Below are 517,027 nucleotides of genomic sequence, written 5' to 3' on the forward strand. Positions count from 1 at the left end.
GTAATTCCTCATGTGCAAATCGATATTCTATTGACTCAATAGCCCTCTTCAATTCTGAAAGAGTATAATATACCAGAAGTAATCTCAGGACTCCAACTACTTTCATATATTTTACTGACAAGGACATTTTTTTACTGAAATGACCAAAAGTTGAAAAGCCAGCATTCAGCAGAAAACTAAGTCGACATTTATTGCAGACAGTGAAAAACCATACTACCATTTAGAGCCAATGGTATCTGTATCAGGAAAGAATTCCACAAGGGAAATATGTATGAGATTCTAGCAATGGACTTTTGGAAGATAATGGCACAAATCAAATAGCTAAATAACTTTAATTCAGTGCCCGGTTTTACATTAGTCTTCCCCATACTGGAGCATGGGAATTCTGGGAGTTGCAATCCCAACATATTAGGCTGGGAAAAGCAATGAAAGACTGGGTTTATCCATTGCACTAAGCTGTAATTTGGTTTTGTTTGGCATTGTGGGAAAAGATGCATCAGCATAATATGTGTTACTTTAGTTATAACAGTTAAGCAATCCATGGCCTAGCAAACATGTTAACCAAGTAGAGTTTTGAATTGGGGAGGATTTGGTACACATATTCCTTGACCTCCAAAGATTGCTGGGTGGCTATGTATAAGAATGGAAATGGGTGTCTGTCAGCCAGGTCATGGAATAGTCAATACAATGACTACTGGAACCCTATTGTTATAGGGTATAATAACAAAATCTTGAAAGCCTACCAGACTATCCCTCTGTCCTCTGTTATACCAAACAGAGTCAAAGCAGGGTTGTTCTGAGTTTCTTTCTCATGCTTTCTCCTTTTCCAAGACCAAGTTGTCATTTAGTGGTTCTTGCATTTCTTCCTCATAGTTATCTCCATCTTCCTCTAGCACATCAGGTTTACCTCACAAAAAATGCCAACCATGAGATCTGAAAACAGCAACCATGATTAAGGGTGGGATATCAAATGGAGTGCTGAGCTGAGTCCTTTTGACTGATGCAACAAATGGTGCTTTTCAGCAGTTGCTAAAACTGTTGCAGGTCAACAAAGATGCTTCTGTTGGGAACATAAGAATGTATAGAATTGCTAAATCATAGAATGTATGGTCTGAAAGGTCATGTCATTCCCAGCTCAATGCAGGAATCCAGTAAACCATTCATGAGAAGTAACCACCCAGTTCCCATTTCAAAACCTCCAGCAAGAAGAAATCCACATGCTAGTTAAATGGTCCCATTGCTTAATGGCTCTTATTGTCAATAAATTCTTCCTCATATTCAGCCTGAATCTCCTTGATTTACTTTTCATCCATTGGTCCTTGCCCTGCTCTCAGTTGCAGCAGAGAACACATTCTCCCACTCTTGTGGATGTTATTTGTAGATTGCCATCACATCTCTTTTTACTTCTCTTCTGAGAACAAGACATGAACAACTCCTATAACAGTTCCTCATACGGCTTAGATCAAGCAGTACTTTCCATTAGCATCAGGGAGAATTATACTCACAAATCTCACAATAGCATTAACACAGCAGAATGAATTATTGCGATCTCATTATACTACATTACCTGCAATGTAAGAAAATCAAGATGAAAAGTTCACTGTTCTACTTACCTGTAGCAAAGCATTATGGCTCAATCCTAACAAGGATCAGGTCAGTTGCAAAGTTAAAGTTAGTGAAATGTACAAATCAAGAAAATGGGTTAATTCAATACTCAAGCTTTACTTATTTATTTATTTATTTATTTATTCATTCATTCATTCATTCATTCACTCACTCATTCATACATTCATACATTCATACATTCATTCATCACATTCGTCACCGCCCATCTCATGAAATGACTCTCTTGTGACAAGTTAAATATTTAATATGGATACAGCCAAGAAATGACTGCCATCTCCTAGCAAAACCAACCATTAAATAATCACATGGAGGCATAAATGTGATTATTTAGTTTAATTAGCTTATACTTTTTATAATTTATAATTTGTCTAATTTCTACAGTCTCAACCTCAATCTATTTTCTGACAGTACAGATTTCACCAGGCTGCAGTTATATTCTTGATCTTTTTTACCACTTCACCATCAAATTTATTGTTTATTATTTTGAAACATACTTACAGCAACCGTAAATTATTGACACATAATTATCTCCAGCCAGGTACTAAAGTTTCCAGCAACAGTCCTACTATACCAGCAGCTCCATATGAAGTATATATACTCACAAGCATAACACAGACACATTTCTATGTAATCTGAGGAGAAAAGAATCTAATATCAATAGAATCAATTTAACAGCTATATTCCCATGATGGCACATAAAAAACAATAGTCAGGATAATCTTGATAAAAGTGATGACAATGTACAAAACTGTGGGTAAGCAATTGAAATCTCTGCCACAAGTTGCCAGTTGCCTAGAATCTTCTGGAGTCAGGCAGCCTCTAAACTGTAAAATTAAATTAAATTAAATTAAGTTCTTAAAAAAGCATGGAAGAAAAAAATAAAAGTGGAAAAAAAGTTTAAAAGCTTTTCAACTGATATAAAATGGGATTCTTAAGGATTGAATCTTAAAATGGAATTGAGAGCGTAGACCTCTAAAATTGGGCAACTCCCTCATGTTTTAATATATAAAGTCCAATTGTTTCTCAAATTTGCTTTTTAGAGCAGTACAATATGCAGTACTTGAAAAGCAGAGAATAGAAACAAAGGAATATCGTTTTCACATTACCAATCCTGGAGATTAATTCTAGCAAAATTATCTGAGATATGCCTTTACAATCAAATTATTATAGCCCAGAATCAAGTTTAAGTTATGCTCTATTAACATAGCACTGCCAACTATGGTTTAGCCCAAATATACACAGAGGTTTGGTGATCGGCTGTTTTTCATTTGTTTTATGTTTAAGTTACCACGTCATGAGAACATACTATGTTGGTGTCTTTGACCCAGAAGAAAAGACTGGTTTATTTTACATATCTTTCCGTTTGTTCTGACCAAAAGAGAAAATTGTGCTGCGTTTCCACAATAGAACATCTTAAAATACACCACCGAGGATGATTTTCAAGCACTCCACTGAGGGATAGGAACTCTTGGGCATGCTGACAACTAAATCATAGTTGCTGGCAATGTATCATCTGAATGCAAAATCACTGGTTTATTTCCACAGCACACTAAACTGGATAAATGGAGGAGCATAATGTGATTTGGTTGGGGGGGGGGGTGGTTGACCTAATCAACTAGCCCATAAGCATTTAAATTTAACATTAAATAAAACTGATCAGGCACAAAATTGAATTAATTCCGTCATGCAACTTTGTTGTGTGTATGTCTAGAACCATTTATTGACCCATTTCATAAACCTAGTTCTCCAAGAAAGATGAACTGGAGGGAAAGAGTGTGTGAAAAAAGCAAAGCTCTCTATTATAAATCTCACTGCCAAGGTCTGAAAGCATAGGAGATGCTCCCAAACACTGATTGACTGCAGCAGCCATATCAGCTGCTTGACTAATGCAGAAGAGTTAGTGATGTTATGAAACTTTTTGAGTATTCTGGCCAAGGGATCATGGGTTACTAAGCACTTCCTGAGCAAGCAAGTAGGGACTGTATTCCCTAAATGAGATTTGATTGGGTTAATAGTCAAGCAAATTAAGAGTGTTGTGGAAACAGTGCCATTGTGTCAGTAAAAACATAGCCAAATACATAATCCAGTGGTGTTGTTTTAACATCTAAAATAGTCTTTCTCAGTCTAGTATCCTTAGGTGCATTAGCTTAAACCTCCCATACTTCCAGTAAGGTCAGGCTAATGGGAATTGTGGTTTGAAATATTTGGAGGGCATCAGGTTGGGAAAAGCCCTTGAGAGGTTAACTAAACTTGCTGAGGAACTGTTGATTAGTATCACAAATTTTACTTTACTATACTGTAAAGATCAGAAACTGATAAATTGTATTGAGCTTAATCCAAGTCCTTTAATATGTATACCCAAGGGCTGTTATTTATTCAGTCAAGCTCAGCTTATGGTGACTTCATGGATTTCAGTTTTTTTGGCACCAGTGCAAAAGGAGTTTGTCACTGCATTCTTCCTGGATATTTTTCAATTGCCCAGCATAACCTAGGATTCCCTAGTAGACTCCTATCCAAGTACTAACCAATCTCACTCAGCTTTAAAACCCATAGTAGTTCAGCCAGGTGCTGCCACCATGAGATATATGTGTAAAGGGTATTTCTTTCTCTGCTCCCCCATCCTCCAACCCTCCCAATGAATATGGAGTTCTTCCAAAATAGTGACCAGCCATGATTTCCAATAAGATTGGAAGATCTGCCCAGTTTGGGATTCAAATGTTTTGAAATTTGGCCTGTGATTCTCTGAAACTGTATCTCCATCAGTATTTCACTAAACATTCACCATGAATAGAACCCCTCTTTTTTAAATGAGTCACGTGCTAGGCATATTTCCAGAAATGGAGTAAATATATATTCCAATGGGCTTGTTCCACAAAAGAATTTCAGAAGTAATTGCTTTCTCTTCTGCAGTGTAGTTATTTATTCAAATCATGCACAGACAGAAGTTTAAAAAAACTAGTTGTGCCGAGGAAAATTGGTCTTGATATACCTCGGTTCATCATGTCAAAAACATAGTGATTTCTTAATAGCGTTTTTCAAGATTAGTGATTGGCAGCCTAATTGTATGGAGTCGTGCCAGCAAGCAAGCAAATCAAGATGGAACAGAGAGATCACAGTACCCACAAATTGGGCTATTGGGGAGAAAGACCTTTAAATTGTCTAGAAGTTGGCTTGGGCAAGCTATGCAATCCAGAAATCAACAGAACTCTAGAAACTGTCCAAAGCAGCAATATTTCAATAATGCGCAGCACTTTATCTTCATGTGCAAGGATACTATGGTCCCTTATAATAGGTGAATTAAAATTAAAAGGTTTAGTTGCTTGCCAAATATGAAAAATCGCACATAAGAATACCAAAATCACAAAAAAAGACCAGCAATCCTGTGTGAATGTTCTTATGAGATCTCAGAGTATGAGAGCTAAACTCTCACAAGATGTAGTAAAACTTCAGACAATTCAGGGGAGGATCAAGAGGGCTGAAAAGGTTGACAAGTCCTGCTATGCACAGTTGCCAGAATTAAATATCAAGGTTTTTCCAAATCAAGTGTTTTTCATATTTATCCACAATACCCTTGCAACACTTGGTCTATCTTGCTTAGCAATGGAAAGAAAAAAGGCAATGGAACTTGCTGTTGTCTGCCACGAGACAGTGGTACCTAGTGAAACAAACAAGCATTGCACAGCATTAAAATATGTAGATAAAACAACAGATAAACTATTAAGACTAACTTCTGTTTCCCAGTAGCTGTTCTTCAGATTGAAATACATATGTTTATGTTATGCCACTCATTTTCTTATAATAGTGTGATTAGAATAAGTCTACTGATATTGGTTGAGCAGAATTCATATATTGTATGAATGAAAAATGGGTCATTTTTATCTTATGGATTGTCTTATTAGGCGGGCAGTAACTTTTATACACACACACACACACAACTCGAAAATAAACATTTCTTGCAACCACTAGAAGAGAGCAGAGGTTATTGTAAGCAGCAGAGGACTTGGAGTTCATCTGACTAATGTCAGCCTACTAGGTAGTCCAAACTAGGAATCAACTCACCGAATGGCTAGGTCTGCTTTTACTGAGAGTGGCTATAATAACAGAATCTTGCAAGGCTGATTGTGCTGTATCTTCTCCCCTTAAACCCATGTGAATTAGGGAGGTATCTGTCTGAGCTGCTTCCACTTATTTCTGCTTGTTTGGGACTTAAGATATGTTTTTCCTTTTGTCATTTTGGCAACAGATCCCACTTATCCCCATCAAGATAATCTTCCTTACTCTCTACATCAGTTCAAACCAACAGCCTGTAAACATCCACTTGTGTATGGGAGACATTACAGCTAGAGATGAGGTTCTGGCAGTCACCTGCAACAGATGTGCCATGTTTGTCTTTCTCAGATAACAAAGCAGACTTCATCTGTGTAAATTCTCAGCTTGGGGAAGTCCCAAAAGCAAAGATTGGTGAACTGGAGGCCAAAGTATCCTGTCTACACCTCATTTGTCAAGATGAAGACTTCTTAAAGAGTAATGTGGATGTCATTACTTGCCATGAGCAGAAGAGCAATGGGAAGCTTACAACTTTTCCAAAGGATGAGAATGAAGGTGGCTGGCAACACATCACCTTAAGAAGTAAAATGACTACAAAGCAGGCCATTCCCCTGGGCCATGGCAATTGATTCCAACCTCCAGTCTCTGGGGAAGTTTCTACAAACATGAGTGAACTGCAAAAGCACCCCCAGCCCTTGAAGTTGTAAAGGATCTTCTGACTCATTTGAATGCCTTCAAGTTCCCAGGTCCTGGTAGAATATATCCTAGAATAATGAAGGAACTGGCTGAAGAGCTGTCAGAACCTCTTTCAATTATTTTCAAGGAGTCCTGGAGAACTGGGAAGATGCCAGTGTACTGCAGAAAAGTAAATGCAGTCACCCTCTTCAAGAAAGGAAAAAAAACCAGAGGCTCTCAATAATATTGCTTAGTGAACTTAACATCAAAAACAGAAAGATATTAGAGCAGTTAGTAAAGTAGGCCAGTTGTATACATTTTGAAGACAGTGCCATGATTGCTAATAGTTTTCATGGCTTTGTCAAAAATAGGTCATATGAAAAAAAAACCTCACCTCCTTTGACTAATGAGCAAGGATAATTCTGTGATTATAATATAACTTGATTTCAGCAAAGCTTTTGATAAGAGTCAACTTCACATACTCCCTGCAAGCTGTTAAAGTGTAGTTTGGAATGCACTACGATAAGGTGGGTCCACAAGTGGCTGGCTAAACACATTTAGAGAGTCATCATTAATGGCTCTACATCAAACTGGAAAGCAGTAATCAGCATGGTCCTGCAGGGATTTGTCTTTGGGACAGTATTATTCAACATTTTTATTAATGATGTGGAAAAGGTAATTGATTAGCTGATTACATTTGTAGATGACACAAAATCGGGAAGTCAGGGAAACACCTTAGAAATCAGAACAAAATTACAATCTAATCCCAATAGGAGGTGGGCTGAGAAAAGCAAGATGTTATTTAAGAGGGAAAAATGTGAGGTATTCCATTTAGGCAGGGGGAAATATATGACATGCAAGATGTGAGATTCATGGCTTGAAGTACGACGTTGGAAAAGGACCTGGGTGTGGTCACTGACAACAAGCCAAACATAGCTTGTTTGATAGCAGCTGGAAAGGTTAAAAGAGTTCTGAGCTGCATCAGAAGAAGTATTGTCTCAAATACTTGTGAAGCCCTTATTCTCCTCTACTCTGCATTGGTAATACCACATCCAGAGTACTATGTACAGTTCTGGGCACTATATTTATAGTAGGATATTAATAACTTAGAACAGATTCAGAGGGGGGGTGTAAAGATGATACAGAGTTGAGGATATGTCCTATGAGAACTTGGGTTGTTCAATCTGGAGAAAATAAATTGAGAGGAGACATGTTGTCCATCTTCAGATACATAAAAGGGTGCCATAAGGAAGATGATCAGGACCTATTTTTTATTGTCATAGAAATTAGGACCAGAAATAATTGGTATAACTTGCAGCTACCTAAACTTCATTTAAATATAAGGAAAAACTTCCCAATGTACGATCTGTACAATAGTGGAACAATCAACCTTGGCACTTGTAATAAGTATTTACAAAATGTTCCACCTCCAGATATGGGAGATTCCAAGAAAGTCACAAGGGTATGTTCTTCTTTCAAAGCCTGCTAATTAAGCTGTTCAGGGTGTGATTCAGTTGTATTTCTGAATTTACTTCTGGAAATAATGAAAGTTATCAAAGTTATGGCCAAATAGACATAATGTAAAGGAAAAATGGATTCCAGAATTATCTGGAATGTTCCATTTTCAGAAGACAGAATGTTTTGTATATCTACTGGCTGGGTTTACACAGCAGTAACTGTGTGTAACTAGGATAGTGTATAATGTAAACATAAACTAGGATAGTGTATAATGCAATCCCAGCCTATGAACCAAACACATTATCCATGAAGCCTTAGCTGTTTCGGAAGAGTGGTTATTATTGCAGGTTGTTAGTTATTGTTATTGTTACAGTGGTTACAGTGTTACAGTGACTGTCACTGGAGGATGGAGAAGTACCAAGTACCAAGTCCTAAAGTTTATAGCCAGAGATAGCCATACAATCTATTTGCAACATGGAGAATTATGTTTTCCTTTTAGTTCTTCCTAGATGCTTAGTTGGGTATTGTCTAAAAAGAGTACATATATTTGGTAGGATAATGTGACTGTAGTAGTGTGATCACCATTCACTAATAAATGGCTCCTATACATGACACCTATGGAAGCACTGGCAAATAAATTTGTAACTGGAGTTTCAAGGAATGAAGTCTGAAAAGTTACCAGTCTTGTTGTATTAGTCCTTGTTTCTGCAGCTATTGATGCATCTTAGTTCTTTGTTGAGCATAGGATCAAGGCTGGGTTATACACCAGTGTGCCAAGCTTATCAGCAGCCATTTCAGTTGGATCATAAGACCACCCTTTTCCTACCAAAGAAATGTATTTTTAAAAAAGGATATGTGTGGACTCTTAAAAATCCTATATTTTTAAATAATAAAATAAATCCTATATTTAGGATTTTACTTACTTGTTGTATCAGTTTATATAGACACCCATCCCTCATGTTTCAAATATTCAGAACTGCTTCATATAAATAATGGAATTGCTACAGGATTCATACTAAGAGTCACAGTTCAAAGCTATTATTCTTCATTAGTCATCTTAATTCCTAAACTAAGTATGGGCATAATTATTTGACTTTCCAGTGTTTTAATGAAACAATGATCAACTTTGTATTCATGCCAGTTAGGACTACATCTGTCATCCACTTTAGATCTCTTGGAATAATAATTCTACACGTACCTTAGAGAGGCAGATGTTTGGAATACACTAACAAGAAAGGTTTGATTTCATTTAATGAAATGTAAACAATGTGCTTTTGATCTCAACTGGCATTTTTGGCTCTTCAGTAATTAAAAAAGGGATTTATTAAAATGAATGTACATTTAGTTTTCACAAGTCCATATAATCATCACAGATTTTAAATGAATTATTACTAAGAATAAGTATAAATCTAGGCTTGATATTGCTATACTAAAATATTGGCCAGATTCTATAACAGAGAATGTTTTCATGAGATGGCTGATTGAATTAACTTCTCTCTCTGTGAACCTCCATGTATCAGCAGCGCACAATCACCAATGACCCAATCAACTAAGGAGTGGTTATTTTAAGACCTACCAATCACCTCAAAGATAGCTGGATGATGCCATAACAAATGAAAAGAAACTGAGATGGCTCAATCAGGATCATTATCACCATGGACACCTATTTTTTCAGGGCCTCTATGTATGTCTTTGTTTCAGTACCATGGAGACAGACATATTGCTCTAGCAAGGGTTGATTAACCCCTTCCACACTGTTTGAATAATTTTGGGTGTTAGTTTAGCCTGAAATAGCCCAATTTATCCCAAACAACCCAGGGACTGATTGGATTAAGAACCCCCAGACTGTGCATTGGGTCTGTTTGAGGCAGTGCAACTTCATCAGCACCAAAGATGGTAAATCTCCAGATACAGAAGGTCCCCAAACACAAATATTTAGCTGAAGCCTGTTGTTCCCCACAGCCTCCAGGCACTGGGAGGGGACATCAACAGCATTTGCTTAGCTCTCCAGGGGTGAAGACATACAACTGGATATAATTTTAACATAATATCTAAACAGAGTTACTGTGATGAACCATTGTTCCATAAAGCCAGGTCTTGCTGATACTGATTGGGACGATTCACTGTGCTATACCATAATGTGATTTGTGTGGATACACTTTAATATGGCTATGTTCATGAAACATGCGAAGTCAGAAAAATAAGCAAACCATGGAATGATTTAGCATCTAGTGCCAGTCCAGTTGTGATGGTTTGTAAGCTATTGGTTATAGTTTATAATGCTAGATGAGCATAGCCCATTGTGTCTTAATCATTAATCAAGGGTAAGCAAAAAGGGTGTGAAAACAATCACCAGCTGACAACAGTATTCTTTGCTGCTCTATTTGGAGATGACAGAGGTTCAATATGGATTTTTCTGCATAGAAATCATGTGCTGTACAACTGTGTGAGTAATGTATATATCTTAACTTTCAACCTCAGTAGGCCTCCTAGGCAGCTTAGAAAAATACCGGTTATCACTAAAAAAAAATTAAGATAATGAAGACAGCAGTGAATGTATGAGAAAATTCTCATATTGGCCCACAATAGGTCAATAGGGATAAAACAACTTTGAGTTGTTGCTTCCTGAGGAAGAGAAATGGTTCCTGAGGAAGATTTTCAAAACTTGAATGCCAATACAGTAAAAATCCTCTGATTGCTGTCTTCCTAATTTCTGAAGGTATCTGGCCAGGATTATTTTAGCAAGTAGGCCTTTAGATTACAGGTAGTCCTCGCTTACTTACTGCCTCGTTTAGCGACTGTTCAAAGTTACATCCATGTAAAAAAAAAACAGCTTTGTGACCAATCCTCACATTTATGACAATTGCAGCATCCTACAGTCACATGATCGCCATTCAGGCACTTCACAACTGGTCCGCATTTATGACCATTGCAGTGTCCTGCGGTCACATGACTGCCATTTGTGTGCTTCCCAACCAGCTTGTGACAAGCAGAGTTAATGGAGAATGTGGCAGTAAAATTTTAAGTCACAGTCACATGATGTTTTGCTTAATGACCAAATGGGAAGTCATGTCATAAGCCGGTTGGATCACATGATTTTCTGCTTAGCAACCAAGTTGCCAGTCCCAATTGTGGTTGCTAAGCAAGGACTACCTGTATATAAATTCTATGACAATTTAAATTTCCAGATGAATCTGATGTCATATTGTTGGGATCTACTGATATAGAAAAAATTACAAATTACTGCTCTGATTAGTAGCAGAGATATGCTCACACAGGTTCCAAAGCACTTCTTATACATATGATTTTTGAAGAGTGCATACTCCTACTAATTATAGCAGCTTCAATCTGAAAAACATGTGGCTATTCAGTATGAACATAACACCTTTTATGTGCTAATCCTCTGAACTGTGGGAGTACTGCAGGTAGTCTGTATGTGGGCCAGAGGGGAGGGAAATAATATAATAATAACATAATTCTATGTAACCAGTTATGTATTATATTTAATGTTACATTATTATTTGCAACATAGCTTATTTCACAAAGTTCCTTATGTAATCTAATACTCTATAAATTTAAGTAGTGTACTATTGTTTAATATTAAAATTAACCAATAATTGTTGCATATCCAGAGGTTAAATGAGGATATACAAAAATGTATTGAGGATCTATAGTTACATACTCTAGAGACAGAATGCTTAAAATAGTTTGCTTACCTGATGATCCATAAAGCTTTCAATGACTATGTAGCAATCCACATAAAGAAAATATTGGAAATCACTATGTCTGTCTGTCAAGAATGGTTAATAACCACAGTGACTCTGCTCATACAACATTCTGAGCCAAAACAAACAAATTGAATTTCAGCTTAACCTGATGGCTTAGTTCATACATGTTATGATATAACATGGACTGTTTGGATTTGGCTTAGCTATTTGTTTACCATATTCTTGGTAACCTTTGTGATCAGTCAACTTTGGGCCATGGGAAGCAATCTGAGATGAGATATGATCTGGACATCATCACAAGTGGGATTGAGCTAAAAGTCAGAACTACATGGGGAAACAGAAGACAGGCCAAAACTGAGGACCGGAGAACAAATCAGAACTAAAACACCAACCAGGTTTTGTTGTTTTTACCTGCAACGACAAGTTGCAAACGAAATATCATAGCTAATGAGCAAATCAACATATAATAAGACCAGGAAATCCATACTTTCCCCATATTTTCCCCCATGTAAGACCAGACAAAGGTCACCTTCAGAGCAAGCAGTGGCAGTTGAATTCTATATCCAGGACTGAACCCATACTGGAAATAATTAAGATAATTCTCATGTTATCTGGGATTCTCTGTAATTGGTGCCATACCACCTTCTCCAAAACCCTTTCTGTGGTACACTGGACAGTAGCTGTCCAAAACAGCCAGATCCAGTGATGACCTCTTCAGAAGGGAATGTACCTCTTTCAAAGCAGTGGGTACAATCCTCTCCCTCAGAGAAGCATTAACCTCAAGATATCTCTTCTATCACTTCATCTCTAGAGGCCTGTATATCAAGCACCATGACAGGATCAGATTACAAAAAGAGAACAAGCTGGTCATAGCAAACACTCTTTTCAAACAACACAAGAGACGACTCTACACATGGACATCACCAGATGGTCAATACTGAAACCAGATTGATTATGTACTTTGCAGCCAAAGTTGGAGAAGCTCTATACAGTTAGCAAAAACAAGACCGGGAGCTGACTGTGGCTCAGATCATGAGCTTCTTATTGCAAAATTTAGGCTTAAATTGAAGAACGTAGGGAAAACCACTAGACCACTCAGGTATGACTAAGATCATATTCCTTGTGAGTACACAGTGAAGGTGATGAATAGATTTAGGGGATTAGATTTGGTAGACAGAGTGCCTGAAGAACTATAGACGGAGGTTTGTAACATTGTACAGGAGGCAGCAACTAAAACTATCCCAAAAGAAAAGAAATGCAAGAAAGCAAAGTGGCTGTCTGATGAGGCTTTACAAATAGCTGTGGAAAGAAGGAATGCGAAAAGCAAGGGTAAAAGGGAAAGATCTAAACAAATGAATGCAGATTTTCAGAGAATAGCCAGGAGAGATAAGAAGGCCTTCTTAAATGAACAATGCAAAGAAATCGAGGAAAACAATAGAATGGGGAAGACTAGAGATCTCTTCAAGAAAATTGGAGATATCAAGGGAATGTTTTGTGCAAAGATGGGCATGATAAAGGACAAAAACAGAAGCAGAAGAGATTAAGAAGAGGTGGCAAGAATACGTAGAAGAACTATGCAGGAAAGATCTTAATGTCCCTGATGTCCACACTGGTATGGTCACTGACCTTGAGCCAGACATCCTAGAGAGCAAAGTCAAGTGGGCCTTAGGAAGCATTACTAACAACAAAGCTAGCAGAGATGACAGTATTCCAGCTGAGCTATTTAAAATACTAAAAGGTGATGCTGTTAAATGGTGCACTCAATATGTCAACTGGATGGAATATGGAAAACTCAACAGCGGCCACGGGATTGGAAAAGGTCAGTTTATGTTCCAATTCCAAAGAAGGGCAATGCCAAAGAATGCTCAGACTACCACACAATTGCACTCATTTCATATGCTAACAAGGTTATGCTCAAAATCCTACAAGCTAGGCTTTAGCAGTATGTGAACTGAGAACTACCGGATGTACAAGCTGGGCTTCTAAGAGGCAGAGGAACTAGAGATCAAATTGCCAACGTTCGCTGGATCATGGAGAAAGCATGAGAGTTCCAGAAAAACATCTACTTCTGCTTCATTGACTATGCAAAAGCCTTCGATTGTGTGGATCACAACAAACTCTGGCAAATTCTTAAAGAGATGGGGGTACCAGACCACCTTACCTGTCTCCTGAGAAATCTGTATGCGGGCCAAGAAGCAACAGTTACAACCGGTCACAGAACAACCGATTGGTTCAAAATAGGGAAAGGAGTACGACAAGCCTCTATACTGTCACCCTGCTTATTTAACTTATATGCAGAGTACTGTACATCATGAGAAATGCCGGGCTGGAAGAATCACAAGGTGGAATTAAGATTGCAGGGAGAAATATCAACAACCTCAGATATGCAGACGATACCACCCTAATGGCAGAAAGTGAAGAAGAACTAAGGAGCCTCTTGATGAGGGTGAAAGAGGAGAGTGCAAAAGCTGGCTTGAAACTCAACATTAAAAAAACTAAGATCATGGCATCTGGACCCATCAATTCCTGGCAAATAGAAATGGAAGCAGTAACAGTCTTCATTTCTTTGGGCTCCAAGATCACTGCAGATGGAGACTGCAGCCATGAAATTAAAAGATATTTGCTCCTTGGGAGGAAAGCTATGGCAAACCTAGACAGCTTATTAAAAAGCAGAGACATCACCTTGCCGACAAAGATTCGCATAATCAAAGCTATGGTTTTTCCAGTAGCAATGTATGGCTGTGAGAGCTGGACCATAAGGAAGGCTGAGCACCGAAGAACTGATGCCTTTGAATTATGGTGCTGGAGAACACTCATAGGAGTCCATTGGACAGCCAGAAGGTCAAATTAGTCAATCCTAAAGGAAATCAACCCTGACTGCTCATTGGAAAGATTGATACTGAAGCTCAAGCTCAGATACTTTGGCCACCTAATGTGAAGAGAGGACTCTTTGGAAAAGACCCTGATCTGGGAAAAAGGAAAAGGAAAAGGAAAAGGAAAAGGAAAAGGAAAAGGAAAAGGAAAAGGAAAAGGAAAAGGAAAAGGAAAAGGAAAAGGAAAAAGGAAAAAGGAGAAGGGGACGGCAGAGGATGAGATAGTTAGATAGCATCACTGAAGCAATGAACATGAAATTGAGCAAACTCCAAGGAGGCAGTGAAGGACAGGTGTGATATGGTTCATGGGGTCATGAAGAGTCAGACACAATTTAACGACTGAACAACAAAACAGAAATAGATAACAGGCTGCCCTCCTACCATGGTTCATTCAATTAGCCCAATTTTCTGGTTTTGCCTAACATATTTGAACCTTTAGCTAATTCCATCAGCTGGGTTCACACAACATGCTAGACTAAAATGCAACTGATACTGTAGATCACTTTGTCATACGAATGCAGCAGTCAACAGGTCCATATTTTACCCAAAGCTATAATGTGAGTAGATTTTTCTGTTTCTGATTTAGCATGTTGTATGAACCCAACCCATGCACTTTTTTCATGAAAGCACAGCTAAACAAACCACAACTTAGCACAATATGTGAACTCAATTTAAATATTATTAGCTCTGTATATCAATGCCAAAACTTCATGGTCCAGTTATATTTATGTAGCATGTTTATATCCTATTGTTTCATCCAGCTTTGGAATTATGGGCAATATAGTTGCAATACATCTGGAGGGCTGAACAATTTCAAGGGGACATAATGCCTGACTAGGCAGATTTTTTTGTCTGATCCAGCACAGCTCTTATCATCTTTAATTTATTTTATTACTCCTTCTCACTATACATCAGTTTGTCAAGCAATACCATTTGGAAAGGCTGTGGCAATTTTCCACCAAGAAGCGATGGAGACATTCTTTTCAAATCTGCAGCATTCTGTGCTGGAGCACAGATTACCTTTTTTCCAGTCTGATGCCTTCCATATGTGTTCGATGTGCTAGCTAGCAAAACCAAAAGGGATTGAGGCATTTGAAAAATTCAGCAATCTGGAGGGTACTGGATTGGGGAAGGCTCATGCAGATGTTATACTGGACATTCAAAAGCCTTAAATGTTTCCTTTCCTTTGAGGGGGGAGGGAAGCGTCCTCAGCTATCCATACATTTTTACCTACTTCAGAATTTGGAGGACATCTTCATCAGAAGCTGGATAGTTGTTCACCACTTCAGCCGTTTTAGATTCGTCATTATTTTATAGTGCAGAATTATTCTATTGCCTGGAGCCATCAAAACAATTTGCCAGGTACTAAAAAGCATCTTAAGTGTAGGAACCAGAGATTCAGCAGCTGCTCAGACTCTGGCCACTGCTGTTCCTAGCCAAGAAAATGTCCTTCTTTATTGGTTGAAAGAAACCAGAAGATCCGCTAGCTCCATCGGTGTTGTTATTTTTAACAGCTGCTTTCTGCTGTGCCCCCAAATAGGGACCAATAGTTGTCTGTCTTAGCCTCATAGACCACTCTTCATTTGTATATCTCCATTACAGAGAGTTATGTATATTTTTCCATCATCTCATCCTGCAGTAAAAACTCTGTTTCACTGGGGTTCCTTGTATTTATTATACACACGGTGTACTTCACTTTTGATATAGAAGAGCAATGCACAGTGTTAGAGTCACAGAGAAGCCAGTGTGCTGTGCAAAGCATTATTTCCCATTTTAAAAGTGCCAAATCTGAAACAGCAGTTCAGGCAAACTACAAAGTCATCCATTTCAATGAGTTGTTTTGTTTGGCCATCAGGAAGGTTTTTCAAGAATGAAAGCTCCTCCTTGGAAAGGAGCCAGTTCAAATACATCAAAGCTCTTATCCGAACAGCTGATAGCAGGTAATCTGAAGCAAAAGGCAAATGCTGGGATGGCTTAAATTGTGGGATTTTGTTCAGTTCCAAATCTCTGTTTATTACAGAACTTTGGGGAAAAGCAATTATGGGGAAGCTCATAACTATTATATTGAACATCTTAGTGCTTATCTTGGTACAGGTCTGCCCCTCCCACTTTGAACAGATACCAACAATAAATTAGTAGCACATGGACTGGCTCCTTGCAAATTTCTAACTTGGATACTTAATTAACCCATTTCTTGACTTCACATATGTTGAACTGCAGACTAAGCAAGAGACTGGGTGTGCATAAAGATCTGGGCTGCAAAAGTCCACAAACCTAGATGGCAGTAAAGAAATCCAGTAAACTATAATTCTTTGCTGCCATCTCATGGTCAACAGTATTTTTGCAGCCCAGATCTAGTAGCCCTGTTCTGTGTGAGCCCTCAAAATGGCTTAATTTAATAATCAAGTTCAGTGTATTGGCCAAGAGGTCCTGGAATAGTGGTCTTTTTTTTCTCACCCTCATTCTACTGGGCAGCTTTGAAAGACAACGCTACAAAACAGGGGGCATGTTGAAGATGGATCATTTTAGAACCTTGGTGGAGACGGTGGATTCTTAAAACACACACACACATCTATAGGCCCTCATTTTAAGTTTTAACATAGGAAACAGGGAAAAAAAACAGTGCAGTTGAAATTGCCATTTTGGCATTGAATCCAGAGTGGACTGCAAACATGAGGCCTGAATTTGGTCTGTAGAACATGGGCTGCCAATTCCTGCAATAAGCCATGGTTTACAAAATACCATGACTGGGTTTGTGCAATATATTTGAACTCAGTCAACCACTCACTGTGTTGTGAAAGTTTGGGAAGTCTCACATCACCTAAATTAGAAGGCTGGGTTTAAGATCTTTAGTTTTCTACCTAGCCCCTCCAAGGAAAAATGTTACAGATGGAAAACAGCTGAAATAGCAAGGCTCTCCATTACAGAATTTACTGGAGAGTCTTGTGAACTGGAGAACAGCCCCCTCAGGAAAGGCTGGCTGTAGCAGCAGCAGCACCCAAGCCAAGTCCAGTGCTATCTGCCTGGCCAGTGGAGAAATAGCTGACAATGTATTCCTTAGGCCAGTGTTGTCCAAACTTGGCCACTTTAAGATGAGTGGACTTCAACTCCCAGAATTCCCCAGTCAGCCATGCTGGCTGGGGAATTCTGGGAGTTGAAGTCCACTCATCTTAAAGTGGCCAAGTTTGGACAACACTGCCTTAGGCCCATGGGTTCATGGAATTCCTGAAGAAAGTTTGTAGGAACTCTGACTATGGGAGAAATTTCTTTGGCCTAATCCCATGTCTTCTTGCAGAGAAGGTTTACAGAGGATGCTCACCCCTTAAGAACAAAAGAGGAAGTCCAACAATGTGCTTTCTCCATAGAACACTTTGCTTCCCAACCACCTAACCTTTCAGAAACTCCTCAAAACCTGACTGTTCTGCCAAGGGCCCAGGGTCTCATAGCATGCATGCAGCCTATTAAATAGTTATTTAATTTCACAGTTCCTGGTTTTATTGTACAATATTGTTTTAGTTTTTGTAAACGATCTCGTATATAAAATCCTGTAATAAATACCTAAATATTCTGAGAATTGATGGGCTTTGACACAGTAAGATGAATTTTACTGCAGCAGTTCCATACCTCCATCTTCCCTCCTAAATTTCTGAAAAGCAGCCTGAAGGCAACGGTGACTGTCTTCTCTTTCACCAACCTGAGGACAATGCAAACAAGGAGCAAAGATCATTGTCATGCACCAAGTTAGTCCTAGCACTTCCTCTAGCTGAGCAATGTGTTATTCGTAGTAGAAGTTAAGAAGCTGACTTGACTCCAACTGAAGGAACATAAACATGTAAGCATTTTTTAAAAACTAAGAAGAAATACAACCTAAGGGTTTATAGATGATGAATAAATTGAATTATCTGTTCAGATAATTTAATGATGACTGTGGTATAAAAACAAATCCCTGGATGGTAAATCAGAGAGCCCAGGGGTTTGTTACTGATTTCACTGGGCACACACATTGCAACGAGCAGCATATGTACACATATTGTTCCTCTTTGAAGAAGCTGCAAGTTATGCCATATAGAACATAGTTTTCTAGTATTTGGACTTATTTTATCTGGTTCTTACGTTAAAGGATAATTGGAAATCTGGAGCAGCTCACCAAATAGCAAAATAGCTGTTATTCTCAAAGTGCATTCCCTCTTTTTAATGTTTGTATCTTTATTGTATGAATCCATAAGCTTAGGAAATCTGAACAGGAAGAGCAAATCTAGAAGGGCACAATGTTTTTGAAATATCTTGAGGAAATGCTTGAAAATCATATATTTCTGGATTGCTCAAGGCCGAATGAAGATGCACTTGATTTCCTTGATCACATGTCCTTGATGTACATGATTTCCAGATGAGTCTTAATGGCCATCGACTCCTCAGTGTTTCCCTTCTGCTAGTTCCCCAATCATTTGTTCTTCCTATGCTAGTTTAGAGAAGCATAACCACTTCCAAATTTTGAGATTTGGCCATAATATCTACCCAGTTAGTGTACAGTGGCTTGCTGAAACTTTCCTATTTACTGTTTTGCCATGAATACACTCTGCAACTTGAAGCAATGGGGAGACCTCAAAACTAATCAGTGGTAGATAAATTATAAATGACCAGACATCTCATTTACTTTGTCCTCTGCTCCATTCATCTGAACTTGAAGGTCCCTTACTATTGTTGCAAAGATTGTGAAGTCCTGATGGAACAGATAGCATGTGATCTGAAAGTGGACATAATTATGATTAGCCTTTGTTCTGGTCAGACCACTTTCTGATAAACTTGTAGTTGGTTAGCACCACTGATGTCCAAAGGGTTGAGTGACCAATTAAGACAGTTTACCACATGGATCTACTTGGTTTTCAGCAGGCATGGCAATTTTCCCAGCAAAATGGCAGTATTTATTCATCTCTGGAATGTGGAGATGACAAGGGTATTGAACATGATTTTCTCCAAATGGCATCTTTCAGACCACAGATTCTGAGGGGCTCCGTGGTTTGCTAAGGAACTCCAGAATATGAAGCGGCTGAATTAATGACATGCACAAGTCACCATTCAGGCTTAGACAATGAAAGGTGGCAAAGTGCCAGTACTACTCTGGTCTCTTTGTGTTGGCAGAACATTGTCTAGCAACAGTGTTTAAGGTGGGATGGATGTGCAAGACAGTCTCTTTAGGCCACTGTGACATGTAAGATATTTCACTGATATTTTACTCATATCTGTTCTGACTTAGACTCTACAATGGCAGGAACAAGTGAAGTAAATTAGGAAATGATTTGCTGAGTTATCTGGGATTCTTTTGATCTTGTGACTCCAAGAATGTGGGCAGTGTTCTTGGCAGCATGAGCTCTTCCATCTCCAGGTTTGACCCATGTCCTGCCTGGCTTCTTCAGGGTGCTGCATTGGAGGTATTGATTAAAGAGGTAATAAATGCTTCTTTGAGCCAATTTAATGTTGACAAAACTGTTTCAGATGTACCATTGATCTGACTCCAGTATAAGGCAGTTTCCTATATACCCAGTGCATAGAGGTGGTCTATGAAAAGACATTAGATGCTTAGGCCACATCAAGCATCCATCCAGTAACACAGGAGGAATGTGCCAGAGGAATAAACTATCTGTCAGCCCCACTAGGTAGACCAGACCAGGGAATCAACTCCACAGAAAGACTAGAAGTACTTTTATTGAGATTGGCTATAATGAGAGAATCTGGCAAGTCTGACAGTGCTGTACCTCCCCCTTCCCCTTATATTATAATAAATCAGGTGAGCCACTTCTGAATATTATTTTGTTTCTCAGGGCTTTAAAAGTGTTTGTCTCCTTTGCCTAGTTAATAGTTCTTGCATATTTCCATCAAGGTAATCTTCTTTACACTATCTCCTCAAGGTCAACTAATTTCTGCCATGTCACATGAACTACTTACCTGGAAGTTAATTACCTCTAGGAATTCCCTTCTCTATCTTCTTGGTAGTTTTCTGTTCCTCTCCCACTCCATGGCCACATGGGGAAGTGAAAAGGGGCAAAATGCTGGTAGTGGTGGTAAGCTGCCTAATTTTGTCCATGATGGGTCTGACTCCACTTGCACCACTGCATTGTTTTTTAGTTCCCTCCAGAAAACATTTTTTTAAAAAGCCAGATGCAGAGAGGGTCCCAGCTGGTGGTAGGACCTCCCTAAAATGTCTGATGCCTGGTAGAACCAGCCATTCTGTCTTGTGTGTGGCCAGTACCCAAAGGGAAAGACAATTGCTGGGTTGTATGTGTTGTGTGTAAACAGCCCGTAGCTACACTTGCAGAGATATGGTGATTTTCCTAGAAATCTACCGGGGAGCAGGAATCTATTGAAATGTTAATGCTGTGACCCCTTCTTTATGCTTAGCTTGTGTTCATATAAATGAATCTTATATCACAGAAATGTCATGAGTTTCTAATGTCCTTCTTCCAAGAAAACTCAATCCTGATAAATGTTTTTCCCCCTTTTCTCTCCTTTTACCTTTTAGGCATTTTAGCAGTTTTTTAATGCTTCTAATTTCTTACTAACAAAGTGTTTCAGTCAGAGCTTATTCTAAACATATAGAAAAATGGTTTCAAATATAATGTTAGAATTTGACTACAAAGTGGAGCCTTACAAAATTTCATAGCTCTCATTTCATTTACACCCATTCCTCATTTAGCGACCATTCATAAATATGATGGTAATACAAATTTCATTTTCTGACCAATCCGTGCATTTACATCCAAATTTCATGCACCTGACAATGCATGCCAGAGAGAATAACACTGGCATAGCTGTACGAGAGAACTTTATCTGAATGAGCTGGCAGCAACCAGTGATCTTCACAATCTCTCTCTCCCTCTCCCTCAGTCACATGTTCACTTAGTGATCATTTTGCTTAACAACCTCTTCGTTGGAATGGAACTCGGTTGCGAAACAAGGAGTTAGAATTAGATTCATCATTATTATAAGTCCTAATGCAGTTTGTTTGACTTTGGCTTAGTATGTTGTATAAATCCAGCCAGTAGAGTTAGTAAATCAAAGTTTATGACTTAGTATGTTCTATGAACACAACCAATGATAGTTTATTAAATAAGCATTGATTCAAGTCAGATAGAGGCCACAGATGCTCTTCATTCATTCATTCACTGGATATCCAGGAGGGAAGCCCAGGTATAGTGACAGGGGACACTTATATTGACCTATAAACTGTAATAGCCTGCTATCAGTTCTCTTGCCTCTGAACATAGGCTTGTTTTCCTTAAAATACAAATTTATTCATTAGATTTACTAAAGTACTTTGCACCTCATTTCCTGTTTCTACACATGGATGGAGGCAGACAAAGAAGCAGAAGAGTTACAATGTGCAGTTTTAATTTCCGATGGGCATAGTCTCTGGTGGGAATTATAAATGATTTTCCCCCTTCTTTCCCCATAGCTCTTTAATTAAAACAGATTGCTATGTTAACAGTATGTATTTTTATATAACTTCAGGGGCTGTGCTAGCTATCATTATGGTTTAACTACCATAGAGGATAATAATCATAATCAGAGGGACCATGATTGACTTGCTTTCTGGAAAGCTAAAATGTGCCTCTTTTCTTAGCAATTCATTTTCATTCTGAAGCCTATAGAAATCTGTGCCATCAGAAATCAGAAAGCAACATGAGGATCTGTTGAAGATTTGCTAATACTTGTCATTCAAGAACAGGAGAGGCACAGATTTTATTGATACAGAATATTAACAGGTACAAATTTTCAGCTAAGGATTTGTATATTTATATAGAGAGATGGAATTTAAAAATAATGGCTATAATTTAAATAAAAACATGTTTCCCCAGAATAAGGGAAATATTGACATAATGATCCATAGTTTGGTTACCCACTGCCCAACTTCTGCCTTAATACCAGGCTGGCAAGTTCTGCTTTAATGTGGGACAAGTTAAGAAATGTGATGGCTGGATTCCCCTGGCTTATTTCCTCCCCAACTAAATGTCACCAACTGGCAGGAAAAATAACCACCAATCATGGTCCTTAACCTGTAATGGGGTGGGAGCAAGCTAGCATAACAGAGCAACTTAGAACTGCTATGATAGTCCCCTTTCAAGTTACCTGTTTAACAGATTGCAGGTGGAGAGATTCTTCGCACCTTTACTGTTCAGTTGAGCTCTTTCTAAATGTGATCTAGTGCTTGGCTAAAAAGTGCTTAGCCCTCATTCAAAAATAGCCCATCTCATAAGTCACAGTGTGGAGGAAACAGAAGTGGGCAACTGAGCAAGCTCTATCCTCAGCAAGTGTAGTAAATTGTTTATTGAGTAGTAGATAGTCCTCAACAAGGGCTACAAGGGAACAGCAGTGCTCGCATATGTCCGTGGACGGCAGAATCGGCAAGTACCTGTGAAGTAGGCAAAACTGTGCTTCCAAGTTATAAACACCATGAAAAATATGACTATGTGTACCCCCTTGTTGGCAGAACCAGCAGAAAACCTGGAACGCACTTACTGGCAACAGAACCAAGGACACAAATTTGGCAGAAACCAATTCTCTTTCCTAGTTTAAATTGTTCCACTAGTCCTGTTTTATCAATACAGGCCCCATGCTCTTTCAAAAGAACATAGACCATTGTACATAAGGAACCTGCAGAAGAGGTGTCAAGCACTTTGGAAACACCAGTCAGAAATGGCATGATGTCAGCTCTTCAAGGTTGACCATATCAGGAAACAGACTCCACAAGAAGACTAGAACTCTAGTTTATTGAGTTAGGCCAGAGCAGTGTTTCTTAATCTTGGCAACTTTAAGACATGTGGACTTCAACTCCCAGGATTCCTCAGCCAGCATGGCTGGCTGGGGAATCCTGGGAATTGAAGTCCACACATCTTAAAGTTGCCAGGGTTGAGAAACACTGGGCTATAATAACAGGATCTTGGAAGTCTGATTGTGTTTTCCTTCCCTCCCTCTCATTCCCCAGGGAGGGAATTAGGGAGTTAGGGAGTCTGAATCACTTCCTAATACTGTTTCCCAGGGTCAAAGCATTTTTTGCACAAGTTGTTGTTGTTGTTGTAATGGTCTCTGAATACTTCTTCCAAGATCATCTCCGTTACCTGGGCAGGTATCTCTGCAGAAGCCTGGTCTCTCCTACAACCCAAGCCAAAATGGCAATGGAGGGCAGTGTACAGGTACTGTAGGGGACGAGGGCGTGTCTGCACTGCCCTAAAGTGACCAATAGGATCTGGGCAAATCTCATTCCTGTCTGCTTTAGCAAGTACATCACCCATGAAACATACTAGGTTGTGTCCACAGCAAAAATTCCATTGGAGAAAAAAGGAACATTAAGATTTCTTTAAGTAGCTTCAGCTGCAGGCTGGGATTTGTTGACGGCAATGCCATATCGAAACACGGTAGTGCTGCAGTTAGGATGATGGGAGGAAAAGTCCTTAAAGCAAATAGCAGCTAAAAACAAAAAGAAAAGGGTTTGTTGCATTTAAAGGTTCCTATCTGGATTGTATCCTGCACATCCACTTTTTTTTTCCTTCAAAAGGAAAGGGAAGTCTCAAAAAAGTAGCTTTTATTTATGAGGCATGCTTTAAAATTTGATCCTGGAAAGTTCAGCAAGGCAAATAATTTGTTTAGATTGTATACTACCTACTACATCCCCTTATTATTTTAGTTTCTGTTTTGCTTTTTTTAGAAAGCATTTGGGGTATCAAAACCACTGGCAAAGAAAAATGGTTAACTTATCAAGAGTTGTTAGAACAGGAACATGGAGAATATAAGATGAAATCAAAAGAACCATTGGCTGCAGAGGGATTTCGTTTTCAAGGGTTTTCATATGCAAAGTTAAGAGAAAGATTTAAGGTAGATAGTAAGACATTTGGAACTGAGCAGCAGAAGACAGAATCTGAAGTCGAACTGTGTACAAATGATGAACGAGTAATTGCTAAAATGTATACACTTTTATTGAAATTTGAAATGGAATAAGAACCAATGAAAGACTGTATGATAAAACGGGCTAAGAACTTTGGACACAATATCCAGATGGAACAATGGGAAAATATGTGGTTAAAAGGATTGAAATTTACATGATGTTATAACTTAAAAGAGAATTTTTATAAAATGATGTACCATTGGTATACGACTCCAGAAAAATTGTCTAGAACATATAAAAGTACTTCAAATTTATGTTGGAAAAGTGGACAACATGAAGGGTCATTTTATCATGCCTGATGGACTTGTAAAAAAGCCAGAAATATAATGATACAAAGAATTTTAAAGATCAACATTCAACTGAAACCAGAAGTTTTCTTGTGGGGATTAATGGACAGTCAATTAGAAAACAGCCATGGAAGATAATTTTTATATATGATTACTGCTGTGAGACTATTATATGTGCAAAAATGGAAAGACTCTGAAATACCCACAATGGAGGAAGGGTTGGTGAAGATGACAGAACTAGCAGAGATGGCAAAATTAACTTGTTTGATTAGAGAAAAATCAATAACTACATTTATCAGTGACTGGAAACCCCTTATGGACTTCTTGCTGAAAAAAAGACAAAAATGAACTTGTGATTTATGGGTTTGAAGATTAGAAAGGGTAGCTTATGGCAAGAAGGAAATTATTATGTAACCTTAGAGAGAGAGGGTAAAATATAAATGCATTTTTACAGCTGTCAAAAGGATCAGAAGGTGCTTCTTTATACAGTCATCTTTTGTTTTCTTTTCTTTTCTGTCTTGTTTTTTTTTCTTTTCTATTTCTATTTCTTTTTCTATTTTTTTCTTACTTATTCACTATTCTTCCTTACTTTATTTATTTATTTATTTTATAATATTTGTGTTGTTTTTATCTTGTTAAAAATTCTTCAGTAAAAATTATTAAAAAAAAAAACACTGGCAAAGCTAATATTATAGAAAAGCTCCCTTTTCCTGTTGGTAAAAAAGATTATTAAAAGAATATCACCAAATTTCAACCCACTATGGCCTTAGTGAATTAAAAATAAATTTGAAACAGGCTCAGTCTTCTACCAGGAGGCCTAGTTTTATTAATTCTAATTAAACACTATCAGTTTCCCCAGATGTGTGGGGATTGCCACACTCCAGAATTATTAACGCGCCTGGGCAATGGCAGTCTGTTTGTCTACCTTTATAAGCAGAGCAAGCAGAGTTTCTGCATGTTAATCTTCTTTGGCAAGTTTTCAGAATTTTAGAAAAGCAATGTGTCTTTGCTTCATATTTTTCATATAACTGATCTCCCTAGCTGAAAATCTAGAAATTACTGATCTTGAAGGATTGATCTTCATTTCCTTTCTGTTCAAGTGAAATAGTATAGGCTATCTTGAAAAAGGTCCAACATTTTGCCTAATTGCATAAGGAATAATGTTTGAGTTGCACTAGCTATTTTTATTCTTTCTGTTTCATCAGAAGTCCATTTTTTTCAGCAGTCATTATGCCAACAGTTCTTGTTCTTTCATTTCAACAAGCAGCTTCCCTTAGACTGAAATTAGAGTTGACGACCAAAACCACACAAAACCTAATCTGATTTAGGAGACTGGACAGAACAAATCAGAAGAAACCACCTTCAGAAAATAATCCCTTCTTTGAGACTATTTTAATGATGAAAAAGTGGATACAAATATATATATATATATACACACACACACACACACACACACATACACAATAATAGCTCTCTTCTGGATCTGGCAGAGCCTTGTCTAATTGAGCATTCAGTGATACAGTACATGTGACCATTTCAGAAGCTCACAGATGGACTGGTGGATAATGCCCTCTTCTATGGTTGCTTCCCGCAACCAGGATTTAAGACATCCTGCCTTGATTCCAGAAATAGTAAAAAGCTATCAATACTATCAACCACTGATAGATTGATGATCCATAAATCATCTAACCATTTTTTAAACCAATGAAATTAGCTGCATTTACCACAACTGCTAGCAGCAAACTGTGCTGTGTAAAAATTATATAACTCTGTATTTAGTTTTAATGGATGTCCACACATTCTAACATGATGACAAGGGAGAAAGACATCTCTATCCATTTTATTTATGTCATGCACAATTTTATATATTTCTATCATGGCCTACCTTGCCCTCCTTGATTCCAAGCTCAACAATTCCTGGAGTGTCTCATTGTAGGTGAGCTGCTCCCAGTCCCTAATCATTTTGATGGTCCTTTTTTTTGTACATTTCCACCTCTATATTATTCTTTTTAAGGTGTGATGACCAGAACTGTACACAATGTTCCAAGGAGAATTTTGGGCAAAACAAATGTTAGGACATTTAAGCATATGGATAGAACTTGAGCTGTTCTATATATGGCTTTGGTGACGCTCTTGCAGCCCATTAGCCAGTTTTATTGGCTAATGATGATGTCCCTGCTGAGTAGTTGAGCTAACTTTCCTCCAGTTTGTTTGACTGGCCAAAATCCAACACTACAAAGTTTCAAGTTAAGCCACCTGCACATTGGGAAGAACTGCTACCAAATCCTGCCTCCTTGACATTCACCTCTTCCCACAGCTAGTGAGCTGCCTTAGGGTCTTCCCTCACTCCCATCTAACCATGATATGAATGTATTGGCAATCTCTGAACTCTGCTAATGACCCCATGACATTTCCTTCATCTCATCCTCAATCCATGAGTGAGACAGACTTGAATTATCTTTATTCCAGTTTTAAAGTTCATTCCCTCTACTCACACCACAAATATGCTCTGGTGACCTTTTATTTTATGCCACTATAGAACTGGATATCAGGGTTTGGAGAGTGATTTATTTATAAAATTTATAAATTGCCTCAAACAAAGATTCTAGGTGATGTATAAAATTGTGGAGTAGAAATGCCAATAGTGTAGAAGTGATCTTTGATACAGCAAAGTTGTTTATTTTATTTTTTAAAGACTTAAATTGCCACCCATCTTGTAAAACACAACCCTGGGCAGATCACAACACTACTGAAACCAAAAACAAGAAAACTAAGAAAACTAGGCCCCTGGGGACTTTCTGTGAGCACCATGGCAAGCTGACATCCTGCTAACAGCACGGCTACATTTACAAGGTAAATCATAGCTAGATGCTGGATCCGGACTGGCAAAATCTCTCCAGAGGAAGGAGAGATAGTTGAGATCACCCATGTGATCCCAGACAGCCTCTCCTCATGAATAGATCACAGGAATCGTTGTTTTGTGGTCAACTTATGAATTGAGTGGCTGGAAGTTGAGGAATAACATCAAGCTCATACACGTAACACAGCTTTTTAAGGAAATAAAGCTTGACTGAGCCTCATTTCTTAATCACTTTTTGGAATAATATTTTTTATTGTACTGGAAACATTAAGGCCCTTCAGATCAGCAAACTTTTACTGCATTCATCGGGTGAGTTGCCTTTTCCTTGGAGAAAGAAGTTTTAAATACAATTTTAAAAATTCTGGAAAAAATATTATTTTTGGATTAAACAGCTTAAAGAGTGCTTAGAATATGGATTTTAGAAAATTAACGATAGATTAAGGGTCCATATGCTCTTGGAATTATAGTTTTGAATTGATTAGAAGATTTCTTCCTGTGGGAAATGGCATTTGTTTGTGCTTTTTAAAGAGGAAACAAGATAACGGGACCTTGAAGTTTGAAGATTAGAGGGAACTAGAGGACAATAAATTCATTTCATCAAGAAAGAATGGAGCAGAAATCTCTGAAGGCCATTTTTGAATCCTGGTCTTTAAAATTAGGTAGATCGTGTATCAATTAAATTACAGAAGAAGAACAAGCTACAAAGGATGAGCTTGAAATTAATTTGAATGTGGATTTAAGTGTGTTAAGCAATGAGAAGGATATGGAGATAAAATGAAACTGATGGATGTTTCACTGCTTAAAGGAGATGTACAATTATTAAACCAGAAAAGTGACTCAGATAACTTTTTCTTACTGGATCCACAAGACTAGTATCCCGGGGGGAGAAGTGTTCCACAAGGCAGGGAACACTGGCAGGCTGCTACAGAAAAGGCATTCTTCCTAGGTTCCACTCAATGGCAACATTTAAGGGATGGTACCTGGAGCATTCCTACCCTATTTAGCCTAGTGCAGTGGGCAGATGCCCTCAGGGAGAGGCCGCCTCACAAGTAACCTGGCCCCATTTGCCATTCCATGATCCTTTTCCACCTCTTTCTCAGACCAAAATTCTAATAGCCAGTGGACATGATCCTGTCATATAAAGCGCTTCATTGAATTAGATGGTGTTTCAGCAGCTCCATGGTGCTCAGAAATGCCTGATGTGGAGTTTCTATTGCATCCAGTAATGGCTTTTTCACTTCAAGCTGCCAGCCAAATAACAAGTGTTCCATGTGTGCAGCTGAACAGGCAACACTCCTTTCATCAGCACCATATACGTAGGGATAATTTTTTTGTTAGGAACATGGCATAAGGGAATTGTCGGCCTCATGTGGTAAACCAGATAGGAATCACAACCAGATGAGCTAATTCTATTTTATTGTAATGCTACATTGACAGGCAAGTTTCTGTCAATGTAGCTTTACAACTGACAGTCTGAAAGTACAATTCTACCCCGCTCCCCGGTCCTCTTTACAGCCTAAGAAACTAGGGAGGGACTCTTCTGAGCCTCTTGCTCCACCTGCTATCTAGCTGTAGGCTATGCTGTCTCTTATCTGACTGCTCCCCTGGCAGTGTCTCTTGGCCCAGTCCCCCAAGATCTTTCCCACATTCCATTACATGAATTGATTCCTTCCCTGTGGCCCCCTATTCCAACTGTACAAGTATCCTTGGACAAGGGCCATCTAATGAGCTCTGTTACGTGACCTTGAAATCTTATCTGGCAGTAGCAGTACTTAAGGATCTTTCAGTTTACTATGTCTACATATGACATTAAGGTTTCTGTAACAGTTGCCCAGAACATACAGCGATGTCTAAAGTTACTAGTTTTGAAAGCAGAATACAGCACCAGACCTTAGGTGCTACTGCATGGTTTGAATATACTCCCCCATTATTATTTAATGGCTATAATCTCGAGAGGACACAACATCTCATCTCCCAGAATGGCCAAATATTGCAAAGTACAAAAAGCAGGTTTGCTTGTTCATTTTCCACTATTATTCTAAAGTTATCTTCAAAACAGAATCACCAACAGCAATGTATGTGTAGCAGGATTTCAGTAAATGAATTAAGCATTCCATCTTGAGAGATATTTTCTTCAAATATGCTTACTCAGATTGAGTTTTGGATTGGTTTCCACATGCCTGAAATATTAGCCTTCCCTTAGTCACTATCTCCTTATCTTTTTTCTAATCGTAAGTTTGATAGATATATATCTATATATTTGCAGAACTCACAGATTCTGCTTCCTGGAATTACTGTTAAATCCCTCAGTGACATCAGCTTTGAGGAATTTCTTACTTGGTTTAAATGATGTAAATCCAACTTTGTCCATTGGAAGAAAACTAGGTTGAATTACAATTGTGTAATGCTTTGTACATTTGTTTAGATAATTACAGCCTTGGTTGTTTATATATTTAACTGTTAGAGTTAGCTATCAAATTAGCTGCTTTGTGTTTAACCAGTGATATCGCCTTACAGAGAATAACAGGTGTCACTTTCCCTTGAGATTTCCCTGAGTTTTGATAAATGCTCAGTGATTCAGCCAGGAGTATTAACTGGCTAGTTCATCCGGCTTGTGTGAGCTGGTTGTTAATTTTTTCTAAGATCCAGTAAGCTATGCCTTTCCTCATCCTGCCCCAATTACTTTACATCTTGGCAATGCTGGCCTGAGAAGGGACTTCTTGCCCTGGGGAGTTGTATGTTCAGAGCAAGCAAAGTGGCAGCCCATCCCTCAAGCAGTGGAGCACAACAGAAGAATGCTAGTCTGGATGGGGACCAGGTGAAAGAACTGGTATTCATCACACAATGAGCATCTCCTTTGTGAACTGGAGAGGATCCAAGGGCTAGGCTGCTGAGCTTCCAACTCCCCTCTGCTAGCATTGCCAGACAACTGTGCAGCATTTTGTTGCCACTCCAGTTGGAAAAGCATGTCCTAGCTCTGGAGAGTGGCTGCAAGGCCTGCAAACATCCCATCCCATCCCATCCCATCCCATCCATCCATCCATCCATCCATCCATCCATCCATCCATCCATTCTTATATATCAAATTTGTCACCACCCATCTCATTAAAAAACAACTCTTCATACCACCCATGAAGGCTGTTAGAGTTAATGATGGAAGGGTTGAGACAGGGGATGGGGTGGCAGGAGACACTGGAGCCAAGCCTCATCACTTACCTGGCCATGATGAATTACTGTTGGAACAGGTTGTTTCCCAGTTTCTATTACATCTCAGGATTCATCTAATTAAAGGGAAAGTTTTTGCATACAAGTATCCAACTTGCTTCTATAATACTTAAACATTTGCATGATTGAATGTGTAACTGAAAAGCTTTGCATTTGAAGTAGTATTGAACAAACAGTAAAATTTTCAGTCTCTGTTGCCAGATATAAAATGGCTGATTTCATACATTAAGAGACAAAAATGAACACAAATGATGGTTTGAAATCCCCATCAAATTTGTGGGGAACAAAAGGTGTGATTTCTTCACATTTCTCTTTGGGAAGGAAAAATTCTCCAACAATGTCTCTAGAGCAGAGCTTCTTAGCAGTGAAGTTGTAGTGCTCTAGAAAAAGTCATATGGAGGAACTGTTCACAATATCTTCCTTTGGGATTTAACTAAAGCACTGTGGGTTGCAGAATGCTACAGATGAACAGAGACTGGGCATGTACATGAATTGTTTGACTGTCTTGTAATTAAGTAAGTACAAGACTACCAGTCATTCTCTGAAAGTTTCTTCTACTTCGAAAGAATTCTTACAGCCAATTCTCTGCAATTGAATGAGAACCAATAGGGAAAAAATGCAAGATAATTTCTTTGCTTGGCACTGCTCAACATCTGGAGGATAACAGATTGAGACAGCGTGCCTTGTTGTTATGTGTTGTAAACACTGACATTTACATGATTTGTATCAACAGAATGGATGCAAGGTGTGGGGAAATGCTGCCTTTGCTAACCAATGTCTTGTGCCAATGGTCAGGTACCTCTTCAATATGGTACCTGATATTACTGTAAATCAGGGTTTCCCAAAGTGATCAATATTGACCCCAAGGGTCAACGGGACTATTCAAGGGGTTGGTGGGACTACCCAAGGGGTTGCTGTTATTATTATTTGTAGTACTATTAGTTAAAATAGTATTTATTAAATTATTTTCATATAATAAATGTTTGGGGGTCAATTAACAATCTGAAACTTCATGAAGAGGTCGATGAGCTGAAGAGTTTGGGGACCCCTGATGTAAATAAAGGATAACATGTTAGAAAATTCTAAACTTCAAATCTGAATTCCTCGGTGACACATTTGGAAAATGTGTTATAGCATTGGTAGATAACCATATTTAAAAAGAACAGGATACTTTCCTGCTGTGATGCATAATGCTGGTGCAGGGAAAATCCACAGTGGTTCCTGAGCATACCAATATGGCAGTAATCCACGGTACAAGATGAAAATGGATATTTTGTAATCCCCTGTAGTTTGGTATAGCTCAAGAAGGCTCCCTAGTGTTGGGGAAGGTGGTATTTGTTCCTCAAAAAGCCTCTTCAAAATAATCCTTTCTGTTACAGTTACAGTTACAGTTAAAGCTAGATAGCTCTTTGTTTTCAATTATTCATTGTAGGTATTCATATATATTCAAAAGAAATATAAGTACAGTCTCCAGACTAGATTTCTGAAAACAAAGATAAAGAATATTGGGCAAACAAAAATTAGTCCCACTTTTTTTTTCTTCATTGAATTTCGACAATCAAGATGGCTATAGCAATAAAAAAAAAACATTTTTTTCCTTATTTGGGGGTTGTCTTGCACTAATCTCTGCTTCTTATAAACTGTAAAGTATGCTTATAAGTTCATGAAGAAAGGCCTACCTAACAACATCCAAGCAGGAAACCAAGATGATCTCTTAAAAACCATCCTCTCTGCAAGAAACCTGGCATATGTTCTGAAACCCAGAATCCTATCCAAACAGATAGTAAACTAACATTCTTTATATGTACATGTTGTCATTCCTTGTTCTATTTTCTTCTTTCACAATAAATTTATTTTTATATCAAGAAATGTGTTTTAAGATGGAACTTCTGATTAAAATCTTCTTTATGTGCAAGATTTCATAGTTGCACAATTACCCCTTGTGTTTCAAGGCTTTGTTAAGTTCTCTATTTCTCAGCAATGGGCAGGAAAGTCTAGAGCTAAGCTGAAGAGAGAGTTCCTTGGTAGAAGAGCTAAAAATTCTCCACGTGAACAAACTAAGGAATATCAGGAGGTTAATAATTACTGTTATTACTACAATAGAATTCTTGGAAAAAAAGAATCTGCATTAGAATAAAATCAGCTCCCCTTCCAGTCCATATGTTAGAACATATGGAGAATCTTATCTCTACTAAATTGTCTCATTTATATGTAGAACAAACTGTTAATAAAAATGATATGCAATTATTACCTTTAATACTTACACATTCATTTCATGCACTGAGGTCAGTAACTTCAAATGTCTTTCCACAGAATGAAAGCTGTTACACTGATGTCCGTTCAGTCCCAGTGTTCAAAAATGGGTCACTGCTGAACATTTGCTGATGTTCAACACAGCTGACAGATGATCTGCAAACAGCTTCTGACTGGCCTCTGTCTTTTGATACTCAAAAAGCTTTTTCACAACTGCTTTGCAGTCAGATATTTTATACTTAAAATTACAGACTGACATATAATGCAAGACTTACCTACTTTAGCCCTAAGACTTAGTTAACTGATAGAAGCACTTGAACATCACTGTTAATACTGTAGATATATTATAAATGTAGATCCAGTGTCTGAAGTCTGCCCATTCCTGTTTCATTTGATTTATTCAGGAATAGTATTTCCTCCAAAGCTTGAAAAGCCAGGAGGGTGTACATTATTTTGATTAAAGGCAGTTTTCAAAATATAGTCAAACCATATTTCAGGAGTATGGGTGAAGAGGTAGGCATTTCCCTGAAGAGGGTACAATTTTTGGTGCTCATTAACATTAAATAGAGACAGAGCTGAAACATGAAAAATTGGGCAAACTTAACAGTTTGCATCACTTTGTAAAGAAATGCTTGAAGATCCATAACTTATGCTTGTTTGACAATATACAGTATCTCACCAAGAAGTCTGAAAGATCTACAATAATAAAAATCCCTTTATTGTTCTTAGGAACCACTACTATTTTTCAGTACCTATAAGGTAAGCGATATATACAAAACCTACAATGCTTATTTTTTCAATTACAGCTCTAACAGTTAACATGTTAACCGTTAAAATTAGTAAGTACGTGTTTAATTCATTACACTGAATCAAGAGAAACAACAGGGGATAAGGGCTTATTAATGACATGTTTAAGGTAACCTAATTTGGGAACTAATTATAGCAATTAAATTAAAACCAATTAAATTAGAAATCTGGCAACAGTTCTGTTTCAAAATCTGCAATGCATGCAGAAGCAAAAGTTTAGGAACTGGGGGATTAATGCAAGTAACCTTTGTAGCCAAAGGCCCCATATACAAAATGAGTTATAAGCCTACATAGTGGAAAGATACTTCAGTGCTAATACCAAGAAAACAGCATGAATAGATGAGAAAGGTCACCAGGCATCACGCTCAAGCCACAAGAGACTTGACTTTACATTTATTTAGATAGATAAAAACTTGTACCAGATGGGAGACAGTAGGGGGTTATCTTGGTACAACCCAGAGAATAGCTAAGTTTATGGCACATTAAGCCATAATGAGATTTCCTTAGTTTTCAGTTAATATATGATCTGAACTCACTGTGGTTTGTAAACCATAGTTTAGCTTATGGCTTAGCATGATTGTGACCCCAGCCAGCTGTGCCTTATTAGCTATAATTTACACAAACTATGTCTGAGCATAGCATTAAACCCAAACTGTTTAACTTAAGTAAATTATCATCAAAGAGGAAAATGAAGACACAAATTTATGTAAAAATTGCCTATGCAAATTCATATGAAAAACTCCAATTTTGAAATCATTACTGAAATTTTAAACAGCAACCAAAGAAATCTATCCTGATGGAAAAATGGAGCGCATGTGTGGTTGCTCAGCTTATAGTCCAGGAGTAAATGCTGACTGGCAACTTCAAAGTATCTGTACTGTTCTTTCTTAATATTATTTAAATTGGATTTAAATATCACATAGCAATCTTTTTCTTTGGCCATTCATGGTGGGGCTAGTTGAGCATAGTTTCCCTCTTGCTAAGTTAGACTTTTGGTGACTTCTTAGATGTGTCCATTTAATGATCTTGGCAATAGCAGGGAAGGGGTTTATCACTGCCTCTTTCAACTGTTATTTTACTGTGAAAACAAATACACAGTGAAATCCAGCCACAGATCTTAAGGCCAATGTGTACTTTGGCTATAAATACATACTACTATGAAATGCTCTAAAGCAAACAAGATAACTAAATGAAATAGAATCCTAGACTATGCCTTATGAAGATTATAGTTCACATAGATATAGAGTACTTTCTTAGAAAATGCTCTTTTCTGGGGAGGGGAGAACTTTGTTATACATCTTTTAAAAATTAATTGGTTTTACAGGATTATATTTTTGGAAAGAGATTAACTACAGTGTATACTTCATAAAGCGAGAGCTAATTGGGTATAGTGGTTAAAGGCAGCAGGCTAGAAACCAGGAGACCATGAGTTCTAGTCCCACCTTAGGCACAAAACCAGCTGGGTGATCTCTGACTCTCTCTCACCCTTTGGAAGAAGGCAACAGCAAATTGCTTCTGGGAAAAAAAAAACCTGCAGGGATTTGTCCAGGAAGTTGTCAGGAGTCAAAACTGACTTGAAGGCACACAAAACCACTTCATAAAGTGATGCTATAAAAAAACTGTCTCTTAATATAAAGATGTCTGGACTTTGGCAGGGTTCATACCCTCCATGAACTATGGCTTGTTTTAAATGATTTGTTGAATATGCCACAGTAGTTGGATTTACATAAGCCAAAATCAAGCAAACCATATGGTATTCAACCTATAACATACTAAAGATAACTCAAATCATTTGGACTTAAGTAGTCTAACTGATGAGCTGATCCTGTACTTTTAAATCACATACAGTGGGTTCACCCAACATACTAAATCATAATATGTTTTGGGTCTGGTTTTAGCTCTCAGCAAAGATGGACATCTTTGATCTGGACAAGGGCTGCCATTTTAATTTTTTAGCTTTGGTTTTGAAGGATATGCCAATGAAAAGACTATTATCAGATGGAATAGGGTTTGGTGTTTGTTTTTTTTTAAATTGTGGGACTGTAAAATGCTTTCCCACTCAAAATACAAATGCTTTATATCTTTAAAAAATGCTGCTGAAAATGATCATTTTGTCACTGAAGCTTTGCAATGCTATTCTGGGTTTTTTCGAGCTGCAAACAACCAGAGGTCTGTCCCGTTCTCAATCAGAACTCTGCAAGCTGAGCCAGTGATGTTTGCAGGCCATGTCTTATACCTTAGCATGTTGTGCAAATCAAGCCAAGTGTAGTTAATTCAATAAACCATGGTTAAACTACAGACTACAGCCACTGAGGGAAATTCATTGTTGTCCAAATGGCCTTCTGTGCGAATAAAAGGACTCTTCCCATCTAGAATGTCCCCAAATTTCTATACTTAAGGCTCTCTCGATCCCATAGATATAGAAAAAAACTGCACCAGTAAAAAAGAATCACATCTTAATCATACCACTGAAGGATTAGTGTAAGGCGCTGCCTGAATTAAATCTTAGTTCATCTTTTCTCAACTTGGCTTCTTCCAGATTTCCTTGGCCTGCAATTCCCAAAATTTCAACTATCCATGTTGTTCACAAAACATGCTATACCATAATGATGTTTCTTTGATTTTTACTTATCATGTTGTGTCTTAGTTATACTATGTTATACTAACCAATAATGGTTTATCCAATAAATTATGATTAAGCAACCTACAGTGTATTTATTGTGTGGATATTGCCAAGTAGTTGCAGTACAGAGGTGCAACAAGTTGAGGGAAGCTCCAGAATTTCTCTGTCACTGACTTCTCCCAGAAAAGAAACACAGGTGATTTTTCCAAGCACATCAGGAGAAAAAAAAGTTGAAGGCTAAAAACTAGACATTTAATGAAGGCTAAAAACTAGACATTTCCTTTTTACCATTCCTGATCATTACAGATCTCTGCAGCTGAAGATGTTGACATTTAATTCTTGGTAATAAGCTTGACATTTTCAGAATTATGGTAACGTACTCAAAGGTCAGAATAAAGTACCACCATCACAGCAAAACAGCCACCAGGCATGACAGGTTTACGTACATCAATCTTTTGTCTCAGTGACCTCACTGTGGTTCCTAGATATAGTGAAACTGAATAATTACAAAAGGAGTAATGAAATGGGCTCAGAATGATACAGGGGACATTTTTAAAGCAAAGATTTATGTCTATCCATATGTCAGAAGACCAAACAGTGATCAACTGAATCAGCTGGAACTTTGAAATGCCCAGAAACATTTGTGACTTTAAAAGGCTCCCCATCCTCAAAGGGGCCCTCTACTACGCTGAGATTGCAACTCCCAGACTTCCCAACCAACGTGGTTCATAACATTAGGGAAGCATTCCATTATACTTTTACAGAAGATATGCATATGCATGATTATGACAAGTGAATTGGTAAGAATAAAGTATGCCTCTTTGTATGGCCTAATGTATGCAAGTATAAGCAACATATCAATTCTACCTCCTCCATCCTACTGAAATTCATAGCAATCAATAATGTCTCTTCAGTTTACTGCCTATGCACCAATGAAGGCAACAAAGATATTTTAATAATTTGGGGAGGGGGGGTTATGCTCTGCAATTTGCAAAAGTCAAATTGTTTTCAAAGAAGTGGTAACTCATTTATTCTGAATAAGAACCTAACAAGTAAAAGAAAGCCTTTATTTTTTTCAGCTTATACTTATGATTCACCTTTCCTATTCCTTTGAGTTGCAGTTATTACCATTTTAAAAAAAATAGAATAAAAATATGAATCAAATAATTGCTGGCAAAAGATACTTTTCAGGAAAATAAAAAAGGATATTTTTGTTGACATTTCTCAGAATCAAACAAGAATTATAATTGAATCTTATTTAAACACTGCTGATAAAATTGTTTAGCACCCAAAACTTTATCTTTTGCAATAGCTGAATTCAATAAATATGAACCCAGTCAAAATCTAACTTTGTGATGGTTTGAAGGGAATGAATAGTATTGACCTTCAGAAATTACAGATGTTTAGAAAACTTTTCACCTTCCATTGTAAAATATAAGATACTGCATTTGGAATTAATTTATTTCTGCTGATTCTATTAGTTAATGTTTTGCATATACCATTAACGACGGTTTCAACTGACTCTCCATTTATTATTCTTTCTTTTGCTCAGTGCTGTGCTGATTTTTTTGACCTATAAATTAAAGAGTTACATATGAATTGTGTAAGGTAACAAAGACAATAATATAGTGCATATTTTGATACATCAGACAAATCTGATTTTGTATGTTCCACTGAAAATATATGTTTCCCTCTTCCTTATCTGGTGCTTTAAAATAATACATAATAGTTTATTTTTACACTATATTTTCCTAGGGTAAAATTAAACTTTAAGAGTTTGTAATTTCCATTGAAACGCTGAAGCTATGGGGCCTCAAACTCTAAATTAGGTCTGGATGGTCTTAAATTGCATTTCTTAGATATCAGGAACTCTTAATGATGCCCAGGAAGCAGTTTTAATATTTAGTATTATCATCAGTTTTGGTCACATAAACAATAGTTCTCTTTAAGCGTAGATGACATAATTAATCATTAAAATGTAAAACCCCTTTCCTTTCCTCTTAGAGCTCAAGGAAACATTCTTTGTACTTCCTCAGTCAATTGCCCACCCCACCCCACCCCAATCAATAGCGCATTGGAGAGGTTGGACTGAGAGAGTGACTGACCCAAACTCACCCAGTGAGTTTTCACAGATGAGGTGGTTTTGTCACACCACCATGCATTAATATGTCACTTAAATTGTTACTCCAAAACGTATACAGTGTTATTGTTTTTTAGCTTAACTTGAGGGAGGAGCTCAAGTAACTATTCATCAAGGACCACTTTACAGTCATGGTAGACAGCAGGTGAATGTCTTGGAATAACTTTTTGTGAGACCCAGTGCCTTTCTATGGGGGTAGTCGGTTCAACTATTGTGCTATTATTTGATGGATCACTGGCAATTGGGCCTGGGAGTCAAGAGGTTAGATGGCCCATTGAGTGATTTACCTTGTCTTGTTGGGTTCATTCTCTGTGGCCATTGTTGCTTTTTTAATGTTGCTAATGTTTTTTTATTGTTTTAATGCATTGTTAGCTGCCCAAAGTCGTCTTTATGTCTTTACAAGGAGATAGCATTCTCATGAGCAGCTCCCCTATGTAAATAGTTCAAGATTCAACAGTCAGTCCTGAATACTCCTAGACTTCTCACATGGTTACCACTGTATAAACCTGCCTCAAGTATGATATATCTGTGGTTTCTAATAATTAAACCTGTCCCATCAAATAAGAAGCAATTCTTTCCTACATTTTTTGAACATGCATGGAAGTGTCTTAAGAATCTTGGTGTTTGGCAGAGAACAGAAGGAACTATTACACAAGGTGATTAGATGCACACCTTAGTGTGTCATCAGGTGGTAACTCAACATTTCTAAGAATTCAGAAGAAGGCATGGATTAAAAACTAAGCAAGTTGCAATTCATTGCAAAGACAGATTCTCATTTCTATAGCCCTTGAAACTTGAGTACTATAGTCTAACATATCAAGCACATTGCATTTGCAAAGGTTACCTTCTCTGAAGTAACACCAGAAAAGACAAGACTTATCTTTCCCAGGAAATTCAAAATGACATTTGATCATGATGTCAATCCCACTCCAGTATTAACATGTATGGGGAAAGATCCCTTCACTGGCGCCTCTTTCTGCCACGGCTGTCAGCTCGCTCATGCGGAACCACCCTCAATCCATCATTGCTTCCCCGGAAGTTAGAGGAAAAAAAAATCTAATTTGATTTAAAAATATTTTGATTGGTTATATAGCTAAGGACATTACCAGAAGCAAACGGTCACTCATGCCCTGGTCACCTCCTGGTTGGATTACTGCAATGTGCTCTACATGGGGCTACCCTTGAAGAGTATCTGGAAGCTACAGCTGGCACAAAATGCAGTGGCGCAGTTTTGAATGCCCCTGGGGGGGCCATATAGCACCTCTGTTATGTGAGCTGCATTGGTTGCCGGTTTGCTTCTGGGTCCAATTCAAAGTGTTATTACCTTTAAAGCCCTTCATGGAACAGGAACAGGCTTTCTGAGGAGCTGTCTCGCCCCTGTTACATCAACCCGCCCCACTCGATCCAGCAGAAGGGGTATGTTGTGGACCCCACCACCAGTCAAGGAATTTTGACTGGCGGGGTCTAGGAAGAGGGCCTTTTCTGCCATGGCCCCCGCTTCTGTAGAACAACTTACCACCTGAGGTGCAGTATGCCCTGTCAGGCCCAGCCCAAGAATGACAACAAGGCAGTCCAGTCCAGTATAGTTCCTTTATTAGCTTGCACCTAATAGACAAAATCTCGCCAGACTAAATCTATGCTGAAGCAACTAGTGGCTATACCCTGTGAGACTCTAGGAGGAGCCAGTCTCAGCTTCTTCACCTTCTCACGGTCCTGCTGTGGGCTGAGGAAACGCTTACATTGCAACCTCTCCAGGAATGCTCCCCCTCCCTCCTGATAACCTTGATCCTCCATTCCAGTATCCTCCTTGCACATGCCTTCCATTACATCCCCCACACTCATGGCCTTCAGGAAGAGTGTGAAATCTTGGCTATGGCAGATGGCCTGGGGGCCTGATAGGGGCTTGCATTGTTGGAATTGGCCCATGGGGTAATTGATTCTACCCCCCCCCCGTCATCTTGAATTTTATAGTCTTTTTATGTAGTCTTTTTATATAGTTTGATTTTTTAGCTAATTTAATGTGGATATTTATATTTTTAACTATTTTTGGGGTTTGATTTTAATTGTGAGCCTCCCAGAGTCACCCTCTGGGGGAGATGGGTGGCATATAAATTTAATAAATAAATGTCTCTTGTTTACCATTGCTCAAAATGTAATATTGCTATCCTTCATGAAATATGTCAGCCAATGATCTAAAATGACTGCAATACAATATTATAAATATCTTCAAAATGTACAAATATTCATTTTCATGCCTGTCATAAATCCCTGGCACGTTGCCAATTTGATAATGCTTTTCCCCACAAACTATTAATAGGAAAAACACCAAGGGTTGAAAGGATCAGACAGAACTGTGAAAGCCACTACGTGAACTATCTGGAATGAGAAAATTCATTTGCAGTCTAGAAGTGTCTTCCAATTTTGATGGCTGCTTTGTGTATTACGCTTCAAAGAGTCTTGACAATTAATTGCAGACATGCAATTATGCAAAGACTCAAAGAAAATTAACAAGCAATTGCCCCCTCCCTTGTTTTAAGTGACAGCCACATTGGTTGAGCTGATTTGTAGGGCTACATTGACATTATTCTGGCATCAGTATGCATATTTATGATTTTGTAGATATATGGAGCTCTATCACACTGCAGTTCTTTCCATGTGGAAATCATCTCCAATGTGTTTCATTGCTACCATATCTTTGGCTTCAATCTACATGAATCCAAGTACATTTAGCATTTGGTTGCACAGCTCAGGGTTTGCTAAAAGTGCCTTCAGCAAATCACAGTACAGAACATGCCAGCTGGTAATGCAGTAGCCCCATCTGCCTGAACAATCAGGGCTTGCTCTCCTGTCCCAAGACAACACTCGCAAAATTTACGGTTCGACCCACACATTGCTTGTAGGGCTTTGTGACTTCATGAACTGTAAAAAGAAAAACAAAAGTTTCAAGCAAAAAAAAAGCTTCAAACATTCCCCTGCCCATGAACTGGTCCCCATGTATTTGTGCATGTTTGTTTAGTAACTTGCAATGTGGCAAGTGTAACACATAGACAGGTTTTGGGAGTTACAGTAATTCTCTTCATAAAGGCATATCAGCATACCTGGTATCATGTATTTTCCTTACAAATCCAATTAAGGTTACATGGTGTGACAAATCAATAGTTTTGGTATGACGTGACAGTGCCCCTATGCTAACAGACCTGCATGAAGGGCATTCACCTTTGGCTACCCTAAAAGATCTGTCCTGTGTAATTCCATTTACATAACAGCTTAACAGGTGAAATTTAAACAATACTTTTATAACTCCAACAAGAGTAGGTACTACTAAATAATTTGCTGACTTGACCCATTTTCATTGATTGCCTGGTATTTTGTATTCAAATTGCCCCAAGGAACTGATTGTCAGTTATCATCCATTCTATAAAACTGAGGATATTTGTCAGAAAGAGAAAAAAGAGCAAGGAGGGCCTGCCTATCAACACCTAAGTAGGAAGCCCAGATTCTCTCTCTCTCTAACCAGTCTACGCTTCACTTTATTTAAGGTGTTAGTATGTAACTAGTTTAGCTAGGCTATCTCTATTTATTTTATCTGGATTATCAGTGAGTGCAATTGTTACCTTTCCTATATTGTCTTTTCCCCAATAAACTCAGCTTTCTGCTTCATTAGTTTAATAAGAGAATTTTTAATTAAAATCTTCATTTCATGAAAGGTTTATATGCACTTTGAGTACAAAGATTTCAAAGCACCTTCCTTCTATTTTTCTAAAGCTGGACTGAAGAGATAAATCCTTGATAGAAGACCTAACATCTCTCCAACCACATAAACTAGGGTATTAGGAGATTCAAACTGATGATAGCCTATCACATGTATTTCTTACTAGGAAACCTTGAAGAGGCTTGCCAGCAAGGTTTTAAATTACCCCTTTTTCCAGTTTGCAACCTATGATTGCTGGCTTTCATGCAAGCAAAACACCATTTGAAGACTTATCTCCAGGCTTGGCTAGGAGGGTGGCAGATAATCTATCCAATTGGAAAACAAGCATACATAGGCAATGGAAGGAAGAGATGAAAAAAAACCCCGCTCCTCCTGCAAAGCAGAAGCCAACACTAAGGTATGTTTCAAATTTCAATTAATATTAACTGGAAATGCATTCAAGATGCTTTGAATTCAAATGGCATTATCTAAGGTTAAGCAAGCCATGGATCTTAGTTAAATAGCTGTGTGGAATGGGAGAGGGCAAGATGGCAGTGTGAGCAGTCCCATTAAGAAACTAGCATGGGTTGGCATATTGTGTTCACACATGATAAAAAATATAGATTGAAAACTTTACATGGTTAAAAATCTTTCAAAAATTAAATAATCCATCATTGTGGGGCTTTAAAATGTTTTTAAAAGCTTGGTTAGAGGGTTCATACATTCTTGGTTGCTTCCTTTAGTAATAATGCTTGTCAAATTGCTTCATATTAATGCAAAAAACTAAAGACATCTTGTTCTTTCTGGTAAAGCATTCTAAATGGTTTTCCTAATACAGGATTCAACTGTTAGCAATTATATTTGGAGATCAGCAAGTAGCGAGCCACAGGGAATTGCTTTTGTTCAACTTAAATACGATTATTTTCTTGCCACTATAAAATATACCATAAAAAGCATTATCAAGCCACAATTATGCTACAACATTGAAGATGATCAGCAAGAAAACAAAAGCCTTTTCTTATCATTTACAGGAGTATTTCCAGGAATTCCCTAGCATTTTTGGATTTGACTTGGTCTAGGATGCTCACAGTTTCCCAGCTGAAACTGTGGTTGAGTCTCTCCATATCTTATGAGGTTAAGGAGTGTTCATCATGCCTTCTGACTGCTAGTTGGTGTTCAGTGCTAGGGAATTCCTGGAAGCTTGGCATTCAGACAAATCAGCCATCAATAGACACATAGAAATAAACCATATTTACACACCATTCAAGAGATAACAAAGTTAAGAAGGAAGCCAAAAAGATCAGAACACATCCCCTCCAGCAGCCAACACTCAGATAAGCAGGGATTAACACCAGACAAACAAGCAGAAAACCAGGAACTACCAAGGAGAAAACCATACCCCCATCAACACTGGCAGGGCAAGCTACTGTATATAAACAGGGAGCAAACCTCACACTCATTAGCACTGATGATGTTACCTAGTCAGGTAATGAAATGTCTGCATGCAAACAACCAAGCTCAGAGAGTACCAAGGACTCCAAACTTCTCAATGCTTGGTGAAAGTTCTCATCTATTTCAAGGGAATTTAGCCCTCCGCATTCTATTCAAAGGTGACTTGTGGCCCAAAGCTCAAAACGGGCTACACAGCCCTGTGGAGATTTCTCAAGGAAATCCATCTTTTTTATTGCATTATGTGAGTTCACACTGGCTTTGTGCTATCTGTTAGAAAGAATGCAACATTCCTGATTTAATTAGATTGAAAAATTGTGGGTCCACAGTATTAATAGTATTGTTAAGATGGCTTAACTGCTTATAATCTGTATTGCACAGTATGAGCAAATTTAGACTTCAAAGATCATAATGATCTTGATATGAGAATTGTATACATAAACTGCTGTAAGTACACAATGAAGCATAGCTCAGACATATACATGTATTGAAATATGTGTAACTTACCTCATTTCTGCTATTTTCTATCCATTTGGAGTAATGATAATGTAAATCAAATTCTGAATTTATTGGTATGCACCAATACATACAATAAAATATCAATTTAAAGGACCATTTGAAGGAGCAGGTATCCATTAAATCCAAGTGTCAGTTAAATACATATTTATGTCATTTGTATATTTATGTAATTGACATAAATTGTTTCACTTGCAGTAAAATCTCAATTTAATAGCAGTAGTCCATTAAATAAGGGAGGAATCCAAATGAAAAATGTGTCTGTTGCATTCAAAGTCTGCTAAACTGAGGTCTACTGTTGTACAGGTGTTTGTGGGAATGCAAATCCTAATATTGTACCCTATAATCAAAAGGGCTTACAAGTAGAAAATCTATGAGCTGTTTATTTATTTGCAGATTTATATCCCACCTTCCTTCAGGAGCTCAAGGTGATATATATACAATACTGCTTCCTCCTCCTGCTTTTACTCCCAACAACTCTGTGAAGTAGGTTGGGCTGAGAGACTGTGACAAGATTTGGCCAGGTGGCTATGAATTGTCTTCTGCAATGAGAGCATGATACAGGCTGTTGAGCTCTTTTGGCACTGAGACCTCCTGATCCGCTTGCTTCATTGAATCACATGTTTTTACTTGTCTTCCTCTTTATGTTCTCTGGTGTTCACTTCCTTTCTCTACTCCTGAGTAGCTTTACCTGACCTGTCCAGGAATTTCTCAACTTCCTTGGTGTATGGCAGTAGAGAAACTTTCCCTTCAAGCCCTTTTATCTTCTCCTCCAATAAAGACAGAAGCTTGCCCTTCCAGCAGGTATAGTTTGAGTTATCTTCAGGCAGGAGGACAAATATTGCACATATCTCAGAGTGCACCATGAAGCTTCCTTTACTGTCCATGTTTCAGAAGTAATTGGAACCTGTCCTGCAAATTCCTGTGCAAAATTCCTGTTTGCTCCCAGTTCTCTCATTCTGGTTGTGAGTTCTCAGAAGCATTTCCCTGGAAGAGTTCTGGCCTCCCCCAAAGAGAGACCTCTAGCCTGGATCATCCAGAGAAACTCACCTTCACACAGGGTATATTTATATACCATAAGACATGGTGATGGCTACTACCTTGGATAGCTTTTAGAGGGGAGTAGATTCAGTCAACAGATATACTGAGGAATATTCATTTCAAAGACTCAAGGTTTGTTTGTTTATTAAATTTGTCCCCCACCCATCTCCCCCCAATGGGGGACTCTTTAACAATTAGGTTACCTCCTAATTGAGGGCAGCATCCTCCACATATCAGTTGCAGGGGAACAACAGGGGTGGGAAAGTTATGTACTTCCATCCTCTGCTCTGAGTTCCCTAGAAGCATCTGTTGGCTATTGTAAGAAATTAAATGGTGGACTAAGAAAGGACTTGGCCAGATCCAGCTGGGCTACTCTTATATTCTAACACGGCAGTTCTCCAATTCTGCAATATCTTGGCCCCTTAAAATGATAAATGAAATTGTTCAACTCCTCCAAATATAAAAAGAATAGTTTAATTTCAGTTAGTAATGCTCAAAAGTTCAAGCTTGACTTCCATGTCTGAGACAACTTTTTAAAAATTTGGGACCTCCTCGATAAATTGCTTGTGAACCTTCTGGAGATTTCAACCTATTTGAATATTGCTTTACTCATTCATAATTTCCTTACCATAAATAAATCACAATTTGCTGGGTTCTTATAATATACTAAATCTTAAACTATCATTTACAAATCAATAATGCCAAACCAGAAATATCACTGGAGGCTATGATTAATAAGCTAAGGCTGTCTTCTTTTGATCATGTCATGCATTCAAATTTCTTAGAAAAATCAGTTATGATAAGAATGGTTGGGGGTGCTTGAAACAAGGCCAGCAAAGAACATGCTGGACAGACACCATTGTCAGAAAACGACAGACACGGGTTCGGTTGTCCAGTAGACAGAAGTTTTTATTGGGCACGTTTGCAAAGGTGGGTCCCTCCCGCAGCAATGGAGGAACCCCGAAGCAAGGTCTGACAGGTTTTTATACCCCCTATCTGTCCTCCCCCTCCTACGAGGGCTTGGCTCACAATCTCACCTTTTTTACCGCCCCGGAGCGCCGCTAATTAACCGCAAAACCGCAGACATTCCACTCAATCAGCGCAATACACATTCCAATCCCCACTTGACCCGACAGCCGCCCCCTGCCGTTTCTCTCCACTCTGGTGCGAACGTGCCTTTTGCCTGCAGTCTTTCCTCCCTCCTGCCGTCCCTCTCCACTCTGGTGCGAGTGTGCCTTCTGCCCATCCTCCCTCCTGCCGTCCCCCCAAGGCTGCCCCATGGTGCACAGCGCTCTCCCCTAGCAAACATGGTTCGTTTGAGGCCCTCACTTCTCCCTGCCTTCTCACAATCCCCCCTTTTTCTTTTCACGCCTCTGTTGGGCCTCAAACCTGGCTAACAGGATTGCTCCCTCGTCCCGGACCCGGGGCTTCACACACTGGGACAGGTAATTCCCACAAGCAGGGAGGCATTGCATCAAGCAACATACTAGGACCAGTAAGGCAATGAAGCCAATAGCTAGTACAGAAAGTTTGTTTTAACCAAGCAAAGTTAGGTAACCAACTAGTGAGCCACGACCAATTCCATCCCTCTGGATCCTCGGATATGCGAGAGGCTAAGGTCTTCAACTTGGCTAGTTTTGCTTCAATATAATTCTCATTGTTGGTTAGGTTAAAGCAACAAAGACCTTGAAAAGATTCACAGCCTTGTCCTGCCCTTAATAGGAGATAGTCTATAGCTATCCGATTTTGAATGACCGCCCTCCTGATCTCAGTGACTTCTTCAGTGAGGGCTGCAATGAGAGAGGATGTAAGGTTGACACTTTTAGCCAGGAGGCAGGCCACCTTCCTTAGGTCCAGGTAAGCCCTTCCACTTAGTGCAGGAACCCCTACTAAGGAGAGGGCCAGAGCCATGGCTTCTGTTTCGGACAAGAGTGTCACATCACTCTCACAATCAGATGGCAGCTCCCTTTTCTTTTTCTTTTGATGGGTGCGCTTGCATTGGAGGCAGGGCATATAGAGAGGTCAGGGGCGTTATGGTACAGGGCCGCCTGAAATATAGGCTGGAACATAGGTGTAAGCTTCATGTCCACATAACAAAAAGAAACCTTTAGGTAGGTATAGAGGGGTTGAGGCGTAAGGGATATTATAGACCCCTCCACAAGTGAAAGCAGGACCTTTTGAGGGCAACGGGGGGTACAGTTCTGGGTATTGTTGAAATATACACATTGAGTTGCATTGGTTATCCCCAAGAGATTTAGAGCCATTTGCCTTTGATTAGTCCAGGGTCTTGGTATGGGAGAAGACCCAAAATGATAGAACATCCCCCCCCACGGGGATCATCCCCAGTGATCAAAGCTGTCTGTGCCAATTCTACGCCTTTATGTTGGTCATCTCCTCCCCTGCCTTAGTTCAGTTCCTTTTAAGTTTTACTTTGAGTCCGTCTCCCGGTTGGGCAGTCCATGGTCGGGGGTCAGGAGCTCGCTTAACCCGATGGTAGTGGGTCCAACCCCCCTGTCAGGTCCGAACCGCTGATTCAGTTGTCAGGAGAACTTGGTATGGTCCCTCCCAAGACAGCTTCAGCTTCTCATCCTTCCATGTCTTTATCAGGACCCAATCCCCTGGCTTGTGGGGGTGTTGGTCTTCCAGCAAGGGGGGCCGCTGAGCGAGGAGTCCCTGTTTTCTTAGAGACAAGAGAGATTGTGACAGTACCAAGAGATACTTTCTTAGGAAGGCATCCTTTAGCTCGGGGATAGGCTCTCCCATTGGAGCCAGGAAAGGTCTTCCCATCATCAACTCGAACGGGGAGACCCCCACATCCTTGCGAGGGGCTGTCCGCATTTGAAGCAGGGCAACCGGAAGTGTCTTTGTCCAAGATAGCCCTGTTTCCAATCCCAGTTTGGTGAGATGTTGCTTCAACACCCCGTTGGCCCTTTCCACTTTCCCACTGGAGTCAGGATGCCAAGGGGTGTGGAGTTCCCATCGAACCCCCAGGCTCCAGTACCACGGCTTTACAGTGTCTACCAAAGCCTGCACCCCCCAGTGAGACCCTTCATGCAGTTTCTCCACCATCCCCCTCATGTCAGCACGGCTCACTACTGGGGTCCCCTCAATTGTAACCCAATGACCTGCTTCCTCCCTGCAACCTTCCCTTTCCAGCAGCTGTGAGTAAACCCCATTCCAGCCAAATTTTCCTGAAAGTGTGCACTACTCCCCAGGCGTATCGCGAGTCTGTGTAGACGGTGAGGGACACTCCCTTTCCCAACTCTAGTGCCCGTTTCAAAGCGTGCACTTCACACAGCTGAGCCGACCAGTCCGCTGGTAGTGCCCCCTTCTCTATTGTCTCTCCCTCCGCCGTCATTATCACATATCCTGACTTCCTTTGTCCCTGCTCTACTCGGCTAGACCCATCCACAAACCAGACCTCACCCTCCTCCAGCGGGACCTCCTGCAGGTCCTCCCGGGTCTTTGTTTGCAGCTGCAACAGGGTGGAGCACTCGTGCTCCGCCGGCTCCCATTCTTTCCGCTCCCCCGCAAGAAACTCCGCTGGGTTCAAATTCCTTTCTGTTCCTACCACATCAGGACTTATCCGGAGAACTGTCTCATATTTCAACATCCTTCCTTCTGTCATCCAAGCAGCCGCCTGCTGACTAAGCACACTTAAGATCTGATGGGGTGAATGGACAAACATGGGGCTCCCAAAAGTGAGTTTTTTCCCTTCTGTCACTAGCACAGCAGCGGCAGCCACTGCCTGCACACAAGTCGGCCATCCCCTCACCACCGGTTCTAGGGCTTTGCTCAGGAAGGCCACTGGTTGATATTTCCCAGCCCGTCTCTGAGTCAGCACTCCAATGGCGGTTCCCCCATGGGCTGTGACGTACAGGTGAAAGGGGAGGGCCAGGTTCGTTAGAGCCAGAGCCGGGGTCGTCACCAGGCTCCTTCGTAATTCTCCCCACTTCTCTTTGTCCCCGTCTGTCCATTCTACCCTGTCAGATGATCCTTTCAACTTCTCATACAGAAACTGAGCCCTGCTCATGTACTCATCTATCCATAGCCGGCAATATCCTACTAGACCCAGAAACCGCCGCACCTCCGTTTTAGTATGAGGGGGCTTCAACTGCATTATCCCCTGTATCCGAGAAGGATCAATCAACTTCTCGCCCTTCCGGAGTACATGTCCTAAATACTTGACCTCCCTTTCCACAAATTGGACCTTCCCTTTTGACACCTTCAATCCTTCTTCAGCCAACCAGTTCAATAAAGCCACTGAGTCTTCTCTCACCTTTACTTCCTTCTCTCCAGACACCAACAAATCATCCACATACTGCAGCACCTGAGAACCCCCCGGGGCCCGGAACCCCTGGAGTTTCTCTTCCAATGCCTGTCCAAACAAGAGGGGGCTCTCGGTGTACCCCTGGGGCAGCACCGTCCATCTCAGTTGTTGCTTCAGCCTGCGCCTCCCATCCCGGGACAGCGGGTATTGGGCTTGCCGCAAACCCGTCACCCCTGGTTTCAAGGGGATGCTAATTGGGGCGATGCGAAACCGACCCGCCCCCCCTTCTCCTACCCATACCTCAGGGTTCACTACCTCCACGTCCGCCTCCCGCAACAAACACATCCTTTCTGCCTGTTCCACATTCCACAACTCCATTCCTAGACTACCCATTAGATCCCTTTCCAGCAGGTTCACTCTCGCCTGTGGGATCAGTAACACATCTGCAGTTACCTCCTTCCCATTCCACTCCAGTCTCACTCCCTCCAGTACGTCTGCCTTGACCGGAGAGCCTCCCACCCCCATCACCGATACCGACGCGCCCCGGGATTTCACAATCCCTGGGATCGGTTGGCACAGCGATGTTCGAGAGGCTCCGGTGTCCACGAGGAACTGCTGTTCCTCGCCGGTGGGACCCACCGTGATGTTTACCAAGGGTTCCCCGTGGGTCCCAGTTGGGGAACCATGACCCCCCTAGTCGTACAGGGGGAAACTCCTCTCATGTTCTCCCGATGTTCAGCATTATTGGGATCCCAATTTGGGTCTGCCAGAGGGAATTTAGTATTCGCGGCCGGGGCATTTGGGACATTTGCATTCCTTCGCTCCCAAGCCCCGAGCGCAGCTCGCCGAATCTGGCCCCTCTCTTCTGGCGTATAGAGGTGGGCTAAAATGTAATTCAGTTCCCCCAGGAATATTCCACCGGGCCGAGAAAAAGTTCCAATTGTTCGGCGGCGGTATGGGCGTTCTCTTGCATACGAGGGAGGGTCGTTTTTAATTCCCTCAACTCACTGGGTTTGATGGGAACCGTTACGTAACTGGTGACGGTCACCCCCTGTGCGTTCGTTCCGTTCGGGACTTCCCGGACGGGGAAGGCACTGGCCGACCTTAGACTAAAGGGCAAGTTCTGAATGTCTTGGTTCAGCTGGTCCAGCTCTTTCTGCAGCCCGGGATAGGGTGGGGGCGCCGGAGGGGGAGCGGTAGGAAGAGGAGGAGGAGGAGGTGGCGGCCCCCATTGAGGTCCAGTCAGCCAGAGGTCCTCCTCATCCTCCTGTTCTTTTTGGACAAAAATTTTGGCTAACTTGGGTCGAGGCCCCTCCCAATGAACATGGAACCAGACTTCCACATAGGGTTCCTGTGTTAACATTTTATGCTCCACAATGTAGTTTTTTAGTTGGGTCACCCAGTAATTACTGGGGATTCCAAGAGTATCCCAATGGTAGGGGAATTCGGGGTCCACTCGTGGATATTTTGGCCATTCTTTAGTGCACAAAGTTATCATGGTCGGTTTTTCCAGACCCCTGGTGAATGGACACAACCAGGGTGTCTCCCATTGTTGCAACAATTGTCCTAATGGAGAATCCGTGGGGATTCCCCCTACTGCGTTTTTCCCACTGGCCCCTGGCCTTACACTCTTACTCTGCGCCTTACCCATCCTTCCTGACTACATTTCCCACCTTACAGAAGGTCCCGGACTCTTCTGTCCCCTTGCGGCGTCCAACGCCTCGTAACCACGCTAATCTCCCCGAGATTATGGGTAGGTTGTACTCACCAGACCTCCCGGAGGTCCCCTCGTCGGCCGACTTCCTCTTTACTTCTGTCTGACTGGCGATTGGAGTCCCGTCCCGGACCCGACTCCGGGGAAAACGGGAGACACCTCAACGGGGTGTTACGGCCGATTACTCACCGGTTCCCCACAGTCCGGTCCACGTCGAGGACTCCTGGCTGGCTCGCCAATTTTGTCAGAAAACGACAGACACGGGTTCGGTTGTCCAGTAGACAGAAGTTTTTATTGGGCACGTTTGCAAAGGTGGGTCCCTCCCGCAGCAATGGAAGAACCCCGAAGCAAGGTCTGACAGGTTTTTATACCCCCTATCTGTCCTCCCCCTCCTACGAGGGCTTGGCTCACAATCTCACCTTTTTTACCGCCCCGGAGCGCCGCTAATTAACCGCAAAACCGCAGACATTCCACTCAATCAGCGCAATACACATTCCAATCCCCACTTGACCCGACAGCCGCCCCCTGCCGTTTCTCTCCACTCTGGTGCGAACGTGCCTTTTGCCTGCAGTCTTTCCTCCCTCCTGCCGTTTCTCTCCACTCTGGTGCGAGTGTGCCTTCTGCCCATCCTCCCTCCTGCCGTCCCCCCCAAGGCTGCCCCATGGTGCACAGCGCTCTCCCCTAGCAAACATGGTTCGTTTGAGGCCCTCACTTCTCCCTGCCTTCTCACACCATCAACCAAGATACTGGCTTAAACCTAGAAACATTAAAATTATGAAACACTGGAAAGTATGTAGAGCTTTATAAAGACTCTGAAAGTCAGATGCAACTAAACAGATAAAGACAAGGAGAATTACTGATCCTTATACACACATGCCAAAACCAAAATACTGTAAATCACTTTTTGGTTTACTGCAATGTGTGAGTCTAACCTGCTATTCATTTGATAACAGCTATGTAACTCCAGTTTGCGCTAAAGAGAATATAAGCATATTAAATGTAGAAACTATAATATATTTGTAAACATAATTTAATATGTATATTTTAACAAACTGTAGCATAAAGGCTGTATCTGAAAACTGAACAGCTTGACTCAGATGCAATGAGAAACTAATGGCTGTATTTTACATCAACACCTAAGCCATGGTTTCTTTAACCATGTTTTACTGAATAAACCACAATGTGTAAACCATAAATCATGGTCAGAAACCACCCTGGAGTCACACAACCAGGTAAGCCACAATATGTTTTATTTAGTGTTGCTTAAAAAGTGCTGGATAACCCATCTAACCTATGAACCATGGTTTCTGACTTAACATGATGCATAAACCCAGCAGGTATGGTTTATTCAGCAATCCTAGCTAATGCTAATTTGTATCATAACTTACTGCAACAAATCTGCAGCTCCCCAATTCTCTCTGAGATCACAGTGTTGAACTTCAGAGGCAATATTACTATAATATTTTTGGCAATTTAAAGACTAAAATTCATGTGTTTAAGCCTCTAATAGGTGGTCTCCCACCAGCTCCACATTCTAAACAAGAAGTGCCCAATGTTGCCCCCTTCCCTTGCACACTACAACATGCCCTGAGATGCTTGGAGGCCAAAAAATAACAAAACATATAATAAAGTGCTGTTCCCAAGCCAAAAACTCCCTACCCTTTTAGCCTTCCTGAGGGCTGGGAAGACCTGGCTTTTCTCAAGCATTGGGCTAGGATGGGGTTGAGCTGCGAGGATGTTTGGTCTGGCACTGGGGCGAAGGGTACCTTTGTTTTTAACTAAGTTTTATGGATTGTTGTGAGCCGCCTAAAGTAATTGTATGAGATAGGTTGTTGTTGTTGTTGTTTAGTCGTTAAGTCGTGTCCGACTCTTCGTGACCCCATGAACCATATTGCGCCAGGCCTTCCTGTCCTTCACTGCCTCCCTGAGTTTGCTCAGTTTCATGCTCATTGCTTCAGTGATGCTATCTAACCATCTCATCCTCTGCCGTCCTCTTCTCCTTTTGCCTTCAATCTTTCCCAGCATCAGGGTCTTCTCCAAAGAGATCTCTCTTCGCATTAGGTGGCCAAAATATCTGAGCTTGAGCTTCATTATCGATCCTTCCAATGAGCAATCAGGGTTGATTTCCTTTAAGATTGACTGGTTTGACCTCCTAGCAGTCCAGGGAACTCTTAAGAGTCTTCTCCAGCACCACAGTTCAAAGGCATCAATTCTTCGGCGCTCGGCCTTTTTTATGGTCCAGCTCTCACAGCCATACATTACTACTGGAAAAACCATAGCTTTGACTATGCGGATCTTTGTCGGCAAGGTGACGTCTCTGCTTTTTAATATGCTATCTAGGCTTGCCATAGCTTTCCTCCCAAGGAGCAGCGTCTTTTAATTTCATGGCTGCAGTCTCCGTCTGTGGTGATCTTGGAGCCCAAATAAATGAAGTCTGTTACTGCTTCCATTTCTACCCCTTCTATTTGCCAGGGAATTGATGGGTCCAGATGCCATGATCTTAGTTTTTTAATGTTGAGTTTCAAGCCAGCTTTTGCACTCTCCTCTTTCACCCTCATCAAGAGGCTCTTTAGTTCTTCTTCACTTTCTGCCATTAGGGTGGTATCGTCCGCATATCTGAGGTTGTTGATGATTCTCCCTGCAATCTTAATTCCGGCTTGTGATTCTTCCAGCCTGGCATTTCTCATGATGTACTCTGCATATAGGTTAAATAAGCAGGGTGACAGTATACAGCCTTGTCGTACACCTTTCCCTATTTTGAACCAATCGGTTGTTCCGTGACCGGTTCTAACTGTTGCTTCTTGGCCCATACAGATTTCTCAGGAGACAGGTAAGGTGGTCTGGTATTCCCATCTCTTTAAGAATTTGCCACAGTTTGTTGTGATCCACACAATCAAAGGCTTTTGCATAGTCAATGAAGCAGAAGTAGATATTTTTCTGGAACTCTCGTGCTTTCTCCATGATCCAGCGAATGTTGGCGATTTGATCTCTAGTTCCTCTGCCTCTTCGAAACCCAGCTTGTACATCCGGTAGTTCTCGGTTCATATATTGCTGAAGCCTAGCTTGTAGGATTTTGAGCATAACCTTGCTAGCATGTGAAATGAGTGCAATTGTGCGATGGTTTGAGCATTCTTTGGCGTTGCCCTTCTTTGGAATTGGAACGTAAACTGACCTTTTCCAATCCCGTGGCCACTGTTGCGTTTTCCAAACTTGCTGGCATATTGAGTGCAGCACTTTAACACCATCATCTTTTAGTATTTTAAATAACTCAGCTGGAATACTGTCATCTCCACTAGCTTTGTTGGTAGCAATGCTTCCTAAGGCCCACTTGACTTCACTCTCTAGGATGTCTGGCTCAAGGTCAGTGACCACACCAGCGTGGACATCAGGGACATTAAGATCTTTCTTGTATAGTTCTTCTGTGTATTCTTGCCACCTCTTCTTAATCTCTTCTGCTTCTGTTAGGTCCCTGCCTTTTGTCCTTTATCATGCCCATCTTTGCACTAAACGTTCCTTTCATATCTCCAATTTTCTTGAAGAGATCTCTAGTCTTCCCCATTCTATTGTTTTCCTCAATTTCTTTGCATTGTTCATTTAAGAAGGCCTTCTTATCTCTCCTGGCTATTCTCTGGAAATCTGCATTCAGCTGCTTATATCTTTCCCTTTCACCCTTGCTTTTCGCATTCCTTCTTTCCACAGCTATTTGTAAAGCCTCATCAGACAGCCATTTTGCTTTCTTGCATTTCTTTTTCTTTGGGATGGTTTTAGTTGCTGCCTCCTGTACAATGTTACGGACCTCCGTCCATAGTTCTTCAGGCACTCTGTCTACCAAATCTAATCCTCTAAATCTATTCATCACCTTCACTGTGTACTCACAAGGAATATGATCTAAGTCATACCTGAGTGGTCTAGTGGTTTTCCCTACATTCTTCAATTTAAGCCTAAATTTTGCAGTAAGAAGCTCATGATCTGAGCCACAGTCAGCCTCCTGGTCTTGTTTTTGCTGTCTGTATAGAGCTTCTCCATCTTTGGCTGCAAAGTATATAATCAATCTGGTTTCGGTATTGACCATCTGGTGATGTCCATGTGTAAGTCGTCTCTTGTGTTGTTGGAAAAGAGTGTTTGCTATGACTAGCTTGTTCTCTTGACAGAACTCTATTAGCCTTTGCCCTGCTTCATTTTGTACTCCAAGGCCAAATTTGCCTGTTATTCCGATTACTCCTTGACTTCCTACTTTAGCATTCCAATCCCCTATGATGAAAAGGACATCTTTTTTTGGTGCTAGTTCTAGAAGGTGTTGTAGGTCTTCATAGAAGCGGTCAACTTCAGCTTCTTCAGCATCAGTGGTTGGGGCATAGACTTGGATGACTGTGATATTGAATGGTTTGCCTTGGATACGCACTGAGATCATTCTGTCGTTTTTGAGGTTGTACCCCATTACTGCCTTTCCCACTCTCTTATTCACTATGAGTGCAACTCCATTTCTTCTAAGGGCTTCTTGCCCACAGTAGTAGATATAATGGTCACCCGAATTAAATTCACCCATTCCTGTCCATTTCAGTTCGCTGATTCCCAAGATGTCGACGTTCAATCTTGTCATCTCATGTTTGACCACATCCAGCTTGCCTTGGTTCATAGATCTTACATTCCAGGTACCTATACAATATTGTTCTTTACAGCATCGGACCTTCTTTTCGCTTCCAGATACATCCACAGCTGAACGTCCTTTCGGCTTTGGCCCAGCCGCTTCACTCTTTCTGGAGCTACTTGGAATTGCCCTCCGCTCTTCCCCAGTAGCATATTGGACACCTTCCGACCTGAGGGGCTCATCTTCCGGCGTCATATCTTTTAGCCTTTTAACATTGTCCATGGGGTTTTCTTGGCAAGGATACTGGAGTGGGTTGCCATTTCCTTCTCCAGTGGACCACATTTTGTCAGAACTCTCTGTCATGACCTGTCCGTCTTGGGTGGCCCTGCACGGTATAGCTCATGGCTTCACTGAGTTACGCAAGCCCCTTCGCCACGACAAGGCAGTGATCCATGAAGGGGATGAGATAGGTATCCCGTAAATAAATAAATAAATAAATAACCTTTCATATGTCTCACTTAGCGCTGCATGCTAATCAGACTTCTGTATTAACAGAAGGCAAATATGTGGGCCTAGACACAAATCACTATGTGACAAACTAGCCAACATATTTCAGCCTGCAGAGTTGGGCCAACAAGAAAACTGCATTCAGCAAACCATGATTAAGTCAATTATGGTTTAGAATATAGCACAAACACAGGTATTGAAAAGTTAAAAGACCTGAACTGGAACTTTTTTCAGTTATATAACATTTTAATCAGTGGTCTGAACTTCTTCTTTTCTGTAATATGACTAAATTATATCTACATTTTGATAGAAATGTTCTGCTTAAGAGTGCAGTCCTGTGTTTACATCACATGCAAGCTGCATTCAGTAGTGTTAGGGAATTTAAAGATGGCCTCAGCTAGGCTCTCTCTCAATTAAACAAAATATTAAGCTCATGACAGTTACGGGAAGCCCTGAAATCTAAAGGTCAGTGTTACTTCATGACTCATGGAAGTCATGGAAACCATGACAAAATTATATATATTTTTTTTATCTTGCCTTTATTATTTTTATAAATAACTCACTGTGGGAAACATTCCTAATATTCCTTCCTCCTCCTATTTTCCTCATAACAACAATCCTGTGAGGTGAGTTGGGCTAAGAGTGAGTGATTGGTCCAAAGTCCCCCAGCTGGCTTCATACCTAAGGCAGGACTAGAACTCAGAGTCTCCTGGTTTCTAGCCTGGTGCCTTAACCATTAGATCAAACTAGCTCTTGTATTTGCATATTCTTTGGCATAAAAGTTTAGGTTCCTTTGTAATAGGGGTCCTTCACTCAGCCTGTTTACTGGTGAGGCACCACATTTGATCAAATATTTATGGTTCACAATTGCAAAATAAATACTGGTTGTTTTCCTGCTGCTGTCTGGTTAATGGGGATAGCCGCTGGGCAACAAACATTTGGAAGTATTAACTCTGTGACAGTAGGTAGTTAATTTGCCCAGTATGACCCAGCTTCAGTCAACCCAACAAATTAAGCCTTCTCTTTGGTTTCTAAAGAATAGCCATTTCTAGCAGCTTCCCAGTAAACTTTGAGGTATCTGTCTGCCACTTCTTGCTTTTATTTAATGTTAAAAGTTGTTAAATGTAAAAAAATCTGATGGTGAGATTAGGATCAGAATTAATGTAAATATGTAAGAGGAGGTCTTGCCTCCTCCCTTCACTCTGTGCTCCCCCTTTTTTCCCATGTGACAGACCAGTGAGAAGAGAAGCTAGAAAGCCTCATTTTCATGACACCATTCTAGGCTTTCAGCTCCTTGCTGAAGTCAGGCCCTCTTGCAAACTACTGTAACCCTCTCTTCTGGATTCATACAACATGAAAGGCCCTTGATAATGTCAGTTACTTGATTTGGGCACCCTGTGAATTTTTCAGTGTTTCATCACATTCAAAAAGGACAAAGCTACTGATTTTGCTTAGTACACTAGATCTTTAATCTGGCCAGCATGGTTCCTGCAGTATAATCAACCAGCAAAACTATGAAGAGTTTGAGTTGCTACCATATATCAGCAGATTTAATGTTAGTTAAATAATATTGCCATCTTGTGCCTGAAGTCTGTAATTACATAAAATCTCAATTTAGCAAACATTTTAGGGAGATGTTCATTACATCCCTGTAAAATCCAAATTTATATCATTTACATCAATTTAGGTAGACTGATAGATGTTATGTAAATATGGAAACATTGACATAGATGTAGGCTTATATGAATCAGCTGGACTACTTCAGAAACAACAGACTTTGCCCATTATTTTGGGCTAATGTCCAGATGCAAATTTTGCCAGCTGTTTCTAAAGTCCCCTAAATAGGGGTCAGTTAAATCAAAATTTTACTGTTCTTTTAAAAATTCAAATGATGTTTAAAAATGAAGGGCTTTCTGCATGATGAAATTATTTTTTATGAGGTCCACGTACAGCCCTGAATAATTGCTCTGTTTCCATGATATGCTGAATTCAATCTGCCCTTACTCCTGGGCTACTACTTAGAGCTCCAACAGCAAACAACTGCTGGGCTGTCCCAGTTAAATTAGGGAGCAGCCATTTTGACTGCTATCTCTGGTTCCTTAATGACTGGTGGCAGTTCAATTAACATTTTAGAAAAAAGAAAATTCTGGTAGATCAGGATTAGAGGCACTGCAGACTGATGAGGAACACTTAGTCTCCTTTCAGCGCATATGATATGTGAAAAGTAAAAAAAAAACAAACCCAAAACAATTTGCAATTCCACTCTAGGCAGACATCTGTATCCCTGTCTCTGAAGATGTAAAGGAAAGTTAACTAGTTAAGGCAGTAACTGCAGAAATAACCAGGCTACTGAGTTTGTAAAACATGCTGGAACTTGAAATGACCTAGCAAAGCTAGGTGTGAACAGAGCCAGTGAAATAAAACTTAAATTGATGTGATGTCTGGGGGAACCCCTGGGTCTCCTACTAAGAATTCTACTGAGTTTCACAGTGAGAAGAACACCCACCAGGTTAAACCATAATACAGTTTTCTTGCTTTAACCTATATGTGAACCTAACCAATTATGATTTACTGTATTCAACAGACCAAGATCAAATAGGCCCCTGCTTAGCACAATTATGAATCCAACAGCAGCATTATGTGCAATTCAGACCATATGGCAATTTCCATAAAACAGGGATTTAAAAAATCCTAATTTAGTATATGCCCAACGCTTAATGCCTACAGAGACTTTAAACCAGGCCAGCACAACTTGTAGAGGGGAAAACACCACATGGATCCCCTTTCAATGTATCAGCAAGGGATAGGCCACAAAGGAATAGCAATGATTAGCTGTTTGATGGCTAGTGGTGCAGCAGAATTGCTGGAGCTGGCAGTGTCTGTACAACAGGGACGCTTGGCAGCATGTCTTTCAGGGCAGAGGTGACTGCCAAAAAAGTAGGTAGTGGCAGATTCTTCTTGTGGCATTTGGCAGCAGAGGATTTGTTAAATTTTTTAAAAATGCAGGTGGGACACATCTGGCCTGTGGTTTTATATGTTGTGCAGACCTGCTTTAGATGTTAGTACTTCTCAACAGTGGTTGAGTCCAAAATTGAGTACTTCGCTTAGTGGTCACCAGGATTTTTTCAGCCAGATATAAGCCTTAGGCTTACCTGAAGCTGACCACGAGTCTACATCAGTGTATTTCAAACTTGGCAACTTTTAAGATGTGTGGACTTCAACTCCCAGAATTCCCTAGCCAGCATGGCTGGCTGGGGAATTCTGGGAGTTGAAGTCCACACATCTTCAAGTTGCCAAGTTTGAAATACACTGATCTAGAGCAAGCAACTAGTGTTGGTTGTAGCAATTCTAATTTGAAAACTGACTTGCCGTAGAAGTTTAGGAGTGGGAAAATGACAGATATATTCACACAACAGAATGAACCACAACTAACCAACTACAGTCACAGCATGGAATGCAGTTTTTTTAAAAAAAAAAACGTGTAGCCCAACAGTAACATTTTTAAGGAAAAAAGATAGGTTGAGAAACCCTGCAGCAGTGTAAGGAGCTTTAATTTTGCGTAAAGCCCCCCACTGGATTAATAATTAACGAATGCCACTTTCCTTCTATTCCTACTGCCTCAGCTACTTACTGTACTCACAAGAAAACACAGCTAATAAAGCCACAACTACACAACAGACCTCCGCCCCCAGCCAATTTCTAGGGCGCTTGGGGTACAGTGATTGGCTACCGAAAAGGACGCCGAGGCTTTCCCATTGGTGGAAACGCACGTGCCACGCAGGCGAGGCAAAGAAATAACGGAAAAGGGGTGGGCAAATGCTGGCTAGTTCTCTGGGCTAGCCGGCCTAATATTGTTGTGGTATAGCTGGGTTGGATAAAATGCAGGAAGGCAGGTAAAAATGGCGTCACTCCCCGATTTTCAGGAAGGTGGACCAGGCGAGGCTCAGCGGAAAAATCACGTCGAGGGCTGCCGGCAACGCGGAGTACCAACTCGGCGGGTCCCCATGAGCGCTTCCGCAGGTGATGTGATGGCAAAGCTGGGTGCCGGTCTTGGTTTGTAACAGAGGCCGTTTCTAACGCGAGCAGGCTTGCGCGCGAGGAAAAGTACCAAGCGTGCTGCTGTTCCTCGGAGGCCGATCACCAGACAAAGGACAAGTTTGCAGCCCAAATCAGACACGCCAAAGGCTGAGGACGCGACTGCTCAGTCCACAGGGTTGCAACTCGGAAGCAAGCACAAGCACGCACAGGATCAGGCCTCGCGGCATATTCCCCGTCAATATTGCCTCGTAACGTGGGATGTAAATTCCCCGGAGTTCAGAGTTTGGGAAAAGTTATGGTGGGGCATCTTGCAATTCCCTGGGGTCTGTCTTCCCGGCCGGGCTGATCCTACGCGTGCCGGTTGAGCTCAGTGGAGCTGGTTTCGAATTGCAACCGTGTGGACGTGCTCACCTAGCCGTAACCCTCGACAGCCTTGGTGCAGCTTACGTCCCCATGAGCCCGCTTAGAAATTGCTTTATCTAATAGGCTGTTGGAGGGCGATGCCGGGTCTTGGTTGAGCTCGACTGGAAAGGGACGAGGTGTTACCTCATGCTGGCTCGCTTGAGGTAACACCTCGTCTAACTGCTGTTAGGGTGGCAAACCCGCACGCGAAGCCCTCTGCTTTCCCCCTTCCCGCTCGTTAGCAGCGGCGGAAAAACCGCGCCTCCTGGATCAGAAACTTAGAGCTCTGCCCGGTCTCGGGCGGCCATCCCCACTTCCTCCGACGGGGCGCGACTCGAAGCTGGGGCTTCTCACGAGTGGCAGCAGCGAATCGGGCAAGAGGCGGCCATTGGGGAATTAATATTTTTTTCGGACAAACCTCAAGTTACTTCAGGGCCAGATTTCAGTTGGAGTTGCTGCCATCTCTACCCGGTGCGACAGTAGTGCTGGCTGCGAATGGTGGGAGTTGTCCCTGCACCTGCTGCATGAGAACTCTGGAGTTGAAGCTTCAGCATATTTTAGAGGGCATTTGATTTGGGACTGAGATTTATGTTAAAGATCTGGGATCACTCATCCCAGCTCTTTACAAAAGCAGTGTTGTAAACTTCGTTGTTGTATGGCCCAGTTTTTGCCCATCTCTTCAGAAGTCCTCTTTGGAGAGAAGAAGCAAATAATTTTATGGACAGTTTAAAGTTCAAAGTCAAAGTATTCTTTATTGTCATTGTACTTCTCCTACAACGAAATTAAATGCCACCCCAGTGCAGTTCCTAATTAAGTAGGTAACAGTGGCACCTTTGCAGAGGCCTAGGGGTATAGTGTATGAATAAAGTATGCTGAAGATACCAAAGACAGAAATAATTACGTTTAACTTTTTTTCCTGTCATTGTAAACATCTTTCCTAGTCAGAATCCTGTAGTTGGTTACAACAGAATTAATAAAATATCTGTTGTAAAATTTAGTACCGGTGTTGTCTTTCTAACGTACTTTGTCACAGAAGTAGTAATATAATGATATGTTTGCTTGATTTCTTTTTAGATTTGAAATTTCAGAATTCTAGCAGTGCCGAAGGACAGGAGAGTGTCATTTCAAAAGTAATTGAATGATTTATTTGTGGGTATAGAAATATTAACAGGACTGGAGCCAAATGTTTGGTGGCAAAGCTGTTTAAAAGTACACTGGTGGGTCTAAGACAGATAGAAATATCAATCATTAATACAAGTTGCTTCATATGCTTTGAATTTTGTAGTTCCATTAAAGAATTTTAAAAACGGTAGTGCAAAAATGAATATAAAATACTCCCAAATCATGCTGTGGTTACTAGCTTTTTCCTTTTGTTCTGTTAAAATTCACTAGAATGTTGATACTTAAATTTGATTTGAACAGAGTATTGCTCATACACCATCATGGTATTTGCCCATAATTATTTAAGTACAGATTACTGTTAAGATTAAATTACAATCCTGATGCATTTACATAGGAGTGAACTCTGAAATTCAGGGGACTTTCCAGTAAACCATGAACCAAATTTAATTTTTATCTGTAGCTAAAAAGCTGAATAGTTTAGTTGAAAAAAAATACTAAAACATTATTTAGGCAGAAAATAACATGCAAGTCTTTACAGAATAAAGGGAGTGTCAGTCCCTTTTCTCTCAATAAGCCAGGGTTCCTCAACCTTGGCAACTTTAAGACAGGTGGACTTCAACTCCCAGAATTCCCCAGCCAGCCAGCCGTCTTAAAGTTGCCAAGGTTGAGGAACCCTGCAATAAGCAATAATGGGTGGTTTCAGGTGTCCGGAGTGGGGGCGCAGGATGAGGTAAATGCCAAAAAATGATTCATGTCACAAAACAACTTACATACTTGCATCAGATGCATCAGATATCACAATGGAAGCATCTAAGGATAGGATTTGTGTCATGATGACACTGGATGCATGTCATCCCTTGGAAGTAATTTTGTTTTGCCAAGGTGTCCTGTGGGGGAGTAGAAAAGAGATTTTGAGAGCTGCATTCAGAGCAGTACAGCACAAGGTACAGCTTGTTCTTCTGCTAAACTGAACTAAAGCATATTCATGCAACATTCAAAGGGCCGTCTAGTTTTATAAAAATGCTTTATTGATTTTTTTTTTTTTTTTACTTTAGGTGGCTTTAGATTTTGAACAAAAAGTTCATCTTAGGAGTTTGCAAAAACATAAAAGGTAAATTGTGGGAAATTTGACACGTGGGCTGGATTATGTACACTATTTAGAAAAAAATAATGAAAGGTGCTTGGTGTATCACGAGGAGTTATTCTTGCTTAGGATTTTGTGGGCTACATTAACTTTGTTAAATGCAGAGATGGTTGTGCTTGGTTTTGTGTGGAGAGAGAATTTTGAATGATGAGATTAATGAGAATGAGGACGTATTATGCTGAACCACATTATTTTTATAATGGACTTGGTGGAGGATTCATGGAACATCCTAAATTGAAATCAGACCAGTTGCATTTTTGGAGCAATGTGATATGTGAACCCAGCCATTAAGAATGATACAGACATAACATATTCCTTTAGGATAAGCAATGTTATACAAAGTGCAGAAGAAGGGTAAGCAAATAGTAAGCAAAAGAAATTGGAGACAAGAGATGAGATTTCCTTTTGTTTTTCACCAGTACCATTCACTATAGTTTTTAATACTTAGAAAGGTCATCTTCTTCTTTTTCTAGATCCCTATGCCAATTCATAGAATCTTTTGTTTTTAAAATTCATCATCTTCTTCCACTCAACTCATTTGTTCTTCCTTTATATACTTGTTTTGCAATTTGATTTTCATTCATTCTTTCTACATGAGCAAACCATTTAAACATACTTGTTTTTAACTAATCACTTTCTTATTTAGTCCACATTTATATTTTACTCATTCATTCTTAACCTTATCTCTTCTTATTTTACCATATACACTTTTAAGAATCCATTCTCACTGACTGTAACTTACTGTGTTTTCCCACTTCCATGAGACAAAATGGGCAGAAGCATGCTTTTATGTACAGCCATCCTATTTATGTTGACAAATACTTACTTATTGCAACAGTCAATGCTCCTAACTTCCTTTAAAGCACTTGCATGCTTTTTAAAAATATTTTAAAAGCAATTAAAATTAATTAAAAATAATAGAAAAGGAAAAAAACAAAACACCAAAATATACATTGTCAAATAAAAATACGTAAGTACTTAAGTGAAAAGAATACAACAGAAATATATATATCATTACAACAATATACAGTTACAATTCTATATGTAATTTTCTAATACAAACATGCAAGTGTGTGCGTGTGTGTATATTTCTAATACATTTATATAACATCCTTTTTTTTTTTTACCTACTGTATTTTGCATAAATGAGTCCCATATTTCACTGTACTTACCCATACAAAGTCTGCGTCTATAGGCAATCCGCTCATAGGTGGCAAGTGTTTTTAGTTTTGTTGTACGCTGCTCAGAGTTGCCTGTGGTGAGACGGACAACTATATTTAATAAATAAATAAGTGTAATCAGGTCTTCAATCCATTGAGTAAATGGGACCATACATTTATCTTTCCAATGCTGTGATATAAGTCTTTTAGCTATAGTAATGGCACGGAGAATCCATTTACGTTGTGCTGTTGTCAAATTCCATGTACTAGGTATGTAATTCAAAAGAATATTATCCTCTGAATTGCATGCCTTAACATTTCTCCATTTCTGTACTTTTAGTAAACATTCAACCAAGGTGCATAAATTCATATATTTCATCTAGTTGTATGCCATTTGTTTATTAACAGCAATCACTCAATTTCCCATTACAAACACAACTATCTTGGTCTTTGATGCATTAATTTTCAGGCTCATCTTGTTTGTTACATTATATAGTATGTGTAAGATTCACTGCAAGTGTCTGGAGGTTGTGTCATGGCAACTGGACTTCTTTTCTTTTTGGTAGAGACGTTTTGCTACTTGTCCAAACAGCTTCTTCAGTCTAAAAAAAGTTGGTTAGGGGGACCCCATAAAAGTCTTCCAGGGTGGCTATGGGATCCCCCTAACCAACTTTTTTAGACTGAAGAAGCTGCTTGGACAAGTAGCAAAACATCTCTACCAAAAAGAAAAGTCCAGTTGCCGTGACTCAACCTCCAGAAAATGCCACCTGGATGACTAAGAATCTTCATAAACATATTCACTTCAAGTATTTGGGTTCTCAGCCATCAGTATAATATCATCTACATACAAAAATGCATGTATATTCAAGTCCCCAACCAGCACACTTTTAACATCACCATAAGCATTCCTCATACATTTATTTGTAAATGCTTTAATAGCAAGAGGTATCATGCTTATCTCACTTACACCCTGTTAATTTTTTACTCTTTCACCAAACATTTAGTATTTTCATGGAAGTTTTATTTCCATCATATACTGCTCTTTTCATTGAGTAACCAGCCCTAAACCCCATATTGATATTAAACATATTCAGGTCTGTTCATTTCATTAGATGTCTCTGAATCAGTGAGCTTGCAATATGCTTTTTAAAGTCCCTATCATAATTATTGAACATTTGTTACAATTAATAATAACTATTGTAATACTACTAATCTATTTTGAGTGTAAAATGGGTGGAGACTAGGTAGATTGTTCTCTGAGAAATTTGTGATAAATCAGCAATACAACTGCAATTATTTAACAATAGTAGCAACAAAATAACTAGTTCTCCTTATTGAAAGTTACTGCTAAAATTAAAGGAACTGGGGGAGAGCTAATTAGGAGAACTGTGGATTGTTCATTTTTCAGAAAAAAATTATTTTCAGAATTTTAAATTTCTGTGTACTAAGACAGGATCTCAGGATTCTTGTTTTATATTGCTACCCGATATCTGTGTTACCCTTCTTGTAATATAATTGTTCAGCTTCTTAAAAATAGTTGTTTATGAGGAAATCTGTTTTAATTTTAACTTATTTCCTCAAAGAAAAAAATCTACCTAATTCACTGTTGATTGATTCTGTGATAGAATGTCAGACTATTGCAAAATAATTCATTATCCTTTGATCCTGGATCTGATATTGTATCACATTAAACATTTGGGAAGGTCAGTACCTTGTCTGGTAGGGGTGAGGTGATGAACAATACAGAGCATTCTTTTTGTGAGAAGAAAATGTTTTTTTAAAAAAGGATGATTTGACTTTATAGGATTAATAGCTTTAATTGGAGCATCAAGGAAGAAAGTACGCAGCTCAATTGGACTACAGTTCATCAATTACCTTTGAAGGCATCTACAGTCAGTATGGTATGTGAACAATCTAACTTTGCTCTGCTTCTGTTTATTAAAGTGCACATTAACACAGCAACTAGAAAATGCTGATTTTGTAAAATACCAAGATGGCTTTGTCTTTGGGTTTAAATGCAAATAATAAGCCATAGTTTCAAAGTGAATATCGCAAAGGGATCTTGGAGCATATTTGAAAGATATTCTGGGTACCATAGTGCCTGACAAGGCAGTCATATTCTGTGTTACTTGAAAATGTGATAAAACCTCTGTTTTACAGATTCCTGTTAGTGGGCTTCAGATATAAAGGGGAAAAAATCTGAATTCCAACTGCTTTGCCAAACAGCGGAAAAGTCCGAAGAATGCATTTTTTTTGTAATTTATGTACATTTTAATATATAGCAATTACATAAATTTGGCTTTGATGGACATGTGGCTTTCCCCCAGTTGGTCTATAAACAAATTTATTGTAATTCCATTTGAGTATAATAGGGTTTCTTCCTAAGTCAGCATACCTGAGGCTTAATAATGCGTTTTGAGCCTGACCTGTGCAAAATTTAACAATGTTCTTAACAGGGCCATCGTAAGGATTGCATAGAAAATAAAATCCTTTCAATATTCTGCGTACCTGCTGAGAATTAGTGTATAAGAATATGAAGTTGAACAATTAACCAGCTTAAGAAAAAGTTCACGTTCAGCCTCTTAGTGAAATGTTTCCTATAGTTAGGAAAAAAAGCTGCAGTCTGTTCCTTTCAATATAACTGCCTTGTCATTTAAATATGGAGTGTGAGATTATGGAGTGATTCTTTCTGTAGCAATTTTGGTCATTATGAACTTAAAACTATCATAAAGTCAAATTTTGTAAATATGATTAGAATTTTTCAAAAAGTTATTATAAAGACAGTTATTCTTCCTTTCTTTATGGATGTTTTATTTTTGTTTTAATAATTGTCCTCTTTGGCTATCTATCATGGAGTTGATTTGCTTAATTATTTATCCTACTTACAGTTTATCCTACTGTGATCTGTGCCTTGCAGGCCTTTTCTGTTTCTAAAGTTCTTTTGCTTTAATACAGGAGTGGTTTAGGATAAAAATGAGTTCAATGTTGGAGCACATAAGCTACCTATCCATTTCAAAAGTCAGTCTTCATTATCTTTTTTAAGAATGTTCTGGGCCCAAATGGTTCCCATCGAAAATAAAAACAACGGGAAGTGGAAGCTAGCTACTTTATTTGGAAGTGTGTACACCTTTGCAATAGAACACCAAAGGTTATTTAAGTATTCTGTATGAAGGGAAGGTAAAGAAGTTAGCAGGTAGAGTTGATTTGTAACTGCTTATTTCTTTGTGTGAATAAACAAACCCCTTCCTAAAGCATTGATTTTGTGAGTATGCTCACAAGTTATCTTAACCTTTGCAGTGTGTACCCTTTGTCTGTAGATGATTTATTTCTGCTGTGACATGCTTGTTAGTTTTGTTAAGGTGCAGTTTGAAATGTTGAGTGTCAGAATTAAAATTTGTAGAATAATATGCATTCTAGAACTGTTCCTCTTTGACTTCTCTCAGGACAGCAGACCTCTGCAAGACATAGAAAAGGCCCTCGACATGGCTAAAAACAACCTTGAGCATTTAAATGTTTTAGAGGAGGTAGGCCAACTAATTTTATGTCAGTTACTATTATTATCTCCCAACAACCCTTATATTCCGGAAAGTTCAAAACATTCCTATTTTTTTAAACAATATTTGAAAATACTGCTTCAACATTTGATGGTAATTAAACTTCCGAAGTGATGATACTACTTATTAGGCCCCAGGGAATTAATAGCCTGTTACTTGTTATCCAACTATACTGTATCTAATAACAAGATTGGGAATCAGACATCAGTCAGACCTCCTGACCAGGCAGAAGATACCATTGAGACCTTTTTGTGTCAGATTACCAGTCTTCAAAAAGATATCAATAGTGATAATGGGAAATTTCAGTTATCCAGACGTCTTCTGAGAATCTAACTCTGCCAAGAGTCAGGTCCAGCAAAATTTTATCCTCTCTTGCTATGATAACAACAGGGTTTGTTAGAATTAGAATGCAGTTCTTAATGAAATGGTAACAGTGATGTCACTGACTCATAGTTGCCTGCATGACTGTACCCAAAGACTGTTAACTACTTGTTAATAGTTCCACTTCATCTTTGAGGAAAATACCAAGTGCCAGAGGGCTCTTTCCTGGGCGATGTATTGTTCAACATTTTTATTAGTGATGGATGAGGGAGATGAGGGGATATTTATCAAGTCTGTATATGACATAGAATTGGGAAAACTAGCTAATACTTTAGAGGAGAGAGGAAAGATTCCAAAAGATGTTGATAGGCTTGAGCAATGGGCTGAAATGAATAGGATGGAATTTAACATGAATTGGGGTAGGAAAATGGAATTTCAAGTACAGAATGGAGAGACCTGGCTTGGCAGTACTACAGTATCATGCAGGTGCTGAAAATGTAAATGACATCATTGGTTGTGCTAATAGGATAAGGAAGTCACAAGGAATGATGGTTATATTCTGTTCTGCTCTGGTTGGGTCCTGCATGGAATACCATGTCCAATTTTGGCACCATAGTTAAAAAAATAAAAGTGACAGATTGGAGTGAGTTCAGAAGAGGCTATCATGATGGTATTGGGGTCTGGAAACTAAATCTTACAAGGGATTGTTAAAGGATCTGAGTATGTTTAGCCTGCAGAAAGTATGATGGAAGAGAGAGAGAGAGAATCAATCTTCAAATGTCACGTAGAAGAGGAGGTGTAATTATTTTCTATTGCCTCAGGCATAGAACAAGAACCAGTGAGATAAAACTTAGGAATAAGTAGGTTCAGGCTAAATATCAAAATGAACTTCCTGAGTTTATGAGCCAGTAGAGCAGGCTGCCACATGAGTTCTTTGCTGCTGGAGATCTTCAAATAGACTGGACAATCATCTGGCAGAAATGATCTAGTGAAAATGGAACAGGGGTTGAGTTAGGTTACCTTTGTGTGTAAAATTTGACCACCTGAAACCAGGTGGACTCTAGGCAGCTTATATAGTTGAACCATACAACCATAATTCCTTTTCCTAGTGTCCCTTTAGAAGAAAAAGCAGGCCAAGTGGTGTTCTCATCATCTTCTGCTAGATAGAAAAATGGACAAAGATGGTTAAAAAAACAACAACATTGTGCAAGCAGGCTACAAGAAGTATGCAATGCTTGCTGTGGCTAGTTTTTTTGCAGTTTGGATGATAGGTAGAACGTAATGTTGTTTATAGCACCATCTACCTTTGTTGGCCTTGGCCAAAAACAAGGGAGTAAGGGTTTGTGTTAAATTCCTACTGTTCCTTGTGACAGAACCCTTTAAATGAAATACCCTTTTTGTTGTTTTTTTCCCCTGAGCTTGGGAAAAAATCTAGAACATGGATGTTTAGTGCTTTCCTCAGAAGATCAGAATGTTTCATGCAAACAAATATGTTGATTAAAACTATGGGCTGCTACTGACTTTCTGCATTTAATTTAAGTGCTGCTGTTAACTTTTACATTACTGAAAGTACATTGGAAGAAGTGTCTTGTGTGTGTGTTTACTTGTGCATGCTTATCTTTCTTTGAAGCAATGCACTGAGCATTTCAACTGTCAGAAGCATGAGCGGTGACTAGACTTCAGTGGTATTACATTCCTATTGACTTTCTCTTTGACTATTAAATATTCTTGTAAATGCAATGCCTTCTTGAAAATGTTTGGGACTTCTTTTTTTGTGCTTAGCTATGTTTGCATTTTACTTGGGTATTTAATTGGTTGTTAATGATGCATTGAACAAATATCAAACAAAATTCTATTATTAAAATCTATCACTAGAGTACTTGGCACAAGAGAACAGGAATATTAATTTTGGGCTGCTTTTGTTATTCTACTCAAATAGTGCATTTGTTGCTTTTAAGTTCTGTGGACAATGTGTGCAAGTGTAGATGTGTTTTTAATTATTGTTTTTCCAAAAAAATGGATAAGACACTTCAACAGTTGGTCACTGAAGCAAAGCAGGAAGAAAGCAAGATTGCAGATGTTATTACTGCCAAGTTTGCAGATTGTATGGCTTCTCTGAACTCAAGGTAATACGATCAAAATTAAAATTTTGATTTTTGTCTGAATTCTACAGTACATGTTTCTATATGTATTCACTTTATAATAAGTTATGGAAAAATACACAATGAATTTTGTTTCATTGATTGTTTACTCATTGGGTTTGGTATCAGCAAAGTCCTGATCTTTAAACATCAGAATAGCAGATATTTTCCCTGACTATTATTATGTAGTTCTGTGCAGTTCCCTATTATTCCCAATTATTTAAATGGCAGTAATTGATAGAAAAATAAATACTACAAAATACCTACCCTCTATTTTTCCTCTTCAAGTGCTTCTTCTTTTTTCTTTTCATTTCACCTGTGATTTGTTCTGGTGACAATTCTTATTCTAGTACTATGATTTGTTAGCTTGGAGTAATTGTTATGCTTTGCACCTAATAAGTTTGTTTTCTTCTTAAATTATTTTCTTTATCAAAATGTTAGTCTTTGAAGCATTCCCATGGTGTGAAGGTAGGTCAGATTGCTAGAGTTGAGAGAGATTTATAGTGTAATGAGCAGATTGTAAAGAAATGTCTACTATTTATGAATGTATGCTATTTCAGAAACAGTTTTATTTATCTTTCAGAGAAGTGAGGTGAGCTTGTGGTAAATAGGTTTATGATATAATTATTTTGCAGCTGTTAATATATAGCTTCCTTTTAAAATGGGATAATGTGTGTATTCCTGTGTTATATAGTTGCCTACTTAAATACTCAAATCATTTAGTATTTTTGTAGAATATGACCATTTTTTCTATTTTATTTGTTTCTAACCAGGAAAAGAAAGCTTGAGACAGAGTTGGTAATGAACACCAGTTACTATGTAACTGATGTACATAGCATTCAGATTGCTGTTTTACAGAAAAAGAGCAATTTGATTGATGCCATAAAGAAAGCAAAGGAGCTGAAAGGAAATCATTCATTACAATCCTGCCACAGCTTAAATCAGGTAACATTAAATTATGGTTGTATTTCTTAGCTTTCTATTTGGGGTTTTCATTAATGCAATCTATGCCTTCAGTAATCAGAAGTGCATACTGAGGGATTTGGTGAGGGTAATTTCAACAGTAAAATATACGAACTATAAAGTATAACAAAGTAATACAATTAAAATCAAAACCAGAACTAGTTTTATTGATATTTTATTGTTTTAGAATTGTAACCTGATTGAAAGGTAACGTACAAATGATTCTAAATTTAGTTAGTTAAAATTGGCCATAAAAATAAATCTGCACATTTTTTCTATTAGTATTCTAATCAACTAACTCCAACAACTAAAAATGTGAATTTCTCTGTTTTTAAGTTTATAAAACTATTTTAGCATATGCAACACTTTGATCTTGAGAAAAGCAGTATAAAGGCAGTGCTCTATTTATAGTGATTATAATGCATTATTTCTAATAAGGATAAGTTTGCCCTTAACTCTTAAAATCTTATGGGACATAACTTTGTACCTGTAATTTGTTGTGCAAAGCTGTATTTTGCCCTGTGGTATTTTCAGAACACGCAGCCTTAATATGTGCTATTTTCTTAATATAATTTCTCAAGCATGTTTATTTGTTTGTTTCCGTTTGTATGGCCATCCATCTAGACATGATTCTGGGTGGCTAACGACAATTGAAAAATATAATATCACCCCAAAATCACAATAAATACAAATCAGCGGCAGAGGTAAAAAGTCACCACAACCATTAGCACAATCATCCCACAGGCTATACCATATGTCCCAACCCCATGCCCAGTTACATATATTCATATATACGAATAATAAACAGTGTAAAACAAATATAAAGCAAAAATATCAATTGTGGCACTCCATTCCAAATTATGTACTTTCCACATACCTGATTGCTATATTGTATTGAAAATTGAATAAGGACTCTTATTATTCAAGGCTCTCTGCAACTTAAATGTGTCAGTTGAAGAAGAAGTCTTAAAGCTAGGTAATCTGAAAAAAAGAACACTTCCAAGGTATGTTTCTGGGGGACTAGGGGTTTTAGAACATTCATTTCTGTGTATAAGCAGTGTTAAAATTAATTAAATTGTAGTTGCCAACATGACTAGATTCCACTAATTTATTGAAAATAAGCTCAAATGATTTCAGTCTTCTGTAAACAAAAATTGCATACTAAGAATGGTAAAGATTCTGCATCTAAAATAAAGCTTATGATATCAACAAAGGCAGCATACTGAAATCAGAAAAGTTTCAAAGACTTGATTCACACAGTGGTCTTAGCTATTATTTAACAGCAAATGATTTAATAAGCCACAAACGACTGGGTTTCCATAATATGTTAACTATAATTCATGATTCACTAACTAATTGATTGATTATGTGCCAACAAGTTGTTTTCAACTCCTAGCGACCACATAGGTAGATTTTCTCCATGATGATCTATCCCTAACCTGTTCTTTCAAGTCTCCCAACAGTGTACTCATCGCCACTGTAACTGAGTTCATCCACCTTGCTGCTGGTCATCCTCTTCTTCTCTTTCCTTCCACCTTTCTCAGCATTAGAGCCTTTTCCAGAAAGCTGGGTCTTCATATAATGTGTCTGAAGTAGGATAATTTGAGCCTGGTTATTGTGCCTCAAGTGAGAACTCTGGGTTGATTTGTTCGATGATCCATCGGTTTTTTCCCTTGGCTGTCCACAGTATTCTCAGGAGTCTTCTCCAACACCAAAGTTCAAAGGTGTCAATGCTCTTCCTATCCTGCTTCTTTAAAGTCTAACTTTTGCTTTTATAGAGTGCCATAGCTTGCATGATTCTGTTCTTTGTAGGTATAGACACATTATGGCATTTGAATATGTTTTCCAAGGCCTCATGACTGCTCTATCGAGTGCTGGTCTGCGGTCTATTTCTTGATTGCTTGTTCCTCTACTGTTGATGGTTGATTCTAAAAGGCAGAAGCTATCTACCACTTCAATATCGTCATTATTAATTCTAAGGCTGGTTGTTCTATCTGTTGTCATTAGTTTGGTGGTCTTTATATTTAATTTTAGTCCAATGTTTTCACTGTTCTTTTTGACTTTTAGTACTAGGACTTGCAGATCCTTTTCATTTTTGGCTATTAGGTTTAAGGTCAGTATAGTGCAAGTTACTGATGTTTATTCTTCCAATTTTAAAACCATACTCATCTTCTAATCCATCTCCCCTTGATATATATTCAGCATATAGGTTGAATAAGGAAGGGAAGTGTATGCCGCTTTGTTGCATTTCTTTGCCAACCTGGAGCCCATCTGTTTTGCTATGTTCTGTCCATACTGTGGCTTCAGGACCTGTATGTAAGTTTCTCATGAGGACAATGAGATGTTCTGGGATTCCCATATTTCTGAGCACTTTCCACAGCTTGATGTGATCAACACAATCAAAGGCCTTTCTATAATTGATGAAGCATATACAGTACTGACTTCTTTTTGGTGTTTAGTTTTTTCAGTTATCCAGCATGCGTCAGCAATATCTTGTGTTCCTCGGCCTTTTCTAAGCCAGCTTGAACATCTGGCATCTCTTTTTCCATGTAGGGCTCTAATCTGCATTGGATGATCCTAAGCATTATTTTGCTTTTTTTTTGTTTGTTTTTTTGTTTAGTCGTTAAGTCGTGTCCGACTCTTCGTGACCCCATGAACCATATCGCGCCAGGCCTTCCTGTCCTTCACTGCCTCCCTGAGTTTGCTCAGTTTCATGCTCATTGCTTCAGTGATGCTATCTAACCATCTCATCCTCTGCCATCCTCTTCTCCTTTTGCCTTCAATCTTTCCCAGCATCAGGGTCTTCTCCAAAGAGATCTCTCTTTGCATTAGGTGACCAAAGTATCTGAGCTTGAGCTTCATTATCGATCCTTCCAATGAGCAATCAGGGTTGAATTATTTTGCTAGCACATGAAATTAAGGCTATTGTACGATAGTTTTCACTTTCTGTTTCTCTTTTTTTTTTTTGTATTGGAATGTAGATTGACTTCTTTCAATCTGTTGGCCACTGTGTCTTTCTCCAGATTTGCTGGCATAACTTGGTTAGAACCTTGACTGATTCTTTTTCTGTTTCTTGTCATATTTCAGTTGGTATTCATTCAGATAATACACAAGCTAAAACAAATCATATGATTTAGTGCAATTTGTAAATGCACCCATAGAATTAAGAAGATGATAATTAAGTTTTTTGGTATATTCATGATGAGGTTCTAGGATTCTGCATGGAAAATTCAGTGGAGGTTCTTTCACAGGTCCTATGTAGAGCAGACAAATTTATGGGACAAAAAGGTAAACTGAATCTGTTGCATGTACTGCTTTGTATGCTGTATATTGATTAAATAATTATGGTGTCTTCCAAAGTTAATACACTTTTTTGAGAAGGTTCAGCAGGATCAGTTACTTGGAACAGCAGTTAATTATTTAGTTGTAGATTTGTGCTTGTTTTAAACATTCAGCCAAGTGTCTTTACATATTTTGGAATTAATTTCTCAACAACCACTATTAATTCCCAGGTAAGCTTCTTAGATTGCATTAGAATTCAATAATATAAAAAGTTTGATATTTCATTAAAAGATGAAAGCAAATTCTAGCATTGCACACATTTTCTCCCTGCCTCCACAGACATCCACAGTAGACATATGAGTACACTTGGGGACCTGCAGGTGAGAGGTGAAATGGGCTCTCATCATCCCACTAATGAAAGCTATTATGTTGGCGGAAGGAGTTAGTTGTGCATTGATAAGAGCCATCAATGAGACAATCTCAATTATATGCTTAAAACAGTGTCCAGAAAATATATTCGTAATGTGGATTGTATATTCCTAATACAGGTTTTACATGGACTGTGATGAGATAAATCATATGTTTGAAAACATAGGCAAATTTTCCTATGATGGCTCAAATGTGTAAGTATTTTGTTGTGTATAAACCACACAGTGGTTTAGTATTCACCTATGTTAGTGTCTTTAATTTATATAATATCTTCCTTAAATAATACAGGATACCTTCTATTCAGGCACTTATGGGTATAAAGAACAAACAGTACTAAGAAAAGGAAATAAACTGGAGATAGCACCCATGCAACCATGGCTGATCTTAAAAATGAAAATTAAAGAGTTAAAATAGTCTTTGGTTTGAAGAACACAGGAAGATTCCAGGGCTGCTGATTTGGGTATAAAATTGGGGGGGGGGGAATCTTGAAAGAAGGGAATGGAAAACCACCCTCATATTGTTGACAAGAGAGCACTGAAGCTCAGCTTGAAGGAGACTTTATCTTTAATACTGATTATTCCAATCAGTAACAAGATTTCTGGTTGCTTTTGGAGCAACAATTACAAGTTGCATTTGTACTTCTGATCATGCTGTCTATGAACTTTATTTAGAAAGGTTTGCATTATTAAGTACTGTGCAGAAGCACAAATGAGGTTTTCTGTTAAGATCACTAAGTGTATCTATCCTCCTGATTTTCAGTGGTATTTAGCATAATTCCTATTATGAGATCTTTGATGATATTTACATGACTGTAAATCTGTGGCTCCTCAAACTTTTGATTGTACTGTACTCAGTGAAAATATTTTCCAATTTGTCATTTTTAATTGAATATGAGATGAAAATTATTAAATATATGAGTCAGTTATATTTTAAATTAAATCAAATCAAATAATCATTATTGACCCATTTAGAGAGTGAGGCCACTTCTAAGCATTCAGTGATCAGGTGCAATCTTCAACCCCCCCCCCCCAAAGTTCTATGCCTCTATTCCACAAAGTGGGCTTGGTATGGATGTAAATTGGCTAGCACCAAGTCAGGATTTATTTTAATAATGAGCAATTCAAAGTATCCTGGTTACATAGAACAAAGAGCCTAAATCATGGTTTACAAATTGTAATGACTAGGATGCAAATTTAAATACAAAGAAATTACATTATGGTTTAGTGTAATGTATAAATAGAGCCTTATGGTCACTATATACAGTTTTATGCTCGTTCTTGTCCTTGGGGGCAGCTGTGATAAATTCAGAAACTTTTTAATCATAGTTAAGTATTGCATGTGAAATTGATACAAACTATGGTTAGACTTATGGATTATTAAAATAAGTTCAGACCAGTGAAAACTGATTATAAGGTGTCGAGATACAGTATAGTTAAGCTACAACAAATTAAGATTTTTTTTTTCTGATCCTGTGGTTATGTCAGAGAAGTAGGGAAATTTAGGAGCAAAAGGCACATTTATGTAACACTGGAACGTAAGCTAGCACATAGCTGAAACTCAAGATTAAAGATTTAACCGTGGAGATAATCTATAGAAAATAGTCCATAAGTAGCAGTACACAAAATTAAATTGTGATTTTTTTTAGATTGTGTTGTATAAGAATTATAAAATTAATTTGTTTAATGTTGCTGCTAGATGTGTATTCATGTGTACTTGGAATGCATCTTTCTTTGGACCATTATCTTTAAAAGGATGGAAATTTGGCTGAGAAATGAACACAATATTGAAAAGTTTTAAAGAATCCAGTTGAATATAGGTGTATCCTAGCCATTCATTATCTATACTAATGAATTTTTTTCTGAAGTGATTGCGTTCATCTACAGATGCCTTTCTGGATAGAAATATTCAATATAGATGCATAAATTTTATTGTGAGGTATATAGGTGCTGTACCTCGCTTTTTTGGTTTGTTTTGTTCCATCTGTTTTCTTTTTCTTTTCTTTTTTGATGTATTTTCAATTTTTCCCCACATTTTGTTTCGTTTGATAAAAGTGCAGTTGAAAATAAAAAAGATGCTGTTGAAAATCAGTGATTTTGCTGTAAGATTTTGGTGAAGTAATCTGAAGGTGATCTGGGGCTGAAAAAAATTGATGCAAGGGTTGTACGTGGCCTTCAGGTTTAATGGAAATTTCATTATTTCTATTGTTTGATCTCTTGTGCTAAAATAATGTTTAATCAATCAGTATTTTTTGGATAATTGATCACCTTAGGAACAGTTTTGAAGACAACTCTCTAAAAGTGAACAATGAACTTGATACTTCAAGTCAAGTAAATGTAAAACTTGATAAAGAAATTGATGTAATTACTCCTTTGCAAGAATCTGATACATGTTTCGAAGGGACCCAACTGCAAGAATTGGGTCCATTATCCATTCAAAAATGCATTGCTGTGTTACCTCAGGCTGCGTCTACCCCAGATGTTGTTATTGAAGAAATAATTGAAGATGATCAAGAAAGTGAGTAGGAGCTTTAAACAGTTGTAAGATTTGTTACATTAAAGCTGTAATACCCTTTCTCTTTTAAAATGTTCACAGTTTCTAAAAAGTATACAGATGTGTCATACATATGCAGTGCTTTGCAGCAGCAGAACGTGCCAGATGTTGAACTATAGTTCTGAGCATCCCATCACTATTGAGCATGATGGCTGGAGTTACTAGGAGCTGTGGTTCAGCAACCAAGAACAACAAATGGTTCACTTCTTTTAACTAAAGAATCACAAATAGCCCACTCTAAGATTGAGAATGCCTTTTCCTAGCAAATAGCAACTCATGAAGAGTTACGTGTTGTGTGCCTTTTTGTGATATGCAAGATTTAGATAATGGTGTGGAAGTTTCTATAAGTTGTTGTTGTTGTTTAGTCGTTAAGTCATGTCTGACTCTTCGTGACCCCATGAACCATATTGCGCCAGGCCTTCCTGTCCTTCACTGCCTCCCTGAGTTTGCTCAGTTTCATGCTCATTCTATAAGTAGTAGCATTTAAATTGGACAAGAATAAATTTACCTGATGGTTGTATTTCACAAGTAAGTGTTTGGAGAGTGAGATAATCAAAGTTCAGCAAAACAAATAAAAAACATGACCATAACCATCTTATAAAATGTGTGTGTGTGTGTGTGTGTGTTAGCCAAGAATCAGCCTTGGAAGTTCATTAAACTCTGGATAGTGATACAGAAGGTAGTGACCAGTGGCATTCATTGAAGTGGCATCTCCCACCATCTTGCTTGGTTTAACACACACACAGTTGCCAGTGACTCTTCTGATTTCTCAGAATAGACTTCTCAGGGCAAAATGGAAAGCTGTGAGCTTGACTTCTGAACTTGGCTTTAGAAGGCTAGTCATTGAGTCTCTTATGTTGTATAATCAGTTCTTCAGTGAATTTGTTCCATGGGAATAATATTCACATATGGAGTTGATTTAAATATTTTTCTTTTCCAAGTACATCCTGCAGAATATCCTGAATTTACATATCATAAAAGTCTTTTAAAAAAACGGCAGGTCCCATTTGGGCCAAAAGCAGGTACGTAACTCTGATCTAGCAGAATAAAATGTCACAATATAATTGGTTTAATGTTTTGATTTTTGGAATGTAGTAAGAAATGTCAGCACCCCTTCTTTTTATAACAGTAACTTTGAGAATTTAGCTCAAGTGTATGAGAGGAAGTTCATGGAATAGACACACATTTTCTTTAAGTAGTAGTATTTAAATTGGACAATTGGTTTGTAATGCAGAATGTGTTACATTCAGAATAATCAAGTATAGTAACATTTCGAATGATGTAACATGACTGTTTATTATTGAGAGATGTAAATAGACCGGTACTAATGCTAAAACAGTTGACTAGTATTGCTGAGTCAGATGCTGCTGTTTCCAAGTAGACATTGTGCTATTTCATTCAGCACATTTTTCTGTATGGAAATCTTAATTTAGGAAATCCAGTTTGCTAATTTCTTAACAAGTCCTTCATTTCTGCACTAATAACTTGAGTTTTCATGAATGTATGTATAAAAACGTGCATATTATTTTGCTTCATTCATTCATTTTATCTTCTATCTTACACAGAAGTTCCTGAATTTGTTGTTGTCAGTTGTGTAATAAATCCTTGTCATTTCTACGTTCGGAAAGTTTCCCAAAAGAAAACTGCAGTCTACTTGGAAAAGGTTCTGAAGCAGTATTGTAGTAATAAAAGTTTGTCTCCTAATGACGTTTTGGAACTAGGTAACAGCACTTCTCAAATTTCAAAATAATGGTGTAATTTCAGAAATTTTTAACTTCCTTGGAAATAGATTTATGTGTGTTTTGCTAAACATCTTCTATTTCTAAAGTTTTATTTGTTCACAAGTACAGTGGTACCTCTAGTTACGAACGCCCCTCCTTAGGAATTTTTCGAGATACGACCAGCTCCAGCCCCAAAAATTTACCTCTACTTGCGAACTCCGCCTCGAGTTACAAACCGGATCCGCGGCCATTTTCCCTGCTGCCACGCGGTCGCGGCTTCCTGTGGGCGAGATCGCGGTAGCAAGGAGACGTTTGATGAGGCTTGTGGTGTGTTTTGTGGCGTTTGGAAGGTTTTTGGTGTGCTTGTCAGCATTGCTCCAAAGAAAATGCAGAGCAGGCTGGCAACTGACTTTAGACAGGTTTTTCCCCAGAACTGAGCCTGCGGCTAAGAGGCAAAGAAGAGAGGAAACCCCTGAAGGAGATCTCCCCGATGTCCCTTTGGAGGGGGACTCTCCCTCCAAACAATAACTGCCTCCCCACCCCATTCTCCCTCTTCATACTGTGCTGTACTGTACTTTTTTTCATGTTTTTGAGGTTTAAAAATAAAATGCATATGTTTCAGAACTGTTTAGCCATATTTACATTGAACCTTATGGGGGAAATTTACCTCGGGGTGCAACCAAATTCGGAGGGCGGATTAGCCGTATTTACACTGAATCTTATGGGGAAACTTGCCTCGTGGTGTGACCAAATTCGGAGGGCGGAACGGATTAACCGTATTTACATTGAACCTTATGGGAAACTTTACCTTGACTTGAGACCAACTCGAGTTGCAACCAGAGTCACGGAACGGATTAAGTTCGTAACTAGAGGTACCACTGTACTGCATTCAGATTCTGGTTGGGGTTGCTTTGCTTATTTTGAAATTGGAAAACTAAACTACTTAAGTTTGTTAGTTGAATTTCTGTTGTACAGTTGCATTCTTTTTAGTAAAATCATATGTGAACAGCATGCTTTATTAGTGGAATTTTGGAGCACAGCGTGATTGTTATGGCCACTTTGACCAACTAGCTGTTGGTAGTTTGAATTCCAGCTTTCACTTCAAGAAAAATCTCTGCTTTTACTTTCAGACAAATTTTAAGTGCTGAAGATTGAGTTGAAGAATGAGACTATTCAGCAGTCCTATAAATATCCTTTCATAAGAATACTCAAAAGTAGTAATGAATTTAAGGTATTTAATGTTTAATGTATTTCAGGCACAAGGATTTTGGTTAAAAGTAAAGAACATGGAATGTGGTGCCGTGCAGAAATCATTGAACTAATTCCACTCCTGAATACAAATGACGGGAAACCCTGGGGCCCAACAAAATACAGAATTTGTGATATTGCAATTATGAAAGTATTCCTTATAGACTTCGGGCATCCAGAAGCTTTAATTGTTTCAGGGTATGAATAATTTTAAATATCTTTTGTTCAAATCTACCATGTTTAGATTTTCCCATTTTTTGTAGCTATAAGCTAGTTTTGAATTTACCATTTCTGCCCAAAGTGATTTAGCAGATGGTGGTTGAACAAATGCTTCAGGGTGAATTTGATTTTCTGAATCTGTTTCTGGCTGGAGCATGATATGGAGATGTCATTGGTTATCCTGATGCACAATGTGTTGATAGAATGTAATGGGACATAAGCAGATGACACCCATGTCTTCTTTCCCCTTCTATAAGTGTGTTATGTTCTCTTATTGGCTCCCACTTCAACCAGATTGTGGAGCCCTTGGGAAAAATCAGGTTAAAACTGAATCCAGATAAGTCAAAGGATAGGGAATTTTTTTCTAGTAGAGTGGGGGTTTTATCTGCATTAGAAGAGGTCACACTCCCAAAGCAGTACCTGTGCAGATTGAAGATTGAAGAACCTATACAGATCTTTTGCACTGTGCTGTCCTTTCAGATGGCTACTATTCATGTGCTGGTTATTTTCCAGTTAGATTACTGATATTTTATTCTATGTTATTTATTTAGCTTGTATTCCACTGCAGCCAAAAGACTCTCAGTGGCTTACACGATAGAAACATTTAAACAATAGGTTTCAAAAGTTAAGAAAGAACAAACCTCAGTCATTATAAAAATAACGCAAGCTCAATAAACTAAACTAAAATAAAAATCACCCCAAACTGGCTAGAATACAACTTGATCTTCAGCATTTTCCTAAATGCAGTCAGGAATTGTGTTAGAATATTGCAACCAAGAAGCAATACCTTCTCGCTTTAGTGCCCTTAATTTCCCAGAAGTGGAACACTAGGAACATTTGTACTCTAGATGATTTGATAGGCTGATACATGTTGGAGCAACTAGTCCTTCAGGTGTCAAGCCATAAAGGGCTTCAAAGATCTTATAGATTTTATAAATTATGTCTAGAAAGTAATCAGTTGTTACAGTGGAACGCCCTTGAAGAAAACGTGGACTTCTGCAGTTGGTCCAGAATATGGCATCCAGGCTTCTGCTGGATTCTTCCCATTGGAAGCAGATCATGTGTTCCGACAAACGTATGCCGGTTACCCATAGTTCACTGGGCTGCATTCAGTTTGCCTATGTTTACATATAAATCATTCCTAAAGGAATGGCATTCCTCTGTGATGTGAATTGGGAACTCCAGTTGTCCTCTGGATATTGTGGGTTTGCCTGAAATTGACTAGGAGTAGGGAGGGCACCAACTTCATTGAAACCTCTTCCCTTAGAAGTTTAGGCTGCTTTCTCCCTGGCTTGTTTTACATGAATAAATGTTATTTATAAAAGATATAATGTTCATAATGAGTATAATATTTTAGAATGTATTTGGGATTCTTGGATTTCACTGTTGTTGTTTTGCTTTTATATTGTAAACCATAGTGAGCTGGTTCAGCCTAGAGTAAGCAGAATAGAAATCTGTTAAATAAATAGTGCTTATACAGGTAGTCCTTGACCATGACCGTTCAGTCAGTAACCATTTCAAGTTACTTTATTGTTATTTATTTATTTTATTATTTCAAGTTACTTTATTTATTATGGAGCTGAACGAACTGGTCCTTGGAGTTCCGGCTGTCCCAGCACCTCCACGGTCACACAATCGCGATCTGGGTGCTTGGCAACCCATTCACACTTAGGACCAGTTACCAAGTGCCCTGTGATCGCCATTGGCAACCTTCCCTGCTGGCTTCCCCAGAAAGTCAATGGGAAAGCCACAGGGTAGGTTGCTGGAATAAATCTCCCCTCCCCACTCACCCTCTCCCAGCCCCTCTGCATTTGTGCTGCATCAGCTACTTGCACACCTTCCCCGACATGCGCATCTTGTGCACCCCCCACACCCTTGTGTACCCCCTAAACCTCCCCTGCACACACACACAACCTGCACTGTGCCTTGTACACCCTTCCTGACCCACACTGCACTTCTCGCGCACCTCTCCAGCCCTCCCTCTCAGCCTCCCCCACCTCTCCTATACTCTGCGTACACCCTCACTCCCTCCCCTGCCTGGCAGCAGCCACTTACCTGCCTGCTGAATTTGGTTGTGGGAAGCTGGCAGGAAGTTGTCTCACCTAACCCCCAAGAGATTCAATTAACAACAGCAACTGGGACTGCAGAGATTGCTTTACAACCACATCGCTTAGTGATGAAAATTCCAGTTCCAATTGCTGTCATAAGTCAAGGACTATCTGTATCTCTTTCATACATACACGTGTATATATACAGTATATCTATCTATATAGGGAAAAAGTATGGTGTTTCAAACTACACAATTAAATAATATGTGGGTTTTTTCTTCTGCCATCAGAGTACCTAATGAAGTTACTGTGAATCCAGAACATGTTACTCTTGAATACATAGTGATTGAAGATCTATGTTTGGTTGTAAGAAAATTGAATTTATATTTAGAGGCTCAGCTCAGAGGTATAAGCAAGCTAGCCCTACAGTGTTCACTAAAGGACATTGTTCCTAAGCATTCAGTAAGTGACAATTATATTGGCTGTTTTTTTCCATTTTTTACTTAAATGCCTTTTTTTATAACTTGTGTTCATCTCATTGTTTTTCTTCCCTTTCTCCATAATAAATTTGTGTTCTTCATAGACATCGAGGGATTTTTGATACTTTATAGATGAGGATGGGGACATAGATGTCTTGAAGCAAGGGGAACCAATATACTTAATATTCTAGAGCTTTCTGGAAGGATTCCCTTTAATCCAAATATTTATGAGTACTGTATGCAATATTTTCTTAAGGTTTGGTTTAAGGTAAACCATATTTCATAGGCATTATGCTTCTAGAAACTATGAAATGAGAGTGTACTTTTGAAACTGTATTCCAAGAAAAGAGAAAAGAAAAAGAAATGAGCAACTATTAACCACCGTTTGTGTTATACTTAGAAATAGTGGTTTGAGTTTTGTGATTAATATAAATCATAATGGAGCATGATGTCTAAATTGAGCGTTTGGGAATTTTATCTCTAGTTCACTGGTAGTTGTGAGCTTATTTTGGTGACTTATCTAAGCACTCTAACACAAATAAAATCCAGTAATACCCTTCTATCATTGGAAACTTTTTCCATTGCTGGAACACGAAGGAGTGGTTGGCACTTCATTTGTAGCCTCTGGGCACTTTAAATCCTACTCTGGAGGGTACTTCAACTTCCAGAATAGATTTGGAGGGCATAAAGAGGCTGGGGATGGAGGAAAAAGGATTTTGCTGCCAAGGTATTAGGCAAAACATCTTAAAATAACTTCATGTATCTTTAGAATAGCTTCTTGTTGTCTACCGTTGCTTAAGGGGTGTGTCACTTTGGTTCTAAATTAGTTTGAAAGCATTGTAAGTTTACATAAAACTGTACATATTTTTTGGCATCACATTTTTGTGGTTGGCCAGTTAAACTTAATATAGCCTCATCCTTCACTGATTTTATCTTGAATATCAAGTATTTAGTGCTCTGAACTGAGAATGCTTAGGATAAAAGCATTCTGCAAAAGAGGTACTCAGTTAAAAACAAAAAATCACAAAGCTACAAGTTTGCCTCCGAGAACCTCCTCCGTCTCATTACATAAGATGACCATAATTACCGTTGCTGGAAGATCCTACTGGCTGAGCTGTGAGCAAGCTGGCAATTCATCTAGGGCAAATCTGGCCAACTCAGTATTTGAAAGATCTCAGTTCTTCAAACACAAAGATTGGAAGGATTTCCTGATGAAGATTGAAGACTCAAAGCCATGTCTTCCATTCTTAAGGGAAACGATAAGAGAACTAAAAAAGAATCCTTTAATTGTCAAAGAAATCCCTTTCAGTCTTCTTAAATGAGGTACTGATATACAGTGGTACCTCGGGATACGAACTTAATCCGTTCCGTGACTCTGGATGTATCCCGAATTTGGTCGCAACCCGAGGCAATTTCCCCATAAGGTTCAATGTAAAGTACAATCCGTTCTGAAACATATGCATTTTATTTTTATACCACAAAAACATGAAAAACTGCAACTGGCACAGCATGAAGAGGGAGAATGCTCTGCATTTTCTTTGGAGCCATGCTAACACGCATACCAAAAACCTTTCTAAAACACCGCAAAACACACCACAAGCCTCACCGAACGTCTCCTTGCTACCGCGACCTCGCCCACAGGAAGCCGCGACTGCGTGGCAGCAGGGAAAATGGCCGCGGATCCGGTTCGTAAGTTGAGGCGAGTTCGTAACCCGAGGTAAATTTTTCCTGCCGAAGCTGGTTGTAACCCGAAATGTTCGTTAGTAGAGGCGTTCATATCCCGAGGTACCACTGTATCTGATTCTGTCCCAAACTCCCCCCCTCCAAATCTTTCAATTACCAGACATTTTTCAGATAGGCAGAAGAGGCCCTCAATTCTGCCACCTCCAGTTACCCAGATTAAAAGATTTATTTCGAGCCTTGGAAATTTCAGTTTGAGATTTCTGGGGGTGGTGTTGTTTTAATTAATTTAATTTAATTAATTTAATTACCAAAAAAAAACCCCAGAAAATTTCTGGTTATTGTGTATCATTAAAAAGGGCTATTTAGAGTTCTTTTTAGTTTGGTGTAGTGAAGGCTTCTAAGACTGCACCGTACTCAAGATTATTTATTTTGGTGTTTCTCATGTGTTATTTTTTGTCAGCCTTTTCTAGGGATAAGTTTGATTTTTTTTCCCCCTTATCCCAAAGCTAACTTTATAGGCAATAATTTAAAATTTATTTCTGCTTAACTTTAGATAAGAAATAAAGGGAGAAGATTGAGAAAAATCTTGAACTGTTTGGCTTTTCTGTCCATAACAGGAAAAAGATTGGAATAGAAGAGCAAGGACAGAATTTTTGAGAATGGTAAATAACAAAGCTGTACTGATGAAAGTTTTTAGGGAAGAGAATGGTGTGCTTATTGTAGATCTCATGAAGCCTCCAGCAAACAAAATAAGTAGTGACATGCCTGTATCCCTCAGAGATGCTCTAGTTTTCTTGGATTTAGCAAGGTATGCATAACAAAAAGCTTTTCAAAATCATAACTTAAAGAATTCTGATATTAAACGTGTTTCAGATAGAGATCTACCATAGATGAATATGATTTAAGATAGAATATATTTGCTTCTTCTGAGTTTATAACTTGAATAGATACTACTACTTAACTGGTAAATTTCTATCCTCCAATATATTTCTTTTCCTTACTTCAAATTTTCAAATGCAAAATTAATTAGAATAAGTCAGCATAGATTTATAACAAATACAACTTGTAATTTCTTTTGGGGGGATAGTAATATATTGTGGGATTGTTATGGATATAGTTGATCTTTATCTCAGCAAAACTTTTGACAATATCCCATGACATTTTGATTAGAAAGGTAGTTAGATGAGAAGTGGATGGCACCTATACTAGGTGGCTCCATAGCTGTTTTGAAACTGTTCTCAGAAATAGTCATGAAAGCTTCCTCATAAAATTGAAGTAGGATGCCATGCATTTGGTCCTGAGAGTCATTCAGTATTTTAAATAATGATTTGGATGAAAAGGTAAAACACACGCTAGGCAAGTTTCCCATGATGCAAAACTAGGTGGGATAGCTAATATTTTAGCTAGTACAAAAACAATTCAAAACTATCTTTATAGTTTAGAAACAAGTTTAAAAGAGCATAATGAACTGTAATAGAAAGATGTCAGTGGATCCTCATTAGTGTGATATGGTTATCGAACTGGACAGAAGTATACTTTTCAAATCACTGGAAGTTACAGTTGTACTACATTCTGCATTAGTTGGGTGGATCTGTAGGACCTGTTGTTTTGGACACCATATTTTAAGAGTGTTGACAAACTAGAAAGAGCAGTGAAGATGACTAGGGGACTGGAAATAAACCTTTGAGGAGACAACTGGGAGGATGAATATTAAACGGAGGGGATATGGTAGCATTATATAAGTACCTGAGGAAATGTCATACAGAAGGAAAAGGCTGTTCTGTGTTGTTCCAGAGTGTAGGAACAGAATAACAAATTCCAGAGGATAGATTCCAGCTGAATGTTAGGAAAAACTTCCTGAGAGTAACATCAGTTCAATTGGCAAAGGAAGTAATGTGTTCCTCTCACTTGATATATTCTGGCAAAAAATAGACAACCATCTGTTAATTATGCTTCATTGGATACCTGCATTGGGCAGGGACTTGGACTTCATTTTTTAGTTGGCTCATTCACATCTTAAAATTCTTTAATTCTCAGTAGATAATTATTAATGTTGCAAAAATTAGACTGAAGTTGCCAGTCATAAACTTGCTTGACATGGAGAACAAAACAGTTAACCACCACTCTGCTAATGGTAAATGTGTTTATTTTTGGGGGGAGGAATGGAGTGTGCTGTGCATTGTACCTTAATCTGTTTCCTTGTGTCCCTGCCTCCAATTTATAATTGGGATCAGGCTTGATACTTCTCAGCTCAACATGGTGTTTGCCTTGAGAAGGGGGTAGACAGTGTTTTCATCTATATCTAAGAAGCGTACAAGGTCTGTGTCTTCTAATACTGATGTTAGGAGAATGTAAGAAAATGTATTGCTATTTCCTGTAGTTCTATTGAATGGAGTGAGGTCAAGCACTGTTGCCAATGTTATTAGCAGAATATCCCTAACAGCATCTTTTGAGTTTTCCCATAGAAATCAATGATAGATATTAACTTACACTGGAAAAGTTAAAGGGGTGTACTTATAGACTACATTGAAGTGTGACTTAACCTACATTCTGGATCAAATTCTGGAATAAGATTTTAGCCAGAAGTCATGTGGGAGTACTTTGTTTTTTCCTCTGTCCTTTTAGGATGGAATTGACGTAAGGTAACAGATTAAATAGTGTTCCGTAGTGCCCCTGGTTTGAATATATTAAGATGTATGTGACTGTGTTAAAATAAATGTAGGGAGAGTGTGAATGGATATACTGAGTAATTTGTTCTGAGAGCTAATTGTGTTTCATGTTCAGGACTACTAACAGTAACTTAAAAATTAGTTACGGACTGCTTTGTCTTGCAAGTTAACAGTTTATTCTGGTCTCTTTATTAGCTTTTGTACTGACATTTCTGATCAGTTTGAAAATAATGTACCACTGCAGTACTGTCCACCTGTGATGCCACAGAAAAATACAGAATTTGCCATTGTTGTTAGTTACATTAATAGCCCTGGTGACTTCTACATTCAGCTGGTAAGTATCACTCAGCATTTTAATGTTTTTGTTCATGTTAGTACTTTTTGCAGTACTTTGTTTTGGATCATAGAAAGGGAAATTGAGTTCTTCTGGAAATTGCTTCTGGAAATTGAGTTCTTTATAAAATTAAATAAGGATTATTTTTCATGCTATTTGTTGCATATGTACTCAATAAAAAAAGATTTTTTAAAATCTCTTACAAGGTTCCTAGAAACATCTTTCAAACACATTTCTTAGTGGCTGCTGTGCCTTCTGCCTTCCCTCATGTTGCAAAATGAAATGCTGTTCTCTTAATACCTTCTTAATTTCAGAATTACTTTTCTGCTCCATAATGCCCAGAAGATAAAGATACCATGTGGCTATTTGTATAGTTTCACTCTGTATGCTTCTCTGAGTGCCACCATTTTGCTTTTTGTGAGAAACTGACACTTCGTTGTGCTTTGAAGGGTAAATCAATCCCACAGGATGTAACAAAATCATATTTTATTAAAAAAGAAAATATAAAGGATTAAAATCTTTTTAAACCTTAAAAATAAAAAGTGCAAAAATTCAGTGTTGAAAGAAATACATTTCAGAGCTGCCCAAACCACAGCCACTTACAAATGAATGAAAACAAGCCAGAACCCAAAGATAGTCATTCAAAATCTCTTCACATGAACGGGACCCATAGCTAGTCATGGGGATATGGATGGTGTGTGTCTGGCATGCAGTTTATATTTACAAAAGTGACTTGGTTGGATTTCACATCTCTGTCCTAATGTCTATTAATTGCTGTTACCTGCTCCCAAATAATAGATGGTTTATATTTTATAATTGGCTATTTTAAATTCTAGGGCTGCACAGCATGGGTCAGCACAAGGGTTGCACTGGCTTTTAAGCAGGATGTTTTGGTTCCATTCCCAAAATAAGCAAGGCTGCAAGTTGAAGTGGGCAAGGTTCAAGAATAAAAGTGTTATTGGTAAACTCTGACAATTAATGTGAAAAATGAAGATAAAGCAAAGAAAAACTTTATTTTTATTCTTAAATGAATGGGATCAGGGCTGGAGGTCTGCTCTGGATCAGCACTGGGTCCTAGTGAAAACTCCAGGGTGCTGCAGGGAAGATCCTTTTTGTGTTCCTTCCTAATATAGTTGGCATCTTATGCTCATTAAGCATGATGAGCTGTTTCAGGGTGGGGCATTGTTTAGGTTTTTCTTCATTTTTGAGATTTGTTAATGTCTAAAAAGGGCATTTCCAGATTATGAGATTCCTTCTCCCTCTTATGTATATAGCCCTCTGTTCCATTTCCATGCCATAGTTCATTCGTTCTTTCTTATCATTCAAATTTCTATGGCTTAGAAAATTTGCTATTGTTTGGTGGTTTAAATGTAATTATGAACTTCTTTGGCTTGAAGGGTAGTTAAGAGGGAAAAGCACAAAATGTGTTTTGTTCACATTTGACCTTCAGAGTTATAGACACCCAATGAAAACACACTACAATGAAACTAGCCATTGAAAGCAAAAATAAAACATAATGTAGAAAAAGATTAGTTGGAAGGGGAAGTAGCATCCATTAGGCCAAAATATGGAGTAGCGAGTGGCTTTTGTTTGGGGTTCAGTTTGAAAGTTGATGTTTGGTTGCCAAGTGTAATTGCCTCAGTTGCATCTTGGTTAACCCTTATATTTCTCTGACTTGAATCTCCTTTCTTGGTATTAGTTACCACCAAATTCAGCTGAAAATGAGGAGTATGGTTATGCAAATTAATATATTAGTGCTAAATGTTAGCATGAAGGAATTAATTTTTTTTTCATTATGGTAGTTAGAACAGGGTCCCGAATTTGCAGCTTTTCTAAGCAAAGTTGAGGAAGTGTATAAAAATGAAGTAGGATTCAGCTTGGAAATCCTTTGTCCAACCCAAGGTCAACCATGTGTAGCCAAATTTGAAGATGATGGAGTTTGGTACAGAGCACAGGTAATTGGTAAGTATCTGGAATACATAATTATTGTGTTTATTTTTTAATGGATCTCTCCTCTCCTGTTCAAAAACTTTTTCCAGTGAAACGTAGTATATTTTGTCTATCCAATATTGTGATTTCTTTATTGTAGTCCAATAATATATTTGTTTTAACACAGTGTCATAGATGCATAAATAGCCACGTTCTTGTCTGGGCAACATGTACAGTGGAACCTCGGGTTACGAACGCTTCTGTTAACGAACTTTTCGGGTTACGACTAGCTCCGGACGCAAAATTTTGCTTCGGTTTGCGAACTCCGCCTCGGGGTACGAACAGGATACGCGGCCATTTTCCCTCCCGTGACATGGTCCGAGGCCATTTTTCCGCCCCTGACACATGGTCTGCGGCCATATTCCGCCCCTGACACGTGGTCCGCGGCCATTTTTCCGCCCGACACGTCCGCAGCCATTTTTCCGCCCGACACGTGGTCTGCGGCCATTTTTCCGCCCCTGACACGTGGTCCATGGCCATTTTCCACCCCTGACACGTGGTTATAGGGAGGGGGACTCTCCCTCCAAGCAATAGCCACCTCCCTGTCCTCACACCAGAACGGATTAACGCTAATTACATTGAACCTTATGGGGAAATTTGCTTCGGGTTACGACCAATTCGGGTCGTGACCAGAGTCATGGAACGAATTAAGTTCGTAAACTGAGGTTCCACTGTAACTGACGTAATAATTAAGGGGTTCAATGTTGAAAGAGTAGACCAGTGCAAGCCCCTCTCAGCTTTGGAGATAATTGGATTTATTTGGACCGCTGTCTTTTTTTTTTTTTTTTTTTTTAGCCCAACCTATTTTATAGGTTTGTTGTTGAGAAGCGTGACTCCCATGTGGAAGCTCTCAGCAAAGTAAAACAGGATATAAATTGAATAATACATAGGTAATAGCTATATATGGTGGATAGCATAAAATACTTGTAGGTTAATAACTTTTTTAGAGTTAGCTTAATAGCTGTACAATGAAGTTTGTTCACAAGCAGCAGTGGTGAATCTTGCTATGCTTTTTCTCAGATTTATGTTCGCTCCCAACTTGAGTGATTTGAGCCCTGATATTCTGGTTTATGTTAACAATGCTTTGTCGTTGCCCTCAAAATAAACAAACTGCAGCTTATATTCTGTCCTCGTCAAAATGTAGTTTCAAGTTTTGGTTTTCAGGACAAACACTGAAGCACAGTATGCTAATATGGATCTCTGTAATGACAGTTATATTTTTAAAAATATTAAATTCATGCAAGATCTTATAATTTTGGACAATGTTCATTCAAAAACAGGCTAACAAATGCTGCTCTTTGATAATAAAAAAGAATATGTAACAGACTTTCTGATTCCTTGGATTTTCTAATATTGACTAAAATCAAGAAGAGAATTATAGCACAGATCATGAGACATTTTCTTTTATTTAACTTTGAAGAAGTGAGATGACGTACACCTGAAAAGAATATGACATGCCAACATACTTTTTGCAACTGTTTTTCATTCAAATAAACATAATTTTTTTAATAACTTCAAGATCTCAATGTTTTCTAATTTCATGTTTTTTCCAAAGGATTACCAGGTCATCAGGAAGTTGAAGTTAAATATGTTGACTTTGGTAATACTGCTAAAATAAATATAAAAGAAATGCGTAAAATAAAAGATGAGTTTTTAGCTCTCCCAGCAAAGGTAAGCTAAACCATCTATTTTATAGAACCCAGATAAACTGCCAAAAGACCTTCTTGTACAATTTTTACAGTTCCTTTCATAATACTAGCATTCATTTTTATTATATCAATGTTTGTTTATTTTAAAATAAGTTTGAATTTAAATAAATAAATCAGAAATGTGATACTCAAGATATAATAACCATATGATTTCCTCAGAAGACTTTTCCTTGAGCATTCTGATAGATTGTACCTAGAACCCATTGTATAAACAGACCGAGCTGCTGTTGTATAAAATTTGGATATCATAATCCAGTAACATGTCTGGGAACACCTAATGGTACAAGGAAGAAGTTTAAGTCATGTGAATCTAACTTTTGTTGTATTGGAAACTATTAGGATGCCTATATATGTTGCTCTGATGAAAATGGCATCGCAGTTAAACAGTCTACATTTTGCAACCTAGGCTATTAGGTGCAAATTGGCACATATTAAACCATGTAAAGGAGCTAGTGAATGGACTACCCAATCAAAGGACAGATTTGAAGAACTGATTCAGGACAAATGTATGCTCTGCTTTGTTACTGGTAAGTATTCATCTATCTCCCCTGGCAACAGTAACTCATGTCCTGGTCACCACTTAGTTGACTGCTGCAACAAACTTTAGGTAGGGCTGATTTTGAAGACAACCTGGACATTTCACCTTGGTGCAAAACTCAGTGTCTACTGTAGATTGCCATTGTAAAATACTACCAATTTTGAAGTCACTGTCTTGGTTATTAGTAGAATTCCAGACCCCATTCAAAGTGCCGGTTATTATCTTTAAAGCTATATATACCACAGCATCAAGGTAAATGAGACACTGCCCGCTCAGAGTTGAATCTACACTTAAGATATCTAGAGAAGGCCCGAGGAGGGTTCCCTCTCCTCATGAGGTGATAGACCTTGTCTATGATGGTTCCCACCCTATGGAATACTCTCAAATATATGGTTGCCCCAACCCTTCTTGAATTCTGCAAGCAGGTTAATGTTACAGGTTGTCCTCATTTAACAACCACAACTGGGACTAGCAACTTGGTTGTTAAGCAAAGCAACCTGCAACTGTGCTTATGATCTTACTTCAACTTTCCTTGGCTTTACAGACCTGCAAAGGTTGTAAATGCGGGGATTGGTCGTAAAGTTACTTTTTATCATAGTTGTAAATGCAAACAGTCGCTAAACGAGGACTGCCTGTATTCCAATATCCTTTCACTCTTCTGTTGATTTGAGGCATTATAATTGGAATAATGATTATATAATCTTTTAACTGTCTTCATATGTTCTTAAATATTTCTGCTTTTGTTCTGTTATTCACAGGGACAAGTTAAAAATACTTTCAAATAAATAAATACTTTGATGAATAATATCAAATAATTATTAACTGATCAAAGAATAGTTATTTACTCTGATTCTTGTTCAGAGGAGAGTGTCCTAAGATGGATAATTCTTCCTAATAGTCTTACGAAGATCATACTTGTAGGAGGTTTATAAGTTCTACCATAATAATTTCCTTTTTCTTGCTAAGTAAAGCTACTTGCTGGTTCACAGCATTTGATTAATTGAAGCTGTTAGATGAACATATATGTCTAACCAGCAGTGCAGGAAGAATGTATTCATAACCCAGTTCACTTAATATCTCAATTCATTTGGTAGGAACCACTTTGGGTTCAGCCTTAAAAGATGCTAGGTGATTTTAGGGCATTAACTGTATTTTCACTTAAGCCACAATTGGGTAGCTTCACACAATGTTAAGCAACAAATCACTGCTAACAAAACGCATAGAGCAGTATGTAAACCCAGTCATGTTCTTAATTTAGAATACAGAATAGTTGTATTATTAGATTTTTAAAAACTTTATAAGGACTTGATCTTTAGAAATATTTGGTGCATTTCAAAACATTACTTTTAAGGTCAGATTTTGTTACCAACACATCCCTTTTCCAACATTCAGCAGATCTGAATTTAATCTCCTCCCTTTGTAGATAAATCAGAAGACAATGTACTATCTGTTGAGCTCTATGAAAGTGTATGTGTATCCCCAATGCTGTCATGCAGTGTGAACAGCCTTTTGGTTCAAGATGGCTTAGCATCTTACATAACAAGGTAAGTATGCTTACAGTATTGCTAGGTTGTCACAGCCACTGCACTGAGTGTGTATGTCAGCATACTTCTCACTCCAGTTAGCAACTTGGAGCAAGCTTATAATTTCCAAAGTGTGCATTTTGATTATTTCAAATAGTAATGTCTCTGCACATATTTCAGCTTTTCTTTTTCTGGCATTGGTAGTAGGTAAGCGCCAATGTGAATGAAATCAATTTTCTTTTTATAGTAATACCAAAATGATTACAAGATCATATAATGAAATATGGGATCCTTCTCTGGAGGATATATTCAAAACAGAGAGATCTTTATTAAAACTTGAGAATGAAGACTTGCCATGGATGGAAGATTTGGTTTTGGAGTGTAATAAAGAATTCCAAGTGCAAATTAATCATGTTGTATCTCCTAGCAAGATATTTGTGCATTTTACGTCATCAGAAAAAATTCTGAAGAGGTAAGGGAGCAATGCGATGCCACGGAATGTATTTTTGATGAAAATATAAAGATTAAATCACTCTGCCATGTTTTTGTTTTTGTTTTGATAGAACTGATTAGCTTGTCATGATTGACAGGGATTTTAAATGAAATGACGCCAAGGAATGCGTACCCTGACCACATTCAGAAACAAAATGCAGCATAAATACTGGTTCTTTAGGAATGTAGATTTTACAACATAGGCCTGTTTTCCTTGATTATAACAGTGTTAGTCTTACATGAATAACATCCTAATCATTCGATGCCCTTTCTAGCTGAGGGTGCCACATTATTTCCTAAAATGTATTTCAATACTAAGAACTAACAACCTGACACTTCTGCACAGATCTGCAAAATTAGCTTTTAGAATTGTTTTGAACATCTAGATTTGATGGTGTGATTCGCTTTTTAAAACTTTAGGTTACAGGAAAAGATGGTTGCTACTTATTTTGAACCAGAAAATAAAACAGCTAAGTGGGAAATTGATATGAATTGTGCTGCTTACATGTGTGATCAGAATCAGTGGCAAAGAGGCCAGATCCTCAAGATTGTTTCTGAAAAAGTTGTAGAGGTAAATAATTTTAAAAAGTTATTTCTGATGCAAAAAGGTTCCTTGTAACTGGAAGAAACTCACCTATAAGTGTGCCTTTGACTATAGATTTACATACTGGTCTAATTTTAATTTGTTAACTATTTGTTGAGACAACAAAGCAGCTGAAAAATGATAAGGCTAATGATCATTGTTAACTATTGTTTGCTGAATAAACCAAAATTGGCTGATATCACACAAGTCAATAAACCTTGCTTCGCAATCTCCAGTAGCTGCAACATGCTAAGTCAGAGTCAAACAAACCAAATTGTGGTTTAATGTGAATGAGACATTAGTTTATAGAACAGCTGGAACTTAGAAAATACTATAAATAGAATGTAGCAGATACCCCTTTCTCCTTTCTTGTTGATGACCTTTACTCAGTTGTAAAACTGTTCGACATAGAAAGCTCTGAATGAAGAATTCTGTATGCCAGAAATCTGGTTTCTTTGTGAATCTTGAAAAAGAATAAAATCCAAGGGTATAATAAATTTGGGTGATTTACATAGTTTAAACTGTGTATGAAAATTCATGCCACAAGAATTGTTTGATTGATTTATTTATATGGCCACCCATCTCACATACATGACTCTAGGCAGCACATTGTCTTTAAGTTGTCACAGAACTCTTCATTTTGGCTGTAAAACATCTGAAAGTTGAAATTAAAATAGATACCTAAATAATCAGATTCTGTATGTTTTCCTGTCTTGGGTCTTGGCTGGTCTTTTTGTAAAAATGTGAAAAGTCAGCTTTAAAAATTAGAAATTAAAAGAAACCAAAGTAATAAGAAATATTCTCTAATGTAGATAAAGTCTGACTTATTAATGTGCTGTTTATTTTAAGCTAGTAGCCATATGTTATTGCAGTGTTGCAGAGAATCATGGTGGGGTTCTACTCACATCTAGATAATCAAAAAACGAACTAGTTAGTTCTCAAAGACATTCAGAATTAGTGAACAACTGAGAAGTCACATTACCTAAATTTTTGTTAAATGTTTCTTTCGCAGTTATTCCTTATTGATTTAGGCATAGTCAAAACTATGGATATTACATATTTAAGAGAACTTGAACAGAATCTGAAGACTATCAGACCGCTTGCAGTAGAGTGTTCATTAACAGATATAAGGTAATAATATATCCATGATTACTTACTGTAGTAAACTACTACAAGCCTATGTATATTATGGCAAAACAAAACATAAAATAAAAATCTGCCTGCAGAGGTGAATTCTGTATGATAAGATCCCATTTTCTGAAGTATACTACAGGTAGTCCTTGGTTAACAATGGCAATTGGGACCAGAATTTCCATTGCTAAGTGGTGTGATTGTAAAGTGCGACGTCATGTGACCACCACATCGCTTGGCAATGGCAATCCTGGCAGTCCCCGTTGCTGTAACCTCATCTCACCGGTTGTTAGGCAAGGACCCACCCAATCCAAGCCATTCCCGGCTTGGTCCCTCCCAGCCCTGAGCCTCAGTAAGGTAAGGGACTGCCTGCTCTTGAATTCCCCCCAACCTGGTTATCTCCCCCCCATCTCTGCTCTTTTGGCTGTCCTGCATAGTGGTACTCCTTGGTGGCAGCGGCACTGGGGCTGAGGTAGAGGCCCAGGGCCTTCAGCAGTCTCAGCCAGCTGCTGCCCCAGGCCTGTACTTTAGCCACTACTGCCTGCTGCTGAGGAGTGCCGCCTCAAGTCCTGTGCCACGGCCAGCCGCCACAGTGCAAAGCCCCAGCTGCCACTGCCACCCTGCACTCTACTGGCCATGCTGTCCATAGCTGTCAGGCCTAGCCCAAGGAACTCCAGGAGACCATGCAGAATCAATCCAGCAAGGTTTATTAGCTACAACCCATTAACAAGAATCTTCCCAGAATGAAAACCAGTTCCCAGGCTCAGTCAGTTCACACCGATGGAATTTCTTAGGGAGGTGCCAGTCTCCTCCGCTTATCTCTTCCTCGCTCCTCTGGAGATGAGAGCACATTCTTTACTCCCCTCCCACCATTCCAGTCCATCACATCACCCCTCCCTCCACCTTCATCCTCCCCCTCGGAGTTCTCAGCAGAACTTGGCAAAGGCGGGAGAGATGACATGTCAGGAGAGGATGGTCTCACAGCACCTGCTGCCTCCTCCATACATTCTTCCGCTGGTTCCTGAAAAACATCTACAACATTAGTAGAATTAGCCCCCCTCCCTCCTACCATCTGCCAACCTGAAGTAGAAGGCTGTGGGCTGTCAGCTCGAGTCTGCTCCTCCCCCACATTCCCCACCTTCCTCCAGCGTGCTGCCCCCTCCTCCTCCTTGCTGATTAACTGCTAATGTTCCAGGCAGCGCTCGAGGCTTGGCTTGCTAGGGAAACGCCTATGGAAGTCAATGACCAGCTCCGGGCATGAACATTCTTTGCATTTTCCCAAGAACGGTCTGCTTCAGGGTAACCCTTCCAGTGAACCAAATATTGAATTCCTTTTCCTCTCCTGCGAGAGTCCAAAATTGTCTCCACCTCATATTCCTCTTCCCCTTCAACCACAACTGGAGGGGGTGGGGAAGAGTGCATTTTCAGTGGACTTGGTGGAGCTTCTTTCACTAACAATGAGCGGTAAAAAACCGGATGAACCTTCATAGATGAGGGCAGCTGCAATTGAAATGCTAAGTTATTCACCTTCTGCAAGACTTTGTATGGTCCAACGAACCAGTCATTCAATTTTCTGGATGGTCTGTTGGAAACTAAAAACTTAGTAGATAACCATACTTTGTCCCCCACTGAAATCAATGGATCTACCTGCCTGCGGGTATCAACATTCCTCTTGTACGCCTCTTTCGCCCTTGCTAAGTGATCTCGCAACAGTTGCTGAGCTGCTTGCTGTTCTATGGAATTTCTTAGGGAGGTGCCAGTCTCCTCTGCTTACCTCTTCCTCGCTCCTCTAGAGATGAGAGCACATTCTTTACTCCCCTCCCACCATTCCAGTCCATCACAATAACTGACCACCTCCTTCTTCCTCCCACTTCCTCACCTCTACTTCAGCCCCAGCGCTCCCACTACCACCACCACCGAGGAGTGCCACTGTGCAGGGCGGCCAAAAGGGCGGGGGAGGGAAGATGGGGAGGGAGTTGAAGCACCCCTGCAGTCGTAAGTGTAGGTGGGCTGCCTGGCACCTGAATTTTGATCATGTGACAAAATCTGCACACAACATAACTTCAGGGACTGAGCATAAGTGCCATTTGTTCAAAGCTGCCATAACTTTGAACAGTGTCTGAATGAATGGTTGTTAATCAAGGACTAGCTGCATAACAATATTCTCCTTCGGTCCACAACTTCTCATTCTAGACCAGCCGGTGGGACTGAACAGTGGACGGCAACTGCTTGTGATGTTCTCACATCTTACTTAACTGGAGCTGTTGTCAACTTAATAATACAGGTTTGTACTGGCAAACCTCCAATTATTTAGTGTAGATTTTCTTTCAGGGACCATTATTCAACTAAAAGTATAAGATATTATCATGTGATACTACATATTGGATGCTATGCAGATTTTAGCTGGATTGGGATTTGTTATGTTACTTTTTATCCCATACCTGTTTCTGATCAGGACAAAGAGAAAATGACAAATCATCCATGCATTCATTTTAAATGAAGATAATTCTGTGTACACTTTGATAGTACTTTGACTTGATAGGAGCAAAGCATAAGTCAGAGGTTCCTTTGGCTGTATAGATCTCCTCTCCCCTGTCCTCCCAGAAATGTGATAGGCTCTCAATCAACTCGAAAGAACAGTTGATTTATTGGCAGACCTTTTTTTTTACATTAAATTCATAATTTATAAAACAAAATCCACTGTTTCTGAAACAGTCCAGAAATAATGCAGTTTACATAATTTATATCAGCTTATGTCATTTGTGTAATTGTGTCATTTGTATAATGACTTAACTATGCAGGTAATGTAAATTGCTCAGAGGAGATCAGTTATGTAAATATAAAGAGTTATCTCAATTTTATCAATTCAGATTTAATAGACAACTCTTCCCCCCAGGTTTTCTGTAAATCAAGATTTTACTGTATTTGGCATTTATTCAGCAAGAGCAACATTTAGGCTAGTTTTGTTTCCAAGCAATGATACTCTTTAGGTAATGCCCATGATATTTTGGTGATCTGTCAGGATTCCCTGCTGAGAACACAAACTGTTTGAGATTAGAAGATAATATTGTAAACTTCAAAGTGCTGTAACTCTATTTAAGACGGTTTAAATGAGGGTTTATTTGAGCCAAGTTCTGCACTTTGCTTTTAAACAGTATGCCAAGTACTGTGCTCCAAAATGTGAGCAAACCCGGGAAAAATTGATTTATCTAAGTTAATTCAGTATTATTAATATGATTATTTCCCACATATTTGTTTCCCCATCCACCATACCAAAAAATTCAGTTTGTCAGCAGCATTTGGAGAAGCTGTGTAGGCATCCACATTTCTAGGAGCAGAAGGTGGCCTTAGCTTCTCAGGTTGCACATTTCTGGTTTGAATCTTACTTGTTGATGAATGGAAACATCTTAAAATGAAAATATTTTCTTTTCATTTACATTCTCAATTTCTTATATTTACTATCCTAGGACTTATAAGATCATTATTCCGTTAAAACGTTTTTTAAAAAAGCTTGCATTTTTTTTTTAGTACTGTGTTTTTTTTAGCTCTGTGTTACAGGCCGAGTTGCCACAAACTCCAGAATAGCTACCTAGATTTTGTCAGTCTGTTGATGAAGTATGTCTGGAAATTGGGTATCTGCACATTTTCTTTTTCAATGAATAATTGATGTTTACCCCTAAACATTCTTAATTTGCCCCAGGATACTAACTTGTCACCTTTACCTGTGAAGATATTTTGCAAAGATGGAGGGCACTGTACTGACATTTCAGAATTCATGATTAAAGAAGGCTTAGCACTTAGAAAAAGAAGGTATGTATTTTTAAAAAATGAAGTGAATGGTGGTTATTAGTTTTCAGTGTATTTAAAGTAGAAGTTATTTTCTTGTATTTCATAAAAATTAATGCTTTAATTTTATCTGTAATTCACACAATTATAAACCAACAGAAAAGTGTATAGTCTAACTTAAGAAGGTACAATGTTTAAGGGAAATAAATGTATTTGATTTTTTAAAATTTGCTGACATATGTTCTGTTGAATCCTAATTAGAGCACCTAAAATTGGTTCAAATCCAGCTTCCTCTGATAAACTACAAAAGAATGTGGACATAAACCAGCTGCTATCAGAAAAAAAAAGAGCACCAAGTCTTTCTAAGATAGAAAAGCATGTTGATCCTTCAGATATTGACAGTAAACAGCAAGAACTGGGAATTTCTGTGGCTGAGCCTCTAATGGTTGAGGCCTATAAACCACCAGCTCTCCCTAGCTCGGATTGCTTCAGTGCTACAGTTAGCTGTGTTTCAGATAATGGAACAATTTATGTGATTCCCAAGTCACAAGGTAAAACAAAAAATGCATTTCTGCAATTACGATAGGTGCTATATAATTGAGTAAGCCATTTCAGAGAAATATATATAGATGTAATAGGTGCTGTTATGGTCCATCAAGTCAAACCTGACTCTTCATGACAACAGAGACAAGTCTCTGCAGTTTTCTTTACAACGTTTTCGAAGTAGCTTCCCAGAACCTTTTTAGGATGGAAAGAGACAGTGACTAACCCAAGGTCTCCCAGCTGGCTTCTGTGCCAAAGGCAGGATTAGAACTCGTGGATTTTCAGCTTTTAATCCAGTACTTTAAGCACTAGGTCAGACTGTCTCTCTGTAATTAGAGTAGAGGCATTGATTTACAGTAACCCTGATCAATCATTCAACTGTACATGGCTGGATTTTTAAAAAATGTTTGGAGAGATTCTCATACCAAACATGTAAAGAATATTTACAAGTGTCTGGCTTCAAAGACTTATTGTGAGAAGTATTGACTTGCACACCTACATAGCCTCTATTTTTCATTTATTTGAGTGTAGAAAAAGGCTGTTTATTTTTGTTCTGCTGTTCATGCTTGCTGAGTTCCTGTTGAATTCAGTGGTCCCTGAATTCACTGATACTTCAGAAAGTGTTCTCAATAATAATAACATCAATAACAATAATAAATTAAATTTATATGCCACCCAACTTGCAGCGACTCTGGGTGGTTTACAAATTGTTAAAAACAAGGAAACAAACAAGAATAAAAATGGCAGAAATGACGAAACTGGATGGAAACAAAGAAAAAACAACCCCCACAATCTAAAGCGGGTTTCAGTCACCCTTGCCAAAGGCCTGGGCAAAAATACAATGTTTGTTACCTGAAATTCTGAACATATGTATGTTGCTTTATCTCTACCTCGCATATAATCAGAAGTATGCAAATATATTTGTCATGGTAGCGATAAATTAGGTGTAAAAATAGATATTGTGACTAGCAGTATCTGGATATTTCTGGATTGCTGCTGTTCTTTCTGTAGCACATAAGCCTGTGCTGGATTCTTTGCTGCCCATGCAGCACAGAGTCTTCTAGAAAACTAGACTATTTTGTTCATATATGCATATGTTATGTTTTAGCAGTAAAATATTTGCAGTTATGTACTGAGTTGTTAAAAGTACAGGTAACCCAGGTTAAGAACGCCCAGGTTACAGATGACTCACAGTTAGGAACGGAGCCTATTGTAGCAAAATTCAGGTTAAATACACAATGGTTCGAGTTAATTACACAATACTACTTATAAAGTATTATACAATAATACTGTTCCGGCTTACATATAAATTCGACTTAAAGACAGACTTGGGGATGGAACTCGTTCTTAAACTGGCAACTGCCTATACTGGAAAAAAGGAACGTTGCCAGTGATAATCAGATTGAGAGACCAAAATTGGAGAATATGCAGCAACGGCAAAATTGATAGTATACATCCATAATAGGAGTTGAGTCAAATTGAAGCAGGAATGGCTGGCTCCCTTACATACAAGACTTTACACACAGCAAGGCAAATTCATGCATTTCGAATATGATTTCTAGAAAAAAAGTTATGAGACCAATTAAAAATAACAGATGAAAGCATTTAAAAAGAAACTAGCAACAATCCTTAATGTTCAGTGTAAAGCAGACATATTTAAATTGCAGTTAGCAGCTGGGGACATGAAGGGAAGGGGACGATGTGTCACTAGAAAGTTTTTCCACAATGCTTTTTATTCATAGTTGGGGGGTTGTATCCTTTTTTTTCTTTTTCCTTTTGTATTGCATTATCTTAACGATAAGAAATATTTTTAAAAAAGAAATTGTTAAAAGTGACAGTAACTTTAAGACCACTTGCTTGGATTTTTTTCTTAGAGCAAAATCTAAACAAGTTAATGAGTAATATACAAGATAACGTCAAATGTTTAGGCCTTCTGGAACCCTACAGCTGGAAAAGTGGAGAAGCTTGTGTTGTAAGAGCAGCTGATACAATGTGGTACCGAGGTGAAATTAAAGATGTTGGCGCTGGCGTTATCAGGGTAAGATTGACGGTTTTAAGAAACACTCTGGTTTTTTACCTATGACTGCCACTGGTGTTTTTTTTCTTTTGTTCTGTTAAAATGAAGGTGATGTTATAAAGGTATGTTCCTTTGAGGACTGCACAGGGAGTACGATGCTTGAAAATATGGGATTTCTGCTATCTTATCTGAGGGATATTCAACAATAGGTTAACTTTACAAGGTGAACACATTTTTAAGAAGCATTATTTTTTTAGTGCCTCTTGCCTTACATTCAAATTGCTGAAAGGGTGAAGCATGATGCAGAAAAATGCCAAACTATCAATTGTTGCCCAGTTTAAAAACTAGTTCAACTGAACAAATCTTGGCTTGGCATCAAATGTGAACCAGTTGTTGTGTGACTTCTACTTTCCCAAACCATACGACAAGAAATGGGTTGGGCAGCTCTTTTGCATGTTTACTGGCATGCTTTTCAAAAAGAACAACATCATGAAAATGTAAATACTGATGTACTTTTTCTTGCACATTGTTTCTTTCATAGGTACATTACGTGGACTATGGATATATTGAGAAAATTCCTCAGTGCCATCTGTACCCCACTATTTTGTATGCTGATATACCTCCATTTTCCATACCATGTCAGCTCTATAAAACTGTACCAGTGAGTTAGATATTATGTTCTGAACACAGTGCCCGGCAATTGAAAAATGTGTACCTTTCAATCTAGGACAAGTAATAAAAAAGAAAATTATATTTTTAGTAAATTGTAGAAAGGTCTTTCACAAAGCAGTATATGAAAATGTACAAATCATTTACCCAAACGACGCAATGTAATTGCATCAATATTGTACTTCATGCCTCTGATCTGCAAGATTGGGCAGATCATCTTTCTTACCTTTTCAGTTTGAAACAACTGTTAGACATTTTAGAGTGATAAAATGTTTCAGGAATTCTAAGACTTTCCAGGGCTCAGTTTCCGTAGAAGTAAATTACTGGAAAGTGGTAGGCTTTACCTGCATACTAGCTGATGAAAGCTAGATGAAAGTGTTCAGTGCTAGCAGTCCAGCATTTTCCTGGCCCCCAGCTTATTTCTAGGGCAGTGCGGAGTACTAGTTGTTGTTTCCTTCTTTTTCCTTCTAGTTCCAGAACAAATTGCTTCTTGCTGCATATGCAGATACTGTTGCTGTCTCCCATTGTCTGTCTAGTAAAGTGAAGAATATTAAATCTCCTGGCCTGTCACATATACAGTGAAAGTAGCACTCTTGTGCATGTTTCCCTCTGTGTATATGGAGTGTTTTAATATTATCTGTGGGTGGTTGTTTTTTAATTCTATTAAGTGACCAGAGTACTTCTATAAGACTGCAAAGAGCTACCTCCAGTCTTGATTCCCTTGAATGCCTTGTGTGGAACCAGAGATTTTCTAATGAAGTAAAGTATAGCTGAAAGGCAGTGCTTTGTTTATAGCAGTCCCTACAACATACAGTACACAAAAATAAGGAAAGGACATGATTTTATTGTGAGGAAAGGGGAGATATGATTGAGAGAAGGAAACCGAAACCAAGAGTTCAGTGGAGAGAGATGGGTTTTGATCTGGGAGGAGAAGAAGCACAGAGATTAGGGCTCAAGTAGAGTGATCTATAACAGGAGAAGCAGGGAAGAAGTATGGATGCCTTGGCTCTTTGATGAATTATGCTTGTGTGAAAAAACAATTGATATGCTGAGGTGGTGGAATGAAAAATAATGATGTGAATGCGGAGATGTTACTGAAGAAAAGAATTAAAACTTTGTATTTTGAGGGCCAGATTCTACTTCTATCTCTTGGTAAGCTATTACTATGTAGCCTCAAAAGTTTTTCATTTCTGTATTTCACTTAGGTACTTCGTAACTAACCATAACCTGTAGGAGCCATTTTGTGATAGCATCCATGGCAGTGCTTTGAAACTCCAACTGGCTCCAAAAGTTGTTTTCCTATATTTGCCTTCTTGAGCCATCCTAGCACCAACTGAAACACATGATCAGAATTATTAGCAACTCTCCACTGCCTTTTTCAAGTCTTAAAGACTGTTACCTCAGTCTACTTATGCTAATCGATAGAAGCCTTAAGAGATAACAATTGGAATAGAAGATATTCTGTGGGACCATTTTGGCCAACCCAGTAGCTCATAACATGCTTGACAGTTCTTCTTTAGAAGAAAAAGTAAGATCACAACAGTCAGGGCTCAGATTCATAAGTACAGGGCTGACCTTTGGCTTAAAACATCTTGGTATGTAATGAAAAAAGTGCAGTTGTGCTTCTGGTTTTGAGTGGGCTAGAACTTGATCATTTTCTGCCTCTTGACAATTCTTTCTCCAGATTAGCTAGTCTTGTGAATGGAAGTTTTGGATCAATGGTTTTTCATAGCTGATAATTGATTGGTGTATTGTTCCTCTCTGATAATTTAGGTCGGCAACATTTGGCAGCAGGATGCAGTTGAACTGCTTCAAGAACTACTTACAAAAAGACCTGTTAAAATACATATAATGGTATGTCTAAACACTATATCCTTTATTCATTCTTTCATTCATATGCCACCCATTACCAAAGGCTCTGGGGGGCTTAAAGTAAAAACAAAAATAACCCCCTGGAGATTTGGATGGCCTGGACCTTGCTATTATTCTGAAAGGCCCTGGAAACCTGGCTGTTTCCTGAGCTGCTGGGACAGGACATGCTTTGTTTTCATATTGTGAGAGACTTTTGTAAGGGGGCCTCAACTATGCTTTTAATTGGTTATTGTTTTTCTATTATATTTTGGATTAATTTGTATTACTGTTAGGCCTCAGAGTTACTGGGTAAGATGGGGGGAATATAAATTTCCTCATATAAATAAAAGTTCAAGGTGTCAATCACATCATGCCTTTTTCTACACTTGACAATTTTAATTTATATCCTGAAACCCAATATGGAAAGAGCAGACCAGATCTCCTAGAGAGGGAGTTCCGAAGCAGCAGTCAAAAATGCCCACTTTTAAGGTTTCGTAAGATGGCATTTTCATATAGACAAGACTTGGAGGGAGTTGTGTTACACACGCTGCTCCCAGGTTCGGCTTATGGTCACTCTCTCACACACTCACAGCCTGTTGAGGTACACGGATCTTGTCAGCCCCCCTTGCTTTCTTCCTGGGTTTTCCAGATAGGTGCAGCTGGAGAAGACAGACACACAGCCCTGGTCAACAGCTGGGAAATAATTAGGGATACACACAAATCACTTCCAACTGAACACTGAGGCACAAGAGGTTCTTTGTAATACATGGAGACCCAGTGAATTTAAAGTAACAGCAAAACTTTACTGGTTGCAAGGTACATTTGCTCTTTCTCATACACACACACATGCGCTCACCCACACTTACCCCCGTCCTTCCCAACTAGGCTGCCAGGCACTAGCTAGAGGGCCGGAAGCCGGAAGCCGCCAAGTCTGGATCCAAAGGTGACTCAGATGACTCAGCCAACTCCGAGTGGACAGGCTTTGGGACCCCTTTTATCCCCCAAAGTCCTTGCTGGGTTGATTTGCAAGTTGATGGGATTGGGGTGAGGGTTTCCATGTGCTCAGGCCCAACTTCCTTTTTCTGGTTCAGGTCCTTTATTTTCCTTAACGACTTGCTTCCTTCTTATCTACCTCCCTGAAGGGATCTCATAGATAAGTTTCCTGGCTTTTGTCCTCTCTGCTTACGTGCCTGCTTCATCTTTAGGTTATGGCAGCTTCAGCCTAGTCTCACAGTTGACCTTATTCAACTGGATTGGATGGGCAGATGCAGTCTCTTGAGTAAAAAGAAAAGAGTGAGAAGAGAACGCATCTGCCCATCCAATTTTCTTGATGAGTTCAACAAATGACCTAGCACAGAACGACATGGGGCCTTAAGGATGACAACCAGCACCTTGAATTGCACCCAGAAGCTGACTGGTAGCTAATGCAGCTTCTGGAGCAGTAGGGTCACCCAGTACATCAGGATAAACCCATCACTGCCTGGACCACTGCATTCTGTACCAGCTTTCAAATCTTTTCAAGGGCAGCCGTATGTAGAGCATATTACAGTAATACAAGCCAGAGGTGAGTAAGGTATGAATGACCTTGAGTAGTGTCTCCCAATCCAGGAATGGTTGCAGTTGGTGCACAAGATGTATCTGTACAAAATCCATTCTGGCCATACCACTATCTGCTCATTAGGCTACACTACACTAAACTACAAGTCCAGTAGGACTCCCAGATTGCACACCACCTGCGAGTGGAGCACAATCCCATCTAGAAACAAAGAAAGCACAACCCTGGAATCATTTGGTCCACAGTCAAAGCACTCCATCTTGGAGGGATTCAGTCTGAGTCTGTTCCTCCTGATTCAGCCCCTTCAGAGACTGGGTTAACACTTCTACCTTATTACCTGTTTGGCCCAGGGCCAAGATGCATAACTGGTATCATTGGCATACTGTTGATACTGACTCAGGCCGAGAGTAAAAAGCCCTGAGGCACTCTACACAGTAGAGGTGTCAGGGGAGATCTCACTTCCCCCACCAGCACTGATGGAACTGAAAAACACTGCTCCTCACTCTGATCCTGTAGAGTTAGTCCAGAAGGATATCATGGTTGTTGGTATTGAAAGCTGTTCAAAGATGACCAGGAAGGTTGTACTCCCCTGATCCTAGCCTCTCCAAAGGTCATCTACAAGTACAACCAGTGCAGTTTTTTGGACGTACCCTGGCCTGAAATAAGACTACCAAGAGTTTAAATAGTCTGTTTCCTCTAGGGTTCCCAAAGTTGCACTGCCACATCATGTAAATATGGAATGTGCTTGTTTAACAAAGTAATTTGTTTTGGGGTTGATGATACATTTTGTCATGTGTGAACATTATAGCAGGTATCTCAAATTACTACAAGCTTTTGGTCTTAAGAAGGGTTGCACATGCTTGTTTTTAGAGCTTACATAGTAGCAGATGGGTTGATAGTAACAAATTTGTTATCTTCCAACAGGAGCAGTCAGATACCCCTTGTGGGAATGTGTCTGTCAAAGTCTGTTTTGCGGGGATGTCACTATCTTATTTCATGGCATTCCATAAACATTGTATTACCGAAGAAGATGGTGATTCTGTATCAAAATGGGTAATCTTTTTTTCTTTCAAGCATTAACTCAAATATTTCATACTGAAGGAAGTTATTTGTCCAGATATAGTGCTATCAAGCATAGAGCTGATTGTGTTGTTGTGATCTTTAGGTCTTTGGGCAGAAGTTGGGTCAGTATTGAAAATCTTCCTTTAGAAGGGAAAAACTTTATCAGTAGTAAATCCAACATTTATCTGTGACATATAAAAAACACTGTGTTTGGTAAGAGTGTGAACACATCTACTTCCTCTTATATTAGCTTTGACACCAGAAACTAAGTTCTAAACCAGTCCTACACAACTTGGTAGTAGGTAAGGGCCAAAATTAAATAGGCTAAACTTCGGGTCGCAGATAGGTTTTTAGCGCCTCACTTTCCAAGTAAAGTTATAATAATGGGACAATAATGTTTTTTATTTGCAAAATAGTTTAATCATTAATTGTACTATAATTATTATAGTATAATTAATGATTAAACTATTTTGCAAATAAAATAAACCATATTATAAAAAAGGGAAATTTCAATTATAACACTTATTACTTAAGAAAAAAAATATTACTTTGGTAAGTTTGGATATATTTTAAAGATTTTCTTACCTTTTACACTTCGTTAATGGGACGTATTACACTTCTTGTCAGCAGTCAGTTTATCATACTCCAGAATCATGTTTGAAATCGATGTTTTCAAAATATCTTCCAGTGTTCATCGGCTAGAGTTGATTGTTGCTTGTTTTTATTCAAGTTCATAATGGAGAAAGTTTGTTCACATATGTAGGTACTCCCAAATATGCTGAAAACCTGTAAGGCACCATCTAGCAGATTTTTAAACTTTCCCTTGTCCAAACTCTTGTAGAAGTCTTGAAGGCTGGTTTCTCTGTGTTTATTTCGATAAACTGTTGAGCACTGAAGTTCAGTAATCTCTAGCTGTAAATGTGCAGGGAGTTCCTGTGGATCCACAGAGAAAGGATCTTCAATTAACTTAAATTTAATGTCTTCTTTGAACAGTGTCAGTCTTCTGTCAAGCTCCTGGATCAAAAGTTCAGTGTCATTTGAAATATTTTTCTACTAACTCGGCATGCTTACACAATGGAATATGTTTCATACACATAGTAAAGTGGCACATTTCTCCTTTTGTCAGCTGGCTTTTGAATAACCTCTGTTTCATTTTGAAAGCCTTTACTGTTGCAAGAATGTGAAAAATAAGTTGACTTTTCCTTGAAGCTGTAAATTTAGTTCATTTAGATGACCTGTAATGTCACATAAAAGACACAAGTCATTATTCCAAACTTCACTATGCAGCTCTGGGAACTTTTTCGAGTCATTCTCTAAGAACTGAATGATTTCTTCCTTGAGAGCAACAAAACATTGCAATAGTCTTCCATGGCTTGACCAATGAACTTCTGTATGATAAAGTACATCGTTGCAGGTGGCACCAGCCTCTTCAAGAAATGCTTGAAATGACCTATGCTTCAGTCCCCTTGAAGGAATATAGTTTACAGTCGAAACTACCACTGACATTACATGGTCAAAATTTAAAACTTTGCTGCATAACACTTGCCGATGTACAATGCAATGATACTTGGTTATTTTTTTGCCAGCAAACTCTTCAACAAGAGTTACCGCACCAAGATGGAGCGCCATCAGTGCAAATGGCCACTATATTTTCAAATGTTATGCCAACTTTTCAGTTACACACTTGTTCCCTTGATTTGTGATTTCTTTTCCAGTAGTTTGACCTCGCATGGAGTACAAACCAGCCAGTTCCGCGATTACTTCAAAGCTGTCATCAACACCTTGAACGAAAATTAGAAGTTGAGCAGTGTCCTTCAAATCAATGCTCTCGTCCATCACTAAAGAATAATAGCTGAATTTGTTTGCCTTCTGTTTTAACTAATCGTTAAAGTTATTGGCTATATCAGCTTCTCTTCGCTGCATGGTGATACGGGACAAGCTTAAATTCTCAAAAACATTTTTTTTATTGGGACATAATCCAGAAACTGCAATTAACAAACACTTCTTTATGAAGTCACCTTCAGTAAAAGATTTCCCAGCAGCAGCAATTTAGAAATCTGAAAACTAACCTTAGTAGCCGCCTCATTTTATGAGTGTACTTTCTTGAAAAACTCTTGTTCCCCACTGAGAATTTTCAACAATTTGGATGCTTTAATTTGTTTTTCATTGGTGTCCAATTTGGCTAAGTCAGGATGTTTTGATTCGAAATGGCGACACAGATTGTATTCCTTAGGAACGACCATTACATCTCGGCAAACAAGGCACAATATTTTGTCTCTAGTGTACATAAACAAGTATCTATTTGCCCACTCCGGATTAAACACTCTATGTTCTGATTCAATCTTCAGCTTCTTTTGATCATCCATTTCACAAAGGTATTAGTCTTGTAAAATTTACAATTATCAAAATGGCCGTTCTCCCAGAGCTGCTTCGGTGAATAATTTTGCTGCCCTTGTCGCCGTCGTAGCGTGTCAGCACTCACAGGTTGAGTGCTGATTGGTTATTTCCTGGAAATCATCCCTGCGACAGCTCATCGTGGAAACTTTATTTAAAAAAAAAAAACATACTGCATTTTCGGACCTCGCATTCCCGAGTGATGTGGGCCACATGAAATCCTTTGGCGGGCCACATGTTGTGCAGGCCTAGATGTATTCCTAGATGTAACCTGGAGGTCAAACTGTAGAACGGGCATAGACATTTCTTTCCTCTGGTTTAGGAATATTCCTTTCTTGACAAGGAATTTGGAGACAAAGACATATGCTATTATTTGCTATTGTCATTTTTGTTCTGGGACCAAGCTGCAAATTTAGGGACAATCCATAAGACAGACATTAATATTTTCAAGAATTTTATGATACTGTTACATTGGATCAGTGATTATTTACCATCAAATTCAATGTCATTCCACCTTTATGATTTTGTTACGTACTGTGGGTCTTTTTACCCACTTCGTCTGACAAGTGGGTGAACTCCTTCACAAGGGAGCTGTTGAACTTATGCCATGCAACCAATGTGATTTTGCTCTTAGCAGCACGTAGCCTTAACATCTCGGGTTGTGCATTTCTGGTTTAAATCTTATATTTTGATGAATATCTTAAAATGAACATATTTTCATTTAAATCCTTATTTTTTTTCCAAATTATTCTCTTAGTTGTTAATCTAGTATTTACAAGATTGCCATCCAGGTAGAAAAAGCAAGAAGCACAATGTTAAAAAAAGAGCTTGAATTCTTGAGTATGGCTGCTCTGTGTTAGAAGCCAAGTTGCCACAAACCCCATAATGTCTAGGTTTTTTTCATGATGATGCAGTGTATCTGGCAATTGAGCGTATGAAAAAGGGCTACTTTGCACATTTTCTTTTTCAATTAACAATGCATCTTTCCACCCTAACAATTTCTAGCTTGTCCTAGGATAGTAGCTTTTCACTTCCTCTTACCTACCTTAATACCAGAATAGTTGTCAAGCTCCATCAGGATATAATTGCATCAGCCTGATAACCCCATAGTGTCTGAGGTAAATGTGGCTTGCAGATCTACGTACTACACAGGGCCAGACATTGGTTTCAGCATTATCTTTGTATTTGAATGTTGAGATTAGATAGTCTCTTTGGAACCACAAACCTTGTGCCTAATGAACGGTGACTAATTCCTTCTCTGTAAATTTGTTTGAGTCCTCTAGGAAGCCTTCAGCTTTGCGTTCTTATAGGGTAAATGGGCCTTTTCTTTTGAAAATTCAGCAGTCTGTGGCTGACTGCTATTCTGTTTCTTTTGTTATTAGAAGGGTCTTTCACTAACTCCTTTGAGTATTTATTTGACTGCCTCTTCAGACTTCATCCCTATCTTGCTGATAGTTTTGGTTGCTTATATCATTTGGTATGCAGTTGGGGGGCTGGACTGTCCTGGCTTGTTCCTCAATACAGCCTTTCTGTAGTATTAACTCAACTTGCCTTTAAACTTTTTGAACTCTTAGCCACTATGTCACTCCAGCTGCTGCAGCTGAAGCTAATCCTTTGACAATATTACTGCAAGACCTGCTAGTAACTGTGCAGATTCAAAGTTTGATCTTCCTTGGTTCCTTCTTATGGTTGTGGCATAAAGGCAAAGTCATGGTACAATCTGATCTTTTCTCTTACCTGATGCCACCAATTTTGTAGAATCTTCAATATTGTTCAAATGTTAAAAGGTATTTTACAATCCACATAAGTGGCCGCAAAACTCTTTCATGTAAAGTCTCTTTATTTGTAATTTTGACCATCTCTCCTATTTCATAATACAGGTAGTCGTCACTTACCAACTGCCTTGTGCAGCGACCAAAGTTATGATGATGCTAAAAAAATAACTGCAACCAATCCTTGCATTTACATCCCTGTCATATGATCACCATTCATGTGCATTGCAACCATCACACATTTTTGCTTGCAACAAGCAGAGTTAATGCAGTACTGCAAAATTGTAAGCCCAGTCGCAGTTCACTTAGTGACCACATTGCTTCCCTTAACGACCGAAAGGGAAGTAAGGTCATAAGCACAGTCACAGTCACATGATTTTCCACCTACCAACTATGTTGCTGGTCCCAATTGTGGTTGCTGAGTGAGGGCTACCTGTATCATAGAGTTGGAAGGGGTTACAGGTAGTCTCATTTAGAGATCACAGTTGAGACTGGCGACTTGATAATTAAGTGAAGCAGTCACTAAGTGAAACCACAACTGTGCTTACAATCTTACTTCAGCTTTCCTTTGCTTTGCAGACCTGTGAAGGATTAGTCATAAAGTTACTTTTTCATCACCATCATAACTGCGAACGGTCGCTAAACAAGGACTACCTGTATTTAGGTCACTAGTTTCTTTTTGGTCTGATCATATCCACTGAACAGGCAAACTATTTTTATTATGAGGAAGGGTTTTTTTCTGACTTTCAGCCACAATCTGCTTTCCTGTAACTGAAATCTATTATGCTATACCTGGCACTTTGGAATGATTGAGAAATTTCTTCAATCTCTCTTCACAAGCCATAGTTTCTAGTCACTTGGTCACCCCCAATGCCTTCTCTGAATGCATGCCAGTTTCTCTGCAACCATCTTGAGGCATGGTGTCTAAAACTCAACACAGCAGTCAAGGGAGGACCTAATCAATATAGAATAAAGTGGAACAAATATTTCCTGTTATTTGAAAGGTTATGATGATGCAGTCTAAAACCGTATATTTTGCAGCTCTGTCACACTACTAGTTCATAATCAATTGGTAATCAACTACTCTTCCAAGACCCTTTATAATTTTACTATTGTCAAGCTTGATATCGTCTTCCCTATTCACTTCTGACTTTTGTTTTGACTACCTTTGCCAGATGATGTTTCCTCTTTTGATATTGTTTCGTTATTGCCTTCCATACTTATGAAACTCTAGACATCTGAAGTAGAGCAGATGCAATTTTGACCAAGTTGTCCTATACTTTTTGTCATAACTCCAGGTGCTCTACCTCTTCAAAGCAAACTAGCTATTGTTTCATATATGTCATATCCAGAGCACCCAAATAATAATGGGTTGCTTGCCTGTATCTGTATTACTGGTTTTTTAGAGCAGTGTTTCTCAATCTACCCCAAGTCCCACCACATACACACCACGCTGCCCTGCCAGTCATGCACCCTCCCACTGGCAACAGACACCCCAAGCCCTGCTGCACTTGTGCCGTGCTTCCCCGGCCACCCACACACCCCTTCACTCCCTCTCCCACCTGGCAGCACTCACCTGCCTGCCTGCCTGCCTGCCTGCCTGCCTGCCTGCCTGCCTGCCTGCTTGCAACCCACCTGGGACTTGCAACTTCCTGCTGGCTTCCCCACTGACTTTGGTTGTTGGAAGCTGGCAAGAAGTTGCAAGGAGGTGCTTGCTTAATTTCCCACAATCCTCGTTTAACTGCAACGGGAACTGGAAGGATTGACCACATCACTTAGCAACAGAAATTCCAGTCCCAAGGACTACCTGTAAGGTAACTGAAAAGGAAATAACCTCAAAATTTATCGAAGGTGCACCTTTCTACTGTTTGCAATAAATATATTGCAATAAATATAGGGTAGAGACTTTTCTGTTTTTGGTATAGTAAACCACTCTTCATCCTTCAACATGGAACATCTATAATGTTTAGATCTTAGTTGGTAAAAAAATATGTTTGCTTTCTCTTATTGATAGATGTCTAAACATCAATTCAGATTTAAATATCTATAAGGAATTCAATTTCATTGTAACCCTTCTGCCCAACCACAATAAGTTACTTGAGTTCCAGAGTTTTAAAACCATGTCTTAATGGTTTAATCTGTGAAGTTTTGTACAGGTAGTTCTCACTTACTGACTGCCTCATTCTTTGACTGTTTGAACTTACAATGGTGTAAAAAAATAACTTTGCAACCAATCCTCACATTTACGACTATCACAGTGTCCTGTGGTCATGTGATTGCTATTCACGTGCTTTGCAACCAGCTTGCGACAAGCAGAGTTAATAGAGAAGGTGGAAGTAAAATGGTGGGTTTTTTTGCTTAGCAACTACGTCACTTCACTTAACAACCAAAAGGGAAGTAAAAAATGGTCGTAAGCCCATTGTGACCATGTGATTTTTCCGCTTAGCAACCATGGCACATAGTGACTGAGTTGCCGATCCCAGTAGTGGTCACTAAGCAAGGATTACCTGTACTTCATCTGTACAACTGAACTACAGACAAGTTTTGAAATAATGTGTGTGCTTGGGATGAATGGAGGAAACCAACTTAATTGATTCACTGTGTGACAACAGCTGGTGCAAGCCTAAACTTTTTCTGTACAAAGGAATTCAGATTGAAGCTGGAGGCAGAGGAGAAGCTTATTGCAACATCTGGAGTTCAAATGGAGGTGCACTCAATATACTAAAGTGAGCCTGCGAAAGTATTACTGTATTAAGATTTGAATTTATATGTTCTAGGATATGCCAGATTGCAGTTATGAAGACTTGGAGGAAAATTGTGAAATCAGTCATGAGGTAAGGTTTAATACTAAATCAGTATTATGGTAGTCATTACTTTATCTTCTTAAATCAACTGTGTTAGAGTCCTTTTGTTACCCTGCTTAGCCAATAGCATGTTATCCATTACAGTTTGTTTCATAGCTTCATGCTTTGTAAAATGGAAGAACCATAGAGATTGCCCTGAGTTTATTCCTTGGAGTAGTGGGTTCAGGGATTTGTACATACATGTGTTCACACGTACACATGGCAATAGTCTACCAATTAACTACATTCCAAAAGTCCCATTTCCCAGTATTTAAAACAGCAGAGACGTTTGCTGCTCCCCAGATAAGAAGTCAATTTGAATAGGCAATCTGTACAGAACAGTGTCCTGGACAGGTTGTTCCCAGTACCCTCAGAAGTGCTTCTTGGCATTCTCTAGGGCTGTTCTTGCAAATTGTGCTTGCAAATTGAGTCCTGACAGCTTGCTTATTTTAGGAATTACTGATGTCTGAAGTAGACACTCCCCTGCTGCCTCCGTATACCTCACCATCGTTGCCTGTTCTTGGAGAACTCTTTCCAGTGAAAGTAACACACATTGTGTCACCGAATGAGGTATCATGATTAAAAATGTTGAACAAGCACCATCATTAACAAGTCTGTTTTATTTACCTCTGTTCACAGAAATAGATTTAAGTATTTTGTTTGTATTAGAGTGTGCTTTTAATTGACCTAGGTAAAGCAACTTACCTTGCATCCAGAAATAATTTTGTATTTTAAATATAGAGTTGTGTGTATCATAGACAATAAAACACATAAGGACAACTGTCCTTCTGACATTTTGCTTGGGAAGTTGGTGGACTATGTACTGATGAATCTCTATTTGTATATATAATAAAGAAGTACTGTGTACTGGAGAAAAAAACAAAACATATAGACAAAAAATAGTCTGCAGGTGGATATTATATTTTTGGATAGGCATGAACTACCAGAAAGCTGGTCACACCCAAAACAACTTACACGCACACCTTGCTTGAATGGTCTAGTCTAATAACAATCTCTTGAAGGGAAAATGATTCAAAGCATGCTAAGAGTTTTTCCACATCTACTTAATCCACTTAAATGATGAAATTTGAAAGTTTAGTTTATTTATGGAAAATGACTAATAACATACATTATCATAAAAACTATAACAAAAAAATAAATTTAAAATTCAATATATGACATCCTTTATATACAACAATACACAATACAATAATTGTACAACTCCATGCCAAATAGCAGTGGCAATTGCACAGAATTTTACAGCACCTAAATTTCATCATCAGCTAGGAGAGCAGGAGAGGATTTTTCCTCTAAGTTTCTATGGTAATTGGACAAAAGATGTATCTGATGGAATAATAAATTATACACACACACACACACACGTACGTACACACACACGTGTGTGTATGTGTGTGTATATATTTTACATTTATATAAATATATAAATTAATATATAATAAACCGCCCAGAGTCACTTTGTTTGAGATGGGTGGCTATATAAATGTGATATATAAATAACAGGGAGAGTCTTTCCTACTCTTTTGGTGCATGGCTTCTAATTTAGAGAAGATACTCTCAGTGCATGGAACTTCTTTATCAGGTTCCATTCAGGGCTAGATGAGGATCAGCTTTCAAAGTTGTCTAGGATTAAAGATACCGTATTTTTCCGACTATAAGACGATACTTTTTTCTAAAATCCTTATGCTAAAAATTGAAGGGCGTCTTATGCAAGGAAGTAAGCCGAGGAGAGAACCACGCGGTTGCAAAACTGCTCATACTTTGTCTATGCAAACAGGTTTCCTCCAATCACGAGCCTCCAATCACGAGTGAAACTGCCCATACTGTCTCTGCAAACAGGCTTCCTCCAATCACGAGCCTTATGTAACTGACGTCAGCTGATGCTGAACAAATCAATTGGAGGAAGTCTGTTTGCAGAGACAGGCAATTTCACTCGTGATTGAATGTAATCAGTTATGCAAAAGAGCATGGAAATAGAGCTGCAGAGAGACGGTTTGGACCTCCCCCCACCGAGTGTATCAGGTAAATGTTACCTAATTACTAAATAAAAATGTGTTCTGCACTATCTTTAAAATATTGATTTCTTAATTTTGGGTTGGAAAAGTGGGGGTCGTCTTGTACATGGGGGCGTCTTATTGATGGAAAAATATGATAAGTTAAAGGACTTGAATATTTCACCTGAATATTCTAGCTGCTGTCTTTCTCCACCCCAGAAAAACCTCCTTTAGTCTGGAGGAAGGATGCTAGAGCACAAATAAGGAATGTGAAGCTGTTCAGCTCCAGAGTGAAAAAGGTGCTCCTGAGGGAATGTAGGTGTGCTCAGTCCAGCAGCACCTTAAAGAAATGTAAGGTCCCACCACCTCATTAGCTCAAACATACATTAGCTCAAACATATATGGCTGCCCTACAAGTGCACCGATGTCCCCTCTGAAGTACCTTTTCCAATTCAGGTCCTAATAGTTGCACATCACAAGGAGAAATATAAAGATGAGTGAGAGAAGCTTATCCTTTGCAGAGGATCCCGAGAGACACTTTTTTTTTTTATCCCACCTTTATTATTTTTATAAATAACTCAAGGTGGTGAACATACCTAATACTCCTTCCTCCTCCTATTTTCCCCACAACAACAACCCTGTGAGGTGAGTTGGGCTGAGAGTGAGTGATTGGTCCAAAGTCCCCCAGCTGGCTTCATACCTAAGGCAGGACTAGAACTCACAGTCTCCTGGTTTCTAGCCTGGTGTCTTCACCACTAGGCCAAACTGGCTCAATTTCTCATGCTCAAATTCACTAGCGTGACATTTCACCCCCCTTATTTTTAAAAAGTCAATGTTTCACCCAACTCAGAGTGGCATATCTAAATATGTATATGTATACATGGCAGCCAGTGCCATGTTATTAACTTTCTCCTAACTCAGTGGCAGTTGAAGGGCAGCATAATATGATCATAGCCTTATAAGAATTCAGGATGCAGTTAGGAAAATGTTAACAGAAACCCGCACATTCCTCTGTGGTCTGGAAAATGGGCGGCCAGAGAAGGGGTATTACAAAGAAACGGAAGAAATCTCCACTCGAATGAGATAAAACAAACTGAGTTCTAAAATAAAAGTAATTGAGTAATTGAAATTGTAGTAACCTGATCTCTTCTCTGCTAATAACTTAAGGAAGGATGACAATTTTGTTCTTGATGAAGTTGGTTGCTAGGAGTTTGATCCATAGATACATAACCCAAATCATGAGTGTGATTGACTGTAGCTTTCAAAATAGAGCCTTCCTGAGAAGCTATGGTATAGGCCATTGCCATCAGATATTCTTGTTTCACCAGGATTTGATTTTTTTAAAAAAATTCTGCATTGCTAGGTTTTATTAATTGCATTTCAGCTATTTGTGAAACTACTTCCCCTTCTTTTGGTTAAAAACAGGAAGGCTATCTGTGGAGACAATATTAGATCCAATGTTCTTTGTTTTTATATAAACAAACACATTTTTAATCTTGCAATCTTTGAATACAGATATTTTCCCCTACCCCAGGTGTACATTTCCATTGTTCAGTCAGACAGTGCCAGCCAACAGAGAGATGTGGAGGACAGAGCAACCAGCTGGGACTCTGAAACTCTAGATGAAGCCTTGGCTCAGTGTAATCAGAACATAGAGACTATTCCATTTCTAACTGATTTTCGAAAAGGTATAGTCCTTAGAAGCTAAGTAAATAAGTATTTAATAGTCTGCATTTATCTGTTTTCAGTTGTATTCAAGATTGGTTAACTCCTGTTTGCTCAGAAGCCTGAGAATCATGTTTAGTTTGTATGATCTCTTTTCCAAAGAAGCTCTTTCACATGTATGAATATAAAAGAGCCGTGCTGGATTGGGCCATAGGCCCACCTTGTCCAGCATTCAGAAGCACACAGTGGCCAAATGGAGAGATTTGGGAAGCTCACAACCTCCTCCACTGTCAATTCCCAGCAAACCAGTACTTAAGGCATGCTGCCTGTGATTCAGGAGGTAGTAAACAACCATCTAGTACAAATAGCCATTGATACCGTGATTTTTCATGGAACTCTCGAGTTTCCTTTCAAAACCAGCCAAATTGGCTGATATTACCACAAAGAGTAAATTGCAGCCATGTCTAAGAGAGCCTTTTGACAGGTTGCCAGTTGTGCCCATTCCTGGACTGGTAGACTGTGCTGTCTGCCTGTCTGTCTGTCATCTTCCCCACCATTTCGACTTTCATTGTTTGCTGTTCTAAAGTCAAGCATGACTGTATTGGATTTGCTTGACAAGCATCCACACATTGAAGGTTTCACAATTATGATCACTGTTCCCAGCAGTTCAGTATGTTTTAGGTCCTGGGCAAGCATTGTGTCTCCCTTGTTGGCTGGTTCCCCACCTTTTAGTTCCTGCCTGAATTTGAATGGATGACCCTAAGTTCTCACTTTGCAAGAAGTTTGTAAGAAACAGAAAACCTATGTAATTTCCTATTAAAATTCTTTAAGAACACTTAGATGAATCTTTTTTTTTTTATCTTATATTTAGAATTTGCTATTTTTTTTGCCAGAGATTATGCTCCTTTTTGTTCTTTTCATTCTTATTTGAACAAAGCTTCCATTTTTTTAAAAAGAAGCTTTCTTCCTTTAATAGCATCTTGACCATACTTGTTAAACATTCTGGTGTCCTTTTAGATTTCTTAGTATTTTTCCTGATCCAAGGCATATATTCTAATCGAGATTCTGTTATTGGTTTTGAAAAGTCTTTAAGCACTCTGGAAAGAATCCATCATGATAGTCCTGGTTCAGCATCCTATTCTAGAACACACAACCACTTTAAAGGCAGGCACCAGCGTGCACCACAACTACCAATCCCCCTAGATTAGATGGTGTATGATGTCTACATCCTTCACATAAATCAGCCAGATTGGCAACCTGTCACACACCCATCTGTATGCAATTGAATCTCATGCTATTAGAATCCCCCAGAGGTATATCCATAATGTGTGAGGGTACTTATTTGCCGTCCAAGATCTAGGTACCTTCTAAAAGATTCTTTTCATCCAGTTTCATTCTTTGTGATGGCCAAAGTGTCACAGTTGGAGTAGGATACATCTATCTCATTTTCAAAAGGCTGTCACCAGTCTCTTTCTCTCCATGTCACTTTTGTTAAATTGTCTTGGCCTTAAGGGAACAAATTTGCTTCTAAAAGCCAGCAGATTACACTAATCGCTCATCCATGACTTTTCCAGCAGCAAGACAGTCGTATAGCACTCAGTACAATATAGTGGATAGGACCCACACCCTTTCCCTCCCATATCTGTACCTAGGAAATGCAACATCCCCTCTCCTTTTGAGTTTTATTTCTTACTACAAATATTTTTTTTCAGTTAGAGCACTAAAAACAAGAAAGCTATCATCCTTCTTTGTCTTCAGATTTTGCTGTGTTTTCTCTTCCTCTTCGCTTTTCAAACTGCAAGTAAGGAATTGTTTGCTGAGCTAACCTACAAAGAAGAAAGCACAGCAAGATCAGAATTAGGAGATCAGAGACAATTAGTGCCTTCAGGCTAAGCTGCCAGGGAGATCCCTGTTGTGAGTCTTCTAGGCAGTTCAGATTACTTTGGAGCCCACTCAGCTTGGCACAAGCCTTCAATATTAGCCCTTTCTCTGAGGCTCTCTCCATATTAGCATTGACAACAAGACCGAGGCCAGTATGTAGCACTCATGCTTGGCCCTTTCTGGCTTGCTGTCAAAATGCTCCAGCTCTGCCTCTACTTTCCCAATCAAAATTGAAAGCACTCCTTTGCTCACCAGATGGCAGCAAGCGGCATTAAGTACTGCAGTTATATTTCTAGATAGCTGACGGGCTTGTGAACTAAGCAAGTTTCTTTTTGTACTCCTTGGCAGTAGATGAACTTTTTCTCCAGAATTGCAACTTCAAATTTTTCCTTACATTTTTTTTGCTCTAAAATAATAGTAATTGCTGAATAAACAAACCTGGACAAATGATCTCACTTGAATAGTTTGGAACTATCAATCTACCATTCATTTCTACTTTCTTCTTTCAGTCCTCTCATGCTGTCATCAGGATAGCCAGTGCCAAAGACATCCCATCTAAATAGCAAAAGAGTTGGATCCTAACCTGAGTAGAATGTTTATTCCGTGACATCTAATCAAACTGGCCTTATTTTGGAACTGGGAGAAGCATTCTAGGGGCTAACATACCAAAATTCATAGCAGGATTCCTATATTCTGAGCAAGTAGGAGGAGTTATGCCACCTTGGATAACAAGCAACTGTCCATTAAGCATCATTAAGCATCAGCATTGCTGATCGTTTTAAAAGGAAAATTCAATCCTTTCTTGCTTTGCAAGCACAGTAGGAAAAAACAGATTTACAAAAGTCAGTTATCTGTAACTGAATATGCTTTTGGAGCAGGCCTGTTCCATCTGATGATGAATGCTTAACTAATTTAGGATTCCTAAAAAATAATGTTTAAAGCTGATCTCTAGTGTAAACTGTTAAATATTTCATATAAATTGAATGGCATGCTTTCCTTGTAGACATGCCTTGCCTCGCAGAATATAGAGATGGTTTGTGGTATCGAGCAAAACTCATTTCAGTTAATGAGTTCAGTCCTCTTTCAGTTCTGGTGGAATTTGTTGACTATGGATCGACTGAAACATTGCCCACAAGCAGGTAAACCTAGAGATTGCTCTTTTTTCAAATTGCTTTAATCAAGATTGATAATTCAAAAACTAGAAATATTGCTCTACAGTAAGTGTTACTGTTTTAGATTTAACTACCTAAGGTTCATAGATTGTCAGCTTGTATGTTTGACTTGCTAATCATGTCTCAGGTTACGTCAGATTCCTCCTAAGTTCATGCAATATCCTGCTCAAGCATTCAGAGTTTTGCTGGCTGGATTTAAACCTGCTTTACATGATTCAGCATCAGAGAGAATTCCGTATTGTCCTGAATGGAGCATAGAAGCATTATGGGCCATGATGGACTCCTTCCAAAGCAAAAATATCAGTGCTTCTTCAGTGGTAAGCCTTTCTTTATCTTTGATTTATCCTACCTGTTCTGTTCACCTGGGAACTGTATATTCCTTCTGTATATAAATCTCTCCATTGATGCTACTTTGAAGAAATAAAATCGAGGTGGAGATTAAAAGCCAGAACCACAGTTTAACTCCTTGATAAGTAGGATTTGTACTCAAAGCTGAAAATGTTTCCTTTTCAGCTTTGTGAAAGGTGGCACAAAAATTTTAAATTTATAGTATAGTGGGCAAAATCCATTGTTTCTGGTTGGGTGCTGTTTCCTTATGTCTGCACCGTGTGGTGAAGCACAAAAGGTAGGGCTTGAACTGCCGTTGCCACCTTCCAGACTTGCAAATTGCTACCTAGATATTTATCACCGTGTCAATAGGAAAAATTCTCCCCAAATTCTTCAAGCAGACAAGCCCAAAAGTATATCACTGCTTTATAATGTTTTGCTGAATCTTGTCTGGTAAGCAGACAGGATTCAGATAGTGAAAAGGTGGGATTTCTTGTCTGTATTGTACTTGTTGTTTGGAAACCTTGATGTTGTTTCCGAAACTTTACTTTTGTTTTGAAACATTTTGCTTCCAAGACACATTCACCAGAGCATACTGTATTTTTATATGAAGACAGACGCCTATTTCATATGAAGCTTGTGGAAATGGGATTTGCAGAGCTGAATCAGTGATAGGTAAGCATGCAGTACTAGTTATTATTTATGTCTTTACCAGCATTAAAAAAAGCCGCCTGATCTTGCTGAAAACTTGCAAAATTTAGAAAATAAAAACTTTATTGAATGGATCCAACTGATTTTGATGAAAGTGATTTTTTTAAAAAAAATATTGGAATTACTCTAGGAAATGCTTTTAAACAATGTGTAAGCCCTAATATTTCTAGGAATAAATAAAATAGCAATTTTAATTTTTTAAGAAGTCAGTCATAAAATCAGCCACATATGCAGGTGGACTTAAACTGAAGGTGCAAAGAATTTTATCTACAATTCAAGGGTGGGATAAGTGGAGACCACTTGGTTACTACCCTGAGAACCTTTTTTCCATGTTGCATATATGTCTTTATATGCTATTAGCAGTTCTGAGTTAAAGTTTCTTGGCATGCTGGCTTACAATGGATCAAAGTGAAGTTTGATAAATTAGTGAGAATATAATTTATACTGCCTATCAAATTAAGCAACAAAAATGAGTAGGATGCAAAATCTGAATCTACCAATAAAAAGAGAGATCCTGTTTGTCTGAAGCATTTTTAATTTTGGAGTATTTGGACTCATTCATGAAATAGTCAAATATTTTCCTCAGCTGATTTGAAAAGATGGAATAAGCAATGGTAAAACAAAATATGAGAGGAAAATATCAAAACTTTCGGTAGAATTCTGTGAATAAGGCAAATATCTTACTTGTATTCCTTTTTGAGCAGTATTTAATGAGGTTTTTCAAATTAAGCCTATCTAGAAACCTTAGCTTGTTTTCAGTGAGTGGTTGCTATTTTAAATATTCAGTCATGAGATCAAGTACACTGCATATGTTGACAAGTTGTACCATCATAATTGTAGACATCTAGAATTGGGTTCTGTTATCAAACTTTGTTCTGAGAAGTCTTAGATCAAATGAAAACTTGCTTTCCAGGGAAGGCTGTTGGAAAAAAGAGCCCATCAGAAGTGGTGCTGGTGGAGAAAGAATAATGGAAAATTAAAAATAAAGGAACAGAAAAAGAACATTGAATTAAAGAGAACAAAGCAGGAAAGGAAATTTAGTCAAAGGACAGATGCTAATTTTATATGTGTGAACAATAAACATTTGGAAGCAGTTCAACCAAATGGTCTCTTTTTTACAATTATTACTGCAGTAAGATAGGGACTCAGTAGCAATTCCAAATAGATGCTGTTCACTGGAAAGTTTGTATCTTTAGTTTTACATTCCCAGGTGTTGAGACAATGGGAATAATACTGTTTGTTGTTTGTTTGTTTCAGATGTGGATGACCTTGGTTTAAAAAAAAATGATCAGTGGTTTTGTATTAGATTTGCATTAGATTTATATTTTTTCCTACATTCTAAGAATTCTGCACAGAAGTGTCAATTTTTTGTTACATTGTTCAAGTACTGAATGTTGTTGAAATAAAAATACTTGGTTTTGCATCAAAATATCTTTATAGCAGTTTGTTTTATTTGATAAGTAGGGTTAGGGAAAATTTTTTAATTTGAACTGCTTTGAGCATGGAACTTCCTGCCTCAAGTGCAGAAACTGCTGCTTCAAATGCTGGCTGGGGAATTCTGGGAGTTGAAGTCTACACATCTTAAAGTTGCCAAGTTTGAAAAACACTGATCTAAATGCTCCAACCAGAGAATGATTTTTGAGATGTCAGTAAAACAGCATTCCAGAAATCATCTTCCCTGATCTAACTACTATGAGATCTTTTAATCACTATTACTAGCAATTTTGCCGTGCTATATTTTTAGGCAGTCTTTTGTTACTGTTCCAGTAGTTCCCAATTAATGCAGATCATCTCCACTATATCATCTTTTAGAAATTGTTAGACTACCAAATACAGGTCAGCAGTATACCATCTGCAAATAATTTGGCACCCATGTCCCTATAGAGGGCAATCTCCCAAAATTTTGGCCAGTTTTAAAAATACATTTTTCCAACTGTACCAGGTAGTTCAATTTTTCTAGGCTTAAACTAGATTATTTTCCCTAGCCATCATTCCAATTAGAACACTTGCTTCTTTATTTTAAAAGCTGTATTGGAATGATGTAATGTAATAACACTTTACAATTTGGAATTTAGATTTCTGTACACTTGGTTGCTGGTTGGCTTGAAACTAATCTCAGAGAAGGGTCATAAAGCTTCCTTATCAATTTAAAGTGAAATATCAAATGGAATGCCACAGATTTGGTTCTAAGACTTGTACTCCAAAATTTGTATTAATGGATGAATAGGTGGAATGAATGTATATCAGATTTTCAGGTTACACAAAACTGGTTGAGTACCTAATACAAGAGAACCAGTTTGAAAATAAAAGTTAAATTTACTAGACAAATGAAAGACCTAATTAAGAAAAAAAAATCAAAGCACTGGTACACAGTTGGTTACACAAAGAGAGTTGTAATTTATAATTCATACTTTTTTAGGTTTCATATTTCCCCAGTAATAGGAAGTCATAGTTCTATAATATTCTGCATTTGTCAGACTTCTCCTAAGGTACACTGTCCAATTTTGGGCACCATATGTTAAGAGTAAAAGAAATGAAAAAATGCAGAGAAGGGCAACCGATCATCATGATTAGAGAACTGGTAATTAATCCCTGTGACGAGGACACAAGGGTGTTTAGTCTCAGAAAAAGGGAGATTATGATAGCATCTCTTCACATGCTTAAAAGTGCTATGGAAAGATTAAGATTTACTCTGTGCTGAAGTCCAGGGGAGGTTTGATGAACTGAAGACGGCTCAGCAAAAATGGAGCCAACAGCTGTGGCAAAGATCAAGGAATTGGTGAGTAGACCGGTTACTTGGAACCTCTCTGGATAAGGAGTGGACAGGAGATCACCCACCCGTGCTCTGGATGGCAACTCCTCATGAATTTTCTGCAGATTTGAGCGTCGGAAGATGATGGGGTCGGCCATCTTGGTTGTAACTGTGGTGGAGACTTGAAGGACACTAAGTTCTAATCACTTGGAGATTGCCTAAGCTATTAGAGACCTTTGAAATGACAGGTTTGAAAAGTCTGTCTGAAATTCATCAGGTGAATTTATTTTAACTCTGAACAGAAGAAAAATTAATTACAAACTTAAGAACTTAAAGAATTTGAAATAAACAGCAAAAAGCTAAGAAAATTGTAAACAGATTAAGGGTCCAGATAAATTTGGATTATTGACTTTTGCTATAAGATTTTGCAATTAACTATAAAAAATAAACAGCCTCTTGTGGGAAACAGATTGATTTTGGTTGTCCTGACAATTTCAAGTCATAGCAAAAGGTAAGTGATGACTTTAGAAACAACACTAGAGGGGACTAAAGATTTTAAGGAGAACAAAAAATACAAAGCCTGATTGTAGTTAATACTGGGACTTAATGATACAAAATGTTGTACCATTGGAAATATTAAAGGAGATCAAAGAATGGAGCCAGAAGTTATTAACTACAATATCAGTAATAATAATAGTAATGATGTCTGTTTCTGTGGATAGACTATGTCTAAAAGATGTTAATGAAGGAATGACAGACGTGGAACAAATTTTATCTGATAAGATAAATTACAGAATGTGGAATTACAAATGACAGGCCAAGAGAAAGATTGGGGAAAGGACACTTTACTAGATGTACAAAAGAAACTGGCTGAAGCTTTAAAAATTAAAAGGGAAATACAAATGGTAAACCAAGAGAATGACCTGGAAAATGTTTTCTTATTGGATCTACAAAAGAAATTTGTAAAGCCTTGAAGAAATCTGTTTGATGGGATAAAGAAGAATTGAAGAGAAATCAAGTCCTACAACAATATTGAATTAAAGATTAAGACTGCTAGAAGGAAAAGGAAGGAATATAAAGTTTGTTTACTTGATCAAGGTTAAAATAAGACCTTTTTTTTTTTTTTTGCAATGTTCTGGCGATCATTTATGGACTTTTTGCTGACACCAGGATTGAAAAGTTGATGTTTTATGGATTTGATTATAAATAAGGGATGGGATATGGGATGATGAAATATCTGTTTACCCCTATAGGGGGTGATGAATTATTAAATTTGTTTATACTTGTGGTGAAATTTGGAAGTCACTTCTTTATATACTTTTCTTTTTCTTCTTTCTCTTTTCTTGCATTTTTTCTTTCCGTTCTCTTTTTCTAAATTTAGTTTGTATTAGTTGTTACTGTTGTAATTAAAATTCTTAACAAAAATTTTGTTTGAAAAAAAAAAAACAGACTTATTCTATGGTATTCCAGAATGAAAGTTGTAGCATAATGGTCTTTAATTATGTGAGAAAGATTGAATATTGGGGAATAATTCCTAAAGGTGAGAGCAGGAAGTTACTTCTGAATCCTTGAAACTGTCACATAGAGGCTGGGCAGTTTTTAAGTTGGATTCCCATGCTAAGCAGAAAGGGATTTCAGAATATAAATGGACCCTTTCACCTCCATGATTCTAATTCTTTCATTAAGTAAAAGTTTAAGTTAGTTAAATTTAAATTTGGTCACAGCCTACAAACAAGAGTAAGAAATATGCAGATCCTTCCATCATAAACTTAACACAGCTCTCCCCCTACAATGTGTACAAAAATGTACTGTCGCTTGGTTATAAAATTACATTTAATCATTGAAGCTGCAAGTTTCCTATGACATTTTGTTCCTGATGAAGCTATGTACAGCAGTGCTAATACATAAGCATTAGACATCTTAAATTCTTAAAAATAATTTATTAACAAATTTACTGTATGTGTACAAGTGTAGAGCTTTTAAGCTTTTATGCAAACAAGACAATATCTAGAAAATGCAACAAAGAAATGTGGATAAATTAAGATAGCAAAACATGAACATTCAGGGGTGAGTGTCCATAATGACATCGCCATTCTTATTTTTAACTCTTAGTCTCCCGGAGGCATATTGAGTCTCTTGTCGTCCATCAGCATAAACGGTTTTGATTGTGCCATCAGGGTACTCACGTCTTTTAAAATGAGCAGTGTGCACTTCTTGCTGACCATTGCTGAACTCTATAATCTTACTTCCATCTCTGAATTAAAACACACAAGAGACTTTTAAAGAATACCAATACCTTGTCTTACTAAATTCTGCAGAAAAGAAAAATTAGGAACTGGGGAAAAGAATATGAGTCGCAGCCTAGTTACTCTTTCAGTTCAATTGCCATACAGGGTAATTTGCTATAAAATGCACATATCTTAAATATTATTTTACCTTTCTTGTACTGATAATCTTCCTGCTATATATTTTGCTTCTTCCTGTTTCTCCCTTCGCCACATTATTTTTCTATTATGATTAGTCTAATGATTAGAATCGACCTAATATTTTTCAGCTGTTTAGATCTCAACTGCTATCAGTCCAAGAAAGCATAGTTAATAATAAGAGAGTTGTCAAAAATATTTGGGAGCATGCTAAATTTAGAGTAATTCTGGAGCACCCTAAACTTAGAATAAGTAATCATTCTGGTCCATAGCTTTTCCTCACCATCTTTTACTCCTTAATATGGGCAGATGGAGGGGGACTCAAACAGATGGTTATCTGAAAGACTATAAGTAGAATTTGATAGACTTTATCCTCCCTCCCTCCCCCCCAACACCTGGTGACTTACACTGGATTTCCCCCAAAGCCAGTCTTAATGAGATATTTTTCCCCATATGCTTGCAACTGAATTAGGTCAAACTTTCTCTAAAATTATTTGATCAGGATAAAAAACTTACTGCTGCATGTGGACAATGGTGCCATCAGGAAAAATATTTACTTCTCGCCCATCTGTGAATACATTCTTAATGGTTTGATCAGGGAATATAATTTCTTTTTTTCCATCTGGAAAATGCTTTTCTGCAATAACCATATTCATATATCAAATTTCTCATACACTGAATGCACAAAAGAAACAGAACTCTTAATACCTGCATGCAACCATCTCTCAGCTTACCTATTTGTCCATTAGAGAAATGCAGAATCTCTAAACCTGTTGGATAGGTGGTATGTGTAGTTTTTGCATCTGCATAATAGTATATCTGTTGAGAAAAGTTTTAAAATGAATGTTAATGCCAATGCATAATTTTGACTATGTAAGACTCCCATATGATGGATACATACCACTCTCTGATCTTCCAGGACTTGTTTTACATCCCCATTAAAAAAGGTTACAGTTGTAGTCTTTCCATCACAGCTTACTTCTTTCCTTGTGCCATTAGGGAAGATAATAAGGTGGCACCCATTTTTTAAAACTTTTTCAATCTGAAAGAAAGCAAGAAAATGTTTTCATTCCTAATAATTCTAATCTGGAAAAGTTTAAATGAAGTGCTATATAGCTTTACTTATATGAAGTCATACAATATTCAAGCTAATGAATAATCCAACATTTAAAAACAAAGGACTAGAAAAAGAAACATCTCTCTCTGCCACAGAAATTAATCTGATTAGCATCAGGTTTCTTCCCTAATTCCAATATGCCATGGATAAGACTTGCAACATAAAGCAGTACTATTTTGACTCCTCCAGTCTGGGTTCTGGCTATGGCATGGGTCAAAAACAGTAATGGTTGCTCTTGTGGATGACCTACAATGGTACTTGGATGGGGACAGGGGTTGTACCTTTATCCTGCTAGATCTCTTGGCAGCCCTCAAATAAATTCTGGTGCACTTTTGGACCATTTATGAGGATTAGGAATCAAGGGTGCTGTTTTACAGTGGTTCTGCTCCTTCCTGAGTGGGCAATTCCAGTTGATGTTAATGGAGGAAACGTTGAGACTTCAGTGTCAAATGTCCCTAGGCTCTCTCATCTCCCCTATTCTCTTCAATGACATGAAGTTGCTGAAAGAGCTGGTCCATAGATCTGGGGTGAGATATCAGTATGCTGATGATAACCAGCTATATATCTCCAAACTGGAAATATAATTCAAGTGAAAATCTTGAATCAAGTCCTGAATGACTGGGATGTGGAAGACTGAAAGAGTTGATAAAGTACAAGAAACTCAGACTGAATCCTAGCAAGATGGAGTTCATGTTTGTGTAGAATTCCTCTGGATGAGATGGCCTCCCCCTGAAGGAGCAGGTATGCAATTTGGGGGTGCTTCTATACTCACAGCAGCTGTGAGAATAAAAGATGGAAGTTGTGGCAAGGACAGCCTTTGGCCAGCTAAAGCTGGTTCGCTGTGACCCTTCCTGGACCAGGAGACACTAATTACACTCACGCCTGTGTCACTTCCTGATTAGACTACTGCAATTCATCAGATGGCTCTCAGTGACTCAGAAGCTATAGTTGGCACAGCGTAACTTGGTTTAGTGGAATGGCACCTACAGTGGTGCTTAAAAGTTGTGAACCATTTTGAATTTTCAGTATTTCTGCATAAATATGACCTAAAATGTGATCTGTTCTCCACACAAATCCTAAAACTAGATAAAGAGAACCCAGTTAAATGAGTCAAAAACATTGCACTTGTTCACTTTGATTGTAAGCCCCCTAGAGCCCATGAAGTAGGCAGCATTCAAATACAGTGGTACCTCAGGTCACGAACACTTCTGTTCATGACCAATTCGGGTCATGAATAGCACCGTTCACAAAATTTTGCTTCCATCCGTGAACTCGGCATCGGGTGACGAAAAGGATCCGTGGCCATTTTCCCTGCCGTGACACGTGATCGTGGCTTCCTGTAGGGAGGGGGACTCTCCCTCCAAGCAATAACCGCCTCCCCACCCGCCTTCCTGTCCTCCACGCCAGAAGTCGCCTCAAGCAAGGTTAGCGTTCTCTCTCTTTGTACTGCACTGTACTGTATTTTGTTTCATATTTTTGTGGTTTTAAAAAAAAAAACATGGTTCAGAAGGGATTAACCGTAATTACATTGAACCTTATGGGAAAATTTGATTCGGGACGCAACCAAAATCGGTTGGTGACCAAATTCGGAGGGGTCAGAACGGATTAACCGTAATTACATTGAACCTTACGGGAAAATTTGATTCGGGTCGCAACCAATTCAGGTCGTGACCAGAGTCGCGGAACAAATTCAAGTTCATGACCCGAGGTACCACTGTACTTGCAATAAATAAATGCAGCAATTCATAAGTATTTTCCAAATAGAATGAAACCTAGCTTATATATATGGCCTCTGTCATGGATATGTGATTTGCCTGTCTAAATGAATAGGTCATTCTGAGAAATATATGCATGAATGCATACAAATACAGCAAAAAGAGAAGTGAAAACATTTCAGAATCTTAAGAACACCAGTGAGCTAAATTGCACATGTTCCATCATTTAATCCTGCATTTTCTCTTTGTAAAATTATAGCAGGGTCAAGTATGAGTTGGTTCCATGTATGTGGCATTGCATGGAAACAGCTCCAAGACTGGAAAAATGGGCAATCTGCTTTATTCTCTGTAAGGCAGCCGAAATTTAAATTCCATATGAAAATTTACAGCACTGAGTAGAACATGTAAATAAACTGTTGTACATGTTGAGCCAACATAAAAATCTATATTGTGAAGAGTTGTGTCTATTCTTGGTTTTAATTCCAAAAACTTTGGAACATAGCACACTTTTAGACTAGGTCTAAAAGACTTAGATCAGACTTAGTATTATACTTTGTAGATCCAGATATGGAAAAAGGAAATGTTCCCACGATACTTCATTGCTCCCCAGTACTGCATTCTAGTTTTAGGGAATGGGGGAGAATCTTACTTTTCCATCAGGATGACTGGCTTCTCTCTCAACTTCTTCTTCACTGTCTGAAGAACCAAAAGTTACTGCTACTGACGATTCAACAGTTCCATCACCAGGAAAATTCTAAAATGGCGAAAGCAATCTTTATTAACTTCCTAAAGAGGCAAACTATATTCCTATGGATTTTGCACAGATACAGCTCACGCTACTGAGGGTGTTCTTTAGACTCCCTTCGGCAGTTCTGCATTTCAAGCAGCCGTAGACTCTCAAGAAAATTGTGTTTTCACAGAGAAATTAGTCATTTTCCAAAGAATACAGGGTTCCACAGAATGTATCATGAAAGTCAAAGATAAGAATAAAATGTCTTTAGCTGAATTTCTTGCATCTGAGCTGCTCAGAAGGTAAATTCTGCCTATTCATATTCTGTTAAGTAGTGAAATATTCCATTAGCACAAGAGGACCAAAGATAATATATAGCCTCATCATCTCCTGTCCTTTAAATAAGAATAAAAAACTAAGTTTCTCTAAAACACATCTTTATACATTAAGATATCACCAATATTTCTCTTAATACTTTTTCACAAATTTCATCATAATTAAAAAGACCCATATAACAGACATAAAGATATGTTTTATTTAAACCATTAAATTATAACCTTCATAGTTATAATAGTCATTCTATGGTCAGTTTTAGATATCAAAAAATACCAGCATGTCCTCTTTCAAATGAAAAGTCCTACTTACTGCCATAAATGTCTTAGAGGAATCTTCAGATGTTATTATCATTTTGTCCAAATCAGCCTCGTGTGCTCTTGCTAGTTCACACTTTGGTGATAAACTTCCTATTTTAAATACAGATTCATTAAGAAATATGAACTTTGCAAAAATTTTTCAATGACATTAATGCACTTACAATAGTAAAGCACTGATAGTTGATGTAACCAATCATATTTAAAACCAAATAGTATTTTTTTTAAAAAAAGATTGTTTTAGCCCAGGAAAGAAAGGAGCTTGTAACCTTACACATACATGAACATAAATCCACTCTAACACATCCAAAAATCTGGAAGGAGTTTTAATAAACTGCCACTTCTGGTTACTAGATGCATTTTTTTTATTAAATAGTTTACCTTCTGATGGCAAATCACTTTTGACATTTATTTTACTGCTCTTTTCTACTTGATTCATTGAGGACCCACTGTGAGATTTTGGCAATGCAGCTGGCAAATGCTAGAAAGAAAGAAAAAGTGAGAATTTCTTGTTAAAATGCCTGTTACTTCTATTGCAAAAGTTAAGATTTAAAAAAAAAAAAACCAAATTACGTATCACTTTTCAAAATTCACAAACCTATTTAAAAAATAATATAGCTAAAGTCAACAAAATATTGTAAATCTATTAATAGTCATGTTTATATACTTCACAAGGGCAATCAAGGAATAGAACTGTAGAAATTATTTTATAGAATTGTAATTTTTGCACTTCTTCAATTTGCCCTTCCTGTGTACTTCTCCAAGGTCAAGGTGATCCCAAAATTGCTAATATTTCTACCTGCTTGCACAGAACGCTCCTACTCAAAGGCAGTTTATATATAAACTGGTATAACCAAAACAAAACATCATATATGCCTGGATAAAAATAACCACCCAATACTTGACAATGTATTGTAGCACAAATCACCAGGGGCTCGACAAAGAGCCTAACTCTGGGCCTGGAAGCAAAGCCATATTTTTAAAGACTTGTGGAGCCCCTGTACGGTGACAGCCTGTAAATCTCCAGGGGAATGCTGTTCTAGCCGATGGGTCCCATAGGTGACATTGTTTAATTAATTAAGGGAATCCAGAGCACCTCCACTCTGCCTGATGTTACTTGACTGGCAGAAATCAGTGGGGACAGGCAGTCTCTCAGATATCTTAACACTATCAAAACACTTTACTTAGGGTTGCTTGAATAGTGAAACATATCCAAATGTATTATAGTTTTCAAAACAAAGAAAGCAAAACAAATGCTTTCAAAAATCAGCTGTCTGGAAAAAATGTGTGTTGAAATGTAAAATACTTCTCACCCATTTAGGGAGATGTTTATATTTAATTTCAGCTGTTTCTATGAAGGAAAGCTGCATATGTATCAAGTCACCTCTCTCTTCAAAACCAGAGTCAGGAACATGCTGAAGCCATGATTTTTAGAAATTGGAAAATACAGTGCCAATTAGCTTTTACAGACTGCTTTTACTACAATTTGACAAACGGCAGTTGAACTCCAAATAAATCATTCAGGTCTGGAAAACAGTGGATGCCATGGGAGCAGAGGTCCAGTACAAAATCTTTGTGCCTCTAGTTTTCTGAAAACATTCTTTTTCAAAAAGACAAGAAGAAACTCACTGTAGATTCATCCCTGTTTGAATAACCAGAATTACTATTTTTCTTTTTCTTTGTGGGGGCTTCTTTTCTCTTCCAAGCCTCCAAACGGAATCTTTCCATAATTTTGATTTCTTCCCGCAGTTGTGTATTCTCCTTCGTTAAGGCTTCAATCTGGTCTCTCAGACGAGTGTGAGTTGCTGACCATTTTGCTTCTCTCCTTTTTACATCTTCCTGCAATGTTGCTATTTGTTGTTTCAAAGCCTTAAGAAATTAACAAATAGACAAGCATCTTTCCATAGCAGAAAATCAAGGTGATATTAGAATTACAGCACTTCACTTTAGAGATGAACAGTGCACTTTTCCCCGAAAGACAACAGTATACACACTTTTCATTAACCTGTGTTCCTCACTTTTAACACATAATTGGATTTTCTCCTCTACATCATGGGAATGAAGAGGTAAAACTGCAGAAAGGAAATATAAGGAAGCGCTCACAACAAGGCCTACTGGACTAGAAGAGCACACCAAGTGGGGATTAGCTACGAAGCATAATTGGACAGTAGACACAATCACTTCTGTAAGCAATAACTCAGGCAGTCTTTAAACAGCCTGAGGAAAACTGTAAATGGCATAATCCCTCATAAAGCTGATCCTCACATGTCATAACTATGCCACAAACCCCACTAACCATTTTGAGAGGCCATATCCTCATGATGCAGCCTTTGTCTCATCCCCAGTCTGCCATGGAAGGCAGCCTAAATTTGACCTTCACTGTTCTGGTGTTAAAGCACTGTCTTCCATCTTCTCCCAATACAAGTGTTGGTGTATAAACTATTTATAATGCTTTAGTCATGATCTCAGTGATGGGTGGCATCTGCCAAGTTCCTGTTGGCCAGCTCAGGCTGCTGCCAGCAGAGCTCCTCGCTTCCAGTCACCAAGCACTACCTGCCATGGCCATTTCAGTTTGCACTGCAGAAGAGACTCGACTCTGGTTTCTGCAGAAGGATCTGTCTGCATAATGCCTTCACAAAGTGTTATTTATACACTCTCCTTATATTCGCTGGTATACCAGTTTTCTGGTATTAAATGTGTTCAAGGGTCTTTTAGAAGACCAATAGACCTGTCCTGGAAAAAAAGGGCTAACAATAAATCTACCAGAGATGTGTCAGTGATTCTCACCCTAATGAGTACATTATGGGTTTTTAGCTGCATCTGCCAACAAGGGATTCACTGTGGTCAAGCTTTCTACTGTTTCATTATTTTGTTATGTTTCACTAATAATTAAAAAAAATACATAACTGATTATACAGTAAACAACTACATACATTATAGGAATTAAAATAAGCTGAACGTATTTAAAAAAAAAATTAAATAAGACATTTCAAAAATTGATAACTTGTACCTGGAATCCATTCTTTAATAAGTTTCCATCTACATAAAATTATTCTTTTTGCTGAACCCCAACTGATTTTATTACTGGGGGTGGGACAACACACCATTTTACAGATGCCATGGAATACTTCCAGGCACTGACAACCATGGTCACTCATTGCCAGCACCGCTGCTCCCTTCCAGCATTCATCATTTGGTGGGAGCTGGATGAAATTGACTACCATTTTCCCCTTCCAGCCCAAGTGAAAGGAAAACGGGTAAACTGATGTCCAAACAGCCCGGCTGGCAACAGGCCCAGGATGAAATGGGACCTAACTGGATATGCCAGGCAAGCTCCTTCCCATTTTACCCCACAGACATCCTCCGCCCACTGATCTGTCGGCTGGTCTATTTTTTCATGCAGGCCTGCCTGTCTTCCAGAAAACTGGTCAACTAAAGTGTCAGGTTATTGGTGTGGAATAGCCCTATACCAGCAACTATTCCCCTAGGCAACTTGAAAGGTGCTTCCCTTTTAGGCACGCACACATACCAACTAAGCCTCCTGGACCACGATTTGATACAACTGGTGGTGTTTTTTCCTGCCAGTTAGTGCCACTGGGCAGGAGAGGAAATAAAGCTAAGAGAAGTCGCCAATTACTGTCCTTAATTTGTTCTGCAGTAAAACTGTCAGGGCAGGACTACTCGCAGACCTCATTAGTGAGGTAGATTACAGCCCAGCTGTCAGGGCAGGACAAGTTATGTCACCTGCTTTTCTGTTGATTCAAGGAATGGAGAAATGCACAGTAGCATGGCTATGAGGAAGAGCCCACAGTCACACATGATTGTGATAATAATTACCGGATGCAGGGATTCTAGTGCTGTAATAAAAAAAAGGATGCTCTCTGTTTCCAAATATCAAGAAGAAACAGTTCATGATTATATAAAGATGGTTTCACAGCCAAGCTTACTGAATGAGAGAATGTACATTTTCTCCTAAAAACTTCACAGTTGGAACAGAATATATGGGAGTCTGCTTGAACTTAGTACAAATCACATGGCCTGTTCTTTTCATTAGCAAGCTAGTTGTTTCACAGGAAAAAGGCCAGAACAATGAAATGAGGGAAATCACTTAAAATCTCTATACAGCGTTATGTTCACTGCACTGTGGTAAAAAATTAATCTCTTTGGTATTATGGTCATATATTGCTCCTCTTCTGAAAAACATGTCAACTCCCAAAAATGTAACTGGTGCTTTAATTTCTATTCTCATGCTGAAGCCCAGGTCTATAGAACTTAGAGGAGGTCTCTAAAGTATACCAGTTGCTACATAACGCTTACTACCATAGCACATGGGTTACTGAAATTATCCAGCTGCCACCACTATCAGAATTGGACCCACAATTGGTAACCACAAGGGGCACAGCAATGTATAACATATAGGACCCATTTGATTTTACATTTGAATTTAAGATGATTTCATATGGAACATTGCTGAATGTTTTATAGAATGAACTGATTACAAGAACAACAATCTATATTTACTTTTGATACCTTTAGATAATGGAGTTTTTTTCCATTATTCAGTTGTCTCAGTTAGGTTAGTTATTTATCTTGCGTTCATACCTGAATTTCATCGCGCTCTTTTTTATCTGGAATAGCTCTAGCTGCCTGTGCATACTTCTCAAAAACTTTACGTTCTTTCTGCAATTTTCTTGCTTCTTCTTTTTTAAGTTCTTCTATTCGAGCAAGCTCTTGCGCTTTATGGTGTTCAAAGCCCGATTTTTCTTTCCTGAAAGTTTACGGAATAAAAATTACAAAATATATTTATCACACAAAAATCAGATATCACCATGTAACTTGGAAACATTGATTTTTGGAGACAATTATGTAATACTGACAACACCTCAAGAGAGAACTCCAATATAAGGAATATATCAAATTTGACACAACTATCTGTATACTTGATCAAATATTAAACTTGAAAATGAAGAGGATTAAGTTTCAAAACTAAAAAATAATATTTTGCAAATAATTTGTTAATGTGAGACTTGATATTATTGTCATTTTTAATAAGTGTCACATGTTAAGTGCTTTCTTTATACTGAATTGCACAGAATTGTTGAATGTTATTGAAATAGCATGTATAACTCTACTCTCAGTGTTATATTGTTATAGGTCTGCCTTTTATTCTTTAAAAAATGAGTTGAAGAATACAGAATAAAGAGGAAGACTTGGGAGAAAAAAGAAGGCAGAAGACCAAGAAACACAAAGAAGTTGGAATTTCTTTTACATTAACAGATCTCAGTGACTTATTTATAACTGAATTGCAAAAAGTAAAAAAGAAATTTTAAACACTTAGAAGAGAATATAATTAAGATGATCCAACAAGATCTGGAAACAAAATTGGATTGTCTGGCTCAAACTTTTTATCAGGGATTCAAAATATTTATCAGGAACCGAACAACAAAGATAAAAGATAGATCTATATAAAACATGTTTTAATCAAAAGGCCTCTTTCCCCTTCTCTATTTTTATTGGCATTAGCAAGGATGATTGGGCATTATCAAATTACAAGTTAAGAATGTAAATTAAAATTATATGCTGATGATATTGTACTTACAGTTATTCATCCTAGCAATTCTCTAGAACTGATAATGGAACATTTACAACAATACAGAATGGTATCAGGATACTGAATCAGCAGGAATAAGCAGAGATTACATGAAATTTAACTGAAGAGAAACAACCATACCCAAGAGTTTAACATAGTGTTAAACTAATTAAATACTTATGAATTTTTACTAGAAATAATAAGATTTATAATTATTATTATACTTATTATTTGCTGTTCTGGAAAAGTAAAATGGCAAACATTTGTGGATAGAATTTAAAGAAATTTTTTTTATTGAACTATGATTAACAAACATTACCAAGTAACTAAATAACAGAAATCCACAATGCACTGAGAAAAAAAATATAGGAAATATAAAGAATCTACTAAAAATATGAAAAGTTAGGTATTAAATATAATTAGCATATATCTAAAATATTACCAATAGTAGGTCTGTGGCTATTGAGATAAACTATAAAAGCCATCCAATTGGATAGAAATGTGGTTCCTGCCTGTTTCATTATTTTAACTTTGTGATTTTTTCTACTGTAGCAGTTGAAGAGCTTTTATTAATCTATACCTAAATTGTTCTGATATCTAGAATAGATATCTAGATATCTTTTCCATTTATACTGGAAGATTCAACAGATGCAAACCCACCCAAGCCAAAGATGGGAAGTCCCTAGATCTGGAAGGCCCCAAAATCGACAGCCATTCAGTCTGTATTTGGAAAAAAAAATAACTAAACAAAAAGTAGAATGTATTCCTGAATTGTGATTATTATATCTTTTCAAGAGATGTAACTTTAAATAAACAAAAAGGAACTTATATCTGTAATTATTCAAAAGTAGAAATTCTTAGATAATTGATCATTGGACACTGTGCTAAGGTATGGTCAACCGCTCTTTTTGAAAAAGGCCCTTATAAAATTTTAATATTAAATTCATTGATTAATCATATTATTTTTGAATCTGGAAAAAGTTATATATTTTATGTTAATAATAACAGCTCTAATTTTGACAAGATATGGAAACAATGACTGAATTTTGATATATACTGCTCCAGGTTGTCAAAGGAAAAAAAAGCCTTTTCAGTTAATGTATCTAGAGTGAGTAAGGAGCCCAAACTCTCTTGTTCAAAAGGAGCATGGCTTGTTGATCATTAATGATCCCCTTCCTCTCTCTGCATAGGGATGGAATAAAGGAAGAAAAGAGATTACCTAAGATTTTCCAGTGTAGTTTCATGCTCTTCTCTAAGTTTTGATAGGGATGCATTTTCAGTCCTGAACCTTTCAATTTCCATTTCCAATTCAACAAGTTTCTCTTTCAAGAGCTGTGAACGCACAGTTTCTCCTAATAGGGAACAAGTCATACAATATTTGAATATATATCAGATCTCATATACTCATCTCACTGTAAAATTGGATAAATACCTAGGTCTCTGCTGAGGATTTCATGAGGTTAGTTTTAAATATCATTCATTATTTAAAAACAACACTCCAGTCATAGCTATTACAGACACAGAACCATAGAACTGGAAGGGATCTAAGAGGTCATCAACTCCAAGCCCCTACACACTGCAGGACTCACTACGCCATTCCCCACTAGATGACTATCCAGCCTCTGTTTGAAAACCTCCAGTGAAGGGGAAGAAACTATTCTTTGCAATAACTTATTCCACTGATTGACAGTTGTTACTGTCAAGTTCTTCCTATTGTCTAATCTATACCTACCCCTCTGAAGTTTCATCTCAGTAGTTCTATCCTTACCCTCTGGAGCGAGTGAGAATAAGTCCAACCCTCTACAATGTGACGGTAGCCAGATAGCTGAAGACAGCTATTATGTCCCTTCTCAACTTCTCTTCTGCAAGCTAAACATACCTATGTCTTTCAACCATTCCTCGTGGGACTTGGTTTCCAGTCCTTTCACCATTTTGGTGGCCACTCTCTGGACTTGCTCAAGTTTATCAATGTATTTTTAAAGACATCCATGAGAGTCCATTCTCAACTAATACAGAGATTAACAGTTATCAAACCAATGAGCTGATGCAGAGCTGCCACTTTCTGCAGAAGTGTGCCCTCTGCTATTTATTTTGAAAACTGCTTCTCTCAGTCTGAGAACTGACTTTCACAACACCACTAATAGAAAATATTATGAAAACATAAAATGGTTCCAATAAATCATGTCATTTGGAAATTAACAATTTGTTCAAAACAAATATTGGACAATAATCACGATACTTTTTGATCTGTGGAATTTTTCTGCACTGTTTGAAAGCTTGGTCCAAAGCCATAAAGAACAGAAACAAGTATTTTAATTAAAACCATTTATGACAGCCTGCAAAATATGCATTGAATAGATCCCTAAATTCTCTGTGTCTTACATAAACCTTCTGCACATGATTTGAAAACCATGCTGCTTTACATACTCATTCTGTAATTTCTGGCTCTTGGTTATGGTTTACAGTGCAGTGGAACTTCTTGCCATATAAAATATATAGGAATATATTTTATGTGTATATAGGAAATTCTGTACAAAATGATATACGGCTAATTCTTATATATAGTAGTTGATTTTTCTCTCTCCCTTACCGCTTGATTCTTCCTGAGTCATGTTAGATTTGATCTCATGTCTTGATTGTGCATCTACCTTCTGTTTAGGTTTTAGGGAAGGAAAGAGCTTCAGCATCAAATCTGACGTGGGAGGCTCAGTTTCCTCATTATCAGTTATATTTTGTTTCAGCAGCGCATCCCCTTTCTTCACCATGGCAATCTTCCTCTTTATCACTTTATCAGGAAAAGGTGTCTTAGAACAATCAGGAGACAGTGATACTTTAGAAACCATATCCCTTTGTGTACCCAGATTGTTATTCTCCTCAAAGTCAGACCATGAGATTTCATCATCAAACTCAAATTTATTTCTGTCACTGCAACATACACTTGGAGATGCAGCATCTCTATATAGCTCACTAGATTGACCACCATCTTTTTCCATTGAATCAGGACTGTTAGCATTTTTTGTGCCTTCCATTTGTTCTTTGCACTCTAAATATTCAGGACTGTCACTGAGATTTTTTAAAGTGGTCTTATCAGCTCCCACACTTGCAGGCTTTATGGTAATCTCCAATTCTTCTTCAGTTTCAGAAGTCATCTCACTGCTTCCATCAGATTTATCTTCATCTAATTCAGTGTTTTTACAATCTTGAAATTCAGCAGAGGGAGAAGTTTGAAACATTTCATAGTCAGCTGAACTTTTACGAACCATGAATGGTTCTGGTGCCTGGGAATTATCCTTGTGTCTTTCGTGGTTAGATGCTTGGAAAACCCAGTTTTTTCCATTTATGTTATTCGCAGCTGTGACATTTAACACATTCATCTGCTGCTCCTGCAACCTTGATTTAATAGGAGTAGAAGACAGTCTATGCCCTGAGGAAATCTGCTGGCCTTGATCCAAGATCTTTATTATAAGTGAGGAGTTACTGGCAAAAGATATTTCATCAGCAGCCTGCTCTAAAAACAAAAATTCATCCAATTCATTTTTTTCCTTTTCTTTTTCAGCTTCCCAATTTCCCAACTTCTTCTGGAAAGAAAGTTCAAAAGAAAGCTCTTGGTGTTTTTCACGTGGATTTATAAGAAATTCAGTTACTTCTGACAGTGCTTCTTTTGCTGCTGGTAATCTGACATCAGTTTCATGCACCTTTGCAAGTGGTATTACATTTTCTTTATTCTTTTCTTTTTCTCCATTTATTTCTGATCTTAGAGAATTTCTCAGTACTTCTGGTTTAGTTTCATTACAGTTTTGCCTTGAGGATAAAGAAATACCTTTTCCAGTGCAATTTCTGAGTACTGTTGTCTTTCGAGCAGAAAAAGACAAGGTCTTTTTTGTTTTAGTATTCTGATTTCCAAGTTTAGGCACAACGTTGTCAGAAACTTTATTTGAAGGGGCAGTTTTCCGATGAAGCTGCATTTTGTCTGCTTTAACTGAATTCTTAATTTCTAAAGGATCAGGCTGAAGAATTGTCTTACTTTCTTTTTGTTTAGCTACTTTATATTTGGCATTGGTATATCTATTTAAGCCTTCACCTCGTTTTAGAAAGGGTTGTTTTGAAACTGGTTTCTGGAATCCTGCTGCTCCAGCGACCTAAAAAAAAGCAATTTGTATATATATAAGAACTTCTGTTATTTATATCTGTTAATTTATTATCAAAATAATCTGTTGGAATTCCAGATTTGCTAAAATCTGTACATCTACATGAAAAAATTATTCTCACATTATGAAACTGGCACATTTTGTATACAGTAACTATTAACCTTGTGATTTCCTTTTTCATTCAACCTCTGTTCTTCCAATCGTATCTGCTCTTCTAGAAATTCCTCAAATGTTTGCTTTCTCTCTTGCATGCTAGTAGGAATAGGCCTGTTTCAAGAGAATCAAAACACTGTTATTTTGTTTATACTTTTTATTCTTCTTGTATTTAATTAATTAAAAATTGTTAGACCCTGCAGCACAATAATATCCTAATAAATCCAACACTATTGCTTGTTTTAGTACATTTTCACCTTTTGCCATTTATAGGATGTCATATCTACTATAGTTAGACCTTTTATGTTTACCTTTCCATCAGAAATAGATGTTAACATACCAGCTTTGGTTGGTATACTAACTCTGCCCTTTGTTGTACAAAGGCAGCCTAGCTACAGTTGTTTGTGTACTGGTCACTTCATATCTAGATTGCTGTCATGTGCTCTACAAGGAGCTACCTTTGTGCTTGGTTTAGAGGCTGCAGCTGCGCAGAATGTCATGGTCAGATTTACTGAGTGGGGAACTTGGCCATATATTACCTGTTGAAGCAATGAATTACTTGTCCAGGTTCAGAGTGTTGATTATGATGTACAAGGCCCTTAACAATCTAAAGAAACTGGGACCAGAATATCTACCAAATCACCATCACCGCAATCATTAAGGGTCTTGCTACATGTATTAACTGACCATTTGCTAGTGGGTGGGCCTTCTCTATGATAGTGCCCATGCTTTGGAATGTTTCCCCCCTTGAAATTTGGACATCTAATTTCTTTTGGATGCCTGCTGAAGTCACCCCTCAACCCAGGGATTCCTAATACAAGTGTTGGAAGATTTCCCCTGCCTTTATTTTAACTAATGTTTTAATAGCTTTGTATTAAATATTTTATTGCTGATTGTAAATTGCTTTGAAATGCTGAGGCATAAGAAATGGTATATATATTAAATAATAACAAATGATAATATGTTTAGAACTTCCTTGATCTCTTTTTAAAACTTGGTGTTACACTGACCACTTTCCACAACAGGCATCTATCCTATTATCTGTATAAATGAAAAAATACAAGTGAAGACTATTCTTGCCCTGTTATTTACTGCCCTCATAATTTGAAATACTTTCTCAATGGGCATAAGGATTCTGGAGTCAGGCTAGGAAATATTCAAAATAGTGGCACTGAGCTTCTTAGTAATAGTATTCAATTTCTCCCCACCATTTTGTGAACTACATTTAAATGAGATTATCCTTCTGAAATTCTGCTTTTTTAAAGTTTTATATTTGTGCAGACTTAGACCACTGGAATTTTTTTTTCTATGCAGGCAATAATCCTGCTGTGCCATTCTTTCAGCTTCAACTAAAATAAATACAATCAACTTAGTAAGCTTAATTGCTTTTAGATTTTTTTCTCAGCATTTGTAATACTGCAGTTTTACTTCTTTACCTTTCCTCTGCATTAACAGCTTCTGAATACTTCCCTGCAGTCAGATTTTTAGAGGCCTCCATATTCCTTTGTTCTTCACAATCGCTGTCACCTTCTATACTTCCTTGTAGACTTTGTTCTGGAGACTGTCGATTTCTTCCTACAAAAGAAAAAGTCATGCATAGCTTCTCCCCACTGTTCTTTTATACACAGAAGTAATTCTTCTGCAATCTTTGTCAAGAAAGCAGTGAGGTTGCCCTTCTAGCCAAGATCTCCTTGATTTTCCTCTCTTCCAGCTTTTTTTTTTTTAATTAATTTTATTTTGCTTAGAAAACAAATCAAACCATAGATACAACGAGAGGGACATATGACTTGGCAATAGATAATAAAACAATAACAAAGTGAAAGATAGCAGTTAAAATTTAAAAATAACACAGCAGAATTAACAAACTTATTAAAAAGATCTAAGAACTATTCAAGACTCCAAGAACCATCTTTGTATAGACTGGGGTAAACCAAAATAATTTGTCCTATTATGTTTTGCAAAAAGGATACTCTTTCCCAAATTAAGTCAAAGGTAACTTTTCTAGTATATCCCAACATCTCCCATCTTTTATACATCAATTTTCCATAACAATAATCTTCCATAATTTTTCATACCATAGATCTAATGATGGGGGTTCTGTATTTTTCCAGTATTGTGCTATAGTCAGCCTTGCAGCAACCATAATGTATTGAACAGTTATGTTTTCAGTTCTATGAGTTGTCTCACTAAATAATGACAGTAAACGTATCTTGGGACTGTAACTAAATTTTCCAATATCCATCCTGTTAAATGCTTTAATCACTTCTGTCCAGAATCTTTGTACAACCTCACAGGATCACCATACATGGATATACAGTCAGGTCCAGAAATATTGGGACATCGACACAATTCTAACATCTTTGGCTCTATATACCACCACAATGGATTTGGAATGAAACAAACACAACATGCCTTAACTGCAGACTGTCAGCTTTAATTTGAGGGTATGTACATCCAACTCAGGTGAACGGTGTAGGAATTACAACAGTTTGCAGGTGGTATGCTTAGGATTCATTAATTAGCAGCCAATTAAGGTTCATATATGCCAGTTTCTGCTTTAAAATACCTTCTGAAATTACTTGATTATTTATTAAATAATCCCTTAGCTTGAACAAGTTTTGCTGTCTCCACACATTACTGGATAGCCCTGCTAGGTTTTTTGGGAAAGAGCCATGACTCATAATTGGCATTAATGGGGAAGGAGGTGGAACTATTTCCCCCCCCCCCCAATATTTTTAAATCCCCAGAGAACAGTCGAGAAACCTGCTAATAGCCACCTTTGAAGTAAATACAGAGCAGTGTACAACCTCAAAGATTTTTTAAAAATTTCACTCTACTCTTCAAAGGTATTCAAATTTGGTTTGCATAAGAACAAAGGAAATTGTCTCCTCCTACAGTCCAACTGTCTAACATCTAGACCATGAAAAGAAAAACACACATGCACACACAATTCAGTCTTATGGTGAAAAGTCTGGATTTTTTAATTGGACCATTTCTTTCATCCATATTCTGAAAGACAGAAATGTTACTTGTTACTCCTTTGAGAATGCAACATTACTTTATAGAAATTCTTTTAAGGGAACCAATTTGTCACATATGTTAAATAGGAGATCCACTGGCTTCCTAAGATCCAGCATATGACTAATGCAATTTAGTACCCATAAAAAACAGAATTTTACCCAATTATTTAGTGTAAATTTTTTTTAAAAAGCGAACCCTGCACCTGCAGGAAAAAAGCTAGGAAGAAAAAAAATTCAGTGTAAATAAAAGCACTCACCAAAAGTTCATTTCAAATTACTAGTTGGTCTTAGACAAGCCACTAGTTCTCTTAGCTTATCACATTTGCAATACAGAACCACTGGAAACATTTCTGCAAATGTTCCTTTAAATGTGAAGTGGATTTCAATGTTAAAACACATTATTGAAAAGAGTTATTGGCAAATCCAGACATAAAGAATCCAAAAGAGTTCAGGGCATGTATTGCCTACATGCATACAAGGGTATACGTAGAATCTGTTTCTGGCATGTTTGTATAGATGTGGAAGGGACAACAGAAGGAAGAATCTTCTATATAAGATCTCATGTATGCAAGTAATAAGAAAATCATATCAAATAAAATTATTACTGAGGTAGAGGGAGAAAATGAGTTTGGATTGAAAAACTTAATAAAAATAATTAACATTTTAACTAGCCTTAATTGCTAGTTTTAAAAAAATCCTCCCCAGGAATTGGAATACATTTCTTAAGAAAGATGATGCAAATTCTTATTGTGAATCTGAACACCTCCGAGGCCCCAAGCTCACCACATCCCCCCACCTAGCTCCAAGCAGTACAGAGAAGGTATTTCCTTATGCTGAAATTTGGAAAGACTCTGAAATAAGGAAAAGCTTCTCACTGTTTTTTAACCCTCAATGCTAAACCTAGAAAAATGTCCATGCTCAGGGGAAACACTGGGATCTCTCAGTAAGAGAGAAAAACATGCTCTCCAATGGTAAGCAAATTTCTGTACAACTACATTTATATTATACCAATAACCCTAATTCAGGTTGGCCTGTGTTAGAAACACATCTATTTTTTAGTTAGGATAGAGATTTGCTTTACCTGAAATAGTCTTTTGGTCTTCAAGTTTCAATTCATTCTTCCCTTTCAAAGAACTGTCTGAAGACTGCTTCTTACAAAAAGGGTCTGCAGAATTATTTTGCTTCAATATTTGGTTATTGCTGAAACTTTGTAAATAATCTCTTTGCTCCACAGGAGAAGAAACATGGGATGCACTGTTCCAATCAGTATTGCTTCTACTGTGGCACAGTGGAAAGTAAGGGGCAGGGGACAAACAAACTGATCCAGCATAGTTCTGGGTTCCATCATGTTCAGTTGCAGGAGAACCTTTCATTTAAACACAAAATGACACACACTAAATTAACTTGTGGAAAACTAGAACATTCACCTTTTCCATTCCCTTCTGCATCTACTATTTACAATCATGAAAAGCCTGAAACTCTTACTTTGTAATTTTACAGATATGTATTTTGAACTATCTATATAACTATAATACATATATTATAGAGGAGACAGAAGAATAAAACTGAAAATCTTGGGCTGAGAATTTTTCACATTTTCGTTCACAGGTCTCTTACCATTATTTAAATATTTTCAAAAATACAAAGGTATCATTATCCAGTAGTCAAAATTAACACTGGACCATGAGAATCATATTTATTTCAGAACTCTGCTCAGCCATTTATTCTCATTTACAAAAACCTTGATAAGTCTCCTGTTTTTGCAGCTTGCTAAGTGTGTTAAATGGGTCTCAAATTTTCCATGCCTTTTTAAAAAGGTCTATTGTGGTTTTGCAAGAAGGATATGTTTTAATAACATGAATTCATGCATAAAGTGCAATCTGAAAGTTCAAATTTCTAGAATTTGTGTTTAAAAACAGGAGGCTATGGGTCTTAGCAGCAGCATCCATAAAATGTCTCTCTAATCAAGGTTTTGGAGGAGAGCCATAGGATGCTTAAATTATGGCACATATTTACACACTGCTAAGGATGTCTGAAAAAAAATGGAGAAGACTCAACATCCATCTTCCAAAAAAGCAAGATTATTTCTCAATTCAGATGATTGCTGATCAACTAGCCAACAAGAAAAATGGATTATACCAGCTATCTCAAAATACAAAAAAGCATGTGTAAAATGAATGTCTGAATCTCTATTAAACATTTTAAAGCTATATCACTACTTACTCACCAGTATGTTCTTGCTGCTCAGCAACCATGGAAAGTAGGTGTTGTTGCTCTTCCATTAATCTGTGAATTTGCTCCATTTGTTGCCTTCTCAGAAGTTCCTTCTTGTGGTGTTGCAGTTCTTTGAGCTTTTTGAGTATAATCAGGCAAAGTTATTCTTAGACCTTACATATTAGACTAATTAGCTAATACAGTACGTGAAACAGTTTTAAGAAAAATAAGAATATACTTTAATAACAATTCTTTTACTGAAGGCTAAGCCCAAGTAACATCTGACTTGTGCAATTTCTAGATTAGAGTTTAGCATTAAAACAGGCAAGAAAGTCTGGATTTGTTACTGGCTGGTACCAGATTGAAATTCAAACGAATCAGCAATATTTCTCCCCAAATTTAGCAAGAGTAGAGAAATTATAACAGCATATGAAGAAGTAAGTTCATGGAGGTTACCCTGGCAAAAGGATAGAGCTATTTACCTGTTAACTCCTCAGAAGTGGAAGGAGTTTTCACAAAGAATATTTTTAATCTGTCTAAAAAAAATTAGTCATCTAGTGTTTTTTACCTGTTCCAGCTTTTGTAAGAGTAATTCAGTACAGCATCCTTCACCCAGATCATCTGATTGATCAGAACCAGGTTCCGTTTCCATGGCTGTCCACCAGGCTGGAATATCTTTAACCATTAGCATTTGTTCCTTGTTAGATGCTGAAGCTGAAAAAAGTGTTTTGGAGGAGTCCACCTTTTCCTCATAAGAACTTTTAGGCTCCAGTGTTTGCTCTTTGTGCATTTCTTCACTTAAAGAAATGCTACTTGAGCTGTACAGCAAGTTAACATCATGACCTGATGAGATACTTTCATTATTGATTGCTCTGGTGGTTTTCAAACCAGGGAAAGCAGGATTTAGTATGACTCCAGCACGGGCAGCATTAGACATCCAATGTGAAATCAAGTTTTCTTCCCAATTCAAATCTGTTGAGGTGGCCATTGGAAAATTAAAACAATAGGGCAACCTTAAGTAATCTGAATTGCTGGAAAGCTTGAGAGATCTGATGTCCCACTTTCAGCTCCTGAATGATTTTAAAAAGAAAATAAAAACACACTATTATTTATATACAGATAGTCCTCAACTTACAACAGCAATTGGGACTGGAATTTCCATTGCTAAGTGATGCAGTTTTAAAGTGCTACTGTATTACATAGCAACAGCAACCCTTGCAGTCCCAGTTGCTGTTATTTACTGAATCCCACAGTCTATTTACTGTTATTAATACAACAAATCTATTTACATTTGTTTTTTTTTTATTTGGATACCAGGTTTATTTATTTACAGTTATCTGTATGCTACCCACTCTTTCAGTTCTAGGTGGCTTACAATCAAAAAACATATTTATTTATGAAAAACTATAAAACATAACAAAAATATATAAAAACAATATGAAAACATGACCAATCTCACCCTGATAATTAAACAACTAACCAATACTGCTGTCCCACTGGTGTGAAGCAGACTTACTGTTTTGGCATTTTTTTTTTTTTTTTTTATCCATTCAATTATGTCCAATTCTTAGAGACTGCCTGAACAAGTAATTTCACAATTATTCTGACAGAATTCAACAGAACCTTGCTCCACATTCCAATTTAGGCAGCTTTTATAAAAATATTTTCTGTGTTGCTTCTGACAGTATTTTTATTTATAAGTCGCCCATAGTTTGTAGTGCTTTTCCCCCTTTTTATTATGTTATAAATCTTGTTTATTGTTATGTATCATTTCAATACAGTGATGTTTATAATCTTTAATTTTATATAAAATTATAAAATAGATCATAAAAAAAAATAAATATAGATCATAACTAAATAATGGAATGTTTATAATCTTTAATTTTATATAAACATTCCATTATTTAGTTATGATCTATTCTTAACCTGTTCTTTCAAGTCTCCCACTGGTGCACTCATTGCCACTATAACTGAGTCCTTGTTAACTATTATCATTAATAATAATTATTGTATTGTTACTACACACACACACGTTAATGAAAGGAAAAATAGATAAATGGAGCAAATTTAACAAGAACTAAATACCAAAAAAGTGGGGGAAAGGAAAATGTAAAAAAGGACTATTGGATTTCTGACTCCACCCTTTTTATACATCTGCTAATTTCCTTTTTTTTTTTTTTAACATAGATAGGATACAAGTGTCAGCCCTTACACATAAGCTTGATATGCACCCAGGTAAGCCATAAACCTTCCACGCTGGTGTCTCCATGGGCAATGGAGTCCCAACTCCAAGAATACTCCAGCTGAGATTATGTTATGTTCCCGAAACATTGGGACGGCACCACTACACCCGCCCCAAACTGCCGTGTTTGACCCAATCTAAACAGGGATCGCGCCAAGATGCCAATATATTCATTAGGTAGCCTAGGGGCCTCCTTTGCCTTCTTCGTAAAAACTCTAATCAGCGGGCGTGAGAATGGGAGGAGAAGGGAGGCAGGCGGTACAGTAAACACGTCACGGTGGGGCTTCTGGCCCAAAGCGGGCCTAAAGGTGGGCTCGGGATCTAAATAACAGTAAGCGAATTCCTCGTCGCAACCGTTTCCCCCAAACACTGAACACAAATGTATCTTGGTGAAAGAGAGCACAAGAAACACGACTACAAGCCTCCACACCCAGCCTCTCAGTCTCCTCACTCACCTCGCTCGACTCCCAACACCCCCCGCTAGGGAAGCGCCGACAGTCAGACCCTTTACAAACCTACCGCCATCCTCAGAGCAACCAGCGCCACAGGATGAAAAGGGAGCGCAGAGCGTTCTGGGAGTCGTAGTTCATCGTCGGCAAGTCCCTGCCAGTTGCCGCGAAACTGACTACAACTCCCAGGAAGTTTCGGAAAAATGTTACTTTGCGTCATGTCTCTTGGCCTAACTTAGTGGCAGTTAAAGGGAGGGGTGAAGTCCCTCCCTCTAAAAGAAAGTGTAGCTCTAGGTATACAGTATTGTAACCGTCATCACCACCACAACAATAAGCGTCACTGCATAATGTCAAAGTAAAAAAAAAAGCCTTTTGAAAAAGCACAGAAAGATAGTGCGCTAGTCTGTCAGGGTGAAAATAAAGAAGTTCTGTGTTACCTTCAAAACTAAGAATAATTTTGCTCTGAATAGTGGGAATTGTGAACAATAATTACAAAATAATACAAAATAAAGAAAGTACAGTGATGGTTAATTTATCACCTATGGTTTTCCAAACAATACTTGCTTATTTGATTTGTACACTGCCTTTCTGCCCTAGCAAATATTTCACATATAGTGTGCTAAACCATGAATTTACAAACTAAACTCACTGAGTTTGCATAGCATGATACACCACAAATGTGGGCCATATCTTGGTTAGTATATGGTGAGATACTGTAGATGGGGCCAGGCTGGGTTTCACACTTCGCTGCGCTGCAGCTCGGGCTTCTTGCAGCCCCACAGCCACCGTCTACCAAGAAGCCCCCTTGGGCTGCGCTGCTGGGCCAGGCTGGGGCTGGGCTTCCTACTGCGAAGGGCTGCACACTGTGCTGTGGCTAAGGGGCTTCTTGCAGCCCCAGAATTCCAAGAAGCCCCTGAGCTTGGTTCTGGGGCTGCTTGCCACCCCATAAGGCAGAGTGCAGGGCAGCCAAAAGGGCGGAGATGGGAGGACGTAGGCAGGTGGGGGAGTTGGAGGCAGTCCCTTACCTTACCGAGGCTTGGGGCTGGGAGTGACAAAGCCCAGAATGGCTTAGACTGGGGTGGGTCTGTTACCTGAAATTTTAGGCTTCATTATTAGCTTTTTAATAAAGGTGATATTAACATTTTAGCATGGCATCCATGCCTCCTTTTGAAATTCAGGCCAAAACCACTTTTTTTTAACGTGCAAAAACTAGCTTTTTCAGCAACTAAACAATAGAGAACGTATTCTGAAAAGCCCTTGAATACACTTGCAAGTTTTGAAGATACAAACCCAGCTGGGATAGAGAGTGATGTAACCTATAAATTTGCCAATTGTGGAATGTTATCTGTAATCAATGTTTTCTGTTGTTCAGTTATCATGCGTAATTAATGTCTTGTTTGATTACTTGCTTTCTGACATATCACATATACCGAATGTATGTATCATTTGTTTCTGTACCCTATAAAAAGACTTAACCACCCCCCTTTAATAAATGCTTTTTGCTTTGCCTGAATTGCTGGGTGGTTTGTATTTTTGGGTAGGCTAAGAAGCTACCTTTGCAAAGGTAAAATTATTTTTTCTCCCAAATTCACAGAATAGGTCTTCAGCTCCATGCCACTCAGGGTGCCTGAGTTTTAAAGGCAACAGATTCTCGGCTAATCACAGGTAGAATTTGGTTAACAACGGCAACAGGGAGTGCCAGGATTGCCATTGCTAAGCGATGTGGTCATTTGATGTTGCACTTTATGACTGCATCACTTAGTGACATAAATTCCAGTCCCAATTGTGGTCATAAGTCAAGGACTACCTGTATATGCTTTTCAAATCTCCATTTCAAAACTCCAGAGAATCAATAGACAGCAGCAGAGTTTTGTCTCTTTGCTGCCATCACTTGGTCATCTGGATATTTGCAACTCAGGTCTGGCAGCTCTAATCTTTGAAATCTTTGCTCAAAATGATACCTTAACATTAGTAGCAATCAGCTATTTTTAATATTGTCAGAATGTTCAGCTATTGTTCTTAATATTGTCCCTGGGATATTTTTCACAAACTGAACAGAAACCAAGGTTTCATTTCATACTATGGCTGTTTTGGCATAATACACAGATCCACAAATGTAGCCAACTGCATTTCAGCTTATACTGTTGTATTAAGCAAACTCAGATCATGTTTATAGATCTGTGTGTCTTACAAACCCAGGACATGTGACAATCAGTTTATCAGCGTAATGTATCACTTCTATGAAGTACATAGTATTATTAATGGCCAATATCCATGATAGACCAATGCTTTTATTAAAAAGCAAAATATTTGAGTAAAAAAAAGAAGGCACGGAGAAGAAACAAGGAAGTCTAAAAATTAAGCCAGATGATTCAGCCAGAAGTCTGAATTTCAGAGATGGAAACTGTAGATTGAATGTGTTAGTTCTTAGAAGGTGTTACTGATATGAAGTTACATCTAGCATTCAGGGACAGAATAATGGAAGACATCCCCAACTCTGAAACAGAAATGCAGACAATCCTCAGATAGCCTCCTTTTGCCATCTGAAAAACGCAATGACTGCGTCATCCACATCATGCTCTCTTAACCATGGTTTATTGGGCCCAATTTCATGCATTACCTGAACTAATTGACTTCATGGTGGGATCAGGCAACAGTAGGCTAAAACAGAGTCGGCCAGTTTGTGTTTCAGTGTGTTGTGCACACCTAGCCACAGGCTCCTGATTTGACAGAGGGTTGAGCTAAATACAACCTAATCTCTCCACCTTTTGGAAATTCTCAGGGACTATTGCTAACTTACATCCTTTCCTTCTACTAAACCTTGTCCCAACACTTTAGCTTCTGTCTCAGGACCATACTTAATGCAGCTAATGAAGAGCGAAATCATCAGAGAATGACAAACGTGTTAGTTTTGCCACAAGTTTCTTCCTGTTTTTTTCCTTTGGCTTTGCAGGATGGGAAAAAATGTCATATCCATAGAGCACATGAGAGGGCGCTCGCATCGTTTTCTTGCAGTCTGTTGCTGATTCCCAAGCTGGAACAGATTTATCGGTGGCTTTGCTTCCGGAAAGGCGATGGTACCAGTGCCCTCCCCTTTGAAACCTAGCGCAACTTGGTTTCGACTTCCCTTTAGTTCAGTGTTTCTCAACCTTGGCCACTTTAAGACGGGTGGACTTCAACTCCCAGAATTCCCCAGCCAGCAAGGCCAAGGTTGAGAAACACTGCTTTAGTTAAAGAACCAGGAAGTCTCTGCAGCAGAACTGGAATAAGGCAGCCAGCAGGCAAGTAGCGTTTTATTTATTTAAATCGCATTCTCGTTTGGATTTTCAAACAAATCCGGACAGGAGGAACAGTATTTTAACAGGATCTCCTCACAATTTGCTGTACCTGAAGCGATGCTTTGTCTGTGGATTGTGCTACGGTAGGACCTGTACCTTCAACAGTGGAATGACAAGCAGCAATTTCACCAGGCAAAATGTAGCCTCTGCAAGGCAGGGAAGTTCATGCAGAATTTATGCGTGATCTATAGGAGTTAAAGGCACACGAGCACTAGATAAGAGTGGGAACAACACCACGCAAGGCGAAAGGATCTTGTCCCCTTTCAGATCATGGTGGTTTTTCTTCTAGTTAGTTGCTAGAACCTCTCCTCAATAAACTATATGACTATGACCATTTTAAATAAAAAGAACGCAAAGTTCATTCATATTCTGATTAACATACACATCTGTATTATTACTAATTAGTACACATGCCTGTTACGTACACTGAAGAATATAAATATACAGATAATATCACTGCAACAAAGCTTAATAAATGTATTTAGGAACCACGAAGCTTACGTTTAATTCCTCTGGAATCCAACATAATGTTTAATCTACATTATGTATTTCCATGTTTGCAGAAATAATCCACTTCAGCCTTGGGCAATAATTATCTCAAATCAGAATGGTTGTTTTTGCATAACACTAATTTTTGTATGACTTTAGATAAACATAAATAATGGTTTGGGGTATGATAAGCTTTGAACTGCCCCACCTTATATGCTGACACACCAAAAAAACCCTCTACAAAATGACAATTAAGTCTGGCCCAGGGCTTCATTGTGTGAAAAACACTGTTAAGCATATTTTGGTGAAACATCCTCTTCCACTCCCTCCCCCCCCCCATGTACTCTGATCGTTATTGGCATGAGTATGCCGACATGATAGCATCTTGCATGCTAAAAAAAGCATTGAGTTGGACAAAATTAAGGCCATATAACAATTTCATAGCATTGCTTAAAGTGTTCCCTAAAGTGTATTCTGGGATGTGTTCGCCCACAGTTTTTTTTTCCTTTCAAATAGCAATCCTAAAGATACATATTTGCCTTAAAGTAAATTGTTCCATTCAGTGTGACTTCTGAGTAGATAAGATTTACTTTCAGAAATAGCATAGAATTTTCTGCATGATTACTCACAAGTAAGTGGCACTAGAATTAGTAGGGATTGGCCTCCTAGGAATTGTGCAGATGAAGCTTAGGACATTTGAAAATCTGAGAAAGGACTCAATTCTGAATGTCCTAAGGCATATAATGTTTGCTCTTGTTAATCAGATTTTAAATGGGCCTTGAAATCCATTTTATTTTACTATTAAAATGCGCTGGATTGGTTTATATTGTTGATACCTAATTCAGATTAGTTAAATTATTAGACTTTCTCTTCTGGACTGTAGAATGCTTTAAACTGCTTTATTTTATAATCTGAATGCATAGATAGTTTCAGTAATTTTTATTTCAAATTTGCATAAAAGCTGCTTTGTTGGACTTTGGACCTGAAATTGACATAGACATATTAGAAATAATTATTTATTAAGTAGCAATATTGGGAAGATATTTTCTAGAAATATAACAATCTAATATTTGTTCATTTTCCTCACAAGGTTGTTCTCTCTATAAGCTTTTCTGTTGGATTCATATATGACATGAAGCTGAAAACAAACAAACCACATTATAACTCAATGTCTTGTGTGAATTTGCCAGTTGTGCTTAATTCAGTAAACCATAGTTAAGAAAACCCTAATTTATTCCATGGTGTATGACAAACCTCTATTTTAATGTACTTTTGCATTTTCTTTTATTCTTTTACTTGTTGCTATGGTTACACTTATTCTTTAACTCTCTGGAAGGGGAATCAATTTATTTATTAATATTTTTATTCCTCCTGCCTGCCAGTAAGATACCAAGTCAGTATGTAACAAAGGAATTTGAAAAGTAAAACTATAAACACATAAAAGCTAGCAATCAAACCATGATAACAGTCTAGGCTAAAAAACTAATAAGCCATCAGTGAATAGAGAATGTGCTTTGAATGCAGAAACTTGCAGTTTCAATCCCTTGCATCTTCATGTAGCTGTGGAAAAAAAAACTTGACTAAAACTAGCAATGCCATCCTGGATAGGCTTAAACATTGAACTATGTAATCAATATTGTGGCACATTTGTGATTTAACACATGTGTATCAGCTGCTTTTATTCACTACTCATAAACTACACCAGACCCATCCTGTAGGGGATGGAGATTAAAGATATCCAGGACTAGAAGGCTTAGAAACTCCCAACAGCCCTGAGATAAGATCCAGGTACTTTGGGAGGGCCACATCTGGACAGCTAGGTGGTCAGTGCACAAGCAGCAGCCTGTAAAAAGTAAAGAGGATGGCCTTGAGGAGAAAGGGGAGAACTGTTACCAAAGTGATGAGAAATAGAAGTAGTCTAGTCTTCCAGGGAATTTATTTCTTGGTATGGTCTGCTTTGTAGGGCTGACCAGCCCTAGCTTGTCAGAATGGTCCAATTCTACACTTACATCCAGCTATCTCTAAGGCAATGCTCCCCATCATTGTGAGAGTCTTACATACAATCATATCTACCCTTCCTCTTCTGCCTTGGTGTGATAGTTGTTGTAGGACCTGAAAACTGGCTGAGCAGATTGCAGGTCTACATCCCTGTCACTCTCCAGCTAGGTCTCAATAATGCATAAATCTGTGGAATTATCTATCACCATATTATGTTAGGATGTGGTCTTATTGTACCCAGACCTGGCATTTACCAGCAGTGGCTAGAGATCAAGGTGCCCACCAGTTCAGCTCCCTGGGCCCAGAAAAAGAGACCTGCCCTAACATGCTTCAGCCTTCTCCCCTCACTATATCTCCTGCCTGTCACAGTCCCATTGTGAACCCCAGTACTTCATACCAACACTCACCTCACCAGTATTGGCCACTATGGACAAGACACTTCTGCCAGGCTAGTCTATGACATTCACAGCCACTCTACTGCCAACTAATGTAACAACTATTCTAACCAAATTACCTTTTAAATACTGAACCTTCAGATCAATTCAAGGGAGCCCTACCCAACTGAGTGATAATAATGCTAGATTCCACTCCCCTGTTCTCTCACTGTAGGTGGGGAGTCTTCATCATCATTTTGCAGCTGTAACCTGGAGAATACATTATAACAGTATCTCTAAAATCTGGCTTTGAGTCTCCTGAGTTGGTCAGTCTCTTATCTCACTTCAGTGTGGCTCCTGGAACATCTCATAATAAGTAAGTCCTGTGGCTGAATAGTCCATTTTAGTTGATAAATTTTCTCTAATGTTCAGAAGGGTAGCCAAATTTTGCTCAGTTGCTATTTGTATTCATTGTTTAATATTGTAGCTACTATTGCAAACATTTTATGTATCTGGTTGAACTTGAATTCAGATTTTTATTTTATTTATATTTATGTTTTAAGCATTCTTGGTCTTTGAGTGTAAATAATGATAATCACAAAGCCAGCCATGTTGCAAACATGTATTGAGAACATATTGAAGCTTTCCCCTACTGGGCACACTCAGGGTAGAACTACAAGCCCAAGTCATCATGGCCCAAAACAATTAAAAAAAAAAAAAATCCCTGCTGGAACCATTCTGATTTGAATTTTGCTTTGCAGGATGACAATTGCAATTTTTGCCAGCTGTGCATTCTTTCTGAGAATAAAAAAGTTAACAATTCTGGAAAAGAACAAACTGAAGAGATGCATTAAGGAAAATGGTGGGCAGATTGCATTTGGGTTAAATCAAGAGGTATGTTTAACCTTATTTCTATGAGTCTTTGGCAGGGAAAGCAGCAAACTCAAGAAAGGAGTTTCAGTGTAGAATGAAACCCAGTTGGATAAATGGAAAAATATTTCTATCAGTGAATGGTAAATATGACCAATTTAGTTTGGGTTCTCTGCCTTCTGTATGTAATAGAATAGATTTTATGTCATAGACTCCAACGTGCTCCTTCCAGGGTGTCAAGGCTGCAACATCTAGAATTATAGGCAGGATGGGAAAACAGAACTAAGCCTATTCTGATATAATAGCAAACCATGATTTACTGTTACAGAAATGAAGAAATTTGAATTTTTGTAGGAGTTACATAGGAAATGTAAAGCTTCTTTGTATACTATATATTATGAGAAAAGTATCTTTGAACAAGTTATTGACATTATGACACAGATTAATTGTTTTGATACACAAACAGTATATTTTTAAATAGAGACCTCTACTAGAAAAGCTGCAATTCAAAACATATGTTTTTGATATGGGGTTTATTTCTTAGACTAGGAAGAAGAAAGTAATGGTGACTCACTTGGGTACTTTTGGCAAGAAAACTTCAGACATGGCTCAAAGGGAGATTTTACTCCTTTCTGAGAAAAACAGATAAAGAGATGCACTAAATTCTATAAATGGAATAGATTGACAGTGAGAAAGAAAGCAGTTAAAAATGATTAAAATTATGTCCAATTATTTAAAAAACACCTGAAACCTCTGGTTTTGGGCAAGCATGCAATACATGGGTCAGTAAGGGTAATGCTCCATGTCATGAATTGGGTCCTAATGTAATTTTAGTGCACTCATGTTGTCACTGATGATGCTGATGCGCTCAGCCCCAGTCATCTGAAAACCATCCAGAAATATGAACTGCCTGTGGTAAATGTTGATTTCATATGGGATTCAATCAAAGAAAGAAGACTTTTACAGTTGGAAAACTATGAGCTATCCCAAACAGTGCCCTGTGAAACAGGTAAGGAAACTTCTTTTGAATGAGTGACATTTTATTCAAAAGTATTTCCAGCTATACAAGTAATCCAAAAGTATTTTGAACTATATGACAGGTAGGTGAACTTCTCCCCATTTTATGAGAATATGAAGTTAGAATTTCAGTGGAATCTTCCCAGTCTAAGACATTTTTCCACAAGAACCAAAACAGGATATGCCGCCCTCTCACTGTCACAGCAGCATCATAAGCACCCTACTCTCTGCATGAGAAGCCCAGTAATAACTTCAGATCAGGGGAAACTTTGGTGTCCTTTCATGGTATGCCAAATTTGTGGCTGAGATGCTGCCTTACTCTGCCAGATGTTAAGATTGGCCCTGGCAATCCCGTCTTCTAAAGACTTTAGAGCATCTTCGGGTTACATTTCTTCTGTACTCATTCAGGCTAATAGATATAAAGTAAATATTGCATGACGAACAGGTATGGAGACGACCTTAATGAATGAAGATGACAGTCCTAAGGAAAAAGGTGTTTCTGAGGAGAATAACAACCATGAATGGGATAACAGCAGAAACACAGAAAAATTAAGGTAACTCCTTTACTTTCTCTATTATTATTTTTGCTTGAAAATGAAACCAAGTTCTCCAGGGAGATCTTTGGGGGATAGGAGAATCCTAGCTCAGTGCATTGTATGCAGAATATTCTAGGGTCAGTCCGTCGCGTGCTCAGTGGAGGGAGCAAATAATGGGAAAACACTGCCCAAGTTCCTAGAAAGCCTCCGTCAGGCACAGTAGTCAGAAGTTGGCTGGAGAGACAAAGAGGCTGACAGTTCTCTGCCTACATGACATCTCTGTAAGCAGGTTCTGCATTTCCTCCCTTTACAGAGGACAGGCAGTATGTTTATGGTCAAAGGCTGCACTTTAAAACAAAATATTAACCTTTTTTGGCAGCAAAGGGACACAGAAGGTGTAAGATTGATGTCATGATGTCAGTGGAAGGGATCAGGACCAGAATTTTTTATTATGTTTATGATTTGTTATCATTAACTTGGTACTGAGAAATTTTAAAGTAAATGGGTATGCTGAAGATTTAAAGTACTTATTTTATTTGTTTTTGTTTTTAAAGAAGAAATCCGACAGAAGAACATACTGAATTTTGGAGCTATAAACATGCATTAAGTTGATTTGTTTTTAAAGTGAGGGGAATTAATTGGAACCACAAAGAGCAGGGAAGAAAGGTTTAATTATTTATCTCTCTAGCTGCAGTCCCAATGAAATGTCCCCCATAGCTTTGAAGTTCAGAAATTAGTTTTAATTGACACCAGTGGATGTTTTTTTCCTATGCTTTATAATTCTTTGGGGAGATTTTCATTGAAATTGTGGCTGGTCTTAATAAAATTCCCACACATTAAGGTCCTGAACTTGCCTTCTGCACTCTTCCTGCATATTCTGTTTAAAAAATTGTGCATGACATGGTTCCTAATTATGGCATTTAGTCTCATGCTTGTTTAGTCTCCAAAATGGTAATAAGAATAGTAGTCATGACTTTCATAAGCCTCCTTCAATCTAGTACACTCAAGATATATTAGACTTCATGCTAGCTGGGGATTTTGGGTATTGAATTAAAAAAGTGGTGAGTGCTGATTGGGTCCTGTAATTGTCCTCTCAACTGTTGTGAATATTCAGGATAAGCTGATGAAAGCAAAAAAGCAAGCCCCATATTGTTGTTGTTGTTAAACTTGTATGCTGCCTGATTCCCAACAATTCTGGGTGACTCACAACAATCTAACCAATAGCGGAGTATTAAATTGTTAGAAGTGACCATTATGTCCCCCCTCCCCGTTCTTGCCTTGCATCACAATTGTTTTTGTAACAGGTTTTTAGAAGTGCAGGTCATTAGCTACAAAGCTGTCTTGAAACTCAGTATGAGAAACTCCAGGGGTTTAATTGCTATGAGACTGGAGAGAGCCATAGACCCTGGAAGTGGGAATTGGTGTGAGCTCTGGTCTGTGTAACCTGCCCTGTTTCCAGCTTTGCAGAGCTCCCATGTTCCCAGTCACAAATGGGAAGCTTACTACAGCTGAGCCTGAAGAAAATCAGCTTAGGTGCCTAACCCTGAGAACAGCATCATATTTTGGAGGAGCACTAGAGCCCCCTGTGGAAGTACACTCTGTCACTGACTTTGGAAAAGTTAAGCGTCATTGTCTCCATTAGCCTGCTGATTTTCATCGGATGGTATTAACCATATTCAGCAACAAATAACCTGACTTTTTTTTTTGTTCCAGATGGTTTTCAGATAACAATGAAAATATTCCATATTTTCCTAAAGAGTTTGAGGTTGCAAAATATGATGTTCTTGAAAAGGTAACTTTTCTTTGCAAATGTATTTTCTCAGGTTATACAAGTAATTGTTTATGTGAATATGCACACAAAGGTAAACGTATATGCATCATTTTCAATTTATAAATGTATTTCAGATATATTAAACCACTGATTTTGTTTGCCATTAAATTATGTCCCTAGAAATTAGTTACATAATCACCAAAAACAACCAGGTGATGGTATAATAATTGCTCTGTGGATAATTCCAAGAAGCATGATAAACAATCTGCATCTGGGAAACTAGTTAACAAAAAAATGTATGCCTAGTATTCTTTCACATGCAGAAGCTCAGATTGGATATTCACTTATTTTATTTGGATATGATTTAGCATTATACGATCTGCATAAGGCTCCAGCACTCATTTTGTCATCCTCTAATAAATTTCAAGAGAAAACAGGAAACATCTACTTTCTAGTTTAAATTATCTACAAATTGCTATTCTATACAAACAAGGAACTTAGAAGCCAGGATCAGAAATAGAGTTTGTTCTTTCTGGATACAAAAATAAATCACTGAAACCTTTCTTAAATAGTCAGATTTTTAACATTGCATTTAAACAGTAAGATTTTTAACAAAGCAGTCGGAAAAGATGGCCTCCTGTGTAAAGAATTCAAAAGCAAGAGACATTCCAAAAGTTGCCACCAAATATTTTTAATGCAACAGGAGGAGAAAAATAAATATTTGAGGAATAATCACATTGACTGAATTTAACGAATACATTTAATACATCATTAAACTAATTTATTATTTGATTTTTGTCCTGATCCTCTCTGTCTTGGGGTACCATCTCTGTTGAGTTTGATGGGCTGGAAATAGTAGATGGAATGGAGTTAATCACCAGTTTAAAGATATGGCTTTCTTGGTAGATGTAATGTAATTATGGAATTCTCATCCTGCAGCAAGACTGCCCACGTGCCTCCTCTTTAGCATTTCCCTTGGGAGAGTGTCTACAGTCTTCAAATGCACAGAAGCTCTTTTTGAATGCCCAGTTCCCTGCTCCAACCTTAGCCTCAATTCTAATAACCATGTCGCTGCTTGTGTTTGATTGTTTTATATTTGTATTATATTGACTTCATTTATTTGGAATATGTGTATGTTTCCATTCATGTAGTGCATTCCTAACTGCTGTGTAATAAAACACTATAATTCAACAGCACTGACATGAGCTCTCCAATGCCAAGGGTAATAAAAATGTTGATGAAGTTGGTCCATGCTTTATTTTAGAGTTGTGTTGAAGAGCATTCAAGAGAAGAGGCCCTTTGATTAATCAAGTAGAACATATGGATTAAAATTATCAAATAAATGTAATTGGGTTTTTTAGTAGTAATTTTATTAAAAATTACAATTGCAAAGATAAAAACTAATACAAACTAAAAAAATATAAAAATAAAAAATAGAAGGTGCAGAAAAGGAAAAAGAGAAAGAAAAACAGAGAAGAAAGAAAAAATAATATAGTAAAGAAAAAAAAAAAAGACATGGATTCCCCCTTCAACACAACCAGTATAAACAATTTAATAACCTATCATCTTTTCTTAAAATACCACAAATGATTTCTTCTTCCCATATCCCATCTCTTATCTATAAACAAATCCTTAAAGCTTCATAATTTCAATCCTAATGTCAGCAAAAGTCCATTAAGGGTTACCAGAGATAACATATCTATTTTAACCTTGATCAAAGTTGGTTTACTTTATATTCCTTCCTTTTACTTTTAACATTCTTGATCTATAGTCCCTTCAAATAATGACCTAGAACTTGATTTCTTTTCATTTTTCTTTGTCCCACAAAATTCTTCAATGCTTTAACAAGCCTCTTTTGTAAATCCAATATAGGAAAATTATCCATGTCATTCTCTTGGTTTGTTATCTGTATATTCCTTTTAACTATTAAGACATCAGCCAGTTTCTTTTGTATGTCCAGTGTAGCATCTTTTTCCATATAATTCTTATAGCCTGTCATTTTTAAATTCACTTTCAGATCAGTCTCAATCTTTTCAGGTAAAACGTGTTCCTCTTTCATAACATCTTTTAAACACAGTCTGTCTATAGAGGCAGACACTCTTAAAATTAACTTCTGGGTCCATTGTTCAAAAATATCCTTCAATATGTCCAATGTTAAAATATTTTGCTTCATTCTGTATTAGTAAGTCAAATTTAAGTGTTCTTTTCCTTTAATTGTAATCTTTCCTTCTGCTTCCCTCTAGTGTCCAACCTTCAAAGTCACATGCTATCATGTTTTTTTTTTAAGAATTCAAAACAAAAGCATTTTCGCATGGGAAGGATTCTTATAATTAATTCCAAAATCTTATTTCAAATCCATCTCAACCCTTAGTCTGTTTGTAACTTTCCAAAACTAAAATCCAAAAAAAGTTCTAATCACCCTTTTGCTGTTTATTATATACACACACACACACACACTTATATATTTAAAGTCCTTAAACTTTATTTAAAACTTCCTTCGCTAAAGTTTGAAGGACACTCACCCAGTGTTTTCAGGCTTGTCGATCCAAAGTTCCTAATAGGTAAAAAGCAGTTAACAAGCAATTTCCAAAAGTGATTAGAAAAAGAAGTGTGTGAACCCAGTGTCCTTAAAGGCACCAAACCACGGTTTGAGCAAATTGGCTATTCCCTCATCTCCCAGAGCTCTAAACCCACCAAAGACTGCTGTCTTGCAGTCACCTCACAAGGAGCAACTGTCTGGAGCACTTGTGGGCAATCTCAAGTCCTCTCCTTGTCCAGAGAAGAATTATGAAGAGCCAGTCTACTTGCCCGCTCTTCATTCCGCCGCAGTCATTGGCTCCATTTTTCGCAGAGCCATTTTCAGTTTGCCATTTCTTCACCAGAAGTTGAATAAATTTATTTGTAATGCTGTAATTGAATACATTTAATTGTAATGCCTGTTTTTTTTCCCCAGATTACAGCACATGGTGAATATGTTGTTGTTGAAATACAGTGCTTTCAGCAGCAGTGCTGTTACCCATTCTGTGTAAGTGCACATTACAGCATGCTGGAAGGACTCCCGGTAAGTTTGGATGGCTGTGATAAATACGTATTAGCTTCTTTGTCATCTTGAATGCTTTTTTATGTTAATAGTTTTAGATCAAATCCCATATTGCCCTATTACGTTCTGGACTTTAAAAGAGTAATGGTTTTAGTTATTAACATAATCAAGTATATACTTTAAAAATAAAAATAACTAATTCATATTACTGGTTCTCTTAGTACTATATAAATTGGCAAATAATATAGTTTTGTATTCCCCCAGATGACTCCTGTCATTACCAGCCAGCATGGTGATGGCTGTAAAGGGAGTAAAAATGGCAGCAATGTATGCTTAGTGTCCTGTACCAATTCTGCTTTCCAGCCCTCTGGGCTGGTCCCCAATGCCTGATTATTGGATCATACATTGGATCTGTTTTTTGTCTATTTTAACAGGGATGTTTCTGTTTGCTCTTTGATTGCTTTGGAGCAGCTGAGGAGCAGCTCAGCTTTTCCTTATCCTGATTTAGTTACAGTGACACAATAGCTTGTGTTTTTATTGATTGATAAATTTGTTATCAAGCTGGTATTGACTGTTAGCAACCCCATAAATAGATCTTCTTAAAGAAGATCTGTCCTCAGTTTGGCTCTTCAGGTCTTCCAGTGGTGTACTCATCACCACTGCAAATGAGTCCATCCACCTTGGTATTAGTCATCCTCTTCTTTTTTTTTTTTCCTTCCACCTTTGCCAGCATTAGAGACTTTTCAAGAGATCTGGTCTTCACATAATGTGTCCAAAGTATGGTAATTTGCGCCTGGTCATTTGTGCTTCAAGTGGGAATTCTGGATTGATTTATGATTCATTTGTTTTCTTAGCTATCCATGATATTTTCAGGAATCTTCTCCAAAACCAGCGTTCAACAGCATCAATACATTTTCTATTCTCCTTGTTCAAAGTTGAACTTTCACTTCTATAAAGTGTCACAGGGAAAACCATTTTCTCTACAATTTTGATCTTTGTAGATATAGGTACAGCATCTGAATATCTTTTCCAAGGCCTTAATTGCTACTTAGCAATTGCCAAATGCTACTCTGCAGCATATTTCTTGATTGCTAGTTCCTTTATTGTTGATATTTAATCCTAAAAGGCAAAAGCTATTCACCACTTCAAAATGTTCATTGTCAGTTCTAAGGCTCTTTGCTGAACCTGTGGTAATTTGTTTGGTCTTCTTTAATCTTAGTCCCATTTTTTTCACTGTGTTGCTTGATTTTCATTATTAGACCTTGCAGATCATCAGTGTCATCAGCATAGCACAGATTATTGATGTTTCTTCTCCAATTTTAAAACCACGCTGATCTTCTTCCAATCCAGCTTCCCATAATATATATTCAGATATAGCTTGAATAAATAAGAAGTTAGTATACAGTTTTGTCTCACTTCTTGACTGATCTGGACCCATTCTATTTCACCATCTTCTGTCTGGACTGTGGCTTCTTTTCCTGTATATGACTTCCCATTTTCCTGAAGATATTTCATAGCTTGACATGGTCAACACAGCCAAAGGACTTTCAATAATCAATGAAACACATGATCTCTCTCTCTCTCTCTCTCTCTCTCTCTCTCTCTCTGTCTTTTTCTCTCTTGTATTCTTTTGCTTTCTCAATTATCCAACATGCATCAGCAATAATGTCTCTGTTCCTCAACCTTTTCTAAAACTAGCTTGAACATCCCCTTTTCCATGTAAGTCTCTAATCTGCATTGAATGATCCTAAGCTGTAATGGAAGGCAAGTGCGAGGAGGATACTGGAATGGAGGATCAAGTTTATCAGGAAGGAGGGGGAGCATTCCTGGAGAGGTTACAGTGCAAGCACTTCCTCAGCCCACAGCAGGACCGTGAGAAGGTGAAGAAGCTGAGACTGGCCCTTCCCTAGAATCTCACGGGGTATAGCCACTAGTTGCTTTAGCATAGGTTTAGTCTGGCGAGATTCTGTCTATTAGGTGCAAGCTAATAAAGGAACTATACTGGACTGGACTGCCTCATTGTCATTCTTGGGCTGGGCCTGACATAAGTGTTATTATTATAAGCTTGTGTTACTGTTTATAATTATTATTATGCTTTTCAGATTAGTCAGAATTATCTGACTTCAGCTTCCTCCATCCACAAAATATTCAACTTTTGAACTAGTTCAACTTCCTCCATCCGCAAAATGTTTCTGCGGAAGTAGGGGATATAATTAAAGCAGTAACTGCAGCACTCATTGTTATAGCAAGCCAATATTTATCAGCATCCTCCTGAATGCCATCAAGGAGAAGGCCAGTCTATCTGTACTGGTAGACTGTTCCAGAGGATTGGAACTGCCACTGAAAAACTACCTCTTCGCTTCAGCTCCCTCCAATTCCTGGTAGTGGGGCAATAAGAGCAGTTTCTTCCTGGATCACCTAATAGATCAGGCTGATTCAGGTTGGAGTAGTTGTTCTGCAGGTGCCCATGTACTAAGAAGCCATTAGTATTAGCTGCTTCTCCCCTCACCACTTCCCAACTAGTGGGGTGGTGATACTTGCAGGGTATCAGTATGATGTGTAAATAACTAGATTTGTCAAGACTTACTATTCTCAAGTCCAGAACTGTGACAGAAGTTTAGAACAAGCACATTCCTTTCAAAATGACAGCCTTTTGCATCATAGCATAAGATAAGTAGTGGGTATTCTATGAACTTTTTCCCTTATTTTTAAATTAATGATTTTTAATGGCATACTTTTTTCTTAGAAACAAAAACGACTGATGCCAACTAAGACTTCTGAAGAAGCTAGAAAAATCTATGCCCTTTGTATTCAAGATCTAAAGAAGATGGGTTTTGAATTAAGAAAAGACTTTCCATACCAAGCAGAATATTTGGCATCAGAAAAATTGCAAGAGGTTGGCATAATTTTTAACTCTTTTATTTAATGTCTTTACTAAATGATGAAGACTTCAAAGATTTCCAAGGCTCAGATTTCTACAGTACTGGTCTTTCATGTAAAGCAAAATCTAAATACTAGTTTTTCTCATAGCAATTGCTTCTTTTTTTAGTTGCCAGAATTAGCTTAGGTCACCTTAACCACTAAATGTCTTCCTAGTTGAGTGCAGACAAGAAATGTAAGAGAAACAAGCCAAGGAGATAATACCATTTAGTAATTTGTTTAATTCAAAGAGGATATCCAACAGGGTTGCTGTTTGGAATTGAATCTAGAGCATTTCACAGCCCTCCTGTATGCAATGGTATCTTGTCATTCCAGAAGCAGTTCTGTAGTCCTTTATGCAGACTCCTAGGCATGGAGAGGTCTTCAGTACAGAAATAAGCAGCATATACCCACTGGCACAATATGCTTATGGATTGCACCTTACTAATAGCTGCAATTAAAAATAGATATATATTTTTAAAAAACTAGATGGCTTTTATTCAGCTCTGTTTCAGGAATTTTAAACACATTTTAAAAATGCATTTGAGGGTAAAAGTAGAGATAGATTCTGTTCATAATTTTTAATATTTTGAATGTATTGTGCAATCCTGAATGCAGTTAATCTGTGTAGTTAATTACTGAACTGGCTTTATTTTAAACTGTTCTTTATTGCGGACTGTCTTTTAGCATCTTGGTTGTAATTCTTTATTTACAGGTGCTTATAGCAGACACCGTTAATTCCAGCGTTTTATCTAAAGAAGTTGGTAGGCTTGTGGAACTTATCTGGACTGAAGCCGTCGGACACCTGAATGATCTGTTAGATAAACCCATAACAAGGATCAGCTTCAATGATGTATGACAACTTTGCTTGAAAGTATTAGTTCTTTTAGAGCATGTGAACAGAAATTAAATGTTAGGCAAACGTATTTTTTTATCCCTAGGTTGTGACAGTGTTCTGCACAGTTGGGATTAAGATGTCATGAAACATGTATATCACATAATTGCATAAATTCTGATGTCACTATAACCTTGTTGAAGCACACATTGTATGGGAATTACTAAGCTATGTGACTGTGGAATGTGTGCAGATACTGCACCCAAACAATCCTGTCTTATTTTACTTTAACCTAATTATTTATTTTGTTGCGCTTATACCCACCTTTGATTGGGAGCTCAAGGCAAGGTACATGGGGATTCCTTCTCCCTCTTTTTATTCCCACAGCTCAGAGAGAGTGACTGCCTGAAAGTTATTCATTGAGCTTTATGGTCAAATGGGGACTTGGACCCAGGTCTTTCCAGTCCAATAATCGCTCCACTCCTCTTGGTGGAGATTGATCATTAAAGGTTCTATCAGCTTTCCACAGCCTATCTGCTCTCAGCTTCTAGAATTCGAAGCAATGATTGTGCTGCTACCAAATTCTAGAGGCTGAAGTCCATGGATCTGGCTGGTGCCTAAGCTGGGCTACATTGTTTGCCCCACCATTATATAATGTAGCTACATGGACTTACTTCACCCACTATATTGCAGCAAACATATTTGAAAAGCACATTCATTAGTTTGAAAGTTGGAGATTACATCCCACTATATTCTGTTGGCTAATGCAATAAGAATTGTATTTTAGCATCTTAAAGATCAGATTAGGATGTGACTATCCATTAATAGTAACCAAAATATTATTTTTCTCTCATAGCATACTATTAGATGTACAGTAGTTTGCACACCTGGTGAGAGGTTTTGTGGAGGGAAGCTCTCTGCCATGCACTGAAATTCAGAAGATGGCAGGAGATTTCATCAGTTTGTTCTTCCTATACCTTTTAATGTTTCTTTCTCTTTAAAGAAAGCCTTTTAATATATTTCCTTAAAAGGTGAGCAGAGCTGAAGGCATCCTTCGTCAGGCAAAGGAGGCCCTGGATGAAACAAAGTCTCCAACAGAGCTGTCCACAATCATATCAGAGTTCTACAAAATCATACCCCACAAAAACATTTTGGATTATGATGTTAGCAAAAAGTTGTTATCTAATAAGCGGGATCTCTGTCAGGTAACAGATTTTGTTCAACTTTTCAGTGCCTCCTATATATAAGCAGAATCATTAACATAATAGATTTCATAGCAGTTAAATAAACTGCAAATATGGCCTCATGCTTGAAGGATACTCCAAAATTGCTATGTTTTAGTCAAAATCATAGGAAAAAAAATCACTTGAGATATTGAGGTCATGAGCTGAATTACAACTCTCAAAGTTATTTGATTAGTTGATTTTTATATTGCTCTCTCTGTGAGGCATGGCCAGTGGCTAGGAATTGTGGGAGTTGCAGTACAATTAATTTATCTGGAATATATATCAGGTTGGGGAAGGTCAGTTTGGCCCTTAAGGAGACATTCCTTTGTGCCTTACTGTTGTTGAAATTGCAGGTGGTGAGTAGCTGGTGAGTATAGGCTTTCAACTTAGAATACTTGGTTGAACCTCAGCAGGTGCCACTACTTAGCTAATCTCTTTTTAAAGTTGATTTTAATCTGTGATTGAAAGGAATAGAAACAAAAGCCAAAAACAAAATTATATAAAATTACAAAGAATAGGATGCAAAAACAGGACTAAAGCAAGAAACACACAAAAAGATCTATGTATGATGGAATTCAAGCCATAAATAAGTTAAAATTTGATTGCATGGGGTCATATTAATCAGATTTTTCAAGATATCAATTAAAAAATTAATATGTGCCAAATATAAACATGTCCACAGTTCAGGGTTTTCAGTCAGATCCCGTAGGACTTTTTACGTTGCAATGAAATAATCATAGCTGCTGTCCACATCAGGGATGTCCTGGGGAGGTTAAAAAATGTCAAAATGGTGGCTTTTACAATGTGATTGAAGCCCACCCCTTTTTATACAACACTCAAAAAGGGGGCAAGCTTTTATTGTATAGTTGTAGCTATCTTGACTTCTTTGACACATGCACGCACACACACACATGTCCCTGGTTCATGTTTATATATTACATAAGTCAGTATCTTTTCCATATATTACACTTCCAACATATACAAGTTGAAACCCAGCCCTTATTACACATTCCGTGGGACATCCAATAGAGACAAGAAGATTCTTTAGGTGAATTAATCATACCTTTTAAATGTGGGCTATTAATTTAACATTCTTTAAGACTCTAGTCCCTTGATTTGTTAGAATAAACCTATTTATTTCATTACTTCAGATTATATCATAGAATTATAAAACCATAATTGAAAGGGTCCTTTACAGGTACTGTTCTGAAGACTTCAAGCAGCTGAGCTGCATTACTTCACACTTTTCAGTCTTCTTAGGGGCAAAAAGTGGAATAAATATTTTAATTAATTGATAAGTAACCTTTGCTTTGTCATAGAAATGTAACAACTCTGGATTCCATCTTACTTTTACAGCTGATTAGAGATATGCTGAATATTTATGAAATAAACATGTCAGTTCCTAACTCATCATCCCTTTCTAAGTATCGGGCTTTGAGATGCAGGATTGATGCTTTAAATGTGGAAAGTGAAGAGTTTCACAATGTCAAACAGTTGCTGGACCAAAACACCAGGTGACTTTTCATTCTGATGTGATTTCACGATTTGTACTGCCCAGGTTCCATTTTTTTTTCTTTATGATACTTTAATACTGTCAAGTAATACTGAAATATTTTTCTGAGCCCATAAGCAAAATTTGAAATCTTCAGAATATGTAATAGTTATTCTCAAACCATAGCTGCCATAGAGGGCATGGCTAGAAGAACAATAGTTCTGCCACTAGTGCTGTGGGATGGCCTTGCTGTCCCCAGAGGCCACATTTCCAACATTCTTGGGAATAAAGATTGTGCTTGAGGTTGGCTATGCCAAGAGAGTATAAAGGCACATTAAGGGTTTCTCAGATAATCTGAAAATGTGTTAAGTCAAAAGAATCTAATTAAGTAAGGCTGAATCTCAGGTCTGGTGGGCACCAAGAAATATGCCAGTTACCTAAAAAGTCCTTACTGTACAGTAACTGCTCCTACTCTGCAGAGTCCCATATTGAATTATCATGTTCTATTGGTCTTTAGTCATCCCTCCTGGTAATAATCCTTTTCCTTTTATTCCTTTAATAACTCTACCCCATGTAAATGCACTGTCTTACTGTATAATTTTTATGACTGAGAAGCCATGAAGTAGCTTTCTCTTACCTGGACTCTGCTTGTAGCATAAGCCTAAATCTTGCACCACCACGTATTATCTACATGTTCTTCCTTATACCAGAAGATGATGATGATGATGATGATGATGATGATGATGATGATGATGATGATAGCCTGAACCATAAATAAATCCAAACAAAAACAACCACACGCACTTGGTGACTGTGAAATAGGGAAGCTGGTCAAGCAACTGGTGGAGTGAAAACAGTTTTTCCCCTAGCTGTATCCAAAAAATCTTGCTCAGTCCTGTCAGAAAGCTGCATGCAACCTAAGGTTTTAGGGTTTGGCTCCCAGAAATGTCCAAAAGTTGTTACTAAATAGAAATTGTTATTGTGAGAGAAGAAGGAAGATGACAATCCAATTAATTTAAATTTACTGTTTATCCTGGCCCCAGTCACTATTTTTTGGAACGTGGCCCTTGGCCAGACACTCAAGGGCCATGTATAGTCCTTGCTGTAGAAAAGGTTATGATCCTGTCATGGCTATTTATTTGTGGGAATCTATTTTCTTTAAGCTCTGCAAGAGGCAAAATCTTCAATGGCGTTTGGGATTCTGTAATTGGAATTACAGGCCTGGCCTATACATTTTTACATGAAAATTAATGCAATATTTGTTTTCATTTTGATTTTTTTTGCAGTGAAAATCCAATACAGGTTTTGCAGATATATAAAGTCAGCAGAATAACCGAAAGAATGGTCTTTGAGGGAAATCTTGGCAACATTCAGTCTTTATTCCATGCATCATCTGCTTGCAACTTTGTGGGAATCCTCTCACGGTAACAGCTTGAATTATATTCTGTCTCTTTGTGGGTTTGCTTTGTTTTGTTTTACTTTAAATGCAACATAGTATAAGGCAATAGGGCAAAATGACAGCATTGTGAAAAGTTCACAGCCCTCAGCCTTCTATGCCTGACAGGCTCAGACATACCTAGTACGTATCTTCTCTCAGGCAGCCCCTTCTGCATATAAACAGAACTCTTTGAACCTTTGATCTTATGGGCCATGATGGAAAGGAGGAGAACATTCCCAACCAGCTTCTGGTTAAATTGGGATTTCCTGGAAAGAGGAATGTCTAGGTAACAATTGAAACAGAGGGAGCATCTGTTTCCAGGGTTGCCTGGTCTCTATTGGAATAAGAACCAATGTTTTAGCTAAGAATCTCGTTTATAATTTTTAAATTCCTTTTCTCTTGATGACAGTGGTCTCTAATTTCCCTGTATGATTTAAAGAAAAAATTTTATTTTCAGGGAATTTATACTAATTTCAGATCCCTTTCTAGTCTCTTTACAGACAATTTTTTTTTAATTTGGACAGATCAGTGAGCTCTTATGCACTGCTGAAATCCTTGTATCTATTTTTATATGTTCTATTGGATCCTTTTCCTGTTCCATTTATTTGCAGTTGCTCCATCCCCAAATCAGAAGGACACTGTAATTTATGTTTTTTAATAGTGATTATCTACATTCTATATTTAAGGCTAAAAGAAGCTTTAAAATGTTATCTGTCTTGTTAATACAATTTAATTTTGTCTAAAGCTTGCCCGATTGGTTTATCTCCCGTGGGGTGGAATAGCTGATAGCTCTAGTCATGTCCCTTGACTCTATACAGCTAAGAGGTAGCTACAGATTTTTGTTTTCACTTTTACCTAATTGCCAGAAAGGTAGCAGGATGGGGGAGTCCTGTCTCTCTGGAATTAGAGGAGTTGATGCCAGGTGGAGCACTCTCTGGAAAATGGCTGGTGACAATGAGAATTACAAAGCTGTTTTTCCAAGGGTCAAGTATGATCAGGGCGTGAAGTACTTTTAGGAGAGGAGGCTTGAGACCTCCACCTAAAACAATGGATCTCCTACAATCCCCCTATTCTGGCTCAAGCTACATTCCTTTATAAAATTTACTTAAACATGTGATGACTTGATCCATTGACTCCAATGGAGATTTAAAAAAAAAAACAACTCCCTACACAAGGGAGGAGAATTTAGCAAGAAATGTTTAAACCTTCTCTTCTGAATATGTTAACTTTCTCTCAAATAAATGCATTTTCTCTCAAATAAAAAATGGAAAGGCAGTTGCATGTTATGCATTTAACATATGTAGTTTTGTCCTCAGAGATTATTTTCAGTCGTGATGCAGGTAAGTGGGAAGGAGAATGAGAAAATTGCTAGAGCCCATATGCGCTGTTGACTCCTTTTCCCCTTAGTTACTCTGTCACAAAACAGCAACTGTTCACAATAAATTTGCTGATATTGAGAAACTGAGTCCTGCATCTCAATATGTTTTACCATGCTAATCTTTTATTTTTTTAGAGGACTCCTTCTGCCAAAGATGGTGGTCGAAGACTATGGCTTAGAAAGAACAGATATTGGGTACTTGGGCAGTGGCATTTATTTCAGCAATTCTATAAGGTAACATTTGAGGTCTTTTTTTCATAAGAGCAGTACTATATATGTCATTTTTGTAATATTTGGACTAAAATGCAATGAGTTTGCGTATTTTTTTACATTTCCTACTTTAGGGGGACAGGGTGGTGTAATGAACAGAGAATTGGCATTAGACTAGAGCAGACTTGACAAATCTGATGCCTTCAAGATGTGTTGGAACCACAGTTCTCAGCATTCCAAACAAGATGGCAAACAAGATAAATTCTAGGAGTTGTAATCCCAATGTATCTAGAAACAGAGACAGAGAATGGGTTCAGATCAGCCTTTAGAGAACTTTGACCAATTGCCAGTTCTCAAAGCCAGTGTGATTCTAGGTAGAAGCCCATACCTTCCTGCTGAGGTCATCCTTACACTTTGCCTCAGCTTCACATTTGACTTAAGGCTAGTGGGGAGCAGGTAATCAATGGACATAAAATGTCCATTGGAGAGAATAATTCCTTTAAAGATGATTTAAGATGTGTGTGAAACAATGGTGTGTATTTGTAGATAGATCTAACAAATATTAATCAGGAAAACTTTTCTCTTTCCCCCAGTCCCTATACATTCCCCAAAACTACATGAGGTCCTGGTAATTAAAACATTGCATATCCCTGCTTTACAAATGGTTACATAAAACATGACAGTCCAAACAGAACCAGCAAGGCTCAGACTGATGTGGTTAAGACAGGAAGGCCAGTTGACAAGCTAATTTGCCTTTTACTGTAACTAAAATAGTTTAATCTAAAATATGGCTATGAAAAAAGTATTTGGAATAAACAGATATTTCTCTCTTTTTAACAGAACAAGCATTAAGTACTCCCAGCCATGTGAAACAGATGGAACTCGACTGTTGGTAATTTGTGATGTAGCACTTGGAACTTGTTGGGAGACTGAGTCTCACAACTGCTATTCAACTGAAGCACCACTAGGTTATGACAGTGTGCATGGAGTCAGTAGGACAACAAATGAATCATCTGTTTTTGAGGTATTTGGTCCAGTTGGTTGTAAATAATCTAGATTGGAAGAAGGAGAAAGGGCAAACTGTTTAATCAAGCTAATGGTAGAAATGTTAAAAATGAGTGTAGAGCCAGTAACAGTTAGAGGTGTTAGCTTAGCTTAACTATCACTTTGTGAGTTTTCAGTAGTTTTAGACATGCCTCAGCCTATCTGCAATGTTGTTGTTGTTCAGTCATTAAGTCATGTCCGACTCTTCGTGACCCCATGAACCATATCACGCCAGGCCTTCCTGTCCTTCACTGCCTCCCTGAGTTTGCTCAGTTTCATGCTCATTGCTTCAGTGATGCTATCTAACCATCTCATCCTCTGCCGTCCTCTTCTCCTTTTGCCTTCAATCTTTCCCAGCATCAGGGTCTTTTCCAAAGAGTCCTCTCTTCACATTAGGTGACCAAAGTATCTGAGCTTGAGCTTCATTATCGATCCTTCCAATGAGCAATCAGGGTTGATTTCCTTTAAGATTGACTGGTTTGACCTCCTAGCATTCCAGGGGACTCTTAAGAGTCTTCTCCAGCACCACAGTTCAAAGGCATCAATTCTTCGGCGTTCAGCCTTCTTTATGGTCCAGCTCTCACAGCCATTCATTACTACTGGAAAAACCATAGCTCTGAGTATGCGGATCTTTGTCGGCAAGGTGACGTCTCTACTTTTTAATATGCTATCTAGATTTGCCATAGCTTTCCTCCCAAGGAGCAAGCATCTTTTAATTTCATGGCTGCAGTCTCCGTCTGCGGTGATCTTGGAGCCCAAATAAATGAAGTCTGTTACTGCTTCCATTTCTACCCCTTCTATTTGCTAGGAATTGATGGGTCCAGATGCCATGATCTTAGTTTTTTTAATGTTGAGTTTCAAGCCAGCTTTCGCACTCTCCTCTTTCACCCTCATCAAGAGGCTCTTTAGTTCTTCTTCACTTTCTACCATTAGGGTGGTATCATCTGCATATCTGAGGTTGTTGATGTTTCTCCCTGCAATCTTAATTCCGGCTTGTGATTCGTCCAGCCTGGCATTTCTCATGATGTACTCTGCATATAGGTTAAATAAGCAGGGTGACAGTATACAGCCTTGTCGTACTCCTTTCCCTATTTTGAACCAATCGGTTGTTCCATGACCGGTTCTAACTGTTGTTTCTTGGCCCGCATACAGATTTCTCAGGAGACAGGTAAGATGGTCTGGTACCCCCATCTCTTTAAGAATTTGCCACAGTTTGTTGTGATCCACACAATCGAAGGCTTTTACATAGTCAATGAAGCAGAAGTAGATATTTTTCTGGAACTCTCGTGCTTTCTCCATGATCCAGCGAATGTTGGCAATTTGATCTCTAGTTCCTCTGCCTCTTCGAAATCCAGCTTGTACATCCAGTAGTTCTCGGTTCATGTATCTGCAATATATAACTGATTATTTCAGCCTAACTTGCAGGTTGACTCTTATATTAACACTGGATCCAGACTGAATCTGTCTCTGCCTCCAAGGCCCCATTCCCTCTCTTTTATATATATATATATAATTTTTATTGAAAGTTTTAACAGCAATAAGAAGAACTAATACAAACTAAAACAGAACAAAAAATAAAGAAAGAGAAAGGAGAACAAAAAGAAAAAGCTAAAAGTGCAGAAAGAAAAAAGGTAGAAGAAACATAGAAAAAAGAAAAAGATACAAAGAAAGATATAAACAAATGGCTTCCAATCTTCTTTACAGCAGTTATAAATTATACAATTATAAATTAACCTCTGTCTCTAACACGTGCTATTTCTAACCAGACCCCTATGAGAGAATAAGCCTTGGGGAAGGGATGGGCCTTGTTGAAGGTCCTGTGTGGCCAGTGGACTTTCAATTAACTGCTTGTTTGGAAGCAGTTCACCAAAGTCCTATTCATAAGAAAAGCAACGGTTTGCTAAGTTGGTGTAATATTTCAATATTCTGAACTTTTCCCTAACTAACTTGACTTTTTTGCAGTTGTGAATAAGCCTTTAGGATCAGCTCATGTATCTATCTTTTTGCTCTAGTGAGGTTCTTAAAATATATGTTCTGTTTCCTTTCCTCCAATAAGGATGACGAATTTGTAGTGTACAGAACCAGTCAGATGAAGATCAAATATGTGGTTCAATTTTCTTGTGTTAATGACAAAGTAAAAGAATTCCAGCCAATAATTCAGACTGAATTAGAAGACCAGATGCTTTCTCTTGAGCATCATGACCAGCCTAAAGGTGAGACATAATATTTGAAATTACAAACAGCAACAATGAGTCTGTTTCCTTGGTATTTTCTGAAACTGATTTTTTTATTTATGAGACTTTTGATAAAAATACATCTACACTAGCTTGGTACTCTAGAAATATGCCAGATATGACCTTTGAATGATAAATATCCATTTTAACTCTTGTCCCCCTCACAAATAAAATCATGAGTATATTCTCTGAGCCCATCTCTAAAACCTGTAGAAGAAACCTTATTTCTTCTACATTTTTTAAAATAGGGAAAGTAGTTACGTAGAATTAATTGGAATATAGGAAGCCTCTAAATTTGCTTTTCTCTGAATATGTTTTTTTTTTCCTATTTACAGAGGGAGTTTTCCCACTAGAGCAGCAGTGAGCTGTCTGTAGGCTATTTGTGGCTTCCAATCTCCATGTTGCTACCCTCAGAGCACCCCAAGATTCACACCCCACAGTCCAGAAAGCACCCACATTTAGCATCACACACACATTTAAACAATGAAGTCCTTGGGAGAAAGGAGGGCAAAGGGAATTGGGAGGTGGGGTACTAGGGGAGGAGAAAGTACAGTTGTAGGAGGCTGCTGTCAAGGTAAGAAAAACTAAGAGATGAAATGTCCAGGAACGGCAGGGAGCAGGGTGTGTAAAGGGACCACTAATCTTAGACTCTGATTACAGTTTGGGCTTACCTTTGACTTCTCTCATTTAGATTATTCAATACCAAGCCGTGATCTATTGAATGATATTTCTGCTGGTCTCATGGACAGAGCTGGAAATCCAATTCCTCTTAAAGATATTCGAATCAAAGGAAGAATAATAGACTTTGTAGCAGAGGTAAAATTCTTTTTGTTTTTTGTTTTTCCTAGGAATGCTGACTATTTTGTTGAATAAGTGTAAGCATATCCCTTTTTTAATAATATTTTTTATTAAAGTTTTAAAATACAGAGATAAAAAACTAAAACTAAGAGAAATATAAAAAGAAAAAAAGAAAGAATAAAAAGTGCAAAGGGAAAAGAAGAAAAAAAGGGGGAGGAGGAAAAAGAAAAATATATAAAGAAAAAAGAATATATAAAGAAACATATGCTGATGTGTGTGTATATATGTGTGTGTGTATGTGTGTATGTTTTTTTCTTTTTCCTCCTCCCTTTTTTTTCCTTTTCCCTTTTCCCTTTTCATTCTTTCTTTTTGCTTTTTATATTTTTCTTAGTTTGTATTAGTTTTTTATCTTTGCATTTTTAAACTTTAATAAAAATATTATTAAAAAACAACTGTAAACACATCCCTGATTAATGGTATTTTTAATTTATCAAAAATGTATTTTTAATTCTTCAAAAATTGTATTTTTAATTCTTCAAGCATCCTTTACTACCATGTTTTTAATTTAGTGTAAAATCAGAACTGTTATCTTTTGAGCCAAGAGCAGGAATGGAGAAGAAAATTCAGGGAATTAGCCTTCGTATAATATCCAGCCATATTCTGAGATATACATTTCTACCACAACTAGTTGACTTACTATTTTTCTGTATTCTCTTTCTTTGGACTGTGTTCAGTCATGTTGAAAATGTTAATCTTAGGATGGAAGCACCACCCATAAAAATCTTTCTGGTGAAAACAACTGTGTTTGTCCAAACTAATGCATAAAATATATTGCATTATATTTCAGGTTGTGGTGTTTCAGACCTATGAAAATGAAACAAGGGATCCCATTGAGGCCAAATATGTCTTTCCTTTGGATGACACAGCTGCTGTATGTGGATTTGAAGCGTTCATTAAAGGAAAGCATATAATAGGAGAGGTAAGCTGATGCAGTGGCAGAAAGAAGGATGATTCTAGGCCAATATTTCCCAACTTGGATTTGTTGGATACAACCCCCTTTGCTCCCAGCCTGTTGGGGAAGGCTTTTCTAGGCTGTCAAGAGAACTGTGATAACATCCTCCAAGCCAGCAATCTGTTTTTTCCATGGTGAAAGCATGCAATTGACCGGTTTTGTTGATGCTTGATTCTCTTCAGCAGTCTTTCATATATAGTCTCCTATATTGGTCTCCCTATTGCTAGAGATGCAGCAGATAAATTGCCATAGAGAGTATTGGCTTGGGTGGTCCTTTGACCATCCTCGTGGTCCAGGTAATGGTCCAACTCCACCAGGCCCTGATATTAGTTGAAAGAGCAATGAGAGGAAAAGATCTCCTAGGATGTATTGATTTTTGATAGCTTGAACTGTACTCCTGCAAAGAACAGCCCAGTATTTTAAGAGGAAATACAGCAGTGGTGAAACAAGATAATTTTGGACCCTAGATATAGTAATGGCAGAGCTTCCAGCTTTATAATAAGTGATATTTCTTATATGAGAATAAGTACCACTGTATTTTAAAAGAGAATAATAATTTTTTAAAATAAAAGTAATTCAGTGGGCATCTGAGCAAGTGGGCAAGAGCATCTGCGTCCTGACTATAAAGTGTTTAAAAGAATAAGAAAGATGCTGCTACATGAGTTGTGGGACTCGACTTTATTCTGAGTTGTGGGGCTCTAGACTTTATTCTGAGGTTGTCTCCTTCTTCTACCTAGGAGTTAAGCAGCACATCATTTCTGATAGAATTACCTAAATTAGATTTAAAAGAGTTTATTGTGTCTTTGTTTCCAATAAATTAGAATGAAATCATCCTCTAAACAGCAACTTATTATGACATGCAAGTAACCACTTAATAAGCTGATCTACGTTATCCCACTAACTTCCCTTATCTTGCTTCCCCAGACTTATTGCTGAGTGTGGCATGGTGATGTATGTTACTTTATTTTTACTTTCTTTCCAACCAGGATAAGTATTGTATATTATATTCAGTGTTATTTATTTATTTTTATATATTTATACGCCTATAGTTGCTTTGTGTGAGATGGGCAGCTATCTTTTATTTATATATGTGATATATAAATAAAATTTAAAAATATAAATAGATATTATATTCAATGTTAATAGGTTAAAGAAAAGGAAAAGGCACATCAAGAATACAGAGAGGCCATCAGTCGAGGTGATGGAGCTTATCTGATGGATCAGGATGCACCTGTAGGTGATATATAGTGATTTATTGTACAATTTATGACAACAACACACATTGGACTCTACTCATTTTCTGAAACTACACTAGTCTTCAAACTGAAAATAGTAATATGCATACATACATTTTCTAGATATATGTCTAATCCCCTGGTGCCCCTGAACCAAATTCTGCTTATTGAGACAAAGAGATTGGAGGAAGAGGCATCATAGGACAACTGTATACATTCTGCCTCCACCCAGTAAACAGTTATCTAGACAGCTTTTATCTCTTCTGTATCCTAGTTGGGTAAGAAAAACTCTTCCTCCTGCCTTTTTGCTTATGCCAAAGGATAAGCAGAATGAGATCCAATGCAGCACTGGCTTTTGGAATGGGTAGAAACTTTGTCCTGTTTCCAGCTTAGCAGATCAGGAGAAACCTTCCTCAGGCTCTCTACAGTTTCCTTGAATAAGAAACTCTGCATACTACTGGGAAGTCTACTTGCTCAACGTCCATTCCTAGAAGAATAAGCTTGCATGCTCAGAATAAGCTTTGCGATATCCGAATTTAAGAAGCATTTGGCACTGCCACAGGCACTTTATTTCGAAACCCAGTTTTTTACACATCACATAGGAAAACATCTTCACAGAGGTCAATTCCTTTATGCTTTGTTCTCTGTGGTTCTTAACTAGCCCAAAATGCACTACAATGTATCTGGTCATTGTCTGCCATGTGGTTAATGTGCCTTTGCCATATGTTGATTGTCTGTTCTCTAAGAATGTATTGATGATGTAAACATTGAGTATGTGTAGAGTTCTCTGTGTAAGGACATCTATTCAATGACATTGAATATGTTGGAAGCAAATGTGGATTGCCATCAGAATTACAACATACATGTTCAATTATATGGACATCTTCATACATTTCATATTTATAGCACTAGAGCCAACATTCAAATGGTAGATGAGGACTATAATAGAGTAGGTTTCTCAAGAAGGGCTAGAAGCCACAGCCCTGATTCTCTACATGAGTTTGAACATCTACATAGGCCTCAAATAAGATATATCATAAGTCATTCCTGGTAATCTTTTTTTTTAGGTTAAAACTGTATATACTGTTGTTTGTAAAACCATAATTTTATAAACAATTTAAATATTACTTCATAGGACATTTTTACTGTTTCTGTTGGAAACTTGCCGCCTTCAACAAAGGTGCTCATCAAGATCTCCTACATCACAGAGCTCAGTTATGAGAAAGGAAACCTTTGCTTTCACTTGCCAGCTGCTGTGGCTCCTTGGCAACAAGACAAAGCACTAAATGAAAACACGCAGGTCAGTGTGCTTTTACTAAGAAATTGCTTATTAATAATATTACCAACAGCTTCAGGTTTAATGAGACACCACAGGAACTCCTGTATTCTTCTTTGAAGACAGCTGAAGGAAACATGGCTGACTGCTATAAAGTATCAAGAGTATATGGTCAGAGCTATACTGGGCTTAGCAAAATAGTTTGCATTTATAACTGCAAATTATCTTTATAACAGTTCGCTTTGTTATGGACTTAATGTGCTTAACAGGTAGAATGTGGTTTTGAAGAGTCCTAAATTAATGTTCACTTTATTAAGCATTGGTTGAATAAAACCCTTCTGGTAATTCTCTTGTACTGAAAAATCCAAAGCGATCAATAAAAGAAGGAATAAGTTTTACTAATGTTGCCTTGCCAAGATGAGTGTTATCTTCCAGAGTATTACGTCTCATCACTTAATGTTTTATCTTTGCTTTTGACTAGGACTCGGTAAGGAAAATTTGCATTAGACAAACAGAAACAAAAAGGTAAGTTGGTAAACTGCCACACTTTTCCTATTTACAGATTAAAACTCAGGTAAAATAATCTCTGCTGGATCCAACTATTTCAGTATCTTGTTCCATACCAGCAGCTGTCTAAATAATTTTGGGAAAACCTTCTAGTTATACATAAAGATAGTATGTTCTAGTTTATTGGCACTTAGTAATATTGCCTGTAAGGATCACGAATAGCTGTCAGTAATATAGATGCTCCCCTGCATGATTCCTGCACAATTGTAAGTCTTATGAACAGAGTTGTAAACCTCTTGGACTGGTGCTGTGATGATTATTATATAACAACATACCCAAAATAACCTAATAATATTTGGGGCAAACAAAATACAGTGTACGCTGCCTTGTACAAATTCTAGCTGCACCTTGGTCTCAAACTCCTAGTGTTCCCAGAAAATTCTCCAGTTTAAGAGACATTGTGGAGACAAGGAAGTTAATCATGTCTTCATTAGTTCAAGCAAGAAGCATTCACAGTTATGAAAAATGTCCTCTGTGTAAGAAAGTGATTTATTCCTTATATGATTTATAGGCCTGAGAAGGCTTTGATGGACAGACAGACAGACAGATATTTTTTTCTTGAGGAAAAAAATCCAAATGACACCCTACTGCTGAAAGTATAATAATAAATATCAAATAGTTGACTTTCAATGCTACCCAAAATCTGTTTCTCTGAATGGAATATCTTAAATCTGCTTAATTATTTACCTGAGCATGTGAACTGTAACTTCCCTAAAGTCCTTTACCATCCATGCAACTTCCTTGGTGTGCTATGGAAGTGGTTTGCTATTGTAATGTTTCTACTTTCTAGTCTAATAGCCCATAGCTTCCCTCAAAAGCTTAAAGAACACATGATGTGGCTTGCTCACCTTTATATCTGGGTCCAGTAATGGATTCTTTAAAAAAAACAAAACCCTGATATCTGCCTACTTATCTAAGTTTGTATTATATCTCAGCCGAGTCCTAACCTGTATGTGGCTTCTCTTTATCTTATGACAGAGAGTTCAGTTTAGAAATGTCCATTGAAATGCCCTTCAAAATTAATAACATTAGTAGTTGGACACATCAGCTTAAAATAAAGGTAAGCAAAGCGCTTAATGCAACATTAAAATATCAATAGCTTGAAAAACGATGAAGGTTTCTAAATCAGGCTTTGCACAATTTCATCAAAATAAACTCTTGCGTGGGACCCCTGCACAGTATTTTAGAGCAGGCAATCTTGCCAGAATAATTTATTTTATTTCCAAGGTTAGACTGTGACTGTTGTTGCTAAATTATTATCACCTTTTCAGAAGAGAAAGGTATCAACAGGCTTGTGGGGCACTCTAGAGTAGAGGTTTTCAAACTTCTTCAGGCTGTAGAACCTGTTATTCAGAAACTTCCCAGAACTTTTGATCAAGATGCAGAGCTCTAGTGATAGAAAATTGGCTGTGTTAGAGTGAACTTATTTTTTTTCTTGCCCTTAGTTTCTCATGGAACCCCATCAAATTCATCAACAAAACACAATTTGAAAAACCCTGCTCTAGAGTTTGTAGAATTTTTAAAAAATTGAAATGAAAATCTAAAGGGAAATAATCCCCTTTTGGTCAGCAGGTGGGTGGAGAAGTACGAAGAGAGAATGGAGGACAAGATTTCAGGGTAGTAAAATCCTATTTTGCAAGATTTTATTCCCCCACCCTTTTAGTAGTGCTTGTAGCTGAACAGATATGTCTGAAAAAGATCAGGCTGAAATAATTCAAGTTTTCTTACAGCATTTTTTTTTCCTTGCATATTCCCGTCATTTAGAAAACAGACTGCAAAGCAGTGGTTTGTACTACTGAAGGCAGTTTCTTGGACACTAGTGGCTTTGCAATGGAAATCCTGATTGGTGATGTATATTTGCCCAGAATGTGGGTAGAAAAACATCCAGATGAAGATAGTGAGGTGATTTTTTTATTTTTTTAATTTAAATACTGTGATACATAATATCTACTTTTAGGACCAAACTAGACATGATATTAAGTAATCAAAATGGCCAAACCTCCTTTTAATTTCCAAGCTGGAGTGAACCAGGATTTAAAGCCAGGGATTGAGATCTGCTCATCATCAGCAGTTAACCAGGTCTCTTGGACTGCAATCAAATCATGGTTAGACAGAAAATCAGAACACTCATGTAGTTTGTTTTTCCATCCAGCAAGATTCCACAATAATATGTGAATTGCTGAATGTTTAACAACACCTGTAAGGGGTGGGGTAGAAACACTAGGTGAGGGAGGGTCATGGTGAGACATATTCAGTCATTTCTCAACAGATGAAGGATCAGGGGAGTCAGATGTGTTCATGTCTGATTTTTATGGAATATGGTGAGGGGAATCCGCAGAATGTGGAGACAACCCATCATGTGGAGGAGATCTAGTATCCACTAGGCGTTGGTCAGCATCTGTCTGTGGTCTTGGGAAGACTGCCTCCTCAGTTATTTGCATAGACTGGTGCTCTCCAGGGAAGACCCCATTCATCTCATAAAGGCTAGAGCAGTTGTTATTTGGGTATCGATTTTCCTCCAGATCTATATCCACCAGCTGATAGTAATTAGGGTCAGTAGTTGGAGACACAAAATCAATGAGGGGTTCTGCAATAGCAATGGAGTCCAGTAAGGTTTTCTTAAGATTTTCTAGTTTAAAAATAGTGTTATCTTGTTCCTTCCTGGGCAGGGAGCCAAAGGCACAGGTAAGGTCTGCTTCAGCTGGATTGGTCATACTGTCTGGTTGAGGAGAAAATTGACTCCCACTGCCTTGCTTTTTCAAGGTCTTGTGAGGGGGGGAAGGCTTGTTAGCTTCTGTTGCAGTTGGTGTTGGAATAGCGTCTGGAAACAGCAAAACCACATAAAGGATTAACTATTATCTCGCGGAACACTCTGGAAGGAAAAATTTGAAAAGTTGCTAAATATGGTCTCATCTTGAATATCATGGATGGAATGATAGGCTGTTTGAACAATAGCAAAATCCGTTTTCCATTTTGCACTATAGGAAGCCATTCAATAGCATCTAAGTCAATCGATCTATGGCGACAGTGCAAGAGTTGTCCTAATGAGGTTTTGATTGTACTCCTAGTGTCCCAATGTCCTGATATTAAGTATGTCTTTGCATTTTAAAAATGTGTCTGTGTGTGTGTGTTTGAAAGGAGTGTGTGTGAGAGAATGATAATTAGTGGGGTCAAAGAGGAATAAGTCCTTTCTTTGCCTGCTGTGTCCCTGAAGAAAATCTGTCCTTTAAAGCTAGTGTCAGTACTGGGATATAGTACTGGTTTTTACTGATTAAAAAGATCTATAAGTTCAGCTTGGATACAATGCCATCTCCAAGAAATTCTAGGAACCTGCAAGAATTCCTAGGTAACTAGTATACCACAGAAAGTGGAAAAGCATCCACTAATACCATTAAGGTGCCAGCCCTCCTTGTACTGTCTATTTAGGCTACTTAGTGCTTCCTTAATTCAGAAAAATGTTCAGAATGTTGGAATTGATGACATTCAAACACAGAATCCTGACAGGTCACTTGTCTGTCTCTGAACCACAGCAAATACCAGGTTTTGTGACCTGTGGTGTGTCTTCTGTCTTGGCTGACATCTGCCTCTCATTTAAGATGACCTGCTCTTGGTTGATTTTTTCCCATTTCCTTTCTTTTAGGCCTGCATGCTTGTATTTCAACCAGAGTTTGAAGACCCATTTGATCTTTTAAGCCTCCATGGTGAAGCTGTTATCTGCCTAGATTGCTCCAATTCCATGGCAGGTTCAGCAATCCAGCAAGCCAAGGAGATTGCATTACACGCTCTAAACTCATGTCATTTGACAAGAAAAATAAGTGTTATCAAATTTGGGACAAGTAAGGCTTTTTTGTGGAACCATGTCATCTTTATTATGTTTCTCTTTAGTATATTCTTTAGAGGTCTGTCCAGTTTCCATGCATAAGATTTTTTGAGTCTTCATTTGATCTTCCTGCAGTTACTGAGGACTAAGCTTCATGTTATCAATGGAACTTACTTCTGAGTTCACATGTATAGGATTGTGCTCTGAATTTTGCAGCTGTAATTATTATAACTGATTTCTAATAAAGATATATCTTTTATGTATTAATAAAATTTTATTTTTGCCCCTCTATAGATTTTGTAGAGTTTTTTCCCAATCTTGATGGTTCTCCAATGGATCCCACAGCTTTGAAAGAGTTTATCACAGTAAGTGTACTATTAGAGACAGGATACCTTTGAATACCAGTTGTCTAAAACAGTATCCTTAGCCTGAAAACTTCTTGATAGAATTATCGTTCCATAAAATTACAATCCTAAAATTCCAAGACAGTATGGGATTTTTGATTTGACCATTGGGAGAGGATGGCCTTAATTTAGCTTTTATTTTTAATTTTTAGTCAGCTACAGCTACAATGGGAGACTCACACTTATGGAAGGCATTGCACTATCTGAGTTTGCTGTACCCTGCTGAAAGCAAGCGCAACGTTATTCTTATATCTGATGGACATATTCAGAATGAAGGCTTGACCCTGCAGACTGTGAAGAAAAATGCAACGCACACTAGAATATTCACATGTGCAGTGGGGTAAGTGCGCATTCAGTGAAAACTTACATCCAGATAGAATTGCAAAACATAGTTTTGGCAAACTATAGAGCAATGTATCTCAACCTCAGCAACTTTAACTTCCAGAATTCCCCAGCCAGCCCCAATTCCCAGAATTCTGGGAATTGAAGTTCACACATCTTAAAGTTGCTGAGGTTGAGAAACACTGCTATAGGGCAACAATAGGGATCTAACAGGTAGGCAAAAACACCCTTTTACCATAAAACAAATTGGTGAGTTTAGACCTGTGAGGTAGTCCAGACAAGAAGCACAACCAGGAGTACTAGCTCTATCTTTATTGTAAGGTTACATTAACAGAATCTTGCAAGACTGAAAGTATTTCTCCCCTCCTCTCCTTTTACTCTCCAGAAAACAAGGGAGGATCCCTTCTGAAACATTTCCCACATCACCTCTCCTTCTGAGGGGCCGAGAAGCCTTTTACATGCCAGTTGTTAGTCTGTGGCTTGCCCTCCTGTCTCCCAAGGTCATTCCCACATACCATTACAGGTTACTCCTTGTCACCTCTTCTGGCCTTCCCCTCCCCACTCCTTGGATGCTCAACTTACACTAGTAAATTAGATGTGTGGACTAATGTAACTATGCAGAGCATATGTTGTACATAACATTAATTTTTCCTTGATCAGGTTGACTCTCTATTGCAGATTTTTATAAATTGTAAATCTTTACAAATCATCTTAGTCCTACAGCAAATCGTCACATGCTGAGGTCTTTAGCGCAATATGGAGCTGGAGCTTTTGAATATTTTGATGTGAAATCAAAATATAACTGGGAGAGAAAGGCAAGTATATTTTAGTATTATTTTTTATAGGCACAGAAATCAGCTGGAGAAGAGGTTTTATTACTTAATATATTTATTAGTTACTTTCCAGGGTGCTTCCATACCACAGTGTTCCCCTTCCCTAGCCCCTCACAAACCAATCTGAAGGCAACCTACTATCCTTTTTGGAAGGTAACCTACTATCCTTTTATTGTCTGCTGTTCTTGAAAGGCAGAGAACAGGCAAACATCATAAGCCAAGTGTTCTTCTTCTTCCAGCCAGTCAGCAATGCCCCATCTAGAATATTATAGCTCTGGGAAGCAACAAAGAATATACTGTATCATCCCTCTCCGTGCAAAAAGGGAATAAAATAAATTGCAACCCTAATTCTACATTTCTACATTGTTATGTGTATTTGTATGGTTGTTTGAAAAGAAAATTACTATTTCTTATTAAAAAAAGCAACTGCAAGCATTAAGACATTATTCCTCCATTGCAGTTTAGCCCAGCCTCTCTCACGTAGTTGTTGTGGGTATAAGGTGAGAGGAGACCCCATGTGCACTATCTGAAGCTACCAGAAAAAAGGGTGCAGATGAATAAAAACCTCTTGCTAGCAATGATGGAGAAAGGATGGCATTTTTTGCTACTAGGGTTTTTTCCCAATACAGGTAGTAGTCACCTAATGACCACAGTTGGGACTGGAAAATCCATCACTAAGTGACATGGTCACTAAGTGAGACCTCAGTGACTGTGACTTTTCTGTTGAGTCTGTTTGTCAGAAGCTGGCTGTGAAGCGCACAAATGGCAATCATGTGACTGTGGAACACCGCAACAGTGGTAAATGACCACAGTTGCGAAGCAACCAAATCTCTATCATGTGACCACAGGGACATTGTAACGGTTGTAAGTGCAAGGACCAGTCATAAAGTTACTTTTTCAACACTGTTGTCATTTTGAACGGTCACTAAACAGGCAGTCGTTAAGCAAGGATTACCTGTAGCTGTAATCGTGTTGTATTTGCTGCAGTGGGACGAGAGGAGGAGTTACCCTCTAAACAATGCTTGCAGACAGGCATCAGGAGCAAGATGCTGTGTGTGGTGGGGGGGCGGGTAGGAAAAGAAAAAAAATGTTAATATGTTAAGAAAGCAAGGAAGCAAGATAGGAACAAAACAAATAGAGCTGTTACTTTGATGGGGGGCTTCCCCCTTTAAAGATCTTTCAACACAAATGGTAAATCTACTCAAGCTCAGGAACTCACAGGTTAGCTGAGGCAAGGAAGCCCCATTTCCAGCTTGTGGTGCTTTGCCACTGAATACCAAGAGATCACTGTTTTTCAGTTTTTGTTGCATCACAGATGAATTGGGTAGATAGCTGCTAAGCATAGATGAGATGGTCTGAGAACACAGAACTATAGAGTTGGATTCAAACTGGTACAGGATCCTTGTATGAAATGCCCTATTGTTAGTGGCTTACTATGTGTGTGTGTGTATAAATATAAATATAAATTAAGTTCTTACAAATGTGTTAATCATATTTGATATTAGCAGTACGAAAGAGCAGTATGCCTGAGCATTAGTAGTAACTGATCTGTTAGATTTGGAAAAAATAATTTTAGTCCTTTGCATTTATTACAATTCAGTTTCCCAAGTTCAAGACTTTTGTCTAATCCACTTAAAAAAAGATGGATGTGGTTAAACCACTTGATGAAATACCCTATAAAATAGCATTTCTTCACACTTGTTCTATTCTGTTGTGTTTTTATTACTCTATGTAAAATAATTTAACAAAAGGAACAAATACTAATTTTTTGTTTCCATGTCTGTGCAGATGGAAAGCCAGGCAACTAGAATGTTTTCTCCACGGTGCAGTTCTATTTCCATTGAATGGCAGAATTATGATATAGAAAAACCTGAACTTACATATGCTCCTGCTCAGATACAGTCTCTATTTAACCACGAGCGTCTTCTAGTCTATGGATTTATCCTCAATTGCACACAGGTAATAAGCTGTCCAAAGAAGCTTCTTCTCTCCTCAGTTTCAAAACTCATATACTGCCAGCATCTCTTTCATATGAATGAATAATTCATATGATAAATTTAAATCCATATGGACTTTTCAAGAAAAAGAACCAATCAGATAGTAAGTATATCCTGCTGACTCTCTCTCTCTTGGATCTTTGATAGTAACTATATGGGAATTTAAAGGGTTGATCAATACTCAAGTAGACATGCCCTTTGGGATGCTGTACGTGGTTTCTCCAGAGATAGCCAGGGTGGGGAGGTCTTCCAGAATAACTCATAACTCATAGAATGGAAATAGAAAGCCATTCTGCATTTAATTTTTGTGTTTCCTTCCATCTGTGTGATAGTTTGTCTCTGCTTGCCCCACCAGAAATGGCATGTTGGCATCCTGCAGACCTCATCTGTTATTGTCACCTTGTGAGGTCTAGGAGTCATGCCATCTCTGTTGCCACACTTGCCCTATGGAATGATGTCCCCCTAGAGATTCAGATGACCCCAAACTGTTGGCTTTTCAAACAGCATTAAAAACCTGGATGTTCCTATAGGCATTTGGGCTGGGAGGTTAAGCAAGCCCCACTGGTTTGGTTTGGTTTAGTTTAGTTTAGTTTAGTTTAGTTTAGTTTAGTTTAGTTTAGTTTAGTTTAGTTTAGTTTAGTTATGGTTCCGTGATAGTAGTAGAAATATTTTTTTCATCCCCAGGCATGTCATATATTATGGTATTTGTATGTTGTTTTATACATTCGTTATTGCTTTCTTTTGGTTTTAATTTTTGTACGCTGCCTAGAATCACCTTGATGAGATGGGAGGTTTTTCTAAGAAAGGGTTTTCTAAGAAAAGCAATAGAAACAGAGATAGGAAAACAGGAAAGTTACAAAGGTTATACATATAACACTTTCTGGACCTCCACTCCCATAGAATGATGAGTTGGAAGGGGCCATAAGGATCATCTAGTCCAATCTTCTGCAATATGGAAGAAAACCAATTTAAACCATCCTCAAGAGGTAGCTGTCCACTATTGTACAGATCTTACCATCAGGAAGTTTTACTTTATATTTAAAAAACATCTAGGTAGCTGCAACTTATACCTGTTATTTCTGGTCCTAGTTTCTGTGGCAACAGAAAATTGTTCCTGATCATCTCCTCTATGGCACCCTTTTATACACCCCTCATTCTTCTTTTCTTTAGACCCAACATCCTAAGTTCCTTCAGCCTGTCCTCATAGGACATATCCTCAAATTTATATATTGCATTTGTAGCCTTCCTCTGAACCTGTTCTAACCTGTCAATATCTTTCTTAAAATATGCCAGTACTCCAGCTGTGGTCTCAACAATGCAGAGCGGAGGAGAATAAGGAATTCACACTTCTTAAAATTTTGTGAACAAATTAGGTTGATTGCATAGTAAACCATATAATTGCAGTTAAAACATTTCTCAGAAATCTTTTGGATCTCTGCAATTTCCAACTTTGCCCAAAAACAAAGATGAGGCTGGCATAGTTCCTATTCCAAATCAAGAAGCCCATCTTTATCTAAAGATATGCCATTGAGGATATGGACAAGGCCAATAGATTTCCACTGTTAAGTGGAGTGGATGTTAAGCATCGAGGGGACATACTTGGGTTTGATTCATATTTTGAACCATCTATTTATGGCATCCTCAGTAATCCATGGTTAAGTAAACCAGGACTTACTATATTTCATACTGGATTTTGTGCTTTATACTCCCTGAACCAATGGATAAAAGTTATCATGGCACAATGGGGATAAACTGGAATAAGAATAAGCTATGCCTCTCAGCTGGCAACCTGATGTATGTAACAGTGATGAGGCTGAAGCCATTGAAGAAGTGGTTAGGTGACATAAATCTGAGTGTATGACATTTGAAGAAAATTGCAATGGCATAACATACTATGAACAGGTGATTTCCAGGTATTCAGTAAGAAAGAATTATTATAATATTTGTTGGGTTCTTAGTGCTGTCTCAGCTTGGTTGAAGCAATGGAAAACTGGGAAATATCTTTCCTAGTGGAATGCTCAACGTGAATAAACTCTTCCACTTGCCACCATAACCATGTAATTCATACTCATGCCAGTCCATGGTTTGAGCTTCAGAATGTATCAGGTTTAACATAGCTTTGAACTTCCACATTTCAGCTGCTTTCATTTTTTGTTCTCTAGTTTACTCTACAAGGATATAGACAGCAGTATATATAATGTGGTTTTTAAAACCAGACATTAGATCAAGTCATAGTTAATACAAAGCATGGTGTGAAATTCCATACTAACCATGTTTCATATTCTAGCTTGCCTGACAATGTCAAACCTTGGTAAATTAAGCAGCCATTCTATTGCACTAGAATTACGTTTTTTAAAAAAAAATTGTTGGTGTATTGTCTTAATTAAGTCAACAACAAATGTCCCATTCTACTGGCAGATTCGTCTGTATTAGCATCCCCATGTCTGTAATCTTGAAGAGATATCTAAAAATAATTTTAATAAATGTTGCATGGAGCTCATACTGCAAATAGAAGCAATTGACTTTACATGAAAGCTGAAGTAGTAGATAAGCATGCTATTGCACCATTCTTAACTTTTTTAACAATTAAATTCAGAAGAATATTCTGTTTTTTTCTCTTTCAGGCCATTTTAAATGCACTAGTAGATAGGCAGGAATTGCGTGCGCTGGTATCTACAACTGAACTGCAGAAGACCACGGGAACTGTGAGTTAGGCATTGATTGCTCAAACTATAAACCTGCTTCATGTTCTTGACATAATCAATATTTGAAAGTGGACCACTTAGGAGCCTACCTTCTTTTTATGGATACTTGTCTAGTTAAGAATGCAGTCATAAAACCACATTCAAAAGGGTAAACCCCACTGGACATAGTGGGACATCCTTGCAAGGCAGCATGCATAAGGTACTTTATGCATCACAATGAACACCAACTCATTGTGAATGTTGCTCTACCTATTGAAGAATTCTCCATCTCCTGTCTTACAGCACAAGCAGGAAAAAGCAGATGTGGGATGAACTTAGAGCCAAAGATGATAGTAAAAGATTGGGTTAAGAGGAATAAGTCAGCTGAAGCTGTAAATTATAAACAGAGTTTGGTCATCTGGAAATATAAACAAAGAAGATTGGCTGAGATCAGATATGGCTCCAGCACTGGGCTGCTCTCAGTTGAATGATTTTTGTTCCAACAGCTAGATTATTTCCATCCAACAGCATTATTTAGAAGTAGGGACTTTTTCCTCGGTAATCCTTTTATTCTTAAGGAAATTCTAGTTCCAAGCCAGATATTGAGTCTGGCTGCTATGACCCCAGGTGCTTACAGGAGCCTTTGTGTGGAGAGGGTGAATCTACTTTCCAACTCTGCAAGCCTACTGAAGAGCTCTTCAGTAGACTTGGGAAGTTTAAAGAGTAAGAAAGATGACCTTGATGGAGATATGCTGGTCATCTTCCTTACTGTCTACAGGAAGGAAGGTACACTAAACCTGTGCTCCCCTGAGAGTGCGTCTAGCCATGATCTAGCCATCTTTCGGCGAAGGACAATTTCAGGCTGTCTCACAGATGGATTGAGGATGAGATGAAGGCAATGTCATGGTTAGATGCAACTGGAGAAATAGCTACATAGGATCTATGAAGACCATTATGCCTGTCATTCTCCCCCTGTCTTTGACCCTAACTGGGGATAAAAGCTTTGGAAACTGTATGTGGCCAAGAAATGAGGAAGGCAGTGACAGAACCAATTGTGTCACAGCTGTTGCCAGTCCAGAGGCAGACTATGTTTTGAATACAGAGACATTTCTCGGCACAAATGAAGCCTTGGTCTGCCCTTCCTTAAAGCAGCTGCATCTTTTGTTAGTAGAATCATGTTTATTTTAAGGAGTTGCAAACAGGGGTTACATTTGTGTCTCTGAGCATTCTGAAGTGCTTTTTGTCTTAGAATCCAAAGCCCTGCCTAATTTTAGGAAACTGTGACCTGGCATTGCAAAGCTTCTCCTCCATTTCCCATCCTAACCCATTAAATTGTTGAATGGTTGTAGTTATTTAATAAAATCTATCTTCCTGAAATGTTGGGTCCTTAGGCCAACCAGTGTATAATGTCAAAAGACAGATTTTTAATATTAGAAGTAGAGATGTCCATTCATGATCAGCTGAGGTGAGTTTCTTTTTTTCTCTGATGATATAGGGAGAATAATTCTTTTCCAATACACTGTTTACACTCAGAGGGAAGCTGCTCAATACACTTTTGATCAGGCCAAACTATTGAATAATTGTTTTAATATTACTGATCAGGATGTCTTCTCTTGTCCCTGGTACAGATGCTCCACAAACTTGCAGCAAGAGCCTTTATCAGAGATTATGAACAAGGAATGCTTGATGAGAATGAAACAGAACATGAGGTATGTAGCCAAGAAAATAAAAAACGTGTAACCCTGTATTTATTAACCATTTTAGTTATGACTGCTGTCTACAAAATTGCATGATACAGATTGCATCCAGTTTCTGTTTATCTAACCTTCTCAGAGACATTTGGTTGCTCATTGAAAAAAACTGGATGCTGGACTAGACAAGCTTTGGGTTTTTCTTATGTTCTTAGGGTAGTTTCAGATTAAATAATTGCTATAGGATTATGATTCTCTTATTGAATTAAGTTAAATGATTGTTGTTCTCCTGCAAGCTTGGGGTTTTTCATGTTTTTATTTTTATTTATGTTTGTTTCCTGAATTGTCATATGATTTTAATTGTTATTATGTTTGTAAGCTGCCCAGAGTCACATATTGTGAGATGGGTGGCTATATAAATTTGCTAAATTAATAAATAGAATCAGTTTGGAACAAGATGCACAGTGCTACCTGAGGCTCCTTCCCCACACAGTGGCTGTGATGATCTGAGACTGGCTCGGTATCCCTGTGTCCTAACATGCTATGAGATTTATGGACATATTTTCTAGCTGAACTGTTTTAATGTCTGGTTTAGCTGCTCCTCCAGAGAAAATACTGGGAAGACAGTTACAGAGTTTTCTCTGGAGCTGTACAGTGGGAGAGTTGGTTCCATTTTCTGGCTCTTCAGAACACTTCCTCTTCCTGTCTGCAGAGGGGTGCTATTGTGCCAGCATCTCTTGTTCTTCCCAGTCACTCTGAGGGGTAACTCCTCTATACAGTGGCCAGTTTCTTCACTCTGGAAACAAGTATGGCAAGAGGAAAGAAGAGATGCAGATTGCTGACTGTAATGTTGGTTTTTGAGTACTATTTAACTTTCCTTACTCAAGGCATATACTCAACAGCAAGTTGAAGACATTCACAAGGTGGCAGAAGGGTAATTGTGTGGATTGGGGGGAAATGCACTTGATATTCCCTTTCTGTCACCACAGAACATTGCTGATAGGATGGCCAGCTGCTCCAAGAACTGTAAATTTTAGATACAATAAAGTGAGTGCTCTAGATGGCAAATGAAGTCTAGATTTATTTGGATTATATCATGTCTTTTGTAGAGGAACTTAAGGCAGTGTACATATTTCTACTTTCTCCTATTTTTATCAACAGCAATTTGTAGGTAGGGCTGAAAGAAACTGATGGCCCAAGGCCACCCAGTGAGTTTCCATGGCTGAGGGTGGATTAGGACATGCATGTCCCCATTCCTAGTCCAATACTTTAACTACTACACAACATTGGCTCTCAGTTTACTCTCTAGTCTGAAACATCCATGAAATAACTGCTTTGTGCATTTAATGGTAGCTCTTAATTGTAGGATTCACATGTTGTGCTAAACCAAAACCTTATGTAATAATCCAGCCTTAACTTATACTTCCACTTCCTTCCTAATGTTATAACTGATAATGACAGTTTTCTTTTTGTGGGTCCTAACATTTTATGGTATCTTAATAACATATTAAGAATGTGATCCTATGTTTTATTTTATAATATTATGTTTTAATGAACAAAATACATGGTATATATAAAATAGTAATGACATTATGAGGTAATTTAAAAAAAATGCTTGAAAATGTATATTATAAACTATACATAAAATGTTGAAGATCTGCCAGTTCAGGGAATAAAGCATTGTGTAGAAGTTATTGCCATGGTAGAAGTCCAGGTGAGATACTCCACTGGGCCAGATGTATATCACTGGTAACAATTATAAATACAGCAGTAACAGGGTGCCCTTTAGATTTTTTGGAGAATAATTCCTGGAACTCCTATAAATGTTGGCCATTGGCTATGGTGTCTGAGCTTATGAGATCTGTAGTCCAAAACATCTGGTAGATATCAGGTTGCTTATCCCTGCAGGGAAGTAGACTCTTTAACATTTGCCTGGGCCTTAACTATTTAGATGAAGAAACAACAACTGAAGTCCTTCATCATTGAGCTCAGCCTGAAAAACTCCATTGTGACCCAATTTACAAGCTTCGTGGCAATTGAAAAAAGGGTATGTATGTTCATCTTCAAACCATCCTTCCTCATTTTTTTCCACGCTAGTGCTGAATTATGGAAGTTAAAGTCCAACAGATTGGGAAGACAACGGTATGGATAACCTAAATTATCTTAATTTCAACAAAAAATAGACCATAGGTAAAAATGGTCAGTACACTAGAATATTAATGGGTAGATTCATTAAAATACAAGTGACTAGTGGTTAAACCTTGGTTTGTTGGACTTGATGCTTCACCAGGAATCAGTAAAACTCTGGCATAGTGGTGCATGGATGGCAATCCTGTTAACCAGTACTGCCAGAAGACAATAAAAATTTTCAGGAAGTGGCAGGATGCTATATATCAGGAACACCTAATGAACAAAATGAAACTTCAGTAGTTAAGGTATGAACAGGGGAGTGACGCAAACTAGAAAGAATAAAGGCTAAGAGAGAATAGTATGTCTCTGTGGTGAATGCCAAGCACAAGAAAAGTAAGAGTTCCTCTTTTGTGAGTTTGGAAAATATGACAGCAGAGAAAAATGTAATCAATTGGAAAGACAATATAATAATAATAAAAAAAATTAAAGCCCTGAGCTCAGTGGTGATGAATCAACTCCCACTAGGCCAAAGTCACTGCTAGGAGATATTCAGCTTTTAATGACAATGTGATGATACATTGTTCTGAATGATCTGATCAACAAGTGAGATATTGTATTCTGCTTTTTTAATGAGAAAGCACTTTTCCTCTGAACTTTAGGAATGTTTTGTTCCTAACTGTTTGCTTGCAAAGTAATAAAGTAGCCATTTTTCTAAATAGACTGCAGATTTGCTTCTACCACACACAGTCTTGAATTACTTCAGAAGTCATTATTTTCTTTCAGGTTGCTTATATACCGCTTCTCATTCAGAGAAGAAGCTCATAATGGTTATTGCTTTAGAAATACTATCCTTTAGCAGACAAAGTATGTAAACAATTAGTAGAAAAAAATAAGCCCTTTATATCCAATACTTAACAAAACAATAATTCAGTTAATAAACAATATAAAACTTATAGCTTTTATAAACAGTTGAAGAGTAATAAAATAAAATCATATTATTTCCATTTATATCTTGCATGCATATATACTTTTACCAATAGAACAACCTTCCAGAATTTCTCAGCCAACAAGTCATTTTAAGTCTTGAAGTTCAGACATGTGAATGGAGTTCAGGTTAGGAAAAGTGTTATAATCTCAAACTGGCATCCAGAGATGGTGGACTGTGGCTTTCAACCAGCAAAGTTAAGGATTCTCAGAGTTGTAATTCTGACAGAACTGAAGTTTGGGTGGTGGGACGGAGGGAGCTGGTTCTAAGAGGACTGTTTTCCCCTCTCAGATTAATATGTATGATTAATTGATATTATTCTTGGCTTTGAATATTTAACAATATTATTACTTCTCTTGTATTGTGGTACTTCTCGATTAGGAGGCAGATGAAGACCGAAGTGCTGATACTTTAAATGTCTTGGAACCTGTAGCCAAAGAAGATGTAGATATTTTACCCTACATGGAATATTCAACAGAACTGGACGATACCAGCATGGTATGTATATTGACTCTCTCCCTCCCCCATTTAACATAATGTGACTGAGTGCTTCTTCCTTTGGAAAGATGAGGCAGCTTCCATGTATATTGGGACTCAAACCTTCAGAATTTCTATGAGGAATTGTGGCACTACAGTTTCAATACTTGTGGAGGACAGCAATTTAGAGAAGGAAAGCCAAGTTTCTTTCACATTGTTTTCCTCTGACGATATGGAGAGTGCATGAGAGGTTTGGGTTTATTGGTGTTGAAACCAGACACATTCAGAGCAAGAGCAGAATGGTAACAATATGTGGCAGAGGATCAAGTAAGAAGCTGATTTGCCTGCACTACACATACTTTTGTGATGCGCCACTGCCTGATTACAGGGGATGCTGGGTACACAGATGAGAGATTAACGTATCCAGCAATTGATGTAGAATAATCTACCTGTGTTATAAAACTCCAAGAGGCCCTAGTGTTGGGGGAAATTGTATTGTTATGCTTGCATAGGGACAGATTCCTAGTAATCTGTCAGACTGTCAGACAAACTCAGAAGGATGGTATGATATCATAGTGTTCTAAATTTCCCAGCATGCTTTTCATCTCTTTCACTAGTTCTAGAGAAATAAAGGATCATAAATTTGGAAGGAGCTATTTAAGCTGAATTCTACCCCTCATTAGTGCAGGAATTCAAATTAGAGCATCCCTGACAAATCTTTGTATAGTCTCTCTTTTGAATGTATCTGGAGAAGGAAAGTTCTCCAGGTATCATCTTCCTCAATAAGTGACATAATTATGACAAATTAATGCAGAACACCATGAAATTCCAAAAGGTTCACATACTTTTTCTTGCAACTGTAAATCACATAATAGCCTCTTACTCTAAAACTACATCTTAACATACATATTTTGTATAATCTATTGATTTAAGTAATAATCAAATCCATAGATCACAATTTCATTTCTGTCTCCTGCAAAAAGTCCAAAAGGGCTTCCAATTGGCATTAAATGTAGTCAATGTTTTTTCTCTAAGCAAAGCTGTCAATTTTGCCATCCCAGCTAACTCCATCATCTTCACCATCCATTCTTCCATTGTAGGTAATGTCGAGTCTTTCCACCTTTGAGCATATAAAAGTCTAGCTGCAGTTATCATATATAAAGACAAAGGTCCGTAAGCTTTTTCCAATTGTTTATCCGTCAGTCCCAAAAGGAAAGTCTCTGGTTTTGACTGTATATCAACCTTCAAAATCTTCTGAATTAATATATTTATTAATTTAGGTCCAAAATTTTTTAGCTTTATTACAGGTCCACCAAAGATAATAAAAAGTCCCTTCTTGTTGTTCACATTTCTAACATATGTTTGAAACCCCTTTTTACATTTTTGATAATCTTTCCAGTGACAAATACCATCTGTACATCATTTTATAGAAATTCTCCTTCAAGTTATAACACAGTGTAAATGTTAACCCTTTCATCCACATATTTCCCATTGATCCATTTGTATATTATATCCAAAATTTTAGCCCATTTTATGGTACAATCTTTAACTTGTTTGTCTTGTTTCAATTCTCAACAAAAGCTTATATATTTTAGCAATGATGTTCATCATTAGTACATAATTCAGTTTCAAAAACAGCTTTGTTTCATTCAATATCATGTCTTTTTATCAACTTTAAATCTTTCTCCAAGTTGTACATATGTAAACCAGTGACATGAATGTTCTTGAGATGTCAAATCCTAACTTTTCCACTGTTCTGAACAATAATTTAGAAAATCAGAATATTTGTGAATCTGATCTAAATCTAAGCAAATGTTTATTCAACAGCTGGAGGATGACTTTCTACTTGAGGGTGATTTTCTTGAGTCTGCATCCTATGAGGTTAGTATCTAGTAAGTCTAAAAACTGTCAGTGAATTTTGGATCTTCTACCATGGAAATTAACCCTATGGTAATTAATAATTGTCCATTTCTGCTAATATAAATAACAAATTGGCAACATGCTTGATTCTAAAAACTATTACTATCTTTTGTGAAACACCCAATTGCGATCACCCATTATTTTTAGGCAAAGTCTTTCTAAAATTTGGATTTGTAGAGGAAGAGGTTATATATTTCCTGCAAAGTTGGGTTTGAGGCAGCATTTGGGATTGTAAAACAGAAATTCAGGGGACTTTTTGACAAGCTGTGCAGCTTCATTCAGGGAAACACTTAAATATTCAAGAGTTGGCAAAGGGCTTTTCTATGATGATGAAGAAAAAACAGAACATCTAAAGTATTGGGTTTTTTTTTAACTCCACAGGTATTGGGCGCATGTGCCACAAATGCCATGGACATTCATTCTCAAAATGATACTTTTGACTCTGACACTCAAGTGCAAGTCAGTACTCAGATAAGCCCAAAAACCTACAGTGGGTCTTTCTTTTCTTACTCCCCTCAACCATCAGACCTTAATCAGCTTACATTACAGTCAAAGTGCCAGTCTCATCAGAAACTCAGTTCTGACTTACTGGAAATGCCTAGAGTCTCCTTGCGCAGGTCATCCAGGAAAGAAATTTTGAACATACCTGGAGAAGGAAAGTTTATCATCTTCCTCAATAAATGGTTCCAATGTCAGATTGCTCCTAGCATTAGGAAGATTTTTCTTACACCCAGCCAGAAAAGGAAATTTTTCAGTCTTGTTGAAATACATTCTATATAAATTCACTTAGAACAGGATTTTTGTCAATATCATTTAAGCAAAATTCAACTATTTTATGTTGGAGGATATTGAGAAGTGTTTCCCCAAAAGAATAACTGCAGAAGCAATAAAGTATTGCAAGAACTTTTTAAAAAGTATATAAGATTTTATTGTGTGAGTGATATGTTAATTTGTCATTCCACAAGGATTTAGTATTGGCAAAAGAAAAAAAAACACTGAAAGTTTATATTTATGGCTGAAAGCCAACAACTTTTTTCTATTCACATAAAAGAACCCTCCTTCATGACCTCAGTTTTGTTTCCCGGATGGATCGGTTGCTGCCTGATTACCAGAAATATTAGGAATTATATAAATGTAGGGATTCTCAGACTAGATCATGACCTCATCCTTGTGAGCAGCAGTGCGGACAATTACGGGCATGGCTTGGTACACCCATGTGACCCCTCTGCTTTACGAGCTGCACTGGTTGCCAGGTTGCTTCTGAATGCAATTCAAAGTGCTGATTATAACGTATAACGCCGTATACAGCATTGGGCCTGGCTGTTTTACGGATTGCCTGTCTTCAGTGATCTCTGCCCAGTAGTTCAGACCAAAAGGCAGGCACTTCAGGTCTCTTCAATTAAATATTGTCATCTTTTGAGGCTCTGGAAGTGTGCCTTTTCTGTCATGGCACCTGCCCCCTAGAATGAGGTTTTCCCTGAAATCAGGGTAGCTCCCACCCTGATAGCATTCCAGGGGGACTTAAGGACCTGGGTCTCCATCCAGGCTTTGAGCTAGGGTGGATGGAGCCCCCCAGAATACCACAAGGGTAGAAGCCACCCCAATTTCAGGGAGATCCTCATTCCAGAGGGCAGGTGCTGCTATAGAGAAGGCACACCTCTGGGGTCATGATAGATGGCATTGTTTAATTGAAGGAACTCGGAATAGGCCAACGCTGCCTGATCAGAGACAGGCAGTCCCTCAAGTAACCAGGCCCTATGTCTTTATTCCACAAATACAGCAACACTCCTGATTTTGATTCTGGAGAATATAAATAATTGAGATACTATTATCTCTGACAGAGTAATTCAAACATAAAATTACTTGGAAAAAATTGTTGGTGTAAATAAAAAGAACACTAAATGTTTAATGATATCTAATTTATGTACATTTCCAAATACATCATGTAAAGAAATTTCTCACATTTCTGCAAAGTAGAAATTGAAGTGTCTTTTAGGCGTTATGACAGACATTTCAGAAAAGTTTTCAAGAAGCCATGCAACTCAAGTCTTTTAACCAACTTTTCCACTGTTCTTTTTTTAATAAGAATTTTATTAAGTTATAAAAAGCATAAAAGTAAAAACAAGCAAGAACTAATAATTGAGGACAAAGTAGAGAACAAGAGAGTTAGAGATAAAGAATGCAAAAGTGATAGAAAGTAAAGAAAAGGGAAGAAAAAAAATTACAAAAAGAGTAACTTCTGACTTTTTATACAGCAGGTATAGATACAGTTGCAAGAAAAAGTATGTGAACCTTTTGGAATTTCATGGTGTTCTGCATTAATTTGTCATAAAATATGATCTGACCGTCATCTAAGTCAAGAGTATTGACAAATATAATGTGCCTAAAATAATAACACAAAAACAATTCTGATCCTTCATGTCTTTATTGAACACACTCATTCAACATTCAAAATGCTAGTGGAAAAAGTAAGTGAACCCTTGGAATCAATAACTGGTTGACACCCCCCCCCCCTTGGCAGCAATAACCTCAACTTCCTGTAGCTGTGGATCAAATCTGCACATCGTTCAGGAGGGATTTTAGCCCATTCTTCCTGCCAGAACTGCTTTAGCTCTGTCATATTCTTTGGACGTCTCATGTATATGGCTCTCTTCAAGTCATTCCATAGCATCTCTATTGGGTTGAGGTCTGGGCTCTGACTTGGCCATTTCAAAAGGCAGATTTTGTTTTTCTGAAGCCATTCTGTTGTGGACTTGCTCTGGTCTTTTGGGTCATTGTCCTGTTGTATCACCCAACTTCTACAGAGTTTCAGCTGACGTACAGACCTTCTCACATTATCCTGAAGAATATTTTGATACACTTGGGAATTCATCTTCCCCTCAATGACTGCAAGCTGGCCAGGCCCTGATGCAGCAAAGCAGGCCCAAATCATGATGTTTCCTCCATCATACTTTACGGTTGGGATGATGTTTTCATGATGATATGCAGTGCCCTTTTTACGCCAGATGTAGTTCTGCGTATTCTTTCCAAATAGTTCGATCTTTGTTTCATCAGTCCACAAAACATTTTGCCAATACTGCTGTGGAGTGTCAAGGTGCTCTTTTGCAAACTTCAGGCATGCAGCAATGTTCTTTGTGGTAAGCAGTGGCTTCCTTCATGGTGTCCTGCCATAGACACCCTGCTTGTTCAATGTTTTACATACTGTAGACTCATGAACACAGATGTTAGCCAGTTCCAATGATGCCTTCAAATCTTTGGCTGTCACTTGGGGTTGTTTCTTTACCTCATTGAAGAGTCTTCGTTGTGCTCTTGGGGTCATTTTGACTGGGCGCCCACTTCTTGGTAGAGTAGCCACAGTCCCAAAGTGTCTCCATTTGTAAATCGTTTGCCTAACTGTAGACTGGTGAATTTCTAAGGTCTTTGAAATCACTTTGTAACCCTTTCCAGCTTTATGTAAATCAACAATTCTCGATCGTAGATCCTCTGAAAGCTCTTTTTGGTGAGCCATGGCTCACATAAGCCTCTTCTTCTTCTGCGGAGCAAACTCAAAAGGTTTGAGTGGTTTTTATCAGTCAACGTAGCTCTAGTCCACACCTCCAAACTCATTTTCTTAACAAGACTCCAGGTATGCTAACACCTGATTCCAATTAGCTTTTTTGAGGTCAACTCAAGGGTTCACATACTTTTTCCACTAGTACTGTGAGGTTCTTATGGTTGTTCTCAATAAAGACACGAAGGATCAGAATTGTTTTTGTATTATTATTTTAGGCACATTATATTTGTCAATACTCTTGACTTAGATGATGGTCAGATCACATTTTATGACAAATTAATGCAGAACACTATGAAATTCCAAAAGGTTCACATACTTTTTCTTGCAACCGTAAATCACATAATAGCCTCTTACTCTAAAACTACATCTTAACATACATATTTTGTATAATCTATTGATTTAAGTAATAATCAAATCCATAGATCACAATTTCATTTCTGTCTCCTGCAAAAAGTCCAAAAGGGCTTCCAATTGGCATTAAATGTAGTCAATGTTTTTCTCTAAGCAAAGCTGTCAATTTTGCCATCCGAGCTAACTCCATCATCTTCACCATCCATTCTTCCACTGTAGGTAATGTCGAGTCTTTCCACCTTTGAGCATATAAAAGTCTAGCTGCAGTTATCATATATAAAGACAAAGGTCCGTAAGCTTTTTCCAATTGTTTATCTGTCAGTCCCAAAAGGAAAGTCTCTGGTTTTGACTGTATATCAACCTTCAAAATCTTCTGAATTAATATATGAATTTAGGTCCAAAATTTTTTAGCTTTATTACAGGTCCACCAAAGATAATAAAAAGTCCCTTCTTGTTGTTCACATTTCTAACATATGTTTGAAACCCCTTTTTACATTTTTGATAATCTTTCCAGTGACAAATACCATCTGTACATCATTTTATAGAAATTCTCCTTCAAGTTATAACACAGTGTAAATGTTAACCCTTTCATCCACATATTTCCCATTGATCCATTTGTATATTATATCCAAAGTTTTAGCCCATTTTATGATACAGTCTTTAACTTGTTTGTCTTCTGTTTCAATTCTCAACAAAAGCTTATATATTTTAGCAATAAGATGTTCATCATTAGTACATAATTCAGTTTCAAAAACAGCTTTGTTTCATTCAATATCATGTCTTTTTATCAACTTTAAACCTTTCTCCAAGTTGTACATATGTAAACCAGTGACATGAATGTTCTTGAGATGTCAAATCCTAACTTTTCCACTGTTCTGAACAATAATTTAGAAAATCAGAATATTTGTGAATCGGTTCTAAATCTAAGCAAATGTTTATTCAACAGCAGGAGGATGATCTTCTACTTGATGGTGATTTTCTTGAGTCTGCATCCTATGAGGTTAGTATCTAGTAAGTCTAAAAACTGTCAGTGAATTTTGGATCTTCTACCATGGAAATTAACCCTATGGTAATTAATAATTGTCCATTTCTGCTAATATAAATAACAAATTGGCAACATGCTTGATTCTAAAAACTATTACTATCTTTTGTGAAACACCCAATTGCGATCACCCATTATTTTTAGGCAAAGTCTTTCTAAAATTTGGATTTGTAGAGGAAGAGGTTATATATTTCCTGCAAAGTTGGGTTTGAGGCAGCATTTGGGATTGTAAAACAGAAATTCAGGGGACTTTTTGACAAGCTGTGCAGCTTCATTCAGGGAAACACTTAAATATTCAAGAGTTGGCAAAGGGCTTTTCTATGATGATGAAGAAAAAACAGAACATCTAAAGTATTTTTTTTAAAACTCCACAGGTATTGGGGGTGTGTGCCACAAATGCCATGGACATTCATTCTCAAAATGATACTTTTGACTCTGACACTCAAGTGCAAGTCAGTACTCAGATAAGCCCAAAAACCTACAGTGGGTCTTTCTTTTCTTACTCCCCTCAACCATCAGACCTTAATCAGCTTACATTACAGTCAAAGTGCCAGTCTCATCAGAAACTCAGTTCTGACTTACTGGAAATGCCTAGAGTCTCCTTGCGCAGGTCATCCAGGAAAGAAATTTTGAACATACCTGGAGAAGGAAAGTTTATCATCTTCCTCAATAAATGGTTCCAATGTCAGATTGCTCCTAGCATTAGGAAGATTTTTCTTACACCCAGCCAGAAAAGGAAATTTTTCAGTCTTGTTGAAATACATTCTATATAAATTCACTTAGAACAGGATTTTTGTCAATATCATTTAAGCAAAATTCAACTATTTTATGTTGGAGGATATTGAGAAGTGTTTCCCCAAAAGAATAACTGCAGAAGCAATAAAGTATTGCAAGAACTTTTTAAAAAGTATATAAGATTTTATTGTGTGAGTGATATGTTAATTTGTCATTCCACAAGGATTTAGTATTGGCAAAAGAAAAAAAAACACTGAAAGTTTATATTTATGGCTGAAAGCCAACAACTTTTTTCTATTCACATAAAAGAACCCTCCTTCATGACCTCAGTTTTGTTTCCCGGATGGATCGGTTGCTGCCTGATTACCAGAAATATTAGGAATTATATAAATGTAGGGATTCTCAGACTAGATCATGACCTCATCCTTGTGAGCAGCAGTGCGGACAATTACGGGCATGGCTTGGTACACCCATGTGACCCCTCTGCTTTACGAGCTGCACTGGTTGCCAGGTTGCTTCTGAATGCAATTCAAAGTGCTGATTATAACGTATAACGCCGTATACAGCATTGGGCCTGGCTGTTTTACGGATTGCCTGTCTTCAGTGATCTCTGCCCAGTAGTTCAGACCAAAAGGCAGGCACTTCAGGTCTCTTCAATTAAATATTGTCATCTTTTGAGGCTCTGGAAGTGTGCCTTTTCTGTCATGGCACCTGCCCCCTAGAATGAGGTTTTCCCTGAAATCAGGGTAGCTCCCACCCTGATAGCATTCCAGGGGGACTTAAGGACCTGGGTCTCCATCCAGGCTTTGAGCTAGGGTGGATGGAGCCCCCCAGAATACCACAAGGGTAGAAGCCACCCCAATTTCAGGGAGATCCTCATTCCAGAGGGCAGGTGCTGCTATAGAGAAGGCACACCTCTGGGGTCATGATAGATGGCATTGTTTAATTGAAGGAACTCGGAATAGGCCAACGCTGCCTGATCAGAGACAGGCAGTCCCTCAAGTAACCAGGCCCTATGTCTTTATTCCACAAATACAGCAACACTCCTGATTTTGATTCTGGAGAATATAAATAATTGAGATACTATTATCTCTGACAGAGTAATTCAAACATAAAATTACTTGGAAAAAATTGTTGGTGTAAATAAAAAGAACACTAAATGTTTAATGATATCTAATTTATGTACATTTCCAAATACATCATGTAAAGAAATTTCTCACATTTCTGCAAAGTAGAAATTGAAGTGTCTTTTAGGCGTTATGACAGACATTTCAGAAAAGTTTTCAAGAAGCCATGCAACTCAAGTCTTTTAACCAACTTTTCCACTGTTCTTTTTAATAAGAATTTTATTAAGTTATAAAAAGCATAAAAGTAAAAACAAGCAAGAACTAATAATTGAGGACAAAGTAGAGAACAAGAGAGTTAGAGATAAAGAATGCAAAAGTGATAGAAAGTAAAGAAAAGGGAAGAAAAAAAATTACAAAAAGAGTAACTTCTGACTTTTTATACAGCAGGTATAGATACAGTTGCAAGAAAAAGTATGTGAACCTTTTGGAATTTCATGGTGTTCTGCATTAATTTGTCATAAAATATGATCTGACCGTCATCTAAGTCAAGAGTATTGACAAATATAATGTGCCTAAAATAATAACACAAAAACAATTCTGATCCTTCATGTCTTTATTGAACACACTCATTCAACATTCAAAATGCTAGTGGAAAAAGTAAGTGAACCCTTGGAATCAATAACTGGTTGACCCCCCCCCCCCTTGGCAGCAATAACCTCAACTTCCTGTAGCTGTGGATCAAATCTGCACATCGTTCAGGAGGGATTTTAGCCCATTCTTCCTGCCAGAACTGCTTTAGCTCTGTCATATTCTTTGGACGTCTCATGTATATGGCTCTCTTCAAGTCATTCCATAGCATCTCTATTGGGTTGAGGTCTGGGCTCTGACTTGGCCATTTCAAAAGGCAGATTTTGTTTTTCTGAAGCCATTCTGTTGTGGACTTGCTCTGGTCTTTTGGGTCATTGTCCTGTTGTATCACCCAACTTCTACAGAGTTTCAGCTGACGTACAGACCTTCTCACATTATCCTGAAGAATATTTTGATACACTTGGGAATTCATCTTCCCCTCAATGACTGCAAGCTGGCCAGGCCCTGATGCAGCAAAGCAGGCCCAAATCATGATGTTTCCTCCATCATACTTTACGGTTGGGATGATGTTTTCATGATGATATGCAGTGCCCTTTTTACGCCAGATGTAGTTCTGCGTATTCTTTCCAAATAGTTCGATCTTTGTTTCATCAGTCCACAAAACATTTTGCCAATACTGCTGTGGAGTGTCAAGGTGCTCTTTTGCAAACTTCAGGCATGCAGCAATGTTCTTTGTGGTAAGCAGTGGCTTCCTTCATGGTGTCCTGCCATAGACACCCTGCTTGTTCAATGTTTTACATACTGTAGACTCATGAACACAGATGTTAGCCAGTTCCAATGATGCCTTCAAATCTTTGGCTGTCACTTGGGGTTGTTTCTTTACCTCATTGAAGAGTCTTCGTTGTGCTCTTGGGGTCATTTTGACTGGGCGCCCACTTCTTGGTAGAGTAGCCACAGTCCCAAAGTGTCTCCATTTGTAAATCGTTTGCCTAACTGTAGACTGGTGAATTTCTAAGGTCTTTGAAATCACTTTGTAACCCTTTCCAGCTTTATGTAAATCAACAATTCTCGATCGTAGATCCTCTGAAAGCTCTTTTTGGTGAGCCATGGCTCACATAAGCCTCTTCTTCTTCTGCAGAGCAAACTCAAAAGGTTTGAGTGGTTTTTATCAGTCAACGTAGCTCTAGTCCACACCTCCAAACTCATTTTCTTAACAAGACTCCAGGTATGCTAACACCTGATTCCAATTAGCTTTTTTGAGGTCAACTCAAGGGTTCACATACTTTTTCCACTAGTACTGTGAGGTTCTTATGGTTGTTCTCAATAAAGACACGAAGGATCAGAATTGTTTTTGTATTATTATTTTAGGCACATTATATTTGTCAATACTCTTGACTTAGATGATGGTCAGATCACATTTTATGACAAATTAATGCAGAACACTATGAAATTCCAAAAGGTTCACATACTTTTTCTTGCAACCGTAAATCACATAATAGCCTCTTACTCTAAAACTACATCTTAACATACATATTTTGTATAATCTATTGATTTAAGTAATAATCAAATCCATAGATCACAATTTCATTTCTGTCTCCTGCAAAAAGTCCAAAAGGGCTTCCAATTGGCATTAAATGTAGTCAATGTTTTTTCTCTAAGCAAAGCTGTCAATTTTGCCATCCGAGCTAACTCCATCATCTTCACCATCCATTCTTCCACTGTAGGTAATGTCGAGTCTTTCCACCTTTGAGCATATAAAAGTCTAGCTGCAGTTATCATATATAAAGACAAAGGTCCGTAAGCTTTTTCCAATTGTTTATCTGTCAGTCCCAAAAGGAAAGTCTCTGGTTTTGACTGTATATCAACCTTCAAAATCTTCTGAATTAATATATGAATTTAGGTCCAAAATTTTTTAGCTTTATTACAGGTCCACCAAAGATAATAAAAAGTCCCTTCTTGTTGTTCACATTTCTAACATATGTTTGAAACCCCTTTTTACATTTTTGATAATCTTTCCAGTGACAAATACCATCTGTACATCATTTTATAGAAATTCTCCTTCAAGTTATAACACAGTGTAAATGTTAACCCTTTCATCCACATATTTCCCATTGATCCATTTGTATATTATATCCAAAGTTTTAGCCCATTTTATGATACAGTCTTTAACTTGTTTGTCTTCTGTTTCAATTCTCAACAAAAGCTTATATATTTTAGCAATAAGATGTTCATCATTAGTACATAATTCAGTTTCAAAAACAGCTTTGTTTCATTCAATATCATGTCTTTTTATCAACTTTAAACCTTTCTCCAAGTTGTACATATGTAAACCAGTGACATGAATGTTCTTGAGATGTCAAATCCTAACTTTTCCACTGTTCTGAACAATAATTTAGAAAATCAGAATATTTGTGAATCGGTTCTAAATCTAAGCAAATGTTTATTCAACAGCAGGAGGATGATCTTCTACTTGAGTGTGATTTTCCTGAGTTTGCATCACATGAGGTTAGTTAGTAAGTCTAAAAACTGTCAGTGAATTTTGGATCTTCTACCATGGAAATTGACCCTATGGTAATTAATAATTGTCCATTTCTGCTAATATAAATAACAAATTGGCAACATGCTTGATTCTAAAAACTATTACTATCTTTTGTGAAACACCCAATTGCGATCACCCATTATTTTTAGGCAAATCTTTTAAGACAACAGTCCTTCTAAAATTTGGATTTGTTAGAGGAGGAGGTTATATATTTCCTGCAAAGTTGGGTTTGAGACAGCATTTGGGGTTGTAAGACAGAAATTCAGGGGACTTTTTGACAAGCTGTGCAGCTTCATTCAGGGAAACACTTAAATATTCAAGAGTTGGCAAAGGGCTTTTCTATGATGATGAAGAAAAAACAGAACATCTAAAGTATTTTTTTTAAAACTCCACAGGTATTGGGGGTGTGTGCCACAAATGCCATGGACGTACATTCTCAAAATGATACTTTTGACTCTGACACTCAAGTGCAGGTCAGTACTCAGATAAGCCCAAAAACCTACAGTGGGTCTTTCTTTTCTTACCCCCCTCAACCATCAGACCTTAATCAGCTTACATTACAGTCAAAGTGCCAGTCTCATCAGAAACTCAGTTCTGACTTACTGGAAATGCCTAGAGTCTCCTTGCGCAGGTCATCCAGGAAAGAAATTGCTTTCGAAAAACCTGAGGGAGCCCTTGTTAATAAAACTGTTTTCCTCACAAAAAAGAAAATCATTCCTCAGCACCAGCCTGCCTTTCACTCGGAAGTGGAAATTTCAAATATTTTTGTACCTGAAAAAAAAGTGAAACGATCTGCTTTTCATAAAAGAAAGATAACTGCTTCTGAAATGAGATTAAAGACAACTCATCATGGAGCTAAATCTTCAGAAGAGTATTCACACAAGGTAAATTCTAATATATATTTAATACAGTTATTTAGAATATGGATGCCCTTACAGGCTTTGTTTATATGAGGGTTGAATGAAAAGTTATAAATATAACTTTATTTTAAATGGGGTTATTTTAATAAATGAAACAGGAAAATAATCCTTGAAAGAACTCTGTTGTTATCTGAATTTACTTCTCCATGTAACCATCACCATTCGCTGTACACTTTTGCCAGGTTTGGACTGTATGGTGGATAGGATAAGACAGCGAGATCCAACTTCACAATTGCCTTTTGGGTGGCTTGTGTGGTGTGGGGCCTAGTGTTGTTATGATGCAGCAAAATTTCCTCCTTGTGCTTCCAAACTCTGCTTAATTAGTTTCAGTGTTGCAGTGTAGCACTCTGAATTGATAGTGATGCCAGGTTCAAGGAAATCCTTGTGAATAACACCTCCTGCGTCCCCAAAAACTGCAATCATGAGTTTTCCTGTTAAAACCTAGGTTTTGACAGCTGGGGTTGCAGGTAAAATTCTGTGATGTTCCATGGACTGACATTTCATTTATTGGTCATAATGTAAAGCCTTTTCACATTATGACCAATGTGAAAAGGCTTCACATTGTTTTTCTGGATGTCATGATGCTGTGAAGAAATTTCTCATTTTCATCACATGACAACAATTGCTGGCAAATTTCAAATTTCTTGAAGTTCTCATCTCTGTCAGTGTGTGAGAAACCCATCTTGCACAAAACTTCCAATATTGAAAAATATCAATAATGTGAAATGCCAAGCTTGATGGCAGTCCCTTTAATGATCCACCAACTGGCCTTAACCTCAACCTTTCTCTTGTGAAAGGTCATTCAATGATTCTTGGTCACACATAGCAGCTCTTTCTGACTCATCATATTTACATTTTTTGGCCCAGCAATGCATAATGCTCACGTCAACGCAACAAAAGTTTGTTACATAATTTTAATTCTCTTCAAAGTCTGTGCCACATACTTTTGACTTCCTACCTTCTTGTGAATTTGCAGGATACATATCCCAGATCATTTAGGACACCCTTAAGTTCTGTTGACTGGCCTCAGCTCTTCATGCTCCAAAATCAGGTACTATTGTCTGTATTTAAGAATGAAAAAAATTAGAGTTCAGTTCTAAATAGGTATGTATATGATTACATTTGGTTCAATCTCTGAGTTTAACCTACTTTGCAGGTTTGTTGTAATGGTAGAATGGTGGGAAGGTGCATGCCATTCTTGTTCTTTGGTAAAGTAAAATATGCAATGTTTTTAACGTTTAATTTTTTGGTGAAGTCCATAGACTTCATACTCTCTCTGTGTGTATATGTGTATGTGTGTAAATCCATTTCTTTTCTGTAGGAACTTTGAATTATAGGGCTATTTCCCATTTTTCTTGCCTAGTGACAAGGGGCTTGCTACTATCATTGTTACAATTTTAAAAATGATTTTAAATGATATGTTATTAAAACAGAAATCACAAAAAGGAATGAATTTGGGAACATCTCCTGCATTATCATGTTTTAAATGGTATTCAGTGGGGAAAGACTGTCTTTGTCTTGTTTTGTGGACCCTTCATTTGGATAAAGTTTCCTTGTTTAGTTTTAAGATTGTATTATAAAAATGAAAAGACAAAAATGCTAAATTTGATTTGCTTTATAAAACATATGTACATTTATTTCAAATTTTGAGGATGGTATTTTATTTTATAGGATGGATTTTGGCAACTTACATCAGCGCTTGGTATTCTTTTAAATCTTGATGTGCATCATTTAATCCATGTCTCACTTGCAAAAAAAGGAATTCAGTCACTTGGTAAGGGCATTTTCCAGTCATTTATACTATATGCTTGTACTTTCCAATCTATCCAGGAAAAATAGACTGCAGTCCTATTCAGATTCTCTGAGAAGACAGGATTACCTGATAGATTTGGTATCAATCAATACTTTTTCCTAGTACGAAAAATTAGCTATGGCCCACTGTTTTTAATGGACACTAACTTGCTCTGGATAGAAACCATCATACTTAAATGAAATAATTTTCACACAAATGGAAAGTTATCTGGCTATAAATGCCAAGTAACAGTAATGTTAGGAAATGAACTTGGTTGTAAAAAACCCCTCTATTTTTATGATAAATCCTTAATTTAAAAAAAGTCTCAATTCCAGGCTAGATTAATGATTGTCAGTGATATTCTGTTATATCTCTGCAGAGGTATAGGGTAATAACTGCATGTCAGTACACTAAGAATTGTAAAAGTTATCAGAACACGAAAAAAAGGTATTGCCATTCTTTTGATTTATATAGACTCTTGCAGGTCCAGCATTAAATTGTACTTACATCTCATGTCTTCTAAAATGATGATCAACAGACAATTCTTTTTTTATAATTTGAACTTCTGGCTTATAGAGATATTTTTACCTCATCTGAAATAATCTCAATAAGAAGCAGGACATGCTTGATTTTGTCTGGCCATAGGGTTAGCGCTTCAGTGGCACACCACTAGGAAACAGCTGGGTGTAGGCCACTGGAAAGCTGAAAGCACGTTCTAGGAGACCATGACAGACCACTTCCTTATTGTTGCATGGATGTCCATGTAATTATCCAGAATCAAGCCTGACTTAAGGGCATGTTTTCCTTTTTTCATCTACACAGAGTGAGGGATGTATATAATCAAAACCTTTGGATATTCAAGATTCAGATAATTGTGCCATCGGGCTATTTTATACCATGTTCTCAAGCGATCAAGAATTAGTTGTTTAAAATGAAACATACAGAACTCCGTTTTCATTTCTATTCTTCTAGGTCCAAAAGGAAAAGAGAAGTTGTTGCAGTTGATTGCCACCCTTTTGGTGCTCCAGGCTATATATTTCAAACAACTGGAAGGCCTTATCTTCAAATCTCTAATGAAATTGAAAGACTCTCCCCCATCATGGTATACTTGGGAACAAAACCAAATAATATTCAGGCTGTCTTAAAAAGATATGACTTTTAATCAGTCTTACCATTAATCTGTAGTTCCTGTAAGAAAAATAGTTATACATTCAAAAGCAATATAAATATGACACCCAGACTAAATTCATACTCCCCTTAAAATTAAAAACTGGGACATTTTAAGAAATCCCTCCCTTGGCCCCAAGTTCTCTGCCCCACTTTATTATTAATATTTAATTAATTTAAAAAATAGAAAGCTGGCAGGGTACATATCAAAGGCCCAATCCGCAGTGGCATTTTTTTGTCTGAGAAAATCTCACAACTCCATTGATGCCCAGTGGGCATTTTAAGAAAATCAACCATTGGTTGCTGCAGCCTAGAGCTTTGCTTGGAAGTATGTTTACCTACCAAGAAAAAGACAATGATCAGCTGGGGTAATAGATGCTATTCATGTGGGCCCAAAGAGGTAGCATGAAACAACTGTATCAGTTACCTTTCTGGTAAAAGCATGCTATGTGACTGATTATGCCCACTATGGCAGCTATTCTGTGAACAGATACTCCTGCCCACCCACCACCCCCAACAGCCAAATAACAGTTCTTAAAATCCAAGTGTGCCTATTAGCCCGCAAAGCTTAGCTACCCCTGAAGTGGGTGAGAAAGTGATTTTTCAGATAAACTTGTCCTAAGTCATTCAGGCCTTTGAAGGTTGAAAGCATTTAAATTGGACTCAGAATATTCTGGGAGTATCCACTATTGGACATTTCCACACTTTGATTGAAATGCGAGTCCTATTTGGAGACATACCAAGTGTCAGAATAATTTTTAATACAGTCCATGTATCATGCTTTTCATTCTTACAAATTGGAGTAACTGTAAGTATAGTCTGTTTTGCTGTTGCTATTTCGAAATGAATGTGCTTGTCTATTTTTCTTTCTTTCACCACTATTTACAGGGCACTTAACCCAGTAAGGAAAGCAACTGAATGGGCAAATAGAACTAGCCGGGAATTTCCAGGTATTTGCCAGTGTCTTGAGCTTGGAAAAGACTGGGATGATGCCACTAAGAAGCTCCTGGGTATTTAAGTAATGGAGACAACATACTTCACCCTTCTCCTAGTACTTGAACACTAGTAGTCTGACTAGCAGTAAAAGTGCACTATCATTGATTTCCTTATTTAAAATAATAATTAGGTTGGTTATTCAACTGAGTACTTTTATTCTCTTTATGTATTTCATTATGTAGCTTTGATACTCCAGGTTGTAATCAAGAATATATGTGTATATATAATATACTATCCAACAATACTATTTTTCTTCACCCCCTCACCCTCTAAATACAATTATTTTCTTCAGTTTTCAGAAATAGTGCTTGCTTTGTTAAAACAAAATTTGAAAAGTTTGGTTTCTATTAATAAAAATCAAGTCTGTTAGCGTCTCTAGTGATTAACTCTATTGAAAAAGAAATGAGTGAAGACTTGCCCATTCCTATGTTCAATTGCATTCAGAGGAAAACTGATGCATAGAAAGGCAACAAAGTATAAATGAGAAAAATATATTTTCAGTCAGAGAAAAGAAACTGCAATTAGTATGAAGTTCAATAAAGGAAACTTAAACTAAATTTTGGCAGCCTAAATTTTAGAAAAGTGTTTATTTGGTAAATTTATCTAGCCACCCATCTCACACATGCATCTCACACACTGAGCAACATACGAAGTTAAAAAACACAAAAACAGTACAGCAAAATAACCAAAAACATAATCATTAAAAAAAAATACGGTTTTTTAAAAATGTTTTTAATCTGCAACAGAGCATATCAGTTTCCCTAGCAATAGAGCCACTTGGCTGGCTCCATACCCATGTTACAGGATCCCCAGCCCAAATGGCAAAGCCCTGTCTTCAGGGCCTTCCAGAAGGCCAACAAAGTCGGGCCAATCTGACCTGATGGGAATGATACTCCGAAGGGCGGGCGCTGTGGCAGAAAATGATCTCCTCCTGAGTCCGGATGACACTCCTTTGTGGACGGGATCTGCAGCGTGCCCTTCCTGATGGGACGGGTAGATTGACTGGGGAGAGACAAGCCCTCAAATAACCCGGGCCCATGCCGTGTGAACTGGAAACAAGAGAAAGTAATAGCCATGTGTTATTTTAGAGCAGGGTTAGCCAATCTTCCTGGCCAGAAAACTTCCAGCTCGCCGGCTTCCTGCAGCTGATTCCTGCTTTTTGAGAAAGCGCTTCTCCTCCTCGCTCAGATGCAATCAAACGCTGGACTCCGGCGTGGGAAACTCGCTTAAGCTCCGGCGGGAAAAAGTGCACCCCAAAGCCCACAGATACCGAAAATTCAAGGGATGCCGTTCTTGCGCGTTATAGCAGATCTCAAAAAGCCCAAGCACGCTCGGTGCTCGGATAGGAGATCGTAGAGTATAAGCCAGACCGGGAATTAAAAAAACAACAACAGCTGTCTCCAATCGCTTCCGTACCGCCGCCAAAACAACGCACGTGCACGCCGAGCAGAACTCCAAAGAGTGTTCCCTTGAGCTCTCCCGCCCCACCTCCTTTCCCGTCGCGTTCTCTGATTGGCTGGTTCCCGTCCTATGTACGATCGGACTTTCCGACCACTGCCCTGATTGGCGATCGTTCTGCTTACATCACGGGGATCGCGGGAAGATGATTTGTGGCGAAGGCCAGCGCCGCTCTCTCAGCAACCTATGAAGGTCTTCGGCTGCCTTCACCCGCGGGGAGGGTGAGCGAGCGAGCGAATGTCGCAGCCGCTTTTCTCGGTTGTCGTTGAAGATTCGCCCCCAACATGGCGGCGGCCGTGAGCGGGGCTGAGGAGGAGGAGGAGGCGATGGCGGCGAAATCGCCGGCGGAAGGCCAGGCGGGAGCAGGCGGAATGGAGCCGGGGACGGCGACCATGGCAGCCGTAGCGTGTGGAGGCGGCGGCGGCGGCGAGAGTGAGGAGGAGGAGGAGAACAACGTCTACGAGGTGGAGAAGATCTTGGACATGAAAACGGAAGATGTGAGTGCGGCGGGGGGCGGGCTTCGCAAAGGCAGAGCGGAGCTGGCCTCGCAAGATGCTTTTCCTCGCCCTTCCCGGGGAGGCGAAGCGCCTTCTGCCCTCGGGCAGAGCGCGGCAAGACGGCGAAGGGAGGGAAAGTAGGGGAATTGCGATGAGGGGAGAAAAGGCTTTCCTTTCTTTTCCCGCCCCGCTTCTCTCTCTCTCTGTCCCTAGCACAGTAGCGAAGGAAGTGCAGGGCGTCTTGCAGGTGAGATGGGAACTTGGCCTTCTGGCCCTAAATTCGGAAGGCGGCTTCCTCCCAAGGCAAGGGAGAAAAGTTTGCATGAGAAGCCAAAGGAAGGGGGTGACAAAAGGAGCTCCAGCTCAGTTAGTCTGCCTGTAGAGAAAATTGTCACGAAGAGTCGGACACGACTTAATGACTCAACAACAACAACAAGAGAAAATTGACTAGCCTTGGCCTCGTTTCAAGTCGAAACGAGTTGCGCTCACCGTGGTCGGAGCGCCTTGAACTGCAATGGACGAGCGGCCCGTCTAGCTCCCTCAGCATTAGCCGCTCTTGTCTGGTGCTTCGAACTGAAGGTTTATCAGACCTTCCGGGAGATCCCAGGGAGTTGGGCTGAGACCTCTGGCATGCGGAGCACACGCTCTGCAACCGAGCTGTATTTTTGGGAAGGGTCGGGAATTTGCCAGAGTTATCGGTACCTTTGCCAAATTGTAATGCAGGCAGTCCTCACTTACAAACTGCTTCGTTCAGCAACCGAAATTACAATAGTGCTGAAAAAGTGCTGGTCCTCGAACTTACAGACGTTGCAACGTCCCCCAGTCAACTTGAAACCTTATGAAAAAGAGCTCCCAGTTTCTCTCATCTTTATTTCCTTACATTTGAAAACCAAAGGGATAACCAGGAAACTGCTGTTTATGAACCTTCACACATTTCCCTCATTTCTGTTATGTTGGAGGGCTTTAGGCAGACATCCTGTCTCCTTGAGTGTCGAGGCCGTGGAGATGTGGGAGGAAGTGATCCCGGTCTGCATTTTGGGAAGCAGTGGAGTTCGGAAGATCAGAGGGGGGTGCCCCTGAACTCTGACTAGCAACCAATAGGTCATCAGGGAGATAAGTTTTCCCTAATAATAAGGAGGATCCAAAACTTATGCCAATTTCAGCCAATCATTTGTTAATTGCTGTATCTCTTTGTAAGAAACATGTATAAAATCTTCTTTGGGTGTGACCGGGGTTCTTCTCTGTCTTAAGGGGAGACCCCAGCTGACTATTGGCAAGCTTTCAATAAAACTTTAAAATCTCAGCTGGTACTTTCGTGTCTAATCTTCTGCTGGACTGAATCCTAATTGGGGAGAATCGGAAACTCTCAAAATTTGCTAACAAACTGATTGCAATTGAGGCACTTTGTAACCCACGTGCATTTATGACAGTTACACCATCCTGTGGTCACGTGATCACCATTTGCAACCTTCCCTGCTGGCTTCCACAAGCAAAGTCAATGAGGAAGATGGCAGGATATTGCAAGCTATGGTCACATGATGTTTTGCTTAACAACACACGATCATTTGCTTAACAGCCACAGTGCAACTAATGTAAATCCAGTGTGGTCACGTGATGTTTTGCTTTATGATTGCATCACTTAGCGATGGAGTTGCTGGTCCCAATTATGGTCAGTAAGTGAGGACTACCTGTATTGCATTTTTTGAGGAATTTGTGGAAACTAAATGAATGTACAACTTCCTGCTGCCCGGCTACTGTAATAACATCAACAAAATACTGTTTTCTGATATGAAAGTAATTAGTTGATAACAGAACATCTTGCTTACATAATTCTTGTTACCAGTGTTAAATAATTTCAGCATTATAGTTGTGATGACGTGCAGCATGTTTAAAATTTGAAACAGTTGCTCCAACCTTTCTGGAAGTTGTTATGACTGTCCTGGGCATGTTCCAAACTTTGAAACAGCTCTGTTTTCTCATTCAAATCAGGAACTCCCAAACAGCATCATAACATTTTTGTAATAATGCTCTATAATAACAAAACAAATATTTTAAATTTGAACCACTCTGAATTCAAAACTTTTACCATATGTCTATGTACTAGTCTATAGTATGGAATGGTTTTTCATTGTTAATTAACTATTTTGTTTGCTAGACTCTCATTAACCTTTTCCTTCTCCATTGTCAGGTTTAATTAATTAATAAACTAAAAGATTTGTGTGGCCGCCTGTGATGGAATGGTTTGATGAAGGCCGCACTCAGGGAGATAAGCATTTCCTTAGCCCCCAACAGGAGCGTGGGAAGGTTAAGAAGATGAGACTGGCACCACCCTAAGGAATTCACGGTGTTTTGGCTTGCTGGCTTGGGAAGTTTAGATTCAGTCTGGAGAGTTCTGTCTTTGAGGTGGAAGCTAATAAACGCAACAGAACTGTATCAGTACTGTCTCGTGGAGTTCTTTGGGCTGAACTTGACATCAATTTCTCCAAACTCAATCTAAACTTCCCAAGCCAGCAAGCCAAAACACTGTAAATTCCTTAGAGTGGGGCCAGTCTCATCTTCTTAACCTTCCCACGCTCCTGTTGGGGGTTAAGAAAATGCTTATCTCCCCGAGCGCGGCCTTCATCAAACCATTCCATCACACTGCCCATCTTAAAACACAAATCTGGGCAACTTACAACAACAATAAAACCCAGAGCTATAAAAACCATAAAACCAAAACAAAACCCAGTACCTTAATCGTCCCCTTGGGATGCTCCACAACCAAATCCAGGCATCCTCACTCAAGTAAAAAGCCAGGTCTTGATGGCCTTCCGAAAGGCTAAAAGGATGGGGCCGGCCAGATTATTGGGGGGAGGGTGTTCCATAAGGTAAGGGGAGCCACAGAAAAGACACGCTTCCAAGATTCCACTAAACAGCAAGATTTCAGGGAAGGGACTGAATGATTCCGTGTGTTCACTGGGTCTTTCTACTAATTTATTATTCTTTGTTCTGCTCAATGGGAAATCATGGTTATTTTACACATACATAACTATTTTTGTTTTGTCAGGGAGAAGTAAAATATAAAGTACGGTGGAAAGGCTACGCACCAGATGATGATACCTGGGAACCTGAGGAACATTTGAAAGATTGTAAAGAAGTTCTTCTTGAGTTTCGAAAGAAAATGCTGGATATTAAATCTAAGCCTGTTAAAAAAGAGGTACAGGTATGTTTGGTTTCAGACCATTTACTCAATTTGTTTCAAGCCATTTTTCATAATCATGAATCCTACTCTCTATAGAGTGTCATTACCCCCCACACCCCTGAAGCTCTGCTTCTCTCCCTATTGCTTTTTTCTGAAATGTATCTCATACCTGCTGAATTACAGGTAGTCCTCAGTTACCAACCACTCATTTGGAACCATTCAAAGTTACAACACTGCTGAATGAATGGTACTTAAAATCAGTCCTTGAAGTTCTGGCCTTCCCAGCACCCTGCGGTCCCGTGATCTGGGCACTTGGCAACCGGCTTGCACTTATGATGGTTGCAGCATCCCGCGGTCACGTGATCATCGTTTGTGACTTTCCCTGCTGGCTTCCCACAAGTAAAGTCAATGTGGAATCTAGCAGGGAAGGTAAAAAGTTGTCCTGGTAAGTCACTCCCTTTCCTGCCTGCTTTTTCTCCCAAGGAGTCCCTAGGTGGCAGGGCAAGTGCAGTCAAATTTGGCCATCTTGATCTATTTTGCCCTTTGTTTAACCTGCAGATTTTCATCTGTGTACTAAAGCAATGTCCATTCATTATGAAGACATTGGATACGGTTTTGCCCATAATTATTAATTCATTTAAGAACAGGTAACACACTAAAAGGCAAATTAATCGAAATCTATCAGCTTACTTGTAACCATTAGGGAGTAGATATTCTCACCATGTTACACCAATTTTATACCACCTGCTTTGTTTGTTTGTCTGTTCGTTTTCTGACCTAATTTGAAATGCTGATACTGACTTTAAAATGTCTTAATTATTTTGAATCAAGCTTCTTAAGGGGCAGCCTATATTCTTATGTACCCGCCTACTCACACACAGAAAGGGCTACTGAGACATTGTGATGCTAGGTAAAATAAGAGGCAGAGTTTTCTTGCTGGTGCCCCCTACTTGCAGAATTTTATCCTTGCTGTTTTCTTTTAGAAAGGTACAACATGTTCAAGGCTGCTTCTAATTAAGAAAATAACTTTGTGGATTTATTGCTAATGTGCTTCAATTATGGGATTGAAATTATTTAATTTCTCTTTTTTCTTGTACTTTTGATTTTTAATATTAATAATTTTAAATGCACTATATATACTGCTGTGCAAAAACAGTATATTATAAATATATAATACAGCTTGTTCTATCAGAACTAAACTATAAATTTAAACATCGTTTAATGTTGTTTTCAAAATTTAATGTTTCAGTCCAAAAACTCTGCATATCAACAGGTGGATAGAGTGAAATTCTCACTTGTGTTAATTGAATGGCAATTCTTTGGCCATGTGACAACTCTGATGAAATGGAGAAAGTCTTCAAAAATATATGATTGGTCAAAGAAAAAGGGTTTTAAAAATCGTACAGGAAATAGCCAGATAGTTTGATCTCAGATCCTGGATTATATCTTCCTCCGTATAAGGGATCAAATTTGAAAGCATTTTTGAATATACTGAAGTTACTGTAAGATTATATTATTCTATTATGCTAATCTACTCTAGATTATATATTAAGTGTTTAAGTGTCCCCTCTTTTTCTCCCTTTTATAGAAACTGCCTTTAAATGATGATCTTTTTGAAGCAGATTCTGAAGCAGATAGTGATTGGCAAAGTGATACAAAAGGGGACCGATCGCCAAAGAAGAAAAAGAAAAAATCTAAAGACAAAGAAGATAAAAACCAAGATGAAATACAAAAGAAAAAAACTAAACTAGCCAAAGTTAAAGAAAAACCAGGGCTAGAACGTGAAAATTCTTCTGACAGTTTGGCTTCAGATTCAAAACCAAAGAAAAGGACTTCTGAGTCAAAGGAAGACATTAAAGATTCCAAAAAACAAAGGCGAGAGGATATAAAAGATAACAGTAAAAAAAAAGAAGTCAAAGATGGAAAGAAAAAAATGAAAGAGGAGAGTAAAGAAAATAAACATATGCAAAAAGGGAAACACAGTGTTAATAATTTAGATGCTGAATCTAGTATGCAAGATGATTCTTTTTCTCAAGCTGCAGATTTTGAAAGTGAAGATTTAGACTCTGATAGCAGTGAGGAAAAATATAGGACATCTTCTGGCAAATACCGGTTAGAAGAGGAGGTCTTCGTTTCAGTTCAACAGCCCGATAGTACTTCAAGCACAGATGATAGTTCTGAAATGAGGGTTAAGAAGAAGAAAAAGAAACACAAAAAGGTTGAGGAGCTAGAAGAAAATAGAAGAGGAGACAAAATTTTGGAGAAGAAATGCACACAGAAAAAGCAGAAGGCTCCAGAGAAAACAAAAGCTGCTCCTGAGCTTGAAAATAAGAGGCCGTCTATATCTGCTCTGACACAGAAGGCTTTGAAATTGTCTGTTGATGAACGAGGATGCAAGCCCGGCGATACAGTAGGGGAAGTAAGCAATAACACAAAACTGAAAAGCAAAGAGGGAAAGTCAATCCAATCTTATGCTGGGAATGTGCTTCAAAAGTCAGCCATTCCTGAAAGCAAAGAAAAGAATATAAATTGGAGAACTGACGAGGAGAAAATAAAAGAGAAGCCTTCTCAGCATTCTCTAGGGGAGAGTCTTTTTGAAAAATTTACAATGGATGTTGAATGCAGTAAAGGAGAGAGCATAGTTGGTAAGAAGAATCTCTCCAAAAGTGAGCTGAATGTTGAAGAAATCCCAAAGGAAAGAAGCATTTTATCTAAGGTAATCAATATTGGATGACACAGAATTAAAATTTGTTTACCGTACCTTGTTTCCTTTATTCCAATTTTTTTTCTTTACTTAATCATGTGTACATGCACACTTTTTTCTTTTTTAGGGATTTCTTTTTATCTTTTTTTATCACTCTTAGTGTTTAAGAGTCAAAATAAATCATTTTGAAGCAATTTGAATTGAGATAGCACTTAAATTTCCTATCTTGAATATTTGTTTTGTGTATTCTGCCATATTACACTATTTCCACTCCCCAGATTATGTAAGTAATCTCAAAGCAATTTGATTAATGCAAGATAATCAGACTGTTATGTAAACCTTCATTGAAATGATTGTGTTATTTCTACTTAGGTGAAGTGCTATTCAAGGGCTAAATCTGCACTGACCTACTATTTTACCCTTTAGGAGTAAAAGGGTTCAGTTATCAGCTTGTGGGATTTATTTACCTGTGAGGAAGTTAACATTTTTTATGACAACCATTGATTATTTGTTATAAAACTGAAAGGACCTTAGACAGGATCCAGTGAAGTGTGTGTGTGGGTGAGAGAAGGTTTGGGAACTTTTATTTTCTGAGAGAATATTTTGCCATTCCACTCTAAAGACAGAAGGCTGCTTTTAAAATAAAGGAATGTACTTAAATGCTGAGAAAATCCTGTTGGATATGCTTAATGCCTCTAATACATCAAAGTAAGTTTTTTCAGTCCTGGACTTCTCATTAATTTTTACGTGATTTAAGTTGCCCTTATGTCCATAAATTTATAGCTTTGCCCTGAAATAAGTTAACTGTTACTTAACTGTCAGTTAACTACTCAGTTTATATATTTTGCTCTTCTGGAAATTAATGGCAATCCTTATATTTTTTTAATTAACTGAAGAGAAGAATGAGTTCATATATTTCAAGTTGTGTTAGTTTTGTTGCCATCTGTTTCCAGAACTCTTGTTTATGTTTATTTTTCACTTTTAGGAAAAGGAAACCAAAAAAAGCGAAACAAAAGAGAAACTCCTGAAGAAATTAGACTCTGAAAAGGAAGAAAAAAACAGAAAAGAGCAAAGGGGATTCAAAAGTAAGGCTGAAATAATAAATCATAAAATAATTTTTTAGAATATCAATGTAATCTTGCTTCAGTCTATACAGTACAATATGTACTTTTCATTGTTGAAAATCTGATAGTTTTGCAATCATGCTTACCACTAGCCATGTTTGGCACAAATTTTTTTATTCTCGTTGGTTGAATCCAAATGTAGGTGAGTGCAGAGGAGCGAGTGAGAGCCCTTTCCTGTATATTATTTCACAAATGCTTTACAGTGGGTCAGAAGACCATGTTGAATGAAATAGGTTGTATGACGTTTACTGATAGAAAAGGGGAAGGAATTGTTACATGACTCCCACTTTAAAGGCTGCCCTAACTAATAAATAGCCTTTATGCTCACATGACATCAGTAAGTTTGTACATCTGTACCTTAAGGCTTGTGTAGAGATGAACATCTGCTGTTGGGATGAGGCTGTTGGGATGAGTTATACTTACAGTGGGGCAAAAAAGTATTTAGTCAGCCACCAATTGTGCAAGTTCTCCCACTTAAAAAGATGAGAGAGGCCTGTAATTTTCATCATAGGTATACCTCAACTATGAGAGACAAAATGGGGGGAAAAAATCCAGAAAATCATATTGTCTGATTTTTAAAGAATTTATTTGCAAATCATGGTGGAAAATAAGTATTTGGTCAATATCAAAAGTTCATCTCAATACTTTGTTATATATCCTTTGTTGGCAATGACAGAGGTCAAACGTTTTCTGTAAGTCTTCACAAGGTTTTCACACACTGTTGCTGGTATTCTGGCCCATTCCTCCATGCAGATCTCCTCTAGAGCAGTGATGTTTTGGGGCTGTCGCTGGGCAACACGGACTTTCAACTCCCTCCAAAGGTTTTCCATGGGGTTGAGATCTGGAGACTGGCTAGGCCACTCCAGGACCTTGAAATGCTTCTTACGAAGCCACTCTTTCGTTGCCCGGGCGGTGTGTTTGGGATCATTGTCATGCTGAAAGACCCAGCCACGTTTCATCTTCAATGCCCTTGCTGATGGAAGGAGGTGTTCACTCAAAATCTCACGATACATGGCCCCATTCATTCTTTCCTTTACACGGATCAGTCGTCCTGGTCCCTTTGCAGAAAAACAGCCCCAAAGCATGATGTTTCCACCCCCATGCTTCACAGTAGGTATGGTGTTCTTTGGATGCAACTCAGCATTCTCTCTCCTCCAAACACGACGAGTTGAGTTTAGACCAAAACGTTCTACTTTGGTTTCATCTGACCATATGACATTCTCCCAATCCTCTTCTGGATCATCCAAATGCTCTCTAGCAAACTTCAGACGGGCCCGGACATGTACTGGCTTAAGCAGGGGGACACGTCTGGCACTGCAGGATTTGAGTCCCTGGCAGCGTAGTGTGTTACTGATGGTAGCCTTTGTTACTTTGGTCCCAGCTCTCTGCAGGTCATTCACTAGGTCCGGTTTTGCTCACCGTTCTTGTGATCATTTTGACCCCACGGGGTGAGATCTTGCGTGGAGCCCCAGATCAAGGGAGATTATCAGTGGTCTTGTATGTCTTCCATTTTCTAATTATTGCTCCCACAGTTGATTTCTTCACACCAAGCTGCTTGCCTATTGCAGATTCAGTCTTCCCAGCCTGGTGCAGGTCTACAATTTTGTTTCTGGTGTCCTTCAACAGCTCTTTGGTCTTGGCCATAGTGGAATTTGGAGTGTGACTGTCTGAGGTTGTGGACAGGTGTCTTTTATACTGATAACAAGGTCAAACAGGTGCCATTACTACAGGTAACAAGTGGAGGACAGAGGAGCCTCTTAAAGAAGTAGTTACAGGTCTGTGAGAGCCAGACATCTTGCTTGTTTGTAGGTGACCAAATACTTATTTTCCACCATGATTTGCAAATAAATTCTTTAAAAATCAGACAATGTGATTTTCTGGATTTTTTTCCCCATGTTGTCTCTCATAGTTGAGGTATACCTATGATGAAAATTACAGGCCTTTCTCATCTTTTTAAGTGGGAGAACTTGCACAATTGGTGGCTGACTAAATACTTTTTTGCCCCACTGTAATTGCTGATAATGTATAAGGGCTATCATGGCCATAAAGGAATGTGGATAAATCTGCTTTCACCTCTCCTGTTACATGAATTTAAATCTTGTTTTATCCAGTATGTTAAATACATTCTTATCTAATATTCTAATCTGCTTAAATTTCATAAAGTTGTTGCATGGTATTTCCTTATTGTCTTCATTTGGTAATATTAATTTCTTATTATGGAGGGGTCTTTGGTAAACTATATGGAAAGTGAATTAATTTGGGTATATACAGTATTAGCTTTGAAATTAGGTATTACAGTACAGGTTGTATTTCATCTTTCTTTCCCTCACTCTGAAAATGCAAAAAGAAAAACTTATCCAGGAGACTGTTTTTAAAGGTGGTTCTTCATTTTGATTAGTACCTTGCCTTTTTTCAATTAAGTAGAATAGTGCAGAATATAGTTTGAAGCCTTTAGTTTAGCTTATGACTCAGTGGAAATGTCTTGGTTTGGGGCATAAATTGATTAAATATAATTAAAGCAGATTACTGTAATTAAAGTAGATAATTTGGAAAGATATCAAAAATCAAAGGCCAATAATGTAGTGCATTTAAACCAAGATAACCAAGATAACCTTTTCCACCCTTTCTATAAAAGAAGGTTATAATCTTTGGAACAATGTAAGTTAGAAAAAGATGAGGTGAAAACATGATAGAATCTTCACAAGATCCAGTGAATGCTTCTGAATAACAAAATGCTGTTGAACAGTATTTTGGACAGTCATCACTGACTATATATGCTGATAGCTGCCACACTTTTTGCATGATTTTTGTATTGCTATTAGATTTGCTTCCCAAATGTCATAAATCAGAGATTTATGCTGCAAATTCTTATTCTTTCTTATGCAATTGATCATCAGAATGCCATATACTGGTCTTTGTGTTTGATGTTGTTTTCAGTGGAGACATGCTTCACCTTGTAGAAGTCTGTCCTCAGAGATAGAAGAAAAATGATTGGATCCTTGTTGGAAGAAGCAAAAGGATAACAATTATTTTAGTATATTTCTGTTGATATCAAAAATATTGACATGATATGCCATGAGTAGTTTTGTTTCAAAAACAATAGGATCCAGCTAATGAAACTCTGGTGAAAGAAATAATAAAAGTTGTAACACTTACAAACTGGAGAAACAAAAGCAGCTTTGTTGAAAAAAGTTGAAAACATAAGACTGAAGCAGCTTGAAGGAACTGAGAAATGAAGAGACCTTGGGGCATAGTTAAAAAAGAAAGAATAAAATGACACATTTTTTTAAGCAGTTGTGTGAATAAAAGCTATGAAAGAATGAAACAGTATAGAAGAGTGAATATAAAAAATGGGAGGAATATGAAACTTAGCTAATTTCTCCCAGCTGTTGTTATGTTATAAATGATAAGAATGTGAAAAGTTAATATATTTGTTATACTGCAATATAAAGTTTGAATTACTTTTTTTTGTGTGAAATCTAAACAAATTTGTATTAAAGTGATTTTGTACAAGGAAATAAGGTGAACTTGGGGAAAGAATTGTGCTGGAAACTTAAAGAGAAATATAGAAAGGAACACTAAAAATAATACTTGCAAATATTTTGATCTGTCTTTTTAGATTCCAGTTCACAGTATGTTGGAAAATTGATTAGGATGTTAGTCTTGATGAAAACATCTTTGCAAGTAGTGGTATGAGATTTTAAAGTTTTATAATTAAACCTATCCAGGAACTGATTTGAAGAACTAAATAATCTGGAAATGGTTTTAAATATGTTAAAGCACGGGCTCATACCCTGGCATCAAAGCATCACTACAGTACCTTAAATATTAGACTGTATGAAAAACGTCTTGATTCCCTTCCTGACTGAAATACAGGAGGGTGCCTTTCAGATCTCCAAAGGTGTTCCATAGCCAGGAGGCATAGCACAAAAATAAGTGTTTTCTATCTGTCCCTCTCCTCCTTCTGTTCTCACTGGGTGATGGAGAATTCTCAGCATGCCCCTCTGAGCTGATCACACTAGATGGCTTAGTTCTCCCTGTAGTAGCAGACTTAGGAACAATGTGGGATGGTTATCCTGTGAATCAACAATACATATGACAATTTATTTGAAGCTAACAGTGAGAGCAAAATGATCCCACTTGCTTAAAAAGTGAACTCATAAAAATACTATAACAAATAGTTGTAAAGTGATGTTTTGCTAGTTTTTCCCAGTTCTAAGGAATTCTTGAAGGCCTTTCAAAAGCTTAAAATTCCCTTGACTCTGCAAAGTTTTTGTATATGCATATTGTAAAGAAAGGTGATTCCCACTTTTATATATCGTTTGTATTATGCTAAACTTAAAGTAATAATTATATCCCTCTGTTATATGGCCCATAAAATATAATTTCCTTGTTCTAGGTTTGAAAGAGATCAAGAGTGCATTTGATGTGTTTAGCATCTGTTCAGAAGAAAAAAATGAATATTTGGACAGTCGAAAAAAGGAGGAGTCAGTGCATGATTCTAGATCCACAGATGAATTTAGATTAAAAGATAAGCAGGTATATAGCAGGACCACCAGAGATGAGACCGATACTTGGGCATATATTGCAGCAGAGAGTGACCATGATGTAAATGAGGACAGTTCTGGTAAGTTGAAAATGTGTCTTGGGGACAAAAGATCATTTCAGATGGTTGTCCACTGAGATCAATGAATAGGTAAGGGGTCCAGCACAATGGTCTCAAGGTGACCTTTGAAGAATCCTTACCTATTTAATTTCAGAAGCTCAGTATCTTGTTCTTTCTTTTAGTATTCTAGCTTTCTTTATCCACTATATTATTTGTCACTTGTAAGTCAGATGTCCCCCAGAACCAGACAAAAATCCTCTGTGGACCTTTCTGTATATTTTGGATATACACCCATTTTTGAGGGGGTTAGACTAAGGTTGAGAAGGGATTTGTGTTATTGGTTGAACAGATACAACTCTACATGCTTTCAGCAAAAAATATAGAAAGATTTCCAGTTTTTTAGTCATGATGGTTAAGAAATTAAAGCTCAGCAAACTATTATTGTCATTTTTATGGGGATGAAAATTCAGGTGCGCTTAGTGCAGGTTAGAAAACAAATGGCAGCTTGGCAGTCCCTAAACTTAACAATTATAATTGTACAGCTTGGGGAGTTGGAGTTCCTTTTTAGTTCCATCTGCCTGAGAAAGATTCAGCATATAAACTAGTACAGTGTTACTAGGAGTTGCCACTTCACGCACTACCATAGATGGCCAAGGAAGATAATCTACATTATAGGAAAAATTAATTCCACAGCTGCTTTTCTGAAGCTTTGAGATAAGATTAGGAGAATGTGTTCTAAGATACGTTTCAAATAGCATCAATGATCAGACATGACACATTTAATTTGTCTTCAGACAATCTTGGCCTCTGAGTGATGTGCTGAGTCAGTGGTTCAAAAGCTAATTGTTTAATGTGATTGCTCTGCACTCATATATTTAGTAGTTTCCCTCTTGAATCACATTGCATAGTTTTGCACCAAAGCTCTCTGGGGGCTGCAACTAAGGCTTTGGAAAGGACTTAGGCAGCTCTCAGGCCTAAAAGTTGCACACTTTGCTGTAAGGCACGGAAGCAGTATAAAATGGACAAGTTTTTCTCCTTTTATGCAAGTGGCCACTTCTTTAAAAGGTAGAAAATTTAGTTTAGTTTAGATGAAAACTTCCATGGTTTCAACACTGGCAGATTATAAATTTTCTGTAAAAAAGGAAATTGAATCAAATAGAGTTTATTAGGGATTCAAGTTCTGGAGGAGGAAATGGTGGACAACAGAGGCGGAATTAAGAGCCAGTGAGTGGACCAGTTCTTTGAAACCTCTTTGGGCAAGAAGAGGACTTGAGATCACCCACAAGTGCCCCAGAGAGCTGCTCCTCATAAGGAGTCCACCAAGTCCCTGGGTGGTTTAGAGCACTGGGAGACTAGGGAATAACCATCTTGCTCAAACTGCGGTCAGCACGTTTGAAAGGACACTAAGTTCGCATACTTCCTTTTCTAATCACTTTCAGAAATTGCTTGTTAACTGCTTTTCAGCTATTAGAAGTCTTTGGATCAGCAAGTTGGATAGCACTGGATGAGTTTCTTTCAATTCCTAGCAACAGAAAATTTTAATTACAAGTTTAAGAACATAAAAGCATTTTTTGGGGATAAACAGCAAAAGGGTGATTAAAACTTTGATTTTAGAAAGTTACAAACAGACTAGGGGTCCAGATAAATTTGAAGTAAGATTTTGGAATTAATTATAAAGAATTCTTCTTGTGGGAAAATGCTTTTGTTTTGAATTAAAAAAAAAATAGTAAGATCGGATTTTCAAAATTGGACACTAGAGGGAACTAAAGATTACAATTAAAGGAGAAGAAGACAAAAACTCAACTTGCAACTACAGAATGAAGGAAAATATTTTAACATTGGTCATTTTGAAGAATATTTTTGAAAAATTGACTCAGAAGTTAATATTAATTGTGTTAACAGAGACATCTGCCTCTATGGAGACACTGTCTAAAAGATGTTATGGAAGGGGAACAAGTTTTACCTGACAAGATCAAGATTGAATGCATAGTAGATTTGCAAAGGACATGCTACAAGAATGACATGGAAAAGGATGTTACACTGGACATACAAAAGAAACTGGCTGATGTTTTAAAAATTAAAAGGGATATACAAACAATAAACTAAGAGGGAGTGACCTGGATAATTTTCCTATATTGGATTTACAAAAGAGAATTTAAGTTTCGAAGAATCTTGTGAGAAGGATAAAGAAAAAAATGAAAAAAAAGCAAGTTCAACAATATTATTTGAATGGACTAAAGATTAAGATTGTTAGAAATAAAAGGAAGGAATATAAAGTTGGTTTATTTGATTGAGGTTAAAATAGATACCTTGTTATTCTGGTAACCCTTAATGGACTTTTGCTGACATCAGGACTGAAATGATGACGCTTTATGGATTTGTTTATAGGAAAGAGATGGGCCATTGGAAGAAATATGTACATTAGGAATACAATATACATTTATTACTTATGTTTGACTCCAGCATGCTTGAGTCATATTTATTCCACAAAAGATTCAAATGCTGTGAATTTTCTAATTGACTTTACAGAGATAATAAGCAGGATGTGAATTCAAATCATTTCATGTATAAAACATTTCATTCTGAGTTCAAAACAGTTGTTTTGAGTGTGAGACAGCTGCTTACGGTCTGTTTGAATCATTTGGGACATATTTCAAACTTGAAAAGTTTTCAGAATGATTGAAATAGCTGCTCTGCGCTAAAAATTCAAATGCAAAGTGGGAAGAAACGATACATGTCTGTAGATATCATTGATTTGATGATGAGAAGATTAACTTTTTTTTCCTTTTCTTCTAAAATTCCTAACATGGTAGATACAAAGCAACAGACTGTGAGTTTGGGCATGGACATGCAGTTAGAATGGCTATCACTAGAGGACTTTCAGAAACATCTTGATGGAGAAGATGAAGAGCACTTGTCAAGTGATGTGATATCATCTGGTGAGTAACATGAAGAGACTGAACAACTTGATATCTCCATTTTTTAAATATGCTGATTCCTGTTGAATGTCTTCTTTTCTAGCTCAGCTGCGAGATGCTGTTAAAAATGGGAACTATACTATGGCAAAGATGGCACTTAATTCAAATGAAGAATATAATCTCGAACAGGAGGTATGTTTTAATAGAGTGCCTTATTTATTTTTTTATAATCATACGGTAAGAATTTAATCTTCTGAAATAGAAATATATTTGAAGATACTGGATCATGATTATGTGTTGCATAATGTTAAGATTATAATCTCTACAGCACAAATCTCTTTGTGTTCACATTGAATAGAGTGGGCTTTACTTTAGCATGACTAACTTCCTAGTTTATAAATTTAACAAATGTGTATATCAGTTGTATTAATACAAATTTTTGCTCATCTAAAAAGTGTTCCAGTTTAATCAGCCAATGTATTTTTATTTAAAAATACATTTTAGTACATCAAAACACCCGATATATCAAAAAATGGTAAATATCACAGAAAAGATTTTCCCCTTCACTCTTAGCAGAGCACAAAATACCTCTTCTGAAATTCAGGATCAGAAGTTGTAATGATTTTTTAACTTGTGTAATGCTTGTGAGTATCCTGTAAGCAACCATTTGATTCCTTTAGCAGCACAATACTGTAATTAGATGGAAGGTTATTTTTGATTCAGCACAGTTCATTTGCTGCTACCTTGTGGTAACCAAGTGGTACATCTGTTCCTCAATAATCAAAGTTACTTCTTAGGAAGATATTTTTATTGATAACCAACCATTATAAATTATGGTTGCAGGATTCTAGTGGAATGACTCTGGTGATGCTGGCTGCTGCAGGAGGTCATGATGACATCCTTCGACTTCTTATCCGGAAAGGAGCTAAAGTTAATTGCAGACAAAAAAATGGAACAACTGCATTGATTCATGCAGCTGAAAAGGTGGGTCTGTTTCCTGCCAGCCTTTTTGTATTTCTTCTTTCCTCTAAAATTATGCTAGTTGAACCCAGTTTTTGGGGAAGATTTTGTTAATGGAAATATGATTAGCTGTTTAGATTATTGGACCAACTCTACTGTTGATTTCTTCTTCTCTTTATTTTTCTACTGCTTTTCCATGGTAAACCAAGCTCATTTTTTTTTTTTGTCTGCGCTCAGTCATTGCTGACCCTGCAGTGACTGCTTGGACGAGTCCTTGCAGTTTTCAAGGCAATTGTTTTTCGGAAGTGGTTTGCCAGAGCCTCCTTCCTAGAGCAGAGCCCAGCTGGCGCGCGCAGGAGGCGGGGTTTCCGTTGCTTCACGCCCTTTTCGGGCGTGCACGGCTTTTTGCGCTTACCGGCAACTGCTCCCAACTCCTTTTTGCAAGGCGCCACCAGCATTTTTCCTCCCACCAGAGTGAGAGTCCCCATTTATCTACTCACGTGAGTTTTCGACCTGTTGGGTTGACAGGAACTGGGAAGGAAACAGGAGCTCACCCTGTTTAATGCAAAGGGTGGACTCGAACCGCTGAAGCGTTGACCATTTCTGGCCGGCAACTTTCAGCGTCATTAAGCCGCTGCGCCACCGCGTCCCCCTAAACCAAGCTCATAGGTGTTCTCAAGAACATCACATTGTTTCAAGGCATAAAAAATGTAAAGAGCCATACAAATATGAAGCACATCTCTTATATATATATAGAGAGAGAGAGACAGAGAGAGAGATTAAAACAGGCTACCAATAATTCATACTAAGGCCTAATTATAGCTATAGGCAGAAATTCTTGAAGAGAGGGTGGCACAAATCTGCAGTGAAGGAAGAAATTTTTATGTGTAGCATATACTGTTGTAGTATTATATGTGTTGTTGCTTAGTGGCACATTCCATGATAGTCTTAAGAATGTGTTGTATACTATGGGCAATATTTTCCTTTTCTTAAATATGACCGCTTCATGTGATTTGTCAAGAAAGTACAGTTGTGTGAAAAAGAAAGTACACCCTCTTTGAGTTCTGTGGTTTTACGTATCAGGACATAATAAAAATCATCTGGTCCTTAGCAGTTCTCAAAAGTAGGTAAATACAACCTCAGATGAACAACAAGACATCACGTATTAGACCATGTCATCATTTATTTTACAAAAATAAACCCAAAATGGAGAAGCCATGTGTGAAAAACTAAGTACACCCTTACTGCTTCCATAGGTATGAAGAGGCTAAGTAGCAGCCAGGTGCTGCTAGTCAAATGCCCTTGATCAATTGATCATCAGCAAGTGTGACTACCTCTATAAAAGTTGAAGTTTTAGGAGTTTGCTGGTCTCAAGCATTGAGGTGTGTGTTAACACAATGCCAAAGAGTAAAAACATCAGTAATGATCTTAGAGAAGCAATTGTTGCTGCCCATCAATCTGGAAAGGGTTATAAGGCCATTTCCAAACAATTTAAAGTCCATCATTCTACAGGGAGGAAGATTATTCACAAGTGGAAAACATTCAAGACAGTTGCCAATCTTCTTAGGAGTGGATGTCCCAGCAGATTCACCCCAAGGTCAGACCGTGCAATGCTCAGAGAAATTGCAAAAAATCCAAGAATTACATCTCAGACTCTACAGGCCTCAGCATGTTAAATGGTAAAGTTCATGAAAGTACACTTAGAAAAAGACTGAACAAGTATGGTTTGTTTGGAAGGGTTGCCAGGAGAAAGCCTCTTCTTTCTAAAAAGAACATGGCAGCACAGCTTAGGTTTGCAAAGTTGCACCTGAACAAATCACAAGACTTCTGGAACACTGTCCTTTGGACAGATGAGACCAAAGTGGAGATGTTTGCCCAGAATACACAGTGCCACATTTGGCGAAAACTAAACACAGCATATCAGCACAAACATCTCATATCAACCATCAAGCATGGTGGTGGAGGGGTGATGATTTGGGTTTGTTTTGCAGCCACAGGACCTGGGCACCTTGCAGTCATTGAGTCGACCATAAACTCCTCTGTATACCAAAGTATTCTAGAGTCAGATGTGAGGCCATCTGTCCAGCAGCTAAAGCTTGGCCAACATTGGGTCATGCAACAGGACAATGATCCCAAGCATACCAGCAAATCTACAACAGAATGACTGAAAAAGAAAAGAAGGGGTTGCAATGGCCCAGTCAAAGTCCAGACCTCAACCCAATTGAAATGCTGTGGCAGGACCTCAAGAGAGCTGTGCATAAACAAATGCCCGCAAACCTCAGTGAACTGAAGCAATGTTGTAAAGAAGAGTGGGCCAGAATTCCTCTACAACGATGTGAGAGACTGATAAAGTCATACAGAAAACGATTGCTTCAAGTTACTGCTGCTAAAGTGGTTCTACAAGCTATTGAAACATAGGGTGTACTTAGTTTTTCACACATGGCTTCTCCATTTTGGCTTTCTTTTTGTAAAATAAATGATGACATGGTGTAATGTGTCATGTATTGTTGTTCATCTGAGGTTGTATTTACCTACTTTTGAGAACTGCTAAGGACCAGATGATTTTTATTATGTCCTGATATGTAAAACCATAGAACTCAAAGAGAGTGTACTTTCTTTTTCACATGACTGTAGTACCATACTACCTTACACTAAATCATGCCATTAATTCATATCACTCAGTATTGTTCATACTCACTAGCAGCAGCTCCGTATCAATTTTCAGACTAGCTTCTTTATTAGTCCAAGTTGGCTCGAGTAAGAGGCTTGAGATTAAATCTGGGAGCGTCTACATGCAATGTCAGAGGCTCATTAAGCTACAGTCTTCTCTTCATCTTGAAAATATTAATGAGCATTGTATAGAAAACAGCTATAAGAATAGGGAGATATAGATGTGCTTGGTCATTTGGAGCCAACATTTAGCATAGTTGATCAATAATTTTTCATCAGCTAACAGAATACAATTTTGTTTTATTTGAACTACATGCAGCACAAATCCTTGCTTATTCCTGGCATTGCAGATTTTAATATTTGCACATGTATTTTTTTTTAAGAAAGGTCTGATAGCAGCTATTCAGTTGTAGTAGTTCTGGTGATAAGCATCCTAGATAGAATTGCTGCAAAGAAAGGGAGGCTCCTCTTGTTCAAAAGGAAAGGAATTCCTGGCCACTTTGAGTTCCCTTTTGAAAGGAAATGCAAATATATATCTAACAATGGTTTCCTTCAACTATGTAATGTCACTTAATCTCACTTGCAACCCTAAACTATGTTCTTTAAGTAACATACATGAGTTTCAGCTCCCTAAATATTTGAATAGCTTTTATTTAAGTAAATACACAGCCTTTTCAAAGGCCAGATTAAATGTGTTGCTATCAAATACGCTATATGGTAGAGTTAAAAAAATTCCCATCTCTCAAAGATTTTGTCCCTGTAATGGTACTTATGGATCATATTTTACTATATTGTGAATTTTATAAGAGTCTTCAGCAGGAAGTTATCTGGCCTATTTTAAAATCTAAACCAGGAAGAGATACTTCTGAGTATATAAAAATTTTACTTGCAGATGAAAATCCTGAGATTACAGTGGCAACAGCCAGATTTTTAACTATGGCTATAAAAACAAAGTTTTTAGTAACAAATCAATGAGTTGGGGTTTTAAGTGTATCATGTAATATTTATTAAATATTTTATTTGTTAAACTGTTTTATCTAATGCCAAGTCTGGATTATATTTGTAACTTGCTTTTGGGCCTTTTGGCTGTAAATAAAACTGAGTTCAGTATAATAAATGAAACAATATTCTGCAGCAAACTTGCTCTACCTACACTTTTATTTCTCTTTCTTCCCCATGCACAAAGAAATAAAAAGGAAAATTGGAAGCCTTGTATTATACTATTGATACATAAATCACTGATCATAGTATAAGTCTGCTTCAACCTTTTTATGGATCTCTGATTCATTATTTTCAGTTTACCTATGTTCTGCTTAGGTTCAAAATATTCAAATGTAATTCATTTTGTTTTTGTAGAACAATCTAACTACTGTAGCCCTGCTTTTGGAAGCTGGTGCACATGTGAATGTGCAGCAAAAGAATGGTGAAACAGCACTAATGAAGGTATTTGCTGTTAACATGAAATATGAGTAAACTTGAAGAACAATGGTAAACCTGGTGATATTTTCTTCTAGACAGATTATTACTATTTTCTGTAAAAATTCTTCTAGATTAATTATAAATCAAATAAGATTCACACTTAAATGCTAATTCATAAGTACTAGAAATGTTCATATTTGGTACTAAAACAAATATGATGATATTGAGCTATAATAAATATTATGAAAACATTGGATGTTGCAGATAACTCAACATTTATTGCTAGATTATGAACTTGTGTGTTGCACTGCAATAAGTTAATGTTTGTGCCACTAAGCTCAGATGGGAGAGAATTGATCCTGTATGATCTCACCATATGGCCAGATGAATATGGGAGAAGGCAGTCCCTCAGATAACCTGGTTTGGGTATGTGTAGGGTCTTAAAGGAGACAACCAGCGTATTACAGCACAGCCAGAAGCCAAGTGGCAACCAGCACAGCTCCCAGAGCAGTGGGCTTACCCAAGTACATCACGATGTACCCATTTCTGCCCAGGCCACTGCATTTTGTACTACTGTAGCTGCTGAATGCTTTCCAAGGCCAGCCTACGTAGAACCCATTTGCAGTAATCTAAGCAATCCAGTGCTACCATCATCTATCCCAAAATATGCATGTCAATTAAATATTTAACTGACTTTTCATAATATCTCTTGGTAAACTCTCATATGCAGGCTTGTAAGAGAGGAAATTATGATATTGTCCGTCTTATGATTGAAAATGGAGCTGACTGCAACCTTTCATCAAAGCATCAGAGCAATGCTTTTCATTTTGCCAAGCAGTGTAATAATTTATCAGTCTCCGAACTTCTCAGGAGTCACTTGGCTATGTAAGTCCTTGCTTTGGAGGTGGTTCAGTTCTTTAGTGAATCAGGAAATGTTGATGTCAGTTTTTTATTAGAAGAATTATATTTCTTAAACTTCTTTTAATAATGCTTGATTAGATGACCCCTTGCATGCTTATTTTACTGACTGTTAATGTTTAGGAGGATGTTGCCTTTATTAATAACTTTACTTTGTGAGGGATTGTTAGGCTCTGACATGAATTCTTAGGATTCTTCAAGTCTGAAGGATTTTTACTGTCGCTTTATGCAAGCCAAATCTTGGATTGCATTCCAAATCTGGAAAATCCTAAAGTTATTCTTTATTTATATTTGTTTTCAGTATTTTTTTTCCTGTGAATGAATATTATTTGCATGTCTTCTTGAAACTATTTTTAGTTTTAATTTTTTATAATCACTGTTAGGAAGTTTTATCCTGGCTTAACTCTTTTATATGAAGTACTTTTTTTCTGATAAAGCCTGTTGTTTAATTGTTAAAATCTTGATTTAATTATTATATTTACAGTCTGCCATATTTTGGTGAGTCTTGGCAGTTTACAAAATTAAAACACAATTACACCAATTAAACCATCCAGAGAACAATAAAAAATACCACACTGGCAATATTTTAAAAAAATAAATAAAAATCCATCCATACATTCCCTGTGGAGTTCAGCTTTGATAGATTTAAATCTAGAGTCCCCATGGGCAGAGTAAGTAGCACTCTGCTTAATCATGACATGATTCAGACATATCCAGTTGCTGGAAGACAAGGAGGATGAATGGACTTTTACATGAAAAAAACAAAGAGGAAGATAAAGAACATGGGGAAAAAGAACTTTCTGTATCTGCAGTATAGAAAACATGCTACTATGCAGAATGGATTCTTTAAAACAATGAATTAGTGGAGCTGTTTGAGTGAGGGACTTTTATTGAAGTTATTCTTAGATTCATTGTCTTCTCTACGTATTTGCTTTTCATGTTTATATCTAATTTTATTTTTATAACAGGTAAAATGAAAGAAAAGGACTTAGCTTATAAAAAGTCTAAAGTTCATCCTCTTGAGCAGATCTCTATTGTAACGTAGGAGCAACTTTAGTACAAGGACTTTGAGGGCAGGGCCTTTAGGCATTTGGGAAATAGAGGTAATGCAGCTTTAAATACTGAATTCAGAAGTGGTTTGGATTTACAATAGTGGCCCTCAGGAGCAGTCTGAGAGGTGGGAAGGAGGGTTGCTGCAGAAATTGGCTTTTGGCCATTTAATTCCATTTAATTATATTTTAGGGTGCTCTGTGAACAGAAGGTCATCAATTAGCAAAATATTACTGGATATCATTCATTGAGAATAAACTATGACACCTTTCTAGTAGAAAAATTACAAGTTTTATTATAATAGATGTTAATTTTGCTTGTTTTTAGGCTCACCCGAGTGGCAGAAGAAACAATCAGGGAATACTTTGAAGCCCGTCTTAGTTTGATGGAACCAATATTTGATATTGCATGTCATCTGCTCTGTGAGGGACCAGATTATTCCTCAGAATTCACCTATAAGGCCCCACAGAATGTGCCTGAAGGTTGTATCTGGAGACACATTTAATCAAACAGTCAAATGAAAATCCAGATATTTAAGGGTGTGATGTCTACCTTACAGGCATCAACCATTTGGAATATTTAAATAAAAAAAAAAATTGAAACTAAAATAATCTACTAATGGTAGTAGATTATGGTAGTAGTAATGGTAGTAGGTTATTTGACAGCATTTTTTAAAAAGGAATATTCACATTGACAGACTGTGTTTCTTGGATGCTCTTTTTTTTCTTTGAGAGAAACACTGTACTATATTTAATAGTGGTGTTAAGCTTATCTGAATTTTCCAAGTGTATAGAAATTGGGTTATGAGAGAAAAAGCAGATAAGAAAAATTCTTGGAATCAAAATCCTAAAAATTGGATTTACCAAAATTAAAATGGGTGATTTTATTTAACAAAACTTTATATTAAAACTTTATATTAATGAGTTGTTTAATAATCTGCATACAGAATGCAAAAAGAAATTAGCATTTAACATTCTCAAATTAATTCATCTCTTGTTAAGCATTTGCTTTCCAGATTATCTTTCTGAATCTCACTGGAGCATTTGTTTTGAAAGAAAAGAAGGGATCTGATTTGCACAATTAGATGGTTTAAGAATATTAAAATGCAATCTGTAGAGCTACTTTTTAATATTCAAGGTATATTTCAAACTGCCATCTGTTTGTGTATTAGGAACTTGTTTATAATTCGGTAATCATTGTTTCATAGAGAGATGGCAGTTCTTTATTTTTGCTATGCTCTCTAAATGTTTGAGTGTTGATTGTTTTTCCATAGGATCTGGGATTCTTTTATTCATTTTCCATGCAAACTTTTTGGGGAATGATGTTGTTGCTCGACTTTGTGGACCATGCAGTGTGCAAGCTGTGGTTTTGAATGACAAATTCCAGCTGCCTGTGTTCTTGGTAAATTTTTCATCTGTTTGGTTACTTATATAATCTTCAGAGATGTATGGATTTTTTATTTCTAAGAGAACAATTGATCCTTTTGAAAGAGGATCAAGCTTCATTTTAAACTGAAGCTTGTGTTATGGGGAATACCTTCAAGTTTCTGAAAACTTGAAAATCTGTGATTGAGCTTGTACTTTGCATACAAATGTTCTCCAATTCAGTCTCCTGTTTCTTGTGCAAGATTTGCCTGTCTACTACTTGCATATATAGATCTATAAACATTTTAAATATAATTTATTACACATATACAGTTGCAAGAAAAAGTATGTGAACCTTTTGGAATTTCATGGTGTTCTGCATTAATTTGTCATAAAATGTGATATGACCGTCATCTAAGTCAAGAGTTTTGACAGGTATAATGTGCCTAAAATAATAACACAAAAACAATTCTGATCCTTCGTGTCTTTATTGAGAACAACCATAAAAACCTCATAGTGCTAGTGGAAAAAGTATGTGAACCCTTGAGTTGACCTCAAAAAAGCTAATTGGAGTCAGGTGTTAGCATACCTGGAGTCTTGTTAAGAAAATGAGTTTGGAGGTGTGGACTAGAACTACGTTGACTGATAAAAACCACTCAAACCTTTTGAGTTTGCTCCGCAGAAGAAGATGCTTATGTGAGCCATGGTTCACCAAAAAGAGCTTTCAGAGGATCTATGATCGAGAATTGTTGATTTACATACAGCTGGAAAGGGTTACAAAGTGATTTCAAAGACCTTAGAAATTCACCAGTCTACAGTTAGGCAAACGATCTACAAATGGAGACACTTTGGGACTGTGGCTACTCTACCAAGAAGTCGGTGCCCAGTCAAAATGACCCCAAGAGCACAACGAAGACTCTTCAATGAGGTAAAGAAACAACCCTGAGTGACAGCCAAAGATTTGAAGGCATCATTGGAACTGACTAACATCTGTGTTCATGAGTCTACAGTATGTAAAACATTGAACAAGCAGGGTATCTATGGCAGGACACCATGAAGGAAGCCACTGCTTACTACAAAGAACATTGCTGCATGCCTGAAGTTTGTGAAACAGCACATTGACACTCCACAGCAGTACTGGCAAAATGTTTTGTGGACTGATGAAACAAAGATTGAACTATTTGGATAGAACATGCAGCACTACATCTGGCGTAAAAAGGGCACTGCATATCATCATGAAAACATCATCCCAACCGTAAAGTATGGTGGAGGAAACATCATGATTTGGGCCTGCTTTGCTGCATCAGGGCCTGGCCAGCTTGCAGTCATTGAGGGGAAAATGAATTCCCAAGTGTATCAAAATATTCTTCAGGATAATGTGAGAAGGTCTGTACGTCAGCTGAAACTCTGTAGAAGTTGAGTGATACAACAGGACAATGACCCAAAAGACCAGAGCAAGTCCACAACAGAATGGCTTCAGAAAAACAAAATCCGCCTTTTGAAATGGCCAAGTCAGAGCCCAAACCTCAACCCAATAGAGATGCTATGGAATGACTTGAAGAGAGCCATATACATGAGACGTCCAAAGAATATGACAGAGCTAAAGCAGTTCTGGCAGGAAGAATGGGCTAAAATCCCTCCTGAACGATGTGCAGGTCTGAGCCACAGCTACAGGAAGTGCCTGGTTGAGGTTACTGCTGCCAAGGGTGGGGGTGGGGGGGGTGGGGTCAACCAGTTATTGATTCCAAGGGTTCACTTACTTTTTCCACTAGCATTTTGAATGTTGAATGAATGTGTTCAATAAAGACATGAAGGATCAGAATTGTTTTTGTGTTATTATTTTAGGCACACTATATTTGTCAATAGTCTTGACTTAGATGATGGTCAGATCACATTTTATGACAAATTAATGCAGAACACCATGAAATTCCAAAAGGTTCACATAGTTTTTCTTGCAACTGTATCTTCCATTATGGGCTCCCACTAATTGCCCATCCATATTTCTTAAGCAATATAGTGGCATCATATGTTCTCAACTTATTCATTGTGCTTAATGTTTGAAGAATCTCAGACAGGCCAAATGTGCTTTAGCTCTAAGTATACTCCATATTCTTCATATGAAAGAAGGCAACAGTTTAAATTAAATCTTTAGTCTATAGCTTTGAACTTTGTCATACCAAAGAGAATGTGCCAAGGTACAATAATGCTGCTATTTATATAGTACTTCTTGCTTTGCTTAGGGCCTGTTAGGAAATGTTTAGAACATTTTCAGAATGAGATATGGAAGATCATCAAAGTTAAGCAATTGTACATTTTATCTTGGTCAAAAAATGTAGTCAGTAGCTCCCTCTCTCCCCACCCAGTATGCCCCAAACAAGCATACTTGTGCATATATGCACATCACATAGATTCAGACTTTCTACATGCAGCAATTATTGTTGTGCTTGTCTCAGCATTCCTTGCTATTTTGTTGCACATAACAAGCCATGGTCTGATTAAGTTGGTTAAATAAGCCCTACATTTCATCTTAAGGGTATAAGTTGTAGCTCTTTGCTTTTTAACATCATGCTTTATCATTGCTCCCCCTCTCCTTTCCATTTAGTTTAATAGTCAGCTAGTAATGGTTTTCAGCATACATGAAAGTTTGCACATTCCTTAGTTGGCTAGAACAGACCTATCACTCTTGTATTTTAGCTGAATAGCATGTCTGTTTTTCTATGAGAAAGAGATTGAATTTAGTATGCAGTACCAAGTAAATGCTTCCTTATTGTTAAAAAGAAACTCTCTAGAATATGAATGCATGTGCGCACACACAGCACAGCACAAACTTTTGGGCTTCCTTTAATAGATCTTGTAGAGAAACTAGTGTGGTAGTAGATGGTGGTTTTATTTAGCTATGTAAAGTTAAATGTATTGGGAAATGCTTGCATGTGGGATAGGCAGGATACACTTTAGAGCAGGGATGGGCAACCTGCAGGCCTTAGGCAAACTTCACATTGTCTTTGGCCTAATTTCAAAACTTCTGTGCAAGAAAGTTCAGCTGTCTGTCCCTTCCCTGCAGCCTGGCAAACAGAGAGGAGGAAGAAAGTATCTGAAAGGAGGAGGTGGTCAGAGCGCAAATGGATCTCCCCACCAACATTCACTTTTGGCTCTGGCTCCACTCACTGTTTGCTTGAGTCCCACCTACGATATGGCCCGCAACGGGGAAAAAAGATTGCCCACTCCTGCTTTAGAGGGTTTGCAAGTGATCTGATGTTGGAAGATAAGCAAGAGCTCTTTTTAGAGAATGTTCTGCCTTTAGGCAGTATTTGGAGGAGCTGCTGCTAGCTTCCTGTTCTTCAGCTCCATGTATAGAGTAGAGAGGTACCCGTTGCCTTCATCTCATCCTTTCCCCTCCCTCCCAGCCCCACAGAGCCTGCTATCCTGCCCAGACAGAGCAGCTTATCCAGCGGATCTTACAGGTGAGTGGCTAGGCTAATACCTGTTACGGCATTCGTGCCAGTCTTATCCAGCCACATGCCCTCCCTGCCTTGGGGCTTATTTTGTCTGGGAGTTACACATACATCTCCTCACTGGCCCTCTACTAGTCTCTGCCCGTACAAACTCAGACCAGCTTTTGGACACCATCAATGTTAAGGTGGTTCCAGTGATCTAAAGAGGCTTGCTGGACTGTATTAATAGTTCATGTAGTCCAGTGTTTTAAAAACAACCTGTTTGAAAGTTACTGTATTTTTCTTTTCTTGCTGTGCTTTCTTTTCTTTTTTTTAACATTTATGTCTGCCTCCTAAAAGTTGCACGTGCTTTTCATTGTGCCAGAGCTTTCATGGTTGGCATTAGGTCAGCAATAGGCTTCATTGGTGAACAAGGGTTAATATAATATAATAAAACTTTTTTTTCTGCTTTTACACTTTGTCCGGCTTACGAGAGACATTATGTTACATCTGTGAGATGGATTCAGGTTTTTTTTCCTCTTTATTTTAGGACAGTCACTTTATTTATTCCTTCAGTCCTATTCAAGGCCTTAACAAGCTCTTCATACGTTTGGCAGAAGTCCCTACTGCAAAGGTAAGAACTGCAAATGCAGGGCGTTACTGGAATGAATATATAGAGGTTCCCAGAAGGCGTTTTTCAGTCTATTAAAATGTTATGAAATGCCTACTGCATTCCATATTCTGACCTTTACAAAGCAGTAATAAAGATATAAAAACTCTGCATCTGTTTGATGAAAGATTGCTTTTCTAAAAGTTGTTTTTTCGCATTTGAAAAGACATACCTGTAAAATATACTGACTGTATGAGACACTCTACTTTCTGAGAAGCCATTACACTGTGTGAACTTGTTTAGAACCTGCTATGCTGTCTGCATGTTTTTCATACATTGAAATGGAAGAATTTTCAATGACTCTCTGTTCCTTACAGGTCAAGCTGCTGATAGCTGCCTATAGAGTGCAATTGCAGTGACTTCATGAGTGATGCAATTATTTTATTGGAATTCTTTGCTCATTTGAGTCTGATCAAGAAGTTTGGAATTCCTGGTGCATTCAGTGTTCTGTTCAATCTCACTTTATTTTGTTTGGATGCTCTTTATATGTGAATCTTCCGAAAGTAGCAGGTATGCTGCTTCAAAAAATTGTGTGAGGTTTTTTATTTTGTAGATATAGCTGTATTTGTGTCAATGACTGTAATTCAGTTTTTTATATTGTAAGGCTCATCCCAGCATTTCCACAGTGTGGAATGATACAAACACAGTTTTAAGAGCAAATATCTTGGTTGTGTATAAATGCTCACATTTTGTCCTGACTTTGATGTTTATATTTAAGCTTTTTTTTTAAGCAACCAGATCTAATTTCTATTGCTGTTACAACAAATAGGCATTTTTACTTAATAAAGAACTTCTGTGACTAAATTATCTGAGCAGAAGTTTAATATAAGAGAAATTTAGGAAGGGTCAGTTATAAAGTATGAACAAAATTCATATCTAGAGATATAACTGTAGTGGTAGTGTTTTGATTCATGAAGTTTAATAGGTTCAGGCAAAAATAATTTTACAGATACATTTGGGCTATTTTTTTAAGGCGGACATATTTATAGATTTATGCTGAACTCCATCCATGTAATGCTCCCCAAATGATTGAATTGTTGCCCTGATCAAATGACAGTAATCTATACTAGTTCTGAGAGAAAAATGTAAGACGTGCATAAATCCTAATTTGTATGTAAAATTAAACTTTGTTAGTCAAACTTCAGCTTATGTCTTCTGCTATTTAGTTTAGTGTCAGGTCATCAAAAAACTAGTAGGAAGCTTAATGGTCAATTAAATACTGCTATATTTAATCTCAAACTGCTGAATGACAGCGTAAATCTTAATAGCTGGTTAAGGCCAGCATTGGATATGTCAACTTCCCTTAACAAGACAAGACAGAAAGAAGAGATTCCATAAATATTCCTTCTACTTAATATATACCCTCTTGTGGCAGTATTTCCAAACAAATGTCACTGGATTATCTGTGGGTTAGTGCTTTGGTTATATTTATGTTATGCAATGCTGACATTTCAGCTCCTTTCTTAGGAGCTGATGACTGGAAGTATAACAGAAAATGCTGATGTCCCTCTAAAGACCATAAATTTATAATACAATATAAAATGCACATATTCTGTAATAGCTGTACTTCATTATAGTGCATTTGAAACTTTTATGACTTATTTCCTGTAGAAATCTAAGAGAACTGCTTTTTAAAAGCTGAAGTTTCTTAAGCTTTCCCATAGAAATAATTTGTTTATGCTGACTCCGCTCAGCCGTTGCTGCCTTTGAAGGGAAGTCCTAGAAGGAAACCTTTGACCCCTTGAAGCAGATGGGACTGCCGCAATATTCCCCTTTACAAAAATGGATGGTATAAAGATTCTTTTTCTTCAAACTTCTGATCTCTGCCACAGATCAGGCACATAGGACAGTATTTGTGGGTATCACCAAGTACAGGTGAAACTCGAAAAATTAGAATATTGTGCAAATGTTCATTTATGTCAGTATGGCAACTCAAAAGGTGAAACCAATATATGAGATAGACGCATTACATGCAAAGCGAGATATGTCAAGCCTTACTTTGGTATAATTGTGATGATTATGGCGTACAGCTTATGAAAACCCCAAATTCACAATCTCAGAAAATTAGAATAGTGTGAAAAGGTTCAATATTCTAGGCTCAAAGTGTCCCACTCTATTCAGCTAATGAATCCATAACACCTGCAAAGGGTTCCTGAGCCTTTAAATGGTCTCCCAGGCTGGTTCAGTAGGAATCACCAGCATGGGAAAGACTGCTGACCTGACAGTTGTGCAGAAAACCATCATTGACACCCTCCATAAGGAGGGAAAGCCCCAAAAGGTAATTGCAAAAGAAGTTGGATGTTCCCAAAGTGCTGCTCGTCAATAGCACATCAATAGAAGGTTATGTGGAAGGGAAAAGTGTGGTAGAAAAAGGTGCACAAGCAGCAGGGATGACCGCAGCCTGGGGAGGATTGTCAGGAAAAGGCCATTCAAAAGTGTTGGGGACTTTCACAAGGAGTGGACTGGAAGTTAGTGCATCAAGAGCCACCACACACAGACGGATCCTGGACATGGGCTTCAAATGTCGTATTCCTCTTGTCAAGCCGCTCCTGAACAACAAACAACATCAGAAGCGTCTTACCTGGGCTACAGAAAAAAAGAACTAGTCTGTTGCCCAGTGGTCCAAAGTCCTCTTTTCTGATGAGAGCAACTTTTGCATCTCATTTGGGAACCAAGGACCCAGAGTCTGGAGGAAGAATGGAGAGGCACACAATGCACGATGCTTGAAGTCCAGTGTGAAGTTTCCACAGTCTGTGTTGATTTGGGGAGCCATGTCATCTGCTGGTGTTGGTCCACTGTTCAGGGTCAACGCAGCCGTCTACCAGGAGATTTTGGAGCACTTCATGCTTCCTTCCGCAGACAAGCTTTATAGGGATGCTGACTTCATTTTCCAGCAGGACTTGGCACCTGCCCACACTGCCAAAAGTACCAAAACCTGGTTCAATGACCATGGGATTACTGTGCTTGACTGGCCAGCAAACTCGCCTGACCTGAACCCCATAGAGAATCTATGGGGCATTGCCAAGAGAAAGATGAGGGACATGAGACCGAACAATGCAGCGGAGCTGAAGGCCGCTATTGAACCATCCTGGTCTTCCATAACTCCTCAGCAGTGCCACAGGCTGATAGCATCCATGCCACGCCGCATTGCGGCAGTCATTGTTGCAAAAGGGGCCCAAACCAAGTACTGAGTACATATGCATGCTTATACTTTGCAGAGGTCCGATATTGTTCTATTTCCAATCCTTGTGTTGTTGATGTCATGTAATATTCTAATTTTCTGAGATTGTGAATTTGGGGTTTTCATAAGCTGTACGCCATAATCATCACAATTATACCAAAGTAAGGCTTGACATATCTCGCTTTGCATGTAATGCGTCTATCTCATATATTGGTTTCACCTTTTGAGTTGCCTTCCTGACATAAATGAACATTTGTACGATATTCTAATTTTTCAAGTTTCACCTGTATATACAGAATGTTTTTCTAACTCTGGAAATGCAAGGAAATGTAATTTATAGCCACTAAGGGTGAATGGCGAGCATCCTTACTCAAAGCCATATTCTGTGCTTTAGTTACTGTGCTACAATAGGGGACTCTATCATATTTTTTTCAGTGCTGGACAATCAAAAGCCTGCCAATAACTTAGGAGAGCTTCTCCATGTAAATCTACCAGTCGAGACATTTCCACTTGCTTCTTGAACACTTCATTTTTAAAATCAAACAAGTGAAGAGTGGTAAATTTTATTAAATTTAAGAGTATTTGTAGCCTGCCCCAATTTATAAGGAGAAAAGACAAAAAAAATCACAAAACCAAAATAGAGCAAAAAATCCCAACCGATACAAGCAAACATTGCTATGAGCCATTCGGTTAACTAGGACAAAGCAAATGGGAATAGTAGAGATTTTACTTGCTTGCAAAATGCAAGAAGGGTTGGGGTTGCGTCTATCTCTGGGGAAAGTCTCTGAGGGAGGAAACTACCAGAGTGAAGGCTTGTCAAGGGGCACATGCATCTGCTGGAAGTGTGGTGTGGTATGGAGAAGGGATTCTCAGCAGGCCTTTGCTAGATGGTCAGGCTACATGGGCAAATTCAATTCTAGCAAGGCATTGGCTGACTTATCCCAATACTGCATTGTATAGGGCTGTAGAACAATGACCAGCACTTTAAATAGGCCCAAAAGCCTATTGATGCTTTTGACACAGTGACTTCAAAACTGGTGCTAATCTATACTTGCCGTGTTCCCACTAGCAGTCTAGCCATCTGTTATCAGCCTCAGCTTCCACATTGCCCACAAAGGTAGCCCTGTGTACACTTCATGTGTGTAATTCAGCTACATGGTAATCAGGGCCCAAGTTAATATCAAGGTATCCCCATCTAGGTAGAGTCTTAACTGGGGCACTAACTAAAATTAGGTAAAGCTTCTACCCCCAGCCATGATGTCCACTTGCTGCTTAAGCACCAGGCAACATCCCAGGGGAACTCCATATCACAAAGCACTTTTGGTGGGAATACCAGGGCCACTGTTATTGGATTGCTATATTGTTTACTGAAAAATAGCAACTCCTTCTCCATAGTGTTTGAGCTTGTTTGACCTTATCCAAACTCTCACAGCCCCAAAGACAATAGTTTTCCCAATGAACCACTGATGTTTAAAAACATAGGTGAGAGCATCAAGTTCTATAGTGTCCCAAATTGGAGAATCCATGGACATAAGCTCTCCTCCCTATGTCCACTAGTGAGTTATGGTAAGAGTAGAACCAGTATAAATCAGTGTCCTACTTTTTGCTGGTGGTCCAGAATAAATCTATGCTTGATGGTACTGAATGCTACTATGAGTGTCACTCCCCCACCCTCCACTCCACAGGTTCTGATAAAGATCATCCACAAGAGTGACTAGTGCTGTTTCAGTCCCACAACTGGGCCTAACTGGAAACAGTTGAAGTAATCAGTTTTCTAGAGGATCCTCTATAATTGGGTCCCTAAAAAGGGAAAATTGGAGACTGGTTGAAAGTTATCGAACAGCTGGATCGAAGGATGACTTCAAGAGAAGGCACACTACTGATTCTTTCAAAGTAAACATTTCCTCTTCCCTCTGAAGTTTTAATCTCTGAATTCATCATATCATACTCCACCTAGTCACCCAAAGGAACCTGGAAAAGAGTAGATCAAGCCCACAGATATGACTGAAGTACAAAGAACACTATCCACTTATTTGGATTCTGCAAATGAATTGTACGTTGTTATTGTTGTATTGACTGCAGTTTTTATTGTACATCACTTAAAGTAGCCTTGAGATCGTTTATAAATGACTGTAAAAAATAAATGCACAATCAGCAGCATTTAGAAAACAGCAGCCTCTCCTCAGTTCTGCCCCTCTCTGTTCAGCCCTTCCCTCTTCACAGTTAACTCCCTCATATTAGCCAATATTAGATGTAAGAATGAAGGTCTCATAATAACCTATCAACCAGAACTCTTATGGGGGAAATTTTAAATATAACAGAACAAGTGGGTAAAGATAACTTCAAAAATGATACTTTCCACATCTGTACGAAAGGACAAAAACGTCATGAAATCCACGTCCATGTGGAGGTGCAGGGTTAGCTTGGCTATATGGTAGCATAAATCTCACATGGTTATTTTTAAGAACTTTATTGATTTCTATTACATAGAAGTGTCTGGAAGAATTTGTCCTTCCAAGATGGAGCGGTTAGGTGAGACCCAATCAGGGATCACCCTGAGGGAAAAGAGACAAATTAACCCAAATCAGACTGGTATTTCCTGAGTGTGAAGAAGGTCCTCTCATTGGCATCATAAAACATGGGAGACCCCAGAGCTATTCTGTTGCTGATTCCTGGAGAAATGGAAAAGAAGCCCAACATTGGAAATGCAGAAAGGAGGCAGCAGCGGGATGACCAAGGCCAACAGATCCTCTGATTTGGCTTTATATAATGCTGTGTATGTAATTGGGGTCAAATATTAATTAGGCATGACATCTTATAGTACTATAGAGAGAAGATGGGGTTTCACAAAGTACCCTTCCTTCTACTATATAATCTATATATTCTGAAGACTTTAGATTTCCAGCTGGGAGCCCAGTGATCCCTGTTTCTGTATACCCAAATAAACTTTGTTGTGTATCTCCAAATAATTTGGTTCTTTTTAAGGGTAGGAACTTTTCCCACAAAACCAGCAATACTCCAAGACAATAACTTTTCTGAAATCCCTGCAGCAGAATCCCCAGATACCTACAGCTTATCTATAGGGAAAAAAATCTACAGATAGTCCTCAGCTTACCACCACAATTGGGACTGAAATTTCCTTTGCTAAATGATGTGGTTGTTAGGCGAAACATCATATGACTGTACCGCTTAGCAATGGCAGTTCTAGTAGTCCCAGTTGCAGTCATTAGGCCAGGACAGTGCCGCCGTCAGGCTGGGGCCTCACACTTCTCCTGCCCTGCCATGCTCACCTTTGCATCAACTTCTCCAACCTGCCTATCTTTCCCCCATCTCTGCCCTTTTGGCTGCCCTGCAATCTGCCATCTACTCCTGCCAACCCTGCTGCCTGCAGCTGACCTCACATCTTCCTCCTGCTGCTGGCCTGGGATCCAGGCCCTTGGCAAGGGTGCAGCCATGGGATGCGCACAGCAAGCATGGCAGGATGGCAGAGCCTCTTCTGCCAAAGGGAGCTTGCCAGACCCAGCCAGGGAGGAGGCAGTAGACGGCAAGGCATGGTGCTCTCTGTTGCCGGGCAAGGTAGGAGAGCTGGTGGCAGCTCCCCTGGCGAAGGTGGAGGCTGTGTGGGAGGGACTGTCTGGGCAGCAGAACCGGAAGGAGCCATTTCTTTCTGTGGAAAAAAGTAAGTACACCCTTGGGATTTCTTATAACTACCTATCAGTCTCTAACATGAACTAGGAGGAATTTTTCCCCACTCCTCCATGCCAAATTTTTCAGCTATGTAATGTTTGAGGGTTTTCTTGCACGCACAGCCCGTCTCAAATCGCCCCACAGCATCTTGATGGAATTTAGATCTTGGCTTTGACTTGGCCATTCTAGAATCCTCCATTTCTTTTTCTTTTTTTTCCCAGTCATTCCGTGGTGGATATACTGGAATGTTTAGGGTTATTGTCACGTTGCATGTCCACTTCTGGTTGAGTTTCAATCTTCTGACAGATGGTCTCACGTTATCCTCAAGCACCCTCTAGTACAATGAAGAATTCATAGCAGATTCTGGGATGGTGAGCTGCCCAGGCCCTGATATAGAAAAAGCAGCCCCAAAGCATAATGTTTCTACCATCGTGCTTTACAGTTGGTATCAGGTTCTTCTGGTGAAATGCTCTCTTTGGTTTTTGCCAAACATGTCTTCTGGTACTGTGGCCAACTCTATCTTTGCCTCTTCTGTCCAGAGCACACTGGAGAGGATGTGTTCTGATTTACACACCATTCAGAAGAGAGAATAAAAAACACTAATAAGGAAACAAGAAGACCAGAACACATCCTCTCCAGCAGTCAACACCCAGATAAACAGGGATTAACACCAGACAAACCAACCAACACTGGCAACGCAAGCTACTGTATATAAACAGGGAGCAAACTTGACACTCACTAGCATTGATTAGGTTATCTAGTGGGATAATGAAAATGTCTGCAAGCAAACAACCAAGCTCAGAGAGCACCAAAGACTCCACAGTTCAACCCTGAGCTACATATATTCTCTTCCATTAGAAGTATCCTCATACTAGCAAAAACCTATTCCTTTAATGCTGACACCTTGCTGAATGCTGTGATATTGGTAGCTAGGGATTCACATGCAATAACTGTGGCTAAGAATGGGAAAAGCAATTACATTCTTCCAAGGCTACTCCTATAATGGGATTTGTAAAATGGGAGCTTTAACATAGGAATCCCTATCCCAATGCTAATACATAGAATGAGGAAAAATGGAAATGAAGGAGCAGGCATAAACCACATTTAGGAATCATTTAATGACTAAAAGCTTACATAGTTTTCACAAGTACTTATTTCAAGCATTGTTCTTCTTATGCAGATATCGTTTTCTTTCACAGGAGCATTATACTTAATCAAGAAGCTTGGTGCTCTTCAGTTTCAGGACAGATTCTTCAGGCAAAAGCTGAATGAAGTTCTGAAGTTTTGCTCCAACCTTTAGAAACAAATAGTCCAAATAAAATAGAAGTATGAATAACCTCTAATATGATTACATCTTAAGTACATTTTGTTCTGATAAAAGTGGTAGAGTTTGATTTGGTATTTGAAGTAGTTTGAGAAAAGTTTTTTTGCGTGCAGTGCCTAAACCTCCCACATGGAAACTGTAATTGGAACCTCTAATGTACGGCCAGTTTCTCTCATGTACATGAAATACCAAAATGTGGTATTATCACTGAACTTGGAGGCTTGGTTCTTCAATTTTTCCCAGAGAGCTTTCTGTGCATCTCTTTTTTTCCTTTTTCAGTAGGGTTTTATACTCCCTTTTTTGCTCCTGAAGAGAGACCAGGAATTGTGGACAGCCTTTACTCTTATGTAATTTAAAACATTAAAATTAGGGAGTGCTTAGCTTTTAACATTCCTCATCAAACCAGTGTTGGGATCTTCTTTTACTTATTCCCCGTTTAGTTTTACTCGCTAGTACATCTTTGAATATAGCAATTAGGCTATTGTACAAATTGTAGATGGTGGTTGTGTGATGTCAAGTGATGGTTGTTCTCTCACTATCTTGGGTTTTTATGTTTTCTATTTTTCTGGTTTATTTATGTTTGAGTGTTTACAGTTTTTTACTGTTTTTATGTATTGTACACCGCCCAGAGTCACATTTTGTAAGATGGGCAGCTATATAAATTTGCTAAATAAATAAATAATAGATCCTTTGTGGGGAGGTTTCATTAACTAAGGAAATACATAAACATTATTTATGTATTTATGTATCTATGAACATTACACCAGATTTATATACAAGCTGTATTGTTCTGTCCATCTCCTTTGTCCATTTTACATGAATATAATTTGATGGGAGTTCTTGGTAGTAACATTTTTTGTATTTGGGTATCTTCCTTTTAAAACTAGATGCAGGGTTAGAGGAAAATGATTACTGCTCAGGGATATCCCCACATTAAAATTAGAAATCGTATTTCCCACCCCATGGGAATCAATTACTCTTGCTCCATGGGGGCCCCAATAAGTGAAATCTCCAGAAGTATTGCTCTGGAGATTTCACTTATTCCCCCTCCCCCCTTGGAGCAAGTGTAATTGATACATTAATATATTTAAGCATGAAGGTAAGCTTTACCTGAAAAGGAAATTCTGTGGCCAACCATTGTACAGCATCTTCTCTCCTTTTGTACACTCCACCCTGCTTCTAAGAACCAAAATGTCAAGTTACAAGATGAGCAAGGAAAATAGTAAAAGAGGCAGAGGAAGAATGTTGTATAAATAAGTCACAGCAAATGGAAGAGAGAAAAAAATTCTGCAGGGGCTAAAAGCAGTAGAACAATAAAAGAGTTGTCCTTCTAGCATCTGGGATTTCATCAGATCAGGTTTTCTTCCATAGTGTTTATTCCTTCCTTAACCCAGTTTTGCCAGAATTCCCACCATCCCTATTCACATGGCTATTTTCAATTTAAATACATAAGGATTTGGAGAATAGCAAATTTCTCATTAAATGCCAAATACATTCTCCCTTTAAACATGGTTACATGGAAAACCACCCTATTGAAAAAATACATGGCTGGTATTTTTATATCACAGAAACTGCATTCCAAACTCAATAGATACTGTTACTTTGAAATTTTAAAATGGTGTCCTTGTTTTATTCCTGGCATCTTTAAATTACTTACTGTTCTCAGAGGATTCTTCCTTTTTGTCAAGACGACTGCAACAGCATAGTTGTTTGCTTAACTCTGCATAGTGCAACTGTCCTGAAAAACATCCAACATGTAGTTATTACATTTCAATCATGATAACCTTCAGGATTCTGATGGGACTGAGTCTTGCAGATGTTTGATTTTTTGGGGGGTTGGGGGGAGGCAGCAATTCCATTCCTTTTTATCTGGCTTAGTCCTGGTGGTGCTGTTGAAGGATTATTGTCTACACCAATAGGCCTGAACACCAACATTAGTATTACATTAAGTATTTCACCTTCTCTCTCATGTTGTTCAACATTTACATGAAATTGCTGAGAAACTGACCTGGAACTTTCCAGAGAATGCCATCAGTACACTAATATTCCTAAATCTACTGTCCATGCTATCTAACACCATGAAAGTGACTGAATGTTCCCAGGCTGAAAATTGACTGGGATGAGGGAAAACAAGCTGAAATAAAATCCAGGCCAAATGGAGGTGATGTTATTAAACAGGAAACTCGACTGAGTTGAAGTTTAGCCTACATTGGAGGAGGTTTTATTCCTCTGGAGAAAAATACTGACACCCCAAGTATGTTCCTACATTCTCAGTATTCAATAAATTTAAAAAATTATAATTCAAAAAAATTCAAAAAATCTTGCCCAAAGCACTTCTTTCCAGGTATATCTGCAGGTATGGTTAAAAAAGGTAAGATAGCAGCCACAATTGTGCAATTGAAGCTATTCCTTATGTGTGTCACATGTGCAATGCACGTAAAAAACAGGCAGAACTTCAATTGCACCATTAGTGGCCATTTTGACTTTTTTGACCATGCCTTTTGACCTTTGCTCTCTTCAAATAAATTTGCTAATGGACCCCAATATATTATGGGTCTGTTTTATCATTCAATTGTTCACCCTTGCCCCCTGAGGGGTAGATAGCAGCTTCTTACAGCACAATTCAACAAAGAACTTATAAGAAAAACGACTGTTTCTAGGCATGAAATGAGCCTTGAGACACTTTTATATACGGTTATTCAAGAGATGTAGGGAGATGGCAAAGGAGATACCTGAAATATTAGAAAGAATTCATCCTTCCCAGCCGATTTTGCCTCTTCAGCCACACTTCAGAATCTTAACAGCTTCCTAGAAATAGATATTTAATTATACCTGGTTAAATAAAGAAGTATTCTCAACATTTCCTTTCATACTAAGCATGCTTCACTGCAACTTCAGTAATTTCTCAAAGTTCATCTGAGCACCATCTGCTGCAAATGAAATTAATCCTCCTGGGGGGTAGGGTGTACAGAGTTATATAAGACTGGAAAGCCATTTCATATCCCAAGTAAAACTGTAATTTTTGTTTTCTATATATTCAGGACTTCATAGTGCAAATCAGCTTGTCACTTTCTTATAATGTGGGAATGCTCTGCATACTCTCCAACTCATTAATTCCCCCCACCATTACCTCTACCCTGAAAAGCTGACAAGGCTCTTCTCAAGCATATCTGGAAAAACTGATATAACTCACGTGTTCTGCTCAAACAGTAGGATTCAAAAAATAGGATTGTATAAAAATATTCAAAGATAGGATTATATAAAACTAGAAGACAGATAAAAAGTGTATTTTGTATTATAAAAGCTTTCTTTTTCTTATAAAAAATGGCTATGAAAAGGATATAGTTAAAGCCTTCCATTTTATTTTGGCTTGGCATGCTGATCTTGGAAGCTGAGTGGGAGTGACCAGGGCTGTAGGGTGTGCAGTACTGGAATGTCTAAAACAACACTTATGTAATACTGCCAAGAAAACCACATGGTTAGTTGTCAAGAACTGAGCTCAACTCAAGGGCTTCTTTATTTTTTTATGGTCAACTGAAAAAGGAAAATTATGTGTCTATTGCAAAATCCAACAGGGTTAAAAGCGGTGTGTACTCTGTTCAAAGTCACATAGGCTACAGAATTTAATAAATTAATTCTCCATTTCGAGCAGATTTGGCTGCAAAGTGAAGTTTGAAAATGCATGGGAAGGGATAGTGCTCATTGTGTCAAAAGGCAGGACACTGCCCAGATACAACGCTAGCAAAAGCAGAATTCAGTAAAATAACTGAACATATAACTTGTTTAAACATAATCATATATATACCACTGAATCCGGCTTTTTCTAACCACAGAATCAATTTTTAAGTAATACATACAGCCCCAATTCAAGTAATACAGACTTCCTTCAAATATCTCTAGTCATTCATTTAACCATACAATCACAATCTCTGGATTTTAATTTCCAGTCCAGAGTACAATTAGAAATTTCACTTGACAAATAACATTCACATTTAAAGCAATGTTATTACATAAAAAAAGTTTAAATAAACAGATTTTGTACTTTAATTAGAAAACCAAATTTGTTGTTTTTATGAAACTGTTAAAATTATTATTTTAAATTAAGTATAGTAAATGTTTAACATTTTTAATTTAACAATGTTAATTGGCAAAATTATGCATAAAGGTCAATGAATCATTAAACAATTTTTAAAGGTTTACCCTGAAACACTGGGCATAGTCTACAATGTCAATATTTTAAAATATCAATCTAAATACAAATATAGTAATAAAAGCTGTTTAAAGAAAAAGCTTGGCTTTTAAAGCAGCAGGCTCACTAGATGGAAATCAAATCAGTAATCTATCTCAGCTTTCAATGATGTTTTATCTGTGTCAGTATCAAGGAGGGTTGTTTGGCTCCAGGGAATATTAGCCCATGATAAAATAGTAAGGATTCAAGAGTTACCATTAGCATGATAACTATTCATTTCAGTCTGTTCATTCAGAGAAATACATAAGCTACTGCATTAAAAACTAACCCCTCCCCCCATTGTACTCCAAAACATCTTAACATTATAGCCATGGGTTGTGTGCATGTGTGCATGGTATGTACATATGTATTTGTGTATCTCCCAAATATAACAGAAGAATAAATTATCCATTATGATCTGGTGCTGGGACCAAACTCCACCAGTACCATTGAAGCCATCTGAAAAATACTGTAACAAATCAAGAATGTAAGGGAAGTTAATTCTGATAAAGTTGGACGTGCACATTTTTGGCCTACTTATCTAAGTACTGGATCTGTTCAGTTGAGGTGGGTATCCAGCAAATCAAAATAGGACAAACACATGCCTGCTTCATTACTGATGTTCTAGTAATCAGAAACTGCTCTATTTTGTTTTCAGCTTAAAAATAATGCGGTTCTAAGGAACTGGAGGTAAGGTAAGGTTGAGCTATTTAGTTATGCTTGCAATGGGGGTTATACAATCCTACCTAATAAGCTACATGGGGAACTCAATCGAAAGAGGAAAACAGAGGTAATGACCAATTTAGGGTTAAGACATTTTCTTCAATGCAATCTGTATGTTGCTTAATTGCTAATCCAGATACAATATTATATTAAGATAACTGCATTTTTAATAACCTCAAAAGTCTCTGCTATTTTATGCATTTGATATTTAAATTGCATTTACAATTTACCATTTGTTTTTACTAAAATGTCATAAATACCACTGATGATCTAACACTGCATTATGGTTAGAACTAGCTGAGAAATGCTTAGCACACATCTTTCCTGAACCATAAATGTGATCCACTGTGACCAACTATCACAATTTCAACTCCTTACGTGTGATACTGGTGATAATACTGACCGTATGAAGTTTCATAATGCAATAAATGGAAAGCACATTCTGTCTTATCATGTTCAACTTTCTAAAAAAAAAATTGCAATATCACTCCATTTGGCAGTTATCTCCAATATTCTAAATATATAGCCTCTTCCTTCCTCACATCAGGATTCCTATTCGGAAAGCTATCTGGCATCCTTTCACATCTTATATCAATCCATTAAAATTATTACCTTTTATGTGTAGCATTTCAAGCAACTGTATCCCCATTATGTCCTTCCCGTCCACACTTTTCAAGTTTATTTAAGGAGGATGGCGTATTTGACTAAGTCAAAAGACTTGCTGAAAGAGAGATATAATCTGTTGATGGTATTCCCTTTTTGTCCAAATCATTTGTTTTATGAAGAAAGGGAACAAAGTTGATTGGGCACAATTAATTGTTATATTTCCACGATCTTTTAATACACGTAGGCGACAATTTCTTTAATTTTATTGCAGCAGATATTTTCACTTTATGTCAAGAGCACTCTGCAAAACATTCAAATTCTTTTCTTTTCTAAAAAATAGGGAGCAAGTATGCATAATATTACCTTTTTACTAAAGATATGTCCATTCCAGTTCTACATATATACCCATCACAGTACTCCCCTTTCAGGATTAGCAACAAGATGTAGAGGTGCAAAAAAGTGCAAGAAACAACACACAAAAAAATTAAAAGGATGAGAGATGGAAAAGGAAATGAAACATAGCTAAAACTAGCTTACACAAATATTATTCATTTCGGGCAAACCTTATCTACTTCTACATATCCATACAATACTTCTCACACAACTTTGTTCTCACTTTTTTTCAAGATCTCAACTCTATTCCATCACAAATTTTCCAGTTTTTCTCCTCCTCTAGACCCATTCATGATGCCTTCAAATATCTGTTTTCCAATTCAATTCTATTCAGTTCTCTTTATATGCCCAAACCATTTAGCATATTTCTTATATAATGGTTCATTTTTGTATTCAATCAACATTTATCTTGCATCTATACATTCTTGATCCTTTTGGTTTTATGTTACACACTTAAATATACCATTCTGACATACATGATTCTCACTTCCATACAACAGAATAAGCAGAAGCATGCTCCTCTTATACACAGTTCTATGTCAAACCATTTCTTGAAGCATTCAATTTATTCTCAAGCATGCTACACGTTGTTCTTACTGCATCCAGAAACCAACCTTCAAGTCTACATTCATACAAATCATTCTGTAATTCAAGCGTATTCACTTCTATCACACATTTTCCCTTCATCAGCAAGTATACAACAATCTTTATATTCATACATCTTAATGACCTGAGAAATAGCAAAAATCTGTCTCCACACTTCCTGCCTGAGCTCCCCAACTTCTACAAAGTTCATCTCTCATACCCTTTTAATTAGAATTCTGCCAAACACTTTCCAAGCCACACTTAAAAAACCCAATCCCCTTGAAATGTTTGCATTCAACTCTTTTCATCAGTTTTTCTTAGGTGTAGCATTTATAGCATTAATTTCAATTCCACTAGTTAACATATCATATCCCGAAGCAAATGTCTAAAATATTCTTCACAGCAGATCCTCACTTCAATTTTATCCCAAATCATTTCATCTTTAGTATTTTTATTTTTTATTCTATTCATTACTTATTTAGCCCTTTTCATCTGCTCCAAAATGGTTTTTTATTTCCATCAAAATTGCTCTGTATTTTCTCTGCCAGTTTTAACGATAATTCTTCCTTATTCTTTTGACCACTTTCTTTGCAATTACTTTTTTCTCTATAGACACTACAGTATCTTTCTCTCATCCTTGTTTTTTCCATGCCCTAGCACGCCAGTGTTCCACATCCACCATCTTCTTTGCTTCATTGTTCCATGATGCATCCTTTTTCCTATTCCCCATTAGTTTAATTCAGTGTATTTCTGTGGCACTCTGTGATATATTTCTTCCTTTTACTACGTTTGAAGCAGCTTCTACATCATCTTTTTTATGTCTACTTTCTCTTCACTTTATTGGAAGATTAATCTATTTTCTAATACCTTTTCAAACAGGATTTGTATTTTCTCTTAGCGTAACTGTTTCACTTTCAACACTAGTTTCTGTCACTTCTTTCCTTTGTTCACATACAGAACTGTTATCCCTCCATAATTCTCTTGTTTCAGTCTTTTATGATAAATGATCAAATCAATAATGTCTTCAGATTTCTATTCATTCATTTACAAAGTGTATGTATAAAACATGTATGCTTAAACCATACATTTGAAATCAGTATTTCTCTAATTACATACACACCAGTCCCACACACTGTCATTCATTCTTGGGTCTTCAAATGGCCCAATCACATCCTCTGTATTTCCTGTCTTGTCCCTACCCATCCATTAGTATCCCCTAGCAGAAAACTCCTCTCTTGGATTGTATTCATCCCAGAATGTTTCAATGTTTTCCCAACATTAATTCCTGGTTCTTCTGTTAATATTACTCTTGGATGTAACATGCAACTATCATCAACCCATGGATTCCTACTTGTATATATGTTCACTACAATGTAAATCACATACATTCTCACTTTCTAACTTTCAGGTTAGCCTTTTCATTCATATTTAAACCTACACTTCACTCCCTACCTGTATTTATTACACCTCTTTTCTTTTAGTTGCAAAGACACAAAACACATTGATTTTTCTTTCATTCATTTCTATATTTGTGATTATGGAACATCCCAAAGCACTTATAATAAGTGTAACAACCTCCAAAATCAAAAAGGTAAAAACTGAGTTTTTAAAGGTATTTGAAATATCTGTGTTGGTACCTTGTCATTTCACAGTGCAGGTACCACTCTAGAGAAAGCCCAGTTGTGTATTGCTGCCATACAGCAATAGGCAAGCTACAGAAGGGAGAAGGAAAGTAATATGCCCTCTAGAAAGCAGCAACCTGGCTCCAGGTGTGAACAGTGAATCATGAGGAACAGTTAGGGCCAACTTATAGATTACAATTAACTATATATCTAGATGGGAGATGCTTTAATTTGGATTCCTTCACCAAGCCAGGGATGGTGAAAATGGCCCCTTCCAATTTAAGATTCTGTGAAATGGGGAATCCTGCTCAGCCAAGCCTAACGTGCATTTAATGCACACCATGTAAAATGATCATTGAAAAAGCTAAAAATGCTATCTGATAAATGTGTTATCTAGTTTTATACTTACACATTGAATTTAAATTGTCTTGATATTCTTTCTGAGATGGCTTGGATGAAAACAGAACTATCCTATATATGTAATGCCAAAGTTCAGGGATAAGTTATAGCACAACCTTCCGTATGCTGGACAATTGGCTAAACTCTATGTATGTAAAAGAGATATTGTATTTACACTGCTTATTTTTTTATTTTGTATTTGTTTATTTCACAACATTTATCTATTTATTTTCTCTAAAAAATTGAATTTCTTGTACAATAAAGCCCTAATTTTGGTCAGAGTATTGTGTTCATATATTTATAATTTATTTTTAGAATAAATAATGCAAAATATACTGCACAATCATACATTCCTTTACTGTATAATATACTTGGAATATGCCTATTTAATGTAGTGCTTTTATCTGTGGTCCTCTAATCCTCTTCTACCTCAGGAGCCTTAAAGTTTTTAAGCCAGTTGGCGCATCAGATATTTTGATAAATTACCAAGGGTACTCGAAGAAAATGGCTGTTGTGGGGCCTGCCTATCTTAGAGTACTTATCATAGCAGCTATGGCCTAGTCACCAATTTGCCACTGATGAGTTTTCCTTGCCATTGTCTTTAGGCATTTTCTAGCAATTCAGTTTAATTTCATCTTTGTTTTACAAACAAAGCAGTCAATTGCAGCCATTCACATGAAATAGGCATTCGTGGAAAAAAAGATGAGTCTGGAAAATGGGTACATACCACTTTCTTATAATTTTCTTCAAAAATAAAATAAACTTTAACTATTAAAAATAAGAGTGGGGAAGTGAGCCTGCTAGGCAATAAGGGAGGTGTCTGCATACCCAGTGGTGCTAAGTTTCACCTTAAGAAACAATGCTCAAATATTCTGACAAAGAAGTATGCTGTTATGTAAGACACTTAAAAGCTCTGGATCCCTATGTGAAGTCATTATTCCCTAAACAGACTGCCTTATTTTAAAATTTCAGAAAAGGTTTTTCTGTACCAATATGTCAATTTCAAATCTCATCTGATTATTGTAAAATGTGCATAAAAATTACCTAATACAACAGCAGAGCAGAAAAGCACATTCCACTGTTGTGGACTCTATAACAAAAGAAAGAAGTACTTTATAAACTGGAAATATATACAGTTTTTCACATGGAAAAGAACATTTTGTATTCTCCCACTTTAATTAATTGAGGAAAAAGTAGTATAAGGCTCAAAGAAATATGACCTTAAAAGCTAAGTTTACTGCATTGTACTGTTTAAAACTAAATTATTAATAATGAGCAAAAGTACTCATTCAAATACTTTCAATTTACATAATGTGAAATCAACTTATAACACAGATGTTCAAGTGCCACAGACACAAGAAGCTTCTGGAATGTCTAACCAAAAGCAAGTAAAGTCATATATGGCCCATTAGTCAATGTTACATCTTGATATCTCCCTTCTTGTCCAATATATTGCACTGGCCTTGTTTTGTAACAGGATAGACTACAGACAATTTCAACTCATGGGAATAGAACGCATGCTTTCTGAAATGAATTCACCAGAACACATTATTGTTTGCTTAAGTCACAATTATTTAAAAGATTGGGCCAGTATTTTGAAACTGGAAGCTGGCTTTTATTTTGGACAATTATCTGAATTAAATGAGTCAAAGTAAACACATGAATTTCATCTCAATGTAATTTGTATTCAATAACCAAAGAAGAACATAGTTGAATTCCAAATACTCAAAATATCAGTAAAAATGTATGAGGAGCTAGTCAAAACAGCAATTCAGAAATAACATGGGCCAAATTTTACACCATGAAAAAAATAATTGTGCACTAGCTGGTAAAATTATATATTTTATGCTCTTATGCTAACATCCTTTTTGCCATAAAATGGCAGCCAGCAAAGTATAAGGCAAGGGAAAACATCTGACAAAATGCTGTATCTAGTGAACTACAAATTACCTGAGAGACCTGGATTAGCAGTGCCATTATAACAATGAGTCTCAGGAAGCCTATGCTTGCAGATAATAGATTCTGTGTCAATTTAGTCACTGTTGGACTAAATAAAGAAATATCTTTTTATAATCAAGAACATTTTCTATTTTAGTTGTTTAATTTTTTTGTGGTTTTCCTTCAATTAGGTGCCATTTATGTAGATTGGGGCAGTCTAAATAAATGTTAACGTAAATACTTTTTTTAAGTTAGAAAATGAGGCTTTGAGTTTTCAGTGTATAAATAATTGAAAAATAGCATTCTTTTCAGCTTCTTGCCCATCTACATTTCATAAAGATGTATAAAAAAATCAAAGAACCATTTTACGAAGTGTTCTGCTTATAACATTTGTGAATGCAACAGCAGAGCTTTAAAGTACCTACTTAAAACCTGATAAACCAAGTATATCCAGTAGCAAAAATGTCTGAATATGACATAAGATACTTTACAGTTATATTCTGTTAACATAGGAAAAACAAGAAAATTTGTGAGTCCAACTTACATGTTCAGGAGGTAATAGGAAGACAGTTTAAGACCCTTTCTGGATGCTTCCAAAAATGCCTAATGGGAACAAGATTCTGCCCCTAAACATTTCACCTCCTACCACCCTACCCACCATTTTGCCCATCACTCCTTATGATACTCAAAATGAGCTTCTTTGGGACATGAAAAGGAAGAAGTCAGTTTGGTCTAGTAGTTAAGGCACGAGGCTAGAAACCAGGAGACTGAGAGTTCTAGTCCTGCCTTAGGCATGAAAGCCGGCTGGGTGACTTTGGGCCATTCACTCTCTCTCAGCCCAATTCACAGGCTTGTTGTTGTGTGGAAAATAGGAGGAGGAAAGAGTATTAGGTATATGCCGCCTTGAGTTATTTATAAAAATAAGAGAGGTGGGACAAAAAATCTAAGTCAGGAAACCCTTGTTAGTCAAACAGCATTCTGTTAATTCTTGTCTTAATTCAATGGGAAAATAAGGCACTTTCTGGTGTATCACGTAATGTTTATAGCTATTAGATTTTTAAAATGAAATAAATGTTATTTATTTATGGTTTGTATTATGTACCATAGGCATTTTTCACTTTCAAATCTGACAAAAAAAATTAAATGTATTTTTTTTCCTGAACATTGATAAACTACCATGTTGAGAGTAAACTGCCTATTTTGGAAGAAGAAACTTTTTAAAAAGGCATTTTTCCCCCAAATGTGCCACTGGAAACAACCACCTATTAGTAAAACAATTGGTTGGAAAAATAATTTAAACAAGCACAGCATTTTTGCATTTCATGAATGTTTGGAAAACCTCAGTGTGTTTTGACATAAAATCACACCTTCAATATAAGTTATACTTTACCTACAATTCTTGATGTTAATTCTATTTTATTTATGAAGTTTTGATAGTTCTAGAGTTACAGAGCTGCAAAGAAGAAATGAACCAAATGACACTGGATGAAGGGAGCTTAATACTCATACTCTTCTAAAAATACTTATATATAATATAGCTGCAGTGAAGCTTTCCAATTGAGATGAAAATAAATTTAGAGATAAACCCTATGGTTATACTGAAATAGTCAAATTGTAACAGCATAAAGAAATAATTTCTCGTTCTTACAAAAATACATAGTGAATCCAAGGATCCTCAGTGACTTAGACAGCATAATTCTAGGAAAACAAAATATCTTACACACACACACAAAAAGCAAGCCTTAAATCTTCCAGGGTATAGTATCAACATTTAAACACACAATTTTCCAATCAGGGTAGCATGAATTCAAATTATATTGGAACTCTTTTCATGTCCATGGAATCTTACCTTTAATTGCAGCAGACACTGGGATAAGCCTAATTCCACTTCCAAAACAGAGACAGCAGGTTTAAAAGTCTTTCTGGAGCTTTAACTTCTTAAGCCACGTCATACATGTGCAAGAATGTCAGGGAAAGGAGAGGCTGTTTGCCATTGCAGAAAGTTATGGATTAGTTTTGTTCATACTGTACTCCTATACTCTATAGTCCTCTGTTAAAAGAATATCTAACAAGAATAAATTTATGGTTTAATTCATACGTATTTGAACATAAAATAATTGTATAAAAGGATATTATATATTGAACTTTTCACTTAATGTGCAAAGAAAGGAAGGTCATAAGAACATCTGAAGATTTGAGACACCACTTTGAATACAAAGGATATATTAGAGTATCTGACAGAGAAACTTAATTATTGCCCCAAGCTGTACCCATTCTGAAGCATCCTCTGCTAAACATTAAACACCCTTCGCACTGGACATATTTGGCTAAAATAGCAAATGCACTAGACTTCCTTGAACTCTATTACCCACTCACAGTGAGATGAGTTTTTTCAAGTAAGTAGCTGCAGAACTATGCATGCTTAAATATGTATAATACTTAATCTTAATAGAAGAGAATATATGTAGCTCAGGGTTGAACTGTGGAGTCCTTGGGGTTCTCTGGGCTTGGTTGTTTTCTTGCAAATATTTCATTACCCGGCTAGGTAACTCACAAAGAGCAACCCCACTCCATTCTAGCACTGAAGATGTTACTTAGCTGGGTAACGAAATGTTTGCAAGAAAACAACCACTTAAATACTTATTATTGGCTTATTAGATATTACTTGGTAGCAAAATGAGTTGACAGTATGAATGCATTTAATAACTTCCTGGCCATTATATTTGATTCCCTATTTTTTAAATATATCAAACTTGCTAAAACTATTTTAGTCAGCTAATGATCTAAGTTGCAATTTTCAGACCGACAAGAAGTCTATATATAGTGGTAACAAAACTCTTTAGAATTATCTATAATTCTGTAGTACCATGATCTACAATATGATATGAGCCTCACCTAAATCCTATTAATACATTTGGTTAAACATACAACATACAAAACAGGGTACTGTGTCATGTCATTCCTAAGCCAACATTAATGGCCTTTGTTGGAAAAAATATGTAAAGCTTTAGCTATAGTATTAGATAATACCTCCTTTAGCAGCAACAACTTCAACTAAATGTTGAAGCTGAACAAATGTATCAATTTGGGGGTATTTGGGCACATTCCTTTTTAAAGATCTCCTCCAACTCACTGGTATTTCTGGGTTGTCCTAGATAAGTATTCAGTTCATGTCATGCCACAGTATTTCAGTTGGGTTAAGATCAGGACTTTGGCTTGGCCTATTTAAAAATGTGAAACTTCTGCTATGATAGCCATTCTATCATAGATTTGCGTGTTTCTATATTGCAAGACCTGTATTTGCTCAATGTGGGTCTGACATTCTCCAATAGAATCTGCTGTACAATCCAAAATCCATTTTTTATCATTGCAAGATGTCTGGGTCCTGAGGTTGAAAAGCAGCCTAAACCATGATATTCTCACCACCATGCTCTATGGTTCGGATAATGTTCTTTTGTTTGAATGCAACGTTTCATTATCTCTAACACAGCATTTCTCATTCATGGCAAAAATTTTCACTTTACTCTCATCTGTTCAAGGAATACATTCCAATAGCCTGCTGAATTATGCAGATAGTTTTTGACAAATGTGAGATGCATGACAATGTGCTTTCTGAAAAGCAATGTTTTCCTTAGCATCCTCCCAAACACATCACTCTTACTGAATTATTTCCTCATGTTGGATTTCTGAGCATGAGTGGCCAGTAGATATTTGCTATTACCCAGTGGTATTTGGTGGAAGACTATTCCTGGGAAGAAAAACAATCATTCTCCATTTTCTCCAACTACACATTATCAGACTACTGATGGATTGATGGAGGCCAAAGTCTTTGGCAATGGTTCTGTTAGTACTTATGAACCCCATATTCATCAAAAACCCTTTCTCTGAGGTCAGCAGGGATATCTTTTGATCATAACATGATTTAGTTTTACAAATCTTGTATGTTGAACAGCTGACTTCAATGATTACCACCAATGTGGTTATTTTTTAGGGGGACATCCGCTCAATATCACATCTGACTCAAGTTACTCCCTTGAAAGTAGTATCTTACAATTTCATAAATTTTCTAATAAAGAAATTAATGCTGGCTCAAAGCATTTAATAAAGGCTCCCTTAATACACTTTTTCAGGTGTCTAATCAGAATCTCTTTACCTATTAACAGGAATCAGATGAAGCTCAGATCAGATGAACATCACAGTACTTCAGTATTACAGATCATTCTAAATTTCTCTTACCACTATAACTTAAAACTTAAATCTTGCTGCATCATCAGATGCTGACATCTTACAACTTTTTTACATACTGCTGTAATTTTGTAGTATTTTAAAATTTAAAACAAAAATGACCAAATAAAACTAAATAAATTGAAATAATAAGACTTCGTGTAACTTCAGATCTACTTCAATTCCTCAAAATATTTGTCGGTCATGTTCTTTATATTCAACGTGGTATAAATGCAACAGCACAGCCCCTATGAATTCACAGAAGTAATAGATCCAATGTAACTTCTGAGAATTTCAAATTTTTCAGAAAGCTATCTTATGCAGAATCAGAAAACTGGGCCACCTAACCTAATTACATGATCTGCTTTGCAGCAGCTCTCCCAAATTCCCACAGGAAGTCATTCCAGCTTCTAGCTGGTGATGTGAAAATTAACCTCACATCTTCTATATTCAGAGAAGCGAAGTTTAATGGTAGATATATGGAAAACATATATCTACCATTAAACTTTGCTTCTCTGAATCACCCAACATAATTTTGCTGAAGCCACAGGATTTGTCACCTACCTGAATTTCAACGTATCACAAAAGCAACTAAAATTGATCAGGAAGTTTTTAACATCTGTAGGTTACATATTTTCTGTATCAACAAGGTTTCAAAATTAGAGATAGTGCATTAAAATCTGTTCAATAAGATTATCACGGTGCTGACCACCTCTAGAAACCAAGTTCATTATCAAGGGCTGCTGCAGAGCTAAATGGAAAAATGCAGATCAATTATATACAGGTAGTCCTCACCAACCACTCGTTCAATGACCAAAGTTACGATGGCACTGAAAAAGGAGACTCACAACCAGCCCTTGAAGTTGTAGCCATTGCAGGGTGCCCAGTCACGATTGTGATTCAGGCACTTGGCAACCAGCATAAATGCACAACAGTCACAGTGTCTCATGGTCACATGACCACCATTTGTGACCTTCACAGCTGGCTGCCGACAAGCAAAGTCAACAGGGAAGCCAGCAGGAAGTTGCAAGTCACAGTCATGTGACATCGCGCTTAATGACCCATGGTGATTTACTCTATGACTGCAGCCAGAATTGACACTGTAAGTCAGGAGCAGTCACATGACTTCTCATTTTACGACTATGTCGCTTAGTGAGAATTGCTGGTTCCAATTGTGGTCAGCAAGTGAGGATTACCTCTATACCACAGTAATCACTGCTGCTTCCAACTTTTCGTAACCATAGTTTATAGAGCATCTTACAGTAAATAAAATTCTCTAGTTACATTTTGCAGATAGGAAGTTTATTCAAAGATAAAGCCATGACTTCCATATTTTAAGTGATCACAGAGCATCCAACAGTCATCTACAACTTTACAGAATAGCTAGGAAATATTTAGTGTGAGAATCTTCTTTTTTACAGTACTGAAAGTAATTGCCAGAGGTAGTGGAATCTAACTGTGAAGATATTCTAGACAACATCATTATCCAATCAGTAAAATTACAAATATTCTAATTCCAAAGCCTAAATTTAATTATTCAATGTATCTGATAATATTCCACATACAAAATCTTATTGACTTGGTTTGCAAACAGGAGGCCATCATTTCCTGTCGTATGGGTGAGCAGTATATTAATTCAAATACTCTGTGAGAAAAAAAAGTTTCCATTACCAACTTTAACCAGAGTTCCTTGTTACAACTTTAACTATAGCTAGTTTAAAATTAGACGCTATTCATCTCCTGTGTGGAAAGAGAAGTGGAAAACTATTTTTGCTTGTAACATCTGAGTCTGCCATTGTTTTTACCAACTGTTCCCCCCCTGAAAAAAATCAGATATGGAAGTTAACTCTTCATTGTCACCTAACAGTAAAACAAGATGCTAGACTTTGTTTTGATGGGAAAATGGATATTCAATCAAATCCAACCTTTTAGTCAGTTTTTTTCACAGTAAAGGATTTCCTATACATTTCCATTTGTCAAATGACACCTCACTTCCAATGAATTTCCTCACATCAGAAATAAGTTGTTCTTACTGATATATAACTTACTGATATATAACTTAACTGATTTTATTCAGTTCATAGTTCTTTTTCCTAAGGCTAGTATGAACATAACCGAGCACCAAAACACTTTGACTTCTTGTATACATTTTAAGGTTTTTTTGAACAAACAACTAAAATTAGCACACAAAATCTGTCATTCTATAGTTTGTTTCCTTCTTGTAGAGGCTGAGGCTGTATCTTCCAACTGAGCTTCTATGGAATAGGGTTGAACTCATAAAATTATTTTTCCCTAGCAGTTTTTACCATATATTGTCCCATCCTGAAGAGAAGTAGTACAGCAAGATTTAAGTAGATGTATTTTAAATTCCTGTTCAAACACATGAGAAAACAGTACTAGTAATGATAATGATAATGCCATCATGATCAGGTTTATAAGCCAATATTGAAAAAGTTCATTTTTAAACCACTATGAAACTTATATTCAAGAGTTTTATTAAAAATAATATCCAGTTATTAAGGTTATCAGAAATATTGTATCTTGGTTCAGAGAAATCAAGCACCAAACTAGCCCAATGTTATCCATGTATATATGATCTTTCTCATGAATGCTGGATTTCTACCTTAGATGTTTGATAAAAATCATTTCAATTTGGGCAACCTTTTCCCCACAGAAATTATCTACAGCTTATTTTATGAGAGTATGATAGCATCTATAATTTAAACTTCAGATAGAAGAAAAATATTTTTCTTAACAGCTTTTTAAAACATCAGTTCACAAGGCAGTCTAAGAAACTGATCTAAAGTGAGTATGTGGATAATGTCAAATTATCCAAAGCAGTTACAGAAATTACTGCTGAGCCACGGGTTATACAAATCTTTAGTTTCAAATGTTTCCAACTTTATTGCATTATCCTGTGCCTATGTATGTTTGAGATTCTGTCTGTCTGTAATGAGTATATTTTTGAACATGTTTTCCCCAAAATACTTATTATTGAATCCAACTTTATTTTTATTTTACATTTTATCAATTTTTCTAATTGGGGGTACGCATGCTTTGTACCAACATATGCATTTTTCTGTGTGTGTGTGTGTGTGTGCCTGTATATGCATATGCTCATTTTTCTCTATTGTACATAATTTGTACTCATATTTTGTTGCCAGAAATACACTGAAAAACGTAAACACTGAAGATTATGGGTTTTCACTTTCTTGCTGGTCCATGTATGTAAACCAAACTGTTTTTTTATTCTGGCCCCAACTAAATAGCCCAATCATTAAGTCAACCACTATATGAGAATCAGAATCATATTCTGAATGTGTATGTGCAACCTAATCCTGATGCCATTGGAACCAATTTAATTGCTGATTGGGATTATGAGAATTTTAGTCTAACACATCTGGATGACGCCAAGCCAAGAAAGATCAGTTGATTATATAACAGAACTAGATAATTAGCGTTGAATTTATAAACCCTTATAAAATATAAATTTACTTCAGGAGAAAGCCATCTAAAAAAATAAACATAACAAATAACACTGACAATATACATGACTACTCAGAAGTAAATCATATTACATTCAATGGAACTTATTCCAAGAGCAAAAGTGATTATGTGCTACCACAACCAGAGAATAAGGCAGTGATGGTAGCAGAGAGGAGGAGCTTTCAGTCAAGCTAAACCATGACAATCATGATGTGTCCATTACACCAGAGTACAGGCTTTGGTTTATTCCTAGAATTTAAAAAAAATATTATTTTGCTCTATCCATTTCTTCTATGTACTGGCCAAAGAAATGGGGAGAACAAACCTGGAATTGGCTAATGAAGTCAGATTATTTGTTTCATTTTCTCTGTTTAACAAATCATTCCTAAAAGAAATCCTGGCTTAGTGTTATATGAAAACACAAAGCTCATGATCCAATTAAAATCTAAAATGTATATGCATAGCTGAGGCTTAAACAGAAGTTACTTTCTGTTGACAGTGTTTATTTTTAAAATGTTTTTGCTAATCATATCCAAGATTTTCAGTATTAAAATCAGTACCTGAGATAAGTAGGTAACATGTGTTTTAGAAATCTAGCTTTTAAAAAATGGAGAAAGAAAATGGTCCATAGAGAATTAACACATTCAGAACAGAAGAGATCATATTATGTAAGTGTATTTAAAAAACCTTTTTCATTTTGTAAATACTTTGCATATCACAAAATTAATGTGAAATCTGGTTACAACCTGCAATTCAAATACATTGTATATTCCTATATATGTTCTATTAAAGATGATAGATGAATAGAAACAACTATTGTAAAAATCAGTGCTTCTCACAACTATTAATTCTGCAAATCCTTAAAGCAACTAAATCTTTTCCTGGGATTGGGTAATTACCATGCATTCCTGGGAAATTTGTATTTCATTAAAGGAGTTGTAGACAGCAAAAGCAAATCAAACTAGCAGAAATCATCCATTAAATTAATTTAATAGCAGTTTCATTTATCTCTTCAGTAATCTAAGCTCTTGTACATAATCCATTCTCTTACATCACTAGGATTTTTACTAGCATAAGCTCTAATTCTGCAACAGTGCCACATTATCCCTACTTACAGCACATTATCCCTATTAACAGTGTAAGTGTTCAAATGTTCAAGGAAGAAAAAATACAAAAATGCTGCGTAAATATGTGGGAAGCTGTATGTGAATTAGAGGAGTTCAAAACAGTTAACATAAAAATGTTTTAGCTCAAAACCAATTTTAAGTACTTTGACCCAAAACTAATTACCATATATACTTTTGGACTTCTAACCTGAAACCAGGACAAAACAGAACATTTCAATATATTTCTCAGACGTTCTGCCCTAGCTCACAACAATGCAGTGTCCTGCGGTCACACGACTGCCATTTGTAACCTTCACTGCCAGCTTCTGACAAGCAAAGTCAATAAGGAAGCCAGCAGGAGGTTGCAAATGGTGACGTGATGTCATGCTTAACAATGTCGCAGGATTCACTTAACAATGGCACCTGGAAATGCCGAAACTGCCATCATGAAGCAGCTTGGTCATATGATGTCACACTTTACGACTGTGTCACTTAGCGATGGAAATTCCAGTCTCAATTTCCGTCATTAACCAAGGACTTACCTGTATGTTTCTATGCTAATTTACACTGTAGTTCTGCGAAAATGGTTGAACATATGAAACGTCTGTTCACTTACATTCTGTGACTTTAATATAATTGAGTACATGATCTCTTTGTTATTCTAAGAGGGACACAATGGTAGTAGTGAGAATCAAACCTATATACATATATTTAAAAAATAACTGACAGTATCCTTCTTAAAATGTAAATCTAGTTAGAGTTAATATCTATAATTTCTTTTAAATAAATTACACAGGTAGTTTCTGCAGAGTGGACAGAACAGAAAAAAGATTCTGTATCAATGTAAAGATATTTGCCTGTTTCATAAATAAAAATATGAATGCACAGATCTCCATTACGAAGCCAGGGTGATATCAAAATGACAAGTGATGACATAATCACACAAGTAATGCAATTATATATTTACATTGCAATGTCTAGTGCGAGTACATAAGCTGTAGTATTTGTGTGATGACATCATAACACCTGTCATCATTTGCTCCACACACACTCCCATACATCCCAGGCTACCACTTTAGCTTTATATAAATATGGATTCAGAGAAAGCTCCCATCTTGTTGCATAAAAATAAATAATCCTATCAATTTGCACAGATTTTACCATAAACTTTATAAAACTTTGCTCCACTCATGTAACATGCTATGCTTATGCAATAACAACTCTTTTCCATGTATCTCCATTTAACTTGATTTTTCCCATATAAAATATCAAAATAAACCAAATTAAAAGTAAATACCAAGTACCAATATTTTAACGGCAGGATCATTACACTAGTATATATTTAAACCTCCTTGTTCCCTACACATTTAACATGCATTGCATAGCTGAAGTTCTAGTATGATTTTCTGTTTACATTTTTATATCCAGTTTATATAGATTGTTTAAAAGGGGAAGTTTTCATCAAGAAAGGATAGAAAGGATTCGTGTATTTAGATGAAGTGCAGAACTGGAAATATTTTGCCTGCTGACAGTATTAAATACTGGCAGTTGATATTGTTTCCAGCAATTTGTTACAAAGCATTTTCTTTAGTGTTGAAAGAAATCTTAGCAAGTACACTTTGAAAGAAGAAAATGTGTTGGGGGAAAAAAACATGCTGAATATATTTTATAAATCCTCTATAGAGGAAGCAAAATTGCAAATAGCAGTAATGGTCCATGAAATTTGTTTCTTTCAAAATTATTTCCATTCAGAATCTAGTTAAGACCACAGGTGAATATTCACTACTTGTAGTTTTTCAAGGCTCAAAATGTTTATTTGAAACTTGACACAGGATTACATTACGATGACAATCCCATTGCAAAGAGGTTTATACATGTTGTTGAAAAGTAACATATTTGATAAAAAAAAACATCTGTATTTGCTTACTAATAGTTTCATATGTTCTAAAGCTGCACTAGCCTCAATTTTTTTCTATGTATTGTAAGCTGCATTTTTATTTTCATACAATTACAATAGATAAAGCAGGGGTTTTTTTTCCCCCCAAAAGATAGGCATTATCAAAGAAAAATCATTATGGATCCTTACAATTAAATTTAAAGATAGTATTCATAGCAGTGTTTCAAAACTATTTAAACCGTTTATTTTATTGTAAGCATGTAACTCACAAGTTTCACAGCATGGTCACATTATATTTTGTTGCAGTCACAAACAACTGATGTACAAAATGAAGTGCATTATTTCTACACTATGCTAAGCCTATGACTGAATACAAAAAAATGTCTACCATTTACAAAAAAGTTTAAAGTCTATATTAACAGTAAAACCATTCAAAAGTAACAGCTGAAATTATAGAGTCATAACACCAGATAGTCATTCATTCAATTTCACAAGAGTACAAAATGAAAGTTTCAATATCTGCGCCGCTTGTTAGGTCCTTCAAAGCTGCCCCCTGGATTTCCTCTACCAAAGCCACTGGGTCCGCTATTGACGACACCTACACCACCCATAGCTGGTTGAGGAGTTTCAGAGCCTGGCCTACTAACCATAGGTGAACCCATTTGTGGTGGGCCTCCTTGAGGAAATCTCTCAGAATGCTATATTAAGTCCATTTAGAACAAACCCCCAATTTGAATTACAATAAAGACAAAGGGGGAAATATGATGTTTTCAGGAAGTTCAGCAGATAGTCCAGCAGAATCAGGATGATACATAGAAGGAAGAAAGGAGCAATTAATTTTAGTCATTACTTTGAAAAGCTGAAAGTAAGCTAAAAAGTAAGCTAAACAATATTGTGACAACCAGGTCATTAAGTTGAAGGAATAGGTAGTACAGGATCCAGGCAAAGTGTAACCACTTTTTAGCCATTCTAAGATGTCTAATGAATAGCGCTGAAGAATCAGTATTTTATATTCTGAATCTTCTGTACAAAATCTAAGTATGTATAAAGAAACATTAAGTATATTAATTATGTATAAAGTATACTAAGTTATGCATAAAGAAATGAAATTAAAATTACATTTTAGAAGGTATTTGAAGCTTAAATAACATTTTAAGAGAGACGAAATGCAAGAGGAACCTAGGCTCAAAATGTTTAAATGTTCCACAAAAACAAAAGAACTCTCATGTAATTCATGTGAACATTCACATCCAAATCTGTAATTAATTTCTTTAAAATATTAGTTGTGATTTAGTAGATTAAGGGTGTCCTAAAATAATTCATTATTATTAAAATATATATCTCCATATATTTTACCTAAATTAGTAAATATTTATAGCATACTTAGGAAGTTCATGAATTCAAAATTTTAATAAAATTATAATATTCTTGTTTTAAACTGGAGAAAAAATGAGAAAACCTAATTACACTGTTGAGTATTCTCCAAGATGATGAATTAATAAGAACGTTACGTACCACACTAAGATAATATTTTAATTTAGATCCCTGAGATGACTCGATAAGCTTATCTTACCAAGTCCAACTCTATCATCCAACTAAAATTTGGACTAAAAATATGAATGGAAGGGTCTTTGACTTGTAAATAGGAGTTATATTTTCTGAAATTTGTATTTGTCTTGCATTGCAGTGTTTCTAAAAATCCAAAACCGTGAACAGATTTTCAAGAGAATGGCAAACTGAAAAAATTCTAATTCATGAAATGAATGTAACTCAAAATCCAAGTCACTGACATGACAGACTATCTATACTATTGTTAAAACTAAAAGGTTATTTATAAATAATTATAAATATCTCATTTTCTAGGTCAAAGGATTATATCAAATGGTGTATAGATAAGTGGTCTAAAAGACTGCATCTTTTTCCTGTAGCCCATTACACTCCCTGCAATCTGCTCCAATGAATTGCAGTATTACCTGAGTAGATGAGATGATGCTGAATTAAAAAAAAAGAAAATCCCGCTGTACAAAGGGAAGTTCTCTGACATAACATTGGGTATTGTTATTCTCCAATTTATTACAAACAATAAAGATATGTTTAAGGAGACTTATTTAAGCAAATTTAAATGTTTAGCTAGATTTCTACTTTTCTCTTCAGTAATATAAAAACTCTATTATTTATGTAGAGTTTCATGTAATGGTATCCATATATACTATGCTGAAAAGTCATTTTGAGAAACAAATTTAGATCTTCTGAAAATGGGGCTAGATTCTGTAATTTGAAAAATGGTTTCCGGTTCTTATACTGAAAAAGATGTAGCGTACCTCCTAATACCATAAGGCATTATCCTCTCTCTTTATTAACTGCTATCATAATATTGTACAATTGTTTTCCTGCTTTAAAAAAGTAGAGAAATGTGATTACTGAATCACTATGTGGTTCAGTAGTATGGGCAGGGCATGCTGGACCTAGAAACTAGGTATATGAGATCACTTTATGAAGTCATTTCCTCAGCAAATGACATACAGAAATTAAATTGATTTATCCTTTAAAAAAAACATCGTAACATTCTAGTGGATATTAAATACATACACACATACACATATTCCCATATTACATATGCAATACATACTGGGGAAAACTGCAGATATAACTAGACTTTTGTTTGTTGTTTTACTACAATAGATTTACTACCAAAAACAAATTATTCTTTTGCTTGGCTCTTCAGCACTGGGAATTAATATTATAAAATGCATCAAACAAAAGTCTGTCTGAATACATTTCACTTTCCTAACTCCACTTCTTTGGAACTCAAAACATAGGAAGAAATGCTGTATTAATAAAGCCAAGAAGTTAAATATATTAAATGGAGTATAAGTATTAACTAATATCCTTGCCTTGTCCTAAGCAGCTGAATTAGACCTAGCTTTCAGAAGAAACTCTTTACTAAAAATAGTCAGGTCTTACAAGAAGCTTCATAGCTATAAACTCACTCCTATAAAAATATGTTAATCAATTAAATTTGCTTTGAAAAAAAGTTGATTCAAAGATAGCTTCACACTATGTATCATTTCAGTACACCAAAAAATTAAACATGCTTATTGTTAATCCATATTAATAGTACAAAATAAAAACTAAATCTTAGATATGCCTCTTCCATAGAAGCTTAGAGAGGTAATAATTTTGGGGAAAAAATTGCACTGAATTGCATGTGTTCATGCTCCTCTAAGTATGTTTATTTGCTATAGTCCAAAGAACTGACTTATTATGAAAGGAAAACATTTTTGTCTATTACTACTATATATATAGTTAAAAGGTATAAATGAAGTACACAATATGTTATGTAATATCAGTAACAGGCTCAATATCAATGACATATTTTGCAACTAATTTATTTTTAAATTATTTTTAATAACAATCACAGTTAACTATTATTAAATCCTTTCAGTGTGAAGTTATCCTTGCTAAATAGATTGCTATGTTGTAGAAAAAAATGAATTTTTATGATACATTACCACAGTTCCATTATCTGGCATCATTGGGGTTCCAATGTTTGTAGCTCCTTCTGGCCCCAAGGAAGGACCTGGACCCATTGCAGGGCCAGGCATTGTCCCTCTGTTGTTCATATTCATACTCATCATTGGAGGTGGAGGAGGAGGACCTTGGTTTCCAGCAGGTGCTGGGCTAAAGGCATCTATGTAAAACAGTCTACACTTAGAGCTGTCCTAACTGCATTTTAAAGAATTACAAAATTATAATAGTCAAAACATTTGAAAAAAAAAAGCTGTTATTCTTTGAGACTGTACATTTACTTTAATTTTTTGGCATTAAGCAATTTTTACTGAAAGATACCATTCCAAACAAAGTATAACATTCTCAATTTTAACTGTTTCCCATAAAGGAATTCCCACTAATTCATAGGGGTAACTGTATTAAATTTCAAAATGACACCAATTCTTTTGTGTGCAATAATGTTTTTTTCCGGAACATCATTTGCTTACCATATTGTACAAGACTAATAAAGCTACAATTTTATAACTCTATTACAGTGAATATAGAAAATCTGGGTTTTATCAAGTGGAAAAGGCAAGAAACTACAGATCATATTTGGAGCAGAAGATTATTTTGTATAGCTTTAAAAAACAATAGAATGCTTGACTCTTAATAGAGTAACATTTTTTTAAAAAATTCTAAAAGATAAAGATAAAGTCTCCCTTGAGTCTACTTAAGCTTATTCCTATAAGGACTATATTTACATTATTTTCTTGGTAACAATACTGAAGTAATTTGCCATTGTCTTTTCTGGGATATTTTTTCAATTTCCCTATTTAGACTACATTCCTGAGATTTCCTGGTCTCCCATCCAAATATTTGGCATTACTAAATGCACTGATTTAAGAGGCTTCATTGTAAGATTTTATCACATGCATACTGGCAAACAGAAAATATCTAGGGACGTTATAATCAGAAAGTAGGAGTAGGTACTCAGCTTTTTGAATTATGGTATGAATGAATACAATTAAAAACCACCTACAATTTGTGAACAATTATACTTACATAAAGAAACAAGTAGTTAAGTGGCATTTACTTATGTAGACAGATATACATTGACTTTAGTGCCAAATTGTAATTCTCATGAAATAAACAAGTGACAGCACAAATACAGAAGCACTGTTATGTAATTTTCTTGCTTTTAATATCTAGCTAGACAATGATGGTGGCAAGTTGTGTACTGCCCAATCTCTACAATAAGGAAGCTTTCCCTATATCCCACCTTCCTGTGCTCCTCTGCTTCACACAGGAGTCTTTACAGCAACAGAGATCAGCGGTAAGAGCCAAGACTGCACAACTCCCTTTCTATTACTCATGGTTTGAATACTACTAAAATATAATTAAAGTTTTACGGTAATCTTTTCAACAGGAGCTAAATCTACTGTAGAGCTAAATGACAGCACACGGGATTGGGCAAAAGGGGGCAGAATTAACTAATTAAAAAGACAAGTCCCTTTGAAAGTATTAACAGGGTTTAAATGACAGAAAAGCACTTTTCTGAAGTTTGGACTAATTCAAAACAGATAAAATCTGAAACTGAGCCTTGCTTTTAGATAATATATTTGCCACAGAGGCTTATACTGAAAGCAACAGTTCCCCAGAAAATGAAAACCCAAACTGCACATGGCTTTATCAAGACCACATTCCCCTCCTTCCGCCCCTTCTCTCCATACAGGTTATCCATAAAGGCATCCAAAGCAGTTTTAGCCTCAAAATCTAAAATCAAAATGAAATAGATCTGGATAATGAGATTTATCCCAACCTGATTATCTGGACATCATACCAAGCTACCCAAATAAAATAAAGACTAATATCTAGTTACACATAAAGACTATTATACCAGATGGCCAAAAATGCCACATGAGAAATATCAAAATAACCAGTATTAGACACACAAAATAGCCATTGTTAAAGAAAGGTGGAGGATTCAAGTATGATATGAATGTGCTACTCACTCACAACTGTTAAACTACCTAGAGATCAATACCTCAGCTTTGGCATACAATTATTCACTAACATATTTTTGAAGAGGAAGTAGTAACTTTACATGATACATGGCTATTATTACACAGATATACATGATTATAATGCAATACAATAAAATTCTGATAGACAAAGAGCTGATTATTTACAAGTTTAAATGCTTAATTATACTTTGTTCTCATCATTCCCAGAAATACAAATTCAAGTCTCCAAGTAAAAGCAATATATTCAAGAGCCTGTTGTGAATTCCCAATAAGTAAATCTAATAAAATCAAACCTTTTCTTGTAGTACAATGTATTTTACTTTTTCTCAGATATAACTTTAAAAAGGAATGTTTACAAGGAACAGGAATTCATGCTTCCCACCTCATATTGATTGTCTATTATCTTCCAATTTGTAAAATCAAAAATACTTATGTTTGAAAGAAAAAAATGAGTCCAATATTTAATTAATTAAAATTTTGTCCGAGAATATCTGCCAATGAACTCATGAGTAACATGTACAGTCTCAAAGAAATTTTCAAGAACAAGAGCCTTTTACTTCAGATCCCTACCTCCCATGTTTAATGCTCCACGAGGACCCACATCACCCATTCTCATTTCCTGTTCTCTCTGAAAGTAAACATAATTTGCATCGTCAACCTATCACTTATTATTTCAACATTCTCATCCTGTGGCCAACCATTTTATGAAATAAGACTTATAATTTCATGAAATCAAGAAATACCATTTCTTGCATTAATAGAAACTCATACTTTTGTTCTTTTTCAAAATTCTGGTCTTTAATACAGAAAACACAAAACAATCCTGAGATAACCACCCAGAGATCAGCCTCAAGTATACTAACTGGTCCTAGGAAGAATCAAAATATATGGCAGTATTTAAAGTTGCTTATAGTGTTCCATATTTAATAGTTTTATGAGGCTTAAATATGAAAAATATTAAATATTTTGTAGCATTATAACATTCATCAGACTGAAAGCAGTTATGTGCACTGGTCTTAGAATTTCAAAAATTTAATTATTGATTACATAATATAAAATGCATATAATCTTCAGTTATGGTACTGAGTACAATGTGTTTTAACAACAGCAGCAAATGCCTGGCAATATATACCCATTAGCCTGTAGCCTATGCCATGTGATAGCCTCGAGACAGTAAAAATTCAGCAAAACTGGAAGGTTAGGCTTTTTTCTCTTTAAATAATTTATGTGTACACAAGTAGAGTAATTATAAGCAAATGAATTACTGGATTTGTTTATAAGATTATCAAATGGGCATTAAACAATTTGATATTTCCAATTGGGGTCATTTAGTATACCCACAAGAGTGTAATTAGATAAAAACAGAGCTATTAAAGTATCCCTTAAAATAAAATAAAAAATATTAACAAGTGTTGATCTAAATCTAGATATGTAGCATATTTATCAAATTTCATAATTTTAATTTTTATCAAAGAGAACAACACTGCCATCCTATGTTTAGTAAAAAAGTTAACTGGATAACTACTATTGGTGATGGAACACATATGTGGGGGTTTCAGATAATTCCACTGACTGATTACCTGAAGAAATTAGAACAGAATTAATTCAAAAACTACAAACTGATAAACTAGTATGTATTTACTTATTTGGCATTATTTTCTTCCCAGAGTACACTTAAAACAATGTTACAATAAAAACAGAGAGGCAAAATATTCTAAAATTCTGAATTTTTCCAGTACAAAATAAATATATCTGTAATTTACACATTCAATGCCAAAATATTAAATTACTATGGAATTAAGATAAGCAATAATAATACCATTATTTACAAGGAAATTAAAGAGTATTCATGAGACCCATGACAAATGTTGCACTAAAACACACTGCATAAATCCCACTATAAGAACAAGAATAGGGTTATAGAATATCAAGAGATGGACTATTTCCATGCTATTAATTTTTTTAAAATGTTGCTTTAAATAACCTATGTTTATTATACACATCAAAGAGACTACAACATGAATAGAATATTTATTACTTGTGCTTCCACTGAAATAATTAATAGAAGACTGACTCACATAACCAAGAGTCCCATATGCTCTTTCTGGACTCTGCTCATAAAAATATCATAATCAGAGATTAGCAAAAGCAAGTATTTATAATAACAAGTAAGCATTTGTCATGCTGTCAAATGTACCAATATTATAGAATTATTTTCTAAGTCCTTTTAATTAATATTTAGCAAAATATAGTATTTTATGTTACAAAGGAAAACCACACTAATTTCTCAGGCCAATAGAACTAAATATGAGCATTAGAGTACACATGTGGACTAGAAATATCTGGATAAAGAAATGATGCAAAAGGTCTTAAGTGACTGACAGAAAAGGTGCCATTAATTTTATTTTGTCTATACTTTTCTATTTTGTCAACAAAAAATAAAGAATATTGTTAGATCAAATAGCATCTCCCTGACAAAATTACCCAGCCAAATGTGGAAATACCACAGTCACTAATGAAGCACAAAGAGATGCTTAAGCTCATGTAAAGATTTTCAATATAGAAACCTATTTAAATATCATCCTTTCCCAAGGTTACAGAGCTAATTTTACCAGGAGGTGGGGGTATACAGGATATAAAGCTGGTTAAAATCCATATTTTGAGCTAAACAATTAAAATATAAGCATTCAGTTTAGACATAATATAAAATCAGAATTTGCAGCCGATAGCATGAAATTTTGCAGTTCTTAAAATAATGTTAAAAATTACATCAATCCCAAGTAAAAGTATCGTTTACTATTTAGCATGTACAGCAAGCATTTAAATGCTCAGTGCTTCATAGGCCCTATCTCAGTAATTCTACATCAATACTGTATTGCAAACCTTTATTATCCTCAAATTACAGTTCAGAAGCCATGGCTTGCTGGCAGCTACTGAGTGAGTTTATATCCAAGGTAAGATCTGATTGTATTTTATTCTACTCATGCTGTTAGCAATTACAGCACTGAGATTCAAAATTTCAAAGACTGTCATGTATAGTAAGAAATTTCTCAGGCTTCACTGAATTCTCTGGCTTATTAATCTGAGATCTTGAAACAAGGAGAAATATTCAAAGGGGAACTGCACACTAAAGAAGTGAGGCAGAAAGAAGTTGTCATCCAAAGTACTGAAATCATATCTTCTTGTTTTATTGCATAATAAATATGTTAAGACAGTATGAACCTCTTTTATATAGTTCCAGTGCTTTATGCCCTTAGTTAACACTATAATAATTTTTGCCATCTGAGGTTACAAAAGTTTTAATCTTAGTATATAGCTGATGTGGTATCTCATTTCAAATTCCTTTTAAAATATTTACAAATGAAGATTTTGAAATGACAAAAAACAGTTGTGAAATATGACATACAGTATATTTGCTGTCTCCCAAAACGTATGAAGTATGCATGCATACTTCTACTTAACGATATATGCAAGGTTTATTTCACAGACAGTTTAAGAATTTATTAGCAAATTCCTTACGTTACCTTTGCTTACCTGCAAAAAATAAATCTTCAGAAAGCAGCAGCATCCACCATACATTCAATCACTGGATTTGCCCTTATTTTGAAAAATACTAAGATTTTAAGCAATTAAATAAACCATGTTTGTCTTTTTCTTGTATCTCTGTAGCAGAATCCTTAAAATAAATATATAACTTAAGCTCAAGAGTATGCATGAAGTGCCTTCTTTTAATATACTAAACAAAATAATGAGTTACAGAGAAACAATTATGACCCTGCACCTTGAATTTGCTATTTGGATGCCACTTCTGTTTAAAAGTTTATTTACAGTATATTCAAAAAATACACACTGATATTCAAGTAGTCTTCGTTCAGTGACTACCTCATACAGCTACCTTTTGCAGTTACGACAGTGATGAAAAAGTAACTCTGCAACCAAACCTTGCATTTACGACCTTTACAGGTCTGTAAAGCAAAGGAAAGCTGAAGTAAGATTGTAAGCAACATTAGTTTCACTTAGTGACCCAGCTTTGTTTAACAACCAAGCTGCTAGTAACAATTTTGGTTGCTAAACAAGGACTACCTGTATATGCTTGCATATATCCACAGAGAGTTGATATCCTGAACACTGAATAATATGGAAGCATACGACGTTACAACATTGTAAAGCATAAGGAAACATGGACATCAGAAGCCTGAAGTAAGATCACTTGGAATACAGTGGTACCTCGGGTTACAAACTTAATCCGTTCTGTGACTCTGGTTGCAACTCAAATTGGTCGCATCCTGAGACAAATTTTCCCATAAGGTTCAATGTAAATACGGTTAATCCATTCCGCCTTCCGAATTTGGTCACACCCCGAGGCAAATTTCCCCATAAGGCTCAATGTAAATACGGTTAATCCGCCCTCCGAATTTGGTCGCACCCAGAGGCAAATTTCCCCCATAAGGTTCAATGTAAATACGGTTAATCCATTCTGAAACATATGCATTTTATTTTTAAACCACAAAAACATGAAAAAAAGTACAGTACAGCACAGTATGAAGAGGGAGAATGGGGTGGGGAGGCAGTTATCCAAAAGGACATCGGGGAGATCTCCTTCAGGGGTTTCCTCTCTTCTTTGCCTCTTAGCTGCAGGCTCAGTTCTGGGGAAAAACCTGTCTAAAGTCAGTTGTTTTTTCCTGCGCTGCATAACCCTCCGGAAATGAGAGAACACGTTATCGTTCATCATCGTTATTCTTGCCAAGCCTGCTCTGCATTTTCTTTGGAGCCATGCTGACAGGCACACCAAAAACCTTCCAAAACGCCACAAAACACACCACAAGCCTCACCGAACGTCTCCTTGCTACCGTGATCTCGCCCACAGGAAGCCGCAACCGCGTGGCAGCAGGGAAAATGGCTGCAGATCCGGTTCGTAACCGGAGGCGGAGTTTGCAACCCGAGGTAAATTTTTGCGGCCGGAGCTGGTCATAACCCGAAAAATTCGTTAACAGAGGTGTTCGTAACGCGAGGTACCACTGTACAATATAAGCACTGTGGGGGTTTTAATATATATATAAATACAATAATGTATCCATCACATATGGAAATGCATATAATAAATTCACAATATATAAAGAGATTCTCAATCACCTACAGCTAAAAAAATACAGCATAGTTAGAATTCCTCAATTCTAACTAATAACACCAAAATATATTACTGTGTATTACATTTAATGGTAGAATGCCTACAATTTTATAAGGCAAAAAAAAAAAATTTCATGAAAGAAAAATAATGGAAGCATTCAAGTAGTTAAATTTTCTTCTCAAATTTATCTGAAATGAAATAAACATTAATTTTGCTATCAGTTTACATCCCAAAATTCTACAATATTAAAAAAAAACTGAAGGCATCATTAGTTATAAATTCCTAATACTTGTACTTGATCTAATACTTGTACTTAATGGATATTTACATACGTCACTGCTGCCACATGCTAAAATGTGACCTGAGAAATCAGCAAAGAAAGAATGTCATTGTAAATAGTAACTCAACAGCAAATCTCATTTCTCTGTATAGTAGGAAAAAATGACTATACCGAATAATCGACACATTAAACAGTGATGGGCACCAGTACATCATATTTGACCAATTTTTGATAATTTTGACCAATTAGCCTGAATTTTGGCATGGTATACAACACAAATGGCATCATTATGTTATCTTTAAAAAAAATAAGCAAAACCAGAGAACTCAAATTGCATATTGAAAATTCAACACTGTCTTTTTCAAGGAAGCTATGAAACTGGAACCTGTTGCATGCAAACCATGTACTGTTCCTCCTCTTATACGGAAAAAAGAACTGGAACCTATACATTTTGCCCAACATTACACAACAGAAAACCAGATTCAGGCAATAATAAAATCCCATAGGCAAGATGCAGTATGCCTGTTTTGTATTAACTGATAATTAAAGCAATCAGAAACCTTTTCTGATTTCAGAAAAAATGTGGTTATGTGTTAGCGCATATGGCAATTTAAACATTAGTCCAAACTCAATTTTTGACTCAGTAATTAAGTGACATAGATAAACACTGGTAAGATGACATTTACACTTGTCTAAACTAGGATTTACTTTCAAATATGAAATTTGCTTGGCTAGAAAATAGCAAACATAATATACACTATGTCATTTCTTGGACTCTTCATAAAAATTAGTTAAAAGTACTAAACCTCAAGCATTATGTATTTAAATTGTGAGCTCAGAAATAAATTCAACATTTCTTTAAAACTAAGGAATCCACTGCCTATTGAAAAAAACAAACCTAAAACTTTAGTTGTTATTATTGTGAAGGACAGCCACGTACTGCTGGATTTAAAATTATGTGTTCCGTCCACTGGCAAATGAACTAAGGAACTGTAGTTTCTTGCAGATGATCTTTGAAGCTGAATATAACAGCTGTTAGACAAGAACTGTCAAAAGAATAGGTGTCCCCCCACCTCCTGGAGAAATATTTTGCTATCAGAGTAATTTCACTGCTAGTTTTTACTAAGCCATCAAATGCTTTTCAAATGTATTATATGCTGATGCTAATGAAATACTACTTAATACTTTTTATGCTGGGTCATTACATTTACAATCTTCAAAGTTAAAATATACTGTAGAAATTTGAAAACTAATCAAGTGGATGAATTAATACAGTAGCTAATGAGATTCACCAGCAGGCTGGAGTTGTTGGATTTTATTGTTTCCAATATGATGGGAAGGGGTTTTTAATTAGAACATATATTATTTTCAGAGTTAGCAGAAGTACCTAACAATCCACTATCTATTGTTCTTACAAGGTATCTTATAAAGGTTCCAACTAATAAAGTGCACTTACCATTTATGTCCTCCTTGTAAAACCAAATGTATGTAAGATTGCATTATAAAATGGAAAGTTGTCAAAGCTTCAGGAACAAAACACTGAATGTTACTTAGAACAACTTCAAATTATTTTAATAATTGTGCCATGCTACCACTGTACTAGACTGGTACATAATATGCATTAAGAAATATACACTTCAGATTCAAAATATACAGTATTGCTTTTTCATCCATTTTATATTGTGCAACCATTAAAATATATTGTCAAGCCAAATAAGCTTTCAATCAGTAAAGTTTAGATTACAGACCACATAAATGAAAAAGTTATGAGAGATAATACTAGTATAACTATAAACATATATAACTGCCAAGTGTCTATTTGGACGGCAGCAGAATATAAATGCAATGAATAAACTACATAAATATAGACAGGACAGTGATATTCCCCATCAACATTCATCTCAACTCTTCCACATGGGCTATTATCTCTTCTGCCATTACAGTCCTCACTGAGGAGAGAATCTACCCTAAGAATAAGGTTTCCTTTTAAATTTAAAACAAGCACTGAGTATAGAAGGAATAATTCAAGTTACTGAAGTGCATCATATGGTCTTAATATGATTGTGTTTCTACTACAATACAATCATCCTACTCAGACTCTTTCTTTGTTTTTAATTAGAATAAAGGGACAAACGACCTAAATTATTTGGATCTGATTTTATTTCCATTTAAGGCTCCATCTGAGCCTTAGACATACAATGCATGATGTAACATACAATATCTTCACTCAATTATGAAGAAACATAATGATGATTTTCTATACTTGAGATATGACTTATTCAGGCCCTGACAATGCAGGCTTTTCATCCAATATTCATGGGAAAATAATAGATGAAATATCTTTCTGGACAGTAAGACAGCTTCCAGTTGTGAAGTGCTACTTACATCCTCCTGAAAGTAGCAGAAGAGGCACAGCACTAGGACCCATTTTGATGCCCCTCAGGAAGAGAGCTTCACTGCTCCATTTTCATGGCACCATTTTGGAAGATGCTGTCCTCACCTCTGCCTCTTATAATTACAGGCACCTCTTCTACCAGCCTAGAACTCCCCCTCCATGCAATCCTGCAGAGGATTTGCCTTCTACTGCCTCTCTCCTTTGCTACCCAGGATCACAACCCTCCACACCAAAATCCTTGGCAAGTTCATTCAGTTGGAAATAAACTTCTTTCCACCCCAACCCCCTGTCCAACTGCAAGCTCAGAGACAAGCTGATTCTTATGTAATGTGCTTCCTTACAGACGGAATCCTATAGGCACTTTCCTTTGTCCTAACTTGAACTTAAAGGACTGGTTTCCTTCAAGTTAGAAGCTCATTGACAGTCCAGTGGCAAGTTAGCCCTTTTCTCTGTGTGTTTTCTCAGAAATTTGTTTCCTCACACCCCAAAATCTTCTCATGAGTAAGCAAGCAGCTTCTGTATTCCAGATGGAACTCTGGAATGAACAAACTGCCATGAAAACGGCCCTAGAGAGGCAGCACCGTGTCCAAGAGAGACTTTCAATCACCCTTTTCTTTAAAGCAGGCATATATTATACATATAAATCCACCAGTCCAATACTCCTTTCTGAATCCTCCAATTCTCCAGTTCTGGGGAACTAATTGGGGCTCCTAGAAGTTTCCCAGCCTGGCTTAGTCCAGGGTACATGGTAGAAGCTTGTGGCCATCCTTGGAAGAGGAGGAAGATGAGTCTAAATGATAAGTTTGAGAATTCCTGACATAAACTGTGAGCAAATGTCAGCTAAGTAATTATACATGCTTGATTAAAAAGCCAGGAAATTAAAGACTTAAGAAATTGAAAGGAAAAAATGTAATATATCTTAAGACAACAAACAGATTGGCACATCCATTTAATACCACCTTTCATTCCAGTAGTCTTAAAATAATTATTTCAGCATTTAGCTTCAGACATTATGACTGCTAATTTTTGACCTTATGACTGTACTTTTCCTAAAAAAAACCCTAACACGCCTTTCTAGTTTAACATTTTGTGCTGTTCACATGTTCTTCAAATCCCCTAAATTCAGAAATTTTGGACTGAGACAAGGGTCATCCAGGTACAAGTCCCACTTTATAATAAAGGCCCCTGGATGACCCTGAACAATCTCAATCTCAATCTCTCTCTCTCTCTCACACACACACACACACACACACACACACACACACAGAGCAAAGGATTGTTGTTCTGGGGATAAAAGGAGAGGAGGGGAGATGCTACACAGGCCACCTTGACTCCTTATCTAAATAACTCAATTTACACAACATAAATACTTCATTTGAAATCCTCATCTTTTGATAAAAGAAATATTTACATATTTTTCTACAAGATACAATAAATATTTTCACCCATAAAAACAAAGCCAAACGTTAGAAGCAAGCAAGTTATAATTTTTTTTTAAATTGTTACATCTATACAAGGCTTCAAAATATAACAATCAAAAACTCCGTAAAATACTGCAATTACATTCAAATTCAGAGAAGATAAAAAGAAAAATACAAAAAGTATTATAAAATATAAACTGTTCTCATAATACCAAGTCCTTTAACATCAATGTGACCCTTCAAAACCTATTACATAGAGCCCACCCTCTCCCAAACATGTTGTCACTCCACTTTTAACTTAAGCACATATTTTACAGGGACTGGGCAGTTACTGTATAAGCCCAGGAAAAGATACAATTTCCTTAAGGAGGCACTGACAAGTGTGGTGTACATCCTCACACTTTCTCCAAAACACTCAACAACTCTAGTATTACGGACAACTGTTTTGTGATTGGGCTTTCATTTTATTCATTTAAATTAATCTCCAAGGCTACAAAGGGTGTGAAAGTGATACGGTGGCTCAGAGAAGTTACAGGGAATTTTTTTTACCATACTCTTAGGCAACTCAGTACACTTATTTTCATCTTTATTTCCAAAAGTGCAGAAAAGTGAGGCACTAAAATAAGATTTACCAGCAAATCTTGGTGGTGCTCTGAAAGCTGTAAAATTTGCACAGGTCTGTATATGGCCTGCAGGTTACCAGCTAATGCTGTCACAGAACATACAGCTCTATTGTCAATGGTAAGTAAACCTTTGGTCTACATCTACCACATCTTACATATCTTACAGTGAACTAAAACAGGTCTAAGGAATAAATCTGTTGTCGTAAATTATGAGACCTTATCAGAACAATTCATTATTTTCTAATGTATTACATTTCACAGAAACAAAGTTGTAAATCATCACTAAGTATTTTGCACATAACACAGCTAAAGACAACCATATATTTACAACGTCTTGTTATGGTTTGCACTACATTTTTTTTAAAAAAAATATCTTTAAGAAGCAGGAATATTTAATCCCAACTTTCTGGTCCTGAAAGAGGATTTAATAATTTAGCGTTGCTAAATAGAATAAAAACCCATCTATCCATAAAGTGCTTCACAGTCTGGACTACTTTCAACAGTAATAAAAATAGATATGGGAGCCAGTTACAATTAGTTTCATAATGGTATCAATTCAATAATCAGGTCCTCTTATGCCATTTGAAGCAGAGATGGATTAATATGAAGCTTTCTAGATTTTGCTAAGCTAAAATTCCCACAAGGCTGAACCATGACAAACCAATAGTGAAGAATGATGGGAGGTGCAGTTCAACCACTCAAAGTACACATCACCTCTCCTAGTTTCAATTAAGTGGGACCTGTTCAATTATCCAGTGAGCTCGGTCTCTGGAAACTGGGTTACTTATATGCTTTTTGACTTGCCTCAATTACCTCAGCAAGACGGTGCTACAATTAAACACGATGGACAATTCCTCAGAAAGCTGTCAGTTGTAAATTAAAGCATTCAGGAAACTAGGAAAACTACAGACCTGAAGGCATACAGACCTGGCAAGTCTTCAAAGAAATTATCAGTATATTTGTGAGCACTTTGATATCCATGCTACAATTCACAGAAGCTAGCATGGGTTTCTTGCAATTAGTGCCAGGCTAACCTTATATTTCTCTCTGACAGAACTACTAGCTTAGTAGACCAGAGGAATACCTTATACACAGTTTACCCAGACTATGGCAAAGCATTTGATAGCATCTCTCACAATATTCTCAACAAAGCTGTGAAATATGGGCTAGGCAATACTATTGTTAGATGAACTCACAACTGGCTTTATTACCACCAGTAATTATTAATGGCTCCACTCAGCTAAAAGTATTTGTGTGGACAATGTCTTGGGCTCTGTACTTTCAACATTTTTATTAATGACTTGGATGACAGAGTTGAGAGATCACTTATGAAGTCTGCAGATGACACAAAATTCAAGAGGGGGGATGAAAGAGAGAAGACTCAGAAAGATCTAGACAGGCTTGAGCAGTAAACTGAAAGGAATAGTTGCTTTTGTCAACCACAAATTAAAGTTTTCAAATATCTGAATGGTTGTAACAAAGGAGGAGGAGTGGACTTATATTCTCTATTGCCCCAGAACTGGAACCAATGGGTTAAAACTACAAAGGAGGTGGTTCAAACTAGCCCAGACATCAGGAAGAACTTCCTAACTATACAGGCTGTTCACCTGCAGAACAGCCTGCAATACAATGTAGTATTTCTCTTTCACCAGAGGTCTTCAGAGACTAGATGGTTATCTGTCAGAGATGCCCTAGTGGATCCTGCACTGAGCAGGTTGGGCCAGATGATTCCTATTATCCCTTCCAATTCTATGATTCCACGAACCACTGGCTGGCTATACCATGAACAACTACTAGGGAGCAATGGAGAAAAGAGATATAAATAGAGATTATTAATCAATTTATAAACCATTTCAGTCAAGGGAATGCTTGCTGCTGTTGTTCTGTCCATATTTGTGAGCTTCCTGAATACAAGTTATTGTCAACCCTGAGAAGAAGGGCAGGCAAGACAGGAATCCTGGAATGTCCTTTATTGCAGTAGGGTAGAATAACAGAATCTTGAAAGCTTATGCAAGTTCCTCTCTGTCCCATTTTATACTAAGCAAAATCAAGGTGAGAATATTTTGAGTTTCTTTCTCACGGTTCCTGCATCTCAAGTCTTTTGTGCAAGTCCCCCTTTAACAGCTCTCTCATACCTTCTTCAAGGTCAGGTGGACTTCTAACAGTGATTGTGTCATATCAAAGTAGGAGCTTGTATATGCACCCTAACAGATGGTACTGGTTTTGTATAAGCATTTCAAATTCTATCATTTTTCTAAATGTCCCTCCCTCATTCTTAAGATCAGATTTTATCTTTCCAGAAATTTGTAAATACATCGACCATGGTATATTGCAGCCTTCACTGAATAATTCTTGCTATGCCTTTAATCTATTCATTGAGTCTGAATGGACCATGTCTGCACATGTGATTACATTTTTCTTACTGTAATTGTCTTCAACATGGAAGGCATTTGAAGGAAAGGCTAACGGTGAAATTGTTGGTCATATTAGTTTCATTGCAGAATTCCATGCCTTTATTAAACTTTGTCTGATAACATGTCCTTTTACATTTTTATCCTCATCAATCTCATCTCTTTTTGCACCAAACAGCTAGAATGTAAGAGATGGCAGAAAGTGGGTCACTATAGACTACTGATATTTATTCCAGTGACAAACCCTTTTTTGGTTCACAGCTAAAAGATATAACTCATAACACCTCCATTAGCAGATTTCAGAGTCACCAAAATTACATCTTATCACATTTGCTATGTAATTAATTTCTAACTGTATTAAATTCATAAAGCAAATTTTGAAAACCTGCTTTTAACTCTAAACAAAGAGAGTAAACAATTAGTAGCTTTTATTATTCACAAAGACAGCCAATTTGGCGTAGTGGTTAAGGCATCAGGCTAGAAACTGGGAGACTCTGAGTTCTAGTCCTGCACTGGATGTGAAGCCAGCTGGGTGACCTTGAGCCAGTCATTCTCTTGGAGTCATAGGAAGGAGGCCGTGGCAAACCACTTCTGAAAAACCCTGCCAAGAAAACTGCAGGGACTAGTCCAGGCAGTCACCAGGAATCCACACTGACTTGAAGGCACAATAAACAAACAAACAAACAAACAAGCAAACAAACAAACAAACTCACAAATCTGACCCTACCGATTTGGTTAAGAATGGCCTGGGCAAAAACCTAAGCCAGGAACATCAAGACAGTGAATTCATCCTTTCTCAGGGAAAAATATTTAGTAAATAGTGTCTGTAATAGAGAATACAAGATAACATTAGTCCAAAGACATTAGTCAATTGTACGTGTAATCCGCTAGAGGGATTGTAACTTACCTAAATTCATATGTTCACATGTGGTGGCCATGTCAGCTGATGACTAAATTTTGAAACCTAAACAAAGTCAGCCATCAAGAATCAAGATATTTTTTAGCTTGCCTTACTGAGCATGTTTAATGTTTCTAAATAGGATCTATGTCATAAAAAACTAATCTTTTTGTTGTCAGCTACCAGGCTCCCAAGGGCAAACACTGATATAAAAGGGTACACGATATATAAGGCAAGTTATGCAACAGACATAAAATAATTTCAGTATTAATGTTCATGCCTTTATTCTTTATGTCAGGAAGAATCCAATGTTACTAATCGCTCTACCTTTCCATCACTGTGTAAAAGGACCTATTTGAATGCCTCTGCCAAATTGATAAAGTTAAACGACAGACACAAATAACTTTACTGTGAATGTGTACACCTTCATCCTTTATGAAGGATGAATCCAAATGTTACACTTGGTGGACATGGGCACAAAGCGTTGATTTTAAACTATCATAATGGAGAAACCAGATCATTTTTCAATTCACTTACTGAACACCACTCAGGATACAGAGTGATATGATCTCAAACACAAAATAACCTGCAACAGACCTGAATTCCCAATACTAAACAGAAACCATAACTTATAAAAAGCATCACATTTCTTACTGATGATTTGGAAAGTTTGTCTTAAATTTTAGATTAAAATAGACAGAAAACCAGTTTCTCCAAAGAGGCATTTTCCTGTGCTTTGTCTGAATCATGAGAAACTTTATTACCTGATTAATGAATGAAAAAATGAGTTTTCTCTATCCATTTATATTACTTTAAATTAAATAAAATCATACTCTTAATACTTCTGCAATTCTGTCTAACAAAAGTATTACCCAAACCCAGCATTGCAATGTCCTTTTGTATGATGAAGTACAAGTTGCAGCAATCCAGTTTTTATCCTCCCAGATGCAGAAAGTTTCCAGAACAGAGTATTAACTACGCTCAAGGGCCATGAAGAGAAGACATTTTTAAACTAAAAAGGTTGAGAGGCTACAAAAGAACATTTATTATTTTTTCAAATGTTAAAACAACTCTTATGATAAACAAAAATTATCTACTACTATTAACTAATATACTCAATGGATTAAAAAGTATAAATCCAATGAAGAGGTATATATGATTAACTTCAAGCACGCACAAGTATACATATACACACACACAATTTTTTTTAAAAAAATTCTGCTTTCCTTTAATATCTCCTCAAGCTATTTCTTATTTGATATATATCTTGCTGTTTCTAGCAGTACCTCAGAAGTACAAAGATCTAGATAGCAAGGTAACCCCATATCTGAATCATTCTGTTACTGAAGATGAGTAACTTGGGCAAGTAAAACTGAGTTACTCTAATGGCAAGCACTGTCTTTTTGTAAGTGAATTCTTAGGTTTTCAAATGACTACTGGAAAAGTTCAAGAATATTCTTAATTCTGCTGACTAAAATTGTTCTCCATCAATTAGTATCTATTGAGTCAGGTCAAAGAAGTGAAGAGCTACTGTGAATCGTCTTAGTTTTTGAAGAGAGCGATTCCATCCATTTTCTATTTTCAAGCACTTAAATTATGATGAATTAGTATGGCAAAAAAAATTATTACCGAAATTCTAAAATCTTGATAAAATCAACTGAGTAAACAGCCCCAGTTTTCTGCTGATCTATATAACTACAGTACCAATGACTGAAAATTTTGGCAAATTTTGCAATGCTTTTTCTTGAAATATATTTAGGATTAAGACCAAAAGCAGTATTACAAACAAGCCTATCAAGTTCCCCTAAATCATTATAAAGTATTTCAGCTTTAAAGTGTAAACAATTTTTACTAGTTTGTCTCCTACTGATTTTAGCTGTTAGATTTTATATTTTCAAAAACATGGCTATGATAATTAGTATTAGATAATTAGTTCATTATTCCAATGAACAAGAATTGTCACTGAAAACCATGAGATCTACTATAATGCCTATTAAAAATAATGAGAGTTGACACTGAGCTTTTTGAAATATATGCAACAATATTTTAAAAAATGCTTGAACCCTAACAGTCCCCAATGGCTCAGAAAGAGACCACATTATTGCAACACACAAAGGGACAAGAAATATAAAGAAATAGCAAAACAGTTTCTAAGAAAACTAAATAGAAGCTGGCACTAAGCAATAATTTCTTACTGAACTCATGCCATTACAAACCTCATCACAACTATAGGTTAAAAGAAGCTAACTGTTTAATATTATTAGAGCAAGATACATTATAATAATATACTTTATAGATTGATAAAGTGACCATATCAAAGAAGATACGTAATAACCACTCCCCTTGACCTAACAGAAAGAAATCCTTAAAAGATGCATTACAACAAAGTTCAATCTCACAAAGTATCTGGTGATAAGCACTGATAAATCTAACAAACATCAGCAGTCACTCACATTGTCTCCCCATTCTCCTCCAATAAAATGCTCTACCTACACCACCATACATCTGCCTACCCATTATTGCTGAAATGGGTGCCCTCTTTCTTTTCTCATCAAACATATAGCCAGTAATTTCACAACTACATTGTACATATATTAACTGGTTAATATAACAGGTTAAAAGCAGTATAACTTCCTTTTGCAACTAACTAAAACCATAAATACTTTTCAACTTGATTGGGGCATTCACTAGACATTTACTTCATTTACTTCACCCAGGCTGGCCTACTCCTGTTACATTATTAGACTGTGACTCCCACCACTGTCCTAGCTTAAATTAACCAGTATCTTTATCACATAATTTTTTTTTTTTTTAAATCTGTGCTCAGTCATTACCGACTCTGCAGTGACTGCTTGGATGAGTCCTTGCAGTTTTCAAGGCAAGTGTTTCGGAAGTGGTTTGCCAGAGCCTCCTTCCTAGAGCAGAGCCCAGCTGGCGCGCGCAGGAGGCGGAGTTTCCGTTGCTTCGCGCTTACCAGCATCTGCTCCTGACTCCTTTTTGCAAGGCGCCGCCAGCATTTTTCCTCCCACTGGAGTGAGAGTACCCATTTATCTACTCACGTGAGTTTTCGAACTGTTGGGTTGACAGGAACTGGGGAGGAAACAGGAGATCACCCTGCTAAGGCGAAGGCTGGACTCAAACCGCTGAAGCGTCGACCATTTCTGGTCAGCAACTTTCAGCGTCATTAAGCCGCTGTGCCACCCCGTCCCTATCCCATAGTATTTCTTCCTATATTTGTAGATGCTTTTTTGAGTTGGTTAAATATTGTAGAATCAGATAAACACACTTCTTTTCCAAACATGAAGAGCACCTTAAATTGCTCCTGCCCTTGCTCTAGTGGGCAGGATCTGAATTTTAACCACCCACAAGGAGCAGCCACCATCCAGTTCCAATCCTGTCCAGAGCCTCTGTGCAGGTATTCATCTGAGATCCACTGCTAGTTTTTTCCTTGTTTACTTTTGTAAGGAGAGGCCTTTATGATGGCTAGGGAAAGAGTGGAGAGCCCAGCTTCTTCAACAGACAAGTCAAAGGATCTTTCTAACATTTGGATTCAACTATTCAGTCTCCAGTCCTGATTTAAGAACTCTGATTCCACTACTTACCTTTCTTTCCCAAAGGTTTTCAATAGGATTTTAATATCTGAAAGAACAACTTCAAAGCACAAAAACTGTGTGCAGTCTTTTATTACCATTGTTCTTTCCCCCAGAAGGTGATTCACTTTCTCAGGGCTCTCTAATATATATTCCCATCACTATTTTGGTGTCAAGGTCTGTTGTCAACAAAGACAGGAAGACACCCCAAAGAATCCAAGTGACAGAAGACTTCTCAGGAAGACTCTTCAGACTTCTTTATAGGTATCAGGGCTTACTCTGCCATTGTGGTTTTACCAGAACATCCATTTTGTGGTCCAAACAGATGCTTAAGCTTATCTCTCTTGCACGCCAGGAATTATACTGGGAGTCAATGAACTGGCAAAGCCTTCTACCTTCATAGCAGATTCCACTTTAGAAAGTGTTCGGTTCTTGGCTTGAACTATGCTATTTAATGATTCAGCTAGGTGACAACTATGGAATTCCAAATCAGTCATTCTTATTCATTTAAGGTGTGTGTAGGATAGGAAGAAATTAGATCACAATTTAATGGAAATATGAGATAAAAACAAATTGCTGCCTCTACCTTCTGTAAAAGTTGATAACAAATACAACTTTCCTTCTAACACATTTTGGCCCTTTCTTTCCAAACCGGAACCCCTCATGCCAGAACCGTTAAATCATTTAAGGTTCTAATGTAAACCACAACACCTTCAATCTCAATCCAGAAGTCCTTAACACTCTCCTCACAAAAAGAAAACCACAGACAAGGACTGTATTTCCCTCCTGAATGGGATAGATGGGGCACCTTCACTCCTTTTTAGCACAGAATCACAACAGAAGTCTGGATCTTCCATATGGTAAATCATAGCTATTCTGTCAAGTTCTCACAATGTCTTCATTTTTTCCATCAGGTCTTGTCTTGACAAGAAACTTTACCCCAAGTTATTGGCAATATATCACCTTTTGCAGATTGAGGTGGTAGTCATTACTATCAACTTAAGAATATTTCAGCTCTTGAGAGTCTTTATTTTAAGATGAATGTGGACTGAAGAACTATGTTGGATCTGAAAAGAAGCAAACTAATATGTAAGATATCACAAGCTCAAAAGAAGTTTCTCCAACCTATCCTGGAATGCCTTCAGTCAGGACCTGTCTTATCAAATGTATATGTACTAGAAATTTATTTTAATATACTGATTCATCTATTTCACCACAGGTTTTTCTATACAACTTTCCTTTTGCTATGTCATGTTCATCCCAGATTTTCAAGAAGGTGATATGGCCTTGGTAGGCCATCTGTGTAGCTAGAAAATTCATGTTTATTCATATCTGGATAGACTGTTACTTCATTCCTCTTCAATGTCACAAGATTGAAAAAAGATGTGCGAATAAATTTAAGAATTTGCAGAACCTAGCATTCATGGAAAATCAGAAGAGGAGCTATTAATCTCCCTCTCATCTTCCTCAGCATCTGGGATCAATTCTACACAAAGAACATACAGTATTTTTCCAGAAGCAAGTTCTCTATACAAGAACTGGTCGGATTATTCCTTGAATCCTTGAGAGTAAATCATATGAGTCTCGCAAGGGTTCAAGGGCCCATGATAGCCTGCAGAGATTCAATCTCATGAGCAAGAGCTTATTTTCAACTCCAATTCTGCCACTTTCAGTTCAAAACCAAATATCCTTTTCAACAAGAAATATTATAGAAATGACCTCACTGCACTTATGTTGTTGGAGAGGTAGTGAAATTAATGCTTTATTTAAATATATTGTTACATTTCAGCAAGAAGCAACTACATCTATTAATTCAAATTTGAGATTTATATTTTCAGAGGTTTATATTCTTTTGAAGTTTATCTCTATCACATGGGAGCTGATTTCTGGACAAGAAAATGAACGGTCAAAAGACTTACTATTCAGCATTGAAAAGACAAACTATTCAGTGGTCTCCAAATCAGTTATAGATAACTGTAATGAATCATGCCTTCGATTGTTTGTGTGTGTCTGTGTGTGTGCACACGTGCGTGTATCTTTAAATACACTTCTTTAAATATATATCTTTTACGTTTTTGCTTCTTTTTTTGTTTTTTCCCTTTCTTTTATAATTTTTGTATTCTTTTTCTTAGTTTTTTGTATTTAATATCTATCTATCCATCCATGAAACAGTTAACTGGCAGACTGCAAGTCACATTTGATCCAGCAACAGATCAATGAAAGGACAGCTGAGGTGGTGCTTGATGGGAAGTGGCTGGTAAAAAATAAAAGGACTTATGCAGGTTGCTTCTGGAAGATACCCCCTCCCCATTCACGCACCTTAATCTAATTTGGCCGATACCTAAATTAAAGAGAGTATTATACATCAATAAAAGTTTATTTGCAGTTACAGTTACAATAGTTTTATATTAAAATGTAGTAACATCTATTGATGTCACTGCAATGTTATTGGTAATACCACACATCTGTTACTGTCTATTCTTGAGTTCTCATCATGGGGAGTGGGGAATCTTCTTGTTTATTGAACCCACTACATTTCTGTAGAACTGTTAACTATATTTTTTATTTTGGAATGCATAGATGATTATCATATCTTTCAAGAACATTAACAGAAGAAAAACAAAAAGAATATGCTTTTCAAGATCTCTTTTCACAAGCTCAGAGACTACTGGTTGCAACAAAATATCTGTCTTCAAATATGAGTTCTCAGTCATATAACATATACATGGTCATGACCTTTGATACGATAACAGCTAAAACAAACATACAGCAAGTAATACACAAAGTGTCACTGAATATGTATACAAACCACTGTAAACAAACTGCATTGTTTATAATGTAATGATTTTACATTAGTAGGAACTAGTACATGCAATATGAGTTAAATTAAAAAGGGGATCCAGATGAACAATGGAATGTTTATTAAAGACATGACACAGGTTATCATAACTTTGCCGAATATTAAAGCCAAGCATTTAAGTACAAAAGGGCTTGTGGAAACAGGTTCACTGCTCTAGTAGAACATTGTTTTATTTGAGGAATCAAGACACATTAACATTTGCTGACCATATGCGGAAGGAGTTTTTATATTGGTAATATTTTCCCTGCCTGTGAGATACATACTCCAGTTACTAATGCATGAAGTTAAAGAAAATAACTTAAGACAGAAAGATTTTTCACCATGTTGCCAAACTATGGGATAGCATGAGCAAGTAAAGAAGTAAGGAAAAGGAGCTGTATATTAGAAGTTGCAGATGACATGGTAAAAGTTCTCAAGGCCCTAAACAAATGGCTGCAATTTGACAAATGACCATACAAAATAGACAAGCTTTAGACTGAGAAATTACATGAAACTAAAGATGTGTCATGGAACCGGTTTAATTAGTTGGGTAGTTGGAAGAATTATTTTATTTCTATAATCATTTATGTAATTTATTTATTTAGCAAATTTATATATCCGTCCATCTCACAAAAAGTGACTCTGGGTGGCTTACAAGCAAAACAGCAATTAAAACCTTATCACAATATAAAAATGTCAGACATAAATAACAAAAATAAAAGCATAAAGGAATACAAACATAAAAGAACCCCAAGATAGCAGGAGAACAACCATCATTTAGCCTCATTCAACTACTTTGCAGGCTCATTATGGGATCCCTAGGATTGATAGAAGAACCACAAGGCTTCTTAGAACTTACAAGGCTTTCTGGAAGGCTAACAGAGATGGGGCTAACCTCACCTCTAGGGGAAAGATGTTCCAGAGAGTTGGGGCTACAGCGGAAAAGACATCTCCTGAGTCCCACCAGGCAGAACTCCTTAGCAGACAGGACCTGGAGCACACCTCTTTTGCTGGACCTGATGGGATGGGGAGATGTAACCAGGAAAAGGCAGTCCCTCAAATAACCTGGTACCATGCTATGTAGGTCAAAACCAGCACCTTGAATTGCACCCAGAAGCAAAGTGGAAACCAATGCAGCTCGCAGAACAGCAGTGTAATGTGTGCCATCCTAGAGGCACACATAACTGTCCGCACAGCCACATTCTGCACCAAATGAAGCTTCCAGATGCTCTTCAAGGGCAACCCCACATGGAGTGCATTGCAGTAACAGCTCAATAACTGTTAATGGAATTGCTGCAAATCAATATTACCAATGTGAACATTATTAGCGTGAAAGAATGTGATATACCTTTTGTCAGAAAGCCAAAGGGTACCAAGGGAAGAAATGTTACAAGAACTAGAAAGCTTGGAGAGTCAGATAGAGGAGAATGACCAAAATCTGACACTAGAGAAGAATGCATACAAGCTGAAGTCAACTCTGAAGCCAGACAAGGACCAGAGGACAGCCACCAAAGATAAAGTTAACAGTTAACTGCTAGAAAGTAGGTCACATGTGACCAGCGACGTATGAGATCAGTGAAAGGACAGCTGAGGTGATGCATGAGGGAATGCTGGCAGAATGTGGCTGGCAAAAGATAAAGGGACAAGTTGTACAGATCTGTCAGAAGACTACCAATTCATGCATGTATTTATTATTTTTGGAGCACTCCCATCGTCTCCAAACCCCAATCATTACCTGTGCAGTTTCATACCATAGTGAGTGTGTCTCTGTAATATTTAAGCAACTGTAATTAATAAAGCTTTTGTAGGTTAAAGAGAGACTCTGTGTGCTGCATTCCCTTGAGCATTTCATTACTGCGTAAGATCCAAAATTTAAATCTCTAACATTGTTTTCTGTCAATATTCCCCTCAGAGCATAAACAATTGATGTGCTCATTACCTAGATGGCCAGGACACTATAGTACTAATAGGCTTCCCCTAACACACCAAAAAAATCATAACCATTTGCACAGCTACTGGATCTAGTATTTATAGATCTCAGCTATTTTCAATGTAAATCCTGGAAGTTGAGCAAAGTCGTATAGCTAACTATAATCAGAGCTCTAGTAAAACTATTATTTCATCTCATGAGGGATTCACAATGTATGGTTATGAGCTGATTTGGAAACTTTGTGTTGCTGGTGTAAGAGGAAAAGGTTTTCCTTTATCAAATTTCTGTTCCTCAATGTTTCTCCAGGCTTCTCACAGCCTCTACCCTAGTACTCTTAAAAGACAAGTTTCTGCTATTTCCACTATTCTGGAATTTGGTGGGGCACACCACCTCCCATCCATATACCTAAAAGTTTCTGTAAGGGACTTCTCTGCTAAAACACCCACAATACAAAGATTACCTTTATAGGATCTACACCTGGTTCTGAAACTTTATTACCGCCTTCATATCTGGTTTCCATTAAACATTTATCACTACCTTCCTGGTGGTTGTTACTTCAGACAGAAGGCTGACAGAAATTAGGGTACTCTTTCAGAAAAAAACTATATCATTGTGAAGGACTCCATCATTCTCATAAAGATCATACTTCCATCCCAAAAGTGAACTCTTCATCCCACAGGAATTAATAGCTATGTCCTTACTCTCAAAAATTACTTTTAAGAAAGAATGGCACAAATTAGATATAAACAGATCAATCAAGGTTTTCTTGTCCAGAACTCAGGATTTCAGATTAATGGACTTTTTGTTGTAACTCTTCAGAAAGCTTTGATCATAAAGCTTCATCAACTTCCATTTTCATATGGATCAGGGTCTGCATCTCTCTGACTTATTAGTCCATTCTAATTGTGATTCCAGCAGGCATCATAATACATTCTACAAGGAGTGACTCCATTTTTGCAACGTTCTCCAATTCTACTTCTCTGGAGAATATAGATAAATCAGCCACTTGGCATGTTTTCTTTGTTATACATTTGAAAACTATGTCTTATAGCTCAGCCTTCTTTTGGCAGGCAGATTCTTGAACAGGTGGTTCCTTCCTTGTCAATTATAGATTTCTTTTTCCTACTCTGAACAACTGCTCTGCTATGTGCCACCACAGAACATCCTTCTTTACCACTGGAAAATGGAATACTGGATTTTCATGAAGGTTCTTTTTCTGTGGTGGAGAAAGGGCATTCAACCTTCCCTAAATAATAGAGGAAACTGGGGAAAGCTAAGTTTGGCTTTCGTTGCTTTTCTATTAATTTTTTCATTACAACTGCTTATCAGTCAAAACTGGATGGCAGCTGCTGTCTCCCTGGTGAAATTTAGAATATTGATGTATCAAGCAGATCAAAGGGAGGAACAACCTACCATCTACCATTGCAAAAGGAACAACCCTGCCTTTATCATAGAAAAGGAGCTTCACTGTAAGACCAGCATTCTTATCTTCAGATTAAATACCAAACACCAAATTGTTTCACACGAGTAGGAAAACCCAGGTGTGTTTGTGCTGGGAAATGTCTTTAATCGTAACTACACTAAAATTTGAATTTATCAAACACCAATACGATAGACTTTGCACAGGAACCAAATTTCTGCAGTGATTTAGGTCATTTACACAATATTATGCAAATGACACTATCTGCATCCATTTATATCATTTGTGTAACATCATTTTTGTAATTTCATCATATAAATGACAATAAACAGAAACAATAATGTCAAATGATAGTGCAAATGATGCAAACTGCCACAACAACATATTCTCTAATTTAACAATCAGGAATAAGAGAACTCCCCTCCCCAAATTAGTCCACTGAATCAAGGTTTCAATCTACCTTAAAAATATGGACACTGTTTCTCTTTTGGAAAGTTATGAGAAAGATGAGCTATAATGATTACAGAGATCTTGTAAAATTATAATAGAAAGAAAACAGATAGAAAGTTTTTTTTTAAGCTGAATTAATATCACATCCATCAGTATAAAAAATTCTACTTACACTATCCATGAAATTTGGCTTGAAACCTCCTTCTTGCTGTCTTCTCAATTCCTCCTGTTCTCTCTGGCGCAGCATCTCTTCTTCACGTCTCCTATGTTCTTCTTCATGCCTAGAAGTTACATATAAAATACAACTTCCTAAATTTCTTGCTACACATTTTCATGCAAAAACACTTTCTCTCACAATACCACACACAATGTTCAGCCTTAGATGTTCTTTTTCAATTCTCTGCTTCTTTCACTGTAGTCTGACATGTCCTACATCAGTGTTATCTTAGCTAATCTTTAGTAAATACCTTAAAGAACCTATGTACAGTGATTCAACTTCCTTGGTGCATATCACAATTCAGTGCAATAAAAAACTTAATCTGAAGATCCTAAAATACTGCAACTAGACTTGTCACTATTTATCTATCATTATATGATAAATAGCCCATCTCACAGATTTGTGACTCCAAACCAGGGTTCCATGGAATCGTAGGACCTCCACGAGAAGTCACTAGGGGTCCCTTGGGAGATCCTGATTTAAAAAATTATTTCAAATTCAGGCAATATGCTCTCACAGCGATGAGCAAAGACCAAAAAAAAAAAAAATCTAGTTATAACTCTTTCTCAGCTCTCTGGTAGTACGCTGTAGGACTATGTTTATTTGGTTGAATCTACTCTTAATTTTTGATGTGAGATAGGGAAGACTGCTGATAACAGGTGAACACTATATTGCAGGAAGGGAGGAATATATTGAATGAAGGGGAAGGAGAAGTGCATTTTTCAAGAAATGAACTCATCCAACTTGGTCTGTGATGTCAGTCTCTCTCTCGTGCATCTTTTCCATGCGGTTTTCCTGTAGTTATTTTATCCCATTATTTTAAATACATTTTGTGCGTGTTTATTCAGTCCTATCTCAGGGTCCATTGTGGCAATTTTTTAAGAGGGGGTGTGAGAGAAAAGAGGAGAATTCTAGAACAGACAATACTGATAAGTTTAATGATGATAATGATAATTAAGAATTTATATCTTCTCGGGCATTTCACTGCACTGGTATATCCATGGACTCTAAAGCAAGTCCATCTTTACAATGAAAGCTATTTAGCAAGTTTTACATGGACTGGTGATCCAAGTTATCCTATTCCGTTGTGCCTCATCTGTGGCAAACAATTTATATATGCAGCAATGGCTCCAGAAAAATTAAAAAGACACTTAACTACAAATCACAGCCATATGATAAGTAAAAGTTCTGATTATTTTAAATGGCTAATTGAATCACAGAACAGAGTAAAGCTTTTGTTAATAAAATGACAGTCAGTAAAAAAGCCTAAGAAGCAAGTTATTTAGCAACAGAACTTATTAAACAGCAAAGGAAAAAATCATGCTTTGGGTGAGAAAGTAATCATGCCAGCGTGTAAAATAATAGTGGAAAAAATGCTAGGACCAGATGCAGTACAAGAAATTGAAAAGGTTCCACTGTTATAGTACAATAAGTCAGCATACTAATGACATGCCATATGATGCTGAAGAGGTTTTGTGTGATAAACTGAAGAACGGCAGCTTTTCTATCCAAGTTGATGAGTCAACAGATTTCACCAATAAATGTCATGTTATAGCATTTGTAAGATTTGTAAATGATGGTGAAATTCAAGAAAACTTTTTCTGCTGCAAAGAACTACATGAAACATGCAAAGGCAAAAATGTATTTAATATTTTGTCTTTATATCTGGAAATAAAAAGTCTGTCTTGGAGGAACTGTGTTGGCATCTGTACTGATGGTGCTCCATCAATGGTTGGCTTCATGAGAGGTTTCATTTCTCTCGTAAGAAAATAAAATTCTGATGTTTCAGAGAGAGATTTTGGCGTCAAAAACTCTTGGAAATGAAATGAAAAAAAGTTCTGGATGATGCTACAGAAATGGTTAACTTTATTAAACAAAGACCAGTTCATTCAAGAATGTTTAAAAAACTGTAAAAACCTGGACAAAGTGCATATGGGTCCGTTACACACAGAAACATTATGGCTCAGCAGAGGAAGGGTTCTCAACAGGGTGTTTCAGCTGAAAGCAGAATTACAACAGTATTTTCAGGAAAACAGAATTCCATTTTGCTGAGTGCTTTGAAGATAGAGAATTTCTGCAGAAACTAGCATACTTAGTGGACATCTTTCATCATAGGAACCAGCTGAACAAGTCTCTGCAAGGCACTGGAGAAAATGTTTTGACTTCAAATGACAGGATTCTTGGATTTAAAAGAAAACTGAATGTTTGGAAAAATCATGTTGCAAAAGGAAAGATATCAAAAAGTCTCAAATCTAATTGGAAACCACCTGGAAATACTGCAAAACAAAATTTATCAGTACTTTCCCTCCCTTTCAACATAAATGTATGACTGGGTGAGGGATCCTTTCTCTGCATCTTCTGCTCAGCCTAAGAACTTCATTTTGAAGGAAGAGGAAGAACTTTGTGAGCTGCAGTTTGATTGAGATGAGATCCACTGATCTATCCATGGACAAGTTCTGGATATCTGTGAAAGAAGAGTATCCTGCCATTCATAGGAAGGCACTGAAGATTTTGCTGCAGTTTTCAACTTCTTACGTGTGTGAGCTTTTTCTTATTTAACAAGCATCAAAAGCAAAGACAGAAATTGTCTTATTTCAGTTGAAGATGAAATCCATGTGTGCTTATCTCATGTTTGGCCCAGAATTGAGTATTTGTGCAGCAAAAAACAAGCACAGGTTTCACATTAAAGAGGTAAGTTTCATTTTTTATTTTTAGTTTAGGAACACTGTTAATACACACATACAGGCCTGTACATGAAACAAATACAATAAATTTGTAACTTCTGGCCTATATTTGAGCCTGAATGTGCAGGGGTTCCCTGAGGCCTGAAAAATATTTCATGGGTTCCTCCAGGATCAAAAGGTTGAAAAAGGCTGCTCTATACTAAAATAAGGATTAAAAGGTTTCTTTTTTTATATAGTAATTTTATTAAAAATTACAATTATAATAAAAACTAATACAAACTAAAAAAAGTAAAATAGAAAAAATAGAAGGTAGAGAAAAGAAAAAAATAGAAATAAATATAGAAAAGAAAAAATAAGAATACAGTGAAGAAAAAGAAAAGAAATATATAAAGAAATGACTTTCCCCTTCATCACAACACATATAAACAATTTCAGTAACTTATCAACTTCTCTTAAAATACAACAAATGATCTCTTCTTCCCATATCCCGTCTCTTATCTATAAGTAAATCCTTAAAGCTTTGTCATTTCAGTCCTAATGTCAGCAAAAGTCCATTAAGGGTTACCAGAGATAACAACGTATCTAGTTTAACTTTGCTCAAATAAACCAACTTTATATTACTTCCTTTTACTTCTAACAATCTTGATCTTTAGTCCCTTCAAAAAACATCCTAGAACTTGATTTCTTTTCATTTTTTTCTTTGTCCCTTCTCACAAAGTTCTTCAAAGCTTTGACAAGCCTCTTTTGTAAATCCAACATAGGAAAATTATCCATGTCACTCTCTTGGTTTTTATTTGTATATGCCTTTTCAATATTAAGGCATCAACTGGTTTCTTTTGTATGTCCAATTTTACAGCTTTTTCCATGTCATTCTTCTAGCCTGTCATTTTTAAATCCACTTTCAAATCAGTCTCAATCTTGTCAAGTAAAACTTGTTCCCCTTCCATAGCATATTCTAAACACGGTCTATCTATAGAGGCAGACACTCTTAAAATTAACTTCTGCGTCCATTGTTCAAAAATATCCTTCAATATGTCGAATATTAAAAGTTGAGTTTGAGTGTTCTTCTCCTTTAATTGTAATCTTTAGTTTCTTCTAGCTCCCTCTAGTGTCTAATTTTTAAAGTCTTACCTTATTTTTTTAAAAGAATTCACAACAAAAGCATTCTCAGGTGGGAAGGATTCTTTATAATTAATTCCAAAATCTTATTTCAAATTTATCTGGACCCATAGTCCATTTGTGACTTTTTAAAATCAAAGTTTTAATCACCCATTTACCGTTTACTGCCCCCCCAAAAATATCTTTTTAAGTCCTTAAACTTGTAGTTAAAATTGCTTTCAGTAAGGATTAAAGGAAACTCACCTGGTGCTGTAAAACTTGTCAATCCAAAGGTTCCTAATAGCTGAAAAGCAGTTAACAACTTCCGAAAGTGATTAGAAAAGGAAGTATGCAAACCCCGTGTCCTTTCAAAGGCGCTGACTGTGGTTTGAGCAAGATAGCTATTTTCTCATCTCCCAAAGCTCTAAATTCATTGGAGACTACTGTCTTGTGGTCTCCTCATGAGGAGCAACCATGTGGAGCACTTGTGATTTTCACGGAGCCAACTTCAGTCCACCATTTCTTCACCGGAGGTTCGATAAAAAAAGGTTTCATTAGCACTGTATTATGTACAAAATGCTCCATCAATGGCCAGCTGTCAATACATCTTCCTCGTATCCATATTTCTCATACAATTTAGGAAACTGAAAACTGAAGTATTATCCCCTGAAGTTCTTGTATGTGTAATTTAGAGGCAGTATCAAACTGTGAAGTTTAAAAAGCTACATGTTGAACACTAAAATCCAGTATTTCAAAATTTATGGAATACCTTAATTGTATCTGCTTCCTTTTCTGTAGCTCCTGGTTTCGAAGTTCTTCTAAACGTCTCAATTCTTCCTGACGCCTCATAAGATCTGGAAAAAGTTAAAACAGCTACTAGCAATTATCGTTTTATGTATAGTTGTATATATATGCTTGCCAAAATAAGTGTAAGCATCAGAAAACAGGCATAAATAACCTTTTCAAAACAGGTATCAGTAAGAACCACTGGAAGAACTGGGAACAATGGATTTTTAATCGTAGAACACTTATAAACCTTAAACTGAAGCCTTTTTCTCAGTTTTTGGACATATTTTCTAGGCCCTGGAATGCTACACCAAGGTGCAGAAACTACTGAAGGCTAAACCAAACTCTGCCTTTAAGAGAACCACAATGTATCTGAATTTTTTCAGCTTGAAAACAAAAAGCTGAAAAGACAGATATGTTAAAGACTGAAAATTATCATCTCTAGGACAATAAATTGCTGATATAAAATGATAGGACAAAAATCTTCTTTTATAGCTAGATGAGCTCATGGAAGCATGCAGTTCTGTTGAAAAACAGTACAGCAGATGGAGAAACCTAAGCCATTTTTAAGCACTGAACTGATATAGTCCCATTTGAAACAATGCAAAGTACTGCAATTTGTTTCTGTGCCTTTGAGTCAATCTTGATTCCTGGTGCCTGAAGTTTTCTTTGTAACACTTTCAGAAATGCCACTGCCTTCTTCCTTGGGCTACAAATGGCTGGCCCAAAGTCAACCAGCCAGCTTCCATGTCTATAGCAGGATTAATATTTAGTCTCCTCACTTCTGGTCCTGTGCCTTTAACCACTATTCCAAATAGTTAACTAAATGACCAAATGTTAAGCATTAAATTGACTTGGTTGAAACACTGCAAAGCATGTTACAATTGAAGTTTAACAAAAAGGACAATTTTTTAAGGAAAAGGTATATATATATTATTTTAAATCAGAGAACTATTCTATGTAAATGGAAATAAATTTACATTCCTGATACTAAAGAGTAGATTTAAGAGATATGTTCCTATCAATTTTTGAAATGTTTTTATATTTCATGGTCCCATGCCTTCATGGCATGGGGTTGGGGTTATCTGAGGGACCGCATCTCCCCAATTATATCAGCCCACCCCATGAGATCTAGCAGAGAAGGCATGCTAAAGGTACCATCAGCTAGGAACATACATTTGGTGGGTCCCAGGCATCGGGCCTTCTCTGCTGTGGTGTCCGCCTTGTGGAACACTCCCCCCCCCGGATATTAGATTAGCTCCATCCCTTTTGACCTTCTGGATACCTGATTATATCACAAGCCCAGAGAATCAGAGATATGCTTAGATGGCTCCATTGCTGAGTTAGCTATCCTTATTCTCTCTTGCCTAGGATTTGTATATTTGTTTTTTTATCATATTTATCTTTTAACACTGATTTTTATATTTTTATACTGTTTATGTATGTGTTGTTTTTATTGGATTTTTGTAAGCTGCCCAGAGTCACTTTTCTGTGAAATGGGCAGCTACACAAATTTATTTGTTTGTTAAACCAATTTATATAACTGCCCATCTCACCAGACACTTTGGGCAGCTATACAAATTTGATTTATAAATAAATATTATACAAAAATGGAGCTATCCATTTCTATATGATCTAATGTTAAAGGACTGAGCTAGATCTGTATCAATATCGTATGAATCCTTATTTATTTCTTAATTACCAGTTCACTTTAATATTATGTATTGTTTTATTGCCAGTTGCAATATTATTGTGTTTAGTATTTTCTGGTTGTTATAGCATACACATATATCCAGTTTTAAATTCATCATATTTAGCTACATGATATTACTATTTCAGGATTCTCCACGCAGTTATGTTGAAATGTATCACTGTGCCAATTGGAAGTATTCATTTAGAAAAAAACAGAAAAATGATTTTATTTTTAAAAAGTTACTACTTTTATGCTTTTGAAAGTTAGCATTTATTGTGCTACAAGCCAGCATAAATGTTCTAATGATGATTGATATATTGTTATGCTACAGGATTATTTTTTATTTTAATGATCATTCTTAAAGTTCATGACTTCCCAAGATCTAGCTAAGCACTGGAAGGCAAATTATAAGTCCAGTCTCTTCTCCAATTTTAAACATTATTCTGCCTAAATATTGGTGATTTTGATGCTGAATTTTGATAGTGCAGTTGCAAGGGAAGAGAAGCCTAAGGACATCCATGCAGCCCACCACTGCTTTTTATGTAAGAGATGTCAGATGCTAATACAGGTAGTCCTTGCTTGGCAACCACAATTGGGACTGGCAATTGTGTCACTAACCAATATGGTTGCCAAGCGAAACATCATGTGACTGTGACAGACTCACATCACTTCCTATTGGGTCATTAAGCGAGACATCATGTGACCGCAACTTGCAATTTTACTGCCAGCTTCTCCATTGACTCTGCTTGTCGGAAGCTGGTTGTAAACTGTGACGACCATGGGACCCTCTTTCACAGCCTCGCCTGCCAATTGCAAAAGGCCCAAATTTTGATCATGTGACCATGGGGATGCTGCAACAGTGATAAAGTTCTTTTCAATGCCATAACTTCAAACAGTCACTAAACAGGGCAGTTAAGTGAGGTCTACCTATAATGGACTTTTGCAACTCTCTAGCTAACACAGGTAGTTTTCCAGTTATGGCCATTCATTCAATGAACATTTGAAGTCACGATGGTGCTAAACAAAGGGACCTATGATTGGTCATTGAAGTTCCAGCCATGCAACACCTCCGTGAACAAAATTCAGGTGCCTGGCAACCGGCTTGCATTTATGACCAGTTGTAGCATCCCCCGGTCACATGATCGCCATTTGGCGACCTTCCCTGCCAGGGTCCTCCAAGCAAAGTCAATGGGAAGCCAGCAAGGAAGGAAACGTCTCCCTCCCCCAGCCTTTCTTTGCTCGTGTACATGGCACCCTCCTTCCCCCTTCACATGCATGCAGCCCTTGCCCTCTTTCCATGGCCTCCCTGCAATCACACACACCCTGCGCCCTCTTTCCACAATCTCACTGCAATTCCACATATGCACCCACCCCATGCCCTCTTTCCATGGACTCCCTGTGATCACACACATGCACATGTGTACCCCACATCCTCACAACCTCCATGCAATTGCACACACAGATGGAGAGACAAGCAACATGATTTTCTGAATTTCCTAGAAATATAGTCTTTTCTGCTTCTCCACAATTTTTAAAAAAATCACTGTGCCCCTTTACAAAGGTACAGCAGTTACTGTTAATTTTTCTATTTTAAAAACATTCTCTCAACTTTTCTAGACACTTCTGATCTCTTGCTTAAATACATTTTTAAACTATTTAGAACTTTTCACCTGGCCATGAAATCACCTTAATTTTTCATTGCAACAGTAAGTATAACATTTTTTTGGCAGGTGGGTATTTATACAACTTCAGTTAGTTACACCAAACATACTTTTACTTACATTCTTACAAAATTTACATTTTGATCATTAACAGAACTCAATTTTATTTTCTGCACAGCAACTACTTCATATATCATACATTTCAAATGTTATTCTCTGACTTTAAGAATTATAACAATTAGAATGCCTAATATCAATTAGAATGTCAAAAGTTGCATGACTGAACTTTGTAGTTGCATGATCAACTACTAAGCAGTTTGATTATTGTCAACTAACAGGGAATTATGGCTTTTCCCTATTTGTTCAGGAAGTCAACTTTGCTTGCATCATACAAAAATCTATGATCAGTATATTAGAGTACTGAACTTAATACAGTTCAAGTGGCAGACTGTCTCTATCTTACTGGGCCAAATAACCCAATGAAGTAGTCTTTGGAGAAAGCTCACTTCTAAAACTCATTCTTCCTCCATCAAGAAAAATGGTAACTATTTCAGGAAAACAGCAATCACTTCTCCACTTCTGCAGAGTCTTTGGGAGAAAGAGCTTATCTGATTTAGGTCACCATCAAAGGCCAGATATTTATACTTCAAACATACAGACCATGAATTACAGGTCCCTCACTACTGATGCATATTAAATTTTTTGAAAAACTGAAATACAGATTTCCTGCATCAACCCAAATAAACAGACTATTTCCAATATTTGTTCAACCCACACCATCAAAACAATAATCTATGAAGAATACCTTGTCTCATCAACATTAACTGATGTTCATGTCGAGCTGCCTCCATTTCTGCCTCTAGCTTCTCTTTAGCTTCTCTAATATTTCTATCGACTTGTTCCCGCTGCTGTTTTTCCATTTCATCAAGAGCTTTCCATCGTGAAGCATATTCAAATTCAAATGTTCCAGGCTGAGCAAAACGCGGGGGCTGTTCTCTTTCCCTAGAAGAAGATACATTCACATTAATGCTTTCATTTCATAAATGTAACAAATTTATTGACAAATTTCCAATCAGTTTTTTCAAGGCTTCCTTGTGGATTCTAAATAAAGATGTTACTGATTTTATTGTCTGTGTCTAATTTAGAGCCAAAAAAACTGGAGACAAAAATTGTGTCTGCTTAAGTACAAAGAAAAGAAACCTAACTGGGGTGACGTTTAAAACTTAAAGGGAAAGGTGAGAAGCGTGCCAAATCTTTACTCTGCTAGCATCTTACATGTTTTTTTCTTCTGAAGCTCTTCAAATGAGAAAGCATGGAAACATAAAGGAAGAGCAACAGTTCCAACTACCTGCTATCCCAAAGAATTGATCCCCAATGGGCTCAGTTGATATCACTGGTATGAAATACTAACATGGGTAGGGTAGGTGGCAGTAGATTCACTTTGCCACATGCTTCATTTTTGAGCAGCAGAATGCTTTTCATCTTGCTAAGTATTGATGCTGCTTCTATCTTTCCTTTCCCTATGAAATAGGAAGGTATCTCAGAAAATTTACTACAACACAGAAAACAGATCTAAACTCTCACTACTAGTTCTCATCACTTTTATAACACAAATGTAATTTTTTAGTTATGACAAGCCTTTCTCAGTTTGTTATATAATATACAACTAACCCATTTTAAATAATTTTAAACTCTGATTTTATCATGGTACTAGGTTTGCTCTTTCATTTCCAATATTCGGTTTCAGCAGTGGGCACTTACTTATGATACTGTTGCGTTTTTTGCATTAATTTCTCAGGCAATCCATCTTCATCATCAAACTGCTCCATAGGTTCAACAAGAACAGGTCTAGGTGTTCTTAAAACAAGTAACACATGCACAATGTTAACCAATTATTCAGGAACATGTAAATTAAAACTTGAACGCAATACAAGTTTGACATTGCCAATCCACTTTTCAAACAACGCAAGTGAGCAAAGATCTGCATATGGGAGATAAACACTGGATTAAGTTACTGCCAACATGACGATTTTAAAAAAATACATACTTTTTTTTTACTTTGACTTGAGGTTCCATTCTTGTCAACCAAAGATGGACCCAACATGAAAAGATTAACTTCACCTCTTTTAATCAGAAAGAAACTTATGACTTTTGAATCTAGTGGAAGAAACCATAGCTCTTCAGTTCCGTATAATGACTTCAGCTGAGAAATGTATTAACTTTACTCATAGAAAAGCTTCACAGATAAACACATACAAGCAAAAGTCAGCTACTATGTAGTAAGAAAGGAAAATAAAACAACCACACAGAATATGGGAAAATGGCTTGATGCTCTGATTTCCTAATCACTCTTTCTACAGTCCCTTATTATTGAGAAGGATACCTTTGCAGAGGCAAATTCACTAATGTGCTTAGCTGACTGTGCCCAGATCACTGCCCTATGAATGTCAACATGTGGAATCCCTACTGCCGTAGCTTTAGAAGTCCTCTAGCAAAGGAGCTGTGATGTCAGCCAGGAGTTGTTTGTCGCTAGACAAAAATGCCACAGCAATATGTTCCCTGACCCACTTGCTTATGGAGGATTGAGTTACAGGAGACAAATAAGCTATCACCCTTCTGCTCCTCTAGAGTACATTTAGGGCAAATTCCTAAATGTCTGTGCACATCCAAATTGTACCAAATATACCCCATAGGATTTAGACAAAAATTGTGCTAGTCCTATCTCCTGCCCCCTGTGAAATTTGGAAATGCCCTTTAGTATAAGGCAGGAGTAAAGACGAAGAACCACCATGCCTTTTCTCACAGAGAGGGCTCCTAGTTCCCCAGCATTTCTGTTTGAGGTCACCAACATTAGGTCATCTTCCAAGTGAAGAAGAACACAAGAACTTGCCTTGGGTTCAAAGGGAGTGGTGGTTAAGTACCAGGTCACATGAAGGCACACTCTGCAATTGGGAGAGACAGGAGACTAGTGCCCTGAGAAGAACACCAATATAAGATCACATGACTGTACGGCAATAGCCGTAACTATGGACACGGGTCATAAATCCGTTCATTCAGTGCCATTGTAATTCGAACAGTAGTTATAACAGTAATCATAAGTTGAGGACTACCTTTGTCTGGACCCTTAATTCGTTTATAACTTTCTTGGTTCAAAGTATTATTTATTTAGCTTTTTGCTTATTTATTTCAAATTCTTTAAGTTCTTAAACTTATAATTTTTTTTTTCCAGAAATGAAGATTGATTCACCAGGTAGCTTTTCAAATTTGTTCCAAAGATCTCTAATAACTTGAAGATGGTTAGATAAGCAATTTCCAAAAGTGATTAAAAGTGAGGTTAGTGAACTTAGTGTCCTTTAAAAGGCTCTGCTGCAGTTTTCAACTTAATTAATCCCTTCGTCTCCCGGCATTCAAACCAGCGGCAGACCATTGTCCTGTGATCTCCTTGCGAGGATCAGCCATCCAGAGCACATGTGGGCAATCTCTCTTCGTCCAGAGAGGTTCCAAAGAACTGGTCTGGTCACTGTTTCTTCAGTCTTTGCTGCAGTCATCTCCAGTCTCCACAGAGATGTGCTTATCTTGCCGTACCTCCATCAGAAGTCCAAAATATAAGAGTTTTCTGCAATGGAACTCCAGTTTGTCTATAGTAAGGATTCCAAGAGAGTGACCTCTCTGTGCATGGTACTGGTTTTCAGACCATTATCCAGATACATGTGAAGAAACCTAAGAGGTTGAGAACTACACTGCCACTATTTGTCTTTTTCACCTACACCAGCTCTCTAAAGCATGCCAAGTCATTTGGTAGACCTTGATGGTTTAAGCATCTGGATGCCAAGATTATCTCTCCTGCAGAATCTGACAGCCCAGATGCTCAGTATGTCTGGACTTATCAACAGATGCCACAGAGCATGACCCAGTTCTTCTGTGATTGACTTTATTAGCTCGGCCACTCCATTGCAATTTTCAATAGTCACTTCATGTATTCCCCAAACTGACCTGGTTATTGCTGTTCAGCTTCATCATAATATGGTTTGTCTGAATTAGAACATGCCAATCCTTTACATGTCACGGAGAAAATCTGTGATCACTACGAGTTGACACCAACTTGATAACACATAATCAATTAAACCCTTTACCAGATGTGTTAATGTTTTCAATGCCAAGCATGCCGTCCTCAACTGTAGTCAATTAAGAGGGAGTATTAATTCATACTGATACCACAACCCATGAACCAAGCAGTTCTGCAATTTGTACCTCTTCCCATCAGATTGACATCTGTAGTTATCTGATCCCTGATTGGCCTTCTGAGTGATATTCCCCTTGCTGGTTGGCTGTAAGGGTCACCCTGCTAGGACTCTCAGGCTTAAGTATTATGCGGTTTTGAAATTTTCAGAGGAACCACTGAAGTGTTCTGGGGTAAAAGACTCACAGAACTAAGTACCAGGATGCTACCATTATAGCTTGTAACCTTGCCAGTATCTATAGAGGTTGTCTCATGGGTATCAGAATCCCCTTACCATATTCTGAACCTAGATAATTTGCTCCTATGCCAGAAAAGATTCCTCTCTTTTATGTCTATGTTGATTTCTAGGTGGAGGATCTGCCTTGAGGATACTAGTGGTACATATTTTAAACACATAAAATCACAATAAATAATCACAATATGGGAAAAAAAGTAAACTTACGTTGTAAGCAAGAATGCGCCATCACCACATCTTTCTAGAGCTTTACGAGCTGGAGGTTTCGCAGCAAATTCCACAAAACCTTTGCCTGTAGCTCTACCACGATCATCTACGACAACAACCGCTCTTTCCACAGGCCCAAACTGAGAGAAAGCTTGTTCCAAAAGCTCATTGGAAACAACTGGTGACAGATTCTTAACTGTTAAAGCAGCTCCATGGGTAGCAAATCGAATTCGGAGTGGCCTGCTCTTTAAAATTGTTCCATCAAGTTCCGCCTTTGCTATTTCAGCCAGGGTCCTGGACTCCTTTCCAGAAAAATTACAAAATACATATGCAATTATACTGCACGTACATATTATGTACAGTTATGTTAACAATTTAATTTAACTTACATATAATTATTTATTTTAGTATCATTCAGAAAGAGTTTCAATATTTCCCTCTATTACCACCTCTAGTGACAAAGTCAGATGATCATTTCTCCAGGTTAGATCCTGCAGTGGCAGGTGGGAATCTTGCCAACAGTTGCACAGAAAATCTCTGGATTCTCTATTTCTTGCAGCACTTTGACTACAAAGGCCAGAACAAGAAATACAAAACCAAACTTTCCTGCTTCAGAGCAAATAAGGGACAAGTCTCATTATATTCATTTAGGGAATTTTAAACAAGCAATTATGCTTAAACCAGCATACTTCTCTTCCTCATTGACAAGCCTCAAACCTGCTGAATTTGGTTGGGATATAATCCCAAGAGTTAGATCCCTGCTTATTAACTTTAAATTTTATAGTTCCACTATAATAAACAAAACATAGAACATTTTAAAATATCCAAAGGTCTTCATACATAAGCAATAAATACCGGTGATTACACATGGTCATTCTGTCCTATGATAGTGACCTTTCCATGATGTATCCTTGCCACTAAGTAACATTTTGTCATGGAATAGATGACTTAAGGATTTCTGGTAGCTACAAGATAGCATACATAAAATTCGTCAGTGCAACCAAGAAATATTTTTAATAATGGCTGAAGTAGCTACTGTCTTATCAGAATAAAAACCACAACTCCAAAAAACTTACTTTACAAATACAATCATACAGGTAGTCCTCGCATAACAACCACAATTGAGACTGGAATTTAGGTCACTAATCAATGCGGTTGTTAAATGAATGTGATGGTTTTGCTTAGCAGCCATAATCCTGGCAGTCCCAGTTGCCGTTAAGTGAATGACCCAGTCATTAGGCGAGGCAACTTCCTGCCAGCTTCCCACAGTCAAATCAGTGGGAAAGTCGGCAAGAAGTTGCAAGATCCAGGCATTGCTGAGTTGGAGAGGGAGCGAGGGGGTGTATGGGAGGGTCGGGGAGGGTGTGTGGAGGTGCAGTGGGGGTCGGGTGCACAAAGGCCTCATAACCACTTGGATTTTCAGCCCCAGAGTTGAGAGACTTGGATTTCAGCACAAAGCTTTTTCAGCCAGCCTGGGAGTCCTCTTGGCAGGTGGGAGTGGCTTGCAATTGCCAAGCACCCTGCAATCATAGTATTGCCATTTTCAATCTTCCCTGCCGGCTTCCCCAGAAAGTCAGTGAGGAAGCTGGTAGGGAAGAAAGGGAGCACTGTGAAGAAGTGGGGGGAAAGGCTTTCGGCTCTTTTCCCCTTCTTCACAGCACAAAGGCCTCTTTGGAGCTCCTGAGAGGGGGCGGGGCTGGCTTTGCGCTGGGAAAAAAAGGGGGGAAAAGCTGATTTTGGCTCTATTCCCCTTCTTTGCAGTGCGAAGCCAGACCCATAGGGCCCAGCAGCTAGGCCAGGCATGCCCCATCAGCAGCAGAAGCAAGAAGATGGCAGTGAAGGTCAGCTGGAGCAATGGCGCACAGGACAGCAGAGAGCCAAAAGAGCAGCGATGGGGGGGAGATAAGCGGGTGGAGGGAGCTGAACCGTCCCTGCAGTTGTAAGTGCGGACAGGCTGCCAAGCACCCAGATTTTGATCACGTGACTGTGGGGACGCTGCAACAGTTGTAATTTCGGGCACAGATTGTAAGTCTATTTTTTTTTAGCACTGTCATAATTTTGAATGGTCACTGAACAAATAGTTGTTAAGCAAGGACTACCTGTAATTTATTTACATGAACATTGCACCTGCGATACTGAACATTTTGGAATCTACCCTCCAAGACAGCAGAATCAGAATAAATAAGAGAACGCAAATAATTTGCAGGTGCAAGCCTCTGTATTTCCTTGAGCAGCCTGGGAATCTTTGTTATATGCCTTGTATTATAACTCTATGTCTCTAAACCATTGTCTAATTAATTCTTTGACAGACTAATTAGGTACACTTTATCACATGTGTCGACCACCTAGATTTAAATTTATCCATTGTTGTTAGGGAAATCAATCTAGTCAGGACCAAGTAACCCCTGACTATAACAATATAGCACATAGTGGTCAAGGGGATTCCTGGGGCTGAAGAACAGGTTCAAGTCCATATTGAGCCACAGAGCTCATAGAACAGATGCATGATTTTTGTAAGCATAATATGTATAAAGAACCCATGTATGACTCCCTAAGTGCTGAAAAAATAAATAAGTGGACTACTAAGAACACTACAACACCAAGCTGAACTGATCATCTTGGACAGAATCTATCTCTGTAGTTGCTAAGAGTCAACACTTACTTGATGGCACTTAACGAATCAAAGTAAAATATTGTCTATTTATTTTTCTTTCTCACAAAAGTCGAAGCCAAACCCGGGGGGGGGGCAATGTCATCACCTAAACCTCATTAGTGTCCTAATGAGGTGTGTGTATATATATAAATAAAAACATGTTTCTATTTAAATGAATATGTCCTTTAACGTGTGTGTGTGTGTGTGTGTGTGTGAATGAATATGTTTAAATGAACATGTTTCTATTTCAGCTCTCTATCAAGATTTAAATAAAGGGCATGAAGGGAAATAATTCTTAGAATCAGCACATATCCCTTCTCCTCAGTAGAAATATTACTAAGTAGAGAATGTATATCTTTCCTCAGTGGTTTAATTAAGACATCATACCAAATCATAGCTCAGAACAAGCTATGATTTGACAGGACTGTCAGAATAACAGAATGCAGTGTTCTGCAACAGGATGGCCAAAGTTGTAAGCCACAGCATTTGTGTTTTCCTATGAAATATGTGTTTTGCTATGAAATATGTCTTGGACAACTGAAATTAAACCAGTACTAGTCATACAGGTATGCTATGATAACACAAAATTAAAATACAAAACAATTTGCTCTGAAAAAGAATTAGCGTGCCCTTCAAGACTAACTAATCAAGTTATCAGCAAGATTCTCCTTGAAATCTCTCTATCTGAATTAGCATAGAAGCTCATAAGATTACAAATCAAAGTATACAAAACTGTAATAACTGAGTTTTTTAGCAAAATTAAAAAAAAAACATCAACCTGTCCAAAGCCCAATTGCCCTGAAAGTCTATTTAAATAAGCCAGCCCCATTCTGAATTTAGATGGGTATAGGAAAACTTTCAGTATGCATCAACTGTACCCCACTGCTCCAGCTGCATTATCAGAAAATCTTTATTCATTACATAACCTGGAATGCAGCCTGTTTCTTGGTTTTACTGCTAAACAGAGACAGCCTCTTCCACTATTCAGACCCAGCTATTTCAGTACCTTCAAAGACAAGGTCTTGATCTAGAGACATCTAGAGATTATAGATATTTAGTTAATAAAGATACTTAAGATATGGTCAAACATTTTCACAACTCTGAGAGGCTGTGTTAAGGAGAAGCTAAAGGAATATTTCCAAAATAAACAAACTTCAACAGGAAGTCTTAAGAAATAGCACCTGATTAGAAAAGAATATCTTCTTAGAAGAGTATTAATCCCCAAAAAGAAATGTTTAAGTAGAGAAGTCTTCAAGCATTGAGAACGAGCTATACTGATTATGCTATGCTTTACTTTAAATAAATGAAACAATTGTAAAAAACATGTGCTTTCAACATAGGCTATCTCCCCCATAAATATTTTAAAATTTATCATTAGAAGCTTAAAGATGTTTGGAAAGTGCTATGAAATTCATTGTGCCACTGCTTTATGCCATCTTTCTCAAGGATAGCAATATACAAATAGAAAGAGTGATACCCAGGAAATGGTAAATTCTTCCCAAAAGGGGGAAAAAAATAGATCTTCGAATATCAACTTTTTTTTTGCACAGTATTTCTGCTACTGGTTTGACTGACACCTCCCTCCCCAAAGGTGGAGGGGAAAATCTTAAGAAGCTCCTGGAGATATTCCTGGAAATATGGCGAAGGCAGAAGCAATTTGTTTTTTATTTTGTAAGAAAATATATAAAGATGCCCTTCTCCGCAATACTACGTTGAGACAAGTAGAACTCAACTGTTAGGCAACAACGGCGATCAACACGTGGACAAGACTTGGAAGGAAGGAGCAAACAGCTGTAACGCGGAAGACCCCTTTTTCCTTTTAGGAATGGTTGCTGCAGTACTATATTTCATTAATCTTTTAACTTCACTTTACTGTTGGGAAGGGGCCTTTAAAGGGAATTCCGTTTAAACTGTGCAAAGCTTTTAAACGTTTTAATAACGGCGCACGTGTTGTAAACACTCGTGCGCGTCAAGCTCCGCAAAAGAGATGAGCAGGGGGAAGAAAGGACAAAGCAACCGGGAAGGCCCGGCGCGCGCCTGGCGTCTAGAGCGGGAGGGGGCGCGCGCTTGCAGCGAGGAGGGGAAGCGGTTCCTCGCTCGCGCCGCTAGCGGCAGAATCCCCCCCGAAGGAGGGGGCGGGCAGGGATGTTTCATGAGGGACAGGCAGCCATTCTAAGGGGGGATCCATTTTGCGCCCCCACACAAAGCGCAAGGACGCAAGGGATGCTGGCGCAGCTTCTCACCAGGCGGATGAAGCCGAAGCCGCGGTCGCGGTTAATAAAGACTTCGCTGGGCTCCCCGTAGCGCTCGAAAAGGCGTTTGAAGTCCTCCTCGGTAATGTCGGTGGGAAGGTTCCCGACGAAGAGGCGACATCTTTGCGTGTAGCTCTTCTCGCCGGGCTTGAGGAAGCTCTTAATGTCGACGGTGAAGCCTCCGCTGCTTTCCTCCTCCTCCTCCTTCACCATCACCATGGCGGCGGCCAGAGCTTCATTCTCGGGCGGCTGCTCCAAACCCCTCAGCGCCTTCATGGGGCCGCCGCCCACCATGCTCATCGGAGGAGCCGACGCCGGAGAGCTGCTCTCAATCCTCACTTGCTTGAGGTTCCTGTTGGCGGACATAGCTTGAGTTTTCTAACCGTATGATCGCGGCTGAGGAGGAAAAGAAAGCGCACGCAGAGCTCTCCACTCGGCCGCTGTTCTTCCGACTACTGTACCAGCAAAGGAGGGGGAGGGGAGGAAAAAAAAATGAAGTCCAAAATGGCGGCAAGATCACTACCCACTGGTGACTGGTAACGTCGCCCCGCCTTTCGCTTTCTTAGTGCGCATGGGCACGAGATTTGAAAGCTACCGGGTATCATGTTCGAGTTAGAATGGGGTGCGCCTGCGCATTACGCTTCCGATAGAGAGGCAAAAAGACTCCGCCTCTGATGTTGGGGCGATCTGAACCGCGGATTGTTGAATAGATCACCACTGGGTGGGTCTACAAAACACACTAAGTCAAACGATGGTTCACAAAACACAATAGTTTGGTTTATACAAGCATAATAGACCAGAAACAAACAAAATATATTATTGGACCCCAGAAAATACAAGATCTTTACTATTGCACAAGGTGCATCTGTGATCCTGGCCATGTAAGAGCAGCAGGTTTTTCATATTTTATTCAGTTTAGTTGTACGTTTACTTCCAACGACATTTTTTTTTAATTCCAGGAGACTAAAGAACTTGCTCAGCTGTCATTCATTTACAGCTGTTGAATCAAAAATAGCAAAGACTTGTGGCTCTTCAAAAATTAACAACTGTACAATGGTCTAAGTCTTATTTTAACAGCAGAAGAATCAGATGTGGTGGATTGTAGTCCACAGGTTGTAATAAATGTATTAGATTTGAAGGTGGCCCCATGCTGTTTGGTCTGACAAAAAGGGACATTGCTGTCCCATTTCAGGCAATGCAGAACGTTCTCAGTTTTGCAGGGAGTATTGCAATAATTATATATCATGTCACCATCTAGCCAGCTTTAAAATGCTATTCTTTTATCCTAATATTTAATCTTGAATATTTGATCATGAACAAAAATATAATGCTTCTCTTGCAATAAGAATTTAGAATGCCTACAGTTGGAACTAAATAATACAGTTCTATGCATATTTATCTACCAAGCAAAGTAGGTTTCGTTGAGTTCACATGTGGAGATAGGTAATGTGGACATCAGCACTAAACACTGTGGCTAAGAATGATTACGAAGTAAACTATGTGTCGCTAAAGAACCTTTTGTTGCCAAGGAGTGTGAGTAAGATTAAATTAGCTATATAGGAGGGTTATCCATAAGACCTACTGAATGTGCCAGAGTACAGTAGTGATCCTGCAGAGGTAATTCACCACAGCCTTCCACATTCACTATCATTCAGCTGGTTTGCAAATTTGGATCAATAGCTGCAAACCATTCAGGAAAACAGTAATAGAAATTTCAACGTTGAGTCTACAGTTCAGAAGAATGGTAATATTGAACTGAGTCTACATAAACTGTGCTAAGGAGAACTGTAATCTCGCACAAGCGACCCAAAGAGAAAGTGCTGAAGGGCATTGTTTTGATACACAATTTTACTCTCTCTCATAATGTGTGGGCATGCATGTGATAGTGCACTCTATCTTATTTACAAAGGATTAACTTGCTTTGTAAAGAGCACAGCGTTTCTTTCCCCCACCTTATCCCTTTGTTGAATGCCTGATTGCCTTCTAAGAGAGCACAGCACCCCCACCCCATTTCCTTAAAAGCAATTAGCCAGATGCCTGAAGCCATAAATTAGATCGGTACCAGGCAAAGAAGTTGCAACGAGAGAGGCCCTAAATTCCAAAGAAGTTAGGTATTTAAACTTAGATTCACCTCTTTAGGCCCACCTTTACTTTTCCCTGGGTCATCCCAAAATTCCCTTGTATGGATATGAGGGGATGTACTATCTGAAATATCTGAATATGCCTATAAAATCTTTGTTGCTTGCTTTGCAAGGTGTGGTTCTTGGCAACACTCCTTGAGCCATCCAGATGGTTTCATTGACCAATAAAACCTCTGTTAAAAGCCTCATCTCAAGTCTTCTTATTTGGCTTTACTGAAACTTGGGAAATAAAAGGTGCCATACAGTGCAAGTAGAAAATATTTATTTTTTGAATTTATAATCAATAAATCCACCATAATCAATCAGCTCTCAGCAACTTACAAGGAATATAACAAAACATCCATATAAAATACTAACATAAATGACAATTAAAGAAAATAAAAAAAAATTAAAATGATTAAAATGGTACAATAAATAAAATCAAGAAATCCTGAAAGTGCTCTCAGGAATAATTTGGTTTCTGATAACTTCCTAAAGTCCTGAATCAAAGACCCGAGTCTGATCTCTGGTTGAAGATCATTCCAGAGCAACAGTGCTTCCAGAGAAAAACAGAACTGCTTAGTCTTTGTTCACCTCACCTCCTAGAAGTGTAGGACCACTAATAGCTGTTCTAATGAAATCTAGTATGTTTGGCTGATTTTTTGGGGGGAGAAGACAGCTCTTTAGATACTCAGGTGCCAACCATTAAGGGCTTTATAGGTCAACACCAGCATCTTAAATTGTTCTCAGAAACTTATTGATGCCAGTGCAAGGCCTGCAAAATTATTATTATATGCTCCCAGTATCAGGAGTTGGTAAGGACAAGGCTGCTGCATGACAGTATCTAAAAATTAGATTTAACTGGGCAGAAAATCTGCTTGACCTACCCTTTTAGTACTTAGGAAATTTCTGGTGAGCAGCATTTTTGACCAGCAGGTTTGTGCTAAGAGTGGTAGCTATTATGGGATAGGGTACATAAAATGGTTAGTGGTAAATAAATACTTAATTTTTTATTATTTTGTTTAAAGGGTGCTTTAAAAATGGAGGGAGTGCAACTATCATCATCCTATTCTGTCTGTTCTGATCATTGATAGCTTGCTTGCTTATTTATTTATTTGCAGGGTTTATAGGCCACTTCTCCATAATAAACACAAAGCATACAAAAAACCCAACTCCATAAAAAACATAGATTAACAACCAGGAGGTAAAACATAATCAGCTGAACTATAGTTAAAAACTAAATTCCACTGCCACAGGCATAAGCATATTTTGCCCCCAATGTGCGATTGGGCTATCCATAAGTGTAGGAAAAATCATGGTTTGGCTAGGACAAGTAAAACAAGGTAAAATATCCCTCTCCCTAATTATCTTCTGTGAGATTTGAGAACAATAAACCTTTTCAGCTCAGCCAAAATATTTAAAATGCTAAGGAATATTAATAACCCTATGTCAGAAAACGACAGATACGGGTTCGGTTGTCCAGTAGACAGAAGTTTTTATTGGGCACGTTTGCAAAGGTGGGTCCCTCCCGCAGCAATGGAGGAACCCCGAAACAAGGTCTGACAGGTTTTTTATACCCCCTATCTGTCCTCCCCCTCCTAAGAGGGCTTGGCTCACAATCTCACCTTTTTTACCGCCCCGGAGCGCCGCTAATTAACCGCAAAACCGCAGACATTCCACTTTCCTAATCCAGTCAGCGCAATACACATTGTAATACCCACTTGACCCAACAGCCGCCCCCTGCCGCCCCTCTTCACTCTGGTGCGAACGTGCCTTTTGTCTGCAGTCTTTCCTCCCTCCTGCCGTCCCCCCCAAGGCTGCCCCATGGTGCACAGCGCTCTCCCCTAGCAAACATGGTTCGTTTGAGGCCCTCACTTCTCCCTGCCTTCTCACACCTAGAAGAAAGATGCTAAGGATGAGCTTAGACTCTGGGAAGCAAGGCCAATATGAGATAAACCCATGAAAAGTAACCCACTAAAAGTAACCACGTTCATAGATCACTGTGTTAGCTCAATGCATTGTGGTCTTTGTAGTTCCATCCCACTACCTCATAGAATCCACCCTAATCTGACCTCAACGAAACTATAAGATCCTGCTATACAATCAAATCCAGTCAATTATCTTATTGTATTCAATGAGATACAGTATGCTAATTTAAATAATTCTATATAGAGGGATTGTACGCCTGCCCTCTACAGGTTTTTTTCTGCTGCCTCCAGTACTGTAATTAAATGATCTGTACTTTAAAGAAATTGTTATGCTGGCTTCTGGTTTAAACAAACTCTTGGAGAAATTGTAACAAATTTCTCAAATACAAGCTTCAACCCTGCAAAAGAAAACTTCAGCTTTGCTCCAATTTTGAATAAACTATCACAGAGAAAAAAAAAATGCTGAGTTCTAATAGCCTCTTCCTAAGAGGTTTTTAAAACCTCAGATGTAAAATTGCTGTTCTCCTAGCAAAAATATGGAACTTGTTGCTCAGTGCCAGTGGCCTGAAAGATAGCAAATGTAAACCAGTTTTTTAAAAAGGGATCCAATGAAGATACAAAAATGATAGACTGGTCAGCTTAGTTGTTCCAGGCAAATGGGTAGAAACAGAGGAAAAAGCTTTGCTGAAGAAAAAAATGGCATCACTTCTGTAAAAGTAACTCCCGCCTGTGGAAGGTGGCATTGGAAGAATATCCAAGCACCTAGACCCATTGTACCTCCTCGTCCTTTTAGTGACCTTGTCCTTCTGGATGTGAGCCATCATTTTAAGGATGGATTTGGCTGTCTCAGAAGAAATTTGTCATTGGGGGACTAGCTGCAGTAGAGAGCAGCGACATCAAGGAAGTAGTAGGATGAAAGAAGATGGAAAATGAAACAGTGAAAGAGAGAAGAAAGAAATACAAGAGCAAAGGAAGAATAGAAGAACCTGATCCTTGAGTTTCCAAAGGCACCAAGAAGAACAAGAAGCTCAGCAGCAGTGCTGAGGTGATGCAGAGTCTGGAAATAAAAGCGCAAAGCAGCAGAAAAGAAAGTACAGTAAGAGGGCAAGGTTGGTAACAGTGGGCAGAGCAGTAATAGTAGATGTCGGAAATAAGGCAAAGCAATGTAATAATGGGCAGAGATCACAACATAGCAGGTGGCATGTGTGGCAGAAGCAAGGACAAGATTGTGTAGCATTCTTAGAATAGGCAAGGAGAACAGGAAGATGCCAGCCAAACCATGCTGAGGAAAGCCCCAAATACTGGTACCTTGGAAAGCTGGTCCAAGGCCCAGAACACTGGCCATGAAATGTTGAAGTCCATGATAATGGCAAATACCTTGGAGAGGCTCAGGCAGGGACCAATAGGAGGCCCAGGGTGTTGACAGTATCAAACTATAGGTATAGGATAATGAAGTACAATAGTCTGGTATCAAGAGAGGGCTTTAAATAAGAATATAGAAGGACAAGTAAAGCAAAAATAAGGAAAAATTAAACAATAGATAATTGAAGATAAAACAGATTCCTGACATAGGTGTTAACATTAAATCTCAGAATAGATTTTTAAAATTCACAATTTATTAAGATAAATGCTGATGACAATAAAGACAAATATTGCCCAACAGAGATACTTTGCCAACAATATCAAATTGGGAAACCAAATGTGGGGAATACACAGCAATGGCAAAATTAATAGTGCATCCAGAACAGAAGTTTATTATATTTAACAAGAATGGTTTCCATATATATTACATGTCATACAATAAAGCAAACTCAGATACATAGAGGCCAGTTTTTAAGAGGAAATATTTGATGTAAAGGTAGTAACCAAAAGCAATTTTAATATTTATAAATATTTTGATGTAATCGCCAGTTGGGTACAATGTGGGAAATTTAGAATTTAATATTGTTTTTACTTTTTTTTAGGTTTTTTCTTTTCTTTTTATAAAACCATGTGCATTTATTTTAGGAATAATGATAAATAGTGGTGACATCAATATTAATATTAATGTTTAGAGTTTTGTAGTGATTTTCAATTATTTCTTAAGATGATATAATGAATCTAGTTTTATATTTTCAATTAATTATTTAATTAATGCAATGATTGTAAAAGCCCAAACCATTTTCATCCAAGAATAACTGGAATTGTATAGTAACTGGAATACAGGTCTAGATTTACTGGTCTGCAGAAAATTAGCAAGAACATTTGTTTCCCAAGCATTTAGCAATATCAGAACCAAAATTATTCACACTAATTGTACTGGTGAAGGAAGAAAGCTTGAGGAAATCAGGTATGGAAGGATTCTGAGCTTCATTCGACTCTGATAATCAAAACAAATTACTGGACTCAGAATTATTTAATTCTAAATTTCATTTGTACCAGGGCATGTGTGATTATCATCCTCTGCATTCTACTAAAACAACAGCAAAGTAGATTGTACAGCGATAAGAAACCTAAGCAACACCTTGCAGCAAAAAATGGATTACTATTACCATATTGACGAAAGTTTCTATTCTCATAATTTTTTTTTGTTGCCAGGCCAACTTTTATTTAAGGATTTATTCCAATAAGGACACTTTATAATATTTGTAATTTATATTGTACCATGTGGGCTTTCTATTGTTGTCTGTTTAACTACTATGAGAGTAGAATACTAGATGAAATCATCTTCAGCCGTATCCAACATGGTTCTCCTTATGTTCCTCTAAAAAATTCAGAATTGAATGGGTATTTATGGCAACTCTGTTGAAGATTAGAAGACTAGCCCAGGAACATATAGTTGAACCCAACTAGCTACAGCTTGTTTTATCCACTCTATCAGGAGAAGAGTAGCAATTTCACTCTCAGATATAAGTAATTCTCTCCATATTGCTAGTTATACTGTATTGTTGGATGTTTTTTCATTATAGCCAGATGCAGAATCATCTTGCATGCCTAAGTTACTGAGTTCCTGCAAGCAAATGGAAATTGTATTTTATAGTCAATGAAGATTTTTTAAAGTAGACCCACACAGACTATGTTAAAAGTAGTTCTTCACTACAGTTGGTTAGTATGCCAACTTTCTTCTATATAGAAATAATCTGTTACACTTCTACATGCATGAGAATCTCACTACATTTAATGCAGCAAAAGAAATTGAAAATCAAATTTAGTTTTCTTTCCATACTATTCCAAAACATTTTGTTCACTAAAGCATTTGTATACCAACAATTGTCTTTTTTTCCCCCTTTTCATATTATTTTGGGAATTAGCTGACTTAAATTTTCTTGCCTGATTGATCTTTGTATTTCCCACACTTATAAAAAGATATGTTATTGGGAATTGGTTTATTCTAAACTCAGGTAGAGTTTAACGACTTAAACTTAACGACTGAACAAGAACAACAAAACTCAGGTAGATTTAAAAAAAAAAAAAGTAAAACAGGAGAGCTGCTTCTGCCCTCTAGTGGACTTGTTAAATATGCAGCATATTTTCTCCGCTCCAACTTTAGGGTTTACAGTTTAAGGGACTGAAGGTTCATATCACTAACTACTATCAATTGTGTCGAAAATTTCAATTGGATTTCCACACTTTGAGAGGATTAACACATTTTGCCATGTGCTCCTTGTTATTTTCTATCAATGGTAGTATCTAAAATCTACTTCAAATTAAATGAGTTTGTGCTAAATTGCTTTGTTTTTGGACTGCAACTGGACACTTAATTGAACATTTCACTTTGTGAATTGTAATTTGATACTCTTCTGAAAGAGCAGATATACAGGAAAACAATAATATGATGACAATTTAATGTAAATGATCATTTGTAAGAAGCAAATGAACAAAGTATACAATAAATTCTTGTTATTCACAATAGTTACATTCTGTGAAATCGTTGCTAATATTGAGTATGTGAATACTGAACTCACTGCAGGGTTAGGTTCCTGCCAGCCTCTGGTCACAACATTTTCATCAACTGATCTATATATAACCTGTTAAAAGATACCTTATTTAATGCATATACAGTATATTTCTTACAAAGTCCTGAAAAAAATTAAAGATTAAGCATTTAAAGTTTTATTTAAAAATGTTACTTTTGATGGCCATTTTAATCAGTGACATCACTGAGAGAAGGCAGATATGCGCAGAGCAGCAACTCAAAATTTTCACCACTCTACGCATGTCTGTGAATAACTGGGAATGTGTCATGTGTATTGACTTTGGGGTTACAAATAAATGTTAATGAGTAGACAAATTCACAAATATGGATCCCGCAAATAACGAGGATTGTCTGTATGGCTATTCTAACATATACACCTTAGAGCAGTGTTGTCCAAACTTGGCCACTTTAAGATGAGTGGAATTCAACTCCCAGAATTCCCCAGCCAGCCATGCTGGCTGGGGAATTCTGGGAGTTGAAGTCCACTCATCTTAAAATGGCCAGGTTTGGACAACACTCCCTTAGAGGATAATAAAAATAAATAGGTAGTTTCTGTTCATAGATATCTAGTACTCTAAAAGACACAAGATAGGTACTGGAATGGAGAGAAGAAACCCATGATGAAGTAGTGTTTCAGTTGCCACAGAGACAAAAATATATTTGTCCTTGTACAATTCAAATCAGGCTTGCACATCTCTGTCTAGGCTGCCATCTTTTCTGTCCTATTTCTATTTTCCCTTGCTTCTCAAACTAGCTAAATGTACTCATAACGACTAAATGAGCATATCTATGTAGTTTCCCTGGCAACCATACAGAAGTGATTTGCCACTGCCTTCTAGCATGTTTTTAAAACTTCCCTGTCTAGCCTGCAACTCTTAGATTCTGGGTGATCACTATCCAAGAACTAACTCTGCTTTGTTTCCAAGGTCGACTGGCAATAGACACATGCCTCACCTGTGGATGAGATACTTCCACAGAAGCCCTTCTGGTGACAGCTACCATTATTAAAATATTCTAGAATTTAGAAAGGCATGCTTCGCTCCCAGAATGCAGGAAAATAACCAAATAAGTAGACATTCACCTGGTAGATTGTGATATAGTCTATCACAAAAAAACAGCTGAACAAATTGTCAAATCCACATGCATTTTGCATAATAGTTTCAGAAAGAGCAGACCTTGCCCCATCAAAAATGTTAAATGTGTTTCTGGACACCACTGTGAATCCCTAGAGTGATTAAATAATGGTAATTTTTGATATGTTAAAAAATAGGAACAGATTGGGTTTTGGGGGGCTAGAAAAAATAAGGCAAAATTTGGACCAACTTTGGATCATATATTCACAACAACATTGGTTTTCATGTATTTCTTAAAATAAACATTGCAGGTTGAATGACCATTTCTTTCCACCTTAGAGCCCTCTGAGGAATTTCTTGCCCTTTGGGGAGAAGCAGCACAATTTGGGGGCAAAAATTTGAGGGCAACAATTCTGTTAACTCTAGCCATCTCAAGCGTCGTTCAAAAATAGGCTTATTTGCTCTATGATTTTGTCAATGCATTTTTATCAATTATACATTCCATGATTTCACAGGGTTATTCTCAGTATATTTTATTAAGTATTTATACTCCATTCTTTAGCTGGAAAAACTCCTGAAGCAGCATATAGAAGCTCAACTCTTTCAGGTTAAAATTTAAAAAGATATGACACAAACTGAAAAAACAGGGAAGAGAAAGAAAAGCAAGAAAAATCAGACAGTAAGAATATAATTGAGGTGCATTGCCAGGATCAGCGTTCTGGTTACTGCAACAGCCCTTTTTATTCATCTATTCCCTCTGGCAACTCATGTGACGTATCCAATCCAATCCTCTCCTAATTTCTTTTCCCCGTTTAATTGACCGCCTCATGTACCCGGCAACAGCTCTCATTTGTGCACCAAGAAAAATCTGTCCCAGAGTAGGATAGGATATCTCAATAAGTAGACAACAGTAGTATAAAGCTGCTTATATCAAGATCTCTGTTTGGCACATCTGCATCCTCTCAAGAGTAAAATCTGAAGGCCAGCTAAATTCAGATCATGGGTGAGAAAAGGGATTCCCATCTACCTGTTATTCACAATGAACAAATCATGCAATATTAGAGCCACTATTGATCACCATCATGAACAGACTAGAAAGCCAGACATGGGGTTGCCAACCAATCACCTCAACAGGACTCATAGTATACTAGAAGGCAGTGTCCCTCTTGACTCCATCTTCATGCCTAGATCTGTTAAGTACATTCTTATATGCATTTTATACAAATTTGTACATTGGTAGTTATCAGTTAATAATAATAATAATAACAATAATAAACTTGTATGCCACCCAACTCTCAATTACTCTCGGTAGCTCACAAAGAAATTACAATAAAATAAATGAAACATAAAAGATAAAGATAAAAGATGAAGTGAGGGGTCTCATACCTCCTCACCAAAGGCCTGGGTGAAGAGCCAGGTCTTCACAGCTCTTCTAAACAACAGCAGAGCCATCTGGATCTTGGGGGGAGCCTCGTTCCAGAGACAGGTACTATACAGAAGGCATGCTTCTAGGGTCTCGAGATATGACATTGTTTAGTCATAGGAACCCAGAGTGCATCAACCCTGCAGGATCATATCAGCCAGGCAGATGTTATGGGAGACTGATGGTCTCTCAAGTAAGCAGGCCCTGTACCATTTAGGACTTGCCATGTAGGTACCTTGAATTGCACCCTGAAGCAAATCAACCAGTGCAACTCACAAAGCAGGGATGTTACATGGGCATATTGAGGCATGCTCATTACTGCTCATGCTGCCGCATTCTGGGCCAGTTGAAGCTTCTGGGTGGTATTCAAGGGCAGCCATGTTTAAAGCACATTGCAATAGTCAAACTGCAAGATGACTAGGGCATGAGTAGCTGTCTGAAGGGCCCTCCAAATCTAGGAAAGGGCACAACTGGTGCACCAGATGGAATTGTGCAAAGGCCTCCCTGGCCACAGATGACACCTGCTCTTCAAGCAGGAGCTGCAAGTCCAGAAAGACCATGAGATTGTTATCAACCTTGAAGGGGAAGTGCTACCCCATCCAAGGTCAGAGATGAAATATCTCCAGACCTGGGCAACCCAAATACCCATAGCCACTTGGTTTTGGTAGGACTGAGTTGGAGACAGTTCCTTCCCTTCCAAACCCACATAGCCTGCATGCACTGGGACAGAACCTTGATAGCCTCACTTGGATGGCCCAGGATCAAAAGGTATAATTGGGTATCATCAGTATGCTGATGACACTGAACCCCAAAGCAGTGGATGACCTCACCCAGCAGTTTCATGTAGATGTTGAAAAGGAGGAGAGAGAGAGTAGAACTCTGTGGCACCCCACACAGGAGGGGCCTAGTGAGTGATCTCTCCCCACCAACCAACACTGACTGGAACCGACCCCGGAGAAAGGAAGAAAACCACCATAAAACAGTGCCCCCAATCCCCAACCCACAGAGCCAACTAAGAGAGATACCATGGTTGACAGTATCAAAAATTACTGAGATCAAGGAGCATAAGGATGTCATCCCAGCTCTGCCACAGGTCATCAACAGGCACGACCAAGGCTGTCTCAGTACTAAATCCCAGCCTGAAACCCACTGAAACCAGGTTTTCTCCAGGGCTTTCATCAGTTGCAGACAGATCACCTTCTCCCTTGCAAAAAGGGAAAGGAAATAATATGTACACATAAGTGACACTCATAATTAATTCAGATAGGACACAGGACAACCCACTGAAATTTTAATTAGATTTTATTTACATTCCAAGATAGAAAGAAAAAATATCATCACAAAATTAACTGAATGTTAACAAAATACTGCCTGGATTTTGGACTGGATTTGTGACCTTCCCAGGGGGCTTCCGACAAGCAAAGTCAATGGGGGGAGCTGGATTTGCTTAACAACTGTGTGCTTTGCTTAATGACTGTGGCAAAAAAGGTCATAAAATTGGGTGTAACTCAGTCCAATATTTGGACTGGAACTTCTGTTGCTAAGTGATGCAGTCGTTAAGAGAGTTACGCCCAATTTTATGACCTTTTTTGCTACAGTCGTTAAGCAAAGCACACAGTTGTTAAACAAATCCAGCTTCCCCCATTGACTTTGCTTGTCGGAAGCCCCCTGGGAAGGTCACAAATGGCAGTCAGGTGACCCTGGGATGCTGCAATCATCATAAATACATGCCAGTTGCCAAGTGTCTGAATTTTGATCACATGACTGTGGGGACCCTGCAATGGTTGTATGAGCGAGGACTGGTCATAAGTCATTTTTTTCAGCACCATCATAACTTTGAACAGTCATTAAATGAATGGTCATAAGTCAAGGACTACCTGTATTTTCTTTCTTGTAGATAATCTCTGCATGTTTATTATCTTCAATAATTAATGTGATGTGCAAACAGAAAAAATTAATATTTTTAATTTAATAGATTAAAATATGCCCTATTCAAGGATACACCAATATGACAAACATCCTGTAACCACTGGAGATTTCAGATGCCAAAGTTATACTCAGTAATGGGTATGCGATAAGAAACATTATTAATACGTAAGCTTTATTAATATAGCTTGAAATATACCGTATTTTTCTGTCAATAAGACGCCCCCATGTACAAGACGACCCCCACTTTTCCAACCCAAAATTAAGAAATCAATATTTTAAAGATAGTGCAGAACACATTTTTATTTAGTAATTAGTTAACATTTACCTGACACACTCGGTGGGAGGAGGTCCAAACTGTCTCTCTGCAGCTCTGTTTCCATGCTCTTTTGCATAATTATTACATTCAAGCACGAGTGAAACTGCCGATAGCTTGTCTCTGCAAACAGCCTTCCTCTAATTGGTTTGTTCAGCATCAGCTGATGTCAGTTACATAAGGCTCGTGATTGGAAGAAGTCTGTTTGGGAGACAAGCTATTTCACTCGTGATTGGAGGCTTGCAATAGGAGGAAGCCTCTTTGCAGAAACAAAGTATGGGCAGTTTTGCAACCGCACGGTTCTCTCCTCGGCTGACTTCCTTGAATAAGATGCCCTTCAATTTTTAGGGTAAGGATTTTACCCTAAACAGAATGATCAAAGAAAAAAGTATCGTCTTATAGTCGGAAAAATACAGTAACTCATGTGTGTGTGATGGCTCTGAACAGGTGATACTTACATCCAGTGCTCAGAGTTCCAGCCATCACCCATTTTATCATACATTCTTTTACTTATTCATCTTGTTTCAAATTTATTTTTTAATAATATTTTTATTAACGTTTATTTATATACACACACACACACACACACATTATATAAACTAATACAGAACTAAAAGACCTACAAACAAAAAGAAAAAAAGAGAGAAAAGAGAAATAAATATAAAATATGACTTCCTCCTCCCTCCAAACAAGTATATGCATTAATAGTCACTTAACACCTTCTCTAATATTCCTTTTTAAAAAGCCCTCTTCATTCCCTTTCTTATCCCTAAGCAATATTCTGTTTCAAAGTTCAATAAAAGTTTATACATATTAGCAATAACATGTCTATCATTTGTACATAAGTCTATTTCAAATTCAGTCTTACCATATTCAAAACCAAAAGTCCTTTTATGTATATACTACTAAAACTCTCGTGTCTGTAACCTTCAACTGGGCGAAACGTGCATCATAGAGCAACAATTTTTGAACCAAGGTACCTCACATGGGCTAACTTACAGAACGCACCCAAAATCTGGGACCCATTACTCCCATTGGATTTAAATTTAGGGAATTTGTGGCCGCTTCAGCACTGCTGCGCTGCTGGGCCACTACGGTCAGCCCAGGTCGCATGATCATCATGGGTGTATCCCCAACCTCTTTCCCACCTCCCTCTGTCCCCTGTGCCCAATCGGCTGCTTTAGAAACAAGGCAGAAATTTGAAATCTCTTAATGGCGGTAGGCATTGAGGGAAGGATGAGGGAGTGACCTGGATGCCTGCTGGTGAGGTAGGGCTGGCTGGGGGCATTGGTGGTCAATGGGTGAGCCATTTTCCCCCCCAAGGGAGAGGGCCCTTGGGGACAGGCTGGAATGGGGAGTGGGGGTGGTTTCCCCCATTGTCTGTAGCTCCCTTTGTTCTGCAGCTCAGCCAAGGAGGGGGAGGAGGAGGAGGCTTCACTGGGGCTTTCCTGAGGGTCATGAGCGGAGGGCAAATGGCGCAAGCTTGTATTATATGTGGAAGGGAGGGAGGGAGGGAGGGAGGGAGGGAGGGAGGGAGGGAGGAAGGAAGGAAGGAAGGAAGGAAGGAAGGAAGGAAGGAAGGAAGGAAGGAAGGAAGGAAGGAAGGAAGGAAGGAAGGAAGGAAGGAAGGAAGATTTCTGATGCTCCCTGCCAGCTTCCCACAAGCAAAGTCAATGGGGAAGCCAGCAGCAAGTTGTAAGTCGCTCACACTCCCATTGCTTTTTTGCCTTTGATCATTCTGTTTCTCTGTTTAGGTAAGGAAATATCTCTGAAACGTTGACCCAGTGGGTCATGGGTTGTCTAGTCTATTTTAAATCTTTCTAGTAACTGTACATAGGAAAACCACTGACGTGTATATCCTGATATCAAATCCTCTCTTGATTTTATTTTGAAGTTTCCCTGGATGAATTCCAATAAACCACCATAAGTTAACCATTTATGCTTAGTTATCATTTCTCTTCTATAATATGCTTCTTGTGGTGACAGCCATAATGGTATTTTTTGACACAAACTAGATTTATATCTATTTCATATTCTCAGTATGGCATGTCTAATAAAATTATTTTAAAATCTACATTAACCTTGGCTTTATCATACCATAAATTTCCATGCCACTCAAATCTCAAATCATGCTCTTCTAATTCCAATAACCTTCTGTTTCTCAGCATCACCCAACCTTTCATCCAAACTAAACAACAAGCTGCAAAGTACAATTTCAAATCAGGTAAACCTAAACATCCTCTTTCTTTAGCATCTTGTAACACCTTGTACTTAACTCGTGGTTTTTTACCTTGCCGCACAAATTTAGATACATCTTTCTGCCATTGTTTAAATGATACATCATTTGTCAAAACAGGTATTGTCTGAAACAAAAATAACATTCTAGGTAAAACGTTCATCTTAATCACAGAAATTCTCCCCAACAATGACAATTGTAATTTTCCCCATTTTAACATCTTTTTTAATATAATTCCAAGTCTTAATATAATTATTTTGAAACAATATACAATTCATATTTGTCAGAGTAACACCCAAGTATTTCACCTTTTTTTCAATCTTGAAACCCATTTTGTTCATCAATTCTGTTTGATCTTGTATCTTCATATTTTTTGTTAACATCTTTGTCTTCTGGTTATTAATCTTAAAGACAGCTAATGCACCAAATTCTTTGAATTTTCTCCCTTTAAGGGATCTTCCAATGCCAACACCAAATCATCTGCAAGTTCTGGCCATCTCAGTGTCCCCACCATCACATGGTTGCCATTTGTGACCTTCTTTGCTTTGACAAGCAAAGTCAATGGGGAAGCCAGCAGGAAGTCGCTAATGGCTTAACAACCCACAGTGATTCACTTAATGATGGCAACCCGGACTGCCAGAATTGCCATCACTAAGCAACATGGTCATATAATTCTAGTCCCAATTGCCATTGTAAACCAAGGACTACCTGTACAGCCTTCTCTCACTTCTTTGCTGACCTGGAGGCAGTCTGTGCTGTCATGTTATGTCTGGACTTTGGCTTCCTGATCTGTATAAACGTTTCACATAAGAGCAATGAGATGCTCTGGAGTTCCTATTTTTCTAAGAACATTCTACAGTTTGACATGACTGACACAATCAGAGGCCTTTCTATAATCAATGAAGCACATATTGACTTCTTTTTGGTATTCTTTGGCTTTCTCGTTTATTCAGCATGCATCAGTAATAATATTTCATATTCCTTGGCCTTTTTAAACTGACCTATTCCAGTCAGTTAGCTACTGTGTTGTTTTCCAGATTTCTGGATTTGCATAGTTTTGTTAGAAACTTTAATATTCTTCTGTTGCTTTCCATATTTCTGTATGTATTCCATCAATTCCTGTAATGTACTTGGTAATGACCAGAGTGTCAATCTGACTTCATCTGCTAATACTAGAGATTCTTGTAGGTAAGGAATGTTTTCTAAGTATCTTGGATATTGACATTTCTACTGTGCAGAATTTCAGTACACTCCTTCCATTTTGTTTGATCTTCTTGCACTCAGGTACAGTCTGTCCACTGGCATCATTTAACATACCAGTTTGAGGTTGGAACCTCCTTCTGAGTTCAGAGACCTTTTGAAAGATTTTCCTTGTCTGTTTCAATGTCTTTAAGGATGTTGTTATAGTACTGCTTCTTGTCTCTTCTAACAGCTCTCTGAAATTCTTTGTTAAGTTTCTTCCTGAGATATTTGTCTTTCTTGGCTTTGGCTTCTCTTCTTAGCAATTTCTACCATTTCTTGTGACATCCAGTTTGCTTTCTTCTGTATCTTGGCCTTTGGTAGGTTCTTTCCACATTCAGCCTTAACAGCTACCTCTGGTTTCTATCAAGGAGATTAAGAACTTCAAGGCAATTCCTGATGTTCTCCTTGAAAATGGTTACTATATGTTCAATATTGTATCATGGAAGCTGATTGGCTTTCTTCTTGTGCTTTAGGTTGACTTGGAACTTGTACACGAGAGGTTTGTGATCTATTCCACAGTCAGCTCTTGGCTACATTTTTGCTGTGTGACTGTGTGATTAAGCTCTTCCACTGTGATGAAATGGACTTATGAAGGCCATGTTCAGGGAGATAAGCGTGTTCTTAGCCCCCAACAGGAGCATGGGAAATTCAAGAAGATGAGGCTGGCACCTCCCTAAGGAATTCACGGTGTTGTGTCTGGCTGGCTTGGGAACTTGGGTTCAGTCTGGTGAAGTATGTCTTGAGGTGGAAACTAATAAACACAACAGAACCGTATTTGCATTGTCTCGTGGAGTTCTTTGGGCTGAACCTGACATCCACTCCCTTGTACCAATAATATAAACAATTTGATTTCTGTATATTCCTTCTGGTGATGTCTATGTATATAGCCATCATTTTTGTTGTTTGAAGACTGCGTTAGCAATGAAGAAATCATTAGATTAGCAAAAATTGATAAGTTCTCCTGCTTCATTTGTTTCCTATCCATACAGTCCAACATGTTTTCCTCCATACCTATTTTGGCATTCCAGTCTTTAAACACAAGCAGCACATTTTGCCTTCTAAATTGAACTTGACCATAAAACTCACCAACCTCCTTCTGCCTCAATGGTTGGAGCATAAACTTGGATAATCATATCCTAAGGTTGTCCATGAAATTGTATTGATTGGATTTGGTCATTAACTGCATCGTACCCAAGTACTTTCTTTGCTATATCTTCCTGACTATCAAAGCAATGCTGTTCCATCTTTTTCATATCCTGAGTAGAAAACAGTGTGATTTTCTGACTGAAGGTTTCAATTCCAGTCCATTTCAATTTGCTGATGCCTAAGATGTCAGCGTGAAGTTGATTCTTTTCATCCTTCGCTGTGTTGAGTTTGTACATCTTCATGTTTATTATGTTCCATATTCCCACTGTAATTCTGTCTTTGGAGCTTCACATTTTCTTTTCTTGCATGGCAGCAGCAGCAACTAGACATCCCAAAGGATTTCATCTAGCCATGTCATAAACACCATTAGTATTCTGAAAATCCTCAGCTCTTCCACAGTACCGTTTTTAGTGCCACGTGACCTGAGGGGCTCATCATCTATATCATCAGTCACATTATACTATCTTTCCAAGTGGTTTTACTAATACAGGAGTGGTTTACCATTGCCTTCTCCTGTACAGCATGAAATTATATCTTTGCTATTGTCACTAAAGTGATGATTTGCCTCCAGCATCTTCCTGTATCACTGCTACCTAATGCATGTGTATGCTTGCTTTAGCTGGGAAGTTTTTTTGACTGTTACACCTTGGGAGACCCTGCTTTGAATATAAAGTACTTTGTGAAGTTCTTGGGGTTCTCTGAGCTTGGTTGTTTTCTTGAAGATGTTTCATTACCTGGCTAGGTAACTTCTTCAGTGCACAATTCAACCCTGACCAAATATATATTTTCTTCTATTGATAAAGTACATTCCAAGCATTCTTAACTCATCCCTCACAGGAACATGCCACTCTCCATCACAATAACACAGCATAGCAGGACATCAGGGGAAATTATATAATAGCTTAATGTTACATATGAACCCAGCCATTGAGACCTTTGACTGAAATGCTGTAACTGTCCAAGCACCTGGTGTCTTACCTGGTTGCTGTGCTGTAGCTCATGGAAAACTGCAGCTGATGGAAAATTGTTATTTAAATCTCAAGGTGACCATTTTCAAATAATTATATTTTTTGAGGCTCTGAAGCCCTAATAAAGGCTTAGACTTTACCTCCCTATCATTGCTACCAACTGAGAACAAGCTCAGAATAAATTTTATATATAGCTTGCACTCAATACATTATTTTAACTCTTTGCAGCTAGCTCAGAAGCTAATTCTTTCTATTTATCCCCTTTATTTGGTACAAGCGTTTAACATTGCGTCTGCAGATTGTCATCTGGCGGTCTTGTTTTGGGTGACGCAAACCCTCTTGGGTTCACCTTCAAGACCAGGCGAAGGAATTTTCACAGCACCTGCCAGAAAAAACCACTTGAATTGAATTCACCAGCCTTGGTATAGGTCCAGTGGAGATGCCTGGGGCACAGTCTTGCCCTGTTACCTAAGAATGGTTTGAACCTGTTGGACCTGAGGAAGTGGACAGGTTCCTTATGACTGCGAGCTTGGCCACCTGCTCCCTAAATCCATGCCCCTCCTGGCTAGCTGCCCAGGAGGGGACATGTGGTTGGGTTCTCTCAGTGGTTAATTCATCCTTGAGAGAGGGGGTTGTCCCTTCGCCTCTTAAGGAGGCATTGGTTTGTCCCCTCCTCAAGAAACCATCACTGGATCTCAACCTGCTGGACAATTTCCCCCAGTGTCCAATCTCCCTTTTTTTAGGGAAGGTTGTAGAGAAGGTAACCATCAGCAACCTTCAGCGGTCCCTGGATGAAGTGGATTATCTGGACCCCTTTTAGTCAGGTTTCAGGCCTGGACATGGGATGGAAATGGCATCAGTCGCACTTTTGAATGATTTCTGGCAGGAGCCAGATAGGGGTAGTACATCCATCTTGGCTGTACTTGACCTCTCAGCAGCTTTTGATATAATCGGCCATTGTATCATTTTGAATTGGCTCTGGGGATTGGGAGTGGGCAACACAGTACTGTGCTGGTTCTCTTTCTTCCTAAGGGGCCGATACTAGTTGGTGTTGATCAGGAGTGAGAGATCCCGCCCTCGGCTCCTACTATGTAGGGTGCTGCAGGGTTTGGTGCTCCCTCCACTCCTGTTTTAAATCTACACAAAACCCCTGGGGGAGTTCATCCATTGCCAGGGGGTGAGGTATCATTAGTATGCTGATGATACTCAATTATATCTCTCGGCCCTTGGCGAATTAAGAGATGCTATAGATGTCCTGTCTCGGGACCTGGAGGCTGCAGGGATCTGGATAGGGAACAACAGACTTCAACTGAACCCCGGCAAGACTGAGTGGCTTTGGGTTTTATGGCCTACTGATTCCGGGACTTTACCATCTTTGGTTCTGGATGGAGTGGCACTGCCCTAAATGGATCTGGTGTGCAATCGGAGGTCCTTCTGGACTCATGACTCCTGCTCGAGGAGCAGGTGGCAGTTGTGGCCAGGAGGACCTTTGTGCAACTTTGTGTTGTACACCAGTTACCCCCATTCCTGGATCATGAGGTTCTGCTCACAGTCACTCATGCCCTGGTCATCTCCTGAATGAACTATTGTAACGTGCTATACATGGGGCTGCCCTTGAAGAGTGACCTGCATTGATTGCCAGTTTGCTTCCAGGCCCAATTCAAGGTGCTGATTTTGACCATGAAAGCATGGGGCCAGGTTATCTGAGGGACTGCCTCTTCCCTATTACATCTATCCATCCCATCAGGTCTGGCAGCAGAGGCATGTTGCAGGTCCCATCTGCGAAAAAGTTCCATCTGATGGGACCTAGGAGGCCTTTTCTGGTGTGGTGCCCACCCTCTGGAGCATCATCCTGCCTGAAGTAAGATTAGCCTCAACCCTTATGGCCTTCTGGAAAGCCCTCAAAATGTGCTTTTTTTTCAGCAAGCCTGGGGATTCCCTGGTAATAGGGAGCCTGCAAGCTGGTTGTGTTTTATGTAACATCTTGCTCCTCATGGTCTAGTTTTATCTATTCTTATTTTTTTAAATGAGTTTGTAAAATGTTTTAATTCCTGGTTTTATTGTACTCCACCCAGTCACTTGTGAGATGGGTAGCCATATAAATTTGACAAATAAATAAATAAACTAACATTCGTCTTTGCTATTTTCTTTTCCTAATCTATTAATATAGTCACGGTCCATGTAGCAATCAAAACCCGGTACTTCCATAGCATCTCTATCCACTGTTCACTTGCCAAATGCTATTTCTCTTCACTTTGTATTTCCTATCTTTCCATCCTTTCATTTTATGTAAAATGGTTTGTTGCTTCTACTTGTTTCTGCATAAAAGAAAAACTTAATTTTACTCTTTCTAAATTTCAAACATTACCTGAACTACATTTTCCCCATTAGTTATGAATATGAATACCTGTTTTTCCCCATTCTTCTGGATTTCAGTGAAAAATTTAGGAAACTAATCTCTATTTAGAAATTAAAATTTACTATTCCCAAGTTTAACAAAACATTGCATAAATATACTTGTTGCAGCATCTGAATCTAACAGATGTACACATTCAGGTTTGCATATACATGTCAATGAAGACACTTAGCAACAGATTGCACAGCAAATTAAGATAATTGAAGAAAGCAGATCAGTTAAGAGGTAAGAGGAAGTGAAAACCAAACTTTAAATTAATCTAACCTGGGGAAATTAAACACTATCTCAGGTACCATAAGACAGTGTTTCTTAAACTTTTTTCTCTCAGGACTGCTTCCCACTTTTAAAAATTATGGAAGACCTGAAAAGAGGTTTTGTTTGTATGGGTTATATTTATTGATATTTACCATATTAAAAATTTAAATTGACGCAGTCACTGCCACTACCGCTTCTCATGATTGTTTGATGAGATTTTAATATTTTATTATTTTTCAACATAGGCTGGTAAATAATTTTGATTTCAAGGATCCCTGAGATGGTCTTGGGGGACCCCCTGGGGTCCTAGGACCACACCTTAAGAAACGCTGTTGTAAGGTGTTCCAGAATTACTTCAAGTTGAATATTACTTCAGGTTGAATAAGTTAGAATTTAACAATATTCTTATTTAAAAATATGTTTCACTCAGACTAATTTCATTTCAAAACAGTTGTTAATATACAACTTCTTTAAATAACTTTTCCTCTTCACATTTTGCATACTTAGTGAGTATGTAAGTTACCTGGCCTATTTTTTTTGAGATAAACAAGCCAAGTATATTCATTTTGCTTGTTAAATAAGATGTTAAATTCCCATGACAGCTTTAGTTATTTTTATATGAATGTACACTTCTCAAACAACACAAATCAAAACTAGACATACTTTTCCAAATGTAGGATCTAATACATTGTGGTGAGGTAATAATATATTGTGTTAAACAAATATTTTTCCTTGGCTCTTGGAGCAATACGAATCATAGTTTAATATGTCTGCAAGCCTATGGATGCTTACTGGGATGTAATTCCACTGAAAATCATATAAACATTCTGAGCAGGCTGAAAGCTTCTTAATCTAGTATTGATCCAGTCACTCCTTATATATTTAGATTTTGCTTTTTTATTGAAACTCAAAATTATGACTTGATTTGCTCACGTTTGATCATTTGGTACACAACAGGAATTTGTATGAATGGTTGAAACTGATATTTGGTATTCTTTAAGGTTGCAGTCTAATGGGCAAGAGGTAGTGTCTTTGAGTTTCATTCTATCTAACTCCCCACAAAAAGAGAAGGAAACGATAAAGTAGAAGTGATTGTGATTTCAAAGGATTTTCCTCCTGCCCTCAAAAAAGATAAAATTTCGACTAGACCTGAGATTGGTATAAATGCATCTCTTCCCATTATTTGCTCAAAAAATGCAACCCAGAAGGAAGAGAGAGATATAAACGTATTTTCCTCTGCTGGTCTGCTCGTAACAGGGTATAGGATGTCAGAACTTGGCCTGGACATATACATTCTTTAAAAATTATTAACAAGCAACTCCCTCTCCCTATAGTACCCTAGCTAATGTTTTTGTCTATACTTAATTCATAGGTTTATCAATTCTACTTCTCACTTCAAAGATAGCATGGTGACATACAATTAAACTACAGTAACTGATGCAACTTCCACATTAATACCATTTGTGTTTGCATGACGACATCATGATGCATGTGATGTCATTTTGATGTTATTGACATTTGTTATGGGTGCTACTGAGAAAAAGGAATGAAAATCACTCTATAGTCCCAAGTTGCCATGGATTATGCAGCATTAAAAATTCTTAGAAAATGAAAAAGAAAGAAACCTAAACCATGCAAGCCTTTTATTGCATGTCATCTAATGCCCTGCTGAAGACAAGGAGGAAAATGACAAAACAGTTGCTAATTTCAGCCCAGCACTTTTTGTTTGGGTTACTGAGGAGAAGCTGCAAAGTCATAATGTTGGCACTTTTCTTACAGGACCAGATGCTCAGGAGCCAGGAGGGGAGTGAGGTAAGAATTCCCTCTGGCAAAATGGAGCCACCACAGCATCTTTAAAAAACAAAGACAACTAGCTTTTCACCTCAAAGGCACTTCTGGAATTTCTATTTCTCTTATCACCTCCATATTCCAAACTGGGACTTAAAAAAGAAAAAAAAAAGCTCTTTCAAATATTGGACAAATCAATTCACCTCTCTAACTTGATGGAAACATAGAAATCTAGAGCTATTCTTAAACAGACACAGAAGACTTGTGTGGAAGTGCCCTAAGTAATACATCACCAAACTTCCAACACAATTATTCTAGGTGGTGGAAGATATTATACAGCATCCTGCAAGGATTATTACCCTCTCAAAACTAATTGCCAGAATGCTTTGGGGAAATTTATGACAGTGAACCTGCTCAAAAGTTTGTGAACCCTTTTGAATTTTCAGTATTTCTGTATAAATTTGACCTAAAATGTGATCTGTTCTCCATATAAGTCCTAAAACTAGAAAAAGAGAATCCAATTAAAGAAATGACTCAAAAACATTATACTTGTTCATTGATTTATTGAGGAAAATGATCCAAAGCTATATATTTGTGTGTGGCAAAAATATGTGAACCTTTGCTTTCAGTAACTGGTGTACCCCCCTTGGGCAGCAATAACTGCAACTAAACATTTCTAATAACTGTTGATCAGTCCTGCACGTCGGCTTAGAGGAATTTGAGACCATTCCTCCTTACAGAACAGCTTCAACTCAGGAATGTTGGTGGGCTCCCTTGTATGAACTGCCCACTTCAAGTCCTCCCACAACATTTCTATAGGATTAAAATTTCAGGACTTTGACTTGGCCATTCCAGAACACTAACTTTCTTCTTTGGTCATATGACCTGTGTGTTTGAGTCGTTGTCTTGCTGCATGACCCACTTCCTTTTGAGCTTCATTTGTTGGACAGATACCGTAACATATTCCTGTAGAATTTGCTGGTACAATTCAGAATTTATAGTTCCATCAATGATGGCAAGTTGTCCTAGTCCAGAAGCAGCAAAGCAGGCCCAAACCATGATACTGCCACCACCACGTTTCACAGATGAGATAAGGTTCTTATGCTGGAATGCAGTGTTTGCCTTTCACCAAACATAACATTTTTCATGCTTTCTTCTTGCAACCCGCACCATTGTTGTTCAGTGTTCTCCTGATGGTAGTCTCATGAACACTGACGTTTGCCAATGCAAGAGAGGCCCTTAGTTCTTTAGATGTTACCCTGGGGTTCTTTGAGACTTCCTGGAGTATTACACAAGGAATGTTCTTAGTGTGATCTTGGTTGGTCAACCGCTCCTGGGCAGGGTAACAGTGGTGTTGAATTGCCTCCATTTGTACACAATCTGCCTGACAGTGGACTGCAGGTAGAGTCCAAACTCTTTGGAAATAGTTTTGTAACCTTTTCCAGCCTGGTGAGCATCAACAACTGTTTTTCAGAGGTCCTCAGAAATCTCCTCTGTTCATCCATGACACATTTCCACATACCTGTGTTGTGAAGATCAGAGATATTGAAATTGAATATCCAGAATGCTGTTCTTTAGATATGGCAGGACCTCCCACGCTCATGCCTGATTATCATCCCACTGATTTAAACACCTGGCTCTAATTTCCCCTTCAAATGAAGTGATAATGCTAGAGGTTCACAAACTTTTGCCACACACAAATATGTAACTTTGGATCATTTTCTTCAATAAATATAAGTATAATGTTTTAGGACTTGTACGGAGAACAGATCATGTTTTAGATCATATTTATGTAGAAATACTGAAAATTCAAAAGGGTTCACAAACTTTTAAGCACCACTGTAGAACTGATGCATCTATATAGCAAAGTATATCTAATTATTGGGCTAATGCTAGTCAGTGACCATAACAATAAAGATGATGATTCACGGAGTGGGATCTAGATTTGGCATACCTGGAATAAACTTAAAGTACAGTACTATATTAAAATCATTCTTATCTAAGTTATAAATGAGTATTTTCAATTGATTTTCATGGATCTACTTTTGTCATATTTATATAGCAGCCCATTTCACAATCAAGTGACTCTGGACAGTGTATATCTAGGTCTAAGCCAGGTCCTGCTGTCCTGCCTCATCATGGCAAAGAGGTATTCTTGGGAGGGATGACTGAAGAAATCTAGGAGTGTATGCCAAGAGTATATAATCCAAGCAGGGTCATCCAACCTGCCCAGCTAAAGCAAGCAGTCACCTATATTGGGCAGTAGTGATATAGAAAGATACCAGAAGCAGATGATCACTTTAGTGACAATGGTAAAGGCATCCATTCATATTTCATAGGAGAATACAATGGTAAAACACCCCTGTATTTTTACCAAGAAAACCACAGCAATTTAGTGTCTACCTAAGATTTGGTGCATTAGTGTTTTAAATTTATGCTTAATTTTTACGATGCAGTAATATACTTTTACATTGTTAATCAAAATATATTAGCAATTTATAACATCCCCCTATTTAACATATCCTGGATAGTAAGAGAAACACATGCATAGGAATGAATGGCCTGGTCACTTAACATTTTAATCTAGCAATTGCTGATTAAACTACAATTTGCTGAATTTGCTTAATACACAGATACAAACCATAGTTTACAATCTGTAACAGCAAGGTTTACACAACATGGCAAATCAAAATAACTCACATTATGACTTAGTATGTAATGTAAACCAGACCAATATCTGTTTTTAAGGAACAGATTAATTAAAAACAAAAATATTGTGACCCTTTAAATAAAGGCTAACCTCCATATATGTACTTTGGGATTTACTTTCCAGAGATGCCACGTTAGTTGCAGAGAAAATGAAAAGACTCTGTTCACACAATGCACAATTTATCCTGGCTAATTTAAACATTTTATTTAAAAAACACTCGTTGATTTGCAGAAAATACAGTGAATCATAAACTAACAACACATGGAGTTCATACAACATGTTAGGCCAAAATGACTAGTTTGTTCTTCAGTGTCATACAAGCACAAATGATCTTGAGACAATTTAAAGAGTAAAACATTTATTATTGTATAATCTTTCATGGATTAGTTTATGTTTTCATGCAGAATGTATATTTTCAAAATTACATTGTTGTCACTGGAATGTACTGGCCAAGTCTGTTAATTCCAAGGTTTGCTTACCCATAATTACTAAATAAACTGTAACTGGTTGAACTCACACAAGACCTTAGATCCTTCACTATGGTTTAAACCACAAACAAGCACACTACATATTGACTTAGCATGGAAAGTGTTTCTTTCCATTTTCATTTTAAATACACTACTCCTTTGACATGTTCTTTCATTACTGAAAGAACTATTTTTTTAAAAAAATATCAGCTTTGGGGGGAGGGGTAACAATAGAAATTATTGCACCTCTGAAAATTCCCACAGTAATTCTGGATAATTGGCATCTCACCAAATAAAAGGTTAAATTAAATGTCCATGCAATGAAATCAGATTAATTCTGGAACAAACTGTTTCTGAAACAAACATATTTTGAACAAATTACCTCAGAGTAGTCCTATGCAGAGAAAACAACTGAAGTGTCCAGTGATGGACTAAGTTAACAGAACACAGTAAACTAAAATATAGCTTTGAGTGAACCAGGCCAGTATGGTTAGTGTCTCATCTGTTGTGTGAATATCAGCAATTAACTTAAGTAAACTATAGTTAACTATGGGTAAGCATGACAAACACTGTCTTGAAATTTAAAAACCAAACAATAATACTGTATAATAGTCCAAAAAGGTTCTAGTTTCTGTGACTGATTAAACCAAACACATTTTCTTACTATGTTAAATGTCAAAATTCATCTCAAAATAACTTATAAACACTTTTTAGTAATCTATTTTGAGTTGGACTTTGATATTTGGAATAGTGAAGAAATAAGTTTCTAATTGATCATTTCATTGTTAGCTAGTGAAAATTCAAGTTTTCACCTGGGTGACCAATTTAAATTCTAGACTTTCTTTTGCCCTGTAAAAAGTAAATTTTCCTAATTTGCTAAATCGACAGTGACCTATTCATAGTTTCCCACTTGTATTTGGCTAGACCTGATGGCTCTAGTTCGTGTTTGACAGCATGGTGGAGCCGCCGTTCTGCGTGAAGAATGGTCGCGTTTGCGGCGCATGAAGATTAGCGACCATTCACGGTGTCGAGGGCAAAAGAGCGACTTTAAAACTCTTCAAACTGCTCCCTCTATTGCCGCACAAGTAACCGAGAGAGCTGGCAAAGCGAGAAGCTTGCATAGGCGACGCGGAAGTGGGTCTAGCAGCTTTAGCCCAGCTTCTTTCCTCACGCCTTTCTCCAGGGAATAAATACTTTGTGTACGGAATTGCTGCAAGGTGGAGCGAGAAAGGAAAGGCGGTGGTGCTTTTTCCCGCCTCTTTCCTCCCGTTTTATCAGGGGAGGAATAAGTAAATGGGAGAGGACGTGGGTTTGACCAACCGCACCAAAGACCGCGGACGCCCCTATTGTCGAAGAGCGGGCGTCAATCCCAGGGCTAAGGAAGGGGGAACCAACCACGCAAGGGAAGTGCGCATCCTCCATTTTGGCTGAGGGAGGGTGGAGAGATTGGCTTTCTCTCCTTTGCCGCCCTGGCAATGGTCAGTCCTATTCAGCACTCGTAGGGCACTGCCAAAGGCGCCCTCTGTGCTTTTTCCTGATCCTGAGGCGAAAGGCAGTGAAAACAAGCGCCTCACAGAGCCCCATATTGGCTTGAAGGGGTCCCAAGTTCCCTGCAGCAGCTTCCGACAAAATGGAGGACGACACCACCATTACCAACCATTACCACCATCACCACCAGGAGCCGTGCTGGGCTGCTACTGAGACGCCTTTTCTTGCCTCGGAATAGTTGGGAGCGCGAAAAGAGTCCTCCTGAAGACAGGGACCCTTGTCCTCGGGGAAGCACTTACAGGCTGCCCCTTGTGTTTGGGACTTGGTTTCTATTATTCTGCCCCCTCTTAGAAAGGGTTCCAGATCCACAGCCCACGGGGGGGAGGGCGTCTAAAGCCCGTTGGCTTTATTGCCATATCCGTCCTTGCCGCTCACCTCAGCGCGGTGTTCAGCCCTGCTTTTACCCCTTGTCCCTGTGGCAAGAGAATTAATTGCCCCGTGGCAAACAAATTAATGGGTTAAACACCCTCCTCGCTGGTAAATGACATGGGGGCTTAAGGGAAGCCATCGCCCTTTCCTGGGGAGGGGGAAGAGAGGCAGCATAAACTTCTGCATGAAACTACTCAGCAGCGACGCTAACCACCGGGACCGCAAACCTTCCCCATCCAGTTGAAAAAAGCAGAGGTGCTGCAGCTGTTAGTGGTGGGCAATGCAATTCGGGTTTTCTTTAACCTGGTGGAACCAAAGGAGGAGGGTTGGGAGGCGTGTGCATACAGCCAATTGACAGAACCTTGGCTCAACCAGCGACGGGGAGTGCCGATAGACGGGTAGTTTCTCCAATGGTTTTGCCTGATACCAAAGCCCTCCCTCTGGGAAAGCCAATGGGCGGGAACACGAGGCGGCCTTTCCCCGGGCTCGGATGGTTAGGTTTTGTCCCTCCTCCTCCCCTTCGCCAGCAGCAGCGTTTAGCCCGGGACTGGACCGAGATAGAGTTGAGGAAGCGTTGGCGGAGCAGCGGAGGGTGCGTTTTACCCGCAGGCGGGCGGGGGGAAGCGACTTTTGCGGAGCTCGGTGAGGGGATCAGAGGAACGGACTGAGGTAGAAACAGCGGAGCCGGGTTAGACGAACTGGCTTGAAGCCCAGCTGCCCTTTCAGGGTGGGGACAGGAGCAGACCAGCCGTGTCTCAGAACAACTCGGGCTAAATACCCCGCTGCGTGTCGTTCTGGTGGCCGCTGCTGTCCGTTCCCATTCCCGCCAGTAGATTAGGAAGGCAAGAAAGGATCAGCGGCGGGTAAGAATCGGAGGACGGCAGCCCCGTTACGACGCGAGACAGGCGCTTGGGCAGACATGCGGAGAGGGCTGCCGTGGGGTATCTGGGTGCGTGCGTGTGCAGTGGGGGGGCGCGATGTCTCTCCGCCCGGCTTTATTTCCAACTGCCTCCTGGGGGGAGTGTTCCCGTCCCCTCGCGCTTCCTTCCCGCTCCTTCCTCCCTCGCGGGAGTCTGTAATTGCGCTCCGCGTTGCGCTCCGCGGATCCTCCTCTTTCTCCCCTCCCGTATTGTTTGGCTGGATCTCTTTAATGGCGGCCGACTGGAGGCGGCAGTGCTGCTAGCCGACTGCAGGGGGCCAAGCGCAACTCCCGGGGCAATTGGCAGAAAGCTGCGTCGGGGTAGATTTCGGCGCCGGAGACGCGGGCGGGAAGGGGATGGGATCGAGTTGGATTCACTCCCGAGAGTTTTGTAACGTGGAGGGGAGGTTGGGGGTTTGGGTTGGGGGAGTTCTTCGGCTCCACAACCCTCATGCTTCCAGCAGAAACTCCTCCTGTTTGTTGCCCGTGGGGAGTCGCGTCCGAGGAGGGAAGACCCGATCCTCCTGTGAAGGGGGTATCCGTGAGGCGCTTGGAGGCCGTCACTGGGCTAAGAGGCTAGTATCCCTTTGGGAAGGGCGTCTAGAGGGGTGCTGGGTACCAACTCGAAGGCAGTGGTGGCAACTCTGTTTTGCCCATGAGGAAGGGCGTCTCCTGGAGGGGAAGATGGGAAGGCGTGCCCGCTACCCCTGTGGATGCCCCCCTTTACGAGCACCTCCCCTTTTCCCTAGGCTCCAGGCCAGTTTGGTGCAGCCTTGGCAGAGCCCAGCAAGGAGAAGGAGCTCCCATTGTGAGTGCTATTTATATATGTTTTCCTGCCTTGGGAGGCGGAGGTAGAGCACCCATTTTTGGCACGAGGACTGGGGGTGGGGATTAAGAGGAGGTGCCTCTCAGGGTAAGTGGGGGGAGAGATGGTTGGGTGCAGCAGCTGCTGCCCTGGAGCAAAGCCCCGGTAATGGCCGTGAGGCGACTCCACCCCCGCGGGGTGGGCTCTGTTGCTGCAGACATCGCTCCTGCAATACCAACACCCGCAAGCGGACGACGGGCTCCTGCCGCTGCTCGCCTTACCCGGCTCGGGAGCGAGGGGGCGGGTATCTTTCGAGTGCCATCTAGAGTTTTGGAGCGTACATTAAAGTGACATATTTTACTCTGATTTAAATTATTTCCGTCCGAACTCTGAATCCCCACAACCTTACCTGACCTATTTGACAAGCAGGCAGGAGAGAGAAGACTTCAGATAACCTACTTTTTAGCAAAGCATGCTGTAGTAACCGACTTCTCTCTGTTTGGATCACACAATTCTTTCTCTTTTCCAAATGGATTTGCTTGAGACTGGAGGTGGGAAAATGAAACCATTGGTTGTTGTTATTTTTTTCAAGTTGTTTTTCTAGTGGTTCATAGTTAAAGGCGGCTGTCTGGCCCCATTTCCCTTGGAACCTTTGAAGTTGTTTGAGAACCCTGTGGGTTGTTGCATGTTGTGTCTCATCAGATTTTCCAAGATGTATGCTTTCTTTGAGCAAAATCATGTAAGTCTCTTTTTGCCTTCTACACCCTACATTTACTGGTCCCTTTCCCTCACCTTACTAAGAAGATTTGGAACCACTAAATGGCAAAGTCACTTGGTGAAGTGAATCCTAATGGAAACAACCCCAGGCCCATCACCAGGAGACTAAAAACAATAGTAGTCCCATGGAGGATCTGTTTAATGTCCCCTGAAGAAACCACTGGTGATACTTCACTACCCAGAACCATAACTCAGTGGAATGAGAAGTGGGTGGGGGAGTTTAAATACTAGTCATTTGTAAATGGTTTACAAATAAGACAATAGGAACCTGATTCTTAAAAATTGACAATCATTTTATAATAGATGTGCCAAATTTTTTCATGGGCATGCAGGTTGGGTAGTAAATCCATCGTAATGCAAAAATGGCCTCTAAACCTGGATAGAATATTGTTGCTTAAAGTTTTATATGTAATGCTAATGTAAAATGATACCAGTACTGATGTGCACACTACTGTTACAGTGTAGTTACATATTAGGCCAAGGCCCTGCTTGACTTTTTTCTTAATCTTAATCTTTTCTTAATCTTAATTTCTTACTCTTAATCTGAGTACTTTTAGCAGTATCATAGATAACAAAGGATGAGTTACTTTTACTGGCACTGTCATTTCTTTTGCTGATCCCCATGATCCAGAGTGGAACATTTTTTTAAAAAAAGCTCCTGCAATCATGGGATTAAAAAACTCAGCTATGTCAGAGGAATAGATGTATTCAAAATAAAAATGGAAAGAAACACTTTTCATGCTTAATGGTTTATTTTTTTGTTTCTGTGACATATGAAGCCAGTTTTTCTGTTATTAAACACTGTTGAGTGAGTCCAACCAATTCACTTATTCAGTAACAGTGGGCAAGCAAACCTTGATTAACAGCCTTAACTTGTTCATTCCATTGAGAATACTGCTGTTTTTAAAAAATAAGTTCTACTACATAAAGAACTATCAAAGTTGAGAAAGTAAATGGAAATTTTCATATTGGAGAAATATAGGAAATAAAGTTTGGTCAGCTTTAAATAAACTTTGCATATTTACTTAAACTAGAGTATTTGGAAGTCTTATTGAGGTCTATTCATATGATAGTTACAAGTGGGCAAGGGAGATGAGCTTGTATACAAGTCTGCCTACAACATACTCATCCTCTAGGACCCCTGTGTGATATCGGAAGGAAAGTTTGAAAATGTCCTTATTTTTGCTTGAATATGAGTAGAAGCTAACATGTGATTCATACCTTTGGTTTAGTTACTCTCAAATGATTTCATTAGATATGGGAACTTCATAAATAGAAATAGCTTGCAAAGATAAGTTGGTCATACAAAATGTTTAATTGACTAATTGAAAGCACAACCAAACTGGTTGGTCTCACACATCACACCAAACTGTCACTTGATTTGTTGGTTTTTGTTTAGAAGGTTGTCTGAAACCAGCTGTTTTATTCAATAAGCCATTATTAAACAATCCAAAATTTAGTTCGTTGTACGTAGCTTTGTATTTAAAAGTAGGTTTAGGTTTGTTTCTGATAACATTTGGCATTTTCACATAGAGTATTAAAGAACCAAATGGGTATATTCATGTAGAAATCATACATGGGTCTGCTGGAGTTTCTGCATATCGAAGAATGGATTTTGCATTTACAGTAGTCATATTCTATTAAACTTCTTCAAAAGTTGATTGGATGCCAGGTAACATGTAAAAATTTAATAGAAATAGTCTCTTCTGACCTATCTGTACAAGTAAAAATAAAGCACATCTCCACATTTTACTGATTTTTTTAAGGTAGGTTATTTGCTTCAGAATGAAACTTTCATTCTAACTTGAGATTTTATGCTGTATGCTAATTATTTACTTCTTGGTTCTGCCTGTCAGAAGGAATGGTTAAACAAACCTGTATCACTCTGTGCAATATATGTGAATTGGCTAGTCTACCTTGTTCTTTTTCTAAGAGACAAGGATTATAAATAATGATTTCTTCTTCACTTGTGACTCTGGCTTAATAGGAAAGGAATGAAACTGATTGCCTGGTTCTCATATAAAGAGAAACAAACGTCAGATATACATGAACAAAAATCAAGGTTCACCAATAAAACTTTCTGTATCACCCAAATCTATATACACTGTATTTCTTCCATTTGTGTTGCTTCTCGTCCTCCTGCTTACAGTCCACACTCGTGCACGTAGATTCTCACAACTCAGAGTAACAGTTAATTTATCTGATAATATGAGCTCTGGTTTAAAAACAAGCAATTTTTTAGTCTTTAAGGCACCACAAGTTGCCTATAATTCTTCCAATTAGAAAAAGATTTCTGCCTATAACTTGAGAGCTTCAGTCAGTTATAATAGAATATCCTTGTTGAAAGTTGGCAAGATAGCATGATTTCATTCTTATAGGTTCTAGGGATGTGCAACACATTCAGTGCATAGAGCAACTGTTCTCAGATGGTCTTCCTCAAACTGAAATGTGCTTTTCAGAAGTTTTGGTCCATATACAGAATTAAACAAGCTTATTTGCTTCCAGATAGGGCCTTAAATATGGTTCCAGGTAGAGGTGTTTCAGGGAGATGGGGGTTAGAGTGAGAAAAGTAAATTATGTACAAAGCATTGCACCCTTGGAACAGCTTGTTCTGGATAGTCCATATCCAGACTGAAACATATATGTTACTGGTAAAAGTGTTCTGCATGAGGGAAAGAGATGATTGAGGGAGGAGTGAACTGGTTGGCTATGCTATGCCTGAGTACAAAGATATTGACCAGAGAGGTAAGGAGGAAAGGAAAGCATTGGGAAGATGAACAGGTAGGCTGGAGCATAAGTCATGTGGAGAGGAGGATGAGGCACTCCAGTCTTGTCCTGCTTGCTTGATGACACCTCCCCAGATTTTTTTCAGTCAAAACTGAGAATAATCAAAATGGGTTTTGATTGTGTAGAATTTCAAAATGGGTTTTACGTTTGAAACAAAATACATTTGGCAAATGCGTTTTGCATTTCATGCACACCCTAAGAAATTCCAAACTTGAGCAGTTTTCTTGGTGAAGTCTCGTGTGTGTGCACTAATGATAATGGAGGAAACTTGGTATGGTTGTTGTAATGTCAGGGAGGTACTGCATGCCATAGAGGGCCTCCCGCCCTGCCCCCCATCACCACACAGGCATTGATAGCATATGAGGTAAGGAAGAACATGAAGTACTGGAAAGCCATATTGAATGCTGCCCAGATCATTGCAGTAAGAAGAGGCATAGAGATGGGAAGGAAGGAGGGAGGGGGCAATGTACATCAGTCCTCCATAAAATCACTCTGGGATTCTTCCAGATTTTGTTTTAACCAAAAGCAGAATAACAAAGCATTGTGTATTTTGTTTTGGCTAATCTAGAACACTTCAGAAACTGGTTTGTTTCACGTTCAGAAAAAAACATTTCAAATCTGTTAGATAAGTAAGCCTGAGAGATAGTGACTGGCCAAAGATCACCCAGAAAGTTACATGGATGAGTGGGGGCTTAAAAATGAGTTTATTGTTACAATAATATGTCTGCTATTTCAAATTTAGCTTAAAATTGCTGTCTCTAGAGCAGTGTAAAAGTGTTCATGTTATAAGCACCCACCATTTTTGGTTATGGTCTTATGTACTTATTGTATATTTACATTGTTGGCCAGAGATACCTGTAGTGAAACATAAATTTTCAGCAAACTTTAGTTAGGATGTACGCTCATGTTTAAAGTCAACAGACAGCATGGTAATTATATGTAACAAAAATTCATTTGACCTACTGCTCTTTGTACAGACATTCAGTTAAGTCAGTGAATTGGTCACTCCATTTGAAGACTTAAAATGTGTGGAATTGAAATTTTTATGTCTCCTTTTAAGATGTAGTAAAAGTTACTTGTGTTTCTATTCCAATGTCTCACTCAAGTCAGTTGAATGTGCTTGTGAATTCATGTTATACTTTTTATAATTCACTTATTTATGAAATTTATACACCACCTCAATCCAATTATTATATCCAATGCATATAATAAAATACAATAATGATACAATAATATAAAATATTAACATAATACAATTATACTTGAGTTGGTATATTTTAAGAAAAATAGTTTCTCAGCTAGTCTTGAGCTTGAGACTTGTAGCATCTGCATTTAGCTTACTTATTTTAACTAAAGCCATGCTAGAAGTCTGGCTCCACTAGGAGGAGCCAATCACAAAATTGCAATTTAGGAAGGTTACATTTGGTGGATCTGAAGGCAAAGCCCACAAAAAATGTTCTGTCCATTGATATATAGCTGTTACATATACATATGTTTTCTACAACAAGCAATACTGTTCACACCTATGGGTGGTAGCACCCATAGGCGTAATAGCCATATCACCCATGTGTCACAGACACAAAGCAGAAACTAAAAGTACATGCAATTAGATCATATAAATGGTGAGTTAAGATGCACTGAGTATATAGCATGTAGGAAGAATTAAAAGATAACATACTTTCCTAATTTTACAGAGGAGGGACTATAAAACTAATTCAAAGGATAAATATTTATTATACAACAGATAATTGATATATCCAAAGCAGATGAGTTGAGAAAATGAGCCTCATTTATAACCATCTAAATCCCTTTCAGTCAAGATTCAGGCCCAGACACAGGACAGAAACAGTATCAGTTATTGTTAGGGATGACTTTTATCAGAATCTGGATGTAGTACATCACATCTGGTCCTATTTGACCTCTCTGGCATTCAGTGGCATAAACTATGATTTCTTTTGGATCATCTGCAAAAGTTTGGGCTGGAGGTACTGTTGTATGGTGGTTCTGTTCTACCTGGGTGGATTATTCTAGTTAGTGGTTATGGGGGAAGATGATTGACCCCATGGTTCCAGTGTGGGCTTCCACAGGGCTGAATCTTCTACCCCATGTTACTCCATATCTACATGAAACTGCTGGGAGGAGACTTCATCGTCTGCTGAAGATACTCAATTATATACTGCTACGCAGAGGTGGGATAGAGATGCTGAAGAGGTCCTGAATCAGTGGCTAGAGGCTGTCGGAGACTCAATGGGAAGAAACTCAGAATAAACCCAAGCAAGGCAGAGTTGCTGTTTGTCCACAGACATCCTGGCTTCTCAGAAACATTTGTTTCAGCTGTGGCTGTAGATGGGTCACATTCAACCTGGAGGCACAGGTTCATGAGTTGAGGATTGTCTTTGACTTCCAGATCTGTTAGAATATTATGTGGAGACCGTGTCCAAAAAGGTCTTTGTCCAGCTTTTTATGATGCATTAGTTACCTGGACCAGGAAGCACTGGTGATAGGAACTCATGACCTTATCACCATGTGGTTGGACTGCTACAACTCACTCTACCTTTGAAGTTGACTTGGAAGCTACAACTGGAATGGAATGCAGCAGTCAGACTGCTGGCAGGCAGAGCCTGCCTTTGCAGAATAACACCTGTGTTATGGTTGCTGCACTGATTGCCTGCAGGCTTCCAGGCCTATTTCAAAGTACTGGTTTAAAGCACTGTGCAATGCATCATTTGCTTACCTTGGGGACTGCCTTTTCCAAATTGAGTCAGCCCATCTAGTTAAAACATCAAGAGAGGACCTCAGGGTCACACCCATGTGAGGTGGGCATGAGACAGAAGATATGCCTTCTTGGTTGTAGCCACCATTGTACCTGTTGCTGCAGAAATACATTTGGGCCCTTCTGGCTTTTAGGAAGCTTCTAAAAACCAACCTTTTAAACTGAGTGTTAGTGTGGGTCGAGGCCTAATGGAAAAGGGGGATGGTGATCTTTTATCTCTTCTTGATTGTTTTCATTGATATGACTGTTTAAATGTTAGCATTGCTGTAAAGATTCTTGTATACCACCCAGAGTCATGAGATTGAGGAGATACAAAAATAATGTTAAATAGGAAATGAAGAAACGCTATTGTGTGCATAAATACGTTATCAGGCACTAATATAAATTGTCTTACATGTAAAATATGGGAAGGAGGTATGTGAGACACACACACACACACACACACACACTCATACACATATATTTAAGAAGATTCAGAGATAGCACAATCACACAATAGCTGATTAACTTGATTATGTGCCACAGTAGAATTTTTAACTATAGTGGCTCATGCTGTTTAAGTAAACCAGTTTGGCAAAATATGTTTCTGCATTGGTAGCAGTTGCCTTTTGGCAACTAAATAAATAAATGCATGAGCCAGGGATCTTTTGATACTGCTGCTGTCACTCCTTTCTGATGAGTGGGAGGTAGTCCAATTGGAACTTGAAATTCCATGTTTCTAGATCTACCATGCATGAATCTTCAGATATGTATAGAATATCTGAAGTAACCTAGAACATGGTGTTGCTGTTTTCCCCTTTTAATTTGCATAGGATGTCCTGTTTGTTCACCCCTCAAGTATTTTTGCTTTGTCCATCTTGGTGGATTAGATTTCCTAAAATAAAAGGAGTGGGGAGAGATAGGAAACTCTGTGATCTGCAGGACAGGCGGGGGAACTTTTTAGGCTCGAATAATAAGGGTTTGAGCATGAAACAGCATGAAACCTGGTTTTGAGTGCAGAATGGGCATATGTTAAGGAGGGGACAAATGGCAACGTGTGTGATTATGTCATGCAGGTGTCATTTGGTTTTGCAATTTGGGCAGATGACATTGACTCAGTGGATCGTGATTAACATTTTGTCTTTGCCTACTTCAAGATCTTTAGATTTCAGTAATTAGGTATCTTACTGAACATGCTCTATATATGCTGATATTGGGCTTTAATTCCATTAAATGCAGGTTGTCATAACTTTTTCTCAGTATGCTTCTACTAGCTAAGCTATTAGAACATGCACATTAGTACTATAGAACTCTTGTTTCTTCCTTAGTTTAGCTGCTGCCTAACTTTCAGGACAGCCTACTATAATGTGTTTGATAAGAAACCAAGGGAAGGGTTATTATGATAATTAAATAAACAAATATTTATTGATTTATTGAATTTATATGGCAATATCAACTGGTTGCACAAATATCTAAGAAATACAGTGAATGAATTGAATCATTATTTGTTCATATTTAGAGCAAATGAACATTGAAATATTTGGTAGGTTACTATTTTGTTGCAGTTCATGTCCATGCTGAAACGTTCATGAGTAAACACCATCCATTATGATTAATATAGATTAGAACTTTGTGTTAAACTTTGACAGATTGGGTTTTAATACTCAAGCGCTGGAAAAACTGTAGTGAACATAATTAACGCTCATTTGACATAATGGCTAATGTGTTGAACTAGAAAAATCCAGGTTCAAGTCTGTACTCAGCCACAAAAGCTCATTGTGTAATTGCACTGGTCATTCCTCACAGGGTTATTGTGAGGATAACATTGGAGAATGGAATATGCTGCCTTGAACTTTTAGGGGGAAAAAGGTTGCTTATCTTAAAACATATATTACTGGTACTGCCTATGCAAGGCCATTTTGAGAAAAACATTTTTACTTAATAGATGAAAAAACGTTTGTGCTCCTTCATGCTGTCTGTAAATAATCCATCTAGAAGAATATGCTAAAACCTCACATGTCCTTCCTTCCCCTACCCTTGTCTTCCCAAGTAGGACTCCAGCTTTTATCTCATTTTGCTATTACTGCAGTTTCTGGGGGATGAAGTTTCATTTGCTTGTACCTGGTACTTGTTTTATGGTTTCCACTTCTATAAATCAGGTAGTAGGCATACTGTCTCCTTGAATAGTTTTATTTTAGAAAAATTGAACTTGAAACATGTCCACAATCCATTATTTGTTTTGATAATAAACTTTAATATTCTGCATTGATTGGTACAGATGATGTTCCACTGTTGTATGAAATGCTTTCAGACTGTGTGGATGTTGTAAAAGAATGTTTTAAATCTGATCATGAATCACTGAAGATGCTTGTTGCAATATATGAAAATAAATACCTATGCTATTTAGAATTTCTAACTATGCCACTGCTGTAACATAAAATTAGTACATATAATAATAATTTATTAAAATTGTATGCCGCCCAACTCTCAGTGACAGACAGACTCTCTTTCTCTCTCTCTCTCTCTCCATAGAACATACATGCTAAAGAATAACTTCTTTAGCTTACTTAATCTGATACAGAATTATATTGGGAGGGTGGAAGTAATTGATGCCAAAACATCTAAAATATTTTCTTTGCTGCTTTTTCAATATAACCATAGCTTCCTCTGAAGAGAGATAAATGTGAGTTTTGCAGTTTGGTTTAGTTGCGAAAGGATATGAGCAAGTGGGTAGGCTAGTGAATATTATTGACAGCAGCAGAAACACTTTTTACTGTCCCATGTAGTTCATTTATGCTTGAAATCAGATTATTTCTTGAATTGAAGATGTATAGAACTGCGGTACATTGAACATCTTTAGTCTATAGATGGATAGTTTTGTGTTTTTTAATAGAGAAATATTTTGAATAGTGGAACTTTAGTACAGATAGTCCTCGACTTATGACCATTTGTTTCGCAACTGTTCGAAATTACAGCGGTGCTGAAAAAGGTGATTTGTTAGCAGTTCTCGCATCCCCACAGTCACGTGATCAAAATTTGTGTGCTTGGCAGCTGGCATGTATTTACGATGGCTGCAACATCCAGGGATCACGTGATCGCCATTTGCAACCTTCCCTGTCAGCTTTTGACAAGCAAAATCAATAGGGAGCCATGTGATTCACTTAACGACCATGTGATTTGCTCAGCAACTGCCACAAAAATGTTGTAAAATCAGGGCAGTCATGTGATGCCTCACTTAACAACTGCACTGCTTAATGGCCAATTTCCCGGTCCCAATTATGTTCATGAGTCGAGGACTACAACTTAAGTTATATGTGGTAGAGAAATATAAATAAGTAAAAAAAATAAGGCCATAATGTACGCCGCAAATTATTTTACTATAATTTCTTCAAAAAGTTTTTTTTAGTAGTTCAGAATATTTATTGCATAAAATTAACCCTCAGGGCTAATTTTAGTTACTGATCCATTTTTCTTAATATTTGTGGCCTAGGGAAATGTCTCTCTTGTTCTGATACCAGATCTTTAAACATATGCAGATGTTGACCAACATAAAGTTTTAAAAGCCATTTGTTAAGATCTCAGTTCCTCCAAGAGTAAAAAAAAATGACCACATTTGAAATTTTGGCTGATAATTTATTAATGAGGGAAATAAAACATAATCATGATTGTCTGCCTTCTACTTTTATAGGACTCTTTAAAGGAAGATAGTAGTGCTTTGGGAAATACTGCTTGGGAAATACTGCTATACAATTTTTTATCAAAGTGTTTTGACATCTGCTGAGATTCTGCTGTGGGTGAACTTGACTGTACTGTTCATCTTACAGCCAACTTGCTTTTGAGTTGTTTTAAGTGTTCGAAAATGGTTTTGGCTGAGAAGTGAATTACTGTATTGTCACCTTCCATGACAGACTTGCATTCTCAATATTCATTAAATCTATTTCAGGATGCTTATATTCATTAAAACATTCCCAGCGTGTCTAGAGAAGTGAGCAAAGTTCCCAGGATCGAAAAGGCATTGGAGAACCTTCTGAACTTGACAAATTGCTGGATGTTCTTGAATGAGTAAGTATTTGGATTTGAAATACATAAGTTTTTTTTTAAAAGAATGTTAGCTGCTTCAAGTGGTCAATTGAATGGGAAATAAATAAAATTAATTACATAATAAGAAAGATTGAACATAAAAAAGCTTACTGAAAATAATAGCACATTTTAAGTAGTTCGAAGATCTTACTTGCTTATGCTAACCACAGATAGAATAAAACACAGTTTCCCAACTGGGGAGGAACAGTATTTTATTCAGAACTATAAACACAATCTTCAGTTTCCTTCAATCTTGTGCAAATAGGATAGGGGAAACATGTCAAACTTGTTAAAGTTATAAATGTTAAACAATGATTTTGGACTGCATATGAACTGGAATATAGCAATTTTTCTTTCAAATTTCTTTTACATTATATTTCAAACACCATAGCTAAGTTTGCACATGCAATTAGGACTGTCATGTCGGGGCTGCAAAAAAACATATTAACTACTAGGTGGTAGGAATGAGATAGAGTTTTCTCTATCCCTTTGCCGCCATCTAGTAGTCATCCAAATTCAGGTTGTCTAGACACGGTATACGTATGTGAAAGAAAGCCAGAATTTCCAAAATGTTAGCCTACTATGACCTACTAAGTTGCTAGTTTGTTAGATTATAGATAAATTAATGGAACCCAGTTTGTTGTAGCAATTAAGTGCACTGGACTAGAAACTGGGAGACTATGAGTTCTAGTCCTTAGCATGAAGTCAGCTGAGTGACTTTGGGCCAGTCACTCTCTCTCAGCCATAGGAAGAAGGAAATAGCAAACTACTTTTGAAAACGTTGCCAAGAAAACTGCATGTATTTGTCCATGTAGTTGCCAGAAGTCAAGACTGACGCAAAGGCATAGGTAGGTGGATGGATGGATAGGCATACAACCATCCTTTCTCAACTCAAGGACTGCATTTGGCCTTCAATTGGCAAAAGTAGGCTGGACCCAAGTAAACCCCAAATTTGATTCTGTTTCAGTTTAATACATCTAGATACAGTGGGGCAAAAAAGTATTTAGTCAGCCACCAATTGTGCAAGTTCTCCCACTTAAAAAGATGAGAGAGGCCTGTAATTTTCATCATAGGTATACCTCAACTATGAGAGACAAAATGGGGGAAAAAATCTAGAAAATCACATTGTCTGATTTTTAAAGAATTTATTTGGAAATCATGGTGGAAAATAAGTATTTGGTCAATATCAAAAGTTCATCTCAGTACTTTGTTATATATCCTTTGTTGGCAATGACAGAGGTCAAACATTTTTTGTAAGTCTTCACAAGGTTTTCACACACTGTTGCTGGTATTTTGGCCCATTCCTCCATGCAGATCTCCTCTAGAGCAATGATGTTTTGGGGCTGTCGCTGGGCAACACGGACTTTCAACTCCCTCCAAAGGTTTTCCATGGGGTTGAGATCTGGAGACTGGCTAGGCCACTCCAGGACCTTGAAATGCTTCTTACGAAGCCACTCCTTCATTGCCCGGGCAGTGTGTTTGGGATCATTGTCATGCTGAAAGACCCAGCCACGTTTCATCTTCAGTGCCCTTGCTGATGGAAGGAGGTGTTCACTCAAAATCTCACGATACATGGCCCCATTCATTCTTTCCTTTACACGGATCAGTCGTCCTGGTCCCTTTACAGAAAAACAGCCCCAAAGCATGATGTTTCCACCCCCATGCTTCACAGTAGGTATGGTATTCTTTGGATGCAACTTAGCATTCTCTCTCCTCCAAACACAACAAGTTGAGTTTAGACCAAAACGTTCTACTTTGGTTTCATCTGACCATATGACATTCTCCCAATCCTCTTCTGGATCATCCAAATGCTCTCTAGCAAACTTAGACGGGCTCGGACATGTACTGGCTTAAGCAGGGGGACACATCTGGCACGGCAGGATTTGAGTCCCTGGCAGTGTAGTGTGTTACTGATGGTAGCCTTTGTTACTTTGGTCCCAGCTCTCTGCAAGTCATTCACTAGGTCCCCCCATGTGGTTCTGGGATTTTTGCTCACTGTTCTTGTGATCATTTTGACCCCACAGGGTGAGATCTTGCGTGGAGCCCCAGATCAAGGGAGATTATCAGTGGTCTTATATGTCTTCCATTTTCTAATTATTACTCCCACAGTTGATTTCTTCACACCAAGCTGCTTGCCTATTGCAGATTCAGTCTTCCCAGCCTGGTGCAGGTCTACAATTTTGTTTCTGGTGTCCTTCAACAGCTCTTTGGTCTTGGCCATAGCGGAGTTTGGAGTGTGACTGTTTGAGGTTGTGGACAGGTGTCTTTTATACTGATAACAAGGTCAAACAGGTGCCATTACTACAGGTAACGAGTGGAGGACAGAGGAGCCTCTTAAAGAAGTAGTTACAGGTCTGTGAGAGCCAGACATCTTGCTTGTTTGTAGGTGACCAAATACTTATTTTCCACCATGATTTGCAAATAAATTCTTTAAAAATCAGACAATGTGATTTTCTGGATTTTTTTTCTCATGTTGTCTCTCATAGTTGAGGTATACCTATGATGAAAATTACAGGCCTTCCTCATCTTTTTAAGTGGGAGAACCTGCACAATTGGTGGCTGACTAAATACTTTTTTGCCCCACTGTACATATAGTACAATTAAAATGATTACTCCCTGTATTTTTAATTATTTTATTTCATTAACAAAATACAATTTGGTGGTAATTTTTGAAGAGGCTTCATAGGCCACACCAAAATTTGGGGGGGCACATGTGGCCCTGGGGCTTCAGATTTAATTAAGAGAAACAGAAGCTACTTACCTGGTTTATTTGTAAGGTATGAACCAGAAATTCACTTTCAGTTTGTCATGGTTTATTCTCTGTTCTTAGATAAAAATTTGTGCTTTGTTTCAGAAGAACAGTTCAGTTCCTGGGTAACCTTGAACAACAGAAGTTGCTTTTATAGTTTAGTCCCACTTGCAAGAGGAGATGATAGAGCACTGTGTTTAGTCATTCATAGTAAGCTAGAATATTTAGAAATCCTGGCTCAGTATGACACACAAATGCTCATTCTATAAGCTGTTGAAATTATTTTGGCATCTTGACATATAAAGAAATAGCAAATTACTGAAGCATAAAAGAGGAATTTTGGATTTAGTAGATAATTGTGTGTTAAATTAATGAAATAAAATCTTGCTTTATTTTATTTAGAATATACCTAAATAAATCAGTAAAAGAAAGATGGTAACTTTGAAAAAAATATTTAAAAAACAATAAGATAACGTTGTAGTGAAACTGCTTTCTCTTTTTGTAACAGTTTTTCTGGAAGGCCACAAGGTAGCTGAAAATTGACGCTGTCTGAACCTACGTCTGGTTTATAAGGGCTTACCACAATGGCAACTGGTCTAGCCAATGTAGGAAGCTCTTTTGGAGGTCCATCTAATTCTCTGGTTTCTAGATCTAAGTTCCAGAGTACCTCCATAGAAGATGATGATGATGTTGTATTTGTTGAACCTGTACAGCCTCCACAAATCTCTACACCATTAATAACAGACCACAGAAATGTTTTTAATTCATCCAGTAATGAAGAGCAACATGGAAATGACCCTAAAATATCAGCTCCGTCAAAAGACCTGAGCTCTCAAAAGGGAAGTATAACTGAGACTATTATTATTGATGATGAAGAAGACATTGAAACAAATCAGGGACAAGAGAGAAATGATTCCAATTTCAATGAAAGAAGATTTCCAGAGGGTAAAAACAGAACCAGTGAGATGGAATTCTCAACACCCAGTTTTTCAAGATGTAAGGTAAATGCAGGAATAGGTAATAGTGGTATAACCACAGAACCAGACTCTGAAATTCAAATAGCTAATGTTACTACATTAGAAAGAGGTATGAGCTCTGTGAGTGTTGGCCGTTTAGAAAATACTGAAGGGCGTGACATGAACTTAATGATTACACATGTAACATCACTACAGAATACCAACTTGGGAGATGTATCTAACGGACTGCAGTCAAGTAATTTTGGTGTTAATATACAAACATACACCCCATCTTTAACTTCACAGACCAAGACTGGTGTAGGACCTTTCAATCCTGGTAGAATGAACGTAGCTGGTGATGTCTTTCAGAATGGGGAATCTGCAACTCATCATAACCCTGGTAGGTTGTATCTTTATATATTTTTATCCTAAGACTTGCAAAATCTGCTAAAGCCAATTATATTCTAAGTTCTTTTGAACTAATGTTGGTGCAGTTTTATAAATTAGAGTTTATGTTGCTTGAAAGGTTAATTTAAATCAAGGTTTTATAATAAAAGATCGTTCTAAACAGTTAAAATTTATTGAGTACAATTATCTGGAACCTTGGGGCCTTTAAAAGAATTCCTAGCTTTTGGGGCAGATAAGCAAGATACTTTAGTATCTTTAGTATTGTGGAATCCTTCACAATATGGCTACCATTAGGATGAAGCTAGCTAGACAATGTCTGTATTGCAGAGGGCGAAATTATGAGATTAAAAGAAAAGTAACCTAGCATGGAATCTAAGAAAAAATGGAGGTGTGTCTCAGTTGCAAAACAGAAAACCATTTAAACCTTTTTCTAAAAATAAGCTTGAGAGAGAGAATTTAAAAGGACCAGAACACTACATGCTGAATCCTGCATTTACCTTCCCAAAGCATAAAAATAATGAAATGTGATTCTTATAGAAATATACTCAAGAGGAACAGTACCACATGCACATGGATCAGTAAAACACTTCCCTTGCTTTTTCACTCCCTCACATCCCAAGATATGCTCAGTGCTCCCACTTACCATTTTTGTGTTTTTACTGGCAAGATTCATTAGAAAGCACTCCCCTGCAGTTATCTGACATTCTTAGGAATGAAAGATGGTGCTGGAGTCTGGCAACTTGTCTACCTTTTTTTTTAACTGAGTAATTTTAAGTACAATCAATAACTATTATGCAGTCTATCTGCTATAGAATTCTATCTGCTGTAAGATTAGGATGAGCATTTTCAGCACTCTTCCCATTTGGATGGGCATGAAATAATATTTGAAAAAAACCCGCAAGGTACAAGTTTATTAGTAAACGTAAAATGAAGCCATACTTGTCTAAATGTTTAGTTATATATAGAACAGTAGCGGTCCCAGAAATTCGCTGAGCTACATTAGTTAGCAGTTGTATACAGTAGGATTGAAAATTGAACATACTGCAGAGCAGTGGGAAATGGGAACGTGCTCACTCAAATTGATCACCATTGAGTTACTATGCAGGGTAGCACGATGTATTGTGGAGCTGTACTTCTAGAGAGTGGTCAGGAGGTATACAAATTTAATAAATAATTTATTTGTATTATATTTGTATTATATTATTATTATTATTATTTAAATTTACATGCTGCCCAGCTCCCAGTGGCTCTGGGTGGTTTACAGTTGTTAAAACATTTAAAACAAAGAACAATACAAAAAGCCCAAAAATAGCACAAGACAAAATTATAACAATGGCAAAGAAAACAAACCTGGAGGGGAACAGAAAGGTAGAAAGAGACATCAGTTGTTCCCTCCAAAGGCCTGGACAGAGTCAGATCTTTAAGGCCCTTTGAAATACCAGTATTGCCAGATCAAATTTTGGGGGGGGAGGACCTCATTCCAGAGGTTTTACTTCCATTCAAATTAAATATCTAACTCTTTTTAAAATAAGTTTATTTATAAATTTAATGCAATTTTTATGCAACTTACCTGACATCTATAGCTTCATTTTGAGATGACAAGTATACAGTTGAAAATATTTGCATTAAATTTCATTGTAAATCAGATACGTAATAGCTAAAATAGTTTTAAATTTGATGGTTTAAAAAGATTTATAAAGAAACAAATGGTGCTTGAAAGAACAATGTTAGCTTAACAGAGGTGACTAAAAAGTTATTTTTTTATACCCATGTACAATGCACATCACTGACTCAATATTATGTTAGTAATCTTGTTCACTAACTGAATTTTGAGTATTGAATAGAACTGCTCATAACTGTTGTACTTTGATGTTCAGTTTCTACATACCATTGTGAGAATAATATTGTACCTATGTATGTTTTGATAGTCAAATGTGCACTAAATGAAATGCCTGCCATATATTCTTTTTTGAAATATACTGAAACGTAGCCATCACATTGATAAGGATTTCCCTGCTCTGTACCATGGGCTATCATTACTGTTATCTGCTAGCTTTCTGTCTTACATGGGGTTAATGCCAGGCCTGCTTTCATACAGCAAGATTAGAATCCACATCTGTACATTACATATCCATATCCATGTCCCAGCATGCAACTACAGATAATAAAATCACAGATAAGATGATGTTTGCCCCCAAAAGTAACAAAAGAATACAAGGAAAAAACAGAACATTGGATCTTTATAAGAATTACAAATACAAAATCAAAATAAGAAAGCAGTGGAGCACTTCTTTGTCCTCCTCAAAACCATGGAAAATACCAATGTCATGTTTTGATGACACTGCACCTATAGCGTTTGTAGCTACATTCGCAAAGTAAGTGTTGACAGTGCTTTGCTTAGTCTTGCTTTGCAGACCCCAATAGGTATACTTACAGGGTTGCAGTGAAGGTTCCAGTAACAGTGGTTCCTCGGGTCACGAATGCTTCTGTTCAGGACCAATTCGGGTCACGAACAGCTCTGGTCGCAAAATTTTGCCTCCATTCGCGAACGCCGGATCGGGTCACGAACAGGATCCGCGGCCATTTTCCTTCCCGTGACACGGTCCGCGGCCATTTTCCCGCCCGTGACACGTGGTCCGCGGCCATTTTTCCGCCCCTGACACATGGTCCGCGGCCATTTTTACACCCCGACACGTCCGTGGCCATTTTCCGCCCCGACACGTGGTCGTAGGGACGGGGACTTTCCCTCCAAGCAGTAGCCGCCTCCCTGTCCTCCACACCAGAACGGATTAACGGTAACTACATTGAACCTTATGGGAAAATTTGCTTCGGGTCGCGACCAATTTGGGTCGCGACCAGAGTCGCAGAACGAATTAAGTTCGTGAACTGAGGTTCCACTGTACTTTTTGAACTTGATGCTGCTCTCCATCGGGTTGAAGGTCAGATGCTTTGTTCTATTCTACTTAGTAGGATCTCAGCTTTGAGAAAGCATTTGCCACTTTCCTCTGCTGTGCACTTGCTCATTTTCAGTGTGGTGGAAGTAACATGCAGAAAGAGAATTATCATATAACATCAAAATAGTGCAGATGCCAGGAATTATCTGGGGATAGAAATTGGATGTGAAGTTTGTGTGCCAAAAATTATAGATACGTGATATCATTTACCTTGGCTAATGAATTCAGGTCTATAGCTATCAACTTCAGATACATGAAACCACAGAAACAAGAATGAGGTCCACACCTGTGTTATATTTTCTGTGCATCTACAATGTTTCATGGGCATGACTAGCTTTTAAATAACATTCCTAAGGACAGGTATATAATATCTACATTACCTTTTGCATTATTGTTTGATACTATGATAATTTTACAAGCTGATTTAGCAATATGATTTGTGAAAACATAGTGTAATGGGGTATCTGCAGAGAAGACAGGTTGGCAAACCCACAGTCATCATAGTCTGTTGGAACTCAGTTGATCATGATGTTGCTTATGATACACTTGAAATCCACAATGTCTAAATCTAAATTTATATAAGTAGCATTATAACTACATTATAAGTTCTTTGAAAATACTCCAGTTTAAATAAATATAGTACTGAGTTGAACTTAAAAGGATGGAAATTCAACTACATTTTTGCCATGAGTAGAATTTGACTCCATTATCAATTGTTACACAAGAAAGTTTAATGTTGAACTGTGATACAGAAGCTAAATTTTCTGAGACATAACCAATGGCAGAAAATGCTGTCCAAGCAATTATTTTTAATAGGAAGATAAAAATAACCTTGAAAGCAAGAGATTGGAATTATGGATATGGTTAATATTAGCCAGTATGTATCAAATAGACAGTGTGTTCTAGCTCAGAACAAAACACTGCTTGAAACATTTTGCCAAAATGTTTCAAGTTGGTTGCACTCTGTTGGAACAAAACTCAAAACAGTTCAAGTGCTGTGTCAGAACAAAGCTTGAAACATTTTGCATGTCCTGGCCATCAGAAATAATGGGAACTTGAGATCAGCTTCTGTTCAATAATTTCCCACCTCAGATAGGTGAGGTAGTAGTCTATATAAGTGTTGCCTACTATTCAGATTGTAGAAAATTTAGTCAAGGCCATGATTATAAAATGTTTGGAACATTACAATAAATCCCATAGGAAAAAATAAGAAAACAAGTGCATTCTCATCAACTATCCAAAACGTTGTCTCCCCACCCCACCCTCTTCAACCAAAAGAAGAAAGAGAGTTCTTTTAAATTTCTTTAAATTTTTTATATCCATATTCTTTGGTTATATGGGGCAAAGAGAACAGGCCAAAGAGAACAGCTAAACAGTTTTATCTAGCTTGCTATAGGCATTGGGTTTTTTTGTTGTCACAGCTTACCTGTCAGAGAGAAGCCCAACAAAAGCAATTGTCTTGATCCGTCTTGATATTTTTGCTTGCACATACAGATAGATGATAGTTGCAAAAGGAAAAGGGGAATTATTGATGTTTTTTAACTGTATGACTAATATTAACATGATACATAGAGTGTATGTGTACATCAATGCTAAAAACCCCCAACAAAATTGAGATTTTTTATGTATACTATCTCAATGGCAATGACAACATTGCCCCATTGTGTTACCTGCCTGCAAAATATTTAGCTCAACTCAACATTGATGGAACCCAATTATCAACTCACATAAATTCTTAACTTGCTTACAGCAAAGTTATTTTTTAAAAGACAAAAACAATAGTAACTTACCAGGCAAGCTGTTAGGCATGCTGCTGAGATATGACTGGTCCCTGCTGACATCCTGACTAAGCTGGAAAAAAGTTAAGAAAATCAACTAATTGAGAAGCCACCAAGCAACAATTTAATCACACTGCTTCAAATACTCAAAATAATGCTTCTAGAAACAGCTAAGTTTTAGAATAAAACTCTCAAAATATGTTGTTATATTCAGAACACCCAAAACAGCCATTTTTCACACATGTAGAACAAGTTAAAATGCACAAAATTAGAATAGATGAAAATTATCTAAGAATAATTCTGCCAATTTTTAAAGCAGCAAAGAGTGAAACAGACCTGATACATATACATTAAGCTGTAATGTGACTTCATTGATTTTTGGTTTAGAATGTTTAGTGAACCAGCCATTATGGTTTCTTTAACATGGTTTATGCTTTAATAAATTGTGTAAATACATTTTTGGTTTGTTCAAACCATGGTAAAGTAAACCATGCATTATGGTTGTGTATGTTAAAAATCATACTTATAAAACTTTGAAATTCATATTTATCCAAATGTTTCATTGAAGCTATGTTTAACTTAAAAAATAATGAGAATGAAATTACATTGCATACTTGAACTGCAGTTGCAGAGATATAAGAAAAATGTACCTCAAGTCAAAAAATACTCCCCAAAGCAGGTAGCTAACATTGAATCTTAGAAAGTATGCTCAGGTTAAAATTAAGGTAATGATAATTAATTTATATACTAGTTTAATCCTTGGCTACTACTCAAGGTAGGTGTCCATTAGTTCTGTATATTATAGACACAGAATGTAAACAGTGAGATGCTTTTCAGATGCTTGACAACTACTACACATTTTTGTAGGGTTTAGTAAGACACTAGTTTATATCAAACTAGGGAAATGTAGACATACTTAAAGCTTCTTAGGAAACTGCCTACATTTTAGTAGTTGAAATTAAAATGTAACCCCTTCTACTGTTCCTTAAACTTTGGAGGACGTTTGTTTTAAATGAATAAATCAATTCCATGTTATCCTTATTTTCTCGGCCATTGTAGAAAGTAGTCTCACATTGCTTAACTTGCTTTTGAGTATCATGTTAAATTCAAGACACTTTGGACACTTAAAATTCATATTTTAAACGTTTTTAAAATGTTGATCTAGACAGTAATATGCTCAAACCTACCCAGTTTATAATCTTCTGTGGCCATTTCCACAACCATAAATAATATTTTTTAAAAATTAGGCTGTATAGAAATCATTGCAGCCCAGTCCCTCGTATGTTAACAGTTGAACAATTTTTGTAGTTTTTTCCTGCACTAACTGTCCAATACTATGCTTTACTGTCAGATTAATGCCAGCCTACTATCATTGTAAGCTATTTAAAGCTGTTTATTTAACTTCTTCATTTTGTGTTTTTAAGATTCCTGGATATCTCAGTCAGCTTCATTTCCAAGGAATCAGAAGCAACCAGGTGTAGATTCCCTGTCACCTGTGGCATCTCTTCCCAAACAAGTCTTCCAACCACCTGCACAACAGCAGCCTTCAAAGCAGGTTAAAGTTACATGTGCTAACTGCAAAAAACCTTTGCAGAAGGGCCAGACTGCATATCAGCGGAAAGGATCTGTTCATCTTTTTTGTTCTACTACTTGCCTTTCATCATTTTCGCATAAACCAGCTCCAAAGAAACTCTGTGTTATGTGCAAAAAGTAAGGGTTTTTCTTACTTCTTGATCCTGTTTGTTAAAATTATATTCCTGTTCATTGTTCTAATAACTTTGTGAAATTAATTTTATTATTTAAGAGACAAGGTACTTTTCTTTAAGTTGTTCTTTCATCAGTTCTTTGTTTATATACAGTAATGTAGTCCTGGGCAAAGATTGAGAATGATTAAGAAGAACAGGCTTAGTTAAGTTTGTTATTAGCCAGTAGATTTTACTGTGATTGCTATTGTCTCTTCTCACATCTGGTGGAAACTTAATCAATAGTGACTGTAGACAAGCATGGCTCTAATTTGTAGGTGCATAAGCTAGAAATGTCCCGTTTTAAATAAAAAGACGAGAGTGAAAAATACAAATGATACAGATTCACCTGCTTCTGCAAGTGATGTTGAATAAGTAATGGTGGAAGGTGAAAGAAGAAAAACGAGCAATGTTGGAAATTATGATATTGGATAGGGTTAAATTATGTGATTTCCTAATATACATTTAAATCAAGTAACTTAAGAAATATTTTCATTTCAATATTATCAGTTTTTCTTGTCATATTTCAGAATGCTTCCAAACAATTGTGCTGTATCAATTAAAGTGGAGAACTTTGTCACCATTATTTGTAATTAAATCTGAGCTTTTTTGAAGTGATTGAAGGATATGTTATCCTGTCATATGAACAGTAATGTGGAAACGTGCAGGTACAACACCCCCAGACAACAAGCAGAGTCACTTGTTTCCTTTGAATGCAGGTTCTCTTAATAACACTAGAGGGAGAGAGCAGCAGGAAGATATGTGTAATTACTCATGAGTCTAGACTTGATCCGTAACAATTGGTTTATATTGTCTTCTCTAAGAAAGAAAATACTTGTATCTGTAGATACATAGCTTAAATAAATTTCACACCTTAACTTCAGGAAGCATCTGGACTAGGAATAAAAATATACAGAAAATAGGCATTGGAAATAGTGTTGCTGTTATTCAGACTTCAGGTTGCCAAATACGGATGCAAGAGCTAAGATTGACTGTTGCAGGCAACTGGCCAAATATAAAGGTATTGATGTGCATCAGGAAAAATCCTTGATGGTTACTTTGTTTTGTTTGTTTTGTTTATTAGATTGTTCATTGGGTGAGCTGAAGAACTTTCAGTTCTTTGCTGAGCTATGGCTGTTTATGGCAGCAGATATAACATTTGATTCCATTATTTACCTTGGAAATGTTAAAAATCCTTGCATTAAAAAAAACTCTCAACCTTTTTAAAATAAATAGGTAGATAGCCTGGACTAATCAATATATTTATCTAAGACAAAAGTTGGAGCAAGGAGCTAGCTTTATATTCATGTCTTTCCCCATGGCACAATACTTGAAACATTTTGAATTTTATTTCATTGAAAAACAGCAAAAGTGAACAATTCCAGTGGCATACTCTGAGTTGGGAACACAGATCAAAACAAAATAAAGTGGAGCCATGTCCTATAGATAATGAATGTAAGAATTCAACTGCAGGGTGAAAATGACATTTTAAAACAATGCCCAAAATTGGATGCTCAGATTGATATCATTACAATATTTTGAAACTTATCTAAGCCAACATAGCTCCATCAGCCTCATAAGGCAACCTCATTGGTCCATCAGATGACAGCAGTTTACCAAGGGCTACATAAGCATTTCGTAAAATAAATTCCTTGTGTGTTTTTAATGAATCCAGGTTTCATTGGTCAAATCTACTGACAGTATTAACATGTAATGCATAGTACCCAAATGTGTCCATTTATCTGCAGAATTCAAACTACTCATTGGATTGCTTTTCCTTCTATCTGATGCCTCCTAAATCTGTTCCAGATAGAATGTGGTTTTCTGTAGCAGATTAAGTAGGAAGGTGGGAAGGTGCACAGAAGAGGACATAAAGAAGTGACATTTTGTAATTGAAATCTGTTCACATAATGATTGATATAACACCTTTTCTCTGACAAATGTTTACAGTGAACTAGTAGATAATTATATTGCAAGTTATATTGTATATTAAGTTAATTATACTTAAAACTCTACTTTGTAGTAATAATTATATCCATAATACGTTGCTATTTCTCAAAAAATGACTAAATGGTTATCAAAAGTTAGAAATACAAAGGAATAGCTGTTCAGTCTTTGTCCTTTATCTGCTTAATAAATGTAAGTAAAAAAAAAAAGATCGTTTGATTTTTTGTGTTTGTCAGCAATAAATAGAAGAGGCATACAAGACTAATTTTGTTTGTACTTTGCTTCTACTGGCATTTCTTTGGTATGTCTATCTCTGAATACAGGTGGTCCTTGACTTACGCCCACAATTGGGACCAGAGCTTTCATGGCTAAGTAATCCGGTCATTAAGTGAGTCATGCCTGATTTTTACAACCTTTTTTGCCATGGTCGTTAAGCAAATCACCGCAGTCGTTAAGTGAGTCATGCGGTCATTAAGCAAACCCAGCTTCCCCCATTGATTTTGCTTGTCAGAAGCCAGCTGGGAAGGTCGCAAATGGCAATCACATGACCCCAGGGCACTGCACCATTGTAAATACATGTTGGTGCCAAGCACCAGAATTTTTATCATGTGACCGGGAGTGTGACGGTCGTAAGTGTGAGGACTGGTTGTAGGTTACTTTTCCAGTGCTGTTGTAACTTTGAACGTTAGTTAAACGAATGGTTGTAAGTTGAGGACTACCTGTAATTTATCTCCTTCCATCAATTGTTTTCTGGTTACTTTTTAAGGCTAGTAAACATAACATTAATTATTTGTAAAACATTGTGAAATGAAAAACTGGCTGAAAGAACATGTTCCTTTCCCAGCCTCTCTACCTCCAAAAGCAATATTCCTATCTTTCTTGGTGTTAATCTTAATTAAGAATTGTGTCTGTATCACTTCAAGTGTTGGTAACAAAACATACTGTGATTATTTTATCTGTCATTGACAAGTCAGTCCTTCTTGTATAAAACACGATTAATAGCATAATGTGAGGGGAGAAATGGGTTGGGAAGAAGAAGGCTGTTGGAGTTTGTGTCTTGTTGCTACATCAGTACAAAAGATAAACCTGTTAAAGGCTTCACAAGACCAGAAGGATTGAAATTATTTAGTCTTTGTTTAACCAGTTAGATTTGTTTTCATCTGTATCACTCTTTTAAAGTGTAATTGCTTTTTCTTTAAAAATAGAAACAGGGACTCTTGTTAGGAAGTTATGCTGTCTTCCATTGAGAACCAGTATTACATTCATAGAGACCTGATAGGACATGTCTTCTTTAAAGATCTGTAATTTCTGTGAATAAAAAGTATATAATGGTTGCTAAAGTACTGAGACAGAATGATTTTGTTTTTCAGAGACATAACAACAATGAAAGGAACCATTGTTGCTCAGGTTGATTCAAGTGAATCTTTCCAGGAGTTTTGCAGTACATCATGTTTGTCTTTCTATGAAGACAAACAGAATCCCTCAAAAGGAATCTTAAATAAGTCAAGATGCACTATCTGTGGTAAACTCACTGAGGTTTGTTTGCTATTTTTCACTGATACCCTAAAATCCTTTTTATTTCAATTGCTTAGGAAACTTCCAGTATCATTATATAATTGATCAGAGCAGTCCAATGGATTATGTAGGTAAGATTCCTTGCAAATTGTGGATTAAATTTTATTTGATACATTCCATTTCATCTTTTGACAGATGGTAATCTTTAGTGAGTAGAAGACATAAAAATTTAGAGTTGAATGAGTAAAGCACCACACAGCCCTTTGGAAAATCCCCTGTGGGCATCTACTAAGACCTTCCCCTTCAGATTTTTAAAACATAATGTTTAAATATTTCTTAATTGAAACATTTGAGCATGCAGTACCAATATGTAGCGCATGTGTGCACGCACACACACTCACTATTTTCCTATATCTTTACAATAATGTTTAGATGATTTTTCAGAGGGAGGGCAGATCAGTTGTATACCAAAGCTGTGCTAATTGCCTGCTGTCCAAGGAAAATAAGCTGCTATGGGGAAGGACTAGTAGGACAAACAAGGGTTGAGAAAGAGGAAGTGAGCTTTACATTTGAACATTGAAATTTAAGGGCATTCTTACATTTTTATTTTTTAAAAAAACATTTCTGTTAAAATCTGTAAATGTCATTAATTTTATATAATTAAAGTAAGACTAACTTATAAAATGGAAAATCGGCTTACATTTTTTAAACATAAATATAGTATTAAATTTCTGTAGTATTTTAATATAATGATAAAGCAACATATTCTTTGACATCGTTATAATCTTATAAGAGGCTAGAACTCTATGTTACTCCCTTTTTAGAATAAGGTATTTTTCTGAGTTATATAATGTACCATTTTCTAGTGTAACATTTATTCTTTTAAGTGCCAGTACACACTTCTGTTTCTGAAATGGCAGTTTCCAGGTTGCTTAAACAATTAGCCTAAAGTTATGCTTGAGACTCATAATTAGAGTAAATCTAGCTCTTTATATAAAACTGTATTTTTGCTTTTAGATACGCCATGAAGTTAGCTTTAAAAACATGACTCATAAGCTGTGTAGTGATCACTGCTTCAATCGATACCGAATGGCAAATGGTTTAATCATGAATTGTTGCGAGCATTGTGGAGAATACCTTCCAAGTAAAGGTGCAGCAAACAATATCCTTATGGTTGATGGAGAGCCGAAAAGATTCTGTTGCCAAAGCTGTGTTAGTGAATACAAACAGGTAACTTCTACATTTATTTTTATGTAATACCATTGTAAAATCTTCAATTAGGTTGTATCATTACAGTAAATAGTGCTTTTTGTTGTTGTTAATTTAGAAGTATATTGTTTGCTAAAGTGTGAAGATAAAATTAAGAATATCTTGTCAGTCTACTGATTGGAGTAGTTCTTCCATAAGTTCTGTTCATTTGGAATTGTAAAATAGTGTTTTGCTTTTTACAATAAAACTATATTGTATAGCATTCTGTTATTCACAGTAAACAGTTTCATTTTTTATCATGACCTAGAAATTATGTGCTTCGTTTTAGAAATTCCCAGCTGTTTTGAAATGAATACAACAAATATCACCCTACAAATTTTGCCTATCTGCCTGCATAAGTATCTCACTAAGGATCTTTAAAGAGAAACTGTAGTTGACTTTTTCCAGACGGAATTGTTACTTTGAATGTGTCCCCCTTTCTGTGGCTAGTTCATCTGTAACTATGAAGCTAAGTTGTCACAACTAAGTTTCTACAGCAGGCTCTCTTTAGACAACATAACCAATAATTTCCAACAATATAGCTGCAATTACACTATTAGTGTTCCTTTTCTCAAGTTCAGGGTGATATGTTTCTGTTTTTACATCATCCCTGGTGTGTGTGGGGGGGATTAGTCTGAGTAGCCTGAAGTGATTCCATCCAGTTTTCCTGCTTCCCTACATCCCAATTCTTTCCAGAGTGCTCCTGATCCTCAGGAGATTCTCAATTTCCTGGAGGTCAGGAAACCTTCTGTAACAGAAACCTCCTTATGCACTGGGTGTAATCTTTGAACTTTAGGCTAGTATGATGTTTTATCAAGATGCTTTTTAGAAGATCCTAATTTAAATGAAGGATTTTCTACTTCTTTCTTTGAATGAGAACTTTTAGCTAATCTTTTAAGCTAAAGATACAGTATAGTAAATGAAAAATACCCTATGATTTCTGTTTTAATTTATCCTGTTCAAAATGTTGAGATGCTACTTATATTTTTGATAATATGCAAACAGCACTTTTAGAAACATAACACAGGCCTTGTTGTTTTATTACACAGCAAAACAAAAGGGGCAAAATAGGTTATCCAAGATACTAAAAATGATAGGCATACACAGAAGCCACGGAGAAACTTGGAGAAGCCTTGAATAAGATTTCATGAAGGAACCCAAAAGATACAAGAATAACATGCATTGCAGAAATTCCAAGTGAACATGAAATGTGGTTAAATGATAACTCTGTATCTCAGTTTATTGTGACTTGTACATTTTTCACTTGTATAGATACTTCATGCTATTTTACCATATTTTCCCATATGTTTTCAGAAGAGTGAGGTCATATGATATGTGTAGAGACCATTTTAAATTGGCATTTGAATCCTTGAGGTTTTTCTTAATTTGTGATCTATATTTAGAAGTTATATGGGATAGAATAACATTTAAAACAGTTTAAATATGTAAGTGATGGTGAGAGGAATTATTTCAGTATCTGTAAAATGGAGACATGATAAATCCTCCTTACAGACAATGGTTGTCATTAAGTACTGCTGTAGCAACTTTCTTCTGGTGCTTTTTGACTTGGGTGCACAGCAGTATATTTGACCATTACTTGCAATGCAGTAGGGGCTTGTATGTCTTCTTGTAGCCAAATGTAGTAGGTTTACTTTTCTTTATGGTTGCTTATTCTCAGTAAGCAATTCTAATGAGGAGTAGACCTACTATATTTCACTACGAACAACTGTTGGATCTTGCCATAGGGGAAGGCCATGAATTCCCATTGCAGTTAATCTCTAGGCAAGTTGCTGTTTTTATATGCTTCTGACCATGCCCAGTGGAAGAGGTGAGCATTGTACTATGTAAATAATGTTTTGTGGAGAAACCTTATACTACTCTTTTATTTCTCCATACATTAAAATCTGTTAGCCTTAAATCCTTAGTTTGGAATCATTTAATAAATCAGTGGCTCTTTGGGCCCATGTAAGCTGAATTTAAATTTTCTTTATGATGCTCATGTAGGACAAAATATTAGTAGCCCTTAGAGTTAGCATTTTGCGTAAGAGTTTTAATATGAGTTGAAATTTTATATAAAAATGTTAATTGCATAGGCTTTTGATTTAAAACTCAACATATCTTTAGTTACAGTTAAAAACGCTGTTAGAAAATGTTTAAATATTGAGAGGTTTTCAGTCTAATAGAATAATAGAGTGCCATTACAGGGCTATATGATTGTTTCAAAATTTTGGGCTTTGCCCTGGAAGTTAGATGAAGTTTCTCCTAAATGCGGTAAGCTATAAAAATTGCTGACTTTGCTTTTTGCTTTTATAAAAGTTGTATTAAATAGTTGCACAAATATTTGGTATTTATGTAGTAAGAAAAACTAGAACTGATACTCTCGATATTTGTTCCTACTTAATATTTGTTAATAAATACATTTTACAAATTACTTTTTTTGAAGTAGTTGCTTGAGTTCCAACTCACTTTGGTCGTGTTCAGTTTCATTCTTGTTAGCTTTAAGAATAGCTTTCAAAACCACTGTTCTAGATTGCTTGTTCTTTTTGGACTATCAGGTTTTCTTGCATTATGATTGCCATGTGAGAAAAGTGCTCAGAGGCTTCCAAACTAAAGCATACTTCATTCTGCATTTGACATGGTTATACAGGAATGCATGAGAGGTAAGGGTAGCACTGCTTTTTAGCCAGTTGGTTTTTACACACTACATATCATTGACAGTTTTCTTAATGACACTGCAGTTTTGCAGACCAAATAAGGTATTTCTCTATTTTTCAGTGAAGCCATACTGAACTGCCAGAGGGAGTTGAGTTTTAATTTTATTCTCCTGACAAATGGTTCCTACATTTAGTGTGGTCTCAGGGACCATCTTCATAGGCACCAATCCACAAAGAGGAATGTAAGGTGAGGCATACTATTAGGCCATCCAGCTTAGAAGTATGCATTCTGACAGTTGGCTGATCCCAGGTTTTTTTTGGGTCCTTTCTTCACCTTGTTGCAGATACTGTTCACTGGATAGATGAGGGTGTGAACCCTAGTTTAAGAATTTGGAAAGGAAAATTAGTAATTACAGGTAGTCCTCACTTAATGACAGCAATTGGGACTGGAATTTCCATCGCTAAGCAACACAGTTGTAAAGTGCGACGTCATGTGATATTAAGCGAAATACCGTGGGTTGTTAAAGATGTCACATGGTCGCCATTTGCGACCTGCTAGCTTCCCCATTGACTTTGCCTGTAGAAAGCTGACAAAGAAGGTTGCAAATGATGATCATGTGACCACAGGACACTGCAATGTCATAATTGTGAGCCAGGCACCGAGTGCCTGGATCATAATCATGTGACTGTGGGGATGCTGCAACAGCCAAAAGTACAAGGAGTGGTGATAAGTACTACTCATTCAGCACTGTCATAAGTTTGAAGGGTTGTTGAATGAGTGGTTATTAAGCCAGGGCCACCTGTACATGAGTTACGACTTTTACGTTACTAGATTATCTGCTTCATGTAGTATCACAATGAGTGCCATACTTGGTATTGGGAAGTTAAATCTTGGATGGTGGTTTATTTTTAAAATGAACATATAAAGTTACCATAGTAACAAATAAATGTAAATGAAATTGCAAAGGTTAATTTTAAAATTAACTTATCTAATTGAAAGATAATTTAGTTCTTTTAAAAAATTGAAATAACTCAGAGAAGTTTAGTTTATAATACCAGGGACTCAATTGGCCATTCATTTTTGTCTGTACTGATGATAGTGAAGCCAAAAATTGCACCAAAAGATACCTGTTAACGTTAGGGCTAGTTTATTTAAGGCAAGACTGTTGTATATTTGACTAGAGAGAAAAAATTTAGTGCATGTTAGGTTTCTCCCTCCTGTTTAGTCAGTGAAGCTAGACTTACTAGGTATCCTTCCTATGGAGTAGTTTTAAAAGTCCAGGATAGAATCTAGGAATCTTTGGGAAAAGCAATCTCGATCCTTTTTTTTCCCTCAAGTCAGTGGCCAACATATTTATTTTGAAAAAGGAAGTTGAGTTTTACTTTCCTAGGTATTAACATTGGATAATGTATGGAATGAATTCCCTTAGGATTTGTGCTCAGTCCCTTCTCTTTTTGCTTTTTATGACCTTTCTCCTAGCCAGGTTTTGTTTAAATTAGTTAGTGGTTGACTTTAACTGTTTAATTAGTTGAATTATTTTTTAACATACCTTTATTTACTGTATTACTTTTTCAGTTAGCACCTTTTGAGTTCTTCTACCCCAAGAGTACAGCAGAACTCCTGATAAAAATTTGCCTGACTCTAAATCTCTCCAATCTAAAATGGATAAAACTTTGGGATGGAGGGAAAAAAAGAAATATGGAAATGATATTTAAGGGTTTTTATAGTCATATTTACTTTATTCATTAGATAAATTTCGTAGCTCCTTCAAAAACTCTGGAACTTGGTAGTGCTTCATAAATCATATCCTCTATGTTTTAGTGTGGCAAGTCTTTAACAACTATAGGCAATATAGTGAGTGTGTATGCCTGGTTTTACATTTTCATAATTCAAGAAACATACCTAATCATACTTTGAATGCATAAGTTATACATGTGGAAAAAAGGCATTGTAGATCATAGAACCTAGAGCTTTTAATCAGATGTTGGAAAGCTGATGGTTACTGGTCCTACTTGGAATGAAATACATATTATCATTTACATGCTAAAGTAAATGCGTGCATGATCCTTGTAAAACAAATATTAATACCAATAAAAATTTGGGGAAACATTGAAGTGAAAAAAGTATTTATATTTTTCTCAATGTTCTGGAAGAGACATATTGTGGAAAAATAGAAATAAAAATAGATTTTTTTTAAACAGATCGAAGTTCACTGTTACTTTAGGAACAAAAAAATAAATTATGGTAAACAATATTTTGCATAATTTGGTTTGCTCCTAAAATAATCATGTTGGTATATTAAATTGATTCATAACTATACTGTAAATGTATATGGGTAATGTATACTTTATGATTTTTGTCATAAGATACCAATTTGTAAGAGTTAAATTATGATTTATTAGAATATACTAAATATCCAGCAGATGGCAGCTGATCTTGGCCAATGTTTAAAAACTAAGTGGGTTGGACCTGGTTTGTACTTGGATAGGTCTTTATCTTTTAGCTAAGATAGAGCATATATTAAATTCAAAACTCTTTAACTTTCAATTAAGAAGTATACAACACTCCTTTGTATCTTTTGTGCTGTTTATTCTTTTGAGGATCCGAAAGGCAAATTTGTGGGCCCAGGAGGATTTCTTTCCAATACTGAAGGTTTTTTTCCTCCATTGCACTCCTGTCTGATCAGGAAAGGACAGGAACAGATAACTTCTACAAAGGTGAACAAGAGAGTTGACAAAAACTCAGAAAATGTCCTTCTCTAAAGAGGAGCAGTAAATCCTCTTCTGTAAATGGCATTGTTCCCTTAAGGAAGAATTTCATCTTGCTCTTTTAAAGACTGATTGTCCCAATATAACTATTGTAGTAATTATGAGTACAACAGTATTCCTTTTCTGTTGTAATTCTTAGATACCATTTGAGGAGAGTAAAAGTTTGCTGCTCTTGTTCTTAAACATTTTATTCATAATTCTAAAAGAATGTGTTTCATATTTTCCCCATATTTCAGAAATTAATTTCAGGCAATCAGGAAAAGAAAGCTTTTGTAACAGTTTTTCTAGTTCCCTGGGGCCTTCACATTTCTATGCTTGAAGCAGCCTATGAACCATAAATGGGAAATGGCTACCACATAGGCTGCTGTATGTAGGTAACTCATACTTATATCTTACTTACCTACTACTATTTTTTGGCTGCTTCTGCTAGCTTACCTGCTTGCTTTCTCTCGTTGATAATTTAGGATCTTATTTCCTTTGCTGCTGTTTTGATGTTTGCACATATCTGTCTTGCTTTCTGAGGGGCAAGGAGGGGGTGATGGGAAGGGTCAATCAAGAAAATTGTTTTTGTCTTTTGATTTTGAGCAAAGGAATTTGTAGCATAGAAAAATCTGTTGAAAAAAGAATATTCAAATATATTTGATATGCTCTAATGAATGTGTAATAAACTCATTTTTTTATAAACATACCATAATAATTCATATTTAGTTTATGAAAATGTAATTGTGTTTCATAAGGGGAATATAGTGAATAAATCGCAAGTTATACATTAGCAACAAAAATTGAGCAAGTAGATAAATTTGTGTACTAAAATGTTTAATATAGATGGGCAATCTTGGTCGAAAGGTAGTAGAAGGTGACTTGTTGCAAGGAATGCATATTTGCTGAAAGAAGCAAAAATGGCTATGTGTAAGTATATTTTTGCCATTTTGTTATATGTAAGTGAGAATTGGGTATATCAAGGGAAACATAAAAGTAAGTAGAATGCAGTGGAATGAAGTATTTTAAGAACTGGGTATGGTGAAACAAGAAAAAGGAGCAAGAATGATTGAGTACTGAATGATTGTAGATTGAATACAAAATTACAAAAGAAACATGATGAGTTGGTTTGGTCACATAGAATGAATGAGAATGAAATCATAAAACAAATATATGAAGGAAGAGTAAATAAGTCAATTGGGAGATGAAGAGGAAGGCAAAGGAAATTGATTGGATGAAGTTGATGAGATACTTGAAAATGAGAAATTTAAAGAATGTGAATTGGTATATGGGTATGGTGAAAGGTATGGAGAGAGATATTGAAACGTGTTGGTTTAAACTATAGTTAGATTACCTTTTCTGATCTCATGCCTCTAATTTCTTTTGCTTAATATTTCTTAACTCTTTCTGCATAATGTTGCTTGCTCTGAAAAGAAATAGCTTGATGGGTATGTATGTATATATGTACTTCAGGTTGCAAGTATTGATAACCCTTTACTTACATAATACTACCCTTTTTAAAGCACCCATTTTTTGTTTCTCTGATTTTTCTACTATTGCTAATCTTGCTTTCTATGCATAAGACAGAATATTGGATCTGAGTAAATGTGATGTTCCAATAAAGCACCTTACTTCCATGAGGGAAAAATGTATTTTGCTGCATGTCTGTTAACATTTAGTGTATTTATTTGAATTTAAAGTCGGTTAAAAGTATCACAGGCCTGCATTTTGCAAGTTAACAGACTTAGTCTGAAATTTGCTATGTGTAAAATATATAACTATATACCTAGTTATCCTGTTCTTCATCCATGATGCTTATAGCAGAATATTTCCTTCCCCTTGCAATCTTTTATCCCCATAACAATCCTGCAAGAGAGGTTAGGATGAAAACTTGATTTTTATAAAAATTGGTAATTTGACAATCAACTATTTAACAGTCTATATTATTTAAATGTAATGTTCTTTGGTTGAAAAATACTTTTTATTTTGATTTATTTTTCTTTATGGTTATATAATATATAACACAGGAGCTGACATTCCTAATCAAAGGAACTTATCTGCTTTGGAGCAGATAAATTAGGATTTTTTACTCCAGTCTTATTTCTGCTTTTATTTAGACATAGAAGATAGTTAACAGTACCGAAATGGATCAGTAGTGAGCAGTACAGGCCAATACTGAGGTTTTGCATGCATAAAGTACATTCTGGAAAATAGAAAAAATGCCAGGCAATTATATAAAAAGCAAACAAATTCAGCCAAGTTTCTGTAGAATGGGGGGGGGGACTCCAGCTATTCTGTATCTTTAACGTGTCAGCATGTGAGTAACTTCTTGTGTGTTCATCTTTAGCCCAATCAGGGAGATAAGGAATTATTTTATTTTATTTATATCCCACATTTGCCATTGCCCATCTCACTGGAATTGACTCTGGCCAATTTACAGTAAAAGAATAAATATTAATTAAAATACATTATAACAATATTTCTACAGATAATAAATATCTCCCAAGATATTGATGATGAACTAAAAATTATTAGGCTCGGGGAGCGTCTTCAAGGCGCCAGCCAGCCACCTCCAGGTTGGTTATATCTCTCCTCACCCCACACAAGTCGGCAGAGCCAGGTCTTCAGTTCTTTCCAGAAAGCTGGGAGGGTGGGGGCCCACCTCACCTCTGTGGGGAGAATATTCCATAGGGTGGGGGCAATGGCAGAGAAGGCTATCCTCCTGGGCCTTGCCAGTCAACATTTATTTGCCAATGGGGTCCGCAACATGCCCTCTCTGCCTGACTGGGTGGGACGGGTCGATGTGATGGGGGTGAGACGGTTCCTTAGGTAACCTGGACCCATGCCATGTAGGACTTTAAAGGTGATAACCAACACCTTGAATTGGACCCAGAAGCAAACTGGCACCCAATGCAGCTCCTGCAGGAAAGGTGTTATATGTGCCATCCTTGGAGCACCCAAAATTGCCTGCAGGGCTGCATTTTGAACCAGCTGTATCTTCCAGATACTCTTCAAGGGTAGTCCATGTAGAGTGCATTGCAATAGTCTATTAGGTTATAAAAACTAGTCGTTGCAGTTTTATAAATTGTGAATACTGATTTTATATTGCAATATATGCAGTTGTTAGTCCTCTTGCTAAACCTTTGTAATCAAAAATTATTTATTTCCCTTGTTTAGTGTTCACAAGTTCCTTTTAAATTCCTATTCTATGCATATAAATTTATTTTTTATTCATATATCTTTAGATGAGTACACAAAGAGTTTACCAGGATGATTTGCAAAAGCAAATACTATCAAGACTCTCAGAAGCTACAATAATTAAAATTTATTCTCCACTTCTGAAAACTGTACTGGTTCACACAATGCATGAAGCTGTAATTTCTGCAGTGTGTTGAGTAGGTCAAAGAGTGTGCACCCAATATGCACTGGACAAATGGAAATATGAATATTTTTCTCTACTTATCCCTTTGCTTTCCTTCATCTTGGTTGTCTTTTATATACTTTTCCAGCACTCATTTGTGATGTTTTTCGATAGACTATTTATTGTATAGAAGTAATGCCTTATGGGTTCTTGGGACTTCAATCTGATAATAGTAGTGTGGTCCCCAAGAGACCTGCTGAGCAGCAGATTATGGTATAGATAAATGAGTAAGGCAAGAGGCAAAGCAGATCAGTTTGGTCTACATAAAAAGCTAAGACCCTTCGCACATCCAGCAAATGGGGGGGAGGGGTTCAGCTCTAAAAGTGGAAAATGTAGAGTACTGTAAAGGTACAAGTCAGAATTTTCCTTTGGGAGGAAAACTATATTGTCACAGAATATATTGTCTGATTAAATTACTGTGGGTCCATTCTGAGTGCATGCAGTTCAGAAGCTTGATGACTAATGGGATTGCCACTAGGAGCATCACCTTGAGGTAAGTAATCTGAAATCTGATAGTCAACGGTTTTGTTTTTTCAAAAATTACACATTTTAGAGAAAGTATAAACAGAAATAAAAGATAAGGAAAAAGTATGAAAGAGTAAAATACAAATAAGTATAAAATCAAATGTCATAGAGATTACAGCTTCCCAATAGGTCATTAACTACTTCTGAACATATAACATTGCTTTAAAAAAACAAAAATCACTATTAAGCTTTAACAAAGAATACCCAGTCAACTCAGAATAAATCATTAACTGAAATTATAAACTATAATAAATTGAATCAATACTGAGAATCTATTCTAATTGGAACATCCTTTGAACATAAAATACAGACCCTATATATAGGAAAACCCAAATATTATGTTAAGTTATAGTCCAAGAATGGTTTTCAGAACTGGATTCTACATCATTCTTCTGTTGAATTCTTCTGTTGAAATTTATTTGTTTTTGAGATTTATACATTCCCATCTCTATTACTCTACTACTGATTCAAGTTCTGCATCCATTTAATCATACAATCTTTTCTTCAGATTCTGAATCATATTTCATCAATTCTTAATTAAGACCCAGCAGATGTTTGGAACTGCATGTTACAAGATTTTTGAATTTGCTCTCTCAATATTCCACCTTGTTTCTGCTATTATTTTAATGCTACACTACTTATTTGAAGATAATAAACCCAGTCAATTAAATCTTGCAATCTGAATAAGTTATTAACTAAAGGTTTGAAGATATTCCCTTAAGAACAAAAAGCCCAACTGATAAGCGGCACTGCAGTGTTGGTCTTACTGGTGAGAATGAATTCACATAACTTATTTCACGATATGATGAAAAAAGCCCTAACTATTTAAGCAATAGGAATGTGTATAGCTAAGTATGTGAAGTAAACTTTCAGAGGAAAGGGTAAATTTTGAGTTGTCAACTTATAAAAATAATAGAGTAATTTCAAAAGGAAAGATGACAGACATGTATCACTGCGCAGCAACAAAGACAGAAAATGCTCCCTTTTCATATAAAGTTCATCTAAACAATTGTACTTTATTCAGTACTTAAGCCATTTCTGTGATGTGTGAGATGAAATGCTGTCATATACATAAACTGTAGGTCAGGTTGCTCAGTTAGTTGGGATACAAGAAGGTTCCAAGGTTCTTGGAATTCACTTGCATTATTCTATAGGTATAATTGTCAAAACCTCCAGGTCCATAGTAACAGACATCCAGATTTGACAGAAGATATTTTATGCAGCACCAGGCCAGTTACAGGAATCCTTTAAAGACTTCTCCATATCATTGCCATATCATTGCCAGTAAGATGGCTTATACTCTGAGCTCAGGTTGAGCTCTCTACATGGTTTTGAGCTCTGAACCAAGGGAAATCTTTGCCTATTTATTTGCTTGTTTATTTATATTTTTGGTTGCCAAGGCCTCTCACAAGCATTTGGTTCATACCTATCCAATGCACTTACTTTTCATATTTTGCAGTAGTGTGTGGTGTCACTTGCTGAAAAGTCCACCCTCTTCAAATGGAAGTTCTACTTAATACTGTCTTCTTTGAAAAGGCTGCACTTCTCAATTGTGTTTAGCAATGGAGGAAATAGTTTCTGTAGTGGCTATTAACTTGCTGTCTTTATCTGTTGTCTTAACAGATGCAGAGTTAAAGCCAAATAAAAAGATGCAAGTTTTTTTTTTAAATCTTAAAGTAACTGGACCATCTTCTCCCAAAGGAAAAGTTATATCGAATAAGGTGGTCTACAGGATACTTTTAGGAATGTCATTTGGTTGTATTCAAATTGCATCTCTCATGTACTGGCACTATATGAAATACGTTTTCACTGGGCTGTTTCAACAACCAATGAATTTGGTGCTGGATATTGAAATAGGAATTGGTTTTCATCTTGTTGCAATTTATATAAACATTTGTGTTAGGAGACATTGAAGCTTGTCTCTGCCATAAATCCTGTGCTGATTTCAGAAGAAATCCCCAGAGTATAGGCATCCAAGTAAATAGCTTGAAAGACACTGTCAGCTGTTTCTGTTTACATAAGTTTTTTTATATGTGAAATAGCTGTTGAGATACTCATAAGCCTAACTGTTCTTTGAAGGAGACATTATCGATTGGTTCCCACACAGTTGGAACTAGGGAAGAAGAGACAGAAGAAACCCCTTAGATACACTCTTCCAATTCTGAATGATAATCCTCAAGCCCCAAATCAGCTGGCATTGGAGTGACTGGAAGCAAAGTAGGCAATAACACAGTTGGCGAACCATTAAATATAGCTTCAACTAGTCCCCCCCCCTTGCTCCTGTAACTTTTGTCAGGCAAATAACGCTGGCATCCGTACATCAGAGCCAGTGATAGGTTTCTTAAGGTGAACAAGATTCTAGGGAAGCCCTATACAAATGTGAAGAGTCTCATGTTTAGGAAAAGGTTGAACAAAGGATATAAGAAATGGTAACACTGGAACAAAAAAAAAAAGTTTTTGTCCGTGTCCCACAAACAAAAGGTGGCTAATCTTAAAGTATCTTTTATCCTGAATTTGAATATGTTTTCAGGATTTGCTATCAGGCAACATTTTTGAGCAACGCACAGGTTACTTTGATAATAGCCTATATTTACAAGTTAATTAAAAGCACAAAAGGGTTATCTAAAAAAAAAAAGCCGTGTTTAATTTGGGTGCTGAATTTCAGTTCAGGAACATCTCTCCTAAGGGTCTAGCGGTAGTCAGCCAATACATGGACTCCACTTGCCTTGGTACCACTTTCCCATGTTTGAAATGTCCTGGTGAAATTGTTCAATGTGTTTGTCACTGAATGCGCTAAGGTCTGGGAAAAGGTCCAAGTGAGTCTAAGAAAATGAACTTTCAATGATGTGTTACATCCCATAGCTTGGTACAACTTTAGGACATCACTGTTCCATGATAGTTTCCTGCTTTATGATTTCCCAAAAAGTTTTTACAGATATTTTTGAATTATTGCCAGGCAGCTTTTTCAACTTCACTTAACTCTTCATCATATTTAAAATCTCTTATAAATTCTCTTATATGTGGACCTACAAAAATGCTTTCTTAATCTTAGCATCACTAATCCTGGGAAATTTGATTCTCAAGTACATGAATCCAGTTCCTGTTTTATCCATCGCTATAACAAAGTTTTTCATAAGTCCAAGTTTGACATGCAAAAGAGGAAGGAAAATCTTTTCAGGGTCAACAAGTGGACTGTTTATCACATTCTTTTTTCCTGGAACAAGCGAGGTACGTTTTGGCCATTCTTTGTGAATGTAATGGTTTTTTCCTGTTCCTACTGTCCCAACTCACACAAAAAACAACAGTACATTGTGTATCCAAGCTGCAAGCCAAGCAGAAGTGCAGTGACCATCATACCTCCACATTTATTCCATTTATATTTTTTATACTGGATCTTTTCCAAAAGTAGTTTCATGTTCTCATAAAACTGTTTCATGTTAGCAGCATGGGCTAACAGTACAGATGGTAATTTATTTCCATTATGAAAAAAGACAACTTCAAATTAACTTTTGAGAAGACAGTGAACAAGCGCCACTCGAACACATTGTGTTCATGGCCAAGAACCTCCATAACTGAACGATCACCTTTACAAAACCATATTCTTGGGAGAAGAATTAATTAAATTCATCATTATTGCTCTTATTAGGCAGAAATAACAATAACAGTCTGATGGTCTTTTGGCTCTCTCAAAACCATGGCTTATGGCATGAACACTTTAACCATCCTGTTAGAAGTCTAACACGTCATCCAGCAAAAGTGAGGGGCCCAATTTTTATCTTGGTCACCCACTTTATAACCAAAATAAAGTTCATAGCTTTTTTTTTTTCTGAGTGATGGAGGTTTCATTTCTGAGATTTAAATGTTAATTCACCATACATAGTAGAAAGTATCAAATGATACTTTTGATATATATTTACTGTTTACTGTGAGCTTTGGCACTAGCTGACAAGGAACTGCTCTCCAAGTAGAGAGACTAGGCTCATGTCAAGACATGTCCAAACATGACTCAACCTACACAGTATGTTGTTCTCTGCAAGCTGTAATGTCTTCTACCTTTGTCTTGAGATTATTTATGTTAGAGTACAATAATAACTAGATTTTGGTCAATGATTGTTACAAATATACTACTATAGTTAAAATATACATCTCATTGAACAGAATAATGAAGAAGGTCACAAGAACACCAACCCTGATAGAAAAAAACTGATTTCTTTTTTTAATTCAGCATGAAAATGTAACACCCATTACAATCCATGTGACAAAATTGTTGACCAGTGCAATCACTTTGTTGTTAATGTTGAGAAGAATCTCAAAGTTCTCAAAGATCTGAGCTAGTACATATGTGATCTTGCTGACTGGATCAACACTGGTGATGTTAAGATAGACATGTCAGTATCAAAGTAACCATTTGTAGTTTCTGCTGAACAGTCTGGAGGTTTCAGTACTGAAGCAGGTTTTAGGGGCTGATTAAAATTTAGAAGTCTTTTTCTAATTTGGAAAGTCAACTCCAGAAATGAACTCTGTCAACCACACAAAAGTCTAGAATATACTGACACTAGAGAAAAGGTGGCTACAGAACCATCCAAAGGTCTATTTATCAGCAGTACCTTTTCCTGCAAAAATGCCCATTGTCTACAAGAGTCAGATCTTATATCCCTTGCTCAATGAAAAAAGCAAAATACAATACATGAGAATGAACGAAGGTTGATTTACTTCATTGTGTGTACATATACAATGTGGTGCTTTGAAGGCCATTGACCTTGCAGAGAACAGCTAGGTTTAAAGCCAAGTGCCTCAAATGTTCACACCAGCAACTTTTGTGGTCTTGTAGAATAAGACAAAGATATTGGTGAAAGATAACAATGGCAATTATTCTTTGTAAAGTATCCTGAGTTGTACTCAGAAAAAAACATCAAATCAAATCTTTATTATGGTCATAGACCAGCATAAAGAGAAAACAAAAAGTGCTCACTTCAGCAGCACGTGTACTAAAACTGGAACAACGCAGAAGAGATTAGCATGGCCCCTGAGCAAGGATGACAGGCAGAAAAAACCATGTAAAATGTTCCTAATCATGTGGCTGCTGTAAAACTTGAAAAGAAGAAAGTAATAGCATTTAGGAAGTACAAAGTGAACCCTAAAGATCTCAGTTCTTAAGTCCCTGATTGGTTTTTCAGCACAGATGCAGAACTCGATACACAAGCTATGATGATGAATAAATATGAAGATTTTGCTGTTCAGTCATTGCAACCCTCTGGTGATCAAATTCCATCATTCTTCCATTATCCACATTTGCAGAAAAGGGAGGGCTTTCATTTTGCTTTGCAGATCTTAAAGCCTAAAATAAATTTCACTCCTGTATTGAAGAAGCCAAAAAGATCAATTCAGGGGCACTTTGGAAGTTCAAGCCCTCATTCCCTGGTGGCTGTATTCGCATAGCATGCAAAGCCAGTCTTTCTCAACCTGTTTCATCCTAGATGTTTTGAACAACATCATCTGTCAGCATGAGAGTCAATACTTCTGGAAGCCAAAGTTGAGGAAGGCTGTGCTAAGCTATGTTCTGCTTTCTCAATTAAACTACAGCCAATTGGGTTTACACAGCATGAAAGACCACAAACAAGCAAATTGTATTTTGCATACTTAGCACATTATATGAACCCAGCCTTTCTGTAATGTTTTCGTTAAACCCAGGTGCTTAAACAAATCTAGTTTCCCCCCTCTGTAGTTTCTTGACGTATTGACAGGTGGAATTGCAGTACACAGTCTTAAATGCAGAAATTTCAACCATACAAAAGGATTGGAAGAATACCAGGAAAATACAGGTTTATCAGTTGTCAATTTATAAATACTGTTCCTTACCATTGCTAGGTTTCACTTCGTTAAAAATCATCAGATTTCTCTCTTGGCTTTTAAGGTATTCTTTATAAATCAACAGTCCATTTTGGTGTATCAGGGCTGCCAGTGAATGTCTTTTTTGTTAAACTCTTGTCACAGTCATGCAGCTACATTATAGATGCCCTTAGCCAAATTGTTTATTAACCACCAACTGTATTCAGGCAACAAGCTAATCTTAAAGCAAAATTTATTGATTTCTGTGAACAGATTAAATAAAATAGTATCTTGGCAACTGAAGTTGAAAAACATACAGAATAGTGTTTAAAGAAGGATAAAGCAAAGCAAGCCTGGGCTTTCAGTGAGACCTTAATGTGTTTTCTTAATTAGATTGCTATTAATCAATCCCACCTTTTATTCAGGAGCTCAAGGTAGTATACCCTCCTATTTCTCCTCACAACAATAACTCTGAGAGGTAAGTTGGTCTGAGAATGAGTGGCTGGCCCAAAGTCACTCAGAGACCTTCCATGGCTGAGGATGGACTAAAACCTGGATCTCCTCATTCGTAGGCCAACAGTTTAACCATTATCTTACCTGGTTGTCTTGGGTAATTGTTTCCTCTTATTAATGACTGATTGCTCGAAGGAAGCATTTTTTGTCTGTTATCCATGAGGGGGCAGTTTTCAGATATATTTGGTCCTTCCCAAGTAATCCTACCAGTTATATCCACTTAATAGAATTCATTTCTTTTGTTTGCTATATAAGCAATGTAATCTTAAATAGTCCTAATATTGGAATATATTTCAGTATGTCAATATTGGAGACTTTTCTGTAAAGCTCCTTTCTCCTGTGTAGAACCTTCCAACCAGCTGAGATTGATGGAAATACAATTTGACATACCTGATGGGGACATAGCAGGGAAGGCATCCTCAAGAAACTTAATAATGTGTTGTTTTTTATTATTTGATCATTTTCAGCTTAATTATGAAAATGATCTTAAGATTGCAGCAAACTCAATCTGCAGTGCCCAGCTTTTCCACCTTGTTGGTGTAACGGTACCAATTCCAGCTGAAACCGATCCTGTAGATCTCTCTCTGCATGAGAGTGTGTGTGTCTGTATTTGTGTGTGTGTGCGCGCATGCATATATATGTATGTATGTACGTATGTGTGTCCACTATGCAGGCCAGGATAAAAAATAATTTCATATTGATGTAATTAATTACTGTTAATTAAAATAAACTGCATATAAAATGTGTCCAAATTTATAAAATTAATTGATTCCATGTGCATATGGCAATCAATTTCTTTTGTATTCAGATCCTCTGTGCAGAGAAACTCACTGTGCACTGCATATAGACACGTAAACATTTCCTGCCTTCGTTCAAGGAGAAATAGCAAAAAGAAAAAAAAATCACTGGAGGTTAAAAAAAAAGGGGGTGGGGTGGGGAAAGTCAACTAGACAGAAAAAAAGTTAAATTCCTCAGGCATTCAGCACCTCGCAAGTAACTGCTAAACTTCAAGCAGTATCTGTACTTCAAAAGCATCCATGCTTTGTAGCAGCTCCATCTGCAGCCATCTGTATTTCCATGCATTTATTCATTTTCAGCAGCAAATGTAAGTAACTCCCCCAGTCCCCAATTCACAAGTAAAATACAGGTAGTCCCCAGTTTAAGAATGAGTTCAGGTCCCAAGGTCTGTCCTTAAGTCGAACTTGTATGTAAGCCGGAACAGTTTTACTGTATAATACTGTATAAGTAGTATTGTGTAATTAACTCAAACCATTGTGTATTTAACTCAAAACACTGTGTATTTAACTCAAAACACTGTGTATTTAACTCGAATTTTGCTACAATAGGCTCTGTTCTTAACTATGGATCATCCTTAAACGGGGTGTTCTTAATCCAGGGACTACCTGTACTTTAGAGGGGGGAGGAACTTACCCTTCTAATCAAGTAAATTTAATACCATCCAACCATCCTTTTTTGTTCTGAATGGTTTTTGTTTCCTCATAAAGTTGTTTAAGCAGCATCCAGAGCTCTTTGTGGAAGATGCTTAAGGGTTTTTGCTGAGCCATGTGTAAAACTTACTGAATAAACTAAAATAAGAGACTTAGTGATGTGTTCTTCAAGTAACAAAGATGAAGCTGAAAAGAGTACCATTTGGTTGCAACCACAATTGTGGTGTTGGAGTTTCTCTAGCTGAGAAAAGCAAACCTGGGTCTCTTCTTTCTTTGAGGTAAGAAAATGAAGTCAGAATATTCAGAGTTAAATTCTAGATACTGTCTAGAATTCAGTTCCAAAATGATGTTACATAAGTTAATCATTTTTATGGAAGTACATTTCATGCTTTATAAAAATACAACTTTGACTTTATTGCTGACACTATCATTCCTCATGCATCTGTATTTATTATTTCACATATTAGAACTTTTTTCTTTTTCAACATCTGAACAGATTGTTCATTTCAAGGCTGCCCTCTGCACCCCACTGTTAAGAAGAGTTACAGAGTAGTTCACAGTTATTCATAAAAGGGTTATGTCAGAATACCCATACAAACTAAGTGTCTTAAATTTAAACCTACATTGTATTTAAATAGGAGCCATGCATATGTGCCAATCCATCATGCCAAATACTTGGGCATCGAAGCGCAGCAGGCATGGATGCGGGTGGGTATGTGGTCCCTCACCCCCCGTGTATTGACTCTATTAAGTATGCATGCGTAACGCTCTGATGTATGACGATTGGAAACTTTAGCAAATATATGGACTTTGGAGAGGATATATAAATTCCTGCATGCTTGTTGTATTGAATCAGATATAACTAATGTAATTGTTGCTTTTTGTTTTGTTTTGTTTTGTTTTATTTGCTTTTTAGAAATATGGCAAATTAACAGCTTGTACTGGTTGCAGAGCTCAGTGCAGGTTTTTTGACATGACACAGTGCATAGGAGCTAATGGATATATGGAGCCATACTGCTCAACCACATGCATGAACACACACAAATCAAAATATGCAAAATCACAAAGTAAGTGAAAAGGGTAGTGTGTTTTTATCAATAGTGATAAAATACCTTTCCAAAATAGAGACATTCTGTTTCACATGTTGCTTCTGTGTGGTTTTCCTCTTGGGGGAAAAACACTCTTGATGTTCTAATTAAATTTAGGTTATTAAAAGTCTTTATGACTCTTATGAATTAAAGCAAAAATTTAGTATAACTAAAACTAGATGAGGCATGGTTTATGAGACAAGACGTTATGCCTTCAGAGTTTTAATATTTGAGCTCATGTTTTTAGTTAGCTACAGCTTTTTCAGGATGTTTTTAACCATCCACTCTTGGTTTGAATTTATTCTAGTATTGTGATATTTAATGTTGCTGTACATTGGCCAAAAATATTGATGGTGCAATTATTTAAGGTTGTGCTTTGCTAGAAACAGTACAATCTCATACAGTCTCATGGTCTATGTAATTAATTTGTACATTTTTATACAAGTTTTAAATACCCATTGATCATACAATGTTCCTTAACCCTAAAAGGGTGCGATAGGTATGTATGTATGTAGATTGGGTAACCATATAAATAGCACTAGCTTGTAGAAAATTGCCTGTTTTTTTTTAAACTCTACAAAGTTGAGTGAAACAAAATACATACAGAACACATAAAAATGTACTTCAAATTAATAAAATGTAACATAATAAAAATGTATAGCATTTTATTGGTAAATCTAGGTATTTACATATAACATTCCCATTGATTTTGGTCATCAAAAATTTGTTAATTAATCTAGGAAAGTATGCTTAACTAGCAACTTCCTTGTTTGATTTTTTACTACTGAAAAGGCTGCTTGTATAGGAAAAATGATTGTTCATACCTCAGCCATTGCTGTACTTTTAGAAATGCTAGCTTGTCATTTATAACCTGGAAATTTGCATTTATTTTCTTTGTATACTACATTTTTCTTTTAGGTTTGGGAATTGTTTGCCAATTTTGTAAGCGAAACTCTTTACCTCAGTATCAAGCCACAATGCCTGATGGAATACTGTACAACTTTTGCAGTTCCAGTTGTGTAGCTATATTTCAGGTTAGCTGTTGTGTTAAATCTCTTCCTCCCTAGCTATGTATTATTCTATGCATATGTCCTGTTAGGTATTCTTAGGACACTAATATTATTGTGAAACTACTTTTTAGTTAAAGGCTACTCTTCACAAATACAAATCTTTGTGTTTATCACTTATCAATAGCTTGGGTCTTATCAGCGTATATGTAGGAGAGTGATTTCCAAAATTCAAAGTCTTTCATTAGCACTTTCTTCTTGAGGCTGTTTGAATTCCACTTCCATTCTGCTTATGGTGAGAGGAATTTGGCAGAAGTTTGACATTTTTATTCTCTTCCTTTGCCCTTTTTTAAAAAAAAAAAACTGGCTGGATAATTTAGCATAGAGGTAATCCTATGAGTACTTGAATACTGTATATCCAGCTATTTTATAATTACTACAGGATTTTCTGGTTCAGACATTATTATATATATGGGAGTGGGCAAGAAGTAAGAATTAATTCCTTCCTTATGCCAGTGAAAAGGGTTCATTCTGCTGCTAAAATAGTAAAATGTCTAGATTACTAACAAATGCTATTCCTTTCAGGGATGACATTATACTAAACAGAACACTTGATTGGTTTTAAGTACATTGATTGTCAAATGGCCAATATTTTAAGCTGATCATATCTAGTACTTTATGTGCTAGTGTTCTGGAGGCCTTTATGTGTTAGATTTATATCCCTCCTTACATTCAGGAGCTCAAGGCGGTGTCCATAGTGTTCTCTCCTCCTATCTTTTCTCCACACTGACCATGTAAGGTAGGTTGGGCTGAAAGAGAGTGAGTTGCCTAAAGTCACCCAGTGAACATCCATGGCTGGGGGCAGTTTAGAACCTGGGTCTCCCTGCTCCTAATTCAACATTTTAACCACTTTGCCATGCTGGGTGCCATTATTATGCATTAATCCTAGCCAATTGTAAAATGAAGTATGGGAGGGGGAAACAGAGTATGAAAAGAGAGGGGGGAAGCAGAGTATGAATTCAATAATAGATTACATATGTTTGGGTGACAGATAAAACTACCACTTCTTAAAGGTTTATACCAATTTTTTCTTAAAAGTACAAAATATGCATTTATCTACAACTTCCAGGAGCTTAAATTCAAGCATTCTTTTATTTGAATATATAAATCATGATACTTTTGTCTAAATTTGATATAATCAAACTAATTTTGATGTACTTTTGCCAACTTAGCTTTGTATAAATGAAATAGAAATCCTATATACCATTGTGGGCTGACATTTTGATTGGTGACAGGTGCAAGCTAGTCAAAATTAAGTTCTGTTGAGCATTAGAGAGATTCAGGCATCTTTTGTGGGAGAATCAGCAGGTCCTAAAACTGTTTAATTTGGGCTAGATTTTATTGGCTTTAACAGTTAACAAGCATGAAGGTGCTTCTTGATTTCATCTCTAGAGTTGATTTTGATTTATTGCAATCAGTTTTAGTTTGAACTTATATCCATGGAAAAATTTTTAAGTATTTAAGTTGAAAGTTCCATTAAGTGAAATTTCAGATCAGGTACATTTTTGCTCTTCTGGGTTCTTTTGGACTAAGTTATATTTGCAAACCTGTATCTGCATACCAATACACACTAATGGATTTGTCTTGAAATGGTTAGAATAGTTTGACTTGCACTTCCTTTATACCTGTACAGGTAGTCCTTGCTTAATGGCCACAATAGGGACTGGAAAATTGGTTGTTAAGCGGGGAGGTTAAGTGAGTCACCACATGACTGCACCCAATTTTACTACCATTTTTACAACGGTCATTAAGCAAATCTTGGTTGTTAAGCAAATCATGTGGTCATTAAGCGAATCACATGGCCGTTAAGGGAATCCAGCTTTCCCAATGGACTTTTCTGCTGGAATTCACTTAACAGCCATGTGATTTGCTTAATGACCATATGATTCGCTTAACCATCATAAAAAGGTCACAAATCGCAATCACATCACCATAGGGGCGTGATGGTTTGTGACAGTTGTAAGTGCGAGTACAGGTCATAAAGCACATTTCTGAGGCTGTCGTAAGTTTGAACTGTTGTTAAACAAATGCTTGTTAAGCAAGGACTACCTATAATCTATAATTCCTGTCTATTTAATGCTACTTTACCTAAACCATATGTACCTTCTTTGTAAAAACGGAGGAAAATAATCTGTAAAGCAGTAGTGCTCTTAATTTTTAATCATCTATCAGGTTATTCATTAAATGTCCTTTCAGGCTATTTCTTACTTATTTTTATGTGTATATTTCTAGCCTAAATTTCACTCTATTTCTAGTAGATTTATTTCTTAAGTTCTCAGTGGTATACTGGCGTTGGTGTGAATCTAGCTTCTTTCACTTTGCATTGTTGGCTTTTTGAGTAACATAGAAAGAAACTGGCTTATTGTAGTTACAGGATCATTAACCAAACCACTGCATATAAAGTACTCTTTTTATGGGATAATATTGTTTTAAATGCAAATACAGAGGAATAGGTCTCATTTGATGTAAGTGGCTGATGATATTTAATTTTACCCAGTGGAAAGGAGGGCAATCCTTTCAGTGAAAGATTCTTTCAGTCATCCAGACTGAAAATGTACAGGTAAAGTAAGATGGGTTGGCACAATGTTTGGTATCGTTAATATGTTAATGATACCCAGGTATATATCTCATGCTCAGGCTAAACAGGTGATGAGGTGGAAATGCTTATCTAGTGCCTGAAAGGTCTGGATGGGGAGGAATAGACACTGACTGAATCCCTCTAAGACAGAAGTCTTGGGATTGTGGGCCTAATGTTTCCAGGGAAATTTCATCCTCAACTCTGAACAGAGTTGTACTCCACCAATCAGAGGTATTCTGCAATTTGGGAGTTCACCTAGACTCACAACTTCTACCTGAAAAGCAGGTGACAGCTATGGCCGGTCCTTCCTGTCCTAGTCACTTCCTGCTTGGACTACCGTAACACCTTTTATATGGGACTGCCCTTGAAGAACATTAGGAAGCTACAGCTGGTACAGAAGCCAGTAGCCTGGACAGTGATGATTGAGCTCTGATATATTTGGATGACCCCTGCTCTTGGAGCTGCATTGATTGCTACCAGGCTTCTGGGTAGAATTCAAGGTGCTGGTTGCCATTTTTATGGCCTTATATAGTTCCAGATCTGGTTATCTGATATAATATCTTCTCTGTATTCATTTGTCCACCTAACCAAATCATATGGGGTCAGCTCCCTCCAGTTCCTGTCACTATGGAATTGTCACCTAACAGGACCTCAGAAGGGATGTTTTCAGTAGTTATCCACACTCTTTGGAACTCCCTCCATGCAAAGATTCAGTCAGCTTTCTCCCTCTTGAGCTCTTGAAAAATTTTTAAGAGCTACCTCTTTGTCTTGTACAGGGAAAGTTGTGTTGTAACTAGAGGTGGGATTTCCAGGTGTTTATATTTCTTTTGTTTTTATCTTTTTATCTCTTTTTATATGTATTTTGGAGATTACGGATCATCATTTTATCTGTTGACATTATTAGGTGCACTTAATATAGGCAGAATGAATGAATGAATGAATGAATGAATGAATGAATGAATGAATGAATGAATGAATGAATGATAAATAAAAAAATAAGGTGAATTACAAATGTGTACTTAGTGCTTTTCAAAGGCTTTGGAAAATCTTTATTAGAAGTTTCTATTCCCTGTGCAAGATCTACAAATATTCTGCAGTTTGATGGTTCCAAAGATACCTCTACTACTACTTATTCTGCCACTAATCACTTTACACAGTCCAAATTAATGTGAAATTGAATTATTAAAATTATATGTGAAACACAAACACAAAATATATTTTTGCTGATGATTTTGATTATGTATTGAATTATTGATTGATTACATGCCATCAAGTTGGTGTCAACTTTTAGTGACTATATAGATAGATTTTCTCCAGGATGATCTGTCATCAACCTGGACCTTCTGCTTTTCCAGTGGTACTCCCAACATTGCTTTAGTCCATCCACCATGCTACTGCTTGTCCTCTTTTTTTTTCCTTTTCTTCTACCTTTCCCAAGATTTTAAAAAAAACTGACTATATAAAAATTAATGGATTGCAGTCAGAGTCTGAGTCATACAAAGTTAGCTTTTGCAAATAAGCAGTGAGGATTTGGTGGGTGCCTCTCTTTGTTTATTAAGTTTACTTCTGATTTCTTATCTTTCAAGTGCTTGGAATAGCCTTTTCTTATATATTGAGTGTACTATATATCTGAAATAATAATAATAATAATAATAATTATTATTATTATTATTATTATTATTATACATAGATATAGTTCTGTGTATCTGGACATGAATGATAAAGCCCAAACCATAATATCAGTATGTGAACAAATTATAGTACTTCTTTTATATTATTTTATTTAAAACTGGCATGAGAGTAGTGATCAATCACAATGTAAACTAAAAAATAAAACAGATTTGGTAGTAGTTGGCAAATGGATGGATCGATGGATGGATATATATATATATATATATATATATATATATATATATGAAATGATGATATGGAAATGATATCAAAGAAGTATGAGGAATGAATACAGTTTGAAAAGAGAATGAGGTGATATAGGTTATATATTGTATTGTATTCTGTATCCTATTTCACCATAGCCTAACTCCCATCTCATCTCCCTTCATATATAATCCAGCATTCTCTTGGCATCAGTTGTTCTTCTAGTTCCCCCTATGTTGGTTAATTATGCTCTCTCAAACAAATATTTTTACTCTCTCCAGCTTCTTATATCTGCATTGCTGTTCCCTTGGACTTAAATCTATATTTGTTCATATTTGTCCTTACCTCTATTGTTCTTATGACTCACACTGTTTAAAATTTGGATTTGTCGCTCATTTGTGGTAGGGACCTGTTGTCTTCCTTACATGGCCCTAAGTTGCTATATGCACTGACACATTAATAATAAAGTAATTCAGTGAATTATCCTATTTAGAGTAATGAAATTAAATGTGCAAATAAAACCATGAATATTAATTTTGCCACTAATTCTTAAGTAATAATAAATTACTACATTATTGTCCTGGAATGAATTGTGTATCTTAAACATTTTTTTTCAGACTCTTAGTGTACCATCTTCAACCAATGGCCAGTTTGTGGCTCCAAGCGATATTCAGTTGAAATGCAATTATTGTAAAAATACTTTCTACTCAAAGCCTGAAGTACTGGAATGGGAAGTAAGTAAATGATGCTCTGATCTGTTGTTAATTTAATTGCATGCAAATTATTCACCTTGCTTAATCATTAATAACATACTTTTCATCCTTTAATATTCCATACTTTAGCCATGGTTGTTTTAATTAATGCTTTTTAAGCCTGCTTGGCTGATCATTTCCTATTTTTTTCTTTCTTTTAGCTGCCATTTGAACCCCTAGATTGATTAGAGCTTCATGTCACAGAAACAAACCAGAATTATTATTTTTTATTTATTCACTGGGGCTTATATGCCTCTCCAATCCAGCAGGACTAATCCAGCCACGAAAAGTCATCCATCCCCATTTGCAATGATAATGCTATAATAAAGTGATGAATAACCATAACTTTATTTTGGTACTTGTTGTAATTATTCACACCAATGTATTCTCTATGTGTGCAGAATAGATTCGGAACCTTCCAGGGTTTAAGAATTTTGACCACAAAACTGTTCCTTTGCTTACAGTGCTTTCCCTAGGCATGGCTCCCATTCACCTTTCAGTTACTTTTTCATGCCGAAGCAGTAGCACATTTATTTATTTATTTGTATTTATTTTACATCCAACTGCAAAGACTTTGGACGTGCAACACATCGAAATTATAAAACCATCAACAGAAATAAACGAATAAAACAACAACAGTAATATAAAATCAAACTCCCTGAAGACAGATGTCAGTAAAACTTAGAATTGAAGGTCAAGTTAAATAAAACCTTCTAAAAGCTATGGTCTTCCAAAAACCATAGAAGAGGATGCTTTATGAAATCTGGGGATAAAAAGTTCTAAAGTATGGAGCCACAGTGAAGGCCTATCATCTTATTGATGTTCTCCTTCTTCAGGTAGAGGGGAGAATTCTAACAGGTCTTTCCAAGCTGTTTTCATCAGATGGGAAGATCCATTTTTGACAAGGCAGTGCTTGGTGTAACCCAAATGCTACTCTGTACAGGTCTTAAAAAAAAAAAAGTACCATAAATCATGTACAGTACCATCAACACTTTCAGAAGAAACACAGCCTGGTTGAGAATAACTGCTGGGATTGAGGTTCTTGGATATTTATTGATGAACAGCAACTCAATTTTGGAGAGATTTATTTTGAGCTTATTTTGAGTTTAATAGATACTAGACACTGGTTCAAGCTTTCCATAGCAGCTCTGGCTTGGTCCAAGATAGTAATGTACACCTTAGAATCATCTGCTTCTGATGTTAATCTATAAAGCAGATGTTGTTGCTAATGTTCAGAAATACCAAAGCTGCAATAGTAAGCATCCCTCATCAGACAGGCATAGCCATTACCTATTTTTCAAGGAGAGGACCATGTTGTACTTGACATTCTGCAAGTGCTGCCAGGCAAATCATATTGCTTCCTAAGGATCCTTTGTGAGAAAGAACTAAAAGTATTTAATTTCCCACATGAAATGCACATCAGTGCCCAAAGTCTTAAATGTAATTTACAAGTTTGATTATGACCTGATGGTGGTGACTATAGATGTACTAGGCCATTTGTCTGTGGACTCAGGTACTCTTGCCCAGTTGCTATTTAGCCCCATGTAGTATTTTGAGAATTCGTACTGGATGACAATTGCCTCTCCTGTTCCAGTATCCCCTTTTAATTCAGTCACATTAGAGGTGTTTAGTCTACATGTCAGTGAAGGCAGCATCTCACTCAGTGAATAAATAATGTAAGAATCCTTTCTTTGAGGATCTTTTCCTTTGGGAAAAGATGTTTTTCTTCACCCATTTGCCAGATAATAGTAGGTTGTTAGCACAGGCCTTTCGCTCTAAAGCCAGTAGTATCACCCAGAAAAAATTCAATATAATTAGGCACACTGCAGGGCCTGCAGCTAAAGCATTGGCCATCTCACTTAATGCTTTGTGCCCTGCTTTGGTCTGCTCTGTAGTCTGATAGAAGAACTGAAGCCTAGATCATTTGGTGGGATGGCTTGTTCAGCATGATAGGGTGAAGAAAATCAGTTTTAAAGTCTGCTGCTTGGCACCTTGTCCTTGGTACTACTCATCTTTTAGATTTCTCTGGTCTCCATTGCTAACTGCCTCCCCCTCCCCCTCTCACAATTTAAGGAGATTTTATACCAAACTCTTCAGAATAAGACTGACACCAAATGGCACCTTTGATCAGCATCTTCCCATGGGCCACTGGCCTGCTTTGGTGTTACTGCAGACAACTCATTTGTGTAACAACTTGGAATTGCCACTGGAAGTTCTACAAACTTTTTGCACCAAATATCTGGTCGAACGATCATCTCACTAGTCCTGTGTCACAATGCATATGCATGTGTACTGTCAAACCAGTTCTTTGCCAAGAAACACTTTGATTTCAACTCCAAATACTTTGCCATCCAAAAGTGGGATATAGTTTCACCCTGTACGGAACACAAGGGATGCCAATTTCTTTCCACTTCCTGATTTTTTTTTTCTTACGGTTATTCTGGCTTATTCTGCCATTATTTTATGATGACTCATGGCATATGTGGGCCTGGCATTTTATGATTGGCTTGAACAATTTTCAGTTTTGAATTCCCTTACCTTTTGCTACATCTCTCCAAGTGTTTACCAGCTATGTGCTAATTTGAGAAATCTCACTTGACTCCTTTGCAGATGAACATTCAGTCAGGATGACAGAGCAAATAGCACCCAGTGCTTGGTGTGCTCCATCTTCATTTTTTTTCTTAAGCCAAAGGATTGGAGTTTGTCTTCTCACTATGGGTCTACTTTGTTGCTATCTTGGACTATTGTCCTTATGAGAGTCCATTGCTATCTTGGACTATTGTCCTTATGAGAGTCCGTCAGTTTTCCCTTATTAGAGTATTGAATGGATTTAATATATCCTTTTCCATTTTGACTATTCCACTGGTGATGTGGAGGTTTTCTTTGGTTCTGGCAATGTTGTGGCTTTGTTATACAAGTCAATAATTACTGTTTAATTCAAGTGGCTTCATGGAAAATGGCCTTTTCGGTTGGTATTTCTTCAGGACATATAGGAGAATCTAGTGCTCTGTGAGCTGATTCTTTGCACCCCGATTCTTTTTCTTCTATTTTTTTTTATTGAATCTGAACTTTAACTGTTATTTAATGAGAATGTTATATTGCCTACCTTGTTCTGTGCCCATCCTTATGCCTGTAGCACTTGCTACATATTCTTAGTGTCCTACTCTGAAGAGATCACAATCAGTTTTTGTGCTTTGCTGGTCTGCAGAAAAGACAGATGCTTTCTTTACAGCGGGTGTCAAAACTGATTACTGCTGCAGCAAGGTCTACTACAGATTGGTAGAGCAAGCTTGTTTGAGAATCAAAGAGCATTTGACCAGGGCAATGGGTATATCAGCAGCATGTGTCTATAGAAGGCACGTAGAAGATTTAGGTGCAGCCAAAAATATTCATTTGGTATCACCAACTGGATCTTGAAGCACAGCAGGAGTAGCTTCCTTTAATGGAATGATTTTGTCATCCATTGCTGCCTGAAAATTCCGATCTATTGCTATTCTTCCCTTCTGTGAATTACAGACACCATCATGAAGAAATACTGGTTGCTCACTGGTAACTCTATATCTTTGCTTCCCATACTCCATCTTTCCTCCACTGTCATGCAGCTTTTGTTTTGATTTGTTTTGTGGTTGGTTGCCAGACTCAGGAATCTGAAGAATAAACACGAGCTACAACCAGGCATATATATTGTAAGCAGAGAAGCAGGTTCCCACCAAAATTCTTAAGCTCTGGAAGGTTCTGAACTTATTCAACATAGGTACAGAATCTATTTGTGTGAATTCACAGATGAGCTCTCAAATTGTAACAATTATAGGTAAATAACTAATTCTTTTATTTGGATAAAATGAAATGTTTTTGTAGAGAGTAAGGAAGATGACTGTGATGGAGATAGATGAGCTACATTACCAAAGCAATGATGGGAAAAACATAATGTATTTATTGGTGTATAACATGCACTTTTTTCCTTAAAATTTGGGGCTGAAATCCTAGCTGCATGTTATACGCCGATACTCAAGCAGCAGGGCTGGGAGAGTGGAGCCTTCATTTGAGCCAGGGCTGTAACCGGGGCAGCTCCAGAGGTGAGAGGCGGGCGAGCAAGCAAAAACCAGTGTTCCCCAGCGCTCGCGCAAGCAAAAACCAGTGCTCTCCAGTGCTCATGTGAGTGAAAACCGACGCTCCCCATCTTGTGCAAGCAAAAACATGCCAGTTTTTGCTTGCGTGAGATGGGGAGCACGGTTTTCCCTCGCACAAGTGCTGGGGAGCACCAGTTTTCTGTTGCGTGAGCACTGTGGAGCGCCGGTTTTCACTCGCTCGCCCGCTGCTCACCTCCTGCTCTGTGGAGCTCAGGCGCTCATGCGAGCGATGGGGAGCGCCAGTTTTCTTCGTTCAAAGAGGTGCTTTTTCTTTCATATTACGTATTTACTTTATAAGTGGTATAAATATTAATAAAAAGTTCAGAGCTCCCTTTATTTTGCTTCCAAGTCATTTATTTTAAATTTAAGTTTTTTTACTCAAACTTCCTTCTTAAAATTGAGGTGCGTGTTGTACGCCTGTGCGTGTTATAGGCCAATAAATACGGTATCTTAAATCCAAAACAAGCAGAAAGTATGCGGAAGCAGCTCAGACAGACACCTCCCTAGTTCACAAAGGTATAAGAAAGAGAGGGGATACAGCACAATCAGACTTGCAAAGTTCTGTTATTATAACAACTCTCAGTAAAAGTAATTTTAGCCTTCCTGTGGAGTTGATTCCTGGTTTGGTCTACCTGGTGGGGTTGACATCAGTCTTGCAAATCTTATTGTGGTAACGATCTTGCCTATCTCTGTCAAAGTCATCTTTCTTATTCTCTACAATTTTGCTCTTTCTTTTTGTGAAATCTGTGATACATTTGAAGCTGTGTTACTTACCAAATTGTCTTCTATGATATTTCTGTTTCTTGAACTAGAACAAAGTGTACCAGTTTTGCAGTAGAATTTGTTCTGATGACTATAAGAAGCTACATTGTATAGTAACGTACTGTGAATACTGCCAAGAGGAGAAGACTTTGCATGAAACGGTGAAATTTTCTGGTATCAAGAGACCATTCTGTAGTGAAGGTACGTGGAGTATATAGTTGCCAGTATTACAAATGTAATAAGGAAACAAAAAAAATGAGTTGTGCAAATTTATTCATTCAATTCATATATTGCTGAATCATGCAGCTCATGTCAGTATACAACAATAAAACACAAAACCCAATATACAATAAAACCAAAAATTAATAATGACACAACGGATTATTTAAAATAGAAACTGTCTCAGGTCCCCATAATCAGAGGTATCCAGCGATACTGAGTAGCAAATAAGTGTCTGGGGTCCAGTTCATGTGTAAGGGATGGAGTACCTTTTACTCTATTTAACTCAGTGTTTGTCAACTGTTTAGACATATGTACCCATAATGAAGAGACTGCCTAATCTGTATTTAGTTCTTACTAAATTTTGAATGCAGTCACCATTATAGGCAAGCAGACAGCATACTGGAGCATGTCCTGCACCCACATGCACAGGGCCATAGTGGGACAGGAAGTTCTAAAGTAGCTTCTTGTCTCATTATGGGTTACAGTGCCATTGTTTATCATTATAAACAATTATAACCACCCAGAGTCACTGGGAATCAGGTGGCATATACATTTAATAAATTACTGTTTTATTATTATAGTGAAAGCAATCAGTGTAGAGGCCCATGAATATAAGTCTAATTCCTGAGTCTCAACTGAAATAAAATTTTAAGAAGCTTCCTGTAAATGAGTTTTAGAGCAATTTAATTCAAGAATATCCAAATGTGGTGAAACATGTAGGTCAAATGCTTCTTGCTTTTTGTTCAATATACTTACATGAAACAGTATTTTCAAACTTACATAAAATAAAAAGCAAGTACAGAAACTGACTCGATGCTGCAGCAGACATGAATATCTAACTTTCCAGCTTTACTCCTAATATTTAATAGGTAATATGTTATTATTAAAATGTTCTAATCACATTTTTCATATAAAATCCTCCTTTCTTTGAACTAGAATGTATGTGTTCTCGTCAATGTATTTGAAGTCCCCAAATGATGCGTGGCCAGTGAAGTCCAGGAAACAATGACCTAGGCTGCTAGAGACTATCCAAAAGCAACTTCAGGAAATACCTGTTAAGGCAACTGTGTCCTTTTAAAACATTGAGCTCTTGTAATTGGGAAATGAAATAGATTGAGTGGATTGAATGACAAATTTTCAATTGAATAAGCAATTCCTCAAAATGTCTGCATTCATATCCCACTGTGTTAGCTAGGAGTAGTTCAGAACAATCTGTTTTAATTGATTTTTGACTTAGAATTATCTCATAGGCTGGAATTGGGTAAATTTCTAAACTGGTGGTTTCTGAAGTTTTAGGTTTCCTAAAGAAACTCAATGACGTAACACTCCAAGAGACCTGATTTATTAGAAATATAGGATTTGGCTACTTCTATATTGTAAAAAAGACTGTTTCCAGAAAAGGAAAAAAGAAGATTCTGCTAGTGCCCATATTTGAATATTTTGGCCAGTTGGCTATTTGTAAGCATATTGCTTTTTCAGATTTATTATAATGGACCTTATAAAACAAGTATGTTAAATAAATTATGTATTTAGATAAACTATTAAATGAGTTTAAAAAGGAATGTTTTCAATATCAGTCATGCACAATTTTTTTTATTTAACAGATTTCAGAAAGTTAATGTTTTTGTAATGATTCATTACACTGTGATTAGCAAACATCATCATTTCCTCTGCTTTTAATTGATCCTCCAGATTAGAAACTTTCTCTTGGATCTTGTTAATATTAGCATTATTAGTCTATGGGCTTAATATCTGGAGAAAAGAAATAGATTCTTGGATTGGCTTCAAAGACTGATTGTCAAAGAATATATATTTAATAATTTAGTTCTCACTTCTTTCTGTCCTGCTTTTGATAGTGGGAATGAGGGTTATACAGCTAAAGTTGGAGCTGCAGCTAGTAATTTAACTGTAAACATTCTTCATAGAAATGTAACACAACTTTGTAATTGCAGGGAATTTACTTATATTTCAGAACATGGGGGTAGCAGGAATGTAAGCAGGAAACTCTGTATAAGTTTCTAATTTTTCAGTTTATTAATAGTTTTCATATTGGAAACATGCGTGAGAGCCTTACATTCTTAGTAACTGTCAGGCTGCATCTTTGTGGTAAACATCAGTTCAACAATGATGCTGTATTATTGATTCCAACAGATCAAGCTCAACTGAAAATCTAAATATCAAGGGTGCTTTTTTTTTTTTTTAACTTTTCTTGAGGCAGCAGTATTGGAGGGAAGGACTTTTTGACATCCTCAGTGTAACAGCTGCTTTAAGCAAATATTCTTATTTGATCACAACTCTGTAGAAGATTTTTATTACGGCAGAACAAGTGCCAAGGAACTCTAAATCTAGGGTAACAGTCCAGTTTGATAAATTGCTTGTCTGTTAAAAAACAGTTATGAATAGTGTATCAGCAATATAAAAAGGCTAACTATCAAGTACTTCCTCATAGGTGGTAGTATGAAATAAGACAGGTTGTGTAGAAACAATAGTGTTTTGCTTAATACTTATATAAATAATGGTACAAAATTATTCTGATCCATAGTCACTGGTATACTGGGCAATATGTCTGGTTTGGGAAATCAAAATTTCCCAATAAAAAAATGGGCCCTTCTCTTGGCTGTTTGATTCAAATAAAGAAAACCAGGCAAATTATGATTTCCAGGCAGAAAGTCTAAAATCCTTTTTTTCTTATCTCCTGTCAGACCAAAGGTTGGGCATCTCCATCAGCATAGCAAAATGTTACGGCATCACTTGCCTCTCATATTAGGTACCCAACTTTTTGCAAGGTTTGTGTTCCTTTCGACTCTTGTTTTAGATCCTAGGTTATTAATCTGTGTTTTCATTCCATATTCTGTATGTTGATTTTTTGACTATAACAATAAACTAAGCTAACAATATGGTTTGTTTAAAAGCGATAGGGATGAGCCCTATATCTGTCACCAGTAATGGGTAAATTTTTGCCAGTTGCTTAAACAAAAAGTGTATCTCTTTGAGGTTGAAAGAATATTGAGGTGAACAAGTAGGATTCAGAAGGGGTAGCTGAAAACACTTTCAGTAATATTAGCTATGTTGATTTGAAGACTGCTTTTGATTCCATCTCAAGCTGCCATCTATCTTTCCTCTGTTCACAAAAGTTTGCTCTAGGTTTTCTGGTTGTTTCTGAAGAAGTCAGGAAAGCAGCTTAAATTGATCCCTGCCTCTAAAGTGTTTGCTGAGATTGTAGACTTGCTCCCAAGTTATTTAATTTATTTCTGAATGAACTGAGGGCGGCATATTTATGTTCTGACTTCTGTTCTCCTAAACTGGCTGATTCCAGAATTCTGCTATTGCTTTTTGGAAATGTGGGTGCTTTATTGTGTGTATCTAAAGTTGTCCTGAAACAAATACTTTATGCACTTATAGGTTATTGTAGGGATAATTTGTTCATTTTCATTTTCACCAAAACTAAAAATGTATTATTTTTTAAATGTCTCTCTCTCCAAAGAACTGGATATTAATGATATCAAAAAAGTCAAATAATTTAATTTTCACTTATTCCTCCTTTTCTTGGGATGCACATAGCATAAAACCTAGTCATTCAGTCCGCATTAGGTAACACAAAGATCTTTTTTTATTTAAAAGAGAACAGTTAGGGTCTGTTGCGGTACTAAAAGTCTCTTTAATTAATTTATGGTATCTCTACCTGGATTCTCTGTTCCAAATTTGTAGCACAGATTGTGCTTTTGAGGTTTTTGTGTTCCTTGTTTTCGAGTAGCCAGTTGCATAGCACCAGCGGTTTAATATTTAGAGTCCGGTTTTGTCTTTCTGTTGAATGTAGTGATTTGGTTTAAGCATTTACGCTTGATTATAAGACCCATGCAAGAGTATTTGTTCCTCTGTAAGAAATACATTTTTGGTAAAAAATGGTTTCTAATACCTTAGAATTACTAAACATTTTTTGAAAACCATCAGACAAAACAATTATTTTCATACTAAGAGAATTTACAGTATAGGCAGCATTGTGCAAAACCCATTATTGCAGAAACATCATTTTGCAGGACACCAAAATATTCAATTTCTCCTCTGAACTATGGCCTTCCAACAGTTTTTTGGAAGTTAATCTTCTAAGTTTGAAGTGAATGAAATGGGACCAGAGCATGTCTAAAATACCACAGATTGCTTTCAGTTGGGAAGCTTAACTTAAGGGAAATCAAAGGGACTCCCCCCCCCCCCCCGGCCTTGGAACAGTTGTATTGGTATGGTCCGAAGGAGAAATAGAAGTTTGCATTCTTGAAACATCAGATTTTGCACATAATTTGCAGCACTCACATGGTTGCTGCCCATTACTTCTGTTTTTTGTTGGATTTGGGGCTGTATTTTAATTTAAAATAAGTCAGTGATTGTTCTGTTAAAAAAATCCTAGAAATTTGTTGGTTGGTTTTCAAATAATCTGCAAAAATATTTATTTATTTTTATTTGCAATTTATTTTTTGCTTGACAGTTACTATGAGAGAAGTATAATCTTGAAAAGAGTGATACAAATTTGAATAAATATTCTTTCTGTTTTTTTATTTTTCCATATCCTTAATGCTTAATTCATATTTTCATCTGTACATGTTATTTTAACCGTAAGTCCCTTTGAATGTTCTTTCTGAACTGATAGATAGCATATATGTCTAATAAATAAATAAATAACTGTTTTTTATTTTATAATCCCTGACATAGTCATTAATAATGATCACTTGGAAAATGGTGGAAATTATTGCAGTTGAGTATCTTGCCTCACGCTGTATAACAGAGACCTTTTCTTATTTAGGAAGCACAGCAGCAATAATAACAGGCATTTGTTGGGGAAATAATTGGTTGTCCCTTTAAAATTTCATTTTAGGATTTGAAAATGTATTCAAATTCTTTAGACCACAGCTGGAGGAAATCTTGTTTCTGTCCATTGCATTGTAATGCAGGAATATAAGGTGATAAAATAGTATTATTTCATATTATATGAGCTATATATTACTTAGAAAATCCTGATTTAAATCTGTAACTGGTCACCTATAAAATGAAACAATAATCTTGAACACCTTTCCAATTCCAGTTGTGTGGGGGTGTTTTCCCTCTTTTCCTATATCACCAAGCAAAAAAGTAAAAAAAGTCTGACATGCACCTCAAATTGGAAACATTAGAATTTGTACATGAAAAATACTATTTTGTTTCTTGTAGTAACAGTGCTAGGATTTGTTAACACTGGTGTTCATTTAGAGCTGAATAGCTTTTTATTTTTGGGTCCAAAATAAATATATGACTGGAAGTCTCCACAACACTTTACTTTTTACCTGGATATGAGTGAATATATAATTAAAAGCAATTTGTAACCTCTGAATTACATGAATAAACCCTTTATAATGAACCAAAATTATTATTGACCTGGAGAACAGCTAAATTTCTTTCTCAAAAATGTTATCACCACTTTGCAAGAGAACCTTGTAGAGCTGTGTAACAAAAATGTAAAAACTGTACAGTGTAAAGTGTAAAAATTCATACTGAGAAACAGGTCTGCAGTAGCACATGGTTTCAGCAAATCGTCTATGCTGCTTCCTTTTTTCCAGGTTGCAAGCTGCTATATAAACAAGATTTTGCAAGACGGTTAGGATTACGCTGTGTTACTTGCAATTATTGTTCTCAACTCTGTAAAAAGGGAGCATCTAAGGAACTTGATGGAGTAGTAAGAGATTTCTGTAGTGAAGAGTGTTGCAGAAAATTTCAAGACTGGTACTATAAGGTATTGCAATATTCAACAACCCCCTTTTATAATGATTGCTAAGTAATATCTAAATTATTAGTGATCTACTTCCACATCATTATTTGTATATATATATTTTTCTATATTTTATATTTTTCTATCCATCATAATTAAACTGCTCCTAAGATTAAATGAAATACATTGGTTAAATAAGCAATTAAGATATTCAAATCTCAGTCATTTTTGTATAAATTCATATTCACTGATTTCTGTTTAAAGCTGCCTTTCAAGAAATAGGCCAGTAAGGCCAGGCTGCTCTGAGTTGAATGTAGCAAATAGACAAATAGGCCAGGTTCCTCTGAGCTGAATGTGGAACCAGAGACATATACTACAAACGTTTAACTACAACATGAACCTGGTTTTCTAGACGTAGATTTAGAATATGTCTGCCGTGATAACTTTTCTGAATGTGTTTTGCATAATTTCATGGGGATTTTGTCTTTGTCAGATTCTTATTTTGTGTGTGTGAGTGTGCTTGACATAATTCATTTCCTATAATTATCAGTTTCTCAGTTTTTGCTATTGAGTGTAAGCAATGTATAAATTTGTTTTGTTTTGATAAGAGAGATAGCTAAGCTAATCCATCATCGTTTGTCCTAGAAGTCCACAAAAGAAAGTGATCTAGCTTCTATATTAGATTTTTTCAAGGAAGTTCCCTTCTTGTTTTGTTTTTTTTAATTGTCTTTGCTCAAAGCAAATGCAAATTCTTTCCTGTCATCATTTTAGGAATTTCTTTACCTTTTTTCCCTTTTACTTACGATTCTTTTATTAATAGCAGTTCTGTTTCAAAAACCACTTATATTCTTGTTTTCCTAGCCCCCATTTTCTTCTTATACTTCTCATAGCACCAACAGGAAAATGTCTGATACGTGCCTTTTGACCAAGCCACCATGGGAATTCCTACTGAAACCCTTCCCAGTATGTCTATTGCTATGGAAGTAGACCTAGCTCAGCAGAAACCTGCAATGGGGCAACCTTTCTGTAGCCACTTCAGTCTCCTCTCATGGCTACTTCTGCCAAACCATTATACACATTTCCTTGTCTAATTCTTCTCCTCATGTAAATGTTTATTCTTAAAGTGGCCATTTTCCTGTGATTAATTGATTGATTGAAGGCAAATATTAATTATATTGATTAGCTGTTGGGAAAAAGGACAGTGACTCCCTTTAAAAATGGTAGATAGTCCTCCACATTGTTCTCTAACTTCTCCCTTTCTTCACTTTCTACTATTAAATGAACTCAAATGTTAAGAAGCATCCCAATATAAAGATAGATTTAAAGAGCCAAATTTTGCTCTTTTGCATTTCTCTGACGAGATTAACAATGAAATAATTTCTATGCTCCATTCTTTTTAATCCAGTGATTTGTCCTGGTGCTTGCCATGCCATCTGCTCCATGCCAGATGTTGCTTTTTTAAAAAGGGACTATAATGGTCTCCTAGCTTGTATTGCACCTCTGTCTTTTTCTGATCATTACTGTATATTTACTATGCTTATCCACTTCCAATTCAAGTGGAGATCAGTATTTGAGTTGGTAGAGGGAAGAAAACAATACAGAGACTCTCTCTCTCTCTCTCCTCTTGGAGCAAAAGAAACTGGAGAACAATTTAGCATAGAGAGAGATAAGACATACATACATATATACTCATCATGCTATTCCCTTTCAGAATAAGTAACATTATATGAGAGGAATAAATAATGGTAAGCAAAAAATTTAAATATATGAGAAATACAGATGCAGCCATAAGTATTGTTACCCCTCTACTTTTTCTCAAAGAATCCCAATTTGCTGTGAAATAAGTTGAAACTGACACAAGTAAATGACATCCACCATTCTTTATTCCATAGTCCATACAGCAGACACTTTGCTTTTGGTGTATGACTTAACATATTCTTGTAAATAATAAAACAAATGAAAATGGCATGGACATAATTACAAGTTAAGAAAGATTATTGGATTTTAGTGGTTTCTCAAGCAGATTATTTAATTAGTATCACAAGTGTCTTCAGTCACTCAGTTTATTTGAATGGAGAAAAGTACTTGGGCATTTTGGCAGTACAGTGAACGTGGACAAAAAAAAGAAAAGCAGAAAGTTGTCTGAGAAGGAAAAGGAGAAGGTAATAGTCAAGAATGGTAACTGTAAAGGCTATAAAATCATCTCCAAAAAGCTTCATGTACCTGTGACTGTGGTTGCTAATATTATCAAGAAGTTTAATATCTATGGAACCTTAGCCAATCTCCCTGGGTGTGGCTGCAAGAGGAAAATTGACCCCAGATTGAACAGAAGGATAGTTTGAATGGTGGAGAAAGAACCAAAGAAAACTTCCAAACAGATCTTGGCTGACCTCCAAGAACAAGGTACAACAATATCAAGTCGCACCATCCATCACTGTCTGACTGAAAGTGGCCTCCATGGTAGAAGACCCAGGAAGACCCCACTTCTAAAAGATGGATACAAAAAAACCCAGACTGGAGTTAGCTAAAATGCATGTTGATAAGTCACAGTCCTGGGAGAATGTCCTTTGGACAGATGAAACAAAATTAGAGCTTTTTGGTAAGTCACAATAGCTCTATGTTCATAGAAGAAAAAGAAAATACTATTGTTCCTATTGTGAAACATGGAGGATTGTCCATAATATTGCTTTGCTGCCTCTGCCACTGGGTTCCTTGAATCTGAGCAGGACACAATGAAATCAGAAGATTTATCAAGGCATTCTGGAGCAAAACGTAATACCCGGTGTTAGAAAAATCTGTCTCAGTTGCAGGTCATAGATCCTCCAGCAGCATAATGACCCAAAACACAGAGTACTGTACATTTAAGAGAACCCAAGAATGGTTGAAAAGCAAACGTTGGACTGTTCTGAAGTGGCTTGCTACGAGTCCTGATTTGAATCCAATAGAACATCTATGGAAAGAGCTGAAATTCACAGTTGGGAAAAGGAATCCATCAAACCTAAGATAACTGGTGCAGTTTGCTCAAGTTGGGGTTGCAATTTGCTCAAGGTAACTGGTTGCAATTTGCTCAAGGGACAAATTGCCAGTTGAGGAGCATAGATATCTTAGTCAGAACTACCAAAAGCACTTGATTGCAGTTTCTGCCTCGGAAGGGTGTGCTATGAAATATTAAGTTAGGAGTACCAATAATTATGTCCATGCCATTTTTATTTGTTTTATTATTTACAAGAATGTGTTAAGTCATTCATTAAAAGCAAACTGGGATTTTTTTGGGGAAAAAAGTGGAGGGATACCAATACTTTTGGCTGCACCTGTATACTGAATGGTGTTTACAGCAGCACCATTACTATACTTTTCCATTTCCACACCCATGCACCAATTCATACACAGTATTTATTCTTTAAACTTCTCATCTCTCTTTTGTTTGGATCTCAGCAACTCATATAACTACAATTTTCTTGGTCTTCCCATTCCTCTTACTCTATTCACTCTTCCGTCATATATTCTATGATTCAATCATCCTAATTTCTACAGAAATCACTCTTTTATTTGCCTTTTTTTCTCATCTATCATCTCTTTCACTCCGTCATTCCATCAAGTGGAAGTAGCATCATGATATGGCAATCCCTAAAGGCCCTCCGGAAGAATCATGTTTTCACCATCTTCTGGAAGGTCAAAAGGGTGGGGGTAATACACACTTTGGAGGGTAAGCTGCTTCAGAGGAGGGAGGCTGCCACAGAGAATGCTCCCTCATATTGTATCTCCTGGTAGGTAGGTATCCTCAGCAGACACTTCATACTTTGTGCAAGTAGGACAAGAAGAAACTACTAGGGAAGGCAGTCTCTAAGATACCCAGACCAAGAGCCATATTGTCAGCCTTCCCAGACAGACCAGACAGAAAACACGACCAGATGAGTTAATTCTATTTTAGAATTATATTAATGTTAACTACATTAACAGAATCTTCCAAGTCTGAAAGTTCAAATCTCGCATTGTCTCTTTTTACCACCTGATAAGTTAGGGAGGTTCCTTTCTGAGTTTCTTTCTTTGCTCATTATGCAGCTGTGGGTCTCCCCATCTGATTGTTCCCTAGTCAGCATCTCTTCCTCTCCCCACCCCCCACCCCCATCTCCCAAGGTCATTCCCACATACCATTACACATATAGAGCTTTATAGCTAGTGACCAACACCTTGAATTGCACTTGGAAACCACCACTGTTTCTGGACCAGCTAGATGGTTTCTCAGAGTATCTCAGTGTAGAGTGAGGTACAGTAATTGAGTTAAGAGATGAGAAGGACATGAGTGACTGTCTTCAGGGTGTCCTATTCCAAGTATTGCAAAAACCTTCCTGGTCACACTCTCCACTTGCTCTTTGAGCAGGAGACATGAATCCAGGAGGACCACACACATTGCAAATCTGCTCTTACTGGGGAAGCACAACCCCATTATATCAAAAATGATATAATCTTGGAATCAGTTGGCCTCTGAATCAATAACCATTCCATCTTGTTTGGGTTAGGTGTGGGCTTGTTCTTCCTTATCCAAACCCTGATAACTTCCACCACATCTCCTAACAGGGCCAGGGTGGTGATGTATAACTGGATATTATCACCATATTGATGATACCCCAAGCTGGTAGAAGACTTTTCCCAGTGGTTTCATTAGAATTTTAACAGGATATGAGAGACAACTAAACCCTGAAGTACTTCATAATAAAGTGCTGAGAGGTCTGACTTCTCCCTCCGCATAACCATCTCCTGGACCTGCTCACTTAGGAAGGAGCGGAACCACTGCATCACTGTGCCTCCAAATCACAACCCTTGCAAGTGGTCTAAAAGAATACTCTTACCTAAAGCCACCAACAGATATAGGAGGACAAAGATGGTCTCATCATCTCCATCAAACCTTCCCAAAGTTCAACTATAAAAGCACCCAATGCAGTTTCCTTCCTATGCCCAGGTCTGAACCCAGACTGCCAGGGGTCCAAACAATCTGTATCCTCCAGAGCTCTCTGCATCCGCAGCCCCACCAATTGCTCTAAAAAGGGAAGATTAGAGATAGAAGGGTAGTTGTCTAGTTGGATTCAGGCCTGGCCTCTTGAGGAGTGGGTGAACCAATACTCTTTGACTCATTACTTCTCACCCATGCAGTTCCTTAAGAAATTTATCCATCTGATATCTCTTAGCCCAATAACATCACATAGATTTTATTCCTACAAGCATTACTCATGCTTTCCTTGTCAACCAATGAAAACAAAGTACCCTTTCTTGTACATTTTAATATTGTTCAGAAGAGTATCAGAGGTCAATTTCTCTTTTGAATTTGTTATGTTCTTATTTTGTTGCTTATGTTTGTCTATACTACAGAATTAGAGAGGATTTTCATAGGTAAGGATATACTACCAGAAGCCTCAGTCACATGATTTTCTGTCCTCTGAGCAAGTACAAGGCATTACTCAACCTTGGAAAACTCCATAACCCAATATTGCATTAAAGCACATATGTAGCAGTAATTCTTTTCCCAAATCATTTTAGCTAACAGCATTATTGTTTTTAAGGCTGCAAGATGTGACTGCTGTAAAATTCAAGGAACTCTTAAAGAGAAAGTACAGTGGAGAGGGGAAATGAAGCACTTTTGTGATCAGCATTGCCTTCTGCGTTTCTACTGTCAACAAAACGAACCGAATATGGCAACACAAAAAGGACCAGAAAACTTACATTATGGTATGTTCCTCAACTCAGTACGTTAAACTTTTTTTAACATTTCAAAAAATGGCAGGCCATAGAAGCTTCTCATTTCTAAAATCAGATAAGAGGGCATATTTTACTTCAGCGTAGGAGACAGGATTATTAGAGGACTAGGTTATCACACATCAAATGAAATTGACCAGCATAGTTAACACCCTAGCTACCCAACGTAACAGTGTTTCCCCCAAAAGGAAGGTGAGCATACCACTTTTCCTGCATTTAGAAAGCTAATTGTTTTGAAAACAACTTATTGGTTAATCTTTTCCTGGGTAATCTATAAAACTGAACAATTAAATAGCATTACTAGGATAAAATATTGTTATGTTTATCATTTACAGATTAATGTAAATAAACAAATTATGTTAAGGTTGTTGTCTTCTGTTTATAGATCAAGGTTGCCAAACTCCCCGAACAAAAAACACAGTAAGTAAATCATAATGTATCCAAAATTAATAGCTGGGGCAACAACATTCCTCATAACCTGTGGAGAATTGTGTACTGTTTTTTGTCTTAACCCATACAGGGGTATAGTAAACTTCCCACAAATTCCTCATTATCTGCTAGGATGCAGACCCTTTACATTTAAAAAAAAAATGAAAAGACATGACAGGTTGTATTTGTTCATGGGTAATTTCAATATTGTAAACTAATATAAGTTACATTGAAAAGACCATACATTTATGCCTTGATCTTATATGGCTTCAACTGTTAAGTAATTGTTAAGGTAACATACAAATATAACTTTGCAAATAGTAACAAAATACACATTTATGTTAATGAATGAATTGTGTAATAGATCACTTTTGTAATAGTTTTAAGTAGCTAATTTGTTTAGAACCACAAACTATCATTCTCCATGAAAAGAATGAAATGTACTATATTTTATCATTTAATTTTTTAAAAATTTACTTTTTTTTTTAATTTACAGGGATCAGCCCTACCTCCTTCCCCTACACCAAACAAAGAAATGAAGAACAAAGCAGTTCTCTGCAAACCACTAACAATGACAAAAGCTACATTCTGTAAACCCCACATGCAAACAAAATCTTGTCAGACAGGTATTTATTTAATAGAAGCAACTGTTCTTATATGGCATTTTGTCATGGTATACAATTATGGTTGGGCCATTTTATGGCATATATGCAGTGGTGGCAAGTAACACTACAAATTGTCTTTCATTGTAGATGATGACTGGAAAAAAGAATATGTCCCTGTGCCTGTTCCAGTACCTGTATATGTACCTGCTCCTATGCATATGTATAGTCAAAATGTTCCAGTTCCTACAACGGTTCCTGTTCCAGTAAGCTAGGTTTCAGTCTATGTTTGAATTATATTCTTCTCTCCCTTGAAGATAGGTTCTACCAGAATTCACCATACCAGCATTGCATGCTTCCTTGCTTGATAAAGTACTACAGAATGCTGGAATCAGTGCTATCTCAGTATGATTCATCTTAACTTCCAAAACAGACTACTTCCAAAACAGAGCAGACAAATGGGGAAAGGGTTAGGCCACAGAAGGGAAATCTGGTGAAAAGGTAGATAATAAGACAGCAGGCAAGAGCAAGAGAGCTTCATGAAGATTCACCCCAGGATTCCAGGGGTGAAATGATGACCAGGGATTGGCTAAAGGTTGGTAAGAAAATTTGGTATCTGCACTCTAGGTCATCTTAACTGGTGATGTTTATTATCAAGTAATTGTAAACTCGATGCAGCAGCTTCTTCTAAATAAGCTGCTGATAAAAGACTTGTAAAAGATGGAGAGACCCAGTTAAGGTCTCACTCTAAGCATCTTTCAGCTTTATATGTTCTAAAGAGGAAAAACTTAAATCTAAAGAGGGAAAAAATGAGAGCCAATTTGGTCTAGCAATTAAGGCACCAGGCTAGAAAGCAGGAGACAGTGAGTTCTAGTCCTGCCTTAGGCACGAAAGCCAGCTGGGTGACTTTGGGCCAGTCACTCTCTCTTAGCCCAACTCACCTCACAGGGTTGTTGTTGAGGGGAAAATAGACAGAGGAAGGGGTATTAAAGGTATGGTTGCTGCCTTGAGTTATTTATAAAAATAATAATTAAAAATCTAAAAAAAAAGAAAAAATCTTATGCTATAACATGGAGCTTTTATCTCTTGTAAATGTCTTACTGTTAATATGCCAAATTAGAATATGGGTTTTTAAAAAAGAGACAAATGTACACCAGAAGTGAGATTTTCATGTTAAAACAAATTATTTTCTCAAAAATATATTCAGTATTTTAATATTTAGCTACATTTAACATGTCTTCAGTTATACCATCTACTTTTGCATTCTTAAACAATTTTCAAAATTCTTACACCCTTTATGGCTTCCTTTTCAATAATTTTCTCTCTAAAATTTACATTTATAGCAATTGTTTCAATTCCATTCTTCATCAAATTACTATCGTTCCTATACATTACTACTTCCACCATTCCCTTACTTCAGTTTCATCCCAGACAGTCATTGCTTTTATTTTAATTCCATACAGTCTGCTAAAGACTCCTTTTTTCAGCCTCTTCACTCACTTCAAAGCAACTTTTTATTTCTATCAAAATTACTCTGCATCTTCTCCGCCTCTTAATTTTGATCATCTCTTGCCCTTTGACTGCATTCTTTGCAACTAATTCTCTCTCTATGCACTTTATACATTTAAAATTTTTGCACTGTATGTACCTTTTCTCATCTACTACTTCTTTCACTTTGTCATTCCACTAAGTATTCTTTTCATACTTACCATAACAGAACCCAGTCACTCCTGTGGCGTTCTACAACATAGTTCTTTTCACTCTGTTCCAAGCAGCTTTCACAGACTCTTTCCTTTGTGTAATTTCTATTCTTTCTGTTAGGAAATTATCTTCTAAGACTTTTCAAAGAGAACTCATACTTTCTCTTCCTGCAACTATTCTACTTTCATTCTAGTTTCTCTCACATTCCTTTGTTCACTTCCCATTACACTTGTATCCTTCACTAATTCTCTCAGTCTTTTGGTTTTTCAGTCATGCTTTTAGATTTATAGTCAATCCTTTCCCATATCACCTGTCCTTAACAATAGGTTTAAAACAGACCTTTTTCTAAGCAGATACTCACCAGTCATCATTTTAATTCATTCTTGGATCTCTAAATGGCCTCTTTACTTTTTCTGTACTTTCTCATCTCATTCCTTTCTGTGCATTCATGTCACCTAGCAAAACAATATTTTCCCCTGGATTGCATTCATTTAGAAATATTGTACAGTTTCCCCCAAAAATTCATATCTGGTTCTTCTTTTACCATCATGCATTGGACCATAATATGTCACTATCACCAACCTATGGGTGCCAATTTTCACTTATCCCCACAACAAGCTAGATGACATCAGTTTATATTTTCTGATAAACATGTTGGCCCTTTAATTTATAATTAACCCTATATCTTCACTTCTCTGCACTTCTCATCAACCACTCCACCAGATCAGACCATCTGTACTCGTATGCATTATAGCTATCCCTTTTCTGTTAGTTTCATAGACTCACAACTTATCTATTTATCTTTCATTCATTTCATTTGTTAATTTATTATCTTTATTTCTCTTCTACTTCTCATTCTAAATCATAAACAAATCAGCCTATAGATACTGACCTGAAATGTTAATCATGGCTTTTGTTAATTGAGACTTTCACAGTATTTTCACTATGTTTTTTAGAAATACAGGGAAGGTATAGTCTAAGCTATCAGCCTAAGCACCCATGCCAGAGGTAGCATACCCTACTTATTTAGATAGTACTGGTTAGTGCTGAAATTCTGGCCAGTGTGCTGCAAGCACAAGCAATGTTTGAACCCGTGCATATTTATGCTATTGTAAGTAGACTAGGATCTCTAATTCAGAGGTCTAATTTTCAAATCAAAATACCATGGCCCACATCCCACCAACTCAGAGGTACATGCAATAACACTGATATTGTTAAACATTATTAAATGCTACAAGGGCTTTATCCAGTTCTGCTTTGTACTCTATTTGACAGTGGCACGTAGCAAACTTATAATTTTATGATTCCTGCACTAGGTTCCAGTTCCAATTTTTCTGCCTACCACACTGGATAGCAGTGAGAAGATACTTGAAGCAATAGAAGAACTAAAAAACAAAAATCCTCCCAGGCCTGAAGAGGCTTCAAACTCATTGAATGTAACAGAAGTTTCTGAAAAAAAAGAGCATGTAGAACCTGCAGAGCTCAAAAGTATGTCTTTAATTTTTTTTAATTTTTTTTTTTGCAAACATTGCCAATATTGGTGGTCTGTACGTCGAGTCATTAGTTTTTCCGTCATAATAGGGGCTTTGTCCATTTTTGAGTATTTACTTACATAGAGCAGTATAATGGTTTGTATTAGTCACTAGTACAGTATACAGCAATTTCTGTAATTGCAATGCCAGGAAAAGGAAATACATGAAAAAAAAGTAGAATAAAAATTGAATGACTCAGGAAATGAAAATACGAGTCATGTATGAAAAAGAAAAAAAAACGATTGTATGTTTGATTTAGAGAAAACATTTGATAAAGTGAAGAGGCTAAAATTATGGAATGTTTAACATGAATATGGAGTTGTAGATCAGTTGCTAAATGCAGTAAGTGTGGTACAGGATAGAAGTAAAACATGTGTGTGAATAAATTGAATGCTTACTAAATTACTCAACAGTGAGCAGGGCATAAGACAAGGATGTGTGATATCCCCTTGGTGATTTAATGTATTTATGGATACATAAATACATAAGAAACAAGGAATACTTTTATTAACATTAGAGATGTGTTGGTTGGGAATATGAATTTGTGTATACTTTTTTACACAGATGATGCCAGGCTGTTGGCTGAGATTGATTTGTAGGGGTTGTTAGATAAATTGTATGAGGAGTATGGATCTGAAAATGAATATCTCAAAGACCAAGGTAGTTGTGTTTGTTGAGAAAATGGAATGAATAATTTCAAGTTATACATAGTGATGAAAAACTGGAGCCTGTAGATGATTTTTTCCCCTTAGTAGAATGCTTATTAAAGATAGGAAGATGGATGGGAGAAAGGTGGTGAGTAGTATGTGGCTTCTTCTAAGGAGTCTATGTTTCTCAGAAGAAGCCAAAATGGCTATGCACAGAAGTGTGCTTCTGCCCCCTTGTTATACAGAAATTAGGGTCGAATATGTCAGGAAAACATACAAATAAGTTGAACACAGTAGAAATGGGTATTTAAGAAGTGTTGGTAATTCAATAGATGGAGTCATGAATGAATGGGTGTTAAATGAATGTGGATTGTATACTGTACAACAATGAGTGAAGAATATGAAATAGGTAAGTTGAGGTGGTTTGGTCATATAGTGAGAATGAATGAGGAATGAATGTCAAAATAAATGCATGACTGAAGAATGAATATGTTGAGAAGAAAAGCAAGATCTAGAAAATAATGGCTGCATGGTTTGAATTAGTACATGGAAATAGTGAAAGCGAAGATGGTTTGCGAGGATAAAAAGGGTTGGAAAGATATAGTGAAAGGGGCTGGTATAAACTAGACTTAGCTAGATTTTCTTTCTTTGTCTTTCTTATGTCTATAATTTCTTTGGCTTGCCATTTCTTACTCCTTTTCTGCACTTATAATATTGCTTAGCCTGAAAGGGAATAGTATAAAGGGTATTATATTTTCATGTATGCTATCCCAGCATGGTATTAGTTCTAGTATACTTCTTCCCATTGGAGCTCAGAGTGGTGTCTGCTAATCAGGCAAAATGGTCTTGTCCTGTAGAAGATGTGCATAAATAAAATCCATATACATCCATCCCAAAGCATGATAAACCTAAAATGTACTTCTGTGACCCTGAAATAATCCTCATCCGTTCTTGAGATTCAAATCAGTGAAAACTGATTGAATTTTTATCCTGAACAATAAAGATTTTTTCGAAATTCTAGCAGCTTCTGTTTTTTTTCTCCTTGATTACTCTTGTTCTGGGAGAGGTGTACCGGCAGTTTCTCCTGCACAGTGTTACTACATTTTATATCTAATTGTGATCAATAAAATAAATATGATTACTATAATGTCCATCAAATGACAAATGGGACACAGGCAAGGAAGGCATATTTCCCTGTCAACCTCCCCAAAATGGAGACTTGGGCAGGTCCTTTTGTTGATTGTTAGGTCAGCAGCAGATACGACTGGATACTGACAGTAAAGAATGCAGCATCTAGGACAGCGTTTCTCAACCTTGACAACACAACACTACATGCTGGCTGGGGAATTCTGGGAGTTGAAGTCCACACATCTTCAAGTTGCCAAGGTTGAGAAACACTGATCAGGAGAAAACCATCCCTGGGTGTCAAAGTGGTGCCATTGGAATAAACAGCAGTTAGGACAGTATTGATAATTTTGTTCCTTTCCACTATTTTTTTATTCTGGAAGAAATGACTGACTACTGCTTATAGTAAACTCCTCCGTCCTGAGGGATGAACTAAATGGGGAGCTGTTCTTGTTGTAGTATGCAGCTGGATACATTCCCACTTATAGCATAGCTGAATCTAGATACTAGATTTGAGTGTTTTCCTTCCTGGAATTGTAATTTCTTGTATTTGGGTATATACTTCTGGATGTGAGGATACAGGCTTGAATTTCTATACCAGTAGTATCTTTCATTTACAAAACCTTGGTATTTCATGTGGGTATTGTAGGAGGTCTATAGTACAATTACCGAAATGCACACACATAAAAAAAGAGAGAGAAATGGGCATAGGTATTCAGTATAATGGACAAAATCTTAACTACAGTGGTACCTCTACTTACGAACGCCCCTACTTACGAAATTTTCGAGATACGACCAGCTCCGGCCCCAAAAATTTACCTCTACTTACGAACTTGCCTCTACTTACGAACCGGATCTGTGGCCATTTTCCCTGCTGCCATGCGGTCGCGGCTTCCTGTGGGCGAGATCGCGGTAGCAAGGAGACATTCGGTGAGGCTTGTGGTGTGTTTTGTGGCATTTGGAAGGTTTTTGTGGCATTTGGAAGGTTTTTGAGGTTTAAAAATAAAATGCATATGTTTCAGAACTGTTTAGCCGTATTTACACTGAACCTTATGGGGGAAATTTACCTCAGGGTGCGACCAAATTCGGAGGGTGGATTAGCCGTATTTACATTGAACCTTATGGGGAAATTTGCCTCGTGGTGCAACCAAATTCGGAGGGTGGAACGGATTAACCGTATTTACATTGAACCTTATGGGAAAAATTTACCTCGACTTGAGACCAACTCGAGTTGCAACCAGAGTCACGGAACGGATTAAGTTCGTAACTAGAGGTACCACTGTATAAGTTCTAAAACTCATTTTTATTTGGTTTTGGTATCTCATGGACACTTATCTGGGAAGAGGATCATGTGTATCATGGTGCCTGCGAGCATTGTACTGTTAATTCCTGGCTTCTGTAGCGGGCCCGAAGAGCTTTCAGTTCTGCAGTGGTCCAAATACATAACCTCATCTAATTTTCACCAGCCTTGCTGCTTTTTTCATTCTTTTGAAGTTTTTCTTGAATGAATAGCCCTTCTTTCCCCTTAAATATTACATATCACTTTAATGTATAAAGGCCAATTTATATCAGATATTTTTGTATTTTTGCCTGCTTTTGCTGCTCTATGGCTCTGAATCATCTTTACTGAATATTGCATTGATTATAAGAATGGTAGCATGTTTGTCTTTCTTTGATTATAGATGTAATAACTGATACAGAACTGCTTAATTCTGTGGCAGAAACACAGATGAGCTTGCCTGATGTTCCATATGAGCCAGGTCTTGATATCGAGGTCGATTTTCCTAGAGGTTTGTACATGAACTGTTTAAAAGAATAGCATGATTGTTAACTTGGTTTGAGTTATAAAAGATTGCTTATCTACCCCATGCAAGAATTGGAGATGATGATGATGATGATGATGATGACATTTTTAACTCAAGATTTTATGGGATTGCAATATTCCAGAGATAGAATCAAACAAATGATAAGCTAATACTTTTGGAGGGAAAACTAGATGGTTGTAGAAGCTCTATTCAATCAGCAAAAACAAGACCTGGTGCTGACTGAGTCTCAGATCACACATTTCTTCTTGCAAAATTAAAACTTAAACTTGAGAAAACAATTAAAACCATCAGACCAACAAGATATGTCAACAACACCCTGTCTGATTATGCAGTGAGCTTGAGGAGAAGATTGAATGGATTATATTTGATCAATAGTGCCTGAAGAACTCTGAACTGAAATTTGTGATATCGTGAAGCAAACAAAAATTTGCTGCAATTCAAAATCTAAAAGAAAGAAAATGGCGCCCTGCTGATACATTGAAAATAGCTGAATAAAATATGGAAAGGAAAAAGCAGCAGAGATAGAGGAAATGTTGCCCAACTAAATGCTAAATTCAGTTAAAGAAAAGCAAGAAAAGGCATGCAAAGAAATAGAGGATAACAATCAAATAGGGAAAACAGTTTTATTTAAGCAAAATGCAGAAATTAAAAGAATCTTTTGTGCAAAAATGACCATGAGAAACCCAAAGAAGGCAATGAGAAAGGCAATGATAAATATAGACAAAATATTATGGTGCTGAGTCATCACACTGATACAGGACAACAGTACATATACAGTGGGGCAAAAAAGTATTTAGTCGGCCACCAATTGTGCAAGTTCTCCCACTTAAAAAGATGAGAGAGGCCTGTAATTTTCATCATAGGTATACCTCAACTATGAGAGACAACATGAGAAAAAAAATCCAGAAAATCACATTGTCTGATTTTTAAAGAATTTATTTGCAAATCATGGTGGAAAATAAGTATTTGGTCACCTACAAACAAGCAAGATGTCTGGCTCTCACAGACCTGTAACTACTTCTTTAAGAGGCTCCTCTGTCCTCCACTCGTTACCTGTAGTAATAGCACCTGTTTGACCTTGTTATCAGTATAAAAGACACCTGTCCACAACCTCAAACAGTCACACTCCAAATTCCACTATGGCCAAGACCAAAGAGCTGTCGAAGGATACCAGAAACAAAATTGTAGACCTGAACCAGGCTGGGAAGACTGAATCTGCAATAGGCAAGCAGCTTGGTGTGAAGAAATCAACTGTGGGAGCAATAATTAGAAAATGGAAGACATACAAGACCACTGATAATCTCCCTTGATCTGGGGCTCCATGCAAGATCTCACCCTGTGGGGTCAAAATGATCACAAGAACGGTGAGCAAAAATCCCAGAACCACACAGGGGACCTAGTGAATGACCTGCAGAGAGCTGGGACCAAAGTAACAAAGGCTACCATCAGTAACACACTATGCTGCCAGGGACTCAAATCCTGCCGTGCCAGACGTGTCCCCCTGCTTAAGCCAGTACATGTCCGGGCCCGTCTGAAGTTTGCTAGAGAGCATTTGGATGATCCAGAAGAGGATTGGGAGAATGTCATATGGTCAGATGAAACCAAAGTAAAACGTTTTGGTCTAAACTCAACTTGTTGTGTTTGGAGGAGAGAGAATGCTGAGTTGCATCCAAAGAACACCATACCTACTGTGAAGCATGGGGGTGGAAACATCATGCTTTGGGGCTGTTTTTCTGCAAAGGGACCAGGACGACTGATCCGTGTAAAGGAAAGAATGAATGGGGCCATGTATCGTGAGATTTTGAGTGAACACCTCCTTCCATCAGCAAGGGCATTGAAGATGAAACGTGGCTGGGTCTTTCAGCATGACAGTGATCCCAAACACACCGCCCAGGCAACGAAGGAGTGGCTTTGTAAGAAGCATTTCAAGGTCCTGGAGTGGCCTAGCCAGTCTCCAGATCTCAACCCCATGGAAAACCTTTGGAGGGAGTTGAAAGTCCGTGTTGCCCAGCGACAGCCCCAAAACATCACTGCTCTAGAGGAGATCTGCATGGAGGAATGGGCCAAAATACCAGCAACAGTGTGTGAAAACCTTGTGAAGACTTACAAAAAACGTTTGACCTCTGTCATTGCCAACAAAGGATATATAACAAAGTACTGAGATGAACTTTTGATATTGACCAAATACTTATTTTCCACCATGATTTGCAAATAAATTCTTTAAAAATCAGACAATGTGATTTTCTGGATTTTTTTCCTCATGTTGTCTCTCATAGTTGAGATATACCTATGATGAAAATTACAGGCCCCTCTCATCTTTTTAAGTGGGAGAACTTGCACAATTGGTGGCTGACTAAATACTTTTTTGCCCCACTGTAGTTCCCAGCTGTAACATAAGGCTGTGAAAGCTAAATTGTCAAAAGCCTAAATGAAGGAAAATGGATGCTTTTCAATTACAATGATGCAGGAAATGGTTGAAAATTATTTTCTTTCATTCGTTCATTCATTCCTTTATTTTATAGGCCACCCAGCTCCCAGTGATTTTGGGCAATTTACAAATTGTTTAAAACATTAAAAACAAGGAAACAACAAAAGACAGTAAAGATGGCACAAATGACAAACCTGGATGGGAACAAAGAAAAACCCACACAATCTAAAGGGGACTTCACTTACCTTCACCAAAGGCCTGGCAAAGAGCTGGGTCTTCAAGGCCCTTCAAAACAACAGTAGTAGGGGACCATACAAATGTCAGAGGGAACCTCATTCCAGAGGGCAGATGCTGCTGCAGAGAAATCACACTTCCAGGGTTCTGATAGATGACACTGTTTAATTGAAGGAACCCAGAGCACACCATCCCCACCAGGAAAATGCCTTGAGTCACAAGAAAAACAAATCAATCAATACTTACATGAAGTTAAGCTAGACTGCCCAAACTAGTAATGAAGCTAACATTTTAATATTTGAGCACATAATACAAAGACAAGTCAATGGAGAAGACCCTACTTGAAAAAATTGAAGGCAATGCTGGCTGGGGAATTCTGGGAGTTGAAGTCCACCCATCTTAAAGTTGCTGAGGTTGAGGAACCCTGATGTAGGCTATAGAGTAGAATTACAGTTTATTAAAGTATTTTTCTAATTCCAGTTATAACTCAAATAAATATATATATGGAAAGACCCAATAATTTAAGTAATTCGTGTATGTATGATATGATTTATATAGAAGAAGTTAATTAAAATAACTAGAATATTCACTTGCTCTATTTTCTAAAATTGCTGACAGTACCTTTGAATACTGAGTAACATATATTGTAAAATAAATCTTTCATCACTTATAAACATATGTACAAAATGTTGGACTACATGTTGATTATTTCTTTGGTGGATACACTTCTATGTATGTGCAGCAACGGAAGAACTTGACACAGAGAATGAATTTTTGCTGCCACCTGTCTTTGGAGAAGAATACGAGGAACAGCCAAGACCTCGAAGTAAAAAGAAGGTATAACCTATATTGTTAATAATGTTATAGAGACAAATAGTTTCTTCTTTGGTTGTGTCTACTTGTGATGGGAGTCTGATGACTATACCTTGAGGGGCAATGAGGCAGCTGATTTGTGTTTCATGCTATGTCTCTTACCAAGGACTTTGGATATCCATTTCATAATTTATGGTGTGAAATAGACATTGCATTTTGTATATATTCATGAACACAACTAGTTTGTCTCAAGTTTCACTCACCATATCTGCTTCATAGCTGGTGCCACAGCGTACTTGGATATCCCCTCTCTATAATAAAGAATAGAATTATTGGTTGATCATAAGCACTGTTAATAAGCAAAGTCTATTTTGATGGCAGGGAGCAAAGAGAAAAGCAGTGTCAGAAGACCATTCTCAAGATGATGGCTCTGAGAACTCAGAGTGCAGTTTTCCTTTCAAGTATGCATATGGTGTAAATGCATGGAAACACTGGGTAAAAACTAGGAACCTAGAGGAAGATCTGCCAGTATTAGATGAGCTGAAATCAAGTAAGTATCTCACTTAGCTTTAAATCTTCAGTTTAAGACATACAGACAGTATGCTCTAGCAGATAAGTCTGTGGAGCTTAAACCTGGATTCAGATTTTGTTTTTGTAATGGGCTTACTAGGATTGTGATGGGCAAGTTATGTCTTCATCTTCAGATCAGTCAAAGGAGGTCATAGTATGTTATCTCAGAGAAATATTTTTAGTACAAAGCCACTAAGCATTATGTGTACCATAGAAATTAATATTTTAAGTGAAAAGCCCTTGCTATATATCTTAGGATTGAGAGAGGTTTTTGTGGTGATATTTGCAGTATTTGAATATGTTTCCTTTATTTTGTACTCATCTGCTGGGTGCTTTATTTTATCAATAAGAGACAGCATTACATGATACCCTACATTTCCCACTACAGCAAAGTCAGTAAAATTGAAAGAAGATATAATATCTCATACTTCTACTGAGCTAAATTTTGGGCTGGCACACTTTGTAAATGAAGTCCGAAGACCAAACGGAGAAAACTATGCACCTGACAGTATCTATTATTTGTGTCTTGGGATTCAGGAAGTGAGTAATTTAAATATTAGATAATCTGCATGTGGTTGCTACATTTTTTCAAATGAATGTGATTGACAGAACAGAATTATCAGTTGAAATATTAGCTGCATTTACACTTCCTGCAAAGCCATGGTTTAATGTCATGTAGATCAATTGGAATGAACAACAGAAGCAGGTCCCAGGCTTATATACTTTCTCTCCTCCCATTCTTCCGCGGGCTGGAGAACTTATGTTTAGCCTTTCTTACACTCCCTGAATTTCAGCTTGTTGTTGCATGCCATCTAGGGATCATGGTTTATAACAAGCTCTGGCCAGTTTCAGAACAAGGCTCCTTCAGTCATGTGTTTTGGGGCTGACTTGTTGCAGGATCCTTAGAATAGAATGAGAAGTTGTGTAAAAATCAATCTCTACTTCCTTGAATGAATCCCAATTTTCTTACATGGATCAAGCCAATTAATAGTTAAACTGAGATTGATTTCTTATCAAATTACTTTTTTCTATATGCATGCAAAAGAATAGGCTATATCAAGAACAGTTTGACAATCTTCTTTTGATTGAGTATACTAACTTTTATGTTCCTCCTTTTCTATAGTACCTGAATGGAAGCAATCGAGAAGATAATATCTTTTTGGATACTAATTATCATACATTTGTGCAGGAAATAAATAAAATACTCAGAAGCTGGCAGCCCAGCATACTTCCAGATGGTAATTTATCTTGTTTTGATAATTTCTGCCTTTGTGGCTTTATGTTCCTTAAGCAATTCAGACCAGAATAATTCATGACTAATTGTTACAAGCTCTGTAAAGAATATTGGGATTATAGTCACAGTTTAATCTTTAGTTAATTTGGTGAGCTAAGAAACTTGGTCTTAAATGTATCACATGTTTTTCAGTTTAATGTAGCCTCTTTTTTATTTTCTTAGTTTTATTTTTTTATGTTGATAATTGCAGTCAACCTGCTCTGCTTGGGTTTGTTTACAGCCTGATTCTTTATATCCCTTTTTTTTTTTCACCTGTCAGGTTCAATATTTTCTCGAGTTGAGGAGGACTATCTCTGGAAGATTAAACAGCTGGGATCCCATTCTCCAACTGCTCTTTTAAATACACTATTTTACTTCAACACCAAGTATTTTGGTCTGAAAACAGTGGAGCAGCACTTAAGACTTTCCTTTGGCACTGTTTATAGACATTGGAAGAAGAATCCTCTAACGATGGAAAGCAAAGCTTGTCTCAGATATCAGGTTTCCTCCCTGTGTGGAACAGATAATGAAGGTATCGCAACGTTCCAAAATGAGTGCTTCGTCCCAGTGGGAAAGTTACTGGGCTACACCGCTTGCAAAGCCAGTAGACACTGTAGAAAGATGCTGGTGCCCCTGTTATACTTGGATGTGATCTTTCCTATTATACATTGGTCTCTAGCTTAAGCAGAGGGGTATATAATGTGTAGCTTCGGGAAAGAGAGCAAAATAATACAAGATAGTGATTCAGTATTGTTCACACACACACAATTGTTGGGGGCACTTCTCCACAGTTTTCAGACCTACCCAGAGATTAAATTCAGGGCCTACTATATGCAGAATGTAAGATTTAATTCTGAGCTTCTGTCCTTTCCTGTAGCTGTACCAGTGGTCATGGCAATTTCAAGTTATTGATCTCATTAGATAACTTTATTTTTCTTTTATTGTTTACCCTTTAAATGTCACTTACCTTACCACTAATTGTCCTCATATTAACTAGGCTCACACATTATAGAAAATCATAGGATTTCCTTGGTTTTGGTGTAGTATATTGTGTGGTTATGGCTCAGTGTTATAGACTATGATTAGTTCAACAAGCCATGTTTAACTCAATCTATTGGTGGAATTAAAAACAAGTAAACTAAATAACTAATTACTTTTGTGGGGCTGAGGTGACAGAACTGTGTTACTGCATGCTGCCAGCTAGGGACTGAGACCGATGACTTAGAATAGTATCTTTGGTTTAAATACCAAATTTAAATGAAGCATAGAAAAGCAGATTTTCAGTTTATTCTGTCAGATAAAATGCTTGTGGGGATAGAGTCTTCGCTGAGGACGGGAAAGGAAAACAACTGTAACTGGGATTTAGCTTCTTCATTTTTTCCTTGATAACACCACACTGTTAAAAAAATGACTTTGTGAAGTTGCTGAAAAAAGGCTTTTAGTGAAAAAATATTCCTGAATCTCCCTTTCACTGAAGACAGTGATTACAGCATCACAGCATTATAGCCATTGGTCTTGTATGTATGTAATTCAGTCCATTTTGTGATATGATGTGTCTATTTTTAAAAAAATTAATAACAAAAATCAATTTATTGTATTATTTCCCTGTTTTAAAAGAAGATAAAATTACTACTGGAAAAAGGAAGCATGAAGACGATGAGCCAGTATTTGAACAAATGGAAAACACCGCCGATCCTTCTAGATGTCCTGTGAAAATGTTTGAATGCTATTTATCTAGGAGGTATTTTTTAAAAAGATTATAATTGTGTCTGAGTCTGTATATGGACATTTTTTCATTGGGTTTTAGAATTTCCAGCAGTGGGCACTCAAAAACATTCCAAAACAAGGAAACCAGAGAACTACTTACGAATTCTAACATCACTCATATTCAGTGATGGCCTCTGCTAAACTGACTTTTCTCCCAACGCTCTTCTATATTAAACAATCCTGTTTGCAAACATACTTTGCAGTGTCCTAGATGTTCACCCAGTCATCTGTTCCATGCTCAGCAGCTGTTTCATGCTTAGCAGGGCCAAAACCCAGAATACTTTGCTGTTCTTCCAGGTTTTGGAGGAAACAAAATCCAGAATAAGTAAGAAGGCTGGAGTACTTCACCTCTTCTCCCTATAGCAGCTGTCAGTGCAGTTCTTCCTATCGTCCCAGCCTACTGTTCTCCCTATCTTCCCAGCCTCTTCCCTTTTCACTCTGCCCTGATAGTCCCAGCACCTCCTCCTTCCAGGGTCCCAGTGTGGCATATCCCCTTGGTCCACTTGTCCTCCCTCCCCACAGCCACTGCCATCAGTGTTCCAACATAGCATATCCCACTGGTGTGACCATCCCAAGAGCCACTGTTACTGATGTCCCACCATCTCTCCAACCTCCTCTTCAGCCACTGAGGTCCTTGGTTTTCTTCTGCTCCTAACTGAACCATTTTTGCCAGACCAAACATACCTGTTTTGTTTTATACACACATCAGTCCCCATAGCACAGTCCAAAATACCTACAACAAGCATATTTCAGTTCAGGCATGGATCACCCAAAACCTGCTATTACAAGGACAGAAATTTTTGTACATCCCACATCTATACTGTGTTACTTCTAAAAAGCCAAACAGGGAGCACTGGATACACGTTAGGAAGTTTGTAATAAGTGGAACATTGTAAGTGAAATGTAAATTGTGTTTGCAAATTAGAATTCCTTGTTTTTCTAAAGAGGGTTATGATGTCAGTAATTAATCACTTCATGGCAGGAAAACAAAATATGTACAGGTAATCCTCGCTTAACAGCCATTTGTTCAGCGACTGTTTGAAGTTATGATGGTGCAAAATGAACGGTATTTATGATTGGTCCTTGAAGTTACATTCGTTGCAGTGCCCCCACAGTCATGTGATCAAAATTCGGGCACTTGGCAGTCTGCTCACATTTACAACCACAGGGTGCACTTCAGCTCCCCCCACCCACATATCTTCCCCCCCATCTCTACACTTTTGGCTGCCTTGCACTCCACTGCCTCGCCAGTTGCCCTTCACCACCCCTGCTGCCTCCGCCGCCCTGCATTCCACCCTGAACCCCTGCCACCCTGCACCCCACTGCCCCATGCCACCCCAGCTGACCTTCATCATCATCTTCCTCCCGCTGCTGACAAGGTGCGCCTGGCCTGGGTCTTCGTGAGGCAGCTGCTGGCCACACATGGCCTTCCCAAAGCTTCGCATGGCCTAGCAGCTGCCTCACAAAAGGCCAGGCTGAGCACACCTCGTCAGCAGCAGGAGGAAGAAGATGATGAATGTCAGCTCAGGGTGGTGGAGGGCAGTGGGGGTTCAGGGCAGAGTGCAGGGTAACAGAATACAGGGTGGCCAAAAGGGCAGAGATGGGGAGAGATAAGCGGGTGGGGGGAGTTGAAGCAGAGGCAAGTGCAGCAGAACAGGAGAAGGATGAAGTCCTCACCTAACGATGGCACAATCCTGGCCTAATGACCACAACCGGGACCACCAAAACTGCCATTGCTAAGCAGTGCGGTCACGTGATGATTTCACCTAACAACTGCATCATTTAGCGATGGAAATTCCAGTCCCAATTAGGGGCGTTAAGCGACAGCTACCTGTATAACGTCACTATTTTAGAAATCCAGATTGTATGAAGTGAATGTTTCACTGATACTCAAAAGCCAATAGCTGCTGTCTGGTAAATAAATGTTCCTTCTGTTCTGACCTATCTCTATATTATGCTTTAAACTGAGGTTGTTCACTGACCACAAATCTAAACTAATATGTGCACCTTGTTAATTTTGCCCTTGTTTTCCCTTTCAGCCCATCAAATCTCACTCAGAGAACGGATGTGTTCTATTTGCAGCCAGATTGCCCAGTATCTTCCGAGAGTCCCATTTGGTACACCTCCACTTCAGTGGACCGCAATACTTTGGAAAATATGCTTGTACGGGTTCTTTTAGTAAAAGATATTTATGATAAAGACAATTACGAACTGGATGAAGACATAGATTAAACACTTCCCAAATTCAAGAAAACACAACAGCATTAGCTAGTCAAGCTGCTAGATTTTTATTATGGAAAAAAATAAAACATTTCAAGTTTACTCTTTGTTTAATATGTTTTGTAGCAGTGTACCCTCTGCTGGGTATTACCATGTATATAATCTGTGAGAGAAAATGGCCATTATTCTGCATAGTGGTTTTAGGATACTTAACAAACACATTCATTTTTAATTATTATTTATTTGGTTAGATATGTTTGTAACTTTTTACATTTCAAAATTTGAATGAGAATGTGCCATGTGTAATATTCGGGGGGGAGGGTATCATAGTAAGCAACATCCATATTGCACAACATCACTGTTGCAGAGCTTCCTTGAGAGAGTTGGGGCTTTTACTGGGTTCTGAAACCAGGTAGTTGTGTATGCATAGCACTACTAAAGTTTAGGACTTGCTGTGTATTTCCGAATTTTTTAAATAAATTGTAAACTAATAGGTTTTTTACTCTTAGTTACTGATGCCTTATGAGGTGATGTAGAGAGGTTCCATCTTATGTACCAAAAATAGAAAAAAAGAGAATGCTGTCAATATTGATGTACTGTAATGTGAATCAATGCTGGTGAAAATTACTTTTTTTGGGTTGCTCTTATTAAAAAAAAAAAATCTTAGTATCCTTCCTTATTTGTGACTCTCTGAATTTGAACTTACAAATAGAGTGTATTTTAGATAAGAGCACAAGCGGGGAAAAAATGTATCCATCTAGATTTTGGCCTTGGGTAGGATGCAAACTGCAAAAATTTTGTTTGAATCTTTACTTAACTAAAATACATATATCTTGTTTTGTTAATATTCTTTATGCTTTTCTTCAGTATATACACAGGAAGGCATACCCAAGAATAAATAAAACAAATACAACAACAAATAAGTAGCATAGAACAGCCAGTTAAAACTTGGCAGCAATATAACATAATAATTTCAATTGGAAGAAATAAAAGCAGCTTTGGCATTGGAAAGATAGCAAAAGGTAGGTGTTGAGAAAGCCCCTTGCGGGAGAAAATTCTATAAACTAGGCATCCACTGATGATAATTGCTCTGCTATCTTCATTAACATAGGTTACAGTATAAAATACATGCAATTCTATAAATGAAGTCCTTACTTTGTTGCATGTACTTATAAATTCATTTCTCTTCACTCTCTACAATCAGTGTTCCCCATCATGTGGAATATTTCTTGTGCAGGTGTGAGCTATATGAATGGCTGCTGCAGAATTCCAACAAGTTCAGCACAAATTCAGCAGCTGCCTTTTGCCTTTTGTAAGTATCCACACAGAAATGCCTTGCACAAAGAGAAAGGGGTTCAGGGATGTGCAGCAGTTTTTGGCTCTCATTCCTTCTCTGTGGCTTCATGGAGTCCAATTCTGAAAGGTTTTTCAGGCAACAAGAGATGCTGCAATGGGAAGAGTTGGGGCCCCAGCACATTACTAGTAATGTGTGGCCCCATGGAGCCTCATGCCTTTTCGTAACATTGAACCAGGGGCATCTACAGGGGTGAGAGTCAATACAGTCAAGATGGTGGTGGCAATCTCACAAAGTCCTGCTCCTTCTTATGTGAGGAGTGGGGTGCCATCCTGACTTTTTTGGGTAGTCCCCCTGCCCCGATGCTTCTGGTATAATCTTATACTTGCACATAAGAATTATGCAGTTGTGTTTGCTTGTTGCTTGCCCCCCTTTTTAGGTTATATATTGGATCTTTATTACCAGATGTTTTCTTCAGTGCAGTACAGAAATACTCAGCATGCAAACAATTTCACATTAAAAATGATTGTTGAAAGGGTGTCTTGCTGATCTCCATCATTTAGTAAATGACCAACAGTGGACCAGTATGAGGCAGAGCTACGTAGTCTCAAACGTGCTAAATTCCTTGGAGTGAACATGGCAGGTAGGAATTGGCACTCCGTCATAAATGTTCATAAAAGGAATCATGATTTCTATAACTTGAAAATACTTAGTATCTCACCAGGAGTGCTTTGACATATGTCCCTGCAGTAGAACCAGAACATTGAGGTAGAATGTGTACACCGTGTATAATGACTGTACATCCAGGATTATGGAAGATTCCCATGATAGTAGTGATGTTGGGAGCTGGGGTGGGGACACCACAATTGAGCATTTTATTATCTACGTAATTGCTTTTGCCACAAAGTTGTAGTACTTTAAAAGTAGCTAATTGATTTGTGGTCCAAGTTTTCATGTAACACATCGCCTGCTTATTTTTGTGTTTTTTTCAGTTTAAGAATGTGCTAACAAAAATCAAGTGATAGCCATTTTTCATTTCAAGGATGCTACTATATCCCAGTCACAGTTAGGGACAAAGCAACTTTATTCAAGCCAGAGTAACCAAACTGTAGAGGTGATTCTTTTGAAACTATTGTGGAAATCAAAAGTCTAGCACCTGTGTGGGGATTTTAAAGACACATCAGGGCACTGAAAACAAGAAACAAAATGATAACTGAAGAACAGAATAATGTTAAGTCAAGAAAACACATAACCCCATGTTTTTACTCTGCATGGAGACTTAAATGTTAGCTATATTGATAATAGCATGCTAAAATAATCTTCAGGATTATACATTAAAAAATATGCTTTTTAAGATCCATACTAGAAATTGTGCTGTTTATCTTTTTTCCCTGCAGTTCTTTTATTACCATTATGTCATTCTTATGGTAGGCATTAAAAGTTATGTTTCTTTAGTATCAATTCAATGTGCTCATAGAAAAATAGCTAAAATGTATTATTTTCTACTGCAGTATTTTATTGCATCAAATTAATTAGTAAAAGAAGAAAAACTATATGCTGAAACAGTTAACATAATAATAAAATATTGAAATTCACCCTGCCACCCACATAGCTGGAGGGTAGGGAAGGCCCGGCAATTTGACTATATTACTTGAAAAGGCTCTCCTGGCCTCTATCAGAAAACAGTAGTTCAAATTATAAAAAAAAAACACACGTGTCAGAAATCCATTCTTGCAACTGAAGTATAGAATTGTCCTTCCAGCATTGAGTGTTTTTAGTGCTTTCCATACCTAAAGAGTCTATGGTTCTTGATGTTGGATTGATTCCAAATGCTGGGTATATAGTCAAGCAGAATATGTGTCTTTAATCAGCAAGGATCAATCTAGACACGTGTTTCTCAACCTTGGTGACTTTAAGTTGTGTGGACTTCAACTCCCAGAATTCTCCAGCCAGCATGGCTGGCTGGGGAATTCTGGGAGTTGAAGTCCACACATCTTAAAGTTGCCAAGGTTGAGAAACACTGATCTAGACTCTGATCTCAAACGTTTTCTTTAGATAGCAATAATGATCTTCAAGTCTTTGAAGGGTATTTATTATATTCAGGCCAAAGTTCAAACTATTTTGATATGATACTAAACAAAAAGAAACAGTTCAAACAAGAACAGTTGACCTTAACTTGGAGCTCAGGGACTTTTTTTTTTTCCTTTGCTTTTAGATTACTCTTCTAAGAGGTTCAGAAGCGTGTTAAATTCCTCTTCTTTCATGGAGGGACTTTAGTCAATCTGTGTTCAATTCTCCTTCAGTTGTGGTTCTGGGTATATAGTTTTGAGAAGTAAATTAAACATGTTTGCAGTTTTCACTGTATTGCGCAACATGTATGGTTACAAATAATTACCAAGCATGTGTAAGGTTCCATTTTAACCCATGCCACATATGACTCTTTAACCTAGATTACAGGTTTCACATGTTACCATCTTGGATCAGGATAAACCAGATGCTCTCCTTTAAAGTTATCATACTGTATTTATGAGAATAAAAGATGGCAGCTGTTTTGAGTTTACATGGCACAATAACCCTATAACCTTGCTTAAAGAGTTCCATTTGTGTGTGGTTGTAAAACAAGAATTGTAATTTTATCATGTAACCACAGACAAAATGTATTTCTTCCAATGAAATATAACATTGTATATAGCTATATCAATAGATCCTTAATAGACCCTCAACAACAACTGTATTTAAGTTATGAATTACTTTTTTGAAAAAAAAAATCTAAGCTCAGTTTACAAGATGTGAATCCCACTAAAGTGCAACATTTAAGTTGTGCTTTATCAGCAACAAAAGTAATGCTTCTGATCTCGTAGCCATGATCTTCCCCCTCACCCTTACTTGGCTTTAACCATGGCATAGGATGTGGCATCTGTATCAGCAGAAATCTGATTGAGAAAGAAAGTTTGTTAACTCATAAATGCAGACTAGTTACAAACTTAGAAAAATCTAGTTTTTTATAGCCATGGTTAGTCCTGATGCAGAATAACTATCGGTTCACATAGCACGATAATGTAGGTTTCTTGGTTTTGGCTTAGCACAATGTATACACTCTGCAGTATTGCTCCATGGTTAAGATAGATGCGATAAATGGGCACAGAATACAGAAGCCTCATGAAAGGCAGTGGTGTCTTAGGTTATCAGAAATGCAATGTGTGTGCATCAAGTTGAGTATTGCCTGGCACATCTCTTTGATGAGAAAGTTGTTCTTTGCAGTAAAAGTGATCAGAATTTGCTGCTGATGTGTAATTAACTTTCTGTATATAATTGTATTTGTTTATTTAATGCTATGCTGTCTTTTTCCACTCAGTTTCTTAAAATTTTGTTTGTTTCTCTATTCCAGTTTTACTGTCTAATTTTTTAAAAATAAAATTTAATTTGTTCCTCCTCAAAAGAAGACTCGGCAGCTTAATGATGGTAATACAACCAAGTGTGTAATACTTACTTTCAAAAAGTTCACCAGAACCCATAGAACATTAGTCATCAACATTGGCTGTCCTTACTGGTTGTTTTGGGAGTTTTAGATTAAATGTATTAAGAAGGTTCACAAAAATTTGTAGATGTTTAGAATTATATGATATACTGTACCAATACTATGGGTGCATTTGCATGACATACAAGTCAAGGTGCCATTGTTTACCCACATCTGTAGTTCCTTAATTGTTGTTCTTCATCATGGTCTCTGTGATGCAGACAGATGGTTTATGTGCATGAGTAAAGCCAGGTTCAGAGCCTACAACTTACAAAATAGTTTGGTGGAAACTCCATTTTAAGCATCTCATGACAAGTCTCTTAATCTTTCCTCACCTCTTCTTAAAACTCAGAATTGTTCATCAGGATGCCTTCCCTTCCCTTTGCTCTTAAAGCCTTAAGGTTCCCATTTCACAAGTGAGAAAAGAGTGGGAACAAATCCCCTCTCCCTTTGCATGGCATATACTGCCTTCTTTGCCTTGCTGGAAGTGACACAGTAAACTCTTGGAAGCATCAAACAGGCTTGTCATAAATGTTTTTGTTTGTAAGCCATCTTTGGGAACTAGCTTTAAAGACAGCAGACTCTAAAACCATTCTAGCCCCATTTTCTTCTGTAAGCTCAAACATTTCCTGGGTCTTCCCAAAATTGTCTCAGGGCTCTCTTTTCTCTCAACAGATCAATCAAATTCTTCACCCACAGATGATTCTCAGGTCTCTAATCTACCGTTATTGGCACTGAGTTAGACTTCAAAAATTAAAACCTATCAAAAAGTCTACCCTATTTCAGCCAGGGCAGTGGATAAAGATGCCACTTCTGGCTCCAGCAGCCTTGACAACAATGGCCTTCTCCATCTTGGCTGCTGCCAGTCCTACTATAGATGGATTCTCCATTTCATCCTGGCTCTTCTTCGGGCATAAGAATCAGTATCACAAGGGGAGATGCCAGACAAAACCCCTTTGATCTCAATACTGCTCTCTTATCCACTGGAATAGTCAGAACCAAGACCATCTTCATCTGTCTTGTTTGAGACTGTAGATGGTCAGTTGAAACATCATGCTTCCTAAGGGGATGTCTTAGCTTTTGGTCAGTTTTGTATTGTTCTGTTGTTCTAGGGTAAATCATCACCTTGGCAATAAAGCTTTTACAGTTCCAATCCATGGACCTGTACTCCTTGGAATAACACAGGACTGAGGTATACTATTGCACATACTGGCCTTCCACTCCATATTCTTGAATTTCATTGTACCTTGGATTGATGACATGACTGATGGCTTTTGTAAACCTCAATCTCACTTCATCTCCAAGATTTCAATCTGAGTTCCCGCCTGGTGTGACTTCTTCCTCAAATATTAGTATCTTATTCAAATTCACAGCAGACGGATTATTCATCAGTAAGGTTGATGCCCTGGATATGGTTCAAAGGTAGTAAGCAAATAAGCATACTTCAGCATTAAACCTACTTCATCACTCCCACTCCTACTCCCACAATTATATTACTCATCCTTACACATGGCCATCAGTCTTGTCAATGGAAATGGTACTGTTCCATACTCAAGGGCTCTTGCTGGATATCAGCACCTTTGTGCCAAGCACAACAGAACTGTATGGGCCAGCCTCAGGGCTCTAAGTGACATCTTTGACCTCTGTTTCCCTATGCTGGGCATTTGGGGATTGCTTTCCTCACTTGCCAGGTATGTGGGTTTCTGTAATTAAAATCTTTGGGCTCTACTGATCATTTTGCAAAATTAACCATATTAAGTTCTGGACTAACCCTGAGGCTTCTCAGGTATCTGCAGTTAGGTCAGGAGCTTCACTCTTTCTACAAAAGGGGGCAATTGAGGGAGTTTTTCTAGAGGAAATGTGCCTTTTCAAGGTATTTTATCTTGCCAAAGAAAGATGGCAGGCTTAGTCCTATATTGGACCTTTGCCTTCTCAACTTCCTTCCTTCCTTCCTTCCTTCCTTCCTTCCTTCCTTCCTTCCTTCCTTCCTTCCTTCCTTCCTTCCTTCCTTCCTTTCTAACTTATTTCCGTTCTTGTCTTGCAGAAGAGGATGTGATTCACATCTGTGGATTTACAAAATGCATACTTTCACATATCTACAGTACCTTATCTTTCCTTTGCTCTTTCTGTTGTATTTGATGGATCCATTTACCATTTTACCTGTTACCATTTCACTCTCTGTGGCCCTGAGAGTTTATTCTAAATGTTTGGAACCTGTTATGTTCTTCTCACTCCAAGGTACAGTATCAGTATGTTTCCTTATTGAGATTACTGTCTCTCTTTCCCAACAAAGCTCAATCCCTGGTCCTACAGCATCTTGACCTTAGGTCAATTGTGAAAAACCTTTTGCCTGCTATCCATTTCATGGCGGAAATGATGGATACCATCACAGGAGACTTTGCATACAAGATCTCCCTCTAATGGTCTCCGGAACCTTGCAGATAATTTATGCCAGTCCTATTCCTTTATAAGAGCCCTGTCTCAGATTAAAGTCAGATTATTTATTAATTATATTTTTCATTTTTCTCTTCTGATGGGATAGGATGCATATATGTTTGATTCGGAAACCTAAGTCTTTATGTCATCCTCACAACATTCCTTGATGTATATTTGTCTGACTAGCTTCATTTGACTGGGAGATAGGGGAAGGTGGATATAATGATTTGTGCATATCCAGTGTGTTTCTTTTTTTATATATATATACACATTTGCAGGCATAACTGGCCTCCCATGCTAAGCCATGATTTTATTATGGTTTGCTGGCTAAACCACAACTGGGTTAGCAGCTTACAAAGCATCATGACTAGATAAACACATCTGCTAAGCCATCATTATACATACCACATATTACTTGGCATGTTGTATGACCCATTCCTGAAATTTTTTAAATTTTTTTGGCTACCTAGAACTGATTGTGGAGTTCTTTAAAACTGACCAGTGCTACCAGAATCTATCTATCTTAACAATCTAAAATATCTATGAAGGTGCAAAATGGAAAAGAATTACTTTTCCCAAATATTAGTCCTTCTGACTTTGTGCACTGATGCAAGCAGTTTCATATGAACCTAACAGAAATCACTGACTGAAAGAGTTGTCATTCTGACCAGACAGCTATATTTAGATGAATTATTAGTTTCAAACTCTTGCAACACTTACTTCTGATTGGCCTATCTTCTAGCGATGGCTTTTACTTTCTCTGTACATATAGTTTTTTTATGTGATTCTTTATCCAAATACTGAATTTTTAAAACTTTATTTTAGGGGGCATTCAGACATTGCAGAAATCTGTTATTACATCTTCCTGGTCATGTAAACCAAGACAAGACTTTTAAAACCAGACACGGCAAAGCTGAACTGAATTTTGTTTTTATAATTACTTTGTCTTTGAGAAGGCCAAAGGAATGGCAAGGACGGTGGTGCAGTTCTTTTGCATCTCTCAGTGGATTTTGATGCTATTGATCCTTATATCCTGCTGGATTGATTATCTGGACTGAAATAGGGGTCAATGCTTCCATTGGTAACTCCAGTGTCAGCTTCAAAGGCTTCTGCTTATGGTTATTAGACTATGAGAATTTCAGGGTGCTCTATCACTCTTCTTGTTTGACATCTCTATAAAATGTTGGGGTGAGATCGTTGGGGAGTTATTATTGTTGGCACCAGTGTGCTGATGACACCCAGTTCTATTTCTCTCTCTAATTTCAGAATCAGGTGAGGTGAAGCAGATATTGGACCAGTGTCTGGATGAGCACAGTAAAATAAAGTTGAATCCTGGCAAGATTTGGGCATTATCAATTAGTGGCTCATGATTCTAAGTACTCCCCCTGGAAGAGTGGATTAGTTCCTATTACTGAATGATCCTCAACATTTTAGTTATTGTGGTTAAGGACCTCAAGTGTTGAAGACCCTAATATTCAAGAGGTGCTCTCTTCCAATATTTTTATACTCAAACATTCAGATCTATAGGGGAAAGGTATCCTCCTTGAGGGTCTGGAAGAAGCCATTATGTGGGGATATCAAAGACTTTCACTGTTTTGGGACCCCAGCTTTGGAATGCCCTCCCATTAAGGCTGGGTAGGTTAAGATATGACTTTTTATTCTCATATTTAGGACCCATGTCCTGGGCATGAGTTTTATTTTCTTAAATCCCTCTCTATTCTGGCTGAGTTAGCATGTTTATTACTATGTTTTCAACAAGCTATTATTTATTTCCAGTGGGTTTACTATTTTATTTATTTTATGAATTGAAACTCACCACAAGTGGTAATGGGCAGCTGAAAATATTTTAAATAACTAAATAAAACTGAAGAGGAATCTGTCCCCTACTCCCCCATCTACCATTTTTGAAGCCACATCTCTCTCACACACATTGCTCAGTGGGATGGCAGTTTTCTGCCTTTTCCAGAAGAGGTAGGGGGTGGTTGAAAGAAGAAGATTGGCAGGCATCTCTAATGTCTGACAGTGGAGAAGCACTGATTACAGAGCTTTGTGCAGCTTCACAAAGGAGAATTCTCCCTCCCTCCCTCTCCTTTCTTTACCCTTGCAACAAAAAAATCTGAAAAACTCTTAAGCCTTAGGATGTCTTCTTAGAGACCCTAGGATAGTAGCTTAAATATTTTTTTTCAGGACTTGTCAATTGAGACTACAGATATTAAATTATTATAGCAAATGAGGAAGTTGTCACCATGTGGCACAATCCATATTTCTGATTTTGTAGAAAGCCTTAGTGTGTTTAATAATGTTTACTTTCTAGTTTTTCACAAACCATTACGTGCTTTGGGTATTGTGCTGGTAAACAGTAGGTGGCAGTATTATGATTCGATTCATTAAGATTTTGCTTTTAAAAGTTGGAAAACTCCCTTCTCTTTGAGGAAAGAAGGGTAAAATGTACCATATTTTTCCGTTAATAAGACGCCCCCATGTATAAGACGACCCCTACTTTTCCAACCCAAAATTAAGAAATCAATATTTTAAAGATAAAGCAGAACACATTTTTATTTAGTAATTAGGTAACATTTACATGACACACTCAGTGGGAGGAGGTCCAAACTGTTTCTCTGCAGCTCTATTTCCGTGCTCTTTTGCATAACTGATAAAATTCAGTTTGAATTTTGCAGAGTAAGACATTCGCTTATTTATTTTTTTATTTTCTGACATATTTATGGGCTCAGAATGCTCTGACATTGCCAGTCCCTGTTGCATCTGCGCACTGCCTACACACTCTCCACCTCCGACGGGATGTGTTCCAATTGGTTTGTTCAGCATCAGCTGACGTCAGTTACATAAGGCTCGTGATTGGAGGAAGCCTGTTTGCAGAGACAAAGTATGGGCAGTTTTGTGCGGTTCTCTCCTCGGCTTACTTCCTTGTATAAGACGACCTTCAATTTTTAGTGTAACGATTTTAGAAAAAAGTATCATCTTATACACAAAAAAATACGGTATATAACGGTGGAATAGAAAAATTTAAAAACTGTATGTGGTACTCTGTGATGGAATAAGTGATGGTGGCCATTATTCCACCTAGAGATTTTGTACTCCACTGAATTTGTACTCTACAAGCAGTCTGATGATGGTTCATTTTCCAGAGATACATAGGTTCTATTCACATGACATGCTAAGATACAGAGTTCAGTTAACAAGGATACTACCACATTATTCCCATCCCTACTCTATATGGTTTCTAAACTTTCATTGTGGCATCTGGACTGGAAACCTATGCCACATGAATAAATGTTCTAATTTCCTGCCATTTTGTCTTGTTTTTAATCCAGATTTTAAAATGTGTCATTCAAGTGAGACTGCATTCATCTATTTGCTACATTCCTGAGAAAGGCATCATGAAAACTATCATCTTTACCTGGAAGCAATACTTCTGTCATATATTGAACTTTTTAAGTTTAAGAGTCCATTGGAGATGGGCGGCTAATAAATTTAAATAAATAAATAAGTATCTTTATGGTCTGCCTGCTTCTCCCTTGCAATTCTGCAAAGCTAAACTCTCCAAATTCAAAACAAAACAAATAGACAAAAGAACTTATTGCCATTCTTGAAGTCAAGCTCAACAAAATTTCTTTTTTTGGCAGGGCAACATAGGTCATCTCATTCAGACCTTGTTTAATGCAGAATCCAAATTAACAACAGTCTCCAAAGATTCTAGGAAACCAGATCTGGCTTACAAAAATCCAGATGACCACTGGATGGCAGCAAAGTGTTAGAGATACCTCGATTTTTGCAGCCCAGATCTGGTAACCATAATCTCTCCAGCCTTTCTTTAAATACATTACTGTAACAAAAGGGAGTTAACCAACTCCATCCATAATTAGCTACCCTAATATTCAACTGCCTTTCTGTAACTTAAGGCTATAGTTCCACATCCTGCATTCTAGAGCAGTGTTTCTCAACCTTGGGAACTTTAAGATGTGTGGACTTCAACTCCTAGAATTCCCCAGCCAGCTGGGGAATTCTAGGAGTTGAAGTCCACATGTCTTAAAATTCCCAAGGTTGAGAAACACTGTTCTAGAACAATAAAGAAAAGATATTCGCTGTACGCCGCCCAGAGTTACTTTTATGTGAGATGGGTGGCTATAAAAATATGATAAATAAATGATAAATATTGATCTTCATGTTGCATCCATCCATCTATCCATCCACCCATTCATTTACAGTATTTACCACCCAACCTAATCCCAAAATCCAAATCAGTACTATAAGTATTAATCAGTACTATCACATTGCCCTTCATTCATCTTTTTTCAGGGATAAATATATTCCAGTTTTCTTAATCTCTCCCTCATAATTCTTGATTTAAGTCTCTGATCACCCACATTGCTTTATTTGGGGGGGGTGTGCTTTTCTAATGAGTTTCCACAGTCAGGCTATTAATCATCATATTAATTTTGATTTTAATCTAGATTTTAAACTTGATTTAAAAAAAAATCTTTTAAAAAAGAGCTGAAGGACAGAACTATTAAGGATGAATGATTGTTCAACCCTATGTAATGAAGATCACTTGACAAATACTGAGAATAGCATTTTGATCTTTTTGAGTTACATCAAACTGATTTTGCAACATGAGACAACCCTTCCTGATCTTACCTTAAGTTTTACGGGTTAAATATTACAAAAAGCTTTCCTGCAAAGTTAAAAATTGGTGGAGATTTCTAAAACAAAGATATGTAGTATTGTAACTTGCTGATTCATAATTAAGGTGAAGATTTTCTGGGATTAGAGCCAGATTATCTACATGTTCAAGTCAAGCAATTTGAAGGTATTCTCTTAAATTACTCAATCAAGATGGTGACCTAAAGACCAAGAAGACATTTTCATGTATCCAAGTGCCTAAAGTGTCTATGTTACAGAAGTATTGATCATAAACTTTTGTTTAACAAAGACAGATAACCTTGCAAAGTCTCTCTTGCTTGTACACCGTTTTCTCAGATCAAGAGACATGTTAAGCAAGACTGTAAGGCAAGATGGTGCTTCTTATCACAACAGGCCATGTTCCTAATACGTCCCTAAAAATCTCCTTTCCTATTTATGATTAAAGCCCATCAATAGAGACTTTTTAAAGAGGGGGACAGTGGGGGAAATTCAATTGGGCCGTCATCCAAAGTATCACACACTTAACCATTTTATTTTTATTTATTTTTATTCAGTCATTGCAAGAGTTCTAGGTAGCATTTTTATAAGTTAAAATGCAATGCAAAGAGTTCTCTCAATATTTCCCATATATTCCTGATTACTTGGTCACTAACTTCAAGGAACAAAAAAGAAAAGAGGAGAAAAAAATTACACTGACACAGGGTGCAGTGAGAAAAAAGTGGACTTTTTATTAACAAGTCCCTCATTATCAGTCCTGCTCTTTACCACCAAAGTTTGGTAGCAAATTGCATTGCTGAGTTTTGATGGTGAACTGCTTAGACTCTATAATGTTTACTGTTGGAATAAGAGAAAAGGAAGTGACAAACACACACATTTTTAGGGGTACCTGGATCTCCCTGTCCCTAATTCAGCACCTTAACAACTACACCACACTGGCTTCTATAAGTGTGTGTATGTGTGTGTATGTGCGTGTAGTGACTGCCTCATTTAGCAACTGTTTGAATTACAACAGTGATGAAAAAAATCTTTGCGACCAGTTCTTGCATTTATGACCTTTGCACGTCTGTAAAGCAAAGGAAAGCTGAAGTAAGATCATAAGCACAGTCGCAGTTTCACTTAGTGACCACTTCGCTTAAAAACTGAGTTGCCGGACCCAACTGTGATTGCTAAATGAGGACTATCTGTATACTCACAAACACACACACACACACACACACACACAGACTAATGGCAACAGTGTACTGCCCTGCCTTCTAATACAGTATTTTCATTCCTTCTTCTGGACCTCTTGGAAATACCTGACTGGCGACAATTAGAGATAAAACAACTTTTTTTTTTAAGTTATTAAATATTAAGTCATTTTTTTTCTATTTCTCTTTTGGGCGCTATACTTTTTTCCCTTCACATACTGTACATTACAAAACTGTTTAAAGCTATTAGCTCCCAGAAGATTACCATACTTGTGCTACACTGAGGCGAACAGAAATACATGTAATACATACAGGTAGTCCTCAAGTTACAGCCACAATTGGGACTGGAATTTCCATCACTAAGCGATGTGGTCGTAAAGCTCTGTGGTGGCACCTCACCCCTGTAACATTCTTTCCTGAAACTTTTTAGACATTCATGCCTATTTGGAATATTAGTTGTTGTATTTTTCTATGTATGCTGCCAGTCTTCAATGTTTAATTAATATTATGTCCTTTACATTATTATTACATTGTGTTTTTATAGAGATCTCTTCATTACTGTATTATAGAATGTAGACACTCTTTCAGGTAAAATGCAAAATGCTTTTCATAATCAGTGTATATAGTCTATACTTTATTCGTAATATTTAACATTGTGTAGATATTGAGTTTCAAACCAGGTTTGCAGACAACTATATCGCTAATATCTATATTTTGTTTTTGATTAGCTTAAAATTGTGTATGTTCTTAACTGGGTAACCTCTTACTCAAAGATTGTATTCTGTGAACTGATTCCTGAATATTTATTAAAACAAGCTTGAGAGGTTAATTTCAGAAGTTGTGCAGGTGGCAATTATGAAGTAAGGCTTTTTACTTGTATTCACCCAAGGCAATCATTTTAAAACAATCTTCAACTACCCTAAGTCTGGACATGCTAAATACCATAGTTACTTTCATACCAGAGCTGTGATCAGGCAGTCATTAAAACCTGTGGAACATTTGCAATTAACTTCAACAGGTTTCTATTGCATAGAATAACTATCCAAATACTAACATTAGGTGTGGGTGTGTAATGTTGTTAACCCCGAGGATCTTATGTGAATAATATGCACATTTATACATGCAGTGGTGCTTAAAAGTTTGTGATCCCTTTTTAATTTTCAATATTTCTGCATAAATGACCTAAAATGTGATCTGTTCTCCACACAAGTTCTAAAACTAGATAAAGACAATCCAATGAAACAATTAATTAGTCAAAAACTTTATACATGTTCATTTATTCATTGAGGAAAATGATCCAAAGCTACATATTTGTGTGGTAAAAGTATGTGAACCTCTAGGATTATCAATTCATTTGAAGGGGAAATTAGAGCCAGGTGTTTCAATCAATGGGATGATAATCAGGTGTGAGCGTGGGAGGTCCTGCCTTATTTAAAGAACAGATTTCTGGGTGCTCACTATCAAAGTCTGATCTTTACAACATGGGTATGTGGAAGTGTGTCATGACTTGAGCAAAGGAGATTTCTGAGGACCTCCGAAAAACAGCTGTTGATGCTCATCAGGCTGGAAAAGGTTACAAAACTATTTCCAGAGAGTTTGGGCTCCATCAGTCCACTGTCAGGCAGATTGTGTACAAATGGAGGCAGGTCAACCCCATCGTTACCCCTTCCCCAGGAGTGGTTGACCAACCAAGATCACACTAAGAGCAAGGCGTGCAATACCCCAGGAGGTCTCAAAGGAACTAAAGGCCTCTCTTGCACTGGCAAATGTCTGTGTTCATAAGACTACCATCAGGAGAACACTGAACAACAACGGTGTGCATCACAGGATTGCAAGGAGAAAGCCACTCCTCTCCAAAAAGAACATTACTCTCTGTCTACAGTTTGCAAAAGACCATGTGGATAAGCCAGAAGGCTATTGGAAGAATGTTTGGTGGGAGGATGAGATCAAAATAGAACTTTGTGGCCTGAATGTAAAGTGTTATGTTTGGCAAAAGGCAAACACTGCATTCCAGCATAGGAACCTTATCCCATCTGTGAAACATGGTGGTAGCAGTATCATGGTTTGGGCCTGCTTTGCTGCTTCTGGACTAGGACAACTTGCCATCATTGATAGAACTATGAATTCTGAATTGTACCAGCAAATTCTACAAGAAAATGTCAGGGTACCTGTTCGTGAACTGAAGCTTAAGAGAAAGCGGTTCATGCAGCAAGTCAAGAGCCCAAAACACACAAGTTGTACAACCAAAGAAAGGTTAAAGCAGAAGAAAGTTAATGATTCAGAACGGCCAAGTCAAAGTCCTGAAATTCTAATCCTATAGAAATGTTGTGGAAGGACCTGAAGCGGATAGTTCATGCGAGGAAGCCCACCAACCTGCCTGGGTTGAAGCTGTTCTGTAAGGAGGAATGGTCTCAAATTCCTCCAAACTGATGTGCAGGACTGATTAACAGTTATTAGAAATGTTTAGTTCCAGTTATTGCTGCCCAAGAGGAGCACGCCAGTTACTGAAAGCAAAGATTCACATACTTTTGCCACACACAAATATGTAGCTTTGGATCATTTTCCTGAATAAATAAATGAAGAAGTATAATGTTTTTGACCCATTTGTTTAAGTGGGTTCTCTTTATCTAGTTTTAGGACTTGTGTCAAGAACAGATCACATTTTAGGTCATATTGAAAAAAATATGAAATATTGTAAATTCAAAAGGGTTCACAAAATTTTAAGCATGACTGTATAGCGAACGGTCAGATATTATTCACACTCATTCCTCTTCTCCTTTGCCTCCATCCACCTAAAGATCTTGAGAAGGGTGGCTGGAAAGGAAGGGAAAGCAATAAGTCTTCCCTTGCCTAGCAGCATTGTAGGGAGAAGATGGGAAAACTGACCTCTTTTGTCATATTCACTGTGAGAAAAGCAGACGCAACTACGTGTTCCCCACTTCCCAGTTATGTGACTGGCTGATCAACCGGTCAACAGACAAAGGAAGGATATTGCAATCTGCATAAATAGCAGTAAGAAATGAAGCCATTTATTTAAATCGGCTACACTGGTAGTCCTCAATTAACAACCACTCGTTCAGCAACCATTCAAAGTTATGACGGTGCTGAACAAGTGGTACTTATGACCAGTCCTTGAAATTCTGGCTGTCTCAGCACTCCCCACAGTCACATGATCACAATTTGGGCACTTGGCAACCAGCACACACTTACGATGGTTGCAGCATCTGGTGGTCACGTGATTGCCATTTGCGACCTTCCCTGCCAGCTTCCCACAAGCAAAGTCAATGGGGAAGCCAGGAGAAAAGGTTGCAAGTTGCTCCTGTAAGTCACTCCCACTCCCTCCATTTTCCTGCATGCCCTCCTGCCCTCCAGAGCACCCACACCCTGCCCAGCCATGCTCACATTGCAGCAGCCACTTACCTGTTCGCCAGTCTGCTTGTGAGCTGCCCAGGATTTGTGACTTCCTGCTGGCTTCCCTGTTGACTTTGCTTGTGGGAAGTTGGCAGGAAGTTGCTAAGAGGTCCTCGCTAAATGACCTGTGATCCTCGCTTAACAATGGCAACAGAAACTGCCGAGATTGCTGTCGCAAAGTGATGCAGTCATGTGACATCGCACTTTATGACAGCATCATTTAGTGACAGAAATTCTGGTCCCAATTGCTGTCATAACTCAAAGACTACCTGTAATATTAAGCTCAAGGTTTATTTCCTTCTGAATGTTACTAGTTTTTCTGGGTTTTTGACAACTGTATTGGATTACTTGAGTATCTTGTCTCATATCTTCATTAACCTGTGTAACATATTATTTCTATCTCTGTACTGAAACTGTTCCAGGTGTAGTATTCTAGCCCAGTGCACTATGAAAATGGCAAATGGCATTTTCATTATAGTTTTGATATACAAAGTGTATGAATACTTATAGTCCTGCAGCCAGGCTATTACACTAAGATACCTTTGTCTCTTTGTGAAAATAAGCATTTCTACAAGCTATTAAAAATGTTTACCAAACCAGTGAAAATTTCCAGCACTGTTTCACAGTTTGACACATTTTTTCATCAATTCTTTTGTATTAAGCATAGTATTATAGTTTACTTCATATTATTTAACTCTTCAAGTAACAAACTTCCAGGTATTTATTTATTTATTTATTTATTTAATTTATTTATATTTCAAATTTGTCACCATCCATCTCACTGTGGGGTGACTCTGGGCGGTTTACAATAAAAATAGAATAAGTATTGATTGAAATAGATAAATATTAATTAATTAAAATATGTTAAAAACACACTTCCTCTATAATACTTCCAAGAGGCAGATGTTGGAAGAATCTCTGCTGGACCGGGTGGGATGGGTCGATGTAATGGGGGTGAGATGGTCCTTTAGGTAACCTGGACCCATGCCATGTAGGGCTTGGTATAGGAAGTATAATTTAGTTATGAGTAAATAATATAGTAAAAATATCATTATTATAAGTGAATTAACTGCAGTAGTGGTTACAAAACAGCAATTCATACTCTTGACAGTTAAACAAACAACGATATGTATAACAAGCATAACTACAAAATATGCCAAAAGTTCTGAATTAAGTATATTCTCACACAGACAGAATTACTTCTTTTACATAATCTTTATTTACAGTTTTGTATTTTCCTCAAACTTCCCATAATAGCACTACGGTTATGGCATACAATTTCAATCCCAGTGTAGAACCAGAAGCAGATTTTCAGGAGAAAATCTATGTCACGACCCTATTTCTAGATTAAGTGAAGCTCTTTTCAGCAAGTTATTACAAATCCCAGCTCAATATAGTTTTTTTCCTTATAATCTAGTTATTTAGGCAAACCTACAGAGGGTAGGTTCAGTTGCTTTTCCAAGTATAATATTGTAGTGTAAACTTAAAACAGTTCATTACCACCAAATAGCACCAAATATTTATCTTTTACAGTGTGCATGTTATATTCCAGTATCAAAGTGCATATGTCTATGTAAAGCTCTTAATGCTAGATGTGGTTTATATATAGTTATTTATGGAAAAGTATATAAAAATACGTGAACTGGACATCCATGATATATTCAATGAAATATGAATGTAATGCAATTTATTGTATTACATTAAATAACTTCTAATATGTCAAATTTATTTATTTGATTTTTTTATGCCATCCAACTCCATACGACTCCAGTAAAAAAAAAAAAAAAGCAAAAACAAGTAAATAAGAATGCACTAAAAAATTAAACCAGATAAAATTACAAAACAGTTACAAGACAACACACAAATCTGAAATGGGGGAGAGGGTATGTTTTCACCTTACCCCAAGACCTGCAAGAATAGTCAGGTTTCAAGACCTTCCAGAATGCTATCAGAATGGAACCTTAAATAACTTCTAATAAAATAAAAATAGAAAATATGGTTTCTAATACTATATATCAAACTCTCTAGCAAAAGTTTGAAAATGAATTAGGCTTTTTTAAAAGGATGGTGGCTGAAAATCAGATCTACTGAGTGCAGACAGAGAAGAAAAATACAGAGACAATTAGCTGTGTTCACTAAGCATTAAATTATGTGACTGATCTTTAGATTGTGCATCCCACCAGCTTCATTACTATAGACCCAAATGTGGAGATGATTTATGTGGTTAGTTTTAAGTATGGCATGTTTTAATTAGCCAACTTCATATGAAACCAGCCTGAATTATAAAGCATAGCTTAAAGTTAGTTGAGGGGTAAAGAAGTTGACCAATTGCTGTTACCTTTCCTAAGTCCTAGGAGTAAAACAAATGATAAATGTTTGAGGGTCATGTGATTTCCTCTACCAACAGGGGGAGTAAAACCAGGCCAATATAACAAACCCAAGCCTTTTGTATAAATGTAATATTGGAAGATCCCAACACATATCACAGATGGGCATGTACTGAATAATATCCCTAAATGAATTCAGTTAAGAAGATGGATATCAACCAATTAATTTAAAAGCATTTAGAACATTATCTAGTCATTAAAAACAAATTAGCTTTTTAGAAGTATCATTAACTTGGAATAATTTCGGTAGTAAAATTTGACTTTGCTTTTCTTCCAACAATATAAATATGGCATTTAAAATAAGGTTCCATACAGTTTTCATGATGACTGTAAATAATTCCATAATTAATGCAAAATAAAATATTAATGATATAAATGTCTAATGATTAGGGAGTGAATTTACTTTTTTTGGCTTCTTTGTGCAAAGCTTTAACATTAAATAAGATAATTCAAGCACATTTAAAAACATACATATGCCTGATACCACAAGCATGAAAATAGTAAACACAGTTTTTTCAGTGGGTCGGGAAATAAAACAGTCAACTGCATTTGGGCAAGGAAACTCAGTACATTTCACTAACCAAGGCATTTTATATCCTCTATACATGTAATAAAATATATACATGAAGACTGTCTCAAAGATAATTCGGAAAAAAATGCTGCTAGTGTATGTCCACCACAGGGATCCCTCAATATGAAACTTTTGCCTTTTCAGATCTTCAATGTCAACTTTCTCTCCATGTCTGTATTCCCGTTTTTTCTCATGCTTTCTGTACGCAACGTGCATTGCCACCAAAAGGGCGGGAGTGGAGACAAAGATAAGTTGGAGAGCCCAAAGTCTAATGTGAGAAATTGGGAAATACTCATCATAGCAGACATTTTTGCATCCAGGTTGTAGGGTATTGCAAGTGAAATCATTCTGCTCATCTCCCCAGACATTTTCTGCAGCAACTACAAGAATCATGACACGAAAAATAAACAGGACAGTGAGCCAGATTTTCCCAATGCTGGTGGAGTGTCTGTTTACACCTCCTAAGATGGCTTGCAGGGCTCCCCAGTCCATAACTGTGTGTGTCCTTTAGCCTATTAAGACAAAAACAATATGCCAAATTATAACTGGTTTCATTCCATAATAAAAGTTTCATGAATTGCAAGTTTCTATGTCACTATTATTAAACATATCTAGTCTGACAGGAAAGACACAGTTCTGATTTTTTTTCTTTTCTTCTCAAAACATTCTAGAAAAGGGAAGATAGAACAATAGAAATAGTACAACTTTATTGGGTCAAATGATTTATGCAGGGTTTTACAATACTTTTTTTTACATGATGTGATTCCTCCTGATGGTCACTGTAACTGTTAACAATAACTGTTATTCTCTAGTGTCTGCTGTTAAGACATAAGTGTACCACAGAGGCAAATAGATGTAATAGCCATTTGTTGTTGTGAAGAAACCCTACAAAATGTAGTTCCAGAAATGGAGATCTCTTAGCAGCACCTTCAACAGCAATGAAAGAATACAATTTTGTTAAAGATGCCAAGATCCTTCTTCAATCCCTTTTTCTTTGAGTCTATGCCTCTAAGATTGTATTACTGAGAACACCACAGTTTTTTTTATTGATTGATAAGTTTCTGGGGGAGCATTTATGGCTAAAGAGTACAGAAAATATTATTTAAATATACAACTGGTACACAACTGATAGAGGTTTGTTGCGTAGAAGTTTAAATTCCATTTAAGATGCCTACCACTAGATTTGTTTCTAGTCTACCTATATACTTGAAATATATAAATTATTGAATAATTTCTATCACTCTCTTGGTAACTAAAATTCAAATCAATTCTTGTCATTTTTCCTTGGTTGTTTCGATGTACGCAACAATACCATATCACCAATCACCAAATGAATGCTTCAATCGTATCACTGTGTTGTGTTTATCTACAAAGATAAACGTATTGTGTCTGTACTGTATATTGTTTTAAACAAATAAGTTGGTTTCATATAGTCCAAATAGGAAGGACAAGGAAACTTGTAACTTGAACTGAATTCCAGCATGTTACAATATGAGCCTGTACATACTATCCTTGAGTACTGAAGCTGACCCTAACAAAAAGTGTATTATGTCATAGATTTATATTACTTTTATTTTGACAAAGATCATTAAGATCCAGATGAAATTTATTCTTTAGAATTCAGCTAAAATCTTTAATTTATTTTTAATCATTCCTCCCAGTAGGATTTGTTTAGGATTTAAAGTAACAGTTGTAAGTCTCCATATAAATAAATTCTCAGTATAGATTATAAGGGAAAAAATCACAAAGGAATATATAGTTTCAGCTCAAATATTTGGTTACCCATTCAAGCACTTCATAACCTAATAGCTTAGTATTCAATTTCCATACAATATTCAACAAAAAGAACAGAGGAAAGTTTTCAATGTTTGCTCTTTTATCATATATTGCAGTAAATTTTTGCCAGTTCAGAAAATGGTCTCATTGGAGGCAGCACCAAGCCAGCTTTATCTTGACTCCAAACCAAAACTGTGTGAGCCTGATAAATACTTGGATGGAGGACCACCAAGAAGACCATTCCAGGGCTGTAGGCTAAGTATGGAAGTCAGAAAAAAAAAGACAAATCCCTTCCACATATTTGCTGTGAGAAATGCCTATGTCCATATACAGGTGTCAAGCTTCACTCAAGGGCATCATTACCTTTACTATAAATCAGTGTTATCCAAACTTGGCCACTTTAAGATGAGTGGACTTCAACTCCCAGAATTCCCCAGCCAGCCATGCTGGCTGGGGAATTCTGGGAGCTGAAGTCAATTCATCTTAGTGGCCAAGTTTGGACAACACTGCTATAAATATAAAAGCCATAGAGAGCTTCTTCTGTGGTGGCACTCCATTTACAGAATTCCCTCCACAGAGAAGCTCAACTGGCACTGATATTAGCATTACATCTGTGCCAGGTAAAGACCTTGCTATTTTCCCAGGCTTTTTAATTGGCTTTTAATTGTATTTTAATGTCTGTTGTTTTAGATTTTGAATGACCACCCTGCTGCTGCCTAGGTTATATTCGGTTTTCATTTTGCATTTTATTTGACTTTACTGTATATGTTTTACTGAAACTGTATTTTTTTAGTGTGTTTTATTGTAAACTGCCCAGAAAGCTTTGGCTATTGGGTGGTTTAAAAATGTTAATAAAGAAAGAAAATTAGATCTAGCAAATTGCAGGTTCTGTGAAAAGACACACATGCTAACTGGTATATCAGGCCTAGAATCTTAACTATGAAGATTAAGGTAGCACACATAATTAATGTCATTGAAATCATTAATATTTGTAGGATGATGATAATAAATATGACATTGTACAATTAATTCCTCAGAACTGCCTCTTGCAATTATTTTTCCTGATGTAACAAATATATTTGCCAGGGAACTTTAAAAAAATGATGAAGATGGATATGAATAATATAAAAGGTATCTTTTTACTATAGATGCACTAATTATCACAGATACACTAATGGAGAAACATGTCTCTCTTTGTACCCATAAAGGTATGAAAAAGATACTCAAGTTGTTATTTGCATGTCCAAATTAATTCATGTAAAATATTATATTTTAATTGATTTATTTACAGAGCCTATAGGTTGCTCCAATCAAGCAACCTGGAAAGGGGTACAATTTCCAATGGCTAATTAGAAGTAAAACAGATGCAAAACAAGTTAAAAACAACGTTATACATTATAATCACATAAAACTGGGAGAGGTATTCAGAATAATAATAAAAAATTCTATCATGAAGGAATAGTCATAATTTGTTAATTAATTATTAATAAATGAATGAATTTATACCCTGATTTTGTGTTGATACAGCCACTTAAAATGGCTTACAACAATCAAATTAATTAATTATGTAAAATGGATTTTCGTAAAACAAGTATATGGGGCAAGCTACTATTTGAATGTTATGGAAGAAGAATCTAAGGCTGAAGCAGATTGTCTCAATCCTGGAATTAACAAGCCTGACGGAAGTATTAATTTCTATTCAGAGTAAAGGTATTTGTCTATACAGAGTAGTAGAGAATACAGGATATTTCCTTTCTTTTAAAGTGCCTGTTACAGCAACTTCAGAGTCATGCTGCTTCTATGTGGTCCACATGACTATTCAGGAAGTCTGATCAAACCCACATCTTGAATTTCAAGCATGCTGTTCATGTGCAGAAACATGTAAATATTCTTTTAAAATGATCTTCCTTTAGACATATGTGCTTCTGCCTTGCCCTGCATCCAGTTTCTATTTATCTCAAGTAATATTGTTTCTATGGTAGAATTTGAAAAAAAAAAGTAACTGGAAAACATGTAACATCAAACATTAACACATCAGTAATACAGCATACAATATGTTAATTCAAAAATTAACCACAATTGTGACGCTGAACAAAAATCTGATGTTTTGATTTCAGAGGGGGAGAAAAATATTGCAGAGAGACAGAGGGAGGGAGAGGAGGGGGAGAGATTCTTTTCATCACTCCTTTTTGGGGCTTTCTTGAAGCACGTTGATGCCTTATTCACCAATTACTTGCTGAATCTCTCATTGCCCAAAGGACTAATGAAAGAAGACATCGCCTCCAACGTCATCCCTTCCCAATCTGCAATCGGTTCTCAAGGATGAGGGCAGCACGTGGCTGTAAACTCCCTGTATCCTCCTATCCCTAATTACTGGACACCTAGCGAAGCATCTCGAGCACGAATCTAGTTTGCTGAACCGGAACGTGTCTAAAACACCGAGCAAAGATGATTTCCCTCGAAATGCTTGCCCTCTCCTTGTATGTTCTCCCCCCACCACCACCTTTCTCCCTCACTCCCTCACATACAGATTTCACCAACGTAAACTATGTACCACCCCACTGCTTCCCCGCAGAAATCCGGATTCCTTCCAGAAATGGAGAAGAAATCCGCGCTCATCTTCTGCCCGACCTGTTTGCTCTGGTTAGCCGCAACAGGTTGGGTGCGCGCGCCTCTACTCTCTGGCGCTCCCGTGCTTTCCAGACTCTTTATGGACTAGACCTTCCCATTTTCCTTCATACTCCAAGCAGCCCTCTCGTTTTACCACCACCTTCGCCTCTTCCTCCTCCTCCTCCTCTTCTTTTACAAAGGTCTCCCCTCCTCCGACCGCGCACTCCTCCCTTCGCGTAGGCATGGCTTCAGGCGGCAGCAGAAGCCCCCTCACCCTCAGAGCAACGTACAGCCGGGAACCCAAAAGGCGTCGCGGGGCGTCTTCAGCCCGGCTCTCTTGGTCCTCTTGTGCGACCGCCAGACGGGGCGACCGACCGCTCCCGGCCGCGCTGCTGGCTCTCTCGCGGCCGCCGCGGTGACTTCGAGGGATCTTCCTCCCGGCTGGTCTGCAGCGGCTCTTTAGCTACGCCTCCGCCAGACGCTGTTGCAAGAACAAGAGGCGGGAAGACACGGGGGGGGGGGGGGAGAGAAGTTCACGTAGCAAATTCTCCCAGTCCGAATTGTCGTCCAGAATTGTACAGCTCAGATGTGCATCTGCCCATCTCCTTGGGGTCAGGAGTATGACATGATCAGGACTCTCTTGAAGGCCAAGCCACTCCAAGATACTTTATCTCCCAATTCAAGAGGTGGAAGACCAAACTCACTCAACCAGAAAGCATCAGTGTCTTTCTGCCCTTTGCTACTGTAAAAATGAAATAATAAACACTCTTGAGTTGAACGCAGCCCTTTTGGCGCTCTGGATACATCCAGGTTGTTTCCTTGACACCAGAACAGAAATGGTTTGTCACTGCCTCTCCGCTGGCTGTTTTCCCACCTTCCCAAGTTAGCCTACAGACCTGCTATTTCCTAGAGAGCTCCTATCCAAGTACAGTACCGAACAGGACTTATCCTGCTTAGCTTTCCAGCCCAAAGTCAGCCAGGTGCTGCAAAAGAGATATTATTAATTGTTTGTTCTTGTTTGGGATTTGAATTAGCAGTCTGGGGCAGTTACCTCACTCTGTCCAACTGTAGGGTCAGGCTGCTTGAAGAAATGGTCTGAAAACCCATTAAGGATGGAAAGACCAAATAGGTATACAGTTTATTTTGACTGTTAGTGCTAGGAGTGGTCCACTTGGAAGCATCCTGGATTCTGTCCCTTTTGTTCAAGGTAAGTTTTCCAGTCAAAGGGCTGTTCATGTTATCTGAGCAAAATATTGTCAATTATTATCAAGTCTTTCCTATCCTCATTGATGTTCTCCAGTGAGAAAGAAAAATGGAGAAAGTATAAAGACGCTGGCAAAAAACAAACAAACAAATCCAGGAGACACACTTGCCTGGATAGAAATAATTCCTACAATGGTCCATAGAGGCTAACCCCACATATACATACAATTGCTTGTCTAACATTGGACATGGCCCCAGCATTTGCACAATGTCAGCTATAATCTCCCACCAATGTGTTGCAAGCAGCAATAAATTCAGCTGCTCAGAAAACTGTGGAACAGATACATTTGTGCTTTGCATCTCTGTTTCAGAAGCAGCATGCGTTCATGCCTGTTGTTTCAGCTGGTTGCCTGTAAATTACATTACCTATTCCATACCACAGAGTCCCAGCCAACAGTTTGCACACCCCAACAGATGAGATGAGCAGGAAAATTGGGCTGGATTTACACTGAGTTGGGGATGAGAGGGGACTCCGGTGAGTGTGTGTGATAAGTTTCACTGATGGAAAAATACAGCTCATTTTCTCCCTTTTCCCCAGTGTAACAAAATATGAAAATTTAATTTAAACAAGTAGAACTAAAATATATTTAATTAGTTTCAGAACAACTGAGGGAAAATGGAGATTCAGTGCTTGATGATGAAAAGAGGTTCAGAACCTTTCCTCCTTTTCAGCATGTGTCAATGTAATAACATAAATGTGCAGGAATATTAGACATTTTATGATGCATACAATCAACCTTGGAAGGCCTTCAGAGATTATTGTATACAGTCATTTGTGCCAGAATGATTTGGTTTTTACTGCTTTTGTATTATTATTATTATTATATTATTTCTATTACATTGTCATTTGTTACATTTTGTACCTGCCTAAAGTTCTTCAGGATTGATGCAGTTAATAAATGTTCTAAATAAACCAACACATATGGAAATTATGGAGTTTTATACAAATTCTGTGTACAAATTGTAAGTTGTATACACCTCCCTTATTTGAGCTCTCTCTTTAATCTGAGACAGATCTGCTATCTTATATGATGTCTTCCATGACTCCACCATTCCAGAAAGGGGACTATTGTAGTATACATCCTGTGGTTTTACTCATTACTTGATGGCCAGCAGGCAATGTACAAGTGTCCTTATCCAATGGAATTCTAATGGTGGTATGTTTGATAGTGGAGTCAAGATAATCACTTATATTGGAGAAAACTGTATGGTATGGGAAAAGTAATGTTGGTTGCCTTAGAAAGCCATTTTGGTTGCTGTGGGGTGTGAAATACTGCACTCTTTTACTGTGTAGGGACACAGCATTTTGAGAATAACCAAGTAATGTAGCAGAACAATCTTATAGAAAGAAACTATCAATCCAAAAAGAGTGGTCAAATTATTCCCATAATTCATACTTTTCTTACTTTTTCTAGTATATCCATCTGCTGGTTTCACAAATTTAGATATAAACAGCGATATTTTCACTTGTTAAACTACAGAAATATCATTTTGTAAATGTATTACAGTAACAAATTCATAAAATCAATGTGGGCATTCCAAAGTGGGTTTATCACCTTAGATTAATTTCATAACTTTTGAGGATTTGCACAGATGAGGTACAACATGAACTTGCTATTACTAAGCTGTTATTCACTTATATCCTCTCTTTCATCAAGGTAGCATCCTTCCCCTCCTCCAGCAACCATATGTGGTAGGTTGGGCTGACAGAATGTCTGGCCAAAAGTGACCAATGAACTTCCATGGCTGAGGGTGGACCTGAAAGTGGGTTACCGCAGTCCTAATCCAACACTTTAACAATGCCGTACTAGTTTTCTAACCTGTGTTATTAACTGCAGAACAAGGAATGAAAAAAACTTATCCAACAAATCATGTAAATTATACTGCAAGCAAAGCATCTGAGGCTTAGGTAATTGCATACCAAATTCAGCAAACATTTTCCAGATCCCAATTTCTCCTGTACTTGATGAATTCTTCATTTCTTTTGCATAATTCTTTGCACGGGATTACGATTCTGATTCATCAGAGTCCTTAAGTACGTATGGCTTAATACTATGCATTCTCTCAGATAACATGTCCTTTGTTGAAGGATGTCACTGAGTCCATTTTCTCTGTAGTTCACACGCTTGCATTGCTTCATTACGCAAATATGCCATAACATAGTATTTTACCTGTTACTGATAGTTAAGTTTTAATATGTAGCTGGGGTTCTATCTGTCCAACTCTGGATTCTGCTAGCTTCAGCCTATGTTTTTGTGCTTGATAACTTCTTTTTGGTGTTGCTAAACTGTATGGTTGCAATAAAAAAATTAACTAAAGTATATAAAAATAAGGCAAAAATACTTTTCTAGGCTTAAACCAGTCAGTACATGCCTCTTCCAGTCAAGAAAAAATTACATTTTAATAACTGCAACAAGCGTTTAGTTCACTTTCTTTTATTCCTAGCCTTGATTACTCATGATCATTGTATTGTTTATCTAGTAAAGAAATTACTTAATTGTTTTTTTAAACCTATTCTGCTATGCCAAGTGAAAATAAATTCCATGATCAGGGTACCTTAATGTGTCAGTCATTTTAGAAAGAATGGTTGAGTTATGCATTGCACAAAACTATTATGATTTGTTTAGTTTTGTTTTAGCATGAGATTTATGAACCTAATTGGTTATGGTTTGTAAATCATAGTTTATGCTTGAAGCCAACCATTCTCAGCCTCAGTAAATCATGGTTAAAACAACCATCATTTATCTTAATGTGTGAATCCAACCTCTGGTGACAATATACACCAGCCTTGAAAGGGATAATATAAACTCCTGGTGAGCTCCTAACAGAGTAGCACTTACATAGAAGTGCTGTTGATTAATTGATGGCTGTGTGGAAGCTATAAAAGTGGCTAAAACTTCCTTAACTGTTATTATTATACAAATTCCAGAAGCTTTTCTGCATCACACATAACTCCTAGCAGTGAACTCTCTATCAGCTTAGAATCTCCAGAGATGGGATGTGCTTCTGATTCACTGCCTATCATGAACCACTGCCTATATCATGATAACCAAAATGTGTGCTCCAGAATGATAAAAACATTCCAAACCTATTATGTATCAGATGATTAATGTGATGGTGGTTTCCCCAGACTTCATATATGGTGTTCATCCAGTAAGAGATTACTGATTGATACAGTGTTCTTCCATATTCAATTTTTAAAAATCCAACCTGCTTATATAAAAGTAATGGTGAATTTTCTAAGCAGTAAAAAATGAAGTCAAAAAACCTTTCACTACCCAAATTGCAACCCTCCTATCTATGGAGAGAATCACGTTTACCTCCCTACCATGTAGCTGTTAAAATAAAGAGCTTTTTGGGAAAAATAGCAACCATAAAACAGCACTACAAACATGATTGACATGGATGTGCTTTGTTGAATGTTTAAAAGAATGCAAATCAAAAAATTGAGTCTATTACTTAAAACACTGTTTTGAGGCCAGCCTTTGTCAGTCCCTTGACAGTAAATTGAAAATATAAGGTAGAAATTATTTTCACTGTAACTAATTAATTGGACTGCTTACTAGAAGTGGGTTGATCTGGCCAGTTGCATAACTTTCTTAACTTAGTCACTGTAGGAAATAGGTTTTCTTCCTTGTTTCATCTTATTCTAAGCTAGGAACATTTGGCGAAGATAACCAATTATTTCCAAATTGGTATTTGAATTGTTTTGTTTTGCTTTAAGCTTGTTTCCAATAACCTTCAGGAAAATAAGAACATTTAATCTATATAGTGAATAAAGTTCTGATGGTTTTAGCAAGTCAACATCTATAAAGGAAAGGAATTCATGAGTCTAGAATAACAGATAGACAATAGACTGACTTGGACAGAACTGTAAGTAGGGCTGAAAGCAATTATGAAGGAAGTGGAGAACTAGAAATCTAAGGACCATGGCTTTAGAATGAAGGGGATAATGTAGTTGCCAACTTGCTGTATCTAAATTCTTGATCAGTCATCCCTCAATCTGGTCACTGTTTTGGATTTTATTTCCCATCATCTGCCAGGCCAAGAGAACGGTGAAGGGCAGAGTTGAACAATCTCACCAATTTCTTGATTGAGAGCTTCTAGTGCTTTAGAAACACAGACAAATTAAATCAGCATAATCTCCAAGCAAGTTCTTTCAATATACTAGTGTATAGGAATTGTAACAAACACACTTGAATGGGATATTGGGATGGATAAGGAAAGGAATAAGAACTGTGCTGTTGTTTTTGCCAGGGCTTCAGATGACTTATTTATTTATTTATTTATTATTATTTATTTATTGCCAGAATTTTACAAATAACCATTTTTAACAATTTGTTTTCAATATATGCTGGAGGGTAAGTGCATGTGTGTTGGTGGGGAGGAGGGATGTTAATTAAGCATTTTTAAGGGGCCAAAATAGAATCTCTAATTCATTGACATGCTAAAAAAATCTACAAATTTAAGAAATAATCATGTTAATTTTGTTCTGTTATTTTAGCTTAAATTCATGAAGTTAACTGAATAGAAATTGAGTGGTTTAGAATAATGCTTTTATATAGCCATCTGCAAATCTTACATGCATGTCCACTTATGGTTTTGGGAACTTTCTACAAAAGGCAATATCTTAGAACTTTTTTCTGGTGCAATATATATTTTTTTTAATCTGCGCTCAGTTGTTACCGACTCTGCAGTGACTGCTTGGATGAGTCCTTTGGAAACAGGAGCTCACCCTGCTAACGCAAAGGCTGGACTCGAACCGCTGAAGCGTTGACCATTTCTGGCCGGCAACTTTCAGCGTCATTAAGCCGCTCTGGTGCAATAAGTTCTTCATAATTTTTCTTTATTTTCTACCATTTAAATTTGCAATCACCTGCTGCACTTGATTCAGAATGAAGGATGTTATACAAACAAAAGTGTTCTCTTTCTGTTTTTTAAAATCTCTAGCAAATCTGAAATGCTGACAGATGAATTAGTAACTGGTGAGTCACAAATTAAGTGGATAGTATAAGAGGTAGAAAACAAGTCAAGCCTATTGAAGTTTGAACTGGGGTCCAGAGATGTCATCCTTTCAGCATTTTATGGCCTTAGTTGATCCTTTAATGTGGCATTTCTTCTTTAGTTGAAAAAAACCTAAATAAACCAAATCTCTGGTTTATTTATTTAAAGCATTAAGATCAAGTCATGCATATTAGATAGAAAGGTTTAGCCTTAAAAGGTTAATAAACATTATCTGGCAACATGTAAGCTTGAATAGCAAAATACAGGTAACATACAACTGTCTGCTATAAGAAATGCTAAGGGACCCTACTTGTTGCTAATTGCTTCTAAATTGGTTTAACACCTCTTGTTTAAGAGAATGTATGTAGGTAGAGGATGACAATTACTGTGGGCTGTCTTTAGGGCTGGTTTATAAATATAGGGTATGCATGTTTAAAATTCATAACTATATTTATATTTCAACTTAGCAATTGTCTACAATGTGTTAGTAATGGGGATATTTGGTATCTTTGTTTATTAGATTAGATTTATACCTTATTTGTTACTATATTTATTAAAAGTTTGTTCCACATTTCCTCCAAGGTGTTCAAGGCAGCACACAGCATTTCTTTCCCCCTGATTTAACTTCATAATAGTGCTGTGAGTCAAGACCATTCAAGGTTGCCTTATTGTGGTCCAGAGAAAGAATAGAAGATGAAGATATATAATGAATGGAAAAATAATTTTGGAGCAAACCCATTTGTCAGAGTTTTCATTAATTTGTTGATCAGTTGCTTCTAACTCTTCATAACCGAATGGGCATCGTTTCATCAGGATTGCCAATAACAGCTTCTCTGGGCTCTTATAAACTCAGGAGGTAACTAGATATTCTCACTGATGCTTGTGTCATCAGTTAGAGTATCTAGCTACCTTGTCTTCTGTCAAGCTGTTTTTTGATTGACTTTTATTTTTCCAAGCAACAGGGTAAATTGGTTACCGGTGTGGTCCAAAAATAAGAATTATATTCAATATGTTTCAACCAAAACCAAGTCTTGATCTTCTGAGGTGGAGTTTGACTTAATCACTGCTGATGGAATACACTTAGGAATACCAAAAAATTCACATACACATACACACTTCAGAGGAACATTTGGGAGTATCAAACATTTTTCACTCAAACATGATGACAGAACCAGTTCAAGTTTAGACAGAGGAATACCTGGCCTATAATTATATGAATCTGACCTAGTTCCTTAAAAAAATATTTTACTGCTCTGTATCATAGAAACTTTACCTAATTTTGTTATGTATGCAAGATAAAATAAAGGAACCCTCCTTGATACTTTAGTATTTGAGACTTTTGGTATAATTAGAACTAAATCACAACTTAAAAGATTAATAGTATACATTCATGTCACAAATTTAATTAAATATACAGTGGAGGGGAATCCATTCCAGCAATTTGAATTGAGAACAAAATCATACCATCTCTTATACAAGGCTAGGAACCTTTGGCAAAAATATAAAATCCAAAGGTAGCCAAGGAAATGTATTTTTTCCATTAAAGTTCTTAGCTATGTATAGAAGGAGATTTTGTTTCCTGTTACTCCAGAAGGAAAAGACTCTCCACCCATATACTGGCTAAGTTCATGTATCATATTAACTGTTTTTAGTGTTGTTGTTTTTTAACCTGTAATGTTAACCCAGCCACCATGGTTAAACCATAGTTTATAGTTTACAGCATTGATGGACAACCTGAAGACCATAGTGGCTTCTAGAAAACTTAATAAGTTGTTGCCAAATTGTAAATGTTTATGTGACAGAAGGGGAAAATCATTAAACACATAAATTGATGTTAGCTTTATTTCATTTAACAGTTAAGTATACACAAATTTAAAGGATCCTTAGTTTTTTGTCTTGGCTCCACGCAATACTTTTTGGAGAATGACCTTTGGCACGCTACTCAAAATTTAGAATTAGCTCTTACCTCTGAAGATTCCAGAACCCAGGATTAGATTGTTGTGCGGACACAGCAAATGATAACATTCAATCAGGGCTGTTTGCAGAAGGGGGTAAAAAAATCAAGATGGTGGGCACAACCATGCAGTCAAAGCCCTGACCCCTTTTATGTGCATGTAATTGTGTAGTCATGCCCACCATATTGACTTTTTTGACCATATGGATGCATTCAGCAAACCATGGTTAAATGAATTTCAGCTTAGCATGAAGAATAAATATTGCAGAAATGAGTACATGTCATGAAAAAGCGGAACATTGCAAAATATTTGAAAAATAAGGGATTCTATTTATTGAATATATACTTAAGCCATTGCTTCAGGTAAACAATGAGGCATGTAAATATCTATGTGGCTGATGTAACTGAAGAAAAAATAAGTGTTTAATAAAAGTGAGATTGTTTATACTACAGAGAACTCTATAAAATATTCAGCTAGGGTGATCAGTCATTGCAATATTTGTTAATAAATGATAATAAAATATATCAGGAAATATAAATATAAACAATAGAAAATTGTTAGTTGTTTGATATATAATTAGTAAACTTATACTGCAAGCTGGAAAAAAAATGCTTAGAATTCTCTGTACCTTTCTGTGCAATACAATTTGCTCTTCTGCCTCACGAAGTCCAATGAGGCAGATCAATCTCGTTTCAGGTGCATAACGACTGTGATTCCCCAGAATAACGGCTTTTGCAAAGGAAAGGCTGGACAGAATTTTGGGCCACGAGGATAAGAGATATTTCATTAGTAGACATATAAATCAGTATAGAAATGTAGATACATTTGACATCAGAGATGTCATTAGTGAGGGAACATGCCAGTTCTCCAGGATACATTCTGTTCTTATTGTTCCTGATACCTTCTTTTGCTTTCCACCCATTGCCCTCAGATCAATGGTCGTGTCATTCTAATTTGTGAACTGTGTGATCTGATGTGAACTACGTTCCAGGAAAACTTGCACTACAATAAACTTATTAATCTTTAAGGTGTCACAAGATTGTTTCTAGTGTTAATACCTGATTTAAAAGCTAAGCACACATGTTGAAAGCACAGTAACTAAATGTCTTCATTGCTATGATGCAACAAATTGTCAGAATTTGCACCACGTCTTACTGATGTAATTGTTAGCCCAAATCTTCCTGATTGCCGATATACAAAACTGGCATGAACAGTTGCAGCTGATGTGAAATTCTTTTATGAACTGGGAAGAAACTCCCTTCTGACTCCACCTGACATATGTGGAAAAATTATGACTGACACAGTAAGTCTATGATTCATATCTATTTTTTATAGAAGAAGGTTTCTAAGGATGATGCAAGAACAGGGAGGAAAGATTATACTCTTCAAACAGTGTATGCAGGCCACAACACAGCCGTAATATGCACCATCCAGATGAAATGCATTGTTGTCATCAGAACTAATGAAATCCAAGATCAACTCCACAGATCCTTTTTAGAGTTGCAAAAAATGGTGGCATGCAATGCTTAGATTATAGTGGACTTTAATGGGACCCTAAAAATATAGCTGCCATAAGCCAAGGAATGTGATTTAACATTCCTTGCAATTTTTCTTCCTTTACAGCCCCCTTTCCTGTTTCTCTTATGGAATTAGACTTCCAGTGATATTAGAAAAAAGGAGACTTGGACCAGGGATTTCTTTAGACCTCTTACTGGCCTTTGAGGCATCAATCATGGTATCCTTCTGGACTGTCTGCAAGGGTAGGCTTTGGGAGCTCTGTGCTGCAGAGGTTCTGCTCCTTCCTCAGCAGATGGTTCCAGTCAATGGTGGTAGAGAAGAGATTGGCTTGGTGGTCATTCTGTTGTAAAGAGCCACAGGATCTATCCTTTCTCCTCTATACTGTTTAATATCTACATGAAGCCACTGCAGGAGATCATTTGATGCTTCAGGGTTTGATATCATCAGTATGTTGGTGATATCCAGCTTTACAGTGTGACCCTGGGCTGTGCTGGAAATGCTGTCAAATTCTTGTCCCAGTGCCTGGAGGCTGTGAACATCTTGTAGAGCAGAACATGGTAAGGCTGAACCAAGCAAGACAGAACTACTGTTTGTCCTTTGAGGTTCTCTGTCTGCTTTAGTATTGTCTCTTCTTGTTTTAATTGGTACAACTGATTCTTCTCTCTTATTTGTGATAGGGAGGCGTCACCTCTGAAGGATGAGTTCCATGACTTGAGGAGGATTGTTCCGCTGTACTCATGGCTACTATTTGAACAACAGGTGAAGGCTGTGGTTAAGGGGGCTTTGCCCAGCTTCAGCTGATGTACCAGATGGGAAGAGCTTGCTACAGGAGCTCATGCCCTTATCACTATGTGTTTGGACTACTCTACCACACTCAAGGTGGGGCTGTCTTTGAAAACTGTTTGGAAGCTATCAATGCTCCGACAAGCAGGGGCCTGTATGCTCACTAATACTCAGAGTTGGAGCACATTAATCCTGTGCTATGGGCCCTGCAATGGCTGCCAATAAGTTTCAGATACAATTTAAAGTGCTGTTTTTAATCTATAAAGTTCTCTGTGGCCCCAAAAGTTGGTCTGATCTATTTTTATTTATGTATTTTATTTGTATCTCACATCTGTGACTCTGGGTGGCTCACACGGTTCAAAAATAACAGAAACCACAAATACATAGAAATAAATAGCCAAAACAATAACAACAACAACAACAATTAAAAACAAATTAAAACAGTTCAAACAATATGACGTTTCTGGGAGAAGCAGCTTGTTGTTCCCCGCCTCCTAAAGGTTAGGGGTACTAAGGTAGGAGGCATTGCTTCTTGGTGGTAGCATCAGCCTTTTAGAGCAGCCTTCAGATTAGATGTGCTCCCTCTCAACTTCCTTCCACAAACAGCTTAAAACAGAGCTATTTTGCATTTGGGGACATGGTTTATTGTTATTTTATTGTTGTTTTTCTACTATATTTTAGTTCTATTTTTTAAAAAAATTTTACTACGGATATTTTAATTGTATAGATGTGTGTCTGTGAACCACTGAGAGTCCTTCATTGGACTGTAGTAGGATATAAATGTAAGTAATGATAATAAAAAAATGGCAGCAAAGAGTTTTTGTTTTTTTTTAATATGCAACCTTTGCTGCCAATTTATCATCTGGATTTTTGCAGGCCAAATATAATTGTCCAATGTATGTGTTTTATTATCCTGACAATGGAAGAGAGAAAAAGATTTTCAAGGAAGTAGGTCTGAATGGAAAGCAGAAAACTATCAGTCTTTCATTCAGGAGAAAGCAGAGTAGAGACAAGAGCAGGAGGAACAGGGAATCTCTTGTTGCTATATCTACTTATAGTGGTCAATAGAGTAAAGGGTGAAAATAGTAATAGAAGATAGTGAATGCTTTTGGAGCCCCAGGAATGTGAATGAAGCACCTTTGAACCATTAAAACCAGCCCTTCTTTTCCCACTTGTGCTGCTTTAGGAATTGCTCCTGGCCATCTCTGCATGTATGTGCAAATGCCACTTCCTTTGCACACAACCCTTTCAAAGGATTGCCCAGCCCTAATTATCTTTAATTCAACTGTTGCTGTTTTTTTGGCTACCTTTCCTTCTCTTCACCCTCATAGTCTCAATTTTCCACTGAGCAGACTTCCAGAAGCATATTTGTGATGGCCAACCTGCAACTGGAACTCTCTAATTTGGAGAAAAATGCTGTAGAGCCTGGATGAGGAGACAGAAAGGCTGTGAAGGGAGCTCCAAATATTTTGGCACTAAAAATTGTCATCAAAGGTGACCAAGAACAAGGTCTTTAAACATCAAAGAAAAAAAATGCTTAATAACATCAATAGTTATTTAAGTCACACCTGTGTTACCCAAGAAATCTGCATCTTGTATAATAAAATAAATATCAGGGGAATGACAGCTGGCAGTTTCAGCAACAAAGGGAACTTCTAAAAGACCAGAAGCAAGGGGAGATTGAACTCTTCCTCGGTCTCTTGCATAGAGCAACTGCTTTTATCCAGGATAGGCACTAAGAAAAGAAGAAGTCTGGTCCAGAAGAAACAAACTGGGGTGAGATGTTACAAGAGGAAAATACAGCAGACAGAAAAGACACTCTTTCCAACTTGAAGTCACTTTTCTACTTTACGGGTATATTTGAAAAACTCCTTTGTCTAAACTCAATTACCTATGGTTAAAGAAATTAAAAGTAGGATTAAAGATAAACAGTGGCTTCATGGATATATCCCATGTGGTTTCTTTGGCATACAAAAGTGGTTTGCCATTGTTGCCTTCTGGGATATTTTTTCCAACTTCCTAATATTGTGTATAATCCTGAGGATGTATGGTATCTTCCATCCTAAGCAGGTCTATATTTAGCTGTTTGAGACCAAGTATGGTCAGCTATGTACTGCATGATCTAGGTAATCAAATTGCCATACTGCAGATATGGCTTGCAGTTCCATACTGTAGCAATGGATGGGAGCAGAAAGATTTCTATGAATTGAAATTTTTGATAAGCTCTAGTAGCAGCCCAGAAGGCTGATGACAAATTCCACGTGCATAAAGAAAAGGAACTTGCAGGATGACATAGTTCAGTAGTAGTCAGCTGTTAACAGAATAAAAATTTGCTGAGTTAATATGGTTCAGAAAGTGGAGGTTCTGATTAAGCTCATATAAACTTCCTTAACTGATAAAAAGAAAAGGAAAAGAAAAAGAAACAGATTTTTAAAAATCTGATCCAATTCCTCAATTTGGTGCTATCCAGACTGTAACAGGAAGTTCAGCATGGTGCTTTAGAAATCTATGTTGCCTTTATATCTGCTTTCAAGTTAATACTATTGTCAACATCATTTGCCAGATAATTAAGTAAGTAGATCTGCTAGTGCTTTATAATTATATTATAATCACATGCACATTATCCATATAAACAATTCTTGTAAATATTCAAATTGCAAACATACATGAAGATTATCTAGGAACAGACTGAATCTATATTATGTATGCCAGCCATTCCTACCTTGATATTCTTCTGATATGGAAGGATACACCTCTGATAATTCTAGATAGGAATTCTAGGAGTTGAACTTCCAACATTCTGGAGGGCAGAATGCTGGAAAGGACAAATCAGCAGCAAACTGCAGGTTCTGTCAATGTATTATTCCTTCAATGGAGTAGAATAATTCGGGTACCTTTGTATCAGCTTTCCCCTCTTGTAGGTGGAGTTGAACAGAAGAGGGAAAAAAAGGTTGACAGCTCATCTGTGAGACCTGACTTGCAGGACCAGCTGCTAGATATTTATACATAATTTTGATGGGTGGGGAAGCAATTTGCCCTGTCTTGAACAGAAACAATAATCTCCAGTAAACTCAGATTTGTGAAATACATTAGAGTAAGTTTTCTTCAATCATGAACAAAATTGTTGGGTAATTCAAGCACAGTCAAGATCATGTTCAAAAGACAGCATTCAGTGATACCCATTTAATGCTGAGGGACACAACGTATGTCTGTTAGCTGTGTTCCAAGGAAAAAACAAGTACATCCTCTTATGGTCATGCATAGAAAATTGGTAACAAATAGCATAGCTACATAATGAACCTGTGACTCTCAAGGAAGTGGACAGGATCCTTGGGCTGATGACTCTTCCTACCTCTAAATGGGATCCCTGTCCCTCCTCTGTGGTGAAGGTCATCTGGGAGGTGACAAGTAGTTGGGTTTCTACAGTAGCGTCTGGTTCTTTAAGAGATGAGGTAATTCCCTAGGACTTGAAGGAGGCAGTCTCAAGGATCCTTCACTCGGCCAATAGTTTTGAATAATTTTCATCCAGTCTCCAATCTTCCCTTTTGGGGAAGGTAGTTAAGAAGGTGGTCGCACTGCAACTTCAGAGGGTCCTGGAGGATACTGATTATCTAGACCTTTTTCAATATGGTTTCAGATTGGGGCATAGTACTGAGACAGCATGGGTTGTATTGTTGATGACCTCTGGCAGAGCTGGGATTGGGGCAGTGCAAGCACCCTGGTTCTACTTGATCTCTTGGCAGCTTTCAGTATCATCAACCATGATATCCTTCTGAATGTCTGCAGTAAATGAGAGTGGGGGCATGCTGTTCAGATAGTTCTCCTTTCTCTGTGAACAAGTTCAGACAATATTTTTAAGAGAGAGAGATCAAAATAGAGACTTTTCCTGTGGAGGGTTGCCTCAGAGCTCAGTGCTCAAGCCCCTATGTTTAACAGTCCACTGAGTGAGGTCATTCATTGTTTCAGAGTCCAATATCATCAGTACAGGTAGTCTTTTGGTTGCAAAAGCAACTGGGACCAGAATTTCCATCGCTAAGGGATGTGGTTATAAAGTGCGACATCATGTGACTGCATTGCTTAGCAACGGCAATACCGGGAGTCCTGGTTGCCATTGTAACCCCAAGAAACATGGGTTGTTAAGTGGGAAGCAGCGGGAATCCCAGGTAAGGAGCGTGGGGGTGCTGTGGAGGGGTGGGTGAAGCTGGACGAGGGCTTGGGAGGCCTGACACAGGCCATGGGTGAGTCGAGGGAGGTCAGGGAGGGCTTGGGAGGGAAGGTTGCAAATGACTATCATGTGACCATAGCTCCTTGCAATGTCATAATTGCAAGCCAGATACCTGAGTGCCTGGATCACGCTCACATGACCACAGGGGTTCTGCGATGGTCAAAACTTTGGGGACTTTTTTCAGTGCTGCTGTAACTTTGAATGGTTGCTGAATGAATGGATGTAAGTCGAGGACCACCTTTATACTGATGAAACTCACCTATACATCTCAACCCTGGGCTAGCCAAGTGTTGCTGTCATGATCTTCTACCAGTGTCTGGAAGCTGTATGGGTCTAGATGGGGAGCAACAGACTTAGACTCAATCATTACAAGATTCAGTGGCTTTGGTTGTTTGGATCTCCTGAGTCTGGAGTGGTTCCATCTTTGGACCAGAATGGGATTGTACTTCCCTTCTCAGGACTAGAGCACAACTTGGAGATCCTCTTGGACTCTCAGTTCCTACTCAAGCAATGGGTGGCAGCTGTGGCCAAGAGTGCCTTTACACAAATTCATCTAGTGTGCCAGTTGTGCCCATACCTAGATTGAGAGACCCTTAAGATAGTCACTCATGTTTTGGTCACCTTGTGATTAGACTCTTGCAGTGTACTGTACATTGGGCTGCCTTTAAAGACCACCCAGAAACTGTAGATTGTCCAGAACACAGCAGCACAGGCAGCTATGGGCAGACCACAGCATTTGTGAGTTGCAGTGGTTACCAGTAGGCTTCTGGGTGCAGTTCAAGTGCTGGTTATCACCTATATAGCCATTCATGGTACAGGGCCTGGTTAAATGAGGGGTGCCTATTTGCTGTAGTTTTTCCTACAGTCTGACAAAGTTGGCATGCTCTGGGTCCCAGCAATTAAACAATGTCACCTGGTGGGACCAGGAAGTGAGTCTTCTCTGTCATGGTCCCTGCCACCCTTCCCCCCCAGATTTGTAAGGTCTAGTTAAATGAGCCAGGTTTTAATGTCCCCAGGCCCTGGATTAGAATAGATGATGAACCCCGAATGTGGTTGTGATTATATGTTGGACTGACCTTGGGAGACAGGAGGAAGAGCCACAGCCTAGACAACAGTCTGATAAACAAAATTGGAGTTTGAAGGAGGAGGGGTGGCAAAAGGGATTCTCCCTGGTTTCCAGAGAATAAAACTGAGGGACGGGAGGGGTACTTTCAGACTTGCAAGGTTTTGTTAATTGTAACCTTACAATAAAGGTAGAGCTAGTACTCCTGGATGTGCTTTTTATCTGGACTACCTCACAAGGGTGACAATGATGTTCCAGTTTTTAAAATGATTTTTTTCTGGACTTTGATCATTTTTTTGGTGTTTTTTGCATTTTGTTTTTTATGGTTGTATTTTGTAAGCTGCTCAGAACCATAACAGATTGGAGTGGCCTATACATTTAATAAACAAACAAACAAACAAACAAATAAATAAATAGGGATGGGATGGGATGTAGAATGATCACAAATACAACTGCTTGCTTTATGTAGAGGAATACAGAGGTAACCTTACAAGAGCAGTTATGTAAACCTCATCTTAGCCTGGAAAGATAGGAGGGGTTAAGAAAAAAACTCAGGATTACCCCACCTTGATTCTCTTTGGTTTAAGAGAGGGGAGAGAGAAACTCTGTCAGGCTTTCAAGATTCTATAACCTGCAACAATAATATAGAATTCCAGTAGTGCTTGTGGAGTCTGTTTCCTGATGTGGCCTGCCTCAAAAGGCTGACACTTTAAGAACTATCAGTTGATGGTTTTGCAGAAAATATGGATGACTGAAACCAGTACAATCTTGATTTTGACCAGGATGGATCCCACCAGTGGCATATCAAGGGTGGGGCAGTGGGAATGATCCGCCCTGGATGCAAGCAATAAGTGGGTGCTTTGCCTGAACAGGCTCCAAGTGTCAAATAACTATAACTATATCACTGGATCCCAACTATTGAACCCATTCATTTCCAGTGCCTTTTGCTGACCTATAGATCTTGACTTTCAAATGCAATAATTGCACAATGGCATACCTTGCAATCATCTGAATATTTAGTCATGAGGAATATTCATGCTTTGAGAAGCCCTATTTTCCTTCCTGCTATAATAAGACACAATGGGCAATGTTGATATCCAGCGTTAGAGGAAGCTACATTTAAACTGCACTGAGAAGTCTCAGAGTTATTTTATCTGTAAGATGTTGTATAGTTTTGTTTCAGCTTGGTTGTTATACTGCATGTTTGAACAAGGCTGTCTTTGAATTAACTTTCAACTCATGTCACGTACTAGAGGATGTTAAAGAGGATTTTTTTTCATGCTTATCTCAAATGCTACTCTCTAATTTTGGAGACCTGCAGAAAAGGAATGAAGAATATCTAATGAAGGAATATCTGTTGCTGCATGACTCAGTGTAACTCTGTGTACTTATAAATACTGCTGACTTCCATGGGACTTGTTCTTAAGTAAACGTGAAATTGATTTTTACCTTATTACCACCATTTAATTTCAAATAATACAGTAATTAAAGGCAGGAAAATGTTCCAAATTTGCTCCTTCAGCTGCTTACTCTGTATTTATTTCATACCGGAGAGGGAAATTTATTTATAAATTTACATTTATTTAAAAAAATAAGTTTGCATACTAATTTGTATAGGAATTTCTATAAACTGTAGACTAAAACAGTTCATTACATAGGTATCTGTTACAAGGAGAGGAAAAAAATGACAAAATCTGCATTACAGTGTTGGACACAAGTATGTTAATCATGGAGTTTGTGTTGTGATGTCATGATGCATCTTTCATCACTTGATCCCCTTGCCCTGCCAGGAGATGCCTCTGGTCCACATGTTAGCAAAATTTGAGAGTTTCTGACTCTCTCCAATTAGGATTCAGTCCGGCAGAAGATCAAACACGAAAGTACCAGCTGAGATTTTAAAGTTTTATTGAAAGTAAGCCAATTGAGTCAGCTGGGGTCTCCCCTTAAGGCAGAGGAGATCCCTCCCATGCCCAAAGAAGACAATTTTATACATGTTTCTTACAAAGAGATACAGCAATTAACAAATGATTGGTTGAAATTGGCATAAGTTTTGGATCCTCCTTATTACTGGGGGAAATTTATCTTCCTGATGACCTATTGGATGCTAGTCAGAGTTCAGGACACCCCCCCTTTGTCTTTATGGCCTCGACCCTTATGAAGACAGGATGTCTGAATGAGAGAAATGTGTGAAGATTCATGAATGTCTGTGTCTGTGTTATCCCTTTGGTTTTCAAATGTAAAGAAGTAAAGATAATGCCTGAGAGAAATGCGTATCCCTTTGGTTTTCAAATGTAAAGAAGTAAAGATGATGTCTGAAAGAAATGTGTGAAGATCCATGAATGTCCGTGTCTGTGTTATCCCTTTGGTTTTCAAATGTAAAGAAGTAAATATGATGGAAACTAAGACCCCTTTTTCATAAGGTTTCAGACATATCTCATTATTATGTACATTGACTGGCAATTGCTCTTCAAATTTTAAGACTTTCTATAGCCTACTGGGAGCTGCTAGAGATCATTGGACTCTGGGTCTTCTGCTTACAAAGCTATAGCCCTTTTGCAGAAAAGAATGATTTAGAGGCCAGTCCTTTAGTGTCAGATTAAAATAGGAAGCTGTCTTATTGAAGCTGGGCATCCATATAACACAAAGAAAAAGAAAAATGAATAGCTTGGAACTGTCTGATAGATATGCAGAGAGGAAGCAGTAACTTGGATCCTAAAAAGTCTTCAGTGTCTTGTTGGATCAGCTCAGGTATCTAGACATCTTACTTTCAGCTGTGTTCAGCAAATGGATCCCCATAAGCCAAATCAGCAAGACGCTGGTCATAACTGCATGATATAAACCCCACCCTTTTGTACATGCATACAACATTTATGGACTTATAAAATGGATGGGGCTTCAATCATGCCCCATCTTGCCTTTTTCGGCCCCTCCCTCCTTGCAGATGCCACAGTCCAGTGCCAGAAGCAATGCACGGAAACAGCGTTTATTTGCCATGGCATGGCTCATTGCAGCTGTTTGTCTAAGGTAGTTATTGTGGCTAACAGCCGTGGAAAGAATTAGCTCTCCCTATATATTTGTCTAGTGATCTTTAAAACCATCTCAACCAGTGGCCCTGGCAAGGATTTATGGCAAGAAAATGCCCAGGTTAATTATGCACTGTGTGAAGAACTTGTTTCATTTGTCCTAAATCTACAATTGTATTTATTTGCTAACGTTATAAGAAATGAAGACAAAAAGTCTGTCTTTCTATAGGGATTGTTTCAATATCCTTCAGTACTTTATTCATTTCAATCATTCACTCTGGAATGTTTTTTCAGGCTGATCTTTTATGGAGAATGGTCAGATTGCTTTATAATTTTTCCTGCCTCTTTATATATGCCTATTTATAATTAAGTAATATCCAGTGTAAAACATATAAGCTAAACTAAATGCAACCTTCTAAGTCTGATAACATCACCATATTTCAGTATTTGAACATGGTTTGCTTTTTAATTCAATTAATAAAAGCAAAGCAGAACTTTAAAATATTAAAAGCATGCAGACTTCTGGAATTATTTCCAGCCTTTTTTCCCAGTAAAGCCGATATGTTTGTGTGTCTGGGTGCACTGGGAAGTACACAGCAGATAGCATACACCCTGTTCCAGGAGAGAGAGAAACAAGAGGGGCCTAGAATGCAGCTGTGGCCAATATCCTGAGTTGTTGCAAACTAACTACTCCATAGGGAGGGACTGGGGAATTTTTACAATGACTTTGTGGTTCTGCCATACCCAGCCTGATCCAACCCGTTTTTTGAGTATGATCATTCCTTTGCTGGATTCTTCTCTCGCATCCAGTTTGGTCCTGTTCTGCTAAGGTTTCGAAGAGTTCTTGTGCCGATGGACAGAGGGAGTTCCTGCCCAACATTCCATTGAGTTGGAAAGACTAATACATTAGGACAGTGTTTCTCAACCTCTACAACTTTAAGATGTGTGGACTTCAACTCCCACAATTCGCATGGCTGGCTGGGGAATTCTTGGAGATGAAGTCCACAAATCTTAAAGTTGCTGAGGTTGAGAAACACTGCATTAGGAGAACATGGCTTCTGGAATTCTTTCCAATTCCTTTAGCAGCAATGGCCAGAGGATATGTCTATATTTTCTTCTATGTTATGAAGTGAAATGGTGGATCTCTCTGTGTTTCTGCTTTTCCTTTGGGGTGCATCTGTGTGTGTTGATGTTATGTGGGCACAGGGAAGCACAAGTAAGCTGTATACACTCCACTCTGAGGAGAAGGGAGGGGAGCTCAGAAGGAAGCAATCAGCAGCATTTTGAGCCATTGTCCAGCTGCTTCTTCCACAAGGATGCACTGGGAAAAAATGGTGGGGTGGGGAGATGTTTTTTTCCATAGCCTCCAACTGGATCTACCCATTTTTGAACTCAATTTTTCTTTTAGTCGTAGCCACCCAAAATCCAAATTTGGTCCAGATCTTCAGTTTTCAGACAGACAGACAGAGAAATAGAGTTCTGAACCCTGTCACGTAATTTCTTACCAAAGTTCCATTGGATTGGAAAAAATACGAAGAGAACACCCTGCAAAGTACTATGCTGAGGTATTAATTTATTTATGCTTCTCCACCACAATGAAAATGTGAACAGATCATTAAGTCAGTTATGCTTCACATTCTTTTGGTTGCTCCAACAAAAGCTGAAGCATGTTTCAAAATCCAAAATCTCTGCTCCTTTTATCAGTAGTTGTGGTATGAGATTGCTTTGGGATACAAAATCAAAATCTGTGTCACTTAAACTGGTGTTTAAATAACTGTTCTTTTTTTTTCTTAACAAACCCCTCTCTCAAGGGAAACAGAAACAAAAACTGGCCTAAACCATCCAAACTTGGAATGTGTCTTTTGCTGCCTTGCTTCTATTTTTTGGATGTGCTACTACTCCCACTTTACTTCATCCTGCAGTCAGGAATGCAGGGACAATATTCATTCCCAGAGATTACAGATGAGAAGTGCCACCTTTGTTTCAGCCTGAGTTCCAGGTATGTTACCACCACCAGTGCTCACTGTTGTGTGCTTCCCCGTTTTTAAAGAAGACAAACGATCACTTTGAAGTGGACCTAGAAGTACATTGATGGACGGTGCAGTGACTGAAGATGAATGTTATGAGGTTAAGTCTAGTACCCCAGGTAGCAGATGAGCTTCTGCAGTTTGGACTAGTTGAAGTTTCCAAGTTGTCTTCAAAGGCAGCCTCACATATAGCTCATTGCCATGAGGTGACAAAGGCACCAGTCACTGAAATCAGAGTTTCCTAACCCAGATAAGTCTACAATGGATGCACCAGCTGGTGCTGGACAAAAGCCCTCCTGGCCACAGTTTCCACTTACTGCCCCAGTAGGAGCCGTGATTCGAAAAAGGCCACCCAGATCACACACTTGGTCATTAAATAGAAATGCGACCTCATCAATAGCCACAATGGGAAGTAGGATAGAACCAGAACTATGGCTGGCAACAGTAACTTCATCTTGCTGGAACTAAATCTGAAATTATTTTAGACCATGCAAACTATCAGGCATGAAGAAGAGAGGGTTTTGACAGCATCCCCAGATCAGGATCCCTGACTCAGTCTCCCCCAGCAGTTTCGTGTAGATATTAAATAGCATAGGGATGAAACATCACTGATGGGTCTAAGAAGACCATGATGGGGCAGACTAAACAAACAAGCCAACAAATAAAGTCCCATTAACGTGTTCTGAATTTATCATTGCAAAACTCTCCCTCTGCTTCAGTAATAGATGGGCACAGGCAGTTTTCCAGAGATGAAATCTAAGGGTAATCAGGAAATAGGTTAGATGTATTGGTAGCTCTCTGGGTTGTTTGCAGAAGATGAGCAAGAATTTTTAATCCAAATTCTTTAACAATAGTTGCAAGTAAGAGTAAGTGCCCTGCTTTCAATACACACTAAAAATTAGGCTATGAAATAAAAGTTTTATGAAAAAGCCAGAAATGTGAGTAAAGCATATCAAATTCACTTTTTGCTACTGAGAACAAATTCCTAGTTAAGTACGTGCTCAGAGAAGAGACACCCTTTTTCTTATTCCAAATCTGACACCCAGAAAGTGTGGAATTACTTTTAAACAAACATCCATAGGATTGTGCTTCAAGTGTCTGATATTCCCTCCCAGCTGTTATTACCAACTTGGTGTTGCTAGTAAATGGGTATTAGAGTTCAGGGAGCATAGTTTAATAATAATAATATTAAAAATAATAATAAAAATAATGGAGATGTCTTATAGCTGATGAAACACTATATTGGTATCTTCTTTGAAAATTATAATTAATGCAATATAGTACAAGAAGATTTTATTACTGGCATTAGATAGAGTGAGTATTCATAGAATTATTTACTGCTCATGGCTTAAAATGTTTAATTTCCAACCACATTAGAATGAAGACGTTAGCATTTTGCTCTTTTAAGGAAATAATAATAAAAAAGAGACATTAATTAGTCATACATGTTAACATCAAGCAATATGGAATGTCAGCCCTTAGAAAAATATGTTAATTTACTATAGATGCAAACTCACAATTTTAAAACAGCTATTACGGCGGTAAAGTGGTTTATAATACTAACAGTATTTAATCGATAAGGCAGCTAATTCCATCTCTTTAGTCTGAGGATCAATTTCAGTATGAAGGCACTAACTAGGATTCTCTTTAACAAATCAAAATAGATTTGGTAAAGTTATACATAAAGTAAATCACATCATCTTAAATCTTCAATATTCTTTACATTCTTATGCCACTATTGACCTTAAAAAAACATGTCTAACTCCAACATGTAGTAATACTCCTGTTTACCCCCTTACTTTATTGCTTAGTTAAATCTAACCACTTTCACAGCAGCTTTATGAATGTGGTTATTCAGTTACTCTACTTTAAATGCATGCTAGATCTGTGGTCACTTTAGCTGTTCGTAAATCCTGTTACTGTATTCTGGCAGCTATCTGATATAAGCTCATTCATTTCATTTTGTTTGCTTTCTTCTTTGTTCTCCTGGTTGGGATGATTTTTGGGTATTGCTCTTGCTCTTCTAGACCTTCTAACACAGAACTTCAGCAACAAATAAGAGAATTCTGCTACATTTAGTAGAATGCAAATGCCAGACACTGCAATCATGAAAATGGTAAAGACTGTCTTTTCAGTGGGTCGGGAAACAAAACAATCCACTATGTTGGGACATGGCCAAATGCTACATTTCAGTAGGCGAGGCATGTGATACCCCTGGTACATATAGTAAAATACATACATGAAAGAAGCTTCAAATATCAGCCTGAATAAGATGCTGGCAGTGTATGTCCACCATAAGGGACCCTCAATGTGGAATCTCTGTCTCTTTATTTCTTCTATGTCCTTGTATTCACAGTTTCTATCTCCCTTTTGGAACCTTTTTTTCTTTTCATGCCTTCTATATGCAACATGCATGGCCACCAAGAGTGCAGGAGTAGAGACAAAAATGAGCTGGAGGGCCCAGAGTCTGATGTGAGAAACTGGGAAAAAATAATCATAGCAGACATTTTTGCATCCTGGTTGCAAAGTGTTGCAGACAAAGTCATCTTGCTCATCACCCCAAACTTCTTCTGCAGCAACTACAAGGATCATAATACGGAAGATGAAAAGAACAGTCAGCCAAATCTTCCCAATGCTGGTAGAGTGTTTGTTTACTCCTCCTAAAACAGCCTGCAGTGTTCCCCAGTCCATTGTATTGTCTGAGTTTTGGGGCCTGTGAAGACAAGAAGATGTTTAAAAAATTATATAATAATTTTGTAAGGCAAGCACATTAATAATAAGCTATTTCCTTTCAGTAATCTAAAATATATTGAAAATGACTTCCTTTTTACTAAATATCAACTCTCAATATAATAAATAATTTTAAGTCAGTTTTCTAATGGGATTCTTCTGGATGAACATGCATAGTTCATTCAAATAAATGGCATAAGCAATAAAAACATTGTTTTATTTTAACAACAGTCCACATCTTAAATAGATATTTTGGATGTCATTATTTCAACAGGGGCAGCAAAAATATTATATGAAGCTAAAATATATCTAAATGCAATTATCCTTTTCTAACTTAATAACGATCCCTACCTCTTTCTGCTTAATGACCTGTGTGGTCCTGGGGTTACAACGGCAACTGGGGCTGCCGGGGTTGCTGTTGCTAAATGAAGTGGTCACATGATATTGCGCTTTACAACCGCATCATTTAGTGACAGCAATCCCAGTCCCAACTGCTATCATAACCCATGGACTACCTGTATTCCAAAGGGTTGGGACAGCCACCAAGAAGGCACATCTCTGAGGTCCCACCAGGTGGCAACATTTAAAGAAGGGGACCTGGGGCATGCCCACCCTATCTAACCTAGTAGGATGGGCAGATACCTTCAGGGATAGGTGGTCCCATAATCTGGCCCTATGCAATGCAGGGCTTTAAAGGTGATAACCAGCATCTTGAATTGTACCTGGAAAGCAAGTGGGAGCCAGTGCAGCTCCGACAGCAGTGGTATTACTTGGGTGAACTGGGCACCCAAAACTGCAGTGCTGCTGCATTCTGAATCAGTTGCAGCTTCTGGATGGTCTTCAAGGGTAGCCCCATGTAGAGTGCTTTGCAGTAATCCAAACAGGAGGTGTTTAAGGCATGAGTGACTGTGAGCACTCAACTCATATCTCTGGTTGTATTTAATGAATTTATAAACTATGAAACAACCATTTTTGTTTCATATTTTATAAAGTTACATGTTGTTTACAACTGAAATACTACAGCACCGTATTCAGGATGCATTTAGTCCTGATCCTTGTAATATGTCATTCATAGAACTTTTTATAATCCTGACTCAGTTTATGAATGTTGAGCAGGAAACAAGCCTAGCCACTTGCAAGCAAATCTGTGTGTCACACCCATTGATCACAAAAGCACTGAACTATTCTCTGCTGACTGAAGATAATGTAGCATTGTTGTTTTTAGAGTTAGAGATATCTAATATTTTGATTTGGCTAGCTAACTACTGTTATTTAAAGGATGAATGAAACTGAAAATTTTGAAAAGAATCCAGGGCTGTTTCTGGAGCCATCAGGAATGAGGGCTTTTTTCCCCCCTTAAAAAGAATACATCTGTGGTAAATGTACAAAATATACCAGGATTAATTTTTAGCACAACTTTAGAAATACATTATCTCACATGTTTGTAACAATGGAGTTTTTTTTAAAAAACTGTAAAAGTTCAGTTTAGAGTTTTTCTTAAAGCCATTTTATATTTCACATGTTGTTACATGTACACTAAGGGCTGATGAATCGTTTTTTCAGTACAGGTAGTCCTTGCTTAGCGACCACTCATTCAGCGACTGTTTGAAGTTACAATGGCACTGAACAAGGAGACTTACGTCCGGTGCTCAAATTTATGCCCGTCGCACCATCCCCATGGTCACGTGAACACTATTTGTGACCTTCACTGCTGGCTTCCAACAAGCAAAGTCAATGGAGAAGCTGTCAGGAAGTTGCAAGTCGTGATCATGTGACGTTGCGCTTAACGACCACACATGATATGCTTAACGACCGCAACCAGAACTATTGTTGTAAGTTAATGCAGTCACGTTATTTTTTTGCTTTATGACAGCATCGCTTAGCAACAGAGTTCCCAGTCCCAATTACCGTTGTTAACGGAGAACTACCTGTAAACACATAGAATGTGAAGAGGAGAAAGGTACTAGGAAGCTACAAAATACTCAGTGTATGTCTATTGCATGTGCCAAATTTCCGAATCCCTTGGGATATTTTCCCTTTCAGATTTCACCAAAGCAGCATTGGTCAAATTTTTATATGGAAGAATTCTCTCATTGCTTTGTTAAACTTACAACATTTCAGTACAACATAACTTGGAAGACAAGAGTGAGCCAAAGATCCATTTCCAGAACCCGAATTACAGCACTCAACGGCTCCACACATTTAGTATCTGAAACAGAACCCCAATGATACTATCACCATTAGTGCTCCATTGGGGTTACACAGTTTCCAGTGACCCTGATTAAATTTGCATTCTAATATACTGGCTGAAAAGGGAGGCAGTAGCTTTAAAGGTCGTATACCTAAGCCACTATATATCCTTGAAAAGTGTTTCAAAATTATAACAATTTTATATCAGTAGTGATAAAGAAGTCAATCAAAGTGCTTCCAGAGAGGAAGCTGCTAGAGCTTCCAGTCAAGAGACATTGCACGTGTATTCCATTTTTGTCCTTAATGGTTTATTTCTGTAACTGAAAGAAAAGGAAAAATGAAACACAAATGGGAATGAAACTAAATGAAGCAGTGAGAGAGTTGCAAGTGAAAGTTTGTGCAATTCTATAAACAAGATAGAATAATTACTAATCAAGAAATATTCTCATAAATAAGAGTTCTTCAATACACGTGCTGTATCCATATAATTTGATCCGTGGCACTTGCAAAAATTATACAATATTTGGGGCAACCAAACTAGCATTTGTAAAACAGATGGAGGGTCTTCCTCATAATTTAATGTCTTCATCCAGAAATAAGTCAGTTGTTTCCTAGTCTATGAACTGCAGAACATAGAATATGATATGCAAGGTGTACCAAAAATCAGGCCCCATAGTCAGAGCCCATGGAAAATGTGTTATATAAATTGCATTAAATGTTCATCTTGGTTGCCATTTTCTTCTAAGCACTTCCTTACTCACTTGATGCAGGACCTTTGAACATTCCTAACTACAGTAACATTTTCTCTGAAAAAAAATTTAATTAATAAAAAATACTGTAATTGGCCTATGGGGCTTGATTTTTGGTACACCCTGTATATTAGAAAACATAATTATATGCATCAGATTAATATCAATGACAGATTGCTACTAAAAATAACAATCCAGGGATCATCAAATGACTTTTGGTGGATTTTTATATTAAGATTGAACTGGAATGGAGGGAACTCCCAAAGAATCAATGGTTTCATTTAAGAGTGACACTGGTTGTTACTTATAAATGTTATATGATCTATAAAGCCCTACATGGCATAGGGCCTGGCTATTGAGGAATGGTTCTGCCTGGCTGGTTCGATTTGACATGGTTGGACTACTCTGATTCCTTTGATTAAGCAGTGCTATCAAGACCGTAGAAGCATGTCTTCTGTGTCTCAGTGCCTGCTTTCAGGAATGAGGTTCCCTATGAGATCCAGGTGGCTCCCAACCTGATGGTGTTCCAGAGGGCCTTAAAGACTGGACTCTTCTCCCAGGCTTTGGGCTAGAGTGGTTGGAGCCCCTTGTTGGGTGTGTGATACATGTTCTGTTGTTATAGACTGGATTCACCAGAGCTTATATCTGGATGCCCTTGGCTTATGAATCTCGCTATGGGTTGTGAATCCTCCAACCCAGCAGACACACTCATGAATACAACAGATTCAGAGGGTAGTAGGTAAAACCTCTCTCCTATAAATATATTTTAGGAGTGCAGTTTTAGATGCTGAGGAGGAAGAAGAAAATACACTTGGTAGACTTTTTTTCTTGTAGTTTACTAAAAGAATTTTGCACAGTTTACATAATAAGCATACAACTTGTAAGAAATAGGCAATAGCAAGAAAAATGATGACCATGAGAATATACCCAGAAGCAGTTACAAGAGTCAATTCTATTCTGTATCAACAAGCCTTCAGCTTGGCTGAGAAAGAATGGATGAAGTAACAATAGATGAAGCAAGGACACAATGGACATCCATTTCAGAGGGCAACACCTGTGATAGGAAGTAGATGGTAGTCTCTGTGCCAGACGGATGGTTACATAGCACTTTTAAGTCCTCCTTGCTTTCAAGGCCCCTTGGTGCGGACTGGTTCCATCCAAGCCTTGGTTCTTCAGCTAACCCAGATTGGACCTCCCTAATTCAGTCCAGCCTGGCTGACTCCTTTAGGCAATGATCCCACTTTTGAGTCACTATGATTGGCAGAGACGGATGCCACTTCTTGGCATTCTAAGTGTCCATGCCCTCTTGACCTCAACCCATTTAGCCCTCTTATTAACATGAGGCAGGGTCTTTATTTCTTATCATGCCTTACTTCTAGGATATAGTACTGTATTCCCAGTTCTGTTTCACAAAACTATAGTACTACTAAAAATAGCAATCAGAAGTGGTGTATATCATGATTCAACATTCTGCACACAAAGGTAATCGACCCAAGTCCCATTCATTGGAACACAAGTCACTGGTAAGGACTTCCACGGAATATCTTGTCCTGTCTCCAAGGAACAAGTTAGAATTGCCTGTCTGTATTTTAAAAATATTTGGTATTGTGGACTGCCTTGAGACTTTATTGACAGAAATGAATGAATGAATGAATGAATGAATGAATGAATGAATGAGAGGAAGAAAGAAAGAGAGGAAGAAAGGAAGAAAGGAAATAGCTGGAACAAAAACTGCAAAAACAATAGTCAATAACATGGTTATGTTCCCATGCATACATATAGCTTTATCATACGGCAGAAACAAATAACAAATAGCTGAGTTGAACTCAGATGACTTTTAAGCATCTTATTATATGATAGCCATGACAAAAGAATATGTAAAGTCTTTAAGCAAACAAGAATACTGATTCTTGGTATAACAAAAATTTAACAAAAAAGTGGTTTTTATGAGTTAGTCTTAGACTCATAAACTGACATGTTTTTGATAAAGAGTTTTTTTTTAATTTAAGATTCATTACCATCTTAATAAATAGATATATTGTTCCCTGGATTTTACTACAAGATAAAATATTAACTCTCATCTCTTTCTTGTTATATATTGGTCTATCAAATGTATAACAGAAATCAGCACAACTACATTGTAAGAGACCAATCAGTGCTACTTATTATATTTATTACAGCCAAACAGACCTCCGTGGGAAAGCCAACAATGTCCAGCTGAGGTGAAGAATTATAATCTCTATGCTCAGTGAGCATTAAATAAAGGCCATATGAGTCTAACAAGAGAATATCCATTCAGTGTCAGCTTGTGATAGATTTCGGTTTAACTATTAGAAGTACTTTAAAACAATTTTCTCTGCCTCTCCCTGTCTCCAAATAGTCTTTGGGAAACATTAGATTCTTGGAGTAATTATTAACTAGGGGTGAGCATACTTTGCTGATTAAATTACAACAAAGTGTAAAATATATACACTTAATCAGTATCTTTGTTAAAGTTTACTATAGGGTTGAGAAGAAATCTTGACACACTAGAGATGTTACTCACACAACAGGCCTCCTTATAAAGTCCTAGATGATACCTGCTGTCCTGAAAAATCTTGGTTTTCCTTAATGAACAAGCTCAGCTCTAATGAAAATCTAAATAGGATGACCATACTTCCAGAAATTTGCTATTTGGACAGTGTCCTAAAGCCCTCTTTATAAGTTATTACAACAGTATATAATTCACTGTTTGATGGAGTGATCTCAGGTCATCATAATGGTTGAAGAGCCAAACCTCATATAACAGGACTAATCATATAGGTGTGATCTACCTATCTGATTATACACTAAGTCAACTGCTGTTTCAACACAGAAGAAGCTGCTTACCAAAACTTTTCCAAGATGTTCTAAGTCTGAATAGCATAAATTACTCCAGTTCTGGAAAGCAATGTGCCACAAGATATATGATGGCTCATGCAAGTCATGCAAGTCATTTCTATGACTATATAATTTAATAAAACAAAATCACATTTTATTTTCATATTCACTGTTTCATTTAATTTACATTATTGTTCTTAAATGTCTGCCACTGTAGAGTATATAATAACTGGTAGTAAAACTTTCTATTGAACTATGTACAGAATAATTGGCTTAAGGGACACATTGAGCTTGGCTCCTGGCTTTAAATCAAGTGTCTTAGTATCTTCTATTTGCAGAAACTGTAGAGAAACTGTATGAATTAATGCTGGACCTTGGACTACTTCATACAACATTGAACTGTAAAGTTAGTTAACTTCTGACTGTCAAATTGCAACTTTATTTTGGTTGCCTGGATGAGGAAAGCCACGCTACTTGCCACTTGCTAGTTATGGAAGTCCAAACAACTTGACTTAAAGACCCAGCTCATGACTGTGGTAGATTTGCTGGTGAAAGAACTGAAGCATATCAAACCCACTCCCACAAATCCAACATTTTTAATGAAATAATTTTAGAATTTTCACCTATTTTTCTGTCCCTCACCCCATATGCTGACTGATAATCGTTTTCTTTTTTCTCTTTAATGGATGTATAGAAAAGAAGAAATAAGAGAAAACGCAGTAAAAAAGTCAATACTTTTCTGTCTGTTGAAGTATATTATTTACTCTGTTACAGGAAGAATGAAAAAATGAAATAAAAGCGGCACAAAAATATTTTGCAGCCCATTCAATGAACATTACATTAAAAAACAAGCACTTGATCCACCAACAATTTTATTTATTCATAACATTTCTGCCCCACTTTTATGAATAAAATAAACACAAACTAAGCTTAGAATTGGGCAGGGGAACAGCAGACCCTTCTCCAGTTCTGGAATGCCTGTTTGGACTGGGGGGAAACTCTGCAGATGGAAGATTATTCCTGTGAGGGTAGCTGGAAGGAGGCTCCCAGATGAGACATATTGTGAATGGGTGCTTGGAGGGGGGGGGGGGTTCTTTCCGCAATCTTATGGGTCTGCTAAGGTGATCCAGGATGAGGCCTCTTAGCTACACTAGCCTAGAGCAAATCTCTTCTGTTGTTCACAATAAGGAAAACTTGACAAATCCCATGTATACTCCTCTGTATAAGCAGGTGGTTTCAGAAGCATCCCGACTGGAAAATGAGGCAAATCTGACACTTCTGTGACTCAGCTCTTGGGTGGACTAGAAGGACTTTGAAAAAAGTGGAGAATGTTCCCAGTCCCTCAATCCCCACCTCATCTAATTTTTTTCTTTCCGACTCATGGTGTCTAAATTGGACAGAATTCATCTCACTGTACTGGTAGTAGTTGATTACACTGTACTTATTTTATTGCTGTTGATTTAAAAAAAACCAAACCATCAAACAGGACATGCACTCTGGTCAGCTATCTTACATAGTTGATCAATGTCCCACTTGTATAACAAAACTCACATTGGTAATTGGTTGACGTGTTCTTAGCTGACTTCGACCTATCTCATACAGCTAGACAGGGCCACCACCAGGAAACTCTCAAAGCTGTCAGTATGACAGGGAAGTTGAAAAAAATCCCAGAAGGAAGTCACAACAAACTAGTTCCACACTGCCACAAAGAGAACTAAATAGTCATGTCCCTGAAATTGACAAGAGTGGAGCTTGACACCAAGCAATCTTTATTTTTGTCTTTTGAAACAGAAAGCACATCCTCAACTATGATCCCAAACTGTTATAATTACTGGAGCAGATTGAGATCAGTATTAATGGGAAAATTAGTACAGGGGGAAACATCTGAATGGGTAGAGTAACAAATTCATTGGTTGCTGAATACAAAAAAAAGTGAATTGCATAGATTTTTTTTACTGTATTATATAATAATACTAGGGATGATGAAAAGTGTAGTTCAACAGTATCTGGAGATCTAAGAGTCAGCAGCCTTAGTGAATAGTTTCTCAGCTGTTTTAAGGCAATAAAAAGTTACCACAGCAAACTTTGTAGGAGGAGAGCTGTGTCAATGCATGGTAGTCAGAAATCAGGAGGAGTCTAGTAGCTACCAGAAAAGGTGCTACCATATAGGCTCCTTCTGATTCATAGCAAACCTGTTTTTCCAAATTAATTGGGAGAAAATTTGTATAGGAGAATTAGCAAGCAGCATTCCTCTGCTTGTCCAAAGAGGCTGCAGGCTATCTCTTGCCATTCAAACAGGACTGCAGCATTAGCTGAACCTGGGGAACAAAACAGGCAGAGGAAAGCATTTTGGGGAGAGATATGGTGGACAAAAGGAACGATCATCTTTTCCTTCCCACAAGTGCTCCTGCAAAAGTTCTCTTATTAGCATTTTCTTGTGATATTCTCCTAAAGTATAATTATGCTGTCAGAGATCAATGACAATGGAAAGACTAACATTTATAATTCATCTATTTTACCCAAGAAAAACTCCCATAGATGAATGAAGTGTTCAACACTTCTTTGGTCAGTAACTAACCCAGGACCAGATTAATATATCACTTCAGTTAAACCACAGTTTCCAAGAAGCCATTAACACTTTTTTTCTTAATCAGTAATAAACCAGAGCATAGGTTATGCCAGACAGTGATAACAGCTATTAAGGAAGAGTCTATGACTTTATATTGTAAATGCAAAAGTGTTTAATCTACAGGTGAGACTTTTATTTAAAAAGAATTGGCTGATATGTGTTATAAAATTTATTTTATATGCAATTGCCCATCTTTAATTGTTTTAATTGGCAGATCATAAAATATCCAGAAAAAAACCCCACACATTTGCCAGACCATGCAAACAATAATAAGGAGATTGTCATAACTTCCCAATGTATCACTTTTGATACTTTATACTGCAATTACACTTCACTAGTGATATTAAATCTTTACCACTAAGGAGCATTAAATAGTTCCACATATTTTTTCAAGATTCACATTCAAAGAGGGAACATGGTTCAAAAACAAAATATTTGATCACACCATCCTTTTTCAATCACATCAATTATATTGTCACATGGATAGATTTTTTCCTAGCCTTTATCTCATATAGTTTCACAGGAAATCTAGTATATGACATAAATTCCCTACATTTCATTATTGTGGATAGAAAGCTATCTTGCTGACTCAATGAAGCAGCTTGTGTATAGGAAGGGACTTTCATGGGCAGACACTGTTCCAGTTTCATCTGCAAACAGACCTTGAAAAGCTAAGCAGGGTCAGTCTTGATTAATACTTGAATGGGAGACTGCCAGAAAATTCCAAGGCTGTAAGATAAACTGGGAAGACAACCCAGAAGAAGAAGTCAATGGTAAACAACTTCTGTACTGTGGCCACTTACCTACAAAGTCACCAAGACTCAAGAGAAACAACTTTTTAGGGCATTACAATTTTAAAAAATTGTAGTCCATTTTTTTGTGGGGGGGGGAAGGGTAGGGGGAAATAAATTATTTATGTGTGTAGTTTCATCCTTTCAAAATGCTCAGGGACATTTTGCCTGGGATCTTTTAATTCTTTGGATCAATTACAAGCAAACCTGTGAGATAGTAACTGTGGAGGCAAATGAATTCATACTCTCCAAGACCCAAAGCTATATGTTTCACCGAACTACACATTGTTATATTTCTCCAAAACACCCTAGCAATGTGGGATCAACCACATCTACATGAAGTAGCTATAATGCTAAATACCATACAATACAAATGGGTGGAATCATATATAATTATTGGGGAGGGGACTATAGCAGAAAAGTAACATAAACTACTCATGGTTAGAACTTGTTCGCTTGCTTTTCCAGCTGATGAAAAAGTAAGCAAGTTGTTTTTAAATTTAGTAATTTAAGGTGCTATTAAATTTGTAAGTGCATTCTTGGAAAGGTCAACAGAAGTGCCATTTTGAGGATTTGCCAAATAGTAATTATTTGAGTCTTACAAAGAACATCTGAAGGAGGAATTAACTTTATGAGCTAGGGTAGGTGATTTGTGCAATTTATTATCTTTGTATGTGGCAGGAGAGAACAAAGAAAACATTTTGAAGTCTCAGTTAAGATCAAAACAAAAAAGAAAAATCTGATTTCTCTTCAAAGAAATTAGCCTCCCCGGATTGCCATTATGGGTAATGAGAAAGATCAGAAGAAAACAAAAGGAAATACAAGAGACCAATTGAAGAAATAGATTCCACATTGTGGCATCTTCTTTAACAACACATTTACTCAACCTGTCGTGCAAGTCAATAACAAATCAGCCTTCTTTTAGTAAAAAGAGCAGACACCTTGCCTTCTTCAAACCTACTTTTTGGTAGTAGACAAAAGAAAATAGCCAAGTAGGGAAGTTCTGCTAGAACTGAATTGGCTACTATTACAGAATTGGAAAATCTGTAAAGGAAATCTGAAGGATGAAACAACATTTAGTGGTGCCTAAGAGCATTCATGGATAGGTCCTCTTTTCATAAACTCCTTTTAATATTGCTGTCACAGGACTCTATTTTTGTTTGTTTGTAAACAATGACTCCCCGAGAACAGTCCAGTTGGACAAGAAAATGGTCTATCCCATTCTTTCAAATAGTACATAGATGGGGACTCCAAGACTGTTTTATTGTCACCAGAATCAGTCATACAAAACCCCAGGGCATGAAGGATACATCTCCTGTTGTTTTTCGTCAGCATCTGGGGTTTACCCCTCAAGAAATGAAGAAGAACCCTGCTGGACCAGACCAATCCAGCATCCTGTCATCTGGATACTTGGGGGAAACCCCCACGGAGGGCAGTCATGAAGACAATGGCATCTCTCCAGTCAGCAGTGACGACTCATTGCCATGAACTCATTTAATCCTCTTTCTTTCCCTGCTCCTCTTTCCCCTACGCCAAATAAATCTGGCTTCGCGATTCTCCGGTCAGTAAAGGGGAAGGACGACACCGTCCTCCGACTGCTCTGCGATCAACAGTGTGCAGAAGAACGACTTTAATCATTTGTAGAGGGCGCTTCCCGACCCAGCTTGGGAGGGGAGGGAGCGGAGGGGAAAGGCAGTTGGACTTGGGTCCCAGGGCAAGTCCCTCCGCAGCCGCGCGAAGCCACCCAGCCCCCTGGAATCGGGTGCCTTGGGCCACCCAGTCGCCAGGCCCTCTCTCCTTTATCCTCGCTCGAAGGCCGTCGAGCCCCCACAGAATGCCCGACCCGGACTGGAGGGAAAGGAAGCCAAGGCGCGAGGAAGCTCACCTGTGGCGACCGAGGGAAGTCGAAGCGCCTGAGCGCCCCCGGAGCCGAGCTCACCAGGCAGGGGCGGGGCGGGGATCCAGGCTACCGGCGGGGAGAGGCTCCCCCGCAAGCCACCGCGGGCGCCCCCTCTGCGCTTCGGCGCGCGGGGATCGTCAGCCGCAGCCCTTCCGCCCGTCCGCCCAGGCAGCCAGCCGCGGATGATCCCCGCCGCCTTCAAGGTCTTCTCTGTTGGAGCGCGGCGGCTTTTAACCGCGCCCCTTACCTGAGTCCTGCCCGCCTTCTCTTGACGCGCCGCAGGTGGCGGCGGAGAAGCCCAGTCTGAAGAAAGCGGCGGGAGAAGGAGGACCGTGAAGAAGAAGGACGGCAGAGCCGAGGGGAAGGGGCGTGGGAGAAGAAGGCGCTCGGGGAGCAGCCTTCGTTAACCTGGCGCCCGCCGGACGCACTCTGCTTCCCACAGCCCTCTCACCAGGCAGGCCAGGAGAAGGAAGAGAAGGAAATCTCCCCCTTGCCGCCTTTCCACTAAGCCTGGAGAGATGTCCCATCTGACCGTCTTCCAGGTCCCTTAAAGGACCCTCCCCTCCCCTCCACCCCGCTCCCTCCCGGAATTCAGCGCCAGGTGTACGGGCACTGAGCTGCCTCAGTGCCCCTCGCCTTGCCTTCCAGACTGGGAAGGCTGCGAGCAGCTGAGCAGCCCACCCCGCATTTGGGCAACTGCTGTCCAGGAACCCGGGCGCTGAAGAAGAATATGGAAGAAGGGCTGCTGAGGGCAGAGCGAAAGCCCTCAGACTCCAGCGCAAAAGAATAAAGGAGGAAAGAATGGGGAGTGGAGGCTCGAAGCCCAGAATGTATACCGGGATAACAGGCGCGAACGCACAGTCCTCACACTCAGTTTTATTGCGGACTGAGGACGGAACCGGGTTGAGGGAGAAACAAAATTAAATAAGAATTAGGAGTTAGAAATTCATGCCTATCTACTACACAAAATACTGTGGGGACATTCCTCATGATTTCCCTTCACGAGGAAGACTGGTTTATCATTCTCCAAGTTCATATTTCGTCATTCTGATGAGGCAAGAGTAGAGCTTTCACTCCATCCACAAAATGCATAGCAACAGTGATGCTTTGTGATTATTTCCTTGCCAGGATATGCTATTCAGTTCCAGATAACGGGGTCCTCATGTACATCAGTATAGGAATGCCAAGATAAAGTACATGGGTTTGTCCTGTAGTAGATAATGTAGGGAAAATGTTTAAATTCGAAACATGTCAAGATCAGACATTAAGATTAGATATTGCCTTTTCTTTATATGCCAAAGAAAACACTACAGGTAAGCTGAAACATAGTTAATGTGACTTCAACTCTAACTTTCCAGAGGGTTGAAGCATCATAAATATGTTCAATGTGTATTAGTTCAAAATATACTCAGCCCATCGGTCACTGCAAATATGGAATACATTGCACAGCACCAAAAGAAAATTCTTATCATATAAACAAAGTCCAGACTTTGATTGGATGCTGAATACCAATACCAATACCAATACTTTAATGGCCAAGTATAAAACATACACAAGGAATTTATCTTCGGTGATAACAGCAAAATCAACGGTGCGTTTGGATAAGAGCAAAAAAAAAAAAGATCACATGGTATTCAGCAAAGCAATGGCACGAGGGAAAAAACTATTCTGATGTCTGGATGTTTTAACATAAGGAGCTCTATGGCGCCGTCCTGAAGGAAGAAGTTGGAACAGATTGTACCCAGGATGAGAAGAGTCTGCAGATATCCTCTCTGCCCTCCTTTTGACCCTCACAGTATATAGTTCCTCTACAGAAGGCAGATGGATTGCAATGATCCTTTCTGCAGACTTAACTATTCGTTGGAGTCTGAGTCTGTCCTGTTTGGTTGCAGAACCAAACCAGACAGTTATAGAGGAGCAGATAACAGACTCAATGATTCCCCTGTAAAACTGCACCAAGAGCTCCTGGGATAATTTAAACTTCCTAAGTTGCCGCAGGAAAAACATCCTTTGCTGTGCCTTTTTAATAATGGCTGTAATGTTATACGTCCATTTCAGGTCTTGGGAAAGTATAGAGCCCAGGAACCTGAAGGACTCTACCACTGATACTAGACTGTTAAGTATAGTAAGGGGAGGAATAGGAGAAGGATTCTTCCTAAAGTCCACAATCATCTCCACGGTCTTAAGTGTATTCAGTTTTAGGTTATTACTACCACACCACAAGACCAGCTGTTGAACCTCCCATCTATAGGCTGACTCATTTCCATTTTGAATTAAACCAATGACAGTTGTATCATCTGCATATTTCAAAATTTTAACAGAAGAGTCCTTTGAAATGCAGTCATTGGTATAAAGGGAAAAAAGCAGTGGAGAAAGCACACATCCCTGAGGGGCACCAGTACTGATTAACCGAGTACTGGAAATAATTTTGCCTAACCTCACATGTTGTTTTCTGCCTGTTAGAAAACTAATAATCCACCTACAAGTATGCTCAGGCACAGTAAGCTGGATCAGTTTGTTGTACAGAATTTCTGGTACAATAGTGTTAAATGCTGAACTGAAGTCCACAAAAAGAACTCGTGCATAAGACCCCGAAAGTTCAAGATGTTGCAGAATATAGTGAAGGGCCATATTAACAGCATCATCCACTGACCTGTTCCCCCGATAGGCAAACTGCAGTGGATCTAACAGGGGATCCGTGATGGCTTTCAAGTGAGCCAACATGAGCCTCTCAAAGGTCTTCATGACCACAGATGTCAATGCAACCGGTCTGTAGTCATTCAGCTCACTAATGGGGGATTTCTTAGGAACTGGGATGATTGTAGAACTCTTAAAACAAGAAGGAACATAGCCTGTCTTCAGTGATTTGTTAAAAATATGCGTGAAAACGGGGGCCAGTTGTTCTGCACAGACTTTCAGACACGAGGTAGTCACACCGTCTGGACCTGGAGCTTTTCCAATCTTTGCTTTTGAAGCAAACCTCGCACTTCTTTTTCCAGGATCACCAAAGGTAAGGGACCCGGGGGATTGGGGAGAGGTAAAGAAAAATCGAGTACTGATGATGTATCCGAGATACAATTGGCAGCCGCAGATATATGATAAGAAAATTCTTATCATATAAACAAAGTCCAGACTTTGATTGGATGCTGAAAGATATTTCAGTAAAGAGAAGATTCAGCCTCAGACCTAATTTTTTAAATTAGTAGTGCAGGCAGCCTCAGCTGACCTTGGTTAGACTCAAGAAAACTAAGCTGCTTTGTATGTGAATGAGACACCACCAGGAAATGGAAAGCTGCAGGCTAGGCTGTCTCTCAGCCCAACCCACCTCACAAGGTTGTTGTTGTGGGGAAAATAGGAGGAGGAAGGATTATTAGGTATGTTCGCCGCCTTGAGTTACTTACAAAAATAATAAAGGCGGGATAAAAAATCTAAAAAAAAAAAAAATCAAAGGAACTTCCTGGGAAAAGGCAGTGCAAAACCATTGCTGTATTTTTGCAAAAACAAGCATTAAACGGACGTGTCTGTGTAGTCATCAGGAACTGAGTATGACATGAGGGAATCTTTACTACAAGCAGCATTTTCCCCAGAAAACAGCCCAAACCTTGCTTATCACCTGCTGACAGCTTCATGGTCAATGCTAACATTTTTTATATTACAGTATTAGCTGCTTTTGTTAAGACTAGATCCAGGGAAAAAGTTAATATCCAATTATTAATTTTTATCAATTTTCAGAACTCATAGCCAGATTTGCTTGATTTTAGAAAACATATTGAAATTGTTGTCTTTTCAACTTTTGGGTTGACTTTCAAAGTAATTAGTATATAGTTTTCTCTCTTTCGATATTTCCATCACCCCTAAAAGTGCATGGTTTGATTTAAAAGTCCAGATTGTCATTTGGTAAAGTGATGGACAGTGTCAGCCAACTCTGGATAAGATATATATTTTATGCCACTTTAAAAAATCCAGTGGGATTATTCTTTTTCCCAGGTGCTTCCAGATGAGCCTTTGAAAGTAATTAAGAACACTCAGACATATTACCTGATGCTCCTGCTGCCAACAGCGAATAGAAATTACCTATCTGATAATGTGCATGTATGTGATCTCTTTTAAATGTGTGCCTACACAATCTTTAACCAGCTATGCCCACACATGCTGATACTTTTCTCTCCTTTAATTCTGGCAGGAGTATTAGAACACACTATTTGCCTTCCAGATATTTTAGACAACTCCCAGCAGCCCCACTGTTAATGCAAGGATTGTGAGAAATATAATGCAAAACATCTGGAGTGTACCCAGTTGCTTACCTCTGAGCTATAGCAAGCATTTAGTGCACATACTTTGTGAAGAAGAAAAAAATTTTGAACCCAGAAATAAGCTCAGTCATTTCCTTTTCTGCATGATTAACTTAGACAATAAGTAATGTCACAGGGGTGTCCTATAAGATATTGGCAATCTAGCTCCCATAATATATTCCTTAACTTTTAGTTTAAAATACATGTACTTTAATTTAAAATGATTTGTAATTGGAGGCTGTCCCAGAGGTATCCTTGAAGAGGGGTTTCATTTGAAGCAATATGTGATTTGCATACATCTGCAGATAAGGGGTAATGAAGTTATATGGGAAAAAAAATCAATATTTACATAGGGGTTCTTCTTAGAAAGAAATGATGATCAGAAGGAATTCTTGGTCCAATGTTGGTGAAAGACAAAGAACAAATAAGACTGATTTAACAAATAAGATTACCCCATGATGATAAGAATGATGAAATGTCAATTGTAGAGTCCTTGGGGTTCTCTGAGCTTGGCTGTTTTCTTGCAAACATTTCATTACCCGGCTAGGTAACATCTTCAGTGCTAGAATGGAATGGGGTTTGCTGTCTGTTTATATCCAGTGGCATGCCCTGCCAGGGTTGGTGGGGGTAGGGGGTTTGCTTTGTTTTATTTTATCCCCCCCCCCGCCCAGTTCATTGATTAGGGTATTGTTTACTGCTTGATTGTATGTCTGGTGATAATGGTGTTAATCTCTGCTTATCTGGGTGGTGATTCCTGGTGAGGATAAAAATGTCAATTATTTATCTGCACTTACAAGATCCTCTGGTTGCCATCCAGTGGCCCTGTTTAAAGTTACCTGTTCCATATTGGCAAACTTCCTTCAGTCTGCTGAGACCATTGTGCCAAGCCTTACAGACAAAATTGCTCACATTCACTCAGAGGGAGATATTGGGTGGGCAGAGTCCTGTGAGATATTTGGTTATTTATTTATGGAGACTTTAAGCCACTTCAGTTTGACCAACACTAAGCATTAACTATGGGTTTGAGTGACTGTATTCAGTGACTCGTGATCCGGGAATAGCTGCAACTCCCACACCAGCTGGGCAAAGACCTCCCTGGCTATGGCCTCCACAGAGGTGACATTTTCAGAAGTCATCTGAGAGTCATTTGAACTTGTGAATTCTGGGGTAATGATCATTATGCAGTGTGCTCTGCCACAGGTTGGCTGGATCTGAGTCTTTCTGACTGGTTCAAGCTGACCTTTTTGGGAGAGGGAGCAACGCCAAGGGCCTTGAAAGGGATGGTGCACCCTTTCCTCAAGAGGCCATGCATTGACAACTAGAGCCCTGTCTCCAACCTTCTCTTTTTTGGGAAAAATTGCAGAGAAAGTGCTCAGGAAAGAGCTACAGAGGGCATGGATGGAGTGGATTATTTAAATCCCTTCAAGTCTGAGTTCAGGCCTGGGCATGGGAAAGATGGCATGTGTCAGCCCTATAAGATAGACCAGACCGAGAAACCAATGCCATGTAGGTCTAAAACTACTTTTACTGGAACATCTATAGTAACAGAATCTTGCAAGTCTCAATGTGCTTCACCTCTCCCTCATTTTATCTTCATGTGACTTAGGAGCTTCTGAGACATTTTCTCTAGTTTCTTGGAAAGGACTCAAGCACCGCTTGTCTGATGGTTGCCTTGGTCACAGCTCTTGCCTTGATACCACTGATAATACAAGTAGTCCTCGCTTACCTGTAAAGTTGGGCAACGTTATTTTGGCCACAACCTTAATCAAGAGCAAACAACTTATTCTCTTGAAATCCCTCTCCAATCTCTCTTCTCTGTGAGTGGGGGGGAGAAAAAAAGCAAGTGATTTCTGTAGGCAATCTCTCCTTTGCCTGATCATCCCCCCCTCCTCCCTGTGGCAGAGTGGAGAGATTGGAGAGGAAGAGATTTCAAGAGAGTAAGCTACATCAAGAGCAATGTGATCACCCTGGCAGTGGGAAAGGGCCAGGCAAAGGAGAGATTGCCTACAGAAATTGCTTGCTTTTTTTCTCCCTATCTCCCCCTCGCAGACTAGAGATATTGGAGACAAAGGGATTTCAAGAGAGTAAGCTGTTTGTGCCCTGGGCTGCAGTGTGATTGCATTGCTTTTGATGTGTACAAGACAGTAAGCAGGCAGTCAAGCTTTTCAAAGGGTAGGGGAATGGTTAGGAGGCAGACAAAAGCAGAAGGTGTGAAACTGATTATAGTAGTCTTGTCTCTTTCCAGCAGGAAAGCACAGTTGTAGTCATGTGATTTCACACTTAGTGACTGCTTCACTTAGCAGCAGAGTTGCTGGTCCCAATTAGGGTCATTAAGCGAGGACTACCTCTAGTCCTCATTTAAAAAAAAAATGTGTATGAAACTACTGGGAAAGGTCAATAATAGATTCAGGTTATAATCAGTCTGGGCAGGAGATGCAATGGAAGTCATGACCCAATGTTTGGGGGCTGTGAGGAATAGAATGGGATAGAATAGGCTTGGGATGTATCTCAGTAAGATGGCACTGTTCATCTAGAAGCCCTCTGGGGTAGCCCCATCTTCAGCTGTACTCAGGGAAACATTCCTCCTGAAGGAGAAGTTGTGCAATCTGGGATTCTCCTAGACTTTTGGAATGCTAGTACAGCAGACTGAGGCTGTGGCCAAAATAACGTTGCCCAGTTTTAGTTGGTTGACACACAGTCTTATCATCCCATGGCTGGACTACATTAACTTGCTCTATATGGGTCTGCTCTTAAGACAACTTGGAAACAAGAGCTGGTATAAAATGCAGCTGCTTGCCTATTAATGGTGGTAGCTGCTACAACAGAATAACATTTATGTTGCTGTAGCTGCATTGGTTGACAGTTAGGTTCCAGGTCCAATTCAAGGCGATAATTATATAAAGCTCTTTATGACATAGGTCACTGAGATGTCCAGGGCTATCTGCTCCAAATAGAATTTGCCTACCCAATAGTGCTGGCCAGAGAGGCACACTATGGCTTCTCCCCTTTCAAGATATTAAGGGAGTGGGAACTCCAGATCTGGCCTTCTCATATCTCACTCTGCTCCCTCTCCATTAACATTCAGAAAGGCTGTTAAGATGAGTATTTTCCACAGAGAATTTGGAGTAGAAGACTCCATATAATTGGGACATTCTGACTCAGTGATGTCTGACTTTGATGTAACTGGTGGTGTTTATAAGATTTTATACTTGCTTTATTGCTGGTTTTAATTATTAGTTTTTAAATGTTTTTTAAATGTAAGCCACCAAGAGTGATGAGATAGCATACAGGTGAATATATCAAAGAAACTATATCATCAAAACTACAGAAAGTTTATCTAAACAGCTTCTCTTATCTTAGAGAAGGCCTCCCTTAAAGGATCATCTGAGATGTCAAAAAGAGAATAAAGGCATACCCACATACAGGAAGTGGCCTTTTTGTTTGTTTGTTGGCTTTTGTTCAACATAGAAAAAATCTTGATTCTCTGAGGATAGTTGTACTTCTGGCCAAAATGTTGAATGTAGATCCATAGCAGGGTCAGCACTGGAGCTGCCCAAATTTGTTTGGTATCTCTACTTGCAATTCCTGTGTAACCCATGTATACTTCCAAAGAACATTCATAGAGGGCTGTAAAGAGTCACTTTGTGTGAGATGGGCGGCTATATAAATATGATAAATAAGTAAATAAATAAATATTCTATGAGACAACTGAGGATAGCTTCAAGACTCTTTCCCCTTTTATGGTCACTACTTAGCCAAACTATTAGGTTTTGTGATCACCTCCAAGCATTTAATTTTCTTTTCATCTGAGTCATCTTTGAAACAGCTTATGTAGGTTCATGATTCTTCATCTTAAAAGATAAAATTAAAGATCACTTACTTGTTCATTAACTAAAATTCATCTACTGCTCTTATCAGGAAAGTGTGACAAGTTATTTGTGGAAGTGTTGACAGCAGTTTGAAGTTACTTTTTCATTGTGGAAAATAAGGTACCTTAGGTATTCAATTTGTAAAACAAGTTTTAACAATTACATTCTATAAAAATCTTTCAAAATATTTAACAAAATGAGATATTTCAGGTAATCCAGACTGTGTTTTGTGTGTGTGTATGTGTGTGTGTGTGAATTATTTTAATTCTAAAAGATTCTAATAGCATTTATAGTAACTGAAATATTCTACAAGAACAAAATATTCTTTAACATATAAAGCAATTTTTTTAAAAAATGTGAAAGAAATGTTTTCTCTACAATTTAAACATTTAATATTCATTTTGTCATCAAATTCAAGTGCTACGGAAGCTGAGGATGAAACCCTTTTACCTCAGGTGACTGGAAAAATTACACCTCTGAACTTTAAAAAAAGCTCACGGAAAAGTAGGAAATTCAGGGAAAGAAAAATAGTAATTAAAATTGTTTCAGCTTTAAATCAGCAACTTCTATTTACAAAGCAAAGGATATAATCATCATGCTATTACATAATTAATGATAAAGCTGGCCACAAAATGTATCAGCAACCATAGTAAGCACTGACTGAGTTGAAGGGGCATTTTTGCCTCTGGAAAGTAGCTAATGAACTGCTGGGGATAGCCTGCAAGAAACTGAAGCACAGTACAGTGGTACCTCGGGATACGAACTTAATCCATTCCATGACTCTGGGCGTATCCCGAGTTGGTCGTAACCCGAAGGAAATTTCCCCATAGGGTTCAATGTAAATCCAGTTAATCCGTTCCGTCCTCCGAATTTGGTCGCACCCCGAAGCAAATTTTCCCATAAGGTTCAATGTAATTACCATTAATCCATTCTGGCGTCCGCGGACCATGTGTCAGGGGAGGGAAAACGTCCGGGCGCAGCGCGAAAACAGCCGGGCGCGGCGTGGTGCGGCGCGAAAATGGCCAGGCGCAGCGCGGCGTGGTGCGAAAACGGCTGGGCATGGTGCGGTGCGGCGTGAAAACGGCCAGGCGCCATGCAGCGCGGCGGAAAAATGGCCGCGGACCACGTGTCAGGGGCGGAAAAATGGCCGCAGACCACGTGTCAAGGGCGGAAAAATGGCTGTGCCCCGAGGCGGAGTTCGCACATCAAGGTAAATTTTTGCGGACGGAGCTGGCCATAACCCGAAAAGTTCATTAGTAGAGGCGTTCGTATCCCGAGGTACCACTGTATTCAGAATGGGCAGGCACACTTAAAGCAACAGAACATAGAAAAGTGCACTTTGAAGGTACATTAAAAAAAATGCACCCTGAGGTTGCTTGGATGGCGAGTGGAGGATTAATAGATGTGACATCCCTTTCTGCCCCCTAAAAAGGGTTGTGGACCGATTCTGATGTTGGAGCAATTGGGCAGTATATGGGTAAGCCTGAAGACTGAATAATTGTGCTTGACAGAGAAAATGGAGCAAACAATTCTAAGTTACGCATAAATGGCAAAAAAACTGGGGCACATAGATGAATTTGTATACTTTGATAGAATGCATACTCAATATGGGAATATATAGATACCCATATTTAGAGATATTTTGAGATATGCAAGTGCTGGCAGAAAGATTGTGGGTAGTCTGTGGAAAGCAATGAAAGAAGTAAAAATGGATGTCCCTGCCCTCTGATATGAAGGAGAGAGCTGGCAAAGTCAGAAGATACAGGCAAATAAAGTCAGTGCAGCAGGAATCGGTTACTGAAGAAACATATAGGTTAAAATCGGAAGAACTGGAATCAAGAATGAGTGGATGCCGAATAAATGTGAATTCAGTACAAAAGTGAGTGACCAGTGGAAGATTGGTTTTATATATGGTAACTGCAGTAAGGCTATTATATGCACAAAGATGGAACAATATAGAAATACCTAAAATGGAAGAATGGATTGTGAAGATGACAGAACATGCAGAAATGGCTAAATTGACTTGTTTGATTAGGGAAAAAACAATTGTATGGACTTTTTGCTGAAAATGGATAAAAATGAACTGGCGATCTCTGGATTTACTGATTCAAAAGGGCTGTGTGTGGGAAAAAGGGAACTATGTTATACAATTTGGGGTGGCAGAAACAGTATTAACTATGATTGCAACTGCTGCAAAGATCAGAAGTCACTTCTTTAAATATTTCTTTTTTCTATTTTTCTTTCTCTTTTCTTGACTTATATTGTTCACTTTTTCTTTTATCTCTCTATCTTTTTTATTTTTCTTTTTACATCTTTTTCTCTTTTCCATATTCTTTTTTTAAATATTTCTTTTCTTAAATAAAAGTGGGTGACCAGTATAAGGACAGTACATAAATCGAGTTTGGCCACATAGAAAGAAGGAAGGATAAAAGCCTTTGCTTATTGTTTCTTGCTCCTATTCTGCACTTTGTATAATATTGCTTATCATGTATACTGATAGGGAATAGTGTGGGGAGTGCAGGGGTGTCAAAATTATGTGATCAAAGCCATCCCTGTTTTTTATGTGCATTGCATGACTTTTTTTTTTTTACTATATCCTGTGAATACCGCCTTAAGGGGTATGTAAGTACTTTTCTTCTGTCTTAAAAGGTTAATGGCTTATTTTCATAAGCCCCTCACTACATTTAATGATGATAAATAGTTGGGCATTTTTAACTTGAGAGGTAAAGCTGGAAACTTTAGATGACTCAGAGCATGGAAGATCTTAGTTGATTTATCTCTTTTATTTATTTATTTAAAATAAAGATATACCGTATTTTTCCGACTATAAGACGATACTTTTTTCTAAAATCCTTTCGCTAAAAATTGAAGGGTGTTTTATTCAAGGAAGTCAGCCGAAGAGAGAACCGTGCGGTTGCAAAACTGCCCATACTTTGTCTCTGCAGACAGGCTTCCTCCTATTGCTAGCCTCCAATCATGAGTGAAATAGCTTGTCTCCCAAACAGACTTCCTCCAATCACGAGCCTTATGTAACTGACATCAGCTGATGCTGAACAAACCAATTGAGGAAGTCTGTTTGCAGAGACAAGCTATCGGCAGTTTCACTCGTGATTGAATGTAATCAGTTATGCAAAAGAGCATGGAAATAGAGCTGCAGAGAGATGGTTTGGACCTCCTCCCACCGAGTGTATCAGATAAATGTTAACTAATTACTAAATAAAAATGTGTTCTGCACTATCTTTAAAATATTGATTTCTTAATTTTGGGTTGGAAAAGTGGGGGTCGTCTTGTACTTGGGGGCGTCTTATTGACGGAAAAATACGGTAATTTCAAAAGACATAATATCAATAAGTGGACAAATAAGTGGACAAAGAATTACTAAATTTATGCAATTAATGCTCCGTATAACATTAATAAAAGATTGACTGTACCAGACAAAGTACATTGAGTTATTTTTATGGTATGAAAAATAATATAAATCTTTGAGCTTAGTGGCAAAATTCTCCACTGTATTATTATTTGTAGATGATGATGATGATGAAGAAGAAGAGGAGGAGGAGGAGGAGGAATTAAGTAGAGAAAAAAACCTTACTAAAACAGTATAGATAATACTTGGTTTCCAAGTTCCCTCTTCTTTGTACTTCAAATGATTTACAATGTTTATAAACATAAACTTTAGAAACCATATTTTAAGTGTTTGTATTTGCCTCATTGCATGATATTTAGCATGTCTGGAAGCCATTCTTGCTTAAATGTAGTTAAACTATTATGTATATATACTGTTAATTTTGCTATTGTTGCATATTCTTCAAGTTAAGTTCCCAGTCAGGTATCATTGGTGCTCTTTTTTCCAATGCTGGGCAAAGTGTGTATCTTAGTAAGTTATGGTATTTTTTACTGATGTGTTCTGGGATTATACCTAGTAAAAAGAATGGTGGTTTCATTTCATATTTGATTTCTAAGATTCTCTGAATGGTGCTATGTATGTCTTTCCAATGCTTTGTGTTTTTTTAACAGGTCCACCACATGTGGTAGAATGTAACTTCTGTCTCATGGCATATCTAACATTTGTTATTGTATGATTTGTCTAACTTGGCAATTATTGACAAAGTTGTATCAGTTTTCTCTTAATTTCAGATTACTCCCATGTGGCCTCTCTCTGTGTGCCAATCTTGGGGTGCTCCTTGGTTTTTCAAAGAGCTCTGAGAGATGAAACTCCAGAAGTGATGTCTAGAGCACCATTGGAGAAAGACAAAAAGCAAATCTGATCAAACAAGAGTAAGGCCCATATTCTGGCCTACATCATGGCGTTAAGTGTGGCGATATGTCGCTATTTCTCTACTCTTATTGTATCTGCCAATAGACGCCAGCTGCCCTATTTAGGGTGGCCTGCTCCCTATTGGGGTGGCTTGGGCCACAGGATTATCTCCAAGGCTGAGGTGAGGAATATTCATGCTATCTGGCAGACAAAGTCACTTGTTGCTCGGAGTTGGACTCTGGGCAAATCCTAATGAGTTGTCCAGGGAAATAGTCTTGTGATGTTGTCTGGACTGAGTTTGATTCTGTTACACCCAAGGAAGTGGACAAGGTCTTTTTGTCTGTTAGTCCAGCCACCTGTTTGTTAGATCCTGGCCCCTCCTGGGTTATTAAAGCAGTTCGGGAGGTAACCACAGGACGGGTTCATGCAGTGGTTTTGGCCTCTTTGAGAGAGGGGGTGGTCCCACCAGCTCTGAAGAACACTCTCCTCAAGAGGTCATCACTGGAACCTTCCCTGTTGGAGAATTATCGGCCAGTTTCCAATATTCCCTTTCTGGCAAAGGTTGTGGAAAAGGTGGTTGGACGATAGCTACAGAGGATCTTGGAGGAAACAGATTATCTGAAGCCAATTCAGTCTGGCTTCAGACCACAGTACAGTACAGACAGATCATTGGCTGTGCTTGCTGATGACCTTTGGTGGAGCTGGGATGGGGGTGGTGCATCCATCCTAGTGCTCCTTGATCTTTCAGAGGCTTCCAATACTGTTGACCACAATATCCTTCTGGACCAGCTGTGAGGGTTAGTAGGAAGCACTGTGCTCCAGTGGTTCACCTCCTTCCTCAGTGGTCAGTTCCAGTTGGTGTAGACAGTGGGAGAGAGATCGTGTCCACAGCCCCTCATGTGTGATGTGCCTCAGGGCTTGATGCTCTCCCCTCTCCTATTCAACATTTATATATGAAACCACTGGGTGAGGTCATCTGCCAGTTTGGGGTGCAGTATTATCAGTATGCTGATGATACCCAACTTTACATCTCTACCCCTAGTGGCACAGATGTATTGATCCAGTGTCTAGAGGCTATTTGGGTCTGGATGGGGCAGAACAGACTTTGGCTCAGTTCTAACAAGACTGAGTGGCTCGTCTTGGATGGGGCTGCGCTTCCCCAGTCAAGACTGGTGTGCCACTTGGAGGTCCTTCTGAACTCACAGCTACTGCTCAAAGAGCAGGTGGCAGCTGTGGCCAGGAGGGCCTTTGCACAGGTTCATCTTGTGTGCTGGTTGCACTCTTTCTTCCATCAGGATGCCCTCCAGACAGTCACTCATGTCCGGGTCACCTCACAATTGGATTATTGCAATGTACTCTACATGGGGTTGTCCTTGAAAACCATCTGGAAGCTACTGCTGGTTGAAACTGCAGCAGCAAAGCAGTAATGGGCACCTGTCTATGTGTCACCACCACTACACGAGTTTGGTTGCCAGTTGGCTTCCAGGTGCAATTCAAGGTGCTGGTTATTACCTATAAAGGCCTGTATGGCATAGGGCCTGGATATCTGAGGGACCGCTTTGTTGGTCAAAAGGCTGGCTAAGTTTGTTCACCCAGTGTGAGAGAGCCAATGTCTACATAGAGTCAAGGGAAGGGAAAGGGAATCTCTTTATTTCTCTACAGAGCCAAAGAGAGGTGCATAGGGGGCTATGCCCAGCAAAAAGCATGCACCCACCCAGTTCAGTGGGCCACATTTTGTAGTGTTCTCTACAACATTAGATACAATCTCATTGGCAAGCATAATCATATCATACCTACTAGGTGGGCTCTCTTGCAGTTGCCATGCGGAAATACCTAACTTCCTTATTCTCCATCTTAGGGGGTGCACTATGACTCCCAACCCTGGATGTGTTTTTTACTGTGCTAATAATGAACTTTGGTGCTCTTTGTGACCTACATACGGGTCCTTGGACTACATAGGCAAGCAAAACCACTAGATGGGCCAGGTGGGAAACTATCTTCTGCTTAACTCTTGTGCTAGACAAAAAGAGCTTAACCACAGTGTCCTTTGTTTCCTGGTGAAGGAAACAAAGACAGATACCTATGCCAGATAACAGCCCTTGGCTAACAGCTTCTTAAAGTGCTATGCCTACGAATTAAGTAAAAGCCAGAACATCTGCAGATAGGCTACTTCCAATAGAGATATTCAACATCAGGCCCTCAGCTTATCTCCAACTATTTCTGCCTGCCCTGTATGCTCCAGCAGGGTGGGTGTGCTCCAGGTCCCCTCCATTAAACACTGGCATCTTGTGGGACCTAGCAAGTGCCTTCCCTGTTGTGGCCCCCACCCTCTGGAACAGCATCCCCCAGATATAAGGATGGTGCCCTCTCTCCTAGGGAAAGCTTTGAAAACCTGGCTTTGGTCCCAGACCTGGAGTTAATGTCTATTGTTTGTTCAGTGGCCCCTGTTTTGGGGTTGTTTTATTATTTTTTTCTATCTATTAGATTATTTTAGTCTGGGTTATCTGTTTGATTCAATGATTTTAGCTGTTTTTATGTTTTTCCCTAGTTTTGTACGCCGCCCAGCGTCCAGTGGAGTTGGGCAGCCAATACATTTAAATAAGTAAATAAATAAATAAATAAATAAAGCAAGCAAGCTTGGGGTAAATTTTATGGATTTGTTCCATAATTCTTCTGATTTATCTTAATTTAATTATTCCACTTTGTCTTAATTAATGCCTGAATTTAATTTTGTCTCTGGCTTGCTTTGTGCTGTATTCATCGATTATAATTTCTGTAGAACATTTCCTTGTACATACTTTGTTATGCATTGTTGTCTAACCAATAATCTGTCCTCCCCTTGCTCTTAGACTCCTTTCTGTTTTTTTCCCTTATATTATCCTATTTTGCCTCCATTTCACCTCATACAATATTTTCTTTAAGTATTTTTTCTTTTTGCTTGAACAATTCTTGTACCCAAGGTTTACATTGTTAATCTACACAGATAGATTAGAATAATTACCAAACAGTAAAACAACTTCTACAGAGTTAAAAATCTAGCTTTCTTTGAAGTCTGTTTATGACTGCATGCTTTATGGTAGCACTATCTGACCAGAATGTCATCAATAAATTCTTTCGTGCTTCATGCAAATTCCATGCATGCTCCCACTAACTCATCAAAGTGATCTATCAATCCAGCTGCTAACTACAAACTATCCATGCATTTATACTATTTCTTTATTTTAATTTTCTGTCATTCTTGCCCATGATTTTTCATCTGGTAATGGTTTTGCTTTCAGATCCAACATTTTTTCTGTCACTATCTAAACAAAAAAGATTCTCTATAGTTATGAATGTTACTTATTGATCAATAACATCATTCAGATAGAGTAAGAAAATCACCCATAGAGCTGAGATTAGCTACTATATAGTTGGTATATTTTGCAAGTATATATATTTTTCTCTTTCTTTCAATTAGTGCCACTGTCTGACAAAGAAATGGCTCTTGAACCCATGGTGAATAATTACATGAAAAATGTTAATGCAGCATACAACTACGGTAAAAACAATTTTACAGTAAATTTTACAGCAAAGCAAGTCATTAGAACAGGGATTGAAATAAAACTGTTGACATAGTAATGCCCTAATCCATATCAGCAATGACTGCACAGCTCTGGCCAGCATATATCCAAAGAAATATTGTAGAAATGGCAAAGATACAGAAAATTGCAAACAAAATTATTGGGGGTTAAGATAGTTCCCCTATAAAGAAAGATTACAGCAATATGATAAGATTACAGCATGATGATAGAAGTATATAAAATTACGCATGTCTTGCAGTATTAGAATTTGGAGTCATCCTTTAAAGCTAAGTGTGGGATATTCAGGAAGTAATTACTTAATACTACAATGTGTAATTAAGCTCTTCATTTGCTGATCAGCAATTTAGGGATTTTTAATTTCAGATATACCACCATTCTATTGGTGTTTTTTTACTCACATAAAAAGTTGGGGCCTTGGTTGGGTTCAGTAGACTTGCAGAGGTGTTGAGCTCTGACAGATTAATTAGATCTGCAGTCACCTGCTTTACCATATTCCCCAAAGATCTCAGTTTCGGTGCTTTTTCAGAACTCCACACTTAAGCTGCTGAATTGACAGATACACCAACCCGTTCTCTCCTGCTTTACCATGCAGCAAAGGAGAAGATGGGTCTACTAATCAATCTGCAACATGAAGAGGTCCAGAGTTTTGAAAGAGTTCTCAACCCGCATGCTCCCAAGATTAATAAAGCAGGAAATTGTAGGTCAAACCATCTGTCAAAATTTGCTACCTCCTCAAGCCTACTGAACAGCTACAGTTGGCAAGTAGACACATCTCTTCTGTTTGCCAAAGTAAAACAGCCTCCTGTCATAATTCATCTCTTCCCCAAACCCACTGAGTTTGTGGTCTTTGCTAACAGATCTGTGGTCTCCTGCTTTGCTGTGTCTAAACTCACCACCTCCCTAAGCCCAAAGGGCATATGCAAGATCTTGTTGCTTTTGACAAAATGACAAAAGTGTTGTGCTGTTGCATTGCAAACTGTGCTCCTATCATCGCTGCATGTCATGTCATACTGTAATGCACAAAAGGGACAGGGCTTGCATTGCGATACTGCTTTCATTATTCTGCCCATCCCCTTGGCCTTCTTATGGAGGCTAAGCCCATCTTAGCATCACTGTCATGATGGTGGGTAGTTTCTCTTTGGCTTGTGGCATTAGGAAAGTTGGGGGGCAGAGGGAGGGGGGAAGCAGCAAAGCCAGAAAGTTTAACCTTTGCTGAACATGCCCTGCCCATGTGAAATCGTGGCATTTGCAACGCCCATTTGTAATCATGGCAAATCAACGCCATTCTGCAGCAAGCCAAAATGTAAGTAATAGAGGCAGGATAGAGCTCGCCAATGAAGCTAGCAAATGTTATGCTGAAATGCTTTTTGGCTGCCCGAGGACAGAAGGCAGCCCTTTAACTCGGCCGTGTGGAAAGGCCCACAGAGAGAGAGCTGAAGTTGCCAGAAGCCAAGAATCCAAGAACCGACAAAACATAGCACAATTGCCCTCTGCAGCCAAGGCAAATAATATATGGCTAGATGTCTGTTACTATATAAGGGTAAGAGAAGGACACAGAGTGTCTGCAGGTTATGGTCAAAAAAGTCAAGATGGTGGCTATAACAATACAATTGAAGCTCTGTTTGACCATACCTCCTGGCACTCCTGAAAAGACGTAAGGTTTAAATCCTGTGGCTATTATAAAAGCTTGATGGTTTTTCCTTGATTTGTAGTAGCTGATTTTTGATTTAGAGTTTCTTGTCCATACAATAAAAGCAACTGTATATCTATCTGAGCTTGATGTTGACTCTTTTATGGTTCTGTGATTGTCGACTCTTTCAGAGAGATATTTCCTGTTGTACCCTTGGTGAAGTTCCAACACACAAATTGATAGAACAGAGAAGCCTTTGGAATAAAGTTCTTATATAGAGCATCTGCTGTTTTGCCACAAATATTTATTTGCCTTTACTAATAAATAAGTAGTCTAATTTCTGTATTTCCTGTCCTCTATATGAACTATTTAAAATGTCCTGTTCAGGAGTGTCCAGTGCTGACTAAAGAGGAGTAGCAATTTTATTTGTTGATGTAACCAATCATTACCTTCTTTTAAAGCCATACATTAGGAAATGCTTCCTATTTCTTCAAGTGTAAATTACTCATACTGTACCTAAATCATCATTATGTTTATTCATCTGTACTTCATAAGTTTCATAGCAAAGTTTTACAGCATCATTTCTGGTTTGTCATTTCAGTGCTAATGTTTAATATTACATTTTGTTAACTGTATTTAAAAAGATTTGAAATGTCCTTCTGTCATTATAGATAGGTCATCTGTTTTACTTTAACTTAACCTGTGGCAGAAATTATTATAATTTCAGTGCAACAAAGATATGCAGTATTTTCAAGGAAATTGTCTTGAGTCTTCATTCTTGGGAAAAAAAATCTTTCCATATATAAATGAAGATTACAATTGATTACTATATATAATGGAAGATATAATAGTGACTTAATTTATGAATAGAAATACATTATTATATTTTAACTAAATTTTATCAATTTTACACCATATACTACATATAGAAGAAAATATCCATGGTGCTCTGTGTTCCCTTTCTTTTGGCAGAAAACATTTATCTTTGGAAGCATAGTTTCCTCATATTGTGTTTTACAGTATGTTTAAATTATTAATTTACATAAAACTGACCTCAGGAATAATTTAAATAAGAAGCCATGAAAGTGATTGAATTTAAGTCATTTTAAATAAAAATTGACACCTTTTGAACCTAAATAATATATATGTGAAAAAAATGTATGAAATGATTCAGAGACAGAATTGTTAATCTAATAAAAATGCAGTGTATCCCTGTAACCCTGAACCTTCTTACCAAGTTTAATTCCTTACCAAGTTTATTTCCTTACATTCTAAGGAGCTAAAGTAGAATCCTTTTTAACACAAGAAATAATATAGAATTTGCTGTGAAGAATGTAAGTATTTAATTTTAAAAGGGGATTAGACAAATTCCTTTTAGGCAAATTCCAAATTAGACTCCTTCTTCACAAAAGACACTGGAAAACAGGGATGTCTGGGGGGAGGGGGTGTCAAAAAAGTCAACATGGCAGCCACAACCGTACGATCAAAGTCTCACCCCTTTAATGTATGTGAAAAAAGGGGTGGGGCTTTGCTTGCACAATTGTGGCCATCATCCTGACTTTTTTGAGTCCCTTCCCTGTAGCTACTCAGCCTTTTCTGAGTTCTTGGGCCATTTTTCTCCCTCTTACCTGTGGAACTGCTACAAATCTTGTTCTTACTCCAGACTGATTGATAATTTCCCCCTCCATTTCTCAAAGGCTCAGTTTCAATTCCTGTCATTATACTGTATTATGCTAGAGGTTCTGAAGAGAGGGGCCTTATAAATCTAATCAATCCATCAGTCAATGGCAGAGGTAGTGATATCTAAGTATCAGTTCCTTTCAAATTCTAAATGACTAAATATCCCATTCTGGGCAGAGGGTGAAGGGCTTTATATTAATGATCTATCTCCTGGAACTATCAGATCCAGCAGGATGCTCTGATATATATATAATTTTACATGTATTATTGTGCTATAAACATTTTAATTGGATGGAGACCCTAGTTTGGAAAGCATACACACACTGAGAAGTTTTATTTTCTTGGCAATTTATGCCTCCTTAGTTTCATGGATAAGTAAATGCTTCTTTTTGAGATTTGTCTCAAAGTATACCTATATACCCAGAATCAGTGTATTTAGGGATCACAGGACCTTTGGACCACTAAATAAAGTACAATAGAGTGCAACCTTAGTTGGACAGACTGATCTGAACAAACCTTTATATAGCAAATAAAGGGAAGAACAGTAGGTAAATCATTAGAGGAATTTAGGGTGCAGTATTGGCATAATTAAATTTAATCAAACTCTTATCTCATGCTGGCTGGGGAATTCTGGAAGATGAAGTCTACACATCTTAAAGTTGCCAAGTTTGAAAAACACTGGACTAATGGGTGCATTGTAATTTTGATGCATGCTGTGTACAAAATATTGGCACGGTGTGGTGACTTCCCTATATTCACGTGAAAGGTTTTAATGGAAAGCCTAAAAAGTCACAAAGCACTACAGAGTTGATACGCTTGCAGATACTCTCTACTATTTTTTGCTTACCTTTGTCTTTTTTCTAGGCAGGTGAGCATATTTATTTATTTGTTAGATTTGCATCCAGCCTTTCCCCCAAGTGTTAATGATGTCTTCTGTGCAAATCTCCATTTATCTCCACAGCTATTGTCTATTTATTATTATTTATTGAAAAGATTTATATGGCCACCCATCTTAAACAACCCTGGGCAGCTCACAACAACAGTAAAACCAATAACAGTAAAACAACCATAAAACAATAAAACAGTAAAACGCTCAAACAAGAACAGCTACAACCCTGTTAGATAGGATTGGTTGAGAGAGAGTGACTGGTCCAAAGTGACTTTGGGAGTTTCCATGGCTGGGAGTGGACTTGAACCTGCCCCTAGTCCAATATCTTAACCACTAACCACACTAGCTCTTTCCTTCCCAAAACAAACATAGGGCTGCAGTTACCCATCCTATCTATTTTCTAGGAAAGTTTGTGTGTCCCATTTGGATCCAGATGCATCCTTGGAAATAAAAATGATGTTGTGTTGTAGCATCCCAACTTCTTATTTTTAAAATGAAAAGTTTCTTTTACATATATAATTTTTGTTGGAGCAATGAACCTTGCAGGAGCTAAGGAAGAAATCTATGGGCACTTGAAACTCAAATGTATCATACTAGGAATTCAGAAAGCCAATAATTAAATGGCAATTATTTAAAGTAAAAAGGTATAATAATATAATAAAAATAATGGCACTGGAAAACATGAACTATATTTTTTAAAAGTACTAAATAACATTATTATTGTATGAGTCATATGGAACTGGAAAGAAGATCAGTGCTAGAAAGTAAATAAAATTAAATTATTTATGCATTGAATTATCTGGAATTTTTAAATATTTTACAGACAAAATGAATTCAAATTAAATCAAAGTGACTTTTTAGCTGTATTTCTGCACATAAATATTTGAAAGTAAGCTCTTTTGAATACAAAACAATTGGATTTTCTTTGGGAATTACATTGTGGGCTGTGACTTATGGCTGGCCAATCTGCAGGCCTCAACGGCTTGCCATAATATCCATAATCTTCCCTGGATCCTTCTTTTCCTCTAACTCCTCAACCCAATATGGACAGTCCCACAGGCATTCAAAAAAGTTCATGATGGTATCCACGACTGTACTATCTATGCTCCACCCATTTTTTTACATACAATGCACATACAAAATGGGTGTGGCTTCAATCACATGATTGCAGATGCCCCAAGGCACAAAAGCAAATATTTAGGATAAAAGTAATATTTGAGTAAATAGTATACACAGTAGTAAATGGTTTAGTTAGGTGAAAATGATGCACTGTCATGCTTACAGAATAGGCACAATTTAGATAAAATTAAATACATAATAGTTCACAGAAATGTTCATCTTAATTTAATTGTATGTAGCTGATTAAATCTATTCAATAGTTCTATCAAATCATTATGAAAAGATCAATGTATGAAAGTCATGTACAGATTGCTACATTTTATTGATGCTGACATTTATTACATGTACGTGCAGTGAAAAATGGCAGGTGTCATCATTTTCATGATTTTCCATGATGTATGCACTCTAGGCAGACTCAAGAAAATAAGCATTTCTATTCCTTATATGAGACAATATACCTGCAGAGTATGTGTACAAAGACAAAGGGCATCTCTTTCATGTTTTTTTTATAGAGAATATGGGAGATCCATACTCGAGAAATTGTAAAACTATATCACACAGAATTATAAATTTCAATTCTAGGAAAGGAACTCTCTGCTGGTACATTTAGCCTATTTGATTTTGCTTAGCTCCGTCTATTAGTGCAGGGCGTGCTAATTTTTTACAAAAAAATATTTTTTTACAATACGGTTGCAAACAGTGTTAATTTAGGATTAATTTGTATTTTTCTATCATGGATTTTTTTCTCTCATTGGAATGGGAGATGATGGGCAGGGTGATACTGAGCAGATTAAAATGTATTTGGCAACTTGTGGATTTACTAGGAACATTAACACTTTGGAATTCTTAATAGCTTCATTTTCAAATGTCCATAGTTCTAAGATGTAGTTATTATTTCAGGTAAATTAAAGTCTCAGTCTATACATTGTCTGTCTGTCTGTCTGTCTATATCATCTATCTATCTCAAGTAGATACCACCAATTTCTCACTTTAGGAAAGTTTCTGGAAAAAATCGCATTATATTTCTGTATAGTTCTGTATAGGAAGTGTCAGCCATTCAAGGTAGCCCAGACAAGAAACTGAAACTATGAGTACTAACACTACTGTTATTGTAAGTCTGGAAGCACTTCTCCCTTCCCTTGCCTTTACTTTCCAGACAGCCCATTACAGAAAGAAAGAACACTGAGTTTATTTGTCACAAGCCCATCACAAGGTCAAACTATCTGAAAATATCTCTTTATTAGCTTTTGCTTAATTCATGTATAAAACAACCAGCTGTATATCCAACCTTTGCACCAAAACTGGATGTTTGGTAAGAACATGTGAACTTTCTACCCTATTTTTCCAGTTCCTTCAGGTTCTTTTATTCTGAAGCTCACTCTGATGAGGAAGATGAGCTTAGCTGAAGGGAAATGTGCTCAAAGAAATTTAGAGGGGGTTGGTGAGACTGGGAAAAACTCACCTTTTCTAAAAGATGGCTCCCAACATGCTTTTTATATATTGATAACGCAGAAATATGAATAAATGACTTGGGGCTTTTAAAGGAAGCATTTGGAATTGATAGTGTGACTTGAGTGTGACTTGTATATTACAACTGGAAATGTGATGGTGAAAGGAGATGAATTAATTTTGTTTGCATTTGCATATGAACTTAATTTTACATCTGGGGATCAAAAGACAACCCCAAATTTAGTGGGCATTTGAAATTTGTATTCTCTGCATTTCACAGGGCAATTCAGCCATTATCTATCAATCATCTATCTCTGTCCAGATTCGTTGGTTTGCCATGATAGATTATCAAGCCACTGAGGGAAATAGCTAATAGCAACCCATTACGAAGCTGTATAATCCATACACCTAAAATTGCCATCTTTCTTTAGAAAGGAGCTTCAGATACTTAAAAGCTGTCTGTGGGACATAGCCTTGTCTGTCATTGCTTCTTTATGGTGAGGAAAATATATATGGATTTCCACAACAAGATGGAAAGTTGGAAATGCCAAACAATTGTTTATTTTTCCAAAGAAATCGCCTGCAAAAAATATTCTATAGAGTGCCACCTTGTGATTAAAAATATAAGACAATTCAGATTTCTACAATGTTGTCCTTGTTATTTATTAAGTGTGTAAGAATAGATTTAGGTTGTACATTTGCCAAATCACAATCTAATCTTGTTCTTTCTAGCATAAACTATCAGTTATCCTTATTTGAGCTTCATAATTAGTTATCTTTTATTTCTCTCTATACCTAAAAGTATTGCGCACTGCAAAAATCTCTTTTCACTGGTAAAGTATTTTTCTCTATGCTCACCCCTCCCCAATGCAAATACAACTTCCAGGTGCATTACTATGCTGTACTTTTAAAATAATCTTTTCCCCCTTATATCAGCTTGAGCACTCCAGTCTGTTTTGGCTGGTGTGCCTTACTTGTTACAGGCTAAGGCCTTCTGGGAATGCTCCTCAATTGAATCAATGATTATCATAGTCTCCATTGTCTCCTAGAGTTTTCTTTATTAGGAATGCTGTAGTAGTGCAATGGGCATAACACTTATCTTGTAAATATAAGGTTGTTAGTTTCAAACTCAGCCAAACATTTAAAAATTACTATTTTTCTTTCTCTGAGATAGCTACTCTTCCCTGTGCTTTTGACATTTTAATAAGTCCAGCAGTATACCATTTCATCATTTTTCCAGTCAGTTGAGGTAGAAGGGTTTTATGTCTAGAAAGTCCAACCTATAGGAAGATGTCAGCTGCATAGGGTAGACCAGACTAAGAAACCAATACCATATAGGTCAGGACTGCTTTTATTGTAACAGCTATAGTAACAAAATCTTGCAAGTCTGAATGTGCTTCCCCACTCCCTCGGTTTACCTTTGCCTGAGATGTTTACTCAAATTAGTTTCTTGGAACTGGCTCAAGCTCTGTTTATCTGACTGTTGCCTTATAGCAGTTCCTCCTGTCTTTCAAGGCCATTCCCTATGTCCTCTACATAAGGAAAGTGATTGGCTATTATTTTCCTAGAAGAGCAAGATATTTTAGTCCCCGCACCCCCAGAAAGCATGAAGTAGCACAGTGGCAGGAGAATTGTCCAGTGAGAGGATATGGTGGCCTACTGTCTAACTGAATACCTTGCAAGCTGTTGCAAAAGTGTCTCAGTCTGGACAGGATTTCCTTAAGCCATCTTAGAGTCAAGGGAGCATGAGCATAGGGCAGGAGCAGCTTAAGAGTACAGTGAATATGTGACCTTAATATTAATGGCTATTTCTAGATTATTTTAATTGAAGATAATATTGTTTAATTTGAGGAGGTAATTATCCAATCAAATCTGACATAAACTTTAAAAATTTTGTAGAGATAAGTTCCTGGAAACTCATTGTCATGTTTAGCATAATTAAATCTTTACCACTGGGTTCTCATTTGCCAATTGGTAGTATAACAGGTGCCTTTAGTAATACAAACTGCTAGAAATTCCCGTTAGGTCACAACTTACTTACAGCTGACCTGTAGACTAATCTCTTCTGTCTTTAGTAAGCTAAGTCTATGATAACATGTTAGCTAAATCCTGCACAAGAACAATTTCATTCCCCTTGAAGTTAAATTTGCTGAAACTTTTTTCTTTTAAATTTCCCAGTGTCTGCTGACTATGGGGAAAGAAAGATAGAAAGGAATCTAAACATATCTGGACTTCTAGAGGCAGAGTAACTTGATAGAGTGGTGTTGGCATTTAGTTTTATTTGGTTCATGCTTAACCTTCGGTTGAATTTCTTCAGGTGAGCTTTTCTGATCACCATAGATAGGCTTACCCATTGTTCCTTTGTTCACATTTCCCTTTTGAAACCTTTTCTTTTCTTCAAGCCTAACACTTATCCATGTTTTTCTTTGAAGATCTGAGTTCTTGATACACTCTAAATACTAGTTTAATAGATATTTGGTGCCAATTTGTGTTTTGGGGAATTGTAATTGTCTTGGTTGAGAGAAGGAAAAGAAGGTGGTGGCAGGAGATATCAGTGAAGGCAATGATTGCTACATCACCCAAGGCTGTCCTGGCTGGGCTGTCCTGCCCAGACTAGGTGGCAGAGACAAAGAGACCTACAGAGGAAGTTACATTGCAAAGGGCATCACATTTTTGTTAGCATGCTAACTGCTAGTGATATACCCGTTCTCATCATCATCATCACCACGAACTGCAAGCATTCAACAGAGTCACTATGTGAGAAGGGCAGCTATACAAATGTGATTAAATAAATAAACAAATGTATTCAGTTTTTAAATAAATGTATCCAATATTTTGATTGAAGACTTAGTTTCAGTGATACTGCATGGCTGTTGAGGAGGAATATTATTTTTGTGTTGTGAGCAAGATTTTGGTACGAATGCTGAAGATAAGTTATAATATATAACTTAGAATAATTTATTTAAAATAAAAAGATAATTTTTGAAAAATTATCCGAACTGGCCTCTAACTTAATTTGAGCAGACATACTTGGAATAGAGTCTTATTTAAGTTTGTGCTATTTTATTCTAATATTGATGGATTTGAGTAATATTCTTCCCTGATGTTTTATTTGATAAAGGGAGGATCCGGAATGGATCTTTATAAATTCTCTTGTATGTTCCAACTCTTTATTACGGTCTTTGACTATGTTCCAGTTCATAAATGTAGCAGAAAATTAATGCATGAATTCAGTGCAGTTAGGCAGTATGATGTGAAGTCAGCTGTAAGGAAAGCTTCTCATGGGCCGGTACAGACATGACTTTATCATATGTGAACGTTTCTCTTTAAATGATTTCAACAGTCTCTTCTTGTAAAGATAAAGATCTTATAATGCCAAACCCTGAAGCATATTTAACATCACTTATTTTATATAAATGCACAGGCAGATAGAACAAGTCAAAAACAACTTTCACTCTAGCACAAATTTTGAAAAACATTGGCTGGAATGTAATATATTCTGCATTTTTTCCATTCAGTTTTTAGGGTTCTTTGTTGCGGCTATCCCTTCAGATACCTTTTGAAAAGCTTTCCTGTTCGTCTGCTTACTTGAAAAGCTCCCATTTTGAGAATGCAGACAATGGCGACTGCAGGGGAGGTCAACATCTGCAAGATGGCAGATGTGGTATTGTGTACCAAGTGCCACCCTTTTGCATAAAAGCTCCACCCGACATGCATAAAAGCAACAGGACTCGGATGAAAGTATTTAACCTGCCATCTAGCAAATTTTAAACTCCCTTCTCTGAATGCAAACGTGTTGCCATTACTTGTTATAAACTGAGGTTCCTCTTGATTAAGGCTGATAAACGGTGAAATTTAAATAAAAACCTCTAAACGGTTTTCTCTTATTAAATGGCCCAGAAAGAAGAAATAGTGTCCTTGGAGGACTATCTAGTTCTAATGTTCAAAAGGCGTTGTAGCAATTATTTTAGCTTTCCATTTTTAGGAGATTTTTTTTTCTGTTAGAAAAAAATATTATTAATTATTATTAAATCAATTCATATGTAAATATATAAAATGAATATGCAATGAGAAAAACATGTGTTGCTACAAATGGAAGATGAAGCTGGATCATCTTGTAAATGAAACAGATTTATTGCACAATAAAGACTTCATATGGAAACATCCATTTCTTTGATCTGTGTGTTTCCGGACTCTTGAAGGTTCACTTATATGGTATTTATTTATATAGTGTGTAGATTTCAGGTGGCTTACATACAAGTGAAAAAAGTAAAATTAAGAATCCACAACATTCAGTCCAGGTGCTACACTAAAATAACAGATTCTTCATGGGTTTAAGAAATGCCAGGTATGTAGGGAACCCTACAAATAAGCATATTCCATTCATATGTGATTCTTTAATAGAAGTCATATTATTCTTTTGAATTACTGTTCCATTTTCTACAACTGCAAGGCAGGTTTTACAAAACATGGTACTATCTGTATCATTTTGTTCAATAAAGCAAACACGTTGATTAAATCTGTGTAATACCCACACACTTTTTATAATACTTTTAATAAAGGATTTTGACCCAGCCTTTCAAACATGTTCTGTTAGTTACCTCAGACTGTCCTTGGCAGAGAACAATCAGATGTTTCTTTTTCTCCTGAACTTGTAATGCGTTCTTGCTTTCATGGAGAAGCCAATCTTGCTGTTCATCACCCACACATTCCAGATAACAAAATAATTTTTGCAGGCTTTAAGCACTGATTTT

At 37.6% G+C, this 517,027-nt stretch overlaps 8 protein-coding genes and 1 non-coding gene across 38 annotated transcripts; 5 read left to right on the forward strand and 4 right to left on the reverse strand.

Moving 5' to 3' along the window:
* Positions 1 to 60,150: 60,150 nt before the first annotated feature.
* Positions 60,151 to 126,501, forward strand: RNF17 (ring finger protein 17). Of its 6 annotated transcripts, none has more exons than XM_088140649.1 (37): positions 60,151 to 60,335; positions 61,830 to 61,885; positions 62,933 to 62,988; positions 65,986 to 66,082; positions 67,625 to 67,705; positions 70,082 to 70,182; positions 70,971 to 71,142; positions 72,088 to 72,164; positions 74,991 to 75,065; positions 77,141 to 77,385; positions 78,363 to 78,443; positions 78,987 to 79,142; positions 80,399 to 80,588; positions 82,948 to 83,119; positions 85,437 to 85,627; positions 87,684 to 87,822; positions 89,625 to 89,784; positions 91,367 to 91,482; positions 91,927 to 92,047; positions 93,482 to 93,602; positions 93,829 to 94,053; positions 94,494 to 94,644; positions 95,669 to 95,787; positions 97,981 to 98,071; positions 99,488 to 99,597; positions 99,835 to 100,124; positions 101,991 to 102,154; positions 102,675 to 102,794; positions 104,576 to 104,656; positions 107,133 to 107,261; positions 114,214 to 114,270; positions 114,733 to 114,849; positions 117,826 to 117,979; positions 120,841 to 120,976; positions 121,137 to 121,326; positions 121,950 to 122,011; positions 122,961 to 126,500. In XM_088140649.1, the coding sequence occupies exons 1-36, from the start codon at positions 60,215 to 60,217 to the stop codon at positions 121,968 to 121,970; spliced, it is 4,683 nt and encodes a 1,560-aa protein (XP_087996775.1). In that variant the 5' UTR covers positions 60,151 to 60,214; the 3' UTR covers positions 121,971 to 122,011; positions 122,961 to 126,500. The 6 variants fall into 6 exon arrangements, with proteins under 6 accessions (XP_087996775.1, XP_087996776.1, XP_087996773.1 ...); XM_088140650.1 differs by having other exon boundaries at positions 123,305 to 126,500; XM_088140647.1 differs by having other exon boundaries at positions 121,913 to 122,011; positions 122,961 to 126,499.
* Positions 126,502 to 126,573: 72 nt separating this feature from the next.
* On the reverse strand, positions 126,574 to 149,449 carry CPAP (centrosome assembly and centriole elongation protein). 3 transcript variants are annotated; one of them, XM_007439842.4, is made up of 17 exons: positions 149,321 to 149,449; positions 147,128 to 147,629; positions 146,573 to 146,696; positions 145,427 to 145,711; positions 142,762 to 142,900; positions 141,334 to 141,439; positions 139,615 to 141,163; positions 138,244 to 138,376; positions 136,037 to 136,202; positions 133,064 to 133,303; positions 131,816 to 131,915; positions 131,430 to 131,527; positions 130,704 to 130,808; positions 128,124 to 128,264; positions 127,957 to 128,041; positions 127,739 to 127,859; positions 126,574 to 127,053 (listed from the first exon to the last, which is right to left on the reverse strand). In XM_007439842.4, the coding sequence occupies exons 2-17, from the start codon at positions 147,545 to 147,547 to the stop codon at positions 126,861 to 126,863; spliced, it is 4,005 nt and encodes a 1,334-aa protein (XP_007439904.1). In that variant the 5' UTR covers positions 147,548 to 147,629; positions 149,321 to 149,449; the 3' UTR covers positions 126,574 to 126,860. The 3 variants fall into 3 exon arrangements, with proteins under 3 accessions (XP_007439904.1, XP_087996778.1, XP_007439903.1); XM_088140652.1 differs by lacking the exon at positions 149,321 to 149,449 and adding an exon at positions 148,772 to 149,149; XM_007439841.4 differs by having other exon boundaries at positions 126,575 to 127,053; positions 149,257 to 149,349.
* Positions 149,450 to 152,372: 2,923 nt separating this feature from the next.
* On the forward strand, positions 152,373 to 212,908 carry PARP4 (poly(ADP-ribose) polymerase family member 4). 8 transcript variants are annotated; one of them, XM_088140657.1, is made up of 40 exons: positions 152,374 to 152,531; positions 155,685 to 155,825; positions 156,211 to 156,343; positions 157,154 to 157,328; positions 157,782 to 157,890; positions 159,586 to 159,664; positions 162,597 to 162,704; positions 165,430 to 165,579; positions 166,318 to 166,455; positions 167,469 to 167,642; positions 169,020 to 169,177; positions 170,442 to 170,579; positions 172,107 to 172,205; positions 173,022 to 173,205; positions 175,282 to 175,438; positions 176,151 to 176,275; positions 177,105 to 177,236; positions 178,416 to 178,502; positions 179,640 to 179,804; positions 180,262 to 180,305; positions 181,326 to 181,407; positions 182,112 to 182,249; positions 183,988 to 184,183; positions 184,462 to 184,532; positions 184,724 to 184,911; positions 185,629 to 185,728; positions 187,535 to 187,705; positions 190,368 to 190,448; positions 192,056 to 192,136; positions 194,070 to 194,165; positions 195,615 to 195,731; positions 197,538 to 197,591; positions 202,481 to 202,534; positions 207,418 to 207,471; positions 207,901 to 207,978; positions 208,213 to 208,389; positions 209,402 to 209,476; positions 210,097 to 210,199; positions 211,190 to 211,319; positions 212,273 to 212,908. In XM_088140657.1, exons 3-40 carry the CDS (start codon positions 156,212 to 156,214, stop codon positions 212,400 to 212,402), a joined length of 4,530 nt encoding a protein of 1,509 aa, XP_087996783.1. In that variant the 5' UTR covers positions 152,374 to 152,531; positions 155,685 to 155,825; position 156,211; the 3' UTR covers positions 212,403 to 212,908. The 8 variants fall into 8 exon arrangements, with proteins under 8 accessions (XP_087996784.1, XP_087996786.1, XP_087996785.1 ...); XM_088140653.1 differs by having other exon boundaries at positions 207,901 to 208,389; XM_088140654.1 differs by lacking the exon at positions 202,481 to 202,534 and having other exon boundaries at positions 207,901 to 208,389.
* Positions 212,909 to 214,034: 1,126 nt separating this feature from the next.
* Positions 214,035 to 242,078, forward strand: MPHOSPH8 (M-phase phosphoprotein 8). Of its 2 annotated transcripts, XM_088140661.1 has the most exons (15): positions 214,035 to 214,335; positions 217,382 to 217,537; positions 219,105 to 220,232; positions 221,206 to 221,305; positions 225,744 to 225,971; positions 228,764 to 228,889; positions 228,972 to 229,060; positions 229,712 to 229,852; positions 233,855 to 233,941; positions 234,648 to 234,802; positions 236,213 to 236,367; positions 237,159 to 237,286; positions 240,654 to 240,710; positions 241,231 to 241,314; positions 241,668 to 242,078. In XM_088140661.1, exons 1-15 carry the CDS (start codon positions 214,123 to 214,125, stop codon positions 241,707 to 241,709), a joined length of 2,889 nt encoding a protein of 962 aa, XP_087996787.1. In that variant the 5' UTR covers positions 214,035 to 214,122; the 3' UTR covers positions 241,710 to 242,078. The 2 variants fall into 2 exon arrangements, with proteins under 2 accessions (XP_087996787.1, XP_087996788.1); XM_088140662.1 differs by lacking the exon at positions 240,654 to 240,710.
* A 7,238-nt stretch (positions 242,079 to 249,316) lies between these two features.
* PSPC1 (paraspeckle component 1) lies at positions 249,317 to 317,913 on the reverse strand. 3 transcript variants are annotated; one of them, XR_003084645.2, is made up of 12 exons: positions 317,368 to 317,913; positions 312,472 to 312,773; positions 309,551 to 309,646; positions 308,595 to 308,791; positions 304,419 to 304,503; positions 299,823 to 299,931; positions 276,836 to 276,893; positions 274,262 to 274,440; positions 252,275 to 252,350; positions 251,200 to 251,275; positions 250,653 to 250,721; positions 249,317 to 249,512 (listed from the first exon to the last, which is right to left on the reverse strand). XR_003084645.2 is itself a non-coding variant. In XM_007427532.3 (9 exons), the coding sequence occupies exons 1-9, from the start codon at positions 317,740 to 317,742 to the stop codon at positions 271,262 to 271,264; spliced, it is 1,587 nt and encodes a 528-aa protein (XP_007427594.2). In that variant the 5' UTR covers positions 317,743 to 317,912; the 3' UTR covers positions 270,627 to 271,261. The 3 variants fall into 3 exon arrangements, 1 of the variants encoding a protein (XP_007427594.2); XR_003084644.2 differs by having other exon boundaries at positions 251,200 to 251,280; XM_007427532.3 differs by lacking the exons at positions 249,317 to 249,512; positions 250,653 to 250,721; positions 251,200 to 251,275; positions 252,275 to 252,350 and adding an exon at positions 270,627 to 271,447 and having other exon boundaries at positions 317,368 to 317,912.
* A 27,807-nt stretch (positions 317,914 to 345,720) lies between these two features.
* ZMYM2 (zinc finger MYM-type containing 2) lies at positions 345,721 to 435,668 on the forward strand. 12 transcript variants are annotated; one of them, XM_025166259.2, is made up of 24 exons: positions 345,721 to 345,854; positions 357,246 to 357,364; positions 360,640 to 361,487; positions 367,652 to 367,937; positions 371,287 to 371,452; positions 372,449 to 372,661; positions 390,734 to 390,884; positions 391,824 to 391,939; positions 397,043 to 397,159; positions 402,120 to 402,270; positions 407,877 to 408,049; positions 413,584 to 413,749; positions 414,162 to 414,196; positions 414,702 to 414,831; positions 414,958 to 415,073; positions 417,825 to 417,996; positions 421,495 to 421,602; positions 425,043 to 425,137; positions 425,495 to 425,663; positions 426,072 to 426,223; positions 426,807 to 426,921; positions 427,237 to 427,488; positions 428,574 to 428,697; positions 430,763 to 435,668. In XM_025166259.2, exons 3-24 carry the CDS (start codon positions 360,716 to 360,718, stop codon positions 430,953 to 430,955), a joined length of 3,972 nt encoding a protein of 1,323 aa, XP_025022027.1. In that variant the 5' UTR covers positions 345,721 to 345,854; positions 357,246 to 357,364; positions 360,640 to 360,715; the 3' UTR covers positions 430,956 to 435,668. The 12 variants fall into 12 exon arrangements, with proteins under 12 accessions (XP_025022027.1, XP_007427601.1, XP_007427597.1 ...); XM_007427539.3 differs by lacking the exons at positions 390,734 to 390,884; positions 391,824 to 391,939 and having other exon boundaries at positions 360,640 to 361,132; positions 361,394 to 361,487; XM_025166253.2 differs by lacking the exons at positions 390,734 to 390,884; positions 391,824 to 391,939 and adding an exon at positions 346,931 to 346,989 and having other exon boundaries at positions 345,727 to 345,854.
* On the forward strand, positions 386,992 to 387,097 carry LOC112540557 (U6 spliceosomal RNA). The gene has a single exon (XR_003084649.1). It is a non-coding gene; the product is annotated as a U6 spliceosomal RNA (small nuclear RNA).
* Positions 435,669 to 448,653: 12,985 nt separating the features above from the next.
* LOC103051171 (gap junction beta-2 protein-like) lies at positions 448,654 to 455,235 on the reverse strand. Of its 2 annotated transcripts, none has more exons than XM_007427542.2 (2): positions 455,088 to 455,235; positions 448,654 to 450,923 (listed from the first exon to the last, which is right to left on the reverse strand). In XM_007427542.2, exon 2 carries the CDS (start codon positions 450,901 to 450,903, stop codon positions 450,220 to 450,222), a length of 684 nt encoding a protein of 227 aa, XP_007427604.1. In that variant the 5' UTR covers positions 450,904 to 450,923; positions 455,088 to 455,235; the 3' UTR covers positions 448,654 to 450,219. The 2 variants fall into 2 exon arrangements, with proteins under 2 accessions (XP_007427604.1, XP_007427603.1); XM_007427541.2 differs by having other exon boundaries at positions 455,072 to 455,235.
* A 21,616-nt stretch (positions 455,236 to 476,851) lies between these two features.
* On the reverse strand, positions 476,852 to 489,756 carry LOC103051578 (gap junction beta-6 protein). The gene is made up of 2 exons (XM_007427543.4): positions 489,492 to 489,756; positions 476,852 to 478,371 (listed from the first exon to the last, which is right to left on the reverse strand). Exon 2 carries the CDS (start codon positions 478,347 to 478,349, stop codon positions 477,555 to 477,557), a length of 795 nt encoding a protein of 264 aa, XP_007427605.1. The 5' UTR covers positions 478,350 to 478,371; positions 489,492 to 489,756; the 3' UTR covers positions 476,852 to 477,554.
* Between the last annotated feature and the right edge of the window lie 27,271 nt (positions 489,757 to 517,027).

Source organism: Python bivittatus, unplaced genomic scaffold (genome assembly GCF_059951505.1).
Source record: "Python bivittatus isolate LINGU-HERP-01145 unplaced genomic scaffold, Pbiv_v1 ctg000340_np1212, whole genome shotgun sequence".
Lineage (NCBI taxonomy): Eukaryota > Metazoa > Chordata > Lepidosauria > Squamata > Pythonidae > Python > Python bivittatus.

What these genes read in the sequence shown, in the direction of transcription:
- RNF17 (XM_088140647.1), top strand. Translation starts at nt 60,215, where the DNA reads ATGGCGTCACTCCCCGATTTTCAGGAAGGTGGACCAGGCGAGGCTCAG. An exon ending in TGTTCATTAACAGATATAAG is followed by an intron (nt 95,788 to 97,980) that starts GTAATAATATAT and finishes TTCTCATTCTAG; the next exon opens with ACCAGCCGGTGGGACTGAAC. An exon ending in GTGATTCTGTATCAAAATGG is followed by an intron (nt 107,262 to 114,213) that starts GTAATCTTTTTT and finishes TATATGTTCTAG; the next exon opens with GATATGCCAGATTGCAGTTA.
- CPAP (XM_007439842.4), bottom strand. Translation starts at nt 147,547, where the DNA reads ATGGCCACCTCAACAGATTTGAATTGGGAAGAAAACTTGATTTCACAT. An exon ending in ATGAAAAAGGAAATCACAAG is followed by an intron (nt 141,164 to 141,333) that starts GTTAATAGTTAC and finishes GCTTTTTTTTAG; the next exon opens with GTCGCTGGAGCAGCAGGATT. An exon ending in ACCATTGTCCACATGCAGCA is followed by an intron (nt 127,054 to 127,738) that starts GTAAGTTTTTTA and finishes GTTTTAATTCAG; the next exon opens with AGATGGAAGTAAGATTATAG.
- PARP4 (XM_088140653.1), top strand. Translation starts at nt 156,212, where the DNA reads ATGACAATTGCAATTTTTGCCAGCTGTGCATTCTTTCTGAGAATAAAA. An exon ending in AGAATGAAACAGAACATGAG is followed by an intron (nt 192,137 to 194,069) that starts GTATGTAGCCAA and finishes TTAACTATTTAG; the next exon opens with ATGAAGAAACAACAACTGAA. An exon ending in CTGAGTTTGCATCACATGAG is followed by an intron (nt 207,472 to 207,900) that starts GTTAGTTAGTAA and finishes AAAACTCCACAG; the next exon opens with GTATTGGGGGTGTGTGCCAC.
- MPHOSPH8 (XM_088140661.1), top strand. Translation starts at nt 214,123, where the DNA reads ATGGCGGCGGCCGTGAGCGGGGCTGAGGAGGAGGAGGAGGCGATGGCG. An exon ending in GTGAAACAGCACTAATGAAG is followed by an intron (nt 233,942 to 234,647) that starts GTATTTGCTGTT and finishes TCTCATATGCAG; the next exon opens with GCTTGTAAGAGAGGAAATTA. An exon ending in CAGAAGTCCCTACTGCAAAG is followed by an intron (nt 241,315 to 241,667) that starts GTAAGAACTGCA and finishes TGTTCCTTACAG; the next exon opens with GTCAAGCTGCTGATAGCTGC.
- PSPC1 (XM_007427532.3), bottom strand. Translation starts at nt 317,742, where the DNA reads ATGTCCGCCAACAGGAACCTCAAGCAAGTGAGGATTGAGAGCAGCTCT. An exon ending in AGCCAAATTTCATGGATAGT is followed by an intron (nt 276,894 to 299,822) that starts GTAAGTAGAATT and finishes GTTTACTTTCAG; the next exon opens with AGAGAACAGGAAATGAGAAT. An exon ending in TGCCAGATAATGGAACTGTG is followed by an intron (nt 271,448 to 274,261) that starts GTAATGTATCAT and finishes GACTTAATATAG; the next exon opens with CATTCTGAGAGATTTCCTCA.
- ZMYM2 (XM_025166259.2), top strand. Translation starts at nt 360,716, where the DNA reads ATGGCAACTGGTCTAGCCAATGTAGGAAGCTCTTTTGGAGGTCCATCT. An exon ending in CTACAACGGTTCCTGTTCCA is followed by an intron (nt 415,074 to 417,824) that starts GTAAGCTAGGTT and finishes TTCCTGCACTAG; the next exon opens with GTTCCAGTTCCAATTTTTCT. An exon ending in GTGTGGAACAGATAATGAAG is followed by an intron (nt 427,489 to 428,573) that starts GTATCGCAACGT and finishes CTGTTTTAAAAG; the next exon opens with AAGATAAAATTACTACTGGA.
- LOC103051171 (XM_007427542.2), bottom strand. Translation starts at nt 450,903, where the DNA reads ATGGACTGGGGAGCCCTGCAAGCCATCTTAGGAGGTGTAAACAGACAC.
- LOC103051578 (XM_007427543.4), bottom strand. Translation starts at nt 478,349, where the DNA reads ATGGACTGGGGAACACTGCAGGCTGTTTTAGGAGGAGTAAACAAACAC.